The 503,095-nt window shown below is 43.6% G+C and overlaps 3 protein-coding genes, 4 long non-coding RNA genes and 1 pseudogene across 16 annotated transcripts; 4 read left to right on the top strand and 4 right to left on the bottom strand.

Moving 5' to 3' along the window:
• Positions 1–16,746: 16,746 nt before the first annotated feature.
• On the bottom strand, positions 16,747–274,582 carry VPS8 (VPS8 subunit of CORVET complex). Of its 7 annotated transcripts, XM_038583601.1 has the most exons (48): positions 274,456–274,582; positions 262,515–262,761; positions 261,283–261,351; positions 255,089–255,219; positions 250,010–250,103; positions 246,255–246,287; positions 245,249–245,303; positions 241,383–241,388; positions 236,941–237,065; positions 235,334–235,420; positions 232,974–233,041; positions 231,573–231,726; positions 231,412–231,471; positions 230,032–230,139; positions 226,236–226,316; positions 222,464–222,634; positions 215,025–215,099; positions 213,992–214,027; positions 212,497–212,587; positions 212,032–212,078; positions 210,965–211,054; positions 190,400–190,446; positions 181,108–181,330; positions 177,311–177,400; positions 174,281–174,332; positions 161,566–161,608; positions 160,100–160,172; positions 159,692–159,811; positions 148,735–148,806; positions 143,608–143,727; positions 142,490–142,546; positions 138,959–139,041; positions 138,055–138,139; positions 137,162–137,260; positions 126,984–127,073; positions 123,576–123,622; positions 107,069–107,216; positions 102,508–102,597; positions 98,473–98,515; positions 94,880–94,983; positions 89,855–89,936; positions 89,414–89,496; positions 78,953–79,033; positions 77,014–77,183; positions 74,634–74,799; positions 51,429–51,482; positions 20,068–20,148; positions 17,318–17,467 (listed from the first exon to the last, which is right to left on the bottom strand). In XM_038583601.1, the coding sequence occupies exons 2-48, from the start codon at positions 262,665–262,667 to the stop codon at positions 17,318–17,320; spliced, it is 4,287 nt and encodes a 1,428-aa protein (XP_038439529.1). In that variant the 5' UTR covers positions 262,668–262,761; positions 274,456–274,582. The 7 variants fall into 7 exon arrangements, with proteins under 7 accessions (XP_038439530.1, XP_038439529.1, XP_038439531.1 ...); XM_038583602.1 differs by lacking the exon at positions 274,456–274,582 and having other exon boundaries at positions 16,747–17,467; positions 262,515–262,667; XM_038583603.1 differs by lacking the exon at positions 241,383–241,388.
• Positions 23,160–23,596, bottom strand: LOC100685109 (annotated as a pseudogene).
• Positions 101,519–109,892, top strand: LOC111093914. The gene is made up of 3 exons (XR_005383809.1): positions 101,519–101,579; positions 105,699–105,812; positions 106,661–109,892. It is a non-coding gene; the product is annotated as an uncharacterized LOC111093914 (long non-coding RNA).
• On the top strand, positions 272,160–273,285 carry LOC119867499. Its single transcript, XR_005383810.1, has 3 exons — positions 272,160–272,435; positions 272,549–272,710; positions 273,174–273,285. It is a non-coding gene; the product is annotated as an uncharacterized LOC119867499 (long non-coding RNA).
• Positions 274,583–310,057: 35,475 nt separating the features above from the next.
• On the bottom strand, positions 310,058–359,081 carry LOC111093862. Of its 4 annotated transcripts, none has more exons than XR_005383806.1 (6): positions 357,503–359,081; positions 330,084–330,257; positions 328,211–328,481; positions 327,530–327,935; positions 324,704–324,787; positions 310,058–316,358 (listed from the first exon to the last, which is right to left on the bottom strand). It is a non-coding gene; the product is annotated as an uncharacterized LOC111093862 (long non-coding RNA). The 4 variants fall into 4 exon arrangements; XR_005383805.1 differs by having other exon boundaries at positions 330,094–330,257; XR_005383807.1 differs by lacking the exon at positions 324,704–324,787 and having other exon boundaries at positions 330,094–330,257.
• Positions 326,305–328,124, top strand: LOC111093861. Its single transcript, XR_005383804.1, has 3 exons — positions 326,305–326,485; positions 327,094–327,206; positions 327,550–328,124. It is a non-coding gene; the product is annotated as an uncharacterized LOC111093861 (long non-coding RNA).
• Positions 359,082–362,023: 2,942 nt separating the features above from the next.
• On the top strand, positions 362,024–363,721 carry MAGEF1 (MAGE family member F1). Its single transcript, XM_038583266.1, has one exon. The coding sequence runs from the start codon at positions 362,222–362,224 to the stop codon at positions 363,194–363,196; it is 975 nt and encodes a 324-aa protein (XP_038439194.1). The 5' UTR covers positions 362,024–362,221; the 3' UTR covers positions 363,197–363,721.
• A 112,236-nt stretch (positions 363,722–475,957) lies between these two features.
• EPHB3 (EPH receptor B3) lies at positions 475,958–496,012 on the bottom strand. The gene is made up of 16 exons (XM_038583600.1): positions 495,437–496,012; positions 486,813–486,877; positions 485,010–485,682; positions 482,581–482,736; positions 481,457–481,807; positions 481,184–481,308; positions 480,839–480,998; positions 480,645–480,753; positions 480,236–480,288; positions 479,031–479,153; positions 478,659–478,906; positions 477,979–478,194; positions 477,718–477,867; positions 477,432–477,625; positions 476,950–477,105; positions 475,958–476,844 (listed from the first exon to the last, which is right to left on the bottom strand). The coding sequence occupies exons 1-16, from the start codon at positions 495,549–495,551 to the stop codon at positions 476,736–476,738; spliced, it is 3,003 nt and encodes a 1,000-aa protein (XP_038439528.1). The 5' UTR covers positions 495,552–496,012; the 3' UTR covers positions 475,958–476,735.
• Between the last annotated feature and the right edge of the window lie 7,083 nt (positions 496,013–503,095).

Raw genomic sequence — 503,095 nt, 5'->3', positions numbered from 1 at the left:
TCTGCAGGCAAGCCTCACAGCACCCCTGAGGGAGATTTCGGCCCTGCACTCCATGGACCGGGAAAAAGTGCTCAGGGAGTGAATATTTTCGCCCCAAGTGGCACAGCTTGGCGGGAGTCACACTTGAACCAGGCAGGTACCTTGGCCCTGGACCTCAGTTCTGGGCCCTCTGCCCGAGTCGCTGGCTCTGCAGACCTCGCCCCCCTCAGGTGGCTGGAGGCTGAGTCAGGAGGCCGCTAGGGAACCTGGGAGCAGAGCGGAGGGCGAGGGCTGCGGCCGGGCCTCGGTGGGCTGCTCCCGGGCAGGGTGGGAGAAACGCCACGGGCCTGCCTTCCGCTCTCCCTTCCCCGTGCTCCACAGACTACCCCGTCTTGCTGCGGATACGTCAGCGCTTTGGCCGGGCTGCTGCTTCCGTGTGTCGTCACGGCCTGCCAGCGGTCCGCGTGAGGCGACTGGTCTTAAAATGACTTTTGCCGACAGCCAATCTCATCTTCTGTGTGTGGATTTACTCACTTAGCTCTACGTAATTGTATCGCCAGGTTCTCCAAGGCACTCATGGTAGCTCTTACGAGTGTGACTACATACACTTTTATTCTGCAATGAACTTTAATTTAGCGTCTTGTCCTCATTACATTTCAATCACTGCGAACTAGTAATGCCTTTAACCCTTGCCGTGCGGCCCCATTTCTGCGCCGACCGAAGGGAGTAAGGCAGGACCTTGGGACTCAGGCTCCTTGGGTTCAAGGAGGTGCATCAGAGGTCAGATGGATTTCTCAGGAACCAGGCAAATACGGAAGCTGATGGAAGTGAAGAGCAGGGCGAAGCAAACATGCCAGGTATTAGTGGTGCTTTTCTGTTTGCTTCTTTGAATTTTCCTAGTTCTCTAAAATGAATTGATACTATTTTTACAATCATAAACCCAGTAACTTATTTTGAAGATGATGAGTCCTAGGACAGTGAGTGCAGGCGGAGCATTGGCTGGGTGTGTAGGATGGAAGTGGAGAGCCCGCAAGTCTGGGCAGTGACTCACCTGCTAAAGGCATCGGCTGGATGAGACTAAAGGGTGGACAGGGGACTGTGTGTCCTTGAGCTAACCCACCCCACTGAGCACTGACCCCATTCCAGGCCTCCAACCGTGCATGGAAAGTTCTTGCACCCGTGGGTTGGAGAAAGAGGAGAGGATTTGATTCTTACTGTCCTTCTCAGTCCCCAGCCTGAAGCCCTGCATGTGAATTTAGAGACAGGAGATCAGAAGCCTTGGGCTCGGGTGGGATACCCTAGCCCTCTGTATCACCTGGCATCAGACCCCAGATGATCTATCCCAAGAAAGAGATCTGGAGTGTCGCTGTGAGATGATGACCACGCAGCACTGTGAAGTAAGCAAAGGCATGCAGCGTCTGAATGGGGACGTGACCAGGCGTTTTCCCAGATGTCACCCTATCGTCCACACCCTGTGACTGTGTGGGAGATGGGAGATGATGATTCCGTGAGTTTATAGCTGAAGCAACCAGTAGCTGAGTCGACTATAGAGGCAGGTAAGTTAGTCGTCCATGGCAGGTTAAGTAGCAGAGCCAGGGCTCCAAGTGTCCGCTGAGCTTCCAAATCCAGTTGGTGTGACTCCCTCATTTGTTGAGCCTGTGCAGTCAAGCCCTGTTCTCGTGTTTAGGCCTCTTCCCTCTGCTCTCCCTCACCTGTCTGTCTCCTCCCCCCGCCTGAGGCTCTGCGGTTGTGCATCGCACCCAGGCCCCCCACAGTCCGTCTGGACCAGCCCTAGCTCTAATGGAGGGATCAGCAGGCCACAGCTCAGCCCTCGGGCCTCCCCTGATGGTGCTCTTGTTGCCGAGGCGCTCTGGTTTTGTGCCCAGCTTGGCTGGACCTGGGCCTGTGTCTGGACTGGGACCCTGGACACTGCCTTGTGCTCAGGTGTGGCCCTGGATCTCAGAACTCTGTTGGGAATGGCCTCAGGTAGTAGCACTTTTGTTATCAGCTGCCTCTGCTTTCTCCCCTTCCCAGCCCTGTCGGGTGGGGCCTTTCGTGCCAACTGCATAGCCTTCTGTCATCCCCTGTTATGGACTTGCCTCTTTGGACAAGTTTATTTCAGGGGACCGTGTAGACCCTGACTCTGATTACCCAGTCATGAACATCTGATACCTGAGGGCTGAGATACTCCCTCATGTTTAGAACCTGCCTGCGTGAACTATGATGCCAAAATTCACAAAGCAAATGTAAGCACATCCACGTATCTATAGAATGGCCTGAAAAAGCCATTGGAGTCTATCCATGGTACCGCTCTAGGAGGCCACACAGGCCAGGAGCTTTGGGGAAGACCCTGGGTGGGGCGACTGCTCTGTGTATGGAGGGGGTGCTCACTGAGGCCCGGGTGGGCTTGCACAGGGATCCATACAGCCTGTTCAACCTGGGAATCTAGAATAAAGAGAGTTGACTCTAGCATGATTTAGGGGCTGCACTGAGTGTATGGAGAAGACTGAGGATTTGGGTTCTCCAAGGTAAATGTGGGACCCTCAGTGAGCAATCTCTGGATAGGTCACAGAGGTCAGTGTAAGATCAGTGGGTCTAACTGGAATTTGCTGGGTGTCCTTTTAGATTACGGGGGGCCCCAAGGGGATCAGTTCTACCCCCAAAGAATTTATTTTCATCCCATAATCAACATATTCAAGAGGCAGAGAGGCTGTGAATTCGTGGAGCTGCCATATGTTCTCTGAATCAAACAGGAAGTCACTCAGCCCCATGTTATGTCTGATACAGCCACTCCAAAAGGGAATAATGGGGTCATAGGTCAGCAAAGGGGAACATGAACCGAGGAATCATCATCTCAGGTGGAGGTGAGGGTGTGGTGTGGGAATCTTGAAGGGTGATGAGCTAATACATCCTCCTAGAGAGAAGAGCCTGGGTTGGGCAAACAATGAGATCTCAGAGCATGGCACCCACTCCCCCGTCTCCCCCATCAAATCCTGACCTTTGAGATGGATGTGGTGCAGAGTTCTGAGGGGACATGTCCGGTAGAAATGGGGGCCACTGGGCTAGTCAGTTTTGGAGAAGTGCCCCAGTGCGAAGCTGAGGCCCAGCCCCGCCAACAGCTCAGTAAGCAGATCCGTCAGCCGCCTGAGCTAAGCAGCGAGCCGTGGCTGGGGCGAGAGGCGGATATCCGGGCTTGTGCACCAAAAGTCGAGCTCAGGAAGGGACGGTGCAAGGGGGGTGTGCATCTTACCTATCCCATTGTCCCCCCGAGCAGTAGACATTCATTCATGCCGGCAGGTAGAAGGTGTCCAGTAGACCTACCCTTGGACCCTGCAAAGTCATTCCTAAGCTTACAGCCAACGGAACTGCAAGCGTGTTCACCACGAGCCGGGGAGAAGAGTGGGAATAGGCCCGTACGGGACAGCCTAAGTGCCCGTTAACACCGTGGCTAAATGGCGGTTTAGTCCTCTGCTGGACTGACCGGCGGCTGGTCAGGAGGAGGATAACAGAGAGGATCTCCAACATAACTGGAGGCGAAGAAGCTACCTCCCAAAGCGCGTGATGAACTCTGTTTATGGCAAGGTCAGAGCTCTGCTGTGGAAGGATGGTGGTAACGTAGGGCGCGTGCGGAACAGAGCTCAGGGACCTCTGAGGTGCTGGTCCTTTCTACCTGCTGGATCTGGGTGCTGCTTGCACCCCGATGTCTTCACTGAATTAACCCAGCTGTACACGTAGGGTTTGTGAACATTTCTGCCCGTAGAAAAAGCATTTTGAGGAAAACCTGGTGATACCTGTTACATTTTAAGCACCGTGCCAACGAGGACACCGGAGTCTACAGAATGCGATTCTGCTCTCAAGTGACGGCAACAGACAGGAAACCACCCACGGGTGGACAAAAGGGGAGTCAAACTGCCACTTCCCTCAAGGAGCTGTGCAAGGCTTCATAGAGTAGCCGCGTGTGGAGGGGGCTGGTGGCCGACAGAGGGGCCCCGGGATGAAACCCGATGAGCCAGGGCTGCCCTCTGGAAGCTCCGGGCGCTCCGGCTAGGGCCTGGGGTTGGCGTGGGCTGCCCAGAGGACAGTACCCCAAGCGGCCTTCCCCGAGTCTTTGGGCACGTCAAAGGCGTCTGATTCTGGAGATGCGCCTTTGGAAAAACATTTTCAGCAGGCGGAGCTGAGTGGAAACATACTGTTTCTAAAAGGATCCCCAAAGCTCTGAATTATTTATTCACTAAAGCATTCATCATTGATGAGGCCCCTGTTGGCTTTCCTCTTCCACAAACGCCTTCCCTCCCCCTCACCGCAGAAGGTTCTGGTTTGGCAGTGTTATCTTTGGAAAGCATCTTCCCACCCATCACTTGGACCTTTGCTAGAGATGGAGCAGATTGCTTTTATTTTTATTTTTCAGAAAAGCAAACAGCCTTCCTCAGCTCATGTGTGGGCCAGTGGTGGGTCTGGGCCTAGAACCCCGGGCTCCTGACTGGCAACCCGGCGCTCTTTCCAGCAGTCCATTCTGCTCTTTGTGGAGAACTGGGCGTCGGGAGGAGGGGGTGCAAACACGGTGGGCGGGGGGCGTGCAGCTGAAGCCGGGAGATGAGAGGAACCGTCCTCGGGGGGCCACGGGGTACTCCGATTCCTACTGTCCAGGTGTAAGGAAGGACAGAGCTGTAACCGGCACTGCCCTGCCGACCAACCAGAATCACTCTGCTCCCCCAGCAGGGCCTTGGTGTCCTTTCAGAGGACCGTCTCCCCTCCCTCCCAGGGGCAGCGTGAGAAGACCTGCTTCAGACCAAGTACCTGCCCTCCCCAAATGGCACCGAAGGGTCTATGGAAACGTCCTCCCCAGGCCCTTTACCACCCGTCACAGCCACCGGGTGAGCACAGGGCCTAGCAGAGCAGCTGGAGCCCAGCACTGGGGCCGGAGCGGGGATGGGGGGTGGAGGTGGGGGTGGGGGTGGGGGGAGGGGGGGCACTTGCAGCTGTCCGCTCCTTGATCCTGGGAGCTCCCCCACTCCCCTCCGTGAGCTCCATGGAGATGTCAGCAAAACTGCTGCTGTTGCTGAGTCTAGAAATATTTCCAGACAAATATTTGTCCCGAAGGAACTGCTTTGGAGCAGGACCTGACATCACTGCAGAGTAGAACATCTGCTCTGTGCCATGAGAGAGGACAGGGATGGTGGCTTCCAGATGGCAGGGACTGGGGCTCAGCTCAGGCCTGCCACGTCCTCACTGCCAAGTGCCACCGAGCACTCCGAGTCCTTTCTCGTCTACCCTTAGGTGAGACAAGAAGGCTCTTCGAATCCAATCCAGGGTGTGCTCTTCGGAAGGCATGACCTGAATATAAAGATGCTGTAATTTATTCCGTGGTGCGGTGACTCGAGTGAGAAATTAAAGACTCAAGGACTGATAAAATAGCTCAGGGGCTGAAGAAGGGTAATTTGTTGTTTGTTGGGCCTGATTTGAACACAGGTTCACAGGTTGAAACAGGTTCTGATATTCAGAATAGCTTGTGCTCTTTAGACTTTAAAATGAAGAAGGGCAATCATCAAATTTTGCTTTGAGAATATCAAGTGCCTTTGGCTGTAATTTTAGGCCAGGCAGCATCTGATATTTAATTTGAGCAGGGAACATTACTAGCTCTGGAATCACAGTTCTGAGTTCAAATCCCTGATCTACCACTTAAAATATATACATATAAAAACATACATATGTTTCAGGTGTACAGCTTTATAATTCCACATCTGTGTGCACTATAAAGTGGTCACCACCATCCTTCACCAAACAGTTGACCCCTTCACCCATTCACTCATTTGCTCACCCTTCTACCCCCTTCGCCTCTGGTAACCACTAGTCTCTTCTCTGTATCTAGGAGTTTGTTTTGTTTGTTCATTTGCTTTTTTTTTTTTTTTAAGATTCCACATTTGAATGAAATTATACTGTATTTGTCTTTTTCTGATTTATTTCACTTAGCATAATACCCCCAAATTCCATCCGTGTTGTTGTAAATGGCAAAGTCTCATTCTTTTTTGTGGCTGAGTAATTCCACTTTATAAATACACTACGTCTTTATCCATTCATCTATCAATGGAGATCTCGGTTGTTTCCTTATCTTAGTTACTATAAAGAATGCTGAAATGGATACAAGGATGCATATATCTTTTTGAATTAGTATTTTCATATTCTTTGGATAAATACCCAGGAGTAGAATTACTGGATCATATGGGATTTCTAATCTTAATTTTTTGAGGAATAAACATGCTGTTTTCTGTAGTGGCTGCACCAATTTACATTTCCACCAACAGTATATAAGGGGTCCCTTTTCTCTACATCCTTTCCAACAATTGTTATTTATTGCCTTTTTGATAATTGACATTCCAACAAGTCTTAAGGAATATATCACTGTGGTTTGTTTTGCATTTTCCTAATAACTGGTGCTATTGACTACCTTTTCATGTGCTTGTTGACAATCTGTATGTTCTCTTGGAGAAATGTCCACTCAGAGCCTCAGCCCATTTTTTTAAATCAAGTTTTGTTGTTGTTATTGTTGTTGAGTTGAATAAGTTCCTTGTATAGTTTGGCTATTAACCCCTTATTGGATATATGGTTTACAAATTATTTCCCCATTCAGTAGGTTGCCTTTTTGTTTCGATGATGGTTTCAGTTGCTGTGCAGAAACTTTTTTGTTTGATGTAGTCCCATATGGTATTTTTGCTTTTGTTTCCTTTGCCTTTGGAGTCAGATCCACAAAGATATTGCTAAGACCAATATCAAGGAGTTTATGCCTAAGTTTTCTTCTAGGAATTTTATGGTTTGGGGTGTTAAGTTCAAGTCTTCAGTCTATTTTGAGTTAATTTTTGTGAATAGTGCAAAATAGTCATTTAGTTTCATTCTTTTGCATGTAGCTGTCCAGCACCATTTATTGAAGGGACTATTCTTTCTCCATTGTGTATTCTTGGATCTTTTGTCATAGATTAATTGTCCATATATTTGTGGGTTTTAGTTGTGTTCCATTGATTTGTGTCTGTTTTTGTACCAATGCCATACTGTTTTAATTACTCTAGTTTTGTGGTATAGTGTGAAATCAGAGAGCATGGTATCTAAGGCTTTGTTATTCTTTCTCAAGATTGCTTTGGCTGTTTGGGATCTTTTGTGGTTCCATGAAAATTGTAAAATGATTTGTTCTAGTTCTGTGGAATATGCCATTGGTGTTTTGATAGGTATTGCATTGAATCTGCAGGTTGCTTTGGGTAGTATGGACATTTTAACAATATTAATTCTCTCAATTCATGAGCATGGAATATCTTTCCATTTGTCTTCTTCAGTTTCTTTCTTTCTTTTTTTTATTTAAATATTTTATTTATTTATTCATGAGAGATACAGGGAGAGAGAGAAGCAGAGACACAGGCAGAGGGAGAAGCAGACTCCATGCAGGGAGCCCGATGTGGGACTCGATCCCAGGTCTCCAGGATCATGCCCTGGGCTGAAGGCAGGCACTAAACCACTGAGCCACCCAGGGATCCCCTTCAGTTTCTTTCATCCGTGTCTTGTAGTTTTCAGTGTATAGGTCTTTAACCTCTTTGTTTAAATTTATTTCATTCTTTTCAATGTAGTTGTAACTGGGATTGTTTTCTTAATTTCTGAATTTTTTGTTATTCGTGTATAGAAATGCCACAGATTTCTGTATGTTGATTTTGTATCATGCAACTTTACTGAATTCATTTTTTAGTTCTGATGGTTTTTTGGTGGATTCTTTAGAGTATCCTATATATAACATCATGTCATCTCCAAATAGTGACAGTTTTACTTCTTCCTTTCTAATTTGGAAGCCTGTTATTTCTTTTTCTTGCCTAATTGCTTTGGCTAGGACTTCCAATACTATGCCAAATAAAAGTGGTAAGTGTGGGCACATTTATCTTGTTCCTGTTCTTAAAGGAGAGCTTTCAACTTTTCACCATTAAGTATGATGTGAGATTGTAAGATTGTCATATATGACAACTTGTTGAGGTACCCACTTTTGGTACTCAATACCCACTTTGTTGAGATTTTTAACCATAATTAGATATTGTTCTTTGTCAAATAGTTTTTCTGTTCCTATTGAGATGATCATATGATCTCTTTCATTTTGTCAATGTGATGTATTGTGTTGATTGATTTGCAGATACCAAACCATCCTTGAACACCTGGAATAAATCTTACTTGACCGCAGTGTATGATCCTTTTAATGTATTTGTTGGATTTCATCTGCTAATATTTTGACTTTTGCATCTATGTTCATCAAAGATATTGGCCTATAATTTTCTTTTTTTGTGGTGTCCTTGCCTGGTTTTGGTATCAGGGTAACACTGGCCCCATGAAATGGGCTTGGCAGCTTTCCCTCCTTTTCAATTTTTGGAAATAGTTTGAGAAGGATAGGTAATAAATTTTTAAATGTTTGGTAGAATTCACCAGTTAAGCCATCCAAGCCCAGACTTTTTTTTTTTTTTTTTTAAGATTTTATTTATTTTAGAGAGCGCGTGCATGCACGAGAGCACATGAACATGAGCAGGGGTGAGGGGCAGAAGGAGAAGTGGGATGCAGGACTTGATCCCATGAGCCAAAGCCAGATGCTTAACCTACTGAGCCATCCAGGTGCTCCCAGACTTTTTGTTTAAATTTGAGGTTTCTGGGATCCCTGGGTGGCACAGCGGTTTGGCGCCTGCCTTTGGCCCAGGGCGCGATCCTGGAGACCCGGGATCGAGTCCCATGTCGGGTTCCCAGTGCATGGAGCCTGCTTCTCCCTCTGCCTGTGTCTCTGCCTCTCTTTCTCTCTCTGTGTGACTATCATAAATAAAAAAAAATAAAATAAAAAATAAATAAAATAAATAAATAAATAAATAAATTCGAGGTTTCTGATCATTCTTTCAGTCTGCTAATAGTAATTGGACTATTTAGATTTTGTTTCTTCATAATTCAGACTTAGAAGATTGTATGTTTCTAGAAATTTATCCATTTCCTCTAGGTTGTCTAGTTTGTTGGCATATAATTGTTCACAGTAGTATTTCTGTGGTATTGATTTGTAACTTCTCTTTCAGTCTTGATTTTATTGGAGTCCTCTTTTTTTTCCTTGGGTTGTCTGGCTAAGGGTTTGTTGATTTTGTTTATCTTTTAAAAGAATTAGCTCTTAGTTTCATTTATCTTTTCTGTTGTCCTTTTAGTTTTTATTTCCATTCTGATCTTTATTATTTCCTTCCTTTTACTAATATTGGATTTTGTTCTTTTTCTAGTTCTTTTAGGTGTAAAGTTAAGAGATTTTTCTTGTTTTTTTGAGGTAGGCCTGTATTGTATGAACTCCCCTCTTAGAACCGCTTTTGCTGCACCCCATAGGTTTTGCTATGTTCTGTTTCTGTTTCCAATTGTCTCTCGGTAATTTTTTATTTTTCCGTTGATTTCTTTGACCCATTGGTTGTTTAGTAGCATGTTATTTAATCTCCACATTTCCCCCCATTTTCCTCTTGTAATTAATTTCTAGTTTCATACCATTGTGGTCAGAAAAGTTGCTTGATGTGATTTAAATTTTCTTGAATTTACTGAGACTTGTTTTGTGGCCCAGCATGTGACTGTTCTGTAGAATGATCCATGTATATTCCATCTGCTTTTGGATGGAATATTCTGTATATATCCAGTAAGTCCATCTGGTCCAATGTGTTGTTCAAGGTCAATATTTTCTAATTTATTTTTTGCTTGGATGATCTATCCATTGACGAAAGTATTAAAGACTCTTACTATTATTGCATTGCTTTCAGTTTATGTCTTTAAGTAGGTTAATATTTGCTGTATATGCTTTGGTGTTCCTATGTTGGGTGCATATATATATATACAAATGTTAATATCTTCTTGCTGGATTGGCCCCTTTATCTTTTTAAATTTTTAAAAAAATATTTTATTAATTTATTTAAGAGAGAGCATGAGAGTGAGCAAACACAAGCAGAAGGAGTGGCAGAAGGAAAGGGAGAATCAGGGGGCTCCCCTTTGAGCAGGGAGCCTGACTCGGCATTCAATATCAGGACTCCGGGATCATGATCTGAGCCGAAGGCAGATGCTTAACCAACAGAGCCACTCTGGTGCCCCAACCTCTTTATCGTTATGTAATATCTTTTTTTTGTCTTTTATTAGTCTTTGTTTTAAAGTCTATTTTGTCTGATATGTGTATAGTTACCCCAGCTTTCTTTTCATTTCCATTTCCATGGAATTCTTTTTCTATCCCTTCACCTTCAGTCTGTGCATATCTCTAGATCTGAAGTGAGACTCTTATAGGAACCATATAGTTTTTTTTTTAAATATTTTTTTCTTTATTTATTTATGATAGTCACACAGAGAGAGAGAGAGGCAGAGACACAGGCAGAGGGAGAAGCAGGCTCCATGCACCGGGAGCCCGACGTGGGATTCGATCCCGGGTCTCCAGGATCGCGCCCTGGGCCAAAGGCAGGTGCCAAACCACTGCGCCACCCAGGGATCCCAGTTTTTTTTTTTTTTCATACAGATAGTTCTTGCCCTTCTTTTTTAAAATCTGTTCAGCCACCCTATGTTTGGTGAATTTAGTCCACTTACATTGAAAGTAATTAATGGCTCTTCCAGTGTGGGGGGTGATGGCTGGTAGGTCTGTTTTCTCTGTTTTATTGACTGGCAGCTGTCTGGTTTCGTGTGTGTGGTGCAGGAGGGGGGCGGGAGGGTGGGGGAGGGGGAGGTGGAGGGAGGGAGGGAGGAGGGAGGAGGGAGGGAGGGAGGGAGGAGGGGGAGGAGGGAGTGAAGGAGGGGAGGGAGGGGGAGTAGGTAGGGAGGGAGGGGAGGGAGGGAGGAGGGAGGGCGGGAGGGAGGCGGGAGGGTGAGGAGGAGGTAGGAGGGGTATGTGGAGGCGAGGGCGGGATGAGGAGGGAGGGAGTTAGGCGAGTCTTTTCTTCTTCTTCTTTTCTTCTTTTTCTTTTCTTTTCTTCTTTTCTTCCTTCATTCCTTCCTTTCCTTCCTTTCCTTCCTTCCTTCCTTCCTTCCTTCCTTCTTCTCATTATGTTTGGGATCCTTTCTCTTTCTTTTCTGTGTATCTATTGTAGGTTTTTGGTTGTGGTTACCATGAGGTTTATATATAGTGGGACAAACAAACACAGAGAAGTCTATTTTAGACAGATAGTTCCTTAAGTTTGAACACATTCTAAAAGCACTACATTAAAAAAATTTTATATGTATTTTATTTATTCATTTGAGAAAGAGAGAGCATACTGAGGGAGGAATAGAGGCAGACTCCCCACTGAGCAGGGATCCCAAAGCAGGGCTTGATCCCAGGACCCTGAGATCATGACCTAAGCTGAAGGCAGATGTTTAACCAACTGAGCCGCCCAGGTGCCCCAAAGCACTACATTTTTAAAGTGGCTGATCCACTGCCTTTATTATGTATTTGCCTTCATCAGTGATGTTTTTTCTTTCATTTGTTTTTTTCTGGTTATAGATTTTTATTTTCCACTTAAAGAAGACCCTTTAACATTTCTTGTAAGGTTGGCTAAGTGATGAGTTTAACTCCTTTGGTTTTTGCCTGTCTGGGAACCTTCAATTCTAAATGATAATTTTGTGAGGTAGAGTATTCTTGGTTGGAATACTTTCAGTGATTTAAATACATGCTGATAGTCCCTTCTGGCCTGAAAAATTTCTGCTGAAAAATCACCTGATAATCTTATGGGGTTTTCCTCATATATGACTTTTTTTCTTGCTGCTTTTAAGGTTCTCTCTTTAACTTTTACTATTTTAATTATAATAGGCCTTCATGTGGCTTTCTTTGGCTTCATCTTATTTGGAACTGTCTGTGCTTCCTGGACCTGAATGTCCATTTCTTTTCCAGGTTAAGGAAGTTTTCCACCATTATTTCTTTAAATAAATTTCCTGCTCCCTTCTCTCTCTTCTCTTTCTGGGACCTCTATAATGTGAAAGTATGCTTGATGTTTTTCTAGAGGTCCCTTAAATATCCTCATTTTTACAAAGTTCTTTTTTGTAAAAATAAATTCTATTTCTTTTCTCTGTTCTGGTGATTTCCAATATTCTATCTGCGATTGCTGATCCATTCTTCTGTATCATCTTAATTATTGTATTCGTCAGCTCTGATTGGTTCTTTTCTCTTTTGTTGAAGTTTTCACTGTGTTCCTCCATTCTTCTCCCAATTTCAGTGAGCGTTTTAATGATCATTACTTTGAACTCTATCAGATGAATCATCTCTATTTCAATAGGGTTTTTTCCTGGGGTTTTTATCTTGTTCTTTTGTTTGAAACATTTTTCTCTGTCTCATTTTATTTTGATTTTCTGTGTTTCTATAAATTAGGTGAACAGCTACCTGTCCTGGCCTTGAAGGAGTGGCCCTGTGTAGAAGCGTTTCCTGTATAGACTGTGTGTGACTGGGAGCTTTGGCAGGCTGGTTGGAGCTAAGCAGGTGGGGGCTGGGCTGGAGGGGTATCCCAGGGCACTAACCTCATGTCAGGGCTGCCTAGGTACGGTGGTTGTAGCTGGAATGGGCAGCACAGGCCAGAGAATCCCTGAATCTACCACACTGGGGCCACCTTGATGGAACAGCTGGATCTTTAGTGGGCATGGACTGGGGGATCTAGGGTGTGCCTTGTTAGGGCCACCCTGGGGTAGTTCCTGGGTGCACAGTGCCAGAGCTGCCCTGACAGGATGGCTGGAGCAGGCTGGGGGGCCTGGGGCACACCATGCCAGGGCTGCCCTTGAAGGACAGGAGGCATGGGGTGGGAGCAAATCCCTGGGTGCAGTAAACTGGGGCTGTATTGGTGGGATGACTAGCTTGGGTGCATGTGGGGAATGGAGGAGAGGTAGTCTCTGAGTGCACAGTGCCAGAGCTATCTTGGGCGGGATGGCTGGAGCTGGTGTGGGCCAGGGGTCCAGGGTGCACTGGGGCAGCTCTGACCGGCTGGCTTGAGTGCCTGGACCCTGCCCTATCAAAGTGGAGGGCAAGTGTCAAAAATGGCACTCACTGTGCTTCTAATCCTAGAGTTCCAGCAATTCCCTGCTAGTTTGGTGGATGCTATAAGGTTAGTACATGGATTTGCTTCGCTTATAGGCTAATTAACCTTTAAGCTACTGTTTTTGTTTGTTTTTACTGTGTCTCAGGGTAGGGGAGTCTGGACTGGGATCCTCAGTGACATCCTTCCCAACTGCAGGTCGCTGCACTGGGGGTGTTCCCATGGATACCATGTCTCTGTCTCTCTGCTCTTCTCTTTGTGGTCCCTCTATTATTTGTTGGGTAGGGGCTGTTCAATCAGCCCTTAGTTCTTTAGAAGGAATTGCTCTCAATGTAGGTGTATATAAAGGGTGTCAGTAGGAGGAGGTGAGTTTAGGATCTTTCTGTGCTGCCATTTTGGGCCACTTTCCTTAATTTTACTTTTGTCTTTTAATCTTCATGCTTGCTTTGTAAGTGATTGATCCATTAACTTTGCTACATTTTTCCAGTGATATTAAAAAAAAAAATCTCCCCCCCACCCTTGTCTCTTGGCTCCACCTTCCCCCCAATGTGGGGCTTGAACTCACAACCCCAAGATCAATAGTTGCACGCTCTTCTGAGCTAGCCAGGCACTACTTTCCAGTGAGACTTTTGCTTTCATATCCTTTCTTATTAGTGCAGTTTCTTTTCTAAAGAAGCCCCTTTAAAACATTTATTGTAGGGCTAGTTTAGTGGTGATGAACTCCTTTAGCTTTTGCTTATCTAGAAAGCTCCTAATCTCTCCTTCAATTCTGAATGCTAATCTTGCTGGACAGAGAATTCTTGATTGAAGTTTTTTTCCTTTCATGCCATTTTCTCCTGGTCTGTTTCTGCTGAAAAATCTGATAGCTTTATGGGGTTTTCCTTAGATATGGCAAGTTGGTTTTCTCTTGCTCCAGATTCTCTAATTTCTACCATTTTAATTATCATGTGTGTTGGTGTGGTTTTCTTTGGTTTATCATGGACCTGGATATCTGGTTCCTTCCCCAGATTGGAGAAGTTTTCAGCCAATGTTTCTTCAAATAACTTTTCTGGCCCTGTCTTCCCCTGGGATCTATATAAAGCAAATGCTATTCTGCTTGATAAAACCCAAAGGTCCCTTCAGGCATTTTTAATTCTTTCTTCATTTTGCTGCATCGTTGGGGAGGGGGCGGGGGGAGTTCCATTGCTCCTCCTCCTCCAGCTCCCCTGTTAGAGTCTGTTGTTGAACTCTAGCGTATTTTTTTGGTTCAGTTAGAACTTCCATTTGGTACTTTCTTATATATTCCCCTGGTTGTTCTCATTGTGCTTACCCATTCTCCTGAATCTGGTGAGCATCTTTATGACCATTTTCTTTTTCAGGGAGTTCGCAAATCTGTTTCATTTAGCTCTTTTCCTGAGGTTTTGTCTTGTTCTTTTGTTTGGTGTTATTTGTCCATTCCATTTGCCTCCCTGGTGTGTTTCTATGTATCAGGTCAGTGACCTCTCTCGGTATGGAAGGAGTGGCCTTTTGTAGGTGGTGTCCTGTGGGCAGGAGGACAATCTCTTCGGCCCCCCGTGTGGGTGGTGGGCTATGGCTGGGCTACACCAGTGGGTAGGGCCGGCCCTGGCCTGACGGCAATGTGTTCAGCAGTGTGTTTGGGTGGGGCTGTTGGTAGGGTGAGGCCTCCCTGTGGCAGATCCAGGGTGAATTCCAAATGGCCCACCAGTACAGGTGTTATTGAGGCAGACTGAGCTTACAGATGTGGCTTCCTCCAAGGGGAATCTGCTGTTTCCTGCCTCTTTGGTAGGTGCTTTAAAGTTAGTAAATGGGTCTCCTTTACTTATGGTCTTTGTGCTTTTTATTTTTTTTTAAGATTTATTTATTCATGAGAGAGAGAGAGAGGAAGAGACACAGGCAGAAGGAGAAGCAGGATCCTTGAGGGGAGCCTGACGTGGGACTCAATCCCAGGACTCGAGGATCACGCCCTGAGCCAAAGGCAGATGCTCAACTGCTGAGCCATCCAGGTGTCCCTGGTCTATGTGCTTTTTAAGTTGGTGTTTTTGTGCTGATTTCTGGGTACAAGGAGTCTGTGCCTCAGCCCCTTAAGAGTGGGTTTTCCATTCTTTACAGTTTTGTAGTTTTCCTGAACATAATCCCTATTGATTTTTCAAAACTTGGTTTTTTAGGGGCTCATCTCTCCTGTGGAGGAACTAAGGTTGGAGTACCTGATGTAGAGCTAAAATCCCTCACTCCTCAGGGAACAGTTCCAGACCTCTGAGATCCCTCTCAATTGTGCTTCCCCATGGTTGATGTCTCCCCCTTGGCAAGTCCATGTCTTTGCTTCTCTTTCCCATCTTGGGATGTTGTCCTTTCAGGCTTTGTTGTGGAGGCTCCGTTCATTCAATTTTCAGTTCCCTTCCAGAGGGAATTACTCCATATGCAGTTGTTGATTTGTTGTGTCCTTGGGAGGAAGTGAGTTCAGGATCTTGTTACACTGGCATCTCGAACCCAACTTTGTCCTGCCATTTCTTTTTCTATTTTGAAAGTGCATGTACAAGGCCAGTAGAGGGGAGGGATGAGATGGGCAGAGGGAGGGAGAAAGAATTTTATGCAGATTCCATGCTAAGCATGGAGCCCATTATGGGGCTTGATCTCATGACCCCAAGATCCTGACCTGACCCGAAATGAAGAGCCAGATGCTTAACTGAGCCACCCTGCCCTCTCCTGAGTGTGTTGCTTTGGTTAAATTATCATGTGAGTCTCCGCTTTATCTGTAAAAGAGGCTTGAGACTATGTCATGTAACTGCAACCAGCATTCAATTGGATCTCAGCCACTTCCCCAAATTTTGACCTCCTTTTACACTTCCATCAAGGAGCAGTTGCCTGTGTAACCAGGTATTGGGAGGAGTTCTATAATAAAAGCTAAACTCACATTTTGGGGCCCTTTGCCATGTACCTGCATACAGTGCTAAATGTTAACATATTGTCTCATTTAGTCTTGAATCTTAGAGAAGTGACTTGCTCAGGATCCTAGCTAGCAAGTGGCAGGATCTATCTTCTATTAAGAATCAATGTATTGGGCAGCCCTGGTGGCGCAGCGGTTTAGCGCCGCCTGCAGCCCAGGGCATGATCCTGGAGACCTAGGATCGAGTCCCATGTCGGGCTCTCTGTGTGGTGCCTGCTTCTCCCTCTGCCTGTGTTTCTGCCTCTCTCTCTATGAATAAATAAAATAAAATCTTAAAAAAAAAAAATGAATCAATGTATTTGGGCAGCCTGGGTGGCTCAGCGGTGTAGTGTCACCTTCAGCCCAGGGTGTGATCCTGGAGACCCAGGATCGAGTCTCATGTCAGGCTCCCTGCATGGAGCCTGCTTCTCCCTCTGTTTCTGCCTCTCTCTCTGTGTCTCTCATGAATAAATAAAAAAAATTTTTTTAAAGAGGAATCAATGTATTTGCTTCTAGTTTATACATCTATCTCCTGTGGGCTTGGTCAGTGTAAACCAGTCCACTAGCATCTGAGGCTGAAAGAAGCATCTTAGCCTATAAGGCGGAAACGGAGGCTCTGTGGACATGACCTCCTGTGGTTGTTGGCTCCATGATGTCCAAAGTCCCAGGGCCAAGGCCTATAAAGGTGCCTAGTCCCTGCCAGAGGAGAACCTGGCTGGTTGGGCTGTTCTGAATGGAGCACTAGTAAGGTGGCCACAATCAGGGTCCTTGACTTTAAACTCATAAAGCTGAGTTGTGGCCCCAAGGGCTCTAAATGTCCTTCATGACTGATAGAGTTAGCCAGGCAGCTGGTCCGCAGAACTTAAACAGAGGCATTTATTGTTAGAAAGGGCAAACCTTACACTTGAATGGGTTTTAACATAAACACACCCAAAGGGAGATGCCGCCCCCTCCCCAGGGCAGCTTGCAGTCACCCTGCAGTGACCCTGCAGCCGGGCCCACCGCTGTCTTCTTCAGCAGCAGCGAGAATGGAGTCCCTCCAGGTCACCCAGCAGCTTGAGAGGAGGGGGTATAACACATGCCTGGATTCTATCTCTTCTCTGAGCTTCAGGGAAACTGGGAAAGGCCCCAAGGGGCAAAGCAGATTTTCTTAAAAAGCTGGATGGAAGTATGGGACATTCCTTTGCTTAATAAGTACAACAAAATCAACTGGTCTGGTGAACTGATGCTGCAGCAACATCTTGGGACAGACAGGGAGTCTCCCAGGGGATGATGGACCTGGAGAAAGGCCCGGGCACGGAATCCACCTCAGCGCCTCAGCTCAGAAGGGGGCAGGCAGCGCGGCCAAGCCGGTTAGAGAGGTGGTCCCTCCGTGGTTGCATGATGATCGCCTTTATCTCTAGTGTCAGGCCCCAGAGAGGCCTCAGTCCTCAGTCACAGGTGGGGGAATGAGCTGCAGCTGGAAATTCTCATTCTGGAAGATGCTGCTGAAAGCAGAGCCACTCTGGGAGCCACTGAATGGCCTGTAGCTCTCACTGCTGCGATTCTGGGAGAGTTCTGTGAGGAGAGCCAGCTGCAAAAGAAGGGACACACGTCAACCAAGGTGTGTGGGGGCAGAGACCGTCGGGTGAGCTTGGGAGGCGGTGTGGCACGGAGGTGGAGGATCCTCAATTCCTCTGCTTCAAATACCCAAGGGACGGGCTACACTGCAGGGAGAGGATGAACCTGGGTTTGGGTCCCAGGTCTGCACCTCACAAACAAGGAATGCAACTTTGGGCAAGTTCATTTCATTTCCGGGGCCCAAGCTATTTTAATGCTGCTGTGACTGGACCGGGTACACCACAGCCGGACCCCATGCTCTGAGTGCTTCCTTGTCCCACACTCTCCCTCCTGGTGAGCTCCCCTCTGGGCAAATGACCCTGAGTTATGTTCACTGGCTCTGACCGGTCTTTTGTAGCCTGGATGGCCCTAAGCAGCCAGCGGCCACTCCAGCTGAGAAGTGAGCCATCAACCACCGCAGGGCCACCCTGTCCGGGTCAGGCTCCGGACCCGAAGTCCACAGGTACTTCTCGCAGCCCAGGATAACTGTAAGGAGTGCCTTTCTGGGAGCAGGCGCCATGGAGGCCTTTCCATGTGAACCATTTCCCATCTGCCACAAGAACAAATCCCTGGGCCCTATGTCCCTGAGCGGCGTAGAATCCACTTCTGCTCAGCCAGCTGCCTGTGGTTCTGTCTTCCCTGGACTTACCTTGCCTGTCACCCGTTCTCCATTCGCTTACCCTGCCAGGAACTCTGCCTTCGGGCCCATCTAGCCATTAAGGGGTCCTTTCTCCACCCAGGCAACAGCACAAGGGGCACATGAATCCAGTTGTCACTTCTGTCGAAAACTTACTACCAGTGACCGTGGTAACTGGAAAGACGGCCAAAGGGCCTGCAAGGTCAAAGAGCCAATTCATCTGAAGTAGTTCGGCCCCAGTGAGTCCAGGACCCAGGGCACAGCACTGGTTCCGAGCTCCGCCTGCAAGTTACTTGGCTGGCTAAGGACACGCAGCAGGGCCATGTGCTCACGTCGCCCCGTCAGGGACTCGCACTGCGGGTTGGGCAGGTTAGAGACATGTCCCCTGGTCTGCTTGAGCCCCATCTTGTGCCACCTCTCATCCTCTGGAGCCCTCTCAGCTGCCCATCAGCCCGTGAAGTTCTCCCTAAGGACAATTCTGTACAAGGCTAGGGACGGAACAGGCAACAGATGTTACATAAACTCAAAGTTCTTTCACGTTCAGACCCTGTGAGATAGAAAGATCGACCACAAAAATATTTTGTTTCCTAAGAGAAGGTATTTCTGTGTTCTACTTGTGTAACTTGGTGACCTTGAAATCAAGGAGTCCTGAATAATGACTCAATAGCTTGAAGGAGAACTTTCTTAGAAGCTTGAAAGCTCCTGGGGCAGAACCTGGCTGAGGCTGAGAGGGGATGGAGGTGATGCCATTTCAATAAAGCCACTGGCCCACATTCAGGAGACCCCTGAGAAGTTTCCTGGAATAAAAACCATCTCTCAAAGGGGAAGACCATTTTCCCTCAGTTACCCAGCAGGTAACTGCATGAAAAAGGAGAAGAAGGGAGTCAGACAGAGAAGCAGACCCTCAAATAGCAGACAGTCATGCAAGCTCAAAATGAGCTCAGAGAACCACTCTGGCCCAGCCGGAAGTCAGGCAGGACTCGAGGAGGGAGAAGGGGGCAGTGCGGACTCTACCTTCAGGGGATAGAGATCCAGGAGAGTGCTTTAACAAGGGGGTAGCAAGACAGTGGGGGTTGGAGCAAGTACACAGGCAGCTGCGTGAAGCAGGGACACTAGGCCTACCGTGGCCTCTCTAAGTGACCGTCCAGAGGGAAAGGGGACAAACCCACAGGATGCAGAGAGATGCCTGTGGGATCGCCCTAGTGAGCAGAGGGGAGCCGAAGGGCGTGGTTCCAGGGCTGCCGGCAGCTGTCCCACTCTGTGCTCCTCTACGGTTCTGTGCAGGTACCAATCGTTTCAGCCCATGGCCCCTTGGAATAAAGACCCGTTTCTCCAGGCTCCAGTAGTTGGGTGTGGCCATGTGTCTAAGTTCTGGATGGAAGTGGTCACACAACTTCTAGGAACAGTCTTTAAATAAAGAGCTTATCTCCCCTCCTCCTTGTCCTCCACTTGCCGGCCAGCCTGCAGACTGGGGGGTGAAGCCGGAGCCGCCACGTTAAAGCAGCGAGTGTGAGCCTGTGTTAAGGTTGGCAGAAGAGAGAAGGCTGGAGAGAGGCTCGTGGAAGGTGCCCCGTGCTGCCGCGTTTCCATTAACCACTGTCATTCAGCATGTGTCCTTCCCGGCCCAAGCACGTTCAACCAGCACAGATGTCCCGCGGGGTCCGAGGCTTATGGCAATGGGACAGTCATTAGTATAAACAAAGGCCTCCAGGCAGGAGCACAGATGCAGACACCCTCCTGTGTCCTGAGCAAGTAAGGGCCGCACGTCTGACCACTTGCTCTGTATCCCCTGCTAAATCCCGAGTGCTCCCGGGGGCCACGGCCTTAACTAGGGCTCCACACTGAGGAGGCTGCAGTGAGGACCGGAGGACCCTGCCCTTCCCAAACAGTCATGATAAATAGGGAAATAAAAATGTAAACCACCACATCAACATTACCCGGGAACTTCCTCGGTAGAGACGGCAGAGCTGATCAAATGCTTGGATTTGCTGTGGATCCAGAACGGGTTCTGAGGCTGCCTGGAAATCAGAAACGACAAGGTGAACACCACCCGCAGGCAGCCTCTGAACTTGGCCAACACTGAAATAGAACACGGTCTCCTTCATGCCTTTCAGAGGAAATCCATCTACCAGCAGTTACTGAGAGAGACCTTACTGAACATTAATTAGAAATGGGCACCTTCTGAAGTCCCTTGGGGCCAGGTTGACCTGTTTATGGACCTTCCCCACTGTGGCTTAAGTTTTCTTACTTACAAGATCCCTCAGGGCTTCTGGACCCCCTTTTGCCTTTACCGTGCAGAAGAGTTTAGCTCCGTCCAGGCCTGCATTCCCGTATCTATTACTGAAGATGGTGGGCAAAGATGCCCCTTCTTTGTGGCGGTTGGGGAGGGTGTATTTTAACACAAAATCATGTCCTTTTCCCTGTCTCATTATAAAGCTGGTGGCCACCTAGAGGGTTGCAAAGCTAGTCTACTGCTTTTTGGAAGAGGTGAAGTCTAACATTTCTATACTTGTCTTGCTTTGTTCCACCTGTTACTGTGGCAGACATGCTGATACTGTGGTTCTGTTCTACTCTTGGTGGATCTGGTCCAACACTCTAACCTAGAGAAAAGAAACGGACCCTGGGGGAGGCAGCGTAGGCTTCAGAACACCAGTTCTGACACTAACTTGCTATGTGACCTTAGGTAAGACACTTTTCCGAGCTTCGACTTCCTCATTCATTAGAGAAGATAATGCTTCCCCTATGGGGTCACTGAAAATTAAATTAGATGAGATACATATTTAGAATGTCTTTAAAGTGCCTGGCACCTGGCGAGGGCTGAGTATATGCTAGTTTTTATTATTACAATTTCAAGATACCCTTAAATGTTGATTTCAGGTGTTTTTATGCTTATATGTAAGACTAGTGAGAAGAGATCTTAAAAAAAAAAGAGAGAGATCTTTGTTCTGTATTTATTATAAAGCTCTCGGCGTGAGTAATAGCATTACTAAATACACACTGAGTGTATCTGCAAAGGAGGATTTCAGGGGTGACTGGTCTGGGTGCTGAGAGGGTGCCACTCTATAAGGAAGGTATGGTCATGTCCATTTTTGCCCCCTAAGAAAAGATCCTGAACTTTAAAAAAAAAAAAAAAAAAAGAAAAGAAAAGAAAAGAAAGCACTACACAAAGGTTCTGAAAAGTAATCTGTCTTCCAGGAAGGCTTTACTTCTTTTCCTGAGTTTTTACTATCCTTAGGGGAAAAAACGTACCAAGAGCTCAGAGAGAACGGAAACAAGCACTACCCTTGAAATCATCACACTAGCCTAGTGGGGAGCTACTTCACCACTTCACCTCCTAACGGGGCAGAAAGGGTCTCCTTTCAGGTCCAGGAGACAGCTATCAGAAAGGAGGCTCGTATCTCATGGTCTCTGGAGCTCCACTAACCTGGGTAATGCCTCAGTTCTCCTGGACGCCCTCAGTGATGTGGGAACGGCCAAGGACAAGATGGCTCAGGGGAAATCCTGAGGGGGCGGTACGATCCAAAACAGCTAGAAAAGTGAAGAGTGGACCCACAGAGGTGCTGCTTTTCATTCCATTCCATGTCTCTGGGTCTGCCAGACACATGGAGAGATCATTCTCTAACCTGAGAATGTTTAAACTTGCCCTGACACTTTTTGAAAAACACTTTTATTCTGTAATTTGGTAGGAAAAACGATTCTTGGAGATTAAGTGTGTAGAGTATCACACTTACGACAGATACTAAAAGACACAGGGCAGATCCAAGCTCTAGATGATCTGAAAGTCTGAGAAACACCCAGCTCAAACAAAGCAAAACAAAAAAATATAATTACCTTTGAGAGACTTAACAAAAAACATGGTCCTGCTAGCTGATTTCCCAAATCCCTTTAGTATTACTGGCATAAACTGGGCAGCAGGGCAGGTTAGGGAAAAGGGTGATACTTGTCTTTCATTGGCCATTCGAAACCTCAGCTGTGGGGCTTGCCATTACAACAGTCCATACGAAAGGGACCAGTCACCCCAAGGTCTGCTCTGCTTATTCCCTGGTTCCTTTGTGATAAGGTTTAACAAAGAAGGTCCAAACAGAAAAAAGTCAGTAGCAGTCTCGGTAAGGTGTTGGAGGATGGGGATTATGGTGAAGGGCAAGGCAGGTTAATTCAACAGAAGGTTTAAATGCCAAGTTAGCATATGATAAAGCAGCAAGAGCCAAAAAAGGTCTCTCCTTATAGAGGTACTTTTATAAAACAGACCGTGGCCTTAAAGGGACATTAGAAGAAAAAAAAATGTCGTGAAATCTCATGAAATATACTACTATACTTCTTACAAAAATGTGGATAGTACAGGCCACTTAATGGTGATCCACTGAAGAAATTCCCATCACACCTTGCTGAGAAAAGCTGTACTGGACACAAACCTGTTACTAATTGTATTTTCTTTTTTGTTTTCATCACTAGGGAGCTCAGGGCTAAATGGTTAGCTACACAGAACTAGCAACTGCTTAGGACCTGGTGGCAAACATCTTTGTATGCAATTATAACCCAGTTTTATATTATTATTATTATTTGGACATAAAGTTTTCTTCACTTATTTATTTCATCCTACTGGATTGTATTTTGGAAGCCAACTCAACTCATTTTGGAAAGTGAAGGTCAGGTCATCAAGAGAAAATGCCAGTGCTAAAAACAGAATCACGCTTTCACCCCCAGGAAACACTATGTGGCAGATGAGTCTATTCTAGGCAGAGAATAAACAGCTCTCACCCCTGGGAGTTTGCTCGCTGATGCTTAAGTGCAGACTCAAATGATGGTCCAACTTGTGTTCTCTGATCCAGTACTTCTCAGATTTTAATGAGCATAAGAATCACTGGGAGAACTTGTTAAAATGCAGAGTCTGGTTAGCAGGTCTGGGGTGGGGTCTGAGGTGCTGGGTTTGTAACATGCTCCCAGGCAATGCTGAGAATGCTAGTCCGCGGGCCACCCTTTGAGCAGCCAGGTGCTAATCTTTTTTTTTTTTTTTTTTAATTTATTTTTAATGACTGAAAGAAATCTAAAACTGCAGCTTCTGGAAGAACTACTTATTCTTGCCAGTCTTGTACCTCTCCTCGAACTTGACCTTGGCCTCTCGTCGGGCCTTGCATTTAAGAGCAGGGTCTCTGAAAACATCCTTGTTGACGACAGTTTTGTCCAAAGGGATATCCACAGAGTACCTTGTGGGCATGAGGTGATTGTAGTTATAAACTTTCACAAAAGACTTGATCTTTGACCTCTTGGCGATTTTCTTCTTGCCCATGGCAGCTGTCACTTTTCGGGGATAGCGGTCAATTCCAGCCACCAAAGCATGGCTGTAGGGACGGTCTGAGGTGCCATCATCAATGACATAATGACCACTTTGCGTCCGGAGTAGCGTCCGGCCAGGACCAGCACCACCTTCCCAGGTTTCATGAACTTGCCCATCTCGACACCAGCCACTCGAGCCTCGCCAGGTGCTAATCTGTATTGCTAGAACAGCTCAGGATGGCCAGAGACTTCTGTCCTGAGTCCTGTGGTAACATTGTATTTTACCTCTTACTAATTCAACTGTACCAAATCAACCACTCCATTAGCATTTCTTTTTTTCCTAAGGCACCTACAGATTAGGGATGTTCGTTTTCAACACTTACTAGGTTCACATGCATCTTGGATATATGATAAGAAAATTTAATAAGGATATTTCTGCCATATGGTTTGTTTTGAATCTTATGGAATTGCAAAGTACTACACCCATTTTACTAAATTAGGGAGTAAGATTGTGTAAATTGAGAGTCCCAGACAGGGCCTTGACCTTATAAACCCTAGTCCCCCTCTGCTAAGAGAACAAATAGGTAAGCACAGAGACACACACACAGACCTATAATTTCCAACAACATGGTCTGTCCAGAGATGTATGTAGACATGGCTTGTCGGGGTCTTACTCTTCCTTTAGGCCCTTCAACTCCTCAGAAATGCCACAAAAAGGGGTTTCCAATGACAGCATCCTTCAGATATTGACAAATATGGCTGTTCCATGGGTGTGAAGTAACTGAGGATTACAGGTCCTATAGTACCGTGCAAGCCATCATCCTGGGCAACCAGACTCAACTAAGGAGCAGCTGCTGGAGCTGCCCTGGAATCCTCTGGAAGCAAAATCACCGTAGGTTGGAGATGCCCTATTCTTGGTGGGGCCATACTGTCTCTGTGGTAAAGACAAGTCATTTGAGGCAAAACGGATGAGCTATTTGTAGACATGCCTAGGACCTAGTAGATGATCGCCTGTCTTAAAATCCTTTCTGGAATAAGACCGTATTTTTAAAAAAGAAGTATACAGAAAATGACTAATAAATCACTGAGGCAGGGGTTTCTGTATGCTATTTCCATGGTTCTACAGGCTCAAAAAATGGGGTGGGGAGATAATGAGGGGAGGGAGAGGCTTCTGCAAGTCAGCTTGTGCACAGGAGACCTGTTTAGCTGGTTTGTATCCTGCCCATGCAGGCTTCCCGCCCTATCTCCCCTAGGCCTCATGAGGTAAGATCCAGCTCTCTGGTTTAACATACATCTCTGGAGTCCCTACTATTATCAGGCCTGGGGTACAAAGATGAACAAGAGTTGTTTAATGTCCCAGGATCTGTGGGACATTAAAATCCCACAAAAAGATTTCACCTTCTTGAGTGCTGATAAGCAAAGCTTGAGAGGTTACTGAGATATGTAATAACTCTACTGCTTATTTGCCAGGGTAGGCCTTGTTTGCAATATGCTATCACACCATCTACATAAACCATCACAATATCCCTGATACTACCACATTTCTGAGCCTAGATTACACTCTTGCATATGAGACATGGAAGCCTCGGCTCTGGCACACTCTCCAGAATGCCTTCCCTGTGCACCCCAGTCCTGTTAACAGAGCAGCTTCCCCAGGGCCCGTGCTAGCCATTAGGGTGCATCCACTACAGTGGAATCCTCTGTGCATCTGTCTCCTCCGTTATATTCCCCATGCTCTACAGCCAACAAATGTTCAAAAATCAGTTGCAGAAGAATCACTTATTTTGGGGTGACTTGGAACTGTCCATTTTAGGTGTCTGAGCAGGCAAGCCACTTGGCTCTCCTGGCCCAGCGTGAAGTCACTGGCATTCATTCGTCTCCCTATTTTTAAGACTTGGACTTGTAAAGATTGTGATTTCTGGTGTGTTTGTCTTATATTTTGGTGAAATATCAATTTCATTTTATTTAATTCCCTTTAGGGAGAGGATTATTTTTAAATTGTCAAAAACATAAGTGCCACCTCTTTTAAGAAGATAGGAAAACTTACCAAGCAAGTGGGACTTGTAGTTAAAAGCCTCTTTCTACTGTTGCCCCAATACTTCCTAGCACAGACTCTGCCATCCGGCGTGACCTTGGCCTGTGGAAGGGAGGCCAGGCCTGCTCCCCAAGGGCCTGGGACACCTTCACACTAAAGCTGTCTGCCTAAGCCCAAACCTGGCATCGCCAGTTACTAGATTACATTCATAGGCAAGTTAGCTATTGTCTATGAGCTAGTTGGGTTTTTTGATAAGAGCTGTGCCCAGAAAGTGGCTGAGATTAGAAAGGTAATGCCTACAGCACATGGTAAAGGGCCAGGATGCTATAGGTCCTCATTTGGTGGTGTTTGCTGGAGGGGGCACAGGAGGTGGGGCGGGGGGGACGCTGTGGGCACCACATACACAGCCAGCCTGCATGCAACACCGGTCATGCATACCTAGTCCTCAACGCAGCTGCTGAAAGGGATAGGAAGGAGACCTCCCAGAGCAGTGAGGTCCACACTGGCACCCGCAGCAATGGAAGGGATGCTGAAGAGAGAGAATGGGGAATGGGGGAAGCTTCAAGAGAACCAGAGCTCCCCAGGGACAGGGCCTCCATCTCTCTTGCTCTCCGGCAGCCAGTGCTGCACCTGGCACAGAGCATGTGTGAAATACTTAATCAGATCTCAACTGGAGGCCGGGAGGGTTAGAGCAAGCAAGCAGATTTTCTCCCTGCTACAAGTTCACCAGAGCTTTCGCAAGCCCTCTAGACGCAGGAAGAATACGGGGCGCTCGCTCAGACTGACCCAGACCCCATCTGGATTCTGCAACAACTAGCTGAGGGGCTCTGGCCAACTTATATCGCTTCTCTCTGTTTCTGTCTTTCTCTGTAAACTCTACAGAACTATTGTGAGCTGGGACCTGGCGCCTATTTGATGTGTAGTAAGTGGCAGTGAAGACTGCCACTGGGTCATCTAGACTCCTTAGAGACGCGCCCCAGAAGAGAGAACAGTGGGCTGCACTCAGGAAGCCTGAGCTCTGACCCCAGCATAGCTCCCCACATCACCTGGGCAGGTCGCAGCACTCTCCCAAGTCTACGTTCTCATCTATGAAATGGCAGCGGCAGCGCCACCACGGGCCACTCTCGGCCACTCGGCAAAGACTTCCATGAGATAACTGGCATTTAGGGCATGAAGCTTTCAAGAAAGTAACATTTACTGAAGTTACTCGTTGCTTTTATTGTGCGATCGCATGCAAAGTAGGGCAACCAACTCCTGGCACTAGAGACTGCGTCACAAGGACCCTGACAGCCCTCGAGAGAAAGAAGAGCCAGGCTGAGATGCTGTACAGAGAGTTGCCAAATCAGTGTCAGGCACAAAATACAAGTGGGAGCAACGAGGTTTGAAGGCAATCGCAGGGGAGCAAACCAGAAACAAGGGGCGGCCGTCCCAGGTTCCCAGGCCAGCTGGGCCACCAGCAGAGACCCGAAGACAGGGACTTTCCGGCTGGAAGAGAAGGGGAAACACTGGATGCTGTCGGCCAGAGCACACTGTTTCCTTCCCATGAAGTCTGGTGATAAAGGCTGAACATCCGAGGGATAAACAGTGACAGCCCGGTGACCCTGTAGCCCGCAGCGTGAAAGGAACGCTGGTGGAAAACCAGGTCCTGATGCCGGAGGGGAGCTCCGGGGAGAGGGGCGCGAGCTACCTGGAGCGCCAGCACAGTCTCGGGCGCGCACAGGTGGCGGAAGGCGAGGGCTGGAAGTAAGAAAACCACCCAGGCTTTCGGGATCCACAGACTGAAAGCACAGCACGCTTTGCTACAGGGAAACCACTGTGACCCACTGCTGCCCGAGATGGGGTTCCCAGGAACAGGGACAACGATAATGCTGGGGATCCTGGATATGGAGGCTCCCACACCGGGCAGGGAGACAGGGCAGTCACGGCATCTCTCCAATAATGAGGTCCTGAAATAGAACCCCAACCTTTCTTTCCCTAATCATCTGCCCACACTAGCACATGAGCAGGCCAAACCGAGTTTGCCAGAGATGTGGGACACTTCCTATCATTCTGCAACATAATTACTGGTCTCCCCTGCTCCAGGAGCCTTCTGCGGGCATTTCCGCAACCTGCCCAGGGACACAGAGCTGGAGGTGGAGCAGGATGAGGAGAAGGAGAACCCATTTACCCCCTTTCTCCCTGTCTGCCACTGGCCTCACTTTTCAATCTTTCTGTCTGTTCCAGGCCTCAGACTTCTGCCATGCCACCACCTAAGCTGTCTCCAACTAGACATCCTTAGTATTTTGCCTAAAATGAAACCCTGGCTTCAGACATAAGAGTGAAGTGACACTTCCCTCCTCCCTGCAAGCAGAAAACACGTTTCTTAAAATTCCCATCCATGGAGGCACCCGGGTGGCTCAGTGGCTGAGCATCTGTCTTGGGCTCAGGGTGTGATCTGGGGGTCCTGGGACTGCTACAAGTCTCCCTGCAGGGAGCCTGCTTCTCCCTCTGCCTGTGTCTCTGCCTCTCTGTGTCTCTCACGAATAAATAAATAAAATCTTAAAAAAAAAAAAGCAAAACCACATTTTGCAGTTGCCTATATTTTTACAAGTCATTTTTTAGGCATAATGAGACTATTAGTTTTTGCCACCACAGGTCTTCCCCAGGTGGTCGCCTTTCAAAGCAGACTAGGCAGGGAGTAGCCAAGCATGGAGATGTAGAATATACAGGTATCAGAGACTTTAAACCCATCTGGGGACAATTATTTTTGTGAGGGAGCAAGATGGGTAGACAAGCCAAACAAAAATTATTGTGTTCCTTTACTTAGTGACACCGCGTGATGTGCTAACATTCTGGATGGTTCCAGCAAGGATCCTGGTGGGGCACTTGGGTACATGCACTCTCATCACACTGAGTAGTTCAGATGGTCTGTGGGAAGTCCATAACACCTTATACATCCATACCACACTGCGTTTGTCACCAGCGTGGGACCGTGGGCTATAGGATTAGATCTAACATCAGGAGCCACTGTGGGTCTTATAAGCTGTATTTTAACATCTCTGAACCTCAGTTTTCTCCTGTGTCAATTAGACACAGTAAAGGCTAATGCACACATTGGGTTAATGTGTGCATTAAACATGAAAGTAACTAGAATAAAGCCAGAGACCACTTTAATCCCCTTACAAGAGCCTCATGAGGTAGGGTATGCAGATATTTTCTCTGTTGTATGGATGAGATAAACTAATATCAAGGGTAGCAACACAACTAAATAGTGTCACTAGTTAGTGTCAGTGCCAAGTTCAGAATTTCTTCTGAGAAGGCAGAAAATGTGCACGAGCACCTAGTGTATGCACAAAACTATCTTCACATGGGATCACTGTTTGCTCTGTGTGAGGTCTCTCACTGAAGAACTTACCTGTTTTTTTAATTTTTAATTCCAGTATAGTAGCATACAGTGTTGTGCTAGTTTCAGGTGTACAACATAGTGATTCAGCAATTCTGTACATTATTCAGCGCTCATCATGATAACTGTATTCTTTAATCCACTTTACCTATTTTACCTATCCCCCACCCATAACCCCTCTGGTAACCATCAATTTCTCTGTATCTAAAAGTTTGGTTTTTTTGTCTCTTTTTTTTCTTTGTTCATTTGTTTTGTTTCTTAAATTTCACATATGAATGAAATATGATATTTGCCCTTCTCTCACTTATTTCACTTAGCATTATACCCTCTAAATCCATCCATGTTGCAAATGGTAATATTTCATTGTTTTTTTATGGCTAAATAATATTACTTACACACACACACACACACACACACACACATCTTCTTTATCCATTCATCTATCAGCAGATACCTGGGTTGCTTCCATAATTTGGCTATTGTAAATAATACTGTAGCAAACAGAGGGGTGCATATATCTTTCTGAATTAGTGTTTTCATATTCTTTGGGTAAATACCCAATAATGGAATTACTAAATCCTATGGTAGTTTTATTTTTAACTTTTTGAGGAACCTCCATGCTGTTTTCCACAGTGGCTACACCACTTTGCATTCTTACCCATAGTGCACAAGGGTTCCTTTCTCTCTACATCCTCACCAACACCTGTTGACTCTTGAGTTTTTTATTTTAGCCTTCTAACAGGTGTGAGGTGATATCTGATTGTGGTTTTGATTTGCATTTCCCTGATGATGACTGATATGGAGCACCTTTTCATGTCTGTTGGCCATGTGTATGTTGTCTTTGTAGAAATATCTGTCCATATGTTCTGCCCTTTTTTAAATTGAATTATTTGTTTTTTTGGTGTTGAGTTGTATACATTTTTAATATATTTTGGATGCTAACCCTTTATCTGATATGTCACTTGCAAATATCTTCCCCCATTCTGTAGGTTGTCTTTTAGTTTTATTATTTCTTTTGCTGTGCAGAAGCTTTTTATTTTGATGTCATCCCAATGGCTTATTTTTGCTTTTGTTTTACTTCCCTGAGGAGACATATCTAGGAAAATGTTGCTACAGCCAGTGTCAGAGAAATTACTGCCTGTGCTCTCTTCTAGGATTTTTATGGTTTCAGGTCTCACATTTAGGTTTTAATCCATTTTGAATTTGTTTTTGTATATAGTGAAAGACATGCTGCTGTCCGGTTTTCCTAACATAATTTGTTGAGGAGATTGTGTTTTCCCTGTTGCATATTCTTGCCTCTTTTGTCAAAGATTAGCTGACCATTTAATCATAGGTTTATTTCTGGGCTCTATTTTGCTCCACTGATCCTTGTATCTCTTTTTGTGCCAGTACTATACTATTTGATGACTACAGCTTTGTAGTATATCTTGAAATCTAGGTTGTGATACCTCCAGTTTTGTTCTTTTTTAAGATTGCTTTGGCTGTTGGGGGTCTTTTGTGGTTCCAGTTTTCTAAGAACATAGCTTTTGTCCTTAACATTGTCAGCTCTCACTGGGCTTCTTCAATAAAAAATACATTTTTAAGCATGACACTACTCATCATAGCTCATTTCATCAGCTGTTCTCTCTCCAGAGCCTTCCAGTGACACTTCACAGGCCTGATGGGAGGAGTTTTTTAACTAGAAAGCAGAATCATGAAGAATCTTAGAAAGAGATCAGAGGCCATCTGTGTTCCAGGAGCATGGCATAGGCACCTTGCCCCCCCAGCTAGTCCTACTCTGCTCCTGACAAAACCTTCTGTGTCCCTAAAAAGTGACTTTCTATCTGGTTTCCTCCAGACTAAAGCCAGGGCAAGGCACGTGAAAGAAACCTCTGGAACTAGACTGCCCAAGTCAGGTCTGGGTTCCACCGCCACTCAGAATGATCTTGGGCACAGCATTGTACCCCAGGACCTTAGTAGCTTGAACTATAAAATAAGAATAACAGAAGGAAGGCCCTCCGAGGGATTTTGTGATGACTGAATAAGGGAACACACACAGTGCTCGCAACAGGGGCTGGACAGCAGCGCTTGCTCACTCAGTAACTGAGCTGCTGCAGGAATGGTGGTTGTTAGTCCTTTCACATCTTAGCCTACTTAATCCAACATGTTCTTCCATGAAGTCACTGTGTTTCTTTTAATTATGGTATTAAAGGTCTTGGTATTGTTGTGGTCTTTTTAAAAAGATTTATTTATTTATTTATTTAGTTAGTTAGTTAGTTAGTTAGTTAGTTAGTTAGTTAGTTAATTTTTCATGAGATACACAGAGAGAGGCAGAGACATAGGCAGAGGAAGAAGCAGGTTCCCTGCCAGGACCCTGGGATCGTGCCCTGAGCTGAAGGCAGATGCTCAACTGCTGAGCCACCCAGGCGTCCCCAGAATGTGGTTTAAACTTTAAATAACTAATATCGTTTCTGGATCAAATGCATTAAAACCTGCCTATTATCTTGACAAGAATTATTATTATAAAAGGTTGATCATCAACTGCCTTATGGGCATGGGAAACTCAAATCTCAAATACAATAAAAAATGACTGATGGATGTTGCTGGCCTCAGTGTACTGCAACATTAGAAAAAGAAAAAAAAATGGTAGTCCTGGGAAATAAAATGGATGACAACTGGCTTGGGACCCTCACCCCTTTCCTCCTTGGAGGGAACTGTCCTGGGCAAACTTAGGTTTCTGCATTGTAGTGTATTGTGGTCTTTTTTGTCAGGAAAGGAAATCTAAAAAAATCTGGTCTGATTTATTTTTCTAAGAAGTAGAGTTACAAAGAAAGCTTCTTTGTAACTTCTTCGTGGGGTGGCATCTTTCTATTGCTAGTCAGGAATCCTCCTTTGTCTTATCATTGACCTTATTAAAAAAAAATAAAAACAGGGAAAGCATTCATTTCATATATGTAATTAAGTCTTGCTACCCTTTGATTATCTAACAGTTGCCTACTTGAAAACAAAGTCCAACAATTATCTTGATGGATGCCACTGTGGGCTTGCAATTCTGACAAGGAGCTCTTCTGAGGGTAGGGTCCTCAATGACTTTCTAGCCAGGACTGCTGAAACATTTTCAGTTTGAGTACTCCTATCCATCTTAACTGTACAGACCTAAAAATAAGAGGAATATAGAATCACATGGAAAAGCAAGTTTAGGGCAGCCTGGGTGGCTCAGCAGTTTAGCGCCACCTTCAGCCCACGGTGTGATCCTGGAGACCCAGGATCAAGTCCCACGTCGGGCTCCCTGCATGGAGCCTGCTTCTGCGTGTGTCTGTGCCCCTCTCTCTCTCTCTCTCTCTCTCCCTCTCTCTCTCCCCGTGCCTCTCATAAATAAATAAAATCTTAAAAAAAAAATTCCCCTCAAACTACAGAGACTTCCAAATCTTGCTATTATAAATTAATGGTACTGAACTGGACTAGCTCTCCCATAACAACATAAAATCAGCCAAACTATATATAAGCTGTTGTTTTCTAACTTTGGACAAAAGGAAGAATGGGACTGTAATACTCAGTAGAAGGGAAACATTCAAAGTGAGTCCCATCATTTCCCTGGAATTCTATCTGGAGACATTTTCTGGAATGTGGCACAGGGAAGTAGAACCCAAGTAGAATGGCAGTCTTGCTGAACTGAGGAATTAGAAACAGGGGTTTGGGGGCTGGGCCATGGGTAAATCTGAAGAGGAGGAAGCTGAGTTGAAAATCTACATAGGAATTTCCTTAAATTTGAGGCCTAATACTCAGCCACACATATGTGGGCAAGACTCCAGAAGTCTGTCAGAGAACAGGTGCTAGGGAGCTTTGAGTTAAAGGGAGATTCTAGATGTTGCAAACTGCTGGGAATACTGGGGTAGCCCAGGTGGCTCAGTGATTTAGCACTTCAGCTCAGGGTATGATCCTGGAGACCCGGGATCAAGTCCCACTTCAGGCTCCCTTCATGGAGCCTGCTTCTCCCTCTGGCTGTGTCTCTGCCCGCCGCCGCCGCCCCCCCCCCCCCCGATCTCTCATGAATAAATAAATAAAATCTTAAAAAAAAAAAAGACATGGGAATACTAATCAGCTAGAGTACAAAGACCCTGAGTATCCAATGAGGGTGAGACTACCAATGAGACTACTAAAAACCTATATATTAGGAGCAGGGCATCCTAGACCTGCCTGAACACAGCTTAAAAGTAAGCCTCTAAAATACGTAACTGATTTAACAGTAAATTAATAGCTTGCCAGAACAAAATTCAGAAGTCTCTAAAGGAAAACAACAAAATCCAGATGCTCAATAACACAGCATCCACAATGCCTACCACACAATCAAAAGTTTCTAGATACGTGGAGTAGGAAAATATGACTTATAACCAGGAAAGAGGAACAGATAAAAACAGACTCAGAGATGACAGAGATATCGGGTTAGCAGACAAGGAATTTAAAATATCTAATTTAATATGTTTAAAGATTTAAAGGATGGACCTAATAAACGAATACATGAGGGAGCCCTAGTAGAAAAATGGAAACTATAAAAAGTACTAAATGATGAAAGGTTTGTAAATGAACCTATAGCACTGCAAAGTTCCTATATTTTATGTTAGGAGTAAAATATTAACTCTAATTAGATTGTGGTAAGATGTGTTCTGTAATCCCTATAGTTGCCACTAAAATAATAAAGCAAATAGATACAGCTAAAAAAGCAATAGAAGAATCAAAATCAGTATTAAAACAATGTTTGAATAACCCCAGAGAAGGCAGAGAAGAAGTAAGAGAGGAGAATACAGGTAAGTTTAAGAAGAAAAAGAAAAAAAAAAAAAAAGGCAGACAAGTCCAATTGTTACATTAAATTTAAATATATTAAACCCTTCAGTTGAAAAGCAAAGACTGTCAGATTGGAGTAAAAGAGCAAGACTCAATTATATACTGTTTTCAAGAGATGCACTTTAGTACAAAAACAAAAATAAATTGACAGTTAAAGGATGGAAAAAAAGACATATAATCAAAACATTAAGCATAAGAGAGCTTGAATGGCTATATGTGGAGATGACAGGTTTTGATACAAGGAATATTATTAGAGATTAGGAGGAACTAAAGGAGACGCACAAAGCAAAAATCACATTTGGAGGTCTTTAACATACTTTCTCAGTAGTTAATAAGATATCTAGACCAAAAAAGTCAATAAGCATACACAAGATCTGAATAACACTAATAAATGCCTTCACTTGATATTTATAGGAATTACACCCAACAACTGCAGATTATACTTTGCTTCAAGTGCACATTGATGGAATGTATGCTTGCCCATAAAAAAAAGTCTCATTGACTTTCCAAAGAATTATATCATACAGGTATGCTCTCTGACCACAACAGAGTTAAATTATAAATTCTTAATAAGATATCCAAAGAAGCCTCAAATATTTAGAAACTTAAAAATATATGTATAAATAAGCAATAAGTGAAAGAAGAAATCACAAAGTAAATTAGAAAATATTTCAAGATGAAATGATAATGAAAATACATTAGCAAAATCTGTGGGATGCAGCTAAAGTAGTACTTAGAAATTTATAGCTTAAAATTTTTGTATTAGGTAACAAGAAAGGCATAATATTAATGATCTAAGTTTCTACCTGAGGAAGCTAGGAAAAAAAGAAAAGCAAATTAAACTCTAAGTAGAAGGAAGACAAAAATAACTAAATGGAAGTTGTAGAAATGACAAGTATAATATTTGATATGAAAAATTCAATAAATGATTTTACTAGACTTGATAATGTGGAAGAAAAGATCAGTGAGTCTGAAGATAGGTCAACAGAAACTATTCAATTTGAAGCATGAGGAAATAAGGTAAAAATAATGAAGGAAGTGTCAGTGATCTGTGGAACATGAAACTAACATATATGTAATTAAAAGTTAAGAAAAAGATATTGGGGCAGAAAAGATATTTGAAGAAACATCAGCCAAATGTTTTCTAAACTAATGAAAATCAAAAACATGCATATCCCAGAAGCTTAAGGAACACCAAGAAAGAAGGCAAAGAAAACCATACCTAGCCATATCACTGCGGAAAACAAAGGATAAAATGAAATATTGGAAGGCAGCCAGAGGGAAAAAAGAATGCATTAGAAATATACATGATGTTATCATTGGCTTCCCTGGAAAAAAGGTCCAGAGGTAGAGATCTGCACACCAGAACTTACTGGTGGGTGCTTGGGATGGAAATCTATGGGGAAGTAAAGGAAGCAGAACTGGGCAGAGGGAGAAGTTAAACTGTGATGCAATCACCACAGAGGTCCCCAGTCATCCAAAGAGCTCTGGGGCTCAGATGGCCTTGAAGAACTGTCCTGCATTAATACAAGGTGTTCTGACCTTTATAACTCTTCAATTACTAGGCAACTAGTCATCAGATGCAGGCTGCTCTCAGGAAGAGGCTGTCAGCTTCGGACGAGGACAGATCTCTTTAGCTGAGGACAATTCCTAGAGAAGGATGAGCTGAAACTTATCAGTTGCTAAAACTCCTAGCACCTGAGGGCATGAATGCTTCTCACTCTCCTGAAAAATGGGAGAAGAGAGTGCCACTGCATCCATGACATAAGAAAATAATGGTAAGAATTACTACTGATGACTTATTAAAAACATGCAAACCATAAGACAGTGGAACAGCATCTAAAATGAGCCGAAAGAGGGATGCCTGGGTGGCTCAATGGTTGAGCATCTGCCTTCAGCTCAGGGCATGATCCTAGAATCTGGGATCGGGTCCCACACTGGGCTCCCTGCATGGAGCCTGCTTCTCCCTCTGCCTGTGTCTCTGCCTCTCTCTCTCTCTCATGAATAAATAAATTAAATCTTAATCTTAAAAAAGGTTAATCTTTTAAATCTTAAAAAAAATGGCCAAAAGAAAAAAAAGATACATTGTGATCATCATGAACAATTTACAAGTGTGACAATCAATAAAAACTTCTCAAGGGGGAAATCCTTATAGATCCTTTGTAGAATGAACTTGCACTTGGCTCAGGAGGTTGTTGGGTCCCGCAGTGTCTATCCAGGGCTGTCCAGGACTACTCGGCCTGTGAGTGAACTATACCAGCCACTTACAGCACACAGGCCTCTGCATACTCTTGTCAGCAAGTTTCATGGCAACCACTGTAGTCCTTACCAAGTATTTCTGAGAGGACAGTGTAAACTGTAAGGAATCAATGTCCTGGGTACACATAAAGCTTTCTTCCTAGGAACCCAGGTGAGTATGAAGACAAAAACCGAGGCAATGCAAATGTGGGTTTCACTGAAACATTACAGTAACCATTTACATATTTTCTGGTTTCAATAAACTATCCTGTTTTACAAGAAGGTTTCATTCAACATTCCTCCTCTCCAAAAGCTTTAAGCTATTATTGAATTCTGCTCAGATATGTTTTCCCTTTTTTCTGAATAACTCTCAGTTATTCATTTTTGTCCTTTTCTGCTGTGTGCATATTGAAAGTTGCCTCAAAGCAGAGGAGCCAGGTGAGGTATAACACACTTAAGAAAAACAACAAATAACAAGTTAGAAAGTTAGATCAGACACCAAAAACAGTAGTAGAAGGTAGTGTATGCCAAATGCCAAATGAAGAATGGGCAAGAACTGCTACAAGAATTCAGAGCAGGGATCCCTGGGTGGCGCAGCGGTTTAGTGCCTGCCTTTGGCCCAGGGCGCGATCCTGGAGACCCGGGATCGAATCCCACGTCAGGCTCTCGGTGCATGGAGCCTGTTTCTCCCTCTGCCTATGTCTCTGCCTCTCTCTCTCTCTCTCTCTGCGTGTGACTATCATAAATAAATAAAAATTAAAAAAAAATTCAGAGCAAGAGGTGATCGGCTCAATGACATTTAAATTCACAATTACAAACTGCAAGCAGCCTCCCTGCGACTTCCCTACTCTATTCACTGTGCCATAATGCCATATGCTTATTTCCTATCTTCACCCCTCTCTTCCCACCTTCAGTATTTCTCATCCCCCTCCACATTGTCAACTGATCCCACTGACTTCTACTTCCTCAGTGAACTAGAACACAAGGGTGATGAGAACCTCCAAGAGCACTCACCACCACACCTACTGAACTGTGTGCCCATGCACAGGGGCCTCATTATTCCTGGGACACACTGGGCATTCTCCTGCTTCAAGCCCTCTGTATTTGCTATTCTTTCTCTCCGGAATGCTCATTCCCCTCATGTTCCCATGGGCTGCACCTTCACATTTTTTTAGACAGAAAATATTACCTACCAACCTTCCATGACCCTCTGTAAAAAACAGCAATCTCCCTTTTTATCTCCCTCATAATGCTTTTCTTCCATAGCCTTATCAAAATCTGAGATACCAGGGAAATCTGAGTGGCTCAACTGATTAAGTGTCTGACTCCCGATTTCAGATCAGGTCATGATCCTGATCAGGGTCGTGAGATTGAGCCCTAGGTCAGGCTCTGAGCTCAGCAGAGAGTCTCCTTGTGATTCTCCCCCACTCTCTCCGCCCTGACTTCCCTGACTTGTGTGCTTGCTAAAATAAATAAATGAATCTTTAAAAAATCTGAGATACTGTATCTTCATTTGTTTAATATCTACTCCTGCCACCAGGATGGGAGCTGTGTGAAGGCAGAGACTGGTTTTGTTCCTACAGGATCCCCTGTACTTAGACCCATGCCTGCTACATAGTAAGTGTCCAATACATACTTTTTAAATGAATTTAAGTAGAATTTGAACTAGAGGCTAAAAACAAGGCATCACAAAGGCAGATGTATGGACATGGGATTGGTTATTTTTAGGAAACGAGAAATTTCCATTGGTTAATGAAGAAAAAAGGTAAGTGCGGGCTGGTGATGCATCTAAAGCCTACACTGTCAATCTAAACCAATTCAGACTTCACTTTGTTAGTGACAGGGTGCCACTCAAGTTTTCCAAGCATTAGAAGAGGTGAAGAGTGAACTAGAGTCCCAGAAGAGGGAGCCCGTGGGGTTGGTAAAGACTTTTGGAACAGTGGAGGTTCACACGGACTGGGGAATGACAATACTGTTGAGGCAAACAGGAAGCATAGAGGGCTTCTTGGAGCTAAGTGAAATGCAGAGAGAGGACACTGGGATTAGAGAATTTCTTCCTTCCAATGACTGAAAAGGCATTTCTGTATAGTTTTATTTTCTTTTATTATGCTGTGAAGTTGCCAGAGGCAGATATGGACTGCCCCATTCAGTACCATAAAAAGGTAATCTTAGCTTAGTCAATAAATGAAAAAGCTCAGCAACTTAACCATGTAAAGACGACTCTCTCCTTTTACGAATATGCTATATCTGGAATAATATCTGGAATAATATCTACCATTAGCAGATATTTCACACAAAACAGGGAGCTATAACTTATTTATGGCACAAGAGAAAAAAAACCAGTGTAAATGACAATTAGAATGCCCTTATGATAGGTACAGAAAACAACAAAACACAAAAGACCCAAGGGAGTGGCTTTTGTTAGAGAGAAGAGATGGCACCAAGCACCAGCTCACATTTCATCTTCATCTTTTCCTTTCCTTCTACTTTAATGAAAGACTTCTCACTGGGTCTTGTGCATACTCAATTCCATGTTCTGATACAATATGAAAGGAGTGTGAGCTTTCAGGAATGGCACATTAATTGATTTGGAAAGTAATCCAGACGGAAAAGCTCTACTCTGCAGTAACAGTATACCAGCCACTCGAGAACAACACATACATTAGAGCAGCTCAAACTTTGCAAAGCTCTACTGTTTGGATTCTATGACCTTTACAAATAGGTCATCATTCAGCACAGTGCAATTAAGAATGGCCTACTGAGTTGATTTAATGCAAAAATAATAGGCTGCTAGTTGCCCTGTCACACATACTGAAGAGGAAAAAAGACCCCTGCCATGTATATTGTAGGAAATGCCTAAGAACTTCATCAGGGCGGGATGCCTGGGTGCCTCAGCAGTTGAGCATCTGCCTTTGGCTTAGGGCATGATCCCAGAGTTCTGGGATCGAGTCTCACATCGGGCTCTCTGCATGGAGCCTGCTTCTCCCTCTGCCTGTGTCTCTGCCTTCTCTCTGTCTCTTATGAATAAATAAATAAAATAATAAAATCTTAAAAAAAATAACTTCATCAGGGAACACTGTTGGAAGGGAAAGACCCATTTCTAGCTTGATCAATACTTTAAACTTCAGCTATCAACAAACATGTTCATTGAGTCAACCCTGCAGAATGGCTGCTTAAAAAGCTAATGTGCTTTTGGTTTCATTTAGAGAAACTAGAATAAAGAAAGTGATGATCTCACTCTGCTCTAAAATGACCTTCCCTGAAGTACTGTGGTGGAAGCAGAAGAGATGTGGTATGATAGAGTAGAGGTGAGTGAGGAAGAGAACTATGAATATTCTGTCTGGACAGGAAGGAGAAGACTAGGGGCTAGGGATTCATGACCTCAACTACCTAAAGCCTGCTCCATAAAAAAAAAAAAAAAAAAAAAAAAAAAGAATTAGATAGCTTTTTGATGATTTCCAGAGGAAGGGCCAGTATCAATGGGTGGAGAGGTATCAACCAGAATAAGAAAGAACTTTCAAAGATGGAACATCCTGCCTCACAAGGTGTTTTTCACTCAACGGCAGACATTGCTTGTTAGAAATGCATGAGGAGACAGATCAACTCCTACTAACATGGCAGTAGGAGATGTTCTGATGGCCTTTTCACCCCGAGGATGTATGTATGTGTGTGTGTGTGTGCGCGCGCGCGTGTGTGTGTATGTGTATCTCCTAAAAACCTAACTTTTATAGACCTTGGAAATGGTCCTAAGGGCAAACTATAAATGAAGAAATAACTATTTTTTAAAAATCAATATAAATTCAGTAAGAAAGGCAAGCATGTGGTTTCTGAACCAAGACTGTTCCTTGCTCCCAACCCAGCTTAGTGAAGTAGAGACTCCACTCCAGACTGCTGTAGCCAAGAACACCAAGCTTCTCTTCCAAACTCCTAAAGAGCTTTCTTCTCAAAAGAAGCAGAACTTTAGCATTTCGCATCTTGCTTCTAGCTACATGTTGCTGAGGCTAAGTCCTAGGCAGGCATAGTCAAGAAGTGGTGGGGGCTCCCTTCTTCTACCCAAACTCCACTCGTGGAATATTGGCTGTATCCTGGGTTCTGTCCACTGAAAATAGTGGCTAATCACCCATGCTCCAGTTTGTGAGGCAATGGTTTCATCACAGGGAGGCAAGCCAAGAGGATCTCAGGGTGTTCCCCCTTCCAACAAGCATTTAAATCTTAAATAGGCAAGTCATTCAGAGGGAAGCTTGCCACTGTACCTACAACCAGTAACAGAGTCCTGGTTCAATCGCTTCTCGGCCTTTTGGCTAAGATCAAGTGCAGAGTCCTGGTTCACAGAGTATTCCTTGCGGGAGAAGCAGACAGTAAAAGAGATAGGTCCTAATCTCTTTTCAAAGGAAATGACTTCACTTGCAACTGAGGGTGGAGAAGTTTGAACCTAAGAGTATTCTTAAGAAGAGTGAAGGTTGTGGTGAAAGGCAACTGGGAGATTAATGGATTTAATGTAGATACAACCTACATCAGGCCAACTACTTGGTAGAAGAGAACTAGGGAAAATGATAGCTGGTGAGAGCCCTAATAAGGAAGTTAAGACAAATATTGAAAACAGACCTCAGAAACTATTCTTTCAAGGAGTCACAATTTTACTGGATCAGTGTATAGAGCAATTTATGTACCCAAGCCATTGTTGAAAACAATGGAGCAATCAGTAGAGTTTAACAGCTGGTTTGGCCAGGGAAAAAGAGAAAGGGAACCCTACTAACACCACTGCCATCCCAGGGTGTCTGTGGGCAAACCCACATCTATACCTCCTAAGAAGCAATATCAGAATTTTAACACTTGGGAATAGGTAGGGGGACAAGACTTCATTAAAGTAACCCAGGCATGGGGCAGCCTGGGGGGCTCAGCGGTTTAGCTGCCTTCAGTCCAGGGCATGATCCTGGAGACTCGGGATCGAGTCCCACGTTGGGCTTCCTACATGGAACCTGCTTCTCCCTCTGCCTGTGTCTCTGCCTCTCTCTCTCTCTCTCTCTCTCTCTCTCTCTCTCTCTGTCTCTCATGAGTAAATAAACAAAATCTTAAAAAAAAATAAAGTAACCCAGCCAGTCGCTAGAAATAATTATAATATCTTGGGCTGCAGCAGTCTAGAATGGAGTAGAGTGGAGCAAATAAGAATAACTCTAGGAGTGAAGGATCAATGCACAGACTTGCTACATTACCTAAAATGCCCAGTTTCTAACCAAAAATTACAAGGCATGTGAAGATGGAAAGTATGATCACATAGCGGAGGTGTGTGTGTGTGGGGGGAGCAGACAACACAATTTGCCTGAGTAACCAGATGTTAGATTTAACATAAAGACTTTAAAACCAATCATAATAAATATACTTTATCTGCAAATCCCTCCCCCCCCGAACCACAATAACAGCAACAGAATCCCCCCCACACACACACACAGGAAATGGGTGAAATGTAGGAAAGCATATTTTTAGTAAGAGTAAGGGAAGGTATAACAGTGATGTCGCACCAAGACAGAATATCAATAAATTTTTTTTTTTTTTTTTTTTTTTTTTACCAAAAAGGATCGCTTGGAAATTCTAGAGTTGAAAAATATAATAACTAAAATAAATTCAGGAGAGAGTCTCAACAGTAGATCTGAACTGGCAGAAGAGATAGTTAATGGACTTGAAGAGAAATCAATAAGTATGCAACCTGAACAGGGGGAAAAAAAGAGTGAAGAAAACTGAACTTAGAAATGCAGGATAACATCAGTTCAACAACAAATACATAATGGGAGTAACAAAACGAGAGGAGAAAGAATGGAGAAGAAAAAATACCTGAAGAAATTATGGCTGAAGAATTACAAATTTACTGAAAAACAGTAACCTACCCAGGAAGCTCAACAAACTCCAAGCAGGATAAGAGCCCAGAGATCCACAAATATCTCAAAGAAAACATGCTACAAGTCAAAGACTTGGATAAATCTTAAAAAGCAGCAAGAGAAAAATGACTAGTTACTTATAAGGGAACCCCAATAAGATTAATAACTGAATTCTCAGCAAAAGCAACAGAAGCAACTTATAAGGGAACTCCAATAAGATTAATAACTGAATTCTCAGCAGAAGCAACACACAGTGGGATAGCATATTCAAAATGTTCCAAGAAAAAACTTGCCAATCAATAACCTTATAGCCAACAAAACTATTGTTCAAAAATGAAGATGAATGAAACACTTCCCCAAGTAAACAAAAAATGAAAGAAGTTCTTGTAACAGGTCACTTTATAAGAAGTACTAATGTGGGGCAGCCCAGGTGGCTCAGCGGTTTAGTGCTGCCTTCGGCCCAGGGCCTGATCCTGGAGACCCGGAATCGAGTCCTGAGTCAGGCTCCCTACATGGAGCCTGCGTCTCCCTCTGCCTGTGTCTCTGCCTCTCTCTCTCTCTCATGAATAAATAAATAAAATCTTTAAAAAAAAATACTAATGTGAGTTGATCTGTCACTGTTCACAGTCACTAGTAGAAAGCAACTCAAATCTACATAAGAAAAACCAAAAGAGAACTGGTAAAAAGAACTGGAAGGCAACTGTAAAATACTATGTATATAATGTAATGTTGGCATAATGCAGAAATGCAATATATGTGTAACATATTTGCATGAAGGAGGTGGGTAGGGACAAAGCTTTATTGGGCTAAGAAAGTGGTTATAGATAGTAAAGCAATAATTATCACAATATATTGTTAGGTTTGTAATCTTAATAGGCATACTACGTATAAGAGTATCACAAAATGTGGGAAAAATTAACAGAGCTAAATAGGAGTAACATTTCTTGGGATGTCTGGGTGGCACAGGGGTTGAACATCTGCCTTCGGCTCAGGTCATGATCCTGGGGTCCGGGATTGAGTTCTGCATCAGGCTCCTTGCAGGGACCCTGCTTCTCCTTCTGCCTGTGTCTCTGCTCCTCTCTCTGCCTCTCATGAATAAATAAGTAAAATCTTAAAAAAAAAAAAAAAAAGGAGTAACATTTCTATATGTAACTTGAATTAAGCTAGTTTTAAATCAGAAGGTGAATCTGAAAAGTTAAGATGTATAGGCAAAACCCTAGAGCACCACTAAAACAAAAAACAATAACCAGAAAAATATCCTCAAAAACATTTAAAGATGCTACCAAAGAAGATATACAGATGGCAAATAAGCATATGAAAAAAACTCCACATCGAATGTCATTCAAGACACCACTATTGGAATGACTAAAATCCAAAAATCAGATAACACCAAATGCTGACAACAAAGATGTAGGACAAGAGGAACTCAAATTCACTGTGTGGAAATGCAAAAATAGTACAGCCACTTTGGAAGATAGTTTGGCAGCTTCTCAGAAAACTGAACATTCTTACTATACAGTCTGGCAGTTGCTCCCTGGTATTCACCCAAATGAGCTGAAAACTTATGTGCAGGGTTTTGTGTGGTCAGTAAAGCTTTACTGACAACTGGTAAAACCTGGAAGCAACCAAGATGTCCTTTAGTAGGTGAATGGATGAACAACAAACTGGTACATCCAGACAATGGCATATTATTCGAAGCTAAAAAGGAATGAGATATCAAGCCATAAGAGGACATGGAGGAACCTTAAGTGGGAATCACTGAGTAAGAGAAACCAATCTACAAAGGCTACATACTGTCCAACTACATCACATTCTGGAAAAGGCAAAACTGGAGACAGTAAAAGATTAGCAGTTGCCAGTTGACAGGGAAGGATGAATAAGTGAAGCATGGGATTTCTAGGGTAGTGTAATGATTCTGCATGATATGTAATGGCTACATTTCATTATATGTTTGTCAGACCCACAGAATGTACAACACAAGATGTGAACTCTAATGTAAACTATGGACTTTCATTAATAATAACGTGTATATGTCAGCTCATTAACTGTAATAAAATGTACCACAGGAATGCAAGATATTAATAACAGGAGGAAATGTATGGTAACTGTACTTTCTGCTCAATTTTTCTATGAAAACCTAAAACTGCTCTAAAAAAGTCCATTAATGGGACGCCTGGGTGGCTCACTTGGTTAAGTGTCTGACTCTTGATTTCAGCTCAGGTCTTGATCTCAGCGCCATGAGATAGAGCCCTGCATCAGGCTCTGTGCTGAGAGTGGAGCCTGCTTAAGATTCTCTCTTTCCTTCTCCCTCTGCCTCTCACTTGCATTCTCTCTCTCTTGAAAAAAATAGTCCATTAATTTAAAAAATCATTAAAGAAATCCAAATGCTACATTAGAAAATATTCATTTAATACAAAAGAAATGGGTGACGAATAGATTTGTACATTGGTAAGAACTCTGAGATCCTTTGAAACCCTCATCTAGTCTCAACTTTTTAGGCCAGAAGATACACCCAATTATCAGCAGGATACCACAAGCAAGGATACCACAAGCAAGTGGTCACCACTGTCCTTCTCTGTAACTGTTTCCAGCTCTGTAGTTGTAATTATCAGCAAGAGTGAATATCACAATCAAGTGGTCACCACTATCCTTCTCTGTAACTGTTTCCATTTCTCTACATGAGGATCAGTAAGCAGATTTCAGAAAGGCCCAGGCCATGGACTGCAGATCATAATCATGGAGAGGAATAAGGAAAGAACATGGCAACATAGTCAGACTTGTGACCATGTTATGCTTCACCTGAGCCCTTAGTTCCTAAAGAAGAGCTGCAGTTAAGGAAATCCCCATACCCTGTCATGGGAAACAGCTTTCTGCAAAGATCACTCTTCCCCATAAATCTGAGACAAAACCCACCATGCCGCTAAGTTCACCTATGACAAAGCCAGACACAGACCCATCAAATTTCCACTCTTTGCCTCTTAAAAGATGAACAGAACTGTTTGTCCTGATTCGGTGGAACAAAATGTTTGTTAACTAATGACCAAACTTTAGTTAAGCATCTCTCCCTCCCCTAAACCCTTGACCTACACCTGAGCCAACCTTAATGGTCCTTTCCAAGAATCGGCAGACTGCACCAAAGACATTTCTAACCAACTATCAACTATCTGATTCTATCACCTACTCCCCCACATCAGGTTCTTCCTAGCCCTGTTTACTAGCCCCTGTAAAAAATTCCCTTCTGGGATGCCTGGGTGGCTTAGCGGTTGGGTACCTGCCTTGGGCTCAGGTCGTGATCCCAGGATCTGGGATTGAGTCCTGCATCGGGCTCCCCATGAGGAGCCTGCTTCTCCCTCTGCCTATGTCTCTGCCTCTCTTCCTCAGTCTGTGTCTCTCATGAATAAATAAATAAATCTTTAAAAAAAATTCCCTTTGGTGTTATTTTTTTCTTCTTTTAAGTAATCTCTACGCCCATCATACAGTGGAGGCTCAAACTCACAACCTCAAGATCAAAAATCAAACACTCTGTGAGCCAAGCACCTCTGCCTGATTTTTTGACACCCTTGTAGATGTTAAGGTTGGAACACTCTCCTTATAGCAAAAGCCTCTCCTCTTATTGCAGTTATTCTTTTGAATGAAGTCTCTTCTTTAAGTCCAAATTTGTTTTTGCTTTTTTTTTTTTTTTTTAATAGACTCTACTAGTTCAGCCCAGATGTTAGGGTCTAACTGAAATCAGCCAACACATCAATGAAAAAGTCACTTGAGTTTAATACAACTGCAGATTCATAACATTCTAACAAATCAGGGGAGCTATAAATTAATCAGCCCACCTCTCACCCATGGCAGGAAAAGTTCAGAAACAGCTCTGAATGGCAGATATTCTGCTGTGGATCAAACACCTCTGGTAACAGATAATGTGCTATCTCACAAGGCAACTTGTCTCACTATCAGAAAATTCTCATAACTAAGTTGACATCTCCATCTACATTCCAGCTACCCACAGGCACCAGTTCTGTCCTCTGAAATACAAAGAATGCCTAGGTTTCCTTCCAAATCTTCCAGCTGTCTGAAGGCAACTGCACCCCAGCTACTTCACGTCAGCATAAAATGCACCTGGCCTGTGGGGACCTTCTACCCTGTCTATGCAAAAGCAAAGACTAAATTCTGTCCACTTTTCTTTTTCTTTCTTTCTTTTTTTTTTTTTTTAAATCAATAGAGGCATGAAAGTCACATCTGGATTAAGTCCTACTAAGAAAAATAAGGAAAGAGGCAACATGCATCCACCAAGGGCTATCACTTTTTGCTCATGAGGGGCCAGTCAGCTGAGACACTGCAGCCAGCTTTTCCTGTTGTTATGGAAACAGTGGCTCTGTGAGGCTTTTTCCCTTAAAAATACTGCACTGCTCCCATCCCCCAGTCTCCCCACTGGCCAGTGAGTCGATAAAAATCATGAGTGAGTATAGTCATCTACATTCCTGACATGAGTGGCAAGACTGGGACTAGACTATAAAACTTTTACCTCACCAGAACACTTGGGTAAAACAAACAACTGCTCCAAATTCTTCTAATACACTTGAATACTTGAGAAACTGCTAATCAATTTCTGAGAGGTCTGGCTATTAAATCCAACAGTTTAGTCACTATTCACTTGGAAATGTGTTGACAGCAAGAACTATATTTCACTGACCTTGGTCCTTCCCAGACCTGGCACCTTGAAGCATGTGGGATATTCGCTGAATTTACCCCCTATGAGAAAGCCTTTCCACCCTGCCTCTCCCAGTACCTTGTCCTTCGGCTGAAGAAGTCACCCTGGGAAGACCCTCAACTGTGAACTCTTCCAGTGGGTTTCACCAGCCTGAGGATAACTCTTTAGCCAGAGCTTCTGACCCCTCAGACTTCTGCAAACACACCAGCAGAGAAAGCTCATCTAAAACGGGATGGCTCAGGGAGTATAACGATGCCTTTGTGATTGAGGTGTAAGAAAATTGCTTTCTCTGGTTACAATGCATGTAATAATCCTAACTTTGCAAATTCCGGGCTGGTGTTTCTTTAGTAGTTGAGAAAAGATGCATCAGAGCTGGGTGGTTTTTTTTTATGCTGCCTTCAACTAACTCTCTAAACTCATTTATCACCTCAAACATCATCAACATCTCCAATTTTGTTCTAGTGAGTTAATTGCAAGGGACTTTTACAGTAATTTTTTTTAACACATTTTTAAAAAAATTTATTTATGATAGTCACAGAGAGAGAGAGAGAGAGGCAGAGACACAGGCAGAGGGAGAAGCAGGCTCCATGCACTGGGAGCCCGATGTGGGATTCGATCCCGGGTCTCCAGGATCACGCCCTGGGCCAAAGGCAGGCGCCAAACCACTGCGCCACCCAGGGATCCCTACAGTAACTTTTATCTTAGAAAAATGCTTCCTGATTTTTAAATTTCTGGCCATCCATGATCAAACACTGAACAAGCGCTAGAGAAGCATGTGTATCTTCTGTTATTGAAGTTATCAGAGCCCCTTAAGAAGAAATCTTATAAGATAAACATTACACACAAATTTTGTATGCCACATGTAATATACAACAAGTATTTCTTTTTTTTTTTTTTTTTTTTTACAACAAGTATTTCTAATCCAGAGAAGAATAAAATGCAAAAGCTTGTGCTGCAAAAGATGTTATGTACGTATGCTCATGGAATTTGCTAGATTCTGACAGGTGACAGCAGAGTGGAAGAACGACTCCTTCATGAGACATCTATCTCAGGAAGTTAAGCAGAACCTACAGAACATGGCTTCTGTTTCCTCAGCACTTGCATCCAGCTCTTGACAGAGCCAATACTGACAACACAGTCGCCAAACACTTTCTTTGGTTATTGGTCAACAGAGAATCTTTGGCTCCAGTCAAGAATACTACTGCTCTTTTGTGTTTCTTACACATGTCACTTTGGCAGTCAACTGTTCAACAGACACACTGCTGGTGCCTCCATCTGTCAATGCAACTTTGACAATGTAGCTCCAGGATGATAACCAGAATATACATGTACATGTCTATATATATATGAACACACAAAAATACATACACAACTAGGGAAGTACCAATTAGGTACTGAGTTTCACATTGGTCTCACTCAGATTACTGCTGATGTAGCTCAAACAGCAAGGGACTGACTATGCTAGGAATATAAGCCTGGGACAGTAATGATGTTTCATTTGTTCTTTCTCTGTTTATTTAGGCCCAGACAATTCTTTTTCCTTTCACTTCCCATAAATAGCTATGAAGTCCAATGGAATCTGTTTCATGTATCTCTCATTCACTTGACAACTAATGGTTCTACACTTAGGGATACCAAGTCTGATGCCATGGCTGTCTTCCTGAGGCATATTAGTCTTAAATGAGGCATATATATAAATAAAGAGGTAATTTCAACACAGCCAGGTGAATATGTTGGTAGGTGAGCACCAGTTCAGGGTGTTACAAGAGAGAGCTCAGAAAAGGAAGGACACCTGGTTCACACTTAAAGGTGTCAGAGTTTTGGGGGAGAAAAAATACTTGAATCTACCTCATCTCTTCATTCCATCCATTAATTCAGCACAGATTCAGGACCTTTTTCTTGCCTGGACACTGTCTATTCTTCTGATTGCTTTTTTTGCCTTTAATATCACCTTTGACAGAAACCCTCATGCTCAAGATAAAAAGCAAGCTTCACAAAATAGGGCTCTTTGTAATATGGATTCCCATTCATTTCACCAGACCTCTGCATGCTACCATATTTAAGAGATATAGAACCACCCCCATTTCTGAAGTGTCCTATACTCAACATGTCTACCTGGAACACCTTTTCCCTTGTGCTTCAAGGCTAGATCAAGCCTTATTTTTTTTTTAAGAAGCCTTCCCTGACTACTTAGTCTGGGAGAGGCACCTGTTTTGAAATGTATTTTAAAATTATCCTAGACATCATAACAGTGTGATATTAAGTAGGTGCTATTTAAGTTTAGGCTTCAATGTAGAGACATGAATTCCCAAAAGCAGCTACTAAAAAGTCCTTTGGCTATTTATTACTGACCAATAGCTAAAATTTTGCTCGTTAGGTCCAAGAATCCAGAAATTTTTCTATTGGTGAAATTAATGTCTTGTTAATCAGAATGGTAAACATGAGTGATGGGCTCTCAAAAATAAAAGGTCCTTGAATATATGTATCTATCTCCTGAATAAAATATTTTAGAAACCAGATCATGCCAATTCTTGCATGGACAGTGAATAAGTCTGCACCTGATCACTTAGGAAAGCCACCTGGGGCCATCTATGTGTAGTCACTGGTTTTGAAAATTTCAGTTTGTCTGATGCTGATTACAAGAGTAGGAGAATCCTACCTATGTAACATTGCTACACCCCTGATAGTGGTCAGACACCTAAAATGACAAAGAGCTAGGTCATTACCAAGTTGAAATAGGTTATATGAATCTATTTCTAAATGAGTATTTAATAAACACCTTTAATTATGGCAGGATTTGCTTTCATTATAATCTAGTAACAAAGCTTGAGGGGAGGAGCTAAGTATTTCTCAAACTTCTTCATTGCACTTTTTACCATAAGAACATAAGAGTCATATTAAGTCCACTTAGTCATCCCCAATCAGCCTCTCCTCTGTGCTCTTGTGTACCTGTGCACTTTCCATGGCATGTGTCAAACTGTATGGTAATTGTCAGTTTACATGTCCACCTTCCCAATAAGTGCTGAGATCCTTGAGAACAAAGTCTGTGTTTTTCATCTCTGTAGTCCCTTAACTCAGTGTCTACATAAAGAAATACTTGCTGAATGGACAACAATACAAAGTAGCAATAATAAAATGACAGCATATCTAACTAAGATTGGGGGATGTGTGTTTTAACATTAGTTTCAGTAATACCTGAGTCCTTACTATGTGTCAATAATTTACCAGGTACTTAGCTGTGTGTCAAACACAGTATTAGGCCCTCATATAGTATCTTGTTTAATTTTCAGGATACTTCTGAGAGGCAGCACTATCATTTACAGTAAAGGAAGCAGAGAGGCTCCACTAGGGGCACCTGGGTGGTTCAGTCGGTTAGGCATCTGACTCCTGATTTTGGCTTAGGTTATGATCTCAGGGTTGTGAGATCCAGCCTTGCACTGGGCTCCACACTGAGTGTGGAACCTGCTTAAGATTCTCTCTCTCCCTCTCCTTCTGCCCTTCCACTTTCCCTCTCTCCTTATCTAAAAAAAAAAAAAAAAAAGTTATTCAGATCAATAAGCACAAGAGTCAATCTTTAAACTCATGTCTGGTTGAATCGAAAGCATGTTTTTAACCTCTACTTTAGAAGTGTCCACAGCTAACACTTGAAAGCAAAAAAAATCTCCCTCTGGATTCCAATTTCCTCCTCTGTTTACGGAGAGTGAGCAGGTGCCTTGTACCTCCAGCCCCCCACTCCCTCACAGTGTGATGGTTCCAGGTGGTAGCAAACATCGCCTCAGTTGGCCTGGCCTTGCAGTCCTGACAAAAATGGAAGAGATTTTCCTGGGCAGCATGTAATAAGGCTTTTCGGATAACAGATTTTATTTTTATTCTTTTTTTCTTTTAAAACCATTTCAGGGGATTCTACAGGCAGAGAAAAGGGACCCATTTCCGGCACAGTGCTTTGAAGCTAGAACCTGCTGATAGTTAACACAGCTAGCAGGTTGTTATTTTTGTTCTACAATTCTTCACTGACATGGATGCTGACTGAAATTATAAAAAGGGCAAGAAAAGAAAACCTACATCCAGGGATACTTCAACTGTCAGAAAAATAAAAGTGGTAAAAGAGAACAGTAAAAATGTCAGCTTGTTTACCACATTTCAACTGCACTGTTGCAGCTGTATATAGAAAAGGATTTTAGCGGTTCTCTTGACATCATCTGAGAATTGCTCAATTGACAGACTCATACTCTTTCTGTGCTACAAAGTTTACAGTCAGGGATTGAAGTGGCAGAGGGGGGGTTCCATCCCACAAGTATTTATTGAGCACTTGTTTATGCAGTATGGAACGCTAATATCTTGGGCCAGTTTTCTTTGAGCACAGCTGTCTGGAGGGAAAGAGAATATATTAGACTAGCCTCCTTATAATATCTTTCACCTACTACCACTCACTGATCACGATACCCACCTGGTAAAGAGGATGGGAATTCTAGAACAATGAAAGTTCTCAGTTGCCAGGAGACTGATGGTAGGCCCAACCCCCCATGTGGCTTCCTAGAGAGCCAAGGGATTCTGGTAATATGTCATAAAGGCTTCCAATCAGAAATACCTTTGGTGGCATTAAGGTGATTAAAAAATCATTGCATTTTTGAGAAAATTGTTCAACAGAGGAGAATAAACACACAAAAGGAGGAAGGTGGGTTTGTATCTTTAAAACTGATCTTCTAGAAATGAGCAAAGGAAAAAAAAAAAAAAAAAGACAAACCAAGAAACAGATTCTTAACTATAGAGAACAAACTGATGGTTACCAAAGGGGAGGTGAGTGTGGGGAAGGGTGAAATGGGTGATGGGGATTAAGGAGTGCACTTGTCATGATGAGCACTGGGTGATGTATGGAAGTGTTGAATCACTATATGGTACACCTGAAACTAATATAACTATGTTAGCTATACTGGAATTAAAGTAAAAATGTAATAAAATTTTTAAAAACTCACCTTCTTAACAGTAGAATCTCCTTTGGATGGATGACAAGGAGGAGACATTTTTACCTAGAATAAAAGGCAAACACTTTAATATCCTCTTAGTTATAATCTAGTTTTATTTGACCCATACTCAAAATAACTCAACTAGAATTGGTATAACTGAGATAAAACAGACATTTTCAGAGGAACAATGAATAGACTTTTTTTTGTTAAGTTGCTTTGAAACTTTTCTGGAGATCAAAAGTCAATAGTTAGCCAAGATAAAAATATGAGTAGGGTAAGAAAAGTCTGGAACAGATGGTACAGACTGGTTTCAACTGAATGGTGAGGAACCAAATAGATACAGATCTTTGTTGACAATGTTAATCAACCGACGCAATATGCAATACTCAGTATTTCTCGCAGAGGCCAACTCAAAGTATCCTTTGTGATAAATTACCCCTTTTAAGCAAGACATGCACAAGAGAATGTGATAAAATAGTAAAAGATTTAGAAAAAGTATTGGTCAAACCATAATAAAAGGATATTTAGTTCAAGAAGAAGACTGGTGGTATAGGGATATCTTGAAATATTTGAGGGTTGAAAGAGATTGTCAGATCCGAAAAAAGAGCAAGACTCAATGTTACCTGCAAAAACTATTTTAAAGGTAAGGGCACAAATAGGTTACAAGCAAAAGAATTGCAAAGATATACTATGCTAGCACACTAGATTTCAGAGCAGAGACTATTACCAGGGATAAAGAAGATCATTTAATAATAATAATAAGGGGGTCAATTCATCAGGAGGACACACAATCCTGGATATCTATGCATCTAATACCTTAAAAATACATGAAGTAAAAATTGATAGAATTGAAAGGAGAATAAGTATAGTCAGAGATTTCCATACCACTATCTCTTAATATGTTGGAGAAAAGTAGGCAGATATTCAGAAAGGATTTAGAAGATTCACACAATACAATTAACTAACTAGATCAGTTGGACATTTATAGAACACTCCACCCAGCAAAAGCAGAATACATATTTTTTCAGGTGTACATGGACCACTTACCTACGCAGACTATTTTGTCTCAATAAAATAATTATCAATACATTTAAACAGATCCAAGTCATACTAAGGAAAGTTCTCTGGTAACAATGGAAATAAATTAGACTCAGTAACAGAAAGTTACTTCCCAAATATTTAGGAACTAAGTAACATTTTTAAATAACCCAAGGGTTAAAGAAGAAATCAAAAGGAAATTAGATCCTAGAAACACACAATCTACCAAGAATGAGTCATAAAGAAACAGAAAATCTGAATAGCCAACAACTAGTAAGAAGACTGAATCAGTAATCAAAAGCCTCCCAGGTCCAGACAACGTCACTGGTGAATTCTACCATCGGTTCAAAGAATTAACACCAATCCTTCTCAAACTCTCCCAAAAAATTAAAGAGAAGGGAACACTTGCAATCTCACTGTAGGAGGTCAGTATTACCTTATATCAAAGCCAGACACGGACACTATGAGAAAAGAAAATTACAGGCCCACATCCCTGATGAACAAAGATGGAAAATCCTCAACAAAATACTAGCAAACAGAATTCTACAACATATTAAAAGGATCATACACCATGATCAAGTGGGATTTATCCCTGGAATGCAAAGATGCTTCAACATGTACAAATCAATAAATGTGACACTTAGATTAAGAGAATTAAGGGAAAAAACCCTGACATGATCATCTCAATCAATGCAGAAAAATTCTTTGCCTTTTCATGACAAAAACACTCAATAAACTAGGATTAGAAGCAAACTACCTCAATATGATAATAGCCGTGTATAAAAAAACCCACAGCTAACAATGAACAATCAGAAAAGGAAATTAAGAAAACAGTTCCATTTACATCAGCACCAAAATGAATAAAATACTTAGGAATAAACTTAGCCAAGGAGGGCAAAAGATTTGTACACTAAAAACTATAAACTGTTGCCGAAAAAATTAGGGGAGACAAAGATAAAAAGAAAACATCCTGTATTCCTGGTTTGGAAGACTTGTTAAGATGTCCACACTATCCAAAGCATTCTATAAATTCAAGGCAATCCCTATCAAAATCCCAGTGGCACTGTAGCAGAAAGAGAAAAATCCATCCTAAAATTCATATGGAACCCTAAATAGCCAAAACAGTCTTAAAAAAGACCAATGTTGGAGTCCTTACACTTCCTAATTTCTAAACTTACTACAAAGCTACAGTAATCAGAATTGTGTTACTATGATAAAGAAATACAGACCAATGGAATAGAAAGACCAGAAATAGAGCTTCATGTATAAGGTCAAATGATTTTTGACAAGGATACCATCAAGACCATTCAGTTGAGGAAAGAATAGTCCTTTCAAAAAATGGTGCTAAAAAACTAGATATCCATATGCAAAAGAATAAGGTTAGACTTTTACCTTACACCATATATAAAAATTCAAAGTGGATCACAGACCTAAATGCAAAAGCTAAAACGATAAAATTCTTTAGAAGGAAACACAGGGAAGTTTCATGACATTGGATTTAGCAATGATGTCTTAAAGATGACACCAAAGGCATAAGTGACAATTAACAAAAAAATAGACAAACTGGACTGCATCAAAATTAAGAACTTTTGTATACCAAAGGACACTTAGAAATATAGTAAAAAAGCAACTCATCAAATGGAAGAAAATATTTGCAAATGACATGGGACAAATATCCAAAATAAGGAATTAGGTATCCAGAATATACAGAGAACTCTTAAAACTTAACAACAAAATTTTTTTTCCAAAAAACCCCATCAAAAACTGAGCAAAGGACTTGGAATATTTCTCTAAAAGTACAGCCAATAAGCACAAGAAAAGATGCTCAACACCATTAGTCATTCACAAAATGCAAGTTAAAAACACAGTTGAGATACCTACTAGAGTAGTTGAAACCAAAAAGACTGTACCTAGAATGTGGAGGAATTGGAGCCCTCGTACAATGCTGGTAGGAGACTAAAACGGTACATCCACTTTGGAAAGCAGTTTGGTAGCTTCTTAAGATGATAAACACACATTTGCCATATTTGTCAATGATTCCATTCCAAAAGTATTTACCCAAGAGAAATGAAAGTATATGTCCATACAAAGACTTAAACACAAATCTTCAAAACAACTTGATCTTTAACAGCCAGAAACTGGACAGCCAGAAACACTTAATATCAACAGGTGATATAATAAACACATCATGGTATATGCACTAAATCGAAATACTACTCAGCAGTAAGAAGAAATGAACTCTTACAACAACATGGATGAGTCTTAAATAACTATGCTAAGAGAAAGAAGACAGATCAAAAAAGTCTACTTACTGATGGTTCCATTTATCTAAAATTCTAGAAAATGCTAATTAATCTATTTTAACAGAAAGCCAACTGATGGTTACCTGGGAATAGAAGGGAGAAACTGAGTAAGTTTTTAGTAGTGACAGGGTCAGTATCTTGATTGTAGTGATGGATTCAAGGATACATACATATTGGTACACTTTATGTACATGTAATTTATTTCATCAGTTATACTTTAATAAAGCATTTAGAGAAATCTGTAGGATCAGTTAAAACAGTGCTTAGAGGAAGAAATTTACAGCTTTTTATACTATACTGGAGAATAAGAAAGGCTTAAAATGAAGGACCTTTGCTTCCAATTTAACAAGCTAGGAAAAAAGTAAAACCAAACTAAGTAAAAAAGAAGGAAATAAGGAGAAAGAAATCAAAAGAAATCAAACAGAACACTAGAGAAAATTAACAAAGCCAAAAGTTGGTTCTTTGAAAATATCAAAAAGACTGTTATTTAGATTAATCAAGAGAATAAATCAGTATCAGCAATGAAAGATATATTACTACATACTGTAATACACACATTTAAAAGAGGCTATTATGAATAATTTTATCTCAATAAATTTGACATTTTTTTTAGGGAGGGGAGAGGCAGAGGAAGAGGGAGAGAGAGAATCTTAAGCAGGCTCCATACCCAGTGCAGAGACTGATCTGGAGACACTGGGATCACAACCATTAAATGAAGAGTCGGATGTTTAACAGACTGAGGCACCCAGGTGCCCCAAATGTGACAAATTAAAAGGACATGTTCCTTGAAAAACAACTTATAAACACAGACCCAAGATGAAACAGGGAATATGAATGACCCTATATTTATTAAGGAAATTTAATCTTATCTAATTGTCTCTTAAAATGCCAAGTCCACATGGTTTCACCACTGAATTCTAGTAAATATGAAGTACACAGAGATTAATATCTGAAATTAGAAAATCGACTTACTAGTTTACAAGGAAAAATATAATCCTATTGCAAGCAGTTCAACAGACAGTAGATAGGATCAGTCTAGGATGATGTAGCAGAGGTACTAAGCAAATAATTGGATTCAAGTCCCTTCAATTCTGACAGTCTAATTCTAAGAGCCTCTAGTACATATGATGATGACATTTTCTATCACTGTGGCACCACGCTATTCAAAAGGACCATGTTGCAGCCTTTTTTTTTTTTTTTTTTCTTTTTTCCTTTCTCCTCTGACTTTCAGAATAACTTTAGAAAACATACCTCAGCTCAGAGGTTGAAACTGCTGGCTGTTCAGACTGTCCTTTTGGTTTTAGCAGGTCTGCAAAAATTAGACTTGACAGTCTTTGCTTTAACATACCATGACATTAATACTCTGGAATTCACTCCAGATGTATGATGTAGCTTGCTAAACAAGATCCAATTTTAACTCCTGGTATGTTCTTTTTGAAAAGGGAGAAAATAGATTTTCAAAGCAAAGTAGATATTTAAGCTTAAAAAATGACCTCATGAAAGAATCTGCAGATTTTTAAAAACAAGCCAAGAACTAGATATAATGCTGGACAATTTATCTGAGAAAGCTGTTCTCTGGAGATTAAGTTAGAGAGTGTTTGAAGTGGCAACAGAAATGGTTCAGCATCGTTCATGAAAGGTCTTATTTTTCATTTAACAGAATTCCTTCTGGAAATGCCTCAGGCAATGCAGCTTGAAAGAGGCACTTTAAATCCAGGTGTGCAGACACTAGATCTGGGGATATGGATGACATATTAAGCTTAATAATGCTAAACTTTTGTGGTCTTTGTTAATGATTTCTGACTTAGAGAAGCAATGTGATCTGAAGTTTAATAGCAATAGGAATACTTCCTTATCACTTTTTTTTAACAAGCCTTGATTGTCCTGATTACAAAAGGAATGTATGTTCATAGTAGAAATTTAGAAAATACTAAAAAGCAAAACGAAATAAAAATCACAACATGATTGCACAGCAATAACTACTATTAACATTTGGAATCATAGCATTTTGTGATCTTTCCATGTTCCCTGTTGAAAATGTTTATTTCACCATATCTATATTCTTCTACAACATGATTTTCTTATTAAGCAGTCCCTTCATTGCATAGATATACCATAACTAATTTCACCAACTACTAGAAGGCTATTAGGACATTTAGGTTGTTTTCAAATATTTTTAATTTAAAATTAAAGTGTTATTTCCGTTGCACACATAAGTCCCTGCTTCAAAGGGTGTAGGACATTTAAAAATACATATTGGCAATTTTTCTCCTGACAAAGAAGATGGATCCACAACACTTTTCCTAGAATTCAGAAATCCCAAAAACTCGAAAACAAAAAAAAATTTTTTTAAAGCTTTTGGCACTGAGAGCAAAACCTGACCTGAAGTGAAGTAAGGCTATTTATAGTCCTTATTTATCCCACATATTATGGGATGCTGCCCTAGACCCCATTGGAAATGTTCTATAATAACAATGTATGTGATATTACCTTTCTTTGGGAACTTCAAAGATGACATTTTTTTTTTTTTTTTTTGAGAAGTCAGCCAGAAACTTCTGCTTGCTTGCTAAACAATATTTCTTCATACTTTGTTTGGAACTTAAAATTGTTTAGCAGAAAGGCTGTCTGATACAGGTTACCCTGCCATTCCCAAAATTGGAATTCTGTATTACTTTCTTCAAATACTTTTTCTGTACAACTCCTACCCCTACTTCCTCCAGGTCTCCAATTACAGGTGTATTTTGCAATCTGAAGTTGTTCATAGCTGACTGCTGCTCTATTCATTTCTTTCCAGCCTTTTTTTTTCTGTGTTTGATTTGGAAAATTTCTGTTCTGTATATTCAAGTTCACTAATTGTTTCTTCTGCTATGTCTGTTAAATGGTTAGTCCCATCCAGTATGCTCTTCAGCTCAGACATGGCAGTTTTCATCTTTAGATTTCTATTGACTTTATAACTTCCACATCTCTATCAAATATGTCTAGTCTCTCCTCTAGTTTCTTGAACACATGGACTACAATTTATAATAACTTTAACGTTCTTGTTTACTAATTCTATCATCTGTGCCATTTCTGGGTCTGTTTCAATGGACTAATTTTTTTAAAGACAATTTTTTAGAGCAGTTTCAGGTTCCTCGCAAAACTGAGAGGAAGGTCCAGAAATACTGCATACACCCTATGCTTCCACCCACACAATGCCTCCCCTGTTATCCACATCCCTTACCAAAAGGGTACAGTTGCTACAACTGATGACACATTACACTGACACATCACCATCACCCAAGTCCACAGTTTATATTAGGGTTTGCTTTTGGTGGTGTGCCTTCTGTGGGTCTGGACAAATGCATAATGACATATGTCCACCACTATAATATTATACGGAGTATTTTCACTGTCTGAAAAGTCTCTGTGTTCCATTTATTCATCCCCTAGTCCACTCTCCTTGCTAGCTCCTGGCAACCACTGATGTTTTTACTGCCTCCATAGTTTTGCCTTCTCCAGAATGTCATATAGTTGATTTTTTCCCTCCTCTTTATGACTTGTATTTTTCCTGCTTTCTTGATCAAATGCCAGACATTGTGAATTTCACCTTGTTGGGTAAAATGCTTTTGTAATCCTTAACATATTCTTGAACTTTGTTCTGGGATGTGGTTAAAATGCTTGGAAATAATTTGGGGCGCCTGGCTGGCTCAGCGGGAAGAGCCTATGACTCTTCATCTCAGGGTCATGAGTTCAAACCTGTATATTTGGATATACAGATTACTACAATAAAAATAAACTTATGAAAGTACTTGGAAATAATTTGATCTTTTTCAGGTTTTGTGTTTAAGCTTTGTTAGATGGGATCAAGACAGCAGTTGGTCTAGAATTAACTTCTACCCCAATACTAAGGTTAAGGTAGGACTTAGTACTCAGTGCTGCCTTGTGAAGTATGCAGTGTTCCAGGCTGGCTCTGTGTGAATCTGGGGCACTGCTATCTCTAATCCTTCTGTGTAGTTCTTCTGGCCTTGAGTGTACTATTTCCTCACACGGTGCACAGTATTCAACTTAAGATGGAAAGTTGTCTTCTGCAGATCTCTGGGGCTCCTTAGGGGAGCTCTTTCCTGTCCATACTCTGTTCTGTCAACTCCAGCCACCTTTGGTCCCTGGACTCCTGCTCTGTCTCCTCAGCTCAGACTGCTGAGCCCTGCCTCAGTTTTCCATCCCTGTGCCAGGGCTTGGAAACTTTCTGTGGCTGTATGCTAGGGATGAACCTAGCTAGGTCTTATATTATTTGTTTCTCTTCTCTCGGGAGTCATACTCCCTCACTGCTGGATGTCCAATATCTTGAGAACCACTGTTTTATATATGGTGCCCATGTTCCCCCAAGAAACTCCAAATGAATCCTGTCAGATGTTGATGTCCCTATATTATCTTCTAAAATCAAATTCCAGAATAAAAAAAAAAAACCTCAATTCTGAAACCTATCTGATTTGTATAAGGGATTGCAGACTTGTAGTAATACGCACTCCCACTAGTAATGCATAAAGTGTCTCTTTACATCCTTATCAATATAAATGCATATGTATTTTGAAATGTATGACAGTTTATTGTATATTTTTTAAAATTTGCCAGTTCAACTTTAAAAAATGGCATGATATTGCTGTGTTGATTTGTATTTCACTGGTAAAGTTGAATATTTTTCATATTTCACTGAATGATATAATTTTTTTCTTCTTTCTTGCAATTGAATTCTCTATAGCATTCAATTTTTTTAAATATATTTTTTAAAGATTTTATTTATTTGAGAGAGAGAGAGAGTGTTGAGAGAGCACAAGCAGGGGCAGTGGCAAAGGGAGAGGGAGAAGCAGACTCCCCACTGAACAGGGAGCCTGATTATGACCTGAGCTGGAGGCAGATGCTTAACTGACTGAGCCTCCCAGGTGCCCCAAACGATATAGTTTTTAAATGTTATTTGCTCACATTCCCATCAAGTCTTTAGCTCTACACATAAAGACTAGAAACACTCTTTGGGTACTATTGTTATCCTCTGGTCTCCTGATGCAAGCTTTTTCTGGGTCAAAGGGAAGTGAGCCAATTTCCAGGGTGTTAAGTATCTGATTTTTAACCCACTCTGGCAGTGGTGACGACAGAGCTGCTCACAGAGATGTGGCTATCTATCCATTTCTTACAATCACAGTAAATGGATCATAGCAGTCCCTGGCTTGAAACCCTTCAAAGTCTCCTACTACTTTAAGCATCAAAAGTCAACTCTTCAGCAGACCTTCCAGGCTCTTCCAGACATGGCCCACCTGCCTCTTCAACCTCATTCCTTGCCACACACCCCCCTTTAGTTTCCCTGTTCCAGCCACTCATCTATTTGCAGTTCCTAAACAAGCCAGTCCCCTTCTCAGTTCCTCTGGGCTTGCTGTTCTCTTGCTTGGAACAGTCTTCACGTAGCTGGTGCCTTCCTATCTTCCAGATCCTAGCTTAAATATCACCTCTGCAGATGGAGACTCCCTAACCAAAGTTGGTTTCCCCTCAGGATATTCTTCACATAACATTCTATTCTTTGCCCTAATAGCACTTACAAGCTTTCACAATTTGGAATTACAAATTTGATATAGTTTGTTTACAATTTAATTATTGTCTAGCTCTCTTCCTAGATGGTAAGCTACATAATGGTAGGAAATATATTTTCTGTTTTGGGGGGAGAGTTGTTCAATAATGTATATTTAGTCTCAAGAATATAGCATTTGGCCCAAATGAATCACTTAAAACTAGGATATAGTAACAATATTACTGAAAAATGAGCAAAAGTCTCCTCAAAGAGATTCATTTAAATTAGAATCATCTGTCACCTCTCTGTACTTCTAAGATATATTAACCCTCATTTAACTTGTAAATTTAAGTTATAGCATACTCTTTTGAGAAATGCTTCTATTTCCAAATACTGAAATTTCATTGTTTAGCATTTAATTTTCATCTAATATGTTTATAATGGGGAACTAACATTCTCTAAAAATGGACAAATGAATACAAGGCATTAATACCAGTGTTCCAATTTCATTAAACAGCCTGTAAACCAAATCTCTAATTTATAGTAGGAATTCAAACTAAATAAGCAATGGACAATCATTAACAGAAAATTATGACCAGTGAGCACAAATAAATGTCACTTATTGAATAATTTCTTGGAAGTTATAAATATTTCCCTCTGACATTATTTGTAAGTCTACTCTAAGAGATAAAACATTTTCTTGGGATCCCTGGGTGGCTCAGCGGTTTAGCGCCTGCCTTCAGCCCAGGGCGTGATCCTGGAGTCCCGGGATGGAGTCCCGCATTGGGCTCCCTGCATGGAGCCTGCTTCTCCCTCTGCCTGTGTCTCTGCCTCTCTCTCTCTCTCCCTCCCTCTGTGTCTCTCATGAATAAATAAATAAAATCTTAAAAAAAAAAACAAAAAAAAAATTTTTCTTAGATAACTCTAAAAAAAACTCCAAGTACCAAGAAAAGTATCAGCTTATTTAATTCTTTCCTATTCTGATTATTAAAAGATGAAGAGGTGGCTATATGTTTATTTCCAAGCTCCTTCTCCTCAGATATTTACCATTAGGAAAAAAAAAAAAAAAAACACTTTGATATTTGACTAATGTATCTGCCTTTCTACCAACAAGAGATGATTTAGCCAACTCTGTAAAGATATCAAGCAATACATTATAAAACTTTCTTATGAGTCTCTAAATGCTGTTTTTTTAAGTTTTAAAAGGAACAGCAATTTTAATGTTAATGGCATATAAAATGTGTTAGCTTCGGGGTACTCAGTTGGTTGAGTGACTCTTGAGTTTGGCTCAGGTCATGATCTCAGGGTCTTGGGATTGAGCCTCAAGTTGGGCTCCCTTCTCAGTGCGTCTGTTTGAGGGTTCTTTCTCCCTCACCCTCTGTTCCTCCCTCCACTCACGTGCTCCGTCTTCAAAATAAATAAAAATTTAAAAAAGTGTTAGCTTATACCAGTTCTCAAGAATTCTAAGCCCTGTTAATAATATAATGTTAAAACTACAATCTAGTAAATATTGTTATGTTTCCTTGAATTTACATGCTGCCTGTTGATCAAGAATTATTTTAAAAATGAATAGCAAGTTAATTCCTTCTACTGCTCATCAGTGTGAATGAAGATGGTTATTTGCTACTATAAATTTAATAAAGAAATAAGCAAAGAAAATTTAATAACCCAAGAAAAGTATTACATTATATACTATATACGAATAACATTTGTTGAGAAAATACAGTAGAATGATAAGTACTTCAGTTGAAATTAATTTTTCCAATGTAGTTTGTTGTAGGTAATACATAAGTGAAAGCAAAATAGAGAATCACATAGATTTGCAAGGTCTATTTGTGGATCTAAACATTTCAGATTGAGCTGTTGTAAAGCTGAGGCAAGGAGAGGAGATAAGGAAGGAAAGAAACTTGAGTCATTTTTCCCACTTGTAAGAAATAAAAGTAGTTATTCCAGAAAAGAGCAGACTTTCTAGGGGAGTAACTCCCATCATGTCTGTGCAGATATACTGTTGGGAAGCAACTAATATGTCACTTATTGCTATATATACTGATTAGTTGTGCAAAACAGAAATGAAGTAAGGAGCACAAGAAGACAGGCCTTATTCAGCAAAACCATAATTTTGTGGGTAACTGTTGCATCTTGTTGAGCTGAAGTCAGAAACAGAACAAGTAAAAAATTACCACATTTGGAAAAGAATGAAACAAAAACTGATTTGACTGAAGGATCATGTTACAGAGGCAGTGAGAAGGTTCAAATGCATTCAGTATCTCCTGGGAGTAGACAGCCAAACTCAGCTTGAAAACAAACAAACAAACAAACAAACAAACAAACAAAAACAAAAAAAACAAACTCAGCTTGATATTGGAGTCACTGAGCCCCTCGCCTCCTCCGTTTTCCTCCTTGTTTTGGTTAGGAACTTAATGACCATAGTTGATAGGTTTTTCAAAGGAAATTAATTGAACAAAGTAAAACTTTCATGAAATAAATTTTTTTTTTTTTAAATTTTTGTTTTATTTATGATAGTCACAGAGAGAGAGAGAGGCAGAGACACAGGCAGAGGGAGAAGCAGGCTCCATGCACCGGGAACCCAACGCGGGACTCGATCCCAGGTGCCCAGGATTGCGCCCTGGGCCAAAGGCAGGCGCCAAACCGCTGCGCCACCCAGGGATCCCTCATGAAATAAAATTTAATAAAAGCTATCACATAATTAGCATTTTTAATTTTCTTGTAATTAAAAATGGAATGGCTCACACATGGTAAGAACTTTTAATTAGCAATATGGTATGGATGTATTTTAAAAATCAGCTTTACCAGGTTTCCATAAAGCCAGAATGCTAAAAATAGAACAGAGTGGAGTCAGGAAAACTGGGGGTGATGATAATCCCATACAAATTGAGTTCAAATACTGGTCTCCCTGGTCTGAGCTACATATAGTTCCATCAGCTGTAAAATAGGGAATATATCACTCTCATAAAATTGTGAAGATTAGTATAAACACATCTACAGCATATATATGATAAATTTCATTTTCTCTTTCCTTGTGTTATGAATCTACTAGATCTTTTTACACTTAGTAACAAAAATAAGAGACACAGACAACTAGAAGAAAATTGAAGAAATCCGTATGATTCGAGAATCACTGCTTCATTATTAGGAAGTATCAAAGATTTCCAAGAGGATCTGACCAAAAATCTGACTGAAGTTTCCTAAACAAGGAAAAGGTTGAGTCATCTCTCCTCCCTTCCAGAATGGGGTAGCCTCAGATAGCTTAAAAATAAAGCTGCCTTTGACATGTAGGCCCAATTTCAAGATAATTCCCCTTTTCTAGGTACTTCCTGAGAGAGGCAGGAAGAAAATCAGTGAAACAGATTACTGTCTTTGTTCACTGTATGAGGTGTGTGGATGTGGCTACAAGGCAACCAGGTTGTATAAATGGCTTCAAAATTCAACACCCATTTAGGAACAAATTCTCAGCCAAACACAGAATAAAAAAGAACTTCCTAAAACATGATATAAAGGTTACACACAGAAAGTCTGTATTTAACATTACGCTTAATAATGAAAAAATGAACACTTTCCCCCTAAAATCAGTACCAGGCAAAAAAAGTTTATTCTCACCATTCCTGTTCAACACTATACTGAAGGTCAATGCAATAAGGCAAGAAAAAGAAATAAAAGGTGTAAGATTGGAGAGGAAGAAATAAAAGTCCTTATTTGCATATGATATGATTGTCTATGTAGAAAATACCAAAGAATCTATTTTAAAAAATACTAGTACTAACAAATAAGCTTTGTAAGGTCAATGGTCACTAGACACAAGGTCAATATACAAAAAGTAAGTTGTATTTCTATATTCTGGCAATAATTTAGAAAGTGTAACATAAAACAGTAAAATATGGACTATATCAAAGGTCATTATAGAAACAAATCTTAGAAACAAAATATTTAAGATTTACATGCCAAAAACTACAAAACACAGGTGAAATAAAAAAAGATTGAAATAAATTGATAGATATACCATGTTGATGGACTGAAAGACTCATTATTAAAATATTAACTTTCCCCAAATTGATAGATCAATAGATCTACAACAATCCCAAAAAAATCCCAGCATGACTTTTTTTGGGAGAAATTGATAAGCTGATTTTAAAATTTATATGGAAAAGCAATGGAATTAGAAAAGCCAAATGTAACTAAAAGCAAAGTTGGAGAACTTATACTACCTGATATTCACATTTACTATAAAGCCACAGTACTGGAGAAAGGATAGATATATAGATCTATAGATCAATGGAAGAATAGAAAGTCAAGAAATAGACCTATACATACATAGTCAATGGATTTTTGACTAAGATACAAAGGCAATTCAATGGATATACACATGCAAAAAAACCCCCCAAAAACACAAACACTAATCCTTATCTTGTATCCTATTAACAAATAACTCAAAATGGATCTGTGGTTGCCAGGGACTGAGAGAGTAGGGGAAAGCTTGACTACAAGGAGATATGAGGGACATCTAAGAGTAGGTGATAATATTACTTTATATTTGATTGTAAAGATGACTGTAAAACTTGTGGAAGGTAAATTTTACTGTTTGTCAATATGTATTAAAATACGTAATTATATACATAAAACATAATTCTATTTTTTTAAAAAAGGCTTTTAAAAAGGGCGTATTTTAGCTGCTGAGGACTGTCTAGAAAGAAAGAAAACTTTAATTAGTAATATCCAAGCAATCATAGGTATACAATCACAAGTTGGTTTATGAATAGGATGTAAAAGAGGAAAAAAACTAAAATGCCCCAAGACGTGACTTAAGTATTTACATAAATAATGGTTCTTCCATCTGCATTTGGATTCAGCTTGGAAACATGCTGGATATCACAAGACCTGTCTTTCCTTCCCTAAATACAAATAAGGAAGCATTTTTGATGATTAGTTAATAAAATTTTCAATCTGGAAACCACACTGAACATCTTTACCTACAAAGTCCTGCCAAAGTCTCGTAATTCAACAATTCTTATTCTCAAGTCTGTTCTTTGTTTATTGCTTCCTATCTCAGTTAATGGTACCATCATCCATCAGTTGTTCAAGTAAGAAATCTAGGTACTATTTTTTACTCCTCCCTCTTACAGCCCCATCCAACAAATTTAGGACCAAGCTCTGATAATTCTTTGAAATATAACATCTCTGCTATGAAGCAGAAAAGAGCATGGAACTAGAAGTTGCATGTGACTGGATGAGAGCATGAAAAAAAGAGTGGTCTGAGATGCAGCTGATGAGGTTGCAGGGACCATATTAACTATTTTGATGTTTGTGTACATCTGAAACACATCTCAAATATGTAGTATTTTCTCCATCCCAACTTCTATCATTCTAGTACAAGTTACCACTTATTTCCTCTAAATTATTTCAATATTCTTGGGTCTCCTTACATTTGTTCTTACTTCCCTTTCAATTCATTTTCTACACTGCAGATAGAGTGTTCTAAGAATACTTCTCTGGAAAAAAAATGCTATTCTGATCAGATAATCTTCCTTCCTTAAAACCCCACAGTATCCTGTTTCTGTAGCACGAACATGAAAGTAATTAATATGATTCCTTTTTTACCACAGCAGCCTCACCTCATACCGCTCACTCTCTCATATTCTTGACCTAATTATGCTCAACATCTAGTTTCACAGCAGAGATGCTATGTTTTTTCTATCTATATTGTTCCCTGGGCCTAGGGTATCTCTCCTTCCACCTACCATTGCACTTAAATTTGTCTAGCTTACTTCCCTTTTCCCTTAAGGGGCAGCTAACATGACACTTCCAGGAAGCCTTCCAAGATTCCCCACATTGATTAAGTCTACTCATTATCTGCTCTTATACAGCATAGTTCATCTGCAAATACTTGTGGCATAATAAAAAATATATATATTTGGTCTTTGTCCCTGGTTTCTGGTACATAGCTCCTTAAACTCTTAGAATCTCTGGAGTGGTTAGAGTGCCTTCTGTATGCTAAAGAGATGACTAGTGTCCATGGACCCCTAGGTAGCTTCAGGTTGTGAACATTCAGCTCTACCATCCCTGTCTGACCTACCCCCTCAATTTTTGGGGAGGGGAGAGGGCTAGAGATGGAGTCTAATTACCAATGGCCAATGATTTAATCAACTGCATCTATATAATGAGACATCTGCAGAAACTCTGAAATGGCCAGGTTCAACGTTTTGAGTTGGTGAACACATTGAGGTGGTGGGAAAGGACATGGAAGCACCCTTCTCCCCTCCATACCTTGCCCTGTGTATTTTTTCCATTTGGCTGCTCCTGACTTGGATCCTAAGTAAATGTAAAGCATTATCCTAAGTTCTAGGAGTTACTCTAGTGAATTATCGAACTATTAGGGGGCTGATCACGGGAACCTCGGAATCTGCCAAGTCAGAAGGGTGGGTAACTGCAGCATTCCATTTGCAACTGGTATTTGAAGTAAGGGCAATCTTGTGTGAATGAATCCTTAGGCCTGTGGAATCTGACGCTAATTCCTGGTGGTTAGTGTCAGAAGTGAATTACTGGACACCTAGATGGTGTCCAGGGTATTGACAGAATTAGTGTCAGACTTGGTGTTGGAAAAGATTCCACATATTTGGCGTCAGAAAGAACTTGAGAATATACTCAAAATTTGTTCATAACTTCACTGATCATATATCCTACAAGATAAAATGTCTTGTCTACCACTGTATCCCTGGTACTTAGCACAGTACCTGACACATTGTTCCATACATACTGGATGAATGTAAATGAATGCCTACCACCAGAATATACAAATTCTGAACTGGAAGAAGCTAAGCCAAAGTTCTTTTCTGGGTTTACTTCTAAAACAGCGCTGAAAGCTGATGAAACCATGAGAAAATCGACAGGTTCAACTTTTCACTAAGTGATATTAAAGCCAACTACAGGGAGGGGGCCCAGGAAGGATTAAGAAACAGCAAATGTGACACTTCTTCTCACTCTGAAGAAGAAATAAATTGAGAACAGAATAATGATCAAGTCATAGCAGCTAGCAACTGTTCCTCCTCTTCACTGGGCCCATCGTGTTGCCACATTCCGTTCTCCCACAAGTTATTAGGCAGTAGAGTTCAACTGCATTACTGCTTGATTAAGAAGAAGAAAAGAAAGGCTGTAAAATGAACAAAAGTTGTGACGGCTGGGTGCCTCAGTTAAGTGTCTGTCTTCAGCTCAGGTCATAATCCCAAGGTCCTAGGATCAAGCCCTGCATTGGGCACCCTGCTCAGTGGGGAGCCTGCTTCTCCCTCTCCCTCTGCTACTCCCCCCTGCTTTTGCTCTCTTGCTCTGTCAAATAAATAAAAATCTTAGTAAAATAAAATAAACAATGTATCTACTCCATTAGTCAGACTCCAAAGGCAATGAAAAAATTTCAAATGAACAAAAGAACATGAAGTTCTTTAAAGTTTCTTTAAAGAAAGTCACCCAGCTGAGAAAACCATGTACAGAGCACATGTCTATTTACTTTGTCCACTGGCCCCATTTAAGAGTGACAGCTCTGCACGCTTTAGCACACAGGTACTGTTAGTACTACAGCATTTGTACTTGCTGTCCTCTTACTCTGTTAAAGGGTCTTCAGTGGACTCATCGGTGTACATTCGCCCTGTTCAACTAGATCTTAAGCTTTTTAAGGGCAGAAAATGTCTACTCTTGCTCTTAAATCCCTGTTTTAAAATGTGGGGCAAAGAGGAGAAGCTCTTTAAATACTGAATGGGGGGGGAGGGGCAAGATGGCGGAAGAGTAGGTTCCCCAAATCACCTGTCTCCACCAAATTACCTAGAAAACCTTCAAATTATCCTGAAAATCTATGAATTCGGCCTGAGAATTAAAGAGAGAACACCTGGAATGCAACAGTGAGAAGAGTTCGCGCTTCTATCAAGGTAGGAAGACGGGAAAAAAGAAATGAAACAAAGGCGTCCAAGGGGGAGGGGCCCGCGAGGAGCCGGGCTGAGGCCGGGGCGAGTGTCCCCAGGACAGGAGAGCCCCGTCCCGGAGGAGCAGGAGCTGCACCGACCTTCCCGGGGGAAAGGGGCTCCAGGGAGGTGGAGCAGGACCCAGGAGGGCGAGGATGCCCTCGGGCTCCCTGGGACAGTAACAGAGGAACTGCGCGCCCAGGAGAGTGCGCCGAGCTCCCTAAGGGCTGCAGCGCGGGCGGCGGGACCGGAGCAGCTCGGGGCGGGGGGGGGGGGGGGGGGGGGGGGGGGGGGGGGCTCGGGAGGCGGCTCCGCGGAGGGGGCTGCGCGGCCCGGGAGCAGCTCGGAGGGGCTCGGGCAGAGGAAGAGGCTCCGTGCGGAGGGGGCTGCGCGGCCCGGGAGCGCGAATCCAACAGCGCAGGCCCCGGAGCACAGGGCGCCGGGACACAGCCCAGGATCCCGCCTCCCCCCGGGACAGGCAGAGGCCGGGAGGGCCCAGGACAGCGAGGACGCTCCTGCCCCAGCTGAGCAGATCAGCGGCCCCGCCCCGGAGCCTCCAGGCCCTGCAGACGGAGAGCTCCGGAGTTCCTGCCGGGGCTGAATCCAGGTTTCCAGAGCTGGCCCCACCACTGGGGTTGTTCCTCCTGCGGCCTCACGGGGTAAACAACCCCCACTGAGCCCTGCACCAGGCAGGGGCAGAGCAGCTCCCCCAAGTGCTAACACCTGAAAATCAGCACAGCAGGCCCCTCCCCCAGAACACCAGCTAGACGGACAACTTCCAGGAGAAGCCAAGGGGCTTAAAGTACACAGAATCAGAAGATACTCCCCCGTGGTTCTTTTTTTTTTTTTTTTTTTTGTTCTGTTTTGTTTTACTTTGCTTTTTGATTTGTTTCCTTCCCCCACCCCTTTTTTCTCCTTTCTTTTTCTTTCTCTTTTTTTTTCTTTTTCGTTTTTTTTTCTTCTTTTTTCTCTTTCTCTTTTCTTTCCTTCTTTCTCTCCTCTCTTTTTCTCCTTTTCCCAATACAACTTGCTTTTGGCCACTCTGCACTGAGCAAAATGACTAGAAGGAAAACCTCACCTCAAAAGAAAGAATCAGAAACAGTCCTCTCTCCCACAGAGTTACAAAATCTGGATTACAATTCAATGTCAGAAAGCCAATTCAGAAGCACTATTATACAGCTACTGGTGGCTCTAGAAAAAAGCATAAAGGACTCAAGAGACTTCATGACTGCAGAATTTAGAGCTAATCAGGCAGAAATTAAAAATCAATTGAATGAGATGCAATCCAAACTAGAAGTCCTAACGACGAGGGTTAACGAGGTGGAAGAACGAGTGAGTGACATAGAAGACAAGTTGATAGCAAAGAGGGAAACTGAGGAAAAAAGAGACAAACAATTAAAAGACCATGAAGATAGATTAAGGGAAATAAACGACAGCCTGAGGAAGAAAAACCTACGTTTAATTGGTGTTCCCGAGGGCGCCGAAAGGGCCAGAGGGCCAGAATATGTATTTGAACAAATTCTAGCTGAAAACTTTCCTAATCTGGGAAGGGAAACAGGCATTCAGATCCAGGAAATAGAGAGATCCCCCCCTAAAATCAATAAAAACCGTTCAACACCTTGACATTTAATAGTGAAGCTTGCAAATTCCAAAGATAAAGAGAAGATCCTTAAAGCAGCAAGAGACAAGAAATCCCTGACTTTTATGGGGAGGAGTATTAGAGTCACAGCAGACCTCTCCACAGAGACCTGGCAGGCCAGAAAGGGCTGGCAGGATATATTCAGGGTCCTCCATGAGAAGAACATGCAACCAAGAATACTTTATCCAGCAAGGCTCTCATTCAAAATGGAAGGAGAGATAAAGAGCTTCCAAGACAGGCAGCAACTAAAAGAATATGTGACCTCCAAACCAGCTCTGCAAGAAATTTTAAGGGGGACTCTTAAAATTCCCCTTTAAGAAGAAGTTCAGTGGAACATTCCACAAAAACAAGGACTGAATAGATATCATGATGACACTAAACTCGTATCTGTCAATAGTAACTCTGAATGTGAACGGGCTTAATGACCCCATCAAAAGGCGCAGGGTTTCAGACTGGATAAAAAAGCAGGACCCATCTATTTGCTGTCTACAAGAGACTCATTTTAGACAGAAGGACACCTACAGCCTGAAAATAAAAGGTTGGAGAACCATTTACCATTCGAATGGTCCTCAAAAGAAAGCAGGGGTAGCCATCCTTATATCAGATAAACTAAAATTTACCCCAAAGGCTGTAGTGAGAGATGAAGAGGGACACTATATCATACTTAAAGGATCTATTCAACAAGAGGACTTAACAATCCTCAATATATATGCCCCGAATGTGGGAGCTGCCAAATATATAAGTTATTAACCAAAGTGAAGAAATACTTAGATAATAATACACTTATACTTGGTGACTTCAATCTAGCTCTTTCTATACTCGATAGGTCTTCTAAGCACAACATCTCCAAAGAAACGAGAGCTTTAAATGATACACTGGACCAGATGGATTTCACAGATATCTACAGAACTTTACATCCAAACTCAACTGAATACACATTCTTCTCAAGCGCACATGGAACTTTCTCCAGAATAGACCACATATTGGGTCACAAATCGGGTCTGAACCGATACCAAAAGATTGGGATTGTCCCCTGCATATTCTCAGACCATAATGCCTTGAAATTAGAACTAAATCACAACAAGAAATTTGGAAGGACCTCAAACACGTGGAGGTTAAGGACCATCCTGCTAAAAGATGAAAGGGTCAACCAGGAAATTAAGGAAGAATTAAAAAGATTCATGGAAACTAATGAGAATGAAGATACAACCGTTCAAAATCTTTGGGATGCAGCAAAAGCAGTCCTAAGGGGGAAATACATCGCAATACAAGCATCCATTCAAAAACTGGAAAGAACTCAAATACAAAAGCTAACCTTACACCTAAAGGAGCTAGAGAAAAAACAGCAAATAGATCCTACACCCAAGAGAAGAAGGGAGTTAATAAAGATTCGAGCAGAACTCAACGAAATCGAGAACAGAAGAACTGTGGAACAAATCAACAGAACCAGGAGTTGGTTCTTTGAAAGAATTAATAAGATAGATAAACCATTAGCCAGCCTTATTAAAAAGAAGAGAGAGAAGACTCAAATTAATAAAATCATGAATGAGAAAGGAGAGATCACTACCAACACCAAGGAAATACAAACGATTTTAAAAACATTTTATGAACAGCTATACGCCAATAAATTAGGCAATCTAGAAGAAATGGACGCATTCCTGGAAAGCCACAAACTACCAAAACTGGAACAGGAAGAAATAGAAAACCTGAACAGGCCAATAACCAGGGAGGAAATTGAAGCAGTCATCAAAAACCTCCCAAGACACAAGAGTCCAGGGCCAGATGGCTTCCCAGGGGAATTTTATCAAACGTTTAAAGAAGAAACCATACCTATTCTCCTAAAGCTGTTTGGAAAGATAGAAAGAGATGGAGTACTTCCAAATTCGTTCTATGAGGCCAGCATCACCTTAATTCCAAAACCAGACAAAGACCCCACCAAAAAGGAGAATTACAGACCAATATCCCTGATGAACATGGATGCAAAAATTCTCAACAAGATACTGGCCAATAGGATCCAACAGTACATTAAGAAAATTATTCACCATGACCAAGTAGGATTTATCCCTGGGACACAAGGCTGGTTCAACACCCATAAAACAATCAATGTGATTCATCATATCAGCAAGAGAAAAACCAAGAACCATATATGATCCTCTCATTAGATGCAGAGAAAGCATTTGACAAAATACAGCATCCATTCCTGATCAAAACTCTTCAGAGTGTAGGGATAGAGGGAACATTCCTCAGCATCTTAAAAGCCATCTATGAAAAGCCCACAGCAAATATCATTCTCAATGGGGGAAGCACTGGGAGCCTTTCCCCTAAGATCAGGAACAAGACAAGGATGTCCACTCTCACCACTGCTGTTCAACATAGTACTGGAAGTCCTAGCCTCAGCAATCAGACAACAAAAAGACATTAAAGGCATTCAAATTGGCAAAGAAGAAGTCAAACTCTCCCTCTTCGCCGATGACATGATACTCTACATAGAAAACCCAAAAGTCTCCACCCCAAGATTGCTAGAACTCATACAGCAATTCGGTAGCGTGGCAGGATACAAAATCAATGCCCAGAAATCAGTGGCATTTCTATACACTAACAATGAGACTGAAGAAAGAGAAATTAAGGAGTCAATCCCATTTACAATTGCACCCAAAAGCATAAGATACCTAGGAATAAACCTCACCAAAGATGTAAAGGATCTATACCCTCAAAACTATAGAACACTTCTGAAAGAAACTGAGGAAGACACAAAGAGATGGAAAAATATTCCATGCTCATGGATTGGCAGAATTAATATTGTGAAAATGTCAATGTTACCCAGGGCAATATACACGTTTAATGCAATCCCTATCAAAATACCATGGACTTTCTTCAGAGAGTTAGAACAAATTATTTTAAGATTTGTGTGGAATCAGAAAAGACCCCGAATAGCCAGGGGAATTTTAAAAAAGAAAACCATATCTGGGGGCATCACAATGCCAGATTTCAGGTTGTACTACAAAGCTGTGGTCATCAAGACAGTGTGGTACTGGCACAAAAACAGACACATAGATCAGTGGAACAGAATAGAGAATCCAGAAGTGGACCCTGAACTTTATGGTCAACTAATATTCGATAAAGGAGGAAAGACTATCCATTGGAAGAAAGACAGTCTCTTCAATAAATGGTGCTGGGAAAATTGGACATCCACATGCAGAAGAATGAAACTAGACCACTCTCTTGCACCATACACAAAGATAAACTCAAAATGGATGAAAGATCTAAATGTGAGACAAGATTCCATCAAAATCCTAGAGGAGAACACAGGCAACACCCTTTTTGAACTCGGCCACAGTAACTTCTTGCAAGATACATCCACGAAGGCAAAAGAAACAAAAGCAAAAATGAACTATTGGGACTTCATCAAGATAAGAAGCTTTTGCACAGCAAAGGATACAGTCAACAAAACTCAAAGACAACCTACAGAATGGGAGAAGATATTTGCAAATGACATATCAGATAAAGGGCTAGTTTCCAAGATCTATAAAGAACTTATTAAACTCAACACCAAAGAAACAAACAATCCAATCATGAAATGGGCAAAAGACATGAAGAGAAATCTCACAGAGGAAGACATAGACATGGCCAACATGCATATGAGAAAATGCTCTGCATCACTTGCCATCAGGGAAATACAAATCAAAACCACAATGAGATACCACCTCACACCGGTGAGAATGGGGCAAATAACAAGGCAGGAAACAACAAATGTTGGAGGGGATGCGGAGAAAAGGGAACCCTCTTACACTGTTGGTGGGAATGTGAACTGGTGCAGCCACTCTGGAAAACTGTGTGGAGGTTCCTCAAAGAGTTAAAAATAGACCTGCCCTACGACCCAGCAATTGCACTGTTGGGGATTTACCGCAAAGATACAGATGCAGTGAAACGCCGGGACACCTGCACCCCGATGTTTATAGCAGCAATGGCCACGATAGCCAAACTGTGGAAGGAGCCTCGGTGTCCAACGAAAGATGAATGGATAAAGAAGATGTGGTTTATGTATACAATGGAATATTACTCAGCTATTAGAAATGACAAATACCCACCATTTGCTTCAACGTGGATGGAACTGGAGGGTATTATGCTGAGTGAAGTAAGTCAGTCGGAGAAGGACAAACATTATATGTTCTCATTCATTTGGGGAATATAAATAATAGTGAAAGGGAATATAAGGGAAGGGAGAAGAAATGTGTGGGAAATATCCGAAAGGGAGACAGAACGTAAAGACTGCTAACTCTGGGAAACGAACTAGGGGTGGTAGAAGGGGAGGAGGGCGGGGGGTGGGAGTGAATGGGTGACGGGCACTGGGGGTTATTCTGTATGTTAGTAAATTGAACACCAATAAAAAATAAATTAAAAAAAAACAATCAAGAGATGGTTGATTATAATTTACACTGGACTTGTAAAACTGTGAATCCCTAAAAACAAAACATGCTTGAGTATTTCTGTTGGATTAGTGCTATTTGATCATGAATGGCACAGAAAATAGAAACACCTCTAAATAAAATAATGATTTCTGTAAAAAAAAAATAAATAAATAAATAAATAAATACTGAATAGGGCTGAAGAGAAGAGGTCATGCTCTGGATACCAGTGAGGTAAATTTGTTGAGGCCTACAAGAAAAATGAGGCCAGGCCCAAAAGATATTGGTAAGAAAAGACTTAACAACATCCTGATGTGAAAACAAGTCTTACCTGTGATGAGGTTGTCTTTCCCTTTTTAATTTCAGATGAATTTTCACTTAGTTTCCCTCCTTTGTTACTTGAGCTGCATTTGTAGCATGTCCATCTTGTTTGCCCCTCAGTTTCTATGGTGCACTCTTTGTTTTGCAGACAGAATGAGTGATACAAATGGCCACAGCTGCAAAATGAAGGCAACCAATTTGCACTTTTCCTTATCATAAAATCTACAAACATATGTTATGTTAGAGTGTATTTGTAAGTGATAAAAACTTCCAATATGCTGGAATGCACTGACTGCCGTGTATTTAAGAAGTAAGAAAGGAAACTTATTTGTTGCTGTCTTCTCTTTTTTAAAATCCAGACTCACATATTTGTACACTTCAGCTGGGAGTAGGAAAAGAATCACAGTACTCTGACTACAAATCACCTGGGAGATGACTTGAACTTCTGTTCATTTCTCAAACTATGAAATATTTTTAGATAGTATAAAAAGGCAATTGGGGAAAATCATAATGATTTAAGCAGCTCAATAACAACATGAGTGGCCTGCCTCATCAAATCTAAGGCAACAGTTGTGACTCAATTAAGTATTTATGAAAATGTCAGTGCTACAGTAAATCCTTCTACTATCTGTAGAAAGAAATTCCCTGTTGATTATTAAATGAACCTCTCAGAAGTGAGTGTTGAATATAGTTCTGTCATCTTTACTGATTCCTCCTCATTTCTCCAACCTGAAACGTAAGACCACCTCAGAAGTCAATTCTTTTCTATAGTCTTTCCCTACTCTTTCTCTTCTATAGCTCCTCTTGCTCCTTTGGTGATTACTTTTGTTTCCATAGCTTTAAAATACCATCCATGTGTGGACAGGATGTCTTACAGGCATCTTAACTTTAACACGTGTCAAACCAAATTCTTGATTTCTATCCTGCTCTACCCCCACTGCATGGCTCTCATCCAACCTTCCACATCCCAATAGAAAGCTATTCTTCCAGTTTTTCAGGTCAAAATCTTTGGCATGATCTTTGACTATTCTTTCTTTCACACCTCACATCCAATTTCTAAATAAATCTTATCAGCTCTACCTTCAAAATATACCCAGAATCCTACCACTTCTTACTTCATTACCACCACTTTGGGCCATTTCTTACTTGGATTGCTGCAATAACCTAACTGGTCTCCCTGCATTCACCCTTGACCTTCTGTAGTGCATTCTCAACATAGCAAAGTGATCCTTAAGACATAGGTCAGATAATGTCAAACCTATCCTCAAAACCATCCAATAGCTTCTCATCTCAGAGTAAAAGTTTAACTCTTTATAATGACCCAGTTCCTATATGATTTGGCCTCTTTGTTCTCTGAAGCCCTCTCTTATCATCTTCCCTTTCCTTTACTCTGCCAACACAAGCCTACTTACTCACTACTCTTCACGTTCACCAACTATGCTCCAACCTCATGGTTACTGCACTTGCTCATCCTCTCCCTGAGACACTCTCTCCCTGATACTGCATGACCATTTCCCATAGGTCTTTATTCAAATGTCACTAAACTAGTGAGACATTCCCAAATTACTCTTTGGAAATTAGCTCCTAATATTCCTTTACAACATATTTTATTTTACAGTAATTACATTTTTATTAATTTTTAAATTGTCTCTTAAGTCACCTTATAAGTAATGCTTTCCCTGATCACTTTATATAACATATCTTCCCACACCAAACACTATTCTCACTTAACATGTTTTATTTTTTTCTACTGTAGTCACTATCAGGCATCTTACTTGTCTGCCCCTGCCACTAGAATGTAAACTCCATGAGAACAGATCCTTCGTTCTGCTCATGCTGTACCCTATCCCTTTGAACAGTGCCTAGCATACAGTATGAGCTCAATTAGTATGTGCTGAGTGAGTGGGCTCTTTGTGTGATAACTTCTTCCTCTTCCAACCATCAGGTGTGCCAATCTTCCTGTGTCTATAATAACAGAAGCTATAACACTTATAAAGTGTCTACTATATGTCAGCATAATTTTAAGTGTCTTATGTAATTTATCTTATTTAATGTTCACAAAACCTTAAGGAAAAGGTATCATTATTACCCCAATTTACAGATGAGGAACTACGATGTAAAGATATTAAATAACATGTCCAAAATCTCAGGGGTGGTAAGTGGCAGAATCAGAATTTGAACTCAAAAAGTTTGGCTCCAGAGTCCATCTTTTATTGCCCCTACCCATACATTCTTCCAACACCTACACAGAATGTAAGGTCTATGACAAGAACTTTGCCTTGTTTTGTTCACTGCTAGAATGATTGCCTAGGGCTGTGCATTCACGTGTATCCCTGCCTGGTAATACACATCACACACCACATGTGTAACAATTCTTTCTCCTTGCTTACCTAAAGACAATGATTTCATCAGCCATTTCTTGGCGTCTCTTGTATTGCTGCAAACATATAGAGCAGTAATCCTGCTTGGGATTCAGTCCTCTGGTGACTGAAGCTCTCAGGTTACACAATGACCAATGGAGATCTTGGTTTAGAAGGCTAGTAGTTGTTTCCAGCAGGGTCTATGAAAGACCAAAACAACAAACACACACCCAAAAGTGGTTCATTAAGTGAAAGAGACAGAGGGGGTCAATGAGGAATAGTAGTTTAGTTTTCAGTCACAAACAACTGAAGTTAGAACATACTATGAAGGCATAACATTGATAAAACAAACAGCAAATACTCCCAAACTTAAGCAGTTAATTTTGATGTGCAAGTAATGACAACTGCATACATTAAGATTCTCAAAATACTTATTAAAAGGCTGTCATTAGTTTCTACTGAGAAATGTGTACTCTGCTATTCTGTAGCTTAATTCAGTACTGATGGCTTTCAAATGACTAGATAAACCCAAACCTATTTATTTATTACATTTCTATAATAAGTTCCCTCTGACTCAAAGAGCAATAACAACCAACCAAAAAAAAAAAAAAAAATCCTGGATTTTTTTTAAATAGAAACTGCATCCATGGCAATATTTCAAATAACCTTTCACTGAAAAAGCTAATGGCCATTACTCAGTTTTCATCTCCCTTGGGCAGAGAGATCACATTTTCCTGATCAGCATTTACAAGTCATTTGAATCTACTTAAGACTGTGACATCTGTCAGTATGTCGCATAAAGACATTTTCACAGCTATCACATTAAGTTGTCTTAAGGCTCTGTGTGCTTATAAATATTGTTTTCATACTCTATCTAATTCTCAACATTCACATATATCATTTAGATGTGCAGTTGGGCTCTTTGCTGTCAGTCCCAAAGGGGAAGACATATTGCTCATCCTCCTTGCTAGTCCTTTAATTTTATCTGTAATGCAGAATTTTTAGGTCTAATGGTCTTACCATTATAATTCTTTCCAATCAGCCCCATCTTTTCCTACTCTTCAAAAAGTTGGCAAAAGCTTTCTGCCTTGCACTCAGCTTCCCGTCTACCAACACGGAATCCATGCCTGCAGGGGTGTCTGTTTCACTGGATATACTTGGCAAAACTACAGTTCTTAAACACCCTAAGAAAAGCTCTGTCACCCCCATTTTTTTTTTCTTCTTTTAGATTATTAAAAAAAAAAAGAAAGCAGATACTATATCTAACATGCCTAAACATTGCTTTTCTTAGGTGGCTTCATAGGTCACTTTGAAGTATACTAAGAATAAAAATCTGGGGGATCCCTGGGTGGCTCAACGGTTTGGCACCTGCCTTGGCCCAGGGCGCAATCCTGGAGTCCCAGGATCAAGTCCCGCATTGGGCTCCTGGCATGGAGCCTGCTTATCCCTCTGCCTGTGCCTCTGCCTCTCTATCATTTAAAAAAAAAAAATTCTGTATACCATGCTGGCTCCTATTGAGAATTAATGCTATAGGCAGTTCTGAGTTAAAGGAAAATGATGACCATTTTTGGTTAGTAGCAATTATCTGCTTCAGAATGTTTAAAAGAAAACATTTAATTTTTTTTTTTTTTTTGTAATCTTCTACACTCATGCTGACTCTTTTCATGGGTTACATCTTTGTATTAAGTTATCTTTCCAGAAAGTTTCTCACACTTTTCATTTGGAAAGAAAGAATTTGTTACATTGCCAATGAATCAAATGAATAAAGTAAGTCCAAATTTGATGCATTTCCACATTGGAATATCTGTGTGTGTGTGTATACACACATATTAAGGTCAAGAGATTTAAAAACTGTTAAAAAGCATATACTTCAATCTACCAAACTTCCATTAAATAGATAAGAATTTTTAAAGTACAGGTGCAAAGAAAAAGGACGTTAGGACAGCTTTAGAAACAGAAAGTAGCTTACTTGTTCATAATTAAAGGTATCCAACATTCCCAGAATAAGTCCCTGGATTTCTCCAAGTTTTCCTTTTCCATAAACTGGATCCTAATTAGAAAAAAATTGCAAATATTTGTAATTCTGTTTTTGGTATTTTAAAATTACTTTAATATAGAAGTTATCTGAAAAACCTGAATATTCAAATACTTTTCTACAGTCACAAAGTATTTATTTTTCTATGAACCTTTCAATGGAAATGTGTATCGGTTTCCCTCTGGCCATCATAAATATTTTGAAAAGATAAATAATTAAAACTTAAGTGATACAAGCCCCTTAATCTTTTTTGCAAATCTAAATAAAGTTCACCCTGGTTTTGTTTCTGCAAGAATCTTCCTCTCCTCCATATTAAACATCATCTGTTCCTCTCCGTGCCTTATCTGCTACATTAAAACCAATGTTCACTTGAATATTAGAACCTGTCCAACAATCCTTTCTGTTCCCCATATCTGGCCACCTTTTGGGCCCTATCATCAAAATCGCTTTAGGAGACAAGACTTCTGTTTAGGAGATTCGTTTCTGGATTCAAGGAGCAGCTTTTAGTTTTTCAAACTTTTTCAATAAAGTCACTACTGACAAACAACAGATACCTAGACACCTAATCTCCCCTCTACTGCTCTTCCTTTGAGGTATGCCAAGTAACTTGTTTATTATGTATAATTTGGAAAACCCTGAGGTGTACAAAAACAAGTGATAAACTAAAGACACAAAACACTGAAATCCAGCCACACAGAAATAAACACTATCAATATTTTGGTGCACATTTTTCCAGTCTTATTTCTGGGAAAGGAGAGAAAGTGCAAGAGAGAAAGATATATTTCTTAGTGTACAGAATTTGAGTATTTTACATGCTTTTATAACTATATTGTGAGCAGTCTCCTATATCAAGTATTTCCTAACAGCCATAGAGTATGAATCATATGAAAATTCCACATCATCCAACCATTCTCTTGTTAGACATTTAAGTTTGCTTCTCCCTTCCCAAATCCACTCATGATCATCAAATGCTGTAAATTTTGGTCAGAATCTCTGATTCATTCATTCATTTTTTTAAGACTTTATTTATTTATTCATGAGAGACACACAGAGAGAGGCAGAGACATAGGCAGAGGGACAAAGTAGGCTCCCTGCAAAGAGCCTGATGCAGGACTCAATCCTGGACCCTGGGATCACGACCTGAGCCGAAGGCAGATAGATGCTCAACCGCTGAGCCACCCAGGCATCCCACTCTCTAATTCTTTCTTAAGAGGAGATTTCTAGAAAGGGAATTACAGATTCAAAGGTGATTTTTATGGGTATTGATATATACTGCCAAATTGCTCTACCACAAAGTCGTATTATGCAAGTTTTATCTCCATCAGCACATTTGTGTGCTCATTTTACTATACCTTTGGCTACGCTAAGAATTATAATTAAAACATTACTAATAACTGAGTATGTCAAGTCTATTACTTTAATATGAGGTTAGTCTGACATAAACGACTCTCCCATGCCAAAAAGGGGAGCCCAACTCTACAGTGATGATGAAAATAGCTGTTACTTATATGTGCCATATCATTACATTCCTTCCAGAACATTTATAAATGAAGAAATTCAAGCTCAGCAAAGCTAAGTAAAATTCTCTAAGATCACAGAACTAGTAAGCAGATAAATTGGGACTTGAATCTAAATACTTCAGAATGTATGTTTTGTTGTTTTTTTTTTTAAAGATTTAAAAAAAAAAGATTTATTTATTCATGAGAGACACACACAGAGAGGCAGAGACATAGGCAGGGGGAGAAGCAGGCTCCCTGTGGGGAGTAAGATGCGGGATCCCAGGAGCCTGGGATCACACACTGAGCCAAAGGCAGAAGCTCAACCACTGAGCCACCCAGGTGCCCCAAGATTTAATCATTTTAGGGGGAAAGAGTATATTCAGTGGGAAGGAGCAGAGGAAGAGAAACCTGTGCACTCTCCCCCAACATGGGCTTCGATCCCACAACCTCAAGACCATGATCCAAGCCAAATTCAAGAGGTGGACACCCAATCAACTGCTACCCAGGCACACCAGAAATCATGTTTTCAATTAACATGTTATACTGGTCTCTCAAGTATAAACTAATAAACTAAATAACTAAACATAAATAACATACACTAATAAACTAATAAGCTAATGTTTGCTGGAAAATATGGATAACATTTTCTGGTTACTTTTAGGGAATGATTGCTATTTAAAATCATGGTGCATTAGGGGTGCTTGGGTGGCTCATTTGGTTAAACGTCTGCTTTAGGCTCAGGTTGTGATCCCAGGACCCTGGGATCAAGCCCCAGCATCCAGCTCCTGTCCAGCGGGGAGTCTCCTCCTCCCTCTCCTTCTGGCTCACTCCGTCCCCATTCCCCGGCTTGTACATATCCCCTCTCTCTCTCTCTCAAATAAAATATTTTTTTAAAATTTTGGTGCATTAAAAGTAATCGTGAGTTCAGATGTGAAAACAAGACTTAAAAGCAGGAAAAAACGTAAGGAGAGAGGTTCAGAAATATGAGAAGAAATCTTGTCTTCCTGCTCTTATACTATAGAGTCTGAGTATTTCCTTCCTTTTTCTCTCTTAGGATCTGATGATGGCTCTTGGAGGACGAGGGTGGGTGCAGTTTTTACTACATGTAGTTGGTCTAGCACAGCATAAGATTGCCATAGATTTGTGGTCACTGATGCTGAGGTTATGCTTAAGAAAGTAAAGGAAGAGAAAAACTATGTATTTATGTACTAATTAACATGTTTACAAGTTTGGATTAAACCGTCACTTCAGAAGAAATTTTCTGTTTCACAGCTAGAGAATGTGTCACTAAGGTAAAGATACCTGTCAAACATGTGCAGATCACTTACAAAAGGCAACACTTTAGATATCTCAGACTAATCTTTATTAGAAAAACAACTCAGACTATAATATTCACCAGATAATTTTTAATTTTTTTCTGCATGAAAATAGATCCTTTTTAATGCTTCCGAACTTGCACTCAACTAAGCTTTTTGGTCAAGCTCCTAATAAATACACCTATATCTCAAAATATCAAGGGACATGTAATACCTTATTATAAAAAAGATATTACAGTATTTTCTGTAATATGTGCATTCAGCACACTAATATAGCTGTAGCACAGAAAAGCTGTGCCATTTGTTTATGACAAGGGTGGTCTGGAGAATAAAAAGGCATTTAAAAGGTTAAATTCTGAGAAAAGGAAGAAATCTTTATAGGTCATGTCTATATTTGTATCAGTACATTTCACTTTAATATGCATAATTTAAAGGCAAAATCATGAAAATTACCTCATGCTGGGACAACATATAAATTATAGAGTGCAAAAGGGAGCTCAAGGCTTCTAGCACAGCATGTACACAATCCACTAGCTTTTCAAATTACTTTCCAAAGATGTCAGTTAGATTCTTCAGCAATGAATAACTGCTGAGGCTTCTCTTCAATTTATTTGTAAACCATAAAATAAAAGCACATTTGGGTACATCACATGAACTTCGTTTTTGGAGAGCTCTTTGGAAAAAGTGTGATGACCGCTTTCCCCCCTCTTGCTTTCTGGGATCTACTGCAGCATGTATGTGGTTTTCCCTGTGATTTAAATCTTTACTAATCAAGCATTACTTTACAATACGAATCATGCCCTCAGCGAGTTAGCATATAAATCATTTGTTTGCTTTATTTTCCTCAGTAAGACAGTCACAGACAGCTTCTCAGGAGCCAAGAGTTACTTTCTGCCGTAGAGTAAAGCTCAATAAAAGCAAGCTGTGAAAGGCAGAATCTAAAACATAAATATAGTTCCTTAAAAACACTCAACTCACTTATCATCTACTGTTTATGGAATCGTGCCTGCACGATTCAGGTGCCTGGCATCGATCCGAATAGACATTTGGAGGTCAAGATGATCCCTGAGAACCTCCTACCATGAGAACGTCTCCCTCGGAAAAACAGTAGCTATCTAAGCAGCAAGGGCTCGTCTAAGGAACTGTTACTTCCTCTCTTCTCTCCAGGGGACTTGATAAAGGCAGATCTAAAATACGCCAGGGCGGATGTTAGGTACAGAAGGCCTAAAATGTGGAGTTAGAACAGCTAGGGTCATGTTCCAGCTATGGCCACTTAATAACTGAGTAAACTAAGGAAAGGTATTTAACATGAGTAGCACTTTCCCCATGAGCAACACGGGAATCTCACTACTTTCCCAGATTAATGCACATAGAGGTCAAAGGAGATAAAGAACACAAAAGTGCTTTATGAACTGAGGACTACTGCTGAAGTGATTGAACGTACTAAGATTTATTGAGTATGTACTTTGTTCTATGTACACTGTGCTGCAACTCAGGAAATAATCTAGAAAATATTCTAGTGGAGAACACTTAAAAGTGGACTGAAAATTGGGACTGATGAAAACATAATGATAAGGGGCAAGATTAAATAAAGAACACAGAAAACCCTCAAAACCTAAGAACATTAAAAACTCCTGGTTAGAGTACTTGATAACTTAGATGTAACGGATCAACTTGAAAGACACAATCTACCAAAACTCACACAAGGAGAAATAGATAATAAACAGGCCCAGGTCTCTTAACCAAACGAAATCCATAAACATTAACATTTCAAAATAAAAGGCACTAGGCCCATACAGTTTCACTGGTTTATTCTATCAAATATTCAGGAAGAAATTACACCAATATTCTACAATCTGTTTCAGAAAATAGAAGCAGAGGGAATACTTCCTAATTCATTTGATGAGGCCAGCATTACCTAGATAAAACCAGACAAAGACAATTTCAATCAAAATGCTGGTGAGTTCCTTTGTGGATACAGACAAAATGATTCTACAGTTTATATGGAAAGAAAAAGACCCAAAATTGCTAACACAATACTGAAGGACAAGGTCAAAGGACTGATACTACCTGACTTTCCGATTTACTATGAAGCTACAATAATGAAAATAATCTGGTACTGGCAAAAGACTAAACAAACAGATCACTGGAAAAGAACAGAGCACTTAGAAATAAATTCACACACACACACAAAAAAGAAATAAATTCACATAAATAAGTCAACTGAGCAAAGGCTATTCAATGAAGAAAGGGATAGTCTTTTCAACAAACGGTGCTGGAACAACTGGACATCACATGTAGAAAAATGACTCTAGACACTAATCTTACATCTTTCATAAAAATTAACTCAAAATGGATCACAGACCTAAAATGTAAAATGCAGAACTAGAAAACTTCTAGAATATGGAAAAAAAAAATCTAGGTGACTTTGTGTCTGATGATGAGTTTTTAGATATAACACTAAATAAGTACACAATCCATGGAAAAAAAACCCTCATTAAAATTAAAAAAAACCTTCTGCTTTATGAAAAGACACTATTGAGAGAATGAACTGGGAGAAATATGTGGACTACGTATCTGACAAAAAGCGTGTATAAATATATACAAAGAACTCTTAAAACAATTAAAAAAAAAACCCAAACAATCCAACTAATGAGAATACACAGTTGGCAAATGAGTATGTGAAAAGATGTTCAATGTCACTGTTCATTAGGGAACTGCATATTAAAACAATGAGACCACTACACACCTATTAGAATGGTTAAAATCCAAAACACTGGATTTATGGACACTTACTTTATAACCCAGAGTATGGTTTATCTTGGTAAACATTCCATGTACAACTTGAGAAGAATGTGTATTCTGCTGTTATAATTGATATGTCAATGTCAATGAGGTCAAAGTGGTTAAAATTGTTTGGGAGAAACATTTATTTTTATTCCTCTTTTTTCTCTGGCTGCTTTTAAGCTTTTCTGTTAATCACTGCTTTTGAACAATTATGATATGCCTTGTAGCTTTCCTCATATTGCTTAGGTTTGGGATTACTGATCTGTGTGCTAATAATTCTCAATAAATCTGAAAAATATTCAGCCAATAATTCAAGTATTTTTTTTTTTTCCTGACTCCTGTTTTCAGGATTCCAAGGACACATATTTTGGGCCACATGAAATTGTCCCAGAGCTCACAGATTTTTTTTTCCTAATTTACTTTTCTCTGTTTGATTTTGAGTAGTCTGTATTGCTGTCTTCAAATTCACTGATCTTTTTTTCTGTTTTGTGTCCTTGTGTGCTAATTCTAATATCCAATGTCATATGTGGGTTTCATTTTCCAACTTCTTTGAATACGTTGTAATTTCTGATTCAATGTCCTATAATGACTATAAATTTTATACTGTTGGGACCTGGATATTTTTGTATTCCTAAAAGTATTCTTAATCTTTGTTCTGGGATGTAGTTAAATTACTTGCAAAGTCTGATCCTTTTAGGTCTTGCTATTAAGATTTTCAAGGCATGACTGGAGTTATGTGTAGCCTAGGGTTATTTCCCACTATTGAGTACTTCTAAGTATTCTACCCAATGTTCTGTCCTTTTAGTCTTGCTGTTGGCCCTGTGTGAGCGCCAGTACTATTCCCTCTGATCCTTTCAGGTGGTTCTTTCCTTGGCCTACATAGGTTCCTCAGATCATGCACTTATACTTGAAAGGGGGGCCCTTCTGTACATCTCCAGAGTTCTCTTGCCTGGTACTTGCCTGCAAACTCTGGCCACCTCAGGCTCTTGATTCTCAGGTTCCATCTCCTTAAAGCAATGAATATGCTGGAAACTGGCTGGGATCCCCCTTCCGGCACTACTGCCTAGAAAGTCTCTCAAGATGTTAAGCTGTGGCAAACACAGGGCTTATTTTGTCTGTTTCTTATCTCTCAGGTATCACTGATCTTTTGCCTATATCCAGTTTTTAAAAAACTATTTCATATACTTTGTTCAGTTTTTTCATGGTTTCAAACAAGGATATAAATCTGGTTTCTGTTACTCCACCTTGGTCAAAAGGGGAATCAAGTCCTCCACCTGTGACTTTTATTCACTCTAACAATATTTAGTCCTACTATATGCCAAGTGCCTCTAGGCTATGTGATGGTGATAGGGTACTAGCAAAGTATAGTCTTATTCCAAAGATCCTTCTGTTCTAATGGTAAATAAAAATCGGTAAATAGATCTGATTCTTAGATATTTCCAAGAACTCCACTTTTAGCCTTCTGCTTTTCTAACTCATTTCTTCCTAAAGTTCACATAGTTTCAAGAACTGAACTACCACTTCTGTGTTGACAACTTCTCAGTCTATGTCTCCACTTTTACCTCTTCCCATAAAGTCCAGTCTCATTATTTCCCAACTGCTCATTGTTAGTCACATGAAACATGAGTTCTTCTTGTATTCCCTCACCTCTAAACGTCAAGTGGATTCTATTAATTAATTTCTAAATCCATCTTCTCCTAGCCATTCTATGCAACTTAATTTACAAGCTTTGAATACCTCTTACATTCTGGGTATTTCTAGGCCTTTCATTCTCGATCCCTTCCAACTTATTCTGTATAACATATAGGCTGAATGATCTTTCTAAAGAGAAACATCATTCCATTATTCCTCTGCTTAAAAGCCTTTGATGAGATTCTACTAATTTTAAAATTAAATCCAAAGTCCTACCTTATGGTTCACAAACCAATTAAGAACATAGTCCCTGCCAGTCTCTCAAATTTCAGCTCCGTGACTCACCTTTATTCTTGTCCTATGTTCCAAGCATATTTAACACTTGCAACTCCTCCAAATGTACCATGTTTTACCTCACATTCTTTGTATATATAGTTCACTCTGCTTAGAATAGTCCTATCTCGTTTTTTTTTTTCCCCCTGATTCCTATAAGCTATTTAAGATTCAGTTCAGACATTTCCTCCTCCAGGAAATCTTCCCAAATTCCCCAGTCTGTTTCAGACAGATACTTTTATTGTTACTCCTTTGACTAGATAGATTCAGAAGCCCAACTCATTCTAACTTATTTAAAAAACATAACTATTGTAAAGATACTGGTCTGTTTCAAAGATCCAAGCAAAGGAATACAAGTGAGCCTTAAGAACTATAATGAAGGACTCAAATGCCACCAGGGTTTCTGTGTTATCTTCTCTTCGTGTCTTGAATCCTCTCATGGTTTCTTCTCTTCTTCGTGCATCTTGTCTGTTCTTCTCTTTGAGTGTCTGCTTTACTCTTCTCTTCCTCTCTGTAATTTTACTTATTTATTATTTTTTAGTATTTTAGCCCACTTGGTAGGAAAGTAGTCACTGTCAGCTGCTGAACTTTGTACCTTACATACACAGAGACCCCAAAAGAGACTCATTTGTCTTTTTCAAGTCCAGTTCTAAAATTTCCTGACTGGCCCTGCTTGGGCCAGTTGGTCATCCTGAGTTGATCTAGTACAGTCAGGTTCCTGCTGTTGTAATTGCACGGACTGAAAGTGTAGGGATGAAGTTGCAATCACCCTTTGTGAGGTCACAGCAGATAATCCTTCAGATGGCCACTATTACTTGCTTAGAGCCCAAAGAATAGTTACAACAGAACATTTTCTGTCTCTTAGAAGAGCTCTTTTAGGACAAGAGCTAAGCCTTTCATCTACCAGGAAACAACCAAACAAGATAATTTATAATTAATAAACTAGTTAATTCCTCAAAAGACCAGGCACTGAAACAACTGTAAAGCTTACATGATAGAATAGGAAAGAGCATAAATCAGGAGGCGAGAGACTTTGGTGGTAGCCAGGTTCTGCCGCTAATGGCAGGCCAAGTACTAACTTTTCTACACTTCAGTTTCCTTCTTCATCAATAGAAATTTCTATAGTAGCCCTGCCTACCTGAAAAGATTGTTGTGAGCTTCAAATGAGATACTGTGAAAGCACCTTGAAAAAAATAAAAATCTCTATACAAATGTAAGGTCATTATTACAGTCATTATTACAGTAATCACAAATGTGCAGATAAGGAATTTAAGAAATAGCATACCCTCCTGACTAGTGGGAGTAAAAGTGGAAGGTACCTTTTCTACCACTAAAGGTAGAAAATGATAAGAATATAATTAAAATGAATGCCAAAAAAATTAAAAAATAAAATGAATGCAAATATAACTCAAAATAAGATGAAGATTTTCTTATATCAAAAGCCTTCAAGTCAGGAGCCTTGAAAAACAAAATTTTTAAAAATCACATGCTTTTGCCAACAGAAAAGTTGATTTTTGTTTATTATAGTTTATGTATCCAAGTGTGGTTAAAGCTCCACATAAAGCAAAACACATATGCTGAGAGAAGCCACTTTTGACTTTAAGATTTCATTTTTTCTAATTTACTTGATAAATTATTTTTGCCTTGAGATACTACTTTACATATAATTAAAAACTATGACTAATATATTCTAAAATGGATATAAAATAAGTTGTCTATATCAAAGAATTTTCCAACACATAAGAAGGATCAATTGTAGTAATACATGTGAAGATACATAAACTGTGAGGAGAGCCTACATAAGCAGCAGTCTGTATCAGTGAAGGAAGGCCTGGACGCTTAATACAATGCAAGTAGAGCTTGGTGAGTCTTTTTTTTTTTTTAACTTTATTTATTTATTCATAGAGACAGAGACAGAGAGAGAGAGGCAGAGACACAGGCAGAGGGAGAAGCAGGCTCCACGCAGAGAGCCCGACGTGGGACTCGATCCAGGGTCTCCAGGATCACGCCCTGGGCTGCAGGCGGCGCTAAACCGCTGCGCCACCGGGGCTACCTGAGCTTGGTGAGTCTTAAAGAGAACTGCCAGGGACATTCTTGATGGGAGAAAAATCATTTGAGAATTATAAAGATCAATGGCATCAAGATCAATGTTTTGTTTTGTTTTGGTGTGTCTATGCTGCATACAGTGAAGGAAGACAAAATGCATTCTAAGGTAATTCCTGCTGTTTCCCCAGGAATGGTCACAGATTTTAAAAAAAATAGATCATAGGGTATTTTTAGTGTTCTTTTGATGATGTTGGGAATGTTTGGGCCTTTTGCTGAAGAAAACAGGATGAAATGTTATTTCCTACCAAGGCTTTGGACACAAAATTGGGTAGAATTTAGAATGGGGATGAGCCTTGGACATGAAAAAATTTTTTTTACAATGAGTTAAAAAACCTAAGTTACAACCAATGATTAGGAAATGCCTATCTTAATTTGTAGGTTATCTCTTTTTTACGCTAAGAATCACAATTAGTTGTAAATAAATGGTGATTCCTTCCAGTTGGCACATAGAGAGCCTATGTATCTGACTCTCAAGATCACAGTGGACATGTGAAGGCTGCACACCCTCACTGAAGGTTGCCAGTGTGTGCCAGGCAAACCCACACTCATGCTGCACCAGGAAAGGTTCAAGTATGATGGTCATAAGTTATATATTAAGCAATGTCCAAAATCATCTGCATTACTCTCGAGACTCATTTAACATTAGCTTAATTTGTTTGTTAAACATAACTAAAATATTATTTGAAACTGATCAACATTGAATTTTTTCCCCTTTAACTCACCTGTAAGATTCTTTGCAAGATTGATGGAAGAGCAATAAATGCTGCCATGCTGTTTAGAACTTGCATGGTCAAAGATTTCAGAGCTGTTATAATAATAAAATATTAATATTAATGTTAGTTTAAAATAAGAGCTTTTGGGTTTTCCTACAAGTGAGTAGAAAATAGTGGATTTATATAGCTTCCTAGAAGCTTAGCTAACCAGGGCCAGTTGGATGTTTTAAAGTTAACTGCTGATAAGTAACAGCAAAGCTACTATTATTATTCAAGACAAATGACAGATCTGGTGCCATGGAAAGCACTGCACATGAGGTTAACACTGTACCATGATCTCATTAAGAAAAAAACAGTAAGAATATGATACCAGGAAAAAGTATCATAATGATAATTCTTAGCAGATAAAAATTGGTGATGGTATAGGTGGACTCTGATAAAAGTAATTACCTTCAGGGTGTAGATGAGGCGCAGCTGAACCAGACAGCTTCTGAGGAGCCATCATTGCCTCCAATAATGGAAACCAGAGTGCCTACAATGTCAGAGGAAACCAAAGCATTCTATTATTTTTAAGATTAACATCAGAATAGTGTTTTACAGGTTGAGATGTACCTCTCACATACATTTACTTGTAAACATTTTAAAGAGAAAAGACAGAACACTTGACTAGGAAAAGATAGTAAGAAGCAACAGCCACAGCTAAAACAGTTATCTTGACCATGCACCTTGGGAAAATAAAGAAACAGGTTACGTAAGTCTAGACCTTGGGGAACTACAATCTTCTGTGTCTCAGGAAAAGGCATGTTCAAGGAGACGGAGCAGGGCCTCCAGTCAGATTCTTATATACTGTGCTATACATGCATCACTGAGCAAGTCTAAATAAATAATCCTATGTACTGCGGGAGAAAAACAGAGAACTACCCCCTCCACTAGTTTACCACTTTCTCTTTCTCTTCAGTCATGTCAAGCAAGAGAAATGAATAAAGGTTACTCAAAGTTTTCCCCTCTGTCAAGCACTATTTTGTATTCCCTTAGTCATCACAGACCAAGAGGTAGAAATTAATATTATTTCAATTAACATTTCCAACCACATTAGGAGATAAATTAATAGATTTATTTATTCCTATTATGTTGGGTCCTGAATTAAATGATTTACACACTTTCTCATTTTTTTAAAAAATTTACTTATGAGACAGAGAGACAGACAGAGAGAGAGAGAGAGAGAGAAGGGCAGAGACACAGGCAGAGAGAGAAGCAGGCTCCATGCAGGGAGCCTGATGTGGGACTCGATCCCGGGACCCAAGGATCATGACCTGAGCCAAAGGCAAATGCCCAACCCCTGAGCCACCCAGGAGTCCCCACTTTCTCATTTCAATCTCATAACAGCCTCATACAATAACCATAATCCTCACTTGAGATAAGAAACTAAGGTTTAGAAAAGTAATTTGCCAAAGATCACACTGCCAGTAAACTAGTACTCTGACTCTAAATTTTGTGCTCTTCCTTTTATTGGGGGAGTTGGTGGGTGGGTAAATCTTTAAAATCAAACTAATACATGTTTAAAATTTCAAACATGGTTTCTTGTTGGACAATAAGCTATTCCTGCAAACATCTGGGAGTCATGAAGAAAGGTCAGAGCAGAGCTAGAGTGGTTATTTACAGAAAAGGGCATGTTCTGTACTCCACTACCTAACCCTGTACAAGTCCTATGGCAGTGGAGATATGAGAGGCCCCTTAAGATAGGCTGTGGGTCCAGCAACTTTTCCACTAGGTGATCTCCCAACTGAAGAGCTCTACTAGGAAGCCTTTATCTGCTCCCATTTAAGGTTTGGTAAGGCCAAGATTTTATACTGATAACTTCTGATATATTTAAGTTCTCAAGATACTGGCAATTTTTTCTTTTATGGAAATTTTAATTTATTTTATTCAGTACTTATGAACTTTTAGTCTTGTATTTTATTCTTAGATAGCTTTACTTAGCTTACCTTTTAGTCTCCTAACTTTAACTTGTTTTTATAACATCATTGATTTGTGTATTTTAATTGTGTAATTTATTTTATTTATACTTTTTTGTTTTTATATTATGTTTATAAATTTGATTTTTAAATTTTTTAATTTAATCCAGACAGTTTAGAAGAATTACCTTTGTAAAGATTAACTGTTTCTTGACTCTAAGTGGCAGACTATGGGAAGCATGGTTGTAGAGGTAACAGTCATGGGATATGTCATACTCTACACAGAGGAATTATTCTTCTTTAATTAAATCTCCACATGAACCATGCCTTGAGAGCAACACAACTAAACCCAAATTCCTTGCTCATGTTATGTAATAAACAGCTTTCTTTTCAGGGAATTATATGTATAACAAAGCCAAACCCTTTGTTATACCGAACCACTGTACCTTAGGGCAGCCCCATAAACAGATATACAAAGGTAGGACAGGTAAAGATTCACAGATTCACAGAGATTCATAGGTAGAGATCCTTGAGAAAGGATTAACAGCCCAACTGCCTGCAATCTGCTTTAAGTAAATACTCATAATGTTAAATCTTGCCCTGACATCTTATGGAAAGAGATATTATAAACAGTCCATTGTCAGTCTTTCAAATACGTCAAATCTTCTAGTTAGTTGAGTGTGGCAACAGATCGTTTTCACCCTCTCCAAAACAAAACAAAAACAAAGAAAAGAGAATTAAGATAAACAACCATTAAAATCCCCCAAGCTTAATGGTTGGTAGTCTATAAAAATCAGCCCAGCATTTTTCACACAAGACAGTATTTACATACAATTTATATTAAAATAGTGTTATTACAAAACTTGTTCAGAAATGAAGCAGAAACCAGTTGTTGGAGGGTGAGGCCACACAGAGAGTGGTGCGTGTATATGTGTGTGTGTCTCTAAGACAAGGAGACAGACAGACTTCTCTTATAAGCAGCCAGTGAATGGTGTACTAACACAGAGAAGTGAAAATTTCAAAGGATAGGAAGAAGTCTAACGTCTAATATTTTTATTAAAACAAATTCCAACTGAGACAAAAAAATAAATTTTCCTTTTACCACATCAAAAGAAGCATTGTTCCTGTCTCTGATTAAGAGATACAGAGTTCAAAAATAGTCAGAATATTCCCTAGAGTTCTGGAGGCATGGATTTTTTATAACTAACTCTACCATTAATGCATTTGAATCTGGACATATTTCAGCTTATGTGAACCTAAACAGCCCCACTAATAAAACATAATTATCCTTTTTCCTTAAAATTTCCATGAGAAGATAGAAGAGTATCAAATAGACATTGGAGAGGAGATGGAAGAATTGAAAAGTGAAAAAGACTTAGAATTAAATATGCATGAACACAGCTTAAAGAATTCTACTCTTTTATGTTTATCAAAATATAACCACGTCCAAATATAGCTAGTTAACCAAAAGATAAATGAAAATAAAAACTTAGGAATGGAAAACTCATGGTGCAAAAGGACTGCTGAAAAGCCATAATTCATTTTCAAAAGATTAAACAATTTATGGGAGTTGTGGACCCTGAAAAGAATGTATGTGTTATTAGCCTTGATGAAGTAAAATAAAAAAATTACTTAAAACTAAGAAGGATGGAAAAGACAGGTTGCAGCCAGCATGAGTTCACACAAAGTTCTTTACTGGCTTGGGAATGCAGATATTATAAAAACTGAAATGTAATTATAAACAAATAATTCCAATCTATTATAGGTATTAAGATTCTTTTTTAAGCTGTAGTGAAAATCTATTAAGAGATAGTATGGTCAAGAAATATTCATTTGAAATTCAGAAAGCTTCCTGAGTTTGAATACTATATTTGTAAAAGCAAACATTATCCGATCCAACTTTTCTAAAATTATGTCAACTTAGGCAGATAACTGGTCACCAAACGATGGTCACCAAATGATAATGATGGTGATTTCTGGGGGACAGGATTTTACAAAGTAAATTGTAAAAACATATTTTTCTGGGTAACCTTCTGTATTGCAGGTTTTTTTTTTTTTTAAACTTTTATTTATTTATGATAGTCACACACAGAGAGAGAGAGGCAGAGACACAGGCAGAGGGAGAAGCAGGCTCCATGCACCGGAAGCCAGACGTGGGATTCGATCCTGGATCCCCAGGATCGCGCCCTGGGCCAAAGGCAGGCGCTAAACTGCAGCGCCACCCAGGGATCCCTTGCAGGGTTTTTATTTTTATTTTTTTTAATATTTTATTTATTTATTCATGAGAAAGAGAGAGAGAGAGAGGCAGAGACATAGGCAGAGGGAGAAGCAGGCTCCATGCAGGGATCCCAATGTGGGACTCAATCCTGGGTCTCCAGGATCACACCCTGGGCTGAAGGCGGCGCTAAACCACTGAGCCACCCGGGCTCCCCTATTGCAGGGCTTTTAAAAATAATGAGTATATCACACACAAAATTTTTTTAATAAAGAAAAAAATCTACATCTATTATGTAAATGTGCTTGTTGTACACAATTTATTTTCTAAAGGGTTTTCGAAATTTATGGCCTTAAAAAAATCCTTGACAAAAACGTAAAGTAGAAATTTACCCAACTCAAAAAAAACCAAACTTTATTATTTTCATTGTAATGTGTATGACTAAAAATATACCAAAAATTTGCCTCACTTCCCATTTCAGAAACTCAGGAAGAGAAAGGGGCTAGGTGGTGCCAAGTGAGAGGCTGCAGCCTGGAGGGGCAAGAGTTATGATGCCATATCACGCTGCAGCTTTACTTGTGAAAACTGCAGCAGAACGTGGCTGTCAAATCACATCTCGCCCCCTTAGTTTCTGCCTCACTGCTTTAACTCCCACCTGTACCAGGTGCTCAGCCATACCTCCTTCAGTTTGTGCTCTTCCTTTTGGCAGTCTGGAAATCTGTTACAGCACTGGTTCCAACCTTGGCTGTATAGTGAAAGCCTCTGGGAAGCTTTAATGCTGGGTACCAACCCAGAGACTTTCATTGTTCTGGGGTGCAGCCTGAGTGCTGGGATTGTCTCAAAGCTCCCCAAGTGACTGTAATGTGCAGCCAGGGTTGAGAAACTACATCACAGCCTTCTTTGACCTCTTCTAGTTTTCTCTGTATCCCCTGAGGGTTTCCCTCCAGCTCCTAACACTCATTTTCCTCCAGAGAGGATAGAAGAGATGATAAATGACGACACATTCACAGAATCACTACACAGAATACACAAAATCTCAGTCCAGAGGGAACAAGGACATCTAGTATTCATGCGCTTAAATTCTGCAGCACAGCCAGATCTAGGAACATAAAGCCTTTTGTCAGAACAAAGAGGACAGGCACTCCTCACAATAACTTTAGGAGGCTTATACTCCTGGGAGCACTAAACAGTGATTAAAATTCAGCTGAATTAAGCTCAGGTGGCTGAAAGGGCAGCAGAAATAGGATTAACTCCTAATTTCAGATCAGAACAGACTTTTATATGCCTAAGGAGTCATTCTCCTACCTCTCGTTGCTGCTGGTTCAAATTATGTGAATTTCTCTGGCAAAGGGCAATTGTCTCTACCATGGTATCTTCAACATCCTTCAGTGAGAGATCTTCTTTGGATTCTAGATTCAGAAAAATTATTAATAACACTTAAGGATATATTACTGATAATCCTTAGAGCTTCTGTAAAAAATTAAACTATTTTTTCTTTACATGATAGAAAACTAGTGCTATGTAATCTTCCATAAGCATGATACCAGTGTTTAGCTTACAAACAGATAATTTTGTGCAACAGGAGTTCCCATGTAAATGCCTGACATTGACAGGACATATAAAGCACATCATACGTCACATTTTAATATCCTTTAGCCATGGAACAGCCTTGATCATCTGTTTGTGGGTTAACAGAAAGATTACCTTTCACCTTTCTTGCTCTATCATTTCTTCTTCCTTCTATTTCTTAGAGAGATGTAAGTATTCCTCCAAGATACTATCTTAGGCCCCCTCCTTTTTATTTTTCAAAAACTTCAGTTCCTCTTTTGATTTCAACTCCAGGTCATCGCTAATAACTTCTGAATATACACCTGCAGCCCTTATTCCTTTCATAATCTGTAGGGTGAACTTCCCACAGACTCAAAGCTCTCCGATCTTCCATCTCTACATGGAGGTCCTGCAGGGACCTTGAGTTCATATGCGCAACACCCAACCCCTTTCTGTCACTTTAAATCTGCTCCTCCCCCTTCCTAAACTAGGTTAATGAAATTGTCATCTCTAGGTCAGTTTGTAAATCTTCATCATCCCTGATGCTCCCTTCCCCCCAACCCCACAGGTCCAAATAAATTGCCACTTCTGTTGATTCTACTTCCAGGCCCTCACATGCCTTTACCCTGTGGTGCTCTTCACCTCGTGTGTACTACAAAAACAACCTCTTAATTAAACTTCTGACTTCTAAAGCCTGCCTCTCTCATTCTTTTCTACACTGTCACAAGTCAGTCCCATCCAGAAAAATCATTAAAGGCTTCAAATTTTTAAAAATAGAACATAAGTAAACCTCTGACCCTAAGTAAACATTGTAACCATTTGGCTCATCTCACCCTCTATGCTCTAACACAACTGCACTCTCAGCCTGAGGTTCCTGGACAGGCACTGTCATATTCATGTTCTCCTCAGCCCAGACTCCTCTTCCTTGCTTTTCCTTTTTTTTTTTTTTTTAAGTTTTTTTTAAAAAATTTTTTTATTTATTTATGATAGTCACACACAGAGAGAGAGAGAGGCAGAGACACAGGCAGAGGGAGAAGCAGGCTCCATGCACCGGGAGCCCGACGTGGGACTCGATCCCGGGTCTCCAGGATCGCGCCCTGGGCCAAAGGCAGGCGCTAAACCGCTGCGCCACCCAGGGATCCCTTCCTTGCTTTTCCTATCAAACTCTTATTTGTCATTGCAGTCTTACTCCAAATGTCACATCTTCCACAAAGTATCTTTGATTCATCAGTTACAAATCATTCCCTAATTTTTCACAACCTTTTGCCATTCTCACTGTATCTTTTTTATAATACTTGATTCTTCCAGCATCCAAAATTTTTATTTACATATCTGTCTCTTTCACAAGACTATAGCTCTTTGGGTAAGGGCTGTGTTTTAGCCATCTGTGTATAATCCACACTGGCATAGTGTCTTGCAATTAGCAAATCCTCCAAAATTCTCAGCCACACAAGAAAATTAAATATGAAAGTAAATAGTGGACATGAGACTATTACTGAGAAATTTATCTTCAAAGATATTTAAATTAAAAGAACTGGCTTCTCTACACTATCACTTGCAAAACACTATAGTGATTCTGGGGAAACATTCTTCTTTTCCCCCTAATCTCTCATGTAATATCTGTAAAAATTATTCTAACAAGAAAAATATCATAAATGCAATAAATCTAACATAAACTGACTGAATAGAGGCTGACAATACAAAAATCATAATTAAATGTTTAGCTGAACTAAACATGGAAAGGTCAACCAACTGTTTACCGAGGTTCCAAAAAGATGCCGTATAATACAAAATGATCCAGATACAACACAGACCCTATCACCTAGGACCTAACTATAGAAAACACAGATAAATAAGTAATTTATAGAAAATTAGGGTAAAAGAGTTTAAGGAAATGTGTGGGTCAAGGGTATCTAAGAAATGTGCTGATATGTTAAAGAGGTAGGACAATCTAAAATCACCTATCAAGTGAACTTTGCTAGAGTTATTTTGAAAATTTCAGTAAAGTGAAAAAAAATCATCCTATTGAAAAAGTGGGCAAAGGACTTGAATAACCACTTCTCCAAAGAAGATAGACAAATAACCAATGATACTCTACAGTACTAGTCAATAGGAAAATGCATTTCAAAACCACAATAAGTTACCCCTTCACACCCAGGAGGATGGCTACTATCAAGAAAACAGAAAAGAACAAGTGTTGGTGAGGGCTTAGACAAACTGGAATCCTTATGCACTGCTGATAGGAACATACAATGATATGGTCATTATAGGAAAAAGTGTAACAGCTGCTCAGAAATTAAAAAGAGAATTACTATTTAATATAGCAATAACACTTCTGGGGATATGCCCTGAAGACATGAAGGCAGGGTCTCAGGAAGCTACTTGTACAGGCATGCTCACAGCAGTATTCTTCACGATGGTCAAAAGTGACCAAAGTGTACACTGACAGACAAAAGGATACAAAATGTGGTACATGCATAAAATGAAATTTTATTTAGCCCTTTTAAAAAGGAATGAAATTCTGACACATGCTACAACATGGAGAAATTGTGAAGACATTGTGCTAGGCCAGCAAGCCAAATAGCAAAGGGCAAATGTGGGATGATTCCAGTTACATAAGGCACCTCATCAAACTCAGAGAAGTCGGAGAAGAGAATGGAAGGTGCCAGGGATGGACCGGGGACAGGGAAGGGGAGTAATTGTCTCACAGGCACAAAATTTCAGTCTGGGAAGTTGAAAAACTTCTGGAGCAGGATAGTGGGGATAGCTGCACAACAGTGTCAGTGTACTTAATGCCACTGAACTGTACACTTAACAAATGGTTAAAATGGTAAATTTTGTGTTAATATATATTTTACCACAATTTAAAAAAATGAATATTTTCTAAAATATCAAGGAAAATAATGGGATTTTTTGTCTGTGACAAGGCCATCTAAGATTCTACACTGTCAAGTTTTACTGCTTTGTGCTAAAAATTATATAAATTTATTAGAGAAACACTGGCTATTACTGATTAGAAACTGATTTGCTATTGCTTAGTATGTTCTAGTAATTTTTAGGACATTAGTTATATACTTTATATATAACCAAAAACTGGCACAGAAAAAGAAAAATCAGTATCACTGAAAAGTGCCTACTTTTCTATACCTTGAACTCCACTGACAACTGTCATCAAAAACCACAATGGTTTACATGATTTCCTATTATGAGCTCTTGAAAATCAGCTGAAACTGGAATCAGTGTTAAAGTATTTGTAATTATTATTTAATAAAAACAGTTTGTTAGAAAATATCTTTTAAAACACAGAGTCCATGGGAAGAAATAATTATAAGTTATACTCAAGAACTTACTTTCATCTTGATGTGTTATTTCTTGAAGTTTGCTCTGTAGCCTCTAGGAGGTAAAAAAAAAAAAAAAATGCAGGCGGTAAAAAGAACACTGTTATCTAATCCACAAATATTTGAACTAACATATTTTAAAGGAAAAACCTGAAGAAACAACAGGGTTAAGAAAAATGGTCTCTTACTGTCATTCAGAAGAGAATTCTTGCCTATATATAAAGCATAGCTAGCAGTGTTGGACCCAAATATCAAGTGTCACTTATCCTGCCTCATTTCTGCTTCTGTTGTACCATCATACAGTCATCAGTGACATTTTCTAGGCACAGTGATAAGGAGTAGGATTTATCCAGACTTTGAGTAAACGAATAAAATTCACATTGGGCTATGAGAAAAAGGAGTGAGTGGGAATAAAAGAATATATGTCTGTCTTCAGAGCACAGGGCACAGCCTTGTATGTGACAGCTCTATGTAATTGGCAGTATCCACTGCTCTACCAAATACTAGATCCTTAGAAGGCCTTAACTGATTTTCCAAAGGCTGCTGCTTTTTTTTTTTTTTTTTTTTAATTTGTGTTAGAGAGACAGAGAGCATAGGGGTACCAGCAGAGGGAGAGGAAGAAAGAGAAACTCAGGCAGACTTCCTGCTGAGCGAGAAGCCCCATGTGGGACTCGATCCCACAGCCCTGGGATCATGACCCAAGCCAAAAACAAGTTGGATGCTTCTTAACTGACTGTAACTACCCAGGTGCCCCTCAAAGGCTTCTTCTTCTTCTTCTTTTTTTTTTTTTTTTTTTAAGATTTTATTTATTATTTATTCGTGAGACACACACACACACACACACACACACACAGAGAGAGAGAGAGAGAGAGAGAGAGAGAGAGAGAGGCAGAGACACAGGCAGAGGGAGAAGCAGGCTCCATGCAGGGAGCCGGACACGAGACTCGATCCCGAGTCTCCAGGATCACGCCCTGGGCTGAAGGCAGCACTAAACCGCTCAGCCACCCAGGCTACCCTCAAAGGCTTCTTAATATACACTGAGGCTGACCTTAATATATCCCTTCTACTCCAAATATGCTTCTCTTCTTGAGGTCCATTATAAGCTAATAAAGTAAAGCTAAAAATCATACAACTTTCATTAACCACTCCCTCTTATTCCTTCCATACCATATTCAAATTTTGATCAATAGTTTTCAGATCTAATCCTCTCCCCATTCTACCACCACCACTACCCCCAGCACAAGCCTCATGGATTCATATTTGTACTATACAGCCTTGCAAGTACTCTATGCTTCCTCCCCAAATTTTACCTCCCCCTTCTTTGTAGGGTACTCCCATCCTCCTACAGTTACCAGAGCAGTCTTTATGAAATAACATCATGTCAGTTCTTTTGCTTAAAAACCTTTAGTTGATCCTGTGTGACAACAAATTGTGCTAACTCTTTACAGTGTCCTATAAAATCTTCCCAAATGTGGACCAGCCTCTGCTTCTAGCCTGGCCTGTCTATACATTGATAGTGGAGCCCTAACAAAGCTGCTAGCTTCTCTCCTAGCAGTTCATATTTCTTTGTATTCCCATGCCTTTGTAAATGATGGTCTTATTCCCTGCAAGGGTATCCTGCCTCTCTTTCCCCCATCCATGCCAGGAATACTTTTATTTATCCTTTAAGAATAGACTCATAGTACCGTCAATAAATAAAGTGCAAGTAAAAAACAGAGGTAGAGGTAATTTATACATTAAAAGAGGTTGAGAGGGGATCCCTGGGTGGCTCAGTAGTTTAGCTCCTGCCTTCAGCCCAGGGCATGATCCTAGAAACCCGGGATCGAGTCCCATGTCAGCCTCCCTGCATGGAGCCTGCTTCTCTCTCTGCCTGTGTCTCTCATGAATAAATAAATAAAATCTTAAAAAAAAAAAAAAAAAAAGAGGTTGAGAGCCTATGCAAAGTCTCTGTAGAATATTCTTCCTGGCCTGTTTTGTGATTATATAGCTAGAAAAAAAAACTAGAAGCCAATATGGAACTTTAAAAATATATATATAAATAGGATTTCTCTAATCCTTAGTTAGATGACAATATTTAAAATCACTGAGATAATTCTTCACACCCATTAAAATGGCAACTATCAAGAAAATGAGTGGGAAAAATTAGAGAGGGTGACAACAAAACATGAGAGACTCCTAACTCTGGGAAACGAACAAGGGATAGTGGAAGGGAAGGTGGGCGGGTGGATGGGGTGACTGGGTAACAGGCACTGAGGGGGGCACTTGATGGGATGAGCACTGGGTGTTATACTATATGTTGGCAAATCAAATGCCAATAAATAAATTAATTAATTACATTGAAAAGAAAAGAAAAGAAAATAGACAATAACAAGTGTTGGAGAAGATGTAGGGAAATTAAAACCCTTGTGCACTGATGATGAGAATGTAAAATGATGCAGCCGCTATAGAAAATAGTATGGCAGTTCTTTAAAAATTAAAAATAGTATTATCATTTAGTCCAGTAATTTTATTCTGGTTATATGCTCAGAAGAAATGAAAGCAGGGTCTTGAAAAGATATTTGTACACTCATGTTCACAGCTGTATTATTCACAATGGTCAAAGTATGGAAGCAATCCAAGTACCCATCAGTGGATGAATGAATAAACAAACTGTGGCATATACATTAAATGGAGTATCATTGGGACGCTTGGGTGGCTCAGTGTTGAGTGTCTGCTTTCGGTTCAGGTCATGATAGTGGGGTCCTGGGATCAAGTCCTGTATCAGGCTCACTGCTAGGAGCCTGCTTCTCTCTCTCTCTCTCTCTGTGTGTCTCTCATAAATAAATAAAATTAAAAAAAAAAAGGAGTATCATTCAGCCTTAAAACAATGAAATTCTGGCATATGCCACAACAAAACTTAAAGACTTTATGATAAATATACTGTGTGATTCCACGTATATGAGGTAATCACATTCAAAGGGTCAGAAAGAATGGTGGTTGCTAGGCGATGGGGGGAGGGAGATGAGGGGGTTATTATTTAATGGGTACAGAGTTTCAGTTTGGGAAGCTGAAAAAGTTCTGGAGATGGACAGTGGTGATGACTACACAACAATGTGAATATACTTAGTGCCAACAAAATGGTAAAATTTTTGTTATATACATTTTATAACAATTTAAAAAGTAGATAAAAATTTTTGTGAAAAATGGACAGAACGAACACCAATTGTTGGTGAGAATGTGTAGCAACTAAAACTCTTATTCATTATTGGAAGGGACGTAAAATAGAATAACCACTTTGGAAAGAGGTCTGATAATTTCTTACAAAACAATATCTATTCCTATCTTATGACCCAACAATTCTACTCTTTGGTATTAACTTCAGAAAAATGAAAACATTTGTGTACAAGAGTAGATCATGGTAGATTCTTAATAGTCAAAAACTAGAAATAGCCCAGGTATCAATCATCAAGAGAATGGATAAACTATAATATATTCATACACTTAAGTATTACTCAGCAATAAAACAAAGTCCTGATACATCTCAAAAGTATCATGCTGAAAGAATTGTACAAGAGTACCACTAGAGGACTCCATTAATATGAAGGCATAAAATAGGTAAAATGAATGGACAGTGAAAAAAATCAGAGAAGTGGTTATGTGTGGGGGTACAGAAGTGGATACCGAGTGTGAAGGAGCATGAGGAACTTCTTTTGGTGAAGGTAATGTTCTCTGTCTTGTTAGAGACTAGGGACATAGGTGCATGCATCTGTCAAAACTCAGCACATGACACACTTAACACTTGTGCACTTTACTGAATGTAAATTTCACTTTAAAAAAAAAACATGAAAAAGAAATGTTGAGTTTTAGTCAATGACTAAACTCTAGTCATGATAAAAATATTCAGTGGTAAAATTTAGTACTGCCAAAACCTACTCTGACACACAAGAAATTAAAGACAGATGAAAACTTACACAATGTCGTATATCAATTATATCTCAATAAAAAAAGATGAGTTGATGAATAGAGGGCTGGAAAGAAAACGACAAAGCAAATATAGTAAAATATTACCTTTAGCATTATTAAGAAGGCACCATGAATATCTCCTTTCTTTTCTAATAGATAGGCAGTGACTTCATGAAGTTGATACTTTTGGGTAATCTAGGAAAGAAGAAAAGATAAAGATTTTTGTTCACAAATTTTGTTTGTGGATCCTATTTAAGGCCGAAAACTACATGACAAGAAATAAATCCACACCTTAATAGTACACTACTGTCTAATAGGAATTTTTTTACTTTCTAGTCTTATAAGTGGCCCATCTTGACGCTTAATTTAGCAGTTCTAACCAAACCATGTTTATTCACTTTTTTCTTCACTAATTTAAAATTATCATTTACATGCTTGAGTATATCCACTGGAGAAAAGGTAATATGTACACATATATAGGAATAATATAAATCAGAAAATATTTAGAACAAAATGGCAATGAAATACAAAATATCAACTTGTGAGATCTTAATAAACATCAATAAACTAAGAGTTTCTAGTAAGTAAAAGAAATATCAAACAAGCTAAGAAGATAAATGAAAGAGAGTAAGTGCAGAAAACAATACTGCTGAAAAGAAACAAAGGAGAAACAATACAGAGTTTAACCCCAACATAGTCTCTGAAAAGACCAATAAAGTAAAATAAGAAAATTAGCAATAAGAAAAAAAGGCACAAATAGTTAACATGTTCAAAGTAGATAAACATATGATCCTCTCAAATACAAAAAAAAAAAAGTTTGATAAAATGCAGTAAAAATTCTTTTTTTTTTTTTTAAGATTTTACTTATTTATTTATGAGAGACACAGAGAGAGGCAGAGACATAGGCAGAGAGAGAAGCAGGTTCACTATGGGGAGCCTGATGTGGGACCCAATTCCAGGACCCTGGGATGAAGACCTGAGCCAAAGGCAGACACTCAACCACTAAGCCACCCAGGTGCCCCAATGCAGTAACAATTCTTAACAAAAACAAAAGACTCTTCACAAATTGAGAATGAAACTTTCTTAATAAAAACTATAAAAATCCTAAAATAAACACTATATTTAATGTAAGATGATAGACACATTGCCTTTTAAATCAGAAACAAGGCAAGAAGGATGCATACTGTCACTGCTTCTATACAGTAATATATTAGCTCCTAGAATCTGATGAGAGAAAACAGTGTAAGATTGAAAAGAAAAAAAAGAAAAACTACTTGTCTTGGAAAGTTAATATTGTCATAAAAAAAACTAGAAACTATATGAATGAAGGAAGAATTCAGATTCTTTTTGAGACAAAACAATGTACAAAAATTAATAACATGCAGCAGCAATAAAAAAAAGACATCATTTCAAAAACTTTCACATTGGTAAAAAAATCTAAGTAGCTAGGAACAAATGTAAGAAAACATATACAAGAATCTCGTATAACATATAAAAGTTATCGAAACCTCAACTAGAGAGCATAAAAGGCTTTTAAAAAGACAACCAAGTTCCTGAATGTGAAGACTCTACATTGCAAAATGTCAATCTTTTCTGAATTCATATATAAATTCGATGTACATATTTCAACAAAATCCCATAAGTAGTTTTTTTAAAGGAAACTGATTTGATATGGAATAGTAAGAGCCTGAGAACAGACACAGAATTTAAAGAAAAAGAATGAGGGAAGCCTTTTTTTTTTTTTCAAATAATATACCTTATTATAAAGCTATATTAATTAAAATATGTGGTATTGGTATAAGGAAAGATATGACCAAATGAACAGAACAAATCCCACAAATAGAGCCATGTCTATCTGGGAGTTTGGTATACAGCAGTATGGCATTATGAATCAGTGTAAGGATACCAAAATACCACATGGACCACTGGTTATACACAGGGAAAAAAAATGTATAAACCTTCCCCTGATCTGTTTACAAAAATAAATTCCAGATGGATTAAAAGCCTAAATGTAAGAAGCTAAACTATAAAACTTACATAAGAGGATATCTTTTATACCATCAAAGTAGAAAAGGAAATAAACTCACACACACAAATTTAAACCTTAAAGGAAAAGACTGATAACTTAAAAATAGAAGTCACTAAAAATCAATTTAAAAGATGTGTCACAACAGACCGGAAGAAGGCATCTCCAACACATAAAATCAGCAAAGGATTAGAAATGCAGAAATGAGAATTTCTACAAATTGTTAAGGGCAAAACTTCAGTAGAAAAATGGGCAAATGATATGAACAGATAATTCAGAGAAAAGAAAATCAAGAGAGTCACTGAACATATGGAACGATGTTCAATGTCACAAATAATCAATGATATCCATCACACTGTCAAAAATTAAGAAGTCTAAAAATGGGGGATCCCTGGGTGGCTCAGCGGTTTAGCGCCTGCCTTTGACCCAGGGTGCGATCCTGGAGTCCCGGGATCGAGTCCTGCGTTGGGCTCCCAGCATGGAGCCTGCTTCTCCCTCCTCCTGTGTCTCTGCCTCTCTCTATGTCTAACATGAATAAATAAATAAATCTTAAAAAAAAAAAAAAAAGTCTAAAAATGCTAGAAATCAGCAAAAATGTGGGAAAACTGCAAATACCAAACACTGATAATGAGAATAGAAACAAACAGGTCGGGATCCCTGGGTGGCGCAGCGGTTTAGCGCCTGCCTTTGGCCCAGGGCGTGATCCTGGAGACCCGGGATCGAATCCCACGTTGGGCTCCCGGTGCATGGAGCCTGCTTCTCCCTCTGCCTGTGTCTCTGCCTCTCTCTCTCTCTGTGACTATCATAAATAAATAAATAATACCTTTAAAAAAAAAAAAAAGAAACAAACAGATCAACTTGGCAGTAACAGTAGAATAAGCTACTCTAAGAATTCCACTTCCAGATAATTACTTAGAGAAACCTCACATGGGCACAGGAGATTGGTACAAAGAAGTATAACGTAGCATTGTTTATAATGGTAAAGGAATAGAAATAAAACCAACGTCTATCAATAGGGAAAGAAACTGGCATATTCATTCAATTGTTATTACATGACTATTAAAATGAATGAATTAGATCTACATATATAAATTTGATAAATTAAAACATGTAATAAAATATTTTCCAATAGGATATGTACTATATGATACTCTTAATACAAATTCTAAAAACACACAAGACTATATCATCCATTTCATAGCTATGTACATCTTATATATATAAGAAAAATAAAAAACATGGATGGGAATGATCCACTTTCCATCTTCAGGTTGGTGGTGACCTCAGGGAGAAGGGAACTGACAAATAAAGTGTGCTTTATTTCTATAACAACAAAGATCTGAAGCCAGTATGGCAAAATGTGAACATCTATAAAATTGGATTGGTGAGTATATATATATATATTTGATATTTTGCACATTTCTATTTTATTTTTTTAAATAATAAATTTATTTTTTATTGGTGTTCAATTTGCCAACATACAGAATAACACCCAGTGCTCATCCTGTCAAGTGCCTACCTCAGTGCCCGCCACCCAATCACCCCCACCCCCCTGCCCTCCTCCCCTTCCACCACCCCTAGTTCATTTCCCAGAGTTAGGAGTCTTCCATGTTCTGTCTCCCTATCTGCACATTTCTATTTTAAGTATTTCACAATTTAAAATTTTTAGAGCACTTGGGTGGCTGAGTTAGTCAAGCATCTGCCTTCACCTCTGGTCATGATCCCAGGGTCCTGGGATGGAGCCCCACGTTGGGCTCCCTGCTCAGCGGAGGGTCTGCTTCTCCTTCTACTCTTTTGTCCTGCTTGTGATCTCTTTCTCTTTCTCTCTCAAATAAATACATAAAATTTTTAAAGTGTGTGAATGGTTCAGGAGCTGGTTCAGAGAATACAGGTTCCTGTCTCATGTGTATTGACAGTAATAGAAAGGAGACAGAATGGTAGTTTAAAAAATTTTAATTCAAGCCTCTTAAGATTAGAATATGTAAAAAAAAAAAAGATTGGAATTATGTATGTGTGTATATGTACACACACGCATCCACACATGTGCACACAGTCTTTCTCATTTGGAAACAGGAGAAAACAAGGGAAGGGGTTCAAGGCCATGACTGGGCAAAGGCTATCCACTGCCACAGAGTCTAAGTCTTATGCACAACAGGACTATTTAACCATCAGTGTCTGCAAACAAGACCTTGGTTTTTCCTTTTAATATTTTTATTATATTCCTTCCTCTAGGCTAATTGTGTTGGTTAGCATGTCTGTGAAACCTGATTAATAACAATGATGGACACCGGAAGCAGTTTATCAGAGCAATGGAGACCATGCGCTATGGAGTCAGACAACATGGGTTCAATCCTGGGGACCAAGTACTGTAATATATGCATGTCCTTTTGCACATGCTTAAACTGCTAAATGATTAGGACGGTTTATTGTTGTCTGCTCCACATTTTGGTCTTATCTGGATGGCTTCCTTTTTTTAAAGATTTTATTTATTTATTCATGAGAGACACAGAGAGAGAGAGGCAGAGAGAGAAGAAGACTTCCTATGAAGAGCCTGATGCGGGACTCATTCCCAGGAACCCAGGATCACGACCTGAGCCAAAGGCAGACGCTCAACCACTGAGCCACCCAGGTGCCCCTTACCTGGATGGTTTCTTCCAGGCGGTAGCACTCAAGGACCTGCAGTGTCTCTATAACCTGGTTTGGGCTGAACTGACATAGCAGCTCAATGAACTGCTCCGTAACACAGGGAGACATCTGCAGCAATTCTTGATTTACATGAATACCTTCCCTGAAAACAAAAACGGCAAGAGAGAAGCATTATTTAAGCATATCTATAATTATGGTTACAAGTAAGTATATAAGCCTTGAAACCAAGATTACCTTCTGGTGAGGTAAGTGGTAAATTAAAAGACTCAGTGTTACTTAAGTTGTTAGGGTAAACCACGTTTTATAACAGAGACAATCTAAATCACAACAGTACTCAGTTTACATTGAATAATAAAGGAAATGATATTCTGTGAAAGCTCCTCTAAATAAATACCAAAGTTGTACTGCTGCTCTAGAAGACACAAAATTAAACAATGATCCATTATTATATTAAACCACCCTCCAGTCTTTACAAATGCCCTTACAGCACCAATCACATCATGGTGTTAATATTTTACCTTCATCAGAGGTAAATTTTAATTAATATAGCTTTATTATCTTTATTTATCTTTCTTATCTAAAGACTATAAACTCTCAGAGGCTAGGTACCAGGTATCTTCCTACTAATGAATTCCTAAAGCCTGCAACAGTGCCCTGCATGTTGTAAGGGCTAATTATTTAGGTGTTGTTAAAATAAATCTAAAAAATGGACGAGTAGTAGGATACACAATATTTATGTGTTCATTTGTCTACTATATCAGCTATTCAGAAAGCCCATTATTCACAATATCCACATGAGATAGAGATACTGGGGTGCCTGGCTGGCTCAGTTGGTAGAGCATGTGACTCTTGATCTTGGGGTTGTGAGTTCAAGTCCCACATTGGGCATACAGCTGAATTAAAAAAAAAAAAAAAGCTAGAAAAATAAAAGGATCAGTTTTATCATGGTGGACACTCAACTACCAGTGGCCAAAAGTAACTATTTAGAAAATCAACTACTGCTCATTACAGAATTAAGAATCATCTCTGTAGCTTCAAAAGAAGTCCGTTCCTTCTGAGAGCCCTATCTTCTCTTTAGGACTCCTCAACTAAAGCTCCTTATATAAAAAGAATCAGAATAGGGTTAATAAGATACAAAAATGCTTAGGAAACTAGCCTGTCGAAGAAATGTGAAGGCAGATGGTTTAAAGCAACACCTCCCAGCTTTTCTCACATCATGGCACACAGAGAAGGATGGTATTGGTATGGCTCATCAGAGTAAAGTAAGAATGGTCACAGGGAGATATGGCTGCCCCAAGAGCTGAGGGGATGAGTCTCCAGGCACAACTGTAACACATGTGCAACACACCAACAGTCCCAGGCGGGAATCTCTGGACTCCACTGAGATCAATCTGAGGTTAAAAATACTCTACAAATGATGGTAAATAGTACTCCTATTTTTACTCATAAGAAACTTCAGTTACAGAAAGAGGAATTATATTTAGAGATAGGAAATCTTTCCTAAATTAAGAAGAGTCTTGTGACACTCCATTCTGACCAGAGGTTGAGTGATAAACACATTAATTAAGTTCTGCTGCTTGAGGCTGTCAATACTTGCTGATGGGCTAATTGAGTGTGTACTCAAATTGGCTGTAAATCTCTAAGATCAAGTTTCCTTTCTTTTTTCTTTCTTTCTTTTGCATTTCGTAACTGCTTTAACACAGTATTTGCTAAGTAACTGGTTATTCCCTATGTAGACTATCACCTTAGTTCCATGTGTCCATGTCCCAACTACACTATAAATTCTGAGAGCAAAGACTGTGTGGCATTCAATGTCTTCCAGCATTCACACAGTCTTGGCACATAATAAATAAGTACTCAGTAAATATACACTGCATTGAACTGAATTGACTGGCCACAATGTACTGGATTGCTTTCAGAAAAAGGGAACCAAATATAGGATAGAGGGGTGAAAATTACAAGGACAATGACTCCACAGTCAGATTGAGCTACAAATGAATCCTGTCAGAAAGTTCTGCATGGACAAAATAGAAAATGTACATGACAACAAAGGGAAATGATAGTTCTTTATGTAGGATCAAGGTTTTGTCTCAATAGAATACTCAGTAAAAGAAAAAAGGGAATGCTAATCAATGGTCCTTGATGTTAAGATGAGTCAGTGTTCTTTTCAGATGTTTATATCACATTGGTAGGTAGGGTTAATACTTTACCTTCATCAGACTTCTGTTAATATGTCTCATAAATGCAAGACTATGGAGCAAATTAAGACTAGATATAAGCATCTGCCACTGAATCCCAGTGTTTGATTCTTTCTAGAACATTTACTGACAAAACTCTTTGCAAGTACTGAAGATGTGAATATGCATTAAAGCAAGCAAATCTCTCAAACGAATAGATTTTGATGCATTCATTTGTGAGGGAAATAATATGGCTGCTGGGGAAATGATCAGTCAACATCAACATAATAAAAACTTTAATAAATAGAGTAACAATGAATTTACATCCATTTCTGACTGCTGCTTATCAGTCTTACACATAAATACAATTTGTTATATCCATTTCTCAAAGCTACTTGTTACTTTTCTATTAGCTACCTGCTTTGCCACTGCTAACTTTAATGTATCAAAATTATGTGTATTTTAGACTTAAACCTTATCTACTCTTTTGGGAATTTCTACTTTAAGAATAGCACTGACTCGGCAGCCTGGGTGGCTCAACGGTTTGGCGCTTCAGCCCAGGATGTGATCCTGGAGACCCGGGATCAAGTCCCATGTCGGGCTCCCTGCATGGAGCCTGCTTCTCCCTCTGCCTGTGTCTCTGCCTCTCTCTCTCTTTCTGTGTCTTTCATGAATAAATAAAAAATCTTAAAAAAAAAAAATAGCACTGACTCTAAAGATATGAACATTTAACTGTATATATAAAAGGTAGAATTTTACAAGGCACACACAACTTTTCTCTTGTCAGCTTTAAAAGAAAGCATATATAGGCCTTGTCAAATACATGTACATACCAATCATGCACAAAAATTCAGGTTGGGGAAAACATCCACCCTTACTCAGGTTGTGAAAATAATTTAAAATTATGATCTTGTACATTTAGCTATTTCTAGGGGAGGATAAACTATGTATCAGTTTTGAATAAGTTACATCATTTAAATGACTCTAAAATTCAAATTTTCATAAAAATATTTGATAAAGAAAACAAATATTGCATGGGGATGAAAAAAGTCTGGTCTAGTCTCTCTTCTTCACTCTAAACATTGCACAAAAATAGGCTAGTAGAGACTACTTGAGATTTCTGAGAAAGAGTTTCATAATCTCCTTGTAACTTATTTTGACAATTTAGGGCTCAGCTTAGCCTAAATCCTGATTGCCTAAATTCCCTGCTCATCTCCATAAATCCAGGTGGTGGCATATTGATGACTACTTGGTACCTTTTTTTTAAAACAATTTTTATTTATTTTTTAAAGATTTATTTTAGAGAGAGAGAGCAAGAGAGAGCACAAGCTGGAGGTGGGGAGAGAGAGAGAGAGAAGCAGGATCCTTTCTGAGCTGGGAGCCAGCCTCTGGCTTGACCTCAGCATGCTGGGATGACGACCTGAGCCCAAGGCAGCCCCTTAACTGACTGAGCCACCCAGATGCCCTACTTTACCTTTAAGACTGAGAACTCAAATATATCACTCACAACACACAAGAGAAAAGACAATTATTCTCCATGTAGTTTTCATTCTCAAGTTGTTTTACAAAGTCGTTAGGCAGAACTTCTAGCTTTCTATATACATTCCTTGTTAAAAATGCCACAATGTAGGAAGCCTGGGTGACTTGTCAGTTAAGCATCCAACTCTAGATTTTGGCTCAGGTTACGATCTCGGAGTTGCGGGACTGAGTCCCGTATCGCGCTTTGCACTGGGCATGGAGCCTGCTTGGGATTCCCTCTCCTCCTCTTTCTGCCCCTCCTCCATTAAAAAAAAAAAGCCACAATGGGCAAACCCATACATAGAACATTATGTCATATGGTACAAGTATGGCATTTCTAATCAGATACATTGATCAAGAATTGAAGTTGGTCAGTTGGTACCTTTGGATAAGGGTTTGTTAAAAGGCAAAGTTAAATCATAGCTCATCCTTGCCACTTGATCAGAAGTCGAACTCCAATAAAAAATACAACAAATAAATAAATAAATAATACAATTCAGATAAAAAAAGAAGTCTTCATGCACTTGTTGGTATTTTAGATAAAAGCTAAGATAGAAGCAAAATCAAATATAACAAAAAACACAGGATCTAATTTGCCCATATAGTATAATAGCTGTATGAATTGTGTATGTAATGCATATGTAGATGTGCATACAACTGTTGACAAAAAAAAAAAAAGAGAATGAAAGTGCACAATGTTAATTTCAATGATGACAGGATTCCTGGGTATTGATTTTTTATTTTTATTTTTTGCTTGAGTATAGTTGACACATAATGTTACATTAGTTTCATGTGCACAACATAATGATTTGACAAGTTTATATATTATGTTCACCCAGGTGTAGCTACCATCTGCCCCAATACATTGCTATTAAAATATCATAGACTATAAAAAAGAAAAAAGCCACAATGTAATCCCATGTAATTTGAACAAAAACAGTGAATACTCCAATCTGCCCGAAAAGCACTTTAAGTGTGATTATTAAAGGTAGCAAAGACAATACCTCCAAAATGTATATGGAACTGTACCAATAGCAATGTCCCACAAACTGGATGGAAACCTGTCCTGTCACTAGAAAGTATGTAGTAGCACAGATCTCCCGGATAGCCCTCGACATCCTGCAGAACTCCAGCATCCCTCCCACAGAACAGCCGCACTCCCTTCTCACACCAAAGCGGACAAGTGCACCATTCTCACAGCAAAGATTCTGCTACATCAAATCAATGTAATAGCAGATGTAAGCCACATCTCCAGGGGGACTTGTTCACTCTCCATTTCCCTAGTCTCAAGTGTCAAAATGTCCTCCCCAAATCTTAATAGAATTGTTATTATCTCTCTGATAGTCACAAAAAAAGAAACCGAATTGTTTTGAATGTTCTCCTACATAAGCAGAAAAATGGCTTTTATAAGCTAACAGAAATAAGAGCCTAATGATTTTCATAGAAAATTAATTTAGCTCCATAACCTTATCAAGTACAAAGAGTATCTGGGTCATTCCAATGCTGTACAGACTTCAATTAAGAACTCATAAAAACTTACAGGGTAAGCTAAAACAATTTTTAAAAAATACCACTATTAATAATGGTAATGAGAAGAACTCTGAGGTTATTTGCAGTGTGTATCTTTTTCCCACTGCAAAGCTCTCCTTAACACTAAAATCTGCCAGTAATCCTACTAGCAAGAATTGTCTTGATAGGCCTAAGTCAAAGAAAGGCTGGATAGGGGGATGCCAGGGTGGCTCAGGGGTTGAGCATCTGCCTTTGGCCCAGGGCGTGATCCCAGGGTCCTGGGATCGAGTGCCGCATCGGGCTCCCTGCATGGAGCCTGCTTCTCCCTCTGCCTGTGTCTCTGCCTCTCTCTGTATCTCTCATGAATCAATAAATAAAATCTTTAAAAAAAAAAAAGAAAGGCTGGATAGGTACACGTCCTGCCACCTCAGCATAATACCTAAATTGAGGCATTCTCAGGTCTGGATGAGACATGTGATACCATGCTCTCCCCAAAGTGATGGATGGAACTGGAGAAAAAAAGGTGCAGTTTTGTGACCCCACCACAGAAATATTCTTTAAACTGTTCTCAGAAACAGTTTTGAACTGATGCTGGGTCAGACTACTATAAATTTAAAATGATAGCCACATATAATTCTGAACATACAGAGAATGAAGATGTTTAGTTTCTGGTCTGGCATGTAAAGAGCTTGAAAGTTAACACTTCCATCCTCACAGGAAAAATGCCAAACAAACCAAAAATCAACAGCTCCTCTTTGCTCTACCTGAGAGCTGAGGTCATGGGGCAAAATGTCATCCCTAAATTGGAGAGCAACAGATAGGTAGATATAAATAATCACAGCACACTGGAGTGGAAGCCAGGAGCAGAAACCACTGCTTCTGGAGCCAGTACTGGAATAGGAAAGCTTAAACTGTAAATGACAAAATGCCAGAGATTCGGTGTGGACAAACTTAAGAGTTAAATATTCTAGGTCGCCAAGCCTTGGGGTGCGGGTTCCCACACTTTCATGAATTTTATCTCAAGGAGCCACCAAGTTCTCATAGTGAAGATTAGAGAAAAATCCAGCCATGCTTCCAGTAGCAAAGAGAAGAAAAGTGGCTGATTAAAAATATATCCAGAGCATTTTGTTCTTCTTTTTTTTTTTTTTAATTTTTTTTTAATTTATTTATGATAGTCACAGAGAGAGAGAGAGAGAGAGAGAGAGAGAGAGACAGGCAGAGGGAGAAGCAGGCTCCATGCACTGGGAGCCTGATGTGGGATTTGATCTCGGGTCTCCGGGATCATGCCCTGGGCCAAAGGAAGGTGCCAAACCGCTGCGCCACCCAGGGATCCCCCATTTTGTTCTTAACAAGACCTGCTGTTACGGACTTATGTCCCCTGTAAATCCAGATGCTGAAGTCCTAACTCCCAGCATCTCACAATGTGACTTGCTTTGGAAACACCAAGTTTGTTGATGTAACTAATTAAGTTAGGATGAGGTTATACTGGAGTAGGGTGGACTCATAATCCAACATAACCTGCATCCTTAAAAGAGGGGAAATTGAGACATAATCCTACATACGGGGAGAATGCATGTGAAAATGTAGCCTGGGGGATCCCTGGGTGGCTTAGCGGTTTAGCACCTGCCTTTGGCCCAGAGCGTGATCCTGGGGTCCCGGGATCGAGTCCCGCATCGAGCTCCCTGCATGGAGCCTGCTTCTCCCTCTGCCTGTGTCTCTGCCTCTCTCTCTCTCTCTCTCTCTCATGAATAAATAAATAAAATCTTAAAAAAAAAAAAAAGAAAGAAAATGAAGCCTGAAATCAGGGTGATGCTTTTGCAAGTTGAGAAATGACAAAGACTGCCAGCAAATCATCAGAAGCTAGAGGAGAAACATGGAACAGTCTCTTTCTCACAGCCACAATCCTGTCAACACTTGATCTTAGAGTTCTCATCCCTAAAACTGAGACAATAAATTTCTGTTATTTAAGCCACACAGTTGTGGTGCTTTGTTAAGGCAGCCCTAGCAAACTAATACAACTGCTTTCCAGGAAAACTATTTTACCAGAGCTTAAACAAGCTGAGGGAAGAGAAATAACCCAAGTCGAGCCCTTTCTAGCCTTCCTGTCTCACTTAAAGGGCAAAGGGGCTACTGAGAGGTACTTGGGAGGGTCACTACCCAGACATACAACTCACCAAAAGAGTGAACACTAATCACAGGACTATAGAATGTCTCTCCTTTACCATATCTCACCACCCCATCAACAAAGCATGCCTGTATGATAATATAGAAATATAATTGAAGAACTACACAGCTCAGACTTTAGGAAAAGTCTCTGGGGAAATCCAAAGACAATCAGGGAGACAAAAACAAGGACATTCAAGGAACTTTCACCCTCAAACTATAGCTATAGCACACAATAAGTTTAGCTTCACTTCTAGCCAAATAAAAAGTCACACCAAGGACCTATTTGCCTCAGTTTACAGTACTTCATTTTGAGCTTTCAATAAAAAGATACAAGATATCCTAAAAAAACAAAAAAGGATACAGTCTGAAGAGACTCAGCAAGCATCAGAGCCAAACTCAAATATGGCAGAGATGCTAGATTTATCAGACAGGATTTAAAACAACTATGATTAATATGCCGAGGGCTGTAAAGGAAAAAGCAACAACATGTAAGAACAGATGGGTAAAGTAAGCAGTGAAATGGAAACTCTAAGAAAGGATGCAAAGAAAGAATCAAAAGAAAATGCTAGAAATGAAAAACACTGAATAAAATAAAGAATGCCTTAGATGGCTTCATCAACAGCCTGGACACAGCTGAGAATCAGTGAGCTTCAAGGTATGCCAGTAACACATCAATAGAAATTTCCACACTGAAATATTGTGGGAAAGCAAGACCCCTCTCTGTGTCTCTCATGAATAAATAAATAAATAAAATCTTTAAAAAAAATAATAAAGGGGCAGCCTGGGTGGCTCAGTGGTTTAGCACCTGCCTTCGGCCCAGGGCATGATCCTGGAGACCCAGGATTGAGTCCCACGCCGGGCTCCCTGCATGGAGCCTGCTTCTCCCTCTGCCTGTGTCTCTACCTGCCTCTCTCTCTCTCTCTCTCATGAATAAATAAATTAAATCTTTAAAAAAAATAATAAATAAATAAATTAATTAATTAAAAAATAAAAAAAAAAAAAGAGAAAGCAAGACCTCAGCAGATAAAAGAAACCATAAGAACAGGGACATGGGTAAATGGCGATAGCTTTATGCATATGGCCAAAGCAAATTATTCCCACCATCGGTCAGTAATGAAAACAATACATGTTGAAAACAGCAATGATGGTGGGTAGTTAGCCAGGCCTACTAAGGTCAGTTCCCCCATCCTCCACCGCCCCCTAGTTAATGTTTCTATGAAACCTGTGTAGATAGTCACCTATGAAGTTCCCTACTGCCTCTCTCACAATTGGTTTTCTTGAGTTGTTTTTCCTCCCTTTTTCCCACATACTTCACGTTCTACAATAATAAAACCGATAGCCAACCCAGATTCAGGGTTTCACCTTGGCACCTGTACTTCTTGGTAGTGCCTGATGGTGAAGCCCTTTCAGAATCTGAAGTATCTGTTCCAAGATACTGGATTCTGAGTAATCATTTCATCTCTCATCGGAACATGCCATGTGGCAAAATAAAAAGGAAAAAAAAACCACCCTGGGGATGGGGGGGGGGGGGGCAGAATAGAATATCCAAAAACTGTGGGACAAATATAACACCAAAAGGAGAAGAAAGAGAAAATGGGACAGAAGAAATATTTGCAGCAATAATGACTGAGAATTTCCCCTAAAGTAATGACAAATATCAAACTACAAATCCAGGAAGCTCGGAGAACACCAAACAGCATAAACAGCAAAAATCTCCACCTAGGCATATCATACTCCAACTGCAGAAAATCAAAGACAAAGTCTTAAAAGAAGTCAGAGGGAAGGAAAACAGCTTACTTATAAAGGAAGACTGATAAGAATCACACCAGACTTCTCTCCATAAACCATGCAAGCAAGAAGAGAGGAAAGGGAAGTATCTAAAGTGTTGGAAGAAAAAAGCCAACCTAGACTTCTGTATCCAGCAAATTATCTCTCAAAAGTGAAGGAGAAATACTTTCTGAGACAAACAAAAATTGTGAGAACCAGTACACCTGCCTTTCAAGAAATGTTAGAAGTTCTTCAAAAGGAAGAAAAATGATAGTCAATTAGTAGTTCTTTGCTTTTGTTTCCCTTGCCTCCAGGGACATGTCTCATAAGAAGTTGCTATGGCCAAGGTCAGAGAGGTTGCTGCTTGTGTTCTCCTCTAGGATTTTGATGGTTTTCTGTCTCACATTTAGGTCTTTCATACATCTTGAATTTATTTTTGTGTATGGTGTAAGAAAGTGCTCTAGTTTCATTCTTCTGCGAGTTGCTGTCTAGTTTTCCCAACACCATTTGTTGAAGAGAATGTTTTTCTTTTTTTTCTTTTATTCATTTGTTGAAGACTGGTTGACCATCCTGTTGTGGGTCCATTTCTGGGTTCTCTATTCTGTTCCATTGATATATGTTTCTGGTTTTTTTCTTTTTTCTTTTTTCTTTTAGGTGCCACTACCATACTGTCTTGATGATTACATCTTTGTAATATAGCTTGAAGTCTGGAATTGTGATGTCTCCAGATTTGGTTTTCTTTTTCAACATTACTTTGGCTGTTTGGGGTCTTTTCTGCTTCCATGAAAATTTTAGAATTATTTATTTGAGCTCTGTGAAAAAATGCTAGTGTTATTTTGATAGGAATTGCTTTAAACGTGTAGACTGCTTTGGGTAGTATAGACATTTTAACAAGACTTGTTCTTCTAAAACATGAGCATGGAATGTTTTTCCTTTTTTTTTTTTTTTGTCTTCTTCAATTCCTCTTATAAGTGTTCTATAGTTTTCAGGATACAGATCTTTTACCTCTTTGGTTAGGTTTATTCCTAGGTATCTTATGCTTTTTGGTGCAACTATAAATGGGATCAATTCCTTGATTCTCTTTCTGCTGCTTCATTATTGGTATAAGAAATGCTGAATTCATGCATCAGTTCTAGCAATTTTTTGGTGAAGTCTTTTAGGTTTTCTACATACAGTATCACATCTGAGAAGAGTAAAAGTTTGACTTCTTCCTTGCTGCTGTATATGCCTTTCATTTCTTTTTGTTGTCTGACTGCTGAGGCTAGGACTTACCGTACTCTGTTGAAAAACAGTGGTGAGAATGGACATTCCTGTCATCTCCTGACCTTAGGGGAAAAACTCTCAATTTTTTCCCCACTGAGGATGCTATTAGCTGTGGGTCTTTCATATATGGCCTTTATTCCCCCAGCCTTATTTTAAAACAGTTTTTTCACTATGTAAATGCTAATATGGGTATTTTAATACTAACTACTTTTTTCTTTCATTGCATTTCCTTAAACATTTTCCAAAAGTGAATCACTAGATCAAAGCATACGTATAACTTTAGAGGTCTTAATAACACACACACACACACACTATATACTTTAAGTTGCTCTCAAGAAAACAAAGTGGAGGGCAGCCTGGGTGGCTCAGCGGTTTGGCACCGCCTTCAGCCCAGGGTATGATTCTGGAGTCCCGCAATTGAGTCCCATGTTGGGCTCCCTGCATGTAGCCTGCTTCTCCCTCTGCCTGTGTCTGTCTCTCTGTATATATATTATAATTTCTCATGAATAAATAAATAATTAAAAAAAAGACAAAGTAGACTATGAAGGAGGAACACACATGCAAAGAGAGCAATGATAACATGTAGTGCCTCCTCTGCACAAACAGGTCAATACTGCTGAGGAATAAAGCAAAGAGAAATGGGAGAAAGGAAGAAAATGAACCTGGATGGACAGGCCTTGAATCACATCAAGGAAGGCCATGAGGAGTTGTGTTTTGCTTTGGATAAGAGAGCAGAAAGAACTCTGAGAAGGAGAACTTTGCCTGTTTTAAAAATGGAAGAAGAACTAGGAAGGCTGGTTAGGAAGCCTGCAAGAGGGATCAGGAGAGAGATACTGTGTGCCTGAACCAGAGGAGTAGGGAACAGAAGAGAGGACTCCTATATATATACAGGAGCTATCCAAAAAAGGTTGTGGTCATAATTGATTCTGTATGGTATGGCTGAGAAACTGGAGTAAAGCAAAGTGAAGAATACATCATTACTCTCAGAATTTTATTTAAAACACTTATACGTAATTTCCTGCTTACTTCTCTATTTCCTCCATTAGAATGTAAATTCCCTCAAGGCAGGGCCCCATCTTATTCACTATTTCATCTTCCATGCCTGCTGGAGTGCTTAGCATACTATAGTTATTCAGTAAATTGTTAAATGAAATAAATTGGCAGATAATGCCATTTCAACCTCAAGTATAGTACTTAACAGACAGCAATTTCATTATAAAGACGTAATCAATAAAGAAATAAACAAGTGTAGGCTATTTTCTTGCTATCAACCATCTATCTATCTATCTATCTATCTATCTATCTATCTATCTATCTATCTATCTAAAGGGTCTAGAGATTAGGAAATGATATGTTTTAAAAGGTTAAATCTGAGCTTCTGGCAAAGTACTAACCAAAAACACTGAAGGGTTTAGAACAAGTCTCATCAAAATATGTCACTTTGGCATATGGACTATTTTGAGCTAAAGGCAATTAAGACCCTGTGAGCTCAAGAGAAATCTTTCCCCTCCAATTAACTACCTAAAAGAATCTAAAGCGGGAGTCTTTCCCAGAGTAAGAGTTATTATCAGAGATAAATTTCATCTGAGTGGCCCATCTGTATGGCTGGGCAAAAATCTAAATCCCGAACATCTGCTCTTCTTGCCCTGTAAATTGCCCTCCTCCTCTCTGAAATCCTAGGCCCCTATCCCCCATTCCTTAGCTCAGGATGGCATATATATCTTATTTTACCTTTCTGTCTTTGAAACTCTCACGTACATGGGGTTTTCATATACATGAAATTAAATTTGATTTTCTCCTGTTATTCTGACTCCTATCAATTTGATTCTTCGTCTAGCCAGAAGAACCTTTGAAGGGTAGAGGAAAATTTATCCTAACAATAGGATTAACTGGTGGTAAGCCTGGACAAGCTGATAGGCACTAACAGAAGTAGAAATGAATTTTTCTATGTCAAACTTCATGAACGGAATATTCTAATTTTTTAAAAGACGTATTCACTTGAGAGGTGGTAGCATGTGTGCATATGGGGTAGGGGGAGCTGAGGGAGGAAGAGAATCTCAGCAGACTCTCTACTGAGCGTGGAGCCCAACACAGGGGCTCAATCTCACAATCCTGAGATCCTGACCTGATCTAAAATCAAGAGTCAGATGCTTTTGCAACCAAGGGGAGGAGTGTGGGGGGATGGGGTGACTGGAGTGATGGGCACAAGGAGGGCACTTGATGGGATGAGCACTGGGTATTATACTATATGTTGGCAAATTGAACTGAAATTAAACATTTTTTTTTTAATTAAAAAAGAGATGCTTAACCTACTAAGCACCCAGGTGCCCCCATAACAATCTAATTTTTTATTTAATTGTGAAATATGCTATTTTAACAAAGAGTGTCAATATCTTAAAATGTCCTTTCAAAATTATCCACAGAAACACTGACAAATTCAACTTAAATCCAATGTATAACCATTTCCATAATCTATGTTTTGCTCCTTGGCAAAGCTACTCATTTTCTTAGCAACACTCAAGTTTTACTTTATTTTGATTAAAGATTAGAAATACAATGTGACTTTTATGTGTTCTTTTTTTTCCTACAAGAAAATCATACCACATATTTCAGAGGCCTCCAGGACATGGTTAACAAAGGCTAAATCGACATTACCAAGAGAAGTGTACTGGGGAAAATACTGTGAATATAAATATACTTGCACATTTTCTTTATTCCTTATGCAGCTCATTGCCCCACAAAAGCCATCAGTGTCCTTTTCTATTATTCTTCAAGCATCCCCACTCCACAAAAGGCCTACATCTGGATGTAAATATATCAGGAGAACTCCCATGAGAATTCTTGGCCTGGCAGGAGTGCACACAGGGAGTGGGGGAAGGATGGGCCTTATGTAGCAGATGTCCCAAAGAAGGGAATTGGAAGAGAATGCAAATCCGTTCTCTCCCAAGCTGTTGGCCTCAATTCAGGCAAGTAATTTGCTTCTGTAGGATTAACTACCCCGCCAAAAACTATCTAATCTTTCTATGTACAGATGCCACCAATATCTTTGTAGGTCAATTAATTCTACTGAGGACATTATTTACATAGCAAAGATAACAAAGAAATCGAACAAAGACAATAGAGAAATATACTTAAGAATTCAACTAGAAGATTTGTCCCTTTAAAAATGCTATTGACAAAATAAAAGGCTACCCCCCTCAAAAACAACTCAATGAATACTGGTAAATGTTAAATCAAATATGCATAAACTATATATATATATATATATCCATATCCTATTAACTCAGGTTTTGTGGGCAAAAGTAAAAAAAAAAAAGTAATATTCTGACATGACACACATATACAGTCTCCATCTGAAAACGACTGTTTTCTTTCATTTTCCTTACTTGCCAGAACACTGCTAAAAGAACTTCATGAGTGGTTGGGGGAGAACCTGGTTGTTTAAAAAAAAAAAAAAAAAAAAAAAATCAAATGCTTAAGAACAGAATGGGAAGAATCAAAGGCAAAAATAGTCTCCACTGTCTGCCAGTGAAAACTGCCAGGCAGGCCCAGTCTACCTATTCTTGCTGTTCTTTTTCCTCTAAGCGTCTTTTCCATATTCCCTTGTTTCCCAGAACCTGACAAGACTCTAATCCCTTTTTTATCAGATTAGTCAAAAAGAATTCTTATTTAAAAAGGCTAAAATGTGTTGGGAAATCAGTCATTTAGAGCGATGACTGCATTTATATTACCTAATACTGGTATCTTTTTATTTATAAAAAATAAGATTTGGCCAGTATCATCTTCTGCATTTTATTACATGTGAGAAAGAGCCAAGCACAAAGCTGAATTTCCTCTGTCCTTCTAGCTTGAGTCCCACCAGATAGGACGGTTGGAGAAAAAGGACTTGATCAAATAAATTACCCTAAGGGAAGAGGCTCTAGGTCCTAGTGATGTGAGGAACAAAGGAAAAAAGTAAATGTGGATAAAACTGAATTTCCTTATCACCTGCAGCCCCCTGGCAGATACTTGAGGCAAGGCAGGATAAAACATTCCTCCAGGAACTCCCAAAAGGGAAAGACAATCTTAGCTTGACAATAGCTAGGCCTCCAGCATCCTGTGAGTCTTCATTAGCATATGGAAACCCTTTTGGAAACTTCCCTTGTCTTTACCTTCCTCAACACCAGAATATATAATCAGATGCTCTCACAATCCCAGGGCAGCCCTTTCTGCTCAGGGGTCCTGTCCCATGCTATAAAAACACCTTTTTGCACCAAAGACATCTCAAGAATTCTTTCTTGACTATTGGCTTCGAACCTCAACATTTCCACATCATTAGGAGAATGGATATACCACAAGGGAGGAACAGGAGGAACTGTGCCACAAGAGAAAGGGGTGCACAGGTCACAAAGAAAGGGCTGGGGCTGAGGCTGGGTGCCTCCTTCCTTGGTCTACTCAGCACCTCCCATCTTCTTTCACATCTCTGTCCCCAGCTCTCTCCACCCTTTCCCCACCAACACCCAACTGATCTAAGATGTTCCTATCAGTTAACTACAAATGACCTTGGCCCAAACTGGCTCTGCGGGAGAGACAAATGATTCATAGAAATTAAAAAAAAAAAAAAAAGAAATTATCTAGCCTCAGTGATATTCTAAGAACAGGGAATTAAAACATAGATGATGTGAAGATGTTTTGAACAGTGGTGCTGGGGTATGTAGTCAGATTGCCTTTCTAAACATCTGCCTGTGCATGTTTCTAAACATCCACATCTGGATGACTGAATTTAAATGCAGCCTGGTCTGCTCTAGATTTAAATGACTGAGATTCCAAAAAATTATTACAATCAACAAGACTACTGGCATTGTGGTATGTAAAAATAGCACAGAATCCTGGAATAACCCAAACTGAGATGATCATTAAGTAACTAAATGACTGTTTTCAGCAGCTAGTGTACACCATAAAGCAACATAAAAGTTTGTACGTCTGATGGGAAAGCTATGTCATACTGGAACATTACCCTTACACCACCGATGCTTAACTCAGTACACATCAAAAATATCCCCACCTACAATGGTTCTGTGGGTTTGGGCCCAGATGTCTGTATTTTTACAAGTTTCTAAGGTGATTCTGACACATACTTCCAGTTAGGACAGAGTGACTGTCTTAGAGGATGTTAAATATTATTCCACTCAACTCCCAATTAGTCCACTTAGTCACAGCAAAATGTTAAGATCTCTCACACAGAGCTGCTCTGCTTACAAATCCATTACTAATCTTATCTCCCTGGGTTAATTTTCATGTGATGAGTACCAGAGTAGGACTTAAAAAAAAAAAATTAAACTTTGCTTCTCACACCACCACAAGAAGTTATTTAAAATTAACACTTCAAATGAGGATTTAAGAGGTAATAAATTTAGAGGTGAGCTAGGAACTAGGGGTTTATTTTGAAAGTAAAACTATCAATCCACAGTATGGAATAAAGAACAGGAAAAAGTGATGTTAGGATAGAAAGGGGAAGCCAGATGGTCATCAGATTCTTCCTGAACCATGTCTTCACGGCATCACTTCATTATTTTCTTTTTACAATGATAACAACTCACCATGTATGCCCATGTTCAAATGAAAAGTATTCCCTCAAGATATAATCTATTTTCATCAGATGTTTTGGAATAATTTATGAAACTGTCAAACTAACATTAAATATCAAAAGTTGATTATACTATTCAGATAAAATGAGCCAGTTTCCTTTCTTCTTTTTTTTAGGGGAGACGGGGAATAGGGAGAGGCAGAGAGAGTTCATGACCTGAGCCAAAATCAAGACTTGGACACTTAACCGACTGAGTCACCATGCGCTCCACAATGGGCCAGTATTCTTTTTTTTTTTTAAAGATTTATTTATTTATTTATTTATGAGAGAGAGAGAGAGAGAGAAAGAGGCAGAGACACAGGAGGAGGGAGAAGCAGGCTCCATGCCAGGAGCCTGACGTGGGACTCGATCCCAGGACTCCAGGATCGCGCCCTGGGCCAAAGGCAGGCACTAAACCGCTGGCCAGTATTCTTAACCTCAATCTATTTCCTTTAATTTTCATCTATCTAGAATAAAAACAAATTTATTAACATACCTTGGGTCAAGAAGACTCCTCAAAAATTTGAAAAGCAAAACTTGGTTCTGAATAGAAAAACAATAAAAAAAAATTAAATTCTTCAAACTATGCCATGGTAAAGAACAATTCTAGAAAATCCCTTTTAAGTCAAACAATAAAAAAAAAAAATTAAATTCTTCAAACTATGCCATGGTAAAGAACAACTCTAGAAAACCCCTTTTAAGTCTATGTACAGATCTAAGAAATTCTAAAGAGTCATTTGGAGGTCATTTCCTCTCAGTAATTGAAATCACTGTCACACATTCCATTTTGAGTGCAGAAGAAACACAAATGCATTGTTACTGTCAAAAAAATAAAAGCCCTATACTAAGACACATCCTTAGCGGTTCTCGGCACTAGGACCTTGGGAAAGGCAGGTGCTCTGAACTGCTGTGCTGACAGTGAGTTCTAGCTACACTGAGGGGTTCACACTGCCTCACCAGGTCCTCTTTTTTGTGACAATAGCCTATTGTGATATAATCTAAGTAGAATGGGAGTTTGAGACACAAACAGCAACCACCACCAAAAAAGTTCATTAACTTCTGTAATCAACTACAGAAGAGATGTCACACTGCAACATTAACAATTAATATGTCATGAAATCTGGGTTCTGTTTCTTCCACTTACTTGCCATGTGACTGTTTAAATCACTGACTCTCTTAGTAATTCAGTTTACTTATCTGAAACAGAGAACACAATATCTTCTCTGCCTTCTGCAGAGGTAGAAGTGAAAATTAAATGAGATACACCTTAAAATACCCTGAATATAAATAATGTTTTTAAGTTCTTAGGGAAACTAAGCAAAAATTATAGCTTAGTTTTTCTTTCTTCTTTCTTTTTGGATACTTCAAACTTCATCCATATAAAGCAAAGAACTCTCAAAACTGAAAAGGATTAATGTACTTTAGAAGATGACATTTAAAACATGTTATCAGTCTTTGATTCTCTATCATTTTCCTGGTCTATCATTTTGTTTTATTTAATAGGACTCTCCTCCTGGTTATAACTTAATATTCTGGCTCTTTTTCATTTCAAGAATTCTCAAAATAATTGGTTAGAAGCGTTATTTCTTGCCACTAAGAAAGGTACTTTCATATTCAGTAAATCTTTGCAATAAAATAAATACTTCATTTATTTAAAAGAAATGTATAAGACTCTCCAAGCACTCCACAATCAAATAAACATCTTTTAAACAAAATCTATGACACTTTAGCTTTTTTATGTTTGTCTGATAAGTGACATTATATTTATTTACTTGGCCTCTCTGTCTCTAAGGATCTTTAGAGACTAAGGGAAACAGAAAATCCTGCTTAGATAACCTTAAATGACAGTGACAACACTAAGGTGAGGCAATACGTCAGAAACTGCTGACTTTTAAAGAGGGGATGGAGAGTAGTTTTAGCAGAAGTGTCCTCCTGTCCTAATCACTAGAATGGACTGAATGATTCTCCATGTACTTCTCAGTATCCTGGGCAATGCTTTATCATCATTTAAGTTCAACTATTCTGCAACTGTCTGTTGGCTTATCTGCCTTCTTCCTTAAGCATAGGCATACATGTCTATGTTTTTATATCCACAGCACATAACAGTGTTATTGGGTCACAGAAGGTACATAATATTTATTGAATTAATGGATATGTTGAGTTCATGGACCTCATTATGCTGGACAGCCAAGCCTGATGCCTGGGAGTCACTTTTAACTCATTTTCAAGTCCTGTACATGTTTTATACCACAACACACCCTGAACCCATCCACACCACCACCACTGACTTAGTCCCCATTCTCGCCATCTTCTGCCTAAACCCTTCACTTTCTAACTAGTCTCCATGGTCTCTGTTCTCCATATGCTCTGTTAGTCTACTCCCCACACTATAAAGTTAGTTTTCTATAAAATGAATCTAATGATGTCCTTTTGCTGAAAAACTTTAGTAATTCTCTGGGTTATCTAGAATATCCAGTATAATTTCTAGCGCTACACATAAGATTGTTCAGTATCAGAGTGCAAACTCTCATTTCTAGCCTCTCTAGTTTCAACTCCTCCCTCCAGCAGACCTTTTCTAGCTTCACCACGTGCTCCTCCCACCATCATCCCCAGCACGTCATGCTTCACACAGACCTGGCCATTCTCTGGATATGCATGTTGTCTCATTCCTTCAAGTCTCTACATACCCATAATCCTCTATCTAGAAAGTGATTCTCAATTCTCTGCCTAGAAAATGGATGCCGGGATCCCTGGGTGGCGCAGCGGTTTGGCGCCTGCCTTTGGCCTAGGGCGCGATCCTGGAGACCCGGGATCGAATCCCACGTCGGGCTCCCGGTGCATGGAGCCTGCTTCTCCCTCTGCCTGTGTCTCTGCCTCTCTCTCTCTCTCTCTGTGACTATCATAAATAAATAAAAATTAAAAAAAAAAAAAAAGAAAAAGAAAATGGATGCCAGTCACTCAGGACCCAGCCCAGGCATGGCTGGGGGCTCTTGTCTGGCATCAGTCCACCACTCTCTGCTCTTATTCCTACAGTGCTTTCTCCATGTGTCTGCTGTAGCACTTGTAACCTTGCATGGTATATAAGCACTTCTTTAGTTCACAGGAAAAATTAAAGAGAAGATTGTATTCTTATTTGCAACCCAAGGCCTACCTTACAGTATATGGTAAGGCCATAATAAGTGTTTTAGTTAATAAACTGCATATCTTTGTCTCTCAGGCCAGCTGCCCCCACTCACTGCTTTGGTTTTCAACTTAAAAGGTTATCCTCTCCTTCAAGTATGGGTACTTGAGGACTCTGGGTCATGCTTTATGTTGCTGTCATTGTCCTACTTCCTACCTCTATCACTTACAGCCTTAACGACAGTGAGCAAAACTCATTATTTTCACTGCAATCATAGTGACAAGTGGAACACTAGGTTCACTAATGAGTACTTCAAACTGAACATCTCAATATTTGACATTAATATAACTGTATTCTAGTTAAGATTTTACAAGAAAAATTCTAAATAGTCAACATTAACTTAATGTGAGGATGACAAAAGTCTGAATAAATAATAAATAACATCAACCTCAAAGAGAATACAGATGTAGTTCCTATAGAAAAACAAAAGAAAACAAAAAAGAGGAGGAGGGATCTTCTGTGGATTACAAATTCTAGAATAAGTACAGAGTATAGTTCTAAAAATGTTTCTGGGATGTTACTACTTACTATGCAAAAAGATGAACTCCTTCATTTCCAGATGCAGAGATTATCACACAACTGCTCCCAAATACACACACAGTATAAAAAATGCTTAAATGGCAACTATCGAAGAAATTACTACAATCAAAAGTGCTTAAATGGATATTCAGTAATTATCTCTCCACTAGATGTTTCTTCCCAATTTATTTTTGCAATATTTACCTGGAGTTTTTTAATGACTGTTTCAATCTGTTCAGAAAAGTGAGTAGCAACCAGCTCTGCAGCTTTACAGGGCCTCAGGGATACAAGTTCCTAAAGTGAAAGGAAAAGATAAAGTGATCTCTTATGTTAACTAGAATTTCCATTTGTGTGAAACATGATTTGCCTACTTTAGTATTTTCATAAGCTTCTACATTGCCTTTCAGAAGACCTCAATATAAGGTCTCAATTTAAAGGCACATTGCAAAGGAACAAAATTAGAAATATACCAGGTAAAAAATAGATTTTGATATAACAGTAATTCAGAATGCTTAGAAAATGAAAGCATTAAAACTCTGGATATAAGCCTTGATATCTACAGGATGAACAGAAGGAACAAAAGCTTTCCCAAATTTCCTAGTCAGTGAATTTCACCCTTGAGCTTAAAGTAATCACTGGAAACAATGAAAAGAAAAAAAGAGGAGAGTTGAAAATTTTCTAAAATTTTGAAAACTTTACTCTTGATGCCTGGTGGATTTTGAAACAAGGAGTGTCTTGGGATGCCCGAGTGGCTCAGCGGTTGGGCACCTGCCTTCAGCTCAGGGCATGATGCTGGAATGCCTGGATCAAGTCCCACATCGGGCTCCCTGCATGGAGCCTACTTCTCCCTCTGCCTGTCTCTGCCTCTCTCTCTCTGTCTCTCATGAATAAGTAAATAAAATCTTTTTTTAAAAAAAAAGGAGTGTCTTAAAACAATTAAGGGTCACAAGTCTTACATGAGACTAAGAGGTTGATCACTGTTTATCAATTACAGTAAATAACATCTATTCCTGCCAAATTTAAGACTTCCAATCTGCCCTCTCGTGGAACTTTCATAAACATTATGGCTGGCTATTTATCTTCTTGAAACTCTCTTCTAAGTTGGTTTCTGTAACTTACTCTTCTACCCTTCCAACTGCAGCTTTACATGGCTAAAATGCAAAGACCAACTACAGATTAACATGATATACTGTCAAATAAAAATGAGACAAGTTACTGTGACAGCAACATTCATGGTACATCTAATATGTCTGTATCAGTACCTGCTCTTTAATAATGAGCAGACATTAGTAACTATACTCTATACTACTTTTATATAATAGACCTCAAAACAGAGAAGGTACAACTAACCAATACTACAAATGAAAAGGGGGGATATTACTACCAATCTGCAGATATTAAAAAGAAATTATTATGAATGAATTTATATCAAGAATTTGAAAATTTAGACAACATAGAGAAAAGTTTCTAGAAAAAATGTCTTTTAATAAGTTGACTTAACAATTAGAAAAACCTGCCTTGATTTTTAATCACTAAGGAAACTGAATGAATATTAAAAAAATTTTTCCATATGGAAAACTCCAGGCCCAAAGAGCATCACTGGTGAGTTCTAACAACCATTTAAGGAAGAAATAATGCCAACATTAATTAACCCTTAAAGAGAATAGGAAAAACAAAAACAAAACTTCACATTTCCTGAGACGATCAAAATTTTTGACACCTAACCCCAATAGGATAATATAAAAAAGGAGAACTACAGATCAGTCATAATCATAAGCACTGATACAAATATCCTAAATAAAAACAAAGTCCAACAATATTTTAAAAGGATAATGCCAGGATTAAGTTATGGTTATCCACATTAGTCAAGGCTGGTTTAGTATCAATAAGATTCACCATAACTATAGAGTAAGAAACAAAATGTGAAAAAATTCATTTATGAAAAAATTGTTAACATACAGAAATAAAAGACTTCCATAAAAGTCTAGTAAACATTGTATTTATATTGGAAATAAAAATGTTTAAAATACCATTAACAATAGCAAATTTTATGCTAAAAATATGAAATTGTGACAGCTAATCTAATGAAGAATGGAAAATCCCTAGAGAAAATTATAAACCCTTATAGAAGCTCTTGAATAAAGGCTTATATCATATGGTCATAAACTGGAAGACTCTATATCATAAAGATGCCAATTAAATTTAAGATAATTGATGGATTCAGTGCAATCTCTATGAGAATCATAAAGTTAAAAGAAGTTTTTTGGTAGAACTTGACTAGCTCATAATAAAATATATTTAAAAGCATAAAAGGTTGATAGGTGGGGAGGATGGCAGAGTAGGAGGATCCTAAGCTCACCTCTTCCCACTGATACAACTAGGTAACACCCATATTAGTATAAACCTAGAAAAGACTCGAAGACAGGCAGAACGAACACACTCTCCACAGCTAAATATAGAGAGGAGAACCCACTGTAGGGAGTAGAAAGGGTGAAGACAAGGTACAGAGCAAAATGGACCAACGGGACTATCCACAGGAACGATGGACACCGTGGGCATGGAGTGGAGAGAAAAACGGACTCTCACATCAGGGTGAACAGGGGACTTCACACTGCAGGGCACTTACAGGACCTCTTCTTCATAAAGCCACTATTTTCAACAGGAGACATAACTGACTTTCCTAACACATAGAAGTAGACACAGAGAGTTCAACAAAATGAGGAGACAAAGGAATATGTCTCAAATGAAAGAACACGACAAAAATCACAGCAAGATAGCTAAATGAAACAAAGATAATATGCCTATACAAAACTTAAATTAGTGGTCATAAAGATACTCACTAGACTTAAGAGAGTGGAGGACCTCAGTAAGACTCTTAACAAAGACACAGAAAATATCAAAAAGAACCAGAGATGAAGAACTCAATTACTGAAATTAAAAATATATTACATGAGATAAATAGTAGACTAGAAGAAGCAGAAGAATGGATGAGCAGAAGAATGACCTGGAGGACAGAGTAACAGAAAGCAATGAAGCTGGACAAAATAGAGGGGGGAAAAAAAAGGGAAAACGTCTTAGAGACATCAGCAGCACCATCAAGCACAGTAACATTCACATTATGGGGATTCCATAAGAAGAGAGAGAAAGGGGTGTAGATAGTTTATTTCAAGAAACAATTGCCAAAAACTTCCTGATTCTGGGGAAGGAAATATCAAGATCTAGGAGACACAGAGAGCCCCCCAACAAAATCAACCCAAAGAGGTCCTCACCAAGACACACAGTATTTAAAATGGCAAAATGTACTGATAAAGAGTGAATTTTAAAAGCAGCCAGAGGAAAAAAAATAAAATTAAATAAAATAAAAGCAGCCAGAGAAAACAGTTATGTACAAAGGAAACCCCTAAAAGGATAAGAGCTGATTTTTCAGCAGAAACTTTGAAGGCCAAAAGACCAAGTATATTCAAAGGCTAAAAGAAAAAAATCTGCAGCCAAGAATACTCTATCCAGCAAGGCTACCATTCAGAACAGACGGGGAGATAAAGAGTTTCTCAGACAAACAAAAGTTAAAGGAATTCATCATCACTAAAACAGTCCCATAAGAAATGTTAAAGGGAACTCTCTGAGTGGAAAGAAAGACAATAAGAGTAAGCAGTAAACACAAAAGCAGTAAAATTAAGTATATCTATAAAAATCAGTCAAGGCATTCACAAAATACATGGATATAGAGTACGCCACCATATGCCTAAAACCTGGGAGGGAAAGGAGTAAAAAAATGAGTTCTAACTTAAGTGACCATCAACTTAATACATGCATAAATGTTACATATAAATCTAAGGTAATCACAAATCAAAAACCAGTTACAGGAACATTTGGATGCATAGGCTTCATGCTCTGCTCATTGTTCAGTACTATTAATAGTCACAGGATAGAGATAGAGCTACTGAAATGGCAATTTGAATTTTAACATAGTTTAGAATTTGTCAGTATGTACACAAGGGAAGATCATTTTGGAATTTTGAGGGGGAAATGTGTTAAACATCTTATTTGAGTGCAGAATGATACTCTCACGTTTTCTGCTGCCAATAAAAAAATTCAGCTACTAATATATAAAAAATAGTAAAAGATATGCAAAAAATGAAGAGCAAGGAATCCAAGTATACTGCTAAACAAAGCCAACATACCATGAAAGTGTGTTGAGAGAGCATTTGAAAAAAGGTACAGAGAAAAACTATAAAAACAACCGTAAGATCAGTAACAAATGGCAGTAATAAACACATACCTATCAATAATTATTCTGAATACAAATGGACTAAATGCTTCAATCAAAAGACACAATGTGATATAATGGATAAAAAAAAACAAGACCCATCTATATGCTGCCTATAAGAGATTCATTTCAGATCTAAAGACATATACAGATCAAAAGTGAAGGGATAAAAAAAGCATTTACCATGCAAATGGAAGTAAAAAGAAAGCTAGGGTAGCTTTCTATATTGGACAAACTGGGCTTAAAAAAAAGAATATGAGACAAATAAAAGACATTATATAATTAAAAAGGTAACAATCCAACAAGAAAATATAACAACTGTAAGTATTTATGTACCCAACTTGGGAGCACCCAAATATATAAAGCAGATAATAACAACAGAAAGGAAGTCATTGATAATAAGACAATAACAGGTTACTTTAACATCCCACTTACATTAATGGACAGAATTTTCCAGTCAACAAGGAAATAGTGGCTTTGAATGACACACTACAACAGATGCATTTAACAGATATATTAAAAATATTCTGTCTTAAAATAGCAGAACACACATTTTTTAAAAATTGCACATGAAACATTTTCCAAACAGATCACATGTTAGGCCACAATGAGTCCAAACAAATTCAGAAAGATTGAAATCACACCACACATCTTTTCCAACTACAATGCTATGAAACTAAAGTCAATCAGAAGAAAGAATCTGGAATGACTACAAATAAATCGAGGTCAAATAACATGCTACTAAACAACAAATGGGTCAACCAAGTAATCAGAGTAAATAAAAAAATAAATGGAGGGCAGCCCGGGTGGCTCAGCGGTTTAGCTCCGCCTTCAGCCCAGGGCATGATGCTGGAGACCCGGGATCAAGTCCCACATTAGGCTCCCTGAATGGAGCCTGCTTCTCCCTTGGCCTGTGTCTCTGCCTCTTTCTCTCTCTCTATCGCTCAAGAATAAATAAATAAAATATTAAAAAAATAATAAATGGAAACAGGGGTGCTTGTAGCTCAATCAGTTAAGCATCCACATTTGGCTGGGATCCTGGTCCTGGGGTCCTGGAATCAAGCTCCATGTCAGGCTCCCCATTACCTGGGCAGCCTGCTTCTCCCTCTCCCTCTGCCCTGCCCCCTTGTTCATGCTCACTCTCTTTTGTATCCATCATAGCAACATTTTCCTAGATATGTCTCCTGAGGCAAGGGGAAAAAAGCAAAAATAAGCTACTGGAATTGTATCAAAATAAAAAGCTTCTGTACAGAAAAGGAAACCAACAAAACTAAAAGACAATCTTAATAGGAATATATCCAATAACAAGTTAGTATCCAAAATACATAAAGAATTCTATAGCACAATACCAAAAAACCAAATAATCCAATTAAAATGAGCAGAAGACATGAACAGACATTTCTGCAAAGATGACATACAGATGGGAAACAGATACGTGAAAAGATGCTCAACATCACTTATCATTAGGAAAATGCAAATTAAAACCACAAGGAGATATCACCCCATACTTGTCAGAATGGCTAAAGTCAAAACACACAAGAAACCAGTGTGGGTGAGGATGTGAAGAAAAAGGAACCCTCATGCACTGTGGTTGGAAATGCAAACTGATTTGGAAAACAGTGTATAAACTCCTCAAAAAATTAAAAATGGAGCTACCATATGATCCAGTAATTCTACTACTGGGTATTTACCCAGAGAATATGAAAATACTAATTTGAAAAGATATATGTACCGCTATGTTTACTGCTGCATTATTTGCAATAGTCAAATTATGGAAGCAGCCCAAGTTTCCATCAACAGATGAATGGATAAAGAAGATGTGGTCTATGTATACAATGGAATATTACTCAGCCATTAGAAAGGACAAATACCTGCCATTTGCTTCGACATGGATGGAACTGGAGGGTATTATGCTGAGTGACATAAGTCAATTGGAGGACAAACATTATACGGTTTCACTCACATGGGGAATATAAGAAATAGTGAAAGGAATTATAAGGGAAAGGAGGGGAAAATGAATGGGAAAAATTAGAGAGGGTGATAAAACATGAGACTCCTAACTCTGGGAAATGAAAAATGGGTAGTGGAAGAGGAGGCAGGCGGGGGGATGGGGTAACTGGGTGATGAGCACTGAAGAGGGCACTTGAGGGGATGAGCACTGGGTGTTATACTATCTGTTGGCAAATTGAAATTCAATTAAAAAAAAAAGATGTGGTATATATACACAATGGAATATTAGTCATAAAAAAGAATGAAATCTTGCCATTTGCAACAATATGAATGAATGTGAAGAGAGAGTATAATGCTAAGTGAAATCAGTCAGAGAAGGACAAATACCATATGATTTCATTTAATATGTGGAATTTAGGAAACAAAACAAAGGAAAAAGGAAACCAATCAAAAAAACAGACTCAACTATAGAGAACTGATGGTTACCAGAAGGGATGGGAGTGGGAAGATGGATGAAATAGGTGAAGAGGATTAAGAGTACACTTACCACAGTGAGCGCTGAGTAATGTACAGAACTGCTGAATCACTATACTGTACACGAAAAGTAATATAACACTGAAAGTTAACAGTACTGGAATTAAAGTTTAAAAATAAAGAAATAAATGTATAAAAGGTCAAAATAGCCAATACTCTCTTAAAGATGTCAAGATTTATTATAAAACAACAATATTTAATAGTGTGGTACTGATGCAGAGACAAATAAGAGCAGTGAAGAAGAATAGAGTGCTGAATAACAGATCAAACATAGAGATCCTTGATATGCTTCTGACAAAGTAGTATTGCTAAGCAATGGGGAAAGGCAACCTTTTAAAATAACTGTTGCTGGGAAAATTGGACACCCATACTTTAAAAATTAATTGCATACAGCGCCAGACCATATATAAAAACTTTTGAGCAGACCTAAGATTCAAAGACAAAAAATAAACAAGAAAGCTTTTAGACAATAATAAGGGAGAATTTCTTCTTTACTACAGAAGGAAAAAATTGATAATTTGACTACTAAGAAAAAAGAAGAACTTTGCTTTTAAAAGAACCACAGAAATGAGCCACAGAGTGGAAGATATCCACAACACATATCACTGAAAAAACTAACATTCAGGATACATGACAAATTCCCATAAATCAGTTAGTACAAGAGACATTCTAGTTTTAAAATGGGCAAAAGACTTCAATCGGCACCTCTCAGAAAGAGAATTTAAATGACCAATAAACAAAAAAAGACTATCAATCTTATTAGTAATTAAAAGTATGTAAATTACAAACATAATAAAATATCATTATACATGCACCAGACTGGCAAAATTTAAGTCTAGCAAGGATATAGAGCTAATGGAAAATCTCATTCAATGCAAGCATCTGGTGAAGTTGAATACATTTATCCCATTTAACTAGCAAGTATATAGGCCCCAGAGGAGAGATTTATCAAACATTAGCATGCATCAAAATCACCTGGAGGGCTTATCAAACCATATTGCTAGCCCTACCTCCAGAGTTTCCAATTTACTAGGTCTGAGGCAAAGATGGAAACTGCCCTTCTATCAAGTTCTCAGCTGATGCTGTAATGTGAGACTGCCCTCAAGAAATGCTGTGTTTAAAATGCATGTATGAGAATGATTGTGGATGGACTACTTTTAATAGTCAAAAACTAGAAATAGAAATGTTCACCAACAGCAGAAATGACTAAATTGTAATATAACTGTAAAAATGGAATACTATACAAGAATTAAAATGAACCACAGCTACCTACAACAAAATGTACAAACTTCAAAGAGCAGAACTCCATTTATGTAAAGGTGAGAAAAAGGCAAAACAAACATGTCTTTTTAGAGACGCAGATATGTGCAGTAGCAGTATATAGAAAGGCAGGCCATTATCAGAAAAACCAGGATCCTGGCCATATTAGGGAAGGCAAGAAAGTGTAATCAGGAAAGGATATACACAAAAAGTCTAAGGTATTGGAAATAACTAAATTTCTTGATCTGGGCCTTGGATGTTTGCTTTTTTAAATGTGTCATTAAACTGTACATTTGTTGTATGCACTCTTTGGGATGTTTTCTGTATTTCAAATGAAAAATACTTTAAAGATTTATTTGAGAGAGAGAGAGAGAGTGTGAGAGAGAGCGAGTGGGGGAGGGAGGGGGAACTTAAGCAGACTCCCTGCTGAGTGCAGCCTGACATGGGAATTCAATCTCACCACCCATGAGATCATGGTGAACCAAAATCAAGAGTCGGACGCTCAAGTGACCTGAACCACCCAGGTGCCCCAAAATGAAAAATATTTTTAAAAATCTAATGAAACATATTTTGTCCATACTGGAAAAACCATTGGAACTAGAGATTCTTTACCTGGAATCCACAGATCCAATCTAAGGATAGCTTTTAGGCGATCCCTGAAATTATAAGCAAAATTATGCATCTGTGCATATGCACAATATTATGTGTCATGGGTCCAAATCTTTCAAGAGATTCACCCAAGAGGTCTATAACCCTCAAAGTGTTAAGAACCACTAATCTATATACCTGTGTCTACTGTCAGAAAATTGAGGACTTCCCTCCACCTTTCAAATCATTGAAAGTTGATTTTATTCACATAATTTAAGCCACAGAAGTTCTTCAACAAAAAGTCTATATATTTTTAACTGTGGCCTTAAGAGATATTAAAAAGTTCAAGGTGAAAAAAATGTGCAGATGTGGGGAAAACAGTCAGCAGAAATAATTGTTGTGCAGCAAAAACACTTCCTGTTTCTCCAGTATGAGTTTTCTGCTGAGTGATTTGTTTACTCATTGATTAATTCATCATGTTTCACATTATACAGAGACAAAGCTTCATTTTCAGATGTCTGGAGTCCCTGTGCTCAAACTACTGCATAATGCAGATGAAGTGAAATGAAGAAGCCATAATGTAACTATGGAGACAAGGGAATGATGAAAGGAAAAAGAATACAAAATGATTAAAGGAAAAAAAGATACAACTGAAAATAGAGAAAGGTTTTCCTGGGTTTTTTCCACCAAGATATATTCACCTTATCGTTAGCAGGAATATGGTAACATTAAATAACATATATGTTCTCAATCCTTCAGATGAAAAAGTGTAGCAATTACTTCAGACCACAGATCTACTGACTGACTATACCACCTTTCATACCACATGTTTCATATAAGATGCTGTTCACATTTCTGATCTCTCTAAACTTTACAACCATCAGGAACTAGAAGAAAGAATTCACATCACAAGCAGTTTCCTTAAAGTTTCAGAGCTTATCCTTTCTTATCATTTTCCATATGTATAATATTTTTAAAAAGATATTAAATAATCATATCTTTCACTATATCTCTAAGCCTTTCACCAGAAGTTCCCCTATCAGCTGATCTTTGCTACATGGAGAAAAACTTTGTAGATTTGTTCTCTCCAAAACTAGGATTACCTCAGCATCTTTCACTATACTTTTTTTTCAATTATCAGTGATCTATAAAACAGAATAAAAAAACCTGCTAACTGTTGGTTTTTGAGGTGCAGTGTACATGATGAATCTAAGAAAACAAACACGAGAACTGATTTGGGGGGTCCTCTTCAGAATGCATTTGTGATCATGTGTTCACCACACGTGCATTAGTCTCCTCATTTAGGCATCTATAAGTTTGTTTTTTAAAAAGAAGCTCTTGCTCTAAAGTCAACTCCTGCATTCTTGTAACACAGCATGCATAAACAAAATCAGAACTGTCATTCTATTATATATGGAAAAATAAAGCAAAGAGAACAACGCATTGCAGTAAAAATTCCATTGGGTGATTGAGAGGAATGGCTCCCTATCACATTTTAGAGGAGGAAGACCAATACTATTCTGAGTCATTCTAAGGTTCCAAAAACCCACTAAATCCAGTTTGTCATGCAGCTGAGTGAATGAGTTATTTTCAGAAGTCACAATACAATACATTGTATATGACATGGATTTGATGAAATATCAGGTGAAATAAATAATCTGAAAAAGGCATTAATCCTCAAGTAGATCAACTTAATGATATGCTATTACTTAGTTAGCATACACTTAATTTGGGAGATAGCCATACAAATGGGGAAGTTTAAAAAGTTTTGTTGAATCAGTACCTCGATATGATCCATTGCTTTCTGCCATACAGATTGCTTCTCCTCTGCACTGTGTCCAGGAATGGATAATATATTGTGAATATAGTTAAAGACTTCTTCCTGAAGAGCACAAGACAACTTATTTATTCATTCATTCATTCATTCATTCATTCATTCATTCAATATTTAGTCACTACCTACTATCTGTACCAGTCTTGGTAAGCATCTGTTACTTAGAGATGGTAAACCACTTGTAAATAGTTAAACTGCTGGAAAATGGACACTAAAGAGAATAAGTTTAATGTTTAGGGTAGACTCTTGGAAGTTGCAAATCCATCCCAATTAATTTTGGTCTCAATTTCATTAACCAAATGAGGGAATATCATACTTCTTCTGTCTTTGGTCGACCATGTCCACATTCCCAATTTCATTTCACATCACTATTGCCCTTCTCTATTATCCTGGTCCCACTCCTAGAATACTTTTCATTGACTCTGCTTGACTGGCTTCATCTCAAATTCCAAAACTCAAGCTCTATGTCACCTCCTCTGAGATTCCTTCCCTGGATGCTCTGTAGAAGTCAGTTTTCCCAGTATGTTCTCAAGTTTGTCTCCATTTTCTTCTCTCAAGCACTCATCACATCTGTAATTAAGTATCTTGTTTCCTTATGTCAAATCTCCATCACTGAACTATAAGTTCTAACGCTGCAGAAAATATATCTATTTTAATGGTCAATGTATACTAATGGTAGGCACTCTACAAAAATCTGGTGAATAAATGAAGAAAAACCTTGAAATCAGCAAACATATAACCCAACATTTCTACTGAATAGTTATCCGTACTTAATAGTTCTACTTAATAAGGGGAAGGGAGGACTGAGTAAGAAAAAAAGGTAAAGCAGCCTCATAACTCACCTCCCTTAGTGGGTCACGTAAGTAGCAATCGATTATTTTGTCATATTGGTGTTCTCGTTCATACATAAACTCACAAATTTGATAGCTAGAACATAAGAGGAAAAACTTCAAAGTACCAAACAGGCAGGTAGTTATTAGTTTACTGTTTCAAAAAGTTTGCTCACAGAGGTTAGTATTAAGAAAAATGAATATAGTAGATGTGATTTCTACTGTAAAATGAAGTTACAGCATCTAAGGGAGAGGAGTATCTGCCATTCCTCTAAATACAAGATTAAAATGCTGCTGAATATGAATATTATGTTTCTAAGAAATTTCGAAACTGAGTACAAAATAAATGTTAAAGCAACAATAATATGTCACATAAAGATAGTTATTAGTCAACAACTATATGAAGTTTGTTCAGAATCAAATATGTCAAATATTCAACATTGAACAAATCAGATAAGTAATACTGTTAACATATTGTATCTTATTTGCTATGTTAAATTCCGCATTGTTTAGAAAAATGTATGAATAAGGTGGCTCAAAAATCTATAAAATAATGGAAATTTTAAGTAAACAAAACTAAAATAATAAATCATAAGATGTAAATTAAAAGATTACATCATTTTCATACTAAAATGTACATGCACTTCAAATTTACTCACTGTTAATTTCTGCAAATGTTACTAATTTTAGACTTGAAAGACAAAAGCTTTTTATTTATTTATTTTTATTTGAAAGATAAAAACTTGCATTTAGGTTTTTTTTATTATTTGCACAGGTTTCTTTCTTTTTTCTTTTTTCTTTTTTTTTTTTTTGCACAGGTTTCTTAATTAAAAATTGGCAGTGCATGAATGGGCTTCCAGTTAGAGAAGTCAAAACTAGTATATGGCAATTAATGTATGCCTTAAAAACAACTTACAATTCTGCTTTTTCTGCCATCCGGATAAGCCGACTCTCTTCAAACTGAACTATGCCTCCAGCTTGCAGCAACTCTAAAAGGACCTTAACATTTAAAATAAATGAGTAAAAACACTTTGGAATCTACTTTTATTTACTAGCTCCGTAAGAGTCCATTCAGCCACACAAACCGTAACTTTTTGTTTGGTCTTATTACTTGATGTTTTCACTTGGCTTTCCCATGTATGAGGTACCAGAAAACTATCATTATAATGTTGGTGATATTGTAATTTAGTCTTATATAAAAAGATAAATGGCTCTATTTTTTCAATCATAGAAGGATTGCCACAGTTTGTGTAAATAAAGCCTTATTAGAACATCTAATTAACCGTCCACTAAGCCAAGAATGTCCATATAATTTGTCTGGTGCTTTAATACCTCATGGTTCTTTAAAATCTATTGTCCACAGGTAGTATCCATGTTTACATATTAATTTCTCTATTTAAACACTGGGGTTTCTCATAGCATTATTCACAAGAGCCAAAAGCTGGAAACAACCTAAATGTTCATTAATGGAGGAATGGATATTCCTCAAATTCTATAATGGAATATTATTCAGCCTTAAAAGAGAATGAAATTCTGACACATGCTGTAAGATGGATGAACTTAAAAACATGCTAAGTAAAATAAGCCAGTCACAAAAGGACAGATACTATATAATTCCATTTATATGAAGTACCCAAAGTAGTCAATTCATAGAGACAAAAAGTAGAATGGTAGCTGTCAAGGGCTGAGGACGGTGGTTATGTGGAGTTATTGTTTAACAGATACAGAGGCTCAGTTCAGAAAGATAAAGTTCTGAAGATGTATGGTGATAATGGTCACACAACAGTGAGATATACTTAAAGCCACTGAATCATACACTTAAAATGGTTAAAATAAATTTTATGGTGTATAGATTTTACCACAAAAACACTAGGGTTCATATAATTAATTTTGACCACATCAAGTAGATGGAAAAAAAAATGGACTAGGGTGTTGAGATTGAATCATCAGTATTTTTAAATCTCAAAATATAATAGAACCATTACATAGTCATTAGAACAATATGAGAAGGCTTTCTCTTAAATTTAGGTTCAAGATCCAAAGTAAAGGGAGGCCTGGGCGGCTCAGTGGTTGAGCGTCTGCCTTTGGCTCAGGGCGTGATCCTGGTCTGGGAATCAAGTCCCACATCAGGCTCCCTGTGAGGAGCCTGCTTCTCCCTCTGTCTATGTTTCTGCCTCTCTATGTGTCTCTCATGAATAAATACAATCTTAAAAAAAAAAAAAAAAATCCAAAGTAACATGACCCTTCCAGAACTTCAGGAAATCATTTAACAAAGTATCTTTCTAATACAGGAAACTGATTACTTTCAAGTTAAAGAAAGACAAAAAGGGGGAGAAGAAATGAAACGTATCCATACTTTACTTTTCAGAACCCCAATTCAGTCCATTCTGAGCACTATAACGTACTGTTATATGGAACCATGGAGTAAATCCATCTACAGCAAATCTCAATTTGGAAATAAGATAATAAAAATGCCATTGCTGGAGCCAGTTGCTGGAACCAACTCAACAGAGCTGACTATTAAATTTTTAGGAATTGTGTAAGCCAGTTGTTAAACGCAGCAATTGGTAAAAATTATATAAACTTACAATACATTAAATTAAAAATAATACTCAAAACTCACCACTTACTATTTTACTAAATTTTACTATGTATGCTCTTGAGGTTAATTACTGCACCTATATGGTGGAATTATATAAGGGTGTGATAAAGGGCATCCCTTTCCAATTCTATGTTCAGTAATATCATATTGGTAGGCGCAAATCAGTTGTGGTGGGAGTGTTTACGCTATGGAAATTAGCAAATGCTGTAAAAAATCAGGTGTTGTTATATCTTTAAAGGGGTATAAAATAAAAACAAAAAGAAGAATATGTGACACAGAGCCTCTGTGCCCCACAAAACCTAAAATATTTAGTCTTTGGCCCTTTACAGAGCAAAACTGCCAATCCCTGTGTAAGAGAGTGATAGAAATAAGGCAATCAAATTTAAAAGTGTGCATATCATCGTCATTACACTGTGACTAGCACAAAAAAACTAAGGAATTATTTTTCCAGTATTCAAGAACTGAGTGAAGAAGTTACTTCACTGACGAATGTGTGACATTCTCTCATGTTTTCGTTGTTGTGCCTTCATCTTATTCATTTAAATATTGAAAATATCAACTAACATTAATATCTAAACCTGGGAACTAAATCTGGGGAATCACCTATTAAAATTTGATCAGCATACCATCAGAAAACACTCAAAAATACTGGAGACACAAATTTGTGTATGTTACACATGATTCAAGAGTGCTGGATTAGAAGGGATGGAAGTGGGTTCTAATCTTAGTGTCGAACTTGATCTACAACTCGTAAGTTTTCTGTATTTCTCAAATGAGCTGAGAAAAAAAACAAACCTAGATAGTCTCAAAGTGGACTCCCAAAAATAGAGCATTACTATAGGAGGACTACTTTTTAAAGTTTTTTATTTAGATCTGTGTTTTATTTCTGTTTAATTTAGTTATATTAAAAGTGTTTATCATTTTATATAGCAACACCATGCATACCATGATCCACTTTTCCTGCCAACAGAGAAACAAGGACAAAGCGAGAGGTCCATATTATTATTTGTCTTCAATACAATTTGAGATAACCAAAATTTTAGCAGCTGTTCTCTTCCCTAAGCTAGTCTACAGCAACCACTGGACCACAGCTGTGTGGAGAAAAGGGTCACTGTTGCTCTCCTATGTTCTTTATCGGAGTCTCAACCTCCCAGCTGTGTACTCTCATCATAAAAAAGACCAGTGTTGCTCTCAAAGTACTTTTATTTTGTAGCTTGCTTATCTGACAAACTCTGCCCATCAATTTTAAATAGGCTCTCTTAGTGCTCACAATTATAGTGGATAAGCTTTCAAAGAATCCTACTCTAGGAACAGACCCTCAAGAAAGTGGCCTAAGTGGAAAGAAGTGATAATCAGTTACAATCTCCTAGTGATTAGTGAAGGGACAGATGAAGTCCAGTCTCCAGAGATGGTGCCCTAATGCAGTGGGCTATAGAACACTCCCTGAAGTTGAATGTCCCAATACTCAGGATCCTGCAGCCTTTCTGGTTCAGAGCCATAGCAGTTAGGAGTGGTTATCAGATAAATGGCCCCAGTGGAAAGCAGGATCCCGCAGGTGCCAACTGCTGCTACTTCATGGAGAAGGATGAATAATTCTTTGATGTCATGATGAATGCAAGACAAGTCTAGTCTGTCTAGGAATTTAGTTTGATATAAATTCTTTACAATCGAACCTCAAACAACCATCCACACTATTTTCTGGTTGCCACTATCTAACTTAGTATTAGGGTTTGGCAAAAGCTACTTTCTCCTTATGTTTTATGAGGTCTAGCTAAGAAAGGTTCTTTCTAGTTTATTCTGTCCTCTTTCCCATTCTTCAGCAAAAAGAGTTCCAGTAGTTCATACCTGCTGTCTTTCAGAGTGTCGGGAGTCATCATCAGGACTGCAGAGGAATTCAAGGACCTGGTCAAAGAAAAGGTATTTTTTTTATTGGATACTAGCATGCATGCCATAACACTGTAGTAATGAAAACAGTAACTATCCTATATCAATTCATTCACACTTGGCCATAACACATACCACAGATATATGGTATCTTCCCAACCACCTGGCCTATAACATGGCACAGCAGGCTCAAGTTGCTAACAACTTAATATGCATCTTATCTTTACTATTCAGAAACATGGTGGGAAGGCAGTGCCATCTGCATATCTTAACCTTAAGATCCCTGATACCATGGACCAGGCAAAGCATGGACTTTAAGAGTCAGGCCACTTGAATTTGAGTTTCACCTCATAAATACTTAGTAACAACACTTATAGCAAATAATAACACTTACTAAGTATGAACTTGAACGAGTGAATTAACCTGTCCAGGATTTAGCTTTCCTCATTTTCAGAATAGAGGGTAACAACAATATCAATTTCAGGGCTGCTGGGGGACCTCTGAGTTAACACATTCATATAAAACCCTGGAACAGAGCCTAGTATTATGAAGTGCTCAATAAATGCTAGTCATTATTGGTAACTTTCTCCAGACAGAAAGTGTTTTCTTTGCCTGTGGATACGTGGAGATATTTAATTGGTATTAGGAGATATCTTCAAAGTCATTTATAAGGAAATTCAGACTTTCTAAAAGTGATCCCTCTTCCAGTGACCAACATCATAGATGTGCTACCAATGAGATGCATGAATTCTTAAACTGAAAAATTCTTGAGCAAAGAATTCTAAGCAATTTAGAGCAAGAGAAAAACTGAGAGAATAAAATCTCTATAAACCAATCTCCACAAGCCATACTCCCAAGATACCAAGCTACTAGGTAAAGTCATACTACCCAGATACAACATTAAAAAACAAAACAAAACAAAAACCACAACTAATTTAATCCAAATTAAAACCTGAACAGCATCCTACCTAATAAGACATTTACCCACTAGGCAATTATATTAAGAAAATGTATAATCCAGTGAATTTTTCTGATCGATAAACAGAATAAAAATAATTCTCATCATTAAAGACACTCACCTGATCAAAAAGGGTTCTGTTTACAAATAAGGTATTGTCAGGCTTTGCAAGCTGCCGGGCAAGGAATGTAAAGAGACACCCTACTTGTGAGGGAGTAAAATCAGAATTCTCCACCATAACCTGGTGAGCAAAACAGACCATTTATTTATTCAATATACCATCTGGTTTGATACAAAATTATACCATCAGAAAGGTGGGAGGGAAGCCTCATTACTGAAGACTCATGAAAAGATTCTTTTATAGGCTGTGCAACAATTCAATTCAATGCCATTTAGAGAAGGAGCACAAACTACTTTCATATTCTGAAAGGAAAACATTTTAGTGTTTTTTGGGCATATTTCTAGGCACAATTTGGATGAGAACTGAATTGTTAGAGGTGGATTTCAAAAAAAATATTAATCATGTTTTCCTTTGGAATTCTTAAAAGAGAACCCTACTAAAGTTAAATTTATTTATTTATTTATTTTTTTATTTAAAGTTAAATTTAAATTAAATTTAAGTAACCCTCAGGGCCCCTGGGTGGCTCAGTCAGTTAAGTGTCTGTCTTCGGCTCAGCTTCTGATCCTGGGGTCCTACAATCGACACCCATGTCAGGCTCCCTGTTCAATGGGAAGCCTGTTTCCCTCTCCCTCTGCCTGCTGCTCTACCTGCTTGTGCTCCCTCTCACTGTCAAATAAATAAATAAAATCTTTAAAAAATAATAAATTTAAGTAACTCTACTCAAAAGCTACCTATCAACACAGAAAGAACAGAGTCGTTCTGAGGTCTAAAAGTAAGGTAACCTGAAGGCACAGGAAAAGATGTTCAATATCACTAATCACCGAGGAAACGCAAGTTAAAACCACAATGAGATACCATGAATACTCACACCTGTCAGAATGGCAAGTATCAGAAAGACAAGAAATAACAAGCGTTAAGCAGGCACTGTCAGGAAATTTAACTGATGCAGCCACTGCGGAAAACGGTATGGAGGGTCCTCAAAAAACTGAAAATAGTATGATGCAGGAATTCCATCTCTAAGTATCTATCTGAAGAAAATAAAAACACTAATTCAGAAAGATATATGCACCCTTATGTTTACTGCAGCATTACTTAAAATGGCCAAGATATGGAAGCAGCCTAAATTCCATCTATAGATAAAGAGGTGGAAAAAAAATGGTGCACACACATACACACAGTGGAATATTACTCAGCCACAAAAAGGAATGAAATCTTACCATGTGCAACAACATAGATGGACATTATGCTAAGTATTAGTCATAATATTATTATATATTTATATATATATATATATATATATATATATATGGCTATGAAAGCACAGTGGGGAAAATTAGAGAGGGAATTTGAAAAGAAACAAGAAAAGTAGGGAAATGTCAGGAAAGAGAGAGTAATCCAGGCAGGGAGAAGAGTGTGAGCAAAAGCATGGACACAGAAAAACACAAGTGTGTTTGAAGACCATGTGTTCCACTATAATGCAGCCCCATGCATTAGAAGAAAGGAGAAATCAGATTGAAAAGATGAGGCCTTGAATGTCATCCCAAGGAATCTAGAGTTTAGTCCACAAAAGACTGGGGAGCTACTGAAAATGTTCAACCAGGAAAGTTGATCGTGAGCAGCATGGTGCCTAGGAAAAGTATCCAGCTGGCAGTGAACAGGATAAAATCACACGAGGAAGAATTAAAAGGGAAAGAGCCCAGGCAAGTTGCAGCTGACTGCAGACGTCCAAAGGAGAGACAAAGGGGTCTGAACCAGGGCAGAGATCATGAAAACAGAAGCAGGAACAGGAGCAAAAGGCACTGCGAAGAGAGCGGCAACAGGACAAGGATTTATTTACCTGTGTGGAAAACTGTGGCTAACAGAGGAATAAACAATGACACACTTGAGCCTGACAGGCAGGTCCAATGATGATGCCATCAGCAAAGAAAGAGAGTGAAGCATACTGGGAAGGAAGATCAGGTATTGTCTGGTATTAGCTGAACAACAAACTGGTCTACTGTGGGTCCTAAGACCCCCCTCCCACTTTCATTCAAAGATCAAGTGTAAGATTGCTCCTTTTGTAAAACAGTCCCTTGCGGTCCAGCTTTCGGCCTCTCCTCTTACTCTGCTAGTAGTGTATTCCGTTCTTTAACTTGTCCTGCTTTAGTCTAGCAACCATGGTTTCCTCAAGTGCATAATTCATCCTTACCAGAGCATGAGAATACTCATAATCTCTGTGTGTATCTAAATTTCAACGGATCCACTACAAAGAGCTCTCTGTAGCTTTAAAATACTCAGTCACCACTCCCTTTCAATGTGCAGGGGCTTCCCGAGGACTCAACTTTTGGACCCAACTAGGGCTCCTCTCTGCTTTCACCCTCCCTTTTACTCTCCAGGTATGAACTGTTTAACCATCTCATCCTAGAAACATCTTTTGAAAAAAACAGTTTTAACTCTCAGCCAATTCCCTCGCCACCTCACCAAGTGTCTGATGGTTACCATCCTGGAAATCCTGGTGTCTCTTCATTTCCTCTTACCTACTTCAGGGACCATGCTTACAAAATTTTCTGAGCAATTTTATACAAAGTCACAAATTAATGGCTTTTTACTTCTATGTCTCTAGCCATTCAGCACACATTGTATCACTCTATTTTTGATGCTCATCCAATGTTCTCTGGTCATTGCCTACATTCCTATTTTCACTGCCTCTGTCAGCAGCACACTTGTTAGTAAACTCTCTCATCAGAAATCAGAAAATAATCTCAAAGGTTCATTCTACATTGACCCAAGGTAAATGATATCAAATATCAAAACAATATACAGGGATAGCAATTCACAAATTGTAATAGTTTAAGTACTTCGTGGAGCATTATTCTTTTCATTTGAATTGTTCCTTCAACTTGGTATAGTTTTAAACTCAAATTCCCATTCAACTGACTTACAAACATGTCTTGAACACCTACCAGCATGCAGGCATTGTGCTGGACATATTCTGGACATGTTAAAACAATGATACATCTACAAATTCCTCATAGTCTCAGCTTACAGGAAACTCAACTCCAGGCAGGAAAATATACATGTAAACAATGACCATACAGCGTGCCATGTATAGCATACAGTGTTGTATGAACACAGAGAAGGGGCAACACATCAAACTGAAAGTGTGGAAAGGATTCTAAAAGAGTTTCTCATGGATGATATGATCATATTTGAGTTATGTCTTAAAAAATGGTTAGGAATTTGCCAGGCAGAGAAAGGGAAGGAAAGGCATGATAAGATGAAAACACACACACACAAAGAATGTAAGACATAAAGATAACACAGAAAGTTCAGTGAATTGCAATAATTTAATATGGTTGAGAAGCTCATAATACAGACAGTGTGTGTGTCACAGAGTTGTGTGGTAGGAGTAGGCGAGGAGAGCAGTTATAGAAAGTAATCAGGGACCAGAAAATACAGAAGGATCTTGGATGCCATGTAAAAACAACTTCAGATGAGTATGGCAGAAACTAGTATTTGTGCTCCTCCAACATCTGTTCTTCCCTCCTAACTTAGAAACAAAGCTCCTCATTTTAGGCCAAACACATGGTCACCATAATACAGATACAGAGTACATTTCTCAGTCTTAGTAGCTGAGAAGCAATATATCTAAGTTCTGATCAACATGTTCTAAGCTAAATTATAGTATACAACTTCTAAAAAGTCTATTTAAAGAGAGGGAACTCTCTTCATCTCTTTCTGCATTCAGACTGGCTAGAATGTAGAGAGGATGGCTGGAACCCAAGCAGGTATTTTGGATGAAAAAAACCCCATGTACTCAGAATAACAACAGTTAAAGCAGAAGGCATCTGCATCCATGATAAGTTTGTGAAGCCACTCTACTAGAACAGGTTGCCTACCTCCAGACTTTTATGAGAAAAATAAATTCCCATCATCATTCAACAATTGTTATTTTGAATTTCTCTCACAGTGGAACTTAATTCCAACTAATCCAACAGGGAGCCACAGAAGAATAAAGGAAAGGCAAGATCACAAATTAAAGGAGGACAAGATTAGGTATAGGGAGACCATTTAGTAAGCCCAAGTAAACATTCTCCACACCACCCACCTAGATCAAACTGGCATTATTTGGGGGCTTAGTGATCCTATTCTCATATTCATCACTGCCTATCCTACAAGGTCAATAAATAGCTCAAATAAGATAATGTACATAAATGTGTTTTGAAAATTATAAAAAACTATTATAAATGTAATAGATTAACGTCACACCCAATTAGAGAACATTTTATTTTTGGTCTCTTGTCCAAAATGATCTAAAATTCACTAAGAGGAGGAAATCTCCATTTTATAGCCAAATGAACAGGACAAAAAAGTTCTAAAGATTTCAACTACAAGAAGAAACTGGCCTGGTTCAAGCTGTGCAGATGGAAAGGAAAAGAATTTGTCTCTGCATTCATTCATTAGCAGCAGCATGGATCTCAAAATAACTTTGGACTGAATCTAGTTAGATTTAAACTGAGATGATCATCTCTGTGTGCCTCTCTAATCATTCTGAAGTGTTACCCATCATTTCAGTGCCATGGTCGACCTACAGCACCACCTAAGTAACACAGCAATGCTGGTGTGAGATGGAAGAAGATTCTTCACATTAATTATTTTCTCAAAGCATTCTGAAGTTAGTCATCATTATTTCACATAATCATACTAATATAGCAATTACCACAATATGTATTTCTCAGTAGTATCCTGTATTCTTATATCTAGTCTATAGCTGAGATACATTAATTTTTTTTGAAAGAATGATAAGTATTTCATTCAGGTTTGGAAGACAAAGATATCACAATAAAATTTTTAAATTTAATTTTAAATTAGATTATTTTAGAACTTGCTCTAAAACAATTCAATGTTCTTAAAATAAACATCAATACAAGGGTGCCTGGGTGGCTTAGCAGGTTAATAAGCATGACTCTTGATTTTGGTCAAGTCATGATCTCAAAGTCGTGAGATTGAGCCCTGTGTCAGGCTCCGCATTGGGCATGGAGCCTACTTAAGATTCTCTCTCCCCCTCTCCCTCTGCAACCTTCTCCCTAAAAATAAATAAATAAACATCTATTCTCTGAATACTTACTCTTTTTTTTGAATACTTACTTTCAACAAAATATCCACAATTCGTTGTTGATATTCTACAGCTTGCTTGTCATTTTTAAAATCTTCAAAAGTCTAATAGGAAGAAAATTTTAAAAATTATTATTATCTGCAAATTTTGAAATGAAACGACACTAAATTCTTATTAATAGTTAGATAAAATCCCAAATAAGATAACCATCCCTTATCAGATTTTTCCTTACATACCTTTAAATAATAAGCTGCTTTTAGCAAGTTAGGTAGAAAGCTATAGCACTTATTATTATATGGTATTCTGGGACTTTAAAAATAAATAACAAGCATAAAATTATAGCAACTATCATATAACCAAAGAGTGATCTGAGAAAGTTTATAGGCAATGAAAAAAGAAAAAACACTAATGGCAGGAGGCAATTTGTGAACAAGGCTTTGAGATGAACTACGTTACATACTCTGCCATCATTCCATTTAATGCTACTTGGAAATAATAACTGAAGTACAGCTTACTAACTTTCATGAAAAATAACTTCCATCATTTCCATGACAACTTAAAAAAATTATGTTCAATGATAGATATTTTCTAAAAATTATGGTAAAACTGTCACAATGTTAAAATCCTCAAGCCTACACACAAGGACTAGGTATCTTATTTCAAAACACTGCCAAGTACAGCACTTTTAATTTTATGTCCCTGTGCAAATAGAGCCAAATACATTTTGAACAGAACATGCACCAAAGTAAATGACAGAGTCAGATTCTAAAAATACCTAATACCTATAAAATGCATATATGAAAGAATTAAAATTTGTTCACTACCAAAAAAATCTAAATGAAATTATGTATTAAATAATAAAAATGATGAAAGACGAAGATCTTTCCCAGGGTTTCCACTTAGCACATGTGGGTCTTACAAATGTTTAAATCCATATAGCAATAATTTACTGCTTATTTTCCTAAAAAATAACTATACATTATTCCATTAAAAATTAATTAAAGCTATGAACTTTCAAGACTACATCACGGTTACATTCAAACCAAATGGGCTCTGAACTTCCCCCAACTTCTGCCAAATACCTCTGCTCATGCTGTTCTTCAATTAGCATGCCCTTCCTTCCCCTTTCCTGACACACGCTAAGTGCTTTACACAAATGAATGCTCATTTGTCTACTTAATGACAGAAAAATAAAATCTTTTCTTTTTTAAAAACTTTCTTCAACTAGACTACTTTGCTGCCAGTTCGTTGAAAAATGCTGAGATGAGTTACCAAGGAGACTGTAGGAACTCTCAATCTGGAAACTCAAACAGAAGAGATTTCAATGTTTAAGTGGGTTAAATATTACCCTGCCTAAAGACAGAGAGATGAACTAGAAAGTCTCTCAGTTCTATCTTCAGGTTTACAAAAACAACACACATGAACACACTAACACAAACACATACCTCCACCTCCACCCCACCCCAGCTTGCGAAAGAGAGATGTCACTCTGCATATACAAATAAAACCTAATACCTGCTAATACAAATGCTATTCAACTAAAACACCAAATCATGGAGAATTAACATATGTATTAAAAAGCAACAGCAATGACAGCTAGTAAAAAAGAATTTCTCAGTCATTTTCCTTTTGGCAGCATGTATTCACTGCTTTGAAACAGATACTGAAAGTTTACTTCTATACACATAATTAAGTGATGATATACCACAGTATGAATATGATGATATACATTATGACATATTTTGATTAAAGTTAACAGCTGCCACTAACATGGCATATCACTGTTAAAACATAATCATTTCACAAAGATGCTTTGAATTATATAATGCTTGGTGAGCAGAATAACAGGCAACAATGTCCTAATGGAGAATAACACACACAGTCTGTGAAGCACAAAGGCATATAAGCCACCCGAGGGAGAGAAGATATGACCACAAGTAAAGTAAGAGAAATAGAAAACATAAGTGAAAAGAACTAAAAAAATAAATTTAAATTAAAAAGTAAAAAAAAAAATTAAAAAAAAATTTTTTTAAATTAAAAAGGAAGTAAAAGAGATGAGAGAAAAGGTGACAAACATAGAAGGTAAAGAAAACACAATATACAAATAATTGCAGTTTAAGATGAAATATAAAATAATGAAGTAGAAAAAGCATTTAAATCTGTAATTCAAGAAAACTTTCTTAAAATAAAGACTTGAATTCACATCTTGAAAAGGCTTACATTATACATAGTAAAACTAACCTAGAACAGTCACTTGTGAGCGATATCTTAGAGGAAAACTATTAGTCTTTAAAGACAAACTAGACTGGGAGAAAACATTTGCTAAGCTCATGTAATTGGGCAAGATACTTTTTTTTTTTTAATTTTTATTTATTTATGATACTCACAGAGAGAGAGAGAGAGAGAGAGAGAGAGAGAGAGAGAGAGGCAGAGACACAGGCAGAGGGAGAAGCAGGCTCCATGCACCGGGAGCCTGACATGGGATTCGATCCTGGGTCTCCAGGATCGCGCCCTGGGCCAAAGGCAGGCGCCAAACCACTGCGCCACCCAGGGATCCCTGGGCAAGATACTTGTATTTAAAATTCATAAAGAACTCTCAAAACCAGACAAGAAAATAAATACAATTAAAAAAAAATTTAAAAGAGAATATATGGATGACAAACATATTTTTGCTAATATATTTAAATAAAAAGATGCTTAATATCATTAGTTAGAAGGAAAATATGAATAAAAACCACAATGACATGCCATTATACACCTTTTAGAATGGTCAATTTAAAAAGATCAATTATAGCAAGTGTTGGTAAGATGAAGGAACTGATTGCTACTCACCTATACTATCAGTAAAAATGCAAAATGATAGAACCCCCTTAGAAAACAGCCTGCCAGTTTCTGACAAAGTAAAAGAATACATGTAACAAATACCCAGCAATTCTATTCTTTGGTATTTACTCAAGAGAAACAGAAATATATGTTTACACAAAGGCCTATACATAAATGTTCATAACAGCTGTATTCATAATAGCCTAAAACATAAAACAACTCCAAGGGCCATCTACTGGTGAACAGATTAACAAACTGTATATCCATAAAATGGAAAATTATACAGCCATAAAAAGGAACAACCTGGTTTGGGAGAAGATGGTGGCAGAGTAGAAGACTGGGCTTGCCTAGTCCCACAAATACAACTAGGTAACTATCAAATCATCCTACATATGCCAGAAATTGACCTGGAAACTGATAGAACAAACTCAACAACTAAAGGGAGAAAAGAGGCTATATCAAAGAAGGTAGAAAGTGCAGAGACATGGTTGAGGGGAGAAATGGATCATGACTGCCCTGGAGGAAAGGGAGTGAAGTTACAGAAAAGGGTGAGAGAGAAAGAAGCACCCAGAGGAATGCACAAGGAGAACACTCCCCCAGAGCCACTGGCTTGCGAAATGAGAGGGGTTGACTTTTATGAGTTCTTGCAACCAGCAGGGTTTGCAAGCCTGGATTTTTAAAGGTCAGCAAGGTTGGCTGGGATAGAGCCCAAAGAGCACTGCACCTCTCCTAAAGTGAAGACAGGTAAACAATTTGGGGGCAGACGTGGAACATCAATCTGAAGAGTGCCTGGAGCACAGACTAGGGAGACTATTTGCTCTCCTTGAGCACATCCCTGAGAGGCAACATTCACTGACACTCCCCTTCGGGAACAAAGGAGTTGGATGGGGCCATTTCCCTCTCCCACCACTCAGTATAACTTCAGAGCTGCCTGCGCCTGTGGGAAGCAGCACAGTGCTTCACCGGCTGCCTAACTTGCTTAACCTAAGCCCCAACCCCAGCACTCAGGTGGCACTGTCCTTCTCAGTCACACTTACCTCAGTCCCAGCTTGTTGGGCCCCGCCCCCAGAAGACCAGCATAAACCCCTGTCCACACTACATTTCCTGACCAGAGAGTTTTGCAGGGCCTCAGTTCCAGTGTAGGTGGTGACACATCTCATTTCACAAGCAGATAAGAGCACACCTAGTTAACACTCACCACCTTCCGGCCAGGGACCAAACACTGCTCACAGCAGGCAAGGAGAGCCTTTGCTGATGATTGGCCTGAAGGATAAAGCAGCCAGAACACAACAGCAGAGTGCATGTGGCACACTCTGGTGACATTCCCTCAAGTGACAGGCATTGGACACTACATGACCTCTTCATCATAAGGCCATTACTTTCTGGAGCAAGACGCATAACTGGCTTTTCTAACACTTAATAAGAAAGCAGCAATTAAGACAAAATGTGAAGACAGAGGAATGTATCCCAAATGAAAGAGCAAGATAAGGCCATAGCCAGAGATCTGTAAGTGAAAGAGATACACATAACATGCCTGGTAGAAAATTTAAAGTAACAATCATAAGAATATTCACTGGGTTTGAAAGAAGAATAGAAGACACCAGTAAGACCCTTATCATAAACATGTAAGAGTAAAAAGAAAAATCAGATGAAGAGTGCAGTAAACGAGATTAGAAACATACTTGATAAATGAACAGCAGATTAGAAGAAATGGAGGAATGAATCAATGACCTAGAACAAAAAGTAATAGAAAGCAGTGAAGCTGAACAAGAGAGAAGAATTATGCAAAACAAGAATAGACTCAGGGAACTCAGGGACTCCACTAAATGTAGTAACATTCATATTATAGGAGTCCTAGAAGAAGAAAAAAGAGAAAAGGGGGCAGAAAATTTATTTGAAGAAATAAGAGCTGAAAACTTCCCTAATCTGGGGAAGGGAACAGATACAGAGATCTAGGAGTCACAGAGAACTCTCATCAAAATCATCAAAGCCTGGGACGCCTGGGTGGCTCAGCAGTTGAGCAGCTGCCTTCGGCTCAGGGCATGATCCCAGGGTCTGAGATCAAGTCCCGATCAGGCTCCTTGCAGGAAGCCTGCTTATCCCTCTGCTTATGTCTCTCTCTCTCTCATGAATAAATAAAAAAAATCTTTTAAAAAAATCTCAAAAGCAGGCCAGAACCAAAGAATACTGCAATTAAATTTGCAAAATATAGTGATATAGAAAAATAATCTTAAAAGCAACAAAAGAAGTCATTAATTTACAAGGGAAAACCCATAAGGCTAGGGTTTCTGTTGAAAGAGATTTTTCAACAGAACCTTGGCAAGCCAGAAGAGAATGGCATGACACACTCAAAATGCTGAATAGCAAAAATCTGCAGCCAAGAATACTCTATCCAGCAAGGCTTCCATTTGGAATAGAAGGAGAAATAGAGTTTCTTAGAGAAAAACTGAAAAAGTTCATGATCACTAAACCAGCCCGGCAAGAAATATTAAAGGGGACTCTTTGAGTGGAAAGGAGACAACAAAAGTGACAGTATAAATGCAGGAAACACAAAGCAGCAAAAATTAGTATTTTGGTAAAACTCTGTCAATGAACTCACACACAAAAAAGGATATACCAGATAATAACATATACCCAAAACATGTGGAGAGGAGAAAAGAATGGGAATTTGCAGAAAAGGTTATAAACAAACCTAATGGTAAGCACATATCAAAACCCACTAATAGGGGATCCCTGAGTGGCTCAGTGGTTTAGCGCCTGCCTTTGGCCCAGGATCGAGTCCCAGATCGGGCTCCCCATATGGAGCCTGCTTCTCCCTCTGCCTGTGTCTCTGCCTCTCTCTGTGTCTCTCATGAATAAATAAATAAAATCTTAAAAAACAAAACAAAACCCACTAATAAACATGCAAAGAATAAAGAGAAAGAAAACCACATACAGCACTAAAGGAAACCAGCAAAACATGAAAGAGACAAGGATCAGAGAAAATCTTCCCAAGTACCCATAAGTAATAAAATGGCAATAAACACATATCTATCAATAATAACTTTAAGCGTAAATGGACTAAATGCTCCAATTAAAAGACACAGGGTGACAGATAAGAAAACAAGACCCATCTATATGCTGCCTACAAGAGATTCATTTTAGATCTAAAGATCTAAACTTTCAGATTGAACGTGAGGAGATGGAGAAATATTTATTACACAAATGGATGTCAAAAGAAAGCTGGCGTAGCAAATAAGACTTTAAAACAGACTGTCACGAGACAAAGAGGGGCGCTATATAATAAAGAGAACAATAAGAAAATGTAAATGTTTATGCACTGAAAATATAAACTGTAAATGTTTATGCACTGAAGATGGTAGCATCCAAATATATAAAACATTTACTAATAAAGTAACTAATTGATAATAACACAATAGTAGAGCACTTTACCACCCCACTTATATCAATGGACAGATCATCTAACAGAAAATCAACAGGGAAACAATGGCTTTGAATGACATACTCCACCAGATGGTCTAAAACAGAATACACATTCTTTTTTAAGTGCACATGGAACATTCTCTAGAATAAATCACATATTAGGTAACAAAACAGGCTTCAACAAATACAAAAAGACTGAAATCATACCATGCACCTTTTCTGAAACAATGTTATGAAACCAGAAGTCAACCATAAGAAAAAAATCTGGAAAGACCACAAATACATGGAGGTTAAACAACATGTGACTCAATGATGAATGAGTCAACCAGAAAAATCAAAGAAGAAATATATATACGGACACAAATGAAAGTGAAAACACAATGGTATAACCTTTGGGATGCAACAAAAGTGGTCTTAAGAGAGAAGTATACAGTAATACAGTCCCCTCAAAAAGCAAGAAGAATCTCAAACAACTGAACCTTATAACTAGAGAAGCTAGAAAAAGAACAACAAACAAATCCAAAACAGTAAAAGGAAGGAAATAATAAAGATTGGAGCAGAAATAAATGATAGAGAAACTAAAAAAACAATAAAACAGATCAATGAAACCAGGAGTTAATTCTTTGAAAAAATTGATAAATCCCTAGCCAGACTTATCAAAAAGAGAAATAAATAAAATCACAAATGAGAGAAGGGAAATAACAACCAATACCACAGAAGAACAATTTTAAGAGAATGTTATGAAAAACTATATGCCAACAAATGGATAACCAAGAAGAAATGAATAAAATTCTAGAAACATATAAACTACCCAAACAGAAAGAAAAACTTGAATAGACCAATAGCCAGAAAAGAAACTTATCCAATAATTTAAAAAACTCCCAAAAAACAAAAATCCAGGACCAGATGGCTTCACAGGTAAATTCTAAATTAGAGTTAATATATATATAAACATTTAAAGAAGTGTTAATAGGGGATCCCTGGGTGGCTCAGCAGTTTAGCGCCTGCCTTTGGCGCAGGGCATGATCCTGGAGTCCCGGGATCGAGTCCCACATCAGGCTCCCTGCATGGAGCCTGCTTCTCTGTCTGCCTGTGTCTCTCCCTCTCTGTCTCTCATGAATAAATAAATAAAATCTTTAAAAAAAAATAAAATAAAGAAGCATTAATACCTATTCTTCTCAAACTATTCCAAAAAATAGAAAAGAAAAATATCCAAATTAATTTTATAAGGCCAGCATTACCCTGATACCAAAACCAGATAAAGACACCACAAAAAAAGAGAACTATAGGCCATTAACATCCCTGAGAAACATAGATGCAAAATTTCTCAATGGAATACTAGCAAACCAAATCTAACAATACATTAAAAAAAGAAATCATTCACCACAATCAAGTGGATTTATTCCTGGGTTGCTAGTTCAAAATTCACAAATCAATCATGACACATACATACATTTCACTCATATGTGGAATTTAAGAAAAACAAGCAAAGGGAAAAAAAGAGAGGCAAACCAAGAAGTCTCTTAACCAAAGAGAATAGACTAACAGTTACTAGAGAAGTGGGTCAGGGGATGGGTGAAACAGGTGATGGGGATGAAGGAGTACGTTTGTAAAGAGCATCAAGTGCTGTATGGAAGTGCTGAATCACTATAGCGTACACCTGAAACTAATATTACACTATATGTTAACTGTAATTTAAATAAAAATTTTTTAAAAAGAACAATCAATATAAGCAATAGCATTGATAAATCTTGAAAGCATTATTTTAAGTGAAAGAAGCTCCAAAAAATGACAAAGCATATGATTCTATTCATATGACAGTCTGGAAAAGACAAAATTTCAGCGTTAGAAAGCAAATTGGTAATTCCCAGGGGCTAGGGTGTAGGACTAACTACAGAACTGCAAAAGTGACCTTTTGGCATCATGGAAATGTTCCATAGCTAGACTGTAGGAGAGGTCACAAGACTATACATTTGTCAAACTCTTCTCTTGAAATGGATGAACTATATTTTGCATATATTATACCTCAAGGAAGCTAAATTTAATGAAAAAACATTCCTAAAATGAAAAAAGGTGGTAAGATGTGACTTAAAAATTTGTCACATAAATTCTTGTGTCTCCCTGAAAATGTTTTTTAAGACATATTTACTGAATTAGGAAGGTTACATGATTAATCAATCATAGCAAAATAGGGTGAATGCAGGATTTTGGATTCTAAGTCTTACCAATTTCTCCAGCTCTGGTATTTACAGAGCTGTATCATGCAGCCAACACTTGATACAAGCATAGAAGAAAAACCCAAGGTCTTTTATTTTTTTTTTTAAGATTTTATTTATTTATTCATGAGAGAGAGAGAGAGAAAGAGGGGCAGAGACACAGGCAGAGGGAGAAGCAGGCTCCATGCAGAGAACCTGACATGGGACTTGATCCTGGGTCTTCAGGATCACGCCCCAGGCTGAAGGTGGCGCCAAACCGCTGGGCCACGGGGGCTACCCAAACCCAAGGTCTTGAAAGGCATTTCAAATTCATTAAGTTCAAAAAGAGAACTAATGTCTGTATCTCCCCCACCCCTTACCAGAACCCTGCTCTACCCCTCATCTCCTGAGAAACTGGTTTCTCCTCTGATTCCCTACTGAATAAATAAACCACTGTATACCCAGTTAGCCAAGTCAGAAATCTAGGAATCTTTAATGCTTTCCATTTGTCTTATTCTTCACATCCAACTGGGTAATAAGCCCTAAGGTTTAGGCCAATTTGTTTCCTAAAATATCTTTCAAATCCTTTCACATTATCCCTGGTGTCACTGTCCTAATTCAAGTAACCTTTATCTTCTACCTATTTACTACAGAAATTTGCTAACAGATCTTCTTGCCTCCAAAGTGGTCTTATTTCAATCTTTTTCATACAGTAGTCAGAGGGAATTTTTCTAAACTACCAATCATTATATTCTTCTCCCTAAAAGGTTTCAGTGGCACCCTATTGCTCTAGTGTATATGGATTCACTATGGATTATAAAATTCTCACTACGGATTACAAAATTCAATCTTTATCTACCTCTTTGGGTTTGTTTCTCACTATAGGCTTCCTTATCCTTCAAGATGTGGCCATACTAATTTCCTTTTTTCCCAATTCCCTGAGCATACCTTGGTCTGTCTTGTTTCCAGGCCTCTTTACATATTTTGTTCTTCTACCTAGAGTATTTTTCCCTAATCTTAACCTAACTTCTACTCATCCTTTGAGACTCACATGGACATCATTTCATATAAGAAACCTTTCTTAACCTTCTATTAGATTCCTCTCTTAAGTGTGTATAGGGTATGGCATGCTGCACTTCTCCAATAGCATGTACTACACTATGCTGTAATTACTTATCTAAAAGTCTCGATCCTCTTTCTCCACAAAGGCAGGATTTGTATTTTGTAAGCCAAGGTTACACTCCCAGGTAGTACAGTACATGTGATAAACTAGGTACTCAACTATTTATTAAGCAAATGAAATTGTACCGAAGCCTTATGATCAATCCTCATATCATAATTCAGATATCAGCACAAGTCCCAATGGTCTTCAGTGTTACTAGAGCCCTTAAAAAATGAAAATTAGGGATGCCTGGATGGATCAGTGGCTGGGCGTCAGTCTTCAGCTCGGGGTGTGATCCTGGAGTTCTGGGATCGAGTCCCACATTGGGCTCCCTGCATGGAGCCTGCTTCTCCCTCTGCCTGTGTCTGCCTCTCTCTGTCTCTCCTGAATAAATAAATAAATACAATCTTAAAAAAAAAAAAGATTACTTAAAATTCTTTGTTGCTCTCTACCACTCATTCTGTACTCTCTGCCTCACGACTTTGTTTTTTTTTTCCTACATGCCAGATACCAAGTACCCTTATGTTCTCTAAGGTTGTCTAAGGTTTCTTAAACCAACTAGATCTGACTTCCACTTCTAAGTTTTTTTCCCTTTTTCCTGTACAATTAAAATTACCACTTCTGAAGTCAGATATTTAAATAAACTAATTAAAAGTATAATATATTTGGAAATCTTACCCTTCTCATGGGCATTTTTTAAAGTTTAAGAGTTTATTATATTATTCAATTTGTAAATGTACTGTATGATCAGCAGAGAAATTTGGCCCATCTCACAATTGTGTTTTATGCATTTGTGAATCTGCTGCTTCTCTAAACACTATAATATAAACACTATCCATATTATCAAAAGCTTTTTAAAAAACACTAATACTATTTAATTGTAAAGATATGTGTTATATAATTATCCCCCTGGGGGCATTTTCACAGAGAACCTGGCTCACCCGAATCCATCTTTAATTAAATATGAATAAGGATGCTTTTTCAGCAGGAAGCTTCCATATTCCATTTAAACTCCAGTGATTTCCACTGTCATGTCCTTCAGATTCTTCTTCCATATTCAGTATGTCAACTAATATAACTTATGAAACCAAAAATGTACTGCATTTCTAATACTGCTTTAACTTTTTGATAAATCAGTACGTATTAGAGACAAAGAGACACGGGGGCAGTGGGGGAATATGTAAGGAGGAAGGGAAGCGGTGGGGGGAAGAAGGGAGATAAAGAATTAGGAAGTATCAGTGGCACAACAAAATTAAACATTTTGAAATGATTACTGTTCACTTTTAGGGTGTAAAAATTGCACCTGCATAGATTTTTTTAATAGAAAGAAGGATGTTTATCACCCTGGTTCCTCTAAAAACCCCTCAAAATCGTATTATCTCTTACCAGTGCCAAAACATTTAGAAATTCTCTTGTGTCAAAATGTAGCAGAGTTCGAACATAGGGGTAGATTTCTTCCTCAGGGGAAGCTTCTGCTGAATGCAGGCGAATCAGAAATTCAAAAACCTGCAGGTTGAAAGAAAAGTTGATTATTTTCTCTCCTTACAAAGTATCTTGCTGAAGCAACGATTCCCAGTTGGACAAAATAAAGGCATGTCAATTTAGTTTAACTTGCCACCATGTTATAACTTCTCTAATCTGTCTCAGCTCTAATTCCTGGCTGCAGTGATGGTGAGTATGGTCTCTCCCACCACAGCAGATAGCTTCTCACCTGTAACCCTCAATTACAGTTCATCTTTTGTGCATTTTAGCAAGAAGTGTAGATTGTAAAGATGCTGTGGAAATAGCACCAACCTGGTTTTTAACCAAGGGAACAAGATCTTCAGGGATGTCACCAAGAGGATAGGCTCGGCCTGCAAGACAACAGCTAGAAGAAAAGAACAGAACAGACTTGGTGACTTATAATGGGCTGACTTCCAGGTAATATACAGTTTCTCAGACCGAAGATACTAACTTGATTTTTAACCAGGCTCAGCTTTTGTCAGATCGAGTTCAAACCTGATCAAGATGTGAGCCAGTTCAGAAACTGTAGCCAACAGGGATGGTGTTGAAATAACACATCCTGTGACAGGGTGAGCACTTTCATTTCTTCTTATTTTTCCTAAGAAAAACCCAGACTGCACTAGGCGGACAAGAAGGAATGAGAACAGACTATCTGAAAGTCTCACACTGAGCACCAGAAAAAATCTAATGGCACCATTACGTTATGATTTACTGGTTAAAAGTAAAGTTCTTAGAGACTTTAAACTAGTGGGTCTAAGAAGAGTGATTACAGACAGGGAATGAGGTAGGCTAACAAATGTCTGGAAAATGTCTGCAATATTACAAGTCTTCAGAGACAGGAAAACCTGATGAGAACTTAACTGTACAGTTTTACCTCTAAATCAGACCTTCCTTACAGCTAATGCTTTATGGATTATGCTTGCGGGCTGAACTATAAAGACGTCTTCTGAATATGTCCACGTTTTGTGATGGGAGGGGCACCAATTTAAACTTTTTGGAACTAGTCATTAATTTTGAATGGATTAGGGACCGCATATTCTAAGAAGTTTAAAGTAACAGATAAAGTACTAGCTAGATGCTGCAATGTTCTTCTAAAGAATCAACATAACAAGTGTGAAATAGGTCTCAAAGTGAACTCTGACACTAGATAGGAGCTAAAATGATGGTCTGGCAGATTGTCGCCTGTGTGTCTGGAGCCTGGCAGCCAGTTATCCATCTAAAAGTTCTACAGGACACAATTCTTAGACTGCAGACTCTGCAAGGAGTAACGAGATAAGACATTTCACAACCTCTGTCATTAACTTCATGATCTAAACACATCTTTTTCCCTTTTATATAAAATAGAAACAACATATATTCCACAGAGCCATCAGTAGTAAAATATTCTACCACCAGGCTTTCTCAAACTCAGCCCTTATTGGTATTTTGACAGAGATAATTCTTTGTTGTGTGGACCACCCTGTGTACTGCAAGAGACTCAGCAACATTCCTGGCCACCACCCACCAGATGCCAGCAGCATCTCTCCCCTAGCCCCAGTTGTGACAAACAAAAATGTCTCTGGACATTGCTAAACAACAGGGTTGGGGGTTCACCAACAGAGGACAAAATCACCCATGACTGAGAACCATTATTGTACATACAAAAACTGAAACACGAAAAGCACTACAAAGATAGGAGATGACAGTATCTCTAAGGATACAGGGGGGTAATTATAGAAGAAGCATATACACAGATAAAGTTTTTAAAAATCTCTTACCTAATATATACGAGAAGCTTGTTGCCCATAACAACTTGCTCATCTAAAATAGAAAAAAGTTATCTTCAGCAATTCTCTCAAAACCTTTTTGGAAATATAATCTTTATTTGCAAACAAAATAAAGCTTGGCTATTAAGGTAAATATCTTCCTAAATAACACACAATTTGATAAGACCACTTTAATTCTTCATTTTAGAATTTTCATTAGATCCTTCTCACAGAGACAAAATCAAGGAGTCAAACAAGGGAACAGCAGAAGACATACAACTGAGAGTAGAGAGCCAAGTATCATTGGCTTAACCAATAATAGGGGAAGGTGTAGAACAGGCAATGAGTTGATGAGTTAAAGATCATGGCCAATTAAGTAATAAGGATAAGTATGTCTTCTCAAAAAAAAAAAAAAAAAGGATAAGTATAATGTCTTCTCATTTGCAACATGGACTCTTACTACTTACTGTGTTCTAGGGCTGAGAAGGCCACTGTTCGCGAATGTTTAAAAGACTTAGATTAGTTTTAGGCCAAGGGGTTAAGGGCAACATAGAACAGAGTAGGAGGAGTCTCAAGAGTGGGTAAAGTGATCAGTAATTCTTATAGTGTACAGATTATAGGAATTTGTAATTAGTAGCAATAAGCTGCAGTTTCTATTTTTGATATGTGAATAGGCATAATGCAAGCAAGTGTACATCTCTTAATCAATAATCCTTTCTAAATATTCCAAATCTGTTTTAAGTGCAAATAAACTTGAACTGCTTGAAATTATAGGAATAATTACATTTTGCTTCAATTCCAAACTTTTAAAAATTAATAAACCTTATTTTTTGGAGAAGTGTCACTAGGTTCAAAGCAAAACTGAGAGGAAATATAGACTTCCCATATACCCACTTATCCCCCCTGCCACACAATCTCCTCCACTATCAACATCTGCTCCAGAATGGTTCATTCTTTATCATCAGTGAATCTACAGCGATACATCATCACATTAAGTCCACAATTTGTATTAGAGTTCACTATTAAGGTTGTGCATTCTATGGGTTTTGGCAAATGTATGCTGATGGATGAGCACCATTATTGTACAGAATAGTTTCACTTCTCTAAAGTCCTCTATGCTCAGCCTCCCTCTCCATCAACCTCTAGCAAACACGGATTCTTTTATTGTCTCCATAGTTATGCCTTTTACAGCATGTCGGATCATTGGAATCAGACAATATGTACCCTTTTCAGATAGGCTTCTTTCATTAGTGATATGCATTAAAAGTTTCCACTTTTAAAAGACACTTTCCATGTCTTTTCATGGGTTGACACTTCATTTCTTTTTAGAGCTAAATAATATTCCATTGTATGTATGTACCACAGTTTATCCATTCACCTACCAAAGTACATCTTGGTTGCTTCCTAGTTTGGGCAATTATAAAGAGAGATGCTATAAACATCTGCGTGCAGGTTTTTTAAATATGAAAGCATGACTGCTGGATCATACAGCATAAGTATGTTTAGTTTTTTTTTTTTTTTTTTTTATTGGTGTTCAATTTACTAACATACAGAATAACACCCAGTGCCCGTCACCCATTCACTCCCACCCCCCGCCCTCCTCCCCTTCTACCACCCCTAGTTCGTTTCCCAGAGTTAGCAGTCTTTACGTTCTGTCTCCGTTTCTGATATTTCCCACACATTTCTTCTCCCTTCCCTTATTTTCCCTTTCACTATTATTTATATTCCCCAAATGAATGCGAACATATAATGTTTGTCCTTCTCCAACAGAAATCTCACAGAGGAAGACATAGACATGGCCAACATGCATATGAGAAAATGCTCTGCATCACTTGCCATCAGGGAAATACAAATCAAAACTACAATGAGATACCACCTCACACCAGTGAGAATGGGGAAAATTAACAAGGCAGGAAACAACAAATGTTGGAGAGGATGCGGAGAAAAGGGAACCCTCTTACACTGTTGGTGGGAATGTGAACTGGTGCAGCCACTCTGGAAAACTGTGTGGAGGTTCCTCAAACTGTTAAAAATATACCTGCCCTACGACCCAGCAATTGCACTGTTGGGGATTTACCCCAAAGATACAAATGCAATGAAAGGCCGGGACACCTGCACCCCGATGTTTCTAGCAGCAATGGCCACGATAGCCAAACTGTGGAAGGAGCCTCGGTGTCCAACGAAAGATGAATGGATAAAGAAGATGTGGTTTATGTATACAATGAAGTATGTTTAGTTTTGTTAGAAATTGCCAAACTATCTTCCACAGTGGCTGTACCATTATGCATTCCCACCAGCAGTGAATGAGAATTCCTGTTGCTGCACATCATTGCCAGAACTTGGGTGTTGCCAGTGTTACAGATTCTGGCCATTCCAATAGACATGTAGTGGTATCTCACTGTTGTTTTAATTTTAATGTCCTAATGATATTGAACATCTTTTCATATGCTTACTTGACCTCTGTGTATCTTCTTTGGTGAGATGTCTTTCAGATAACCCATTTTTGAAAATTTCAATTCAATAAATTAACATATAATGTATTACTGGTAGAGGTCAGTGGTAGAGGTCAGTGATTCATCAGTCTTATATAATACCCAGTGCTCATTACATCATGTACCCTCCTTAATATCCTAATATCACCCAATTACACCATCCCCTCATCCCCTCCCCTTCAGCAACCTTTATTTCTTTCCTATGATTAAGAGTCTCTATGGCTTATTTACCCCTCTGATTTCATCTTGTTTTATTTTTTTCCTCTCTTCCCCATGATTGTTTTGTTTCTTAAATTCACAAATGAGTGAGATCATATAACTGTCTTTGTCTGATTGACTTATTTTGCTTAGCATAATGTCCTCTAGTTAGTTCTATCCATATCTTTACAAATGGCAAGATTTCAATTTTTGATGGCTAAGTAGTATTCCATTGTGTGTATATATACCACATCATCTTTATCCATTCATCTGTTGATGGACATCTGGGCTCTTTCCATAGTTTGGCTATTATGGACATTGCTGCTATAAACACTGGGGTGCAGATGCCCCTTCAGATCACTACATTTGTGTCTTTAGGGTAAAAACCCAGTAGTGTAATTGCTGGGTTGTAGGATAGCTCTATTTTCAACTTTTTGAGGAACCTCTATACTATTTTCCAGAGTTGCTGTACCAGCTTGCATTCCCATCAATAGTATAAGAGGGTTCCCCTTTCTCTGCATCCTTGTCAATATTTGTCATTTCCTGACTTGTTAATTTTAGTCATTCTGACTGGTGTGAGGTGGTATCTCATTGTGGTTTTGATCTGTACTTCCCTGATGCCAAGTGATGTTAAGCATTTTTTCATGCATCTGTTGGCCGTTTGTACGTCTTCTTTGGAGAAATGTCCATTCATGTCTTCTGCCCATTTCTTGATTGGATTATCTGTCCTTTGGGTCTTGAGTTTGATAAGTTCTTTATAGATTTTGCATACTACCTCTTTATCTGATATGTCTTTTGCTAATATCTTCTCCCAATCTGCCAGTTGTCTTTTGGTTTTGTCAACTATTTCCTTTGCTATGCAAAAGTTTTTTTTATCTTGATGAAGTCCCAGTGGTTCATTTTTGCCTTTGTTTCCCTTGCCTTTGGAGATGTGTCTAACAAGAAGTTGCTGCCAAGGTCAAAGAGGTTGCTGCCTGTGTTCTCCTCTAGGATTTATGTTCTTTATCAAGTTGAGAAAGTTTTCCTCTACTCCTAAGTTATTCAGAGTTTTTCATGAATGGGTATCAGATTTTGTCGAATGCTTTTTCTGCATCTATTGCTATGATCATAAGATTTTCATCTCTTGCTTATTGATGGAATGGAACACATTAATTAATTTTCAAATGCTAAAGCAGCCTTGTACCTGGGTATATCTTACTTAGTTGTAGTGAATAATTCTTTTTATACATTCTTGGATTCAATTTGGTGATATTTTATTGAGGGTTTCTACATCTATGCTCATGAAACATACTTGTCTGAAGTTTTATTTTCTATAACGTCTTTGTCTGATTTTGCTATTAGGGTAATTAAGGTAATGGTGGCCTCACAGAATGAGTTAGAAGTATTCCCTTAGCTCTGGCTTTTAGAAGAGATTGAAGAGAATTGGTATAATTTCTTCCTTAAATATTTGGTAGAATATACCAGTGAAACCCATCTGGGCCTGGCACTTCTGTTTGAGGAGGTTATTAATAATCGATTCAATTTCTGTAATAGATGTAGGCCTATGCAGATTGTCAACTTAATCTTGTGTAAGTTTTGGCAAATTGTATCCTTCAAAGAACTGGTCTATTTCATGAGGGTATCAAATTTGTGGACATGGAAGTATTCATAATATTCCTTTCTTATCCTTTTAATATCCATGGGATCTGTATCTATCATTCATTTCTAATATTAGTAATTTGTGTGTTTTTTTCTTTGTTGGCATGGCTACAGGCTAACCAATTTTACTGATCTTTTCAAAAAATGCTTTCAAAAAAGTCAACAATTTTCTCTGAGTTCATGGATTTCTGCTCTGACGTTTATTTCTTTTCTTTGCTCATTTTGGACGTAATTTGCTCTTCTTTTTCTAAATTCCTAAACAAGAAGCTTAGATTTTAAGTCTTTCTTCCTTTCTAATAGATGCATTCAATGCTATAAATTTCCCACAGAGCACTGCTTTTGCTGCATCTCGCAAATTATAAGTTATTTTCATTTAGTTAAAAACAAATTTCTTGAGATTTCTCCTTTGTCTCATATTTTACTTAGAATGATCATTTCCCTCACAGCCCAGGTCTCTGCAGACCAGCTTAGCAAGGGGCACTAACAGCCATCCATTTATGCCCCCACCCCCACCCCCGAGTCCAGTTATTATTGTTTTTTTTTTTTTGCAAAGAGATGAAACTCCTCCGCTCTGGCCCCTATGTCTAGTGAACACACCAGGGGAGGGCAAGAATCGAGTTTATTCCCTGTCCTTGTCTCCTCTGTGAATTGAATTTCAGAAACTTTTTTATACATGCAACACAAAGCTTCCAGATCCATAAAATATCCCATTGATAAGGCAGAAAAAGGGGTTTTGTTTTGTTTTGTGTTTTTCTTTTTTTGGAAACTGCACTTTAAATTCTGCTATAGCATAGGAGCGCAGGACATGTATCCTCATTTGCCTGCCTGATTCTATGGTGGTGTCACTTTTATGTTGTGTTCTTGGCGCTGGAACTGCTATCCTTTACAGTTCTGTTTCCCAAGCTCTGTTCAAGTTAAACTCATGTAAACTCTGGCTGGGAATAGCACCCATGTGCTGCATAAGTTTCTATTTGGATACCAATCCACAGGCCTCAGGAAATCGTCTGCCATGTATCAATAATAATTAGTAGCAATGATGTCATTCTGAAAAGCTACAATACTTATACAGTAAATTTTACAATTCTTTGGGGAAAAAATTATAAGAAAAATAAAATTTTTTGTTTTACCTTCACTTACTAATTTCTATGATGTTCTTTCTTAGATCTGAATTTTTTTTTAAGATTTATTTATTCATGAGAGACACAGAGAGAGAGAGACAGAGACACAGGCAGAGGGAGAAGCAGGCTCCATGCAGGGAGCCTGACGTGGGACTCGATCCTGGGTCCCCGGATCACACCCTGGGCTGAAGGCGGCGCTAAACCACTGAGCCACTGGGGCTGCCCTGGATCTGAATTTCTTACCTATATTATTTTCTTTCTCTCTAAAGAACCTTTATTTTTTTTTAAACATTTCTTGTAAGACAGGTTTATTGGCAACAAATTTCCTGCATGTTGGTGTCTAATAAAGCCGATTTTTCCTTCACTTTCAAAGGATAATTTTACAGGGTACAAAATTATATGTTGATGGGTTTTTTTTTCTCTAAACACTTTAAATATTTGTTCCCAACACTTTAAATATTTACTTTACTCTCTTCTTTCTTGCATGGTTTCTAAGAAGTTGAATGTAATTCTCATTTTTGCTCCCTGACAGGTAAGGCTCTTTTTCCCTCTGCCCTCTTTCAGAATCTTTGTTTTTTCTGCAGTTTAAGGCAGCCCAGGTGGCTCAGCAGTTTAGCGCCGCCTTCAGCCTGGGCCTGATCCTGGGGACCCGGGATAGAGTCCCACGTCAGGCTCCCTGCATGGAGCCTGGTTCTCCCTCTGCCTGTATCTCTACCTCTACCTCTCTCTCTCTCTCTCTCTCTGTGTGTGTGTCTCTCATGAATAAATAAATAAAATTTTAAAAAGAAAAAGAATCTTTTCTGCATTTAAGGTGTGGGTTTTTTGTGAGTTTTGTTTTTGGTTTTTGCCGTTTATCCTGCTTGGTGTTCTCCGAACTTCCTGGCTTGTGGTCTGGTGTCTGACATTAATTTGGGAAAATCCTCAGTTATTATTGCTTCAAATACTGCCTTTGTTTCTTTCTTCCTTTTCCCTCTGATATTCCCACTATGTGTATGTTACACCTTTTGTAGTTGTTCCACAGTTTCCACAGAACACTTAGATGTTCTGTTCTGCTTTTTTTCAGTCTTTCTCTTGGCTTTTCATTTTTGAACTTTGTTATGTCCTCAAGCTGAGAAGTTCTTTCCTCAACTATGTCCAGTCTATTAATGACCCACACCATCAAAGGTATTCTTCATTTCTGTGAGCTTTATGGCATTTTAATGTTACTTAGTCCTATCCTCCTTTCCCCAACTTTACTATAGCTCTGAAAACCAACAGCCTGGTACAAAGCAGCAAACTAGTGACCACCTGAGGGGACAAAATGGGCTTGGAGCTCCCCCAAAGCTTCATCCCCAGAGAAGCACAACTATGTGACCTATTTGGCAGCTCACTTAAAAGCTCCACTCTCAAGGTTTGTCTTTTTTTGTCCCAACTCAGAGCTTACTCAGTGCAAATACCACTATCAACACTCCCACCCCCATCACCCAGGTATCTCTCAAAAACAATCGGTGCAACTGTTTAATTTTACTGGTGCCAGAGGTTGTACTAAAAGAATGAAATAACAAACTCAACAAAAAACTTAAAAGGAGAAACTGGAGAATGGGAGTCTTCAGGGGGCTTTCAAAAGTTCCAACATATTTCCACAACTCTAGAAAGACATGTGCACATACAGGGTTGTGACATATTGAGGAAAGACCTGGAAAAGCCCTAATCTACTCATGGCTGACTCTGAGGCTCTGCATACGCAGGAAGTAAAGGTTAAGGCAGAATTATAAGCTGCATGCTGAAGCAATGAAAGTTCCAAAATAAGATGAAGCAAACTTAAAGACTTAAAGTAAGACAAAAACAATTCAACAGTAATACTTGGGGACTTCACTAATCTACTTTCCATAATGGATAGATCAATTAGCAGAAGATGAATAGTAAATAGAAATCTTAAACAAAATTATAAGCCAGATAGACCTAACCCACATCTATAGAATATTCCACTCAATAACAAAACATATTCAACACATTATTTTCAAGTGCATATTGGAACATTCTCCAGAACAGATCCTACATTAGGCTATAAAGTAAGTCTTGGGGAGCCTGGATGGTTTACTTAAGCATCCGACTCTTGATTTCAGCTCAGGTCTTGATCTCAGAGTCATCAGATCAAGCCCCACATCCAGCTCTGTGCTCAGCATGGAATCTGCTTGAGATTCTCTCTCTCTCCCTCTGCCCCTACCCCAGCTCCCTCTCTCTCCCTCCCTCTCAAAATAATAAATAAATAAAGTCAGTCAGTCTCAATGAATTTAAAACAATAGAAATCATACAAAGTATGTTCTATGGGTACAATGAAATAAGATGAGAAATCAGTATCAGAAGGAAATGTGAGAAAATCACAGACATCCTGAAATTAACATCCTTAAAAAAAAATATCACAAGGAAAATTAACAATTACTTTGAGATGAATGAAAATAAAGACACAACATACCAAAATTTATGGAATGCAGCTAATACATTACTAAGAAGAATAGTTACAGATAAAACACACCTATTTTAAAAAGAAAGATTTCAAATCAATAACCTAAAATTCCACTTCAAAAAGCTAAAACAAGGGATCCCTGGGTGGCGCAGCGGTTTAGCGCCTGCCTTTGGCCCAGGGCGCGATCCTGGAGACCCGGGATCGAATCCCACATCGGGCTCCCAGTGTATGGAGCCTGCTTCTCCCTCTGTGTCTCTGCCTCTCTCTCTGTGTGTGTGACTATCATAAATAAATAAAAATTTTAAAAAAATATTCCAAAAAGTTAAAACAAAAGAAAGAAAGGGCAAATCAAACCCAATTAGTAATAAGATGAAGGAAGTAAATATTAAAGATTAATGCTAAAATAAATGAAAGGTGAAAGGGAAATAAAAAATATCAGTAAAGTCAAAATTGGTTCTCTGGAGACCAACAAAATTGACAAAACTTTAGCTGACAGACCAAGAAGAGAGAAGGCTCAAATTACTCAAATCAGTAATAAAAGAAGAGATATCACTACTGACCTTATAAAAATAAAAGGAATTACAAAAGAATACCTTAAGCACTATATGCCAACAAATTAGATAACACAGATGAAATGGATAAATTCCTAGAAACACACAAACTACAAACACTGACTGAAAATGAAATAGATAATCTGAATAGACTACAACAAGCAAAAAGACTGAACTTAAAACTTCCAACCAAGAATATCCCAGGCTCACATGTCTTCACTAATGAATTCTACCAAACATTTTTTTTTGAAGATTTATTTATTTTAGAGAGTGCATGAAAGAGGGGTAGGGAGCAGAGGGAGAGAGAAACACAAGCAGACTCCATGCTGAGCAAGGAGGCTCACCCAGGGTTCAATCCCATTACACTAAGATCACAACCTGAGCTGAAACCAAGAGTCAGACACTTAACCAACTGTGCAACCCAGGCACCCCTTTTTTTAAAAGATTTATTTTTAGAGAGAGAGAGGGAGAGAGAGAGAGAGAGAGAGAGAGAGCATGAGTGGGGTGAGGGGCTGAGAGAAAGGGAGAAGAGAGAGAATTTCCAGTAGACCCCACTGAGCATGAAGCCCAACCTGGGGCTCCATCCTATAACTCTGAGATTACGACCTGAACCAAAACTCAGAGTTAGATGCCCAACTGACTGAGCCATCCAGACACCCCTGAATTCTACCAAACATTTAAGAATACCAATCCCTCATAAGCTCTTCCAAAGATCACAAGAGAGAACACTTCCCAACCCATTCCACGATGCAAGTATACCAAGATATCAAATATACTTGATACCAGGAAAAAGACATAAAAAGAATATAAAACTAAAGAATATCCTTTATAAATACAGACACAAAATCCTCAAAAACAAAACAAAAAAAATAGCAAACTGAATCCAGCAGCATCTATAAAAGATGAATACACCAAGACCAAGGGGAATTTATCCCAACAATGTAAGATTGGCTTAACATATAAAAATCAACCAAATCTTATAGATCATGTAAAGGACACCCCACAAGATTATCTTAATATATGCAGAAAAAAACATTTGATAAAATCTAATTCTTTCATATTAAAAACACTCAACAACTAGGAATAGAAACTTCTTCAAACTGATAAGTTTGAAAAACCCAGTTTACATCATATTTAATAAAGATCATAAACATAAAGATTGAATGTTTTCCCCCTTAGATCAGGAAAAAGATAAGGATGACCACTCTTGTCATTCCATTCAACATTGTACTGGAGGTTCTAGCCAGGCCAATTGAGGGGGGAAAAAAAGAAATAGAAGGCATTTAAATTAGAAAAAAGAAATAAAACTATCTCTATTTACATGTAACATGATCTTACATATATAGAAAATTCTACAGAATACATTTAAAAAATCAGAATAAATGAATTCAGCAAAGATGTAGGATACAAGATCAATATACGAACTCAATTTCATTTCCACACACTCAAAAAGAACATTCCAAAAGTAGAAATTAAAAAACCAATTCCATTTATAGTAGCACCAAAATTAGTAAAATAGGAATAGATTTAACAAAAGAGGTATATGATTTATAAATGAAAAACTGCAAAACATTTTGAAAGAAATTAAATAAGACCTAAATAAATGTGGGGTTTGTCCTATGTTCATGGATTGGAAGACTTAATGATGTTAAGACAGCAATAATCCCCAAACTGATCTATAGATTCAAAGCATCCTTATAAAAATCTCAGGAGCCTTTTTGCAGAAATTGGGGAAACCAAATTGACTTTAAAAGACCAAAATAAATGGAGAAACATATTATATTCATACATTAAAAGACTAAACACTGTTAGGGTGGCAATCTCTCCCAAATTAATCTACAGTCAATGCACTTTCACACAAAATTCTAATGAAAGAAACCAATGAGTTGATTTTAATGTTTATATGTAAAGACAAAGGACCTAGATTAGTCACAATTTTGAGAAAGAAAAAGTTGGAAGATTTTTTTTTAATTTTTTTTTTTTAATTTTTATTTATTTATGATAGTCACACAGAGAGAAAGAGAGAGAGGCAGAGACACAGGCAGAGGGAGAAGCAGGCTCCACGCACTAGGAGCCCGATGTGGGATTCGATCCCGGGTCTCCAGAATCGCACCCTGGGCCAAAGGCAGGCGCCAAACCGCTGCGCCACCCAGGGATCCCAAAAGTTGGAAGATTTAAGTATCTGATTTCAAGACTTAGTATAAAGCTACAATAGTCAAGACAGTATATCACTGGTGCAAGTACACACATATTGATCAATGGAAAGTTAACAAAGAGCACAGAAAGAAACTCATATGCTCAATTTATTTTTGACAAAAATCAATTTTTGTCAGTATTTTTAACAAAAAAAGTGTCAGGGTAATTCAATGGAAACAAGGTATCTTTTCAAAAAATGGTAAAGGAACGGATAGCTTAATGAGGAAAAAAAAATCCTTAACTTTACCTTGCATCACATAGGCAAATTAACTCAAAATGGATTACACACCTAAATATAAGTGCTAGGACATTAAATTTACAAAAAAAAAAATGTAGGAGGAAAGCTTTATGACATTGAATCGGACAAAAATTTCTTAAACACCAAATCTAAAACTACAAAAGAAAAAATGAATAAAATGAACTTAAGATTAAAAACTGTTGTTCTATGAAAAACATGGTTAAGAAAACAAAAAGCTAAGCAACAGACTGGCAGAAAAGTCTGCAAAACATATCTTGAGAAAAAGCTTGTACCCAGACTAATAAAGAATTCACCAGCTCTGATGGGGATTCATTCACTTGGAACTTTTACAACCCACTAATATGAAGTCCAGGATGCCTCCTCCCTAACCTAAAAAAAGTGCTAAAGATTTAATCGATTAGGGCAGCCCCGGGTGGTGCAGCTGTTTAGCACCGCCTGCAGCCCAGGGCATCATCCTGGAGACCCGGGATTGAGTCCCACATTGGGCTCCCTGCATGGAGCCTGCTTCTCCCTCTGCCTGTGTCTCTGCCTCTCTCTTGCTCTGTGTCTCTCATGAATAAATAAAAAATAAAATCTTAAAAAAAAAAGATTTAATCGATTAAAAAATACATGTGTGGTGTGTGTGTGTGTGTGTGTGTGTGGGCAAGAGCACATGAAAAGATGTTCAACATCACTGACCATTGTAAAAATAAAAACTAAAATCACAATGAGATACCATTATACACCCACTAAAATGGTTGAAATATTTCAAAGATTTATAGTCCAACAGTACCAAGTGCTTGCAAGGATATGGAGCAACTAGAACTCTCATATATTGCTGATAAAAATGCAAAATGTTACCTTATTTTGAAAAACCAAGTATCAATACCTTAGAAGGCAGAACATATTTACCATATAATCTATCCATTGATAAAGGCAATATAAAGGATACCTGTCGTAATAAAACTGTTTTGAATCTTGACTTTATCAATGTGAATATCCAATTGTGATAATGTGCTTTAGTTTTGTGAGATGTTATCATTGGGGGAAACTAGGTAAAGAATATACCCGATCTCATGTGTCATTTCTTACAACTGCATGTGACTCTATAATTTCCTCCTAAGCAAAAGTTTAATAGAAACAAAACTTGTGGGACACCTGCGTGGCTCAGGAGTTGAGCATCTGTCTTTTGCTCAGGGGTTGATTCTGGATTCCCGGGATAGAGTCCCGCATCGGGCTCCTTGCAAGGAACCTCCTTCTCTTCCCTCCACTTGTGTCTCTGCCTCTCTTTCTGTGTCTCTCATGAATAAATAAATAAAATCTTAAAAAAAAAAAAAAAGAAAAAAGAAACAAAACTTGTTCACAAATGTTGCAGCAGCATTACTTAGAATAGCTCCAAATTGGAAGCAACTCAAATGTTCATCATCTGGTGAATAAACAATTGACAGTACATTCAACCTAAGAAATACCCCTCAGAAGTAAAAGGGAACAAAATATTAGATTATGCAACAACATGGATGCATCTCAAAAGCATTACGCTAAGTGAAAGAAATAAAACACCAAAGATTACCTACTGTATAAGTCCATTTACATGACATATAGAGATGGAAAGTAGCGCGGTGATTGCCTGGTTGTCAGCCTGGTGGGGGAAGCTCAAGTACAAAGGGGCAGGGACAAACTTTAGTGTGAAGCAACTTTAGCTCCTTTTTAGTTTGATTATAGTGGCGGTTATATGATTATATACAATTATCAAAATTCATACTATACAAATAAAATTGGTTAATTTTATGAAATTTAAATATCTCAAAATACAAAAAGGAGGAAAAAATTAAGACTTAGAAAATTAATACCTGTTAGTGTCCTTCCTGCATTCAGAGGAGGAGCAATGACTCTGAAAAGTTTCTGCATTAAATTAAAAAGAAAACAATCACCAACATTTTTAAGAAGGAATTATATTTTCAAAAACATAATCAAGAATCTTATGCTATTAATCACCTTTCCCTAAGGTATTTGCTACTGAGATTAAATATAAAAACTTATAATGTAAAACAAAAAACAAATGTGGCCATGAACTATTATCAAAGGATCACTGGGAATTGCCATATTCCTCAAAGAAACTATTTAATGAATACCAGTTAGATGAAGGTCTTTGTTGAGATTATAATTTCTGATATAAAATAAACTTAGGTTGTTCAAAATGCTTTGTGTTTAAAAAAGAAAAAGTAACAAAGTGAAGGGATTAATAGCCTACCAAAGATTACTTTAAACTGAAAACATCTGAACAACAGTAGACACAAAAGGAAACATGTAAATTTAAGCACAGCCTCTGAAAGCACAAGAAGATTCATGACAAAAAACTACATGGGCCTTCCTCAGAGGGAGTTACCGGTTTGGGAGAGGACATACCCTTAGCACTGGGAAGGGCAAACTAAACTGTTCATTAGCATTAAAAAGCCCAAAAAAACTAATCCATCTTTTCTTTCCCAGGGAAGCCCTAAATCCCTCCCTCCTCACTACCCAACATTTTGTTAAACTAGTATATAAACCTTTAGTTCTGGCTATCTCAATAAAGCACTCTTTACTATGTGCTCCTAGTACAGCAGTGAATAAACCTTTTCTCCTGTTATTCTGTCTTTTGTCAGTTAATTTGCAGTCCTCCCCCACCACTCTGGGCCTAAATTGCTAGAGGTAAAGTTGTCCCTCCCAAAACAAGGTTATGCCTTTACCTTAGAAGGAGCCAAAGCTAGAACAAGGGAAAGATTTCAGAGACTGTGGTAGTCATCTCAAACGTGATGACACTGTCATTCTAGAAAACCTAGAAAATCTCAAAGGCAGGACACCTTTGATTTAGACCTCTTTAAGTATGAAAATAACTAAACTTTAAACTCTGACAAGTGATTTCCTTGTGGGCAGAAAATTACACAAGAGGAATCACAGAGTACACCTAACCTCCCACTGCTAAACTCTCCAAATGACTATTTAATAACAAATACCAAGCTCTTTTTGAAAACCATTAAACTTGAAAACTTAACACAAAACAAGTCAATCTTAATAGCCCAGCAGTCCATCTGAGATGTATATATAGGTATAAATGCAAACCAGACTTTGAGGAATGAAACACACACACAAAACTAAAACTTAAAAAGCAGTAATAACAAAAACCCAGCAATCATTTTTATCACCTTAGAATGTATTGAATCAGAATCTGTTTCTAAGGATAATTTTGAGACAAACTAGAAATTGTAGAGGCTGCTTTTAGGCTTGAGCAATGGAAACCTGATCGAGGTAAGAAACCCCACAGCTACTACAGAGCTGAATGCAAACAGGCAATGCAAACAGGCTCGTTAAGCAGGTCACCTCACTTATAGCCACAGACCCTAACTGACCAATTACAGTCACAATCACTAACATTACCAAAAAAGAGAAAATTTCATATTCTCCATACCCCCTCACTCTACCCTAAAACTGTGGCCCCTTACCACCACCTCGTCAGTCTCTCCTTGCAGTCCTGCCCGCCACTCCCTTGCAGTGTATTAATAAAATTTTAACCCTTTTGCTCTGCCTTGGGTGAAGTCTTTCACCACCAGCACTACCAGCCCCCATCCAAGCAGAGCTCGTCACATTTGGTGGATCCTCCATCTGATCAGGAGACCCTCACAATTGGATACCTCACATTTGCTGGGGACCCTCTCAGGGCACTCCCCAGATTCTCTGGGAATTTCTTGAGACTTTTCTCTCAGTGGACAAACAGGTGGGGGATTCCCACAGAAATTGCATTAATTCTACCTAACTGTGGTTTAGTAGTGAGACAAAACTTTTTTGCGTGCAGGGAAGGCCTGTACCTCTTCCCAGGAAAGTACTAGACTTTGGTAGGGAAGCAGCTGAGAAGTGCTCAAGTGTACAGAATACTCACTCACTAGACACACAATCAGGGTCAAAACCAGAGGAAGAGGGCTGTGGCACTCATTCTGGAAACTGACCAAGAAAAGAGAAGTACAACCAAAACTGGAGGAGTTTTGAATTAGAGTGGTAACTCACCTACCAAGTGTGTTTAAGGAAGGCTAAAATTTCACAAGAAAACTGCTGACTTAATAATAGTGAAGCTAGTTTTGGATGGCCATTAAATATGCAAAAAAGAAAAAAAAAGTTGCTTGGATGCCTTCTGCATCATTCTCCTAATGATGCTTCTCATTAGAGCCAGGTAATTAGTCACTAAAACAATGGGCTGACAGGGTATTACACATATCCACAATCCATGATTTACAATTCTGCCTTCAATTTAAGGCAAATAACAAGATGGATATATGGCATTTGGTTCCTTTTAAAATAAGCCCAAATCCTTTTTAGTGGTAGGGAGAGTGTAAGAAGAATAAATTATAATGCATGCTGTAAATGCTAAACAGGGAAAAGCAACCAATCAGCAATTAACAAATAATATCTCCCATCGTTATCAGGACCTTCCCCCAGCACAATGTATCTAACAAGAGTACACAGTACTCAATAGTACATTTACTACACGTAATAAGTATATAAATAAATTTCTTCTACCTTTTGGAAAACCTACTATAATATCAAAAATCTTAAATTTAAAATAAAAAACAAACAAATGCTAATAGGGAAGCATTACTTTTAATTTTATCTATTTGTTCCTTGGGATTTAAACACCTACTTATGCAGATAAAAAAGCAAGCAATGGCACAAGGTATGAAATTAAATTAAAGGCTACCTAAGTTCCAAATTAACTAAAATGCAAGTCTAATAATAAATCTACAAGAAATTAAACAACTGGATGAAAACAAACAATTCAAAGCAAATGGAGAATAGGAAAAAGCCATTAATAGACAATATTAAATATGTGTCCAAGTTAGGATGTATCTTACCTCCATTGGACTAATAAATTCATTCATGCCTCTGTTGTAGACATAGATCATGGCATCATACAGACGATTTTCCCAACACATGAGAACTACCTGTAAAAAGGAAGAGTTGCTTATTCCATACAATTCCATCTCACCAATTATTTTCTTTAGAGCTTTAATAGTGGAGAAGATCTTGAATATTTTTCCCTATTTTTTTCTTAGTGCTTCTCTGAAAAAAACTGAAGTACAGTTGACCTTTGAGCAATATGGAGGTTAGGGGGGCTGACCCCTCCCCACCTCTGCACAGTCAAAAATCTATATATAACTTTTGACTCCCCCAAAACTCAGCTACAACTACTAACAGCCTACGGTTGACCGGCAGTCTTGCTAATGACACCTATTTCATACGTTATATGTATTATAATCTGCATTCTTACTACAAAGAAGGACAGAGAAAAAAATATTAAGAAAACTGTAAGGAAGAGGAAATACATTTACAGTACTGTGCTGTATTAATTGAAAGAAGTCCACACATAAACAGACTTGTGTGGTTCAAAATCATGTTGTTCAAGGGTCAACAGTACTCAAACACAATGCCAGGGTAAGAGCTGTTGCAGGTTCAATACAAAAGTACAAGACTATTACACTTTTAATTGTACAATAGCTACTTTTAAACATCCCAATATCTATTTTTTCTCTCTCCTCCCCCCTTCTATATTCATTTTACCCTTGGTCAATAGCTCTACAAATTACTTACTGAACACCTATATTTAGGCCCACTCCTAGAATCAGACAAACCCAGACTTAGTCTCTACCCTTACAGAACTACTGTTCATCTTGGACACTAATCAAAAAAAGGGAAGGACACAAAACAGTGTGAGCTACAATAGGGAGGATACTCAATTACACATTTAATTCATTTACAGATGTGCCATGTCATAAAGGAACCTTACTTGGTGTACAGAGTATACAGAAGATCACCCCTGAGTAAGCAATATTTAAGCGAGGGCCTAAAGAATTCACACATACGAGCCTAAAGCAGAGATGGAATCTAGAGACTATGCAGGCTGAAGCAGTACAGATGAAGGTCTTAACGTAGAAGCCTGAAGTGTTTAAAGATGGAGAGAAACTGATTTGAGAAAATATTGAGAAGAGGAACAGTAATGACTTGCAGTGTAGACTACTCTATATTCTCCTATGAGAGCTATATTATACTATAGAGTGACAAGGAAAGAGGGCTGAAGTAGAAGAGCAGAGGGTGGCAAAGGAGATTAAGCAGGAGCCAGAGAATTAAGAGGAAAAACAGAGATGAGATGTCATAGACTAAGGCAATTCTGGGCCCTCTTCTCTTCTCTCACTACCCTCTCTCAGCCAGTGCTATGATCATACATCTCTCTATACTGATGACTAACACACTTAAACCTTCAATGGCAATGTCCCCTCTGACCAATATATCCAACCACTTACTTGATATCCACACTTGAATGTCTAGTAGCTATCTCAAAATAAAATGGCAAAACAGAACTCCTATTTTGTCTCTCAAACTTAGACCCACCCAGGCTTCTAATCTTCTTAGAGGAATCTCCATCCCCCTTTATCTCAAGCCAAAACACTAAATGTCATCCTTAAATTTTCTCTTTCCCACACTTCCACATTTTGCATCCAATTCATCAGCAAATCAATTCCACTGCCAAAATAATATCCAAAGTCAGGCCCTCTCTCTCCATCACACTGCGACCATCTCCAGTCAGGACCATCTCCTGGGCCACATGCCTAACTAATCTCCTTAGTCCTTCTGTAGTTGGCTCCTACTTTCAATCTGTCATCCCTAAAGTAAACCAGAGTCATCTTCCTTAAAATGATTTCCCAGAGCACACAGAATAAAATGGAAAAATCTGTATCTTGCCCTAAAAAGACCACCTCTCTCTCAACCAAGCCCCCAGCCTGTTTGCATTTTATCAGTAACTTTAACATCCAAGGCATTATTATTATTATTATATTGCATTTGCTGTTGCTTTTACCTGGAACAATCTTCGCCAAGATCTCTGCATTACTGATTCCTTCTTGTCACTGGGATCTCAGGCTTACTGTTACACATCCTCAGCAAGATTTCCTACAGTTAAGTAGTCTAAGGTAGCTTCACATGCTCTTTCTACCATACTATTAACGTAACATTTATATTTTAATACTTTTTTTTTATTTTTTATTTGTTTATGATAGTCACACACACAGAGAGAGAGAGAGAGGTGGAGACATAGGCAGAGGGAGAAGCAGGCTCCATGCACCAGGAGCCCGACGTGGGATTCGATCCCGGGTCTCCAGGATCGCACCCTGGGCCAAAGGCAGGCGCTAAACCGCTGCGCCACCCAGGTATCCCTATATTTTTATACTTTTAGTTTATCTGTTTACTGTCAAATTTTTTGGCTTAAACGTAAGCCTCTGAGAAGATAAGCATTGTGCACTAGGGTCACTGAAGCATCCTCAGAGCCTGACAATCAATACTTCCTTGAATTAACAAACAAATGCTACTGACAGTAAATGTGAAAAATATGACTTGATACAGTAGACATGGAGGGCATTACTGGCTTCAGTGAAAATAAGGCTGAAGAGTTATTAGGATGTGGGAAAAATGCAAGTACAATCTAGACAATGCTTTTAAGACATCCAGCTGTGACTGAGAAGAGTGACGTATGACAGTAACCTACAAGGAAGAAGGCTTCATATGAAGAGAAGAGAAACTGAAAAGAAGGTTTTTAAAATTATTTTAACATAAAAAAGACTAGAGCATATTTACACAGTTGGGGAAAGCTAAAAATACTGGGAAGACAAGAGATGAGAAATTTCTCTTATACTGGTGATAGGTAAATAAAACTAGATTGATAAACATGCTCTCAAATCACTGGAACTATAAAAGACTATGCCAAATTATCCATACAACAGAAAGGCATATATAAAAGAGGTTATGACTTTACTTTGCAAACTCACAGCCATTCATAAAGAGATTCCAGGAAGAAAAAAATAACCATTTCTCCAAGCATTTCACTTCTATGTGATTTTGCACATTTTAAAAAACTACTTTTGGTCTAAGATCTTTTAAGTCACCAATATTTTAGCTCAACAGGCCTTACTTATTAGTATCTTTGTACCTTTCCACCTTTGTAGGAGTAGCATGCTCATTACTAGGACTAAAATGAAACTCAAGAGTTGAGAGTCAAATGTCTAAGCCCAAAGTACATACTGCTCCGCAATTAAAGATGAAAAATTTATTGTGGAGACCTCAGATATACGGGAGGTATATTTACAAACAATGGGCTGGCTAATCATGCTAAGATCCTGTAATTTGCTTCCTATACTATGTTCTCCATTACAAAACTCAATGCATAAAAGTTATCAACTCTAGGCATATAAAGTAGCTTTTTGAAAAATGGCATTATACTCTTAGAAGTTAAAATATTCTACTATTCATGTGAAAGGACACAGAGTTGAAATTTACTTGGAGGATGAAAACTGTACGAGTAAAGAATGATCAGTCAGTAAGCATCTATTGAGCAACTACCATATGTAAACTTTATGCTAAGTGCTGTGGGGGATGTCAAAGAAATAGAAGAGGTGAGTAGAAGTTCATAATCCAGTTTTCATTAAAGAACAGTCCTAAGAAATATATTGACAAGCATAAGTTTAAGAGACACCTTACCAAAAGTGCTCAGTGAATAAATGAAGTTGATGGAAGGCACAATGAGGCCCAACTGGTCAGGTAAGTATACTCAACAAAGGAATGATATTTACTCTGTATATTAATAAATTTTCTATAAACTCACCTGCTGAATATCGAGGCTGGTGATATCCATATGTACAATGAGGGCTTCCACATTTTCCATCAACTTTTTATCTTGGAAATGAACAATCAAGTCTTTCATTACCTGGGGGGTCATCCCCACCAATTTATCACTTAAAATATATGGCTCAAGGCACTCCAAAAACACTCCTTTGGCCACTGAGTTCTCACTTAGTTTATCATACATCTGGCTAAATAAAAGATCCCTGTAATAAAAAGAAAAAACATACTTTTAGGAATATTCTGAGCATCCACTAAATTCAATCAGCTGCTACTTCTCTTTTTCCTATTTCAACTGTTTAAGGAAAACAGTAACAATAGAGCTTTACATTAGAAAAGCATTTTATATATAGTATCTTAACGAATTCTCCCAATACTTTTACAACCAAGAAAAGTTGAATAAGTTATTTGCAGAGAGTCACATAGCCAACGAGTGACAGAATCAGAATTTAAACTCAGCCTTCTGGGCAGCCCAGGTGGCTCAGCGGTTTAGTGCCACCTTCAGCCCAGGGTGTGATCCTGGAGACCCGGGATCAAGTCCCACATCAGGCTTCCTGCATGGAGCCTGTTTCTCCCTCTGCCTGTGTCTCTGCCTCTCTCTCTCTCATGAATAAATAAATAAAATCTTTAAAATAAATAAATAAATAAACTCAGCCTTCTAACCTAAATCCTATGTTGGGTCTATTATGGCACACTGCTTCTTAAAGACAATGGTGGTAATGTAGTGGGTAGTACAGTGAACATGATGAAGTAGAAAAAAATAGAAAAGGGAAAGAAGATGTGGTTTATGTATACAATGGAATATTACTCAGCTATTAGAAATGACAAATACCCACCATTTGCTTCAACGTGGATGGAACTGGAGGGTATTATGCTGAGTGAAGTAAGTCAGTCGGAGAAGGACAAACATTATATGTTCTCATTCATTTGGGGAATATAAATAATAGTGAAAGGGAAAATAAGGGAAGGGAGAAGAAATGTGTGGGAAATATCAGAAACGGAGACAGAACGTAAAGACTGCTAACTCTGGGAAACGAACTAGGGGTGGTAGAAGGGGAGGAGGGCGGGGGGTGGGAGTGAATGGGTGACGGGCACTGGGTGTTATTCTGTATGTTAGTAAATTGAACACCAATAAAAAAAATAAAATAAAATAAAAAATAAAAAAAAAAATAGAAAAGGGACTATTCCTAGGGAGACCTAGCTGGCTCAGATAGCATTCGACTACTGATCTTGGGGTCATTGAGTTTGAGCCCCACATTCAGTGTCGAGATTACTTAAAAAAAAAAAAAAAAAAAAAAAAAGGACTATTCCTAATTTATCCTCTCCTTTTTCTTTTTTTTTTTTTTCCTCTCCTCTTTCTTGAGATCTAAATACTCCCAGCTGATCTAGAGTCAATATATTTCTTTATCTAGTTCTTACCTCTTGCTTCCCAAAGGGTTTAGGTGGTGATTATTGATGAAGAAAGAAAATATTCACTATTTTTAAAAATATATCTGGAATCTATTTTACTGCAGAAATAATTTTTTAAATTAATCTAAATGCCACTACACTCAATAATTATGTTTTATTTCACATTTCTGCAAATAGTCCATAAAGTTATACTCATCATAGCTATAATTCCAAATTCTGCTTTCATGTAACGCCATGCAAGAAACATCATTCTAAGATACTACCTACTCTTTAAATTTACCATTTTGTTTAACTCACAATGTTTCGACATGCTGAAACATCAGAATTTACTTAAGTATTCCTGTAGTGTTGGGTGTATCACTTTCTTCCAGTATTTTACTGTCATGAGTGATGCACAATGAACATCTACATATAGAGTCTTTCCCTGGTGGGGGGACTTAATTCCTTAGTCATGGTGAAATTTAGAAATTTATCTTAAGTCAAAAAATATGAAATTTATTTAGAAATTATCTTAGAAATTTTTAGAAATTTTAGAAATTTATCTTAAGTCAAAAAATATGAATAATCCTGTGGCATTTGAAATCTTACCAAATCATCTTCAAAAAGTATCATAGCACCAATTTACAATGCCATCAGCAATGCAGAATTATACAGTTTCATCAAACAATTATGTTTGTTTTTTCTACTAGATAATTTAATAGGCATAAATCAGGGGCTTCTGGGTGGCTCTAAGTGTCTGACTTTGGCTTAGGTCATCTCAGGGTCCTGGGATCAGGCTCCCTGCTCAGCGAGGAGCCTGCTTCTGCCTCTCCTTCGAAGCTTCCCCTGCTTGTGCTCTCTCATTCTCTCTGTCAAATAAGTATTTTTTTAAAGTATAAATTAAATAATATCGCTATTTTTAATTCTCTGAGTGACTGGCAAAATGAAATGTTTTCCATGTTCCCATTCATACATTGTACTGCCTTGTTTAATGTAAAAACTGTGCTGGGGTGCCTGGGTGGCTCAGTCAGCTGAGTATCCAACTCTTGAATTGGGCTCAGGTCATGGTCTCCTGGGTCATGAGATCTAGCCCCCATCCTCAAGGTTGGGACTCTGGGCTCAGCAGGAAGTCAGCTTGAAGTTTCTCTCCCTCTGCCTCTCCCCCAACTCCCCTGTATGCAATCTCTCTCTCAAATAAATAAATAATTCTTAAAAAAAATAACTGTGCTAATTCTATTTACCATTAGGACTATTTATTTATTACTAAATGTGTTATCTCTTTTTATGTGTATCATGTCACTTGAGAAAAAGTGGTAGCTGGTTCATCTGCAGGTTTGGTCTTTCATGACTAGTTCCACAAAGAGGTCAAGGAAGATTCTGGAAGGAACAGGATGGGGTCTCTGCCTCATCTGAAGTCCTGGAAGGGGAGAGATCCTAAGAGAACTGGCTACAAATGCAACAAAACCACATATCATGTTTCAATAAACAGTATCTAAAATATCCTGGGAGGGAAATTTATATCCATTAATTCTTTTTCTCAAATCCACATATCTAATTTTTAGTTTTCCTCTCTGCTTCATATTTTCCATGTTAGTTTCATTTTAATCAATAGTCCATCACATTTTTGTGATTATCAATTAGTAACCAAGTAAAAGAAACTAAGATTAATGAAACGTTGCTGCAACAAAGATAAAGAGTAACAAAGTAACTAATGAATATAAAGAAAATGCCCTATTTGCTAGCCCTTCCACTCTATAATGTGTTGTTAAAAACAATATGCTATGAAAGATGATCATATATTTTAGTTCAACACCAAAAGCCCTAGGGAGGAAAATTAAAGAGTGAAAAATTCAGTAAACAGCATAAAAGGAAAGGGGTGGTGGAAAGGGAGGTGGGTGGGGGGTGGGGGTGACTGGGTGACAGGCACTGAGGGGGGCACTTGATGGGATGAGCACTGGGTGTTATGCTATATATTGCCAAATTGAACTCCAATAAATAAATAAATATATATATATACATACATACATACACACACACACACACATACACACAGCATAAAAGGTGACAAGGCAGTCCTGTTTAAAAAAAAAAAAAAAAAACCCAGCATGTAATGCTGGTAAGATTAATGGCAAAACTATATGTTTCTTTCTGAAAAGAGCCTAAAAATAAAGAAGCAGGAAAAATAAAATTCAGCATCTCCTATTGGTATCCCTACTTTAAAAATAAAATAAAATTCAAAGACACGTTTTCATCATTTTGGGAGAATATTTATTAGAACATCAAAGAAGAAGGAAGAAAGAAAAGTACATACCAAAAAAAAAAAAAAAAAAAGTATTTAGCTCCTGTGTTTCTTTTTATATTTAGGAATTATACTCCAGGGTGCTGACTTTGTTTCCTGGAATTCCTAACTTTAAAACTGCTGTTTATCACTTCAAACTTAGCCACCCCGCAGCCAGTATAACATAAAATCTATCCTGAGTAACGGAGAGACAAAGAGGTCTTCTTTCTACATAACTTCACTTTACATTAATACTCATATTAAATACATTATTTGGGGTCTACCATTCATAACTTCAAATTGATAGAGACAACAGCCAAATTTACTTTGTGCATTATAAATTTTGCAATTTAAAAAATATGAAGACCTCAGCTTGATTGTAAGTACAAACCCAGACTGTCAGAAACAGAGCAAGAGCATCAATCCTTAATACTTCCCAGTCTTTACTACATATATAACTGGAGCCAAATAAATAAATCCCCTGTAAATATAAGTAGGAGTTAACATATTCAAAGTTGATTTGGGCTGCTCTCCTTATATATATAAAAGTAATGGCAAAGCTCAAATGAACTATAAGAAATTCTGTTCAAAATGTTCAATTTTCTGATATAAATACCTATATCACAGTTTATCACAGTTTATAAAGATTTCCTTTAAAAAGGCATGGCTTAATTGAGGTGATGGCTGCACAACCCTATGAATATACTAAAAACTATTGAATTGTACACTTTAAAAAAAGGTAGGGATCCCTGGGTGGCGCAGCGGTTTGGCGCCTGCCTTTGGCCCAGGGCGCGATCCTGGAGACCCAGGATCGAATCCCACATCGGGCTCCCGGTGCATGGAGCCTGCTTCTCCCTCTGCCTGTGTCTCTGCCTCTCTCTCTCTCTGTGACTATCATAAATAAATAAATAAAAATAAAATAAAATAAAATAAAATAAAATAAGGTAAATTTTATGGTATATGAATTATATTTCAATACAGCCGTTATAAAATTTAAAAGGCATGGCATCTTTTCCCCCCTAGCTTTGATGTTTAAAATATTAACATGCAATTATCAGAAAACAATATCTAAAATATACAGTTTTCAACTATGCTTGATGATTAAGATCTTTCTGTTCCTCAAATAATAACATTGATGCTGAACAAGAATGAACAAACACCTTGGCTATCAAAAGACCACTTCAGATTCACTTTAGATTTAGCAGAAATATTTCTGGTTCAGATTTACATGTAATTCAAATCATTTGAATGATGGCTTCTTTTTGGATATCTGCTTACAGTGATATAAGCTCAAAGTGGTCAAGATTATCTAGACATAGCACCTATTTTGTTTGGTCTTATATGGCTTTATTGGGATATAAATCACAGACAATAACAGCCTATTTTTAAACATTGTTCAAAATCATGATTATAGTTCAAGTAAACTCTGGACCTATTTTCAAAATAAAAATCAAAATAATGTCTACCACTGTATAGACAAAATAACAAATAAATGTCCTACAAAAAGCCTTAAGATGTATCTTTTGTCTAATACTAAAGAGAAAATATACACTACCAAATTGAAAGGAAATTGTAAAAGAAATCAAATTATGAAAATAAAAGTACAAGTCTTCAAACACAGAATTTCCTGTCACTTCTGATTTTAAACAATTCACAAAGACTATAAAACCAAATATTAACCAAAAAAGACATCTATAACATGTTGGTCAGTATGCCCTAGGAGAACAAGAAATATGGTTCCTGCCACAGTAAAAGATTTTACACTATAAAAGAATTCTTGGGGACACCTGGGTGGCTCAGTGGTTGAGTGCTTGCCTTTGGCCCAGGGCGTGATCCTGGAGTCCTGGGATCAAGTCCCATGGAGCCTGCTTCTCCTCTGCCTGTGTCTCTACCTCTCTCTTTCTGTCTCTCATGAATAAATAAATAAAATATTTTTTAAAAATAAAAATAAATAAAAGAATTCTTAAGTATGACTGGGAATACATATGTACACTAGCTCAATTAATTACTGCTGGGTATGTGATACTATGAATTATGATACTGCAGTAACAGTGATCATAGTGTACGTCATGGTACTCAGTTAAAATCAATTCAAAATATGTATTGTGTTTATAATTGGACTCACATAAGGAACAGTATGTGAGGGGCTCCTGGGTGGCTCAGTCAATGAAGTGTCTGCCTTCAGCTCAGGTCATAATCTCGGGGTCCTGAGATCAAGCCCCACATGGGACTCCCTGCTCAGCAGGGAGCCTGCTTCTCCCTCCTCCCTGCTTGTGCTCTCTGTCTCTCTCAAATAACAAAAAGAGAAAAGAAACAGTATGTGAAAAGGGGTTGACTATAAAAACAATGTACTCTATCAGAAGATATTAATATAAAAAGCATGAGGGGGCCAGGACTGAGTGTCTAAGTGATAGCCCTAGAAGTGGAAGTTACCCGAATTTAGCTGAGTATTAGATTATGCTTTGTAAAGTTGTATTTGTGTTATACACAATTTAAGCATTCTTTAAAGCAATCTTAATGTCTCAGATATTTTGAAAAATTTGGAACCTAATATCAAAGAAAGGGAAATAAAGAAAGGGTCCAGTTAAAAAAAAAAAAAAAAGAAAGGGTCCAGTTTAGGAAGAAAGATATGATACAGGATTGAAGCTACATATATCTTACAATCCTCCATTTCAATTTGTCCTAGGGAATTTTTAACTTGTCTATGGAAGTCTAAGAAAAAATTATGGAAACTATACCATTTGAGAGTGAGCACACTGAACTATTTGAAGTATACATAGAATTTTCCTATCTTATCTATCTTTAATCATTGCATGTTTGGAATGGAAGGAGACTTAAGGATGACCTAGACATGAACTGATCAACTGGCCTATTTGACCCTATATATGGGATCTTTCTGATCCCATATATAAAAAGAAAAGCCAAGATGGTGACAAGTAAGCAAGCATAAAACACAATCTAAAACACAAAAGGTAACATTTGATCCAATAACAATTCTTACATTGCTGGGTATTCTGCTCTGTCCCTTCTGCCCTTACTGGAACCTTGAGAGCAGAAAAAGTAGGGGAAAGAGAGTAAGAACACACCCTGCTGGACTACTCCCAAGCAGAAGCAGGTTCTAGTACAATCTGGTCTTCAGCTTTTGAAGTTTTTTGTTGTTGTTGTTTTCATTCATTTGAGAGAGAGGGAGAGAGAGAGAAAGAGCACGAGCAGGGCAAAAGGGCAGAGGGAGAGGAAGAGGGAGAAGACAGTCGACTCCCCACTGAGCAGGGAGCCCAACCCAGAGCTCGATCCCAAGACCCTGAGATCATAACTTGGGCCGAAAGCAGATGCTTTACTGATTAAGCCACCCAGGGGCCTTGGTCTTCAGCCTTTGGAAATAGAGGAATCCAGAGAGAAGGAAATCATACTATGGTTTCGGGAAAATATCCATGCCCTGGATCTAGTCATGTATGAGTGGGAGAAAGGAAAGAGAGGGAAGAGCTGGGAAAAGAACCCATGAGATCTTCCTTCCCTTTGGAGGTCAGGAATATACTGTAACTGCTGATATTTCTTTCTGAGATCTCCAAAAACAAATATTGTATTTGTTTCTGACAAGCCCAGAAAAAAAAATATGGTAAGGAGTCAGGAAAATTTAATGGAAAGAAAGAAGTTGGTAAAAACAAAGAAATAATAAATAGATCCTAATTTGGTAAAAATCTAGACCAGATCTCATGTTCTAGGTTATATACTATGATTTAATGAAGTAATTACTGCATTCTGTAATTACTGCATTATAGCCAGTCCATAGATTACATAAAGTTGGAAATATTTCCTTTTCAAGTCATATAAAAAAGAAATGCTCCTCTTTCAGAAAACTTTGGAAATAACACAAAATGTTTCTGAAAAAAAAAACCTACTTTTTAATTTTCCCCTATATAATCTAGCATCTTACAATTACTAGGACCATTTTAACCTTACATCACTGTGAGAGTAGTATTCACATATTCAAGATAATGACCATAAGTCACCCTGCCAACTACAAGGCAGAATTATTTCATTAATTCAACCATCAGGTACTGGATAGTTACTTTATGCCATTCTAGGTGGAAACTATCCATTTTATAAAGATATGCCTTCTTACTTGAGGTAAAATTCAGTATTAGGTACTTCATTCTACCTTATAATTATGTCAACTTGAAATATGGGTTGACTCCAGTACTTTTAGTATTAGGAACATCTCTACCTCTCAAATTCCTCATCTTAAAATGAGGAAAACATTACCTTACACTACAATTATGAGGCTTAAATAAAATATGTAAAACTGATCCATAAACTAATGAGCAGCTTTAAAAAATAAAAGATAAATAACAAAGATGGGAATATGTAAGTGGCATCAAGAGAAAACCAAGTTTTAAAAAGCTATCATGGCTCTTAGTTTTCTTGAAAACTGTAATTAGTTATACAATTCACTGTCCATTAGCTAAAAGTGAACTAGCTGTTCTAGAGATGCAAAAATATTTCTGGTAGTAAGCCTGAGGGAAATTTTTCCCTTAGGCCCCATAGAGAAGAAAATGTGTGACACAAAGCAATGTTTTCAATAGTATCCAACCATAACACAACACACTTTAACTGGGTAATTACATATAATACTGTATAGCTAAAACATTGGAATAAACTTAAGTAAATAGAAGCCAAAGCTCTTCATGACTTAATTAATGGTCTGAAATAGCAAATAACTGCCCTCTTGATAACATTCACTGATACTTTCAAAATATAATCCAATGTTTTATGATTCAGGCTACCTAAATACAAATTCATGAGTCAGCACAGCACTATACAGGGTTTTAGCAGTATCTGCACTGGATCCTCACAGTTGTTGTCTACCACTCAGAAACAAGCTAGTAGTCAAGTGCAAGAACTCAGGAGGAGCCAAATAGCCTATACAGGAATCCCATCTTTGGTCCTCAAAAGAAGTGTGAGGTAGCTTTGGCAAGCTCTTTAATGGCTTTCTGCCTCTAGAACCTCCTATGTAAAATGAAGAGGATAATAATACTTACTTCAATGTTATAAAAATTAGATAAATTAAGGCAAAGGGCCTACCTGGCATGAGGGGAGCTATTATTTTAAGTGTAAAAAAACTGAACTAGCGAAAATTGGTTTATATAGTTACTATTTAAACCAATAAGGCCAAATTAAAAGTTTATTTATACTGCTGTCTTTTCAACAAAAGGCTCTAAAAGCCAATACCAGAAGCACTCTGAATTTTGCCCTTTTTTGTATGGCATGTAATACTGTGTTTTAGTGACAGTTCATAAAAGAGGATATATATACAGGATATGAATCATATACTTTTACTTTTAAGATCTTTTAGTAGGATTGCTCTTTTGTTAGCTATGTTTACCTCCACTATCTGGCCATACAAACACAAGATGATATAGCCACAGCATTTATTTTAGAAAAGTTAGTTTTACTAGGTAAATGGGCTGAAAATTGTTAATCAAACTTCTGTAAATTAAACTTTCTTAAAAAATATCCAAATTCATAGACTTCATAACAGTAAATTACAATATAAGCAAGAGGCAATCTGGGTTCAAAATAATTAATCTGACAGGCAGTGTATACTTACTTTCGTTGCAACAGCAGGCAGTAATCAACTATGACAGGTACCATGTCCTGAAGAGAAACCATAAAGAAAGCATCAGCACTACCCCTTTGTCCCATAGACCCTTGGTTAGACATAATCAAAGTGGTTTGTTTAAGACACTGGTAAATTATTGGGAGAATATAATTTTATACCATACTTTTGGTTAAGTAATTTGGTGCAATGTGTCAAAAGTCTCAAAAATGTAAAAACACTTTTACCCAGAATTACCCAGTAATTCTATCTGGAAATTTACCTAAATACATTGAAGAAAAAAAACTGTTTAATGCATTAAGATATTTGCTGCAGCTCTATAACAGAAGCAAAAGAGGGAGGAAAGGAAGAAATTGGAATTAAATATATAACATGGGAATACTGTTAACTAAATTTAATAAAATATTGTGTAGATATGAAAAGTATTATGTAGATATTACAAATTTACAAAGAGTTTACAACAACATAACATACTTTGGGTGAAAAATACGTATTTTTTCAACCTTCTAAAGAAAATTTGCAAAGGAAAAGAAAAAAATGAGGAAAATACATCAAATTGATAATAGAATACAGTTGGTCCTGTTGGTGGCTCAGGTGATTAAGGTTGTCCGTATTTTGTCACAACCCTCCAAACCAGCTATTTTGAGGTTGATTTAACTTCCCAGTTTCATAACATTTTGATTGCTTTAAATTTATCTTGTAGACTTGTATCATGTGAATGGCAACCCATAATTTTGGCCTTTTTCATGAGAAACAGTTTGAGGGCTAAACAGAAGCTTATTATTACTGGAAATTGTCAAGTAACCAAGCATTAGATTTCAGTAGTACTCTTTTTCTGCTGGCTGCAGGGAAATGGTTTCCTTAAAAAAATAAAATCCTAGAAGGCCTAGGTTCCAGGCAGAAAAAAAATCCCACCAGGGGAGAAGGTACTATATGAAGAAGAGAATACTACATGCTAACAGTTGTTTGACAAAACAAATAAAACCAAGGAAACATTATCTGAGAGAGGTATCAGAAGGACCTACAAACCTGAAAGGATTATGGGGTTATACCTGACCCATCCAATCTACTTCCTTTAGTCATCAATATTCCTTACAACAAGATTTAAAATCTTATTTAGATTCTTCAAAAACAGGAACTAAAATAATTGAGAAGTGTTAGATCATGTTTAAATCCTGTGAAAAGTGTTAGAGCTATGGCAAGTGTCAACCCTGTATGAGAATATAGTGGGCCAGAGAATCTGGAGGGCAAAAAATCTCCCCAGAAATGTTGGGGAAAAATTTAATAAACATTCCTTACAATACACAGCTGAGTTCCTAAGAAAATAAGGGCAATACTCAAAGAGTCTAAAAATGAAAAGGAAACTGAAAACCAAAGCAGTAAGCCCTAAGCTGTCACTGAGACTATCTTACATATTTGTTGGTCACATTAAAAGCTTGGGTTTTAATGCGAGAAAGAAGCTAAGACCTTAAGCCCTTGCAACATAAGGGATTGAAGCAAAGATCCTCCTAAAACCAGGAGTCTTGAAAAGCTGCATCCTCAGTGAAAGGAAAAGAGGGAGGGAAATCTATTAGCATAGGAAGATGACAAGAAAGACTCTCAGCCTGGACTCAGCGGGGGTAAATGTATACTCTATAAGAATCTATAATCTATATGCTGCTTGTAGGTGGATTTGAGACTTGAATTTCCACCATCTCCTTAGGATAGGAAAAATCAAGCCAAGAAATTAACATCTTAAAAGATGATTCTGAAAAAAGACACTCCTGGGGCATTTGAAAGAAGGAAATCCAAAATTTCTCTGGAGACAGTACTTAACACACGCAAAGTAAGTTCTAATGATAAAGCCCTTCTGAAGATGTACTCAAAACAAAAAATTTTAAAGCACTGCACAAAATAATTCACCATGAGTAAACATCAACAGAAACTACAAATAGGGACGCCTGGGTGGCTCAGCGGTTGGGCGCCTGCCTTTGGCTTAGGTTGTGATCCCCAGATCCAGGATCGGGTCCCACGTCGGGCTCCCTGCATGGAGCCTGCTTCTCCCTCTGCCTGTGTCTCTGCCTCTCCTCTCAATCTGTGTCTTGAATGAATGAATGAATGAATGAATGAATGAATAAATAAATAAATAAATAGATAGATAAATAAATAAATAAATGAAACTACATATAGAGGTAGACTCCTAAACCTTCAAGTATTATGAGAAACTATTAAATATGTTTAAAATATTAAATGCAAAAATTAAAGAACTGCTTGGCCTAGTACTAAGTATTAAGGATACACTTACTAGAGAGATTTATGGAGAGTGAAATCATCAGATTCATACATTTAGGACAGATCACTCTGGTGATTTTATGATGGGATGATCTGAAAAACCAAGACTGAAAGTAGAAGGCTATCATAGCAGTCAAAATGGGAACTAAACTAGGATAGTGATAGTAGACCTAAAAAACAGCAGGCAGAATTAAGAGATATTTATAAAGTAAAACTAGAGTTTGGTGACTGATTGGTTTGGGTTGGAAGGCATAGGAAGGAGTCTATGATAACTCCTAAGTTTCTAGCTTAAGTGACAGCTGAGTGAAGATGCCACAAAATGAGATAAGGAATATACACAGAAGTGTTAGAAGAAAGAAGCTAGGTGCAGTATGGACTATGGTAGATTTGAGGAATATCTTTACTTAAATGTTGAATAATAAGAAATTGAGTAATCTGAAACATCTGGATTAGAATTATAGATTTCTAGGGGCGCCTGGCTGGCTCCATCAAGAGCATAAGACTTTTGATCTCAGGGTTGTGAGTTCGAGCCCCATTCTGGTGCTAGAGACTACTTTAAAAAAAAAATTATAGATTTCTAAGCCATGAGAGGAAACAATGTCCATGAATAAACTTGTCCAGGGATGATAATGGAGCTAGAAATCAACGGACAATGAACTAAGTCCTAAGACTAATAGTTATAATATGGTCAAAGGACAGAAACAAAATTCAACTCAAGAACAATCACAAAGGTAAGAAAACCAGAAGGGCACAGAGTCACAGATGTCTACAGGATACAGAACTTCAAAAAGGAAAGATGATCATCACTGTTTAATACAGAAATAGGGATGGATAAAACCTGAAAAGTGTTTTTTGGATTCAGATATGCAGATATCATTGCTATCTTTAATAAGAGGGTGTTTTATCTTACTGATTAAGTAGTAAGTACAGTGATGAGTGACACCCAGCCTGCAGAGAACCAAGTGGTGAATGAAGTATTTGGTGGTGTGTGAGGTGAAGGGAGGTAAGGAAAGGAGGTATGAGGAGGAGGAAAGAAAGAGGACAAGGGAGGAAGGGGGAGGAAAAAAAGAGAAAACATCAATATATGTATAGCTGGAATCCCTGAATAAGAAAACTCCAATAGTGCAATAGATACAATTCAAGACACAATTCAAGAAAACTTTCCTGAAATTAAAGAGAGAGAGAGAGAGAGAGAGAGAGAGAGAGAGAGAGAGAGAGAGAGAGACTGAGACTTAAATCCTGATACTGAAAAAACACATCTTATGCTGGGGGAAAAATGGCCTAGATTAGTTACATTGAGATTCAGTGCAGTCAAGTTACTGGATTCCAACAAGTAAAGAAACAGCCGGAAGAAATGATCAATCAATTATGAGAGGGGGGAAACATCTATCTAGCCTAGGATTTCCCCTACAGTGGTATTCAATGTCAGAATGTCACAGAGCAGTCAGTATCTTCAAGATCCTTAAGGAAAGCCAAAATGTTTTTCAATATAAAAGCTAGAGTCCACCAATTTGAAGATTTAACAACTCAAAGAATATTGTTTTCCTGAACCTTTCTTCATGAAACAGCTTCAGCAACCAAGAAATGGCTGGTGAGACTTCAGCAAAAGCACTGATGATTAAGCATGAACTGCATTTAACAGCTAAAGTAAAACAAATTATATCCTTTGATGATGAGTAAAAGATTTATATTAAGGCAAACTGGAAAGAGAAAGTAAAGAAGGAAGGAGGTAGAAAAGATCCACTGGCTTCATCTGTAAGATGGCAGTTAAAAGATATCCTTTAAAGCTCATGAGTAAAATTGGAATTAAAAGCTTGTTTTAATAGTATAAAAGCAAATACTGGGATAATGGTTAAAATGTGTAATGAAGGAGGGCTTGAGGCGAAAGGAGGAAGGAAAAATATGCTAGTTTTCATCACTGTAAGGAACAATGGTCAAAGAAACAGAAGATCAAGGGAACTATATACCTTTAGCTATAATCCTAAAGGTAATCATTGGAATAAAATACATATTCCCAAATATCAGAAATATATGCACAAATAAAAAAGTAGTGAAAAGTGTCCTTAAAAATATAAATATATATATATATTTGGCTTACCTCACTTAAGATTTTCAGAATAAAATCTGAAAAAAGCAAAACTCTGAAATCTCAAAAAAGCAACCTCCCAGCTCTATGGAGAAAGCAAATAAATACAAATACAAAGTGATCCAGAAAGACTGAAAATAAAAGGATAGGCCAAAGTATACGGTGCAAAGAAAAAAATCACAGGATGTGATCTATCAGATAAAGTAAAATTCAGGCTAAAAGGGCAATTACATGAATAAATAAATCATTATGAAGATAAACTTCTTTCTACAAGCTAAATTACTATACAGTACATACTAAGTTATACAATGCTAACATTCATAAAATACAAGATGGAAGGGAAAACAAGGAAAAGAGCACAATCCAAAAGGCACTTTACTTCTCACAGTCCATGAGAAATAAGGTGGAAAACAATGAGTAAGGGTTTAGAAGATGTATAAAAAATTGATTGATAATAAACTATTCTCTGTGAAAACACACAAAGCACTATATTTCAAATGTTCATTGAACACTAATCAAAACTGACCATATACTGGGCCACAAAAAAAAAAAAAAATCTAAATAAACTTCAAAAGGTAGAATTAGTACACACAACATTATCTGATGATACAATAAAACCAGAAAGTAATCAACTATCAGAAAATAAGATGCTTTTTTATTTTTTATTTAAAAAAATTTTTTTTTAAGATTTTACTTATTTATTCATGAGAGACACAGAAAGAGGCAGAGACACAGGCAGAGGGAGAAGCAGGCTCCATGCAGGGAGCCTGACGTGGGACTCGATCCTGGGTCTCCAGGATCACGCCCTGGGCTGCAGGCAGCACTAAACCGCTGCGCCACCAGGGCTGCCCCAAGATGCTTTTTTAAACCTTCTCTAAAAACACTTCAAAGAAAGAATACTAAAGTTGAAGATTATATATAAAGACAATAATGAAAGTGATACATATTGAATTGATAGCCTTAAATAAATCTGGAAATTGATATTTTTAGAACACTCCATCCAACAGCATCAAAATATACATTTTTCTCAAGTACACAGAACATTTACTAAGATAGATGATGTATGTTGGCCATAAAACAAGTTTCAAATTTAAAAAAATTCAACTCATACAAAGTATGTTCTCTGACCACAATGGAATTAATTTAGAAATTAGCCAAATAATGACAAGATGACATCACTATAGATTCTCTAGACATAAAAAGGGTAATTAAAATGTCACAAGCAACTTTTTCCCAGTATGTCTAACAACTTACACGAAATGGCCAAACTTCTTTAAAGATAGAAAATAAAGATCCCTATTCAAAAAGAAATACATAGGGATCCCTGGGTGGCTCAGTGGTTTGGCACTGCCTTCGGCCCAGGGCGTGATTCTGGGGTTCCGGGATCGAGTCCCGTGTCGGGCTCCCTGCATGGAGCCTGCTTCTCCCTCTGCCTGTGCCTCTGCTTTTTTCTGCGTGTGTCTCTCATGAATAAATAAATAAAAATTAAAAAAAAAATACATAACCTCCTAAAAATTTATACTGGTAGTTAAAAACCTTCCTACAAAGAAAAGTCAAAGCCTTGATACTTTCCATGGTGAATTCTATTAAATATTTAAGGCAGAAACAATACCAATTCTACACAAACTCTTCCATAAAGTTGAAAGGCAGGGAATAGTTCACAAATAATTCTACGAGGCCAGGATTACACCAAGACCAAAACTACACAAAGACATTATAAGAAAGCAACAGAACATCATTTCTCATGAACATAGATGTCCTTATAAAAGAAGAGGATACATCATAACCACATGACTTTATCCCAAGTGCCAGATGGATTTAACATTCAAAAAAAAATCAATATAATCTACCATATTAACAAATGAAAAAAGAAAAACTATATGATCACCTCTATAGATACAGAAAAACAATTTGACAAAAGTCAATAGCATTCATTCCTGTAAATGAAAGAATCTTAGGAAATTAAGAATAGCAATTCCTTAACCTGATAATGGGCATCTTCACAAAGCTATAGCTAGCATCAAACTTGTAAATCAAAGACTGATGCTTTCCCACTAAAACTGAAACAAGACAAGGATGTCAACAATCAGAATTTCTATTCAGCATCATATTGGAGGCCACACTAAAGCCAGTGCCATAAGGCCAGAAAGAAATAAGACATCCAGATTGGAAATGAAGAAATAATTGTTTTTATTTGCAGACAACATGATTATCTATGTAGAAAATCTGGTGGAATATACAAAGAATTATTAGAGCCAACAAAAGAGTTTAGGAAAGGCACAGGATAGTTCAATATACTAAAATCATCTGCATTTCCATATACTAGAAAAAAACAAGCTGAAACTGAAAAAAATACTATGTACAATAGTGTAAAAAAAAATACTATGCAACTACCAAAGCAAAAAAAAAAAAAAAAAAAAAAAAAGAATTCTCTATGAACCACATAAAAAGATCTGCAAGATATATTAAGTGGGAAAACAATACAAAAATCACAAATACAGTTTCCTATTATTTGTGTTAAAGAAGGAAAAAAATATGAATGGGTGGGTGGTTAAATCTGTGTGTATTTGCTCGTGTTTACGTAAGGAAAATCTGGAAGTATACATAAAAACTTAACAATAGTGAGAGGCAGGTGAGAACTGGGCAGATGGCATCAGAGTGGAGACAAACTTTTCACTGTATACATTTTTGTACTGTTTTATTATTTTTATTTTACTTTACTTAATTTTTATTATTTATTCATGAGAGACAGAGAGAGAGGCAGAGACATAGGCAGAGGGAGAAGCAGGCTCCTCACAGGGAGCCCAATGTGGAACTCGATCCCAGAATCCTAGGATCACACCCTGGGCCAAAGGCAGATGCTCAACTGCTGAGCCACCCAGATATCCCTGTACTTTTTGGTTTTTAAATCATATAAATGTTTAATTAATACAAAAAAATTAATTGTTTAAAAAAGAATCGACACAGATAATACAACAATGTATAGTTGATCTCAGTGCTACAAAAATAAGTACCTCAAACATAGAGACAAGGATATACACAAATACATCTAAGCTGATTTATATAAACTCTATTTATATAAAGTAGATACTGTAAAGAAATCTACTATAGTAGATAATACAGACCAGGGACACTGCTAGGTATTAATGATACAGATTTAACAAAGCAGACATATCTTATAGTCTAGTACAAAGATTTTTTAAGTAGTTAACTATATATAATTAACTATATATGTAGATAGATATATATATCTACACACACACATTTATGTTTTATGGTTAAAGCAAAAATTAAAATACTGTGTGATACGGTTCTTCTATATAAACAAAGAAAGAGAGGGAGATAAATATTTATAAATATAAATTTGTAGATTTCCATACTCCACAGCACATAACAAGGTACCCAAATTGTCCCTCCACTGAGCAGGATGGTATCAAAGAAGACTAAGAAGGAGAGGAGTTGCAATCCCAACAAGACAGTGACAAACCTCTCTTCCTCCCACATGGAAAGTGCTAGTGGAATTCACATAATAAGGCCCAGTGGGGTGGTATCAAAAGAGACTTAAAAGAGAATCAGAACTTTCACCAATGCCCAATCCAGTGTCAGTGATACTACTCTCACCATGCATCAATGGATGCCACATAGGGAACAGTAATGAGGCATTCCTGTCCCTAACTAGCCAGTGAAGTATCAGAGAAGGCTTAGTAGGAAGCACAACTCCCATCTCTGTCCAGCAGTGAAGATGAGCACCCTCTATCAGGTATCAGTGGAAGAGAATCTGTACTTTTACCTCCACTTAACAGTAAGAAGGTAGGACCCCTTCCCTTGCCAGAACAGTATCAGAAGGAAACAGCTAAAACAAAAAATTTAAATAAGATCTGGAGTCTCACAATATAACACCCACAATGTCTAGGTTTCAAAAGGAAATCACAAATCATAAAAGAACCAAAAAGATCTCAAACTGATTTAAAAAGTGATGATCAATGGATGCCAACACTAAAATACAGAGATGTCAGATGATCTGACAAAGATTTTTAAAGCAGTCATGGTAAAACTGCTTTAATAATTATGATTACAATCTTAAAACAATAAAAATATAGAAAATGTCATTTAAAAAACAGAAGATACAAAGAAGAACCAAATGGAAATTTTAGAACACAAAAACTGAATAAATGAATTTTTTAAAAATTCAAAGGATTCAAGAGCATTATATATGGTTCAGTGGAAAAATGAGTGAAAACAACAGAAATGTCCAATCTGAAGGAGGAAACAGGCTGAAAAAAAAAAATAAAATGAACTGACAGGAACCTCTGGGACTAGAACAAAAGATCTAATGTGTCATCAAAGTCTCAGAAGAAGAAAAGAGAGAGAGTAAAACTGAAAAAGTACTTGAAGACATAATGGCCAAAAATATCCCAAATCTGGGATATAGACACAAATATACACATTTATCCAAATAAAATCAATCTAAAGGAATTCATACCAAACATATTTTTCAAACTTCCAAAAACTAAAGACAAAAAAAAAAAATCAGAAATCTTCAAAGTGGCATGAAAGAGAGGACACTTTAGCTATAAGGAAAAATTATTTATTTATTTATTTATTTATTTATTTATTTTATTTTTTATTTTTATTTTTTTTAGGAAAAACCATTTAAATGACTGGATTTCTCATCAGAAACCATGGAGGCCAGAGCAAGTGGCACAGTATTTTTTTCAAATGCTGGAAGTAAGTAACTGTCAACATAGAATCCTAAATCCAATGGTCGATCCTTGAAGAATGAAGGGTAATCAAGACATTCTAAGAGGAAAAGACTTTACTGTCAGCAAACCTACCCCCAAAGAATGGCTAGTTAAAGTTTTCTAAACAGAAAGGAAACAATAAAAGAATGGACACTCTGGAACATCAGGAAGGAAGAAAGAACACGATAAGCAAAAACAAGAGTAAACGTAATAGATATTCTTTGTCTTGAGCCTTATGTTTTATGATTGAAGCAAAACTTACAATACTGTGTAATGCAGTTCTGTATAAAGAGTAGGAAGGAAATACAACTCAGAAATAAAAAGCAGCAAACTATTGACAGATGCAACAACCTAGATGAATCACCAGAGAATTATGCTGAATTTTTTAAAAAGCCAATCCCCAAAGCCTACATACTACATAATTCCATTTATATAACATTCTTAAAATGACAAAATTATGGAAATAGGAATAATTAATGGTTGCCAGAGCCTATGAAAGGGATGAAAGTAGGAGAAAAGAAGGTGTGGCTATAGATGGGCAAAATGAGAAATCCCTATGGTGATGGAAATGTTCTGTATTTTTACTATATTGGTCAATATCCTGGTTACACAGTTGTACTATAGTTTTACAAGACATTCCCATTGGGGGAAACCACCTTAAAGGTATTTGGAATCTCTCTATATTATTTCTTACAACTGAATGTAAATCTATAATTATCCCAAGTCAAAATCAATTTTAAAAAAAGAAATAGGATACACATAGTTCTCATGCCTGCCCCCAACAGTTCTCAACTCATTTAAATAGAGCTAATCCATTCAAATTAATGCCTTCACTGGCTTCTTAAAGAAACCAAGTCCTTATTAATTTTGAACATTTAGAACTATAAACAAGATTGAAATATTAGTTAAAGCCAAACCTATTTACATTATATTAAATCTTCCTTTCTAGTATCTAATTATGAAGAGACAAGCTAGACTGTCCAGAGGATTACCCCTGGTGGCAATCTCTAGATGCCTGAAAATAAGCAAGGTGGGATCAGTAACTCTCCATTTCCCAAGAGCAAGGACTAAGCACAGACCCAATCTTGCACAGAATCTGTAGTGAGAGCTAGCAGCTGACATTTCAGGGCTAAATGTCATTTCAGCTCCATTTCACCACCTGGAGCAGCTGGTGCCCAAGCTCAGATGGTCACCCCACTTAGCCCATCTGGAAAGTTGCATTCACAAAAGCCCTAAAAGAAAGAATAGGGAAAAACAGGTCTCTCTCTCTCTCTTTTAAAGACTTTATTTATCTATTCATGAGAGACACAGAGAAAGAAGCAGAGACATAGGCAGAGGGAGAAGCTGGCTACCTGTGGGGAGTCGGATGCAGGACTTGATCTCAGGACCCCGGGATCACGCCCTTGAGCAGACATTCAACCACTGAGCCATCCAAGCATCCCAACAGGTCCTTCTCTTGAAGCAAAACCTCAGTCTATCCAGTCAGACCTGGTCTATACATGCCTCTCCCTGGAATACTGGAAGGGCCTACATGCAAACTTCTGACCCTTAAGTTCAGCCTGTGCTGGGCACCGCTTGTGGCTCTCTGCCTAAAGTCTTTCAACACAAACACAGTGAACAATACCTATTTTAGGAATATTCCTCTTGGGCAGCCCGGGTGGCTCAGCGGTTTAGTGCCACCTTCAGCCTAGGGCGTGATCCTGGAGACCCGGGATCGAGTCCCAGGTCGGGCTCCCTGCATGGAGCCTGCTTCTCCCTCTGCCTATGTCTCTGCTTCTCTGTGTGTCTCTCATGAAGAAATAAATAAAATCTTAAAAAAAAAAAAAAAAAAAGAATATTCTTCTCAGTCTCAAAGCCTTGCAGAATGCCTCTGAAAAATGACTGATATTATGGTCTCCAAAATAAATTAAAAAAAAAAAAAAAAAAAGAAAGAAAGAGTAGATATTTCTCTAATCTCTTCTTCAATGCACCGTGCTATAAACCAGCCACAACAAACTGCTTCTCTTGTTAGATATGTATATATATATTTAAGATTAAGGAAGGCAATAGATATGTAAATTTAACTGAAAAAAAAACCTAAATTTAAGCCTGTCAATTGTTTGAATGAGTGAACAGGTCATTTTTTTGCATTGTGATTATGTTACCATCTACCAACTGAAGATATCATCTCTGGCTTTCCCTCTTTCACAGGGATGATGCAAAAGGAATGAGGTCACAAATACAGATACCTTTGCTTTTTGGAGCAATGGCATTTATTCTCATAGTGTATATTCTAGAAGTCAATCAGGCAATGAAAACTGCATTCCTTGAAAATGATTCAAAATTATAACAAAGCCCAGAATATATATGTGTGTGTGTGTGTGTGTGTGTGTGTGTGTGTGTATATACCAGAGGAGATAAGCATTCCTAAACACACACATAGATAGATCAATAGATCTATCTCCATGGGCTATCAGAGCTAGTCAGCCGTATTCCAGTATTAGTATACTAACCCATGAGCAGCTACATAGATAGAAGTATCTCTTTGTACGTGTATGTGTATATGGGTACTTTCCCTTCTTTTTATCCAGGCATGATAACAAAACAATCTAAGAAAGACCTAACTTCCCAGGACCAACATTTTAATCAAACCTCAGAAATAAGGTGTTGTGCTAGACACCAACACTGTTTTCCCTTCCTCAAATCACCTCATAGAAGCATGAGTTAGACAAAGAAGGCTCCTATTGCTTAACTCTGTGTTCAGCTTTTAGTCTCTGTCCACTCTGGCATGAACTCCTAATATAAAAACATATGCCAACAGCTGCTATGACGTTCTCATAGAAGGGAAAATTAAGCAGGAAGATGAGCTTGAGAACAATTAATGTAAGACTTTAGTTTTAAGATATTTTAAAATTCCATTATTTTTCAAATCCTATTAGCTTGCTTCATATAATTAAAATGCCTCGTGTTTGTTTATACCTCTGCCTCGTTTCATAAACAAACATGAGTACGGCAAGATAAAATATCCCAAAATACATGAAACTGCTTCCACAGGTAACGGACCAGCTTCTGAGTTTAAAAGTAGAGAATTCTGATACCAGAGAAGCCAAAGGGACAGTTTTACAAGTCATTAACTTGAATGTTAAGTTAATTAAGTTGAATGTCATGAAGGACCAATAAGATGAATAAAATGGTATACAATCATTCAATATGATTACCATGACTATACTAAGATGAATTCATTTTGTATTTTTACTTTTTTATACATTTCAGTATCTTCCTAAAATTGATGCATTACTTAGTCCTCCCTTTTTCAAAGTGAGTTACTTAACAACATTGGTCTGAGACTATCAAACAATAGGGCAGCCCGGGTGGCTCAGTTTAGCACCGCCTTCAGTTCAGGGTGTGATCCTGGAGACTCGGGATCGAGTCCCATGTTGGGCTCCCTGCATGGAGCCTGCTTCTCCCTCTGCCTGTGTCTCTGCCTCTCTCGGTGTCTCTCATGAACAAATAAATAAAATCTTTATAAAACAAAAAACAATAAAATGTGCATGAAACCTAACAGAGTATAGGGTGAGGCTCCCTGAGCCAGACAGCCTGGATGCCTATCATGAGTCTACTGTTTACTGGTTGTATGATATTAGGCAAGTTATTCAACTCTCTTGTGTGTCTGTTTATACCTATAAACATCTATAAAATGGAGATATGGGATCCCTGGGTGGCACAGCGGTTTGGCGCCTGCCTTTGGCCCGGGGCGCGATCCTGGAGACCCGGGATCGAATCCCGCGTCGGGCTCCCGGTGCATGGAGCCTGCTTCTCCCTCTGCCTGTGTCTCTGCCTCTCTCTCTCTCTCTGTGTGACTATCATAAATAGATAAAAATTAAAAAAAAAAAGAAATAAAACGGAGATATAATTACTCCTCAAGTATGTTATGAAGATTAAATGAGATACTTGCCAGGCACACAGCACACAATAATATTAGCCATGATTATAGACATCTGTGTTGTGTATGCTAAGTCCTATTCACAATTCAACCCTCCCAGAGTTAGATTTCAAACATATGCCCTAGGGGCACCTGGCTGGCTCAGCCAATAGAGCATATGACTCTTGATCTCCAGGTCACAAGTCTGAACCCCATGTTGGGAGTAGAGCCTATGTAAAAAACAAACACATACACATGCCCAAGACAAACACTATATACAACATAAATACAGGTTTTTAAAAAAAATTCAATCAACATATATTTCTCAAATCAAAGGTACTAAAGTAGATGCTGGGAAAAATCAGTCCCTAGACTTATAATGTCTAGCTGGGAAAGACTGATACTGAGTAAGTAATTTAAGTGCATGGTATCTTACAAAGAACTGTACCTGATTTAATCTGATGAGGAAGTGACGTTTAAGTTCAGACCTGAAATTAAACAGGAGCTGGTTAAGCTAAAAAGAAACAGGAAAGAATTATGTGAAGAGAACATCACAGGAAAAGGCTCTAAGTTAAGAGAGAATAGGGATGTCAAGAAACTGAAAACTCTAGTACAGTAGGGATAAAGAGAATTAGGGGACACAGGTGGAGATATATAATGCAGACCCTTAGAAACTGCTAGGGAATTTAGTCTTTACTCCAGGACACCAGTCTTTAAAGTCTTTAAAATAGGGATCCCTGGGTGGCGCAGCGGTTTAGCGCCTGCCTTTGGCCCAGGGCGCGATCCTGGAGACCCGGGATCGAATCCCACATCGGGCTCCCGGTGCATGGAGCCTGCTTCTCCCTCTGCCTGTGAATCTGCCTCTCTCTCTCTCTGTGACTATCATAAATAAATAAAAATTAAAAAAATAAAAAATAAAAATAAAGTCTTTAAAATATCTTAAAACCCAAAGAGTCTCATGTCTACACTTGATATATATTTCTCTCTAGAATGAAGTGTAGTAAGAATATATACATGAAGTGGCTAAGGTAATATACCAAGAGAAGATGATATTGACATGCACCAGGATAGTGGCAGAATGGACGTAATGATGTAAAGAGATTACAGAAAACAGTCAAGTGGCTAAATCAATAGGAATGAGTGAAAGACAAGAATCACTCAACTTGTTTTAGGTGTATGGTGGATCCATTCACTTAAATAGGGATCATTAGCAAAGACTTTGTGAAGGATGTTCATGACCTCGAGGTACTTATAAAACATCCAAGTAGGGATCCCTGGGTGGCGCAGCGGTTTGGCGCCTGCCTTTGGCCCAGGGCGCGATCCTGGAGACCCGGGATCGAATCCCACATCGGGCTCCCGGTGCATGGAGCCTGCTTCTCCCTCTGCCTGTGTCTCTGTCTCTCTCTCTCTGTGTGACTATCATAAATAAATAAAAATTGGGGATCCCTGGGTGGCTCAGCGGTTTAGTGCCTGCCTTCGGTCCAGGGCATGATCCTGAAGACCCAGGATCAAATCCCATGTCGGGCTCCCTGCATGGAGCCTGCTTCTCCCTCTGCCTGTGTCTCTGCCTCTCTCTCTGTGTGTCTCTCATGAATAAATGAATAAATAATTCTTTAAAATAAATAAATAAATAAATAAATAAATAAATAAATATTAAAAAATTAAAAAATTAAAAAAAAATAAAACATCCAAGTGGAAACGTAAACAGGCAACTGACTATGTGGATCTCAGAAAACAATCTAGGTTGGAGATACTGATAAAATAGTCTGGCTATATCACCTACGGGGTGAAAAAGTAATGATTCTTAAACTTTAACCTGCTTAAGAGTCACCTCAGGGGCAGATTACAAATCGTGGTCACCAATCCCAAAAAGCTTGATCTGGCAGACCTGGCAAATAATTCAAGAAAAAGCATTTTAACCAATCCTCTCAAGTGATTTTGAAATAAGGTCCAGACAACATTTTGAGAAACACTGATTCAGAAATAAAAGAGTATTGTGAAAAATTCTAATGTTTATTGGTTAAATAGAAGAGGAGGAAGAGAATGAACAAAAGCAATCACACGAGAGAAAAAAAAAAACCTGTAATGGAGGATAGCACAGAAGTCAAAGGGATAGACATTTCCAAGAAGTTATTAACTGTGTTGAATGCTATTGAGGACCACTAAGAAGAAGGATAAAAAGTCCACTGAATTTAAAGATGGAATGAGAGGGCAGTGAGTAATGGAGACAACACTTATAAAATGTTTGGCTCTGTAAAGAATATGCAAAAAAGGGGTAGCAGGATATTGGGGATGGCATGGGGTTAAGAAGGGATTTGTTTGCTGTTTGACTTTGTTTTGGGGTGCAAATCAATTGACCAGAAGAAAGGGTGAAGCTCAAGATGTAATGAGAGATGTAGTTATTACACAAATATAGGTTCAAATCTTTTCTCAGAAAAATAAGTCACAGCCTATCAAAAATATTATAAGATCCCAAAGTTACTTTCTACAGTTAAGAAAGGACAAAATATTGACTGATCTTTGGGAAAAACAAAACAAAAACACTGAATGGCATCCTGACTCAAAGGAAAAGGTGAGGCTCCTCATCAAACGTAAAGATGAAAATTGAGTGCCACCTGCTGGTAAAATATATATTCTTAGTATTTTGACTGAAATAGAAACTAATCTTACTAGATAGAAATTTCAACTAACTGGATTAGGTTATGTTTCCTAACATAATGTGCAGTTCTTCACACGGATACAGGATATAAGATCTTCCCACCCGACAAAGAAAGTCTCTGGTCAGCTGGTCTTCCTCTACTTTAAAACATTCAACAGTAGGAGGCACATAAATCCAAGATCTTTTACATTTCCCTTGGTAATTTCAAACTGAAATACATCTCCTCCTAATTTCTACCCACTGATACTAGTCTTCCCTCTACTGCAAAACGGTAAATCCCCATATTGGAGGTCTTCATTGTCTGAAGGCAAGCCTGTCTCTACTTACTTAGTCATCAGATTCAACAAACCCAATATAGTTTTTTTCAAATGCTGTTCTTTAAATCTCCTACCATCCTGTTGTGGGATATAGTTAAATCTGTCAATAGTCCATAAAGTATCTCAGAGCTTTTATCTCCAACAGGTACCCATGGTACTATTATTTACCTTTATCTGGGCCTTCACAAACTCTTAACTCATACTAAGTTTGTAGTCAATTGAAATTGGGTCCAGAAAGATCTTCCCAATCCAATAGTCATGTAATTTAATTATTTGAGTCTAATGTAGTCTTGATGTTCATCCTTGTTAAATTTCATCTCATAACAACTTTGACCACATTTTGTCAAGATCATTTTGAACTTTGATTCTTGGTACCACCTAAATTTCATTTCTTTATCCAAATCAATTATAAAAACTGGGATATGGGGGCATCTGGATGGCTTGGATGGTTAAGCATCTGATTTGGTTTCAGGTCATGATTTCCAGATCCTGGGATTGAGCCCCACATCAGGCTCCCAATTCAGTGGGGAGAGTTTGCTTCCCCCTTCTCCCTCCGCTGTCTCTCTCTCAAATGAATAAATAAAATCTTTTTTAAAAAAACATGAAAGAGCCCTAAAATGCAATTAATACTAATCCACCTAACTCTTTTGGGTAGGGATGCTTATCTGGCTGCAAATTGATTTGCCATTTACCAATCTATTTACTACTCAATCTATTTCAGCCATTAGGGTAATGGAAAATTTAAACAAATGCTTTAATGAAATCAAGGTATGATGTAATAGGCACTACATGAATATATTGACCTATTCCTTTCAAAAAGGTAACTTATGAGTTTAACATGGTCATTTTCAAGAGTACTCATGGTTTATGAAAACCACAATGCAATTATCAGTGGATACTTTCCTAAATCCACTCTTCCTTTAAAAAAAAAAAGTCAATTTAATGATTTCATGATCAACTATCTAAGATTAAACACTTAAAATGGACATATGGAAATACATGTATTTCATTCACCCTAATGGGCTAAAGATCACCTTTTCCAGAAGAAAACTGTACTCCTGAATGAAATACATTGTGTCTCCTCTCCTCTATGTTTAATTGAACATACTTTATTTGAAAATGGATCCAAAGTTACTTAAAAAATGTGAACAGTGACACAGATTGTTCAAACAGTACCTGGGTTATAATTCCACTAGGTTTTGAGATTTACACAATCATTATGCAGCTAACTATACGTCACATTTGTTTGGTTTTTTTCTTTAATATATTTTTAACTAGAGTTTCCCACTTTAAAGACTATCCTCTTTGCTCATGAAAACAGAAGTAAAATAAGAAGTGCTGTTCTTTTTGTTTTTTAAGATTTTATTTATTCATGAGAAACACACAGAGAGGCAGAGACATAGGTAGAGGAAGGAAAAGCAGGCTCCCTGTGGCGAGCCCGATGTGGGACTCGATCCCAGGACTCTGGGATCACGCCCCGAGCCAAAGGCAGACGCTCAACCACTGAGCCACCAAGGCATCCCAGAAATGTTGTTCTTTAGTAGAGTATAGCAACCCAGATGTGGACTCTAAAGCCTAACTTACTGGATTCTAATCCTAGCTCTATCATTTATGAACTGTGTGACCTAGAACAGGCTACCTAACCTCTCTGTGCTTCAGTCTCATCTATAAGTGTGAATAACAACGGTACCCACCTTACAGAATTATGAGAGAATTACATGAAGTAGTAGGTGTAAAGCATTAACAGTGCCTACCACAGTAAGTATTAGATGGGTTAGATGCTTGCTGCAATCTTCATTCTTGATCACCTATTAACATCAGTTACCCTTTCTCACTGATCCTTTCCTTCACTTGCTCTGAAAATAATCATACAGAACAACAGTTAGTTAAGAACTAGGCTTTGAAACCAGAAAAGCCTGGACTGGAGTACTGGCCCCACCACTTACCAGCAATGCTACCTTGGAAAATCACCTAACTTCTCTCAGTTCAACTTTCTTAATCCACACAACGGGGATTAAAAACAGAATCTCTTTGTTGACACATGAGGTTGTTGTGAGAATTAAATAAAAATTGTATTAAAAAAAAAAAAAAAAACTGGGACGCCTGGGTGGCTCGGCGGTTGGGCGTCTGCCTTTGGCTCAGGGTGTGACCCCGGAGTCCTGCGATCAAGTCCCACGTTGGGCTCCCTGCACGGAGCCTGCTTCTCCCTCTGCCTGTGTCTCTGCCCCTCTCTCTCTTGCTGTGTGTGTGTGTGTGTGTGTGTGTGTGTGTGTGAGAGAGAGAGAGAGAGAATAAATGAATAAATAAAATAAATAAAAAGAAAACTTTACCTAGTACTTGGCATGTAGTAGACACTCGGTGACTCTTGGTCAAAATCCCTTTTGGGGTAGCTCTTAGCATTTTGGTAGGCACCATCTGAGGACTATTCTCTTTTCCAACAATCTTATAAGGCTCATGGTGCCTTTGACATATATCTTTGATTATTGGTCTCCCTCTACCTTTCATAGCTGGTCTGTGCTTTGTAGACAGATACTTCTCTCAACATTCCTCCTCATTTCCTTTCTCTTTGAATTTTTGTAGTTATTATGTCAAAATTTAAGAATTTCCTGTTCTTTGTGAACCCATTTGTTTTTTGAAGCCTATAACCATGAGATTGTGCCCATATTTTTTCTTCTGAAACATATGCTTTCTAAAATATAGGATTCAAGCTGAGCTTATTTCTCAACATTATTACAATCTTTAAAATAAAGTGGTATTTTTCCCCCTCAAGAGTTTATCCATTCTATTTCCCCAATCATTGGTAAAAAAGTAAATCCAGAATAATGGTTCCCACCATTGTTTCCTTTACCTTCTAGGAGACTAAATCATTAATAAAAAAAAAATGGTAGCCGATACTCTTTTGGCAGAATGAAGCTTCCAACATATATCTAGATACAGAACATTACAGTTTGTTTCTTTGTAAATTTTATAATCTGTATTAGAAACAATCATCTATAGTCCCTGTCATGCCAAGATTCTTTTGTATTTCTCCGCCAGAGCATCACCTTTTTTCCTTTCTTCTTTTATGGCTCTCTGCCATACCCTTTCCCCAAGCACAGTGGTTTCTGTATCATACATACACACACCCCTCATTAGCCCCTCTGAGCATTCCTTATTAGATATTTCTTTTCAAAAGTGTACCTTCCAATGGTCAGAGTTCTTTCAAAAATACCATCCCATCACTTCTTGGTAACAGACACCCCTTATTAAAATATTGTATTCTATGTACACTGCAATGGTATACAAACTTAAGTATATACAAGGTACTGTTGCCAAACAGTACTGTTCCCAAGGCTTTCTTTCTGCCATATGCCTTCCTCCTAATAATTTCATAATTTCATCAGGGCTTATTCCTTTACTTTAGTGATAAATTTAACGAGCATACAACCAACCAGTAATAAAAGTTACTCTGCCAGAAGCCCACTACTGTGACATTAAAGAGCATAGCTCAGGAAACCAAATCCTCCGCTCATACCCTCCAACTGCACTATCTATCCTTGTCTTCCGAAGTTACTAGCATCAATTGGACATATGGAAATATACAAGCTGTGCCTGCTCTTCAGAACTTCAAAACCCCTAGACTTCTTCTAAGTATTTCCATTAATGTACACAAGAAAAATTCTTTCAACTGGATTGCAAACTTTAAGATAGTAAGGACCATGTCTATTTGACATACGATACACCCAGTGCCAGGGGTTGCATACTTTGCTATATAGACTGAGTCCTGCCCGCAGCCTGTTTCCGTATGGCTCACAGCTAAGAAAGGCTTTTAAATTTTTTAAGGGCTGTTTAAAAAAAAAGAAAGAAAACAAAGAGAAATATGTGACAGAGACCATATGGCCTCCTCGCAAAGCCTAAATTTTCCCATCTGGCCTTTTTTAGATAATGTTCGTTGACCCTCCGATTTTTTGTTAAACGTGAAAGTAGGGACAGGAGATGTGATGGAACTCCAAAAATGGAGAAGGACAAACAGAGATTTGCAATAAATATAAATGGAGATGACTACAAACATACAACTCACATAATAAAAACTGTACAGGTTTTCAAATTGTTTCTTGACTTCCATTTTCATTGAGTTCTAAGAGAAACTAAAGATCTTTCATTAACATATTTCAGAGATTTTTTTTTGTCGGGGGTAACCAAGCTGTTGCTGAATCACAGGTGCTCCTAGAACTAAATGCAAACCTTGGTAGTACAGCTCTTCTCCGACTAGTCTAATTAACATATATATTACTTATCAACAAGGTGTCAGCCACTGTAAGGTGTCAATTCACAGGTATGTACTCTCACATATACATCTTTTCCTTCCATACACCACTAAGTAGCTAAGCATCAACACTCCACATTTTAGGTATCTACTCTGGTATGACCTGTTAGTTCAAAATTTCTTCATTTAGAATGCTCCAAAAGCCCTGAAATAAAACTGTGAATGCTAAAAAATGTTTAACCAAAACATGAAAGTCCCATTCTCAAGTAATATAAAGGAGCAGTATTAAACCTATTCATAACAACGTCTATTAGAAGCCCGTGCAAAGGTATACCTGAAAATGCTGCTCCATCACTTGGATTTTTCCCTGGTCTGGACACTTTTTCAGAGCTCGATCTGCATAGTGGAACAGGATTTCTACCATCTGTAAGGAAAATAGCCTTGTATAGAAAATCAAAACATGTCTCTAATATTTTTCAATACTCGATATATGTGGATCTGCCTAAATAATACAGAATCAAGTTTTATTAAAAATATTATTTAAAACATTAGTGGCTTTATTTCCCATTTTTTTTTAATCCCACAATAATTTCCTTCAGCCTCAGGGCTACTACTATTTTGGTAACCTCCAGGTCTAGACCTCAGTGGTACCTCTATTGCTCAGGAAATGAAAAATTGAAGTTAAGCTCTTCAGAAATGCTCTGCTGTAGGTCTTTCCCTCAAGAACACAGATAGAACACATATCTCTAAACTATTTTAGCAAATACTGAGAAAATTATTCATGTCTGAAGAGTGACCAATTTCTATTCATGTTTCCCATATGCTTACACTAATTTGAAATATAATTTTTACCAGTGCATTTGCACAATAAAAAGAGGAATGACTGTATAGTAAATAGATTCAACCAAGTCTAGATTGGGAAAGCAAAGCCAACATTAATTAATTATATGAATGCTAATTAATAACAATAATAATAAAACATCAGCCCTCTCTGTTACCTCAGACAATGCAAACACTTACACATGTAGTATTTCTATTTCTCCTAATTACCTGTTTGTGAAAACTAACACATGTCAACTTTCTATGGGCTATAATTAGGCTCAGAAACAATCCAGATCCCTGGGTTTCTCCCTCCTCCTTTTGCAGTCTTTGGCTATTTTACAATTTTATCATCTTCATAGGAGAGCAAGGGAAAAAAAGGAAAGGTGATAAGAAGAAAGTTTAAAAGCATTCAAGATTGACACCAGGGAATCGTAATCATATATATATAACAAAACAGTGTGTATATATACACTCTCTCCTTGACTATAGTCGTTTACCTAATCATACCCCCAAATTATTAGCTTATAACATAAGGAAAACTGTATTGTACCCTTTTAAAGCCTCTATTAAAATACTCACCCGATCTGCAACAACAGCCTTTCGCTTACTGGCATCCCCTGATAATCCTGCAGAGAAGCAAAATCCAGCATAAAAACAAAGCCCACATCTTCAGGACTGAAACTATTATGGTATTTTATTTACACTGTGCTAGCAATAGACATAATTATAACAATGTTTAGATATCAAAATGTTGACTAATATGCCACAATAAGAGCATCTTACATCTACTGGACCAGATAACCTATCAATGTACTTCCCTTTTATTCCAACAGTAAATTTGCCTTATGAAAGAATTTAAAAAGCAGCATTAAAACTTTGTATTTGTCATTAACCTTTTTCACTGGAAGTCGTACAATTTAATAACATCTTATTCATAATATATTTGAACACTAGGCTAAAAAGTGTTCTATGAGTGATTAGTATTATTCATTCTCTCTACTCCAGAAAAATAATGTCTACTACACAGGTATTCTGTTAACTTACCCACTACTGCTTTTGCTTTTCCTTCATGGAAAGACCATGCAAGAGCCAAGGCTTCTGTAAGACAATCTTGTTTCAGGAGATGATCCACTCTCTAAAATGCACAAATGAGAAAAGCTAGACCCCTTTGTTTGACCAACTAAGAGCTGGAATTCCTATTCTACCTAATATCTTTTCGGAAGTTGTTGCTTAACAGCTGAAATTATTCCAATAACCATGTGACTATCTTATTTTTTTCTAAGATTTTATTTTTGAGAGAGAGAGCCCCCCACAAGCAGAGTGGAGAGGGGAGACAGAGAATTCCAAGCAGATCTTCCACTAAGCTGGATCCCAGAAACCTGAGATCATGACCTCAGCCAAAGCCCAGAGTCAGACGGTCAACCGAATGAGCCATCCAGGTGCCTCTGTGACTATCCTATTTCCAAGAAAAGTAATTTCTTAAAGCACTGGACTGTACTGTGACTGTATAAGCTAATATAAGCAGCCACAAGGCCTAAATATGAAAAGAGGAAAAGGCTGGAATGTCACTATAACAAAAATGGCCAGTTAGGGGATCCCTGGGTGGCTCAGCGGTTTAGCGCCTGCCTTTGGCCCAGGGCGCGATCCTGGAGTCCCGGGATCGAGTCCTACGTCGGGCTCCCGGCATGGAGCCTGCTTCTCCCTCCTCCTGTGTCTCTGCCTCTCTCTCTTTCTCTATGTCTATCATAAATAAATAAATAAATAAATAAATAAATAAATAAATAAATAAATAAATAAATAAATAAATCTTTAAAAAAAAAAAAAAGAGCAGTTATTTAACACAACACCCATTCACTCCCTCCTCTTCAGTAACAAATTCCAAGTTTACCTGAGACAGCAATATACCAGCTAAAGGACTTTTCTAAGACTCCCTTGTAGCCATCTGGGGCGATGTGACTAAGGTCTGGCCAATTATAGATAAGTGGAAATGTTGTTTGGCCATTCTAATGTGATTTTTAAAAGGCAGGGGCCTAAATACACACACACACACATATATATATATATGAATATATAAATGAATGAATGAATGAATGAATGGCAGGAACCAGCCCTTCTCTTCCCTTTCCTCCTGCCTGGAATGTGCACTTAATAGCCAGAGCTCCAGCAGCCATACTGGAACATAAAATGACCTAGAGACAAGAATTCACACACAAGGATGGTGAAACTAGTATAGATAGTACACTAAAGACCATAGAGCTGCCACATTAGCCACAGACTCCCTACCTCCAAACTGTTTTTACATAAGAGAGAAATCTTACTGAAGCCACCATTAAATTTTCTGATAATATGTAGCTAAACGTAATCCTAATTTATAGTTAGTTTTATCAAATCAAGTACCTAATGGTTACAGTGATTCTGATGTATACTTCTGAAATTAAAAAGCAAAAATCCAAATAATCTTTTCCTGCAAAGTCAAAACAGAAATGTTAAGATGCTATCAATTCAACAGCTCTAATATATAAAACTACTTTGAACTCACCTCTCTCCAGCTTCTCAGCATCATCACATAAACAGACTGGAAAGTAAAGAAACCATAATTAAAATGATCATCTTTAACAGCCTTGTTTAGAAGACATATTTGTCCCAGTCCCACATCTCATTTTACTTCTAAGTAAAAATATTTCATACTACAGTTAGAGGTATCTACTAAAGTATTTTCAAGGGCCCACATTAAAGAGTCAATCAAACATTCAACAGTCACTAAGCCACTAAGTCCAAGGAGCTAATTCCACAGGAAAAGAAAAAGAATGCCCAAATCCCTGTACTAACTTGATAATATTTTGAATTTTTAATACTGATGAAATATTTCTCCAAGTTAAAAAAAAAAAGGAACTGATACACAAAAAAAGTTCCTATACCAGCAATTCTATTCTAAGTCAAACTGCTCAATGCATCGTAATACATCCTAAACTGATCTAAGCCAAAGGACATCTTAATTACATGACAAATATACATGATAAGGTATCTTCCTGGTCATGAAAACATAAATGTGAAGATTATGAAAGTATATCCTTGAATAAAAAAAATAAGCACACTATGATAACCTAAATGAAAGTAACAGTATGTCTAAAAGTTGAGAAAATAAGTAAGTTAAAAATCACAACTAGGGATCCCTGGGTGGCGCAGTGGTTTGGCGCCTGCCTTTGGCCCAGGGTGTGATCCTGGAGACCCGGGATCGAATCCCACATCGGGCTCCCGGTGCATGGAGCCTGCTTCTCCCTCTGCCTGTGTCTCTGCCTCTCTCTCTCTCTCTCTCTCTGTGACTATCATAAATAAATAAAAATTTTAAAAAAAAATCACAACAACTATATGGGTTGTGAGTTCAAGCCCAACATTGGGTGCAGAGCTTACTTAAAAAGGAAAAAAAAAATCCCCTAAAAAAAAAAAAAAAAAAGTCCTAGATTATTGCTGATCAATATTCACTTTATAATGCACAGCTCTCTTTACCAGAAACTTCAGCCGCAACTACCCTGACACAAACAAATGCCAAGTCACAGAGTAAAAGAGCTTACTTTTGTCCCCAAATAAAAGATCTGACCACCATAGCTACTGATGGATTGATAACAAGCCTTCTCTCCAACCAAAGCCTATAAAAAAAGAAAAAATTACATGTATTAGAAGTCTCATTAAGTTTTTTTTTTGTAGTGTATATTCAATTTGCCAACATATAACAGGCACTGCTCATCACATCACATGCCCTCCTTAATGCCTGTCACCCATCACCCTATCCACCCCTCCCACTCCTCCCTTCTGCAATGCTTTGTTTCCCAGAGTCAGGAGTCTCTCAGTTTGTCTTCCTCTCTAGTTTTTCCCCACTCAGTTATGGTCCCTTTCACTATTTCTTATATTCCACATATGAGTGAAATCATATGGTAATTGTCTTGTTCCAATTAAAAGGCTCATTAAGTTTTAAACAATGTCAAGTACACAGAATTTAAGTCAACATAGTTTTATCCCATAAATTAGTGGGGGGAAAAATGTCAGTCAAGTGTCAGTCTGTCAGTGAAAGTGGCAGAAAAGACAAAGTGCAAAAAGTTAATTCTCTGCTTACATATGCTCTTTTTATTTTTCAGAATATTGCAGACATGGGAGGAATACACCAACTTTCTAAATCTAAAGGGAAACTGTTGAGACCTGCCCATTATTGGAAGACAGATACTCACTGCCTCTGGGAAAGAACAGGGCTGTTTGGAAATGGTACCTCTAACTTATCTGAAATAAACATCAACCTAAAACACAAGGAGAAACAGGAAGACAAAGCAACATAATATATGGGATTCAGCCTAGCCCAGCAAAAGAGAAATGAAACTATTGTGTGATAAATCTGGACTGTGAATTTTGTCTGTTACTTAAGGTATGACCCGACCCTAGAGAAGTTTCAAACTTCTGACATTCAGTTTTCTCATCTTTGAAAAATCATCAGTTTCCATGAAACTTAAATATGTTAACATTTATAAATGTCCCAAAATACGTAAATGGTCAATAGCTGATAACCATGATAATTTTAAATTTTTCACTATGAAATTTAAAAACATATACAAAGGTAGAGAATACTGCAATGAACCCTCTGCATCTGTTAATCAGTCTTATGAATTATGAGATCATCACCAATCTTATCTCACCCATATTCCCACAGATTCCCCTATATACAGTGTAATTTTGAGATGACTCTCAGATTTTGAATATTTCATTAATAAAAATTCACTATATACATAATAAATTAGTCCTTTTTAACATAACCACTTTATTAGTATACTTTTAAAAATTAACAGCATGAAATAAAAATAAAATAAAAATCCTCAATATGAAAATCCAGCGTTTAGATTTCAAATGGTCTCATAAATGTCAAATGTTGTTAAGGTTTTTGTTGTTTTGGTTTTGCTTTTTCTACATTTCACATGTCTAAATCAAGATTCAACCAAGGACCACATATCAGAGCTGGCTGATAGGTGTCTTAATTCTCTTTTAAATTTATAGGTTTTGCCTGCATTTCAATCCTTTATTTTCCTTAAAATTTACTGTTGAAGAAACTGGAACACTTATTCCATAGTTTCCCACTACATAGATTTTGCTAATTGCATCCACATGGAATCTTTTAACATGTTCCTCTGTCTTCCATATTTTCTTTAGAAGATGCTTGATCAGAACCAGGGTCTTTTGTTTTGAAATGGGTTTGTTTTTTGGCAATATAACTTTAAGTATGGTGTTAACTATAAGATTCTTATCGATGCCCTGGATTTTAAGGTTGAAAAAGTTCCCTCTATTCCTAGTTTTCTCAGGAATGGATATTGAACTTTATCAAATGCTTTTTCTATGTCTTTTGAGATGATATCACAGTTTTTCTTTTATAATCAACTAATATGGTAAATTACACTGATTTTTGAATGCTAAACCAGCCTTGCATGCCTTGGATAAAACACCATCTGATCATAATTTATTACTTTTTTATATATTGCTGGCTTCTATTGGCTAATATTTTAAGTATTTTTACTTTCATGCTTATGAGAACATTAGTCTGTAGTGTTCTTTAATATAGTATCTTTGGGGGATCTCTGGGTGGCACCGCAGCTTGGTGCCTGCCTTTGGCCCAGGACGAGATCCTGGGGTCGAGTCCCACATCGGGCTCCCTGGGTGGAGCCTGCTTCTCCCTCTGCCTGTGCCTCTCTCTCTGTCTCTCATGAATAAATAAATTTTTTAAAAAAATCTTTAACATAGATTCTTTAACAATCTTTAAATTTAACAATTTAATCTTTAACAATCTTTGATTTTATCATTGGAGTTAATCCAGTCTTATAAAAAGTTATGTGCTTCCTTTTTCTCCCTTTTTAAAAAGATTTTTGTGTACAATTGGTCTTTTTTTCCCCCTTAAACATAACGGAACTCACTAGTATAGCTATTGGGGTTGGAACTTCTCTCTAGAAAAATCAATCTCTTTAACTGATGCACAGTGACTTAGATTTTCTATCACTTGTTGAGTCAGCTTTAATAATTTGTGCATTCCAAGGAATTTTTCCATTTCATCTAAAGTTGTTGAATCTATTGGCATAAAGTTATACACATATCTTTTTAATATCTATAGACTCTCCAGTGAAGACACCTCTTCCATTCCTGATACTGGTAATTGTGTCTTCCTCTTTGTATTAATTAATCTCACTAGAGGTTTACCAATTTTATTTCTTTTATTTTTTTTTAATTTTTATTTATTTATGATAGTCAGAGAGAGAGAGGCAGAGACATAGGCAGAGGGAGAAGCAGGCTCCATGCACCGGGAGCCCGATGTGGGATTCGATCCCGGGTCTCCAGGATCGCGCCCTGGGTCAAAGGCAGGCGCCAAACCGCTGCGCCACCCAGGGATCCCTTATTTCTCTTTTAAAGAACCATCTTTTGATTTCTTTGATTTTCTCTACTGTTGGTCCATTTTCTATTTAATTGATTTGTGTTCACCTTTTTATTTTTCCTTCAATCTACTTTAGGTTAATTTTCTATTTCCTTAAGACAGAAGCTAAGGGCATTGATTTGAAATCTTTCTTCTTTTCTAAGTATTTAATGCTATCGGTTACCCTTTAAAAACTGATATAATTGTCAATCACAGATTTCAATATGTTGTATTTTCATTTTCATTCAGTTTAAAATATATTCCAATTTCCTGAGATTTCTTGACTCATGCGTTATTTATAAAAACAACAGTTTAATTTCCAAGTATTTGGTGTTTTCCAGATTTATCCTGAGGATTTCTTTAAGAACTTATGTAAGCTTGTTCTACAATCTAGCATATAACCTATACTGGTGCATGTTTCAAGTGCTCTTGACAGAAGTTTGTAATTTGCTTTTGTTTGGAGCAATATTCTATAAATGCCACTTAGGTCAGTTGGTCAATAGTGTTTAAGTCTTCTATACCCTTAATGATCTTCTGCCTACGAATTCTAATAACAACTGAGAGGGAGTTTGTGTAATTATGGATTTGTTGTTTTTTCCTTTCAGTTCCATCAGTGTTTGTTTCGTGTATATTGGAGGTCTGATCCTAGGTACTTAAATCTTTAAGGCTGCTGTGTCTTTTTGTAACCCCTTTTTATCAATTTGAAATTTCTCCTTATCTCTGACAATATTTCCTCCTCTGAAACCTAGTGATTATGATTAGAGTTTGCATGGTATGTCTTTTTCCATCATCTTACTTTTAATTTATATGTATCTTTGTGCTTACTGTGTTTTGTAGATAGCACAGAGTCAGTTCTTGCTTTTCTTTATCCAATCTGACAACCTCTGCCTTATAATTGAAATGTTCAGACTATTTCCACTTCCTGTAATTACTGATATGGTTGAGTTTAGATTTATATCTTATTAACTGTTTTTTCTACTTGTCTGTTCCTTTTTTATGCTTCATTGAATTTGATATTTTTAATATCCCATTTTGTCACTACTATTAACTTTAGTTACACCACTTCTTTTTCCGTGACTGCTCTAGTGTTTACAGTATGTAACTTTAACTTATCTTCTTCTACACTTAAATATTATTATACTATTTGAGGTATAATGTCAATCCTTACAATGATATACTTCTATGCCCCACTGCCTGCTGCTATATCCTTTTTCATCATACATACTACTACTACATTATCAAGCATTATATTATTTTTGTTTTAAACAATTGCTCTTGTTAAATAACAGTACTGCAGTATAACTTATATACCATAAAATTCACTCATTAAATGTACAATAATTTTTAATAACTTAAAATTATTTTAATTAATAATTAATATTTTAAATTAATAATTAATTAATTTTTGATAATTTTAACCATCACCAAAATCCAATTTTAGAATATTTCCATCACTCCACAAAGAGCCCTTGTACTCATTTCCAGTCAACCTTCATCCCTAGTCCCAGTCTCAAGTAACCACTAATCTATGTCTATCTCCATCAACTTGGCTTTTCCGGACATCTCATAAAATCAAACAATCTTTCCATATGGCTTCTAACATTTAATACAGTATTTTTGAGAAGATCATCCATGTTGTAGCATGTGTCAGTAGCTCAACTTTTCGTTGCAGAATAGTATTCTATTACGTGGCTAAGTCACTTTTTGTTTATCCATTTACCAAGTGGTGGATATTTGAATTGCCTCCATTTTTTTTAGCTATTATGAATAATGTTGCTATGAACCTTTGTGAACAAGTGTTTGTGTGGGCATACGTTTTCACTTCTCTTGGGTATATACCTAAGAGTAGATCTGCTCAAATGAATCCTTACGAATATGCTGAACATTTTGAGGAACTGCCAAAATGTTTTCCACAGCAGCTGTACCATTTTCCACCAACAGTGTGTAACAGTCCCAGTTTTTCCACATTTTCACTAACACCTGAGACTGTCTGCCTTTTTAGTTACAGCCAGCCTGGTGGGTGTGAAGTGACATCTCATTGAGGCTTTGAGTTGCATTTCCCTAATGATGAACAATGTTGAACATCCTGGCTATTGTGTGTATCCTTGTAGATTGCTCCAGTTGTTTCTGATGAGAAATCTGCTCTCATTGTTGCTCCTTTGCATTTAGTATCTTTTCTCTCTGGCTGCTTTAATATTTTTCTCTTTACCACTCATTTTGATCATCTATATATGGTTTTATTTTACTTGTGCTTAGGGTCACTGAGCTTCTTAAAAATTTGTGTTTATAGTTTTGGATAGTTTTTGACTGCTATTTTTCCTTTTTTTTTTTCTCTCTCTCCCTCAGTGATTCCAACTATTCATATATTAGGCTACTCAATGCTGTCTCACGGGTCATAAATTTTTTTAAATTACTTTTTCTGTGTTTCATTTTGGATAGATAATATTACTGCATCTTCAAGGTCACTAATGTTTTTCCCTGTCATGTCTACTCTTGGACATTTCATTTTTCCATCCAGGGTGTTTTTCATCTTAAGCACTGTAGTTTTTTAACTCCAGAAGTTAGATCTGCATCTTCTTTAGCATCTTCTGTGCCACAATACTTAACTCTTTGGACCTGCAGACTATAGTTGTTTTGTCCTTGTCTGCTAATTCTAACTTCTGTTCCAGGTCTAAGTCATTTTTGATTGAACTTTCTTCTCACTATAAATTGTGTTTTTCTTTTTACATGCCTAGTAATCTAATAGCAAACACTGTGAATTTTATTTTGTTGGGTTCTGGAAATTTCTTTATTATTAATATCCTTCTGCTTTGTTTTGTGATATAGTTAAGTTACTTGGAAACAATTTGATTCTTTCTGGTCTTATTTTTAAGATTTGTAGTAGGGACGAGAACAATGTTTATTCTGGTCCTAATTATTCCCCTCTACAGAGGCAAGATGTCCCTGGGTATTCTACCCAATGCCCTATAAATTATGAAGTTTTCCATTGTGGCTGTATAAACAAGCCACTGTAAGCAATGGATAATAGTTCCTCCTAAACCTATCAAAAAATTATTTCCCTGGCCTTGGGTAGTTCCCTGATATGCATCTGCCAATCAGTAGTCGGCTGAATACACAAGGGTAACCATAGGTAGTGCTCTCCTCTCCAGTACCCAGTGCTGCAACTCAACCCACCTTAGTCTTCCCACAGTCTCAGCTCATGAAGTCCTTCAGGCTCCAACTGGGTTCCTTATCCCTAAGCTACAGCCTGGAAACTCTCTCTAGGCTAGAAACTAGGATAATCATAGGGCTCATATCACTTGTTTCCCATTTTGTCATGGATTGCTGTCCTTCAAGACCTGATGTCCAGGATTCTAAAAAGGTTTTTTTTGTTTTTTTTGTTTTTGTTTTTTTTATCTTCTACACAGGAGAGTAAGTCCAGTGTCTATTATTCCATCTTGGCCAAAACTGCAAGTTCAAAGTCTATTTCTGATAGACTTTCTGATAACCATTCAGACAAAAGAAAATACCTAAGTATGAAATAGTAATTAGTCTTTAGTGAATTTTATTGCATTACCATTTCTTATTCTGGATTGTCTTGGTTCCTAAATTCTGAGGCTGGAAGACCCTTTCATATATTTTTTAAACTCTGAAGTTCTAATATCTCATGGAGATTTGAGTAATAGCTGCATATCATAGAGTAGATGCTCATTAAATATGAACATCATTACTATTTTTTCTTCCAAATTGCTCAGGAAAGCCTCTAAATTTCCTGCTTACAGATTACTGTTTAGGAAACATGTGATCAGAATTTGAAGAAATTTGGGATGCCTGGGTGGCTCAGTGGTTTAGTGCCTGCCTTCGGCTCAGGGCGTGATCCTGGAGTCCCAGGATGGAGTCCCACATTGGACTCCCTGCCTGGGGCCTGCTTCTCCCTCTGCCTGTGTTTCTGCCTCTCTCTCTGTGTCTCTCTCATGAATAAATAATAAAAATCTTAAAAAAAAAAAAAAAAAAGAATTCGAAGAAATTTAACTGTAAATTATCTGTGTAAATTGCTAAAGGCCATCACTATGGTTGCCTGAAATACAGTAAAATGAAGCTAAGGCCATACTTGTGTCTTCCATCTCTCCAAAGTCCTACATTTCATCTATTCCCTATTCCTAAAGAATCTTTCTTTCTTTCTCTCAAACCATCTTTACCTTTTAATACCCACAGCCACCACACCTGCTCGAAACTTTACCAGTCACCCAAAGTCAGGCTACCTGTCTCTAGTCATTCATCCCTTAAATCTATCAGGCTTATTGCCACCATAATAAACTTTCTAAAATATTCTGCTTTCATCATTTCTCATAAATTTTCAATTTCATTTCATTATTTTAATATAAAAGTTAAAATTCTATGGTATTAAATTAGTCACATTTCTGAATAGAAGGTAACAGGAATTACTGTTTAACATTCCTGAATACTTAAAAACATATGCATATCCACTTCAATCTGGACATAAAGATAACTAACTCTTCAGAGTTCCAATTCCTAAAACAAACAACAAAAACCCAAGTTTATCAAAGCAATTCTAAGATAATGGATTACTCTTACCAGTGCCTGGCTAACATTTCCTCCGGTGGCTAGGGATTTGAAATGGCTGCTATTATAGACCAACTGAACCTCTGAGATCTCCACTGTTTCCAATTCCTCTTGAGTCTGCCGATCAATCACATGCAACTTCTCCACACTGTCCAAGAGCACAACTGTGCGTGAGTTTATCCACTGCAAATCAAGCACACCACAAAACAAAAGTGAGGCCCATCCCACACCATCTTTCAGGACAAAAAGAAAGCCTGGCCACTCAGTTAAATTAAACTGAGGACTACTTTATTCTTTTAATAACTTGATGACAACAAAACCTCAGTAAGAACTACTCAGTGACTGCAGTGGCTAGACAGTAGTGGGTAATAGTGCACAACACAGTACTGAGTTCTGGCAGTGTTAAAATGACTCATAGTATTTTAAAAAGGTAACTAAGAAGGGCACCTGGGTGGCTGAGTTGGTTAAGCGTTTGACTCTTGGTTTCGGCTCAGGTCATGATCTCAAGGTTGTGAGATCAAGCTCTGTGGGCTCTGCAGGGGAGGGCAATGAAGCCTGCTTAAAATTCTCTATCTCTGCCCCCCTCCCTCTCTAAATATAAATTAATAAAACAAAAAATAAATAAATAAAAATAAACAAGGTAACTAAGAGTTTTAACAGATACATTAGAGCATATATTAGTTTTAGTAAGATTCTTTAAGTGGTACACTGGCACAAATGACTTAAGCAAAATGACAAACTATGCATTTCTCATGTTTTTGACATTAATTAAATAAAAGGACAAATAAATCTCATAAACCTAAGTGGTCAAATGATTGCTAGAATTTACATAATACATATTTTAAAACAGAAGCTATCTAAAATAGGGGCTCCTGGGTGGCTCAATCAGTTAAGCGTCTGCCTTCAGCTCAGGTCATGATCTCAGGGTCCTAGGATCAAGCTCCACATCAGGCTCTCTGCTCCGCAGCAAGTCTGCTTTTCCCTGTCCCTCTGTAATCTCTCTTGCTCTCCCTCTCTCAAACAAAATCTTTAAAAAAAAAAAAAAAAAGGCAGCAGCAGCTATCTAAAATAAATATTTTCTTTAATACTTCCCTACCAATTGTGGGAGAATTCCTTACTTTTCTATTTCTCTATATTCTGAATTTTAATAAGTTCTGTTATAATTTTAGAGGTAATAACTTAATATTAAAAATCTTCTGAGGGCAGCCCAGGTGGCTCAGCAGTTTAGCACCGACTTCAGCCTAGGGCATGATCCTGGAGACCCAGGATCGAGTCCCGCATCAGGCTCCCTGCATGGGGCTGGCTTCTCCCTCTGCCTATGTCCCTGCCTCTCTCTCTCTCTGTATCTCTCATGAATAAATAAATAAAATCTTTAAATAAATAAATAAAATAAAATCTACTAAATTAGAATTTTAAATTAGCAAGAGTAAAGTGTTTCTCCTGCACTTTCACTCTCTGGTGTTCACGTTGTTTTATTTATATAACCTATTCCATGTTATCACAGATTATTTGCATAATATCTTATCAAAAACAACCAAGTTAAAATGGATCAATTTTGACATAAACTGAAAATACACTCTATCAATGTATTGTGGTTACTATAAGGGAAGGATTTTGTTCTGTTTAATTTTTCCCCAAAAAAATTCTCTCTCAGAAAATAGAGAGAGGTACCTGGGTGGCTCAGTGGTTGAGCACCTGCCTTTGGCTCAAATTGTGATCCTGGAGTCCTAGGATCGAGTCCTCCATCAGGCTTCCCACAGGGAAGCCTGCTTCTCCTTCTACTTATGTCCCTGCCTTTCTCTCTCTCTCTCTCCCTCTGTGTCTCTCATGAATAAATAAATAAAATCTTTAAAAGAAGAAAAACAGTTTGATACTCAAATCATTTACAAAGAACTCTTACAAGGTGCTCTCCCCATTATTTTAAAAAACAAAGACACGTTATCAGCCTTATACAACTTTTGCCAGTACTAGTTTTATTTTTGTCTTTTAAAGATTTCATTTATTTATTCATGAGAGACAGAGAGAGAGAGAGGCAGAGACACAGGCAGAGGAAGAAGCAGGCCCCATGCAGGGAGCCTGACACAGGATTCGATCCCGGGTCTCCAGGATCACGCCCTGGGCTGAAGGTGGTGCTAAACCGCTGAGCCACCCAGGCTGCCGCTAGTACTAGTTTTAGATGCTTTCAAAGGTCACCTCATTAAAAAAGAGACAATGACAAAGAGTATTAGTAATTATTCCTAAGATTAGACCCTCACAACTGCAACTGCTGACATTGTTGTAAAGGAGTCTTTTAATGGTAATTTATAAAGCAATGCAGTTAGTGTCACATCACGGATAAGCCACAGGACAAATGAAAATACCTACTGCCCTACTGTAGGGAGAATGGCTACTTGTGGTTGAGGGAAAATTTTCCAGGGACAGAATAATATGCATATTTTAAAAGTGACGTATCTCAAACATCATGATGAATTCTAGGAAGCTGTGTTAGATAATTCAATAGAGGTTCTGGTGATGACAAAGACACTGATGTCTTACATTCACACAAGAGTTTGAACAAGATTATTTCATGAAATGTGTATAGAAAAAATATTTCTAAATCAATAGTCTAGAGGTAAGATTAAAAGGCAATGTGCAACTAAATTAATAAATTGTATATTATAAAGAAAAGACCCATTTCCTCTATATCCTAAAAAGTCACACATTGTTAAGTTAGGGGAAAAACTTTTTTTTTTTTTTTTTTTTTTTTGCCATTTTATTAGGAAAATGAGGCCGCGTCTCTTATTCAGGGTTGCCTATTTTCATGCATATACAGAATGTTTCACTGGATATTGATATGCCGAAAGCATTAATGAAACAAACCCAGAAATATTATAATTACACTATTTGCAAAGTTGACATACTATCTGAAAAAGAAAAAATAAAATTTGATACAAAAATACTTTTTTTTTAAAAAACCAAAAAGTTGCTCAAGACTGAGATGTATGATGGAGAGAAAATTGTGAAATTTTTTTTAAGATTTTATTTATTCATGAGACACACAGAGAGAGGCAGAAACATAAGCAGAGGGAGAAGCAGGCTCCATGCAGGGAGCCAGAAGTGGGACTTGATCCTGTAACTCCACGATCACGCCCTGAGCCAAAAACAGATGCTTAACTGCTGAGCCACCAAGGTGCCCCACTGTGAAGTTTTTAAACACGACAAAAGAATAGATTACATAAACCCTTGAACCAATTAGGACAATCTCAGAAGTATGAAACATGTTTCCAAAGAAAGCCAGACAACGATCCTCAAAGAAACCCACTCAAATTCTTCTGAAGTCCCCTTTGAAGTAATCAGGACATCAAAGAAAACTTTTTCTGACCCTGCCACTATTCAGCAGGACATAAGGCTGAAAGGCAATTAAAAGTAAGGTGGCATCAGGGCACCTGGTGGTTCAGTGGGTTAAACGTCTTGATTTCGGCTCAGGTCCTGATCTCAGAGTTGAGTCAGAGCCCTGTGCTGGGCTCTGTGCTGGGCATGGCACCTGCTCAAAATTCTCTCTCTCCCTCTGCTTCTCCCTCCCCTCTCTCCCTCTTTCCAAAAAAAAAAAAAAAAAAAAGTCATGTGTGTGGCATTACACCAAACTCAGACTCCATTCAATATAAGCAGAACTTGACTTCTACACAAATTTTACATAATCCCAAAAGTCATGGCTCATGGCAGAAATCCTGGTAGTGCTAGCATACCAGGGTCTCAAAACAACTACATGAGATAAATGGGGCAACTTAATCTGAATAATACTCACAGTAAAGTTGATGAGATCATAGTAGAGATGAAGGTGCTTTTGCTTAGTAACGTGTATTGCTCCAGACTCATCTCTCTTAACCTGATGGTGAAATAAAAACAATCTAAATACCAGCTATGTTTTAAGGGACTTTTGTAGACACTAATTCTACTCCACCTAGAAAATGAGTTCCATTCAGAGTATGGAGAAGCCCAAAATATTGGCAATTAAAGAAACTATTACACAAAAGAAAAAATCATCCACACCATGATTTATATCAAAATACAAGGCATATCTGCTCAGTAGTATAGTTGTCAGTCCTATAATGTGTGTTCACTCTACTATAATTCAGAACAAACTAACTCCATCCCATCAGTGACTATACTCAGCTAGAGTTAAAGCATAAAATGAGACTGACCACATGGTATGATAAAGTCATAAAGTCCATTAAAAAAAAAAAAAAAAAAGAGCTGTAGTGACAAGACTAAACTTTTCTGAAGTATACTGTTACAGCTCAAATAGCCCAAATGTCCCAAAAGAATGAGATGGACACTTGAGAAAGTCAATTTTATTTACATCTGTGTACATATACCCCCTCTAACCACCCTTGTAATTTGCTTTCCCTGCTTCTGCTCCAAGGTGACAGAGCACGGCAGAAGAAACATGGCACAATGTACACCTGACCCTTCTGAATAATGTTCTAGATAGCTTCCTTTCCTTTTAAGCCCCAATTCCTTTGTCTTCTACTCCCATCACTTATAGTGTTGACCTCACCAGATACATGAACAAACAACTGAGCCCTCCTACCGTGGGCCCTTCATGTACTCTGATCTTTGCTTCACTAAGTCACTTCCCCTGAAAGAAATTATATGCTAGTAGAAGGAACATGTGATCTAGAGGCATGCATTTAAGTTCCACTACTACAGCTGCATGACCAACGGCCAATCACTTATTCATTCTCTGTTTCCTCATTTGAAAATGAAAATGGACACCAAACTGTTCCCTAGCACATACTGAAAGTGTTTCACAAACAAACAAAATGCCAACATTACCTATTCTCTTAAGATTAGCTCAAGTCCTTACTAAAGATCACTTTACTTACATATATTCTAAATCCCACCCCCTCCACCATTGCTTAATAGTACCCCTCTCCCTTGCTGGCATATTCACTCACTCCTTTTTAAGGGTCCTTTTCCTTTTGCTTTCCAACATGTTTCTGACTTCTCCATCTTCAAATAAAATACAAAACCAAAAAGCTTTTTACAGATATTAAACCATTCTCTTTCATCTTGTAACCAAACACTATGAGTGTAAGTTTGTTCTTCTAAACACCCATTTCTTTAACAAGGCTCTATAACGTAGCTTCCACCTCCATTTCATTGATGATTCATCCCTCTGAAAAGTTTCTAATCAACAACTACTGGCATATTCAATGGTCTTATACTCAGTCATCTTCTCTCTTGATCTTAATTTAATAATGGTATAACCCTAGTACTGACATTGTCCTGAAGCCTCTCCTTTGTCTCCTATGTGAGGTCATTCTGTCCTACTTCCCCTCCTACCTCTATGTGCCTTTACTGGAACATTCTTTCTTGATTCCTCTTCTTTTTCCTCTTTCCTTGTGAGTGCCTGCCAAGGCTACGTATGCTCTGGCATTTGATTTTCACAGCTTCAACAACATTCTCTATCCTGAAATTCTCACTTGCACTCCAGACCTGGATTGCCATCTGCCCAGAAGACATTCCCTGAGAGAACACTTAAGAAGTCCACCTTTCCTTCTAACTCAACACCATTCAAATCCTCTGTAACTCAAGCCCTTCAAATAGTTCATGCTTCCAAAATGAGGTCAGAAACACAACTTCATTCATGTCCTTCAGTTCCCAGATCCAATAAAATGAGAAGCTTCGTCTTTCCTTCCAAGTATCATCCCTAACTTTCACTGTAACCAAGCATCCTTGTCTAAATACCTCATACCTTCTTTGGCACAAGGGCAAAAGCTTCCATTTCCCTATCACCTATAATACATTTTTTCTGCTACTCCTATACTGATCTTCCTAGCCACTTTAACCACATCTTTATCTCTTTACCTAAGAAATTGTGACAACTCTTCATTACCAATCTAGGCCAATTATATTCTATAATCTGGATCAGGGGTCAGCAAACTTTTTTGGTAAAAGGCCACACAAATATTTTAAGTTCTGTGGATCATACAGTCTGTCACAACTACTCAATTCTGCCACTATAATGTGAAAGCAGTCATAAATAATACATAATCAAATGGGCATGATGGTGTTCCAATAAAACAAGCAGCTGGCCAGATTTGGTCCACAAGCCACACTGTGTCACCCCTAATCTAAATCTACATCATAGGGATCCCTGGGTGGCGCAGTGGTTTAGCGCCTGCCTTTGGCCCAGGGCGCAATCCTGGAGACCCAGGATCGAATCCCACTTCGGGCTCCCGGTGCATGGAGCCTGCTTCTCCCTCTGCCTATGTCTCTGCCTCTCTCTCTGTCTCTATGTCTCTGTCTCTCTCTCTCTGTGACTATCATAAATAAATTTAAAAAAAAAATTAAAAAAAAATCTACATCATATATTCAACTTGATTTTCCACAGGTTTCTCACTCTCATTAATCCTATAAGCATTTATTAAGCATCTACTATATATAGGCACTGTCCTTGCGACTAGAATCTTTAGATTTATGGCACTTTCACTTTACTTAGACAAATAATTTAAAAAGTGCTGAATGTTACCAAAGGAGAAGAAATAAGGTCTTGTGGGTGTATGTAGCAGGAAACAATTCAGGAAGTCAGGGAAGGCAATGTTAATAATGAGTTAGGTAGGATAAAGTGGAAGAGGGCACAGAGCTTCCCTTACAGAGGTGAGAGCATATGCAAAGACCCCAAGGCTAGAGTCTAGTTAGGAAGCTATGCCAAAGCCGAGGTAGAAGAAATATCAGTGGTTAGGCTAGTGAGCAGCAATGGGGGGGTGACAAAAAGGGAGTAAATCCAGATGTTGGAGACAGGGTCAACAGGATGCAGTGAAGAAGCAGAAATGAGGGAGAAAGATAACTGAAAGGAAACACCTAGGTTTCTAGCTGGAGAAACTACGTGGACAGTGGTGTCCTTGCTTTACTGAGTTAGGAAACCCAAGAAGAGATTATGCACTGCACATTCTTACCCCTGTAACTTCATTTCATTTCCCTCAATATGCATATCCACCCCTCCTGCAGTATTTGCCATATATCCTTCACAGAGTTTTCCATGGCCTATCCAGTCCATACAAATCTTTCCATACTCTGAATTTTTATCAACTTTTAAAAGTTGAATAGTTGAATCCTTAAGCATAGTGTTCTCCCTAATGGTAATGAATATACTGGCTTTGTCTCTCAAACAGTATTTGAAGTGAAAGAAGAAATTTATCTTATACTTTCTTCAACTGTTTCTGTGTCCTTCAGTGTAGAGAGCACAGTGTGTGCTCAGTGAAACCTATTGTCTAATAAATACACTATATGTAATAGGTAAGCCATTAATAGACATATATACATTCTTATATTTATATATACACATAAACCATTAATTATTTGTTAGTCAAAGAGATGGAATGAAGAAATACACCATAGAGGGGCATGAAGCTAAAGTGATTATTGTCTTCCATGTTAATAAAACCTTAAATTAAAATTAAGTTACCACTCTCTTTCCAAAGAATTATGATAACATATTTGACACAATATTAAATCACTGGTGAATATCAAAAAACTATTATGGTATTATGATAAAGGACTTTATAACAGACATATAGCATCCTGTCAGGACTTACCAACAGAAAATGAACAACATCTCCTCTGCAGAAGGCAAGCATGGGATTCACATAATTATGCACTGCCACAAAGTGCCAGGCCAGCAATGGAACACTGGAAGGATCCATCTAAGGAGGAAAAGACCAAAACTTTTTAAAAAAAAAAAAGCATCACAGTTAACAGCAAGAAAAAGAGAAAACTAGTTAACACAGTATCTGACTAGTATTCCTTGATAAAACATCTCCCAATTTCTCATTAAAATCCCAGTGAAGCAGGCATTGACTGGAAAATGTCATGAGGGAACTTTCTGGGTTGATGCTGATGTTCTACATCTTGAGAGAGGCTTGGGCTATAAAAGTATATACATTTGTTAAAGTTTAGCAAATGTATGCCAAGAAGGGTGCACTTCACTGTAAGTAAATTTCACACCAAAGGAGAAACAAATATTGAACTCTAAACATAAAGCATGCTGAATATTTAGTCAAATGAGTACTGACTTCTCCAATTTACTTGGAAATACATTTAAAATAACATAATTTGATGGATGGAGAGACAGACATAATAAAAAAATTATAGTAAACTATTAATGATAGAATTATATAGTTTAGATATACACATAGATGTTCAATGTACAATTCTTTCTACTTCTCTATTTGGAAATGTTAATACTGGAAAAAAAAAAATACCAGTAAAGACATACAAAAAGATGCAAACCTATATACCACCCTGATAAACCTCAGCCAATGAAGCTAACCTAAGAAACACTAATGACAATCTAAGCTAGCTATACCACCTGAAATGGCAAATCTGTCCCCCCACCCCCCACACGAGGCCCAGAGATAATGTAGTACCAACAAACAGCAGAGTGGTCTCCCTCAGCATAGAGGCTATATTCTCAACTAGTCTTGGCTCTGTACCATCATTCTCCATCTCATCCCATCGATACCTCTCCTCACAATTACACTAGAAGATCACAGCTCTCTGAAAACAACCAACCAGGAAAGGAAAGGCAAACTGTGGTATGCATCATAGATTTTGGGAAGAATCATCCTCCAAAGTAAAATACTAAAGGCAGAAGCCAAAAGAAAGCCTAGGTAGTAGCAATTTATGCTAGATCTTATGGTGGGGTGTCCTCTATCAGTAGTTCAGTACCAAAGCAGCAGCTGTTTATAAGAGACTTTAAAACAAGGTAAAAAAGGACAGATCTTGTGATCTGTACTGCTCTAGTCACCAGTTTATACTGCTTTGGTTATATCAAGGTAAGTCCAGACAATGATCTTTGGAGCCCTGACTTCCGTTTTACCTCGTTTTCTGACAATCTCACAAAATTCACCACTTTCAAGTCATCTCCCTACTCCTGACATGGTCTTTTTGCCAATAAGAAGGAGAGGTTTACTTACCCGTCCATAGGGAAAAGTCATCCACACTTTCAAAGATGGTTTCAATCCAATGACCAGTATCTATGAGAAAAACATATTTTTAATGTTCACCCTATAATTTTCAAATTTTTGGTATTCAGAACCTCTAAAAGTTATGAGTTTCACCTTCTAAATATACCAACCTTTGTTAAGGACGCCATGGCCAATAAGGAAAACTGTGTGATGGGATGATCTTTTAACTCAGGCTTTGAATGGAGAGGCTCAATACAGCAAACTTCACCCTTGGAACCACTGAACAGACATCTAGATTCACATGTTCTCACTCCCATCACTCTCCTGCAAAGGTAACCAAAAAATTCAGAATTGATTTATTGATGATTCAAGGTACTACCATCACTAGAATGGACTACTGCAATAGCTTCCTAACTCCTCTTCTTGCCTCCAACAATCCAACTCCATAGGACATCAGCAGGCTTTTTGTAACATCCAGGTTAGATTTATCACTCTTCTCCTAAAAACACTTCAATGGTTTGCCACTGTACATAAATAAAATCCAAAATCTTTATCATGTTTTCAAAGGTCCTATATGATCTGGCTCCTGCCTTCACTCTTTTCCCATCCTACTACTGACAAAATCATTCTCCAGCCACGACTACCTTCTTTCCCTTTCACTACCAAGCCAAACTTGTGCCCGCTTCAAAACTCTTGTGCTTGAACATCCCTCTGCCTGGAACACTTCTAGATTTTTGCATTTGTTGACCAGATTATCATTTGGGTCTTTGCTCAAATGTTACCTTCCTGAATTATCCACAAGTTCATTCCAGCAAGCTGACCGGTCTTACTTTTTCCACAGTATTCACAACTATCTGAAGTTATTTCACTTATGTACTCATTTATTGTCATGTTCCTACCCCTACCCCAACTAGAATGTAAGTTCTATTAGAGTAGCAACTTTGTCTGGTTCACAGCTCCAAGTCTGGTGTCTAGAACAATGCCTAAGCATAGGAGATGTTAGGTAAACAGTAGCAGAATAAGTAAATAATACTTTGTAAGCAATTACTTTAGGCTTAGCTTTGTGAAAAAGTGAGAGAAACATAAGAAACATGGTCCTTACTTTGAAAACTTATGGAAACACAATATGAATTTTACATTTCACTTTTTAAATAACTGCTTTATAAATACTCTCCCATGTATCTAGACAGTCTTTACTCTTAAGGAGAAATAGGGCAATTCCAAGGCAATAAAAACCTTTCTACATCTGTCTGTTATGGTTATAATTAACTGGGTCTAAACCAAAATTAGTGACATACTCCAGAATTATGGTTAACAAGCCTGACAGCTCATGTGAATTTCCTGGGGAGCAGGAGTTCAGAATCCCAACTCAGGCCTACTGAGAGAATTCTGGGTGGCCAGGCCTGGACCTCCAAATGTTCTATAAGGCTCCCCAAGTCATGATAATATACATCCATAACCTATTTTTAATCACATGGGTTTTCCGGACCTCTTCATGTTCAACTTCAAGTCATTAAACCAGAACTAGTCTTTTCATTTCATTTGTCAACAAATGTGCTTTAGTCTCTTACTTAAATGTCAATTCAAAAACAGAGCCTCCGCTGTCATTGCAAATTGCAAGAGTTGGATCATCTGTAAACTAAACAGAGAAGAAATTTACTTTCTTATATATTTTTCAACAACCAGTCAAGTATTAAAAAGGGAAAAAAGTATAACACTTTAAAAATCTAAAAACAAACACATTTAGTAGCATTTGAAATCACCTAGATTTAGTTCATCATTCTAAATATACAAACTTATCCGTATTCAGAATAAAAATGGCTATCTTCAAAAACTGAGGCTTTAAAAAAGCAAACCCATCTTTCATCAGGATAAAAGAAAAATACAAACTGTGACTCATAAAAGCCCTAAAGTTCTCCACTTGGGTTCCTAACATTAACTTTTTCTAAGCTGCTATTAAACTGAATAGGGTATACTAGATACATCTGCAGTTGCCTAGTTTTCAAGAACAAAGACATAGTAAAAGATATTTGCTACCTTTAGAAAATAAACTTGAGTATGTTTTCTGAATAACAGAAGAATTCATCCACTATATTTAAAATAGTTTAACTTTCTATGGAACTATTCCAAATATGTACTGCCTCCTGATCTTCTTTGACAGAGTATACTTCAGTTATTATTACCTACCTGGAAAACTCAAAATAACAAATAATGTTCACAATGACAAATAGTCCTAAGGACTTATGGGGTATGGTAAATGTGAATGCTGTAGGATATAAAACTGAGTAACCTGAGTCACTTAGAGTGACCAATCTCCCCTAACCCCAAAGGCTGGTGAGCCATCCTAAATGGCATGTCTTTGTTCTCTTAGGGACAGTCAAGGTACAGGAAACTACTGTAAAACTGTTCTCCCCACACACAGGCATAACAAAGAAAACCCACAACTTTGCTCTCAAGGTCTCGCTGAGCAATTGCCAGAGTGGGAAGTATACATCTGGAATGTAGGAAAATCAACTGAACTTGCATTTTTATTTATCAATTTTCTACTTACCTGTTTTGTAATGTATTTAAATATGAATACAGTACTACATTTACAGTATTTTTTAAATAAATATACATATATGCATTAAGGATGTAAGCCCATTGCTAGGATATAGGGTTAAGTCTGGAGAACAGTGAGTAAGGGTACTAAAGAGCAAGTGGCCATTGTCAATCCAAGACTGGAAGAATTCAATCATATATATCACTTGCTACCTCTTACTCCAATGTCACAGCATCTGCATGCACCACCTTTATCACCAATCTCAAGCAACACAATGGCTACCACTTCTATGCTTTTAACCTCAGCTGCATTCTTCTCTTGCCTCTCTGCCTTTATCTCTTCTGTTCCATTTCTCTCAAGGATTTTGCTTTTTTTCTGTAAATGAATTGTCCTTTTACAAACACCATCAACAGCTACCATGCATAGTATAAAAATAAATGAGAAACAGATTCTGGTTTCAAAAACTTTCATTTATTAAAAGAGATGAGACATAAACACAAACAACTATAACATGCCATAGGAAAAGAGGTCAAGAAAACTGCCATATTGTTCAAAAAAGGGGAAATTCTACTTTTACTTGTCTTGGTTGTTTTCACTGTTACTAAATGCTTCAATGCTGCTTTGTCACAAAAAGATTTTATATAACTAACCTAGATGCAGACACAAACTCCAGATGCTTACAGACTTTAAAAAGCATATGTATGGAATAAGAGAGGTCTGCACAGCTAAGCAACCAAATGTGTACATGATTAAAATCTAGAAGATCTGATTTTAGACTTCCCTAGTTACAGTCCTTTACCTTTTATGCTTCTGAACATGGGCTTGACAGCATACAAAAACCAAAGTTCACATTGTATTTATAAATGAAATCTGTTACTTAAGTTGGTTTATTTTTTTCAGACCTATAGGGAGAAAGCCAAGACTCAAATCTTAATGCTTGTCCCTTAGAGGCCTGAAGGAAAATAAACCAACAGATCTGTTTCTAAACATAATGCAAACCTTGGTTCTTTCACAGCTGGTGCCTTGAACCCCAGGTAACTCCCAACAAAGTGTGACAAAGCAACATTGGTGGACTAAAGGAAAGGTAAAACCACCTTTTTAAATCTCCACATGAGTTTTCAGCAGGGTACTGCCTGTCTGCTGCCAACCTCTGGTCTAGGATCACATCAGTTTACTCTTTCTGCTGCTCTATCTATTAGAGGTCAATCCAGCATGCAGCTGAATGTTTCCAGACTAGCCCAGCTCCAATTCTAGCCTAGGAGAGCATCCTATTGGGATAGTCAAAGAAAACTTCATTTTCCAGGATTCTTTTTATAAAGATATATGCTTAAAAGTGCATACATGAACATAAAAATAAAAATTAACAGAAAAAGAAAACAAAGATATTACCTTAATATGCAGTATAGCTGTTCCTGGAGGATGAGCATCTGTTATTGATCTTAGAAGTTTTCCACTGGCCAAATCCCACATCGTGATCTATAAGACAACTAAATGCTTCAAAATCCAATTTATTGCTCTTTTTTGGACTTAGGTATCCTGCTTGTGGCTGAAATAATCCATCCCTACTCCATAAACATTGCAGGCAAAGAACTATGAAGTTGAAATGTAAATGAAGGTTGCAGATCCATTAAAGCACAGGGCCTTTATTCCATCTTCATCATCCCTTCATCCTGCCAACCTACTTTTTCCTTCAGATTTTAAACTTTGTTCTTATACTGAGAAGTAAAAAATTTCTTCAATGAGTCAATCTCTTTAGCACTGGTAAAAATTATAGGAGAGGCTCACTGCCAAACAAACTAGTGATGTGTAAGTCAAAAGATGAGAAAAGCCAAAACTTATTGCCAGTTTCAGAAGTAAAAAGCAATTCTAAGAGTTATCCAGAAACACAGTAATGAGAATATAGAAAGCAGAATATAGTGTATTTAAAAAGCAGCAATAATTATCTATGCTACTATAAGGAAGTAAATTTTGACATAACAGCCTAGTTGGTTTGTAAAAGCTACTTACTTATATAGACACACAAATTAAGATATTGAAAATCACAGACTTTGGCTCAGTTGATAACAATTAATAAAAGCTGAACAAAAGTCAGACCGAGTAACATCAGGTCAGCTCTACAGACATGTCACTTTAAAATTTTTGGTCCCTGACATACTGATCTAGAAATACTGGTTTGTTTGCTTTTTTATTTGACCAAACTGGGTAAATGTAACGCAAGTGTATTTTCACATCCAGACACTCATGTACGGAATTCAATGCAATGAATTCCCAAATATCAACCAACGGACCATAATCACCGTATCTGCATTTTTGCATAACAATTGCTTTGTATGTAACTTAGTGCCATCATCTGTCCTACCCACGCTTTTCTCCTAGCTCCAGGGTTATCACACTTAACTTTTTTTCCTCTAAATTTCATTTATTTTTAAAGATTGTATTTATTTATTCATGAGAGACACAGAGAGAGAGGCAGAGACACAGGCAGAGGGAGAAGCAGGCTCTATGCAGGAAGCCCGATGTGGGACTCAATCCCAGGAGTCCAGGATCACGCCGATTAGCAGGCACTAAATTGCTGAGCCACCCAGGGGCCCCTATAATCCAGCATTCTTTATCCATTCATCAGTCAATAGACATTTGGGCTCTTCCCACAGTTTGGCTATTGTTCATAGTGCTGCTATAAACATTGGGGTGCATATACCCCTTGAAATCTGAGTTTTGTATCCTTTGGGTAAATACCTAGTATTACATTGCTGGATGGTAGCATTGTTCTATTTTTAACTTTTTGAGGACCCTCCATACTGTTTTCCAGAGTAGCTGAACAAGTTTGCATTCCCACCAACACGTAAGAGGGTTCCCCTTTCTCTGCGTCCTTGTCAACATCTATTGTTCCCTGTTGTTGATTTTAACCATTCTGACAGGTGTGAGGTATAGAGATACTAGTTTCTTTTAAATTGATTTTAACATTGTTGTATGAATAAAATAAAGTTCACATTTACCTGTCCTTTTGCAAAGCCACAGAGAAGTCTTGAGCAGTCATTGTTGATACTGAGGGCAGAGATGGCTCCATACTGACCTCCAACACTAGTGCTACCCAGACAGAGTCGCAAAGCTTGATTCTGATCTAAAGAAAGCAATTTGCAAAATCAGGTAAAAGAAATGAAAGGAATGAAAAAATATGTATATACTATCAGCTTTTCAAAGACTTGGGAGGTAGCAACAATCAAAAGAATCAAATGATGAAGTTACATTCATTTTAATGTATTTATTGAGCATGTACTAGATGCTGGGCATTGAATTAGATAGTAAGAATGAAGAAAAAAAACCCAAGATCTACAAGTAAGCAGATAGAACCTAACCAAAAAAAAAAAAAAAAATCCAGAAGTAATCTTTATCTCTTTGAACAAACCAACTATCTTTCGCCTGTCTCATTCTAAAATTGTATTTCTTGCTTTTTCAGGATGTAAAGTTACAGGGAATGCCATCTTTTAAAGTAGCTTTACAATTTCAAAAATCAAAATTTATTAATTCAGAATTTGGCTGAATTTACATTTATATTATCCACAAAGAAAAGGTCTCCTAGGCAAATTAACAGTGCAAACAAAATTACAGAATATTTAAACTACTTAAGAAAATTATTTCCAAGCATCAACATTTGATATGCTAAAAGCAAATAATTCAAATCTCTACTAGATTGTTATTTAACGGTAACGATCTTGCCTTAATCAGTTCTGATTTTCTCCAGGAGGCAAATATTTATTAAAATATATTATTTAAAAAAATAAATAAATAAATAAAATAAAATAAAATGTATTATTTAATAATTAAAAGAAACTCTTCCAAGGCTTCTCCTAGGCAATGCTTATTTTGTGTAGAGTTCATTACTATACCCACTTGAAAACGATGAGATAAAAAATTCAAGTATAAGGCATGCCTACAAAATGTAATTGCTTGGGGAGGAAAAAAACTTGCATTATTTGCACAATCTGGAGTTCTCTGAACTCACCCAGCAATTGTTTATGCCTCCTTTAACTACTTACATGCTATTCTTTGGAGGCAAGTATATCTTACTTCCACTACTAGACTATGTCCTTTCTAAGGGCTAAAATTATAAGTGAACTAACATTCCCAGAATACCTAGCCTGGTGCCCTACACTCAGGAGGCATCTGACAATCATCTGAATAGCTTCCACATTTGCAAATCTTCCTTCTATAAGGGTAAATCTAGTTATTAGAAAGAACCTAAAGACATTCATTCTCAGATATAGCGAATAATACTATATAGACCTTTTGCCCATCCAAAGTGAATACTGTAAGAACATTTTTCTGTGTTCATAAACTGGCTCAAATAACGATCCCCACGTCCCAAAGGAGTTCTGACACAATTAATGGATGCACTGGATCTGGCACGCAGAAAATACTCAATATTTTCTGAAATCATTTTATCTTTTAGCCTTTAAGATGAATATTCAAAAAGGAATAAAATTCATAAATATACAAGGCCAAATGTATTTAAAATGCCATCATCTTTGTTCACATCTAGAATGATTACAATTACGGATTTTTTTCCCCCACTTTTTCCTTCCTTACATACTTTTCCTTCCTCTCTCAATTTAATCCAAATTATTAATATTTCCTTTTTTCTATTTTCCCAACTTTGAATACAACACCTCATTTTATGTTGCTTTACTGAAATTGCCTGCCTAAAATAGTGTTTTCCATGATCCTTATCTTGTCAGGGATGCCTTATATCTTAATTTGCAAACTGTCAAGATAGTATCATTAGGCAACAGCAATATATATATATGTATATATGTATATATGTAAAATACACACTATACACACACACAAACACACCACTACTTTAGGTCATGTGTAGAGGCAACAGATGGAATGAAAGTAAGAGGCCACAGACAGAAATTCCATATCAGCCTTACAAAGAGCCCCATGAGTCTGGGCTGCCTGCCTTCCAAGCACAGAGTAGTGTCTGAATAGCATCCAACTAGGATCTTTTGTAATCTGTGCTTTGAGATACAGACTGTACACAGTTCTGATCCACCAATACTTAAAGACACTCACTACTGCTTTCAGATTTAACAAAGTTCACACTGTAGACTATTTTAAGTATTTTTATAACTCAAGGAGGATAAGAATAGGAAAATGAGGGAATATGATAAAATAAAGGGTACCATCAAGGGAAGAAATAAAGAAAAGAAAGGAAGAAAAACTTCAGGATTAAAAATCCAAATAGGACTCTGCTTTCCTATGGGTCCTATATACTAAAAACTAGCTGCAACAGGGGACCAAATTATCAAGCTCAGTCATTCCTGAAATATATATGAAACTTACATCCCACAAGACTGTGTTAATGAAAACATTCTCAAGTTTTTCTCTTGATTTTTACAATATATCCATTATCTTTATAATGTCTCTTTATACGGTTAAGCATGGTCGTGAGATGACGGACAGTGTATAAAATATACTCTGGTTTTAGCTCCACAAAGTTATTTATCAATTCTTATTAACATACTGCTATCTATCATACAATTTAGACTAAACTCATAAAAGGCAGAATTTCTGTATAAAGAAGAAACCAGAATCTTATGGGAGAGGTTTCTTCTGCTGGAGTAACTAAACATTCTGTATCCCAGATTATTCTGGACACTTCTGGAAAAAGGTATTTGGTATAAACAAACACAAAACCTCTTCCAAACACTTGAATTCTAAAGTTATATAGAAAGAACAGGAGGACCTAGACAGAAGCAAGAGAGGTTAAACATCAGAACTTTCCATATTGCACTCCTCCAAGGGGGCTCTTGGTTGCCTTAATTTTTAAGGAAAAATTCCATTTTTCCCCACTCTCGAAGTCTGCTTTTATCTATTGCTGGGAGAAACCATTAAATTAGCAGTACATCTAATTTCATTTACAGAGTCCACACAAAATCACATTTGGTTGGCATTGTCAACTTAGTTTTTAAAAAAATTGGAGTGGGTCCTTATAAAGCAAATAACTCTAGGCAAGAAATATGAAATGAGACTATCGTTTTTCCTATAAACTTCACAGAGTTGGCACAGAACTTAAATAAGAAAATGCCTATGAAAAATGTGAAAACTATCAAATGTTACAAATGCAAGGAATTATTATTAATGATAATAAATAGCTTACCAATTAAGACAACTTGAAGCCTAGTTATCACAAACACTGCAATGAATTATACCTATTTCTTTTATTAGTCTATCTTTCAAAGTATACTTTGCTTAGGGCAGATCTCCTCAGCATATTCTGGGCTTAAGAGTAATGTGCTAAATAGCAAAGAAAAGCCACAAGTAATGTATAAAGTCTGTAATAGCCATAAAATCTAAATCTGAACATACTTCAAGAGAATTTCTGCTCTTTCCATATACCAAAATTGACCCAATCCTCTATTTCTTCATCTTTAATTTGTTTTAACAAGTTCCCAAAGAGCTTCAAAGAAGGAAATAACTAGATCCTAGAAGAAATCAAATTTAATCGTGTATATAGAGCTCTCTTATTGCCAGCATTCATCATTTTTCAATACTACTCTTTTCTTACTCTTTGTAAATATTAAAATATTCTTTGAAAAAAAATATTCTGAGAGACCAAAAGAAGAGGTATTAGAAAAAAAATTTCATTAATGATCATAAAAACAGTAGAAGCACTTTACCTGACCTCCACCTAACAGACACAAAGAATTAAATCCTCATCCCCTCACTGACAGAAGCCCAGGACACAGTGAATTCCCATTGCTAACTGGCTATTATCTTATAATTAGTTAGCTGCCTGTGTTCATTTCGAAACCTGCTCATGCCACCATAATGTTACTGGACTTTAAAAACTTAACCAATAGGTAAACTGATAAAACAGAGTGAAAAAGAAAGAACTATTGTTTCCATGAAAACTAAATGAATGTTAATGAAAAAGCTGATAAAGGTGTTTCTTGAAAACCTGTCATGAAATAAGATGTGGACAAGATAACTGTCAAAGATTGAAGAGTTGTTTTGTAAAAATCTACAATTTTGTACACCTCAATTGATTCATAGGTGCCTAGGCTTCTACTACCTCTTTTTCTTTTAATTAAAAGTGCAAATTTTATGTAACTCATTGTTGATGCAGTTTATTACAAAAGAAAAGAGCTTCTGACCTCCAACTGGCAGATAACAAACTCAAAGAAAAGGCTTGGCACTGTATCATAGTATTAAGGAGAAAATGAATATTTGTATATTTTCAGTCAAAATAAAACACTGAAAGTATGCATAGACATAATTTTTAATAATTCCCTGCTTTAACCAGTTTCAATTAGCTGGTTTTTTTTCAGTAAGCATTTCATAAGAAGGCATCAACTGTAACTGACAGTTTCTCTTTCAACACTAAAAAGGTCAAAAGAAAAGCAGTCACTCATGCAAACCAAAATTACTATACCTTTTCCTTTGAATCCATGGAGAAAGATCAAAAGAAAGAGAAAAGCAAGAAATCAGTTCAAAAGTTCAGAGAAAAGACAGGTAAAATTTCAAAAGTCTAAGTGACAACCTTTAGTTATCTCTGGGAATGATACTAAATGTGATTAACAAATTTATGATTACATTCAGGTATTGATTATGAGAAAGAGAAAATGCGTAATATCCAAATCATAGCACAGTAAGTAAATCCAAGTCCAGGAAGTTTGATAGAAATACAACAGCTTCAAAAAGATAATCTATTAAAGTATACTAGCAACCTCCAAAAATAGGAAACTAAGGGCGTTGGAATAGAGACGCATCTTTACAACTATTTGAATTTTTGAGATCCTGTATATAGGAAAGAACCAAGATATATAATAAATATCACATACCTATAGTCCATTAAAAGAGGCAACATACATCACCTTTAAGAAGTTTACATTGATCACTATTTGAATGACCCAGGCCCCTATTCCAATAAAGAATCTAATGTCACTTAAAACAAGTATAACTCTTCCTGCTACTCTTTTCCTATGATCAACAAAGATATTTAAATGAGATCAGATTTAACCCAGACTTCTAGACACTTCACAGTATCATTACTCTGCTATTTATTACTGCCATTCAAGCAAATTTTAATCCATTTGTTAAAACTCACTGTCCAAATAACCAGATTTCCACAAAAATATTGAGTAAAAGTTACTAATTGCATGATTAAAAACTCAAAGCATAACCAGGATATTATTATTTTTTTTCTCAAAATGTTCACTTTGGCATATTTCCTTTTCCATGAGATTGTAGAGAAAGGTTACCATTTAATCATATCTACAACAAAACAGTTGATATCTAAAAAAATTAAGAAGCAGGCCCAAGGAAATTAAGAAGACAGTAGCAAGACAATGTACTCTTCTCAATTGTTTTTTGTTTGTTTGTTTGCTTGCTTATTTTTTTATTCATGAGAAACACAGAGGGAGAGAGAGAGAGAGAGAGGCAGAGACACAGGCAGAGGGAGAAGCAGGCTCCATGCAGGGAGCCTGACATGGGACTCGATCCCGGGTCTCCAGGATCAGGCCCTGGGCTGAAGGCGGCATTAAACCACTGAGCCACTGGGGCTGCCCTCAATTGGTTTTATTTTAAATAATTCATTTAATTTGTGGCAGTGGGTTTGATTATAAACAGACATGTATCCCTATAACCTTGTGGTAAGGAAGGGATGTTAAAGAGGATGGAGCTGAGGAAAAGTGAACACTGGCAACTGGGAACAACAACAACAAAATCAACATGCATTCTGCTGACAGATAAACATATACATTATACTTGACTCTGGCTCATCTTAGTTCTTCTATTCTTCATCCATCTTGGAATCTGCCTCCTTTTCTCTCAGGAGAGAATTATTGAGAATGGTGAAAATGCACTGATCTAGGATTCAGTGTTTCTTGATTCTGAACTTGGCTCTGTCTCTCTTAATCTCTCTGGTTCTCAACCACTTCATATATAAAATAAGAAGACTAAACTATAAGTCCTTTTAGGATCCTTTCCCTAAATCCTTTCACTCTAACACCAATTATGCCTGCATAGGAAAATAAGCATTCTTGGGGCACCTGGGTGCTCAGTCGGTTAAGCGTCTGCCTTTGGCTCAGGTCACGATCCCAGAGGCCTGGGATCAAGCCCTGTATCAGGCTCCCTGATTGGCAGAGAGTCTGCTTTTCCCTTTCTCTCTCCCTCTGCCTCTTCCCCTGCTCATGCTTGCTCTCTCAAATAAATAAAATCTTAAAAAAAAAAAAAAAAAAAAAAGAATTATTCTTACACCTGATAGGAGAGCAGGCTGGTAAAACTTTCTAAAAGCAATTAAGTTATGTCAATAAGTGTTTAAAATATTCCTAAATTAATTAGGTTATGAAACCTGGAAAAACATGTAAATAAAATGTTCATACCTGGACTTTAAGCAATTCCACCTTTAAGAATTTGTTCTATGGAAGTAATCATGTGCACAAAAATGCATTTACAAAAGATGTTCATTGCTATACTGTTTGTTTAGAAACAACCTAAATGTCTTAGTATAGGAAATGGTTAAGTAAATTATGATGAATTCATTTAAAGGAATACTATGTAGCCATGAAAAAGGATGTTATAGATGAATATATAACTGCATGCAAAGATGTTGATTATGATGAAAAAGCAGATTACAAATTAACATGATTCCACCCATGATTCCATGGGTGTGTGCATACACACATGTACAAAAAAAGATTAGAGGGCCATACAGAAATGTTAGGGATTATTCCTGAGTGGTAGAGTTTGTTATTTTGTATCTTCAACCCATTGTTCATCTAAACTTCCTACTATGAACACATATCAATTAGGAAATAAGGAAAAAATTATTATTCAAAGAATCAATTCTAAAGTTCTCTGAAGAGAATTATTTTTGTGTTCCTTCATTCCACCTTCAAACAAAACTCTATTACTTAAATCAATCACCTCTGAAAAGAATAGGTGTTAAAATCACATGATAATTAGGATTTTTAGGATATTTATAAATAGGAATTCAAACCATTCAAACACAGGGGAAAACAACCACTCATATGATAAATAATGATGCAAGGCTAACACAGATCAAATTGTAGTACTGTTATTAAAGTATTCCCAGGTAATCATTATACAATATCCTGTAGATTCCTTACTAAAATACAAGTGTTACTGGGAATCCCATTTAAGAGAGATGCAGAAGACTGAAGATGCAGAAGAGAACATTAAAAATGATAGAAAAGGGCAGCCCAGGTGGCTCAGCGATTTAGTGCTGCCTTCAGCCCAGGGCCTGATCCTGGAGACCCAGGATCAAGTCCCACGACAGGCTCCCTGCATGGAGCCTGCTTCTCCCTCTGCCTGTGTCTCTGCCTCTCTCTCTGTGTGTCTCTCATAAATAAATAAAATCTTTTTTAAAATAGAAAAATATTATCTCATAGTTTTTATTTTATTTCATAGTTTTTAAATAAAATTTTAAAAACCCAGAAGATGTTCTGCTGATAGTACTGAATTCAAAAGCAAAGCAAAGAGTAATAAAACTAGGGTTATTTAGTCTCATGCAGGGAATAAAGAAAACACTGAAGACTATCTCTACTATATAAATAAACGTGGGATCCCTGGGTGGCGCAGCGGTTTGGCGCCTGCCTTTGGCCCAGGGCGCGATCCTGGAGACCCGGGATCGAATCCCACGTCGGGCTCCCGGTGCATGGAGCCTGCTTCTCCCTCTGCCTATGTCTCTGCCTCTCTCTCTCTCTCTCTCTGTGACTATCATAAATAAATAAAAAATAAAAAAATATATATATAAATAAATAAATAAATAAATAAATAAATAAACGTTAAGTTCTCAACTAACAAAAGAATGTGATTATAAGTGAGAAATTTTTCAGATTAGAGATTTACAATGTAAATGATAAAGAAGTTATTGCAGTTTGAGCTAAGAAAAATTACTGAAAAAGCCTGTGAATCTCTTTTCCTGAAAATATTTTAGAATACTTGCTAGGATAGGATTTAGAATAAAAAATCACCACTACCACAAACTGAGGCAGACAAGAGAACAACCCAAGGTCCCTTTCAACTTTATATTCTCTCTGTCTAGGTCTGTAGAGTCAAAATTTAAAAGATATAACTTATACATTCATAAAGAAGAAAATAAACTTGTAATGAGCTACAAAATAAGCTTGGGTCAAGTAATTTTAACAGTAGAACTAGATTTTTCTGTTTTTTTTTTTTTTCACAAGAAAATTAAGTTTACAATTCAACTATTAAAAGATATAAAGGTCAAAAGGATACTTAATATCTACAGTAAGGAAAGTACTTAAAATTTACCAAATATTAAAGCCAATCCATGAGATGTACCCACAGCTATCAGACTGGACACTGCCTGAGAACAAAAGGGAAGATTACATTTTGAGATAGTATGTCAAGAATCTTGAAACAATCCGAGTTGAATTTGTTAGTCTTCTCTCCTCTAGGCACCAGATGACATACCAACTATTATAAATAAGGAGAATTTCAACTAGGAGGTAAGACGGGAAATGAAACTCAGGACATTTTATTTCTGGGAATCCCTCTAAATTTACTCCAAGGGTAACAATATCAAAATATCATATGTTCAACATTATAGGCAAAAACACACCACTTAGCTTCCTCTAAAGCAATTTAAAAAAAATTTTTTTTTCAGGGATCCAGACAAAGTAAAAGGCACTTATGCTACCCAACCAAGAGCCAGCTATGAGGTGTGGGTAAGGGGTGAGAAAGCCTTCAGTTTATTCACAGGAGCCAAAAGGCACCAGAAATATTCAAAATTCAGCCCACTTCCTCACCAATTGACTAACTAATAAGAAAGCTACAGAAGGCAGCTGGAAGTATTCAAGAAAAGAGGGCACTAGTGTGCTTTCAAATATCCCCCAGTTCTCTATAATCGCGCCACAGATTTACTATTTGGCAGGCTTGGCAAGGGAGTTCAGAACTATTAAATGTACTATTTACCACAAAGTGATTTCACCAAATGCTGTTTTCCACTCCCTTATAACCAAAGGGAGGCCAAATCACAGAAGGAGCAAATTTACTTGGGCACATATAAATAAACCTGGAAAAGGCTAATCATTATTCCATTATATGCTTCTCAAACAAAAGCCTGAAGAATAACAACACACCAGAAAGAAAGAGAACATTCAATATGGAAAATTTTTAAACCTGATTACTGGCAGTAAATGACTTATGAATTTATTATCATAATAATTTATGCAATAACTTTGAACATTAGAAGAATATATCTAAGAAAATCCAATCAAAGAGAAAGCTTACCTTTAAAGGATTAAAGTATACTTACAATTGCTGTAGGCAAGCCAGCATCCACTTTGTCCTAAGTGAAATTAAAAGAGCATTTGAAATGATATTCTCATTTTTAAACAGAAAATGATATAAGCCCCTCTCTTTGCATATACTTTGATCCAAATCAATTCAGACAAGAGGTGGAACCTTCATTTTTGCCCCCAACTAAGAGAAACCACAAAAGTTGCACATAACAACAAAATATAAAGAGCATAAGAGTGGGTCATTTTATTTTACTAACAAATGCTTTAGGAAAGGTACTAATTATAAATGAAAACACAAAGGAAAAGAGGGAAGAAGTCCCACTTTCAATAATGTGAATAAACTCTGTTACGATAGCAGTACATAAAGATTTTTAAAAAGGGAAACATGGTAAAGATATTTTTCCTCTAAGCTTCCTATCAAGCAGATTATACAATAATCCCTCAATAAAACCCAAGCAGGGTGTATTCAGTCGGTCCTCAAGCACAAGAAAATAAAAAATTAAGTCCACAGAGTAACTGTATGACCTCGGGAAAGTCACCTAACTCTCTGGGTATTAGTCTCCTCATCTATTAAAGGAAACAGCAACTACCTCAATGAATTGTTTTAAGGATCAAATTAAATGTAAAGTATCATATAATTGTAAAGGTACCTATTTGATGTTTCTATAGCTTTAAATAAGGGCTTACAACAATTAGCACTGTAGCAGCAATAAGCTTTCATATACATATATTACACTATTGGATTCTCAAACTGCAAGAGACAGATAAAACATGTATTATTCTGATTTTCCAGATTAAGAAAATAAGTTTTAAAGAGCTTAACTGACTTGCCCAAGATTATTCAAGTAGTAGTCAAACTATGTCTCAAACTCAGAGCTTCAGTTCCTAGGCCAGCCTCTTTGATATCATTTCTACATTTCTGTCTGTCCCTGTCAATGTGGTGAATTAATTGTTAGAATCTCTAGGAAGACAGAATCTGTTTTATACAACTTTACAGAGCTTCCTGGGAACTAATTAAAAAACTTATTCCAGAGCATGGGAATATAAGGAAGAACAATCACAAAGCTGCTATGTTCAATGTTCTAGATAGTAAGATATCCCCAACCTTGTTTGGATATGTGTGTGTAAAGTATGCAACATGCTTGACAATTAAGATGCATGCAAATAAACATCTGATAAATGATTGCTTTGTGTCCAGATAGAGAAAAAGAATGAGAGAGCAATGAAGAACATAAAGTATAGTTCAAATGGAACCTGAATAATGAAATCAGAAGTCAGCTTACTTTAAAACTAAGAAAACAAACAAGCAAAAATAAAAATAGAAATAAATAAAAGCAAAAAAAAACAAAAACAAAAACAAACAGATGTGGAAAGCACTTTAGAGATTACAGAATCTTAGTACTGGTGTTGCAACATCATAGAGCAGTGATTCTCAAAAGCCAGGCTACGTTAAAATAATCTGAGATACCTATTAAAATGCAGATCCCTGGGACGCCCGGATGGCTCAGTGGTTAGACATCTGCCTTTGGCTCAGGGCGTGATCCTGGGATCCGGGATCAAGTCCTGCATCAGGTGTCCTGCATGGAGTCTGCTTCTCCCTCTATGTGTCTGTCTCTCTCTCCCTCATGAGTAAATAAATAAATCTTTAAAACTAAATAAATAAATAAATAAATAAAATACAGATCCCCATGCTACCCTACTAAAGATGCCAATTCAGTATGTCTGGGGTGGTGCCCAGGAATTTGCACTTTAATCAGCATGTCAGGAGATTCTTACACATTGGACACATTTCAGAAAAAAACTGCTAAAGTGTCTCTACTATCTTAGATGATCATAAAAGTAATAAATACTTTTTAAAATTAATTTTAAGTAATTTAAAATATAGTCATCTATCACAGTACTTTCATTTGCCATTGAGTTGTGAATGAAGTTCACAACCCCAAAAGTTTCATCTCTCCTAAGTGTTCTCCATGCATGGACACTACAAAGCCGTGATGAACATGCCCCATGCCACCCTAGGAACATCACTATCCACATGGCTGAAGGCATTACTGAACATTTATTCAGGAGATACCCCAAAATATAACTAGCTTTGTATGTTAATAAACCAACCATCATAGAAAAGCATACAATTTAAATTGAGCTGGTAATCCAAAATTAGAAAGGCAGAGTATGAGCACTGTCACAGGAAAAGCAGTTTTCATTTTAACAGACCAAAGGAGCTCAGCCATAGCAATGAAATAAGAATAGAATGCAAACACTCTGGGATTTATTAGAATTTTTCCCTCCTCTTCAAGAGGGAGAAGAAACCCTTTTAAATAACAGATTTATCTAATCAATGTTCAGTGTCTGAGTTTTAGTTCAGTCTCCATTATTCAAAATATTTTTAAAACTGCACAGGTGGGTCAAATGACTGTTCTGGTTCATCTTGATCTTGAAAGGAATGAATTTCATCACCTACATAAGGATTAAATTCAGAAAACGTCATGGAAATGTAATCCTCAACAGGTGGTTCCCATTCTAGCAAATCTGAGTTACTCTCCACCTAAAAGAGGAAGGACAATTGCCCAGGTTCCCTCCATTGCTTGACTATCTATTTAAATTGACTCCATGATATATGAGCTGGGTCAGGGTATACCAATTGCCCACAGAGAACACTTTCTTTCTTTTTGCTTTTTTTGTTGGTTTGGTTTGGTATGCTTTCTACAACAAGAGCTTTCTCTGAGAAATCTGACAATTGCAATGCAGTAATGATGTCATGATACCACTCCTATATAAATCTCTTACCCTTCTGAAAAATCAAAACTTTGTCCAAACTGAGTTTGCAAAATACCAATTAAACTCCATGAAAACATTAAAAAAGTCAAAGTCCCTGGGATATGAAAATGTCATCATTGTCATCATGATCATCACTATTACTATATATAAGATTAACACAATAAATTCAGAAAACTAAAATTGAAAAAGACCACAAAATATTATATGCTTTGAGGTCAAAGGAAAATTTGATAACCCATACCAGAATCAGCATCTATTGTCTTAGTGATCTATTAAATATTTTTGCATCAACCCAGTGCTCCAAAAAATTTTCAAGACCAGAGATACTCTGTTCCAGCCATTATACACTGGCTATACTCACCAATACCACCTCCGTTTCACAATAAAACAGCACTACAGCTGGAGCCAGAAACCCCAATTTTGAGTAATTGTTCTGCTATCTCCTAACCCAATGATGTAAGACAAGTTAATATATTACCTCTCTGAGCCTCTCTTCTCATTTGTAAAACAGGATATGGCTTTCCTTACTTTCAAAGTTGTAAAAGTAAATAAAATAAGGGACATGAAAAGAGTTTTGTGAATTACAAGAAAATCACTCAGTTGTAAAAAGATTCTGATCAATCATTTCTCCATATGAAAAGACTAAAAAAACAAGCACTCTAACTCAACCAAATACACAAGATGGCAACTAAACTGAAAAGGAATTTAAAGAAAGGGCAGATAGTGTTCCTTTTAGGCTTGCTGCCATATTTCATTTAGGCACACCAGAGACTCTGAGCAGACCTTTATTTCATGGCTGCACTAATTTCTACGTCAAGATGTGTAGCCATGTCTTATGAGTCAAAAACAATCACACAAAACCCATGAAAGCCAGATTCTATTTTTTTTAAGCCTCGGGGCCAAGAGAAGTGCTGTGCTTTGTTTTATGCTCATTCCTACTTCATTATGCCATTGCAGGTTACAAAGCTGGGGAAGAGAACAAAATACTTACAGCTGCAGACACTATCTGGGCAGAAATTCCCTTCAAAAGTGAATGTCGCATAACTGACCCATGGAGTGAAAAAGAATCAGGTAATTTCTTCTTCCTAAAAAGGGGCGGGAATGTTTAAGAACATAAGAAATTTTTTTTTGAAAAAGCAGAGTTTCAAAGCTTTAAAAGACCAAAGAACACATAAAAATAAGAAATGCAGAAAACAACACTGAATGTAATGTTAGCTCTGCTTGCAAAGAGGTACAAAGAGTCTAACAGTCCTACAGTAAGATGCCATCCTAAACCCATCTTGAGCCTCAGAGAAGCACAAGCAAGAAAGTGTATAAAGCCACCATTCCTTTTTCAACAATTCAAACTGTTCCTTGACCACCTCTTGAGGCAAGAGGTTCCAATAACCAAAGGTTGCCTATCCTGCCCTACATGTCTACATTACCTCTACCTACCTTTTACCCTTGCCTATCTTTCTTGCCCTCACATCTTTAACTGCTCTCTCTCATTCTTCCACCAAGCACCTCAAATTCCCCACCCATTATTCTTACTCTGCTGTGCCTAACAGCTCCTTTCACTTACCCAACTCATCATCATACACAAAATGATTTTTAATTTTTTACCAAACACTGAGCACCTCCTCTATGTGACTAAAGTATGGGCTCTGGGGAGACAAAAATAAGAAAGTCAAGGTTCCTAGTTTCAAGGACCTCACAGCCTAGCTAGAGGGACTAAAAAGTAACTTACTCTTAGAAGCTAAATGTTAGAAAAGAACAAAGGATAAAGCACTAGAAATAAAGAGGAGTTTAATCCTATTCATAAGGGGGATAAGGGACAGCTATAGAAAAAAAGAGGTCTGATCTGGCCTTGATGGATAACTAGGAGTCTGGCAGGCAACAAAAAAAGCACAAACAGAAATATGAAGATGTAGGGATGCCTGGGTGGCAGAGTGGTTGAGCCTTGGTCTGCCTTTGGCTCAGGTCATAGCCCCAGAGTCCCGGGATCAAGTCCTGCATCTGGTTCCCCACAGGGAGCCTGCTTCTCCCTCTGCCTGTGTCTCTGCCTCTCTCTCTGTGTCTCTCATAAATAAATAAAATCTTAAAAAATATATTTAAAAGAAAAGAAATCTGAAGATGTAAATGTGCACAGGGTGGGGGAAAGGGGAGATCCAAGTACACAAAAAGCATGGACCAGGAGAATGGGAGTGGGTGCTAAGAGATTAGGTCAAAATGGTAAGTAGGGTCCAGACAGACGCTATGCAAGAGTTCTGACATTAAGTAAGGCAAAAAAAAAAAAAACATATGTTTTGAGTACAGCTGACACACATCAGTTTCAGGTGTACAATTTACACATTGTTATGTTCACTACAAGTGTAGCTACCAGCTATCCTGTTATATCACTATTACAGTATCACTGATTGTATTCCTAATGCTGTGCCTCTTATTCCCGTGACTTATTCATTAAAAGTCATCATAACTTTGAAGCAGGTGGAGATGAGATGCTCAAAATCATTTAAGTTAACATAGTTCCATATAAATTTTAGATTTTCTATTTTTGTGAGAAGTTCCATTGGGATTTTGATGGAGACTGCATTGAATCTACAGATGGTTTTGGGGAACATGGACATTTTAATAATAGTAATCCATGAACATGGGATATTTTTCCATTTATTTGTGTCCTCAATTTCTTTCATCAATGTCTTATAATTTTCATGCACAGCTCTTTCACTTCCTGGGCTAAACTTATTCCTAGGTACTTTATCATTTTTGGTGCTACTATAAATTGAATTATTCCTTCTTCAGATATTTCATTGTTAGTGTTTAGAAACACAACTGACTCCACTTAGCCAAAGCAATCTTCAAGAAAGAAGAATAAAGCTAGAGGCATCACAATTCCTGATTTCAAACTCTATTACAAAGGTGTAATCAAAACAGTATGATGCTGGCATAAAAACAGACAGAGAGACCAATGGACCATAATTGAGAGCCCAGAAATAAACAGTTGTATACAGTCAACTAAAATTTGACAATGAAACCAAAAACACTCAATGGAGAAAGAACACAGTATCCAATAAATGGTGTTGGGAAAACTGCATAATTACATGCAGAAAAAACTGTACCCTTATACCACTCACAAAAATTATATGGATTAAATGGATTAAAGACTTAACTATAAGACCTAACCCATAAAACTCCTAGAAGAAAACATAGGGAAAAAGTTCCTTGACATTGGTTGTGGCAATGGATTTTTTGTCTATGTAACCCAAAGCACAATCAACAAAATCAAGTATAAGTAAGACTATATCAAACTAAAAAACTTTTGCACAGCAAAAGAAAATCAACAAAATGAAAAGACAACCTATGGGATAGTAGAAAATATTTGTAAAAGGTTTATCTGATAAGGGGTTAATATCCCAAAAAGCCCAGTCATCCTCCCTTATCTGCAGTTTCACTTTCCATGGTTTCAGTTACTTGTGGTCAACCACAGTCCAGAAACAAATGATCCTCCTTCTGAAGTATTGTCAGAAAGTCCATAGTGTAGCCTAACCCAATATCATGTCTATGTCATTCACCTCACTTCATCACATCACTAGGCTTTTTATCATCTCAACTCATTGCAAGAGGGTGAGTATAGTACAATAAAATATTTCAAGAGAGACCACGTTCACATAACTTTTTATTACAATACATTCTTATAATTGTTCTGTTTTATTATTGTTGTTAATTTCTTACTGTGTCTAATTTATAAATTAAACTTTATTGTAGATATGTACAGGAAAAAAGTTTATATGGGATTTACTAATATCTGCAGTAATATCTTCCAAGACTCGAGGTCTTGGAATGTATCCCCTGTGGGAATGGGAGACTACTGTATAAGGAACTCTTGTAACTCAACAACAAAAAACCCAAACAATCTGAGTAAAAAATAGGTAGAGAATCTGAACATTTTTCCAAAGACGACATACATAGGACCAACAAATACGTGGAAAACTGTCTAGCATCACTAATTATCAGGGAAATGCAAATCAAAACTACAATAAGATTTTGCCTATTGGAAAGGCTATTATCAAAAAGACAAGAAGGGGCATCCCTGGGTGGCTCAGCGGTTTAGCGCCTGCCTTCAGCCCAGGGCGTGATCCTGGAGTCCTGGGATCAAGTCCCATGTCAGGCTTCTGCATGGAGCCTGCTTCTCCCTCTGCCTGTGTCTCTGCCTCTCTCTCTGTCTCTCATGAATAAATAAATAAAATCTTTAAAAAAAAAAAAAAAAAAAGACAAGAGGGATGCCTGGGTGGCTCAGTAGTTGGGCCCCTGCTTTCGGCCCAGGGCGTGATCCTGGAGTACCAGGATCGAGTGCTGCATCGGGCTCCCTGCATGGAGCCTGCTTCTCTCTCTACCTGTGTCTCTGCCTCTCTGTGTCTCTCATGAATAAATAAATAAAATCTTTAAAACAAAACAAAAACAAAAAGACAAGAGATCACAAATGTTGGTGAGGATTTGGAGAAAAGGGAATCCTTGTGCACTGGTAGGTGGGAATATAAACTGGGGCAGCCAGTATGGAAAACAGTACGAAGTTCCCCCAAAAAAATTAAAAATAGAACTATCAAATCATCCAATAATCCCACTTCTGGGTATATATCAAAAGAAAACAAAATCACTATCTCAAAGAAATATCAGCGCTGCCATGTATATTACAGCATTATTCACAATAGCCAAGATACAGAAATAATCTAAGTCCACCTTCAGACAAATGGGTAAAGATAAGTGGTCTCTCCCCCCCACACACACACGTTATTCAGCCATGATAAAGAAGGAAGTCCTGCCATCTGTGACAACATGAATGGACCCTGAGGGCATTATCCTACATGAAGTCAGTCACGCAGAAAAAGACAAATACTCTATGATCTCACTTACATGTGGAATTTTAAAAAGCTTCTAACTCATAGAGGCAGAGTAGAATAGTAATTGCCAGGGGCTGAAGAGTGAGGGAAATGTGGAGATGTTGGTCACAGGGTACAAACTTCTAGTTTTAAGATGAATAAACTCTGGGGATCTACTGTATATAGCACAATGACTATAGCCGAAAATAACATGTTATATGCTCGAAAGTTACTATGAGAATAAATCTTAAATGTTCTTACCAAAGCAGAAATGGTAGTTATGGAGGTGATGAACGTGTTAACTAACCCTATTGTGGTAATGATTTCACAACACACAGTGCAGAGGACAGTGGTCATGGCATCTACCTTTTTATCAAAGAATCACACTGTACACATTACATTTACCCAATGTTATATGTCAGTTATATCTCAATAAAGCTGGAAAAAAAAACACATTTATGTATTTGTAAGAGATAGTGATGAACAGGTTAACATATTCCAGCAATGGTCCCTATCCCACAAGAGTTGACAACCTAAAGAAGACAGCACTAATACAAGCAAAATTTAAGAAAGGAAAAATACACATGACTTTATCAACATTAAAGCTACACATGAATTCAATAAAGTATTTACATTATGCTTCCTCCACTTCTCTTTCCTTTTCATGTGCTCTCCAAGAATTTGGAAGGTGAAAAGCAGCCAAAATGAAGTTATTTAGGGTTAGAAGTCCTTTTCCCAAATCTTTAATCATTTTGTGATTCTCCTCTGAACCCATTCCAAGGGAATGAAGGAATGCTGGAGCTGACCTTAGAGAGTGGGAAGAAGGGGATGGGGAGTACAGGGAGCACAAGGGTGGCGAGGTAAACCAAACTCCGTTGTTTCCACCACAGATACTGTGCTAAGTTTGATTCATGCTCCCTTCGAGAACTCCACTGCTTGTGGGGGGTCCCTTGGCTGTTATTATGGCTTCTACTGGTGGTGCAGAGGACAGTGGTCATGGCATCCACCTTTTTATCCTCTCCCCTCAACAGTGCCAAAACCTTTAGGGTCTAACAAGCATATTATTTCCACCCAAGTGGGCCTTCTATTTCCTATACAGGGCTTTAGCAGACCATACTACACTGTAAAGAAATATTTACATTTTAAGTGTTCAGTATTTCAGCCATATACAAGTGCAATTCAAATGCTTAAAAACAACAACAACAAATGCTTACCTTTTTAGGTTGGTCCTGTCACCACTATCTGAACTTGCCACAGAGGAAGTATCATAGGAGTGAGAATCAATAGTATCAATGTTTAACAACGTAGGATCCTCAAGAACAAAAGACTCATCTTCATCATCAGTCTAAATTAGAAGAATGGATCAATAAATTCACAATTCCAAATACCATTATAATACCTGCCAGACAGGCATTAATGGGTTTCTCTAAAACACTCACATGCTTATTTCTGCTTTTGTCTCTTTTCCATGCATTGTTATTGACCAGAGAGGCATAGAAGAGAAAATTAATTTTCAACTCTAGATAGATCTCTGTCTCTACAAAGAATTCACTCCAAAAACTTCTTCCTTGCAGCAGGAAAAAGCAGGAGCAGTTATTCAAATTATTCTTAGCAGCAAAATACTTGAAATTTGAACCTCTATAGATGCTTACCTAGTTAACTAACAGTCAGTGGCTAATTAGAAGAAAACAAATACCACCTTACTACAAATAGTATGCCATAGGAAATGTGACAAACAGAAGAAATGCATTCTAGGTTTGAAAGCATCTGCAACACAGTGATTTCATAAAATGGATTTTGTTCATAAAAAAGGAAGTAGTCCTGGAATATACGGGCAGGAGTTAGAGGTGATCTTAGAAAGATAAGCTAGGACCCAAATTGTAAAAAGCCTTATGTTCCATTAAGACAAGTGACAGCAGGGCCCATGTCCTCCTTGTCTACTACTATACTCCCTAGTGCCCAGTACAATGCCCAGCATATAATCAGTATCCACTCATTTAATGAATTAGGGTACTATATACAGTAGGTAGTAGGAAGGCAACTAAGATGTTTAGGAAGTAGGCATACATGATGGGAACCACGTTTTACAACAATAAATGGGGCAGTAGGAAGATGGATGAGGGGGCTGGGGGAAACTGAGGCAAGGAAACTATTATGAACCAGTAAGAAGGTATGGCAATGTCAAGGAAAAAGAGGAGAGTGGAGCCTAAGAATACAGCAGAAGAAGTCAAGAGAAGGAATAATGAAAGAGATGTTACTGAGAAAACCCAAAGTCCCTGGTTACCATCTAAATGACGGGGGCCGGGAGGTGGGGAGGTAAGGGAGAAATCAAAGAGAATTCCAAGGTTTCCAGCTTGAACAACTAGACAAAAGGTGATATTCCCGAGATAGGAAAGCAAAGAATGTAAAAATAGCAGATAAAGCAGAATGAGGAGTTTAGCTTTGAACAGGTTGATTCTGGGCAACAGACATTAAAGAAAAATGCTCTGATCACTCTCCTCTTTCAGCCGGACTGTGTTCTGGCTTACCATTCCCAGTGACACTCACCAGAGAGCAATCTCAACTCATTACCTCCATTCTCTCCACCACTGCTTGCTACTAACTACTACCTCTGCTGGAGGTGACAGCCAAATCCACTGGCCTATTTTCAGTTAGCATGCCCTTGTCCTCTAGAATTATTTAACACTATTGACCATTCCCTACTTCTTGAAACTTTCTTTTCCCTTGGTTTCCAGTATATCTCTTTTCCGCTACTCCTCCCAACTTACAAGACCTCTTCTACCTGTAGTGTTCTCTATTTTCTCCTCAGCCCAACCTCTAATTGATACTATTCCCTGGGATTATATTCTTAGCTCTCCTCTCTTCCAACTCCATACGCTTCCTGTATGAACAAGCTAATCCATACCCATAGCTTCAAGTACCATATCATGCTAATGACTCCAAAAGCTGTATCTTCAGTATCAACATTTCTCTTGAGGTTTAGGCCCATATTTCCAACTGCTTTTCAAATATCTATGTACACATGCATCTATTAAGAACAAGGTCAGAGGGACGCCTGGGTGGCTCAGTGGTTGAGTGTCTGCCTTTGGCTCAGGGCATGATCCTGGGGTCCTGGGATCGAGTCTTGCATCAGGCTCCCCACAGGGAGTGCTTCTCCCTCTATCTATGTCTCTGCCTCTCTGTGTCTCTCATGAATAAAAAAAATAAGATCTTAAAAATATAAAAAGAACAAGGTTAAAATTAGCAAAGAGAGAATGTCTCTTGAGAACTGTACAGAGTGGAACAACTTCTGTAGGGAAAGGAAGTAATTCAGAAATTAGAACTGCAGCACTAAGGCCATAAGCAAGAGGGTCAATCAGTATTTTATCTGATTTTTCTTAAGCAGCCTGGGGATACAATTAAAGAAAACAGATCAGTTAAATTAAGTCAGGGTTGAGGGCTTACAGAATACATGAAAGAACAAGTGGAGGAAAGAAGAGAATTGAGCTTATTATCAAGAAGGCTGAATTTAAAATTACTATCTAAAAGATAATAATAAAATAAAGTAACTATCTACATAGCAGAGATCAATTTTTCCTGCACTGATATGCAAAATCTACATAATCTTATCAAATTTCAGTGTGTATGTCTGTGTGTGTAAACTAATAAAGTGATTCTAAAATTTACATGGAAATGCAAATTTACAAGAATAAGCAAGGCAATCTTGAAGAACAACAACAAAGATTTCAGACTACTAGATATAAAAACCTATTATATCAACAATTAGAATGTGATATTGGGGCAAGTGTAGAAAGACCAATGGAATCAGACCCACACATATATGATCTCCTGATTTAAAACAAAAGTGACACCAAATATTTTTTTCAGTAAATGGTGCTGGATTTCACCTCACACCATCACATAAAAAAAAATTCTAGATGAATTGCAGATTTAAGTTTGAAAGGTAGAAAAATAAAGATTTTAAAACAAGATAAAATAGCATCACCATGACCTTGGAATTTTCAAAAATTTTCTTAAAACAAGACACACAAAAATTAACCATAATGGAAAAACAAAATAAGCTAACTACATTAATAACTTCTGTTCAAAAGAAACTGCTAATAGTAACCCACAGAATGGAAAGAGATATTTGCAATATATGCACCTAATAAAGGGTCTATACATCACATATAAAGAACTCCTATAAATACATTTTTTTTTAAAAATGAGCAAAAGACATGATAAGGCAATTCAAAAAAGAGACATCCAAATGGCCTAACCCTATGTCCAGGCACCCAATTTCGTCTGTCTTCAGGAAAATTCATATTAAAACTATGATATCACTATACACCTGTAAGAACTGAATGGATAAACTGAAAAAGAGAATATTCAAAAGTTGATTGAGGATATGGTAATTGGAACTCCTATATACGGCTGCTGGAAGTATGAATTACTCTGACCACTTTAAAAAACCTGTAGCAGTATCTACTAAAGCTGAATATACCCGTATCTGATGACCTAGCAATTTTACTATTTCTAACTATAAAACCAACAGAAATGTGTGTATATGTATATGCATACCTAAAGACACCGGTAAGAATATTCACAGCAACTTTTCATAGCAGCCAGAAATTGGAAATTACACAAATGCCCATCAAAAGTAAAATGAATAAATAATGGTATATACATAAAGAACTTCTTGTATGTGAATGAACAATTATATACAAAAATGAATAAATCTAAAAATATAATATTGAAATGCAAGTCAGACACACAAAAGTACATACTATATAATTCCATTTATATGAAGTTCAAAGCAAGAAAGCTGATCAATGCTAGAGAGGTAAGGATTGTGATTATCCTGGGGTTAGGCACTAAAGTGGCACAAGAGATTCTGGAGTGTTAGAAATGTTTTATTTCTTCACCTAGATTATTTTTCAGTTTGTGAAAATTCACCAAGTTCAGTGGTGAAGTTTGTGAAAATTCACCAAGTTCAGTGGTGAAGTTTGTGAAAATTCACCAAGCTACACACTTAACAATGTATGCACTTTTTCTATACATATGCTACACTTGAATAAAAAGTTCAAAATAAATTTCCGGCTGTATAGTAGCAATGAAGTGAAGCAGGAACTACCCAGACTGGGAGACTAGGAAGGAACAGAGACTTGGTCCTGATTACGTCAAAGAACAGGTTTAAGGAAGTAGGAAAATGGGAGGCAAGCGGGTGGCTATAGTTAAAGAATGGAATTTCACAATTAAAAACCTCAGAGGAAGCATAGTTTCAATTAATGACAAGGCCTAGGACCATTATTTCATGCCCTAAATTCTGAGATTCAGGATGTCCCAGTAATCTCTAACTTTCCATTCTATAAAACATCTTGGATGTCCATTTCTTTCCAGCCTCTCTGCAGGATGATATTAATGAACATTATCAAGTATATGCAACCATATATCCTGGAGTGAGTGCTTATTCACACTTTGCACTTCTGCCCTTTCCACTGCTTTTTTTCTTTCCTAAAATCAGTTTAATACTTCTTCCCCCAACAGTCTTCATAATGTTCTACAATTTAAATTTTATTTTTGCTTTCACTTATCCATCTGCCTAGCTCCTTGGAGGTGTGAAGGCTGGCCAATGTCCATTACTATTTCTCAAAGTCAGAGCATTTAATAATCCCAGTATCTAATACTATGACCCAAATAAACAAGGCACCCAAATTACTACAGGATATTATCTTCTCAGATAGTATTGTCAGTAAACCACTAATGACCGTACTTACTGTTATTCATAGATAAGTATATTGTGCAAAGATATTTTTCTTCATTATGAACTAGTTTTAGTCATATGAGCATTTTAACATTTTTTTGAAGATTTATTTTAGAGGGAAAAAGAGAGAGGCATCAGGGGGAGGGGCAAAGGGAGAAGGAGAATCTCAAGCAGATTCCCTGTTGAGTATGGAGCCCAACACAGGGCTTGATCCACAACCCTCAAATCATGATCTGGGCTGAAATTAAGAGTCAAATGTTCAACTGACTGAGTCACCCAGGTGGTACCCTTTGCCTTTTTTATACAAATATTTCCAAATATGGCTTTACACACAACTTTCTAAGATTACTTTTTTTTTTACACTTAGTAAAATAATTGAAATGAGGATATTAATAAGATGTTAACAAAATTGACTAAAATTAATCTCTTCATCTCTAAATGAAAGATTTCCTGTTATCAAGCAGTAAATAAGTATCACCATAACCGATTATTCCTTCATTGATCAATGCCTTCTTTGTCAAAATTTAAAATGCTATGTCTTAACACAATCATACATTTTTTAAGCTAAAATATATTCAAAGTAACAGCAACATCAAACTGATATAAAAAAATAGAAATTAAAGTCATCAAGAATAATAAAAGATACAATTTCATAGAGAAAATAGTTTGCTTCCTATAAAGTGTTGGCTATGCCCCCCAAAGTATAGGTGAAAAGTAATAAAGACCAAGACCCAACTCATTCACAGCTATGGGATCAGTGGGCATTTCCTTTGGGGAACCTCTGCATTATTTTCTTTTAAAAAAATATGGATCCAAAATAGATTCACACATTTAAAAATCTTTCTTGAATTAGAAGTTAAAACTTCCAAGAAGAGTCTTAAGTAAGTTTTTAAAAGATTAAGAAGATGGAGTTGAAGAATTGTCAGCAGATGCAAGATACATAAAAGCTTGCATACTTCAACATGTTACTTCCACAAAATTCCTTTATAAGGTCTTTATGACCTGCTAATTCAGAAAAGAATAACATTTCAAAACTCTGAGAAACTTTTTAGCAAAGATGGTACTCATAAAATACATTTTGGAGGTTTTTCCTTTACATAGAAGGGTGACAAGATGTATTTCATGGTTACAGCTACTTTCTAGTATCTAAGGATGAGCTATTGGAGTATCACTGGTAGAGATGACATTATTAAAACATAATAAAAATCTCAAAAGTGACATATATTTAGTATTTCAACTTGCTTACTAAAACATTTCCTCAAATCTACCAAGTATGAGGCATTGTGTTGGGCACAGACATGAGCAAGACATGGTTTCTGCCCTTGAGAAGTTCACAGTCCAGATAAGTGCTGTTCAACAGAACTTTCGGCAATAATGGAAATATTCTGCATCTGTGCTGTCCACTATAGCAGCCATTAGCCACATGTGTCAACTGAGCACTTAAAATGTACCTGTACCAAAAAAAAAAAAAAAAAAATGTACCTGTACAACTGAGAGATGGAATTTTTAATTTTTACTTAATTATAATTAATTTAAATTGCCACATGTGACTAATGGCTCTAGTCACTATAGGACAGTGCAGATCTAGATACATACATTATAATTTAACCCAAAAGCATTAAAATCAATTCCATAAAATGACAGTGATCATTAAAATATACTTACCTCATTGAGTATGCTTTCCAGTGTTGGTGGAGTATCAACTTGAGGAATATCAAACTCCTTGTCATCAATCTAAATAGAGAAAAGAAATTAATGTTCATATAATGTTGCTTTCCCTCTTAGAATCATGAGGGTGTTTTAATTTATTAGAATAATTACCAATTAAGAGACCAACATATCACCAAACTGATCGTGCAGAGAGCTAACTCAATGATCCATGGTAGTTAAGGTCAGGTCAAAAGACTATGGAATTGTTTCCTATCCTAGACACATATTCAGTGATTATCAAAAGCAAATATGCACTGACTGCACCATCCTGACAGCCCTATCCAGAAAGCTTCTGTTTAAGGACTTTGACACTTGCATTCTTAAACAGGACAAAACAGCATGTCTCATAACAAGCCTCAATTTTCTAAGTGTAGAAAGCAATATACAGAACAATATCAAGGTCATAAGCATGGGATGCCCGGGTTGCTCAGCAGTTGGGCACCTGCCTTCGGCTCAGGTCGTGATCCCAGGATCCAGGATCAAGTCCCACATCTGGCTCCCTACGAGGAGCCTGCTTCTCCCTCTGCCTATATCTCTGCCTCTCTCTCTCAGTCTGTGTCTCTCATGAATAATTAAATAAATCTTTAAACATAAATAAATAATAGTAAAAAGGTCATAAGCAATATACAAAGGTCTGACATTGCATTTCTTAGTTATGTCAAAATTATGGTGAGAAGTGATTAGGTCAAACAAATTGTCATTAAATATTCTCCTGGTAACAAAAACTTAATTACAATCAAATCAATGGGAAAAAAAAAAAATCCCTGTACATGGGGTGCCTAGCTGGCTCAGTCAGTAGAGCATGCAACTTGATTTTGGGGTTACAAGTTCATGTCTCAAGCTGGGTGCAGAGCCTACTCTAAAAAAATAAATAAAATATTGCTTTAAAAAAATCACTGCACAAGATTTCTAAACCTACCACTAGTCTATGATCTTGAGCATTCACTTAACATAGCCATCTGCACTTCAGCTTCTCCTTCCTCTACAAAGTGAATTATCAAAGTGTCTGAAGCTCAAATGAAAACATATGTTAAAGTGCTTCATAAACAGTAATGACATACACAAATTAAGAGTGATATCTCACAAGACTGCATATAGACTTCTATTAATTCATGCAAAATGACAGATTGAGTCTTTAGGTCATAGCTCTAATCAACATCATCACTTGACAAAAGCTGAATTTTTACCAGATCATTTTTGAACTCCAGTTCCTTGTCCAAATCTATGTAAGAGAATTTTGAAAGGGAAGCTTCAAGATTGAAAGACTTATTCAGCTCTTCTTCAGTAGTCTTGGCACAAAGGCTCTGTTCCACATTTTCATGGTCTGGTTCATTTTCCATATTTACTTATAATAATTGTAATTTAGTCAATCCAAGCAAGTTTTTGTTTTGTTTTGATTTTTGACCTTAGATCATGACGACTTGAACGATGACTCTTTTTAAAAAAGAAAAATATAGACATTATTTAGATTTCCTCAATTGGACATTCCAAAGACTTACTTGTTCACTTTTGTGGAAATCAATTCTTTCACTGAATCATCTGATTGTAAGGCAATGAGAAATCAACATGGTTTGAGGTATGACACTGAGGGAGAATTGCTATGGGAGCACAAAGGAGGAACATCTAACTCAGGAGTCTGGGAAGTGGCCCACCACCCAAAGTCATGAAGTCTGGTGACAGCAATAGACTTAAGTTTGGCCACTAGACTTGGTACCATCCAGATTCACATTTTAACAGCATGAGAGTAAACTGGTGCCAAGAACTGCAATTAACCCCCTCCCTCAAACTTCCAAATCCTAGAGTAGATCTCCAGTTCCCCAGTTCAGTCTTGTTATGGGCATCCACCCAGGGCCACAGATCTCTCAGGGAGCTTAGTGTAAACACTTGAGGCCCCAGGACAGATAGCTGGCTAGCTACTTAATAGGACACTAGCAAACCTAAATGTTCAGATCTATTATGGGAGACAATGATGCCAGAATAAAATAATACCACAGCCAGTGAGGGATTTCTAGTAAGAAAGCTAGTCACAGAAAAACACGGACATTCTCAGAGAAAACTGAAATACTAAAGAAAAATATATGCAAATGTTTTATAGATTTCATAGCTCTAAAAGATACAATGAAATAGTTTTGTTTACCTGAAAAATTGTTTAAAAACAATTGTCTGCAAAATCACTAGAAAACTAAAAACATATTCAGGAAAAAAATCATTATAAGTTTAATGATAAAATTTGTCCTTAAATGATTTTAGATGGTGTTATAATTAGGCTACAAGTGACCAAATTTTTAAAAGTCCATTACTTAGCTCTGCCTATTTAGAAATAAAGAAGTAATAATTTGAAAATAGAAATAATATCATAGTAATGACAGTAAAAGCAAAGGTCATTTTATTTTCTAGAGTGTTTTTCCACGGTACCCAGGAATACGCAGGTTACTCCCTGTGAGAACCTTTTTCAAACTACATACTGTCCACTGTCCACCACCCTCCCCACCATATGAACTTCTCTCATTCGTGCTCTAATGAAGTGAAGGCAAAAGAAAGGCTGGCAACTAAGCCACTAACTAATTTTAACTTTAAAAGAACTAACTTTTAGGGGATCTCTGGGTGGCGCAGCGGTTTAGCGCCTGCCTTTGGCCCAGGGAGCGATCCTGGAGATCCGGGATCGAATCCCACGTCAGGCTCCCGGTGCATGGAGCCTGCTTCTCCCTCTGCCTATGTCTCTGCGCCTCTCTCTCTCTCTGTGTGACTATCATAAATAAATAAAAATTAAAAAAAAAAAAAGAACTTTTAAAAGTTGAAAATTGGGACCCCTGGGTGGCTCAGCAGTTAAGCACCTGCCTTCAGCTCAGGGCATGATCCTGGAGTCCCAGGATCGAGTCCCACATCAGGCTTCCTGTATGGAGTCTGCTTCTCCCTCTGCCTATGTCTCTTCCTCTCTCTGTGTGTGTCTCTCTTGAATAAATAAATAAAATCTTAAAATAAAATAAAAGTTGAAAATTAGTTTTAAAAAGAAAGAAAATTAGTTGCTATTGTTTTTTTTAAATACCCAGAATTAACTGACAATTTTATCTAAGTAGGCTTTTTTATTTATGATGAATTTCACTTTGTTCAAATTTCATTTTTACCAGATTAAAAGAAATGAACATCTACTACATGTAAGACATGTAGACTTATGAAGACAGATTTTTTAAAGAGCTGAAACCAATTTTTCTAGCTAGTACATTTGGTATATTACCAAATACAGACTAATCTCTTTCACATGTTAGAGAAGATAGACTCTAAGGTTTGGTCCTACAAACACATGATACCAAATACATTCCTAGGAGACATAACTGAGGGTACTATGTATCTGGCAACATTTCAAAGTAGCTTTCCAATCTCAGGTACTAAATGTACTTCTCCTTTTGCAGTAAGCCAAGGGCAGAAGCAATATTTATGTTTATGCTCTTCTTCAAAGAAGATGGAATTGACTCACGGACAAATACAAGTTCCTTTTAATAAAGTTCTCTTATTTGTACCACTTAGGAAAAATGATTACAAACAGTTCAGGAATGTTTGCAAACATGCATAATCTAATTCACATTCAGTGATTCCTGAGGACAGTTAAGTTTCATTCTTACACATTAAAAAAAAGGTGGGGGGGGGAAGAAGACCACAATAGCCAAATCCAAAAAAAAAATTACTTTTATTTAAATGATTTAATAAATGAAATATCTCATTCTTCACATTTGTCTTTCCAAAATAACTCAGGAAGTAAAACAGTCTTTTCTGGCTCTTTTTTTTATACCTCCTATCTGGTGTTAGTTAAAAGGTTCTCAGGGCAACTCAGCATCCGTGAACACCAATACCATACTCAAGAAGTTTCAAGTAATCAAGCATCTCCTGAAGAAAGAACACCATCTTGCCATGCTACCCTACTCCATTTCCAACCTTCATTTCACTGAGCTCCTGTTATCGTGCTATACAGGCAAAGTGCAGAGAACATAAGCGAAAGAGTCCGTAAAGGGGCACCTGAGCGGCCGTCAGTTCAGATCTGCCTTTGGCTCAGGTCATGATCCCAAGGGCCTGGGATCAAGCCCTGTGTCAGGAGCCTCTTCTCCCTCTCTCCCTGCCTCCAGATCCCCCTACTTATGCTCTGTTAAATAAATAAAAACTAAAAAAACAAAACCAAGAAAAAAAAATTCTTTAAAAACAAATAAAAGAATCTGTTAAAGATCAGATTTGAATCTGGGCTTTACCAGTTCCTATCTGTGACCCTGGTCAATCTGTCTACCCATTCTGAGCCCCTCTACTTCTATATCTTTTAAGATGAAATATTATGGCCATTTGTGTTGTTTGCCCAGAGCAGCACCTCTGATTGGGAGAAGGGCTCTCTCAAACCATGTGGTTCTTATGGAGGCTGCCAATCAAAAATCCCATAGTGGGATCCCTGGGTGGCGCAGCGGTTTGGCGCCTGCCTTTGGCCCAGGGCGCGATCCTGGAGACCCGGGATCGAATCCCACGTCAGGCTCCCGGTGCATGGAGCCTGCTTCTCCCTCTGCCTGTGTCTCTGCCTCTCTCTCTCTCTGTGTGACTATCATAAATAAATAAAATTTAAAAAAAAAAAAAGATTTAAAAAAAAAAATCCCATAGTAACAGAGACTGCATATGTAGCTAGAGTGCCTCACTAGGATTCATTAAAATGGAACTGGTGAGGAAAACCTGCTTCCACTGTTCTCTAAACAATGAATAGTAAGGCTGGGCAGTACCCCCACCCTCCCCTTGACCCTGTTCTGCAGAAAAGGAGGTCATTTATTCAATACATACCCACTAAACACCTAAACACATACTTCACATATCACTAGAGATCCACCTCTACTAACAATTTATATTCTAGGAATGGATTTCTAGCAAGAACAAAATCAACCTACAAACAGAACCAGAGAAGAGGTAAGAATGTCTGATACCACTCAGGACACCCCATTTCTTCTATGATATTCCCTCTGGCTACAGCATTCTGGTATTTTGGCTACATAAGCCAGCATCCTCTCCCGGCGCTCTCTTTTTTTTAATCACTTAAAACAGAGAGTCCTCTTACGAATGCAACTATTTTGCAGAGCTACTGTGAGGAATGACAATAATGACTGCAAACATTTAGAATGCCGGGACACAGAAATAGTCAAGAAATACTTGCTATTAACATTTAAAATTTCCTCAAGATTTCCAAATTCTTCCAAAGTTTAAGATCCTGAAACAAGATTGGTACTTTTTTAAGGTCTAGCTAGTACTAAACTAGTTATACCTTATTGGAAGGCTATACTTACTTCTGCTCTCAGATGAGAAGTTTCTTCATGAACTAAATGGTAGGGATTTTATTTAAGACAGGTACAGCCCACAGCAAAGCATCAGAGATGCTTCAGAAAAACGTCTAATTATGATAGTAAGTGTGATATACAACAAGTCATTCTAAAATCATGCTTTCACATCACTTCCTCTTCTATCACTTACCAACAATTATACCTTCATGTTAGCATATTTATTCAACCCAAATAGACCCAGGAATCAAAAGATCACTATGCTGACTTTTTTTAGAAAAGGAGAGTTCACTAGAGCAGTGTCTCCAAATTTTTTAGAAATTGAGCTGTGCCTGAATCTCCCGGTGGTAGGCAAAATAGAAGTGCTCAATGATGCCTGTCCTAATCTCCAGAACCTATAACTATGTTACCTTACATGTCCAAAGGAACTTCACAGGTGTGACTAAAATAGGATCTTGAGTTGGGGAGGTTATCCATGTTGGCTCGATGTAATCACAAGGGTCTTAAAAAGTGGAAGAGGGAGGCAGAAGAGTGTCAGAGAAGAGACATGACAACAAAAGCAGGGTCAGAGAGATGCTACAGTACAGGCTTTAAGATGAGGAAGGATGCCAGGAGCCAAGGAATTTAGGCAGTCTTTAAAAGCTGCAAAAGGCAAGGAAATGAATTCTCTCCTTGAGCTTCTAGAAGGACCCCAGCCCTGCCAAAGCTTGATTTTAGCTTAGTAAGACCAGTGCTGATCTAGTGACCTAAAGAACTATAAAAATGATAAATCTGTTTTTTTTAAGTTACTACATTTGTGGCAATTTGTTACATTAGGAATAGGAAATGAGTACATTAACAAACTTCAATTAATTTGTTTCTAGCCACATTGCCAACATTCTGAAATACTGATCCCTCCCTCATCACTTAGTGTTGCCTAAATAGTGAGCAAGCTCTTCATTCCAATACACGGACCAATGATGAAATGCTTAATATATGACACTATTACACATGCTGAGGACTCTGCCTTCAGATACTACTTAAGTGCTATCCTAGTACAAAGGTTGGCAACAAACTACTGATAATTTCCTCTCGAGACTAAATTCTACAACTAGTTCTCCACCCAACCATCCTGCAATCTAGTGTTCCCATAGTTCTTAAGGGGATGCCAAGCTAGACAGTACCTGTAGACAACATAATGGTTAAAATCAATAGTCTCCTAGTCTCTCCCAGAATGAAATCATATTAATCTGACAGGAAAATGTATGTCATAGAATCATGATTACCCAGTATGTTGTCCTCTTCTGAGCACTGATAACTAATATTTTAATAGTTCTGACTTAACATTATCTGACATCTTGACAGTTCTTACAACTATCCCCTCTTAATAAGGTTATTTCCAACCAATTAATAATAGATTCAAGAACCACTTAAAAATAAATATTATGTCAATGACCCCATTTTAACCCTGGCTAAATGAATAAGACCTCTAGAATGTGGGATCCCTGGGTGGCGCAGCAGTTTAGTGCCTGCCTTTGGCCCAGGGCGCGATCCTGGAGACCCGATATCGAATCCCACATCGGGCTCCCAGTGCATGGAGCCTGCTTCTCCCTCTGCCTATGTCTCTGCCTCTCTCTCTCTCACTGTGTGCCTATCATAAATAAATAAAATAAAATAAAAAAATTAAAAGAACTCTAGAATGTGACCCATATTAGGCTGAGTTAATGTGGAAGTCTTCCATCATTTTTTTTGTTGTTGTTGTAGTTGTTTTGTTTTTACCTTGGCAGATCTTCCCAACTGTGCTCAAAGTCCAGTATCCTATTTAATTCACTAATATTCTTTTCCTCCTAAATGTCATATAAGACACTTTTCACAGTACAGTGAGTCAAATCAAGTTTTGGTTTTGTTTTTTTTTTAACTTACTGTATCCCCAGAAAGATATCACAAAATCATGATACAGAAACAATTTTACATTCCAACTTTGTTTCTGGCTTTTCCAATCCAAATATTTCTCTTCTTCCATTTGTTTGTTTTGTTTTGTCTTCTTGTGGTTTGTTTTGTGAAGAAAAATGAAAGAGGATTAATTTCTATTTGTTTTCTATATCTTTCTCTAGTAAAGGGACTCATTTTGAACAGCTCCCCAATGCCTACAGTACAAAATTCCAAATTCTACCTATAACTATATGGTCAACTCATCTTCAACAGAGCAGGAAAGACTATTCAATGAAAAAAGAGAGTCTCTTCAACAAATGGTGTTGGGAAGACTGGACAGCTACATGAAGAATGAAACTGGACCACTTACACCATACACAAAAATAAATTCAAAATGGATGAAAGACCTAAATGTGAGACAGAAAACCATCAAAATCCTAGAAGACAGACAGACAGAAACCTCTTTGACCTCAGCTGTAGTAACTTACTAGACACATTGCTAGAGGTAAGGTAAACAAAAGAAAAAAAATAAACTATTGGGAATTCATCAAAATAAAAAGTTTCTCCACAGTAAAGGAAAATCAGCAAAACTACGGCAATCTATGGAATTAGAGAAGATATTTGCAAATGACATATCTGATAAAGGGTTAGTATCCAAGATCTATAGAGAACTTATCAAACTCAAAAAACAAATAACCTAGTTAAGAAATGGGCAGAAGACATGAATAGACATTTTTCCAAAGAAGAAATCCAAATGGCTAACAGACACATGAAAAGATGCTCAACATCAATCATCATCAAGGAAATATAAGTCAAAACCATGATGAGATACCACCTCACACTCGTCAGAATAGCTAAAATTAACAACACAGGAAACAACAGATGTGGATGAAGATGCAGAGAAAGAGGAACACTTTTGCACTGTGGGTAGGAATGCAAACTGGTGCAGTCACTCTGCAAAACAGCATGGAGGTTCCTCAAAAAGTTAAAAAATAGAACTACCTTACAACCCAGCTAATTGCACTACTGGGTATTTACCCGAAGGATACAAAAATACTGATGCTAAAGGGTACATGTACCCCAATGTTTACAGCAGCATTATCAACAACAGCCAAATTATGGAATGAGCCTAAATGTGCACTGACTGATGAATGGATAAATGTGGGATATGTGTATCTGTGTGTGTGTGTGTGTGTGTGTGTGATGGAATATTACTCAGTCATTAAAAAATGAAATCCTGCCATTTGCAATGATGTGGATAGAACTAGACTGTATTATGCTAAGTGAAATAAGTCAGAGAAAAATAAATACCATATGATTTCACTCATACGTGGAACTTAACAAAACAGATGAACATTTGGGAAGGAGAGGAAGGGGGGTAGCAAACCATAAGAGACTCTTAACAACAGAGAACTGAGGGTTGATGTAGGGGGGTGGGTAGGGGATGGGCTAAATGGGTGATGGGTATTAAGGAGGGCATTTGTTATGATGAGCACAGGGGTGGTATGTAAATGATGAATCACTGAATTCTACTCCTGAAACCAATACTACACTCTATGTTAACCAACTAGAATTTAAATAAAAATCTGGAAGAAAAAAACATTCCAAATTCTAAACCTAGGATTCCAGGTGTCACATGAGCTGACCTTACCACTTTCTTTTACAACTAAACTTATTAACCTGTATTCAGAGTCCTTCAAGAAGAGCTTCTCCTTTCCTTCCATGTCTGCTCATGATAGTTCACCTTCCCTTTCCTTTTCCTCTCCACTTACCCATGTTCCTTCTTTCCTTCCTTCCCCAAACATCCTCTGAACCCAGAATGCAGGTCTTCTTTAGAACAGCGCCTCAGCACTTTCCTCATATTGATTCATTAGTTAACTTACCATGTGGCTATGTCTTTGGACCCCAACTATACAACAGAAATGCAGCCATGTTTCTTTGTGTACTGCACATCACTGGGCTCACTGACTTGCATGGCTGTATACACATTCAATAAATATTTGCTGATTAACACAAGAATTGGAAGACAGGACTAACAGCTATGTTGCAAATTAAATGGATCACTTTTATTGCATATAATTATTAAGCTTCATAGGACATTATTTGACTCATGGCCTATAGGAATCTATGCCGTAGTAAGCCAAGTTATAATTGAGCTCTATCTTTATGTAATCAGGCTTGTCAACTACTGTTGATCATATTCATCCCTCAGATATCAGCTAAAACTTTGCTTCCTCAAAGTCTTTTTGTCCCACTGAACTAAACTAGGTTCCCTGTTAACATGTACTTATAACAGCATTCTCCTCCTTCACTAAACTTGTCACACTGCAATCATTTTTTCAGTGTCTAAACCACCATTCCCTTCCCTCAGGAAAGAAAGGAATGCAGGTTCCAGGAGAGCAAAAACCAGATCTGCCCTGTTCATCACTGTTTTTCCAGTGCTAATCAACCCACCAATCCCTTCCTTCCTCCCCCCAGAAGCAGCCAAGCAACACTGCATCACTGGCTTCCAGGGCTTCAAACAGCAATTCTGGTCATTCAAAATAAGCTAGTTAGTCATTCTACCTCCAAAAACCTCCCACCTAGCAAGTTCCAGTCTTTGCACCTAGGTGAGTTTTTTGCTTTGTTTTGTTTTGTTTTTACAATCCTCACCACTGATTTTTTTAATGATCATTTAGTTCATATGCTACATGACACAAACTCCAAAATTTCACATTTTGTATTCTTTTACATTAATTCAGCCTAAAAGTCAAGATGAAAACAGTGGAAATATATCATACGTCCATTCCATTTACAGGAATTCAACTATTATCTTCAGCAAAGATAAAAAGAAAAAAAAAAAAAAAGAATGATTCACACAGAAATGGGAACTCTATACACCATTCCACTCAATACTATACACTTCAGGGTGAGCATGGAAGAGGAGATTGGTATCCGTCGTCCTTCTGGTCAGTCTCAGTTCTTAAATGCCTCATACTTAATGATCCATTTCATCTGTGCTCAAAATAACAAATAGCATAACATGGATCAAAAACTGGCTGTCTTGCACTTCCTCACAGAGAGGTCAGTCTCCACCATGACTCCTTCCTAGGTATTTTTCAGGGGGTACTCAAGTTTCACCTTACTCATGAACTTCAGAAACAGACCCTATGTACTACTATGTACTTGGATGAGATGCATACTTGGTCACTGAGTTTCTTTCCAAGAACAGGCACATTTAAGCCTGCAATGCTCAGAACTGCCACTATGAAAAAGCCCAAGCCTGTTTCCCTTTCTCTTCTCCTAGTAAATATCTACATGAGAAGACTAATTATTTAAAGCTTGGTATATGCATACAGAACAACAAATGTTAAAAGGAAAAGTGAAGGAAAAGAAGAGTACCTGAGACCTGCCTGGGCATGGTGCTAAGTTACTATTATGTTACTAAGTTACTATTATGAATTGTCAGGCACAACCTTCTGCCACATTCTAAAAAAGAAAAAACTAATCCCCTGTAACAATATACAAGATAACAGTAAGAACTAGGTCTACAGATATTTATATTATACATAAAACCTAGTGTTATTCACCAATTTTATATGTGTATAAGTAAAATAAATGAAAGAGGAAAAAAAAATATCACTTCTTTCCAGCTTCCAATAAGTCCCTACTATTATAAGAATCGCTCTTCAAAGACCTTCCCCCTCTCAGAGAACTTCTCCATGGCCTTGTGTAGGCTGAAATACATTCTTCTTTCTTCTTCACTAAATTGGTATAAGTGAATTCTTATAAGTTAACTGCACAGAAGACAAGATTCCATTCAGTTGTAGGTTGAGTAGATGGTGGCCTTCCAAATCATCTTAATTAGCTTCCAATTAGTTAAACGGTCACCTCAACTTCTCTTGGTTAGATGTCAAGAAGGATGTAGGTCACAAGAGATTTTTTTTCTTTCTTTTTTTTTTTTTTTGTAAAGAGCAAAAGGAAACTTCTTGCTGAACTACAGAGGAAAAACAAATTTGATTTTCTTTTGGTTACAGTATCACTTCACCATCTTTCCTTTGAGAAACTGCTCCTCCTCCACTCTAACCAGGTAATTTTGGTGGTGCTGCCAATCAAATACACTATCTATCTGACCAGAAAAGTAGGCACGTGACATTCTTGTGGCCATTGTCCTTCCCTGGAATTTGTAACCACAGAAGGTAGGCGTTTCCTCTTTATTCTGGGAAGATGTTAACACAGGGGCTGTTAGGTAGAATGAAGATAATTCAAACATTAATTCAAGATTCAGTTAAGACTAGAACAGTATGGGCAGCCTGGGTGGCTCAGCAGTTTAGCGCCGCCTTCAGCCCAGGGCGTGATCCTGGAGACCCGGGATCGAGCCCCACGTCAGGCTCCCTGCATGGGGCCTGCTTCTCCCTCTGCCTGTGTCTCTGCCTCTCTCATGAATAAATAAAATATTTAAAAAATAAAAAGACTAGAACAGTAAGACCTTACAAATATATACAGATCACACCTGAAGCTGTAGACCAGGATGCTATCTAACCTCTGTGAAGACTATAAACAGTTCAAAAGTTAAACATACTTCCTGAAGTTCAAAATGTCCCTCTTTTCATTCACATACATAACTGACATTTGGTACCACAATGGCTGACATCTTTATAGAAGAGTGAGATACAGCTAGAAAGCACCAAAGAGGCCTCAATATCCTGAAGACAAAAAATATCCAACTGCTGATGCCAATCTAGATACCAAGAAAATAAAGGATAACCAACATGCTATTACCTGAGAGCTCTGGAAAGTATTTTTTCACATATAACTATGTCTCTTTGACACAAAGGGCCCAATAGTTCAAGCAGAATTCTTCCCCCACTTATCTTTACTCTGCTGAAATAGGCCAGCTTTACCAGAGGATTCAGTATCTATTAACTGCTTAAACTTGACCATAAGCAAACCCATATCTTACAGAAACCTAGGTAGATGACCCATCCCCATTTGTATCAGACTTCAAACACACACACCTGATGTGTAATTATCTCCCAATCACAGACATTGGGAGTTGGTGCCACAAGTCAACGCCCATGATTGTTTTGTGTTTTTTTTTGGGGGGGGGGGTGAGGGGAGTGGTAGAGGGTGGGCATACAGAGGACACAAGCCTTCCTGTCCATTCGGAGTCTAATATTAAGAGGTTATGGAGAAGACAAGCCTAGTTCAGGAAGGCTCCCGGGTGCCCCTGATAACCCATGGCCCTGTAACCTCCCTGACTGACCCTATTCCGTCCCACCCTACCCTCCCTTTGAAGCACACCCAAACAATTTAGGCAGCTGTTTCCCTCTTGCCCCACGTACCACCCTTGGAGAACAAACCAGGACACAGGAGTGGCCTCAAACTTTAGAGACCCACCTGCCCTCCTTCCACCCTCACTCTGGAGCACACCTTGCAGGCAGAGACCACTTGGAACCAGCCTCAAAGGGTGCGCACCAATCCTAAGAGGCGGACGCCTCATCGGGCCTCGGCCTCACACCTGGGGGGCACACTCATCCCAACCTTCGAGGCGCAGAGGGGCCCACCCCTGGCTGCACAGCTGCTCCGTCCTGGGATGGGGGGTAATCACCCGCCTCCTGGCCTCACAATCCGGGGAGGTGGGTGCACCTGTCCCTCAACCTCACATTTGTTACGAACAGGTGGAAACCGCCTAACCCAATGGCAGGCCAAACCCAGGACACGCCTCTCCGCCCCGGAGTCGACCCCGCCCGGCCCGTGGGCCCCGGTCCAGTTAGCCCGCCTGGGGCCGCGCCGTCAGCCAGTCCGAGGCCGCCCCACCGCACGGGGAAAGGGCTGAGGTTCAGGAACCCAGCGCGCATCCTCCTCCCGCCCGGGGGACAGCTCCTCATACGGGGGGGCGGGGGACCCCACCCCGTTGGCCCGCTCCCGGGAGCCTCGATACCTGCGCTTGCGGCCATTCCAGCCCAGGACCCCCGGCGCCCGAGGCCCCGCCCCCTGCCGGAGGCTCACGCACGCGCAGTACACACCGCTGACCGCCACGCTTCCGCTTTCCTCCCCGCACCCTTGTCACTCCCGGGCGCTCCGCCCCTCTACGCCACGCCCCCATTTAAAGGGCCAGAGGCGCACTGTCTCGGGCCAGGGATTTAATGTGTGATTAACATCCTCGGGAACAAGGGAATGGAAACGTGAGGGAAGCACAGACGAATAAACAGCAGTCTTTGAGATGGGACGAGAAGCTCTCCTCCAGCCCTATGTCAATGAATTCATCTGACCTTTCAGAAAGTGAGCCTCCCTTCAGCCAGCTAAGAAAGGGCAGTTGATTCCCAAATTTTGGAAATTTGCAACCAGTAAATTTTCACTCAATTTTTAAAAAATATTTTATTTATTTATTCATGAGAGACACACAGAGCGAGGCAGAGACACAGGCAGAGGGAGAAGCAGGCTCCATGCATCGGGAGCCCGACGTGGGATTTGATCCCAGGTCTCCAGGATCGCGTCCTGGGCCAAAGGCAGGCGCCAAACCGCTGCGCCACCCAGGGATCCCATCATTTTCTAACTTACCATCAACATTGATCCACAAAAAATACATCTTAACACCAAAATTAAAAGAGACACACTCTCAAACAAAGAAGCTATCTTTTAAAGGAATAAAAATGTATGTTTCTATCTCTTATTCCCCCTGAAGAAAGATGAAAGCTGTCAGGACAGACTGGATTTTAGAGCCACCACTGTAGATAACACTAGGCCTAAGGATAGATGTTAGGCCTGCTGGGGCCTGTGGTCAAGGAAATGGGTGGGGGAAGAACAGAAGATGCTCCTGGAAGGCAATTTAGAAAGTATTCAGTTGGGCAGATATTTATTGCACAGCAACTAGGCTCACTACACTCCTGGGTCCTTCCACTACACTTCTGGGCCTTGGAAGGACCCAGAAGTGGGATCACACAGCCCTGCCCCCAGGCACTCTTTGTCTAAGCAGTCAGTATACAAACATAGCTACATGCAAAGCAAGCTGTTTTGAGTAAGAAAGTTGAGACCATCACTTAGGATCATGGGTAAGGAAAAATGGTGGAACACTTCAGGGAGGAGGTGGTGTCTTATTAGGGCCCCAAAAGATTTCAGTAGACAGAAAGCAGGGAGAATGCCTAGTTGAGGGAACAATGGGCTCAAAGACAGGACAAATTGGGATCCCTGAGTGGCTCAGCGGTTTAGTGCCTGCCTTTGGCCCAGGGCGTGATCTTGGAGTCCCAGGATGGAGTTCCACATCAGGCTCCCTGCATGGAGCCTGCTTCTCTCTCTGCCTCTCTCTGTATGTCTCTCATGGATGAATAAAGAGAATTTAAAAGCAAAAAAAAAAAAAGGACAAATCAAGATTGGGGACTAGCTGCTGCTTGATGGAGCTGTGGCATGGGCAGTGGCTTTCAAACTTTTTGATCATTACAGTAAGAAACATTTCAGTTACATATATAAATATACACATGCACTATATATATGTGTACAGGCATATATAGTGAAAAATAATAAAGGGAAATTTCACTAGGTACAACTGGTTGGATCAGTCAATTAAGCAACTGCTTCTTGATTTTAACTCAGGTCATGATCTCAGGGTAATGAGATGGATCACCATGTACTGGAGGAGCCTGCTTTAGATTCTCTCTCTCCCTCTCCCTTTGCCCCTCCTCCCTTCCTCCCACCCCCTATTCTTGCTTGCACTCTCTCTCTAAAAAAAAAAAAATTAAAAAGAAGGCAGCCCCGGTGGCCCAGCAGTTTAGTGCTGCCTTCAGCCCGAGGTGTGATCCTGGTGACCCGGGATTGGGATCAAGCCCCACACTGGGCTCCCTGCATGGAGCCTGCTTCTCTCTCTGCCTATGTCTCTGCCTCTCTCTCTCTCTGTGTGTCTGTCATGAATAAATAAATAAAATATTTTAAAAAAGAAAGAAGAGAAAGAAGAAAGGAAAGGAAAGGAAAGGAAAGGAAAGGAAAGGAAAGGAAAGAGAAGGAACGACCTAGAAGACAAGAAAGCCCGAATCAGCGCCACCGCCCAGCTCTACCAACCGCCCCCCCCCCGCCCCCCGACCGCTGCCCTCACGCCCGCACGCCCTCCCCCCGAAAGAAAGAAAGAAAGAAAGAAAGAAAGAAAGAAAGAAAGAAAGAAAACTTAACTAAATTGGACTCAGGAGGCTAGAAGGGGAGGTTGGAATGGGGAATGAACTACTGCTCAATGTCAATTACAGGAAGAATTGTCAATTACAAACAGACCCAAACAGAGGACTACTTAAAAAGAGATAATCATCAATTATAGGACCCAACAGGGAAAGATGTACATTGCTTTCCCTGTAAGAATCAACTACCCCTGCAACTGAGCCAATGAAAAACCTGAACTTCTGTTTTTCACCAATGGACTTTCCTTCAGAACAATCCCTACCAACTTCCCTTCTTCTCCAGCAAATAAGTTCCTTGGGTTTGTTGGACTTGCCTATAGTTTGTCTGGAATTCTAATTCTTGGTTATTCCCTAATAGACCAATTTTTGCTGGTAAAAACAACTTTTATTTTTCAGGTTAACAATATACATACATAGTTATATGTATATACATACACACAGTGTGTTTATGTGTAAATCTTAGTAATTGGCTTTAGTATGTGCAGTATAACTTGGCATTTTATATTTATTCCATTTTTTTTAAATGTTGCTTGCTAAGTTAATTTCATGATTCACTAATGCACAGCAACCCATAGTTTGAAAGCACGGCATAGAATGTGTTAAAGGTACAATAGGATACAAGGCTGGAAAGACTGGGACCAGATCCAGGAGGACATTGAATGCCAAGCTGGGGGCGTCTGCTCTTCTGGTAAGAGGCTCTGGAGGTTCTTAAGCAGAGAAATGGCATGACTATAGCTGTGCTTTAGAAGTCTGAAAACCTGCCTTCAGTTCTCAGTATCACATTTTTAGAGGAAAACTATTAAACAGGAGCCTGGCTGGAACAGAGTAAGCAGGCTGGTGAGATCAGAAACTGTGTCTAACAGGGACCTGTTAAAAGTGTTGGGCAGAAAGGAAATTGGCTGAAATGGGGGGGCTGGGTTATGATGGTGGGAGGTGGAGAAGGTTGCTCACTGACCTTTTAAAATTATCTGTACAACAGTTATAGACATTTTCTGTGTAACTCTAGGAAGTAAATCTAGGACCCTTGCTGGATGTTGTAGGAAAGTGATTACAACTCACAATAAGAATTATTTTAGGACAGTCTAAGCTGACATGCTATCTTTTACAAGGCTGTTTGCATTAATTAAAAAGTGAAAATATTGTTTGCTTATTAATGAAGCTTGAAAAATTCAAGAAATATAAAAAATAAAGTATAAATTACCCACATTTCAGGAAATAGCACTCATCATTTTGGCTTATTTTCACTGAGTCTTTTTCTTCACACATTTACATTTTTTTTTACATAATAGAACTATATAAATATATAGCTCTGTATATATACTACCTTTTTGGTTTTGGTTTTTTTTTTTTTTTTTTTTTTTTTTTTGCTCAGTATTATATCTTGAGCACTAGCCACTGTTATTAACATTTGTCACAAATATTATTTGTAATGGCTACATAACTTTTGATGATATAGTTTTTTCTTTAATTTTTATTTATTTATGATAGTCACCGAGAGAGAGAGAGAGGCAGAGACACAGGCAGAGGAAGAAGCAGGCTCCATGCACCGGGAGCCCGATGTGGGATTCGATCCCGGGTCTCCAGAATCACGCCCTGGGCCAAAGGCAGGCGCCAAACAGCTGCGCCACCCAGGGATCCCTGATGATATAGTTTATTTCAGGTACTCGGGTGGCTCAGTCAGTCAAGTGTCTGCCTTCGACTCAGGTCATCATCCCAGTGTCCTGGGATTGAGTCCATCAGGCTCCCTGCTCAGTGAGGAAGAACACTCTCTCTCTCTCTGTCTCAAATAAATAAATATAATCTTTTTTTAAAAAGATTCTTTAAAATAAATTAATAAACTCTTCAAATAAAGAAACTTAAAAAACAGATAATACAGTTTATTTCTCATTTCTGGACATGTAGGAGGTTACCTATTTTTTCACTGCTTACAAGAACATAGACATGAATATCCTTATACAAAGATCTTTGCCCAAATTTAAAAATTATTTCCTTAGGGTAGAAACCTATAAGTGAAATTACTGACTCAAAGGCTTTGAAAGCGCTTCAGCCTGTGAATAGCTTCTGCCAAATTGCTTTCCAGAAAGGTCAGGGCAGCTTTCATTCTCACCAGAAGTGCTCAAGGGTGCCCATCTAACATATACCCAACAGCATTTTTTTTATCTTTTAAAAAAAGCTTCTCCAATTTGATAGAGGAAATGGCCTCTCGTTTTCATTTGTCTTGGATTACTAGTAAAGCAGAATATCTTTATAAATTTATCAACCCTTTATAGTTATTCTGGGAATGCAGTTTCACTATGTTTGGATTTGTGATTAGCAAATACCACTAAGTGAATTGTTGCAGACTTATGAGAAAAAAAAAAAGACAGAGAGGGACTTTAAAAATAAATGATGTGGCCACACCAAGTTATAGCCAGATTATATTGCGGTGTACTGTACAAACAAAATTTCGTAGGAGAATTGAGTCATCACAAGGTGTGTGGTTAAATATGTGTGTGCTCATGCAATCAGTACAACATGCTATAAGGAGCAATTTGGTTTCAGCAAAATATTCCTTGTATTCAACGTTATAAATTTTAGTTTCCTCATTCGGTAGTTCATTTTGCTATTGTTGTTATTGTCTTAAGTAAACCCAACATGGAGCTTGAACTCACAACCCAGAGATTGAGTCACATGTTCTACCAACTAAGCCCACCAAGCGCCCTTTGTATTTAATTTATAAATTTGTTTTGGTTCTATAGATACATAAAATCTGTAAAAATAAGGAGTCTTTTCCTTAGTTTTGTGTTTCCATATATATGTATATATATATGTGTGTATGCAATATTATAAAAATAAGCAGACTTTAGAGATCTGTGAGAATCTTTTTCTCTTCTAAGGAAGCTGAGCATTATTTATTTATGTTTAAGAAACATTGATATTTAAAGTTTTTTAAAGTTTCATTTGTAATTATCTAAGCATAGGCAGTGGAATTTTTCATAAAAAGGTAATAATTAGGGCACCCGGGTGACTCAGTGGCTGAGTGTCTGCCTTTGGCTCAGGTTATGATCCTGGGGTCCTGGGATCAAGTCCTATATTGGGCTCCCCGCAGGGAGCCTGCTTCTCCCTCTGCCTATGTCTCTGCCTCTCTCTGTATGTCTCTCATGAAAAAAAAAAGAAAACAACATAATAATTATAACACTCTGTTCACTACACTAGAATTAAAATTTAAAAAGAAATCAGAAGAAAAAATAAAAAGGTAAAACCGGTATCAGCTTCTATATTGGAATTTTTAAATACAGAATACTGTGATAATTTTCCTGCCTTTAGAAAGAGTATCAAAAGTTATACTATGTTTAGGGTTCAGAGAGTATGTTTTGGCTTAAAATGTACATTTGTCAAAGTTGGTAAGACCTACTTTGGTTGGTAAGACCTAGACAGAAGAATATTTGGATTTATTAAACTTCTATTTTTAAGTAAGACAAAGCAATTGAACAGATAGTAATTAAAATGGAACTTTTGTGAACAAGTCTTAGGAGAAATTTAACTGATAAAAAAAAAAAAAACAAACCCTTGTGCAATATAGGAGCCTGAAAGCATGGGAGTGAGCGAGGGTTGGCTGTTCTGATGGCCAGGAGCTAGAAGGGGAGCAGCACCCAAGGGCTGTTGCTGTTGGATGATGTCCCCATACACAGTCCTTCTTCTCCAACTCTCCTCAACAGGGAGGATGGAGAGCATGGTCCAGACATGGCTAATGACATTGCATCATGAATGAGCCACATCCATCCTGAAGGAAAGAATGGTTAGGACCTGGGAACAGAGCCAGAGACTGGGAGATGGGTGTGTCATTTTTTTTTCTTTGTTCACAATCACAGGATAAATTGGCCTCTTTTTTTAAAAAAAAAAAGATTTTATTTATTTATTCATGAGAGACACACACAGAGAGAGATAGAAGAGAGAGGCAGAGACACAGGCAGAAGGAGAAGCAGGCTCCATGCAGGGAGCCCGATACAGGACTCAATCCTGGGTCTCCAAGATCAGGCCCTGGGCTGAAGGCAGTGCTAAACCACTGACCCACCTGGGCTGCCCTAAATTGGCCTCTTTTAAGAAGGAACCTGATATACAAAGTTCTTAATGGAGTCAAAATATCCAGAAGTGAAATCAGGTATCTGTAAGTTACTCAAGCTTATCCAGCTGTCATTCTCAGGTTCCCTCTGCCTGGAACACTCTCCCCTCACCACTCCCCACCTCTTGGCCAAAATAACCACGTGGGCCACTGCCTAGCCTTCTTTGGGGTTTTGTTCAAATGCCACTGCATTAGTCAGAGGAATAAATACAAGGCAGATGGTGGAGGATCGTTCTCCATCCAGGTCTCTGAGATGGTTCTTCCCATCAGGTGACACTGTCAGCTGAAAACATAGTCTCCAACTCTCCAAGCCTGGGAGATGGAAAAGGCCCATTAGCTCCTAGTACATTGACCAGAAAGTGACATGTGCCCCTTCTGCTCATAGTCCATTGGCTGGCACCAACCACCTAGCCCACTTTACTACAAGGGAGGCCAGGAAGTGTAGAGGAGCCCTCAGAATATCTGCAGGGCACGTGCAGGCTCTTCCATGGTCATCTCCCTGAGGTTTCCCCTGACCACCCTTCCCTCCCCCAGAATCCCCTTGCTACTCTCTTAGGCTTCATTTTTCTCTATAGTATTCACTGCAGTCCAACTTACTACATATTTTATTCATCCATTAAGTTTCTTTCTTTTCCACTGGTACATAGGCATTATGAAAATTTACAATTTTTGTCTGCTTCCTTTATGGTTTTATCCCTCGCATCTAGAACAGTATTTGGCATAAAGTTGGAGCTCCACAATTTTTTATTAAATAAATGAATAGATTCTGCAATGTCTATATTTGTATGTGGAAGGGGTGTCACATACACTGACCTAAGGAATAAAGAACCACCTTATAGCATACACAAGCATGTACTGAGTACGCAATATGTACCAGACACCGTGCTTGGTGCTGGATATGAGAAATAGTCTGTAATATATAGCCAGAAAGAAACAATAAAAATGTAATGCTTATTAAGACCTCTGATAGAAATAAATTATGGAAACTCAAAGGCCAAATTCTTCTGACCTTTAGCAAGAATCAGATTTTAGAACAAAACATTACTAGAATAGCAACAACAACAAAAAGAAGGGAGAGCAGGTAGGGGACTCAGGAGTCATAAATTGCTTCCCAAAGTCATAAAAGAAATAATACCTACATTTTCTTCCATTTTGTATTCTTGACAAGTTGCTTTTCATTTTTCACTCGTCCATTCATTCTAGTGCCCTCTCATATCCCTCTTCCCTTCAACCTTAGAGTACGAAACAGCCCATGTTCATTCAGTTCAGAGACACTTGGAAGATCTCACTATTTAAAAGCATTTCTCAGGATGCCTGGGTGGCTCTGCGGTTGAGCATCTGCCTTCAGCTCAGGACATGATCTCAGGTCTAGGGATCAAGTCCCACATCAGGCTCTTCGAGGAGCCTGCTTCTTCCTCTATCTAGGTCTCTGCCTCTCTCTCTGTGTCTCTCATGAATAAATAAATAAAATCTTTTAAGAAATAAAATAAAAGCGTTTCTTCTTCTGACAATTTCACAATCCCAGAAATGCCATCATTTGCAATCTGCTTAGAGTATTTTGTCTTCCAGCCCCACCCATACTTTTGCAAAAACTAAGCCCAGCATTTATCAGGCTTTTGAACTAAGGACAGGCATCACAGGAGCTCTTCTGGAACTCAGGATCAAAAAGTGGATGGAGAGGAAGGTCCAGGGCTGGGATGTGGGCTGTAAAGGGGACCCTAAGCAGGCACTGAAGAGGACTGGGCATTAAAGCAGGGATAAAGCAAGGAAAGGAGTAGAGAAGTAGAGAAAGCACCAAAGGCAAATTTGACCTATTTCACCATTTTGCATGAGGATAGCCTCATTTACACAGAAGAACATACAATCCATTGTTAGCACCAAAAAAAAAAAAAAAAAAAAAAAAGGAAGAGTTGGACTCAACTGGAAGAAAATTCAAAATTATAGCAAAATTCCACTGCATTAGGACCCAGATTCCTGTGTCACTGTTCCTCTATGGGGGCGGGGGGCTCAATTTCCAAGTATATCTCCTGGCCTGGGACGTCTGCTCCAACCATCACATTCACCTGACAACTGTCAGGGAAGAGAAAAGGAAGGGAGAAGATGTATAATTATCTATTGTTGTATAACTGCTCGAAATTACAGGCTTAAAACAGTAACATGGTTTAAGTTTAAGTATGGGGCGCCTGGGTGGCTCAGTGGGTTAGGCATCCAGCTCTTGATTTCTTGGTTTTAGCTCAGGTCATGATCTCAGGGTTGTGAAATGGAGCCCCATGGCAGGCTCTGCGCTTAGCATAGAGTCTGCTTGAGAGTCTCTCTCTCTCCCTTTGCCCCTCCCTCAGCACTCCCACACTTTCTGTCTCAAATAAATACATAAATCTTTAACAACAACAGGAGCAGGTATTATCTTACAGCCTTTGTAGATCAGGAATCTAAGTGTGGCTTAGTTGCATCCTTTGGCTTAGGGTCTCTCAGAAGTTTGTAATCAAGGTGGTGGCTCAGGCCACAGACATCTCAAGGCTCAGATTGGGAAGAATCGACTTCCAAGCTCACATGATTATTGGCAGATTTGCGGACCCTGCAGGCCATTGGACTGAAGGCATCAGTTCCCACTGCTTGTTGGCTAGAGGTGCCCTCAGTTCCTTGTCACTTGGGTTTTTCTTGAATAAGGCAACTCACACCATGGTAGCTTGTTTCATCCAAGGAGGCAAACAAGAAGAGCCATCAAGAATGTGAGCAAGATGAAAGTCACCATCTTTTACAAGCTGATCTTGAAAGTGACTTCCCATCATTTTTTGCTAGTTTCTATTTGTTAAAAGCACTGGCTCCACCCCACACTTAAGGGGAGGAGATTACACGAGAATATGACTGCCAGGAAGTGAGATCACTGGGAACTACTTTAGAAGCTGCCAGCAAAGAAAATTATGCCCTCTTCCTTCAAAGACTCTTACCCAAAATTGCTTTACCTGGCCTGTCCACATCTAGCTGCAAGGGAGGCTGGGAAATGTAGTCTTTGTTCTGGGGGACTATCAAGTCAGCTAAAAATTAGAGATTCAATCCTGAAGAGGAATTACAGAATTCTGTAGAGTAAAAGGTTTGGTTATTCCATGCATCAATCCCAGCCATTGAGGAAGAGGATACGTATGACTGGATAGAATTATAGAATCAGAGTTCAAATCCTACCTCTGCCACACCCTATGCTGAGTGAATTATTTAACCACACTGAATCTTATTTGTATGTTCAAACTAAATGAAATGACCTAGGTGAAGCATTTTGCATTTGGTAGGTTCTTAATAATTATCTACTAAATCTGTTTCAGAGGTAGCTTAATCTCCCAGAAACTTGTAGGCCAGGCTCTGACAACCAACCACCTTCTTGTATGACTCCATTTTCATCATCACTTCTTCCAGCACAAGTTCCCTGTCAGTAAAAGTCAGCACTAACACCTGCCTTACCTATCTTAACTGGTTACTCCAAAGATAATGTGTGTAAACACTGATTTTTTTTTTTTTTTTTTTGGAAATGCCAGGCAAACTTAATGTGGCATTGGTGGCCACCAGGTGGCAGTGGGAGGTAATGGGCTTGGGTTATGGCCCGTGACCACCAGATGGTGCTGGCATTCAGCAGATAGTACCCTAGCTTTTCTGGGAGCCTTATGCAAGAGCACTGAAGGGCTCTTGGAGATGGCCAGTGTAACCCCTCATCCTACAAAGAAGAGAATGGAGACCAGAGGAGTGTGTGTGGGGGAAGGAAGAAGGTGTCTCACAGCAATGAGGGCTGGAGACCAGGTTTCTTGACTCTCAGCCCAGAGTAGCTCTTATCCCAACACAGTAATGATGCTCTTACATTCTCTCTAGACTTGCACTGGAGACCAAAGGTATCCACTGTCTTCTTGTTCATGAGTTTACTAAGTTTTAAGAGCCTAAAAGATGTCTACAAATAACATCCATCTCTGGCTGTGTAGCATAGCAGTTAAGAACATGATTTTAGAGTCAGACTTTAATTTATATCTGGATAGCAGGCTCCTCATTGCAGTTAGGATAATAATTTCTACCTGATGGGGCAGCCCAGGTGGCTCAGAGGTTTAGCACCGCCTGCAGCCCAGGGCCTGATCCTGGACAACTGGGATCAAGTCCCACGTCGGGCTCCCTGTATAGAGCCTGCTTCTCTCTCTGCTTGTGTCTCTGCCTCTCTCTCTCTCTCTCTGTCTCTCATGAATAAATAAATAAAATCTTTAAATAATAATAATAATAATTTCTACCTGATAAGGTTGGTGTGAAATTAAGTTAAATGAGATAAAATTTATGAAAAGAATAGTAATATTAATGAGTACACACTCATCTAAGCAGTTTGCATGTAGTGTAGTAAATTCATTTAATAATAATTTTTAATTTAAATGATTTAATCATTATGGAATCACTATATATTAACTATTTTATAATAACACATAATAATTTAATTTTCACCATAACCTTATTATTATAAGTCCATTTTACAGAGGAAGAAACTGAAGCATAGAAAGGTTGTAACTTATCACACTCATAGCTATAAGTGAGGAAGTCCAGATTTAAACCTGGCTTTGAAGCCCATGCCCTTACTCTTTTTTATTACTAATTGTTTGGCAGATAGTAAATACCCCATACATGACAGATATGGATCCACAGAGGCCAAGCCAAAGATTCTAACTTGAGGGGTAAGGGTTTGGAAGAGAAAGATAACCACAATACATCTACACTTCCAGAGTGCTGGGAATAGCACACAGTTAGAAGAAAAATGTTAAGTAATCAAGTTCATAAGATAAACATAACTTACAATATTTAAAAAACAGAGATATTTCACAATATTTAAAAAATAGAGATAACTCAAACATAGCAGGTGGGTTTGGACTTCAGATACAGAGAAAACAGGATTTGAATTCTGATCCTGCTTCTTGCTAGTTGTTTAACATCTTGGAGCATCAGGTTCCTCATCTAAAAATTGAAGCTAATACTCTACCATGCAGAATTACTGTATTAGAAGCCAATGTGGTTAAAATGCACATGTAAAAAACATACACAGTAGGGCAGAGATTTGATTATTACAGTTCTTGTTGCTCAACAAATATATATTTTGCTGGTTGAAAGGGATTTAAGATGCTAATATGTTGTTGCTTCCCTCGAGGAACCTATATAGGAGAGGTGATAGCCTTACAAACCACTTGGTAGGAGGGGCCTTCGGGAGAGGTGAAGCATTTAATGGGCATTAAGTGAGGGTAAGATGTTTTTCTAGCAGTAGCAATTGGAGAAGTTTTCATGGACACAATATTGAAGAATAGTCTTGAAGGATACAAGCAAGGTGAGGAGAGCATTCTATAAACTTTATTAGCAAAGGTAAGAGGGCCAGAAAGAGTGAGCCTGTTTGGGGAATAGTAAGCAGTTCAGACTGGAAGTGTGAGTCAGGCTTAAGAGTGTGGCAGCAGAACAAGAAGGGAATTTCTGGTTAGACTTGGCACACTAAATGTATGCATTTGACTCTGTTCCTAAAATGACAGTAGAAGAATAAAGTGTAAACCCACAAGAACTCTAGGAACAGAGAAGAGACAATGGCTGATGGGAGATGTCAAAGAAATTTAGATGAATCGTGGTTGGATGAGTATTATCTGACTCAGTAAAGACAAGAAAGCTGCCTACAGGGCAGGCAAGGGGTGGAGGAGTTTTCAAGTTTTGATAGGAAAAACAAAAACAAAAACCTTTAGAAAATAAAGGTGCCAGGTAACCCTACAGCTGCTGGGATGGAGTTGGCCTAAAAACATAAGTATAAGTTGAAAGCCCAATTCCTTTCTCCCAGCGCTGTGTCCACTTGGCTTTCTCTACCCACCCAGCAAAATACAGAGGTATACTCTCTGGAGAGGCCAAAGGAGAGAGGATCTGGACTTAGGGAAGACACCACGCAAGGCAGATGGAAGAGCTAAGTCATCATACTGAAAACAGGGGCAGTAAGTAGAAATCTCCATCCTGAGCAATGTGACCACCAACCTCTTCCCATGCTGAGCTCACAGAATGCTAGAAGCCTGACTTACATTCTAGAGGAAAGTGGTTAGGGCAGCGTCTTCAAGGTAAGCCAACTGATCCAACAGAATGACCTACTGATACTGACGTTTGGTTGGAGGTGGAGAGCTGTGTCCAGTAAAAGACCATCTTCCTACCAGATAATCCTGCGTGTGGTCCACCGCTCAACCAGCCTTGCACACACACAAAGAGATTTCAATGTACTCAGAAGAATAAGACAATTTAAGGAGAATTTTTTGAAAGTTAACAGCAAAATTAACATCCTTAGGGGAAAGAAAACCATTGCACCCATGAAACAAATCAGGGAACTATAGAAAAAGAGACTTCAGAGATTTGGGTTTTTTTCTAAGACTCTTGGAAATAAAGATAGCTAAAATTTGTTAAATGATATAGGTTTAGAAGAAAAAAATTTGAGGAAATCTTCCAAATATAAAACAAAGTTTAAAAAAAAATAAGAGAAAAGAGACAAGAATACTAAAGGATTATTCCAGAAGTCTCACTATTAACAGGAGTTCCAGAAAGAGGAAATTGAGAAAAGTTTGGGAAATAATTGCCAAAGAAATAATTGAAAATTTTTTCTAGGACAGTTTTTAAAAACCATGTTAAGGTACATCATTGTGATATTTCAGACATCAGAAATAAAGAGCAAATCCTCAAAGCTTCTAGAGAGAAATATCATGCCACATACAAAGGATTGGGGTTCAGAATGTATCAGACTTCTCAGAGGCAAAGCTGAAAGGACATAAGGGATCTTAAGTGGTTGTTCTAGAAAATGTTAATTTAGAAAATGTTCTAAAACTGATTTGTGAAAAAAAATAAAAAAATAAAACTGATTTGTGTACAATGGTTGTACAAGTTGGTAAGTTTAGTAAAAATCATTAAGTTATACACTTGAAATGGGTAAATTTTATAAATCCAAAAATATATCTCAATAATATTGCAAAAAAAAGAATTCATAAAATAAATAAAGAATGTAGAGTTAATATATAAGGCATTTAAAATACAAAAATGTATAAGCATATTATAAAACAGCTAGTAAAACAATCCATGCATAAATATTAAACATATCATTCAAATAAATTACTTTGTAAAGTAAAACAAAAACAAATAAAAGCAATGCTGGATGGAAGCTGGACGACAATAGAGCAGTTTCTTCCAAATTTTGAAAGAAAGCTATATTATATCTAGAATTTTCCATCCAAACTGTCAATAAAATATGAAGTTATTTGCAGACACACCAAGTTTCAAAAAATGTATCTCTGATGTATTCATTTTCAGAAAGCTATTAAAGGATATAATGAGGAATAAACCAAGAAAGAAAACATAGGACCTGAGAAAAGGAGAAAATCTAATACAGGAGAAAGACTGAAGGATTTTCCAGAAAGATTGCTGAAGAAAGTTCCAGGATGACAGTGGTGCAGCAAACCAGGAAAACAACCAATCCAGATTGAAGCAGGAAAACCTCAGGCTTCAGGAGTGAAGTTTCCAAGAAAATAATGCAACATATTTATAGATATGATTTATTTAACTATATATAGAGTTCTATCCTGTAAGAAAGATTAGGGATGAATTAGTGATAAGTACATAGACAACTCAGCAAAGAAAAAAAAGAAGCAGCCATCAACCTTAGAAGAAAAATGCTATTTTAAAAAAACAAATGTAATCATTCATAGTTTATTATGTCACTCAGCTGTGAGCAATATTTACATAGTCATAATAATGTAAACACTGAACGTTGATTCAACTGAAAATCCTCAACAATATTGGGAGAATGTGTATGGGTGTGTTTGTCAGAGAAAGGGCCTGTAAGAAAGATAAATCCCCATTTCCTATGAAAGTTATCTTAGTTTGAATTTCCCTAGAGGCAGACCCTGAGACAAGGATTTGCCAGCAAGAAGTTTATTTGGAAAGTGCAGAGGACACTTAGAGAAGGTGACACAGGGAAGGCAAAACAGGTAATAAAGAGTGTGGGATTAAGCCTGACACCACTGTGAGTGATTGCAACTTATTCCCACTGGGAAGATTCTGGGAAATGGGGCAAAACACACGCCTCAGAATTATTCCACCTGAGAGGGAGGGAGCCGAAGTATTTATACACCAGCCCCTGAGAGCCATTAGCTGAGGGCTGCTGGAGGTGGGGGGGGAATGACATATTCGTTTCCTAGAATCAGAGCCTGCTGCCTGTGAGGACAGAACCCCAAGGCCTTCAGGCCCAGACTTGCAGGCCCTGGCAGTTGGGAGTAAGGAAGACTGCTTCAGGGGAAGGTCTAAGGGATATAGGTAGGACACTGGCAGCATCTGAGACAGAAGCCAATAGATAATATCTAAAGTGGAAAAACCTAAAAATTACAATGTAAGCATTTACCTCCATGAGTAAAATGGAGGTAATCACCTGAAGAAACAGCAGTAAATGCTGAAAGCAATTACCTCTGAGAGGCAAGAATCAGAGGTGAGGAGAAATGCAGCAGGAAGCAATTGGTTTTGCATTACATACTTAGTAGGACTCTTCAACTTTTGAAAGTTAGGACTTTTTAAACATTGTATTTGTTTAATGAAAATTAGAATTACATTAACCTAAAAATTACCAGGCCAGTGCAAAGGAAAATAGGATCGTGATCTCAGGATGGGACAAGGACTGGTGGGATCAGACCCCAACCTCAACCCTGACTTCCGAACTGACCTTCACTCAGGGTTTCTGAGAGCATCAGATGATAGCAGGAGGACGGCCATCAAGGGGCACTTGTCCATGGGCATTCCGCTGGTGACTCGCGTATGGTCTATAAGTGCTGGAGGCAAGTTTGGGAGGAGAAGGTGGTGAGATCACCCGGGGGTATGTTGAGGTGAGGTAGCCAGGAGGACACCTGGGGGAGATGTCCACTGGGCCACCCAAGAGAGGAATGAGGGCCTCAGGGAATTTCCGGGTAATTGTTGTGAGCCAGATAGTGGCAGGTGGTGTGGGGATCTGCAAAGACCATCCATGCGACAGTCAAGTGAAGGAATTCAGGCGTAGAATCATGACACACTCAAGGGTGAGACAGAGGAGATGGTGAGTGGATAAGAAGACGTGGTGACAGACACTTGAAGAGAAGTGAGGGGTCAAAGGTCATACTTCAAGAGCAGCCAGCAGTCACAGTGGTCCAGGTGGCTATGTTGTCATCTGGGAGGCTGAGACGCAAACAAAAGCTCTTACATTTAGCCTGCACTCTGAGGTGGCAGAGAAATCTCTGCCGGTGTAGTCAGGGGACCTCACTTCTGGTCTTCTTTTCACCTCTAACCCTGGGTGACTTATGTATCATTTTGCATCCACCCCCCCACCCCCCACCCTACCCCCCCCTGACCTCAATTCCCACATGAGCACAATTGGACTGACAGTCCCAGGCAGTTGTAAGCCCTGGTGCAGTAACACATGCTTGAGGGACAGAAATGCTTCCAGACTGCTTGGTAAAAAGCCACTTCCCTGAGTCCTTCCAATCTGGTCCACTTTGCCTCCCGGTTCCTGGTCCCCACCCTGGGAACCCTTCCCTTTCCTAGACCTTCCTCCACAAAGGGAGGACACTCCTCTAGCCCTGTGGCCTGCTTCCATCCCAATTAGTTGGGCCCAGCGTATATTGGTTGCTAAATATTTTGACTGTCACCTGCTAATAATATCTTCCCTGCCTACCTGACAGTGACCTGGTGAGAATCAAATGAAATAACAGATATGAAAGGCCTTTGCACAGCCTCTGAGTGCTGCCACATATTGGCTAAAATATTGTTTTAACATCAAAATGCAAAAGTAGTGCTGCAGAGAGACGGGGTCACAAAGGGCATGGCCACAGAGCTGTGATGAATTGCAGGGCCCGAGACAGTGGGGGGTGGGGAAGCAGGAAGCGGCAGGGCAGAGAAAGGCCAGAGGAAGGGAAAGGCTGTAACCAGGCTGATCAGGCCACCTTCATCCCTAAGTCATCGAGATGCTGATGTGGGACACAAAGGGTTTGCATCCCCCACCCTCAACCCCAGAAACCAAATCCAGCTTAGACCATATGCTGGATTTTTGCTCTTGTACCAAACTGTGCATGTGTGTGTATGTGTGTGTGTGTTTGTGTGTGTGTGTGTGTGTGTGTGTGTGTTGGGGGCAAAGAGAGGCAGAGGATATAAATCCTTATGCCTATGTTTTTGTTCATGCAGCTCGATGGGGCCTATCTTTGCTAAAAGCCCCAGGATGATAGAAGCCCAGCTACTTGGGCATGTGGGCCACCTCTAGATGTCTGACATTCTCAGAGCCAACCCTCCTGCAACATCAATCCCACTGAGCCTCCATCCTCCTTAGACCTCTGCCGTCTACAAATGTGTTCCAACGCCTTTCTTCATTCAACATTCCCCATCACTCTGCAAATCCGCCAATGTTATTCCTGGCTTAGAGTTGAGCGGACTGAGGTTCACAGAAGGTGACTTGCTAGATGTACCCAGGGAGCGAATGGCAAAGCCAGGACTCTGACCCAGATTTGTGCTTATTTTCTTCTTTACTAAACAGACAGGATTTACCACAGAGGTGGGGGTAACGGTGTTTGAAGGAAGGATGACCTTCCTTTTCAGGTCAGGCCTTCTAACTCTAAGTCCAGTGCCCATATTAAAAGTCTTCTGGTTAAAAATAATAATAATAAATAAAAATAAATAAAAAATAATAAAAGTCTTCTGGAACAATGGCTGCTTCAGTAAGAAAAGGAGTTCTCCAAGAGCACCCACTGGTATACCTTTGTGCCTAATGATTTCAACATTGCCTCCATCTCCCATCTACCCGTCTTTTGTAGTCCTCTGATCTTGTGCTCCTCTGTTTAATAACGTTCAAAGACTTCTGACTGATTGCCTTTAGGATACAATTTAAAGTCCTGGCATAGCACTCCAGGCCCTGCAAAACAAAGTCTGAGCATCTAGTCCAAGGGTTGCAAGCTCAGAAGCCCAGAGGAGCCAGGTAGCTTAAATGAATGGGTGAAGCAGGCCAGGGCCCAGGAGTGGGAGGGATTGCTAAGGATTTCAGCAGCCTAATGGCACACAAGTCCATCTGAAAGAGGCAGCTGCTTCCCAGCTCCCAAGAAAGGTGGCCATATGTGAATGCAAGTCTAGTGTTACCTAGGGCTATCTTCTGATTTTCCCCTCCAAAAAAGTCAAAAGTCTAGAGTTTGATGCAAAATGACTCATGTTTTAAACATTTGGACAATTCAAGGGCGCCTGGGTGGCTCAGTGATTGAGTGTCTGCCTTTGGCTCAGGGCATGGTCCCAGGGATCGAGTCCTACATGAGGCTCCCCACAGGGAGGCTGCTTCTCCCTCTGCCTGTGTCTCTGCCTCTTTCTCTGTGTCTCTCATGAATAAATAAATAAAATCTTTTAAAATGTTTGGATAATTCAAATATATATGTATGTATGTATATACATATATATATTTGGTATAAGAAGGTGACAGCTGGCATGTGTTATATATATAAATATATATATCAAACCAAACAACTCACATCTTCAGGTTGAATTTGGGTGGTGTGCTGCCATTTTATGATCTCTATTTTGAGCCATCTGTCCACTCATTATTCCCCAAACACACCATATATATAGCTCAAGGCTCAGGATCTTTGCCCACACCGTTCCCTCCAGCTAGAACATCATTCTCTCCCTCCCCTAATCTTGTCCCTTTGACAAATCCCTACTTGTCTTTCAAGACCCATGTCAGCTGTCACCTTCTTTCTGTGACTGTTCATGACCCCCTCTGCCTCCCACACTAACTCAAGGCAGAATTAACTGCTCTGTCATCTGGCTCCCAGCACACTTCATCCTAATGTCTAGTAACACCCTTATCTCATGGAATCTTTACCAGCACATGAGGGGAGTCAGTGTACTCATTCCATGGTCTGACTCCAGTACAAACTGCCTGGTTTAAGAACTAGGTTAAGTACTTAACCTTTCAATGCTTCCATTTTCTCATTTAATAAATGGAAACAAAACTAGTGCCTACATCAGAGCTTTAGAGTGAGGAGTAAATGTGTATGGAAGTTGCCTTCTACAAGTCTTTACAAGATAGTAAGTGCTTGCTTGTATTTTAGCTATACCAAAAAAAAAAAAAATCCACAAACACTCCCTGAGCACCAACTGTATGCCAGATTTGGGGGGCAGATTCCTCATTTCCATGCTCCCTATGGGAGATGAAGTGATTATTTAAAAGCAAGTTGGAGAGAAAGACCTGAGCATGGTCTCCTTCCCTTTCTCTTCTTCTGGAGCCAATCTGTATGCAGAACACCTGCATTTGGGTTGCTCCTTCAGGGATAGTTCGAGAAGAGGGAGGTCTGCAGGGTCCAAGCTCCACCAGCTCAGCTTTGGGGAGCAAAAACAAGAAAGTCCACTGTGGGGGGGCCTGGGTGGCTCGGTCAGTTAGGTGTCTGCCTTTAGCACAGATCATGATCCCAGGGTTCTGGGATCGAGCCCCACATCAGGCTCCTTCAGCAGGATACATGCTTCTCCCTCTCTCTCTACTTGTGCTCTCTCTGTCAAATAAATAAATAAAATCTTTTAGGAAAAAAAGAAGAAAGAGAGAAAGTCCACTGGGGTCATGCATTCAGCCTCATTTTCTACCCCAAGTTTACCAAAGATAAAGCTGATTTTTCTATCTGCATGACTCTCAACAGGTCCCAAAACCGAGTGGAGAGGAGGAGTGTTGTTTACTTGTTCCTCCAACTGAATCCGGGTACTGGGGATCAGTAGGTGAATGAGACACAGCCTCCTTGGCTCCTGAGCACCTCAGTCTGGCTCCCGTCTGCCCCACTGCCCACCTCCCGACCCCCCAGTGGGGAAGAGATTCTCTGAGATGATGTAGTATGAAGAGCATGGCATCAGAGTCACACAGATCCCTTGGAATCCTAGTTCTGTTGCCTACTAGTGGGCAAGGTGCAGGCAAGTTTTTCCAACTCTCAATTTTGTCCTCGGCAACAAGGGCTTGTTACAGGGGAGGGCCGTTTGCACATTCCCATCCATGCTCAGATTAAAAGTTTTGACATTTTGCCCCATCATGCTGCCTCCTACAGCCTTCTCTTTCTCAATACATGGCAACTCTGTCCTTCCATTGCTCAGGTCAGAAACCTTGGAGTCATTCTCCTCCCCGCCTCCCCTCACCCCATCCAATCCACCAGCGAATTCTGTTGGCTTCATGAAATACATCCAGAATCTGACCACTGCTCCTCACCTTGCCCGCTGCCCGCCGGGTATGAGGTGCCACATCTCCTCACCTTGGTCATGCAGTAGCTTCCTCGACGGCCCCCTGCTTCTGCTCTTCCCCATCCCCCCCCCACCGCCCGTACTGTGTTTGCTGCCCAGCAGCCAGATGGAGCTCATTAAAAATAAGTCAAAGCACGTCCCTCTTCTATTCAAAACCCTTCAAAGGCTTCCCATGTCACTCGGAGTGAAAGCCAAAGTCCTTACGATGGCCCTACTCGGCATATCTGGCCCCCAGCTGCTTTTCTGATCCCGGCTCCCTGCTTTCCCCCTTGCTCTCCCTGCTCCAGCCATCTCATCTCCCTGCTCTCCGAGGCCCCCTGTGCTGCTCCTCAGATATGGCAGGCATGCTGCTGCCTCAAGCCTTTGCACTGTCTGTTCCCCCTGCCTGGGAATGCTCTTCCCCCAAAAAGCCACATGGCTTGCTTCCTCACCCCTTCAAGTCTCTGTTCAAATCTCACTTTCTCCAGGAGGTTTTCTCATTTTTTTAATTGCAATACCCCTTCCCCTTCCCCTTTACCACCTGTCCCCCGATTTTATATATCTCCGTCATACAATTGGCATTCTCTATAGGGCTGCCACATAAAGGTGTGCGAGTTGGATACCTGGCCGAGGGAGCAAGAGTGGGTCTGGGCTCTGCTTGCTAAGCTGCCCACCTGGGCACAGAGTTGCCTCTACCTGGAAATATGACCTTCCCTTAATTTGCATGAAGATGCTGTATAAGCTAGTAGATACCCAAATATTATATATTTTATTTCTTCTTTTTTTAAGATTTTATTTATTTATTCATGATAGACATAGAGAGAGAGAGAGGCAGAGACATAGGCAAAGGGAAAAGCAGGCTCCATGCGGAGAGCCAGCCTGATGTGGGACTCTATCCCGGGTCTCCAGGATCAGGCCCTGGGCCAAAGGCAGGCACTAAACCTCTGAGCCACCCAGGGATCCCTATTTCTTTTCTTACCGTTTGTCTCTACGCCCTCCTTCACCAGAAGGTAAGCCCCACAGGGCAGGGATTTTTGTCTGTTTCCTTTACTGCTATATCCCCAGCTCTTATAAAGGCACCTGGTACACAGTTGGTGCTCAATAAATGCTGAACCAATGAAAATGATGACTATTCAACAAATTCTCATTATATTGAATTAAAAGTTGATGCTAAAAATTAAAGATAATCATGCCTTTATTGAATTCTCTCTTTACACCGCTTATGGATCCCCACTGTCTGGTGGAGTAAATATACTGAGCATCCATTACCACCTTTATCCTTTCCTCTTTGATCACTTTCTGCTGTGTCTGACAGAGTCTGGGTTTGTTGCCATCCAATACTGACTTCATTTCTTCTGCATTAATCACGCTTAGCCATGCCAGCTCCAGATCCCATCATCTAATGTTTCCTGTCATTGTGTTCCCCATGAGGAGCTGTCTGCAGGATGGGGCAGAGAGGATGGAACGGTGGCCAAGGCCATCCAGATCCATGTATCCAATTGCCCACTGCTCTCTACACACCTGGGAGTCCCTCAGCACCCCCAAACCAGCGTGTCCAAAATTGAACTTATTGGCTCCCTACCTTCACCCTCCCACAAATCTGCTCTTTCTATCCCAACTGGTGGACATAGCAGTTCCCAACCCAGAAGCCTAGAGCCTATGCTCACCACTTCCCACTACTTTACTCACCACGTACACACATTCAATCAGCCACCAAGGTCTATTGCTTCAATCTTCTAAACGAATTTTCAAAAGCTGACCCTCTTCTTCTTATTTATTCACTGTTACAACAACCTCCCAACTGTTCTCCACTCCCACCACTCAATTCATCCAGCAGCCAGAGTGCTCTTTATTAAGAGTATATCTGACCCTGTGACCCACCAAGGATGCCTCATGACAAAGGGGTGAAATCTAAGCTCTCAGACCCACATGGTCTGGCCCCTGCCTGTCTCTCCAACCTCACTTTCCACTCCTCCCTGCTCTTATGCTTCTTGCTCCTGCAAAACCAAGCTGCCTATGATTCCTAGAACATGTCATGGGATCTCATGCTGTCCTGCTTTGTACATGGTCTTTCCTCTGCTTGCAGTGCTTTCCTCTGCCTTCTCTCCCAGGCGAACTCCTTTTTCATTTGATCTTAGGGAGTCAGCTGAATGCAGTGACTTCAAATCCCACTTTCCCACTTACTCACTATATAATTTTGGCTCACTTTTCTAACCCTCTGTACCTTTGTATCCTTTTCTGTCAAATGAGAATACTAATAGAACTTACCTCATTGGGTTTTTCTAATCATTAACAGAGTTAATCAATGAAAGACTCTAGCACTGTGTCTGGAACATGGTAAATACTTAATAAATAGTTGCTGGCTTTTACTTTTAATTATTTATCCCACAAATAAACCATTTCTTCCCTCTTCTATGCCATTTCTATACCTTGTTCAAATGGGCATCATGCATTAATCTCACTGAGAGATGACTAGATGCTCATCTGTCCCTCAGACAGGACTCACTAGACTGACAGCTCCTTGAGGGCCAGTCTTTAAATGCAGGCTCAGTAAAAATGGGTTTCATTCAATCGATGAAATGAAATAAAGACCAACCTTAATCAAGACATTCAGAAGGGCTATGCCAAGAGGGAACACTGCAAACCTTTTCCTTCCAGCTCTGCTGCACAGTCTGTGCAGAACCACTAACAGGGAAGCTCTGATGAAACTTCTTAAGAGGCTGGGAGCAGGACTGTAGGGGGTCCATGCTGGGAGCACACACACAGCTACACCCTCCTCATGCTCTGAGCAGCTTCGGAATGGGCTGAAGCTAGATGTTTCTTTGCTCTGGGCTTACCAGCCAGGCTCCCAAGAGGCATGCTGGGTTTCTTCCTTCTGTCATTCCCACTACCTTGGTACATACCACTACTGAACATCAGGTACCTCTCACCTCAGTGGTTAAAAGTCAGTCTTTTCACCTTCCACAGCCATTGGGAAACATAAGCTGCATTTGTCTTTCTTTCTGATTTCTTACATAATATAGTACATATGAACAACTGCCCCCTCCCCAATCTGGAATTTCTGTAGTCATTGCTGCATGTCCAGAAGAAACATGCTCCTAAACATCTGCTGTCAGTTCTTCCTTTACAAGAAAAGGCTCCCAGCACTATGCCCCAGCCATTGTTAGCCCTGCCAGCCCTGCCCTCTGAAACAGGTTCTGGTCAGAGCCCCTGTCACATCTCCCAGCATGTGCTGAATAGGCTGCCCAGGGCCCCAAAACCCCATTTTGGGGACACAAAGAGACCACCACTTTGTTAGCAATCACAGACCCCATTAGTTTCCATCTGTCTCATATTTATAACAAAACATCAAAAATGCCCTGCTCAGTCTGGCTATTGAAATGGAGGAGAGGAGCATACCCAGAACATCACTGGGTAGGGAAGGAAGGAAGCAGTTTGAGTTTGCCAAGTACTTTACAGACAGTAAGGCAATGAAGAAATCAGAAACTATTCATACGTATGTGTCTGCGTCCAGCTTGATGCAGAAAGAAGCAGATTTGGGATAAGAACAGATGACAACTCAGTAAAATTACCCTTCACTTGGTTCCTCAGAATGGCTGGGGGTGGACGCTGCCTCCCACGCTGTCCCTGGTGCTTTCCTTTGTTGACCTCTTCCCATGTCCCTGCTTTCTGGCTCCTTTTTCTTTCTGAGAGCCTAATTCCCTCTCCCAAAGCTTCGTTCCCACCCTGCTGTTCCCTGTCCCTCGCCTTCCGCCTGGACTTGCCTTTTTCCAGGGGCCATTTCTCTCCTTGGGCTTAATTCTTCAGCCTGCTACTTCCTGGCCAGGTTTCCCCTTTTCCCCCTGCACCAGCTCCCCCATCTCTCAGCTATACCTTAGTTTACCCTCTGGCTCCTGAGGTTTCTTAGCACCTTCCCACTGACTTTAAGTTCCAGACAATGAAGCTATGATGGAAGTGGTCCCTCCCCAAGAAACTTCTACTCCTAGAGCTTGTGCCCTTTTTGGGAAGACTGCCTGAGAAAGGTAAAGCAGATCCGCCATTGTTCAGGGCAATTAGCCACCATGGACTAGAGCCATTGAAAGGTTGCCCCTGAGTGGGAGGATCTTAGCGACAAAAGCCCCATTCATAATACATTTTACAGACACCCAGAGGGCTATGAGAACCTCTACCCAGACACCCCACTCTGCAGGAGAGAGCATCCCTGACAACTCTAAAGGAACAGATTTAATTCCCTCAGATTAACCATAAATGGAGAGTAGCCCATATGCAAACGAGCTTTCTGAAGCCTCTCTGTAGAACAGACCTTCTTCCATGATAGCTGGAAGCGGTAACCTCAGGAAAGTGTGTTTCAGCTTCTTCCTGTGCCTAATTACCGAGCTCTTTTCTTTCGAATCATCTTTATTTTAATGTAAGAATATGGCAAATGTCAGAATGTCATGAGATGAATATATGATATAATTTATTTTTGCAGGGGGAAAAAATGGGACCTGAAACACCTATTTAAGTCAGGTGTTCTGAAAATGATTAAATAAGAGGAATAAAAGGAGGACCTAAGTGCAAAATACAGCTCAAGAGGCCTAGTGCCAGAGACTCAACCTGCTTATTACACTGTACGATGTGAATAATTTATCACATTTTACCCCGCACTAAGTACTGGTGGGGATTAATCTTCAGCGTATTTGCAGACCACATTAACCCCTACCTGCCTCAGTCAGCCAGTTTCCTGAGGGAGGTTGCTGGGAAGTCTCTCAGCTGCTCTCATGCACACATTAGCAAGGGATGGACAGCAGTACCAGCCTAACTAACCAGCCGCTGCCAAGGAATTAATTCATTTGGGACAATCAAGTACCCCTGGGGCCTGCTCCTGAGCATTTTTCTCTTTGTAACTTCCAAATCCTCTCACTCTTGGGCTGTCCTCTCCTGCTGTCATTTCCTTTCTGGGTCACTTGGGGTTTTTTTATCCTTTCTTTTTTTTAAGATTTTTTTTTATTAAGATTTTACTTATTTATTCATGATAGACACACAGAGAGAAACAGAGATACAGGCAGAGGGAGAAGCAGGCTTCACGCAGGGAGCCTGACGCGGGACTTGATCTTGGGACTCCAGCATCACAGCCTGGGCCAAAGGCAGGCGTTAAACTGCTGAGCCACCCAGGGATCCCCCTTTTTTATCCTTTCATCCCTATGCCATACACTCTAGTCCAGGCGCTTGGACTCAGAGCCAAAGCCTATATATGGACCTCTTTGTCCAGCCCCACCCTCCTCTGTGTCCCCCATTTGACCAAAGTTCCTAAAATCTGATTTCCACTCCAGCTTTGGTGGGCTTAGAAACCTTCAGTGGAGGGCCCTGCTTAAGGACATGGACCCACCTCCTTCACCTAGCATGCAAGGCCTTCTTGGATCCGGCACCATCCAGATACCTTGCCTTTTGACAGATCATCCCTTACATCTCCCTGACTCTCTCTTACCTCTGTCTTCACCCGCCTCCCCAGGGAAGTCTAACCTCTTCTGCCTCTTTGGCATCCAGCCTGGCTGAAATCCCTATTGTGCCATGAATCATCCATCATGGTCCCAGACCACTCTGAGCTTCTCTTTCCAGCCAGTCTTCCTTCCATCCCATGCGCCGTGGCAGGCCCCTGGAGCGGAGACCAACAGCAGTCTGGTTGGTAGCCGGAACTGGGGACTGGTCTCAGAGCTGTGGGGGGCATTCAGTTGATTCTTTACAGATCAATAAAAATAGCAAACTTTTCCAATGGGACTTGTAGTCACAAGATGAAGAAGACATTGACTGCCTACGTCCAAAAAAGCATCATCTTAAATTAGTGTTTCTTCAGGGAGCGACTAATGAAGATGAGAAGGGCAAAATATACCTTTCTGAGTCACTCTTTGGTACAGCTACTGCCCCCAAACTATTAAAGGAACTATAAGAGACACACTCGCAAACAAATCCTTGGTCTCTAAAACCATCAGATGCAAAGTGCACCAGCACCTGTCAGCATTAGTTGCAGAATGGTATGATCCCAGCTTTTGGAATCATTTATTTGCCTCGTTTTCTGCCACCTTATTTGGTATTCCAGATGTCTTGGAACGTCTGTGCCTGCTCTTTCCCAACACAGCAACTCTCTAGGACTAGTTCACTAGGAATGCACAGCCCCCCCTGCTCCTTCCACTTCTTCTGATGATCCTACAGCAGGCCCTCTAGGGGCTCCACCTCTGTGTTTTCACTACTCACCTGGCCTTAGAGAGCACCCTCCTGTTCACTGCCTGCACCCCCACTGGAGACAATCTCAGACAGTATCTTACACTTTAGGATCTCAAAATCATTTTTCCTTTGTCCATTTTCCATCTGGGGCCCTTGGCCTCAAATCCCTTTTAGAATGAGATAGGAAATGAATGAACAAGAGAATGATGTCTCTCTCATGTCCTCACCTGTGTAATATTATCACTATTGCCCTTTAGTGGCCTCATGGCACCACACCAGCCCTTTGGTGACGCAGCTCTAAGAGTATCGCCTTCCCTAGGGACTTTTAGGCTACCTTGGAGCACCTGGTGTTTCCGACTGAGCCAGGCTCAAAACTGAGATTTACAGGCTCCCACAGTAAATGACCTTCACTCATACTGACCTACATACTTGCCTGAAGGACAGAACAGGGACAGGTCTATGAGCCCAAACAGGATGGGTGGCAGCTTTTGAGTGGTTCCTCTTTGTGGTGAGTAGCTCAGCTTCTATGCCTGGAATTTGTTGGAGAACTGCCTTCCAGTCCTCCCCTCATCACCTTCCTAGTGACATAAACTACTTCCCCATTCACTTCCTGCCCAGACTCATTTCCAGCTGCAGCCTCAGCCTGGCAGGCCCAGCAGGCACCTGGGAAACAGTGGCAGGTGACCCAGATGGCTTGTGGTCAAGGCCAGCCCAGTCCCGCCCACAAGGGACAACTCATGGAACCCAAAGACAGTCCCAGGAGCTCTCATCAACTGGCCAGGGAGGCAGAGGCATGTGGTCAGCTTCCCTAGGGCCACTGCCAGGTCTTGGAGAAGGTCAGCACCAGGACTACAAGGACCAGACAGACCCAGGGACACCTTATCTCTAGAGTGGTGATGCAATCTGCACTTGAATAGGGGCACTAATTCAGACAGGCCACCCTGACCCCACTGCTAGGCAACTTAAGTCAGCATCTGAACAATCAAAATCACGCATAGACCAAGACGAATTATTCACAGTCAAGAAAGCAAATTCGGAGGAATCTAGAAATCTTAATGAATTCTCTGCACTGGAAGAAAGGATTAAATCTAAGCGAGGTAGAGGACTGCAAAGAGAAAAAACCCTCAAGTGTGGCAAGAGAGGCTATAATTAAAATAGCAAATTGCAATTTCGGGGTGGGGGTGGTGTGGGGGGAGGGTGGAAGGGGATAGATGAGTATAAAAACCAAGGGACACCCAGTGAAGCATCTGACAGAAATGATTCCCAGGGATGTTCTGGGGAGAAAAATCCATCTGGAAACAGAGAAAAGGAAATGAAACAAGAATTTGTTGCATTATTTAAAGCTTTCCATGGTGGGGTGGGGGGTGGGGGACATTCAGGAGAGAGAAGGTTAAGAGAGAACAGAATGGAATCGCTCTACCAAAGGGGATTAAAGGAATCATAAGGGCTTTTTAAAATGACTCAAGCAAAAAAAAGGATGCAAATAATTGTAGGCTGTGAAATTAATGGTGACCAAGATTCTTAGTTCATTCTTAAATCTGCTTAACAGGAAAAATGAAGGAGAGACATTTGTATGCCTGGGGAGCGATGGAGTCCTTGAAAATGCAGTTCCACAGAGCACTGACAAAACCAGATGCGTGCCAGAGAATATGTGTCCTGGGATAGGGCAGAGCTGGCAGGGAAATTAGACTCCGCGGCAGGGGCAATCTGCTTACATAAAAATACCTGGCACTCCCTCCCTTGAACGTTTGGCTTCCCAAACATTTGACTCTTTCGTGGAAGTCTCCACAGCATGTCCAGAGATTAGCAAAGTCCCAAGATCCTCTTGTAACAAACCACATGGGAACTACCCAGTCTGGGTTTGAATCTTAGTGCTGTCACTTACTGCTTTGTGACCTTGGACCAGTTACTTAACCTCTCTGAGTCTCGCTGCCTCATAGGTCGGTGGCGAGGATGACATGGGACTAAATACGAGCGAGTGCCTATCTCAGTGTTGAGTCCACAGTAGGCTGTCAGTGCAAGTTCACTGAATCTAAATCCTTCATCCCCTGCCAATTTCTTTGGTCCAGAGAATCTTCTTAACCGAGTCGTGCCCTTGGAATATGCTGCTTCCTAGGATGGCCATTTTATAGCTCACTGAAAAGCACCCAGGCCTAGGATCCTGGGGGAAGTACAAGTGACTTTGAGCCCCAGCAGAGACTTAACAGCATCTCTCACCTAAGTGTCGACATGTGCCATCACTCACCTTGTCCGTCTGCCCGGCCACTCACACTCGAGCCCACGGCAGTGCTTTACCAACCCTGGGGGTCTTTTCACCCCACTTTAGTCCTGCGCTGTCTCCACAGCCTTTTCCAACCTCTTCCCAGAGGCACCCCAATACGTACCACCTGTCTGTACATCCAAAGATCCCGACCTGCCCTAAGGGGTTCCAGCAGATGGGATTGAGGCACCGGTCCTGCCCTGGCAAGGGAGGTTGTGTGAAGGAGAGAGAGAGTGAACATTTGGGAAACAAACCGGATTTCCAGGCAAAGAGAGAATGGGATTTGGACACAGGGCCAGCAGCGGGTTTCTCGAATATTCTGGGGACAGAGTCGGCAAGACCCCTGGATGAACTGGCTCTGGGGCATGAGGATGAGAAGGGAGCCTGAGTGGACCCACAGGCTCCTTGGCCAGGAATGTAAGGCCCGTCTCCAGCTCTGATAGTGGATGGTTTCCCCAAGCTGCCAGGGCAGTGCCCTCCTGCTGTTGGCATTTTACTCCACCTGCTTTTTTTTTTTTTTTTAAAGAATTTATTTATTAATGAGAGACACAGAGAGAGGCAGAGACATAGACAGAGAGAAGCAGGCTCCATGCAGGGAGCCCGACGTGGGACTCTATCCCGGGTCCGCAGGATCACGCCCTGGGCTAAAGGCAGGTGCTTAACCTGCAGAGCCACCCAGGTGTCCCTCCACCTGCTTCTAAGCAGCTGCACCGAATTGTTCCTTCTTCTCTCACAGGCAGTCCCGTTGACCTGCGGCGGGGTATTGGCTGTGGACGAGGCTCCTCCTAAGAGTTTTGCACCCCACCCCGAGGCCTGCCGACCTGACCACAGACCCAGCAGGACCTCCGGCTCACTCCTTGCTCCCAAGCTCTGATCCAACCCACATGCCCAGCAATGGTGAAGAGGAAACTAACCATCCCTCTCCCACATCCATCGCTTCTGGGTTTGTGAAGAGCAAGTGATGTAGCCGCCAGGCCCAGGACTCTCCAGTTTGCATTAGCCCCGTGAGGCCCACCAGGCATCAGTGTGCAGCTCTGGGGAAAGAGAACTCGGCTCCCTGGGGGATGGGAGAGGATTGCTTAGCTGTTCTAATCCCTAACTTAGCAATATTTTGTGTCAACTCCCTCCCTCAACCCTTGCCTGGTGTGCCCCCCTCCCCATGGGCTGTATGGTCCAGTTGGAGTGGCTTGGAAACTAATCAAATAAGCGTCCATTACTAGACTGTACTTGGAGTAAATCACTTAGCGTCTCTGAGCCTCAGTGTCTTCATCTGTAAAACGGGGACAATTACATTTACCTCATGAGACTATCAGGAAAAATTAGAAAATGCAAGTGCAAATTTTGGGTAAGCTGTGAACTCCAGGGCAAATGAATGTTAATTATTGATTGCTTGTGCACCGCCTGGGAAGCATGTCAGCCCACATCCCTTGAGGAATCTTTCTTAGGTTCCTTGCCTGGAAGCTGGGAGGACACGGACCTACCCCCTTCTTTTCTTAGCTTCTATTGTACTCTAAGCCTACCTCTATAATAGCATTAATCAACCTGCATTGTAACTGTTGCTTTGCATATCAATCTCCTACAGTGTACTGGCCACTCCTTCCCCTGGCCCACAGCAGGGGGCTCATTGCAGGTTTGATGAATGAATAGACTGAGGCACTGGGGAGCAGGTGCCGCGCATGGCCACCAGGGGGCAATCCAATCCTTCCTAAGCAGGTGGACTTGAGTCATTGCAGAGGCCCTTCTCCGAGGAAGAGTGAGCTCTGCAAGAATAGCTCTCTGGTGGGTGAAGGCCAGGGCCTAGGGCCTGGGCAGAGAATTCCCCCTTTGTGTCTGATACCAGCTCTATGCAAAGACAGGATCATATCTACCATGGTGTTCTGAGTTCCCATGTCTGTCTGGAGCCTGGATGCCCAAGAGGGGGAAACCAGGTTGTTCTGGAGGGGTGGGTACCGATGAGCTCTGCTGACAAAGTCCAAGGGAGAGTGTAACACGTTGTGTGCACTTGGATGTGTAAGTCCATGCATGGCATGGTTATAAGAACTCTTGGCCCCTCCGGGAGATTTGGCCATTTACCCTGCGAAGCAGCATGGCAGAGAAGTGCCAGACAGCACCAAGGCCCGGGATGCAGGTCTAGTCCACTCGTAGACCCTGCTTTGTGGCCTGAGCAAGTAGCTTCCCTTCCCTGGGCCCTGTCTCCTCATCTGTGAGATGAAAGCAGTGGGCTAGGTGGCTCAGGGCCTTCCAGACTCTGACATTCATTTGTTGTCTCTCTAAGGTGTGAATTCTCTGATTCAAATTCAGGGACTCTAGATAGCCTTGGGGATACTCAGACTGGGTTAGAACCTGAATCCTTGAGATGGGCCTCTTCCACCTCTGACTTCCCATCAGGGCAAAACTCTGATTCACGTAGGTGGTCATAGGTGGTCACCTGCCAAATGCTGCTCGGGGCTCCAGAAACCTTTTGAATACCTGTGGGGACACTGTCACACACCTTTGTCTGCAGCGATTTCCCAGGTCGGACAGCCCCTACAGCTCTCCTGGTCCTGTGCTTCTCCTGTTCTCACCTCTCATTCTCAAACCACCAAGGACCTCCTCTGCCATGGATGTTGCTAACAGCTGGACAGGTGAGAATCGGTGACCGACCATGACAGCAAGCAGAGCCTGGAACCTCAGTCTCTGGGGGTCTCTTGGGGCCTGCCTTCTCTGGGACCCCACCCTATCCCTCCGTTTACCTTCAGGCAGGACAGGCCAGACAGATGAAAATCTACCCAAGCACAAGCTGCTATTGAAATAAAGGCAAAGATGTTTCTTTATAATTTTCCCCTTGAAATAAACCCAGACTTAAGAACAACAGAAACACGCAAAATGTGTTTTTAGTGGAACCCAGATGGAGGGCTGGAAGCCCAGCGGGCTGTCTCCATAGAGAGTTCTTGTCTCTGGAATTCTATCCTCTCCTCCCCACCCACTGAGGAACACCCCTTCACCCCCAACCCTTGGGCTTGGGCTCTCTGGCGGGGGCGTCTCCTTGGGGCCATCTCCTTGGAGGTGTTCCCAGGTGAGGAGAATGCTCCCCCCCCACCCCCCACCCCTGGGACATAAAACTGAGTCTGGCATCTAGAAAGATCTGTGGTTTCAGAGATTTGGGGGAGGGGGTGGGGACCAGGACCAACTCAATCCAAACACCTGGATCTGCCGCAATACAACAAAGAGAGTGAATTAAGACATCTGAAAAAAATACTCTGAGGAATTCTGTTCACCCACATGGCCCACTGCTTCTCATTAAATTGCTACAGTTCTCTGTATTAACATATGCAAATCCAGCCTGTGCGTGAGGACTTAGGATAGAAAGGCAAGTCCTGACAGCCCCCTTCCACCCCAAAATTGGTCAAAGGATTCCCTGTGGGACAAAGATATCTCTCACTGGTTCCATTTTAATTCTACTAAAACAACAGTCTTGAGAGTTGTAGCCGTGGGATGGTGTGTTTCCTCGGGAAAAGGAGGAGAGGAGTGTCAGGGGGGAGGAGGGAAACTGATCCTGTAGGGGTGGCCTCTTCTATGAAGGGGCACTGGTCATTTGCAACACATTTTCCTGGACGTGTCCACCATGCGCCAGGGGCTATACTGGGCGCTGGGGCCACAGAGGGAACCAAGATGTGCACCTAGCTTCGGATTGCCCACGATCTGGTGGACGAGGAGGAAACCGGAGATTATAATTAAGTAACTGATGGAGGATGGCTGAGTTTGGTCATGGATGGTTTGCCTCTGGGACCTCCAGGTAGAGTTAGTTGGATACAGGGGGCCTGACACTCAAATGTGAGGTTTGGACAAAAAATAGGGACTTTGGAGTTACCAGAGTAGATGTGGGGACAATCTCCTGGAGAGAGGAGTGGAGGACCTAGAGCCATTTTGCAGGAGGGGTGACGTGGGCTCCCAAATCATCCATAGGGCCATGTTTTCTGTTTCACTACCCCACCCCCTGCCCCAGGTCATTGCTGACCACAACCCTTCCTCCTGGCCACCTCCTCTCTCTTACTTGCCCTACTCTCCTCTTTTTTCCTGTTTGTTACTTACGGTCTGTGAGGTGATCAGAACTGCACAGCAGCAGGAAGGGGTGCCCTGAGGACAGGGACAGTGTGTCTCTTGTTTCTCAGCTCCGGGCTCCCTGTCCAGCACATAGTGGGCCCTCAGTACAGAGGCCCTCAGTGTTTGCTGCCTGAATAAAGCCAGGCTGGCGTCCCCTACCCCCCCTCCCTTCAGGCCTGTGCAGGACCTCGGTGCGGCTCTGAAAGGGAAGGGAGCTGGGGGTGGGGGTGGTGAACGGAGGGGGGCTGCCAAGGCCCAGGGACAGAGGGGTGGGCGGGAAGGCGCCCTGTCTGAGCTTCACCTTCCGTACTCAGCCGTGACGCTTGGACAGAGTGAAGCCGCGCTGTCCCTGGGGACCCTCGAACATGAGCCCTGCTCCATATGCATCGAGGAGCCGGCCAAGAGTGGAAGGAAGTGCCCAGACAGAGGGAGACAGAGTATTAAAATTCCACCGACAATTCCATGGGAAGGAGTTTACAGCTCCTAACTGACCGTAAACCCTTCCTCCTGACGGGTCTTGGAATACATCGCGCCGGGCTTTCCCAGAGCAGCTGACACATCGCAGTAACGCTTCCCCAGAAGTCAGGCTCTGCTGATTCCAGCCGGGACCGGGACGGGAAAGCAGGCTGGGAGCAGCTGAAAGGGCCCCTGTCTCCTTCGGGGCTCAGAGGCGGAGACGGAGGGCAGGCGGCCGGCTGAACTGGGCCCGGAGGGTCCCAGCCCGGGCAGAGGAGGTGGCTTGTCCACCCACTGCCACTGGGCGGAATTCCCTGCACCCAGCGGGGCCCACTCGTTTTCGCCCAACCGAAAGCTCTGAGTGGCATGTCGCATATGTCTTTTATTAATAAAAATGAGAAAATGGAGTCATTATTACTGCATAATTGAGGCTCATTTGCTAGGCCAAATCTTTCAAAGCCCAGGTGCTGGGGGTGGGGCAGGGGGAGAAAATAAAAGGGACCTTGATATGAACCGCTTGGGAACCACCTGCGTGGGAGGAGCAACTTGGGAGAGAGTCTCCGAGAAACAGCAGAGTGCCTGAAGAGGATCTGCCCAGATGTGGGCAGCAGAGTGCACACCTCCTCCGGCAGGGCCACCAGATTGCGCCTCAGCCCTGGCGCCAGGGCTAGGAAGCAGCTCTCCTTAAGCAAGGCCTTACTCTCTCCGAAGCTCTGCTTTTCTATACCTTTTTTTTTTTTTCTCTTTTTTTTTTTCAAGAAATCAGCTCATCTCCTGCCCTCCTTGACTCCCAAGATTGTCTTAAGACTCAGATGACCTCCATCATGGACCCTTTCCTACCCTCATTCACTCACCCAAGAGTCTTCCATTCAGGTATGTTAGGGGCCAGGTGTGGTGCTGGATAATGAGGTACAAAAGGGAATGAAATGTAGACCCTGCCTTCAAGGAGCCCACAGTCTAGTGGGAACCACCAAGAGAAATAGATGTGAATATGACACAATGTGGTATGGGGGCGGGGCTCTAGATGCCTGTGGTGCTTTGGAAAGCCAGAGGAAAGGCACCCCACTCATCTTGTTGAGGGAGGGCTTCAGGATCATGATGCCTGAGCTGACCTGTAAAAGGTGAGCAGGAAAATTAGAGCTGTATCACATCATTTCTAAAATGTGGGCATGATCATGGTATATGTGACCTCGAAGACAGGCCTTGATGATCCAGTCTGAATATAGCTATTGCTGTGCACATTTTATGACCATGACTGCCCAGTGAGGCTATAAAAGGAGGAGGGGATGGAGGTCAATGGGGAATTTTACCTGGCTGCTTTGCCCCAGTGGAGGATAGCACCCTGTCTCCTTATACTCCTCATTTACGCTACCCCCAATGCGCTGTGGATGAAGCCTGCTCTTCAGACCAGAACCTCGATGTGAATAGGAAGCCCCAGTTGGGATGTTAGAATGCCAGCTTTTGAGCTTTCACAGAAGATAGTAAGATGGGCGATTGACCAGTTTTAAGATGTGGCCTCCACAGGCAGGAAGCCAGGCCAAGTGTATATAAATTGCTTCAGCCCTTTAAGGCAAGAAAAGAGTTAAAAGCAGCACAAGGTAGAACAGGACACCCATACTTGGTTTCCATACTTTGGAAACATGCCCATCCTTATGCCGTCAACATTTTCTGTAATTATTTTCTTTTTGGATCCTTCGATATGAAGTGTTTTCTTTTTTGAGATTTAATTGACATATAACGTTATATTAGTTTCAGATATGCAACATGATTCAGTATTTGTATATATTGTGAAATGATCACCATGATAAGCCTAGTTCACATCCATCACCACACACAGTTACAATTTTTTTTTCCTTATGATGAGAACCTTGAAAATCTGCTCACTTATCAACTTTCAAATATGCAATTCAGTATTTTAATTTTGGTCACCATACTATACATTTTATCCCCTGACTTATTTTATAACGAGAGGTTTGTACCTTTTGACCCCCTTTACCCAATTTGTTTTGTTTTGTTTTGTTTTGTTTGGGGAGTTTTGGGGGTTGTTTTTTAGATTGCATATATAAGTGAGATCACACGGTATTCCCTGACTTACTTCACCCTACATAATGCCCTGAAAGTCCATCCATGTTGTTACAAGTGGCAAGATTACCTTCTTTTTTATAGCTGAATAATATTCCTGTGTGTGTATATACCATATATTATATATATAATCTCACCGTTTATTTATTCATCTGTTAATAGACCTAGGCTCCTTCCATGCCTTGGCTATTGTAAATAATGCTGCAGTGAACATGAGGGTACAAGTATCTTTTTGAGCTATTGTTTTCATTTCTTTCAGGTAGATACTCAGAAGTTCTCTTTTTAATTTTTTGAGGAACCTCTATACTGTTCATAAAGTAGGGTCACTTTCAAGATGGCAGCCTGTCTCTGCTTGAAAGAACCTGAACTAGAACCCCAAAGAAGTGATCTTAGTGCTCTTGGGAGCCAGCATGGTGGTGACAACAAAAATCAGAGGCAAGAATTTCTTCTCTCCCAAGAAAGATGGAGCCCAAGAGATCCAAGTTCAGGCCACGTTGTCGGCCACTGCTCCCAGCTAGAGTTTCTCCCTCCAGCATTCTTCTGGGTCACACTTTGGAGCATTTCTCTGTTTCTGTGTGTTTCTTTTCACAGAAAAGACATTTCACTTAACATGCCTGTAAGAAAATAGGACCAAGACTAAACCCTGAGAACTTCTTCCTCCACCATGAGGGAGAAGTCCCAGGAAAATGGGCTGGGATGCTTACTGGGACCTTCAGAACCTGTCGCCCTGTGGATGCTGGATGCCATTTGTTGTCTGTCTGCCAGCACTGCCTGGGGTTCCCACACCAGCCGGTTGTGCTGCCAGGGGTCCTGCTGGAGAGGTGGGTGGGCAGGCAGGAGCGTCACACAAGATAGGGTCTGTTCCCTGGCTGAACTAGGAAGAAATGTTTATCCCTCACCTCTGGGCCTCTAATGAATTCCAATTCAAGCCACACAGGCCTAGGAATCCATAGTTTTAATCATTTCAAAAACTAGCCCCACTCTGGGTAAAATTACAATGCGCAAGAAGCTCAATGGAGCTTAAAGGCCACAACCTCATTATCATTTCATTAGACTCACATTTCAGCAAGATGGAAAGAAATGTTCTCACACACCACCCCCTCCCACGGCTCTCCTCTCCTCCCCCAGCCCTGTGGAATAAGTCTGGAGGACAGAGATGGTTTACAACAGCTGTCAGCTAGGAGAGCCACTGGCCCACTCCCATCATGCTCTCTGCCCAAGGAGGAAGCGTGCGGCGCAGCCGCCGGGAGACCTCAGCACAAATCAGCGCAGATGCCTCCCAAATCAAGTTTGCGACCCTGCAAAGTTTAGTAAAAACAACCCCCGCTGTCAGTTTGGTTTCTCACAGCTGGAGGGGTCAAGTCGTCAACACAGTGTAAACCCAGGCCAGCAGAGCCTTGTCCTGCCCGGGCCCCAGACGCCCTCTGGGAAGCAAAGGGTTTGAAAGTGTCTTAAACTTGCCTGGTTTGTTTATTTTCCAATGTTTAATGATATTGTCCATGCAAGGAACAGACCCCCAGCTCCTGCTAACAATTAAAGAGGTTTTCTAATTTGGGAGAAAATGTGATTTAAAAAAAAAACGAAGAGAGAAAGAACTTGCGCAGGAAGTAAGACGAATAATTCACATTGAGAGCACACCTGCAGAGAAGTGGGGGGAGGCCTGCAAGGACCCAGGTTGGACGGGGAGCACCTGGTGGGAAAGCTGTGGGGCCGGAGGGGGCCTGGCCATCACCTGACCCGGCCATCTCGGGGCAGGCTGGGACGTGGCTGCTTCTCTGCTGTCGCCTTACCACCGCCCCGTCACTGCGGTTTCACGAGTGTGCCTTGGATCTGTGACCCCGGTGTTTACAGGCCTCACCATCTCGTAAGCCCAGCTGGGTTCCCAGCAAAGAAGTTACCCATTTCACTGCTGCTTGCCCCCATCTGCCCTAGGCTCACTCTGTGGCTGGCAGGACTCTTTGGGGGGGTGCCCCGCCTGCGCCTGTCAACAGGCCGTCATGGAGGGTGCATGCCGTGCCTTACACACAGCCCCGGTCCCTTGCTGCAGGCGTGCCCTGTAAGAATGCTGCTGCCCAGGCCCGGCACCTTGTCTCAAAGCCCCCCAAAAGGGTGGTGCTGCCTGCCTGGTATCCTCGGTGCACTGGCACCTCATGGTGTCCTGTGCCCTTCCTTCCCCCTCTGGTCACACCGTGTCACCTGGACACCAAACAAGCCTGCCTTCTCTGAGTCCTACAGAAGAGGCCCTATAAAAAAAATGCCCTTGGCTTCTTCTGAGGCCTCTCTCCCCACAGGGCTGAGATGCTAGGGTAGATAGAGGCAGGGGTGCAGTGAGGTGCACCTCCCTCCATTTCCCTATTCTTCCCCGTACTGCTGGTCAGTGCTCATGCCCCAGGCTTCCCCCAGTCTAGCAGGCATATCTGAATCCCACAGCTAGAAATGGTCTAGGCTGGAGTTGGGTGCCCTCCTCCATGTTCTCAGACCACTGGTCCTCAACCTTGGCTGCGTATGAGAATCACCCGGGGGAGCTTTTTCCATATCCTTTTGCCAAGGCCACACCCACACCAAGAAATCAGAATCTCTGGGCAATGGTGATTTTTTAAGCCTTCCTAAGGCGGTTCCCATGTGTAGCCGAGGTCGAGAACCACTGCCTTAGAGGAATGAAAAGAAGAAGAGCGGAGGAGGTGGGGGTCAGGAGGCAGCGAGGGAGGACAAGGCCAAAATTGGGAGTCCTTTTCCTGGGATGGAAGGGAGCTGAAGCAAGCCAGACCTGGTGCCACACCCCGGGACACACACTGAGAAAACCCAATGAGTCTTTTGTCAAACCTGCCAGTGACTCGGGCTGCCGCTGTCAGTATCTCTTTCAGCTGAGTCAAGGTACTGGGAGAGTCCAAGAAGACAAGTGCCTTCAGACCTGGTGGCATCCAGGCCTGGTCTGTGGCTGTGGCGGAGACAAAATCCTGCAATTGCCAGGGCATCGGGTGAGCTCTGACCTAGCCCGGGGTAGATTTCCAAACTGTCCAGGACAGCGGCCCATTGGCCGTCCAGAACCATGTAACCAAGGCCTGACCCGCACTAGCTAGGTGCACAGAGTTGGTTCATTCATTCATTCATTCATTCATTCATTCTTCCACCCATGTTCGTTCGTGTGTCCATTTGTCTATTCGCTCACTCACATCTGAGCATGTCAGAGCTGTGTGTAAGGACCCCAGATCCCATATGCAGCCCAGTGGTTCCCAGGCTTTGTTTTTAGCTGAGGAATGCTGGTTTAAGTGAAACCGTATGGAAGCATAAACAAATACGAGGCAAGCTGCTCTGGTGAGAGCAGGACAAGAGGCCCTGGGCCTGGCCTCTTCACCGCCCTCCTCCAGAGGGGGCTTCACCAGATTCTCCTGATCAAGGAGAAACAGGGTTTGGAAACCTGTCCTCTTATGGGGACACTGAGGCACAGAGCAGGATGGGGCCTTGCCCAGAGTCATACAGATTTCATGGAACAAACTTTACTGCACGAGCTGTGAGGGGAATACAGGGCTGGGTAGGATGCAGCCCTTACAAAATGGAGAAGCTTACCTATATAATATATACCTGCACCTTGGATACTTGGAACCATTTGGTCCAGTTTAATCTGTAGACCCACCTCTCTTTGTTTTTGGCACAAAGCCCTTGCCAGCATCTTCCTCAGTACACGGCACTTACGGGGAGCTGCAACCTCGTCCTCCAGCACCTTCCAGGCCTGACGCACATTCAGCATGCCAGCACCCACTCCAGCTGTCCCAGTGGTGTTAGTGGGTATTAAATATTTTGAATATCATACTTGGATTCCACGATCAGAGTTTCCAAAGAATAAGGACCAGACAGTAACAGAAAACAGCAGTAACTAGATTCAACAAAGCCCGCCTTCTCACTGCAATTATTTGATACCAGATCCACCCGAGGTCTTTCATAAAAAGGGGAGACCGTTTTCTTCATGGGGTGATTTCCACTGGGAACTTTCTGGGGTGAGGCCTTCTGAAGATGCATGTTGGGCACGGGTGGCTAAGCTGTCTTCTGAGATGAACCGAAAGGACACAGTGCCTGAGGACCGAGATAGTCCCGAGGCCAGTCTCCAACCTTTCCACTGGCCAGCAGGGTTATGTGCGCACAGGACAGGCACCTATCGGGCTTGGAGTCATATGTGCAGTGTGTGCTGTCCTCCCAGGAACTGCCCTCAGCTGAAGGGACCTAGCTGTCTTGCCTAAGTGATGCCTCTTTCCAGAGAGGTATAATGACTCAGCCCCCTTGCCTTGATGGGGAAACATCTTTGAAGGGCCACCCAAGCTTTGGTGTGCCCCATGCAAGTAGCTGAGGCTTCTTGGCGACCCCATGCCATATAACCTCTCCCTCTGCTCGGTCCTACCAGTCCCATGACTCCCTTATAGATGTTGTCCCATGAGCATTCCCTCCATTAATCTTCTGCATTCAGGTCTTCCTCCCCAAAGTCTATTTCCAAAGGAACCTGACTCTCAGAACCACACATCCACAAAACAGGGGCGATAATCCCTACCTCGCAGAGCAATTGTAAGGGTAACGTGAGCTCATGGTTCACCTGAAATTTCATCTCTAACATTGTGCCTGGAATATAGTGAATGATCCATGCACACTTACTCACTTCTTTCCTCTCTCTACTCTTTCTTCCTCCAAGTGTGTTTAGAAGTTTTATTATGAGTGTTTTCTCTCCTCTGAGGGAGACCTCTAGCTCTCTGTTCATTGGCAGAGCAGACGTGATCGACATATTCCACACCCAGTAAATGTCCAATCCCTTCTTTGTGTTCAAGTGTTCTGCATAGCTGTGCTCACCTCTCATACCAAAACATAAACATAAACACACACACACACACACACACACACACACACACACACACGATTGCAGAATTCTGCAATCTTTGAAGCTTTGCAAACACCCAAAGCTTCACACCATCACCACAACACACACAATCCAAGAATTGCTTGTGTAGAGACCTATATAAACAAGTGAGACATCCCAGGAAGGAAAGATCATTTCCTGGTGGTGGAATCAAGAAGGTCCTCATAAAGGAAGTCACATTTGTCATAAGTTTTGAAGGGTGAGTAGAAATCCAGCAGGCAAAGAGGGTAGGAGTAGATTTCTAGGCCAAGGGAATGGTGTGGCGGTCAACTGTGGAGTTGGAAAACACAAAGCATGCCCAGGCAAGTCCTACAGTCTTGGCTGAAGACAGGGTTTTTCAGAGGAGGACGAGGGGGAGGAGTCAAGCGTGGGAAGATAGTTTGGGATGTGATTGGGTGGGGCCTTGAATGCCAAGCCGAGACTGGAAGTAATGGGGTTCCACTATTTATGAAGGTGAGAAGAGCTTTATGAAAATCAGTCATGGAGAGGATTGAATGGGAATGACACCAGAGGACAAGAAATCAGGGCAGAGGCTGTGGTAATAGACAGCGCTAGTGGGGACATCTCCCACTTGGCAGGGGCATTGGTGGGTCAGGAGGGCAGGAGTCCCAGGGTGGGATCCTTGACCTCTTTTTCAGATCACCACTACTATTAAGTCCTTCAGGAGCAACTGTGCAAATAACTCAGCTCCTGATCTTTGAAAGGCAACAAGTGAGCTCGCTCCCCAACAATTGTTTGGGGAAGTGAAAGAGGAAACTGACCTCAATATAATGGTGCCTGACTCACTGTTTCTGAGTGACCTTGTGCAGAACTCTCTGAGCCTGCTGCCAGTCACCTCCTGTGTCCACACCTTATCTCATAGGAATGTAGACGGTAAAAGGGAGACCCATGCATGAAACACCTAGAGAAACGTCTTGAAATAGGACAGACCCAGCTTTATCCCTCAGTCCTTTGTTGTAAGGCCCTGAGCAAATCACTACACCTTTCTAGGCCTCAGTTTCCTCATCTATAAAAAGATGATAATAACTATCACCATCTATTTGTGGGATTTTTATGAGATCAAATAGCCTAATAAACCTGAAGGCACTTAAAGTTCTTTGGAAGCAGGTGCTAAAGACACACAAGGATGTAATTGTCAATGCTGTTATATAATTGCCCCCACCCCTGTAGCCCTGTCTCTCTTTTCCCTGAAGAGTCCAAATGCTGTTTATGGCATTCTGCTCTTCATGAATAAATCTCAAATGCCTCCTCTTGTTTCAACTGGGCCTTACACCAGAAGGCTCCACAGATACTGCTTACCTGAAAGGGACCTTGAGTCAGATCCTGCAAAAGCCAGGAGGAGAGGGTTTGGCTGAGAGTACCTGGGGAAGGTGACGAAAAGGGGATGAGTCACCACCCCTCAGCAGGGAAGCTGCTGGTGTCTTGATCAGGGCCAGGGAAAGGCAAGTGACTCAAGGTGGGACTTTCTGGGCATGGAGGAACTATGATCACTCACCCCTCCAGTTCCTTCATCTACTTGCCTGCATCGACCCAGAGGCCACCTCCCACCCAGTCCATGAAATCTAACGGTGTAGCCAATGCCAATGTGACTCAGCAACCATGTGACCTAATATTCCTCATCTGTAAAATGGGTCTAATCATCTCTGAGCTAGCGGCCTTACAGGGCTGACGTGAAGAGGGTCCTCTGGGCTGAGGATGCAAGAATGCTTTGGGACTATAATATGTTGTACCAAAGTAAAGGGCTATTTATGGGGATTTTTCAAGGCTATGTTATAAGACAATTTGTTGCCTGGTGGGGGGGATGATGGCTGGAGGCTATGAGAGAAGCTGTGGGGATCCCAGAATGTCAGTTCCCTCCAGACCCGAAGTTCCAAAGCTGGGTAGAAAGTGTCTCTTGAATATGGGTGTCCAACAGAATCTCTCTTGGTGTTCTGATACAAAGCAACCCCTCAAAAAAAATCCCCAAAACCACAAAACCAGGACAGTATGGGAGTCACCATCTTCCAACAGCCCATGGCTTGGCTGTTCCCAAGTGTCTTTGGACTCTCTGGACAGAGGCATGGGGCTTGCCAGGGACAGTGACACCCATCCACCCAGACTACAAAGGAGCATGGCTAGGAGATGACAGTCTCCATCTAATTAGGGAGAAGTCAGAGCTGAGCTACCAAGAGGCTAAAGTCCCCTGCCCAGGGCAGGTCTGCCATCAATGAAGAAAGGGAGATGTCCTCAGCAGCAAAGTGCCCAGTGCTCCCAGGGCAGCAAGCATCCAGCAGGAATACAGTCAAGGCCAGAGGCAGGGCCTGCTTGATGTCTCTGGCTTGGACTCCTCCTCACAGGTGGGCTGGGGAGGGAGAGGAAATAGGTTAGTGTTCTCCAGGAGAAGTAGCCTCAGAAGACCATTTTCAGGTTCTTCATGAGGGTAGGACAGGGTTGATGGATTGGTGAGCCCCAAAGACCCTGAGCAAAGACAAGTTCTCCAATGTTCCAATGTGGAGAAGGTTTGGACCATCAGAGACTCTGTCCCTGCCTACTCTGACTTTAAGTGTTCCCCAGCCTCACAGGATTTCCTAACTCATTTAGTTAGGAAATCAGACTGTCTGTATTCAAATCTCAGGTCTATCACTAACCAGCTCTGGGGAACTTAGGCAGCTTATTTAACCTTTCTGGGCCTCCACTAACTCATCAGTATTTGGTGATAATAGTAGAACCTACCTCAAACCCTTGTTTTAAGAATTAAATATATTAGAGGGCTCAGCATAGTACTTGCCACCCTCTCGCAGTTGGCTCCTTTTGCTCCTTTTGCAAGACAGAGCTTCGGATCTATTTTTTGAAGACCTTCTTCCCTCTCTGTTCTGTGCCTTCCTCCAGAGTGGCACTGTCCCTTGTCACATTGCTCTTCTCCTGACTTCATGGTCACATCATAGCTTATGTAAGCTCATGGGACAAGCTGGCCACCATTCATCCTTCTCAGTTCTTAGAACCCTCAGTTCTCCACCTGCTCAGGCTTGAGATCCTTCTCTATGAATCTGTGTTCCTCTCATCTTTCAAAACTCTGCTCAAAACTCATGACCTTCGGGATCCCTGGGTGGCTCAGCGTTTTACTGCCTGCCTTTGGCCCAGGCCGCAATCCTGGAGTTCCGGGATTGAGTCCCACGTCAGGCTCCAGACATGGAGCCTGCTTCTCCCTCTGCCTGTGTCTCTGCCTCTCTCTCTCTCTCTCTCTCTCCCCCTCTCCCTCTCCATCTATCATGAATAAATAATTCTTTTTTAAAAAAGGAAAATTTATTTAAAAAAAAACTCATGATCTTCATGAAACATGGCACAGTGTTTCAGAAAAGCTTAAGTTCTGGGCTCAGGCAGACCAGCTTAACCTATACCAGCTGTGGGACCTTGGGCAAGTCACCTCACCTCTCTTAGTCTCAATTTCCTGATATGTCAGATAAGGTAGGTACCCCTCCCTCACAGGATGAAGGAGAGGATAAAGTGAAATAACAACCCCTCGATGCCAGGTGCAGTGCTGGGAGGCAGTGCTGGCACACAGTAGGTACACAATACACATTTGCCTTCTCTTCTCCGTCCTCCAGCCTTCAACAATCTTTATAGCCACAATTGGCTCATTCTGTGTCTACTCTTGGATATTTATCATGTGGTGCTTACCCTTTCATTCATTTGACATTTATTGGGCATTTACTATTTGTCTCATGCTGCATAGGGCCTAGCAATGACTATCACCTAATCCCCACCCTGAGGAACTCACAGAAAAAAAATTTTTTAAGATTTTTTATTTATTTATTCATGAGAGAGACAGACAGAGCGAGAGAGAGAGAGAGGTAGAGACACAGGCAGAGGGAGAAGCAGACTCCATGCAGGGAGCCTGATATGGAACTCGATCCAGGGTCTCCAGGATCACACCCTGGGTTGAAGGTGGTGCTAAACTGCTGAGCCACCAGGCTGCCCACTCACAGAAAATTGAAAGGTTCAATACATGTGCAGCTAATCCTGGGGTCTTCTGGTGTCATAGCAGGGGCCTGTATACAAGGTACTCTAGATCCCGGCCTATGGAGTGACTAACGCTGATTTCACCAGTCAAGGGGCTTAGGTCAACTGAGCAAGCATTGACTGAGCCCATGCTGTGTGCCAGGTACAGTGCTAGGCACCAGGGATTCAGGATGAAGAAGACAGCGTCTCTATCCTCCAGGACGGTGGGGTCCAGTGGGGAAGACAGACAAGAAGATGTAAGGATTATGCCGTACGGAAAGTTCCTGTGTGCCCAGGGTTCTGTTATGTAAGAGGGGGACAGCTAAATTATATGGCAAGGAAGACTTCCTGGAGGAGGTGGCATCTAAGACTTAAAAGACAAGCAGGAATTGGCTAAACAAAGGACAGACAGAAGGTCTGTCCATGTGGAGGGAAACAGCCTGTGCAAAGTCTAGGAGGAGTGAGGCCAGGGAGAGGGTTTAGGGACCTGAACCTGCCAAATCAGTTCCTGCTAATTTAATCAAAGTGAATGTCCCCTCACCTCCCTGGAGTTCTACTATGCAGCCAGCAGGCCACAGAAACTCCCAGTATACCCCATGCCCGCTGAGGGACACACATGCCCAGTTAGCAAATGTGCACACTCACACACGTGTCCACACTCCTCTCCCGCACACATACTCAGGGAACCTGCACTCACAGACTCTCACACCACTTACCCATGCATCTGCTCACTGCCACACACTCACACACACTCAAACACTAGAAGGCCATGGCTTGCCTTTGTTCCATGAGCTCCCCCTGGGGAGGATAAGCCCCTCTAAAGGTTCTGGGCCTCCAGCCCAGGGATGGCCTTCAAACCCCGCACCAGAGAACCCCAGGATCTTTCACTGAGAAGGTACCAAAGGGTTAAGAAAGAACATTTCCAGGGAGTTTGCCTCTTAATCAACACAGTTAATTCTTTTCCTTTTACAAACATAAATTCTTGGCAGTCAGTAACCAAGAAAGAAAGGGGTAAGAAAAAAACCTTAACCCAACATTAGTCAAATCTTTGCCTCTTCCTATTTTTTTTTTCAAGTTAAAACCCGGGGGAATTCAAAGCAATGAGAGAAATCCCAGCCCAGATGGAATGTTTTTGCTAATATACGTCTGCAAGTTATTTAAATGTATGTTTAAGTGTGCATGCGTGGGGAGGGGGAGTGGGGAGGGAATATGAGAGCGAGCACGATGGCTGAGTAGGGTGTGTGTGACTGGAGCACACAGCAGAGCAGAGGAGTTCTCAGAGTCCCTGCCTGAGCCCTGGCTGTCCTCCGGCCCCAGCAGGACCTGTCTAGACCTGACGAGGGAAAGGCCATTGCCCAGGACCATCTCTGTCCTTCCACCTAGGGTCTCCTGGGACAATAGCCCCTGTCCCTGACCCTCAACCCCAAGATGGCCTGGGGGACATAGTCTGCTAATAATAACCCACCCACCGTATACTTTCTTGACCCTCTATCCTGCTTTGCCGGAAGAGCTGGAGCTGGAGTTTGTCTTGGTGGAAAGGGACATTTGAGAGGACCAAGCACCCACCACAGAGCTACACCCACAATGGCCCTGCTCGGATTAGAAATCGGATTGGGCCCCATTCCTGGCCTCTTGCTAGCCCCTCTCAGAGCTCTCTCATGACCTCCAGACCCCCAGAGTTGTCCCTGTCTACTCTGACCCTCACCTCCTCACTGGAGGGTCACTGGACCCTCCACCCCAACAAGGCTCCCCCCTCCTCCCCCAAAGCCCTCCCAGCTGGGTTCAGGGGGGTGGGGCTTTGTAGACCACCCCCTCCGCCCCCACCTGCCCCAGGCTCCCTCTTGCCTACTCCCCCCTGAGCCGCCTTTAATTCTGTTAATCTTTTTTCTGAAATTGCTCCTCTGGCCCCCTAATCAGCTGTGTGGGTTCCAACTTCCTGATTTTCAGGGGAAGATTAAGCAGCTTTCTCCATCTAAAGGCTCTTTGGATGCCTGGGCCACCCCACTGGCTGGCTAGACCCCCACAGCGAGGGGCCTGCTCTCACTCTTCTGAGCCCAGGCCCACCCTGAGTCCTGGGCCTTCCACAAGGAACTTCCCATGCCCCTACCCTGCCCTGGCCCCCCAGAGACTCCAGCCCTCCCATCATTCCCCCTCCACACAGAGGCCTCTCAGCTCCTCCTGCCTGGGCCTACACCCTCCTCTCCCCAGCTCTTGGGAAAGGAATGGGGGGTGGGGGGTGGGGGCAGGGCAGTGCTCAGAGGTTGGAACCAGCAGAGAGACCTCACTTTGGTAGCCCCCTCCTCTGTCCAATTTCTCCTCTGGTATCTCTGCTTTTCCTACCCGCTCTTGCCCCCGAGGCCCTTTTTCTGAGGATGTGGCCATCCATGGTCTCCCTTGGCAGATGAGCAGACAAGATGCACCAGCTTTCAACTCTGCAAATGCATCACCTACTCTGCTCATCTTCTGGAGCCACCTCAGGATCTGGTGCTCAGCTGAGTCCTGGCAAAATGGAGTCAGGGTCACAGACTGCATGAGAAGGGCCATTGGGAAAGGGGATGAGAGAGTAGAAATGATTTTTGGATTACGTGTCATTTGAGCTTGTCTGATATGTAACTAGAGGATGGTGTAGCGTAGAACTCACTTTTGACGTGGAAGAAATAGTTGCCTAGAAAGGAATCTCTGAGACAGAAAGAGGAAAAGAAGATATTCTGTGGAAAGTGTCCAAGAACACCACCTGGTTGGGGCTACAGCTTCCATCTGAAATGGGTGAGGTTTTGGGACTTCCATCCATGGACACTGGCTTCCTGAGGCCTAGAGATGCAGAGTCCACGAATCCCCTGGCAGAATGCAAAATCTTGTGAATATGGACATTCTTGTAAGAAGAACCTCCATGGCCTTAATCGTGTTCTCAAAAGGGTCTCTCACCCCACAAGGTTAAAAACCAATGAATTAGAAATTAACGTGAAGGTGACACTTGAAGCTGGCTAGAGTGACCCAAAAGACTAGGCCAGCGTGGTGCTGGATGTCCTGTGGCTGAACCCAGTGGACTGGATCAGGCTCTGGCGGTGAGTCTGAGGAGCTGACCTCCACTTCCAGGTGAGTGTGTAAGAAGCACAGATGGGGGGTGGGAGGGTGGGGGGTGTGCTTCCTGGCGACCAGCTGGGTTCTTGGAGACCCCATGTGAAACCTGATCTCTGCCAGGTGAAATCCTGGGGTGTACATGATATATGGTTACTGGGCTGAGCTGTCTGTGGCTTTGCTGTGGCTCTAGCAAGTATAGCTGGTACCAATCTGAGCTCTAAGCCTTCCTGGGGCTTCAGAGACAAGTGCATCCAGGAGGGTCTCCCCCCAGAACTTTCACAACATGAAAGTTTCATCTGTCTCAGAGTGAAAGTAGTGACCACTCTTCAAGGGGCTGTGAACATGTCCAGCACTGATGTGGGCAAGTCAAAGGAATTCCAGAAAAAGTAGGGAAGGTCATCGATGCTAAGGGGACAATTTGGAGGCAAGGACAGATGCTCTGCAGAAAGTCCCCTTGCCCACCTCTGCACCCACCAAGCTGGTGGACCTTTCTGGGTCACGGTTCGCTCTCCTGTGGAATGACAGTGTTGGGCTGCTGGGTCTCTGGGGACACCTTCAGCGCCACCACCTTGGAAGTTGAAGAAGTATCCCCTCCTGTCTCTGTCCTGGAGCTCCTGGAGCTCTCTCTCATGGGGCAGGTGGAGATTTCTCAGGAGCCACAGGGCGCTCTCCCAGCCTTCTCCAGGGTGCTGCAAGACCACCCACCCAGGGCCTGCACACAGCCCTCCCCTCCCACAAAGCCAGTTTCCCCACAAACAGTCTGTGGAAACAAGATGGTTTCCTCTTTCTTTTTTGACTTGTCCACTTGCTAGCTGGCTTTCATGCTCAGATCGGGCGCATTCAAAGGACAGAGCAAGGGAGCCTGGCTCAGGCAGGTGTGTGTGTGGGGGGAGCATCCTGGCACCAGGGGTGCTGGCTGCTGCACAAGGCAGCGGGGCCATGAGGGCTGTGACCTCTCCTCTGGGCCCTCTGAGAAAGAGATGAGCTTCCTCTGTTCCAGGACTGTGCACGGCTGTCCCAGATAACCTCCCAAACTCCCTTCTAGAGCCCGATGGTTCTAGAATGTGTTCTTCTAGCCCATGTGTGCGCCTGTGTGGTTATATCTGTATGTGTCTATAGCTACGTGTGTATAAATATAGATGGATGGATAGAAATCAAGGGTGTACGGGGTGGTAGCGGTGCTTCCTGCCTGCGGCACCGGGGCCACTGCCAGCTTCCGAGAGGGCAGCTCCCCTGTCTCTCCCCGCGGGTGTCTCCTGTCACTTCCGCCCGTGACTCCTTCCCCCCCCATCAAGTGGTCACGTCACCATCTCCTCCCTCGCTTTTCCTCCCCCCCAGGCTGCTGCTATCCCTCACTCCTTCCTCCACAGCAACTCCAAAATCTGTTCCCTTCTTGGTCTCCGCCCCCCACTGGCATCCCCCTCCTCCTGTCCCATCTCTTCTGTCTCTTGCCTCTACTTCCCTCTGCTTTTCGCCCTCTCCGACTCCGTGCTATCACTGCCTGCCCTTTGTCCACCTGTCTGTCCCTCCTTGTGCTTGTTTTATGTGCAGCTGCCTGCTGGCCCCTCCAAGTCCCTGTCGGCCTCTCTCTGTTTTGTGCGTCTCTCTGTCTCTTAACAAGGAGCTGGGCCAGGAACTCCAGGGAGGCTGTGTTTCCAGCCTCCTCCTCCTCACCTTGCTGGCAGCTTGGCTCCTCAGGTGGCTGGGCTGTGAGCAGGGCAGGGCTGAGGCTGCAGGGGGCCGGGGGGCAGGGGGACGAGGGGGGGATGGACCTCCCTGGCCTGCCTGAACCAGTGGGCCGTGGGCAGAAGAGCTGGGCCAGGAACCAGTGATGCAGGCAGGCCTGCCTGTGACTAAAACAAGTGGCAGCCCTGGCTCATTTGCATGACGGGTCTCTTTTACATAAATCTGCATGTCAAGCTGGAGACCCAGGAGCCAGGTAATGCAAAACGATGCAAAATAAATTAATCAGAGTGCCCTGCTGCAGGTGTCAGCCAGCCGGGTCTTCCAACTGTCAGAGCAAATCTCGTTGGGCTGGTTTCTTTATGGGGTAGGGGGTGGAGAGGGGGGCGGGCAGGGTGCTGGCCTAGGGTGGGCAGCCAGCATTCCCTCAGGCTGTGGAAGGCCCGAGGGCGGCCTGCTGTCCAGCTTGGCTCTGGAGTGGTCCTGACAGAAGGACCCTGATGTCTAGAGAGGGCTGTGAAGCCAGCCAGCCTGGACCACAGCCTCATCCAGGCCCTGGATACGCCAGGGCTGGTGGGGAAAGGGTGGATGTGGGGTTTACTCATCCAGTGGGGGAAATGAGGTGCAGGGAGTGGGGGAGGCAATGTTCCAGGGTTACCCACTTCTTATGGTGGGGTCCAGATCAGAAGCCTGCACTCCAAGCTCTCAGCAAGTAGCCTCCCTCCCCCTTAGCACGAGCACGCTCCATTTGCAGGCCTTCAGTGACTTTGAGGGATCAGGGATGATGGCCTGACCTATTCCACCCTGGCCTTTGGGAGCACTCCCAGGCTCTAGCCACCCTGGGGGGCCCTCCAGGCCTCACTGACCCAGACACGGAGTCCTGCTCCCCCTTTAGGAAAAGGCAGCATGTGACAGAGGCAGTGGCTCTTCTCCCTCTATGTTCTCCAGCCTTTGGAAAGGGTGACTTCTTGGCTCCCCTCTGGATTGAGAAATCCAGTCCAAGCTCCCCGGCTTCTGAGAGGCCCCTTCATATGAAAGGGGGATGAAGGGCAGGGTCACCAGCACCAGAGCCTGCCCCACTCCCGGCTCCATTTCTCCTCCAAAGGCAAAGGTGACCCAGCCTCAGGAGCCCAAGGGCTCCCAGAGACCTCACACACCCTCTCCAGACACAACCTGCAATCTGCTTAAAGGAGATCCACAGCGCATCACATTTGTACCCACTTGACTGCTCTCACTCCCCTCTGCCACAGGAAGCTGGCCAGGAGGGCTCCATCCTGTCACTGGAGAGTGCAGACCAACTGCCCTCTGATGGCCACCTCAGGGGAAGGCCATCCAGGAGTTAAAAGCGGGAGCCTTGGAACGAGCCACATCTCTGCCTGGGTCCGTCTGCTATGACTACCAGCTGTGTGACCCAGGGCAAGGCACCTGGCCTCTCTGAGCCTAGTTTTCTCATCTGTAACATATGGGTGGTATTACTTCCTACCTCGCAGGGTTATTGTGAGGATTAACTGAGACAAAGCAACCCAGCACCCCACGCGGCACCTGGCACGGGGTGGGCAGCTATCTATAAATGGCAGTCATTATTACCACTCCTGCAAATACAGCTATGACAACCAGTCCAGCCCAGGGCAGAAGAAAGGGGTGGGAAGCAGGAATAAGTCCAGCTGGAGCCTCTCTCCCACGGCCCTTCCTCCTGCCTTGCTTTCCCTGTGCCCCCACCCCCCCTCCATCTAGCCTGCACATTTCCATCAGTTCCTAAAACACAAATGTTGTCATGCCACTTCCTGGCTGTAAACCCTTTCTGACTCCCTACTGCTGTCAGGATAAAGCCCAAGTTCCCTGACGCAGTTTTACAAGGCTCCCGCTTGTCTCTCAAGGCTTCTCACCCTCTCGTAACCTAAGCTCCAGGCCCGTGGTTCCTCAGACACACACATCCGTGCTCACCTTCAAGCTGCCGCACAGTCCTGACCCCAGCCACTCACTTCTTAGCTTAGAAGTTGCTTCCTCCCAACACTCCCACTCCTGCGGCTGAGGATGCAAAGAGAAGAGCATAAGGGGAGATTTCACCTGAGAGGCCCAAACGGTAGGGTTGTCTGAGATCATCTAGTCTGACTTTGCCTTTGGCAGAGGAGAAACCCGGAATCCCAAGGGAGGGGGCTTCCTCCGGGTAGGCCATCCCCCCTCTGCCCCTCTCCACACGAGGGCAAACAGGTGACCCTTCCAATCAGCAACTCCTCCTGTGACACCGAGGGCCCCTGTGCTAATTCATTTGCATTTAATCATTTAATCACTTCTCCTGGGGAGAATGAATAAACAGAAAAGACTTGGGACCCAAAGGAATGAATTCCAAGCCTTGGGAGGGACCAGGAGGGATTACTGTATTTGGGGCCAAGAGCTATTTTATAGCACCCCTGGAGCATCCCATCCCGGTAGGGGCCCCATCTCCTTTCACCTTTTCATATGATTCTGGTCTGCCTCACCTGCAAGTGAACAGGGCCTGTGACCAGGTGAGTACCGGTCAAGGCCACCATGGCAGCGTGGAAAGCACACAGGCTCTAGAGTCAGAAGACCTGAGTTCAAGTCCTACCTGCCGGCTGGGCCAATGGGCAAATCACTTAACCCTTGCATCTCAGTCTCCTCAACTATAAAGTGGGGTAATAATAGCACTCCCCAGGCTGTCATGAGGCTCATGTGGGGTGATAGATGTGAAAGTGCCTCCTGAACAGTTTGACGTTCACCATGCTTTCTTAATGAGATGGACAAGCCCAGGAAGGTTCTGATCAGGGACCAGGCTGTAATGCCCACGGTTATTGCTAACTCACCCTCTGCTCCCGTTCACATTCTGTGCCTAATCTGTTAGGGACTGAAAGGTGTTGCGCTTATAAATATTTGTTCCTTATGGCCAGACTTTCCTGGGTTTTATCAGCCTGGTTGATAAGATAATCCTGTCCTGTGGGGCGAGCTCTGGCACCTGGTGTTCTGCATTGCAGGTGACCTCTCAGACCTAACTTTTTAATACCTAGCAAGTCAATACATCGGTTCTCAAATTACAGGCTGGAAGGGGAGGGGCTGTCAAAGGGGGGCCTCTGAAATTAATTCTCTTTGTTTCTGAATCTGATGTCTAGAGTGGACCAGAGACTCCAAGTTAACACCTTTCGTGCCAGATGGTGACTGGGTCTCCACTAGCTCCAGTAAGCTCAGAACCAACACGGTTTTGAAAAGACTTGAAGTGAGCACTCTTCTCCTTTAATTAAGCACGAAATCTCCATATCTGTTTCAGCCTTTGAAAAGTGAAACCCAGGAAGGCAGCTTCCTCGGGCAGAAAGGAGAGGTGTGCAGAATTAATATTCCATCTCGATTTTTTCCTGTGTAATTTAATAAGTTGACTAAGCTTATCGGGGGACCCGCGCTGCATTCAGCCGCTGGGCGAGCCAGACTCCTGCCGCCTCACCTTCCCAGTCAACAAAGCTCACATTAGAGCGGTTGACCGGTCAGGCGAGGTGAGGCGGGGTTAAGGTAAAGAGCTGGGACCGTGCTCACCTTGCTCAGTCACATGTCACCACTTGGCAACACGTCCCTCCTCCCTGGAGCATGCTGGCTGGATCCTCACAGAGTCCTGGGGGCAGCCTGAGTCACACCTGCCCTCCAGGGCTCTGAGCCTTGGGTCCCAGATGGGCCCACTGCCTTCCCTCTCCCCCAGCCTCAGGTGGGAGGGACCTGAGCAAGGTATGGACGGGCTAGGTATTAAAAAACAAACAGGGGGACGCCTGGGTGGCTCAGTGGTTGAACCTCAGGGCTTGATCCTGGGGTCCTGGGATCAGAGTCCCACATCGGGCTCCCTGCATGGAGCCTGCTTCTCCCTCTGCCTATGTCTCTGCTTCTCTCTCTCTCTCTCTCTCTCTCTCTGTCTCTCATGAATAAACAAATAATCTTAACAAAACAGGGATCCCGGGGTGGCGCAGCGGTTTGGCGCCTGCCTTTGGCCCAGGGCGCGATCCTGGAGACCCGGGATCGAATCCCACATCGGGCTCCCGGTGCATGGAGCCTGCTTCTCCCTCTGCCTATGTCTCTGCCTCTCTCTCTCTCTCTCTCTCTCTGTGACTATCATAAATAAATAAAAATTAAAAAAAAAATCTTAACAAAACAAAATGGGAAAAGAACCATTCAGGGACTGCCCCAGACCTCCAGTGGGCCCTTCCCCCCTCCATCCCTCTTCCCTCCCACTGCCTTTCTCTCCCTCTTCTGCTGGCCTGGAGGGCACCCCAGAAGCTGCTTCCCTCTGGAGCTTGTCTCTCCCTCAAGGAATCTGACTCACAAAAGCAAAATTCTCACAGAAAACTCCAGAATCCCTAGAAAGAAATCCTTGGAACCCAGTGTGGGAAACATTACTCTGGGTGTTCATCTCTTTTTGAACATCTACTGAGCTTCTGCTTACCTCCACAAAGAGGTACGTGGGAGGGGGGTAAGGTACCAATATAGAAATTCCCCCCATAATAATAGAACACTAGAGCAGAAGAGATTTCAGGGATTAACCAATCCAGCCCCTCTTTTTTTACAGAAGGATAGTCTGAGGTTCAAGGAGGAAAACTAGTCTGTCTGATGAGTTTCTAATAACTAAGGCAGGGCCCGTGGCTTTAGGCCGGGGACTCCCTAGCACGGGGGTCTATCACATTCCAGCGATTAAAAGCAGGGGCTCTGGACCCCGGTGGACCTGAGTTCAAATTTTGGCTCTACTGCACGACTCGGTAAGTATTCAAAGTTTCTTTTTACCTCTGTTTCATCATTTGTAGGATGGGGATAACAGGAACCACTTTGCAGGGTCGATAAATGAGACGATGTATGATGTTAGCGCCGGCCATGGATTACATTGCACAGAAGCTCCCCGAAGGCAAGGACTTGGTTTCCCTCACTGCTGTAACGTGGGAGCCGCACCGCACCGTGCCCTGCCCAGAGCGGCAGCCTGCAGACGATGGACTGGATGGATGCAGCACGCGGTTTTTACATAATTGCCCAGAGTACCTTCAACTTCAACCCCCTTTTCTTTTCTTATCCAGGACGCCTCTCACTGCTTCCTCCTTGTGTCCACGTGCATGGGGGGGGGGGGGGAACACCCCGCCCTGCACACCTGCACGTCCCCAGGCCGCTTCGCTGCTGTCTCTCAAGTGTCTCTCATCACCTGCAGGGGGAGAAGGGGAACCGTGAGGCTGAATCCAACCCTTGCTTTCCTACCCCCTCCTCCATTCAGTGATCACATTGCTCCCCCTTTATATACCTGAAATCCCAGCCCATTCTCTAACGTACTTTGTACGGCCTCACTACCCAGGGGTTGGTTTAAAAAAAAAAAATTGCCACTATGTCTTTCCAAGGAGGGCTGTCCACTTATTTTTGTTTAGTCTGATTCAAAACCGACTGATGCAATCCCCTTCTGCTCCGGCAAATAGGGACCCTCACCAAAGAAGGAAACAGCCAGAGTGAGAAGGGGGCGGGTCAGAAGCTTTCTGGAGATTTCTGTGGCTCCCACAGACAGCTGGACAACTCTTCTACGTTCAGGCCTCAGAGTTTCAGGAAAACACCAAGACTCAGAGACGCGCCTTCATTTGAGTCATTTGGGTGGAGCTGGTGTTTTCATCTGTGCTATCTTCCCGTTTCCCTCTGCTTCCGAGCTGGGGGCCGTGAGCTGAGTGGGAATGCCCACTTTCTTCTGTCACTGGGGTCTGGGACACTGAGGCAAAACACAGAAGAGAAGCCTACAGTTCTTCCTAAATCCGGTTCTGTCCTTTTCTCCCACCTCTACATTTAGGGATTTAATTCATTTTGAATTAGTGATCATCTGGAGTAAGAAAGTATAGGAAATGGATAGACTAGATTGTAATAAATATCTCAACCATGCAAATTAACATAGGCCCACAAGCCTGGACCTGAAAGAAGCAGACCCCCCAGGCAAGTAAGAATGTGCCTAATAATAGCAAATAATCATAATGACAAATAAGGCGTCTGGTCTGCCAGAGCCTGGATTGGTGTGACAGAAAGATACGTTGTAAAGTGAAATACTCAATCCGGGCAAACTGTAGGGGTTTGTTTGTTTGTGTGCTCCCTCAGTGTATATGACCAAAGAACAGATTCCACTTACTTTCATCTTCTATTTAATGACTTAACTGAACAAGGGTCTCAGTTTACTAAATTAATGGAAATGCTGGCTCTGTGCAGATAAGTAGTTTCCATCCTTTTGAGGTTGGCCTCCCCGTTTGTCTGAGCTCAGATCTTACTGGGCATAGTGCCTGATGCCAGTAAGGGCTCACCACCTCCCCGCTACCCTGTCCCCCCAGCCAAGCAGAGAGGCCAGGCAGGGTGGTCCACCTAGTGGGGCTCCAGTGAGCTGAGGCTCAAGGTGGCAGGAACATCTCTCACCACAATTATGGGCCCTTTGAGAAGAAGAGATGTATCTACCCATTTGAGAATGTGCCATGCACGTCAAGTTCAGCAAACTGACCAAGAGGTCTATTATGGACTAAGTTTGGGGTGTCTGGGTGGCTCAGCCAGTTAAGTGTCTGCCTTCGGCTCAGATCATGATCCCAGGGTCCTGGAATTGAGGCCTGTGTCAGGATACCTGCTCAGCAGGGAGTCTGCTTCTGCCTCCCCCACTTCCCCCTCCCTACCCCACCCCAACTTGTGCTCTCTCTCAAATAAATAAATAAAATCCCTTATGGACTAAATTCTGTGCCCCTCCCCCCATTCATAGATTGAAATCTAATCTCCAGTGTGGTGGTATCAGGAGATGGGGCCCTTGGAAGGTGACTGGGTCATGAGGATGGAGCATTCATGAATGAGATTAGTGCCCTTAGAAAAGGGGCCCAGCGAGAGCTCTCTCGCCCCCTTCTGCCGCATGAGGCCACAGGAAGAAGATAGCCATCTAGGAGCTAGAAAACAGGACCTCACCAGACACTGAATCAGCTGGTGCTTTGATTTAGAATTTTCCAGCCTCCAGAATGGTGAGAAATAACTATTGCTTAAGCCACCCAGTTTATGGTGTTTTTGTTATAGCAGCTCAAACAGACTAAGACAGAGTCTTGGTGCATTATTGGAGCCAAGAAAGACTGAGGTGGGCATGAGGGCACAGTGTATATAGCAAGGAGTGGCAGAGATAGGGAAGTCCTCCCCTAGCCTGGGCCTTAACCCCAAGAAGCTTGCCTCTGCCTGGGCCACAGGAGCCACATAAAAACCCTGCCTACTTCAGTTCAGTGTCCACAGTTCTGTTCTGCCCTAGACATTGGCTCCCACGTGGTCTCCAGCTCTCTCCCAGTTTAGCCTTCCAGGCTCATCTTACCTGGACTTACCAGCCTGATTCCATTTCTGCTTCATGACTGTCTTAGAAATCCCATAACCTCAGCCAACAACAATTACTCCCTAAGCACCAAAATCCGCTTCAGTCCCTACATCCAACTCAGGTGTCCAGGACACCACAGCATTTCAGACTCCTAATGGGGGTTGGGGAGGTGGCCTGTGGGGAAGAAAGGGTGGGAGTTAGAACATAAAAAGAGTGGGTCACAATGGGTTAGGAGAACAGTTTGGGTGAATATTAGGAAGAGAGTTAAAAATATACTCCTGTGGTGTATGGCATGAGTGGGCTGAGTTCTTTAAAGGGCTGCTGGCAGCGAGATTGAAACATTAAATTGATTTCCAACACCCTTTGGCATAAGCAGGGAGCCCCTGCTGTGAACCCCAATGATGTGGCCTCAGCCTGATTCTCTTGGCTTTTAGGTGTGACCTCCAAGGAATGACAGAAGAGAATGGCTTTTGAGCTGAGAAAAATGTATTCAAAGTCCATGCAGCATTGCTAAAGTGTGCACTCTCTCTTTCCTTTTTTTTTTTTTTTTCTAGCTCTGTCTTTGCTCCAAGAAGGTCTTTTTTTTTTTTTTTTTTTTTTTTTTTTTTTTTCTTTTTTAACTTCTGGAGGTCTTAATGCTTACAGCCATCACCTGGCTTTTTCTGGTTTGGGAATTTTGTCTGTCTCCTCACAAAGGGCCTTGCTTCCACTTCATAACATCCTCCATTTCAACTCTCAGTACTGTCAGCAGGGGTTATACATGTAGGAAACAATCAGATCTACGAACCAAGCTATCAATATTTGCCTTCCTGCCTCCTCATGGGTCACAGGCTCTGACGCAGAAGTGATGCTATATGAGTCTTTACCTGGTTACCCCACTCACCTCCCCAGAAAGTGCACAGTGCTGGTCACTCATGTTGACCCAAATAGAAAACATCCCTTTGACGTCACTCCAGCTTTGCCTCATTTTTCTCTGTAGACCCAATCTTGGGAAAATCTCCTACTCGGCTTAAAAAATAATAATAATAATAATAATGATAACCTGAATGGGAACCCACATAACATATTTGTCAGAATTTCAGATGATACAAAATAGAACCACTAAATAGGGTAAAAGAGTAAGGTTCCAAGTCAACCATGATAGGTTGGACCAAAGAACTGAATTCAAAAGATGACACTTACCAGTGGTCAATGTAAAGTCCCACTCTTGGGTTCAAAAAAACAACATAGATGTATAATTTCAGAATTTGGAAGACAGAACTAACAGAGCTACAAGTTGATTGCATGCTCAATAGGTGTCAAGGGCACAATGTGACTCTCAAAAAACCTAAAGCCACTTTAGGCTGCATCATGGAAATATAAAGCACAGGTGATGACCCTGTTCTACTAGGCTCTGCTGGACCACATCTGATGTGTACTGTTTCCTTTTGATACGACTCCAGGATGGACACTGACAAACTCTCATGCATCAGAGGATTAGAAACAGGAAAATAAAGAATCTGGAAATTATAACAAACCAGGATCATGAAAGAACTAAGGAATTTTAACCCCAAAGAGGAAAAAGATTGAAGGGGATATGAAAGCTGTTTTCAAGTGCTTTAAAGCCTAACCCATACACAAGAAATAAAGCTTCCCTGCCCTTAACTCTAGAGGACAAAAGTAGGTCCATGAGAATAAGTTCCAGGGAGCTAAATTTCAGCCCAGCTGAGGAAGAACTTTCTCTCAACTGTGACGATTGTCCAAAGCTAGAATGGTCTCTGCCAGATGAATCAATGATTCCCCATTACTGGAGATACTACGGCAAAAAGCTGGAGGATTGTGGATGAGGGATGCTGCAGAGAGTTGTACTCACCAGAGTAGAAGATCAGATCTTTTCAATTCACAGCTATTCTGATTCTGGGGATTGCTGTTATAACTTATTATACTATCGCCTACAGGAAAATACCTAATTCCCTTGCTTAATGCAATAAAGCTGATGAATTTCAGAAATGTTTCCCAGCTCTTTTCAGACTCAGTTTTAAAATTTCAGATAAAAACTGCAGACTCTGGAGACAACTGCCTATGGGTTCAAACATGGCTCTGTTACTTATTAGCTGTGCGACCTTAGGCATGTCACTTAACTTCTCTGGGCCTCAGTTTCCTCATCAGTGAAATAGGGATACCTGCCTCCTAGGGACATTATGAGGAGTGAATAAAGTTGTATTTTAAAAGCACTCAGAACACTGCCAGCATATAGTAGTTACTATGTGTGTGTGTGTTATTTTTTTAAAAAAGTAATGCAAAATGTCTGAAAACAAAGAAGAGGAATGGACTCAAATTTAACAAATGGTTCAAGGATGTCCTCCTCCTTTACGGACTCATCACTAGCAGCTCTGGCTGTAAAATAGCCAAGAGCCCAGAGGTGGCAAAAAAAAAAAAAAAAAATCACAGTCTCGCTAAGCTGAGGGGGGGCGGGGGGAGGAAAAGCTTCCTGCCATTGGCTTATGGTAACCTCTGAAAAGGCCTGTGTGTTTAACGAGGCCAGCTTATCCCTACCTCCCCCACCCCTCTCTCCCTTGGAGTTGCTAGGAGGCCAGGGCTGTGCTGCATTGTAATAAAGCAGTGCCTGGGGACGGCGGGGGCCAGAGCGCGTTAGATATACAGGGTCTGTCCGCGGGAGCTTAATATCCTCTTACTGGAATAACTATTGTCCCAGCTTCTCGACAAATACCAACCATCATTAATAAAAGGACTAATAAAACCATTTATTGCGCTCAGGCAACGGCCTTGCTTTTTCTAGCTCCGGGGCCTTGGCAGAGGCAGCTGTTGAGGATGAGGGCTGGAAAAGCGAGACTCCCACTGCAGCCAGGGGATCAGCCCCTGCCCCCCAGCCCCGACCCAGCCCTGACCCAGCACCCTTCCCACGGGGTGGGCAGCCAGAGCGGGGAGAGATCGGAGCGGGAAGATCACGCCTCCTGGAGGCCTCAGACTCCTTGGGTCCTCTGATGGCAAATATGGGGTGGTGATGCTTAAAAAACAAAACAAAAAACAAAACAAAACAAAAAAAAACTTACTACGACATTCTTTCAAGAAGCTTAAAAGCACATCATCTTGCAAAATTATTAACCCCATTTTATTGGGAGGAAAACGAAGGCACAGAGGGAGTTAGGGGCTCACGCGGCCATATGATCTGCGGCTAAACTTGCCAGAACTGAGGCCAGAATCCAATAGCCCTGACTCCCAATCTAGGACCAGTCTGAAATTTCAAAAGGGTGGGGCTATATTTATGTGTGTCCGGCCTCCTAAGGGGGATCTGTGAATGCTGTGAGCATCATCACTGCTTCTCTAAATTATTATTGTTGTTATTATAATAAGTAGTGGTAGAGTTGAGTGGGTGGTGGATACCAGATAATTACCAAGACCCCAAAATTAAAGTGTTGAGTCTTGACTTTTCCACAACTGCTCAAAGATGAAAATGAAAGCTGGCCTCCAGGGATCCCTGGGAAGAGCCCTAATCTTGAGATAGAGTGAGTCCAGGAGGGGAAGGCAATGGAGAAAGGCCAGGCCCAAAGGCCTACGAAGCCAGCCTTGGAAACCCTGGGATTATTGACCGTGGATGGCATAGCTGCACAGGAGGCTGGGAAGGCACAGTCAAACCAACCTGGGTTCAAATCCTGACTCTGCCACTCTTTTGCTGTGTGACCATGGGAGGATTATCCAACCTCTCTGAACTTCTGATACCTCATCCTTAAAATGGGGATAATCATCCCTACCCTGTAGAGATGTAAGTAAGGGTTAGAGGATAGACCGCAGAACTAAAAGGGAGGGGGGAGGTTCTTTCCCTCTCTGAGCCTAGAGAGCTTGGCTAGTGTGGAGGACCACTAATCATGAGCCCACAGGACTCTCCTGACGTTGGGCTGACAGTAGGAGGCAGTATCTTTTTCTCAGGACTACCTAGGTTCAGTGGAGAATAACTCTGGCTTCAGCTTCCCCCTGTTTGAGACAGGGCCACAAAATCTCTGCCCTTAGCCCCTCCCTGGCCCTGAGGGTTGTCAGATGGATGGAGGAGATACCATCCTGGGAGGAGAGGTGGGAGTTAATAACAGCACCCTGGATCTCTATTATTATTGTCATTATTCGGGCTCTGTCCAGTAAGCAGCGGGGACCCGGGTGATTCATTGTCTGCACGCTGCAGCCCTGGTCTGCCTGTTGGGACTTGCCTGCTTGCCAGGATGCCTCCACCTAAGAGGCCTCCACTTCTTTCCCAGCTCCTGCTGGCAGCTCAAGGTCCTCCATCTCAGGATGGAAAGGGAGCGTGGGGGTGACCTTCGGTAATAAAGGACAAAGCCCAGAGGTGCAAGGACTCCTGCGTCACTGGCTGCAGCCCTGCTTGACATCAGCAGTCACAAAAATGAGCCTGAGGTGTGAAGGGGTGGTAGGAACAGGGGCCCCCAAAAGTTGCAAGGTTCAAACCAACCACTCCTCGAGAGATCACCTGATTCCTCTGCAGCAGCCCCCGGGGTGGCAGAGACAGGGAGAGAAGGGATCAAGAGAGAGAGCCTGGGCCTGACCCTGTGACAGCCCTCCTGGATGGGGTGGGGACGTGATATGAATGGGGGTAAGTCCCTGCCCACCTCCAGGGGACCTGCTCTGAATGGCAGAGGTCTGGCCTAAGGAGCTGCCTAGAAGCTAGTGGTCATCAGAGGAGGGTTCTTAAAAGCTGTAACCCATATACCTGGGTCTTAAAGTCTCAACAACTGCTGGGCTTGGGAAAGGGAACTGGGGTGCTTCTGACAGCCACGAAGCACCCCCCACCTTGCAAGCACTCTATAAATGTGAACTGAACATCTGTGACTCGCCCGCACACACCCCTGCAGTTTCGTGGTGAGGACACAGCTAATCATAGCCTGTGTTTGGGGGAGAAAGAGGGATTTTGCCACAAGCTCCATGACAGACTGCCTCCCTCCCTCACCAGAATGTTAAAGAAGGTATGACTGGCCAGGAGTTGGACAAGGAGCAGTTTCTGTCTCCCTAAGGATTGGCACTGCCTGAGGGAAGAGCACACCCCCAGGAAGCCATGAAGGTCAGGATTGGTTCCCTGGTTTCTGATCTGAGATCACACCAGGAAGACCAGAACTGGAATCCCTAAGATCTATTGGTGATGTTTGCTTTGGTTTTTGTTTTTGTTTTAAATTTGAAAGGCACCCAGTTATAGGCCATCTAGTTATATCTCTCACTCTTTTTTTTTTTTTTTTAAGATTTTATTTATTTGAGGGACACCTGAGTGGCTCAGTGGTTTAGAGTCTGTCTTCAGCTCAGGTTGTGATCCCGGGGTCCTGGGATCAAGTCCCACATCATGCTCCCCTAGGAGCCTACTTCTCCCTTTGCCTATTCTCTACCTCTCTCTGTGTGTCTCATGAATAAATAAAAATCTTAAAAACACATTTTTTCTTTATGTGAGAGAGTGCATGCGCATGTGCATACACACACACACATCTCCCCAGCATGCATGCATCAGCAGAGGGTGGAGCAGAGGGGGAGGGAGAAAGAATCTCAAGCAGACTCCCTATTGGAACCCGACTCAGAACTCAGTCCCTTGACCCTAAGATCATGACCTGAGCAGAAACCAAAAGTTGGATATTCAAACGACTGAGCGCCTAGGTGCCCCTTGTTATATATCTCATTTTTTATGTGAGCAAACTGAAGTCTCAAAAGGCTGAAATGACTTGTCCAAAGTATTTGGGGTCTTAGACACAGAGCTGTAGCCCTGACTCCAGAGCCTGTATTCTATGGACCCTCCTAGGTCCATTTTGAGTTCCTGAAAAACAACAACAGCTACCATTCATTGAGCATCTAATATATGCCAGTTACTAGATTAGGTGGTTTGTGTACATTACAACAAACTAGGAACACAGATGAGGGGTTCGAACATCAGAGAAATGGTTCACTTGGATCAACTGCATATTTTCTTCCAGGTCTGACGCACAGTGATCCTGTGGCACATGTTTTCAAATTATAGCCATTCGGGCTGCACTGCTTTATCAAATGACTGAGTAATTTTCAAATACCAGCTCTCCACTGGGTCCTGGGAATCCAGGGAGATCACTGGACAGGGTCTCTGACAGTGGGCTAGAATCAATAGTTTACTAAAGTTGTAGACAAGGGGTCAGGAACACAGACAAAAGTTATCCCAGAAAGGTGGAGGAGGCTTCTGGGTACATTTAGGCAGGGTTTTGAAGGGTGAGTAGGAGTTTGCCAGGTGGGGGTATGGATGAAAGAGATGACACCCATGCAGAGAAAATAGCATGTGGAAGAGCTGTAAAGTGCTATGTATGTTTGGAAAAAAACAAATAGTAAGGGTTAGAGGAGACAGAAAGTGGAAGGGTGGAGGGGAGGATGGGAAATGATACTAAAGAGGTGAGTTGAGGCCAGCCTGAGGAAGGTCTTAATGCCAGGCTAAGGAGGGCACCACTCAAGAGTTTTAGCTTTGAAGGTCTGCATTGGAAAGACCTTGAGATTCTCATTCCTAGCTTATGTATATATATATATTCTCTGCTTTGGCCTGCCTCTCTCAACTCTCCACGCTGGCCTGGGCACCTGTGAGTGTGTTTGTCCACCTGGAGTGCTAATTAGGTGCTCCGGGGAGTCTGACACCAACCTCCTGTTCTTTCTTCACTTCTGCACAACAGCATTCTCAGTACCCCTCTGGTGTTCCTTCAGTTACTGGATGTTAGTGGAGTCTTTACCCCTTGGCGTTTGGCTTGGTCAGGCTTGGTCAGATGGCCCATGCAGTGGGGCATGTGTGGAATCCCCAGCTGGGCCATGGCACCCCCAAACCTCCTTTCCTGTCTCTCTTCCGGTCCCAGCTCTTGGCCTACCTCAAACCAAGCTCTGCCCCCATCAAAACTACTCACCCCCAACTCCCACCCCAGGGTGTTGTCAACCTTCAATCTTCCTTTCAGAGCAACATGCCTTCCCTGCTTGGCTTTTTAGAGCACCCCTACCCTGGGTGCCTGGATACCATACCAGGCTTAGTTCTTTCAAAGTCAAGAGAAGACCCTCACCCTGATGTACATTTTCACTTTAAACTCAGATAATCATCCCAAATGATGACTGAGGATTCATTGTGGAGCCTGACAGGATTGAACCCTTGCTGTGTGACCTTTGACCAATCATTTCACTTCTCTGAGCTCATGTTTCCTCATCTGTAAAATGGGAACACCAGCCCTCACTGCACAGGGATTAAAAGCAGTAACACGTGAGATGCCAATCAAGGAAGGGCTCAGTTCAGCTGAGAGACCCAAGCAGGTAGGGACACATTCTTTTGCTTCCTTTAAGAACCGGTACCTTTAGCTTCTAGGACCTAGAAGAAAAAAAATAAATAAACAAAAGGGTTCAATCAGAGCTTCGAGCTGTTGCAAATGACTCAGTAGTGAAATGGGTTGGAGCCCACCCTTTGAAAGGCTCCCCAGGCCTGGGCCAACCAGAGGAAGATGTGTCCTTCCTGTTCCAAAGGGAATGAAGAACTCCAGCCAGAGCCGTCCTCCAAAGCCAGGCAGACAGGTGGCTCTCGGGCTGACCTTTGCCAGGCCCGGTAAGCAGCATAGTTTCATTGTTCCACCCCGGCTGCAGAGCTGGTTGGTGGAGTTGGCTTAGAGAAGGATATTTTGTATTTGGCTTTTGGAATGACTAATGAATGAGCTGTCTCCACTGCAGGAGAATTATGCCACTTAAGCAAAACCCAGCCCGGCTGGTCGGCTCAGAGATAGCTAATAGGAAATGCCTGTCAGAACACTGACGCTTCAAAGCCAAATATATTCTCACTGTGTTCTCTGTTTGCTAAGTTTACTTTATGCAAAATATAACTCCGCTGAAAATATGTAGATGGCAGAAAGCTTGCTCCTTCGCTCTGGGAGAAATGGTGACGACAAAGGGGAGAGCGGCTCCCAGTTAACCCTACTGGTCCTGTCAGGCTGAGGAACAGCCAGGCTCTTGGCTTGGCCAAAGAGCACAGCCCTCTACTGGATGGAAAGTCTGAGCCACTAATGGGCTCATAACAACCACAGTCCTCAAAATAGAGGCAAGTGTCCTCCCACCAGGCTTCCAGACCAGGGGAACAGAGGGAGTGTGGGCCACGTGAGCACAAACTGCCATTTTGCCAGGTCGCAAGGGCCAACAGGGACCCATGGGGTACCCTTACCTGCCAGTGCCCACTGCCCAGAGGTGAGGTGCAGAGTCCCCCAACCGAGAAGCAGCTGAGAAAAATCAGCAAACTCCAGAACCCCAAACTGGGTGGCAGCACCTTGGTAACGGAGTTGATACTAAGCAACGGATCTGTGGGAAGAGCACCGGCTGGGGAGTCAAGGTATTTCTGCCTCTTCTCCCTGCGTGACCCTGCACGACAGAGTTCCTCTCTTCTGGCCTTGGCTTCACCATCCATACATGGAGAGATGGGACCAGCTTAGCAATTCCTAGGGTGACATTTTCCTCACACTGTTAAATGCAATAGAACAGAGGCAGGAGGGTGTTAACAGGACCCGCTTCTCAATTCCCTGAGCCTCTCCCTCTCTCAAGGATTGCCATGGGTTGCCATGAGGAGTTGGGTATGAAGACAGGATCATCTTTACAGATAGAGATACCTAAGATTTCTCAGTACCTACAGTGGGAAAGATTCTTCGAGGCCATGATCAGGGACATTAGTGTATGGAGGTGCCTCGCTGAGGAGGAACAAAGAGATAGGGACTCCCACAGCCTCTGACCTGGAAACACCCCACTGCTATAGGGCCACAGCCACCAAGCCACTTGGTGGCAGGTCAGCCCCTCTTCCCAAACATGCCCGCCAGGTAAGGGGTCTGCTCCGCCTTGGGGAAGGTATTTGTGTTTACTACTTTGGGATCAAATAGAGCTGCCCCTAGGGAACCTTGGGCTTCCCAGAAGCACCTGGAGGAGAGGGGCCATGGAACACCCGCAGTATGCCAGGCAGAGTGCGGGTGCAGAGACGAATCAGACGCAGCTTTGCTCTCCCAGAGCCCTCTTTCATTGCAAGACTGGCCCCTTCAGAGGGAGACAAAGAATGCCATAGGGTTCATCCCAGGACCCCGACTTTAAGCACATCATAGGCTCAGCGCGAGCAAGCTGCTGAGAGTCTCTGAGCCTGGGTCCTCATCTGTAAAATGGGGTTAATGATGACCTACCTTAGATGATCAGAGGCAATATAAATGCCTACCATACCACCTGCCGCATTTGAATCACTCGATAAAACAGAGTTATTGGGACCCCTGGGTGGCGCAGCAGTTTAGCACCTGCCTTTAGCCCAGGGCTCGATCCTGGAGACCCGGGATTGAATCCCACGTCAGGCTCCCGGTGCATGGGGCCTGCTTTTCCCTCTGCCTGTGTCTCTGCCTCTCTCTCTCTCTGTGTGTGTGTGACTATCATAAATAAATAAAAATTAAAAAAAAAACAGGGTTATTATTTTTATTGCCAGGGCTTAGAGGAGAGCTTCTCAACTCAATGCGTTCCCGGTGAGCAGAAACTCATCCATCCCTGTGGCCCTGGGAGCCAAGCCGGAGGTGTCTGTGCCTCCCAGCTAGCTCTTCCTAGGCTTTTAGCTGTTCCTCCATTTACCCCAGTTTGCCACGCCAACAGTATCCTTTGCTTTGTGTGCAGAGGACCCTGGAGAGCCCTGCCTAATGACCTTAGCACAGGTTTCAGAGCATATGAGGCCTTTGGTGAGGTGGGGGGAAGGGAGGGGTCTGCTGTGGTGGAAGCTCATAGAACAGCAAAAACCAGGTGCAGAAGATACAGTAGGCATAGCTGGCAGTGGGGTCAGGGAGCAGGAGGCAGCTGGGAGGTCCTAGTGCTCCACACAGTGTCTTGCACGTGGCCCCAAAGCATAAATTATTAGCTGAGTGATTCTTCTCTAAGTGGAACAGAGTCCAAGTTGAAAGATGTTGAGAAAAAAAAAGCTGGATGATGTCCCATCGGGTGGGGCAAGAGAAGCGACTGGACGAGGGTCACCAGGCAGGCCCCAAGCTGGCTTGTGGTGACATATGCTGAGGCTTGGGGCATCCCTCCTTCAGGGCCAGAGGTGGGGGAGGCAGCATTCAGCAGGGCAGTAGGGAGCCTAAGAAGCATAAGCCAAGAGAGCCCTGAGCCAGGCTCTGCCGAGAACAGGGACTGGCCCCAGAATGTGGGCTCCCAGGGCCACAGGGAAGGGTTGTCACTGGTGGAGAGAAGCAGAGCAGCTATGTGATGCCCAGGAAGCCAAGCAGAAGAGTTTGGACTCACTCAAACCTCCTTAGAAAGCCATGAGGTGTAGGAGCAGCTTCTCCTAGCCCATCCAGCTCACGGGGAGATGGCAGGTAGGGAGAATCACACAGGGACCTCCGCACACAGGCAAGGGCACAAGGCCTGGGGTGTGGAGGGAGCTAGGCCAAAGGAACTGACTTGCCTGCCAGGTTGGCCAGCAGTGCTAAGCACAGTAACCGGAGGGGCAAGCGAATGCAGCTCAGTCCGGGTTGAGCTGGAAGGTTGGTCTACTAGGCAGGTGGGGTAGACAACTGGAGTCCAAGGGCTAAAGGGCAAGGGCAACCTGGTTTTGGGCAGCTGGGCCTCAGCTAGAAGTGGGGTGAGGTGAGGAGAGGAAAGCACAGTCAGCCAGCTTTTGCAAGAGTAGTAAAGAGCAGGGGCTTTGGACTCCGACAGCCTGGTTTGCATCCCTGCTCCCTCACTGCGGGGACATACAACAGGGGAGGCAGCACTTAACGTCTCTCAGTTTCCTTGCAAGCACTTCATAGGGCTGAAGATTAAATAAAGTCCTTTGTGGGGCTTCAGGCACATACAGATGCTCACAAAATTGTACCTGTTCTAATTATGACTGTTAGCTCCTGAGATTGCCAGCTTCCTAGGAAATGGGGAGGGATTCAGAGGTTTGATGGTGGCAGAAGCTCAACCCCTGGGGAGGACAGGCAGTGAAAAGAGGATCACAAAGGTTCCAACCTCAGGGACACCTGGTTGGCTCAGGGGTTGAGCGTCTGCCTTTGGCTCGGGTCTGATCCTGGGGTCCTGGGATCAAGTCCCGCATCAGGCTCCCCAGAGGGAGCCTGCCTCTCCCTCTGTATCTCTCATGAATAAATAAAATCCTTAAAACAAAAAACACAAAGGTTCCAACCTCAGATAAGCCCCTGCTCAGAGCCCCGACCACCACTGCCTACCTGTGAATCCCTTAGCAAGTGATGCAATCTCTTCAAGCCTGTTTCCTCAGGTGTAACATGGAGATGCTAATATCTGTCTTTTGAGGGTTTTATGACAATTAAAGGAGATAATGTATGTGAAGTGCCCAACCCAGTAGGTGCTTAATAAGTGGCTACTCTATGGGCAGCCCAGTGGCTCAGCGGTTTAGTGCTGCCTTTGGCCCAGGGCTTGATCCTGGAGACCCGGGATCGAATCCCACATCGAGCTCCCTGCATGGAGCCTGCTTCTCCTTCTGCCTGTGTCTCTGCCTCTCTCTCTCGCTCTCTCTCTCTCTGTTTTTCATGAATAAATAAAATCTTAAAAAAAAAGGTGGCTACTCTATTATAGACAAGGCTGATAGTTGAGGGAGGTAAGAAAGGATGGGATCCAGGGGCATATTAGGGTCTGGTACTCACCCCCTGGGCCCCAGATCTTGGATTTATCACAGCAGAAAAACTTTTTCCCTGCAAACTCAGAAGCACCCAGAGCTATGGGAGCTCCGTGGGAATGGATGCTAACACGTTCACATACTCCAATAGGATTCCACCTGCCTGGACAGTATTGACTCAGGAACCAGGTAAGCCACGTCTGATGGTGGAGGACAGCAGTGGCTCTGGCTGGGAAGGACCCAAAAACAGAGAAGAAGAGAAGGGCTGGTGGAGGAAAGAGGTATTTTTTATTGACTCAGAAAGTAAATAAGTACTTATTGCTCACTTTCTATGGACTAAGTTCCATAGACGCTGTAGCGAACAAAACAGCCGTGGTCTCTCTACCCACAAAACTGAGCCCAGTTGGAGAGCGATGAAAGGAGCTCAAGGAAGACCTTTCAGTGGCTACATGCTGGCTGGGATGGAGCAGGGAGGAAATGAGGTGTGGGGCCTGTGCACAGTGCTTGCCATGATCTGTAGGAGGGGATCAGAGTCGGGGTGGTGGCCAAGGATCCAGGCTATGCTGTGGTGGAAAGGACATGGGCGTGCGTCAGACAGACAGACGCCGCTCTACCGCTTAGCAGCTAATGTACTCTGGACAAATGAGCATTCTGGGCCTTCGGTTCCCTTCTCTGTAAGATGAGAATAATAGTACCTGCCTCGCAGGGTTTGCGGTGACCATTAAATTAGGTGACACACCTAGAAATCCTGGCTCTCGGTAAGTGTTCAATAGTTGGGGCTGTTAATAAGAACAGGAACAACACGGTGAACCTAGGAGATACTTTGCAGGAATAAATAAGGAGACTTGGGAAAGAGTACAGCTAACACCTGGACAACTGCGATGTGATTGGGTATCTTCTGGGGTCAGAACTGGAATTCCCTGCTGGGAAAGAAGGCTTGGACAAGGGTGGGATGGGGTGTCTGGTCCCAGCGACAGAGAACGCTGAAGTCGCCTCAAATCAGGATATACAGTGCAGGTCAGGAAAAATGCAGTTGAGCTCAGTCTCTGGGTTAGATGTTACCACCTTCATTTTCTCCTGGCGTCCCTCAGACAGCAGCTGGAAAGGATCCCCTCTAGGACCCCAGAGCCAGGGCCAGCATTGGTCCAGGTGGTCCCGGGGCCAGGTGAGACTCTGGGAGAAAGATCCTGGACCCAGAGTGGGAACAGAGCACGACGGCTGCTCAGGGAACATCTTTCCTTTCATACACTGAACAAAATCCTCAGTAAACACGTTACCTTCTTTTTGCTTTTAAGTGGCAGGCCCTTTGTAAGAAAGGGGCTTACAGGACTGGAGGGGGGTGGATGGGAACAAAGGAAACACTCCCACCAACTCTCTCTTGCCAGGAATGAGCTGAAAATCTTGGAGACGTCTTTGAGCCAAAATTCTCAGGAAGACCCAGACGACTGCCCGTCAGGTGAGAAAATGTACGCAAAATATAACGCGCGAAGTCCTGAACCAGAAAATCAGCCAGCAAGCCTGCATCCAGCTATGTCTTAATGAGGCAAACTCCAAAGAAGTTTTTGCTTTAATCTGGCATTTGAAACGAAACGCTGCTAAGAAGCCCCCACCTCACCCACCCCACCCTTATGGGTTGCCATGACTACCCAAGTTCTTAGAACATGAAAGAACTACCTCAGCACTTCCCTCTAAAACAAAAGAAAATTATTCCGGGTTCCTGGGCAGAGAACTCCAAGGAATGGGACCTGTTACTGCAGAGCAGATTCTTTGGAGTTGCTGGCCAGGAACTAGGAGCCCCTGGGGAGGGGGCCTTCAGGAGAGCTGGGGGAGGAAACTAAGGATGACGGGGCCCCCAGTGCTCACCCCAGCTTGCAGAGCTATACTCGGCCGTCAGTGCTGGCTCCCTCCCCTCAGCTGGGCCTCATTTGCCCCTGCAATGAAGCACATTAAAAGAAAACACATCCTCTCTCCAGATGGGAAAGGCAGGAGTTTGGATGGGAGCAGGTCTCAGCTCGGGAGACCCCAGGGCGGCAGCAAAGGGGATCTTCTCTTGCTCTCTACACTGCTTTGCTCCCAGAACAGGTGAAGTGAGGCCAACCCTGTGGCGTCCTGACCCTGCAAAGCCCCCTTAAAAGCTTAAGGTCCTACTAACAAGGGCCAAACGAAACCATCCCCTGAATCCAGAAAGCAAAGCCCACGAGGCGATAGCTGGACAGCCAGACTGCTCCCTTCCCTGCCCCAGCTTCAAGTGAAAAACCAGGGCATTGCCCTGACACTCCCTCTTTCTCAACCACCACATCTGATTCTGCATCACGTTTTGGGTCTACTTCCTAAAAGTTTCTCAAAATCCATCCACTTCTTTTTCTCTCCACTGCCACTGTGTTGGTTCAGGCTCACGGTCTCTGGTCCGAAGTGAGGCCTCCAGACCATCTGCTCACCAGGGGCAGAGTGGCCATTTTATTTTTTTTTTTATTTTTTTTTTTTTTAATTTTTTTTTTGTTTTTTTTTTATTTATGATAGTCACAGAGAGAGAGAGAGAGAGAGAGAGGCAGAGACATAGGCCGAGGGAGAAGCAGGCTCCATGCACCGGGAGCCCGATGTGGGATTCGATCCCGGGTCTCCAGGATCGCGCCCTGGGCCAAAGGCAGGCGCCAAACCTCTGCGCCACCCAGGGATCCCCAGAGTGGCCATTTTAAACCCCAAATCTAATCACATCACCTCCTGCCTAAATTCTTTAGCGAGCCCCTTGCCTTTGGGTTAAATTTCCAAATGTTCAGAAGGGCCCCTTCCACCACGCCCTAGCTTTCAAGAACACATTTCCCCACCAGGCAGCCTCTCCCCCACCTCTGGGACTTCACAAACGCTTCCCTACTTGGGGATGCCTGCCCTAGGCCAGCATGCTGAAGGTCCTCGGCTTGCCTCTCAGATGCACTCCCGTCCTGCTCAGGGCCCCACACTGCCTTGTAGGATTGCATCCACAAACCCCAGTGCTCTCTGGCTTCTGCTTGAGTTTTGCCAATAGAGAGCACCAGCGGAGATTCAAGGAGAGGAAAGAGTGAGGACAGGGTATTTAATCCTTCTCTGTAAGGTGAGGTTGTATCAGGCTGGCTGGTCCAAGATAGGAGGTCCCTCCTGTCAAGGTGGCCTGTACTACACTTTCCTCCCAGAGTACAAAATCCCCCACCCCTCCCCACTTCCTCTGGCCTAAAGGTGGTGATAGCTCTGCGGCTACTGGCCCTAGGTGTCTGTGGGGTCTGTGGTGTTCTTCTGTCCCCTCCCTACACCTTTGCAAATAACCCCTTTGTACACAAACCTTTCTCAAATTATCCGAACTTGAGTATATCATCATTCCCTGTTGGGATCCTAATATATTTTGGTCTCTGCTAAATCATAACCTTCCCTTGGGACTAAGCATAGTTGACACCTCCTCCAGGAAGGCTTCCCTTTTCTCCCCAGTCTGGGTCAGACTTGGGTTCCCAGAGCCTTTATGTGTTCCTTTGTCACCACTCTTTCCACACTTTATTGCAAAAGTCAGTCCTTTGTCCTAAATCTGAGTCTCTGGAGGGTGGGGACCATGTGTTGTTGCTCATTCCTGCACCCCAGCAGCTGGCACAAAACAAGAGCCCAGAAAATATTTGCTGAATGAAAAAGAAGAAGCTCTGAGTGAGACCCTGCCAAAGATCCGTAAGAAACAGAGCAGTCCTTTGCCGGAGCTGGTATCCCACCCCCCCAACCCCACCCCACCCCAGAGTCAGATCACAGACCAAAGGGCCCAAAGAAAGGCTGTTATTTACAAAACACCCACCTCTAGGGCCTGGAACCCATGCCAAGGAATATGGAGAAAGAGTGAGAAGGATGTGTTGGTTCCTATTGCTTCCTTGGGGGTGGGGGGAGTAGCCAGCCTCCCTCAGCCCCAGGGAGACAATAGAAGTGTCCATCCTTGAGCTGGGAACCCTTTGACCCTAGTGTCAACCCCTGGAAAACTCACATCAATTTCTGAGATAAGGGGCGCCTAGAGTGGCTCAGTTGGCTGAGCATCTGCCTTTGGCCCAGGTCATGATCTCAGGGTCCTGGGATCCAGCCCAGCGTGGGCTCCCTGCTTGGTGAGGAGTCTGCTTCTCTCTCTCCCTCTCCCTCTGTGCTCTCTCTCTCTCTCTCTCTCTCAAACAAATAAAATCTTAAAAAAAAAAAAGTACTGAAATAAATTATTAAAAGTCCAGGGGCTATTCTGAAGGACCCAGCACCACTCTCCCAAAACACAATCAAGTGCTCATCCCTTCATTCACACCACAGAGTTTATTAGTGGTCTGCTCTTTGCAAAACACCTCCCTTTGATTTACTCTACTGAGCTTCTACCCGAAAGAGAAAAGTCATTTTTTTCCTCCAGTCTGAGTCCCTGCTGAGCCCTGTAAGAGGCCTCACAGGGCCAGAGGATGGGCTTTCAGGTAGAAAGGCCCTGAGCACAGGAACAAATCAAGGGAGAGATGGGCAGACCTAGTGGGTAGAGGGCTCTAGAATCCTGGCTATCCCCCCGCCCCCCGTTTTCCAGATAGGTGACCTTGGGCAACTTACCTCATGGCTCTGTGACTTAGTTTCCTCCTGTGCACAATGGTGGTCATCATAGGAACAAAGCTATTCACAGAGCTATTGTGAAAATTAGATAAAACACTCTCTAGGAGGCTGCCTTGTGCAGGGAGGCCCATTCCCAGCACACCCGATGTTCCCTTCTTATGGCAAATATTTTATAGCAAATGAGACCACCTTCACTCTCCTGAAATGAAAGTGAGAGATAATATAACCCACCTACACAGATAATTTTTAAAAGAATCAATATACTGCTATAACTATAGGATACAGAACTAAAGGAAAGTAATTTAGAATAAAATTATATGCATTTTATTTTATTTTATTTTAAAGATTTTATTTATTTATTCATGGGAGACAGAGAGAGAGGCAGAGACACAGGCAGAGGGAGAAGCAGGCTCCATACAGGGACCCCGATGCGGGACTCCATCCCAGGACTCCAAGATCATGCCCTGGGCCGAAGGCAGGCGCTAAGCCACTGAGCCACCCAGGGATCCCCTAAAATTATATGCATTTTAATCTGTAAATGTTTGAGTATAACTACACTAGAAGATATAAGACGATTATACCCATTTATAATGAATAAATTTGAATTTAAGAGAAGTAAAAAATATTGACTAGAACATTATGGGTACTTCTTGATATTTGATGTTCTGAAACAAGTCTAAATAGTACTATATATTCATACAGATATGTATGAATGCAGATGAACAGAGGTGTGTTATTTTGGCAACTCAAATACCATGAGCATTTGGCTGTTGCTATTGTGCTTTCCTGAAATGGTGAACAACTCCTAGTAAACATAAAACACAGTATTCTCTTGATTTATATGATGCTAGCATTTATGAAAAATGCAGTGTATATTAAAATTACAAAAAGTACTTTGTTGTTTACATACAAAATGGAATTACATTCTAGGCTCAGGCCAATGTAAAGAGAGTTTCTATCTATATGAATGTCCAGTGGAGCATTCAAATGTCATGTGAAGTGCAGGACAAATCTTCATTATACAAAACTGGCCAACCTAAGGCAAGAAGTCAGGTTCCCTCTACCCTCCCCAAGTTAGTACACCGTTAACATAAACAGACCATGCGTTTCTAAAATGCCTCTAGGGGGCAGCACTGACTCCACTGGGCCTCACTGGGCCAGAGTTTATGGGGTGATCCAACTGATAAGGAACAAAGAATGATAGGCCATACAACCTCCAGGAACACAAACCAGACAGACAGCATTAGGTAAGTCTATGAGCACATCGCACGCTGGCTCCAGTGTTTTGTTGTGTCCTGCTACATTTGTGTTTTGTTGGGGTTTTAGGCTAAGGCCATTCCACAGTGCATAGGGGCAAGGTCTGTCTGGGGCATAAAGAAGAAATCAGCACCAAAATAGGCAGAGTTACATCACCTGGCCTTGCAGGTAGAGAAAAAGTCTCAGCAAACGGCTAGACACTTGTATTTTCCTCCCTCTTGACAACTATTGGGACCTCTTTGAAAATTGTATCATCAGCACTCTGTAAATATCCCCTGGTTTGCTCACCTATGGCTCCATCGTGAATCAACACCACAGAGTATTTCACAGTGTTGTGACATTATGCCTCTCGACTGAAAGTATCTTAAGAAAGAAAAAAAAGAACCTACAGTGTCTTTTGTGGTTGGATATAACCACACTTTGTATCTGTGGTTGGATATAAACCACACTTCTAGCAGTCAAGGTAGTTAGGGGAGCTGCTGTGTGTCCACTCCAGTCCTTCCTGCATGCAGCCTTGGTGATCAAGAAAACCTTACTTGAATCCAAAGTCCCATTTCCCACAAAAGGAATGACACAATCGTGTCAATCCTCCCAGGAAGAGGCAGCTCCTCAGACGGGAATCGAAATTCAGAGGGTGGCACCAGGCAGAAGGGGAACTCTCATCTCCTTGGCTTCATTCTCTTAGTGGATCCATCTGAACATTCAAACAGCCAGCTGTCCAGGCTTCTGCCCCAAGGCCAGGGTTGCTGTGATGGTAAGTGACCACATGGAGGCAGCCCCCTCACTAGGAGGAGGCAGGCTCTGAGCCCTCAGGATCAAGTCATATCTTGTAAATGAGATTCTATGAAGTCATGTCACTTTCTCTGTTTATTTCTCTTTTGTTATCCCCAGTTTGCAATAAAGGCTGGTCTGAAGGATCCAGCCTGGTCTTGGCTTCCGTGTGTATATGTGTGTGTGTGTGTATCAGAGGGTGGGGACACTGACTAGTGTCAGTGATGAGTGAGAAACCCCAAGGGAAAATTCTAGTCACCTCTCTCTACTGAGATTCTCCCTTCATTGCTAAGCTTGGAGGAGTTGGTTTCAATTAATTAGAAAAGGTGGTGACTCTTCCCACAGGGTCTGGTGGAACCAGGTGAGACCTAGAAGGGGACTCAAGCCCACGGGCTAAGCCCACAGTCAGGTTATCAGAACTAGAGAGTGAGATGAGATGAAGGCCAATCTTGTAGCAAAGAGCCTCAATGTTAGGACATCCTGTGGGCTGTATTGAGCACACTTGTATCTATTTTACCAGAACAGAGTAGGTCCGCCAATAGTTGGTGGGGGTAACCCTGCCTTTAGGAGAGAGTGGCTCCAGCCATGGATAAAATGGATCCACTGAAGCTGGGAACCAAGCAGCCTTGCCATGTGTCACCTATATGTGTTTTGGGAGAGAAAGAAAGGCCCAAGAGAAAAAAAAGAAACACATAAGCAAATAAACAAAATAGAAATAAACCTAAAGGTATCTTCTCAAGATTCTCTTCACCTCCCACTCTCCTCAGGAGTCAAAACCATGGTGGTCCCAGGAAGCCTCTAGAGGCAGGAGGTATCAGGGAGGGGCCTGGGGTGGCTCTGTTTTTCTGAAGAGAAATTGCCAACATCATGTCTAAATGTCCAGAGGAATGTGACTCTCAGGGTGATAGAGATCTGAGAATCGGGGCTGCTCGAATTCAGCAAGCAGCAGCCTCCAGAACATCCGTGACATCTCCACCATCTGGCCTTCTGCTCCAAAGCGAACCCCCCAACTTGAGGCACATTTTGGGAAAGAGCCAGAATGAGAGACCACTAAGTATGAATACAGATCTCACAAAGCCAGCGCACTCGGCCGATGGTTCTTAGGCCCGCTCGCAAGATAGAATCACCTGCAGAGCTTTTTAAGCACACACAGGCCTGGGCCCCACCACCAGAGATGCTGATTTAATTGGTCTGTGGTAGGACCCAGGCATGGATATGCTTTAAAAGCTCTCCAGGTGATTCTAATGTGCAGTTAGACTTGGGAACCACCACATTATACAACAGGAGAGGCCCTCAGGCCCTCACTCAGATCCCAGTTACTCTTAATTTATATACACTTCTAACAATCCAGTTGTCTGGTTTCCTAGCTGGTGTAAGATGAAGAGGCATATTTAGAAGGGGAGAGAAAGGCTGCTAATGAAACAACACTAAAAGCAGCAAGACATAACAAATGAGAGTCTGATCACAAGTGTAAAGATAGAAAACCTATAAAAAGCAAACATAGCACTCAACCCCTCCCCTCTCCAGCATATCCTATTTACAGTAAGGGCCTCAGGGGATCATGAGATGAAGGGGGGGGGAGTGCCATGCGAAGGGCAAGTGATGCACATTGCCTGTCTGTGATATGTAAGGCATATGTTGACAGTTGCTACAAACATTACTTCATTGAATTCTCATCACAGCCTTATGAGATAAGTATTATGACCCCATTTTACAGATGAAGAAACCGAGACTCAAGGAGGATTATGAGCTGGCACAAAGTTGCCCAAGCATGGAGATGCAGTGCTGGGATTTAAATGTCAAATTTGGCCACTTTGACTCAAAAGCCCACATATGTTGGAAAGTGCCATATCTGCCTACTTAGTATGATAACTGATTATTTCTAATGATGACCCAAAGCCTAGAGCTGGAATAGCCTGAGTATCCAGCTGTTTAAGATGTTCATTTTAGGAATAGTTATACACACACACACAAATATATGCTTCTTAACAGTGATGAAAGAACAGGGTATCCATTTGGGAAATAAATAAATAAAGAATACAAGTTATTTCCCAGCTCACACCATTCATCAAAATTAATACCAGATGGATAAAGATGGAACTGAAACCATAAAGGTACTAGAAGAAAATAATAAGTGAATATTTTATAATCTTAGGATGGGGAAGAACTTTCTAAATATGTCAACAAAAGCAGAAACCATAGAGGAAAAGATTGATAGATTTGACTACATAAAAAATTAAAAACTTCTGTACATCAAAAACCACCATAAATTGAAAAAATATTCAACCTCACTAGCATTCAAAGAAAGCAAATTAAAACAGCAATGAGAGACCTTTTTTTCTTGTTTGCTGATCAGATTGGCAATGATTAAAAAGAATGATAATACCGAGAGTTGGCATGGGTGAGGGGAAATCGGCACTTATACATTGTTGGAGGGAGTGTAAATTGGTACAATCTTTCTAGAAGGCACTTTGGCAATATGTATGATAAAAGCCTAAGAAGGCACATACCTTTTGACCCAGTAATTCCATGTATAAAATTTATCCAAGGGAAAGAATTGATCCACTAAACACATATAAAATGTGTGCAAGGATTTTATTCACTGAGGCGCTTCATGGAATTTGAAAAATTGGAAGCAGCCTTGATGTTTAGCAAAAATGAATTTGTCAAAGTATTTTATACACATAAGAAGCAATACTGTGCAGCTACTGAAAATGATGTTATATACATAAATAGGCCAATTGAACAGAAACAGACACAAATATATGAAAATTTGATATATGATAAATATCAAATCTGTGAGGCAAAGACAGACTTTTTAATAAGTAGTGCTTAGCTAACTGGAAAAAGATAAAGATTGGGCCAGTATTTCACATAGTACCCCAGGATAAGCATCAGCTAGATCAAAGATTTAAATGCACAAAATAAAACTATAAAATTACCAGAAGATTTTTAAAAAATATTTTATTTACTTATTCACGAGAGGGAGGTGGGCAGAGATACAGGCAGAGGGAGAAGCAGGCTCCATGTGGGGAGCCTAACGTGGGACTTGATCCCAGGCCTCCAGGATCACGCCGTGGGCCGAAAGCAGTGCTAAACCACTGAGCCACCCAGGCTGCCCAAAATTACCAGAAGATTGAGTCACTATGTTGTACATCTGAAAATAATGTAACACTGTGTATCATCTATACTCAAATTTTTAAAAGTTATTTTTAAAAATTTCTGAAAATTAATATAACTCCTTTATAATCTTATAGCAAAGACCTTAATTGATTAAAAATCCAGAAATCATGAAATAAAAGACTGATAAGTAACAGCTATATAGAAGTCTTAAAACTCCCGTATGATAAAAGCACCATAATTTAAAAAAAAAAAACAAAAAACAAAACAAAAAACAGTAAATAGCTAACCGGAGGGAAAAAATCACAAGTCACTTCACAAAGGGTCAATCACTGTAATACATAATTTATTTCTGTAAATCAAGGAGACCAATAACAAAATAGAAAAGTTAACTGTTTTCAGGGGGAGTAAAAAGCAAAAACGGATGGCCTTTAAGCACATAAAAGAATATTCAACTTCACTAATAAGAAGAGTGCAAATTATAGTTGCAATGATATACCCATTTTTCACCTATCTGATTTGTACATATCTAAAATACCCTTGACAGTAGGAAGTTGTAGGGAAATAGGCATCCTCATATAATTCTGGTAGGAATACAAAATGGTATACCCCTATGAAGGCCAATTTGGCATCTTCCATTAATACTATTAATAAATTTACCCCTTGACTCATCAACCTCACCTTTAGAATTTTTCCTGCACATATATTAGCACACATACAGAAATCATATTTGCATGTATTATAGCATTGTTTGTAATACTAAAAGTTTGAAAATAACCACAATGCCCAATTATATGAAATTGATTAGATATCATGGTCCATCTACACCATGATATACCAGGAACTCTCTACATAGTGGTAAGAAAAAGTCTCCACTATATACTATTAGGTTTGATTTTTTTTTTTAGGTGCCTAATAATGTATATGGTGTGCTAACTTCTGTGTAAGAAAGGATGGAGTATAATTGCATTTGCTTGTATTTTCAAAAAGGAACATTATAAGTATTAAAAGCAGTGACCTACTGGAGGGGAAAAGCAGAAAACCAGGTGAAAGAGAAATGGGGATTAAGGAGTGCACTTGTCGTGATGAGCACCAGCTGATCTATGGAATTGTTGAATCACTATATTGTACACCTGAAACTAATAAAATCCTATGTTTAAAGAAAGAAAACCAGGTGAAGCAGGACATGCATGGAAGCAAGAATTCTCAGTGTCTACTTTTTTTATATTATTTTGATTTTTGAACTATGTAAAGGTGCTTACTTTTTTAATTAAGTAATCTCTATGCCCAATGTGGGGCTCAAACTCATGACCCTAAGAGTCACAGGCTGTAGCGACTGAGCTAGCCAGGTGCCCCAAGTATTATCTTTTTTTTTTTTAAGATTTTATATATTTATTCATGATAGACACACACACACACACACAGAGGCAGAGACACAGGCAGAGGGAGAAGCTGGCTCCATGCAGGGAGCCCCACGTGGGACTCGATCCCTGGTCTCTAGGATCATGCCCTGGGCCAAAGGCAGGCGCTAAACCACTACACCACCCAGAGATCCCCAGTATTGCCTATTTTTAAAATAAAATTAATTTAATCTATGATGATTCAGATGCATTTGTGTTGACATGAAAGATTTTCAAAATGGATTTAGTTCATAAAGTAGGTCACAGAAATAGATATAGAAGAGTTTTGTTTTTTTAAAAATCATATCTATATGGTCTTTTTTTTAATTTTTAAAGATTTCATTTATTAATTCATGAGAGATACGGAGAGAGAGGCAGAGACATAGGCAGAGGGAGAAGCAGGCTCCCTGCATGGAGCCTGATGTGGGACTCAATCCCAGGACCCCAGGATCACGACTTGAGCCGAAGGCAGACACTCAACCACTGAGCCACCCAGGTGCCCTATATGGTCATTTTCTTATATATATTGGCAAGTAGGAAAACCTAGAAAGATACATTCTAAAATATTAAGAGTAGTTATCTCCAATGGGAGGATTTAGGGTTACTTAGTTTTAATTATTTTTCTTTTTATCTGTGTTTTTAAACTTTGGTACAATGACTATGTTTTATTTCTATAATCACAAAATAAAGAGAAAAATGCTTGCCTTAAATAAGTCTCAAGGAAAAATAAATAACCCAGGAAAAATTTGCAAAATGACAAAAAAATTTAATATCTTGAGTATTTAAAGAATTCTCTCAAAAATAATAAAAAATGAATGCTGCAGAAAAAATTCAAATGAGGAACCACAAGACAAAGCAATATTTGTGTACTTACACAGTGTATTATTAGAAAGCAATAAAATAATATTAGACACTGTCAAATGACAAGCATAATCATCATATAGTAAGAAGGAAGAGCAGGTTGGCAAATAGTGTTATTTTCATAGAATATATTTATACCAGACTTACAGACTTTACTGGGTGCATGTATTTGGGTACAGATATAAATATGTGCATGGAATAAAATCTGTAAGGATAGGCTCTGAAAGGTAAAGAGGTATGATTTCTGAATGGCAGGAAGACAGGTGCTTACATTTTTAGCCACAAGTAACTTCATCACATTGTGCTTAATAAAGAAAAACTGTTAAATAAAATAATTTTTAAAAAAATAAAGAAAAACTGAAAACAATCTGAGTAGGTAACATTAGCCTTTAAAGGTAACAGGGAGGGGCACCTGGGTGGCTCAGTGGTTGAGCATCCGCCTTCTGCTCAGGGCGTGATCTGGGGTCCTGTGACCAAGTCCCGCATCAGGCTCATGCAGGGAGCCTGCTTCTCCCTCTGCCTGTGTCTCTGCCTCTCTCTCTGTGTCTCTCAAGAATAAATAAATAAAATCTTTAAAAAACTAAAGGTAACAGGGAGTCTGAGTAGTATTTTCAATCACAAACCATTATGTTACAGAAAAATATTAGTGTGAAAGATGTACAGTATACATCTATCATATATAAAGCAGTATAGGGATCCCTGGGTGGTTCAGCGGTTTAGCGCCTGCCTTTGGCCCAGGGCGTGACCCTGGAGACCCAGGATCGAGTCCCGCATCAGGCTCCCTGCATGGAGCCTGCTTCTCCCTCTGCCTGTGTCTCTGCCTCTCTCTCTCTCTCTATGTCTATCATGAATAAATTTAAAAATCTTAAAAAAAATATAAAGCAGTATAAACTAAATAACTCCATTTAAAAAATTAAAATGTATACCCTTAGAAAAATGGGAGGAGGATACACACCAAGGTAATTGTTAACTGTGGTTACCCCTGAGTAGTGGAATTAGAGGAATTTTTTGTTTTACTCTTTTAGATGTTCAAGGTTTTTTCAATGCTGTACAATAAAGAATCCCTTTTAAAATTAGAAAAAAATAGACCACTAAGAAACTTTTAATGCTTAAAAAAAAATGCTTTAAAAGACAAATTCCAAACTATCTAAAAAATGTCACCCCTCCAAGAGGAGAGGGGGCAGTTAATTATAAATCTGCTGGGCTGGAAGGCAGCTGGCAGGCAGTGTGCTGGGTGACCTGACCAGGGCACGAAGGGCCTCTGTGAGGAGCTGACCCTGGCCCAGGCCCTCCTTTGGTTGCTTCTGCTACCGCCTCGCCGGCCATCCTAGAGCAACCGCTGAGCCCCTCAAGACGAAGGAGCGTGTTGGGGTGGGGGGTAGGTGTGTTGTAGGGGATGGGCATTATCTCAGCTGGGCCCCTCCAGATAAGCCAAGGCAGAGATGCGGGCCCTGAGGCCCCGGGCAGCCCCTTGGGCCCTTCATGTCTCCTGAGAGTTTACCTCAACATTCTCTTTAGGGGACTCCTGCCCTCAGTCCCTGCCCTGTCCAATCTTACTTCCAAGCCCTGCCACCCTTCTTAAGACACAGCTGATTATTTTATTTCTGAAGTCAAAACATTTTATCCAAAGTCAGTACTCCTCAAACTTTCCCGCTGAAGTTCACCAACAGCAGACAAAAGAAATGCCTTCAGCTCCCCCAGGGGACCGCGCAGCCCCAAGCTCCTGCCAGCACACCCAAGTGCTCTTTGAAGGCTTCTGTTTTCTCTTAAAAATGCATGAGAATTTTACATTCTACTCCATGATATATCTGAATTTCCTTTAATAGGAAGATGTTTAAAATTATTCACCTCAAGGAAAATTGATGCTCCTGAAGGAAATACTGTGTTTACCGGGAGGCTCAAGTATCCTGCGTGGAGAAGTCCCTGCAGCCTGACATCCCAACTCCTGCCAGGCAAGGCTCTCTACCACCCGATCCCCACAGGCCTCTCTGCCTTCTTCCCGTTGCTCCTCTGCACTGTCCCCAGTCACCGAGCCACCTGCACGGAAATGTCAGCTCCTGAAATGCCAGCTTCTTCCCAGCCTCCTGCTTCCTGCGCAACCCAGCTCTGTGTGCTGACAAACCACCCTCCCAAGGGGAGCCCAACACCACCTTCCGCATGAAGCTCCTCTGATGGCTCCTGATGGGTTCGCTCCTGACAGATACGACGTGAGAGATCCCATGATGCCCTGGAAACAGCCTGTGCTTCGGGACCGGGAGGCTGGGGTTCAAATCCCGCCTCCAGCTCTCGACACTAGACAAACTACCTAATTCCTCTCTTCGATCTCATTTGTAAAATGGGGAATAATCATGCTTCTCTTGCGGGGATTAAATCACATTCAAACAACCGTGTCCTACCCAGCGCATGGCCCCCTTCCCTCCCCCCAGCTCCTCTAGCAGGTTATTTATGTCACTCCTGCGAAGAACGGAACGTACATTTACACATGCTTTTTTATAATGGTTTCTCCCCCCAAATTGATCAGTGGCTCCCCATGTCCCCGAGAAGCTTCTTGCATTACCCCCTGATCTCATGGCTTGCAAGATTTTGGCTATTAAATCAAACACACTTAGGAAGAGCAGCCTGCTTCTCTGAGTTCTCTATCCTACTAAGCTTTTCTGGATAGAGAGAGCGGTCCCTGCCTTTCCTCTCCTGCCTGACTTTAGGAACCAGGACTTGGGAGCCACCCACGGAGACCATAAACACCTTGAGACTCCAGCTCGGCCTTCACACTTCTCACGGCACCTTACTCAGCGCCTCGCACTTAGAACACACCTAGTAACTGCTTGTGGCATAAACAAGAAGTTTCACACAGATGACAGGCGGAGGGGGAGGAAGCCCTCTCGAAATTAGCCGGTTGGTGTGCAGAAAGGGGTCATTGTTACGGGAGGCAGAGCTGGAGGCGAGCCCTCTCCCCCCACCGGCCCGGAGCAGCACCCCCAATTATACCAGCTGGCATCCAACTTCAGTGGGTGAGCCGATTAAAAAGCGCCCTTGCTTCAGTGTCTGGAAACTCCTGCAAGGAAAGTTTGCGGCCCAAAGTTGGCTTTTGACTAGAGTCTTAATAAGAGGCCTCAGCAGGCTACGGCTAGAGAGACAATGTCACTTAGAGGAGCAGCTTGAAGCGGCAGTTAGGAGAAGAATTATTTTAATGAATACATTTCCTTTCAATTGTATGGGAATATCAAGATCCCATTAGAATAGGGAAGCAATTAGAACTAATAAAGATGAATGCACAGTGCTCCGTGCGTGCGGAATAACAAGCAGCCAACAAAGGGACTCCGGAGAGCCTGCCCTAATCCAAATGAACTGGCGGCCAGCGGAGGGGAAACGGCCCCGTTCAGCTGCTCAAAGCCCGTGGGTCCCGCGCATTCTGATCACGGCCAGCGGATGGTGTGAGTTGGGCCTCGGAGGTGGGGGTTGAGGGCCCCCGCCCTGCTCCCGCCCGGCCTCTCAGGGATGGAGATGGGCTGCTGGAGCCCCTTGGCGACGGCCATTCAGACCGGGGCCCTGGCTCCCGGCCAGCCTCACGCCTGCCCCTCGCACTGGGCCTCATTGTGTCCAGGTGGCAAATGCCTTCTCGCCAACTCTCCTTCGAGGTTTAGAGAGGGGGTGGGACGCTGGAGGAGGGAGAAGGGGGCCCTGTGCACCCCCATCCCTCTCCTCCCGCCGCTGGCCAGGGTCCGCTCCTCCTCTGCGATGGGTGTTACGTTACAGATACTGGTGGGTCACAGGCAGCCTAACACAGAAGCACTGTTGCTTACACAATTGCTCTTCAAACGGTAACAAACAATTTTCATTACCCAAGTCAGATCGAATCATCCGCCCAGCCATCCTGCCTCAATCCCAGCCGCTCCTACAGGACCCGTGGCTTCACGCTCTGCCCATTCTGCTGTGAAAAAAAACAGGCTCCTTTCTCCCCCTGGCCCAGGAATACGGGACAAAGCTCCTCCTCTGATCCCTCCTTTGAGCCGGATCAGCTGCACGGCTGTCAAAACTGTCAGAAGAAATAGTGAAGACACAAGCACCTGTGCAGATCAGGGCACACTCGAATCCGGGGTGACATTACTCAGCATCTCTGTGAAGAAGGCACTCAAGAGTTTGGAGGACTCTATTGCCAAGTTTAGAAGGAATCCAACAAGATAACCCTGGCTCCCCACCAAAGCATTCACTGGCCTTAGAAGGAGTGTCAGGACTTGACATTTCTTTATTTAATCTTTTTTGGCCAGACGGTTTTTTCAACCAGGAATGTGTAAACTCGTTCCAAAATGTCTGCATGAGAGACGAGTCACACTCATTACTGAGATTTTTTTTCTACCACTTATCCTTACCAAAAAAAAAAAAAAAAAGTCTGTAGCATTTTACATTTCTTAATGATAGAGCACTTTAAAAGTATATTTACGTTTATAATCTTACTTAACCTCAAAATAACTCTGTGGGGACAGGCAAAGCAAGGGTTGTCAGGCCTAAAGATGAGGAAACAGTAGCCCCGAGAAGTTAAGTGTCCTGTGCAAGGTCACAGAATGAGTGAGTGAGGAGGGACACCAGAACTCAGGACTTCTGACCTAGTTCAGGGCTTTGTTCTGGGACACACCTTTTCTACGCCCACAGAGTGCTGGACATTTCCAGGATAATTCATCCTGCAATTCTGCTTTTCCAGTGTAACTCCCTTATTCCTCTCCACATATTAAACAGTGCTAAGCACTGTGGGCTTTCAAAGGCTAGTTTAGGTTACAAAAGATCATCCTTCAGGAAGGTTTCAAGGTAATAGTCATCCAAGTATTTGTTTTGCTGCCACCCCCTCACCAACAAAGACATATGCATTTCCTCCCTTTAATAGCTTAGGTTAGGATTGTTTAAAGAGTCGACCTGTCCTGTACAAGCAGCAGGCACAATCAAGAATGATTGTCTAAAAATGATTGTCTAGTTTCCTTAAGTAGAACACTGTAGCATGCAGGAATTGGCAAATGGTAAAAACAAAGCCATTCACCTTTTATGCCTCTCCCTGTCTCTTATATCTAAAGGCCTATTCATTTAGGGTTTTAAAATCTTTTTTTAAATAATCTTAAGATATAATTTGTATATTGTGAGATGTATAGATATTAAGGGAACTGTTTGACAAGTTTTGACAAATACCTATGCCCAAATCAAGACACAGAACATATCCATCACTCCCTTAAAGTTCCTGCATACTCCTTTCCAGTCAATCCCACTCTAGACCTCCACTGTCCTAATTTCTATCCCCATAGATTAGTTTAACCTGTCTTGAACATCCAATTAAACAGGACAGAATCATACTGTATGTAATCTTTTGTATCTTTCTTCTTTCACTCAACATAATGTCTGCCAGACTCATCCCGTATTGTACCAGTAGTTTTTTTCTCTTTCTTTTCTTCTTTTTCTTTCTTTCTTTCTTTCTTTCTTTCTTTCTTTCTTTCTTTCTTTCTTTCTTTCTTTCTTTCTTTCTTCTTTCTTTCTTTCTTTCTTCTTTCTTTCTTTCTTTTTCTTTCTTTCTTCTTTCTTTTTCTTTCTTTCCTTTCTCTTTTTCTTTCTTCTTTCTTTCTTTTTTTGTGCACAGTATTAGTCATTCAGTTTTTAAAATCCAGTCATATTATTGCAAATTCATCCCTCAAAATTCTTTCCATTCAGTGTATCTCCTGTATGCTCCCTCCCATGCATATCTCTTGCATACCTTCTTGGCAATGCTTGAATTGAGAGAAATATATAAATGGGCTGTTTTATCTCTAGCACTGTCCTTCTAGGTAGGAGTGATTCTCTCTACCTTCAGGAGAAACAGATAACCAGGCAGCCCAGCATGAGTACAGTCATGAGTATAGTCTTCAGAATAGAGAGATCTAGGTTCTCGTCACTGGTCCAGCTCTTAACAGATAGCTGTTTTTTTTTTTTTTTTTTTTTATTTATGATAGTCACAGAGAGAGAGAGAGAGAGAGAGGCAGAGACACGGGCAGAGGGAGAAGCAGGCTCCATGCACCAGGAGCCCGAAATGGGATTCGATCCTAGGTCTCCAGGATCGCGCCCTGGGCCAAAGGCAGGCGCCAAACCGCTGCGCCACCCAGGGATCACCAGATAGTTGGTTTGAGACAGGTGATTTCTCTCTCTCTCTTTTTTTTTTAAAGATTTTATTTATTTATTCATGAGAAACAGAGAGAGAGGTAGAGACACAGGCAGGAGAAGCAGGCTGCCTGCAGGGAGCCTGACATGGGACTCAATCCCGGGTCTCCAGGATCATGCCCTGGGCCGAAGGCGGCGCTAAACCACTGAGCCACCCAGGCTGCCTGAGACAGGTGATTTCTGTGACTGTTTTCCCATTTGTAAAATGAGGGTAATAATACCCTCTTAATAGGGATTTGTGAGGACTAAATTATATTGTACACAGAATGTTTGGCACAATGGAAACTAGTAACAGCCTCAAGCTAGACTGTAATAAAAATCCTTCTGCTTCATTCACACACTTTCAGTTTTTATAAGTCATATAGTATAAGTGGATATACATTTTCAGAAGTTTTTAAAGTGAAAAGCTCATGATTACATCTAGAAAAATCTGACTGTCAGATATTTACTTAAAATAAATGTTATTTCCTGTGGTAAAAAAAAAAGCCTTTCGTCATTTATTCAGTGACAATTATATACTGAGTGCTGACTCTGAGAGGTTCTAAAGACAGCCTTGCTTTTAGGATGTTTGGTTTTGGAGAGTAATAGAATAAGCACTTAATTATAATACAAAGCAGAGTATGGTCAATAATAATAATTAACATCTATTAATATAGTGGTTACGAGCATGGTCTTTAGAGTCGTACTATATGCTTCAAATATAGTGATGTTGAGCCATGTGATGTTGAGGAAGTTACTTAACCTCTTTGTGTGTTACTTCACTTATAAAATGGGGATAATAATACCACTTATCTAGCAGGGCTGTTATGACTTAGATATGTAAATACTTAGCACAGTATCAGCACATTAAAATATGCAATAAATAATAGGTAACATTTATTGAACACTCAATATGTGCTGAGTACTGCATTAAGTACTATATATGCATTACTTCATATAATCTCCATACTGTTGTGACTGCTATTATACCCATCCTATTGATAAGGTAACTGAGGGGCAGGGAGTTTAGGTAACTTGCCCAAGATTACACAGCTGGTAAATAGCAAACACCATGGGAAAGGACAGATCTATAAAATGGGGATGATGTTAACAGTGACTTAATGAGAATTAAACAAACAAATACTTGAAAAGTGGTAAGGACCAGGGCCTAGTACATAAGGTCTGTATAAGAGGATGTTAAATAAATGTAAATTGCTATGTTGATTCAGGGATGGCAGTAAAGAACTTCCATGCATGGAGATTAAGGAAGGCTTTGTGTTTATTATTATTATTATTTTTTTAAAGGAAGGCTTTGGAAAGGTGACATTTAGGCTGAGCCCCAAAATGAAAGAGAGGAAGGAGGCAAGAGGGAGGGAAAGTGAGAAGGTGAAAGAGGCAAGAACTGGGGGTATGCAAAGAAGTCATGGGAGTAGTTTGTGACCCCTTTCCTGCCATCACTATTTCTGCCAGCCCTATCCTCCTCTCACCCCTGTAGAATCTGCGATCCTCACCCCCTCATCAACCATCTTGCAATATTTATGCAATAGTATAGGTGCCAGGCACTGTGCTGGTGCGGGGCTACAGCAGTGACCGAGCCAAGCCAAGTCTCCGTTCCTATTCTGCGCTCTAACACGCCTCCAACCTGGATTCCCAGCACTTGGTCGTCCCTACTTGCAGTCCATCCTCCTCCGCACCGCCACGGCCACGGCCACGGCCACAGCCACGGGGGAGGGAGACTGTAAAGATAGGAGATCTGGTCTGGACACTACTCCCAACTCCCAGTAGTGGTTTCCCAGCGTGTTTGGAGCACATGTCCATCTCCCTGGCATCCTTTCCCGCGCTCTGCACCTGAGCCAGGATTATCACTCAAAATCCTGGGTACACAGACTTAAAGTAAGCACTTGTTGATAAGACGTGCCTAAAAACGCCACGCCTATCGCCTGCCGCCTCGCCCGTGGACACACTCCCACTCTGCAGGCCTCGGAGGAGCAAGCGCTGGTTGGCCTCCTGCAGCCCCGGAGCCCAAGACTCCGCGCAGAGCTCACACCTCCCACCGCCCCTGGAGCGACCCCACAGCCGCAGGGCGCCGGAAGGGGCGGGGCCTCGCGCGGCCCGGGGGCCACCATCTTGGCTGAGCTGGCCGGAAGTGGCCCGGCGGCCCGGCGCGCAGGCGCACACGCAGGCTGCGCCGGGGCCGCGCGCGGGTCGGGGGTGCCGGCGGCGTTGCGGCAGCCGTTGCGAGCCCCGAGCGCGGCGGTGCGGCTCAGCGTCCCGAAAGCACGCCTCTGCCCTCTCGCCCGGTCCTCCTCCCGCTCCCCCAGCCTCTGTCCCGCCCCCCCGCCGGGGCTTTGCGCCGCGGCTCGCACACCCCTCGGCCCGTGCACGCCCTCTGCACCTGCCCGCCCGAAGGCATGTTGCAGAAACCCGAGAGCGGGGCCCTCCCAATCCTCCGGGCCGAGGGGGAGAAGGATGGCGGCCGCGACGGTGAGACCCAGGCCCTGGCCGCCTCTCAGGAGGCCGCGAGCCCCCTCCTGCAGGAGACCCCCGGGGAGCATCTCGGCGCCCGCAGGGAGGAGGGGCCTGCAGAGCCCGCCCTCGCCCCGAGAGGCGCCAGGACCTTGGCAGCCAAAGCTTCGGCCCGGCGCAGGGCCTACCGCCGCCTGGACCGGACGGTGGCCGAGCTGGTGCAGTTCCTGCTGGTGAAGGACAAGAAGAAGAGTCCCATCACTCGCTCCGAGATGGTGAAATACGTAATCGGAGACCAGAAGGATCTGTCGCCTGAGATCATCGCAAGGGCCGCAGAGCACCTGCGCCACGTCTTTGGTTTCGAGCTGAAACAGCTTGGCCGCAAGCAGCACACTTACATCCTGATCAACAAACTAAAACCTCTTGAGGAGGAGGAGGAGGAGGAGGATCTGGGAGGAGGTGGCCCCAGATTGGGTCTCCTAATAATGATCTTGGGCCTTATCTACATGAAAGGTAATAGTGCCAGGGAGACACAGGTCTGGGAGATGCTACGTCGGTTGGGGGTGCGTCCCTCCAAGTACCACTTCCTCTTCGGGTACCCGAAGAGGCTTATTATGGAAGATTTTGTGCAGCAGCGATACCTCAGTTACAGGCAGGTGCCTCACAGCAATCCGCCCGAATGTGAATTCTCTTGGGGTCCCCGGAGCAACTTGGAAATCAGCAAGATGAAGGTCCTGGGGTTCGTGGCCAAACTCCATAAGAAAGAACCCCAGCACTGGCCAGTGCAGTACCGTGAGGCCCTGGCAGACGAGGCCGACAGGGCCAGAGCCAAAGCCAGAGCGGAGGCCAGTATGAGGGCCAGAGCCAGGGCCAGAGCCAGGGCCAGGGCCACTGAGACGGCTGGCATCAGCCCCTGGTGAGGGCTGGTGGCAACGTGGCCACCAGGGTCTTGGTGGTCGCGAAAAAGCTACCGTCATAAGTAGCATCATAAGTAGGTTGTTAATTAGAAGTTGTATCTGTGTAACTAGGATTTAGGTTTTGTATCTTGCTATGTTTTGTTACAGTTTACATACTGTTAACATTGATGTTTATAAATGAGATTGGTCACCTTTTTCCGGTAGGATTTTGTTGTAGGGTTTTGCGGGTTTTGTAAAACGAATCGAAGACTTCACGTTTTATTCTGTGATCTTGAACAAATGACGTGGCGTTGTAATGCTGTACATTAATGAGTCGATGGAACTCAGCAGTATGGATCACCTGGTACCACGAGAAGAATAGCTGATTGGTGTCTAGCTTCCCAGTGCTTTTTGTCTATATTGTATAAAGAGAAAAGACTGACCTGTACCTCTATTTGTAGCTATTATAGTATCTCGAGAAAAATGCAAATGTAGTAACTTAGAACTATACCCTGACACACTCAATAAATTAAACATTTGCTGAGTGTCTTTTTTTATGTGGTGTTTGGGGGCATTTGGGGATAGAATGCTGAACAAGATAAAGGTCCTACATTCTGGAACTGGGGATTAAGAAAATCAGAAATTACAGAGCAGCAAGTTGAAGGCTGCAGAGGGACACCTAACCCATCTGGGCTGGTTGGTGAGGCTTGGCTAAAATTACCTTCAGTCAGACTTCAGGGGAAGTGGGGAAGGATGGGGCACGCAGAGGGGAGGGAAAGGAGAAAAAGAAGTTGAGGGAGGGAAGTGGTATTGAAAATAACTGAAGGGCACAGGTGCTTCTCAATAACAGGGGAAGAAGGCTTGATACATAGCAGAGCTGGAAAACACCCTGTCTTTGCCAGTGGCAACTCATTAGAGCACACAGTGATGGTGGCCGTTAGCATTTTGGGCCCTTCCATCCGCCTTCTCAACCTCTACAAGGTCCCCTCTTCTACCAAAGCTGTCAGAGACCAAATACTCTTAACAGTTCTGGAACACTGTGTCCTGTGGGTGGAGGGTATGTACTGACATTCCCTACTACCAAGAAGTTCCACTTCAAGATTTCTCCCCTGGCACGAGGCAGCCTTGGGCCCTCATCCCTGTTTCTACCGGCTGCTTTCTACCTGCCACCTCCCCTCTGGAGGAGACTTGTAAGGCATTGCTCACATTCTTAACCAGCCAGGAAGGGTCATCTACGTGAGCAGTTCAAGCCTCTGCAATGCCTGCCACTTCCACTCTGGGGATACATCCTATAGAAAAGATACATGGAATAATAGGGAAAGTGATAACAAAACCAGAGATGGGTGTAGAGAGGACTGTGAAACTACCCCCTACCCCCGCCCAGCAGCTGCCATTTACAGAAGAGCTGCTTTTCTACTCTTTACTGCCAGTTTTTTCCTGCTTTCAAGCTGTGTTCAAATAACATTTCTGAGTATGTTAAGGTTGGTGTGGAATACAAATAAATACTTTGGGACACAGGCCCAGGGATCCTACAAACCAAACTGAGACCAAAGCTGTAAGCTTATGGGCAAAAAAGTTTACTGATGAATTAAAAGATGACTTCTGGGCAGTTTATAATTCATTATACAAACAGAAATCTTGAGTGTCCACTATATGCCAAGGACTTTGCTAGGTTCCAAAGATTAACATGGGAAGACTAGCTTTACCTTCAAGGAACAATAACTGACAATTTCTCACATTTATATTTTCTCACCAGCAATGTGTGCACCGAGGGTCAGATTACTTGGTGATTTGCCTAAGGTCACTACTAGGTCAGCCAAAGGCAGCACCAGGACTAGAACCCAAGTCCCCAGCTCCTCAATCTAGGTGTGTGTGATTTTAGCACATTGTTCCCCATTCCTGGCCTCCAATATGTTGTATGTGATTTTAGTTATCATGATTCTAAAACACAAGCAGGGCCTGTATAATTATCTCCAGTTAGTACTGCAGTCCTTATGGCAGTGAAATAGTATAGAAATCGTCCCCTGTTTTACATATACCAGATGTGACTCTGCTGAAATTTGAGTGTATTAACACCTAGCAAAGACAGGACTAATAACAGTACCATTTATTAAACATCTACTATAGCCAAAGGCATCCCCTCCCCTCCCACTCTTCACAACCACATTACAAAGTAGGTATTACTAAATACCTCCATTTTATAGATGTTAAAGATAGTAATTTTTATCATTTATTTAAATTTTTAAAAAAGAGTTTATTTGAGAGAGAGCACAAGCAGGGGGAGGGCCAGAAGGAGAGGGAGAAGCAGGCTCCTTGCTGAGCAGGGAGCCTGATGCAGAACTCCATCCCAGGACCTCGAGATCATGACCTGAGCCGAAAGCAGATGCTTAACCGACTGAGCCTCCCAGGTGCCTTCTTGCCATTTATTTAATACCTAAGAGAAGCCAGCCTTACATATCTCTTAATGGTTTTTATAACAGTTTTACAGGGTAGGTATCTGTCCCATCTTGCACTAAGCAAAAAGAGAAAAGCTATAAAGGTCTCAGAGATAGTGTGTAATAAGGATTGGAACTGAAGTCTGAGTCAAAAGCTTGACTTTTCACTATTTTACATTTCCTTCTTTTTGGGAGTCCTTCCAGGCTTGGGTCATCTGTCTCTGGACTCGTGTTCTTTCTTTAAACACTACTGGACTCATGTTCTTTCTTTAAACACTACTGTCTCTCTGGAGACACAAACAAGTATTGTGTAGTCAGGCTAATTATGACAAGACACTGGCCTGCGGGAGGGTAAAAAGGAAGCTAAAAGTTGAAGAATGATCTGTGAACACTGATTCCAGCTCTGCTTACTCTCTCCCCAGTGTGCTCAGAGTGCTGACTACATGTAGAATGTGTCTCTTTGCTCAAACTCAGCATGGTTTGCCCTTTACAGGCCATGTTGCCTCCATCTACTCTAGTCTGTTCTCTCTACTAAGCCTCAAATTAAGATTTTCGTGCCATGGAACAATCAAATATCATTTGTGGACCTGCAAATATGCTTCCCAGCGTTGTTTCCACATGGCACAAAGGGTTGCCAGAACTCATACCCTTGCCTCAGCATGAAAGACCTCCCATGTCACAAATGTCATCATCAACCTCTTATAAGTACTAAAAGTTTGACCTCTGGGCCCATGTGTAGTAGAGCAGACATTAGCCATGGTGAGGGCAAGAGATGACACACCTCCTATTGCTTATGGTCACTCATATGAGGGAGAAAAATGGCCTAGATCCCCTCTCTCCTTCCTCCTTTAGGCACAAGCAGACCCAGTGTGTGTTGGGTGAAGCACTGGGTGAGGAGAGCAGGGCACTGCTGGTGGGGGAGTAGTGGCAGATGGGTTACTTCAAACTGTACTTACTTTGTGACAACTAGGAAGCAATGCCAGCAAAGGAAATTTCCTTGAAAACTATGACTCATGTCTTGGCCAGTGGGAAGTTCTCAGTTCAGCCCCAGCCTCTGCAGAGATCCTGATGCTCACCAGAGTGGGGACTTCTGGCCCACTGGAACTTGGAGCATGGGTGTTTGGAAACAGGTTCAGGTTGATTACAGCCCCAGCATGCAGCAGGCACACGGTGCTCCAGAGGGGGCAGGCAGCTCATTTACAGCCCCTGTAAATCAGGCCTCAATTCACAGGCTCAATCACAGCTCGCACTTGAGATAATTATGCTCCTTCCCTTGGTCATGGTGGCAATTGATGCTTATACAAATTATTCTTCGAATTGTGCAGCCCAGCAGAGAGGGTAACAATCACCTCCCAGCAGAAACACAGTGTACTAAGAAGGTTAGGTGTTCTGAAAAGTGTCCTAATCAGGGTCTTTTAAAAGTCATGACTATGTGACTTTGAACAAGGAGTTCCAAACTCAGAAGACTGAGACTCTAGGAAAAAGTTTAGAGGGTGGTTGAGGTAGTGGTCAGACAGTCAACACCCCACACATTCTACTGGCTGAATGCAGACCCCGCCCAGTTCCCCAGCCAGTCATGACCCGTAACAGTAACATTTACTGAGCCTCATGTGTCAGGGACGGCGCTAAGTATGACAGCTGCGTTGTCTCACGCACCTGCACAACAGCCTCATGAGGCAGGTCCTCCGCTGGCTAATGTGATGATGCTATAGGGAAACCACAAGGAAAGAATTCCTTCCATTCTGTCAATGCACAAGGTAAATGACTTCCGTGAACTCATGACACAGCTAGTGAGTGGCAGACCTAGGACTTGAGCTTAAACCTTCTGGGTTCTTGAGGGTATTCTATCCTTCGGGTCTTCAGATGGCTCGTAAAGAGAGCAAACCAACCTCCCTTTGGGAAAATGGGGCTGAGAGGGACGGGAAGAAAAGCTCTCATGCTGCGCATGGATACCTTAACCTAGACTAGAGACTAGAGACGGTGATGAGGGAGAGGGGCAAGTTGGCCTCTCTCTGGTTGTAGGGTTATGGACCTGCTGTCACAAGAAGGAAGAGGAGCCCATTTGTGAGCTGGTGAGCCATTAGGTAAAATGTTGGAAGCGGCAGCTCTGTGGTCCCAATAGTGGAGGAATTAGCACAAGGGAAGCAACAACCTCAGCCTGAGGCTATTCAGGAGTCCTACCGGCTGTTGGGCACAGTGAGGGATAGCCAGGTTACCTGAGCCAGGGGGACAGAGGAGGCCTGAGAGCTCTGGGCCCCTGGAACTGAGACCTGTCCAGTCCCACCCTCTGCCACATGGTAGCGTGTGGCTCCCGCTGAGCTCCCTAACCTCTCTGAGCTCTGGTTTCCTCATCTTTAAAACAGACATGACGGGGATCCCTGGGTGGCGCAGCGGTTTAGCGCCTGCCTTTGGCCCAGGGCGCGATCCTGGAGACCCGGGATCAAGTCCCACGTCGGGCTCCCGGTGCATGGAGTTTGCTTCTCCCTCTGCCTGTGTCTCTGACTCTCTCTCTCTCACTGTGTGCCTATCATAAATAAAAAAATAAAAATAAAAAATAAATAAAAAATAAAACAGACATGACGCTACTTACGTCAAAAATCTGAAAACTGAATGAGGAGATGATAAGCGCCTACCACAGTTTTGGGTACATGGTAACTATTGATATTATGAAATGCATTCACTCATTCAACAAATATCGTTCGAGCATCTTCTACACACACTAGGCATACATGCTACATAGTGAGATTACAGCAGCGAACAAAAGGAACAACAGTCCTTGTGCTCACAGAGCTTACACACTAGTGTAAGGAGATGGGTGATAAGTGTAGAAGTCTGACACACAGCATGGCAGATGGAGATCCGTGTCAGAGGAAGAAATGCAGTGGGGCCAGGGAAAGGGTGCTGGAAGCGTGTGCAGCTAAAAACTGCCTGGCTAGGGAAAGCCTCAGTGAGAAGTGAGTCACTGAGTCAAAACTGAAAGTGATGAGCAGGGAGCCCACAAGCTGTCTGGGGGCACTGCAGAAGAAGGGGTGCTGGCAGGTAGTACCACAAGTGTGAAGCAGGCCAAGGTGGGAGAAGGCCAAGCAGTTCTGAGAAGTAGCTCCAGACGGGAGAGTGAGCCGAGCGGGAGGGGTCAAGTAGAAGGCTACATGTTGGGCAGCCCCAGTGGCCTAGGGCCTGATCCTGGAGACCCGGGATCGAGTCCCACATCGGGCTCCCTGCATGGAGCCTGCTTCTCCCTCTGCCTGTGTCTCGCCTCTCTCTCTCTCTGTGTCTCTCGTGAATAAATAAATAAAAATTAAAATTAAAAAAAAGAAGGCCACACATTCCTCACCTTGATGGAGCTGGCTCAAGTGCCTAAAACAATGAGTGGACATGAATCTGCACCCAAGAATCGCTGAAGGAGTCCAGCAGGGGAAGAAACCCCAGCAGCCTCAGGCCTTAGGCCTGGCTGGGGCTTCCTTTGGGCCCGGAAGGGGAAGGAAAGATAAAATATTCTCTCGTCATGGCTTTTGTTTTTCTAGTTGCAAATGCTTATAGTGGAAAAATTGGAAAGTTCCATAAAAATGTACAGAAGAAAAAGAACTCTTAGGAATACCAGTACCCAGAGCCGGTCGTGGCTAGTAGCATGGTTTTACACCTATTGCTGGAGTATTTCATTTTCACCTGCCAAGGCTATAGATGGCTTGTTGCCACTTTAACAATGAGTTACAATGACAGTGAGCCCCACTCCTTGCAATATTTCCCTCAAATTATTTGTGGGAGCTCCAGTGGGGTATCTCCGATGATATCACAAATCTGTCTATCCACAGCAGTCACCATGCCGGGCTTATGGAGGCCCATGAAAGGAGCCTCTGCTGGAGATGCTCCTTATGGTGTACCCCCCACATCCATGGCTGCTGCCTCCTGCGATGCCCCCAGGATTCTGGAGAGCTGCTGTGTCTTTGCAAGGGTGGACAGAGTGTCTTTTTTCCCCACTCTGTACCAAGGTATGTCACCTGGGTCCCGAAGCAACAGTGCCAGGCCCTCTCCTACCTCCTCAGGAAGCCTGCTTATCTATGTTTGTCACCTCTTGCAAATAACTCTCCAAACTTGGGCTGAAAATGGTCAAGTCACCTGCATGGGGCCCTGTCCAGGCTCCTCCGCCTTCCACAATTCTTCTCCCCAAACCTTAGAAGAAAAAAGGAATGTAAAGGCAGTCCTTCTCTCCCAAGGCATGGCTATTTGCATTGCTGAACCCAAACAGTGACATCTGCATTCAGGCGGACAGTGACGACAGGATTTCAGGTTTATGCTGCTTTCTCCCAAAGGAAAGGCTACCCCAAATGTGAACTAAATGCTCTACCTCTGGCAAGCTGCTGGCAACTATAGCGCCCTCTTCCCTCTTTTCCCACCTGCTCAGCATGTTTTTTTTTTTAAGATTTTATTTATTTATTCATGAGAGACACAGAGAGAGGAGAGAGAGGCAGAGACACAGGCAGAGGGAGAAGCAGGCTCTATGCAGGGAGCCCAATGCGGGACTCGATCCCAGGTCTCCAGGATCACACCCTAGGCTGCAGGCGGCGCTAAACCGCTGCACCACTGGGGCTGCCCAGCATGTTTTTTTTTAAAGATTTTATTTATTTATTTTATTTATTTATTTATTTGAGAAACAGAGAGTGCATAAAAGAGAGAGAGCATGAGCTGGGGGTGGGGGGCAGAGGAAGAGAGAGAAAAAACAGACTCCTGGTAGGGAGCCCAATGGTTGGCTCTATCCCAGGACCCTGGGACCATGACCTGAGCCAAAGGCAGATGCTTAACCGACTGAGCCACCCAGGCACCCTGCTCAGAATGTTTTCAAAACCAGGAGTGTTACATAGCATGAGAGATGGCTAGGAGTTAGGTAAAATATTGGAAATGGGGGAAAGGATCCCAGGCAAGGGAAACAGTTCCAGCAAAGGTAGGGTAGCAGGAGTGTACCCGGAGAACCAGGGACACTGGGAACCACAAAGGGACCAGAAGGTTGGAGCAGAGTCTGTGGAGGAGAGGAGAGAGTGCTGTGGCTGGAGCAGCTGGGGGCAGTGGCGGAGGCGGGCAATGAGCACATGGTGGTGCTCTAGGAAAGTGGGCTGGCTGGGCAGGAGCAGGGAGCTGGAGGAAGGGAGGCCAAAAGGGAGGTCCTGGCAACAGTCCAAATAGGAGATGATGGCTGTCTGACCAGCAGGAATGGGAGTGGGAGGGACACCTGGGTGGCTCAGTGGTTGAGTGTCTGCCTTTGGCTCTGGTCGTGATCCCGGAGTTCTGGGATCGAGTCCCACGTCGGGCTCTCTGAATGGAGCCTGCTCCTCCCTCTGCCTATGTCTCTGCCTCTCTATATGTGTCTCATGAATAATAAATAAAACCTGAAAAAAAAAAAAAAAGAATGAGAGTGGGAAAGGACTGGTTGGGGGGCTCACTCGAAATGATTTGATAACCGATTAGCTGTGGGAAACGAAACAGAGGGACATGTGAGGCATGATTCAGCAATTTCAAGCTGCAGCGATTGGAAGAAACTAGAGTTGTTCATCAGAACAGTTGAATGCCCGGGGGAGCTGGCTGGGGATCAAGAGATGGGTATGGCTTCAGGCACATGGAGTCTCCATTGCTCAGCTGGACATCCGATGAACACTTAGCGATGGCACAGAGGAGGGGCACTGAGGTGCAGGCAGACGCTCTGAGTCAGCTTTCTTAGAGCACATAGCCCAAACGTGGACTTTCTACGTGGGCAAGTGTCTCGAGGAAGAGATCAGGAACTTGACCCACCTCTCTCCTGGCCACATGGGAGAAAGCAAGGATCTTGAAAGTCCCACCAATGCAGTCCTGGGCCCACAGAGGGCCTGGTTCTTCTAGATTGGTTTCTACAAATGACCTGGGAGCTAAGAAGATGATCTCAGCGTGGCCAGGGCAAGTGGGGAAAGAGGAGCTGCAGTTTGCTGTAGCTGGGTATCAGGTAAGTGTTGGCCAAGATTCTTTGTGGACGTTAAAAACAGAACTTCAAACAACAGAGTCACACTGTGGCTGGAAGGACTCCCAAGAGACCCACGCCAAGGCTTAAGTGGGCCAACGCATGGGATTCCTGACTCAGTAGCCTTGCTCTCCCTGCTGCCCAGCAGCCCTTCTTGCTTAGAAAGGAACTTTCCAGGCAATACTAGCACCTTTCACCAGACCTGAGCCATCTCCACAGCACAAGATACACTCTGAGGGACAGAGGTCCTCAGTTGGGACAACCCACATGTTCAGACCTCCCCTGGCACACACACGTAGACATATCTCCTCCCGACTCCGTAGAAGACACGAAGAAAAAATATCACTTGGCTACTATCATATACCAGGCACTTTGCCTAGAGCTCTCCAGGTATTTTCACCTTTGGTTTCACAACAGCTGTGAGACAAAGACATTATTTTCCCATTTCATAGAAAACTGTGGCTCGGAAAAATGAAGTATTCCACCCAAGATCACATGCTTGGAAAAATGGCAGATGGTTCTTGACCCAGGTCTGCCTCTGTACTCATGTGTTCTTCCTCTTTGTTCTTCACATATGTGTACACAACAGACTCACACACTCAAGTGCATGCCTCCCCTCTAGATATACGAAATCCGAAATCCCCTTAGAATGTAAGCTCCTTAAAGGCAGGGATCTTCATTTTGCTCACTGATATATGGAATATATATTTTGGAATAGTGTCTGGCACAGAAGACACACTCAGTAAATATTTTGTAGCTGCTGTTAAATGAATTGAATGAATGAACACTCACCTATGCACATTAACACACACACAACCTTCATTCACACACCTTCACATATACTTATAGACCCATCAAATTCACCACCTGAAAAGGAGATCCCCGGTGAGGGGGACCCAGCTCTCAGAGCTGCCCCATGGCCTGCTTGTGGAGGGGTGACCTCAGCCTCACGGCCCACAGCTGGTCTCCCTAGTCTCCTCCCTGGCGCAGGCAACTGGCTTCAGCACAGCCTGTGTCCTTCTTTCCCTAGCTCAGTCAAAACAAAGAATTTTTCTGAAGGATCTTTACTAAGAGAGAAAGCAGAGAAAAATAAATCAAGAGACTGTAAGTTCCTGCGTGGACGAGTTGACAGAGCCAGATTCTTACACTAAGCCATGCCCTCCAGTCTGGCCTCAGCCTGGCTCGGTACCTCAAGGAGCCGGGGCCCCGCCTGGATGCTCTGCCAACAGCTCAGATGCCTGGCCTGAGGGAGGAGGGGGTTGGCACAGCTGCTCCATCTGGGGGATTCTCTTCCTCCAGGTACTGCTGCTTCTGCTCTCGGGGCAAAGACCCTTCTGCCACACTGGCCTTAAGCAAACTACAATTTTACACCCTCCTTGCTGTCTGCTGTGCCCTGGGTTTGTGAACCAGGCTGGTCCAACCCAAATTACTCAGTAGGACTGTATCAATCCCTTGATTAAAACCCCAACAACCGGGCAGCCCAGGTGGCTCAGCAGTATAGTGCCGCCTTCAGCCCAGGGCCTGATCCTGGAGACCTGGGATAGAGTCCCAAGTCAGGCTCCCTGCATGGAGCCTGCTTCTCCCTCTGCCTGTGTCTCTGTCCCCCCCTCCCCTCTCTCTCTCTGTGTGTGTCTCTCATGAATGAATAAATAAAATCTTTAAAAAAAAAACCTTAATTCCTTAGAGCCTCATAACCCTGCCTGGGGTGGCTCCTGCCTGCCTCTTGGCCTCATCCCACCCTACCCCTTCATCCAGTCTCTAGTAACACTTACAAAGCTGTTCTGATTGATGTACCAGAGCCCAGGATTTCAAGGATCAGGATCTATTTACCCAGATACCTCAAATGACCCCAGATCAGACCCCAGACTAGTGCATCAGCATCACCAGGGTCTCTGAGTTAGGATGTAAATTCTGGGGGCACCTGGGAGGCTCTGTTGGTTGAGTGTTTGACTCTTGATTTCAGCTCAGGTCATGAGCTCAGTGTCTTGAGGTGGTTTCAGGCTCCTTGCTCAGCAGGGAGTCTCCTTGAGATTCTCTCTCTTCCTCTCCCCTTCCCCCTGCTGGTGCTCACTCTCTATCAAATAAACAAACAAATCTTTTTTAAAAAGTGTAAACCCTGGGCAGCCCTGGTGGCTCAGCAGTTTAGCACCGCCTTTGGCCCAGAGTGATCCTGGAGACCAGGGATGGAGTCCCGAGTCAGGCTCCCTGCAGGGAGCCTGCTTCTCCCTCTGCCTGTGTCTCTGCCTCTCTCTCTGCGTGTCTCTCATGAATAAATAAATAAAATCTTTAAAAAGAAAAAGAAAAAAGTGTAAATCCTGAGCCTGCCCAAGACCTGCTGAATCAGAAATCTCTGCAGGTGAGGCCCAAAATCCAGCACCTTTAACAGGCTCCCCAGGCAATTCCCACACTCCGGAGTCCAATGAGCACACCCCAAATCTACTTGATTCCATACCTATCCCCATGCATATATAATAATAACTAAAACATTTATTGAGCCTGTTCTACTCCCCTCTTCACGCTAACTTGCCCAAGTGCACAGAGCTGGAGGTGCGAAAGGCAGGAATCAAACCCAGACCCCACGACTTCTGAGCCTGCGTGCCCCCACCACGCTCCTCGCACACGCGAGTGCACCTCCACACTCCCCAGGGACTCCTCACCGGTCAGAGCCACTGACAACAGGAGACGGCGGCCAGGGCGCTCTGGGGGCGCCTCTCCTCCCCACCCCGAGTCTGGCACACAGACCTGACTGGCGGGAGCCGGGAGCCAGCAGCCGCAGCCGGCAGGGCCGGGCGTTGGCGAACCGCGGCTCCGGCGCCCTGGCAGCCCCCGCGGGCCCCGAGGCCAGCCCGAAGGCCAGGGGCACCCTGCACCCTGCGCAGCCCCGCTGCCCCGCGCCCCGGCTCCCCGAGCCCCTGGCAGGGCCCTCCCGGAATGCTGCAGCTAGAGAGCAGATGTGCTCGCAGCTCTATCCAAAAAACGAGTCTTCTTAGGAATCCTGCCACAGGGGAGAGGCAGGGGGGCGGGGGAGGGATTGGAAAAACAACCGAAATACCATAACGCAGAAAAGTGATCCAAATAAAAAGCAGCAACTGTGTATCTGGAAGGAATAAACTGAGGAGGAGAGGCGCGGAGCCGGGCGGCGCGGCCACGAGGCTGCCCACGGTGGCGGGGGGGGGGGCTGGGGCCTGGTTGGCAGCCGCCGACGGCCCACAGGGCTGCCCTGGACAGGGGCTGGGGTGCGGGAAGAGCAGAGTCTGGGCTGACTCATGGGCACCAAGAGTAGATCCCAACCAGCAGACTCCTCCTTCTCGGGGCTCCAGGCACTGCTGTGTCCTTCAGTTCCCAAAGCTCCAGCTTTCAAGGCCCATCTAGAGGGTTCTCTTCACCGTTCTCTGCTTGGGGCCATGGAAAGAGCCAGACCAGCCTCACTGGCTTTCTGTGCATGGGGGAGAGGAGCTTCTCAGAAGAGGGCTGGGAGCACCTGAGTGGCTCAGTCATTTAAGCATCAGTCTTTGGCTCAGATCATGATCCCAGGGACCTGGGTTTGAGTCCTGCATTGGTATCATTGGGCTCCTTGCTCAGCGGGGAGTCTCCTTCTCCCTCTCCCTCTGCCCCTCCCCCCTGCTCGCGTGTGCTCACACACTCTCTCTCTCAAATAAATAAGATCTTAAAAAAGAAGATGACTGGGATGCTCTGACAGTGGAGGAAAAGAGGTGGGAGGCCACAGAATGCAGAATCAAAACAGGCTCCCAGCCAGTTCCCTCCTAATGAGCAGTGCAAACGTGGGCAACTCACTTATCTGCACAGAGCCCAAACTACCTCACTGTAAAATGGGCAAATTCAGCTTTCCCTGCACACCTCAGGGGCAAACGGGACTGACAGATGGACAGATTATCAAGGCTTGACTCCACCACAGGAAGTGAAATGGTGGTGTGTCACAATATCTGGAGTTGGAGAATCAGGTTGAGACCTACTTACTAGCCAGGAGACCCTGGAGTAGACACCTAAACTCTCTGCTTGAGAGAGCCCAAGCCGAGGAGAAAAGCTGTTAAAAGCTTTCATAAGCCGTGGCTGCTATCAACTCCCACTCCTAAGCCATGTACCAGATACAGAACTGAGCATTTCCACACATTGTCCGTATATTTCTGGGAGGTATTACTCCCATTTTACAGGTGGGAAAACAAGGCTAAGGAAAGTCAAGGAACTTCGGGAAACCTGCAGACTCAAGACTTGAACCGGCTCTGTCTGTCTGACTGTGGATCACACGCCCTTCCTCCTACTGCAACGCAGCGGGCAGGGATGGGCAGCATCACGGCTGGCAAGCTGAGGGAGGAGAGCGAGTCCTGGCAGAGGAGACTGCTGGGGATATCTGGCAGCGGGGGGCTGGGACTCTGTTTGGGGTCGGCCAATGCAGGGGGCTTGGTGGAGTGACATGCCCAGACCTAGAGGCACTCAGGCCTCACGACAAGCTGGAGGGCAGGTGCCCAAGGGCTCAAAACTGATATAATCCACCACGAGAGAGACAGCCAGGCAGGTCCTGGAGAACAAAGCGGGGAGCAGGAGAGCTAAGTAGGTCAGCAGAGCATCAAACTGTTGAACGAGACAGGTGAGGTGCTGGGAACACGCTGGATCGTTAACAGGGCAACCAGAGATAAAAGGAGGCTCGCAGAGGTCCCCAGGATGGTGCAGGGATAAATTCCATAGCCCTTGGTGAGGCCTCCTCCTGCATCCAATGCTCTGGGAGACTCTGAGGGCTTTTGGACCGACACCTTATTAAGACCGAGGCTCCAGCACACAACACGAGATGGTGGTGTGTCACAGGGTATGGAGCTAAAGAATAAGGTTTGAGGACAGCCTGGGTGGCTCAGCGGTTTGGCACCTGCCTTTGGCCCAGGGCGTGATCCTGGAGTCCCGGGATCGAGTCTCGCGTCGGGCTCCCTACGTGGGGCCTGCTTCTCCCTCTGCCTGTGTGTGTGTGTGTCTCTCTCTCTGTGTCTCTCTCTGTATCTCTCATGAATAAATAAGTGGAATCTTTAAAAAAAAAAAAAAAAAAAAGAAGAAGGTTTGAGACCTACTTACGAGCTATGTGACCCCGGAGTAGACACCTAACCTCTCTGTGCTGGACAGACCCCAAGCAAGCCTAGGTAGCAGCAGAACAAAGACCCCCTTCCCTCCTGGTCCGTCTGACTCACCAGCAGGGCCCTTGCCCCAGGCCCCGCGCCCAAGCCCCTCTGATGAGCTGGCCTTGCTGGCAGTGAAGAGCTGCTCGCTTCCTTGTGCCCTGTAGACCCTGCACACACCTCATACAGGCCTTTCTGACAGTTTTGACCACTCTACTCTGATGACCAGCTGCCTCTGTACCTGTCACCCCACCAGGGCTATGGACTTCTCAAGGGCAGCCCATCATGGGGCCTGCGGGAGGGGCTGGTAAGTATTTGAAAAATGAAGGAGGGACTAAGTGACCAAAAATTCATCAAGGGAGCTTCCAAGCAGGTATCCATTGATCTATTTGGAGTTGGTCTATTTGGATAGTGCTTTTTTTTCCAAAGAAATCAAATCTCTTCTTGGCTCCTAATCCCTGAGTTAGCCATAGCAGTCCCCAAATACTAGAACTCTTTTAACAATGTTTCTTTATTTGGTCCACACACATTTCATGAGCATATACTATACACCCGATTGCAAAGCAAAAGCTAAGAAGATATGGGCTCTGTCCTCAGAAGTATAACTATGAAGTGGCTGGGAGTGGGGTGCAGGAAAGTATGTAGATAATTATAATCTATGACCATCTAGAAGATTCTATGGCAGCCTATTAAAAAGATAACCAATCCATCTAGGAGGGAGAGAGGAAAGATAGGACTGTCATGTGTGGCTGTGCAGGTTGTGCACTGCACTGTACAAGCCAGGGCACTTCCTGGAGTTGAGCAATGCCAGGGCCCATCCTTCCAGCAGCATCTGAAGCCCTTGTGCTGCCTTACCCTGATCCCCAAATGCCCATCCATCAACCTGGTCCCAGTAAGTTGTTCTTTTCCTGACTCCCCTCCTCTCTGAGAATTCCTTTGTCCAGCCTTTCAGAGGTTTCTTCAGGAAAACTCCCCCAGGAGCCCCTGCTATCCCCTTTCTCCTGTCAGCTCTATAAAGCAAGCTGGCTCCTCTCAGAGAATTACATTTTTGGGAAGCGTGATTCATGGGGAAAGAACTCTTTCCACGGCTTTCTAACCTTTGATGTGACCCCAAAAAACCTGTGGCTAATACAGAGTGATCTAAATCTCACAAAGCTCATAAACACAAGAGCCGCACTGCACTGGGCCGTGAAAAAGGCCTCTGGCTAGCCAGCTTCTGCGACCAGCTGGAAGAATTTTCTCCATTCCCACCCTTTACCAACAGCCCTCCCCACAAACCCTCCACTCTCCTGGCAGCTCCTGCAGGGGCAGCGTCCCAGGACCCCAGTGGCTGGGAGGAGGACTTGCCAAGGCCCCCCTCCCCATGGCCCACCAGTCTGTAGCTGAACCCAGACTGTCCATCCCCCCCACCCTCCAATTCTGATAAGAGAGGCCTCACTTGTTGAGCAAGGGGAAGAAAGGCCAGAGAGACATCAAAAATCCAGCGTCCTTGATGCGAAGAACAGCTGGGAGCAGAAAGATGCTTACGAATTGTAGACGACGTGTCTGCAGAGGCCGTGCCCACTGGGGGTACCAGCAGCCTGGCTCACGTGGAGGTTTCTGAAAGTTTTCCACGAAGCAAAACAATGTAAATGAAGTCGATTTTTTCCCCCATGAAAATGATAAAGACTAATAGATAATAACGACTAATCCATCAGTAATACATTTAATGAACTGGAAACGATACACTGGTTCTCTACATAGTGCAGCTCTTTCTAAAGCAGGGAACAGAACCAACGGGGCAAGGCGGTGACTAATGAGAAGATAGGAATGAAACACCTCACACGGTGCCTGGCTTACGGTAGATGATCAATAAGTGGTAACTGTTATTATAATGCCTTATTTTATTATTCGAGAGGTCCCTGGGAGAGGCACTCAGCAGAGCAGGGAGCTGGGCCATAAAGTTTCCAGGAACCAGCCCTGTCTGCCAGCCTGCCGTCCCCAGGAAGGGGCCCCGGGGCCTCTGGGCTAGGGTTTCACACTGGGAAGCTAGCCGACTGCAGGGGACATTAGGGCCCCTGCTGCTCCTGCTGGAATATAGTCCCAACAGAGGAACAGGCCGTGGCCAAAGTGAGGTGACACTGGCTGGCTTCGGGACACTTTGTCCAGGTGTTCCTTTCCTCCCGCCCCCTCCCCACGGCCCCCCACGGTCATGTGGAAGTCAAAGGCTCTTGAGGCAAGTGTTTGTCACAGGGTTTGGGTCTCACAGGGGTGGGGGTCCTGGGCCACCACCCTCTCTGCAGGCAGCGAACAGAGGACTGGCCATCTGCCAGCAGCTCTCGCCTGGTCCTAGGGAGTCTAACCCCATCCCACCTCTCATCCTAGCAGGACATGGGCACTTGACCCAGGCATAGGACAACTGGAAGAAGGGATTCCTTTCCTACCCCTCTGAGCACCGTGGGGGGCCTTGATCTCCAGAAAGCCTTTCCAGAGATTTCTTTCACCCCAGGGGTAGGGATGCACCAGAAAGGAGAGCTGTGTTCCCTTCCATGGATGTGGCTGCACGGTAGGAAGGCCTGGGTCATGTCCTGGTGGGGGCCACCTAACAGGGCCCAGGTGTGGGGCCAGTGAACCCCCCCCCCACAGACATACTTGATACACCAACCATGCAGGGAGGCATCTGCCTTCTCAGCTTATTAATTTCACACCCAGCACCTGGGGAGCATTACCTCCCTCCCCCTCTGTTTTCCCCACCTCTACATAAACCAGATTCACACTTTCTCTACTGAAGGGAGAACAGAAAGGACCTCCTTTGGGTGTGAGCGGGACTCAAAACAAAGGGAGAGGCCCCGAGAGACTTGTCATCGAACACCACCCTCCACCCCATTTATCATGTTTACGTTCCAGGATTTTCAGTCAGGAGACATCAGTTGATCACCTATCTATTCTCATCATTTACTCTCTTTGAGCCTCCCTGGCCTTGTTTGTGAAATGAAGATAACAATAACACCCCACGAGGTTGTTGATTGAGAGGAGGAAATAAGATGAGCTATGTCAAAGTGTTTTGCACACTACAGAGCGCTACACAATAATGATAATTATTATGATTAATATTATGGAACTGGGGATGCCTGGGTGGCTTGGGGGTGGAGCATCTGCCATTGGCTCAGGGTGTGATCCCGGGGTCCTGGGATGGAGTTCTGCATCAGTCTCCCTGCAAGGAGCCTGCTTCTCCCTCTGCCTGTGTCTCTGCCTCTCTCTCTGTGTGTGTCTCTCATGAATAAATAGATAAAATCTTAAAAAAAAAAAAAATCACAGAACTGTAAGTACTCTAAAAACAGCCACTGTCCCTCAGAAGTACCCCCAAAGGTGTATATGTTTCTAGATGGGAGTCTCTGTCTCTTGCCACCCAATCCTGCAGTGGGGGGTGGCCAGGGTGGGCACAGAGGTGGTCAGGATGGGGCAGGGTGAGGACAGCCCTGGTACCACCATCATTCAACTCCAGCAAGAGGATAGGAATTTTAACCACCACCACCACCACCCCAAAAGAGTGAGGTTCTCTCCCCAGGGACTACCTCACTCCTCCAGAGCAAAGTAGACGTAAAGAAAGCGGGAAGGAGGGCCTACATAGCCAGCCTGAGATCACACAACTTCCCCAAAGCCAGCCCCACAGGCAGGGCCCTAAGAGCAAAGCACCAAAAGGAGCTGACCCCTAAAATCAAATCCAAGGTCCTCCCCAGACCCCAAGAGTCCAGTTCTGGAGGGGGCAGGGTGACAGAAACCCCAGGGATGGCCGTTGCTTGTTAAGCCTGTGCTAGGTGCCTTATGTCCATTTTTTCTCATTTGACCCTAATCATAGCCCCACCAGACAGGGTGCCATGTTTCAGATGAGGCTCCACTCACATATAATCTTCCTGAGGTCACTCATTTAGTTGGTGGCAAAACCGGTCAAGATTTGAGCAGAGTCATGGGGCACCTGGCTGGCTCAGTGGTTGAGAGTCTGCCTGTGGCTCAGGTCATGATCCCGGGGTTCTGGGACCTGGACCGAATCCCACATCAGGCTCCCTGTGGGGAACCTGCCTCTCCCTCTGCCTATGTCTCTGCCTCTCTCTGTGTGTCTCTCATGAATAAATGAAAATAAAATCTTAAAAAAAAAAAAAAAGATTTGAGCAGGGTCTGATTGGATCCAAAGCTCAGAACTACTCTCCCCACTGGCTGCTGGCCCAAAATGGCAGGGTAGGCTGGCCTAGCTTCTGGCTGGGGTCCCCAGGCACACCGGGGAGAGAGAACACCTACGAGGAAAGGAAGATCATTTACTCTCAGGAACTGTACTTCCAGACCCTGGCCCACCCTGCACGCCCCAGACTCTGCCCATGAGGTGGCCCTGCCCTTGGGCCTGACTGGGACAAATGTCAAGGGTGGCCTCCTCCTCCAAATGCGGGAGAGGCAGTGGGGAGTTCTTGACGGAGGTCTTCCCACTTCCCCTCCTGCAGAAGAGCAGGAATTGGATCATGGAGGCCAAAGGACCTTGCTCTCCAAGAGGAGGACACAGCCCTTCCACCTTGCGCTCCCAGAATGGCTGAGGAAAAAGGTGCCCAAGTTCTCATACCAGGGAAGGGCTGGCCAGCTCTCCAGAGTGGCCTGCTGACATCCCCAGCTCTGTTCCTGTCACCACCCGGGAAGGGGGACAGATGAGGTGGCCTAGACTGAGGGAGAAGATGAAGCAGTGCAGATCAGATCTTATGGTTTTTGTTGGGATGGGAATCACCCCAAAGGAATTTTTCCTTCCATTTATTATGACAGTCATACAGACGTATTACAGAAAATGTGGCACATAGAAGAAAAAGAATTATCTGTAATTTCACCACAACACAACCCTCGGTAACATTCTTGTGTAGTTATTCTCATGTAGTTCTGTCTCTGATCCCCTACCTCTTTTTTATTTTTATATTTTTTTAAGATTTTATTTTTTTTATTCACAAGAGACAGAGATGCAGAGACAAGGCAAAGGGAGAAGCAAGCTCCTGATGGGGAGCCCCATGTGGGACTCATTCCCAGGACCCCAGGATCACGCCCTGAGCCAAAGGCAGACCTAAACTACTGAGCCACCCAGGTATCCCTCTTTTTTATTTTTAAAACATTTAATAATGGTAATTATGCCATTTCCAGACTGTGCACCTGAATTTTCCCACCACTTGTCATGATATTGCAATCTTCTCCCCATGTCACCATGCAGTTGGCCTGTCCTTTGCTTGGCTGCATGTGAGCCCATCCTGTGAGTGAAGACAAAGGCTTTTACTGTCAGATTTAAGAATGCTTGTATTTGAGGTCTTACAAAGATAGAAAACTTGAATCACATTTAGTCAAGCTTTTTGTAAACCACCTATTTTGAAAAGAATAAAATTATATGGACTCAGAGGTGGTCCAGAAAATCCAGGCAGCCCCCCTGGTTGTGGCAGACAGGGGAGGAGTCCTTTTAGTAGGGGATTGGATCACCTGCCAGCAACCCAAGAAGCACAAAAACCAGGCCCCTGTGCCTGCTGTCCTTTCCAGAGCATTCCCACATTGTTAGGGGCCCACCTGGGAAAGGTAGCCCCAAAAGCCATGGCCCACTGCTTAGAGCACAGCTCAGACGCCAGTCATCCCTACATGGGTCCCCAGCCCAGCAGTCTGCCCAGGGCTGCTCTCAAACAGGTACTCGGAGGTTTATTCAGTATTTATCAAGGCCGAATGAATGAATCATAAGTTCTGTTGCAAACAGGAAGAAACCATCCCTGCACCCAGAAGCTTATATTCTAGTTACTGAAGAATTTGAGATGAAGTCAGTGTAGGCAGGTGGTCAATGGCTCGCAGTCTGGAGTCAGACTTAGCTGGGATGAGAGCTTCCATGGCTCCCCTCCACTTATTGAACAAGTAAGTTACTTTAACCTTTCTAAGCCCCAGCTTCCTCATCTGCAGAATGGGGTTAATCTAATTTACCTTGCAGAGTTGTGGTAAGGATTAGAGACAATATATGTAAAGTGCCAGACATTTGGTAGGCTTTCAGAAATGTTGGTTATAATTAAAGCAGCACAAAACACATGTAAGATGCTAACAGGGTGCCGCATAAAGCAAGAGGGTCAGAGCATTGAGGGGTGAAGGAGTGAACGGTTCTTCCAGGGCAGGGGTTCTCAACTCTGGCTATGCACAGATTCACCTGGGGCAGGGGCAGGGGGGCACTTTGAAATTATGTAGATGCCCAGGCCCGGCCCTACTGGTGCCAATAAATCCAGAATGAGGCCCAGGGCTGGCTCTATTTTTAAAAAGCTGCCCAGGTGAATCTGTGTGAATTCACAGTTGAGAACTATTGCTCTAGGAGGTGTTTGAAATGAGGTTTGGAAAGGAAAGGAACCCAGTGTACATTGAGTTAATTAACTTGGATATGCTAGATGCTTTCACAATTCAGCAGATCCAGGTTCTCCCAAGAATCATCCGAAGCAGGTACTTTTAATCCCATTTGAAACAAAAAGAAGGAGAGGTTTAGAGAGGTCATTGAAACGGGACGGCTGGGTGGCTCAGCGGTTGGGGATCTCCCTTTGGCTCAGGTTGTGATCCCACAGTCCCGAGATCAAGTCCCACATTGGGCTCCCTGCATGGAGCCTGCCTCTCCCTCTACCTATGTCTCTGCCTCTCTCTGTGTGTCTCTCATGAATAAATAAATAAAATCTTATAAAATAAAAAATAAAGGTTATTTTTTTAAAGAAGGAATCTGCCCAGGTACTCTTAGGGTATGTGATGCCCTAAGCAGCACTGTCCAACAGAGATATAATGTGAGCCACAGGTGCAATTTCAAAATTTTAGTAGCCACATTAAAACAATTAAAAAGAAACAGGTGAAATTAATTTTAATAATGTGTTTTATTTAACCCAATATATCCAAACTATTATTATTTCCACATGTAATCAAAATAAAAATTATTAATGAGATTTTTATGGTACTTTCTTCAGACTGAGTCTTCAAAATCTGGTGTGTATTTTACGCTTCCAGCACATCTCAATTTGGAATGGCCACGAGTGTTCAATATGTGGCTACTGGCTACAGCATTGGACTGGCTAAACAGACAGTTGACCTGGAATCCCCCTGGACAGATCATAAGAAGCAGTGGGAAAGACCTATGGGTGGGAGTTGAGGAGTTTTGGGATTAGCCAAGAAATTCCTAAGCAAGAGTGTCTTGTGACCTAGTGGCTAAGATGACATGGATGGCTGGGGAGTTTGGAGATGACCCACAAGCCAGAACAAGAAGTCTGATTGGACAGCCACATGCAAAAGAATGAAATGGGACCCTAATGTTACATCATGGACAAAAATCAACTTAAATGAATTTAAGACTTAAACATAAAACCTGATTCTGGGGGCGCCTGGGTAGCTCAGTGGTTGAGCCTTTGCCTTCAGCTCAGGTGGTGATCTCGGAGTCCTGGGATCGAGTCCCGCATCAGGCTCTCCACAGGAAGCCTGCCTCTCTCTCTCTGCCTATGTCTCTGCCTCTTTCTCTCTGTGTGTGTGTGTCTCTTGTGAATAAATAAATAAAATCTTAAAAAAAAAAAAACCTGAATCTAAAATTCCTAGAGGAAAACCTCCTTGACATTGGTCTTGACATTAGTTTTTGAAGCTGACACCAAAATCACAGGCAACAAAAGCAAAAATAAGTGAGACAACATCAAACTAAGAAGTTTCTGCATAGCAAAGGAAACAATGAATAAAATGAAAGGCAACCCACAGAATAGGATAAAATATTTAAAACTCATATATCCAGAAAGCAGTCAATATGCAAAATATATAAGGAACTCTCACAACTCAATAGCAAAAACAAAAAAGAGTAATCCAATTTAAAAATGGGCAGAGGACTTGGATTTTTTCAAAGACATACAAATAACCAACAGTTATATGAAAGGGTAGTCAACCCACACTAATCACTAATCATCTGGAGATGCAAATCAAAACCACAATGAGGGCACCTGGCTGACTCAGTCGGTAGAGCATGCAACTCTTGATCTCAGGGTTGTATGTTCGAGCTCTGTGTTGAGTGAGGAGATTACTTAAAAATAAGTATTTTAAGAAAAAAAAATTTTAAGAAAAAAAAAAACCACAGTGAGATACCATCTCACAACTGTTTGCATGTCTATTATCCAAGACAAGAGATAACATGTGTTGTCAGGATGTGATAGAAAGGGAATCCTTTGTGCACTGTTGGTGGGAATGTAAGTTGGTACAACCACCATGGGAAACAGTTTGGAGGTTCCCCCCAAAATTAAAACTAGAACTATCATTTGACCCAGTAATCCCACTTCTAGGTGTATATCCAAAGGAAATGAAACCACTACATCAAAGAGATAGCTCCATTTCCATGTTCATTACAGCATCATTCACAATAGCCCAAGTATAAAGTATTGACAGATGAATGAGTAAAGAGCATGCGATACATATATAGGACACACATATATATATCGCAGACATATATATATATTATAATATGTGATATACATACACAATGGACTATTATTCAGCCATAAAAAAAGAAGGAAATCCTCTTATTTGTAATAACATGAAAGTAGGGGGCATTATACCAAGAGAAATCAAAGACAAATACTGTGGGGTATCACTTATCCAAAAAAATGTCAACCTTCTAGATATAATAGAATGATGGTTGCTAGAAGGTTGAAGAAATAGGGAAGTATTAGTCAAAGGGTACAAACCTTTAGTTAAAAGACAAGTAAGGTCCTGGGGATCAAATGTACAGCATGGCGATTATAGTTAATAATACTGTTCTATAGACTTGAAATTTGCTAAGAAAGTAAATCTTAGGCCTTCTCACCCCCCAAAAGGTAAGAAACTATGTGAGGTGATGGAAGTGTTAATTAACTTGATTGTGGTAATCATTTCACAATGTTTATGTAGATCAGATCATTGTGCTGTACACCTCAAATACATACAATTTTGTCAATCATACCTTAATAAAGCTGAGATGGGGGAACAGTCCAAAGATGAAGGAGACCCCATAAGAAGAACTGGGAACCTTGGCCCCTGCTCTTAAGGGGCTGGAGGAGACCCCAGGCGAGGGCTGCAAGTGTGAATTTACCAGTTAGGAAACACTGTTTTACCTTCTTTTGGTTTGGTTTCCCACTCACGGAAGCAGACTTACACCAGATCCCTCCCCTCCTCCTCCCACCTACCCCTGCAGCCCATAAAGGGTAATGGAGCTGAAGTTAAAATAGTTACATGAAACCCACCTCATTTGAAAGGGCACCTGCTTTAAAGGCCAAATTTCCTGAGCCCAGGTTTATACATTAAGCTACAGAAAGACCTAATTAATTCAGACCCCACTGACTCTGAATTTGGGATAAAGTCGGCCTCAGGCTGGTCTGAAGTCTTTCCTTTTGCACTATCTATGAAGAAATGGTTTGCTAAGCAAATAAATAGTGCAGGCCAGATTACAGAGACAAGTCTGGTTTACTTAAAACTGTTTTTAAGAACTGTAAGAATCGCTTTAGCAGCCTCATTCACAGACCGTTAATGAGATCATTACAGCTGGCCTTCATCTATTTATTTCAACATTTCAGTTATCCAAGCACCTTCATACACATTCTTTGATGTGACCTCTCGGGTGGCGACCCATTATTTTACAGTCTCCAGCAACTGACTTAAGGCTTGGCACGTAGTAGGCACTTAATGGTTGCTAGGTGAATGGAGGCAAATAGGAGTCCCGTATTACGGGAGAGAAAAATGAGGCTCAGTTTTGTTCATACTGTATCTTGGGGTGTCCCTACAACTGGACCACCCACATGGTTAGTAAGTGCTAAAATTGGGGGGTTTGAACCATTCCTTGCTTTCCGGATCTTTTTGCTCTATTATGCAGTCGTCCCCCACTTAGCTGCAGGGGATGTATTTCAAGACCCCCATGGATGCCTGAAACTGCAGATTATACCCAGCCCTGCAGATACCAGGTTTTCCCTGTTCATACATACTTATAATGAAGTTTAACTTCTAAATTAAGCATAGTGAGAGATGAACAACATGAAGTCATAATAAAATACAACAATTTTGCTGTAAAAAGTTATGTGACTGTGGTCTCCCTCTCTCCCTCTCTCTCTCTCTCCTTGGACGGTACTTACCCTTGTTCCTGTGATGTGATGGCAGGTAGTCACATGCCCACGTGGCTAGATGAAGCAAGATGAAGGCCATCCGGGCACTGTAGGCACTGTGACATAGTGTTAGGCTACTACTGACTTTCCAAGGATCGCTAAGGAGGGTCATCTGCTTCCGGACCAGCCACAGCTGACTGTGGCTAAGGGAAAAATGCAAAAAAGCAAAATCGGGATAGGGGGTAGTCTCTGGACTGTTCTCAGGATTGTAGCTTGATAGCAGTTTTTCCACTGAGTTTGAGGAAGAGTCTGTTGTTAGGAACAACAACAAAAGGCCCGATTTTTCTTTTGTAAATAGACTTTCTCCAGGTAAGAGAATTAGTGAGTTCTGGAACCAGTGGCTCCCCGTGGCCTAGCTGCAGTCCCCTTCTGTCTGGATCATGGGAGGTCTTTTTTGCACAGGTCTGACTATGACACAGGTCGCCTGCCATGTGTGGCTGTTAGGATGTCGAGGCCAGAGTAGGTGAGTTTCGGGGGCTGGGGGTGAGATAGCTGGAAGAAATGGGAACTGCTCCAAACTGATCTGGGCCAGGACCCCTCCAGGGATTGCTTCCCAAGGCAGCAGCCTCCCCAGAAAGAACCATCTCTGTCCTCTGGGTCTCCCCTGCCTGGATTGGGAGAAAGAGGTTGGTGAAGCGGGGAAGACGGTTGCTGTCTCTCCCTGCCCTTTGTGCTGGAGGCTCTGCTGGCTTGGAACACTGCACAGGGAAGATTCCCTGACCGTGAGATCTGCAGGCTGCGGGGTCCCCGGGGAAGGCCGGGCCTGGGGCTCTTTCGTGCTGCAGCTGGAAAGTGGGGTTGGGTTTCAGCAAGCCGGGCTGGGGGAAGGCAGCCTGCCTTCCAGGCGGTGAGGAAGCTGGCCCTAGGAGCCAGCGGTGCCGACAGCTTCCTGTCGAGAGCTGGGGACCTGACCGCTCCCCTCTCCGTGGATTAGGGAGTGAAAGACCCAAGGGGAGGGTGCACAGGAGGGGCACCCAGGCGCTCTCTGGCCTGGCTGGAGGAGTGGGAGGCAAAACATCACATCCTTTTTCACTAAATGGACTCTGCTGGCTCCTTGTCACAGGGTCCAGCAAGCCACCTTGGGGTGGGGGTAGAAGCGGGTGTGGTGAGCCTCAGCACTGCCCAGGGCCATGAGCTACCCCCCAACCTGGCACACATGTCCACACCATGCCGATAGGCAAGGAACACAGTAGCCGCAGACCCTCTTGGTGACTGTGACAGGGAACAGATGGGGCACTGGGCTGGGCTGAGGGCAGTGCACAGGGCTCTGACCTCCCTGAACTCTCCCCCAACTGCTCCCTCCAGGCCAAGGCGACGTGTATCCCACCTGGTCTAGAGATGCCCTGTTCTGTTCAACAAGCATTTGATTAAGCATCTGCTGTAGACACGACAGTGAGCACAGAGACAAGACAAATACAGTCAAATGTAAATTGCCTTAAGGAGATAGACTTGGTATGATAAGGCCTGAGTGTGAGAGGGTACAGTGGGGTGCAGAGGACAGTACCCTGCCGGGCCTTGGGGTTCAAAGCGAGCTTCCTGAACAGATGGGGACTCTGAGAAGGGGAGGCTATCCGAGGGGAGGACAGTTCAGGAGTTCCCTGAGGACCCAGCTTGGTAGTGGACTTCTAGGAGCAGTGTCAGACCCCAGCTGGTGTGCAGGTCACCGTTCCCGCTCCATCCCTGTTCTGCGACCACTGCCCAAGAGGTGAGCACGCAGCACCTCACAGCTTCCCAGCTGGCATGGACTGGCCAGGGTTTCCAGGTCTGCTGAGCTCGCCTCCCCTCCTCTCCATATCCTTGTGAGGGACACATTGCATGGCAGGGAGACAGAAGGGGCCGCCACTCAGGCCACCAAGCCTCCACCCAGCCTTCCTCCACAGCCCCAGGGCAAAAGCCCACACCACTCAACACCTCACCGGTGTCTAAGTGTGCATCCTGGTAAGCAGCACCTTGGAACCTTGGGGCCCCGACTGCCTCCTCTGTGGGGTTTCTGGTGTGGCTCTGTCTGCCCCGTATGTGATTTCTGCTGCAGGTGTTGTTTACATAGCTCAGTGTTCCGTGGAGTTAGAACAACATGCTTTCCTTTCCACCAAAGGCGCTATGAAAAACACCTTGTCGGGGGTGGGGGGTGCCGGGTGGGCGGAAAGGCCGAGTGTGCCATCAGGACCTCATTCTGATGGGCTCCTCCAACCAGAAGCGCTGTCTGTGATGCTATCCTCGGAGCTGGCTCAGCCCCAGGCCTGGGAGCTCCTGAAGTGGCCTGGGACTCTGAGGGAGCCCAGGTTCCGGTACTCTTGCTGGGAGTTCTGGCTCTAAGAATGGCATGTCCTTGCACAGAGTCCTGCAGGCCTAGGATACTACCAAAAGAGGGGGTGATGGGAATGCACCCCTATCCAAACCAGCTACCAGCTGCCACCTTCTTGAAGACCCTGGGCAGGAAGAGGGAAGCTGACGCCTGAATGTCCCCCAGGCAGGATGTTGGCAGAGGATGGGTAGGGGGTGGGGTGGGTGGAAAAGAGGAGAAAAGCCATCTGCTCACTTTGAGGAGGGTCTGGAACTTCTCCTTGCTTTTAACCAACATGTTCTGCCTCTGGGTATTCTCTCCAGCACCTTTTCCCCCACTCTACTGTAAAGATCTGGGTTCTTCTCTGCTGCCTTATGTAAGAACTGTCTAGATGCGGTGGGCAGAAGTCGGGATGCTTGAGGACTCTGGCAATTATTCCTCAGGGTCTCATGCTGATGTCCCCTGAGAACGTGGCTCACAGCTCCCCCCTCCCACAAACCTCACTGCTGCCTATTTCCCCCTCCTTCTGCCCTCCAGCCCCTGTCCCTCCAGCACATCGTCCCTCTGGGTCTGAGTCTTCTCCACTCACGTTTGTTGCTCGCCCCTGCCCACCAGCCAACACACACTAGAGCGAGTCACTGCACTTCCTTGAGCCTCTGTCTCCTTGTCTGTAAGGGAGTAACAGCTAGGGGTGGGGAGTGACATGGTCCTGAGAGGCCCTGCAGGTCCTCCCCACTAAAACCTAAAGCATCTATGTATTGATGTCCTGGTGCCTGGGTAAGGTCATGAAAATTTTAAAAAGGAACACTGCCCAGTATGTGTACTAGGCCCCCTGAACCCTCCAGCCCAGGCCGATTCAGGGCTACGGAGCAGCTCCCCTTGCCCAAGAGTCAAACCACCACCAGTCAGATGACAGGCCAGGGCACAGCTGAACCCGAACCAATGTGAAAGGGGCAGCAGGGAAATGAGATGAGCATTCTGCTCTACCCTCTCCCTTGACTAGTTCAAATACTCTTGAGCTCTGACAAATTCCCAAATGTTTCTGAGCCAAGAATCCCCCAAAGGAGAGGCTCAGTGTCTGGGGTTACAGAGACTTTGTTACTTCAGCAAAGCATACTACAAGCCATTTACTGGTTTAATTTAATTATTTATGATAACACTTCAGAGTAAAAACTACACTTGTCAAAATAAAGGGGACTTTGTGCTGCAATGACCCAAATTTTATTGTTGCATTACTTAATGCACCGAAACCTGGTAATCGGCACCAGATCTCCCCGCAACTTGGGCAAGTCAGCACCGCAGGAGGAGGACTGAAACGGATTACTGCTTCCTGGGGGAATTATTTTAAACTATTTTAACAAAAAGGCATTTGGAGTCCATCCTCCCACCCTAGTCACATCTCCTTCTTTCCCCCCAAATAAACTGGTCTCCAGACACATTTGACTATTGGCCATTTCCCATGTGCCCTTGGGTCACCTCCCTTCCTTTGCCCGCCCAGTCTTCCCCATCACCCACTAACCAAAAGATTCCTAGGCTTGTCTGCACAACAGAATGCCCTGATGAATTTTAAGAAGAATTCAGATTCCCGGGACCTATCCTGAAGAAGTCCCACTGAGCATCAATGTCCCCAACCTGCCAGGCATCTCCTCATCTCTGGTGCACTAGCTCTTTTCCCAAAGGTCTCTACTCTTTGACTATCAGTTCCTTGGGGGACAGAGGGACTTTCTTTTTCCCTCTGCACCCTCAGCAGAGCAGAGTGTCTGCCTAAGGGGGAGCTCAATAAAGGGTGGCTGGTGGAGTATGGAGCAGTATTTGGAGGAATGAAGAGTTTGTGGGTTACTCAGACCCAGTCCAGGGCTCCAAGTCTCCTCTTCACCCCCTACTGGGCTCCTCTCCTTCCCATCTGAAGCCTGCAAGACCACATTCTTCCTTTGGTAGAAGTGGCTTTTTTGGCCAAATGACCTCTTGGGATGGGGAAACTCCTGGCTGTGCTCTCATGGGCTTCGGGTGCTGGGAATTCACAGCAGAGCATAATGGGCATGGAATCTGGTCTGGAAAGACCAGCGTTGGATACTTACTCCTTATTAACGGCCCTCTCTCTAGTCCCAAGGCTAACAGGACAGTCCCTGTCCTTCCATTATTCACAGCAGTGATGGTGGTGATGGCAGGCCAGATGACCCACAGTCAAATCTCCTGATGGATGTTCCCAACCAGTGTGGCTCCATCCATTCAGCCGGTCCACCCGTTTGCCCATCTGTCTGTTGGTCCGTCCACATGGTCATCAAAGGCTAGGTCAGGAGGAGGATAACAAAACAAGATCTGGCCCTTGCTCTTAAGGGTCTTACAATCTAGGCTCAGAAGACGGAGTAGTTATAAAGCCAGTGCCACAGTCTTGTTCTTCATCAGTATTATGCATTCCATCTGTGATGAGAATAATCTCCCACCTTTTTTGATACTTTACAGATACAAACCACTTTCCTGCTAGTGTTGCTCACCCAGAGGATTCCTCGGTTTTGCTGTCTCTGAAACCAATTTGGACTAGATGAGTTCTGAGGTCCCTTTCTGCTCCAGTCCAAGTGGGTTTGTTCAAGAGGAAGTCCTAGAGGAAGGACATCTGGGGACTCACATTCTGCAGATTAATGGCTTCCTGGAGGTGGTTGCTAAGGAACCAGGAATTTTCAAGGAAGGCCTCACAAGCCATAGAGTCAGACCTTGGGAACCCCCCAAAGCCATGGCTTGGAACCCTGGCTGCATATTACAATCACTTGAAGACTTGGGGTGGGGTGGGGGTGGGAATGGAGTTTTCTGAAACCTACTTTAAGCATATCTCTGGGAGTGGGGCCTGGGTGTATTTCTTAAGAGCTTCTCAGGTGACCTGGTGTGCAGCTAGGGTCGAGAACCATCCATTTAACAAACTGGCCTATTCTATCTTTGAGGGTCTTGAGGCCGAGGGAGGTGTAACCTGAGCAGAGACACATGTAGGGAGCAGCAGAGAGCAGACACCGAGCCCAAAGGCCCTGCTTTCCCCTGATGCCTGCCTGCTTAGCCACTTGTCTGGAGAGGGTTGATTCTCTCTCCACTCACCTCCAGAGACATGTTGCCTTAGAGACCCTGCTCTGTCCCCATCCGAGGACAGCGCCTAGAGCTGTTGGCCTGGAAGTGACTCTTCCCAGTGCCCAAGGCAGAGGGGCAGGCGGTGGCAGGTGGTGGCAGGTGAGCCTGGGGCCTCCACCACGGGCTTTCTCCGGAGTTGATCGGGATTGTTTGCCTTAAACAAACAGGGCTTGTTCCAGGAAGACGTTTGTCTGCATGGGGCAGCAGCGCCATTCATCACGGTGGCTCTGGCGCTGGGGGCAAGATGTCAGCCTTCCTGGCCCACGGGGAGCAGCCGTGGGGGCTGCTCCCCCAGGAACAGCCCGGAGAAGATGTCAGGAAAGCTAATGAGCAACCGGACAGCTGCAGCTTGTTAAAGAGCGCCCGGGGCCCATTGTAACTGAGACCTTTAAATATACATCATAGTCAAATAAACATCATCCTCGACGGCCAGTCCCTCCAGTGCCAGGCCAGTCCGGCCCAGCCCACCCAGCTCCTCCCCTCCCTCCGTACCTTCCTCCTTCCCTGACTGCAACCGAATGCATTACGGGGCGGGATGGGTGAGGCCACGTTCTCTGACCAGCCCCCTCCTGCCTCCCTCTAAAGAGAAACAGCTGTACCCCACTATAGCCCCCATCACCCAGTCGAGGTGAGGTCCCCGAGGGTTCCAGCAAGTCAGAACAGCACTGCAAGTCCCTGGAGAGCCTCTATAGGTTCACACCTCCCTCCCGCTGGTCAGAACCTTCCAGAACCACTGAGAGCTAACCCAGAATGCCTGGTCCCTGGCTCTCTACTCCTACTCTCCCTTCAAATCCCACCTCAGAGGTCACGACCTCTGGGAAGCCTTACCAGACTTTCCTGGGCGGGCTAGTTGCCTGTTTTCTGCTCTGAATATGGGGTTCAAGCCTCTGGGGGCACTCTGAGCCCAGGGGAATCCAAGAGGTCTATGACCCCTGTCACCTGAGCTCCTGGAGTGGAGACCAGCTTTTATTCAGGTCTGAATCCCCAGAGACGAGCACAGTGGGTGACACCTGGAGGTTTCGGTAAGTGTGCACTGAATGGGTCCCTGTGGACTCAGGAATGGGCTCATCCATCTGCCAGACCCTGGTGGTGCTGGGGCCATAGGCACTTACAGGGGCTTTGTGCAAAGTGAGCTCTAGCCCTGCGGCAGGGAGCGCGGCAGGGAGGGCAGGCGGGCGGCACTGGGCCTGTGAGGGGAGTAGCTCCAGGAGCATGGTCCCTAGGTCCTTAGGGACAGGCCGGCCAGGAGAGACTTAGGTCCAGACTGAGGAGTAGAAGTGGGAAGATGAAGGACTGTGAAGGGGAGGCCACCCTTCCTTCCCAGAGCAGTCCTGTCCCTGCACTAGGCCTCGGTTTACCACTGTACCCATTTCATCTCAGTGGCCATCAGCTCCCCTCATTGTGCTCCACCCCATTACAGGGCCCTCACCTCTCCCAGTGTGCTCCACTCATCACAGGACCTCACCTCCCCCAGTGTGCTCCTCTCCTCATCACAGGACCCTCACCTCCCCCAGTGTGCTCCTCTCCTCATCACAGGACCCTCAGCTCCCCCAGTGTGCTCCTCTCCTCATCACAGGACCCTCACCTCCCCCAGTGTGCTCCACTCCTCATCACAGGGCCCTCACCTCTCTATAGCTCTCTCTACCTCACTACCTGGTACCAGTCAGCATTCTACATCATACTTCGGCACAAATACCATAGAAGTACAAGTCCTAGTGTTAAGCTCTGAAAGGCCCTGCCGTGATAAGCAGAGGCAACCCTATCTCTAAGCTCACTGGATTTGGTGGAGAAACCAGAGGGGAAAAGAGCCCTGACAAATCAAGCAGAATGAGACTCTGTATGCCCACAGGTAGAAGCGTGAGCCAGCCCCACCACCTCATACCAGCCCATTGACCTACCAACGCAGACATCCCAAAAAGAGGGTGTGAGCATGCCTGCACACATGCATGTGTATGAAATGACATCTACTGAACATTTATTCGTTTTTATGGTCCTTGTGCTCGGTGCTATATACATTCAATCTTTATGGACTCCTGGGCCTTGGTATATTGAATTTATTTAATAATGAAACTTGAGACTTATCCAGGGCTATATAGCTTATAAATTGTGGCACTAAAAGCTGGGATTTGAACCCTGATCTCCCCAGCCCAAAATATCTATTACCTCAGGACACACACAGCCTGAACATCATTATCTTGTGCTGATGTGAAAAAGACAGAACATACCAGATGCAGCTCACAGGTGAGACAACCTCTAGTTAAAATTGGTTGTGGGCATCCTGCCCTTGGGACGATCCAGGAGAAGCTAGTGCTGCCGACCACGTATCTCTGTGTACGAAGCTTAGTACAGAGAGGCACCCCTGCCTGAGGGTGCCCAGTATTTCCAGCCAGTTCCTCCAGGGGATCAGCAGACTCAGCACCTCACACACGCTTACTCTCCTCTGGCTCCTTCCTCCCCAGTCAAGCCAGGCTGCCTCCCAAGCCTAGACCTTGGAGCAGCTACTTCAGTGTGGTCCTTTCCGTGTCCCTGTGCCTTTGACCTGCATAGGGCCTGCAGTGCCAGTGCCCAGCCCCACTCATTCCTGGCATCTGTACATCCCTGCTTTCTGGCGCTAAAGGCCTACAGAAGTGCAGTGCATGGAGTTCAAGGTCATACAGTCCAACTGATCGCCTCTGCTCTCTTCTTCTGTCCCCTCGGTCCTCACAAGATTGGATACTTCAGGGCACGGGCTGGGACTTCTGTAGCTCAGAAAATTCTGCAGGGTCCAGCTTGGTGCCTGATACACGGGCCACTGGGTACATTTGGGCAAGTTGTTCATAGTATAAAGACATTCAGTTCTGGGAATCCCTGGGTGGCTCAGCGGTTTGGCGCCTGCCTTTGGCCCAGGGCGCGGTCCTGGAGTCCAGGGATCGAGTCCCGCGTTGGGCTCCCGGCATGGAGCCTGCTTCTCTCTGCCTCTCTCTCTCTCTCTCTCTATATATATATATATATATATAATATAATTTATTATTATATTTAAAAGAAAGAAAGAAGAAAGAAAGAGAAAGAAAGAAAGAAAGAAAGAAAGAAAGAAAGAAAGAAAGAGAAAGAAAGAAAGAAGAAAGAAAGAAAGAAAGAAAGAAAGAAAGAAAGAAAGAAAGAAAGAAATCTTAAAAAAAAAAAAAAAGACATTCAGTCCAGTGCCCAGGTAGGAGTTGAAATCCCCACTCCCTCAGAGATACTGTTACTTCCTAAGCCCTGTACCCTTGAGGATGTGTCTGCCTAGGAAGGAGGTGGAGTGCTTTTTCCCTAATTCACATGAAGGAGCTATGTATATGCTGATGATCCTGTCTGTGCGAGAGGTCACACCTCATGGAGCGAATGAATGAATGAATGATTCTAACCTGCTCTCTAAATCTCAGCCAAAGCATATGGGGGCAGACTTTCCTTCTGGGTACCTGACGCAACCCCCTACTCCACACACACTTGTTTCTGTTTCTCTGTCCATTCTTCCCACTCATTCTGTTCCGAATACAAAATGTCCTTTGCACTTTTCCAAAAAGCATCCCCACCAGGACACCAGGTCCCCAGTTCTTCCTGCCAGGAACTGTCCTTGCTCTCCCATTCTCCCCTGTGTCTTCTCCTCCTCTTCTTTCTCCTTTCATAATTCTTCTTATTTACTTATTTTTTTAAGATTTTATTTATTTATTCACAGTAGAAACACATTGAAAGGCAGAGACATAGGCAGAGGAGCCCGATGTAGGACTCGATCCCAGGACCCCGGGATCACGCCCTGAGCCAAAGGCAGATGATCAGCCACTGAGCCACCCAGGGGCCCCACCTATTTTTACCTTTAAAAGATTGTGGTAAAATATACATCACATGCAGCTTACCATTTTAACCATTTCTGTGTGCACAGTTCTTTGGCATGAAGTACATTCACAGTATTGTGCAACCATCAACCACCATCCATCCCCAGAACATTTTTCATTTTCCAGACCAGAAACTGCACTCGTTAAACAATAACACCTCACTCCTCCCTCCCCGCAGGCCCTGGCAACTACCACCCTACTTTCTCTCTATGAGTTTGACTACTCCAAGAATCTCATATAAGTGGAATTACATAATATTTGTCCTTCTGTGACTGGTTTATTTCACTTAGCATAATATCTTCAAGGTTCATCCATGTTATAACATGTTTCAGAATTATCCTCTTTAAGGCTGAATAATATTCCGTCATGTGTATACACATTTTATTTCTTTTTAATTTTTTTATACACCACATTTTAATATTCACTTGGACACTTGGGCTGCTTCCAGCTTTTGTCTATCTTAAATGGTGCTGCTGTAAACATGGGCACCCCCCACTTCTTAGCATCCTCTTTGTCTTCACCTATATTGGTTCCTTCCTTTCCAGTTGGAAACAAAACCCACGCAATATTCAGCAGCCACTAAGCCTGCATTTTTTTGAGACCATCCTGGTTTCATATCATTTTTTTTCTGTTGCCCCCACAAGCCACAAAAAAAAAGTCCCAGAAATTCTAATAAATTTCTTCTGTCTCTTACATCAAGAAGAGACACAGAAATCCTTTATAAGATCCAGATTTTTTTTTTTTAACTCAGGACACTTCATTACCTTTAAAAGTCCCTCCTGCGTTAAATAGAGAACAGACATCTTTGCTTGGCCCTGCTGCCTCCAGGTATCATCTCCGTCCTTCCATTTACTGCCAACCCTCTCCAAGCGTTCCACGTATGCTTCTTCCGCTTCCTTACCCCCTGCCACTTTCTTAATGCCCTGCAATCTGGCTTGGCGGCAGACTCTATTGAAGCTGCTCTTGCCAAGGTCACCAGCGACTTCTTTTCTAAACAAGTTTCAATGGTTCTAGTTCTTGGTTATCAAAGAAATGCTTCATTGTAGAAAAATTGCCAAGTACAGAGCTGTAGGGAGGAGCAGAAAGAGGATTACCCGGTGATCACACCACCACGAGGATACTACTATGAGCATGTTGGCATACTTCCTTCCAGTCTTTTTTCTTTATTCCAATAATTGTCATATTACTTTTCACCATCCTTATCTTTCCTGATCCCTGTAGCTCTTCATGTTTTTGAATATTTACTTAAAATCCCTTCGTCTGGCCTGCTTCTCTGGTTTCTGCTCCAATCTTACTGTCCGTTTCCTTTGTGAGCTGCTCTCTTGCTGATCTTTACCAGGATTTAAATGGTGGCTAGTTGAGGTTTCTGAAAATGAGCCAGGAAACCTCCAGCCAAGTAGCAATCAAGGGCACATTGTTATCAGAATTAAGGAATTGACACAGTGGTGAGGTGATGAATCCAGGCCAACAAAGCCCAAAGTGGGGTACCTCCACTCTTCTGACAAACTCCCATCATCCTACAAGTCCTTATTCAGAGATCACCTCTTCTGTAAGATCTTCCCTGCCTCCCCAGACAGGGTTGGTCACTGTCTCCTCTGTTCTTTCCTCTTTCCCCTCAATGCACTATCCATCCTTCTAAAGAAGTAAGCAAAAAAAAAAAAAAAAAAGAAGTAAGCATCACAGGGTGCCTGGGTGGCTCTGTTGGTTAAGCATCTGCCTTCATTCAGGTCATGATCCCTGAGTCCTGGGATCCAGCCCTGTGTCAGGTTCCCTGCTCAGCAAGGAGCCTACTTACCCTTCTTCCTTCTTCCTTCCTTGTGCTCTCTCTCTCTCTAATAAATAAATACAATATTTTTTTTTAAAAAAGGAGTAACCATCTTGCTTACAACAATCTACTTACTGAGTACATTCCTCTCTAGACAGGAGCTCCTTGAGGGCAGGGACTCTCTGTTAATGAGCCTGGTATTTCCTGAATCCAGTGGAAAAGCCATTGGCCGGTTCTGAGTCCGAGAGAGGGCAGCTGACTTGTCCAAAGTCACACAGGCATCCACAGAATGAGGCCACCAAACCCCAGGCCTGTGGGACTCCTAGTCCTGAGGCATTTTTTTTTTAATAGTTTCTTTTGTTTTTTGTTTTAAAGATTTTATTTATTTACTTGAGGGAGAGAGCACACATACACAAGTCAGGAGTAGAGGGGGTGCCAGAAGGGGTGGCAGAGGGAGTGGGAGAGAAGCAGACTCTCCACGAAGTGTGGAGCCTGACTAGGGCTCTATTCCACAACCCTGAGATCATGACATGAGCCGAAATCAAGAGTCGGACATTTAATTGAGCTACTCAAGGACCCCTACTTATTTTGGGCTCCATGCTAGGCATGGAGCCCATCGTAGGGCTCAAACTCATGACCCTGAGATCAAGAGCTGAGCAGAGATCAAGAAGCCCATGCTTAACTGACTGAGCCACCCAGGTGTCCCTAGAACCACACAAAATATTTTTAAAGTAGGTAGGAAAGAGCAGGAGCCCAAGCATGGGAATGAGCTAGTTTAAGGCACTAGAAAACAGGTGGTCAATCAGCAGCCCCTGAGATAACTCTCCCTGGCTCTAAGAATGCTCCCAGGATGCTCTTCAGTCATGCCCCAGGCTTTTTTTCCAACAAGACAGCAGTTCCAGCAACCATGACATTGGTGTCATATGGGTCATGGGCAGATGGAAGGTTGTGGGCTTTGAAGACCAAACAATCAAGGCTGAAATCTTAGTTATGCCTTTTCCTGGTTCTGTGACCATGAGCAAGTCAGGTAATGCTTGGAACCTCAGTTTCCTCATGTGCAAAACATGGATTATAATACCTACCTCGGAAATTGTTTTAAGGATTACATACAGTGATCTTGAGCATGTAGTAGCTGCTCAGTAAGTGGTACATGGCATCAAGCTCCTCATAATTACTATTTTAAGGACTCTTATTTTCACACATAAACAATGCTGGGAGAACAACCCAGTCATTGGAGGGATTTAGTCAGAGTTCTCTATCTCACCCATTGCCATGTCTGTTTCTGCTGAGATGAGAGGGAATCAGAAGAGGTGGGTCCTAATAAAAAGAGAAAGAAAGAGAGAGAGAAACCAAAAACCAGACCCTTAACTACAGAGAACAAACTGATGGTTACTGGTGGGGAGGAGAGTGGGGAGATGGGTTAAAAGGTGTTGGGAGATCAAGGAACACACTTGTCCTGATGAGCACTGGGTGATGTACAGAACTGCTGAATCAGGGGCCCCTGGGTGGCTCAGTAATTGAGCATCTGCCTTTGGCTCAGGTCATCATCCCAGGGTCCTAGGATCCAGTGCCGCATCGGGCTCCCCACGGCCTATGTCTGCCTCTCTCTCTCTGTCTCTCATGAATAAATAAATAAATCTTAAAAAAAAAAAAAAAAGAACTGCTGAATCACTATACCATACACCTGAAACTAATATAACGCTGTATGCTAGCTAGAATTAAAATGAAAACCTAAAGAGAAAAAAAAAAAGACCTGGGTGCTTATTCCACTTGAGCTAGCATTTTAAACTCAGTATCTCCACTGTAAAATGGGTAAGTCTACCCCAGAGGCTCTTTGGGAAGATTCTTGATGCATGTGTGTTAAAGCCCCTGCCAACATACCCCAAGTCCTCAGTCAAGGTTTTGGAAATCCTTGCCTTCCCTGCCACCCTTCCAAAGCGCAGTGTGCAGCCCAGAGCTGGGCTGCGGGTCAGCGTTGTTGGGTGGTGGGTGGGGTCGGGTGGAGGCAGGGCCCAGAGCTGAATGCATAAATAACCAGCCATCCCAGTCTTGCTTCAAAAGTCCTGGTCTCCAACCCTTTAATCATGGAGCTGCTCTTCCCTGGCTACCCTCCAGGTCCCACCCGCCTACTTCCCAGGCAGAGGAGTGCCTGTGAGGGAGCCCAGGATCTTTGCAGCCTGCCTGTTTTGCATGGCATGCTTGCTAATAGATCCCAGGAACTCAGGGGGCTGCCTCTTAGCTGACTCACCCCGTACCCAGCGTCCCCCACGCCACCTCATAGGCTAGACTCTGGACTCCCCACATCATCCGCTCTGACCAGGCCTATCTTTCAGCCCTGCCAGGCTGGAAAATGGGTTTGATAGGATAGTGTCCTCCGTGGTGACCACATTTTATGAACCAAAGCATCAGTCCCCAAGGCCTGATAGTTCCAAGCATTCTCATGGGACAATGGAAAACTTATATTAGAAAGTGAGCCAGTCTCAGAAAATCCAGGACATGTGTTTGCCATGTTGATTACCAGCCCCCCACACTGGAGGCGAGCCTCTCTTTAGGCAAGGCGGAGTATTCCTTTGGGATCAGGAGTGAGAAGTGTGCTGGGGCTGGGGGTGGGGAGAGGGGATTGCATATGAAATCACATTTGGCAACTGGAATCGTATTTTTAATGCACTAATGGAGTTGGCTTCTTGAAGAAAAGAACCAGTGATTCTTTTTCATATGGGAATGAATTCATATGGGAAAGAGTTCCAATATAAGGAGCTATTTTTAGATTTGGGTATACTAGATTTGCTTAGACTGGGGCTCACGAGCATTCAGTTTGCAACCCTTTCATTTGAGGTTTTCTTCTCTGAGTATCCTCGGTGTTGGCATTCAACTGCCAGCTCTGTCATTTTCACTCTTCCCCGATGGCGATGAGACGCAGGGCCACACGGTGGAGTGGACAGCACCTGGGCATTGGCACCGGCTGGGCCTGGGTTTGAATCTCTGCCCTTCTCTATCACTTCCCAGCCGGGTGACCTTACACACCCTGTGGGCAGCTTTGGCCTCTGAGCTGCTCTGAAGGACGGAGCCGGGGAAGGGGGTGGGGGAGGAGCCGATCAGGTGGGAGAATTAAATCAGGTCATGTTCCTGGGTCACTGAGCCTTTTGCTGGGGGTACAGAAGAGATGAGGCCACAAGATTCTCTCCCTCCAGGATTCTGTCTTCAGACTTTTTTTTTTTTTTTTAAATAACATCTGCCAGCTTGGGGAGCACATCTGCCTGTTCCCCAGCACGCCATTAGGCCCTGCTAACCTGAGCACATCCTGCTTTTGTAAATCATCTCCAACCAGGGCTCCCCTCGTCCCAGATGGGCCCCTCCTCCCGACGCTGAGCTCCGGCTGACAGTGAGACTGCGGACCCAGGCACCCCAGGAGAACGCCTGCCAATGATCACTGCTTCCCTGCACCCAGATGTGGCCGGCCCAAGGTCCTCCTGGAAGTCACGGAAACCTGGAGTCCTCTGCCCAGGAATGTCCTTGAAGGCCCTGTGCTTCCCCAACCAGGGAAACTGAGGCTGGGAGAGGCATCACTCACTCAGCGTCACACGGCTGGTTCGTGGCAGAGATGAGAGACCTTAGGAGACACAGACTGTCCTCTTTCTCTTTTCCCTCGGAGGGTGGCAGGTCTGGCCTCCCCGGGAGCCTGCATTCCACCCGGGCAAGAACTGTGTCCCTCATTAGTCCACACCCAGAGCTCTGAGTAAGTGGTGTTGGCTGATGGCTGACAGACTTCTCCACAAAGGAAGATTTTAGAAGAGCATTGGAAGCCTCCTGGTTTTCCATCCTTGTCTTTGGGAGGCAGTGTGGTGCCGAGAAAGAATGTGGACCTGGAGCCAAGACACTTGGGTTCTGTAAAATTCAGCAAGCTTGCACATACAAAGTGACTGGCACAGCGCTGGGCTCGCCGCAAGTGCTAGGGAGCAGGGGCCAGTCTGGTAGACAGGTCCTGACTCTGCTGCTGTGTGACCTTGGGCAAGTCAACAAACCTCTCAGAGTCTCCGTTTTCTGGACAATAAGAACAATAGCAGCCCCAGCCTACCTCCCCGGGGAAAGAGGTTCTCACAGGGATTTTGCAGGGCTTCACGGAGGAGGTGACCCTTGAGAGAAGAGATGAGCTTACTACAGGTTCAAAGATGAGATGGAAATCTCAGGTTGAAGGAGCCACAAGACAATAGTGGTTCAGGGAGAAAACTATGGGATGGATAAAGAGGACCCTTTCTGGTGGCACTGAAGCTTCTATGTACACATGGTCTTCACTCCACTCATTGTCACCTAAGGACAGAGGGCCTGAGGGGAAATGACATTTGCGGAGCACCCCCTGCTCGCCCTGCATGGAGCACACCTCGTTTACTCCTCCCCACAGCCCTGGCAGGCTTGACGTTTATTCCTACAGAAGAGGGTCACACAGGTTGAGAATGGAGGGCTTGCACCCACGGCCTGACCCAGTTCTCTGTGAGTCCCCCCTGAACCTCTGCCTTTTGTGTCCTCCTCAACTCCAGAGCTCTCCTCACCCCTAGCTTCGGTTCCTGGAATCCCACACTGCCCCCCCCCCCCCCCCCGCCCCCAGGAGTTCCAGCAAGTCAGTGTCCTTGCCAAGACTCAGGAGCAGGACTTAAACTGGTTTTTCCAACATGGACAGAGATTACAGGTGTTTGTGAAACCTCTGAAATTGTGCGCAGGCTCGTTTGTGTGTGTGTGTGTGTGTGTGTGTGTGTGTGTCCACGCATGTGCACCCACGTGCACAGCACAAATCGCTTTGCTGAGGAGCAGCCTTCAGCTCTCCTCAGCTTTTCAGGGAGGGCCATGACTTAGTACGGTTGGGAAGCTCCAATCTCCACAACCCTCTGCAGGGCCCAGGTCATCGTCTCTCAGCTGCCACATCAGAGAGACCTTTGAACCCCATGTGAGAAATGTGGCCCCCCCTGACACCCACCCATGCCAGGCCCTGCCACAGAGGGAAGGCTGTAACTCCTTCAGGCTTCAGGAACTTGAAACACATCTTGACAGACAGTACCCTCAGGCAGGGCGCTTCTTTCTGTTCCGTCCTCCATGGAGACAGAGGAAGAGGATGGTGAACTCTTGTGGTCCTATGGGGGAAAATGGAAGGGAAAGGGCAGACTGGGATTTGAGCTTCTGGAAGCATCCAGGGTGGGGTGTGTTATAAGATGAGCAGCTGGCCCTGGGCCGTGGGTGCTGACAGACCAGAGAGGATCTGCCCTTCCCCCTCAGGTTTGGGCAGAGAGGGGTGAGTGACAGCAGCAGGTCCAAGCCAAGTGGCCTGATGGGGCTCTCAGGGCTCTTCAGCCACCATGGGGGCCCCGGAAATACCAGGGGTGGGAGAGGCCACGGGGGGTGGGCCACCTCGCCCGGGCACCCTTTGCTGCCATCAGACCCATGCCTCTCGCCAGCCGGGCCCTGAGCTTCCTCTCCTATCAGGCTCCAACACCACACTCAGAAAGACCTTGTATGTTTTTCAAATTAATGCAATTAAGAGCATTAAAGTTTGCGAACGATAGAGTTTTTCATTTTCCTTTTATTTGATTAGAGAAATTCCCACCACACAGTTCCTCCAAATGAAACCCAGACCCGAGGCCCATTGTTCCGGGGGCTTCCATGAGAATGTGTTACCTTTCAATCTCACACACTAATGTGTTTAGCGTTACAGTCCCCCCCGGGCGGCTGCAGGAAGGATCTGGAGCCTTGATTAAAGCGGCCTTTGCTGGGCAGGAATGTGGGCTCCTCCGCCGGGGAGTCACAGAGGGGCTGGGTGTTTGCTCGGCAGAGCCTCTGCTCACATGGCCGGTGGGCTGGGGCCTGGGCTCACGGGCAGTTGTGCCTGGCTGTCCTTAGGCATCTTCCCCTCTCTACTGCCTATCCTCCCAAATCTCCTGCACCAGGACCCCAGCCCCAACACAGGTGACGACACAGTACCCTCCCACACGCATGCCCACCCTGTCTCTCCTCTCCGCTTCATCACCCTCCTCTTGCCCAGCATCTTCCCATCCCCTCACGCTCCATGGGAGGCCTCTCCATGGTCAGCTCTGTTCAGAGGCAGCACTCAAGAAATCACGCTGATCACACTGCTCCTCCCTCCATCAGGCCCAAAGCTCCAAGGTGAAGAGCAGAATTAGAGCCAAAAGTAAAAAATTGATTAGAGGAATATGTAAGGATAGGCCTGGGAAAGGGAGGAGGGTGGGTCATAACCCCTGTTAAAAATGCGACAGAGTGCCAAATTTAAACAGGATGTTAAGTCTACATCCCTCCCACCCCAAATCACCAAAGGCTCAGGGCTGGGAGGCCCAGGTTCCTTCCTCTTCCAAGCGAGCCGCGGTCCAGGCCCCAGGGTGGCTGATTAGGCTGTATGGTGCCGATGCCCTGGGCCGGGAAGCCGGTGGAACTTCCCTGACCTGGCAGCTCGTGTCTTACAGACCTTCAGCGGCCCAATTCAGGGTCCTCGGAGACACCCCGAAGACCTGGCCCAAGTTAGACCAAACTGAAAAACAAGTGGGCTTGTGAGCTAGAATCCAAACTAAAAATAAGCCTGTCACACCTCAGAAGCGCTGCCACTCCTGGGTCCCAATTTGTTGGAGGAAGGTTTGCGAGAGAAACGTGATCCACCTACGCCCTGGGGGCCAAAGTCGCCCGACCCTACTGCATTCCAGATGCCCCAGAGTCATTCCATACGCATCCCTGGAGGACCACGCCCCAAGGAGCAGAGTGGACACGAGGGAGGTTCCCAAAGAAGCACTCTCCTCCCCCAGGATGGTAAAAGAAGCACAGGGCTCACGTACTTTGTGTTGTTCTGGGGGGAACATTCTCGAAGGGAGAGACGTCTCTCCCAGCCCACAACCTGGACCAGCAGGGACTGACCCGTACTTGCAGATGGAACCCCCTGGCCCCACTAGGCTAAGAAAGGGGGCTAACCTGGACTGAGCCTTCCCTTACATTCTCCCTTCCAGGCCATTGCAGAGCTCTGTACCTGATTGTCCCTCAGTGCAAAACCCAAGCCATATGCATGCACAGATTTGCTTGGGAAGAAGGCATTTCTATGGAGAGTGGAGGCAGGGAGGCTGATGCCTACTTGGGGCACAGAGCTGAGGTAAAGCCACGGCAGAGACTGGGGAGGAGGGGGAGGACTAGAGGGATGACTCAGCCAGTTCAGAACCAGGTCCCCCGCCTCCCACCTGAGCTGCTGCCTCATTTATTCTACTCAGTCCCAAGGGAAGAAAATACCCCCACACGGGCTGGGAAAGTTGGAGGACTGATTTGCAAGGCTAAGTGAGAGGAGTTCACTGTCCTTTTGTGCATGCAGACACTCAGGCAATACTTGGCTGATGAGATAAATCCACCTACACCTTTAAGCTGTACCTCCCCACGCAGGGCCCAGAAGGTCTAACCCTTGGATCGGTCCCAGGGCTCTGCCGCAAACATCTGCCAGGGCCAACAGCCCCCAGGTAGCAGATGCATAATGTGAACTGCATTTGGATGAAGAAGGAGTTGGAGAAGGCAGTGTGAGGGAATCTGGACTGCAGTGGAAACTGCTCAGGAATTTGGCTTCACGTCCAAGTTGATTCTTCCTAGACAATCGCCTTAATGTTGGTATCTCTCGGTTACCCGTGCTTCGGGGAAGGATGGGGAGGGGGCGGATGATACCAAAGGTGAATAATCCAGAGACTATTTCTGATTATTCCTGATGGACTTTGCCAGTTGGCTTGTTTTCCCCCTGCTGGGAAACTTGCTTCCCTAAGCAGGATTTTCCTTGACTATTTTTCAAAATTTACTCATGATTTCCAACCGCGAACAATGCTTCCCCGAGATGACCAAGCTTGGCTTTATCCTGAGCTCCATTCAAACCACAAAGACAGAGAGCAGGGGTGGGGGGTGGGGGTTTACTGAGATGGCACTGGGGGCCAGGCACCCTTGTTAAGGGGTCAGAAGTGGTTGGGGACAGATCCCAGTGGGAGGAAATGTCCAGGGGGAGCTTCTAGCTCCTGATCAGTGCCTGCCTAGGCTGTCCTTGTCCGTTCTCCATGGGAAGGCCCTGAAAGGACGTGGCCACGAGACATGTGAAGGCCATATTGGTGGATTGGTAGGAAGCAGAAAAGTAAGCTTGAATTATATGGGGTTGGGGTGAGGGGTAGTGGCCCAGGGAATAGGCTGGATTCCTCGGAAGACGGGGAATGGGAGCCTGAATACAATTTCCAAAGGGTTATGGAAACCTCGTTCGGATCCAGGGCAGCACCTGCATTTCTGTTGAGCCGCAAGCACAGAGGCTCAGAATGGTATGAGGGCCACTCAGAAGCCTGTGCCCATGTACCGCGGGCCTCCGTGGTACCCAGAGAAGGTGGAGGGGAGGCGCGGTTCTCCATCCAGTGCACATCCCTCCACCCCCCCTTCGCCCCCCCTTTAAGCTCACAGTCCAAAAGGCACTGCAGCAAGGATTCTTCTCTGAGTTTCAATTTTCATGGAAATGAACCATTTTATCTCAAAACACAGGGTGGGGTAGGGGGAGGAATGAATTCCCCTTCCTTAATGCAGATGGACTAAATCCCCTTCGCTTCTTACTTTAAAAAAAGAAATCCAAAAGCTGCTGCCATTTGCTCTGTTGGATGCCAGCTGATAACTCAAAGCCAGGAGAGAATAAATCCAGAGGCTAGGTGGCTTGCGGCTCCTCTGCCTGGGGCCCGGTGGAGCAGAGCTGTCTCAGCTCCAGTCCTGGGTGCCAAGGGGCTCGGGAAGGGCGGAGCAGGGCTGGAGGTTGGGGGGGCGGTGCACCCTGACTTCCAGGAAACTGACAACTGGAGCAGGAGGCCTGGAACTCTTTAGCCAGAAGACTAGAATCCTCAGGAAGGGTTTCACAAAATACCAACGAGCGTGCCGCTGTGGCTTCAGCCCAGGCCTGAGTTGGTCACCATCAGCCCACAGATGGGTCAGCCGTGCTCTCTCTGCCTGCAAATCCCTTGCCTTGCATTCAGCCACAACCCAGCATTGACGGACGAGGCTTCTTCCCCTCTGCCAGGCGTTTGCACGCGCTCCCTCACTAGCAATCCTGAGAGTAGGCATTAGCATTTAGCCCTGCTTTGCAGATTGTGGAACCGAGGCTCTGAGAGATTAGGTAACCTCTCTTAGGTAAAGCCACAAGTAAGTATCAGACTCAGGATTTGAAATCACGTGTCTAATTTCTGAACCCGTGCTCTTCATTGCTAAGTTAGATCCACCTTACCAGGCTTCTCCACTCTGCTCTTTAGATGGACATTCCAGTTCAGCCCCGGAAGTGTACTATCTCTTAGACTCTCCTCTGTCTGGCAGGCCCCTCACCCTGATCTCCAACTATGACTTTCTACGCTGACTCAGTGTACCAAAGACCTATGCCCTCTTCCAGATCCCCTTGGCACTCTGTTTACATTAGTGGTTCTCCCAGAATATCTCCAGACCAGCAGCAGCAGCATCAGATCCCACCTCATACCTGCTGAATCAGAAACTCTGGGCATAGGGCCAGCAATCTGTTTTAACAAGCCCTTTGGGGGATTCCGATGCAGGCTTAGCTTGAGAAATGTTGGGCTTCCTCTGGCTTCTCAGACCTCCTCAGTCTTGGTAACAATCAAGGATAAGGTTAGCTCTTGCTGTAGCCTTTGACACCTGAGCCCACATCATCAGGTATATTGTAAAGGGATCCTGAGCAGCTAATAATGAGATGAGTGATGCTTGTTTTGGCTTCCACTGCTGCTTTCCACTCCACTACTTGGCATCCTCTTCTGGAACAGCTCACAGAGTGACCATTGCCACATGAGCATTATTACCACTATCTTCAGAAACAGTTTCAGTACCTCCAACCACTCCCTGCCCACCCCAAGTGGAGCCTGAGCCATAGGGCCTCCATAAAAATCACCCGGGACCATTAGTGTCCCATCCTCGAAGAATCTCTCCAGGCTTTGCTGCTGAACTTCTGCTTCACTCCCTCCCAGCCTCTTCCTTTAGGTGTCTCACCACAACCCAGCCACAACCCAGCCCTGGCCTAGAGGATGGCCTCCCAAACCCATTGGTCCCAGATGCGCAGTCAGACAACTCCACCCTTACTGATGAAATCTCCATCTCTGATTATAGTACTGTGTATGTCTCCCTTTAATTCTGTCAATGTGTGCTTCATGCATTTGAAGCACTGTTATTAGTTGCACACATACTAATGTTTTTCCTTCCTGGTGAATTGACCCTTCTACCATTGTAAAATATCCCTCTTTATCTCTGGTAATATCCTTCGGCTTGAGTTTATTCTGTCTAATATTAATACAGTTTCTTCAGCTTTTGAATGTATATCATTTTTCATCCATTTATTTGCAACATATCTGTGTCTTTATATTTAAAATATCTCTTGTAGAGTACAAATAGGTCTTTTTTCTTTTTTATCTATTCTGACAATCTCTGCCTTTTAATTGGAATGTTTAGTCCATTAACATTTAATGTAATTATTGATATGGTTACATTTAGTTTTATTTGCCTTCTCTGTTTTCTATTTCTCTGTTCCTCCTTCTCTGCCTTCTTTTGGATTTTTAGAATTCCATTTAAATTTATCTATTGGATTTGTAGCTATACCTCTTTGCATTAATTTTTTGATGATTGCCCCAGGGATTATACTATACATCCTTAACTTTCCACAGTCCACTTAGAGTTACTATTTCAAGTAAAATGTAGAAACCTTGCGACCACAGAGGTCCATTACTCTCTACCCCCATCCTTTATGCTATAGTTATCATATGTATTTCATCTACATATATTACGAAACCCACAAGACAATGTTATAATTTTTGCTTCAAATAGTCATGTGGACTTCAGAGCAATTAAGACGGCTCATTGCCAAAGGGAACCTCAAAATTAGGAGATGCCTTTCTTAGGAAGTATACTCAGCTCATTCTTATCAAAAGGAACTTGGAGTTTTCAATGATCCTTCACTCCTCTCTAGCTGATGGCGAGTTCCAGGTCCACGGGGCAGAACCACAGTTGATTCATCCTTTATCTTGTCTTTAAGAATCTTCACCCAGTCTCTTAAGACCTGAGTATCAGATGCAAAGTTTTTGTCCAAAGTTCCTTAGGAGTCCTTGGTGTTCAGACATGATAACCCAGAATTCCCAGAGTGATATGCAGATCACCAGCATCCTGTCCTTCAAAAGAGGCACTTTCTCCTATGTTATTGTTATTCTTCCATATTATAGTTGTAGGGTTTTTTTTTCTCACCTCTCCTCTTAGATTATAAATCCTCAAGGAGAAATATGGTCTTATGCATAGTAGGTACTTAGACAACTTTGCTGAATGAGCAAATGAACCCCAAATGCGTTTCCTGGCACCTCTGAGGACAGTTGGGCACAGAAGGGAAAGTGTTCTGGGAAGAGAAGGAGGTCCACGTGTCTGCATCTGGAGTGGTGGGAATTCATTTCCAGGGGCAGGGGGTATAGCCAAAAATATCACTATGGATTGATGGGGGGGGCGGATCCCAGAGAGCCAGGGGTTGACTGATGAAATGTAAATGTGGGAGTTGAGAATGTGGAAGGCTGCAAAGTGGAACAGGGGGAGGCTACCGGGCCGGGACATGCGGGTGGGACCAGGATTTTCAACATGCTCACGTGTACCTGCAGGAAGTGTGTGCTGGGCCACCCAGAGCTGCTGACACTGCAGCCCGGAGTGCTGAGGCTTTTTAGAGAAACCATTAGTCCCGTGACAGGGAGAAGAATGAAAAAGCCGCCAGGGCCAGGGTAAGCACCAGGGCTGTTCCACAGGGCTCCAGGCCACACCATGAGGGAGGCAAATGGAGGTCATTCATCTGGGTACTTCCAGGAGACACTGGGGATTGAGGTTTCACGGGGGTGGAACTGGAGCTGTCAGAAAAGGCCCTTTGTCCTGGAACCAAGGGACCTGAGAATGTAGTTTAACCCACGCCTCCAGGGGGAAGAAGTGCACCCTGACAAGACAGGGTCTCCCCAGGGTGAAGATAAAGGAGGAGGCCATGACTGTGAAGAGGTGAAACTGGGAGTGCCTCTGAGTCATGCCCTCAGCCTGCACCGAGCTAAGTGAATAACAGAAGACCTGCAATCCCTAATTTCATGCGAAATGCAATAATCGAGTAATGGGGCAGATTTTTGCATGTGGCTGGTAGAAAAGCTGAGGAGGTAGAGAGAGCAGGAGCAAGGCGCTGCATGTTTCAGCCTGTGTGAGGCAGCTAGCCCGTCTGCTCTGCCTGGCGCTGCCAGCTGGGGTGTATGAAATGCCTGTTGTTTCAAGGCAGGGGGAAAATGAGTGACCGTTATTTGGAGTAAGGAATTTATACCCAACGTGGTGTGAGTTAAACAAATCCGCTAGTGAGACTTGACTTGTTACAATAACCTTAAATGGGTTATTTGGGCTCCCGCCAGGAGGGGAGGAAACAGCACACGTGCTCATGAGAACCTACTGTGCGAGCATCCCCGCCCCCAGCCGGCCACCAGTTGGGGGCGACACTAGAACTCACTGAAAGACCCAGGGCGCTGGGAGATTTTCTGATCACAGAAATTTTCCTATTTTATGACAAAGAATGGCTGGCTCCTCCATGTATTAAACTTTCTTCTAACACCACGTGGCAACCATGATTACAAAAAGACAGGGCAAAGACTTCCACTGAGTTTCTTGGGGGTTCAAGACAAGAAGAGTGAAAACCCCAATCCCAGCCCCTTCCCACAACAGGCAATGTCTGAATAGTTGGAAATGCCCTTCCCCTTCCAGTTCCACCGAGTTAGATTGCCTACCTCCAAGCTGAAGGCCCTGGCCCCTTCTAAGGACCTGGACAAACTGGCTCTTGGAAGAATTCAAAGAAGGTTTGGATAACTCCTAAAGTCCTATTGTAACAGGGGAATCAGAGGCCATCACCCCAAACTGTCCTCTTCCACCTCCTGATCTCTTGGCTCGTCAACAAAAGTGCTGAGCTGCGCTTTCTTGGCTGAGTAACTATCCGGTTCTATCAGGTGACCCTGCCTCTCTGCCCAATACAAGAGACAACAGGGCTTATCCCAACTTTTGGGGCTGCTCACCATTGTGGGGGAATTCTGAACTCAGCAAGGTCCCTGGTCAGGATCACTTGATCAGCATGTCCCTTCCTGACTGCCCCATGAATGGTCCTGCCTGGACACAAGAACTTTAGGCAAGTCTATCCTGGTCGAAGTTCTTTTTTTTTTTTTTTTAAATAGTTTTACTTACTCCAACTAAGCTCTACACCCCATGTGGGGCTTGAATGCACAGCCCAGAGATCAAGAACTGCACGTGCTACAGACCTAGCCTGCCAGCCCCCCCTCCCCCGCCCCCAAATCTTGATTGCAGTTCTTAAATGGGGACTTTAAAACAAAGGAAATACTGAACTCCTGGTGAACAGGCACATCACGGAAAGAGTCAACTACAACTTTATTAAACAACTAAAGTAAGCATTTTGCCTAATTACAGGGGGAAGGCATGGCTGTCTTTCTGGTTCTAGCGGCCCATCCCTGCTCCTCCGGGCAGGGGTAGGTGCGCCCCAGGCTGCCCCCGGACCTCAATCATTGCTCCGTGTTGTCAGTTTCTGTCTTCCTCACCTGCGCCGTTGCCAGGCACCTGGAGACCCTATTTCTATTTTCTTAATACCTGGCGATTATATTGCAATACTTGGCTGCGGGGTTGGCACAAAGCTCAGGGGAGCTCTTCTGCTGCCAATTCTCAGCGTGCTTCTCACCCCCCACCTCTCATCACATCACCCTGTGCTGGTTTGCACTCCTGCTCACCCCGGTCCCCATGGTCCCCACGCAGGCCTTCCTCCCCAGTTCCTGCACCAGCATCTCAGGGTGCCCACCCTCCCGGCAGAGGCCCCAGCGGGACTCAGGGTGGGCCCCCCCCCCCCCCCCCCCCCCCCCCCCCCCGCGCTGCCTGGGCTGTGCAGGCTCCAGAGACGCTGGGCCAGTGCCGCACAAAACCTCCTCGTGACAGAGCCCTTCAGCTAAGCTTGGTGGTCCCAGCAGACGGTCAGCACTTGGACCCCTGCAATACTTATTTTTTGTTGTCGTTACGTATCAGCCCTGTAACCTCAGTGGTCTACCTCGGTTGCTTTCGGATTGGTCTATTGGCAAAAAAATTTCTTCAGCATAACGTTATTGTAGTGATCATCATAAGCATTCTGAGCCACTAATTCATGAGCACCATCGTTAGTACCTCAATAGTTAATCACATGTTAATATATTTTATTTAATAATTAGAATGATTAATAATGATTCATTATTAAAATATCATCATCAGTCTGGGCCTCCGCTCAACTCCCTGAGGGCTTTGGCCAGCCTTTGCAAGTGGTACCTGTGACAACTGGTTACACCTGGAACTATGACCCCTGCTGTACCTGGGGCCTTTTTTTTTTTTAAGATTTTATTTATTTATTCACACGAGACTCACAGAGAGAGGCAGAGACACAGGCAGAGGGAGAAGCAGGCTCCCTGCGGGGAGCCCCATGCCGGAGACTCAATCCCAGGACTCCAGGATCATGACCTGAGCTAAAGGCAGATGCTCAAACACTGAGCCACCCAGGCATCCCATCCTGCTGTTTTTTGTTTGTCACTGAATGTTCATATTGTGCCCCTGTGCCTACCGCTTCCTGCGCCTCCTCCCCTTGGCTCCCCTAATGTCACATGATGGTCACAAGCCCCTACACATGCATGTCATGCAGGTGCAGGTCAGTGAGTGACCCTTGAAAAAACAAAGGGGAAAAATGAGAAATGCTGGCTGTTTCTGAGAGCTGTTAGTGTGAAAACTCCATGATTACATTGTATTTCCGGTGTCTGCAGTGGGGGGGTGACCCTTAGGGGCGTTCGCACGTTAGCCTAGCCCCTACTGCTTCTGGGTGCAGACTGGAGGGGAGAGGGGCCTGGGACGGGCCTTCTGATTTGCAGAGCTCTGGCCTTAGCACTCATATCCTCCCCTCTAGGTACTCAGGGTAGATACTCTTCCCCATTGACAGAGAGGAAACTGAGTCCCAGTAAGATTACATGACTTGTCTCTGGCCACCCAGCTGATGCAACCAGGAGGAAAATCTGGGTCTCCTGTCTCTCCAGCCAGGGCTTTCCTGTGTTCTGTTTTCTGAAACAGAGAGGTAAAAATTTCAATCTCTCTTTGCTTTTTTTCTTCTTTTTCTCCAGTGTTTCTGGGGAGACATATGGCTGGTTCCCGACTGCTGCGAGGAGGGAGAGCGGCAAAAATCACACCAGCTATGTGGGTTTGGGGCACTGACAAAGGAACTCTCTTGGCTTTCCAGAGGCTACTAATGGGAGCGGGGGCGGGGCTTAGCTAGGGACGGAAGGACGGTTAGAATCACTGGCAAAACCCTAATAAATCTGCAGGCCCAGCTGTTCCTCATCTGATGCTCCTGAAGGGAAAGTGTGAAATAGTAGAGATGCTGATGGGCCTGGGGGGCCCCTTCAAAGGCAACCCGGTTTTCCCAAGGACCCCAGAGCAGGGGTGGGAAGTGTCCGGAAATGTCTGAAGGGTGTTTGTTAGAGTTGGGCGGCTGAGGCCTCCAGAGGCCATATGCACACATGGAGTGTGCCTGGGAACGCCCCGGGCCTGGAAGTTCTGGAGGGGTGCTCAAGCCATCCTCTCCCAGAGCCAGAGAAGCGGGGCTGGGAGTCAGGCAGACCCAAGTTAGAATCCCCGCTCCTCTGCTCACTGGCTGTGTGGGCCTCAGTGAGATGTTTAACCTCTCTGAACTTCATTTTTGTCACTTGTAAAATGAGGATAATAATCCTCCCTTCAGGGTTGCTGTGAGGATTAAATGTGCTAATGTATGTAAAGCTTCTGGCACAGGATAGGTGCTCAATGGATGTTCTTTCCCTTTCCTTCTTTTTCCTCCTTTCCCTGCCCTAGGGAATCAAGTGAGGCCCAGGCCGGGAAGGAGGAGCAGCTCCCTCCCGCCCCCTCCTGCCCCCTCCCGCCAGGCACTCACCCCTCAGCTGGGTGTGGATGGGGTGACTGGCCTTGTCTGGCCGGCTAGCTTCCAGCCCCTGCAGGGGGAGGCCAGAGGGGTGGCAGAGGCGGCGGGGGCAGAGCAGTGCCCCTCCTAACCTGACCTTGATGGTGCTTGGCCCGTGGGAGCTGGGGACAGAGGAGGGTGCTCAGTCCTGCTCCGACTAGCAACTAGCGACTAGCGGCTTCCCAAGAATGAGCCTTAGCCCCCAAGGCAAAGGGCGCCCTCTCTGTGGCTGAGGACTTTGCAGGAGTTAAAAAGCCTTTAATTGGGTTCTGACTAGGGTGCCTGGGTGGCTCCGTGGTTGAGCTTCTGCCTTCGGCTCAGGGCGTGACCCCGGGACCGAGACTGAGTCCTGCATCAGGGAGCCTGCTTCTCCCTCTGCCTGTGTCTCTGCCTCTCTCTCACTATGTCTCTCATGAATAAATAAATTAAAAATCTTTAAAAAAATATGGGTCCTGACTTCTCCATCCCCTAGGTGATAGCCATCAGTCCTCCCAGCAAACAGGCCAACTACAAGCCTAGTCTGTGGAAGCAGGTCCAGAGAAGACTAGCCACAAGGACACCAGGGCCTTGGGACATCCCGGGCTCCCTGAGCTCAGGTGGACCAAGCCAGGAGCCTCCGCCCAGTGCCAATATGCAAGAGCTCTGCATTCTCCAGGGCCTAGAACCTGCCCTGGGCGTCAATCAGGGAGTCCTGGGTTCAAGATTTTCACCAGTGGGGGAACCCCAGGCAAGCTGTGGCATCCCTCTGAGTGGAGGTTGCCCACCTGTAAAACACTAACTCCTCTAAGGATGGTGAAACTTGCACAGATCACTATCATGTACTAAACCCTAGTTTGGTGACTTGGCCCAAGTGACACTATTTGGAGGCCTGTGATTTTCTTTCTTTCTTTTTTTTTTTTTTTTAAGATTTATTTATTTGAGGGCAGGGGAGGGAGAGAGGGAGAGACTCCCCCGAAGTTCCATCTCAAGACTCATGAGGTCACGACCTAAGCCAAAACCAAGAGTCGGATGCTTAACCACTTAACTACTTACTTGACTGAGCCACCCAAGTGCCCTGCCAGTGGTTTTCTTCTCAACACTGTAAAGGGAAATTTTTGCTACCAGGTTAGAAAGTTTAGGGCCAGATCAGGGATGTCTGAGTGGCTCAGTGGTTGAGCATCTGCCTTTGGCCTAGGACATGATCCCTGAGTCCTGGGATCAAGTCCCACATCAGGAAGCCTGCTTCTCCCTCTGCCTGTGTCTCTGCCTCTCTGTCTCTCATGAATAAATAAATAAAATCTTTTAAAAAATTAAGGCCAGATCAGAGTAAGGGGTTAGACTGGGTTGACAATGAAAAGTGGTGATATTTTAGGAGAATGATATATTTACAGTGCACAGTGGAAAACTGTAGCCTTGTATAGATGCCCCTGTATGGCTTCTGGGAGTACTACCCTTAGCCCCAGGCCTGAAAGGTCCCCTTTTGGAGCCGACTTGTACGGCTAGTATAAGCTTCTACCCTCGTTTGGAGAGTAGGAGTCCAAAGAATGGTGCAGTGGTGCCTGATTTTGGGAACTGAGGATGTGCTTGGATGTGTAAGCTAGCATACAGTGCATATGTGCAAGGCCCATCGCATTATGGGAAGTAGCCAGGAGTCGAGGGGAAAGCCAGCTTGGTTTATAAATCTTAGGCATTTAGACATATGGCCTGTAAGCCTCTATCTGGTACTCTTGCGCTGAGTCCCGCAAATGTTAGTGGCAAGATTGTAGAATGGCCTATAGTAGATGCTCAATAAACTTTTGGGGAATGAATACTTGAAGCAATAAGCACAAGAACTCAAGATGAGGAGAGATGGCAGAGAGTGGACCAAACTGTCAGAATTTCCAAGAGACAAACTCTCCTGCCATATTTCCAATTCAATGTAGACAAACAGCTTAAATTCAGTGAAGCCTGTCCTGTGGGCTCTCTGCAAGTTCATCCCCTTCCTGCATTTCTTTTCCACCGTTTCCTCTCTTGGATTTTTATCTTTCCTTGTCTCTTTGACCTTTTTCCGGCTCTCATTCCCTCCCCAGCACTTTCTAAAGTCGCTCAGGCTGGGCGCTTTTCTCCTTCCCACAAATTGAACAGCAGAAGTGAGGAGCCATGGGCCTAACACCCACAGGCCCGGCTGGCGCAGGGCTCGCCTGGGCTTGCACCCTATGAGCAGATGCTGGTACTGACCTGGGCTCATCTCTCCTGGAAATTTCTGTCTGGTTCAAAAACTGGGGAGGTCAGGAGTCAGCAGGGTGAGACAGGGGGCAGAGGTGGTACAGTGGCATTGAAACACGAAGCGACCCCTTCAGAGGAATCGGGGAGCAATCAGCCCACCTGCTCCCCTCCACATCACTCACCCCTGCTGCCTTCCATCCCAGCCCCAGAACGAAGTCCTCCTCACATCTAGCTGCTACCCTTCCTGCTGTGATTCCTGCCTACTTCCTTTTGGTCCATGTGGGTGATGCTATCCCCTTCATCGCTCCACTGGCACCTCTTCCATAGGCCTCTCCTCAATTCCGTTCAGCTTGAAGGCCCCGGGGGAGTGAAAGCGAACTTTAAGAGGATGTTTAAAGTTTGGCTTCTCATCACCACATCTCAGCTGAGTCCATAAAACCGCCTTATAAAGCCCACTGGCCAGCCAGCTGCCCTCAGCCTCAGGGGCCTCTCCGTTTTATCATCAGCCCCAATTCCGACACCAGCTGGATACAGGAACTCGCTGGCTTTTATGAAGAGATGTTAACGAGAAGCATCTCTTCCCTTCTGTCTTGTTCCCTCGCGGGTCTCTACTCCTGCCCTCATTCATGTGCTTCTCCAGTCCATGACCACTTAGCACGCGCCCCCTGGAGCCAGGTTCTAGGCCAGGCCCTGGGACGGAGGCGGTCACAGGTAAGAGCTGGGTGGGGGTGTCCTGCCCTGGAGGGCTGCCCCTGCAGGAGCTCGCCGGGGCGGCCGGCAACAGTAGCTAGCGCAGCTAGATCACGCTGCTCCGTCAGTGTTTGTAAACTGCTCAGTAATTGGGAAACAGTGTTGGGAAAACAAACAATTACAGAGCGCCTGATAAGAGCGCACGGGATGTGCTCCCAGCCGGGAGGCCTTGCGGAGGAGCCGCCAGCCCGCTCGGCATCAGGGAAGTCCTCCCAGAGGAGGTGCCCTTTGAGCTGTTGCCTGAAAGATACTTAAAAGAGTTTTCAAAGCAGGCAGGACAGGGCAGGTGGAGGAAGTGAAGGCAAAGGTGGGCCTCCCCTTCGCTAAGGACTGGGAGTGATCGCTGGGTGATGACTGCCAGGCTCCTGGCCAAAAGTCCAAAAGTCCGGGAGCAACATAGGGTCAAGTCTTTCCATCTGTGAAATGGACAGTGTTGGGAAGTTAAAAGAAAACCCAGAAGTGATAAGAGCTAGCACGTGGATATAGCCTTTCATCATTTCTAGCTACTTTCATGTGTATTACCTCCCTCAGTCCTTACAATAATATATATATATATTTTTTTAAAGATTTTATTTATTTATTCATGATAGTACACACACACAGAGAGAGAGAGAGGCAGAGACACAGGCAGAAGGAGAAGCAGGCTCCATGCAGGGAGCCCAACGTGGGAATCGATCCTAGGTCTCCAGGATCACACCCTGGGCTGAAGGCAGCGCTAAACCCCTGAGCCACCCAGACTGCCCTATAATATATATTTTTTAAAGATTCTATTTATTGGGACGCCTGGGTGGCTCAGCGGTTGAGCGCCTGCCTTCAGCCCAGGGCATGATCCTGCAGTCCCGGGATGGAGTCCCACATCGGGCTCCCTGCATGGAGCCTGCTTCTCCCTCTGCCTGTGTCTCTGCCTCTGTGTGTGTGTGTGTGTGTGTGTGTGTGTGTGTGTGTGTGTCATGAATAAATAAATAAAATCTTTAAAAAATATTTTTTTAATTATTTATTTGAGAGAGAGCACACACAAGCATGCGGAGAGGCAGAGAGAGAAGCAGACTCCCCACTGAGCAGGGAGCCCGACATGGGGCTCCAACCCAGGACCCTGGGATCATGACCTGAGCTGAAGGCAGATGCTTAACCGAATGAGCCACCCAGCATCCCCTTTACAATAATATTTTAATCCCCATTTTGCAGATGAAGAAACTGAGTCTTAGCAAAGTGCAATGATGTGAGGCTGGAGGCACAGCTGGCAAATGGCAGGTGTATAGCTTGCATTCTAAAGCCAAGGCTCATTCTACTAGAGCAGCTTCGGGGTGCTTAGGAAAGCACTGAGGGATGAAGGTGAGCAGGGGGGAGGGAGGAGGGCAAGGCAAATAAAGCATTCCCTCTGAGTAGCCTCTGTTTTGGTGTCTGTCCCCTATTCCCTTCTGTGTGCCACCTAATACTGGGGTGAAGACTACGGGCAAATGAGGGAACATAGGCAGGTCAAGTCTCAGATTTCTCTGGGAGCAGGGGAAGGCAAAGGAGGACCCCCTGAAAGGTAAGCTCACCTGGAGAAGGGTCCTAGGCAGGATCACATTTATAGGGGTGCCTCGACAAAGGGAAGGATTTGGGGAGAAGAGACACTGAGGGTCAGCCATGAGCTCCCTAGGGCTGCCACTGTCTCTGGGTGGGGGCATCCAGGGACTGAATGCTGCCTCCTGGCCAGCTCCAGTTGGGGAGATGCCTTTGTCTCCTCCTACCTCCCCGTCTGTCATGGCAAAATGCAAGGGGCAAGTCCAAACCCCAGATCTGTTAAGTGAAGCCCCAGGGACTAGGGAGAGAATCTGAACCTAGGGACAAACCTCCACAATCAGGTGCTCAGAATGGAAAGGGTAGAGGAAACAGGGAGTCAGGCACAGACATGCAGCGTCACACTGTCCCCAGAACATGCAGGCAGCCGCAGACAATCAACAGCCAGGCCTCACACCTGCTCACCTGGACTCTAGCACACACAGCCCCTCTACTCCCTCCCCAAACACAGACACCCCTTTCTCCATGACCCAGACACACAATCAAACCTCTACTCCACCAATTCAGCTTCATGCACAAATATGAACACCCCACAAGATGATTTAGCATTTACAGACTGCTCAGACACACAAAAGCACCAGGCCCCAGATCTACAACAGCACCCAAACCCCCTTGCCCACTCAGGTATATGACTATGTACGGTAATAATGTTCACACACAGCCCCGTGGGCCTGAGATAAGGAACCCAGAGAAAGCTGGGGTATAAGCTGTGGTGCCCAGCAAGGGTCCCCAGCCTGGCTTCCCTCAAGCTTATCGTTCTCTTCCCACCCCTCCAATCACTCTCAGCTCTGGCAGATAAGAGCTGACCTGCCTGGGACCAAGTCTCCATCCCTATCTCCAACTCCCACTCCCCTCTCAAGTACCTGTCAGGACACTGGGGACACACTAGAGGCTCTGTTAACATTACCACCATGCCCAGTACCTGGGGCCGGGAAGTGTGAGGTTAAGAATGGCTGCCTGGTCCCAGGGTCCCTTCTGGTGGGGGAGGGGACACCATCTGAAGCAGGAAACACTCCCACCAGGAGGGCCTCCCTCCTCAGGCCTCAGACCTCCAGCTTCCCTCTGTAAAGCAGGGTGGGCTGGGAGGGATGAGGAGGGGGAAAAGCTGTACCCACAATGGAAAAGAGGTGGCATCCTGTGGCCAGCAGTGTCTAAGTCTCTTCATACACACGTACATACATACATGCACATTTACACACACTCACACATGCACACCTCCCCCCACTGTAATTAGAACGGTTGCTCCAGCACCAGGGGAATGGCCGTGATTTATGAATGGGAGTTGGTGTAGAGAGATTCCAGCACCATCTGCTTGGGAGCAAACAGGAAGAATTTCAACGGGCTGCAGACCTGGGGGAGGGAGCCAGTTGGTGAAACAGGCTCATAAAAGCCAGTCCTAACGGCCACAGGGCCACAGGTGCTCCTCCCTGCCCCCACCCCCAGCTCCCCTTGGTGGCACACAGTCCCCTGGCTAAGGCCCTACAGCCCAGAGGTGGTGTGGTGGAGGGAAGAGCCTGGCCTGTCCAGCAGACCTGAGTACCAGTATGGCTAGCCCCTTACAGGGGGGCTTCGGCTTATTCACCTGTAAAATGCAGGAAACGGCAAGAAAGAGCTGCAATGCATTGACCAAGTGCCTGATGGGGTAAACTGCTGTAGCCCCATTTTACAGAGAAAGACGCTGAGGCTGCGGGGATTCAGAGACTGCTCCAAGTTCAGGCTAGTGAACCTCTCAGGGCCAAGCCTTGAACCTGGTTCAGCAGAGGTCACTGCTCTGAACCTTTTTTTTTTTCACGGTGCTGCCCAACATAGACCTTTTAGAGATTAAAAGAGAGAAGTGTTTCAAGTGCCTGGCATCTGGTAGGTGCTCGGTATGCATTAATTTTCTTCTCTCCAGGTATCCAGCTCTGGAAGCCAAAAGATTGAAAGACCAAGTTGGGGAGTTGGGGAAAGAGCCAGTGGGTTGCTGTGATTAGCACGTGGTCCTTTGGGCAACAGCAGCCAGGCCAGTCCCAAGAAGTTAAGGGTCATAATCTAATGTCACTGGCAAAAATAAATAAATAAATAAAGTAGCTGGCACCTTCTAATGACATGTCCACTCATGGTGTTATTGTGCTTCACACTGATGAGTTTTTGATTGTGTGCCAGGCTCGTGAATAACTATCACCCTTATGTGGTCAGTCTGAATTTGGTTTTTCTCTTCTTCCTTCGTCAGTCCCCAGTGTGCTTAACTCTATCTCCCCAGGAGTGGTTCCCAAGCAGAAGGAAGATTCAGAACTACCTGAGGTGTCTAAAAATGCAGAAGTCCTGACCCTTGCCCCCCACCTGCTACATCCAGATCCCTGGGTGTAGCTTCTGACCTGGAAAGTCTCCCACCTGCTTTCAGGGTAATTCCTACCCACCCTTCCCTCAGCCTCCTGTCTGCAAGTCCCAGCCTTTCAGATCCAGCAATCGATTGGAATTCATTGACTCAAAGACCAGAATGCGAGCTCCTTCCCACAAAGGCCGTGCCTCATCTGTCCCTGTGGCCCCCTCAGAGGTCTTCCCTCCAAGAATGAAGTTGTATAGAAATACAGGCTCTTAGCCACCAATTTCAAGACTGGCAGAGGGCAGCCCAGGTGGCTCAGCGGTTTAGCGCCGCCTTCAGCTCATGGTGTGATCCTGGAGACCCGGGATCGAGTCTCACCTCGGGCTCCCTGCATGGGGCCTGCTTCTCCCTCTGCCTCTGCCTGTGTCTGTGCCTCTCTCTCTGTCTCTCATGAATAAGTAAATAAAATCTTAAAAAAAAAAAAAAAGACTGACGGGTGGCTCAGTGGTTAAGCATCTGCCTTCTGCTCAGGTGTGATCCCGGGGTCCTGGGATCGGGTCCTGCATCGGGCTCCCTGCATGGAGCCTGCTTCTCACTCTGCCTGTGTCTCTGTCTCTCTCTCTCTGTACCTCTCCTGAATAAATAAATAAAATCTTAAAAAAAAAAAAAAAAGACTGGTGGACAAAAATGCCAAATGGAAGGACCAAGAATCATGCTATCAAAGTAACTGATATTGAAAAGATGAGATCAGAAAGGAGGTGACACTTTTTGAGGGGCCTGAAGGTCAAGCAGGATTTTAGCAGGGGCTAAAGGGGAGAAGGCATTTCAGACAGAGCGAGTCACTGTGTACTGGATACCAGCACCCCTTAGCTCGTGCCCTAACACTCAGCATCTCTGAATTGGCTTAATTTTCCATATGGGAGTTGAAGGGTAGAAAAGTTCTGCATGTGGGGCACCTGGGTGGCTCAGTGGTTGAGCGGCTGCCTTCGGCTCAGGTTCGAATCCTGATCGAGTCCCACGTCAGGCTCTGCACAGGGAGCCTGCTTCTCCCTCTGCCTATGTTTCTACCTCTCTCTGTGTCTCTCATGAATAAATAAATAAAATCTTTTTTTAAAATTTTAAAAAAGGAAACGAAAAATTCTGCATGTCCCGAGGAGATGAGGAAGAGGCAGCGAAGGCTGGTGGATCCAGAACAGCCCCACACTGTAGTGTCCAGGCCGCCCTGTGCTGTGTGCATGGCCATTCCTCAGGATGTGACCAGATCCACAATACATAGGGGCCATGGGCAAGATCCTGCCCTACCATTTTGAGGGGAGGAAAGCAAGTATTGGAGTCGTGTATACACAAGGATTAAGGGGAGTCCTTCAGACTCAAAGAACAATGAAGGCCAAGAAGAGAATGAGCAGGTGAGCCTGCAGGAGGTACCTGGCCAGGCTGGGCAAAGGGTCAGCATTCTCCCACTTTCCTCCATTATACTTCCTCTCCCAGCCAAAACCAGACCTCCAGAGTTCCACCATCTAGCCATCGAACTCTTAACCCAACCCTGCAGATATACCTATCCACCCGGAGGTCACCCAACAACTTTTGAGGTCTTGGTCACTGGCTCATAGTCTTCTTCTGTGTATCCCAAGCTCTGCCATCACCCTAGGTAATGTGGATGTCCGCATGGACACCCCAACGTCCTCACATCTTGGCTCCCCTACCCTCCCATCTTCAGTGACCTTCTTCTCTTCAATTCAGCCACCCACATACTGCCTGGAATGTCTCCTATAAAACCTTAAACATCAGCATCCCCCTCTTGGACCACAACTTCTTTCCTTTCTTCCCATAAAACCTTTCACAGAGATTTCTCCAATCCCCTCATTCTGTCTTTTTCATTCAACTATGGGACCAGAGCACTGGCTTCGGACAAGGCACTCTGCCAGGCTGTCAGCTCCGTCCTGGCTCTCTTCCTCCCCCATCGACCTGCCTCTGATCGGCTGCATCATTCATTCTCCCTGGCACCCTTGATTCCCACACCCCCTGGCCCTGTATTTCCCAGCCCTGGAGGATTCCAGTCATCTGCTTTCCCCATCATGATTCCCAGGCTACGAGAAGGCATAGGAAAATCACCCAACCGTGCAAACTGGTGCCACTCCAGATTTATGGTCCCTGACGTCAGCCCAGCCCTCCAGGCTGCTGGGCCCCTGGTGGTCAGCTCCTGTTCTAAACCTTTACTGCCCTTCCAGGCTTCTGGCCTGCCCCTCCCTCACATAGACTTACCAGAGAATACAGAGATCCTCAAACCAGCACCACAGCCCGCCCCCAACTTAATCCAGACCCAGCCTGGATTGGGCTTAATCCAGACCCAACCCCACCTATTTCCAATACCCTGTTTTCAGTCCACAGACCCCAGACCTCTCTCAGCTGCTGTGACACCACCACCCTCTTCCAGACTCTCTTACCTTCTGACCGCTCACTTCTCCTCCTCTGCCCACTGCCTCTGTGTTTGGTTCCCTGTGTTTGGCTCCCTCTGCCCACTGCACCCTGAATTTTCTCATCCAAACCCATGGCTTCTTGCTCCAATGGCTCTGATATCTTTAGTTCTGTTTCCGAGCTTGTCCTGCTGTCCTGAATGTTCTCCTGTTTATCCTGTAGCCACACCAAAGCAGCACGTCCCAACTAGGGCTCTGAGCTCCTTCCTCAAACCTTTTTTTTTTTTTTTTTTTTTTTATTCATTTATGAGAGACAGAGAGAGAGAGAGAGAGAGAGAGAGAGAGAGGCAGAGACACAGGCTTCATGCAGGGAGACTGACATGCGACTCGATCTTGGGTCTCTAGGATCATGCCCTGGGCTGAAGGTGGTGCTAAACCACTGAGCCACCTGGGCTGCCCATCCTTCCTCAAACCTCAAACCTCTCCCTCACTCCTTCCTCGGTCCCTGGATGTTCGGCATCCCCATGCACCCAGCTCCCAAAACTAGGGACCAGGGTGTCCCTCAGCTCCTTTCCATCTCCCATCCCCATCCCCAGTCACCACATCCCATCCATCCGTCTCAGAGCTGGTGCCTGGACCCACTCGTCACACAGTCACTCTTTTTTCTAGTCTGTACCATCTTCTGCAATAGTTTCCGACTGGTCTCCCTCCCTCCAATGGCTCCTTGATCCTACTCTCTCCCACTTTTATATTTAAAGCCAAACAGTCTGTGATGGCTCACAGAGGCCTTGATGTAGACACGGCCAACCCCTCTCTGTTCGCCTTTCCTGCCTCTCTGCCTGCCACCCCAACCCACTGCCTCCAGGACACAGGGGAACTGCTCTGAAGCCCCTGCCTGTGCATTTGGGGACACCTCTGTCTAGAAGGCTATCCCTTCCTCTTCCCTGACTAGGAAACTTTGCTAATTCAGAGTTCACCTTCCCAGATAACCCAGGCCCTCAAGCAGGATCCACTGTGTTTTCTCTCTGTTCCCCTGAACTCGGGTACCCAGTCTATGCGATCTCTTGGTTCTCATCGGGGGTCTTCATGACTGATGACGGCCATGAACATTCTTCTACATGAATTCACCTTTGGGGTGTGCCCATCTTTGACTTGTTGACTTAAATACTAACAGGCTGTTCTCAGAGAGGTATCTGAGAACTCCTGTTGCACAGCTTCCCCGGTACTTGATTTTATCAGACTTTTACATGTTTGCTAATCTGACAAATGTGTGATAAAAATCTCACTGGGATTTTAAAGAGCATTTTCTTGATTACTAATCCAGTCAGACACCTTTTCATATATTTATTGCCCCTCCGATGTTCCATTCTGCAGTCCAATTTTTCCACCAGGTTTGTCAGTCTCCTGCATAGTCCTTTGTAGGAGTTCTTTACACCTTCTGGAGATGAGCCCTTTGTTGGCTGTATGTGTTGCAAAATCTTTTCCCCACTGGGACTTCCGTTTTGCAGTGCTGTCTTTTGAAGAACAGAACTTCTTGATTTTAATGTACTCAAATGTATCAATCTTTCCCTTTACAGTTAGTGTTATTTTTGGGTGTTGTTTAAGAAATCTTTCTCTACCCTGGGGTCACGGAGATATTTTTCTACATTGTCTTATAAAAGCTTCATTGTTTTGCTTTTCACAGGGAGGCCCATGTCCCACCTGGAATCCCACAGCACTTCATACTTATTTCTACAGCACTGCTAACTCCCTCTGTTTATGTGTCTGTCTCCCCAGCTAAACAAAGGCCTCCTTTAGGGCAAAGCACAAATGAGTTTTTAAAATCCTTGTACTCTGGGGTCCTAATACAGTGCCTGGCACACAGTAGGAATTCTATAAATGCCCTTAAGATTCTGCATTGCAGAATCTAGGTATAGCTGCTTCCAAACTGGAAGGCCCTCCCTTCTGAAGGCTCCTACCTTTGCCGACTCCTGCCCTCCCCTCCATAACCTAATGTTCATAACATCAGGCCCCAAGCATGCCCCAAGCACTTACTGTGTGCAGGCCCTGGGCGCTGTCTAGGGACATGGAGCTAAGATGATGAAGTCTCAGACTTCAAGGAGCTCACCACTTGGCACCTGGCTTTCTGGCACTGTCCAGCGGGCCACACACTGATTTAGGAAGTCAGACAGGCCTGGGTTCAAATCCCAGCTCTATCATCTGCGTGACCTTGGGCAAGTCCCTTTAGTTTTCTGGGGTTTCAGCTTTCTACTTTGTTAAAGGACCACTTCCTGGGTTGCCGTGAGGCCTGAAGGAGACAGTCAAGCAGGTGCTGGACACATGGTTGGTAGCCAGAGATTGTGGAGTAAATAACAGAATAAATGAATGAATAAGTGAATGAAGTGGGACAGGGGGTGCCCAGAGAGCTGGAATTGGGCAGGGCGGCCAGCAGGAAGCAGCGGCTGCGTGTGGGTCTGTAGCAGGCCTTCCCTGTTGTCACAGTAACTGCTGTCAGCAAATGTCTCCAAGACAGGAATCCCCTTCAGGGCTCCCTTCCCCAGCCCACTGCATTTGTTGACTCAAAACCTCTCTACTGCCAATTTAGCCTGCAGTAAGGAAGGGGGTGGGGAGGAGGAGAGAGGTGTAGGAGGGGTGGAACTGTATAGAAAGGGGTCTTTGTCTTAGCACTCTGTGGCATTTCAGTTTTCAGCAGAGGTTTTTTTTTTTTTTTTTTTTTTTTTTAAGCCTCCTAAAGAGTTGAGTGGGCTGCACTTGCAGTGGGAGGTATCTGAATTAGACAGCAGGGAGGACTTCCAAGGGGCTGTGTCGAGTGGTGGAACAGTGGAATGGGTTGCCAAGGCTCTGGGGAGTCTACCTGGGGCATAGGCACAGACACCAGGCGCTGTCCTTGAGAGGCTCCGGCCCAGAAGCTCCTCTGCACCCAGCAGCCCCTGGGCCATCTGTCTTCAGGGCCAGGCTTCAAGGGAGCTCTGCCCTCTGCCATTCTTTGTTTTGGGTTCCTGTCCTGGGGCTCCTGTGGGGACAGTGGCCGAGGCTGGCTGCAGGCTCTCCTCTGAGCCCCGGGCTCCCCTCCCCTCGACACCCTCTCTGTCCCTTTAGGTGGCTCCCTGGCTTTCTCCTTTAGGGACACGTGTTTGTCAACCTCCTCTCACCTTCTCCCACACCTGTATGACTGTGTGTGTGCATCTCTCCTGACACCTGCCTCCCTCCTCTCTCTGCCCTCCTCGCCTGTTGCCCTTTTTGTTTCCTCTTCTTCTTTTTTTTTTTTTTAGAAGGGGGGAGAGGGAGAGAGAATCTCAAGTAAGCTCCCGGAGATCATGACTAGAGTGAAATCAAGAGTTTCAAAATCAAGGGAACACCTGACTGGTGTTCCCCCCAGGTGTTCCTGTCTCCTCTATTTGACTCTTGAACTTTCTCCTCCCTTTTGTGACTGTTTCTATCCTTGTCTGGGTGTCTCGAAGTCTTTGTGTCTTTTGCTGTCGACCTCTCTTTTGGTGTCTGTCTCTATCTCCTTCTGTTTTTCGCTCTGTCCCTCTCTCTGTCATCATGTGCCTGTCTGCCTCACCCACAGCCCTGTCTAGGCCTCCCAGCCCCTGTGTCTGCCTCTCCCTCTCTGAGCCTCTCACTCTCCTGGGCTCTCCGCAGGCCAATGTCAGAGCCCAAGGCTGCCCAGTGGCCTCTACCTCTGGCATCACTGCTGGGGACAGGCTTTGCCAGGTGAGAGCAGCCCTTGTGACCCCTCGCCCTGCACCAGGAGCTGGAGTTCCAGGGGGTCTGCAGCCCATCTTCACTCAGCACCTGCTGAGAGTTCCTTCCCTGCCCCCAGACTCAGCACACACACACACACACACACACACACACACACACACACACACAGAGCCCCCCTCTGAAGTCCGCATGCCCTGGCTGTGAGTCTGGTGCCACTCAGAGTTTTGTGGGGACCCTCTGGCAGGAGCTACCCCACACACACACCCCTTGGGAGTTCACAGGCCTGCTGAAGGCCCCACACTCATACAGAGGAAGCAGTGTGGATGACACAGGCTATAACCATCTGAGGACTGGTGTGAGCCACAGACTGGAAAATCCCAAAGGAAGGAGTCTCTGTCAGAGAGGTCAGGCTTGTGCTGGACAGGACTGAGTGGAGAGCACATTCAGAGGAGAAGCCGGAACTGGCAAAAGTGTACGCAGGTGGGAATAACTCAGGGCCCCGTGGAGGCAATAGTGTAGGGCTAGACTCAAGGTTCACGTAAGCAGCAGCGAGGAGGAGAAAGCTATCCGTGCGGTGGTAGCTGGAGGGAGGCAGAGTTTTCACAAGGGACGATGAAGAAGAGGGGAAAGGCATTGCGGGGTGCGTGGCCAGGCAGAGAGGCACAGAGGGGCTGCTGTGCTCAGGGAGGCACTGGCTCTGTGTGGTGGGGCGTGCAGCTGTCAGGGACAAGGAACAGAACGAGGGGCCTAGTGGGCCACCTGAGGGGTCTCCCCTCTACCCGCTGGCTACCAGGGAAGGGTTTTGAACAGGAGAGTGACACTGTCAGGTTTGATTGGTGTTTACTTTGTAACATATCACTGGCAGCTGTTTCGAGGATGGACTGGCAGGGAGGGGACTAAGGGTAGGAGACCAGCTGAGAGCTACTGCAATTGTCCTAGCAAAAAAGCTAAAGAAGGGTTGACCAAGGCTGAGCTCACGGGAGTGCGGAAAGAAGAACACCTGGAGGACCGTGGCTGAGATAGAATTTTGACACCCAGCCAGAAAGGGGAAGGCAAGGAGGAAGGAGATGTTTGAAGTTGTCAGCAAAGGGGATGAAGGGAAAGAAGAGACATTTAGAGGAAAAAAAAAAAAACAAGCACTTTGGGTTTGACATACCTATGGGACTTCCTGAGGGTAGAGCTCTTTTCTCCGGGGCCCCTCCTCAACTCCTGGCAGCTCTGGAGGCCCAGAGAGGGCCCAGGTGGCACAGAGAGGGCTGGGAGTTGGCAATCCCTGAGGCCGAGCAGAAGCTGAGCGTGGGTCTGATCTATTTATGGCCAGTTCCAGCGCCAAAGCAGGAAAGGAGTAAGAGACGGCTTAGGAAACATTGCCTGGTGTCCTGTCTTGAGTACTGCTTCCTCAGGGTCTTCTCACCCAAGCCCCCTACATGCCTGCATCCTACACACACACACACACACACACACACAACTGGATCAGCAACACACCAAATGTTTCAGGCCGACCAACAAGTATTTTCAAATGCAAATTCCCTTCCATGGTCCCCACAACTGCTCTCTGAGCAGCTGGAGGCAGACTTGGGGAGGGGGGGACAGCAAAAATAAATCCTATTTTCTGCTCCTTTTCAGTGCTGGGCTACAATCCCCGACTAGCTTCCCTCCATCTCCACAGATGGGGGATTGACTGGCCTCCTGTTTGTCTCTGTCTCATGGGGAGGGTGAAGAGCAGGGCAGGGGCTGAGTTGGGGAGGGGTGGAAGTGCTCAGTGACAGGCCTAAGAATAACAGCTTCCATCAGGCCCAGCACCCTCTTCCACTTGCTATGACTCAGGTTGTCCAGTGTGTGCGGGAGACAGATAGAGACATACAGAGTGTCTGCACAGGGCCTTGTGTGTGTGTGTGTGCGCGTGCGCATGTGCGCATGTGTGCATGAGACAAGGACCCAAGCTGGGGGCAGGGGGCAAAGCTGACAGGCGAATGGCTTGGATGTGCCTGGGAGAGGCTGGAGACAGGGCAGCCCTGTGTGACAGTGAGCAGTGAGCCAGCAGAGAGGGGGAGAGGGGGAGGGAGGGAGAGAGAGAGAGAGAGGCCATGCTCTATGTGTATGGGGGTGCAGTGTTAGAGGCTGAGGGCGGGGGAAGCACGCTCTTGTGAGAGGGGCCGCTGCTGTGTGGGAGAGCACACCCCACAGGCCTACAGGCCGGGGAGCCTGGGTCCCAGTGTGCATGTGCGTGTGCGTGGCCCGGGCGGGGAGGGGAGGGGCAGCAGGGGAGGGCCTGGCGGCAGGCCTCTCTCAGCCTGGGACCAGGAAGCAGCCACATGCAGGACCGGTCGGATGCCGTCTTCTCCTCCCGGGAAGGGGGGGGCAGACAAGGAGGGGGTGTGCGTGTGCACATGCGTGTGTCTGATACGGAGTCTGTGTATTTCCTATAAGGGCGTGTCTCGCACGAGTGTGTTAGTGACTCGACCTGTATGTCCACACGAGCGTGTTAGAATGTGTCTCTGTATAGAAGTCTGTGTCCATGTCTCTTCGCGTGTGACGGTCCGTCTAGAAGTCTTGTGTATGAAGGTGTATGTGCGCGTATTCAAGTGAATGCGTGTGCGCGGTGTAGACAGATGATGGCATCCTCAGACGTCAGCCTGCCCAACTGCCCTCATTGCCTCCAGCTCCCAGCAGGTGCAGAGGAGACTGCGTGTGCGTGTGGGTCCATCGGCCTGGGCATTGCCAGCAGGGGTGAGGGGAGGCCCGGAGGGGGCGTCTAGGCCTGCGGGGCCCCTGCCCTTGGGGGACGGATTGGCCCAGCAGGACCGTGCGCTGACCCTGACCGTGAGGACCTCGCCCGCCCGCCTCCACTCCGGGGTTAGCTGGCAGGGCCGCGAAGCCCGTGTTGGGGCAGGGGGCGGACACCGGAACTTCTGTGTGTGAGTCACAAGCGGCACGAGAGGTTCCCGAACAGACGTGGGAGCCTCGCTCGGCCAGCGGTCGCCGTGCGCTGCGCCTGTGCGGCGGGCGGGGCTTCTGGCAGGCCCCGGGCCTGGGCGCAGGTATCTACCGGCCCGCCGGCACCTGGACGGCTTCTTTAATTCGGGACCTTATGAAACCAACTACATGGCTCATTGAGAATGACTAAACTCAACCTTGGAAAGAAAATCATAAACATTTTACTACCTGGCTAAGCCAAGCATGATTACATGTGGAAACTATGGACGCCACTCAGTGGGATTTTGATATTAATTTCCAATTTCCTCTCCACTGAGGAACTGATGAAAACGCAGTCCCGGTGCTATCCAGGCGAGAGCGGCGGCCTCTCGGTGCCCGCCCAGCGCCGCTGCCCCCGCGGCCCCCGCGGCCCTCAGCCTCCAGCCTCCCAGGGCTGCTGGTGCCAGCGAACCGAGGTGCCCGGGATACGAGCTGGCCCTTCTCTCTGCAAACGCCAGCCGCCTGCTGTGGGACGGAGGCCCTCCCTCCTGGCTGCGGCTAAGCCTCTGCTCTCCGTCCCGTCCCTAGCACGAGTCGTTGGCCCACTCTGGACTGTCCTCTGGCTCTGCGGGCGGCTGCCACGTTCTGCCCCAGGGGAGTAAAGGGCACTGGGTGTTACTCCCCGCTCTGCGCAGGGAGCAGAGGACACATACCCCCATCTGGCAGGAACAAAAAGACACCTCAGCGCTTTCCGTGCCACACCTGGCCATCCCCTCTGACAGAGGGACCTGTCACTCCATGTGTAGTGTCAGGGAGACTCCACTTAACCTCACTATTGCATGCCACGAGTAGCTTTGAGTGGGAAATAACCCTGGGGTTGGGGGGGGCAGACCCAGTACAGAGTTGGGGACAGGCACGCCTCAGTTTCACTCCGCCCTGCCACTGTGTGACTCTGGGTAAAGTAGTTACTCTCTTTATAAAAAGGGTATAGTCATACCTGTCTTGAAAATAGGAAAAATTAGGGGCAGCCCGGGTGGCTCAGTGGTTTAGCGCCGCCTTCAGCCCAGGGTGGGATCCTGGAGACCCAGGATTGAGTCCCATGTCGGGCTCCTTTCGTGGAGCCTGCTTCTCCCTGTGTCTGTGCCTCTCTGCCTCTCTCTCTCTCTCATGAATAAATAAAATCTTAAAATAGGAAAAATTAAATGAAGTAGCACATTCACATATAAAGGCCACACACCCAGAAGGCTCTCAGTAAATGACACTTATCTTTCCTCCACCAACAGAGGGGATTTGGAGAGCATCCACTGTTTCCCCAAGCTTGACTGTCCATCAGATCACCTGGAAAGCTCCTTAAAATGCAGATCCCCAGGCCCAGGTCCTCGGCATCAGTAGGTCAGGCCTCAGGCCCTCCTTGCACCCCGGCTTCCAGGGCGACCAGGACGCCAGGCGGTCTGCGGAAAAGGCTGGGCTCTGCCCACCTCCCGCCCCTCTGCGTTTCGGAGGCCCCGAGGCCCCAGTCCGCGCCAGCTCCCGGGTGCTCCGTCCCAGGAGAGGGCCCGATTGAGTTTGACATCATCTTCACCCGAGAGCACCGAGGCGGCCGCTTTGGTTTTGATTACAGGCGGCCTGGCACCGGGTAGCCGCGGCCCGTTCACCTGAACCTGCCGGCACAAGGCACAGATGCTAATTACACGGCTAAGTACTTGCAGATTTCCCAGGAACAACAAAGATAATTTGTTTGCTGCATGGCTTGTTAGGAGGGAAGCTGGGCTCTGGTGACTGGGTGGCTTGTAGATTAGGCCCATGGCCTTTCACCTCCTCCTGCCCTCGCCTGCTGGTTCTCCCAGCTGTGCTGATTAGAAGCAGGAGAAATTAAGATCCCTCCCCCCCTCCCCCGCCCCTGCCGGCGCATAGGCTGGAGGAGGTGGGAGGGGGAGCAAAGAGGGATCCTGCTGGGCTGCAAGGTTGGGCCAGGCTGAGGACATCTAGCAGGGGTCCCCGCCTGCCCAGCCTGGTGCAAGTGGAGACAGTCACACACTGAGCCGGGAGCAGGGCTTTCCTCTGGGTCTCCCCGTGGCCACGCACCACATTGCTGCCACTGACCGGGAGAGGGAGCTTCCTGGGGCTCCCACAGAGAGTAGCAAGAGGGTGGCTGCCCCGGGGAGGGAACCCCCTGGTCCTGGCCTTGACTGTTAGGGAGTGGGCGGCAGTGGCGCTCTCTGCGGCCCAGAGCGGGGCAGGGTGCAAAAGGAATGCCCGTGGCAATGAGCCAGAGCCCATCTGCCTGAGAGCCACGGCGAGTGGCCGGTGAGAAGCCAGGCATCGGGGCTGGAATAGTCCTCTCTGCGTGCTTCCTTCTGCCTCAGGGAACAAGAAGAATGGGATGATTACTATAATTATTATTAATGTCGGTATCCCTTATACTTTCATGTGTCTGAATGGTTTTACACATTAATAGTCACTATTTATCAATGGCCTCCTTCATATGTGCCAATGAAATGGGTGCTCTGCATATGTGATTAGGCAATTAAGGCAGAAGTCATCAGGTCCATATTACAGACTAGGAAACTTGCTCAGGTTACACACTTTGATCAAGGTCACACACAGCTCCAGGTCTTCCCTGGCCTCGGGTAACAAGCATCCCTTTTTTGAAAAACAAAACAGATTTTATGTATTTGTTCAGGAGAGACAGAGAGGCAGAGACACAGGCAGGAGAAGCAGGCTCCTTGTGGCGAACCTGATGCAGGACTCGATCCCAGGACCCCGGGATCACGACCAGAGCCAAAGGCAGACACTCAACCATAGAGCCACCCAGGTGCCCTGACAAGCATCCCTTGATGGGACACTGGGGTGTGTAGTCAGGACCAGGATGCAGGTGATTCTCTCCCAAGCATTTGATTTTCTTAGGCCTGTGAGTGGAAGGGACTGAGGAGAGAGGATGGGCTGTGTGTCCCCCAAGTCAGGTGTGGTGATGAGCAGACTTATAGGAGATTGCACCCTCCTTCTGGGATGGTGGAAACCCCAGAAGAATAAACTTGCTATGTTCCAGTGAGAAGAGCCCTCATCCTGGGCCTCACAGCCCTCCCTTCCCTCCTGGCTCTCCTTCCCTTAGGCTGCAGGCAGCTTTGAGGGTAGATGGGAACTCTATGGATGGGGAGTTGGGAACCAGATCTCCCCCCAGTGTAGAGGCCAGTCTGGGGCAGGTGTGGGTACAGGACCTGAGCGGCTAGCAAGCTGAGTGGTGGGGCAGCGGGAGTGGGGGATGTCAATAGAACAGCAATGCCAGCCCTTGGATCACCGGCTCCCCGTGGCCCTGGACTTGCTCTCACACTGCTTCGACTTGTATCTCTTCATGCTGGCTTCACTAATCATCGTGCCTCTATATTCCCTTTCAAAACTGCTGAAAAGTTACTAGTTTGGGAGAATTTGTTCAAGGCAAGTAAGTTCTGCCCATGGCCACCCCCTCCTACCTCTCCACTTCTATCCCTGGACCCGAGACTTCACCCCTTAGCTGTTGAGAAAGAAACCTCTCCTGACATCATTAGTGTCCAAGACAGCCCTGTTTGCACATATTTGTGTTCCTTCCAATTAAGGTGATTCATTAAACCTCTGGCAGAGTTCATTTTTATTCCTCGATAAGAACTTTCAAATAAATACATTCAGCCATGGAAAGAATCCTTTGACAGAGCACATGTCCTAATTTTGGCTTATGGAATGTAGTCCTCAAATTGTCAGCTGGGAATGTGCAGGAGAGACCTGGGGGCAGTTTTGCAGACTTTGTGCAAAGGAGGTGATCAGGGCAACCCGACTCTGGCCACTTGGTGGGAAGCAGGGCAGCTGCCACTCCACCTTGGGGTCCTGGGGGCAGCACCCGGCTCCCAAGGTCTCAGCAGGCCCAGCAGGCCCTATGGCCCAGAAGCGAAGGCTCCTTTCCCACAAGTCTGTTGTGGAATGGGATAAACACCAGCCTTGGTGCACACTGGGTTGTTGCCCAGGGACAAACCTTGGCAGTAGCTTCTGTTCTATGTGACTAGCGAAGAGCACCCATCACTTCAGGCACCAAGCCTCTACAGAGAGGCCAAGTGACTATAGGAACACCTTGATGGAGCCTCAGCATGCCGAGTCTATACTCAGCTGTGCTACATGATTTGGGCTACTTGATGCTCCCCACAGCTTCGGTTGTCTTCAAATGGAAGACGTTTCTCAGGTACCCACCATGTTATCAGATTTGCAATTCTAAACCTTGCCAGCAATCCCAATCATCCCTATTTTTCAGATGAAGATGAAGAGATTTTACACAGAGAGATTGACTTGACTGAGACCATATGACCATAAGGGAAAGATCCAGAATAAATCCAGGACTCCTGGCTCAGGATTCTCTTGAAACCTCAAAGGGAGCCAGTGACTGGCATACCCTGAGCACAAAGTCCTGGCCCGGTGGCTGCTCCTGAACAAACAGGGCTCAGAGACTATAGGAGCAAGCCTCAGTCTTGGAGGCCTGCTGGAAGCACCCAGAGCTAGAAATGGGACACCACCCCGACTGTGAGTGGGCAGGCAGTAATGTAGCAGGCTGCAAAAAAATCCAACTCTCCAGCTCCAAGAGACAGGATTGAACTCCAGTGTAAGAGGACTAGAACTGAATCCCAAGCACAGTCTGAGGAGACAGGGCATGGTGGTAGTGTCCTTCATCTTTTAGGAAGCATTTGACTACAAGCAACAGAAAATCTAACAATGGTTCAGTCAGATAAAGGGTTGGTACTCCCGCAAAACAGGACATTAGAGGTAGGCGATTGTAGTATTTGATTCAGCCACTTAAATAGTTTCTTTCTGTCTTGCCTTTCTGCCGTCCTCACTAGGTTGGCTTTTTGTCTTCATGTTTCTCCAACCTTATGATATTAATGTGGCTGCTGCAACTCCAGCCATTACATCTGCATTCAAGGCAAGAAGGAAGGAGGGGCGGTACCAATGGCATTTTCCCCCTTAATCAGGAAATCAGAAGTTTTCAGCTTCCCAGGTGAAAGATTTGATAAGCATGTTGAAAATGTGGAAGGAATGAAGGAAGGAAGGGAAGGAGGGAAGGAGGGAGCAAGAAAGAAAGGGGGGAAGAGGAAGGGAAAGAAGAAGGAAGGAATTCTTCTCAAAGCCTTTCTTTGTATCTTTTTGGACAGAATGGATTCATGTCACTTTTAGCTGAAAAAGAGGCTGGGAAGCAGATTATCTGGCTTTCACCTTCTATGGTGAGAGAATAACAAGCAAGGAGATTGAGAACAGGTATTGAGTTTGTCACCAACAGAATCCGCCACAGAATTCTCCATCTTAGCCACGTCATGGCATTCAAGGGATAAATCACAGAAGTCTATCCTGGTCCATGCACCTTTACACATGCTGTTTCCTGGAATTGGGACCCCCATCCCATTTCTATGCCTCTCATATTTGCCTAACAAAGCCCTCAGTGTATTCTGGAACTATACTTTTAGAAGCAATTTGGCAACAGGTTTCAAGGGCCATAAAAGTGTTCATAAATTTTGACCCAGTATTTCCACTTCTGAGAATTTATTTGTTGCAAGGAAATAACTCAAGGGGTGGGAGGAGCTACATGCTCCAGGATGTTCATTGGAGCTTTAGAAAATAAGAAACAACCTAAAGATCCAACAATAGGGGAATGGGCAGTTAAATCATAGTACACTCATGGGATGGCATATTGCACAGCCATTAAAAGTGATTGTTATAAATTTCACTTCGTAATATAAAAAAGGGCTATGCTATACTGTTATTTTTTTTTTTTAAGATTCTATTTATTTATTCATGAGAGACACAGAAAGAGAGAGGCAGGGATCCCTGGGTGGCGCAGCGGTTTGGCGCCTGCCTTTGGCCCAGGGTGCGATCCTGGAGACCCAGGATCGAATCCCACGTCAGGCTCCCGGTGCATGGAGCCTGCTTCTCCCTCTGCCTATGTCTCTGCCTCTCTCTCCCTCTCTCTGTATGGCTATCATAAATAAATTTTAAAAAAAAATTAAAAAAAAAAAAAAGAAAGAGAGAGGCAGAGATACAAGCAGGCTCTATACAGGGAGCCTGACATGGGACTCGATCCCAGGATCCCAGGGATCCCACGCCCTGGGCCAAAGGCAGACACTCAACCACTGAGGCACCCAGGCGTCCCTCTATATTGTTATATTAAAAAACAAAACATATAGGGGTGCCCGGTTGCCTCAGTTGGAAAAGCATGTGACTCCTGATCTCAGGGTCATGAGTTCGAGCCCCATGGTTGGCACAGAGATTACTTAAAAAAATAAATAAACTTTAAAAAAAACATATAATCAAATACATTATTCAAACTGAATACTTGTCTTAGTCAGCCCGGGCTGCTACAACAATATACCATAGACTGGGTGGCTTAAACAACTGCATTTATTTCTCACAGTTCCAGGGACTGTAAGTCCAAGAAGTCAAGTTGCCAGCAGAGTCTGTGCCTGGTGAGAGCTCTCTTTGGGTTGCAGATGGCTGTCTCCTCACTATGTTCTCACATGGTCTTTCCTAGGTATGTGTACACAGAGAAAGTTCTGGTATCTCTTCCCCTTCTTAGACGTTGATTGAAGACCATGAGAGCCCCACCCTCAGGACTTCATCTAAACTTAATTTTATCTCCCAAAGGCCCCACCTCCATATAGTATAACATTTGGGGGTAGGGCTTCAACATATGAATTTTGGTGGAACACAGTTCGGTCCATAGCAATACTTACCGTATGCCTGCCTTGTGGACAAAGCCTTGAAAGGAATTCAGAAAAGTCATTAGCTTAGGTGATATTCAAAATTCCTGTAATGGTGTTTGTTGTTTTTAACATAATGTGTGTGCTGGGGGAGGGGGCCAGATAAAAAATGATCCATCTTTCAAGCCTCCGTTCAAATGCCACCTCCTCTAGGAAGCCTTCCTCGGTTTTTCTCAAAACACCTTTGCTGAAGTTCTTATTTTGCTGGACCATGTGTTCTTCTGGAACGAGGACCATGAGCAATTCTCCTTTGTTCCTGACTATGATAGACCAAGTGGCATAGGCTGAGAACCCAGACAAGGAGCCTAGTGTGAAGGAGGTGGTAAAGGGTGAGTGACCTGTTCAGTTAGGAACCAGGCATGGGATCTAAGTAACAGGTGGGGCCCAGTGGTTCAAGCTTGAAAACTAGGGACACAAACAGCTGGACACTGAATAAGAGCCAGTCTTTCTAATTATTTTAAATTTAGTAGTAGTAGTAGTAGTAGTAGTAATACTTATACACACTCACTGTAAAAAAAAATTAAAATCCTTTAGATAAAGCCCATTTTGGCTTCTGTACAATCCCACTGCCATCCCCAAGGATTGTCAGTTTGGTCCCTACCCTTCCAGATTCTTCTTCCTCATACAAATAGTTTCAAAGTCTATGTTTACATAAATAGAGCCAGATTGTTCTGTGACTTGCTTCTCTCTCATAATGAGACCTTTTCACTTCAGGATGCAGAGGTCTTACTTCATTTGTTTGGAACTCAGAAAACCGTCGCTAATGTGGACATTCAGAAATGTATTTAGCTCTTTCTCTATTAATGAGCGTTTGGGTTGTTTCTGATTGTTCACACTTCCGCCACTGCCATCCTGGCCCCTGTGACTGAGCCTCTTTGTGTTCCTGGAGCATTTCTCCAGCCAGAGATGTGGAAATGCTGTGGGGAAGAGTTTGGACATTTTCACAGGTGCTGCAAGACCATGCTCCACAAACACCATGACAAATTCTTACCAAGGGTGAAAAGGGTGTTTCTTGTGTCGCCAATGGTAGCTACTGAGAATCTTTTTAAAGTTTTGTAGATCTGATGGGTGAAAGATGTTAACTCAGTGTTGTTTGGCTTGTTTCTTTGATGACTACAGCGGCTGAGCCTGTGATACGTTTAATTGGCCATCTGCAGTTCCTCTGAGGGGAGCTGTCTGTTCCCGATATCATTTTTTCTAGGGTGGTTTATCTTTTACTTTATTTGTAGGAATTCATTGCATATCCTGAATATTAATCCTTCCAGGTGCATACGCTCCAGATAGCCTCTTCCAGTCTGTCACTTGTCTTTTAACGGTATTTACTGTGTCTTTTGTCATCCAGCAGTTTTAGATTTGGACATAATCAATGTTAACAGCCTTTTCCTTTATGGTTTCTATGTTTTATGTCTTGCTAAAGAAAGCTTTTCCTACCCCAAGGTTATAAGCGAATTCTCCTATATTTTCTTTTAATAGTTTTATAGCTTTGTTTTTTCACATTTAGCTCTCTAATCCATCTGGAATTTATTTAGTGAATAGTATGAAGCAGGAGTCAACTTTCTGCTTTTTCACAAGGATAACCAATTGTCTCTACAGTATTGATTGAAGAGCGCATCCTTTCCCTACTGCTTTTAGATGCCACTTTGCCACACACTGAATTCCTCTTTATACAAGAACCCTTTTGAAACTCTCTGTTCTGTGACCTTGATCTGTGTGTCTTGTCCCAGGCCAGCACACCGCCACTTTAATTAGTACAGCTTGGCAGTGTTTTGTCATCTGTAGGGCACGTCTCCCTCATTGTCCTTCTTTTTCAAATATTTCTTGGCTATTCCAACACAGTTATTCTTCCAGATTGGTTTTAGAATTGGCTTGTTAAATTTCACACACACAAACGCACAAATCCTGTTGTGATTTTGATTGGCATGATGTTGCATTTATAGAAATCTCTGGGCAGAAGTGACATCTTCACAGTATCACATGTTCTCACCCAAGAGCTCTCTACTTAGGGCTGCCTTTCTGTCTCAGGTCTGATTCTGAGACCAACTCTGCTGCTTCCTAGCTCTGTGACCTGGGGTGGGGCTTAGCCTGAGTCCCAGCTCTGACATCTTTGACGTAGGAATACCACTTTCTACCCTAGAGCTGACAAAGGATTGCACTCAGAGCCAGTGTGTGAAAGCATCGGATGGAGAGCATCTTATATAAGTCAACGGCCCAGGACAGGGAGTTCTTTGAACAGTCCTAAGAGGCAGAGGAGAACACAATGTTTTCATTTCAGTAGATTACAGGGGTACAGAGTAGACGGTTGGCATGGAAAAAGAGTCGAAGAACCAAAATGTCAATCACTGTGTTAGGTACTTTATGCATATTACCTCGTTGGTCCTCAAAACAAGCCTACCAAGTGAGGCTTTTTATAGGAGAGAAAGCAGAGACTCAGACAGTGACCAGTGTGGACTCAGAGGCAAGGCTTAGTATGGCTGCAATCTGCATTCCCCATCAGGCCTAGTTTCCAGGCCATCAAGCCGGAGCTGCTAGACGGTCTGCTCCTCTCCTGCCTAAAACCTAATGAGCATAAGGTAGACTTAGCCCCAAGATACACATGTGAGCGTTCAGCGCTTCGGACAGTATCTAGCACATATTAGGAGCTTGTTGAATTAGATCGGGACAGAGTCCAAATGTCCTAACACGAGTGCTAGAGATAGTGCAGTAACTGCTAGACAAGTTCGGAGGAAGAAAAGGAGTCTGTGGGTTGGGGAAATCAGGAAACACTTCCAGGTAAAGGTGAGACTGGAACTTGCCCTGAGAGATGTAGAGGATTTAGACAAACGTAAGAGAACAGAGCATTCCAGGGTATGGTCAATCAGGTGAGACCGTCTGGCTGGATAGGCAGTGAGTGTGGATAGAGAAAGGCATGTGTTCATGAGTAAAGGCTTGGCTAGGGTGGGTGGTGTCTCCAGGCTGGAGTAAGGCTGGGAGGCCAAAAGGTCATGGACCTGGTATCTTCTAGACCCATCTAGTTCCCCACAGCATCCTAAGGTTAAGCTTTACTTTCCACATGCAGTCCTCACAACTAGTTGCCATGGCACCAAAACACACAGAGGAGCCGTGGGAAGTCAGTTGGGAGGGGCAGGAAGGAGCTGCTTTCCTCGTCCACTCTGCTGGCTCCACACTGCATCCTGACCCTATCTCTTCACTCTGACTTCATCCCCCAATCCAGACATCATTAAGTATACATGTGGCCACCTGGACATGAGGTGTTTCCTTAGGTGAGTATCTCGGCCTCTCTGAACTTCGCATGTAGTTTCCAGGTTATACACAAATTCTCCCAGCCATGGGGTGGTCCATTTTGCTCCCACTGGAAACAGGAACAGCCTCGAGTCACAGCCATCATTAACACCTTCACACACTGGGGAAGAGAGAAGAGGAACAACCCAGCACGTGCCAGGTGCTTTCTCTATACGTTGCCAGGTTGAGTTTTAGGGGTTTCAAAAACCAAAGCACTTGAGCTCAGGTTGTCTAAGAAGCCTGAGGTGGGATTAGATGTACAAGAGATTTATTTGTGGAAACATCTATTAAAGAAAAAGAGAAGCAGGGAGCCAGCGAAACACAGAGCTGTCAAACTGTGATGTGGGTCTGACCTCTGCGAGGGAGAGAGGGAAGAAAGGATGGTCAGGTGGACAGTTTCGGGCTGCCGCATGGTTCAAAGGAGGATTCAGCCAAGCGCATAGAAGTCCTTGAGCTAAAGCCATCCCCAGAGGAGGATTGCATCTCTCAGGAATGGGCCCATCCCCTGCTGTGTTCAGTGTTAGGTGGGGAGCAGCAGCCCACGGGAAAATAGCTTCATCACCAATGCACAGCCCTTGGTCAATTAAACTCCCTGTAGCAGAAGATCTGAGTGGGGCATTGACATGGCTACCACCCAAAGCAATGTGGCACTACCACCTTCTAGATTCTGACACAATTTAAGCCCCAGAGAGGCTGGGTATCAAGGCAGGAAGACAATGAGCTTGGGCAGACCTCACTGTGGGGCTCCTCCACTTACTAACTGCGCCATCCCCATCAGGTTTTTCATTCATTTAACTTTCAATTTTTCTACAAAATTGGGTAATGAACCCTATTTTGTAGGTTGTTAAGAAGATAATCTAGGGCCTGAAACCCTCTATCCCCAGCTCTACTGGGGGAAAACTAGATGTGACGAAATGAATGAGAGCCAAGTCAGAGGCCCAGAGGGGGAAGCTCCTTCCCTTTTCCTAAGGAAGGATCGAGAGTTCAAAAGATTGAGAAACAAGGATAGAAAGGAAAGCCTCCCTGAGGCCCATGCGAGGTAGACATTGAGGTGGTACTGTCACTGAAGGCGAAAGTACAAATTGCTCCTCACCCTCTGGATATTAAGTGCTTCATCATTTCATAAAAATGTATAGGTTCTAGTCCCTTGTCAGGCTCCCTGCTGGGTGCAGAGCCTGCTTAGGGGCCTCTCCCTCTCCCCCTGCCCCTCTCCCAGCTCACACATGCATACTTTCTCAAAAAAAAAAAAAAAAGGTATAGGGTCTACAAATCTCAGATTTGTTATCTCAAAATTTAAAGTTTATTCATGAGATGTTATCAGTTAAGAATGCCTTCAGCTGTAAATACCAAAAAATCCAACTAATTGTGTCTTTTTTTTCTCCCAACTGTGTCTTAAGCAAGCAAATCATTTAATTATCTCACATAACAAGAAGTTGGAAGATAGGGGGTCTAGGGTTTGCTTAATTCCTCCATAATGCCACAGTGCTGAATCCATGTCCCTGTGCTTGACATGGTCTCATGGTCACAAGATGGATACCACAGCTCCAAACATTACACCCTCACAAAATAGTATCCCGAACAAGAGGAAAGGGCCATTTACCTTGCATTTCTTCTCTTCAGGGAGAAAAACCTTTCCAAGAAGCCCCCTAAAAATTAGTCCTTCATGTCTCACTGCTCAGAACTCAACCACTCCTCAACCAATCACTGGCAAAGGTGTCTCTGGGCACATGTCTTCCTGAACAAGATCAAGGTCTGTTAGCAACAAAGACTGCAAGAAATAGCTCTTGAGTAGACAACAGGAGTATCTTCCACAGGAAGAATTTCTGGAAACAGAATGAATCTATCCTTTGGAGCATAGCTAAGGGGTTGCACAATTATATAAACACATCTAGCGTAATGGGAACAACGATAAATAGTGTACCTGACGCAGGAGTCAGGCTAAGAAAGGAATCCATTCAATCAATGAAGGGCGGGGTTTCAGGGGTGACTAGAATAGTGGACACAGTCCATTACAGTGGAGCTGACTCTCTGTCCTGGGGGTGGGAACAGGTCAGAGAAACCCTCACAGAATCCGTGTCTGAACAGAGCACTGCCAGATGAGTAGGAGTTCACTAGGCAAGCTGAGTTAGAGATGAGCAGGCTCAGCCCACGAAAAGCTATGTGTGTGCAGGTAAACAAATGGTTCAGTATTCTCAAACGTTAAAGCTCAAGAACAGGCAGTGTGTAAGAGGAGGCCTGATCATGCAGGGGCCAGGAATGTGGATAATGGGGAGCCACTGAAGTTTTAAGCAGGAGATTGACTTAAATAAATATTCACTTTCATCTATGTATTTATTCATTCGTTAATTCGTTAAAAGATTTTATTTACTTATTCATGAGAGACACACACAGAGAGGCAGAGACACAGGCCGAGGGAGAAGCAGGCTCCCTGCACGAGCCCGATGCAGGACTCGATCCCAGGATCCCAGGATCCCAACCTGAGCCAAAGGCAGACGCTCAACCACTGAGTCACCCAGGTGCCCTAAGTATCCAGTTTTAAATGATCACAACATGATGACATGAAGGAATCTCAAAAACATGTTGCTAAGTCAAGAATACAAACTATACAATTTCCTTTCAGTGAAGTTCTATAGAACAGTCAAAACTAACTTGTGATGAAGGCAGTCAGTGGAGTGATGGCCCGCGGGGAGGGGGCTGACTGAAAAGGATCACAAGGAACGTTAAGGGATGATGGAATATGTAGCTTTATCAGAGTAGTGGTTACACGGATGTGATGTATTTATTAAAATTTATCAAATTGAGGGCTCCTGGGTGGCTCAGTCAGTTAAGCATCTGCCTTCAGCTCAGGTCATGATCCCAGGGTGTTGGGATGGAGCCCCAGGTCCCTGCTCAGTGGGGAGCCTGCTTGTCCTTCTGTCCCTCTCCTGCTTGTGCTCTCTTTCTCTCTCACTCTCAAATGAATAAATAAAATCTTTTTTAAAAATTGTCATATTGTACTCTTCAAATTTGCGCATTTTATTGTATGTAAATTATACTTCAACTTTAAAAAAAAAAAGTATTGGTAAAAATTATCCTGATCGGTGGATTCTAGGAGAATCTGGGGGTGGGGAACCAGTGAGAAGGCTGTGGGCACAGGCCAGGAGGAAGATCCTGGAACCTGCAGTGAGGCAGGAGCAGAGGAGGCAGGGCTGAGGGCAGCAGCAAGGCTGTTTGAGGCAATGGATTTGAAGGAGCATGAGGAAAAGAGAAGGTTTCCCTTCTCATTATATATTCCGGCTTCTCAGTAGGAAGAACAGCATCAGTCGGGGAGCCTGGCTGGCTCAGTGGTCCAGCATCTGCCTTTGGCTCAGGGCGTGATCCCAGGGTCCGGGGATTGAGTCCCGCATCAGGCTCCCCACAGGGAGCCTGCTTCTCCCTCTGCCTGTGTCTCTGCCTCTCTCTGTGTCTCCCATGAATAAATAAATAAATTAAAAAACAAAAAGAATAGCATCAGTCACTGAGACAAAGTATCCAAGAGACAGTACAGGTTGGGAGTAAGGAGGAATGAGCTCAGACGTGGAAACACTAGGTTTGTGATGGAGATGTCTTTGGGCCATTGACTATGTGGATCTAGATTTCAGGGAAGAGGATGAGCCAGAGAGAGTTTGGTCCTCAGACATATGGAACACGGGTCATCTGAAAGGACCAAACTGTGTGGGAAGAGACAGAAGGGAGAGAGCCCTGGGGAGTACCAACATCTAAATACTAGTCAGAAGAAAACGTGCTAGTAAAACACAAGAGAAAAGCTGAGGTGGCAGGTGACATCAAGGAGGCCAGAGGGAGGAAGGAGGTCTAGGAGGGGAAAGGGGTCAGTTGTGTTAAATGCTTCCAAAATATTAACTAGGCTCAAAGAGATGTGTGGATAGATCCGAATCCCACACACATGGATGAAACAGGCTGTGTTCAAACTCACATCTCCTGACTCAGGGGCCAGGGCTCTTCCTACAGCCTTCGAATCACTGGGCTCCCAAAGAACATGGAGAAGGGGCGCCTGGGTGGCTCAGTGGTTGAGCATCTGCCTTCAGCTCAGGTCATGATCCCAGGGTCCTGGGATCAAGTCCCACATCAGGCTCCCACAGAGAGCCTGCTTTTCCCTCTGCCTGTGTCTCTGCCTCTCTGTGTGTGTCTCTCATGAATAAGTAAAGAAAATCTTAAAAAAAAAAAAAAAAAAAGAACATGGAGTATACAAGGAGAATCGGGTGCCTGGCTGGCTCAGTCAGTGGAGTGTGCAACTCTTAATTCCAGATTGTGGGTTTGAGCCATGCACTGGGTGGGGAGATTACTTTAAAAATATTTTTTTTAAGATTTTATTTATTAATTCATGAGAGACACAGAGAGAGAGGCAGAGATATAGGCAGGGGGAGAAGCAGGCTCCATGCAGGGAGCCTGATGTGGGACCCGATCCTGGGACTCCAGGATCATGCCCTGAGCTGAAGGCAGATGTTTAACCGCTGAGCCACCCAGGTGTCCCATACTTTTAAAGAATTCTTAAAAAGAAAAAAATATCAAAAAAAGAAATAAAAAAAGAAAATGCAGGAGAGTCTACAAAGGCTCAGGTTTGGAGATTTTTTTTTTTTTTTTTTTTTTTTTTGGTTTTTGGGTTTTTTTCAGCCAGCCAGCACCTTTCATCAAGCTTCCGGGTTTAAATAAACGGTGGTTCACTAGAGCAGTGGAGTACTATGTAGCTGTTTAAAATAATGAGGTGGACCTGTATATACTTCTAAAAGATGCTCACATTACTGACTACATGTTTTAGTAAAGGAAATTATACACCTGGAAGGATATACATCAAAATGTCAACAAGGTTAACTCTGAATGGTAGGATTATGTGTGCTTTTTGAAACTATTTTTAAATATTTGTTCATCTATATTTTCCATGTTTTCTAGACATACAAAAATCTAATCTGGGGACGCCTGGGTGGCTCAGTCAGTCATCTGCCTTTGGCTCAGGTCATGATCTCAGGGTCCTGGGATTGAGCCCCTTGTCCAGCTCCCTGCTCAGCAGGGAGTCTGCTTCTCCCTCTGCCCTTCCCCAGGCTTGTGTTCCCTCTTTCTCTCTCTAATAAATAAATAGAATCTTAAAAAAGAAAAAAATCTAGAGTGTAGAGGATGCTTAGCTGGATCCTGGGAAAAAAGAGAACATCCTGTCTTGGGGGAGAGGGGTGGTTCAAGAAGGGTTCATGAAGTTTCCCGCTGTCACGGCCATTACAAGAGGGAAGGGATGAAGTCCCGAGCCTGTTCACAGGGATGCAGGTACCCTGGTCAGCCAGGCTAGGTGGAGAAAGTCTTCACTGAGGAGGCAAAGCCTAAAGACAACAGCACACAACTGGCGCCTGGGCAGGGCCAGGGAAGGGGCCTTGGCAGGGCCATCCTGACAAATCCTGCCCAGGTCGTGGGGAGCCCACAGGCCCTCATGGAGCACAGAGGCCCTGCCTGCCCCACAGGGTCAGTCCCAGACGTCCCTCTGGGCCTCTGCCTCCCCTGTTCTGCCTGGAATGCCCTTCTATATCCCCCTTGCTGGCAAACACCCTTCTAACTTTAAAGCCCCTGCTCTAGTATGGTTTCCTTGGAGAAACCTCCCCCAGTACAGAAGCAGAGCACATCATGCACATCACATACACAACACTGTCTTCAGTCCTTGGAACCGCCACTTCTACATAATTCATCTGCTTTCAGGTCTGTGTACCACACCAGCCAGGGCGCTCCCCCAGGTCATCCTCACCCTGACCCTCAAGAAGACCCATCTACCCTGTGAGCCTGCAGCGAGCAGGGCCCCAGGCAAAAACAGAGGTTCTGGAGGGAATGAGGGAGTCTGAGAATGAACAAATGGGTTCTTGCACAAAGTGAGCCCTCCATGGTAACCAAACACTCCTGGTAAGTGTCCACACCCAAACTCCAGGCACCAGTGACTGCATCCAGGTGCTAGTCTCTGTCCTCTGCGGTTACCCCAGCATGACTTCTGGGGAGCAGGGGCCAATTAGGTGACACACACACACACACACACACACACTACTGCCACTATTGCTACAGAATGGAAGGCATACAAGAAAGGTGACCACCACCCGACAGAAAGGGAAGAAAAGCAGCTCAGACAAGACCCAGAAACTGGCCCTTTCTGAAAGCTTTCCACACCAGGCTTTGGGAACCAGGATGAAAAGTATAAATACTGAGTTTAGGAACCAAAGGCACTCTCTAAGGAGAATTGGACATTTCCACATAAGGCAACAAAATTAGGGGAAGAGAATGAAAGTCTCCTGATGCATAAAACAGCTCAAAGAGGCCCGGAGATTACTTGCTAGTTATGCAGAAGGCTTCCCAGAGCACTGAAATGAAAATGGCCATGCCAAAGAAAGTGGAAATCAGGCCAGGTTACGAAGGAGGGGTACATACAGAAAAATAACAAAAGGCTGTGGAGATAAAATCAGAAGAGTCGTTCAGGGAAAGAAATGAGATACAACTTGCACAAGGCGGCAAAAGAATGAGAAAAACATTTTCTAACTATAACAGGCCAATGAAGGGGGATAAGGAGATTGCTGGCTCCTTTTGAGTGGGGAGAGAAAGCCTATAAGCAATGACACTAAAAAAGCAGAGGCTTTTATTTTTTTTTCTTAGCCTAAAAAGGTCAGCTGTGATCTGAAAGCTGAAAGAGGCACCGCATGGGATCACGAGAAGGCAGGAAGCCAAGAGGGAATGAGGAAAGAACTTGTGTATTCACATCCACGGGCCTTGATGACTTACATGCTTAGGTACTTAAGGAATTGGCCCAAGGTGGAGTCAGATCGCTAGCTCTCACTCTGAGGGGATTTATGGAGAACTGGTGAGGAGCCTGGAGACAGAGGGGGACCCAGGCAGCCTGGCCTGGCCCCTTTTTAAACCTGGGGGAGAGCAGATGCCTCTGGAAGGGCCAGGCCATCCGCCGAGCTGCTATAATAGAAAACTATTGGGACACGTCGTCAAAAAATCAATCTGCAAACACTAGGTCATAAGGAATTAGGTAATAACCAGCACTGCTTTCCAAAGAACACATTCTGTCAGAGTAATCCAATTTCCTTCCAGGACAGAATGATGGGCCTGGTAAATCAGGAACGGCAAGAGACACATAATCTTCCTTAACTTAAAGAGCACAGCATTTAATTTCATCTTCTATGAGAAGTCTCAGAAGAAAAACTGGGGAAATAGGGTCTCGAGGTGGACTTTCTGCGGTTCAACAAATGAAAAGGGGTGGAAGGGTTAACCCAAATAGAAGTTCTTTATACTCTATGTGGTGTAGATGGATTACAACGGGCAGAGGTCGGGGTGGACGGCAGCAGAAGACAGAAGGATTAGGGGAGATGAGTGAGGAGTGATGATAATGGTGGAGATGGTCCTGGAGGTGGAGGTGGTGATGGTGAAGGAGTTGCGGCTGATGATGGCAATGGGGTTGGAAGTACGGTCATGGCAGGGGTGGTGCTGGGATCCGAGTAGTGACAGCCATGGAGCTGGAGATCCTGGTTGAAATGGAAATGGAAATGCTAATAGTGGTGGGGGTGGAGGTGATGGTGGTAGTGGTGGAGACCGAGGTGATGGTGGTGGTAGAAATGCAAACGGTGACAGAGGTAGATGTGGCAATGGTGACAGTGGTGGTGATCATGGCAGCAGCATTCAAACCTAGATGGGACATGGTAAATCTGGGTTTCACAGCCATGCTTTTGGACATCCTTGATGGACACCCACACTAGCCTGTTCTTTCCATATCTCTGCTGAAAGAAGTTGGTACCCAACTACCATTCTGGATTCAGCCCCATTCTGACTGCCTCACCATTACCCGTTAGCCCTGGGGCAATGAGCCCCCTCTGCTCAGATGGGATGGGTGGTTACGGAACCCAAGAGGCCTGTGTGAGGGGAGGATTTCCCCCAGCTCAGAGAGGTGGCCACAGCCCCAGAGGCTCCCCCAGCCAAGGAAAGGAAAGACTCCCAGGGTCAAAAGGGGGCAGGCTGTCCATGCCCAAGAGCCCCTGTTAGCTGAAGGCTCATGGAGCCCTCCCCACTCAGGAAGCTGTGCAAGCAAGGGGTCTGGGCAGGACTTTTGTGGGTTCTGACTTTCATACCTTTTTCTAATCTGAGTTCTATTATTGCAAAGACTAGGGTTTGGGAATGGTGGGCTGATGACCTCCCTCCACTTTGGTTTCTGCCAGGATGTGGCTGTTTTGTTGAGTGGAAATAAAATACCCAGGTCTGTGGGCCAGTGTGCCTCCGGAGCCGTGGAGGCCACAGAGAGGTGGGTTGGTGGAGTCTGCCGTAGGCTTTGTGGAGTGTGTGGTGCAAGAGGGGGTTACCAGCATAGGCTGGACTCCCTGAAAACATTCTTGAGGCTGCAACCTCAGCTCCAGACTTAAAAAAGTCTCGCCTATCTCCTTGCTGTCTGCATGGCCCCAACTGGCTGTGTAACCTTGGAGAAGCCCTTGAACCAGCCCGCGCCCCATGATGCTCTCTTGCACCCTAGAAAGCTAGATGAGATAATCCTATCCTTCTCGGGAACCAGCACAGGTCTGACTCAGAGATACTGCAAAAGTAAAGAGCGAGTGAATTTTCCACCTGAAAAAAGACCCCAAGTGACCCCAAGTGACCACACAACTCAGATGAGAACCCAGATTTCTGGGCCCCAGCACAGTGGCAGACATGATGACAGGGCTGAATGGTCCATTGCAACAGAGCGTCTCAAACACTGTGTGAATAGACCTCTCAAAAGGAAAGGTTATTCTCATAGATCCCATCTCCAAGCTCCCAGTGGCTCCCAGGCCCATGTTGGTGCAACAGCTCAAAGAACTGAAATACCTAGCCCACGAAAACGTTGAACTTCAGAGTCCTGTCTTTATAACTGTGAAGATATTTTAATACCACTGGAATTCAAATTCTAAAAGTAGTCAGAGAACTTAGGGATTCTGAGGATAGATATCCTAGTTGGAGACACAGTGTCCTAGCTAATTCACAGGAAGGTGTGAATGACTGATATATCCTCTTCACTATGTTGCTAGGTCCCAGGGTACTTGGCATTTTTACAAGTACCCTTGGAAAGTACAATGGGTAACTTATCATGTGGCCCAATAAGGTAAAATGGCACTCTCTGGGTCACCCAAGATAGTGGGAGGGTCTTAGAACCCTTGAAAAGCTCTGTCCAGGGGCACCTGGGTGGTTCAGTCAGTTAAGCATCGGCCTTCAGCTCAGGTCATGATCCCAGGATCCAGCACCCCCCCCCCCCCCGCCCCCCAGGCTCAGTGCTCAGCAGGGATTCTGCTTCTCCTTCTCCCTCTTCCCCAACTTGTGTGCGCTCATGCTCAAATAAATAAAAATCTTTAAAAAAACAAAAACAAAAGCTCTGTCCAGGCCACCAGTTTATGCTTTATACAGATTGGTCATGTATATGGGGGTGGGGGTAAGAAGAGGAAAGTTTCCAGGTTCCAGTTACAGGAAAAGAAAGGCAGCCCCAGATTCCCCTTCCAAACCGCCACTCTGTGTCCCAGGCAGCCCTGCTGTTGAGGGAGGGCTTTCCCCAGCGCTGCATACAGCTCCCTGCCCATACCCACCCAGTACAGACACGTGCACGCACAGTCTCCCTCCAAAGTGCACTCACATGTGCTCTCATCTCCACAGAGATGACGTAAAGCCTTTAAGACCCAGAGAAGATCAGGAGCCCAGGAGACGTGCTATTTGTTCTGAGATCTGCTCTGTAACCTTGGGCAAGTACCCTCTCTGACCCTCCATCTCTCCATCTACGATGGAAGATTCAAATTAGATGGTTTCGGAGATCCTTCCACCCTTGACTGTTCTGTGGTTGTGAGGTCCCCTCTCCTTACCTTGTAAAAGGCCCCCGGGATGATATGGAAGGGGCAGGTCTTTAGATTCACATGGATTTGAGAGTAAATTTTAGCTCAAATTATTTTTAGTTGGAGGATCTTAGCCAAGGTATTCAGCTTTTCCGAATTTCACTTTCTCATCTTTAAATTAAGAGTAACACTTACTATTACATAGGCTTGCTGTAACCATCAGAGACAAAAACATAATGTGCCTGGTCTGTTCTCAATTAATGGTGGTTATTATTTTATTAGCTAAGGAAGGCCATAAAAAGTCATGCATGTGGTGGTTGTAAGCATGGACTCTGAAGCCCCGTGGCCTGAGTTCCAATTCCAGCTTAGCCACTTTTTAGCTGTGTGACCTCGGGTAAGCAACTTAACTCTATGCCTCTGTGTCCTCATCTATAAAATGGGGATAATTATATCTATCTTACAGAATTGTTGTCAGGATAAAATTATTCCATAAACTGAAACTTAGAGCAATGTCTTATTATATAAGCACTCCAAACAACACCAGCTATGGTATTATGATCAGGCTGGGGACAGAAGCATATATGGGTCGGGGGAGGGTACTGTTACCAGCACCTAGGCCAAGTCTGGAGTCCCATTTGCTTCCCAACATTCACATCCCCAGCCTATGGCCTCGGTTTTCATTTAGCACCCAGGGCCTGGTGACCCTCATCTTCCCTGTGCCCTCCCTGAAACATGCCCTCCTCTGCCCCATGTAGCCTGTTAGCTTGTTCTGTAACCTCTGCAGAACCAGGCTTCCCCAGTGGGTATCTGGCTGCTGGCCATGAGACCCTCGGTAGCCAGCTCTCACTCAGCTCTGAAAGTGCGTGATCCACCCAGAGCAGAGAAATGTGCCCAGAGAATGTGCTGCTTCTCTTTACCTAGGTCCTGATAGCATTCATTTGTGTTCAGTTCTTCTTCAGAGCTGCCTTAGATTTGCTACTTATTCTTTTTTTAAGATTTTATTTATTTATTTGAGACACAGAGAGTGAGCATAAGCAGGGGGAGGGGCAGAGGGAGAGGGAGAAGCAGACTCTGCACTGAACAGGGAGCCCAACATAGGGCTCAAACCCAGGACCCCAGGATCATGACCTAAGCCAAAGGCAGATGCCTAACCAACTGAGCCCCTCTGCTACTAATTCAGCCCTTCTTCAGGTCTTCACAAATGATGCTTTCTTCAGCTAATAGGACTTTGGCTGAGCTGTACAGACTCAGGAAAATCAAAATGAAAACAAAAATGAAAAACTCTTTTTGTCTCACTAGATTGGTAAATGTGGATATATTACATGATACCTGGTGGCAAGGATGTGAAAGAATGAGCACACTCCTATTATGATGGAAGGAGTGTAAACTGGCATAAACCTCTTTGGACAGAAGTTTACTACTAACCATAAGAATTTAAAACGAGCACATTCTTGACCCAGTGATGCCACTTCTAGGAATTTATCCTGTAGAAATACCCTCGCTTGCATGAAGATATTCTTACAAGGATGGGTGTGCACTGAAGCACTGTTGGTGACTGCAAGACTTTAGAGACAATACAAATGTCCAGAGGAAGGGGGATAGATAAATAATGGAATATCTCTACAAAGGAGTACTATACAACTTGAAAAAATTAAATAGACATATATAAGGATGGAAATATCAAGAGAAAAAAGTAGCATGTTGCAGAACAACATATATGCTTTGATCTCATTTAGGGAAAGAAAAAAAAAAAGAGCCCACCCTTTCCCCCTCCTCTCAGCTGGGTGGATGCTTCCTGCTAAGTTCAGGCTGGCTCAGGACAGGCTGCCCTGGATCAAAAGTCCAGCCTCTTCCTTCCAGCCAAATGGGTCAGTGCCCCAGGATGGCCACACCTGGAGAAGGAAACACTGCTGAGGCCCCAGGGTCAGGTCTCTTGCCCAATGGAGCACAATGCAAGCAGCCTCCATTCTGAGGCTGGCAGACCTGGGTTCAAATCATACCTTCATCTATTCCCAGCTGAGTGACTTTGGACAAATTTCCTCACCACTCTGAGCCTCCATTTCCCCATCTGTAAAATGGGATGATAACACCTGCTACACTGTGCGATGGGAATTAAATGAGAATGTATAGAAGGGTGCAAGAGCACCTCAGAAAATGCCGGCCCTCTCTCATCCCCACAAATGCTTCCTTTGCATTACTCTCTCTCAAATTTCTGTAATCCAGCCTCAGCCGCAACCCTGCTCATCAGCCCTCCCATCATCCCTACCCTACTCCTGACTGGGTGTCCATAGTGGACTCTTTCCAGGTCCACTCACTCCTCACTCAGTGCCAACAATGAGTTGAGTAAGGCCAATGAAGAGGTCAAAATATCCTCTCCTTTCCCCCACCCCAGTGTGTCTCCTGTTCCTTCTTACCTGTGCCCTAGCTCTCACCCCTCAGGCTTCTTCAGGACATGACCCCATCAGCCATCTCCCCTTCCACTTGGCATCTTTAACCCAGCCCTCCCTGCCAGCCCAACCTTATGATGAAGCTCGGGTGGGTGCCACCATTAAACACCCACTTCTCTACCCTGCTCCTCACCCCATCTCCCGTCTTCTTTTACCACCAAGCCACCTCCTTTTTTTTTTTTTTTTAAGATTTTATTTATTTATTCATGAGAGACACACACACAGAGAGAGAGAGAGAGGCAGAGACACAGGCAGAGGCAGGAGCAGGCTCCACGCAGGGAGCCCGGTGTGGGACTAGATCCCGGGACCCCAGGATCACACCCTGGGCCAAAAGCAGGCACTAAACCACCGAGCCACCCGGGAGTCCCAAGCCACCTCCTTCTGATCCTCCTGTCATCTATCTGGGGCTTCTGCTCAGCCTCCCTCCTCCAGCCCGCCTCACTTTGACCTCTGGGCAACAGTGGAGACAGGCACAGGCCTTTGGAAACGTGCTCCTGGCTTCTGCGACTTCGATGCTCTGCATCAGTCAAGATTCTTCCTTCCGACACACGCCTCCCCCTTACTCCTCCTACAACCCACCTCCCTGCCTCGATCCACACCCCCCACACCCCCCGACAGCAACCTGAGGGCCAGACATCGTCCACCTCTTTGCTGAATGAGCTTGGGAAAAAAACGTGACCTGTGTTCCTTGTTTTTCAGAGGAGAAAACTGAAGTCCCCAACAAACTTTCCCAAAGCCACACAGCGGGTGAGCAGTAGAGAGCCGAGTAGTCTTTTATCTTGGAATCAAGTGCTTCCGGAAGTTTCCAGCTCTCCGGAACTTCTTCCCTTCTTTCCTACACTTTCCTGGCCCTGGAAAAGCCCAGCCAGGTGCAAATTAGCATAAAAACGTCCCTAATTAGTCTCCATTTCCGCCCGGGTGGGTCAGCCCCGCAGCCTGAGTCCCAGCCTCTGGCCCCAGCACCCCTCCCCGTCCTCCCCGGAGCCCCGCAGCCTCCGAGCACCTGCCCCCGCGACCCGGCGGCCGGCGGGCGCTAAGGCCCGCGCGCCCCCGGCCTCCCCCTCCAGCCCCTCGCCCCCCGCGGCCGGGAGCTCGCGGCGCGCACCGCCCGCGCCTGGGAGGGGCTGCGTTGACCTTGGCCAGAGGCAGGGGAGCCCTCCAAGGCCCGGGCCGCTGCGGCGCCGGGGCTCCGGTTTCTGCTGCCACCATCTCGGTTTCTCGTCCAGCAGGGCCCGAGGGAGGGTGCGGGGAGGAGCCCGGCCCGACCCCCGGCAGCAGCGCTCGGCTGCCGGAGACGACATCTGATGGGAAGGTCTTCCTGCAAATTAAGGCTTCCCGGGCCTCTCCATCCGGTGCCGGCAGCAAGCCCGGCGCGCGGGGAGCCAGCCCTCGGCACCCCACCCTCGGTCCCCGCCTCCTGCCGCGGGCGCTCGGGGTCGGAGGGTGGAGCCCCCCTACCCCAGCGCCCAGAAAGTGGGGCAGCTGTGCCTCTCTCCTCTGCCCCGCTCGGGCCACCCGAGGCGCTCGAGGGCCCCTGTCCCTCTGCTACCCCTTACCCTCGAGGAGCGACCCCCGGCTTCCAGGCCCGGCCCCGCCCGCAGGTAGCCGTGCTCCTCGAGCCCCTGCTTCTCCGTGCCCGGGTGTGGGGTGTGAACCAGGGCATTAGTACCCCTTGCGCTTGCTTCCCATGAGGGTTCTTGATCCGCCTGCGGATCACTAAGTGAGCCTGGGGTCCTACCCAGCGGCAACCCCCGAACTCTGGGACCTCCTCCCCCCCTTCCATGGTTTGCAAATGTTAGCTTTCCGCGTTTTTCTGCCAATGGGACTCTGCAAGGAGTAGAAGAGTCTGCAAGGGGTGTGAGGCTTCCAGGTGTATTTGGAAGGATACGAGGTAGAATTTTGGAACACAGCGCTACCCTAGAAAAATACTAGACTCCAAGATCTTCCCCAGGAAGACAAAAAATGATAATGAAAGAACTTCACCTTTCTCTGGCTGCCGTCTTATGGGCCATAAATCTCATTATTGTTTAATAACTACTGTTGTCCCCATTCTATAGACAGGGAACTGAGGCTCAAGTGATTCCTCAAGATTACAGAAGGGTTGAAAACAACGGAGTTCCAAGTTGAACACAGCTCCTCTTTCCAAATCCTGTGCTCTTTCCTCCTCTATAACGTCTTTGGACATGACTATTTTGTGCTATTTATAGTTTCTGCACTTATCACTTTTTTCCTTAGTATTGGTGAATTTTTAAAAGACTCCAGCCTGTTTTAACTGTGCTGAAAGAAGACAAGAAGGAAAGTGTGTCTGCACTTGCATCTGGGTTCAAAATACAGGCAGGGAGGTGGGGTGGGGTGGGGTGGGGTGGGGTGGGGTGGGGTGGGCAGAGCAGCAGGGAAGTGGAGATCCCGTTGAGCTGGAGCGGCAGGACACTAAAGAAGCCCCTGGGGACCCCCTCTGGCTCTAACCTCGGAGAGCTGGTGGCTCCCACACAACTCTCCCACACTTCCTGCACTGGGGATCCAGGTCAGGCAGCCAGTGGCCAGCCTCGGGCCTGCCCAGCCCTGCAGTGGGAAGGATGCTTGGCCCAGAGGTGGCCCAGCACTAGGCTTGCTCCCCTTGGGGGTATCTGCCTGGCAGCCAGGGCGCGATGCACCTCTGGGAGGACAGAGAGGCATTCAGCGGTTGGGACAGTGAGAGACAAAGGTGGGGAGGAAGCACTGGTATGAGAGGGAGAGACAGGAACCCAGAGGAGGAACAAGGGAGCTATTCAGAGTTAGAGAGGGGAGGCCGCTGGGGAGGGAAAAGACCGAGAAAGACGGGAGAAAAGACAGACGGACGGACGGACGGACAGGCAAGGGTGGGGGGCGGTGGGCGAGGAAAGGAGGAGACAAAGAGCAGAGGGGGAGAGTGAAGGAGTGACAAGGATGTGCAGACAGGAGACAAAAGAGAGGAGAGACGGAGCGGAGGAGAGAGAGGAGGGCAGGCGGGGCGGGGCGGGGCGGGGGCCGCGGGGGGCGGGAGCGGCTGGGCGCGCGGGGCCGCGGGGCCGCCGGTGGGCCGCGTGCTAAGCCTCTTCTTTCTGTTTCTCGGGTGGGCGGCGGATCTCCGCCGAGATAACCCAGCCGAGCCCCCTGCCCCGCGTCCCAGCGAGGGGCCGCAGCTGTATAAATACCGGGGGTGGGGAGCGGGGCTGCTGCCCAGGGGTCAGCGACACCGGAGAAGGCTTTGCTGTCATTAGCTAATTGAGCCCCAGATGTTAAGAAAAGGTTACGTCCTCCTCCGGAGAGTTTTTCTTTTTAAACACTTTACACAGATTCCGCGGCCAAAATGGCCGGGAGGCGCCGGGGGGCCCCCCCAGCCCTCCCAGCCCCAGCCCCAGCCCCAGCCCCAGCCCCGCCCCGCGCCCCAGCCCCGCCCCGCCCCCCAGGGCCCCCGCGCCCCGCCAGCCGCGGCTGCTGCCCTTGTAATCCTAGTGGCCTGCCCGGAGGCGCGGCGGGGACCACCGGCGGCGGAGGCAGCCCCCAGCCCGGGCCGCCGACTGGGAGGTCAGCCCGGAGGGAGGGCGGCTGGGAGCGGGGGACCCCGGGGAGAGGGGCTCTCAGACTCTTAATCCCCCTGAAGGTTGCAGATCAAAGACGCTGGTACCGAGGCAAAGGCGGAGGGGGGGCGGGGAGGGGGGTGCTGGCCCGGGCCGCAGCCTTCCCCCCTGCTCTGCGGGCTGGGGCTCCCCTCGCCCCCGCCTCGGACCCCAGGCTGCCAGCTCAGGGGGGGAGGGCCCGGGCTGCGGGGAAGCGGCCCAGGCGCCCCCACGGGGCCTTCGTGGAACTCGCCCCTCCCTGGGGGCCGGGGAAGGGTGCTTGTCGCAGCCCCTCGCAGGCAACAAGACCAGAATGCCAGGCACTTGATGCATATTATTTCCTTTACCGTTCTCGAAAACCCAATGAGGTTTTAAATTGTTATTATTGTTAGTTCATAAATGAGGAAACAGGCTTCTAAAAGGTTCGAGTCCCTTGCCCGAGGACAGAGGACACACACCGCTGCGAAGTGGCAGCCCTAGGATTCCCGCGCCTTCCCCTCGCTGCTCCGCAACGGCTCTACCATTCCCGCTCCTCTCCCATCCTCTTCCTGTGCACCCCCCGCCCAGGCCCCTTCAGCCCACAAGAAGGGATCCACCCACGTGTGGCCCTGGCAAGTGGGGTGGCGGTGGGCGTGGGGGAACAGCGTGGTGCCAAAGGCGTGGCCCTGCCGGCTACCGCTACCGGCTAAATGTGCGGGATGGGGCTGGGCAAGCATGTGCCTGGGTTGAATCTGAGCTGAAAGAATGTTCCTGTCGCCCCTGCCCCAGAGGTGGGGCTCCCTGCTCAGAATAGAACCAAGCAAGTCAGAGCTGGAAGGGGCCTTCAAGATGATCTGATCCAACCCTCATGTTTGACAGATGAAGCTGAGCCCCAGAGCAGTGAGGCACCCTCCCCAAGGTCACAGAGCTGGATGGTGGCCGGGCAGGAACGAGCCCAGGCCTTCGCTGGGTGCGTACTTGGTGGCCCGCACTGCACTAGCTCTGCACATGTGATTTTGTTTAACCACTGCAGGGTGGAGATTATCATCTCCATTCCACAGATGAGGCTTGGAGAAGCTATGTGTGCCCAACGACTCCCAGTGAGAAAGTGGTAGAACTGGCTTGGAACTCAGATCTCCCGACAACTTCCCTTTCCATGCCACCCCGGAATGTTGGGGCTAGGAGTGGAGACTGAAGGATGGAGAGCATGGCAGGTGCTCAACAGCTCTAGAGACACAAGGTGAAGGGGACGTAGGCTGGGAAAAGATCTCCATGCCCTCCTTACAGTGGCCCAAATATTGAGATCCTTTCCAATTTTCCTTCTGAGAGAGTCAGTGGGAGGGGGGAAAACCAGGTGGTTAGTGGCCCTTCTCCATCGTGAGGGTCTGAGATGCAAAAGAAGCCTTAATCCACAGGCTCCTTCTGATTGTCTACCTGAGGTTCAGCTTAGAAGGTGAATAGACCGTAAGGCTTTGCTGGCCCACCTCAGAGCCATACCTGGCTTTGGGGGCAATTCCACCCCAGCTCCAAAGACTCCAGAAGCTTCATCTTCTTACCTCTTCCCCTTCCCAGCCACCTTCCATGGTCCTGACCTCTCCTTTCTTAGCTTCCCACTGACTCCATTTCACTCATCATCCATAAATGTGCTTAATAAAAATTTGTCAGGTACCTGCTATGTGTCAACATTGTGCCAGGCACTGGGGATCCACTAAGAAAGCAGACTGACCTTTTGGAGCTTGCAATCCAGCAGGAAGACAGAATTAACTAAATAGATGTGGAAATAAATTTATAATTACAAATCGTTATGTAGGAAAGTAGCAGGTACTTGGAAAAGTTACAATGCTAAGAAGTGGGCAGCCCCAGCGGCGGGGGGGGGGGGGGGGGGGGGGGGGGGGGGGGGGGGGGGGGGGGGAGGTGGGGGTGCTCAGCGGTTTAGCGCCGCCTTCAGCCCAGGGCGTGATCCTGAAGACTGGGGATCCAGTCCCACATCAGGCTCCCTGCATGGAGCCTATGTCTCTGCCTCTCTCTCAATCTCACTCTCTCTCTCTCTCTCTGTCTCTCATGAATAAATAAATAAAATCTTAAAAAAAAAAAAAAAAAAAAAAAGACAGTAGAGGGATCCCTGGGTGGCTCAGTGGTTGAGTGTCTGCCTTTGGCCCAGGTCATGATCCTGGAGTCCCAGGATCAAGTCCCACGTCGGGCTCCCTGCATGGAGCCTGCTTCTCCCTCTGCCTGTGTCTCTCTCTGCCTCTGTGTGTGTGTCTCTCTCTCATGAATAAATAAATAAAATATTTTAAAAAAGACAGTAGAGGCTAAAAACTAGTACTAATAATTACCCCAACAGGGTACTGCTCACTTGCAATCATGCCCTCACACCACCTGCAATTCTACAGTGGGTCTCCAGTCCTCCCCCAATGGTGACCACCCAGTCTGTCCCAGAGGGTCCAGCTGATGATGTGGGTGGGAGTGGGGTGACTAGATGGTGACCCCAATGCCAACAGCCCTCCCCAGTAGTCCCCCCTACTAGCCAGCTCAGGATTGGGAAGGGCCCAGTCCAGAGGTAAGTGAGGAGGCTGGGAGAGAGGGTGTTTGCCCAGGTAGCAGGTCAGGGCTGAGGCTTGAGACTGGGAGTACCTGCAGGGAAGGGGACAGTGTGGCTCACCGATGAATGTGTGAGCCTCTGGCATCTCCCCAGGGGAAAATCCCTCCTGCTTTGCCTTCTCACCTGCCTTCTCACCTGGCCCTCCCACACAACTCACACTTAAGCACAGACACCGTCCCGCAAAAAGCATAGTAGAGCTGGACAGGTCCTGCCTTGGGGTCAGACAGCCTTGCGCTCAAATCCCACATCAGCCACATTCTGACTGGGTGACCTCAGCAATGCTCCTGGTATCCCTGAGCCTCCTGTCCCCTCTCTGTTCTTTGAGGTAACATGAGCCTCTGCCACAGAGGGCTGTGAGGACTTGATGAACTCAGGCACAGAGAGCACTGAACACAGCACCCGGCCCATGGTTCACCATGACTAAAGGACGGCCATCACTCTGATGATATAACCCGATAATTAATATATAATGGTAATAAAAGAAACCTCATTCGTGCCCTCTGGGCTCCCACCTGGTTTCCTGAGCCTCTCTGGGAGGTCACTCTCAGTTGGCCTCCTGTGAAAAGGGAAGTTATACAAGTTTGTGAAAATTGTCCCAGCAACCCTAGAACCTCTTGAGGTCCAGGCAAACACACAGTGGGTATTCAGCATGGACTGGGGTAGGTGGGGCAGGGGGGCAGGTAGAAAAGCCTGGAAACCCCCCCATGTGTGCCTCTAGGGGTGGGCACAGTACCTCCTGGCTTTGCAGTTCAGGCTTTCTGGCTACAGGGCCGGCCGGCCCACCATGGCGGGGAGCCCTACACTCTCCACTGTCCCAGCTCTGTATACTTCAGAGGCTGGAGGGACAGGCTGGAGAGGTCTGGCCTAGTTGAGCCTTCCCAGCCACGGGGAGAGTCAGAGCCTCAGCCAGTGCGCTGGTTTCAGCCTCTGCAGGGCACAGAGCACACCTGGAACCCATTAGGCCTGGCCAGGCCCTTGTTCCCTCTTGGCATAAATAGAGTGAAGAATTTGTTTTGACTACTTCAAATTGTGCAGATTTTAGGACCTGAGAATTGGAAGTCCCCAATGCCCCGATGGACAAACAGACCAAGAAACAAGAGGGTTGAGGCAGCAGGAAGAGAGTCCCGTCTCATCCTGTTCCTTGTCACCATCTCTGCTTAGCTGGGCCTCTGATACTGGTCCTCACAGCTATGCTCCACGTAGTGCATGCTGCTGCCTCGTGTGCCCCATCTTCTCAGCAACTGTACAAGGTAGGAATGAGATTCCCTGACTTCTAGGTGAGGGCGGCCAGTGACTTGCCCAAGGTCACTGGGCTAGTAAGTAGCAAGTCTAGATTCTATACCAGGCTGGTCTGATGGCAAGGCCGGTAGAGGTCCTTCCAGGGACCACCAAGACTGCAGCGGGGTGGGCTAGAGCTCCCCGTCACTGTCAGGAACACGAGGCTCACAGAGCTGGAGTTGCTCAGACCCTCACTCCAGTCAGAGCACAGGAGTCTGAACCTCTGTGCTGGGCTCCCTGTCCTGAGTTACCAGCTCCTGACCTCAACTGCCCCAGGGAGTTGTGCCCCCCAGGTCAGGGTTGGGTTGACCTTGGCAGGAGGAAGAGACTGTGGGCCCTGGGCTGCTGCCAAGACCTCATGAAATGAAAGGGTACCTTGTCCTGTTCCACACAGGGCCCATTCTCTGAGCACTCTTGAGCCGGCCTGGCCCCCGTGGACCAAGACCTGATCCCTCTGTGCCAGCTATTCATAGGCTCACGGAAGAGCATCTGTCACCAGAGGCAGGGCCCTTAGAAGTCCCCAAGCCCAGGCCATAAAGTTTACAGTTATGGAAACTGAGGCTCAGGGAAGGGAGGAACTCTCTCAAGGCCACACAGTGAGTTAATGACAGAACAAAGACTCAAACCCCATCTCTTGCTTCTTTGGCCTGAACCTTTTCTCTAGGAGCCTAGCACTCCCTCCAAATAGGCAACCCTGCCTTACCCCCCTCCCTCCTGGAGACATCCACAGCTGTGCTCCCTGACCTCCTCTTCACTCCCCCAGAAGGACTGGCAATAAATACTTGTTGGATTCTCCATTTTCAATCATCTCAGCTACCTAACCTAGAGGGGGCTGCTTTGGGAGGTGCATCCCTGGCACCATGATGAGTCCCCCATCCTGAGACTGGTCAAACAGAGGCTGAGGGACCACCTGCCAGGGAGGTTGCAGAGTGAGGAACTTGTCTGGGAAATGGTCTCTCTAGACGGTCCCAGCTGACCTGGCAGATCTCCTCACAGCCCTGGGATGACCCCAGAGAAGTTGAGGCCTCCTAAAACAGGGGCCTCCGAGGGGCTGGCATCTAGTAGAGGAAACAGATTTGTAAAGGTACCATCTTTATAAGGACACCCATCAGTCATCCGTCTCGTCCAGCTTCTCACACTTCCTTCACCATGGGGAACCCACACTTCAGACAACAGTAGCCTGGTCCCCACAAGAGCCACCTGGCAATGTTCAGCCTCTGACGCCATTGTCCCCTGCATCTTGGGTCACAGTCCCTTAAGGTTGCATCTGGGTATGAAATTCCAGAGGAAAGCAAAACCTCCTGGGAAAGGGGGACCCCAGCTAGAGGTCTCAAGGGGGCTCAGACCAGCCCCCTCCCAACTCATCCCAAGCTGTGCCCTTGGCATGGCCCAGCCCACTGGTCTGTTCAGACTCAAGAGCAGGGACCTGAGGTAGCTCAGGCAATGCCTGTCCACTCCCTAACTAATCACATCTACACTCCTGAGATTTCCTGAGATCTAGAAAAGGAGGTGAGCCTGGGAGCAGGCAGGGGAGCCTAGGGAAGAAGATGGGTTGGTCAAAGATAGTTTTCTGGGAAATAATAATATAATGTATTTGCAAATAAAACATTTTTGAGGAAACAAACACTGCTGCCCTTCCGCATTCTCTCTGAGGAACAGGAGATACCTCAAAAGTCAACCCGTTTTGCTGGTTGAAATATCTCAATGTATTATAAATGGTGAGAGGTTGAAATGGTGTCAGGGGGCCAGGCCCAGCAGCAACCCAAGGGCAGCACAGAGGGATGCTGAGGGGTTCTGACAGTAGCCACGAGAAGCTGGATGAGGATGGAGTGGGAGGCAGGAATGGGACATCGTGAGGAGGACCTAGAGGGGAAGGCCGAGAGGAGGCCATGCTGGATGCCTGTAGGAGGAGGCCCATGGCTGACAGGACCAGGCAGTGAGTGCAGGGTGGCTGGCCACACCATGCTGGCTACATCCTCCTTCCAGACCTTTGGTGATGGACCTCAAGGCACAAGCCCTAGAGTTCACATGTCCCTTGTGGGGCAGTGGCCAAGGGGGCCGACAGCTCAGAAAAACACCAGCCATGGCAGGAAGGATGAGTGGGAGCAGAGGCACCGACATCTCAAGAGTCATGGCAAATACAGACGGGGTGGGTTTGTGAGGGCTTCTATGTTTGGGACCTGGGGCCACTTGATTATTATTAATCCGTGGGTAGTAAAAGAGAGAAGTGATCCTTTGGACAGCAGAGAGACTTGCAAATACCCAAGAGGAAGACACAAAATCAACACCTTTGACTGAGAATGTGCCCTGCCAGGCACTTAACATCCATCATCTCCTTTGCTCTCATCACAACAGCGCTGCCAGGGAGGCATTATTATGCCCATTTGACAGATGCAGAAACTGAGGATAGGAGAGATAATGTGCCCCACCCAAGGCCAAAGGTATTAAAGGGCAGAGCCTAGACACGGAGCTCTCATCCTGCCAGCTCTAGAGCGACAGTCCTTCCTCTGCCAAGCACTGAGAAGGGCTGTAGTGCCGTGTCAGGGGACTGGACCCAGCCCACACCCTCATACACCTGAGGTGACTGAAGCCTGAAGAAAGGAAACACCACATCTCAAGTCACAGGGCTTCTTGGGAGTTGAACCAGGCCAGAATTCAGGGCAATAAAAGTGTTCTGAAGTGCTGAGCAGAGGCCCCCCCCAACGCCCCCATCAATCTGTCACAGCCACCCTGGTTCAGCTCCTGGGGTTGTGAAGTTGTTTTCTCAGACCCCTCCCCTCCCCACACACACACCTGTTGTTTTGGGGGGCTTGAGGAGGGCTCTCTGAGCAGGATGCTGCCCCTCATTTCAGCCTTTCCTCCTGCACAGCCCATCGGATGGTCCGTGCCCCCTCCCCTGCTGCAGCCCCCAAGGGACCCTGGGTCTCTGGTTTTCGTCAGGCCTGAGAGCTGGTGGGATTGATTTATGAGAGGAGCCCCTACCCCCACCTCACCCTGAGCCCTTGGTCCTCCTCCCCCTTCTCCTCCTCTTCCTCTTCCAACTCCTCCCCCCCTGCCTGACTGCCTGCTCAGTTTTCCACAGAGTCAGGATTTCCCTGGGGCTGGGGGCTCCAAGCCAAGAACAGCACAAGACCGGTTCCCCCACCTCCCCTGCCCCTCCTCTCCCCGTCCAGCTCACTCACCCGCCACAGTGGCCCCTCAGTCAAGAGGAGGGGGTGAGCAGAGAGGTCCAGGCCCAGCCGGATCCCTAAGGAGGGGCCAGAAGCCAAGGTCCCTCCCATCCTGAGCCTTGACTGCCCCCCCTCCCTAAAAAGTGCCTTTCTTCTAGGGCCCCCATTGGGGAGCTTGCAGCAGAGCAGGACTTTGCAAAGCCACACTAGGGTGAGAGGAGGACAGAGAATTCTGAGAGCTCAGTGAGGTGGGGTGGGGGTATCCAGAGTAGTGAACAAGACTTGAGACCCACACTCTGAGGGGGCAGGTCAGTGAAGGCTCTTGGGAATCCATAGTGAGGGCAAAGGCGAGAGGACTCTGGGAGCCTCTACTGGGCCTGGGAGGAAGTAGGGCAGAGAGGCCTCTGAGACCCTCACACTGGAGGCAGATGGGAATAAGTTCTGCTGTTGGTTAGTGGGCTCAGGGGGAAATGGGCAAGGGGGTCCCAATCAGTCTCTGGTTCCCTCTCCACAGAGAGGGGCTTGAGTCGCAAAGGAGGAGATGGGGACAGAAGGTAGGACAAGGAAGACTCTTGTGTGATGGCAGTAGTGTTGGAGAAGCAGCAAGCCAGACAGACTCCAGGACTGGGTCAGAGCAGGGGTCAGGGCAGAAAGAGAGTGGGGAGGGGGTCATGGCTTGTGTCGAGTCTTGCTTCCGGCTGGTTCTGAGATTTGCTTGTGGCCCTTGAGGAGGTATGGAGATATGGAGGGACCCAGGGGGGGTGGCTGAGGACCCCTGTTTCCTCCCTAAGAAGGGGCCCAGACATCTAGACCACGACAGGCAGACACAAAGCTTCTCCCTAGAAAAGAGCTTGGTGAGGAACGCCTGGGTGGTTCAGGGGTTGAGAATCTGGCCTGCCTTTGGCTCAGGGCGTGATCCCAGGGTCCTAGGATCAAGTGCCACGTCGGGCTCCCTGCATGGAGCCCGCTTCTCCCTCTGCCTGTGTCTCTGCCTCTCTCTGTGTGTCTCATGAATAAATAAATAAAATCTTGAAAGAAAGAAAGAAAGAAAGAAAGAAAGAAAGAAAGAAAGAACAGAAAGAAGAACAGCAAGAAGAAAAGAAGAAAGAAAGGAACAGAAAGAAGAAAAAAAAAGAAAAAGAAAAAGAAAGAAAGAAGAAAGAAGAAAAGGAAAAAAGAAAGAAGAAAGAAGAAGAAAAAAAGACCAAGAAAGCCGAAACCTACAGAATACAGAATAAGCACACTACCGCCCTCCCACCCCTCAAGACCGCCTCACATAATTCCCGATCACCTCACGACCCGCCCTCCCTCCACCATCACCTCCCTCCCATCCAGACCTACCTCCCAACTAAAGAAAGAAAGAAAGAAAGAAAGAAAAGAAAAGAAAAGAGCCTGCTGAACCTCTGCCTGCAGCCAGTGCTGGACACGGAGCTTTGCCACCCCCTCTCCAGCCCCAGGCCCTGCCCCTCCCCCATCAGACTAGGCCTTCATCCCTCTCCAGGCTGCGTGAACCCGGGTGACCCCTCCAAGTTTGCCCCTTTCACACAGCAGCTCCTTTGATGAGTCTCTGAAGGCTTCGGTTTTCCTCTGCTGCAAGCCCCTGCCCGGCCCCGCAGTGAACCCCCCCTTGCCTGCCCTCCCCTCATTTCCGACCCATGGTTCTCCCCAGCGCTGCCTGGGAAGGAGAGGCATTCCCCAGGCTGCCCAGGGCACCCCCCAGACACCTCCCTAGTTAGGACAAGGAATGAGAAACCATTTTTTAAGTGACACCTCAAAGGCTCCCAGATGGACTCCTTCCCAGCTAGCCCTCTGTTGAATGTGTCCTTCTGTCCCTGGCTCCGCACAACACAGGAGGCTTAGAAAGGAAACAGAAAATTTTTCAATGAGTACTTGGTACGATGGGGAGTCACAGGGGCCTGTCAGAGGTAGGGCAGGGTCAGACGGGGAGGGATGTAGCTGGGTTACAGCTGGGCAGCCAGAGAGTGTCACTGATGGACTAGACACCTTTGCTGCAGGACAGGCCGCCCGGGTGGCTGGGGCACCTGACTCCTCCCTCCTCTCGGGCAGGCGGCCCAGGGGACGGCCTGGGGACAGCAGGGGGACGGCTGCCCCTCTACCCATCACAGCCTGGTCTCTCGGGAACACCCGTCGGGAGTCCGACCAGCCCCTCCCACTCAGCCAGGGCCCAACCTCCTCCACTCCCCTTGTAGCCCCCCTCCCCCCAGGCCAAATCTGGCCAATTTGTTCTGAGACCGGGTTCTGGTTTCATAGCCTCATTTGAATGATTTCCAACCAGAATTCCTGCCTCCTCCTTTGCAAAGCTCTGCCTTCCCATCCCCCAGCCTCCCTGCAGCCTGAGCTGCTGCCTCAGCCAAGGTTGGTGTGGAAGGAGAAGGGACAGGCCACCCCACCCCACCCCACCCCCCTCTGAAATGACACAGGCCACTACCCTTCCCCCTCTGGGCACTCCTGGCCTCCACCAGGCTTGTAACCCCAAAAAGGAGGCCCTGCAGGTTGACCACCCAGAGCTCTGTCTCAGGACTGAGAATGTGGGAGCTCAGGCTCTGCTGGCTACGGCCTCTGGGGCTTGTCACCCTACCTGTGCCAGGAGTAGATGATGTTCTAGATGTGAGCCCAGAGCCCAGCCCTGCCCTCAATAGAGTTTAGTTGCCAAATTAGAGTCAATGCCATCCTAACACTCCCTGCCTGCCCCTGAACATAATTCTCTAGCCCCCAGGAGCAGGAAAAGCTATGTTTCAGATCCCAGGGAAAGGGTGTCAAGAGGAAGCTGCCCCTTCTGCACAGACTTGTGAAAAAAAAAAAAAAAAAATACAGGCAGCCCCCAGGGTGCTGTTCCCTTCCTCCTAACACTTCTTACCAACTGAGACATCAGGCAGAGATTCTATTCCCTGCCCTGTTTCTGGAGGCTCTATTCTGACCCACAGTCAGAGCCCCCTGGGGGAGGAGGTCTCTTCCTTCAGGCCCTGTGCCAAGATGTAGGCAGAAGAAAATTTCTCCCTTTGTTTACAAATGAGGGGTATGAGGGCCCAGAGATATTTAGCAAATCATCGAAGGTCACACAGCAGGACTTGAGTGGCAGCCACCTGAGCTGCAGGCTGCTCTGTCCACCCCACGTCTGGGTCAGCCTGGAGGGCACTCTTCAGCCCTCCTCCCTCCTAGGGGCAGCTGAGCAACCATCTGCAAACCCCTCCCCTGGGAGGTGATCCTGCAGATGGGTCCAACAATCTGTTCTGCAGTTCAGGTGTGTCATTTCCTGAGCCCTCAGGTGGGGGCTGGGTTGGGTATGGCCCTGTTGGCACCTGTTCAGCATCTTCATTTCATACACATAGAACTGGGCTCCCAGCACAGAGCTGCATGTGGAGCCAGGAGCCCTGGAGTCAAAGAGAACAGCACCCCAGTCTTCCCCGTGCCCCTACAGCCTCTCACCTCCTCTTCTAGACCCCTGTGGGTCTCCTGTCTTCAAGGCCTCCTCTCTAATCAAGTCTCAGCCTGGGTTCAAATACAGGCTCTAACATTTATAGGCATGTGGTCTTGGGTAAGTTTTTTCTGAGCCTTGGTTTCCTTTATCTGTAAAATGGGATAATACTGTCTTCCTTACAACCTCATACGATTGCTATGGGGATGAAACTACATAAAAAGTTTAATGCTGGACCTACTTATTCCTGTCTCCTCCCTTCATATAGCCTGTGTTTAAGCCTAGAATAAGCCCAGTTTAGGGGAAAAAAGTGTCCCCAGAAGAGTCAACAGTCCAGCTATTCAATATCATAGACATCTCTGAAACCCAAGGCAAGATTCCCAGCATCTGTTCTTCCACTGAAAACATAAACATGATGGAGATAAAATGAGACCAGAGAAGTGAAATAAAGCAGTGGGAAGGGAAGGGTCCAAATAACAATTTCTGGCTTCCTTTACTCCCCACACCGAGGTCTGGCTGTGGGATCCTGGGTCAAGAATGGACCCTCTCCTCCTTTTAACTCCCAGAGCCATTTCAGGGTCTCCATGACTCATCCTCCACAACAAGCAGCTCTTTTTTGTTAAACACCAAACTGAGTGCCCTGCCTGCTGGCACCTGGCCCAGAAAAGGAGGGTCAGGAGCTCTGGGGAGGGTCTGGCCTCCTCAGGGGTTTCAAGGCTAGCTCCCATTCCCACCTGTACCCTGACACTACTTTCTGCTCAGGCCTTGGAAATTTCCAAGGATCTGAGCTTGTGAGGACAGGAAACAGGATAAGGTTTCTCAAGGAGGTTCCCATGAGGCTATGCTGGTGCCCAGAGCCATGGGGCCCCTATATCCACGATGTAATCTTCCCCCAAAACCCACACTTCTTCCTAAACAGACACAGAACAGGGGTTCCTGAGTTTATCTTCCTCCAGAAAAAAAGAAAAAGAAGAAAGAAAGAAAGAAAGAAAGAAAGAAAGAAAGAAAGAAAGAAAGAAAGAAAGAAAGAAAGAAAGAAATCCACATACTTTATTACCTCTTGAAAGCATTTTGTTAATGGCTTATTCTGTGCCAGACACTCTTTGCATCATCTTGTTTCATCTCCTCAGTGGTCATGTGAGATGGATGTTATTAGTTCATTTTACAGATAAGGAGACTCAGAAAGGCTAAGTGAATTGTCCAAGGTCACACAGTTCCCATGTAATAGAGCTGAGGACTTAACAACTAGATGCCTTCAGAGGTAGATGCTGTCTTCAGACTCAGGAAGGCCTTATTCCTTCCAGTCTGCCTGAATGACCCTTCCAAAAAACCCCTTCTCTGCCTGAGAACAGATGTGGTATCCTGCCAGCCCCACAGAACACACCTCTCCCCACCCCCCAGACACTGTGCCCCTAACACTTTCTGTGATGCCCATTAATTTCCCACTCTAATCACAACCTTCCAACCCTGGCATCTGCTTGGGTCCTGGGGCTTCAGGGCTAGGCCTGTAAAAGACACAATAGGGGACAGAGGAAGGAGCCCTCACAGTCACCACTTACCTTCTCCTTGGCTGGTTATTTCCCTGGACATAAGACAAAAGAGCAGAAAGAGAAACAAGATGGCTGGAATCCATTCCAGAATGTCTCTGTACTGGGGTGAAGGTGGATGGGTGAGGACCAGGCTTTGGTGCTTAGTTAGGGGTTAGAGGGTTGGTGGGTAGGGCAGGACAGATTCTATGTACACATGTGAAAGAAATGGCCAAGAGAAGGCATAGAAGATACCTAAGAGAAAGTGTAGGGGCTGTAATTTATGTATTTTCTTATTCTCTTTTATAGCCCTAAATATAGGAATTCATTCCTTTATCTATTCAACCACCTAACCATCCACTCATCTAACCAGCCATCTATTCATCTAATCTTCAGTCATCTAATCATCTAGTTGTCTCCCACTCATTCATCCTTTCATCCAATACCCATTGTTTATCCATTCATTCATCCTACCATTCACCCATCTTACCATTCACCCATTCATTTTTCTACTCATCCATCTATTCACCCATTCAACTAATTATCCGTCTGCTCATCTATGCTTGGGCATCCATTAGTTTTTCCATCTCTCTATTCATCCTTCTATCCACTCATCCATTCACCTATTCTTCCATCTATTCATGTATTCATCCATTCATCCATCCATTCATGCATTTTCTCACCGGTACACCTGTTTCCATATCCTTTCATCCATCCACATATCCATTCATCTGTTCATTCACCTACCCATCATTCATTCATCCAACTATTTTTCATTTGTACATATATTCATTTATCCATCTTTCCATCTATCCTTCCATTTACTTTCTCATCTACCCATCCATTCACCCATCCATTCATCTACTTGCCTGTATATACACATCCATATGTACATACATATTTTACTCCATCCATCAATACATTTATCTATTAACTTATTTAAATAGAATTAAATTAAATAATCTAATAAAGTTCTCAGCACAGTAAACATTCAATAATGGTAATCATAGTAGATAACCTTATTTTAAGATTTTATGTGAGAAGCAGAATAGTGTGGGACTAAAAAGCATCAGCTCTGGAGCTAGACTACCTAAATTCAAATCTTGGCTCTTTCACTTACTGGTGCTGTGACCTTGGACAATTTACTTAGCTTGGTTACAAGCTTTCCCATCTGTAAAATGGAGATAGTAAGAGTACATTTCAAAAGAGAGTTGGAAGTGGAGAGTTGTCCTAAAGATTGAATGAATTACCAACTAAATGTAAAATACTTAGAATGGTTCCCTGCACACAGTAAGCCCTCAACACATAACTATTACTATCCATTCATCCCTCAGGCATTACTGAGCCCCTACCTTGTGCCAGACTCAGGCCCATGTTCCTGGGAAACAGACATCATAAAGATGTGGTACTCCTGGGGGATCCCTGGGTGGCTCAGCAGTTTGCGCCTGCCTTTGCCTCAGGGCGTGATCCTGGAGACCCGGGAGTCCCACATAGGGCTCCCTGCATGGAGCCTGCTTCTCTCTCTGCCTGTGTCTCTGCCTCTCTCTCTGTGTCTGTCATGAATAAATAAATAAAATATTTAAAAAAAAAAAAGATGTGGTACTCCTTCAGGGGGCACACATAGCAAGGCAGAGAAGGCAAATGGGAACATTTACAATGTAGTGTGATAAGAGCTCTTGGAGAGGCATGAAGGCTGCCTGTAGGAGCAGGGAGGGGGCATTCTCCACACACCCACCTCAGCCTCTTCTCTTCATGCTATAAACTCTTTTTTTTTTAAGATTTTTTTTTTTTTTTTACTTATTCATGAAAGACACAGAGAGAGAGGCAGAGACACAGGCAGAGGGAGAAGCAGGCTCCCCGCGGGGAGTCCAATGCAGGGACTCAATCCCAGGACCCTGGGAACCCTGAGCCAAAGGCAGATGCTCAACTGCTGAGTCACCCAGGTGTCTCAAGATACCACTCTTGTAGGCCATCTCGTCTGCTCTCTGAACTTCATCCTTGGCCTCCATGCTCAGACCGCCCTCCTGAGCTCCAGATCCACACATACAGTGGCTTACTGGACATCTCTCCTTGAAAGCTTCAGACTGAACAGCTTCACTCTGTTCTTCCTGCACTTTCTAAGCCTATAAATGATATCAAAGTACACCCAAATGCCCAATGTTCAGGATCAGCCAGGCTCAGACTTCTGCCTCTCCCCACCCACATCCTTTCAGTCATTAAGCATGTTGCTTCTTACCTCTGCAAGATCCCTTACACCTGCCTCCTCCTTGTCATCTCTACAGCACCTCCTCCTCGCCTCTGCTCCACCTGGGCCCTTATTACCCTTCACCTACCCTGTGGCCTCCTCCCCTGCCTTCCTGAGGCCATGTCTGTGTCCTCCACTGCATCCCACCCTTATCTCATTCGACTTCCCAGGACCCTGTTCTCATGATATCACTCCAAATCCAACAGTGACACCTGGACTATTTCTATGTCACCCTATTACTTGTCTTTCATTTCCGTGGGACTTTAGGCTTCTGGAGGGCAGCTCACTTATTTATCTCCATTGCCTGAGGCTCAGTGCCTGGCAGAGAGGAGCTCAGTGCCTGGCAGAGAGGAGATCGCAACAGGTTGTTTGTGGAGAGGAGGCATCATTTTAGTAAACTAGAAGGTGAGAATGGAAGAAGGTATAACTGAGGGCTTGAGAATTTTGTTATAAATCAGCAAAACAAGGAAAAGATTGGTCACAGAGGTCACAGTGTCAATGTCTGGGAGTGAGAATAGCCCAAGTTGGTAGTGAGAGGAGTGTACCCCTAGAAGGCCCCCAAGTGGGGAGAAAAAGGGGTCTGGGGACCAGAGATTTCAAAACTGGCAGACAGGAGGAAGTGGTGGGAGCCTAGGCTATCAGACTTCCAATCCTGGCGATGACTACTGTGTTTAACTCAATGTGCTGCTGGAGGCCAACTAGGAATGACGAAGATTGCCGGAGGGGGCACCTGGCTGATTCAGTGGGTACAGCATGCCACTCTTGATCTTCGGATCATGAGTTCAAGCCCCACATTGGGCATAGAGCCTACTTTAGAAAAAAAGAAGATGACAAAGATTACTGGAGGTGAGAAGTCAAGCTACAGCTAAGAAGAATCTGGTATCTGGTGGGCCAGGTACCAAGTCCCAGAAGAAGCCTGTGAACTTGAGGCTCAGGAAAAATGAAGGAGGTGAGGACAGGTCAAAGGGAGCCTAAGGGAAGAATCAATAGTGGAGGTGGCTTCAACGGTAAGTGGAGAGGAGGTTGGGAGAACGGTCCTAGGGAGAAGTGCTAGGGGTGGCGGTGAGGGCAGGAGTGTCAGGGTGTGTGGGAGGCCGTGGTGTCTGGGGAAAGCCAGTTTCTGTACCCCTCACATTCCTGCAGACACACCCTTGCCTGGTCCCTCCAGGCCAGTACCACCTCTCTCACCTGCCTCAAGTTCGGTGCCCAGAGAAGGAAGAGGTTTCAGGAGAATTGTTTTCTGCCTCTCCTTCTCCTTGTCATGGCAGAACAAAGTGAAAAATGGGGTCTTCTCTAGCCCCCAATAGTCAGGGTGAGGGGCAGCCACCTCTGGGCTGATGTCACAGCAGGCCTTCAGCCAGATCCTGAGTCTGTTTTCATTCCTGCTCCCTGAGATGGGAATAATTAATGAGAAACAGAGGGGCAGGGAGGCAAAGTGGAGGGACAGAGCTGCTTGCCTGTCAGACCTATGCCCCCACCCCAGAGCTGGAACCCTACGCATTCCTGGACTGGGCTCCTGAAAATTCCTTCAGGGCTCAGGGGCCCAGCTCTCCTCTCTCCCCTTCCCCCTCTGGAAAAGCTTAGGTGGCCCTCGTCCATGTGTGCAGATTCCCCTCCTTAGAGGAAGAGTGTTACTTTGAAGTGGCCCAGGAAGGGGATGTAGTACTTCTAGGTTGCCCTAGACCCTTTTCCGAGGTATCCTGACAGGGCACGAAGAACACAGAACAGCACATAGGTCAGGTCCAATTCAGATCTTGGCTTTGCCATTGACTGGCTCTGTGACCTCAGACAAGCCATGTAGTCTTTCTGAGCTCTTCTGTAGAAGTGGGGTTAGAAAGCATTGTGTAGAAATGCTTGTGGACAAATGTGCCTTGCAGCAGGGAAGAGGTAGAGCAGAAGGCTACAGTGACATAGAGGGTTTCCAAGAAACACTGTGGAGTTGTAGGACTGCTGGGACCAGGTGTCCCAGCCAGGCCCTCTGGTCTGTGAGAAGTAGCTGGTGGAGCAGGGGATGAATTATAAGGAAGGGAAGGCTGAGTCAACTGTCACATGTCCATGACCTTGTTCCTTCCTCACCCTCAGAGTTAGGTCGGCTAGACTGTCCTACTCTTACCAGCCCCAGGATTTTTGCATATACTGTTTCCTTCTCCCCTCCTGCTAATTGCTAACAGCCTCCAAGTCTTAATTTAGGTCATCTTTTCAGGCAGCCTGCTTTGACAGAATTTCTAGCCTGAGTCCCTTCCTTACAGTGCATGGTGCTTACCTAGCTGTAGCACTTACCATACCACATTGTATCAGCTGACTTAGAGCTGTGGGTACCTCCAAAGAGTAGGAGCTGTACCCAGTTCACCTCCATGTCCTCAACTCCATACACCGGGATGGGCATATGGAAGGGCCCAACTGAATAAATGAATGAGTGAGGGAGGGAGGGAATAAAGATATACTCAGAGTCAGATACCAAAAGGTTAAAGGGACTTGGGTGGTAATGGGGGTCCCAGCTCCCTCTTCTGGGCAGCACCAGATAACTGGTTAGAGGACCCTCAGCCTTGTCTAAGACTAGCTCAGGTCTCTAGAGCCATGATTTGGTCACACACGCATTAATATTTACCTTGACTTGTAATTTTAGACATTTCTTTATACGATTATTTGAAGAGTATCCATGTGCCTATTTGACTGAGCTCTCTGAAGCAGTGGCTGTCTCTATTTTTGCTCATCACAAATTCCTAGCCCAGCACAACACCTGGCACACAGTAGATATCCAGTAAATATTTGAAGAATGAATGACTATTGGAAAGAAGGAGCCTTCCACCCCAAGTCAGAACCTGGATCGGTGTGCTAAGGGGAGAAATGCAGAAACCACGTTCCCTCCACAACTTGCTGCATTCTCTCTACCCCTTAAGTTTCTGCATCCTCACTGCCTTCAAACCACCCAGGCCCCAGTAGCCCTATCCCAGGAGATGGGCCAGGGCCTGGGCTAAGCCTACAGCCAAATGTCCAGCCCCTTCTGAGTAGAAAGGAGTTAGCGGATTTCCCCAAGTGCCTTGATTGATTGGACTCCTGCTATGCATCAAACACTATTCAGCATCTTCCTATCTTTTCCTACATTGTATTTAAACTTAATACTAATAAAAATATTAGCTGACATTTGTGAGTACATCCTATGATCTTGGCACACACTTTACATTTATGAACTGATTTAATGTTTGTAACAATCTCATGAAGTAGGAAGGATTCCTATACTTTTCTACAGAGGAGGGCATTGAGGCACAGAGAAGTCAACCTGCCCAAGGTCACAGACTAGGAAGCTGGGCTTTGACTCTAAATCTGCAGCCCTTCCCACTGCACTGCCCCAGTCACCCCAGATTTCCAGGTTCTAATTCAGGGTCTGGCCGCAGGCTTAGATCTAAGGGCTGCTGCGCAGGTCCTGCTCCCTGGGGCCACCCTGGAAGAGGGGGATACTGTCAAGGGCTTGAGTATAGCCTAGAGCAGCTTACTTTCCCTGTCATCCTACTCTCTGAGTTTAGGCACAGCAAGAGGCATGAAATGGGGCATTTGGGGCTACAACTACCCCTCTGGGGCAGATGGGATAAGGGACCTTTGCCAGAGCTGCCCCTCTGCCCCTCCCCCAGCCGCCAAACTACTCCCCTCTTCCCTTTTTAACCACTAACTTGAAAGATCTAATTTTCTGACCCCAGGAGTGTGTAATTAACACTGGGCAGATTACCTCTCATTCCTTATCTGCCCCCAAGAAAAGCCAGACCCCTCCAGAGCACTCTCATTCTTTCTCTGCTCTCACCACCTCCACCCCTCCAGGCACTCCTGCTCACAGGTCTTGAGGACTCCTCCCAACCGGCAGGAAGACCCAGGGTGGCTGGGTTAGGCCGCCCAGGCAGGACCGCACCAGAGCAGGCCCCTTCAAGGAGGGGGTGGCTTTAGTGCTTCGGGTCTTTGCGTCCCTTCTCACACCTCTTCTCAGTCATGGAAGCTCTAGCGTGTGTAGGTTGGGTGGTTGGGACAGGAGGGTCTTGGAACTGAGGTCATGTGTACCTGAATAAAGGAGGTGATTTGGGGACATGGTGTGGGTATAGCCTGGGCAAGTGTAGTGTGCCCCTGTCTGCAGCTTCAGGAGTTAAGTGACAGGAGAGAGGTGTGCGTGCAGGGCACTACAAATCTGAACTCAGGTGGAGGGCGCTGCGTGTGGCGGGCCGCACAGGGCACACCCAACAGAACACCTTCCCTACTTGGGGTTTCTCGGTTCAAGGCATCCCTCGAGTCGTGGGCCTGGGGCGCACACACCAAGGGCGCCCTCTGTGCTGCTCCGGGCCCCCCACTCCTCCCAGGGCGCCCACCGGCACTAGCCCCCCTCCTTGCGGCCCCAGTAGGGGGCGATACCTTACCTCTCCGGGGGGCGGAGCCCCCATCCCAGACCGGTAGGGCGCTGGGGCGTGGGGGTCGGTCCAGGAGGCCTGGGCCACGGCCCTGCCTCATCTGGGAGCCTCCGGAGCAGGAAGCGGGCACTTGAGCAGGCGCTTGCAGCGCCCCGACTCTTTATCTGGACCCTCAGCCCCGGAATGCGGCGCGGGGTGTGCAGGATGCCGCTCGGCTCCGCGTCTCCTCCCCGGGCCGCCCGCGACACCTCGCGCCGCTGACAGCTGCGGCGCCTGGGCCCAAGGCGACCCCCGGACCCCGCCCCCCACTCCGGTCCCCGGCGGCGTCCAGCCAGGGCAGGAGGGCTCCGCGGAGGAGCTCCGAGCCCGGCCCGCTCCCCCCCACCCCGGGGACGCCGCGGGCCCAGCCTGGCGGGGCGCCCCTCCCCCGGCCGGCGCTGCGGCGAGGGCTCGGCTCCGTGCGGGGAATACTAAGGAGCGGGCGCGGGGGCGCGGGGGCGCGGGCGCGGGGCGCGGGGCGCGGGGGCGCGCAGCCGACGGGCGGGGACGAGCCGGGAGTCCCGCTCGCCGGGCCCTGAAGCTGCAGCCGGGGCCCCCGGGACTGCCGCTGCGCCAACCCGGGCTGCCTCCCCCGCTGGGGACCCTGCCCTGTCCGGGACACGTGCAGAGCCGCCAGGCGTGACCCCCGAGATCTGCGAGGCTTTGTCCACGCTCCTCCCCCACCGGGGCCGGCCGAGACCCTCTAATTTAGGGTACCTTGGAAACCTGCCCCATGCCCGGAAAAGGTTACCTCCTGGAGGCTCCCTCCTGACCCAGGGAGTAGGGCCTGCACTTGCCCGCCCCCGCCTCCTGCCCTCAACCCCCGGGCTTCTGCATCCAAAGGGCCTCTGAGCGCCCCCCACGATTTCTCTCCTTTGACATTTCCAGAAGCTGTTTTCCTAATCCTCTTCCTGGTTCTTGTTATTTATCCTCTGAACCTTTCAAGTGTGCAGGCAGTCGCTGGGTGGGAATCCCAGCCCCAGGCCTCACTTACTGGCTCAGCGACTTTGGGCAAGTTACTTAACCTCTCCCTTTCCTCCCCTGTAAAAAAGAGATAAAAATACTTCCGTCCCCGGCTTGGTTGTTGTGAGATTAAATAAGATCCAAGTATAAATGGAGCATTTTAGCCCAGTGCCTGGAGCATAGTAAGCGCTCAGTAAAGAGGAGCCAAAGAGGAGCCGCACTTCTGGGCTGATGCTTGCTGGAAGGAGCGAGCCTCTGCAGTTGAACACCAACCAGTAGCGGCCCTTATCCCCTGGGTCTCGGGGCCAAGTGACCTTGGGAGCTGACCCACCCCCTATACCTTCAGTTCCCTCAGAGACAATGAGTGTGAGAGGACGCTGTAAAACATCAGCAGACAGAAGTGTCTGCCCCGACCCCAGAACACCTGGGCCTTAGAAGAAGGACCTCTGAGGGCAGTTTGCTCTCTACTCTTACCACCCACTTCCAAGAAGTTAGATGCAATAAGGCTGAAGCACAAAAGGGAAAGTGAGCCCAGATAGGCCTGGATCTGGTCTCCCAAAGGCTCCAGGGAATTCTGAAGAGGGCTAGTGCTGAGGGACTGTGAATCTGACGGCATAAGGGAATCCCGCCTCGGGAGGCGCAAAGAGAAGGAGCAAGAGAATCATCTTATTGCCTTTATTCCGCTGACGGCCCAGCTGGCCCCACTGCAGGGCACAGGGCCAAGCTTTTACACGCTCACCCATGCTCTCTGTGCAGGCCAGTGCGTGCACAGACACACACGCACACACAGACACACACAAACACACTCACATACACATCCAAACTCTGGCTCTGAGAGTCAGTCTCTGGGGGGCAAGGGGCTACTCCTCAGCCTGCCCCTGCCTGCCCTTTTATGACAGCACCAAGGGCGGGGGTGGGGCAGGGCCCTCAGCCCCCAGAACAAGTCCCTGTGCAAACTGGAGGTGCCAGCTGGCTTCAGGATGGGGTGTCACATTTCCCCGTTCCCGGAGTCCCCTCCTCCAGTTCCCGAGGGAGGGACTACTCTGCCTACCTGGGGGGGCCAGACCCCTGCCAGGGCTGGGCCCGACAGAACCCAGGCTCATCCTCCACCTGACCCTGCCAGGACCTCCAGCACTGAAGAACAGTGAAGTCTGAGGTGGTGGGGATCCCCCACTGGAGAACAGGAAGGCCTGGGCCCTGAGGGGCTTGGGGAGGGGTCATCACCCCCTCTCCTAATCCATCTTCAATATGAAGAGGTTTGGGGCACACTTCCTGGGGCGGGAGCACAGGCCTGGAGAAGTCCCAGCTTGGGCCTTCCCCAAACTTCCATCTTCTGGGCCACAGCCTAAGGCCAGGCATCCAAAAGTCCAAAAGTCCAGCCGGCTGGTCAGAGTCCCTGCACGGTCCTTGGGGGGCACCCACCCAGTGGGAGTCAGGTATCAGACCTGCACGGGCAGTGTCTGGTTCATCTGCAGCCGCATGTCCTGGATACTGCTAAGGATCTTCTTCTGGTGCCCAGCCAAGGTGACCCCGATCCGAAGCAGGTCTCTGCAGATGGATCGAGGGCAGAGTCAATCCCTCTCCATCTGCCCACCACTCCAGGCTTTGCTCAGGGCCCCCTGCCTTCCCTCTCCAAATCTTAGGTACACTCACTCTGCAGTCATCTGAGCCACCAGGTCAAAGGTTGCAAACCCCGCACTGACGAAGCTCTCCTTGTACCGCCCCATCTTGATGGCATCTAGCCAGTCACCAACTGTCGTGAAAGTCGTGTAATCTGGGACCGTGCGGTCCAGGAGGGGCTGTGACATGCTGTGGGGAGGAGAGAGAGACTTGGTGAATCCTGATGGCAAGGGAAGGAGGGGTAGAATTGCTGGTCCAAGAGTAGAGCAGGAACGTGGGGCACCTGGGTGGCTCAGTTGGTTAAATGTCCAATTCTTGATTTTGGCTCAGGTCATGATCTCCGGGTGGTGAGGTCAAGCCCTATGTCCAGCTCCACGATCAGCAGGAAGTCTGCTTGGGATTGTCTCTCCCCCTCTCCCTCTGCCCCGCCCCCTCTCATACACATTCTCCCCCTACTCCCTCTCAAATAAATAAGTCTTCAGAAACAGAGTGGGAACAGAGGCTGAGATACTGACCCAGACTGGGCACTGGCAATGACCTTGAGGCTGGCAGCATTACGGATGAGCTTGTCCAGGGTGTTGACAATCTGGGAGAATTTGGGCCTGAGGTTCCGGTCCCGCACCCAGCAGTCCAGCATGAGCTGATGCAGTGCTGTGGGGCAGTCCATGGGTGGGGGCAGCCGGTAATCCTGCTCTACGGCATTGATGACCTGAAGAGAGAACAGGGAAACCTGGAGTGAGCCACCACTTGGCTCCCCAGCTGACTCCCATCCACCTGAGCACTCTGGCCAGCTCCACTCACATCCTGGTTGCTCATGTCCCAGTAGGGTCGCTCTCCATAGCTCATGACCTCCCACATGACGATTCCATAGCTCCAGACATCACTTGCAGAGGTGAACTTCCGATAGGCTATGGCCTCTGGGGCAGTCCAGCGGATGGGGATCTTCCCGCCCTGGTGGGGGGGGCACAGGCCCTTCACCCTATGACTCGGGGCTGGTCCCCAGCCCCAAGCCCCGGCCTGGTTGGCCCCGCCCCCGGGCCCCCTCCCAGCTGCTTCCTGTACCAGGGAGCTGGTGTAAGTAGGATCAGAGGGATCATCCTCCAGGAAGCGGGAGAGGCCGAAGTCTGACACTTTGCAGACCAGGTTGCTGTTGACAAGGATGTTGCGGGCAGCCAGGTCTCGGTGCACATAGTTCATCTCAGACAGGTATTTCATGCCCGCAGCAATGCCCCGCAACATGCCCACCAGCTGGATGACTGTGAACTGTCCATCGTTGAGCTGGAGGCAACAAGCAGGCTCAGGTGGGCCCATCACCTCCCTGCTGGCCCAGAGCTGCCCGACACCCTCGTGTCTGCTCCCCACCCACCCTCTCTAAGTCCTTGGAGACCATGCTTCACCCATCCCTGTGACTGTGTACAGAGTGCCCTGAAAACAAGGGGCCCACTGTGTGGCAGGTGTCTGTACAAAACATCCCAATGAACCCTGGTGAGGATCCAAATAGCTCTTACCACTCTCATTAAGTACAGCCTGATGTCACACAGGCAGCAGAGGGCAGAGTCGGGACAGGAACCTTGGTCCTCCTGGCTCTGAGGGCCTGGCTGTTTCCCTGCACCCTGCCACCTCAGTAAATATCTGTAGACTTGAGGAGGAGAGGGCCTGTCTAACCTTGTGGGAGGGGGTGGTTTGCCCATCTGCAGCTCTCTGGGGCAGGGGAGGGAGAGGGGCTAGGGGCTGGCTCTTACCCGGAGGAAAGAGTCCAGGGCACAGTTCTCCATGAACTCGGTGAGAATCATGACCGGCCGACTTTTAGTGACCACGCCCTCTAGTCGGATTATGTTCGGGTGGTCAAACTGACCCATGATGGAGGCCTCACTTAGGAAGTCCCGTCGCTGCCTCTCTGTGTAGCCCACCTTCAGCGTCTTGATGGCCACAAACACCTCTCTGCGGCCTGGCTGTTTCAGCCGACCCCGGCACACTTCCCCAAATTCCCCTGCAGGGCAGAGGGCACAGGTAGCAGCAGGTGGTTCTGGGATTGGCTCTGTACCCAGGGGGTGCTGGCCCCTCCCTGGGGTCACACCCGGCCTTTCCTCCCCACTGTGCCTCAGGGAACTCACCAGCTCCAATCACCTCCTCGATCTTGACACAGGACACATCGATCTCCTTGGCAAACTCCCGCACAGCCTCATTAGGGTCTTCGTAGGTAAAAGGGTCTATATACACCTTCATTCCAGGAGCAACTAGAGAAAGAAAAGGCGGGCATGAGAGGGACCAGATCTTCGGTCTGGGGTGGGGGAGAGGGAGGGAACTCCTCAGGCTGTGCCCTCAGGCCCAGGGTGCTGCCCCTCCCTCTCATCCCTGATGGAAGCACACTTCCCAGCCTCCCTGCTAAGTCTGCTCCCCGTTCCTCTCTGTGGGAGCCCCAACTCGCCCCTTCCCCATCCTCTGCACCTCATTCCCTCCATGGAAACCAGTGACCATAAAGGCTAGACACCTAGGATCCTTATTCTTCTTTCTCCCTCATCTCTCATCAGGTCAAAACCTCTCTCAGATAAGTCCCTCCCCTCATTCCCGCTGCCCCTGCCCTGGTTCAGGCCTTTAACACTCAAGACTATTGCAATAGTCTCCCAGCTGGGCTCTCTGCCTCTGGACTTTTCCCACCAATCTCTCCAGCATACCTGACTCCCTAAAACAATACTCACATTGTATTACTCCCCAGCTTGAGGGCCTTTCGGATTACCTATGGTGGAGTCAAGTCCAAACTCCTCTGCCTGCCTTTCACGACCCTCCAAGGACTGGCCACAGCTACTCAGCCTCACTCCCTGGCAGCTGTCAAATCCGTCTTCTCACTGCCCCCACAGTCGGGCACTCTCCCCACCCACCCACCCACCACCTTCCAGAGGCTCCTCTAGCCAAGGAATGCTCTCCTCCACCTCCTCTCTAAACCCTGTTCAACCCGCCTGGCTCAGCTCAGCCCAAGGCCACCTCCTCCAGGAAGCCCTCCTCTTTTCTGCACTCTCGCTGCCCTTTGTAACAGGAACACCCAGCTTAACACACTACATTTTTCTCTCATTTTCCCCCCATGCGTACGTATCTTGTCTTTCTCCTAGGATTAGCTGCCTCTGAGGAAAGGGGTCGCTTCTCATTCACCTCTGGTTCTAGCAGGAGTGAGGCAGGGGCTCAGGAAATGGAAGCAGGAGGGGCTATGCGGGATAGCAGTACACGGGGTGAAATCCTAGGCAGGGAAAAGGGTCTCTCCAAACCCTGCAGGGACCGGGGGAACTCTGGGGGGAACAGGATCAGGATAAAGAGACAAACTCACTGTACTGCTGCAGCTTCTCTGTGTATTCCGAATCAGAGCCATGCCGCTGCTTCCTGGAGGGGGCAGGGTGGAGGCGAGGCCTGAGACAAGCCCAACAGCTCCCTCTGTCCAGGGGACCCTTGGGCTCACAGGAGGGGCAGGGTGTGCAGTGGATGGCCTCCTGCCTGGTCCCGCAGGTAGCAGGAACAGCAGCTCCTGGGTCTCTGGGCAAGGGGCTCAGTGGACTTGGTCCCTGAGGGGACCTGCCAGGGGACGGGCAGGGGACAGGGTGAGGACATGTGCAGGACTAGAGAGGGCCTTGCCAGCAAGAAGTGCCTGCGCCCATCAGGGGCGTCTGCGGCATGTGCACTCTTGGGTACTCTGGGGCAGCTCTCGCCAGCCCTGGGGAGCAAGCCGGGCCTGAGAGTACCTGAGGCAGACGACAGCGATGACCACCACAGCTACCACGAAGACAAGCCCAGCTGTGGCAGAGCCCACAATGAGGGGAAGCTGCTCCTGGAGCTGCTGGGCACCAGAGCCTGGAGACGGGGAGGGGACTGGGTAAGTGGGGGGATGGGATGGGGAAGTATGGGTGTGTGGGAGCAGGTGCAGTGGGGTACACACCTCTCTCGCTTGTGGTCTCAAACTCAGCTGGACGGCTGTACTGTCCGTAGCCAGCTACAGTGCGGGCACGGACCTGGACCACATAGCGGGCGTCAGGCCGCAGCCCGTCCAGCTGCACCGAGTTCTTCTGGCTGGTCACCGTGGAGGCAATGCCCTCACTCTGCAACACCAGGAGAAATAAGGCACCTCAGTGGCCCTGAGGCCCACCAGCCCCTGCTGCCCCCGGGGCCCACCTGCGGCCATCTCAGTACCCAAGACCGTGCTCCCCAGGACCCCTGCCACCATCTGGGGGGTCATCTTCTCACCCCAAGGCCTCCTCCTTCTCCTGCCCCTCAAGGCTCTGACCTTCTCAAAGTACTTCATCTCATAGTCCAGGATGACTCCATTGGGCCGCTCTGGGGGTGCCCAGGACAGGGTGAGGCTGCTGCCCGAGCTGCTGTGCAGATGCAGTGTAGGCACTTCAGATGGAGCTGAGGGAAGAATGGGGGCAGGGCCTCATGATGGGCTCGGCGGGCCCTGGCATCCCTCCCCTGGTGGTCCCCAGGCAGGCCCCAGGCCACCTCAGCTCTGAGTGGGAGAAAATGACCCAGGCCCTACCCTCGCATGTCCCCTCCTCACCAGCCTGGTTGGTGGTGATGTTCACAGCTGCGTAGCGGGGGGGCAGAGGGCTCTTGCCCGAGACACCATTGACTGCCTGCACCTCAAAGGTATAGCGTGTGTGGGCCAGCAGATGGCTGATGTGCACCCGGCGCTCCGTCAGGCCCAGCTGCCGAGGCACGAACTCCACGTTGTCGTCACAGCGAGAGCAGGCTGAGGTGCCCCCGGCCCCAGGGCCCCCATGGCACTTCTTGCAGATGACATTGTACAGGAGGTCGTCCCGGCCACCCAGGTCCCGGGGCTCGCTCCACTCGAGGATCAGCGAGGTCTCGTTCACGTTGGAGATCACGCCCCGAGGAGGAGATGGCACCGCTGGAGGAAAGGTGGAGGGAGAGGGCAGTGAGCCGGACCCTAGCACCACCCTTCTACCCACAGCTCCTGAGGACTGCAAGCTGCTTCCTTGCTTTTGTCTCGACTTTAATAAGCAGAATGTCTTTCCTCCCCTTCTTCACTGGGGAGACTCTATTTAGCCTTCAAGGCTCAACCTGAGATGTCACCCCCTCTTGGAAGCCTTCCTTGATTCTTCTCCTTCCTGTCTTCTGCACTCCCATAACACAATTCCTGGGCATCCTTCCAGCCCAGCACTTAGCACATTATATGGTCATTATCTGTTTTCACATCTGTTTCTCCCACCAGGTTGCAAGTTCCTTTAGGACAGTGACTGTATCTTATTCTCTTCCACATCCCTGGCACCTGGCACAACGCCTGGCACCAAAGGCCAGCGCAGGGAGAAAGCAGGGCACTGGGCTGGCCTAAGGACTTGAGGCCCCCTCTACAGTTACGGTTGGGTCAGGAGAACAGCAGTTCTACACAGTGGAAGGAGCGAGGAACTAGATGTCCCAGCGGCTTCTGATGCCTGGCTAGGCGCTAGTCAGTGCTTATTCAATGCTGGTGGCAAGGCTGAGCCAGCTGACCTGGATTCTGGCCCAGGGCCAGTCACTTCTCAGCTGTGCCATATTGCACACAACGTCGAACATCCTCGGGCCTTGGTTTCCCTATCTGGAAAATGGGTATTTATAGCGATTGTTTAGGCCCCCAGACGGAAGGCCTGGAGTGGCACAGGATGAGGCCGTGAGTTCACTTACTGGTACAGGCACTGTCTGCAGAATCTGAATCTGCACGATAGAAGTTACTGTGGCAGGTGCAGATGCCGGCAGCCGGTGAGGTGGTGCGGCTGTTGGAGGGGCAGGGGAGGCAGGGCCCCTCTCCCTGCTTTGCCTTGTAACTCCCAGGGGGACAGGCTGCGGGGAAGAAGAGGATGGACATGCTCTTCAGATCTGTGAGAATCTGGCCCTCCCCCAGCACAGGTCTTGGCCCCTCCACCTCCTAGACTGTGGGGGCTATGCTAGGATTGCCTCACTCCATGCAGCTACAAAAGGCCCTTTTGCCCCGTGGAAACCCCACGTCAGCAGATTCCTCCCCGCCCCGGCCCCCCACCCCTACCCTGGGGCCTCACGGGCGAAGACGTCAGCCCCATCACCTGGGCAGCCTGGGCTTGTCGAGGCAGGGAAGAGAGAAGGAAGAGGAGGGGTGGGGAAGAGACCACTGGCAGGCTTGCAGCACCCTCTACTCTGCCAGGATGCCCCTGCCCCTCCCTGAAATTTGAGGAAAATCAGTCCTAGACCCTCGGGGCCTCCTCGGAACAGCCAGAGGGGGGCCTTGCTCCCAAAACCAGCCTCTCTCCCGACCTACCACCCACCAGGAGCAGGGCAGCAGCTCCTTTCTGCCCTTGGGCAGAGGTGGGGGCTGAAGAAGGCTGAGCAGATGAGAGAAAGACAGCAAGCAGGAAGGCTGGGGTCACCAGGAGTTCAGAGCCCTCAAAGCATCCTCAAAAGGCACCCCAGGCTGGGTGCCCAAACATCTCTTCTCAGTTTCCTCTCTTGCCATTCAGACTTGAGCCCTTGGGCCGGGTTGGGGGATTCCACATATCTATGACAGTCATTTAACTTATTATTCCAACTGGAATGTTCTGAGAGTGAAAGGGGCTGCTAATAATAACCATGTCATAACAAGCATAAGCCAGGACTGCCCCAGACCCATTAAAGCATATGGTCACTCTATCCATGTCTGACTGCTTCGGGGAGGTCATCCAGCATGGGGAATGCCCAGAGTTGGGGCTATGCTCTTCTCTGGGGTTTAATCTCCCCTCATGAAGGTGATATTCCACCCCAAGCTCTTTGGAGCCAGTGGGGGGAGGGGGCAGAGGCCAGGCCAGGCTGGTTGCTATGGGAACCAGCATGCATTTCCTGCCAGGGACCTGCAGAGTGTTAGCCCCTCTTCAGGCTGTCAGGCTCATCACCCCCACCCCCTTTCTCCACTTATGAAGAGGAAGTCTGGGGCAGGTTCCCATAGAGAAGTGGAGAGGGGCCGGGCAAGGCACTGTTCACCCTGCCATGACAACACCCAGAACGGAGGTGGGGTGGGCTGCCAGCCAGGTTGGGCAGCCAGTCCCCTCACACCTAGGGCTGTGTTAAGAGCCAGCCCCCACCCCTTAGAGTTACAGGCTGCAGGTGTCAGGGCATAAGGGCAAGAAGGCAAGGCCCTCGGCATCTTGCCCTGCACATAGTAGAGCACTGGACAAGGCTATAGCCCCAGCTCCCACATTCCCAGCTGTAACACATTGGGAGACTCAGTTTCCTTACTGGCAAAATAGGGGAGATAACGGGAATCTACCTTACAAGACTGTGATGAGGCTCAAATGAGAACCCTTCATGAATGGGTTTTATGGCTGGAAGTCTAGTACATCTTAAGGTCATAGGTGTCTTGGCAAGCCACCATGGACAAGCCTCCTAACCTCCTCCTGTATGAAAGGAGGACAAGAGAATCCCTGGCCCCACACATCCCAGGGATTCTAAGAGAGTCATGGCTGACACTTAGGTAGTACTTGTGTTGCCATGTCCCAGGCACTGCTCCAAGAGCTTCACATGCATTGACTCACTTAAGCCCACCACGAGTCCATAAGGGACCACCACCATTGTTCCCATCTTGCATATGAGGAATCTGAGGTTCAAAGAGTTAAGTAACTTGCCCAAGGTCCCACAGGTGCTGAGTGACAGAGTGAGGACTCAGACTTGAAGGACTGGGTCCCTGACCACTGGACTATAAATACTGCCTCTCAAGGAGCAGATGAGATCCCAAGGGTTGAGTGCCCACAAGCCCTAACCCCACGGTTCTGGGGCCCATCTAGTGCTTCCAGGAAGAAGTATCCACTCGGGGCCAAACAAAGCAGGCATCTCTGCTGACTGTCTGACTCTCTGAGAGGCATCTCCTTACCAAGGATTCTCCATGTTTCTCTTCCTGTCCCTTTAGTTTCTTTGTTTCCCCTTATTATTCTGGTGTGTCTCCTCATTTTCTCTCCTCTCCCTCCTTACACCATATTGCACTTGATACTCCTTTTCCCTTTCCTCCCTCTGCCTCAGGCCTGACGCCAGACCTCCTTGACTGGCAGGTGGGAGGCAGTAGGTGGCTTTGGCCCAAGTCCTCCCCTCCTCCCACCAGGCCAGTCCCCACTCACGGCGGCACTGGGATTCCTTGGCAGCTGGCTCATGGCCGGTGGCACAGGTGCAGGCTCCTACAGGCACCATCCATTCCCCATCGCCATTGCAGTAGAGCTTGAGTGGCACTGACACCTCCACAGCATTAGCAATGCAGGTGCCAGGGGCAATGACCAGAGAGGTGGGCTCAGCCCCCGTGAGGGTCTCAGGAAAGAGGGCGAAGCCCGCGGTGGTAGATGCACACTTCTTGTAGAAGGCACGCACAGAGATGAGTGACATGCAGGCACCCTGGTCCTGGAAGGCCAAGTAGAAACCGGCCTTGGAAAGTGGCCCAAAGCTTCGCACCTTGGTGTTGACACGGCCAGCATCAAGCCTTGAGAAGCTCTCATCGGGCGCGATGGTGTCCACCTTCACATAGGGGTTCTCCATCCAGAAGGGGGAGGAGGCTGAAGCCACATCACTGTCAGCCTCATAGTAGAAGAGGTTGAAAGTCTCTTTACAGGAGCCAGGGATGTTGGGGATGCTGTTGCAGTCACGCACGGTAAACTTGAGCTCCACATAGACGCGCTGAACCTCTCGCCGCCAGATGAACCCCGTGCGAAGCCAGTTGTTCTGGCTTGACTCTCGCACGTTACACACCTGGTACGTGCGGATGGGGTTCATGGCCTCATCGTAGCCACTCACCTCTTCCCACTGCGCAGTGAAAAAGACTGAGTGAGCACCAACATTTGCCAGGTGCTTTACCCCATGCCCAGATCTGTATTTACTTCACTGAGATGCTTCTGTGGTGTCGTGGCTGAGCATGCAGACTACATGGGTTCAAATCCCAGTTCCTGCTGTGTGACTATGGCTTATGTCACTTAACCTCCCTGTACCACTGTCTCGCCATCTGTAACATGGCAAGAATAAAGATGTATAGGGAATAAATAACTTTAAATGAATGACAAGCTTAGAGTGTTTGCGAATTACTATGGGACTGTTAGCTATAACGTTTGTTATTTTTAGGCCTCGGTTTCATTGCCTGTAAAATGGAGCTGATTGGATATAAATGAGGTGGTAGGGAATCAAATCGGTTTAATATATATAATGGGCCTGTAACAATGACCCATACAGAGCAAACATTCAATAAATACTGCCTATCGCTATCACATTTAACCTTCACTACAACTCCATGAGAAGATACATCTGTTGTCCTCACTCTATAGAAGAGGAAGCCAAGACTCTCAAAGGTAGAGACTTGCCCAAGGTCACACAGTCAGGCCTGGTGAATGAGGGCCTTTAACGCCATCCCACCACAGTGTTTCAGAGCTCAGTGTAGTTGTGAAGGCCAACTAGGGAGATTAATTAGGATATTTTGGAAATGTCAGAACTACAGGAAGCCCAGAAAACTGCCTCACTAAAAGTCACACAGCAAGTCAGAGATCTGGAGCCAAAGTTTCCTGGTCCCCAAGCCAGTGCCCTACCCAGGGACCCAGGAATGAGGGAGATGGTTGCAGAAGACATGTAAAGAGCTGTCAGGCAGGAAAGGGACGGTGACAGGCCAAAGGTAGGCTGAGGGATAGGCAGAGGGAAGATGGGGCAAAGATGGTGTGTATGGGGAGGAGGACACAGTCAGGCTGAAGGCTGAAAGGGTGAGAAACACCCATAGGCAAAGAAGGAAGGTGACAGGTGCCAAGGATGTGAACGGCACAGGAGGGGACAGTGATAGGCAGGGGGCAGAGGCAGCCCTTCTCCAGCCCTGAGCTGGAGCAGAATGGATGCTGAAGGAGGAAGCGGCCTACTTGACCAACCAACACTCAGGGGAGATGGTGGGAAAGGCTTACCCCACTTTCTGGATGAGATGTCCATGCCAACTCAGATGTCACCCATTTTGTGTCCATGAGGGTTTCTGGGAAGCAACAGAAGAACAAAGGTCAGAGGCCATGCTCGGGATGGGGAAAAAGAGGCTGTCCAGGAAAGGTCAGGACACCAGAGAATGATTCCCACCAGGCACTACCCCATCCCACCCCACCCCCAAGTCCTTGAAGCTCTCAGCTATCTTGCCCTGGAGAAGACCTTGCAGCCACCCCCAGAAGTGTCACAGCCCCAAAGACGTCAGGATGTCAGGTTGTCAGGTTATCAGACTGTCAGGTCATAGGCCAGTTGGAGGTGGATGTCTACTACTGACCCCTTGCCTGGGTTATAGAGGCAAGAGCCAGGGCCAGTTCACACACCTACAGGCTCTGCTAATCTCCACACAAAGAGGTAGCAGGCCCTTTATCCTGGAACAAAGGGCAGTATGCTTCAGACCCTGCTGCCCAGGCCTCCCCTGACTCCATTCTCAACACAAAGGCCCAGCACCACACATGCCTGGGGGGAATGGGAGGGCAGTTACAGGGCAGAGCCTGCTCCCACCCAGCCTCCTACTCAACCACCCCTGGAGAATGGGGCACAAATGCTCTTTCAGGGTGGGCTGAGGGGCCACCAAGACCCAGACCAGCTCCTTGCGAGCTAGTTCAGTTCTTCCTATAATCCTTGGATAAAGGTGCTGTTAGTATTCCCCTTCTACAGATGAGAAAACTGAGGCCCAGATAAAATAAATATATGACCTAAGGTAAAACTGCTAGGACTTTGGGTGAAGGGTTGAAAGGTAGCTGACTCCACCATTAACCCCTTAACTCAGAGCACTCACTATGAAGGGGAAGAAGAGAAGGAGGAACGGAGAAAACCTAGAAAGCTCCTGTGTATCCTTTAAGTCCCAATCCAGCTGTCACCTCCTCCAGGAAGCCTTCCCTGAACCATCAAATCAAGTTAGATGCCTTCCTCTGTACATACAGGGTCAAGGGCTTTGTCACAGCACTGATCCTGTTCCAAGCTTCAGTTTCTTTTTTTTTCTTTTCTTTTCTTTTCTTCTTTCTTTCTTTCTTTCTTTCTTTCTTTTTTTAATATTTTATTTATTTGAGAGAGAGAGCACGAGTAGGGAAGAGAGGGAGAAGCAGGCTCCCCACTGAGCAGAAAGCCTGATGCAGGAGCAATGCCAGTGCAGGTTTAACCGTGGGCTCGCTCCCAGGACCCTGGGATCATGACCTGAGCCGAAGGCGGACACCTAACCGACTGAGCCACCCAGGCGCCCCTAAGCTTTCAGTTTGCCCTTGCTCAGCCATAGGAGGGGTCCATTAATGTTTCTGACATAAACTCACTGCTCTAGGAATCAGGCTCTGGGTTCTGGCTGGGCAACTTTGCTCTCTCAGAGGAGAGAGATGCCAACTCCTTTCTTACAGCCCGGGAGACAGTTCTGCCCCCTGCCCCCTGCCTAGGAGGAGAAAGACCCAGACCCCATGGGTTCCAGGCTTATGGCCTTCACTGGCTTCCTGCAGTCTGGGTCCGAGTTGAGGATGGTGGATGAGGCAGCTATGGCCCCAGACTCTCATGTGAGGCAAAGGGGGAGCAGGGCTTCCATCAGAGGTGGCTGGTCCCTGGAGGGCCTGGCTGCGGGGCGAGCTGTCCCAGCCTCATTGCTGCCAGCCTGACAGGCCCCTCTGGCAGACAGACAGATACGGACATTTGGGACGGGGGTACAGGAGGCAAGGAGAGGTGGACAGAAACGGGGGCCCAGAGACAGGCGGGGAGAGAGGCGCGGAGCAGGGGCCTCGCTGAGGCGGACGGTGGGCGGCCGCGCTGGAAGGATGCGCAGAGCGGCTGGCGCGGCCCAGACAGCGCGGCGGCCCGCTGAGGACTGCAAAAGACGGTGAGGTGGACAGACAAGGAGGACCAAAGAGAGACCGGGAGGGAGGCTTCCAAGCAGCCTCTTCCCCAGCCGGCAGCCCAAGTATTCCTGTCCCCGGAGCCCGCGGAGCCCAGCGCGCCCCCTCGCCCCACGCCAGCCAGTCCGCCCGCTTGTCTGCCCGCCGCCCGCCCCCCGCCCCCCCAGCAGGCAGGGGCTCCCACCGCTCCCTCGAGCTGCCTCCCTCCTCCCTCTCCCTCACTTCCTTCTGCTCAGCCTGTGCCAAACCCATCTGGAACTGTTTAAACCCAAATATTCAGCCCCCTCCCCCCTCCAGCCAGATTCCTCCACAGTTTAAAACAAGCCCAGTGCTGGCTCTGGGAGGACCGAGGGGAGGGAGGGGACGGTGCGGAGGGGGAGGGGAAGGGGAGGCAGCGGGGAGGGAGGCTCTTCATTTCTGTTTAATTTCTGGGGAGCGGGAGCGGGAGGGGGCGGGGATCAGCCCTTGGCCATCGCTCAGCCTTGGCCATCGCTCAATCTCGGCACATTTTTCCCATTAATGAGGAGAGGACTTGGATTTCGAGTCATGTGTGCCCGAGGAGGGGCTCCGGTCACCCTGGTGGGGAGGGGGCTTGCTCTCTGGGGAAGGGGAGGGGTCTGCTCCCTTCAGCAAGAGGGAGACCCTGGGGTGCCCGTGTCCCAGCCTTAGGAAGGGCCTGGAGGGGGTCCCAGAATCCGTCTGTCTGTGCCACAGGGACCCAAACCAACAGATCCCACCTTTTCTCTGCTATGTGTGCGCCCTGTATGCATGCAAGCGTGTACACATGCTGGGGTAAAGGATATGAGGAACAGGGGACAAGGACGAAAGAGGACAGAGTAAGCAATCTCCAAACTCCCCAGCTGCCAATCGCACCCCCATCCTCCTCCTCTGCTGGAGGGAGACCAGAAGGCAGACAGCCGCTCTCTGAGACAGGCCCTAGAGTCAGGCCAGAAACCCCACCAGCCCCTGAAAAGCGAGCAGGGAAGTGGACAGCAGGCCAGGGGGCTCTCTGGGACCGGGGCTTCAATGCTCAGAAGTGAACCAGCACCCCTTTCAGGTTTCCAAAGGGCCCCAGAGAACAGCCACGTGGCGGCGGCTGTGCAGCTCTTGCCTGTGCACAAATACACACAGGCACAAGCCTTCCCCAGTTCGCGGTGGCTGGGCTCATTCTCTGCCACAGGGGCCAAAGAATGACAAGTCAACACATATGGTGGACAAAAAACACACAAAGCCACAGCCGCCCGCAAACACACACACACACACACACACACACACACACACACACACACACGGCTTCATACTCAGCCATAGCCTGTCTTTTTCAGACACAGATGCATATGGTACAAACAGATGAGTGTTCCTTAGACATTCATATACAGTGACTCCTTCCTATGCACAGATTTGGCTTGCCTTAGGCAAACACTCACTCTTACAGTCTTCATGTGTGCATATTTCCAGAGACATATGCATACATGGAGGGCACGCACACCCAACAGTACAGTCTCCTTACACACCCGACTGCACACAATTGCCAGCCACCAGTCACAGTCTTGGGCGTAGTCAGGTGCAAACATAAACACCAGTTTCTCTATACAGACTCAATGATGTGCTCTTACACAGTCACACACAACTGGCATCAGCTACACGCCGATGCCCATTTGCACTCAAACACACCACAGGAGCATGCAGATGCAGTATTAATATCAATATCTACAGTTTGCATAAAGCCTCAGAGGTGCATCCTCCATGCACACGCAACGTGCACACACACATATTGCAAGCATGTTCTTTCTATGAGAGGAGTCTTCAGGTGGGGTGGAGGAAGGCTAGGAGAAGGCAGTGTCTGCTAAGAAAGCAGAGGTACTGGGCCAGTCCTGGCCAGAGGTACAAGGAAGGAGCAAGCCCCAGACCTGCTTCCTGTGGCCCTGGCCTAGGCGGGCACTGTCACTGGTCACGAGGCTGGAGGTGGGGTAGGGGCATGAAGATGATTCTAGGTGTGGCCGGGTGTGGCCTCTCCAGGTGCAGTCCCTGCCCAAGCAGCAGGCCACTTCCCTGCCAGCACAATGGCACTGTCCCCAGCACTGAGGCCTCGGAGAGAGGTGGCATTACGAAGAGCTTTGGGCAACACTTCCACATGTAAGTCGGGCACCCGGGAAGAGAATATCGTGAGTACCCAGCCTGCATCTGAGGCCCTCGTTGGGCAGCCCTGGTGCAGAGGCACCAGCTGGGAACCTGCCACCAGCCCTGGTGAAGGGCCAGGTACACACAGCTTTATGAAGCTGCCAGACCCCACAGCACCTCATGTCCCAAGTCATACAGGGCACACTGCTCTGTGTCAGTGAGTCCCAGGAAATCCAAAACCTCCCGAGACAAAAGCAAGAAGCCCAAGTTCCAGATTAGGGACTTTAAGGGGGTGGGGAAGGTCAGGCTCCTGGGCTGAGCCAGTGGAGATTGCAGGGGCAGGCGGGGCAGGTGGATAGAGGGGTAGCGTCCAGACATGAAGGCGCACAGCCCTGCCTGCAAAGAGAGGGAGGGAAGCCCAGGCCAGCCCTGAGTTGGTCCCCCTCCTCCTTGATGGGGCCCCCACCTCGGCCAACCAACCCAAGGGATCTGTCCCATCTTCTCCCACCTTGCCCCTACCCCGTGTGTCAGCGTGTGTCCATGCATGTGCCAGGCCACACACTCAGGGTGGTCGGCCAGAGGAGGAAGGGGATTGGGGTGGGGGGGGAGGCTCCTCCTATGGGACCTGGAAGAGCCTAACTCACCTCTCCCTTTCTCCACCCATGGCCCCTTAGCCCTCGAATCGGGGATGGAGAGGAGGAGAGCATCTCAAAACAGAGAACACATTTTGTTTTCCATTCTTCCCCTCAGATCGTGGAGATTTATAATTAAATAAACCTGAGAGGGAGAAGGGAGGAGAAAGCACAGAGCAAGGAGCCCAGATGCCTCCGCGTTCATCCATGCCCCCACCCTAGGCCTGGCCTTAGCAGCCAGCCAGGACGGATGGACAGCTAGCCCTTCTGTGAGGCCTCTGAGCCCTTCCTGGGACCCCAGCCACAGTGGGGCTGCCTGGGGGTCTGGGGGCAGAAGGCAATAGATCTGGGGTCAGGGCGGCCCTGGGGGGGGCGGGGGGGCCTCTCCCACCCCATCAGGTGCCCAGCTGTACCCAGTCTCCCTCCCTACCCCCAACCCCCCCAGCTGCCCAATCCCGACAAACCAGTTTGACTCAGCACAACAGGCAGGGCTACAATTTTCAAACTATGCAGGCCTGGTGATTCAGCCTCTTCATGCTGTTTAATTAGTGTAAGGCCGGGTGGCGGAGGCCTTGCCCACGGCGGCTTAGGCTTTAGCTCCCTGCCGCTGAGGCCATAGAGACGGCGGCCGCGGTGGCAGCAGTTCTGGCTACAGGGAAGGCAGTGACGTGCAAACTGGTTCCCCCAAATACCTGCCACTGCCCTTCAGTGGCAGCTCTGAGGTGCCAGCTCATGACAAACAGGGACGGGGTGGGGGCAAGGCGGGGGGGTGTGCACCAGAGGCAACTCTACAAGTGAGCCAGCCACAGAAATCCCAGGCCTGGTGTCCCCTGTCAGCTAACACCCCCTCAGGGGCCACTGCTGCCGCCCCTGAGGGGGAGACGGACTCACACACCGCCTCTTCACCTGCCCGCCAGGTGCCAGGTGCGCTGCGGTGGCCACTCAGCTTAGCCCAGCTTGGCCGGGAGGGTGCCGACCTGTCCCTTCCTCTTACATCTGGCAGCTCTTTCTCTTTTCTCGAAAGGGTGGGCTCTCGGCAGACCTCCCCGTCCTATCTGAGGTGTAAGTAACCCCGTGGCCCAGACATCCTTCCTCATCCCACGCCTGTTCCTGGTCTGCTCACCTTCCGGTCCATGGTCCTGAGGGGGAGAAGGGATCTTGGCTCAGGGGACTGAGAAACACTACCCGAAAGGAAAGTGAGCAACAAGGTGGCCCTGTTTCTCTCTGACTGAGGGCAAATCTGAGGGCGATCTGTGTATGTTTGCGGGGCGGGGGGGGGGGGGGGGTGGAGGGCAAGTAATCAGAGGGTAAAGGAAGGGGGGGGGTTCTTCAACCAAGGAGGACAAGCAAGGACCCTGGCTCCATCCTCATGGAAAACTGATGAGGCCCTTGGATGCAGTCCAGGTGGACGCCAAGAGTGTAGGGAGTAGAGCAATCAGGCGGACCCATGAGGTAACAGCACCGACAACTCAGGCCTAAATGTAATGGCCCCCAGAAGCAGAGAGCCAAAAGGCTCCCCTAGGTCCAGGGCAAACTACATCCCGGCCAAGCCAAATGGAGGGCTGGAGCAAGGAGCCTGGGTCCCCTGCCTGTAAGGCTTGGCAGTGGTGCGGGTCCTAGGTAGCCCTGCCCGCTGGCCACAGTGCAGGACCACCAACTCTCCCCACCTCAGCCTTCGAGCTCCAGACAGGGCTGGGGGGTGGGCAAGACACTGAGTCAACTGTCCCCCACTTAGCTCTCATCCCATCCCATTCCACCCCTCCCAGAGCTGAAATGAGCTGGAAGTCGGGAGACAACTTTCTCTACAGGCCAACCTTCCCACCCCCCATCACCCAGTCCTCTAACCTCTCTCCAGCAGGGCAGGCACACCCCAATTTCACTTCTGCCCCTCCCCAAAGAGCAGACCCTAGGATAATGATAATAGCAGTTAATCCTCGAATAATAATGGCTGTGTGCTGAGCACCCCGCACGCATTAAGGACTCAACCTTCACTATAACCGGAGGATAGTGGGTACTATCTCTATCCCATCTCACAACGAGGGAGGAAAGAGAGTGGGGAGGCCTACCTGGCGGGGGGGGGGGGGGGGGGGGGGGGGGGGTCTGCACACCAAAGCATCTCTATTTTTCCTTTCATTCTCCCACACACAAACTGAAAACCCTAAGGTCTGAGGTATGGCGAAAGCAAAGGAACCAGAACAAGCCACATACGGAAGGCACTGCTACTTCCTAGGGGCACCCTGCACTGGCCTGGCCCGGCCACCACCCACCCACCCAGCCAGGGAATAGCCCCCGGATACAGCTGAGGGGGGAAGGAGGGACAAGGTTGGGGCCCTGCTGTCCTCTCTGTGTTGCTCCTGCTCATCAGTTCTCTGCCTCCCACTCAGCCCCTCAGCTCTTTGGCCCGGAGGCCTGGATGCCAGCTCCCAGTGATGGCCTGCTCTGAGGGTCTAACAGATTGTGAGGGGCCAAGAGGAAGAAGAAAGGGAGGAAAAGGGGATGGGAGGAAGGAACGAGCCTCTCCAGGTAGCCCTTACTCACCTGACCCAAACCTCACCCCTTCCACCCCACTGTCAGCCCCAGCACCCACCACACCTGACAACAAGGGCCCTGCGCCTGTGTCGCCTCTCCTGGGCTAAGACAGAGTCACAGACCTGGGAACTCCAACAGGCTCCCTGGCTCACACCCTTGAGGCAATCAACAACAAAGCCCCACACTGGTTTCTCACGCCTGAGATCCTATCACACGCATGTGGGCGCGACCTCAGTGTGTCTGCTTGGATTTGCATGTGTCCACCCGTGTGAATCGGTCTGTCAGCACCGGTGGGCTCAGAGATAAAAGGGGGTGGGGGTTCACAGGAACACTGTACCCATAAAGAAAACTGGAAAGCACCAGAAGATGCCTTTCTTTCAGAACTGTGTGCTTTTTCTTTCCTCCCAACCTTTAAGTTTACCAGTTGTGAACATACAAACCAACCAAGTTACACAGGATTCATATTTTTGTTCCTGTACTAAGTGACTAGATCTGTTGTTAAAGCCGCCAAAAAAGAAGTACTGTCTCTATTCCAATTACCCCCAAATGTCTGTGGTGTGCTTCCCTCCACATGACGGAACGTTTTTCTTCTCTCATTTAACGGCTCCAAAATTTTTGGAAACTCTGTGTATGTGTGTGTCTATTGTTTGTGACCAGTGTCAGTGCCTCCCCAAGGCCTGGGTCGAGGGGCCTGTGTGTGAGCTCTCCGGCCAGGGCCCACAGCATCCTGCTCAGCCAAGCACAGTCACTTGGAATTTGCAGCGACCCCCTCGGCACCGTCTGGGTAGGTGTCACACAACCCGATGAGAAACTCAGCCTTTTCCCACCGGCAAGTGGGGCAAACCCCAGAACTTCGGGGGTGCAATGGGGACCGGAGCGCTCGGGGTCCTGCCAGAGGGCGGCCGACAGCCGCAGAGCCGTGCGCACCGCCGGGCACGCACACCTCGTGGGTGACCCGCGCCCCATAAACCGTAAACAATAACAGGCCCCCGCCTCTGCACCCCCGCAGCCCTCCCCCGACAAGGCGGGGTGCGCGCGCTCACACCTCTCGCGGTGCGCTCCAACGGGCTCCCCCCCACGCCGCCCCTCCACCTGGGGGCCCCCACACTGGCTCGCCTCCCCGGGCCGCGCTGCGGTGAGCGCGGGGCTCTTCTCCCCCACGAGCTCGCAGCGCTGCCGGGACTTTCGGGGGCCGCCCGGGAGCTACAGCGCGCGTCCGGCGGGCCTCGGAGTCGGCGGCGCCGGCGGGGCGGGTCCGGGGGCGTCCTCCGCGCCCCGTCCTCGGCCCGCGAGCGGCGCGGGGGCCGCAGCCTCCTCCGACGGGCGCGCAGCCCGCAGCTGAGGCGCACGGCGGGTGCTCCGCGGCCCACGCTCGGGCGCCCCCGGCCCGGGAGCCCCGCTCGCGCCCCCGACGCCGCTCACCTTCCAGCGCCCGGCAGCCGGCGGGCAGCAGCAGCGGCAGCAGGAGCAGCGGAGGGAGCAGCGGCAGGAGCCCCGGCGGCGGCGGCGGCGGCGGCGGCGGCCGGGCTCGGGCCATGGCCGGGGCGGGCTCCGGGAGCCGAGCCGGGCCGCGCCGGGCCGCGCCGGCGGGGCTGGGGGCACCCGGGGGAGGGTCCGCTCGGCGGGCTCCGGGGATCGCTCGCCCACGGTCGCGGCAGATCCCGGCAAGCAGAGGGCGCGATCCAGGCGGGCGGCTCCGGGACCGGGACCGGGACGGAGGCGGCGGCCCGAGCCCGGCGATGCTGCGGGGATGCAGGCAGGTCGGACCCGCGGGAATCTGGACGGACCGGTCCAGGAGGATCCCGGGCGCTGGAGAGCTCGGAGCGGAGAAGTCCGGGAGGCGGGCCGGGGCGGGAGGGCGCAGGCGGCGGTGGTTCGGGGCACAGTTATCTGGCGGCCTGCGCGGGCCCGGCTGGGCTCCGGGGCTCCGGGTGCGCGCGCCGTCCGGGGTCCGAGCAGGGATCTCGCTGCGCCGCTCACGTACTCACTTCTGCGGTGCCGGGCGCGGGGCTGCCGCTCTGAGCGAGAGGGGCGGGCCCGGCCTCCTGCCGGTCAGCGCCGTGGCCCCGCCCCCAGCCGCGGGCCGCCCACTCCGCGGCCGCCAGGCGCGCGGGTTCGGCCTCGGGAGCTCCCGGCTGGAGCTCGGTTGGCGGCGTCTCCGTCGGGCCCACCTTCGGGGTCTCCGAAGCCTGGGGTGGGCGGGGCCACGAAAAAGATGAATTAGATTGGGCGGAGCGATGCTGTCCATCAGAGGGAAACCCCGCCTCCTCTTTCCCATTGGCCAGCAGTAACCGAACCTGAGTCCGAAGGGGTGCCGGTCACATACAACGAGCTGAGGGCGCCCCCCTGTGGCCGGCAGGCGCCCGGGGACGCCCCCACGTGGCTGGCTTCTCCAGGCACTTCCCCAGCCCCTACACTGCGTTTACCGAGGGAGCCCCCGCCATCCGCAACACATCCTGCGACCAGGGCCTTCTGCTCTTTTATTCGTCCATTCACTCATTCCGCCGTTCTTTGAGCATCGACTCTCTCACGGCTGGTGCTACAGCAGTAGAGGTTTGGGGTCCCTCGGAGCTAGTTTAGTGATGGAGGCAGGCGTGAAGTCACAGCAGAGTGTAACAGGTCTTATCATGGAGGAAAGACAGAGCTGTTAGGGGACGTATGAGGGGAATGGCTATGTCTGGCCCTGAGTAAATGATATTTCAGCTGAAATATGAAAGATGAGTAGTAGGTGAAAGATGTGTGTTTGGAGACAGCGTAGGGGTGGGGTGGCCTTTTCAAACACAGCAGTCGCACTTTGTGTGAGGTCCCAGCGGCAGGAGAAGCTGATAAGCTCTTGAGGAATCTGAAGAAGTTCAGAATATCTTGAGTGTAGGGGGAGTTAGAGGCTGAAAGGAGCTGTAGGGGACCAGAGGAATTGTTTTTAAGGCTCATGAGGCCTTCCTGAGAGCTGGAGCATGAAGCAGAGGCTTTGCCTTATGGGATTAGCATGGCTGCTCTGCCAAGTAGCAATGAGGCAGGCAAGGGTAGAAATAGAGAGATGGAGAGGAAGCTGTGCAGTGGCCAGGTAGGGGAAGGTGATGGTTTAGAGTAGGTTGGAGGCTGTGGGGATAAAGAAAAGTGGGCAGGTCTAAGTTGTTTTACGAGGTAGAATTCATGAGATTTGTGACAGTGGTTGAGAAATATGTGGTGGTTGGAGCCATCGAGGAGAACCCCTGGGTTTCTGGATTGGCAATGAACATCTACCCCATTTGCTCAACAAATATTTACAGCATGCAACAAATACTCTGAAACAATAGGTCTTGTTTATTAAGTGGTAGATGTTATTATAAACTCATTTTACAAACAAAATTAACATCTAGAACGGCTTGGTGACTTGCCCAAGTCATAGTGCAAATAAGTGACAGGGGTGGGATTTGAATCTAGGACTATATAGCTTTTAGACTCCCTCATCCCACTTCATCAGAGACCTTAGGATCACCTAGGTGCTCAGAGGTGCTCAGAATCCTGCACCATCCATTCCACCTTGGATCTTGGGACTCAGAATCTCTGGGGTATGGGCCCCAGGATCCTGCATTTTAAGTAAGCATTCCAGATGCTTCTGTTACATGCTGAAGTCTGAGAATGACTATCACCACGCAGCCTCTCACTGTCCTAGCTGGAGAAAAACATCCCTCCATGGGACCTCTGACCTTCCCTAGCTACCCTAAGATTTCTGGTGGGCAGAAAGTAAGAGATCAGACTCTAGGTGCCCTCAGAAACGAGATGATCATACTCAGTCCTCTGATCATGCAGTGCCTTAGTTCCAGGGGTGGAAGCTCCATTACAGGAAATGAAGTCATGGATCTGGTGCTTGAAGACATAGCTCTGAAAGAGGCCTATCCTCCCAGCCAGAGACAGAGGTAGGTGTGGGTACACAGGGCTGGGGGAAGGGCTGCCATGGGACAGAGACCCAGATCCCACCTCAGCCTCCCAAGCACTTTTGCCTCCAGACCAGCTCTCAAGCACTAGAGACTCCTAACAACATTATTCAAGGCTCTAGACCACGGAAAGGATCTGAAGCTCTTCTTGAGCAACTCTCCCATTGTAGAGCTAGAAAGCTTGAGGCCCAGAGAAGACTGTTTGCCCTCCCGTCTCCTCTGCCCTGGGGTGCTGGTTGGCATTGGGCAGTGTAGTATCTTGGCAGGGGGCCTGGCAACAACACCTCTCAGCCGAAGCCCTGCTCGTTGCAAGGCGGATCTGTGAGGCTGGCACTCCTGTTTGCTCAGCATCTGTGCCAGGCGAGGCCTCGCCCTGGACAAACACAGCCTGCTGAGCGGCAGGCACCAAGCTCCTTTGTTCTTGGGCCTGATAGCAGGGCTAACAGGTAACAGAGGGCCCGTCCTCACCGGATGCTGGCACCATGGTTCCCACGGGAATGCTTTTTGATCAAGAGGCCGACAGGCTGAAGGGCACCCAGGTACTGGCTGCAATAGCCTGGGGCAGGAAGGTGACCACCTGGCAACAGAACAGACGTGAGAGGGGAGCAGGTGGAGGGATGAGGACCAAAAGCCAGGCCAGATAAGGAAAACTGGGACACCTCCATCTCTTTGGGGCTAGGTGGGCGGAGCGTCCTAACCTATCTTTCCAGGCTGAGGAGGTGCCAAGGAACCCAGGGAGCAGGCTCTGACCTTTGATTTGGAATGAAGGGAAAATGTCCAGACTGAGGTCAAGGTTCCACTCTCTGAGCGCATCTTCCTTTGCCCATTTGAAACTAGAAGGAAGCTTAATGTAGAAGCAAGAGCTTGCTGAGACCTGGGTACAAACCCTGGCATGGTCATTCACCAGCTGGGATGGATACTAGTGATGAGAAGCTGAACCTTCCTGAGTCCAAGCATCCGCCGGAATGAAGGTGGGATGATGATCACACCTCCCTTGCAAGCATACTGTGATGCTCTGGCCACAGGGCCAGGAGCCCAGCAGGTGCCTATTAAATGGTCCCTTTGATAATTAATACCCAGTCCCCAGAACCTCTCTGGAAATGCTATCAGTTTGGGGACAACTAGAGGGATGACTATGAATGGAGTTGGGGCTTAATGCCCCCTGTGGCTGTGAGCAACTTCAGATTCTCTTTTAAAAAGATAATAGGGACACCTGAGTGACTCAGTGGTTAAGTGTCTGCCTTTGGCTCAGGGCCTGAGTCTCAAGTCTCAGCATCAGCTTCCCCTCAGGGAGCCTGCTTTTCCCTCTGCCTGTGTCTCTGCCTCTCTCTGTGTGTCTCTCATGAAGAAATAAATAATATCTTTAAAAAAAAAAGATAATAAATGTGTGTCCCTGGGTTTGTGGGTTGGGGCTTGTTGCAAGAAAGTCGAAACTGGAAGAACAGAGCTTGGGGATAATAAATGATGGTGGGATTGATTTGATAAGTGCTTTTTGGGCTCTGATCGAGGACCAGGGTGGGGGCAAGTAGACCACAGGCAAGAGTCGGTGATGACCAGGCTGATTGTAGCACAGTGGTCTGAGCAGCAGCGGGGATGGTCATTTGCAGGAAGAGAGTAAAGACTTGAGGAGGAACAGTTTGGTTGGGGAGGTACTGGGGGATGAGGACTGAGAGTGTCATTTTGGACTGGCTAAGTTTAGGAGGCCGGTTAGATACCACATGTGCACATCAAGCAGACAGCTAGCTTCATCACTCCCACCTCCTCCACTGACTCCCTCCTTTGTCATCTACACAGCCTCAATTCTGGCCTCTCTCTGTCCCTTGGAGGCATGACCTCAGGGCCTTTGCACTGGCTGTTCCATCTGCCTGGATGCTCTTTTCTCAGTTCTTACAGAGCTGCCTTCTCTCAGAATTTAGGTCTCTGCTTAGATGTCACATCCCTGCCCACTCTGATTTCCTCCTTCGTCCTCCACACCATCACTGTCTAGCCTGTTGCACTGTTTCATTTCCTTATACTATTGAGCACTAATTGAGATTATACTATTTAGTCATATGTATTTACATAATTTACATGTGTCTTGTCTGTCTCCCCTTCTAGAATGTAAGCTTCCTAAAAGCAGGGGCTTGCCTTATTTAACCAATGAATCCCTGGTGTAAGGCCCAGTGCCCTGCATGAAGTGGCCTCTCAATAACAATTTACTGACCAAGTCCATAAGTATGGCCAACACATGGTATTCATGCTGCCACTTCTTCTTCCCAAGACCTTGGCGGACATTGCTCATTGATTCTGAACTCTTTCCTTAGCATGACGGTGCAGACAGCCCTTGTCAATCTATCAGGGTTGGCACAGGAAGTCAAACTTACCTGTCATTCCTGTAGTGGACAAAAGTCCCCTTCTTGCAACTGGTGTGACTTTATGTGATTCTTTTTTTTTAAGATTTATTTTTATTTATTTATTAAAGATTTTATTGATTTATTTGACAGAGAGAGAGCATAAGCAGGGGGAGCAGCAGGCAGAAGGAGAAGCAGGCTCCCCACTGAGCAGAGAGCCTGATGCAGGACTCAATCCCAGGACCCCAGGTTCATGACCTGAGCCAAAGGCAGATGCTTAACCAACTGAGCCACCCAGGCACCCCTATTTATTTATTTTGAGAGAGAGAGAGAGAGAGAGAGAGATCGAGAAAACGCACAAGCCAGAGAGGGAGAACCCCAAGCAGACTCTGTACTAAGCACAGGGCCTCTTGCCAGGCTCAGTCTCACAACCCTGAGCTCATGACTGAGCTGAAACCAAGAGTCAGATGCTTAAACAACTATGCTACCCAGGCACCCCTGTATGTCTTTTATTATTTTTTTAATCTTTATTTATTTTTTAAAGATTTTATTTATTCATTCATGACAGACACACACACAGAGAGAGAGAGAGAGAGAGAGAGAGAGAGAGGCAGAGACACAGGCAGAGGGAGAAGCAGGCTCCACACAGGAAGCCCGATGTGGGACTGGATCCCCGGTCTCCAGGATCAGGCCTGGGCTGAAGGCGGCCCTAAACCACTGGGCTGCCCCCATGTATGTCTTTTACAGTTCCTTGGACCTCAGTTTCCTTAACTGATGCCTCCTTCAACATGCAGAGGAGTCTTCCCACTGCTCCTTGACGGGCAGGACCTCTGGGCTGGAACCTGCTGCCACATGCAGACACCCCAGATCCCTCAGACCCCATGCTCTATTCCCATCTCTCCCCTGAGTCACTCTGCACCTTCCTCCCCCTCTATTCCCCACGCTTTCTCACCAGCCCCGGAAGACGGAGGCTAGAAGGGGCCTTTGATACCCGGCCCAACAAAACCTTCATTTTCAGATGAGGAAACTGAGATCAGAGAGGGACAGTCTCTGGAGCCAGAAATCCAACAAAGACTAGTTGTCCACACCCAATGCTTTGGCAGTAGCATTGGCTTCCCTGGATCCCTGGCAGGGCCTGGGCACTTGCTGTCAGCACCTCCTCTCCGTGATAGGGAGCCGGGGGCTGCGCTTCCTTGTGCTCAGGCATATTCCCAAGCCCCAGGAGGCATGCAGCCTGGCTTCCCTCCAGACCCTGGCTGTTGGCTGGAGAAGGATGCCCTGTGGATTCCTGGCTCCTTCCCCCACTTCCGAGCCGCCCCTTGGAACGAAAGAGGTGAGAAAGGTACAGGCCTCTTCCGCCACAATTGCTTTTGGAAATTGCCTCAAGTTGTTTGGACCAGGGCGAGGCTCCAAGCTGCTTCAAAGCCAATTAATGCCCTGTTGGCAGCTTCTCACCTTCATCCTCTTCCCATCCAACCTGGATCATCCCCTCCACTGTCTTGAAGCTATTCCATAGTCTCTGACAAGAGCTCGGTTCTGGCTTCCCTTGAGGAAGGGTGGAGGAAGAAATGAATGAGTATTGACTAAACCTCTCTGTGATCCTAAGTGGAGGTGCTTTAAATGTTTCCCAGAGAGGGGGACGCTTCGATTCCTTTGAGCCTGCCTGTACGGAGCCCTTGTTTGCAAACCGTCTTTTCTTGTGGAGCGGCCGTACCTTGTTTTCTAGGAGCTATTTGGGGAAACTCTAATGTTTGCAGAAACAGAGAGCCAGCTCCCTGCTCAGGAGGACAGTGAGGACCCAGAGGAACCCAAAAGTGCTAATTAAGGACCAATACCCATAGACATCTGGGGAGAGTTAAAAAAAAATGGAAAAGGCTGTGACTTTCATGTTTAATGAAGAAGAAGGGAATATCAGGGGATGAAGGGAAATTTTGGGAAATGGATTTTGACTTGATATTGAACATTTCAGCCCATTTATTAAACAGTCACTGTGTCCTGTGGGGCCCAGACAGAGACAGGCTCCAGCCCACCGTGCCCAGGAGCAGGGGGTCACAGCCACCTTCCCAAGGTGGCAGACACTGAGCAGAGGCCAGGCTGAGGCCCGGAGAATAAGAGGAGTCGGCCAGGGGAGGATGACAGGGTGAAAAGACCAGGCAGGAGGGCGTCATGGCCCTGGACGCACAGTGGAATCACCTGGGGAGGTTTTTAAAAAGAAGGATTTGGGGGAAGAAAGACTGGTTTGGAGGCAGGGCCTGGGCATTGATGTCAAGAAGATCTAATATTGGGGAAGGGGGTAGGGAGATCATAAAGTATGTGCTGGGGGGACAGGACAGTCCAGGAGTCACTGGTGACTGTCAGCAGTAACCACGGTGCCATGTGAAGGAGTTTGGAGTTCAGGTGAAGGAGATAGGAAGTCCCTGGTGGGCTTTAAGGTTCAAGCAGAGGATTAAGTTGGTCCCATTTGCTTTTTAAAACTATGCCTTGGGAGGCCTGGGTGGCTCAGCGGTTGAGCATCTGCCTTTGTGATCCCAGAGTCCCTGGATCAAGTCTTGCATCCGGCTCTCCACAGGGAGCCTGCTTCTCCCTCTACCTGTGTCTCTCATGAATAAATTTTTTTAAAAACTTAAAAAAAATAAAAATAAAACCATGCCTTTTAGTCTAGCCTTCCCTCTCTTCCCTCTCTTCCCTCTCCCATATTACCTGATGTAAAAGGGTCCCTACAGAGGCTCACTCAGGACCACCGGGGGCCAGTGAGACCCACTGGGTGCTCTCCTTTCCTCTGCCAGGCCCGGCGGTGGTCTCTGGGCAGTGTGGGTCCTTTGTACCCACATCAG

Source organism: Canis lupus, chromosome 34 (assembly GCF_011100685.1).
Source record: "Canis lupus familiaris isolate Mischka breed German Shepherd chromosome 34, alternate assembly UU_Cfam_GSD_1.0, whole genome shotgun sequence".
NCBI lineage: Eukaryota > Metazoa > Chordata > Mammalia > Carnivora > Canidae > Canis > Canis lupus.
The sequence above is the reverse complement of the archived record's forward strand: the minus strand, read 5'-3'. Positions and strand labels throughout refer to the sequence as shown.

Coding starts and splice junctions, on each gene's coding strand:
- VPS8 (XM_038583601.1), bottom strand. CDS start 262,667: ATGGAAAATGAACCAGACCATGAAAATGTGGAACAGAGCCTTTGTGCC. Junction 181,331..190,399: donor TGCCTGCTGTTGCAACGAAA/GTAAGTATACAC, acceptor TTTTTATTACAG/GGATCTTTTATTTAGCCAGA. Junction 174,333..177,310: donor AATTTATTAGTCCAATGGAG/GTAAGATACATC, acceptor AATTTAATGCAG/AAACTTTTCAGAGTCATTGC.
- MAGEF1 (XM_038583266.1), top strand. CDS start 362,222: ATGTTGCAGAAACCCGAGAGCGGGGCCCTCCCAATCCTCCGGGCCGAG.
- EPHB3 (XM_038583600.1), bottom strand. CDS start 495,551: ATGGCCCGAGCCCGGCCGCCGCCGCCGCCGCCGCCGCCGCCGGGGCTC. Junction 486,878..495,436: donor CGGCTGCCGGGCGCTGGAAG/GTGAGCGGCGTC, acceptor GTTGCTTCCCAG/AAACCCTCATGGACACAAAA. Junction 477,106..477,431: donor ATTGCCAGTGCCCAGTCTGG/GTCAGTATCTCA, acceptor TCCTCCCCACAG/CATGTCACAGCCCCTCCTGG.